Source organism: Girardinichthys multiradiatus, chromosome 5 (genome assembly GCF_021462225.1).
Source record: "Girardinichthys multiradiatus isolate DD_20200921_A chromosome 5, DD_fGirMul_XY1, whole genome shotgun sequence".
Taxonomy (NCBI): Eukaryota; Metazoa; Chordata; class Actinopteri; order Cyprinodontiformes; family Goodeidae; genus Girardinichthys; species Girardinichthys multiradiatus.
This window is the reverse complement of record NC_061798.1, coordinates 10,106,364-10,665,665: the sequence shown is the minus strand read 5'-3', so window position 1 is coordinate 10,665,665 and position 559,302 is coordinate 10,106,364. Positions and strand designations below refer to the sequence as shown.

At 40.0% G+C, this 559,302-nt stretch overlaps 20 protein-coding genes and 2 long non-coding RNA genes across 37 annotated transcripts; 8 read left to right on the top strand and 14 right to left on the bottom strand.

Annotated features, from left to right (window-relative positions):
- Window positions 1–63,014: 63,014 nt before the first annotated feature.
- Window positions 63,015–66,310, top strand: s1pr5b (sphingosine-1-phosphate receptor 5b). 2 transcript variants are annotated; one of them, XM_047365965.1, is made up of 3 exons: window positions 63,015–63,083; window positions 63,198–63,248; window positions 64,116–66,310. In XM_047365965.1, exon 3 carries the CDS (start codon window positions 64,360–64,362, stop codon window positions 65,578–65,580), a length of 1,221 nt encoding a protein of 406 aa, XP_047221921.1. In that variant the 5' UTR covers window positions 63,015–63,083; window positions 63,198–63,248; window positions 64,116–64,359; the 3' UTR covers window positions 65,581–66,310. The 2 variants fall into 2 exon arrangements, with proteins under 2 accessions (XP_047221921.1, XP_047221920.1); XM_047365964.1 differs by lacking the exon at window positions 63,015–63,083 and having other exon boundaries at window positions 63,091–63,248.
- Window positions 66,311–69,383: 3,073 nt separating this feature from the next.
- On the top strand, window positions 69,384–86,849 carry keap1b (kelch-like ECH-associated protein 1b). Of its 3 annotated transcripts, none has more exons than XM_047365376.1 (8): window positions 69,384–69,481; window positions 73,426–73,540; window positions 74,072–74,448; window positions 76,729–76,974; window positions 77,501–78,177; window positions 79,866–80,071; window positions 82,374–82,550; window positions 83,461–86,849. In XM_047365376.1, exons 3-8 carry the CDS (start codon window positions 74,143–74,145, stop codon window positions 83,697–83,699), a joined length of 1,851 nt encoding a protein of 616 aa, XP_047221332.1. In that variant the 5' UTR covers window positions 69,384–69,481; window positions 73,426–73,540; window positions 74,072–74,142; the 3' UTR covers window positions 83,700–86,849. The 3 variants fall into 3 exon arrangements, with proteins under 3 accessions (XP_047221332.1, XP_047221331.1, XP_047221330.1); XM_047365375.1 differs by having other exon boundaries at window positions 74,066–74,448; XM_047365374.1 differs by having other exon boundaries at window positions 69,413–69,525; window positions 73,426–74,448.
- Window positions 86,850–98,245: 11,396 nt separating this feature from the next.
- On the top strand, window positions 98,246–103,925 carry si:zfos-323e3.4 (volume-regulated anion channel subunit LRRC8C). Its single transcript, XM_047364799.1, has 3 exons — window positions 98,246–98,934; window positions 99,311–99,468; window positions 100,996–103,925. The coding sequence occupies exons 2-3, from the start codon at window positions 99,328–99,330 to the stop codon at window positions 103,279–103,281; spliced, it is 2,427 nt and encodes an 808-aa protein (XP_047220755.1). The 5' UTR covers window positions 98,246–98,934; window positions 99,311–99,327; the 3' UTR covers window positions 103,282–103,925.
- Window positions 103,926–108,078: 4,153 nt separating this feature from the next.
- Window positions 108,079–110,939, bottom strand: cdkn2d (cyclin-dependent kinase inhibitor 2D (p19, inhibits CDK4)). 2 transcript variants are annotated; one of them, XM_047366916.1, is made up of 3 exons: window positions 110,671–110,939; window positions 110,162–110,322; window positions 108,079–109,028 (listed from the first exon to the last, which is right to left on the bottom strand). In XM_047366916.1, the coding sequence occupies exons 2-3, from the start codon at window positions 110,300–110,302 to the stop codon at window positions 108,675–108,677; spliced, it is 495 nt and encodes a 164-aa protein (XP_047222872.1). In that variant the 5' UTR covers window positions 110,303–110,322; window positions 110,671–110,939; the 3' UTR covers window positions 108,079–108,674. The 2 variants fall into 2 exon arrangements, with proteins under 2 accessions (XP_047222872.1, XP_047222871.1); XM_047366915.1 differs by having other exon boundaries at window positions 110,162–110,319; window positions 110,671–110,933.
- A 299-nt stretch (window positions 110,940–111,238) lies between these two features.
- On the bottom strand, window positions 111,239–123,793 carry ap1m2 (adaptor related protein complex 1 subunit mu 2). 2 transcript variants are annotated; one of them, XM_047366913.1, is made up of 12 exons: window positions 123,531–123,793; window positions 119,538–119,694; window positions 119,294–119,361; window positions 119,000–119,130; window positions 118,743–118,890; window positions 118,234–118,360; window positions 117,629–117,771; window positions 117,459–117,530; window positions 112,158–112,316; window positions 111,941–112,066; window positions 111,590–111,665; window positions 111,239–111,458 (listed from the first exon to the last, which is right to left on the bottom strand). In XM_047366913.1, the coding sequence occupies exons 1-12, from the start codon at window positions 123,570–123,572 to the stop codon at window positions 111,433–111,435; spliced, it is 1,275 nt and encodes a 424-aa protein (XP_047222869.1). In that variant the 5' UTR covers window positions 123,573–123,793; the 3' UTR covers window positions 111,239–111,432. The 2 variants fall into 2 exon arrangements, with proteins under 2 accessions (XP_047222869.1, XP_047222870.1); XM_047366914.1 differs by lacking the exon at window positions 123,531–123,793 and adding an exon at window positions 123,211–123,316.
- Window positions 123,794–137,784: 13,991 nt separating this feature from the next.
- On the bottom strand, window positions 137,785–150,192 carry ldlrb (low density lipoprotein receptor b). Of its 2 annotated transcripts, none has more exons than XM_047366822.1 (18): window positions 149,974–150,192; window positions 145,472–145,597; window positions 145,222–145,344; window positions 144,201–144,578; window positions 143,999–144,121; window positions 143,741–143,860; window positions 143,492–143,614; window positions 143,199–143,327; window positions 142,912–143,083; window positions 142,591–142,818; window positions 142,382–142,500; window positions 142,146–142,285; window positions 141,864–142,005; window positions 140,913–141,065; window positions 140,661–140,822; window positions 140,261–140,335; window positions 139,970–140,130; window positions 137,785–139,875 (listed from the first exon to the last, which is right to left on the bottom strand). In XM_047366822.1, the coding sequence occupies exons 1-18, from the start codon at window positions 150,044–150,046 to the stop codon at window positions 139,837–139,839; spliced, it is 2,586 nt and encodes an 861-aa protein (XP_047222778.1). In that variant the 5' UTR covers window positions 150,047–150,192; the 3' UTR covers window positions 137,785–139,836. The 2 variants fall into 2 exon arrangements, with proteins under 2 accessions (XP_047222778.1, XP_047222779.1); XM_047366823.1 differs by having other exon boundaries at window positions 140,015–140,130.
- A 6,946-nt stretch (window positions 150,193–157,138) lies between these two features.
- On the bottom strand, window positions 157,139–187,463 carry LOC124868083 (transcription activator BRG1). Of its 4 annotated transcripts, none has more exons than XM_047364892.1 (34): window positions 187,266–187,463; window positions 186,623–186,833; window positions 183,893–184,025; window positions 182,778–183,314; window positions 182,486–182,584; window positions 181,228–181,486; window positions 176,809–176,935; window positions 176,511–176,684; window positions 176,230–176,403; window positions 172,420–172,593; window positions 172,232–172,279; window positions 171,979–172,109; window positions 170,844–170,901; window positions 170,626–170,735; window positions 170,393–170,540; window positions 169,176–169,339; window positions 169,005–169,071; window positions 168,807–168,917; window positions 168,087–168,329; window positions 167,871–167,984; window positions 167,136–167,243; window positions 166,866–166,952; window positions 166,710–166,756; window positions 166,467–166,633; window positions 165,034–165,197; window positions 164,674–164,901; window positions 164,490–164,567; window positions 164,167–164,388; window positions 163,795–164,057; window positions 160,858–160,966; window positions 160,675–160,776; window positions 160,414–160,546; window positions 159,797–159,936; window positions 157,139–159,653 (listed from the first exon to the last, which is right to left on the bottom strand). In XM_047364892.1, the coding sequence occupies exons 2-34, from the start codon at window positions 186,812–186,814 to the stop codon at window positions 159,618–159,620; spliced, it is 4,947 nt and encodes a 1,648-aa protein (XP_047220848.1). In that variant the 5' UTR covers window positions 186,815–186,833; window positions 187,266–187,463; the 3' UTR covers window positions 157,139–159,617. The 4 variants fall into 4 exon arrangements, with proteins under 4 accessions (XP_047220848.1, XP_047220847.1, XP_047220849.1 ...); XM_047364891.1 differs by having other exon boundaries at window positions 164,650–164,901; window positions 187,266–187,462; XM_047364893.1 differs by having other exon boundaries at window positions 164,170–164,388; window positions 187,266–187,462.
- A 2,836-nt stretch (window positions 187,464–190,299) lies between these two features.
- atg4da (autophagy related 4D, cysteine peptidase a) lies at window positions 190,300–201,567 on the bottom strand. The gene is made up of 11 exons (XM_047364895.1): window positions 201,243–201,567; window positions 195,668–195,930; window positions 195,494–195,577; window positions 195,199–195,372; window positions 192,916–193,267; window positions 192,741–192,805; window positions 192,505–192,656; window positions 192,342–192,420; window positions 192,120–192,196; window positions 191,843–191,962; window positions 190,300–191,294 (listed from the first exon to the last, which is right to left on the bottom strand). The coding sequence occupies exons 2-11, from the start codon at window positions 195,882–195,884 to the stop codon at window positions 191,115–191,117; spliced, it is 1,500 nt and encodes a 499-aa protein (XP_047220851.1). The 5' UTR covers window positions 195,885–195,930; window positions 201,243–201,567; the 3' UTR covers window positions 190,300–191,114.
- A 1,592-nt stretch (window positions 201,568–203,159) lies between these two features.
- mast1a (microtubule associated serine/threonine kinase 1a) lies at window positions 203,160–350,830 on the bottom strand. Of its 3 annotated transcripts, none has more exons than XM_047365946.1 (27): window positions 349,736–350,830; window positions 320,547–320,578; window positions 262,156–262,244; window positions 253,088–253,163; window positions 252,525–252,597; window positions 248,239–248,399; window positions 246,927–247,002; window positions 241,108–241,317; window positions 240,902–241,003; window positions 237,884–238,016; window positions 235,684–235,751; window positions 235,434–235,510; window positions 233,395–233,603; window positions 230,658–230,796; window positions 230,110–230,242; window positions 219,226–219,391; window positions 219,038–219,139; window positions 216,630–216,752; window positions 216,401–216,510; window positions 214,534–214,697; window positions 211,887–212,131; window positions 211,498–211,755; window positions 211,158–211,390; window positions 210,568–210,690; window positions 210,233–210,369; window positions 208,280–208,467; window positions 203,160–208,163 (listed from the first exon to the last, which is right to left on the bottom strand). In XM_047365946.1, the coding sequence occupies exons 1-27, from the start codon at window positions 349,772–349,774 to the stop codon at window positions 206,548–206,550; spliced, it is 5,082 nt and encodes a 1,693-aa protein (XP_047221902.1). In that variant the 5' UTR covers window positions 349,775–350,830; the 3' UTR covers window positions 203,160–206,547. The 3 variants fall into 3 exon arrangements, with proteins under 3 accessions (XP_047221902.1, XP_047221903.1, XP_047221904.1); XM_047365947.1 differs by having other exon boundaries at window positions 320,547–320,575; XM_047365948.1 differs by lacking the exons at window positions 320,547–320,578; window positions 349,736–350,830 and adding an exon at window positions 305,966–306,159.
- Window positions 350,831–373,519: 22,689 nt separating this feature from the next.
- rnaseh2a (ribonuclease H2, subunit A) lies at window positions 373,520–378,939 on the bottom strand. Its single transcript, XM_047364650.1, has 9 exons — window positions 378,803–378,939; window positions 378,402–378,537; window positions 376,411–376,482; window positions 376,107–376,233; window positions 375,931–376,018; window positions 375,520–375,657; window positions 374,489–374,576; window positions 374,210–374,333; window positions 373,520–373,841 (listed from the first exon to the last, which is right to left on the bottom strand). Exons 2-9 carry the CDS (start codon window positions 378,526–378,528, stop codon window positions 373,688–373,690), a joined length of 918 nt encoding a protein of 305 aa, XP_047220606.1. The 5' UTR covers window positions 378,529–378,537; window positions 378,803–378,939; the 3' UTR covers window positions 373,520–373,687.
- A 2,629-nt stretch (window positions 378,940–381,568) lies between these two features.
- Window positions 381,569–385,770, bottom strand: LOC124869111 (transcription factor Sox-10-like). Its single transcript, XM_047366847.1, has 4 exons — window positions 385,668–385,770; window positions 384,704–385,367; window positions 384,141–384,415; window positions 381,569–383,669 (listed from the first exon to the last, which is right to left on the bottom strand). Exons 2-4 carry the CDS (start codon window positions 385,144–385,146, stop codon window positions 382,885–382,887), a joined length of 1,503 nt encoding a protein of 500 aa, XP_047222803.1. The 5' UTR covers window positions 385,147–385,367; window positions 385,668–385,770; the 3' UTR covers window positions 381,569–382,884.
- A 32,972-nt stretch (window positions 385,771–418,742) lies between these two features.
- Window positions 418,743–419,913, bottom strand: LOC124868033. The gene is made up of 3 exons (XR_007038227.1): window positions 419,881–419,913; window positions 419,331–419,357; window positions 418,743–418,981 (listed from the first exon to the last, which is right to left on the bottom strand). It is a non-coding gene; the product is annotated as an uncharacterized LOC124868033 (long non-coding RNA).
- Window positions 419,914–423,136: 3,223 nt separating this feature from the next.
- On the bottom strand, window positions 423,137–450,710 carry LOC124867950 (ATP-sensitive inward rectifier potassium channel 12-like). 2 transcript variants are annotated; one of them, XM_047364664.1, is made up of 3 exons: window positions 450,651–450,710; window positions 427,105–427,283; window positions 423,137–425,175 (listed from the first exon to the last, which is right to left on the bottom strand). In XM_047364664.1, the coding sequence occupies exons 2-3, from the start codon at window positions 427,194–427,196 to the stop codon at window positions 423,528–423,530; spliced, it is 1,740 nt and encodes a 579-aa protein (XP_047220620.1). In that variant the 5' UTR covers window positions 427,197–427,283; window positions 450,651–450,710; the 3' UTR covers window positions 423,137–423,527. The 2 variants fall into 2 exon arrangements, with proteins under 2 accessions (XP_047220620.1, XP_047220619.1); XM_047364663.1 differs by lacking the exon at window positions 450,651–450,710 and adding an exon at window positions 436,679–436,930.
- A 10,879-nt stretch (window positions 450,711–461,589) lies between these two features.
- On the top strand, window positions 461,590–483,218 carry LOC124868659. Its single transcript, XM_047366146.1, has 19 exons — window positions 461,590–461,748; window positions 465,491–465,672; window positions 466,805–466,971; window positions 467,115–468,538; window positions 468,624–468,763; window positions 469,354–469,495; window positions 469,578–469,652; window positions 470,522–470,554; window positions 473,478–473,546; window positions 475,460–475,549; window positions 475,712–475,806; window positions 476,534–476,991; window positions 477,073–477,140; window positions 477,234–477,447; window positions 478,433–478,541; window positions 478,698–478,857; window positions 478,968–479,081; window positions 481,978–482,064; window positions 482,929–483,218. Exons 1-19 carry the CDS (start codon window positions 461,590–461,592, stop codon window positions 483,073–483,075), a joined length of 3,933 nt encoding a protein of 1,310 aa, XP_047222102.1. The 3' UTR covers window positions 483,076–483,218.
- A 2-nt stretch (window positions 483,219–483,220) lies between these two features.
- Window positions 483,221–484,988, bottom strand: smdt1b (single-pass membrane protein with aspartate-rich tail 1b). The gene is made up of 3 exons (XM_047366976.1): window positions 484,788–484,988; window positions 483,676–483,837; window positions 483,221–483,440 (listed from the first exon to the last, which is right to left on the bottom strand). The coding sequence occupies exons 1-2, from the start codon at window positions 484,947–484,949 to the stop codon at window positions 483,700–483,702; spliced, it is 300 nt and encodes a 99-aa protein (XP_047222932.1). The 5' UTR covers window positions 484,950–484,988; the 3' UTR covers window positions 483,221–483,440; window positions 483,676–483,699.
- A 10,742-nt stretch (window positions 484,989–495,730) lies between these two features.
- On the top strand, window positions 495,731–505,126 carry zgc:158803 (LUC7 domain-containing protein). Its single transcript, XM_047366984.1, has 10 exons — window positions 495,731–496,291; window positions 496,757–496,851; window positions 498,687–498,785; window positions 500,415–500,525; window positions 500,659–500,802; window positions 500,900–501,076; window positions 501,199–501,347; window positions 501,428–501,457; window positions 502,974–503,129; window positions 504,275–505,126. The coding sequence occupies exons 1-10, from the start codon at window positions 496,231–496,233 to the stop codon at window positions 504,510–504,512; spliced, it is 1,260 nt and encodes a 419-aa protein (XP_047222940.1). The 5' UTR covers window positions 495,731–496,230; the 3' UTR covers window positions 504,513–505,126.
- A 1,939-nt stretch (window positions 505,127–507,065) lies between these two features.
- Window positions 507,066–511,431, top strand: pane1 (proliferation associated nuclear element). The gene is made up of 6 exons (XM_047366108.1): window positions 507,066–507,231; window positions 508,267–508,343; window positions 508,689–508,787; window positions 509,232–509,311; window positions 509,393–509,484; window positions 510,992–511,431. Exons 1-6 carry the CDS (start codon window positions 507,175–507,177, stop codon window positions 511,139–511,141), a joined length of 555 nt encoding a protein of 184 aa, XP_047222064.1. The 5' UTR covers window positions 507,066–507,174; the 3' UTR covers window positions 511,142–511,431.
- A 10,486-nt stretch (window positions 511,432–521,917) lies between these two features.
- On the bottom strand, window positions 521,918–524,143 carry mb (myoglobin). The gene is made up of 4 exons (XM_047366029.1): window positions 523,989–524,143; window positions 523,282–523,383; window positions 522,418–522,637; window positions 521,918–522,325 (listed from the first exon to the last, which is right to left on the bottom strand). The coding sequence occupies exons 2-4, from the start codon at window positions 523,362–523,364 to the stop codon at window positions 522,185–522,187; spliced, it is 444 nt and encodes a 147-aa protein (XP_047221985.1). The 5' UTR covers window positions 523,365–523,383; window positions 523,989–524,143; the 3' UTR covers window positions 521,918–522,184.
- Window positions 524,144–527,877: 3,734 nt separating this feature from the next.
- Window positions 527,878–540,106, top strand: serhl (serine hydrolase like). Of its 2 annotated transcripts, none has more exons than XM_047365405.1 (12): window positions 527,878–528,060; window positions 529,265–529,408; window positions 530,250–530,363; window positions 532,226–532,267; window positions 532,343–532,362; window positions 533,990–534,064; window positions 537,658–537,767; window positions 537,844–537,923; window positions 538,005–538,039; window positions 538,118–538,191; window positions 538,275–538,362; window positions 538,574–540,106. In XM_047365405.1, the coding sequence occupies exons 1-12, from the start codon at window positions 528,003–528,005 to the stop codon at window positions 538,715–538,717; spliced, it is 984 nt and encodes a 327-aa protein (XP_047221361.1). In that variant the 5' UTR covers window positions 527,878–528,002; the 3' UTR covers window positions 538,718–540,106. The 2 variants fall into 2 exon arrangements, with proteins under 2 accessions (XP_047221361.1, XP_047221360.1); XM_047365404.1 differs by having other exon boundaries at window positions 538,115–538,191.
- On the bottom strand, window positions 539,378–544,061 carry LOC124868306. Its single transcript, XR_007038300.1, has 4 exons — window positions 543,064–544,061; window positions 541,891–541,993; window positions 541,582–541,763; window positions 539,378–540,334 (listed from the first exon to the last, which is right to left on the bottom strand). It is a non-coding gene; the product is annotated as an uncharacterized LOC124868306 (long non-coding RNA).
- Window positions 540,366–553,478, top strand: atad5b (ATPase family AAA domain containing 5b). Of its 2 annotated transcripts, XM_047365399.1 has the most exons (14): window positions 540,374–541,866; window positions 541,960–542,259; window positions 544,095–544,191; window positions 544,284–544,360; window positions 544,442–544,590; window positions 545,960–546,131; window positions 548,079–548,353; window positions 548,431–548,524; window positions 550,091–550,155; window positions 550,322–550,520; window positions 550,601–550,722; window positions 550,952–551,718; window positions 552,992–553,147; window positions 553,231–553,478. In XM_047365399.1, exons 1-14 carry the CDS (start codon window positions 541,407–541,409, stop codon window positions 553,331–553,333), a joined length of 3,036 nt encoding a protein of 1,011 aa, XP_047221355.1. In that variant the 5' UTR covers window positions 540,374–541,406; the 3' UTR covers window positions 553,334–553,478. The 2 variants fall into 2 exon arrangements, with proteins under 2 accessions (XP_047221356.1, XP_047221355.1); XM_047365400.1 differs by lacking the exon at window positions 552,992–553,147 and having other exon boundaries at window positions 540,366–541,866.
- tefm (transcription elongation factor, mitochondrial) lies at window positions 553,340–559,095 on the bottom strand. 2 transcript variants are annotated; one of them, XM_047365402.1, is made up of 5 exons: window positions 558,923–559,095; window positions 558,172–558,721; window positions 556,679–556,828; window positions 556,410–556,588; window positions 553,340–553,965 (listed from the first exon to the last, which is right to left on the bottom strand). In XM_047365402.1, exons 2-5 carry the CDS (start codon window positions 558,607–558,609, stop codon window positions 553,701–553,703), a joined length of 1,032 nt encoding a protein of 343 aa, XP_047221358.1. In that variant the 5' UTR covers window positions 558,610–558,721; window positions 558,923–559,095; the 3' UTR covers window positions 553,340–553,700. The 2 variants fall into 2 exon arrangements, with proteins under 2 accessions (XP_047221358.1, XP_047221357.1); XM_047365401.1 differs by having other exon boundaries at window positions 558,172–558,677; window positions 558,923–559,094.
- Between the last annotated feature and the right edge of the window lie 207 nt (window positions 559,096–559,302).

Below are 559,302 nucleotides of genomic sequence, written 5' to 3'. Positions count from 1 at the left end.
AAAAGGATTCATGTTTTTTTTTTTTTATATATATTTTAGATGTAAAAATCTGAAAAGTATCAGACCTTGATGTTGGACACGAAGGCCCTGCTCTGGCCTGGTTGTTTTATCAAGTTGAGGTCATGACTTTGTATAGGCCAGTCACGTTCAACACCAAAACTCACTCATTCATGCCAAACCGTCCAAACAGAGTCTGGAGTGAAAAATTGTCAACAATGTCTAATGCTGAAAGATTAAGATTTGCTTTCAATAAGAATTAGGGGACCGAGGCCAACTCCTGAAAAGCAGCCCCACACCATAATCCCACCTCCACCAAACGTTAAACTTCACACAATGGAGTAAAGAAAGTGCGGTTCTCCTGGTAGATACCAAACCCAGACACATCCATTGTATTGTTAGACATGAGTCGTCACTCCAGAGAACATGTCTCCGCTCCCAGTGGTGGTGTGCTTCACACCGCTGTACACAGGACCTGGTGGTGTAAGGCTTGGATGTAACTGCTCAGCCAAGTAAACATATTACATTAAGCTGTGTGTGCATTGTTTCCCAGCCAATCTGAAGGCCACATGACGTTTGTAGCTTGTAGAAGCTTGGAGTTTGTAGCTATAGACTCTGTGACCCCTATGACCCCATTCTTTTCTTTTAGGTGACCTACCGCTTCATAGCTGAGGTCCTGTCATTCACAATGATCTTATAATACCACTAAATGTTCACAGTGGAATGTTAATTAGTGAGTAAATTTCACAACTAGACTTATTGCACAGGGTGGTATTCAGTCATGGTACCATGCTGAAAATATCTGAGCTCCAAAGAGCGACCCATTCTTTTACTATTGACAGGAAAATCAGTCTGTAGGCCTAGGTGTTGGATTTTATACATCTGAGGCCATGGAAGTGATTTGAACACCGGAATTCAATGAGTTGGAGGGGTGTCCCAAATACAGGGTATTTATATATTTTGAAACATCTGAACAAAATAATGATTGTCAGGATTGCCGAAATTATTAAGATATCTGCAATACCACAGCAAAATATAAGAGTAAAAAAAGATCAGAGAAGGTGGATGTATGTGTTGCCAAAGGTTTACTAGATTAAAAGGCCTAGGCTGATTTACAATAATAAAAAGTGCCCAGAAAAAATAAGTAATTAATTAGCACAATTTAGCAGCTTCTTATGGTACAAGCTATAGACTGTTAAGCAGTTTCACAGCCTACAGGAACAAACGTTAGTACACATTCTGGACATCTCGGAGCAATATTTCTTGCAGGATGGCAGCAGACAGGAAACAGTCCATGATGCTGATCATGGCAGCCCTTGATGATACAGATGGCTTTTTATCTCTACATCTTGTCCTTATAGATGTTTTAAAGGGAGGGAATTGAGTCAATAAAGACTTTATTTTTCAGCCGTTCTCACCACATGCTTCAGATTGTTCTTGTCTGAGGCACTGCTGCAGCCACATCAGGACATTATGCAGCTTTTCTGCATTAACTCCATGGTGCCTCGATAAAAAGTGGTGAGGATGGGAACCACCCTTTACCTGTCTCAGTCTCTTAAAGAAGTGCATCCTCTTGTGTGCCCTTTTGAATAGGTGGCCAGTGTCCACGGTCCAGGAAAGATCCTTGGCAATACAGGTGCCAAGAGATTTTGTGTTGTTGACTCCTCAATGATGCATTGTTTGGAATGGTGCTCAGGCCATATTTGGTCATATTTGTAAAGAGCAAAACTAATACATGTCCAGAACTGTATGCAATTTCTCCATGGTGACCATATTGGTTGCTGCTCTTATTAATGCCCTATTTTACAAATTCAGTGACATCTGAAGCAAATTGCACAGGAATTATTTAGGCGTATCAGAGTAACGGAGGCTCATTGTAATTGCACAGAAAACAATTCAGAATCGTTTTATAAACATCTGGGAAACTATGTATCATTTCTCTTCCACTTCACAATTAAACACTGCTTTGTGTTATATTATCCCCGAAAATACCGATAAAACACTGAGGTTTGTCGTTGTAACTTGACAAGATGTAATATAGTTCAAGGGGAATGCACAATTTTATAAGATCCTACTGAAATACTTAAATGTTATGTTTAAATGCAGAATTACTTTAAAATCAAAGTTTAAAATGGCTTAACATCTAATTTGCGTAACTGCTCCGCATTTGCATCTGTGACTTGTCTATACTTGTTTTTTGTGAGAAAAAAGGTTTTCACTTCTGCTCTTTTGTCATTCAGTCTTCTATTATTTGCTGGTAGTACGTCAAATGGATCGAAATAGAAGTCTCACTTTTATACCACAGTGAGTGATTTCATGTTGTGTCGTGTCTTTTTCTTGGCTGGAGTGTAGGTAGATTAGGACCATTGATGTGTGAAGACAAATGTGTGATGAGCTCAGTCTCTTTCATGCCTTTGTCTCCTTAGGAAATAAGGGAAGTTGTTCAGAAAAAAAGAACTCAGCTGTGCCAATTATATACATTTTTATCATGGGAGAGTTTTGTTGATATTAAAGGGGGGATTCATCTGCTTGGCTGACTCATAATAACATATGACCTCATCATTATGGATTCCCCCTAAAATGTAGCAAAAATTCATATCATTTCATTCATTTTCAGAGCTCTGCTTAGTAGGCTCCATAGTTATAAAGTGGGTTAGAAGAAGCATACAAACCTCGCATCTGGAGGCTGCAGGGGGTTTCCCCTGAGTAGATGATTGTGAAAAAGCAAAATGGGCACTTTGTCTAATTTTATAATTTTAGGCGGAGTCAACTTGGAGTTAACTGACTGGCATATAAATTCATCCATTTTATGGACTCTAAATCCGCATAATGAAACACTATCACACTTTTATGTGAGGACTTTCTCTAACAGCCGTGCACCTGAACAGTATTACTGTCCAGGGATATTTATCTGTGTTTGAATTTAAAGCTTTTAGGATTTAATTGGGCCCTGGATGAAGTTATATGTGTGACTGGGATACAAAGTGCACTTTAGCTTCTCCTTAGACCCCCTTTAGTCCCTGATGACTATGCAGTACAAAAATGCACCCTCTTGAGACCCTCTGTAGGAAAGCTATGCTATTTATTTTCCTCTCCTCACCAGCAATGCTGAGACATTTTCTCATTGATATAATGAGCTTGGTGACCATCTAGAGACCATGAGTTTCCAAAGTCAGATAACGTATGGAAAAGTACAGCAGTTCCCAAATGTCCTTTGGGGGCTCTCAATCACTCCTGCCAGCATTGCCATTGTTGTTTTTTTAGTTTACTTTACCACTCACAGCAGAGCGTTTGGATCATTTAGGAGCATGACAGCCAATGTTTCCTGTCATGATCCAGTTAGACTTTGACCTTGCATTTTGTATTTTTCTTAATGTTTGGTCATGTTTGCTATGTTTCCTGTTAGGTATTAGTTCCCTGATTGCAAGATATTTTGATCCCTACACAGCTAAAGTTGCACTCACCCATTTCTCGCTCCTGAGAACTTTGTATGCCAGAAACCCAGTATTTAAGCTTTTTTCTGATTTTTACCATATTGGTCCTGGATGGATATTCGACAATCAGCATAGTTACTATTACTAACTTTAAACAGAAGCCACCTAAGTAGACCCTTGCCTTAACTTGGAGATTTTTTAAAGGCTGCCAACATTTTCAGATCCACCTTATTCCATGACAGAGAGGCTGAAAGCTCCTGTTATCTGCTGCTGTTGCCATACCCTTTCATCAGTTTGAAATAATATTGCTAACGTGGGCACAAATTGATATCCTTTCTGTAGAAAAGTTCTGTCAGGGGCAAAAAAGAAGTGACTAAAGTGGCAAAGGTACAAAATGATAAAGAAAAAAAAACAGGATCCACCAAGTCTTTTAGCATTTTTTTTATAAGGCTTTTTTCACATTTTTATCAGGGAAGCCATTTTTATCAGGGAAGCCAATAAATGTTCCCCAGTACTGTATATATACACACTCACTGGTTACTTAATTAGGTACACTCGTTTAAATGCTTGTCACCTCAATGACAACTCAGCTAGTCACATGGTAGCATCTTTATACCTTTAGGGATCTGGTGGTGGTGAAGACAACTTATTGAAGCTCTAACTGAGCATCAGAATTAGGAAGAAAGGGCATTTAAGAGACTTGGAACGTGTTATGGTTGTTGGTTGTCAGACGAAATGGTGTCTTTCAGAAACTGCAGATCTACTTGGATTTTCTCTATAACAATTTCTCAGATTTACAGAAAATGGTCTAAAGAAACGGAAATACCTAGCGCGCGTGCTTTGGATGAAAACAACTTGATGATAGAGGTTAGAGGAGGAACTGGTCTGAGATGATAGAAATGTTGAATCTATGCTGCAAAGAATTAAGGCACTTCGGATGGTTGTTGACATGTTAATAACCATAGTGTAGCAGTGTTTTATATTGACATAGCAGACTAAATGAATCTGACTTAATTAACAATCACATTCAGTCATATGTCAAACTTTTACAGGAGGACATTATTAGTGTTCTTTGACCACCATATTAGATGGCAGATGTTTGTGTTGGATGTGTTTCTATTGCCCTGTTAGGAAGTTTACAGCCAACATGGTTTTGGAACAGACTTCAAAAGCTTCAAAGGAAATGTACTGACAATGGAAACTATCTGTACTGCTGTAACTCACGTCAATTTAATCTTATCTGCATCTTGATCTTAATGGTGGAAACCTAATGGTGTGCTGACCTGCATATGAGCAGCTTTCTCCCCTCTCCCCGATGAGTCACAAAACCCACAGAGACCAGGTAATTAGAAACAGGTTAAAATAATTACCCCTATGGCCTTTCATGCATCGTTTGTGTGGGAATGCATGTTTTTCAGCCAGAAAAAACAGAATCGCACCGCAAATGAGTAAACACAGAAGCAGCTGGAGAGCTGGCATTATCGTAGAGAAAGCTGACACCTAGTCCAACATTAGGAGATCTTAATATTCCCTGACCACATTTCCTGCATTGTTTGTTACACATTTAAATGAGGGAATGCCTTACAAGTCTGTCCAAGGGCCAGGCTTCTGTTGCTGGTAATTGGTGACCTTTCCCACATGCTCCACTAAAACTTCTCGACGCCTAACAAGATGTTTGAGCTCTGGATGTTGTTTAAACTGCAGCCTGAGTGACCACCGCCTGGCTTGTGATCGACAGCGATGCGCGCTTAATGTTGACCTTTGACAACATTTAAGAAAAGTAGAACACAGAGGTCAAAGGTTTAACAGGTCAAGAAGGTCTGACAATTCATGTCAACAAATCACAATAGTCCAAGAAAGCCAAACAGATTAGCTCCTTTCAGGGCTTACGTTTTGTTCATTGCAATATTACAAACATTCTTGATTTAAAAATAAAAAATGCCCTCCAGTCTGCCATACCTGTCTGCCTGTGTGGTCTTAAAGTCAACACAAAAATTTGATTTAGAGGTTGGATCAGTGTTTCTGTTCTTGTTAGTATTCAAAACATAGAAATTTGAGAAATGAAGCACTAACCAAAACAGTCCACTGAAAAAAGAAGAAAAAATCCCTGTCTTGCTTGGATAAAAAGCAAAGAGGAAGGCCTGATATTTATGTGAAATACATAAGCTGCAACTCTTAATGTGCATTTAGAGAAAAACATCACTAATGCAGAAGAAAAACTAATTTAGAAATTGAATTTGTGGAAGATGGATATATCTTCTCAAGTCATTGAATTGTACAATTTAAAGCAATCAGGATCACCAGTTTTATGATTTATCCAGTTTTAACAATGGAGGGATTATACAATTAATAACTACAGTCAACTTTAAAATTACTGTGGATTTTCTCTAATGCATAGAAAGTAAAAATTATACATACATGCACCCCACTAATGTTTGGTTAAATGTCTTTCAGAGTGTGGTCCTCAAACACAGACTTTTTGTAGCCATTAATAAGTTTGGGGCATAATTCTGGCTTGATATTTGACCACTCTTGTTGGCGGAAATGGTCAAATTTATTGTTTTTTTATTGTTTGGATTCCTCACACGAACCCAGCTGTTGACTTCATTACATACATTTTTAATTTGATTTGTGACAGGACCTTGGAAAGGCAGTTTCAGGACCTTTATATTATTAATTCTTTAGCCACTCCACAGCCAGTTTTAATGTGTGTTTGAAATCACTGTTCTTATAGAATATTTAAACATGTCCAAGTTCCCACACTGTTGAACCCTAACCCTCTAACTGTTAGGACTTGAGCAATGTAGGACCCCAGAATGCAGATGAGCAGGCAGCATGACGATAGGTGAAAAAAGATTTAATTAACAAAAACTCACTCACAGAAAGAGGCAGGAACAAAACAACAAAAAGGCAGGCAAGACAGGCATGGCATGATCCAAACAAGACATGAGCATGATCTGAAAGCAAGGCATGAACATGATATGAAAATGATTCCACGATGAATAACTGAACAGGTGTGTATTTATGGAGCGTGACCAGGTGAAATAAGACAGATTAACTAGGTGCAGGTGAACCAAATAAAGTTGATTGACAGGACAAAACGTGGCTCGAGCAGAACGGAAACTCTTGAATACAAACTAACAGAAACTAGAAAACCATGAAACTAAAGCATAACCAGGAATATAATAAACAGAAGCATGATTCAAAAACATAATTGTGAAACACACCAACAAAACCCCAAAACACCCACAAATCATAATACTAACCATACATTGGAAGGAATGTACGTATATATAGGGGTTGGACAATGAAACTGAAACACCTGTTATTTTAGTGTGGGAGGTTTCATGGCTAAATTGGACCAGCCTGATCCAATTAAGAAATGCAATAATGAAATGCACACAACATTATGGGTGACATACCAGAGTTCAAAAGAAGACAAATTGTTGGTGCACGTCTTGCTGGCGCATCTGTGACCAAGACAGCAAGTCTTTGTGATGTATCAAGAGCCACGGTATCCAGGGTAATGTCAGCATACCACCAAGAAGGACGAACCACATCCAACAGGATTAACTGTGGACGCAAGAGGAAGCTGTCTGAAAGGGATGTTCGGGTGCTAACCCGGATTGTATCCAAAAAACATAAAACCACGGCTGCCCAAATCACGGCAGAATTAAATGTGCACCTCAACTCTCCTGTTTCCACCAGAACTGTTGGTCAGGAGCTCCACAGGGTCAATATACACGGCCGGGCTGCTATAGCCAAACCTTTGGTCACACATGCCAATGCCAAACGTCAGTTTCAATGGTGCAAGGAGCGCAAATCTTGGGCTGTGGACAATGTGAAACATGTATTGTTCTCTGAGAGTTCACTTTTACTGTTTTCCCCACATCCGGGAGAGTTACAGTGTGGAGAAGCCCCAAAGAAGCGTACCACCCAGACTGTTGCATGCCCAGAGTGAAGCATGGGGGTGGATCAGTGATGGTTTGGGCTGCCATATCATGGCATTATCTTGGCCCAATACTTGTGCTAGATGGGCGCATCACTGCCAAGGACTACCGAACCATTCTTGAGGACCATGTGCTTCCAATGGTTCAAACATTGTATCCTGAAGGCGGTGCCGTGTATCAGGATGACAATGCACCAATACACACAGCAAGACTGGTGAAAGATTGGTTTGATGAACATGAAAGTGAAGTTGAACATCTCCCATGGCCTGCACAGTCACCAGATCTAAATATTATTGAGCCACTTTGGGGTGTTTTGGAGGAGCGAGTCAGGAAACGTTTTCCTCCACCAGTATCACATAGTGACCTGGCCACTATCCTGCAAGAAGAATGGCTTAAAATCCCTCTGACCACTGTGCAGGACTTGTATATGTCATTCCCAAGACAAATTGACGCTGTATTGGCCGCAAAAGGAGGCCCTACACCATACTAATAAATTATTGTGGTCTAAAACCAGGTGTTTCAGTTTCATTGTCCAACCCCTGTACTTGAGCCTGTATGTAAATTTTTTTTTAACCCCTTGTGGAGTAGAGAAAATCATCAATAAATGAATATGTTTTCATTTGGTTTTAAAGTTATTTAACAACACTTTTTTTTTTCAAAGTTTCATTCTTCCTGAATATCTGCCAAATACCAGCAGGCTATAACGGGCTGATACCTTAGCTTCATTGTTGATGGCTGTATGTCCTGCTCCTTCTGGGTTGGCTGTATTCTAGATTTCCCACATAAGGTAATATAATTTCCTCCTAGATGTTGACAGAAGTTCAAGCTTTTTTCCACTTAAAGTTTCCAAGCTTGTTAAATGTCCGATCATTTTGACAAAGTAATCGAAAAAGATGGGCACCAGAAGTTCTGCATAAATACATAATAATAATCTTGCTTTGCTGATGTGTTCCGTAACTCTACTTGTGCAGATTAATATTTAGCCCTTGGTTTCATCTGGGATGCTGTGTTTGTTGGATTCATTTATGGCCGTTTATGACGTTTTTAATGTTCTTCGTCTATATCTCAACCTCTTGTTCCTGTTTCTATATTTGCATGGTATTTTTTAGATTCTTGTGTTGATATGTTGGTCTCGGTTTTATGGTCCGTGCCCTTGTTTAGGTGTTGCAGTCTTTGCTGCAGTCACTTCCCTACATATCTCTTGCTCTCTCTTCTTCTTTATTTGTTGCTTGATACTTATCACAAGAAAGGTGATAGATTTTGTTTCTCATAACTGCTTTTTATTTGTTCTGTGTCTCTGGGCTGTTATAACCCGTCATGGTTTCTAACAGCCCTGCTGTGACTGGTTCTATAATTGGTTTAGTATTTTTTATTTTTTTTTTTCCCAGAGAATGGAAAATTATTTTCTTTTTAGAGATGGCATCTTTTACAGATCTTTACACCCTGAAATGAAGAAGTATGCAAATATCTTTTGGTTTGGAACATTTTGACTTTTAAATATTTCAGTGCTATTCTATTTAAAACCTAGATGACCTAGAGGAACTAATCAGGCGTTTCCTGGTTGATATAATCTTTTTCCTTTGAGATCATTGATTTTCATTTTTGACCAATTTATTTTGTCTTTATTCAATTGATTATCACACTTAAAATAAAAAAATTGCTTCAGGTTCTTTAAAAGAGGTAGAAAATGATAGAAAATGTTGTGAGATGTTGGCTATGATGCATTTAATAAAAAAAAGGAAGTTTCTGGTTTTTCAAGATCTGACCTGCTAGTCACAGATCAGTCGATTTACATAAAATTGATTCATTACTGATTAATTTTTGTATTTCTAATTTAAATGTAGAACATATTTATTTTCAATTCATTGGTAATGCTAAATTCCCTTCTCTTTACCTAATTATGATATTTATTTGGGCTGGTGTACAGACCAGATACAGTTAAACAGATTAACAAATGAAACCAGACTGACCATATGATTATGTTGGTCTTATGTTGTCTACAGGGAAACTACTGCCTTTGTTCGCCCTTCATTTAACACACTGTCCCCTCATTATTTGTTTAAAGGCAGCACTAGATGAAACAGCTTCATACATGAGCTTAAGCAATACACCTTGCATGTCTGCATTAAAGCGTTGCATGCAAAGCTTGCCTCTGTGTGAGTGTGTGTGTGTGTGTGTGTGTGTGTGTGGGTGTGTGTGTGTGTGCGTGTGTGTGTGTGTGTGTGTGTGTGTGTGTGTGTGTGTGTGTGTGTGTGTGTGTGTGTTGGGGGGTGGGTGTACTTCTATACAGCGTGCCCTGTTGCTGTTTAACACTTGCTGTAACAGACCCTGTGTAGTGCAGTATTGGTGTCTCTCTAGGGACTCTCTGAGGTGCTAACTTTGCCAAACTGGATCCGTTCTGTTCCACATTAAAAGAGCACAACTTTTCAATGCAGCTGTAAATTCTCTCAACAACATATTTTAAAAATGAGTGATTGGCTTGTAGAGGACTTTGTGGTTGCAGCTGGGAGATATCATTTGTAGACGGTAAAGTGCCTTGCACTGAATGCCGGAGCTTTTCCACTTTTCCACATTTTGTCATGTTACCGCTGTTGTGTGAAGTCTCCCTTTATTCTGATACAATTAAATTAGACATAGTTTGACCAATTGCCTTTAGAGAAGGTTGTAGAGATGTTTAAAGCAGACTTAGGTTCTAAAACAATACCCTAAGCTTTGAACATCTCACACACACTATACAATCTATCATCCAAAAAATGGAAATAAAAAAAAGCTATTAACCAATGACCATCCATCTAAATGAACTGTGTGGGCAAGGACTGACTTAATCAGAGAAACAGCCAAGATGCCTGTGGTAACTCTGGAGGAGCTGCAGAGATCCACAGGTCTGGTGGGAGAATCTGTTGACAGGACAACTATTAGTCATTTTTTCTACAGATAAGGACTTTATTGAAGAATGAAAGGAAGAAAGCCATTGTTGAAAGAAAGCCATAAAGAGTCCCACTGACAGAGTACTGTCTGCCTGACCTGAAGGTGCTCTGGTCAATGGTTTAGATGAAAGCATATTTATGTGTTACAATGGTCCAGTCAAAGTCCAGACTTAAATTAATTTCAGAATTTGCTGCAATATTTAAAAAGTGACATAAGGAGACACACCCCCACCAACCTGACAGAGCTTGGAGCTATTTTACAAATAAGTAAGGGCATAGGTAGTAGATCCAAAAGGCTTGAAGCAGTGATTGCAAGGGAAAGTTGGTTCTACAAAGTATTGACTCAAAGGGGTTAAAAAGAAATGCATTCTGCACTTTTTAGATTTTCTTTTACTCTTTTGCATGGTTGATTTACTATGGTTTATTATGAGAAGATTTCTATGTAGAGCAGAGTCTGATTTTGTGGCTCTCCTTTGGTCACATTCTAGTTCATTCCACTTTGAGCAACAGCTGCTTTTTAGAACCAAAAATCAGATAGGAACTTCTTTTATCCACTTGTCCCCTCTACAGCTCAGAGAAAACCCTCGTTCTCGTTTCAGACACACCAAAACTCTGAATTCGCTCTCCCTGTCTTGGCATAATAGTCTTCTCTTACTCTTTTTAATCTCTTCATCAGTCTTTACCCCCTTTTCCAGGCCTAAACCCCCATCCTTCTCCTACCTCACGACCATGTTAAAACACAAAAACTATTTCGTTTTGGCAATCAGGCAGACACGTTTGCAGAGAAGCCAGTCTAAACAGTGTTATCAGTGCCTGCAGACGGATAGCACAATGACACAGGAAACTGGTGTGTGTCTAGAATGGTTTTATAGCCGCAAACCTTAAGTGCAGATTCAGAAAATGTACATTAAAAATCTTTTTTGTATAGTATTTTTTGTATAAGAATAAAGTTTTTAATTTGTTGTTTTTTTTACAGTGCTTCTTTTTGCAGATCTCATGAGCTGTGTCAATGCTAAATGCAGAAAATTCATGTGTACATGGGTGTGCATGTTATTTGTTTTTCCGTTTGTATTTTGCAAGTTAGGACCTGAGGTCTTTGTTATTTCACCGTGGAGACAACATTGAGATGACTCCCGATGTGTACTTGGAAGTACAATTGGATGTGCCTTTGTCTAAAGCCACAGTTCCCAAACTGTGGTACACTTTACTTTGTAAAGCTCTTACCTGCTGATATTGATCTTAGCCAAATCCAATAGCTTTTTGACATATGAAGATATCAAAAAAGTATTCCTAGATACATTTCAGCTTAAACTGTCTTAATAATGAAATGATGAAAAATGATTTCTCAAAAAACTAAAGCTAAATCTTTTAGGTTATGGGACAGAGGTATCTGTACAACGCATGGTTAGCATTACCGATTATGTGCAGCATTCTTTGTGTGTATACCCGGCATAGATTTCCAAAAGATTGGTAATTCCTAATCCAGAGAGAATTGGACTCTTCAAAAGCACATCAAATAACTATGATTGTTTCATATGTCAACACCTGATTCGTGAGATAAATGCAGGTGATGTTTGGCTACGCATCAGATCACTTTTACATTCAGTTCAAGCTGATTCGACCTTACATACTGTGCTAAATAGGCCAAAGAAGTTGGCTGAATATGACCCTAAAGAACACAGCAGGCAAAGGGAACAAAATCTGGAACTTTTTGGACAAATGTTTTACACAGTCTGGAAGTTAAATCTGTAATCATTAGGAACTTTTGTTTTTCCATAGACTTCATATTTGATCTATAGTCAATTTTAAGCTGTGGCTAAATATGTGCAAAAGTAGGTTCCATGACCAGACAGAGATATGTGTGATGTTAGCATTTAAGGAACCTCTACATTAACTTAAACATAAGCTTTATTATTCTTACACCATTTGGGTCTGCAGCCAACTGGAGGAGGATTATGTTGAAATTTAGAAGTGGGTAGACCGGAGAGCATGCAGCAAAAATATCACTCAGGAAAAGTCAATTGAACCCAAACTCAGACCAGAAGTGTGCAGAAAAAATGGATTGCTAATGAGTTGTAAGCAAAATTTAACTGCTGCTTTCTTTTTTATTTGAGATAAAAATTTGCTAGGGAAATGAACACTGCTTTATATCAGCTTTTTTTTTTCCTTCAACAACACCCTTTCTGTGACTAAGTAGATTTACCTTCTCCTCTATCAGGGGCCACAATGCACCACACACATACATTTGAACCAGGATAAGCATGCCATGATAAAGGCCTGGCAGATGACAGTTGAACGGTTCACTGTTCCTCTTCCTGGAATATAGGCAGCTGCGAGCAGAGCGGCCAGAGGCTGAATCATGTATCTGCTCATGGCATCGCATGGGCTCCTGTCACTGCGCTGAGTTATTACTTTGAGGTTTTCCTCCTGACGCAGTCACAGACACACTTGCTGTCAAACATATGAGATACAGATCAGTTCAGAAGTTTACATATGCTAATTATGAGCCTAAATGTCATGTTAACTTTGGGTTGATTTATTTGAAACATTCTTTTTCCACGGTGGAATGATGATACCACAAACAAAATGCCTATGAATTTTCTTTAAAAATTTGAATCTGTTTCCCACAGGGTTTTAAGTATACATGCAAGCTCAAATATATACATCCACTATTCTCAGTAAATGTTCCCAAACAAGCTGCAAGAAAAAACACCTCTTATAGCCATAAGTTTTTTCTGACATTATTCTGGCTGGATATTTCACCACAGTTTTTATCAGAACGGGTGGACCTCTTTTAAACGGACTCACCTACTGGAAAGGGACCTGCATTTTGAACCGCTCATTCATTTTTTAACATGACTGAAGATGAGCCATTCCAGAAACTTGATATTAGCCTTCTAAAACCAGTTTTGATGTGTATTTGGGACAATTGTCCTGCTGGAATTCCAAGTGTGTCCAAGCTTCAGCCCTCTGAGCAAAGTCGTTACCCTCAGATGAAACTAAATTTGTTATGATGTTAAAAAACAAAGGAGGAACCAGCAAAGTTCAAGGTTATAAACTGGAAGATGTTGAAATGTTTTCTCCAAAATCAGACACCATCAAGCTTGACTGAGATGTCTACATGGACAAGCCAAATGCCTTCTGGAACTTTTAAAGTCAGACGAGACCAAGTCTATTTGGCCTCAAGGACAAGACAATGTCTGTCGGAGTCACGGTGAGGAGTCACGGTTTGGAACCTAAGAGCAATGTATCTCTCTGACAAGCACGGGGGTGGCAGTATCATGCTGAGGATCTGTTTCACTGTCAGTGGTATTGGTGCATTACACAAAATGGGTGGAATAAGGATTCTAAGGTCTACCTCAAATTCATCTTAATTCTAAAGATGGTTGCAACTTGGACACAACTGCTTGTTCCAAAGAAACAAGGTTCCCAAAGGCTTCAAATCTGCTTTTGGATTGGATAAATCAAGCTAACATTAAGCTTCTACAATATCCCCAACCTCATCCTAATTGAAAATTTATGGACTGTGCTTGGCTTCTACTTTTTTTTATGAGGGCACTGAGGTAAAAGGTTTAGGAGGAAAAGCCAGACATCCCTCTGCCTGGCAACACTCTATAACTTCGTCTGGGATACAAAGGTGTTCCCAGGCCTGAAGGGATATATAGTTGTTCCAGTAAATTCTTGGTCTGACCCAGGGTCTCCTCACAGTGGGATATGCCTAGAAAACCTCCAAAGGGAGGATGCCACAACCATACCATCTAACTTATTTCGATGCCGAGGATCAGCACCTTAACTGTAAGCCTGAGGCTTGTGTCCGGGCAAATAACTGATTTAAACAAAATCCACTAATTCTGACAAGAATAGTGTTCAGATATCCATCCCAAATGTTGCCAGGTCCTTGCTATAGCTGTAGCCATAAAAATTATGTGATTTCTCTGCATCTTGCTGAGAACAATTCATCCAAATGTTACTGGGATTGCATGTACATATCTGAGCCTGTATGTAAAATGTTTACCTTGTTTGGGTTATAGCAAATTCCAACTTGTTCCTTGTTCTCATTTTCAGTCATATGCAGTATTTTTGAATTACTCTCAAATGCATAATTAAAAGCCAAAAATCCATATAACATACAGGTCCTTCTCAAAATATTAGCATATTGTGAAAAAGTTCATTATTTTCCATAATGTCATGATGAAAATTTAACATTCATATATTTTAGATTCATTGCACACTAACTGAAATATTTCAGGTCTTTTATTGTCTTAATACGGATGATTTTGGCATACAGCTCAGGAAAACCCAAAATTCTTATCTCACAAAATTAGCATATCATTAAAAGGGTCTCTAAACGAGCTATGAACCTAATCATCTGAATCAACGAGTTAACTCTAAACACCTGCAAAAAATTCCTGAGGCCTTTAAAACTCCCATCCTGGTTCATCACTCAAAACCCTAATCATGGGTAAGACTGCCGACCTGACTGCTGTCCAGAAGGCCACTATTGACACCCTCAAGCAAGAGGGTAAGACACAGAAAGAAATTTCTGAACGAATAGGTTGTTCCCAGAGTGCTGTATCAAGGCACCTCAGTGGGAAGTCTGTGGGAAGGAAAAAGTGTGGCAGAAAACGCTGCACAACGAGAAGAGGTGACCGGACCCTGAGGAAGATTGTGGAGAAGGGCCGATTCCAGACCTTGGGGGACCTGCGGAAGCAGTGGACTGAGTCTGGAGTAGAAACATCCAGAGCCACCGTGCACAGGCGTGTGCAGGAAATGGGCTACAGGTGCCGCATTCCCCAGACCTGGGCTACAGAGAAGCAGCACTGGACTGTTGCTCAGTTCCCAAAGTACTTTTTTCGGATGAAAGCAAATTCTGCATGTCATTCAGAAATCAAGGTGCCACAGTCTGGAGGAAGACTGGGGAGAAGGAAATGCCAAAATGCCAGAAGTCCAGTGTCAAGTACCCACAGTCAGTGATGGTCTGGGTGCCGTGTCAGCTGCTGGTGTTGGTCCACTGTGTTTTATCAAGGGCAGGGTCAATGCAGCTAGCTATCAGGAGATTTTGGAGCACTTCATGCTTCCATCTGCTGAAAAGCTTTTTGGAGATCAAGATTTCATTTTTCAGCACGACCTGGCACCTGCTCACAGTGCCAAAACCACTGGTAAATGGTTTACTGACCATGGTATCACTGTGCTCAATTGGCCTGCCAACTCTCCTGACCTGAATCCCATAGAGAATCTGTGGGATATTGTGAAGAGAACGTTGAGAGACTCAAGACCCAACACTCTGGATGAGCTAAAGGCCGCTATCGAAGCATCCTGGGCCTCCATAAGACCTCAGCAGTGCCACAGGCTGATTGCCTCCGTGCCACGCCGCATTGAAGCAGTCATTTCTGCAAAAGGATTCCCGACCAATTATTGAGTGCATAACTGTACATGATTATTTGAAGGTTGACGTTTTTGGTATTAAAAACACTTTTCTTTTATTGGTCGGATGAAATATGCTAATTTTGTGAGATAGGAATTTTGGGTTTTCATGAGCTGTATGCCAAAATCATCCGTATTAAGACAATAAAAGACCTGAAATATGTCAGTTAGTGTGCAATGAATCTAAAATATATGAATGTTAAATTTTCATCATGACATTATGGAAAATAATGAACTTTATCACAATATGCTAATATTTTGAGAAGGACCTGTATATACTGATGATTAGTGTATGTCAACTTCTGAATTTTCTAATTTCCCCTCGGAGATCAATAAAGTATCTTTGAATTGAATTGAATTGAATTGAATGCAACTGTAATGTCAATGTCAGGTGTGCTTTAGTAGTCATTTCTTATTGTGTAGTACCTCACACAGATGTACACCTGTCTTTACTCTCCACAAAATGGCAATAGACAGAACCAGACACCTGAGGAGGTGATGTTTGGGAATCAGGTGTGTTCCATGCTGTTTTCAGTGTCTGTGACTGGGCCCACCACTTTACAGGTTTAGTCATACGCATTCCAAGACAAGATCGTTCACATCATATCAAAATAAACAATCAGTCACAAAAGACATCAGTACAGGAATCCTCTGTCGGCTATTCTCTTTGATACTCACTGTGGGGTGTAGTCATTCTGACTCACTTACATCGTCCTTGCTCTCAAAAAGGTAACACCTGCCTCTTAGGTAAGACATCATAAATCTGCATGTCTACACTTGCCGGTAAGCCTATCTCGGTCTGTTTACTTGTTTGTTTACATGTTTTAAAGGAAAATGCTCCTACGCTCACAATGCAATCTTTAGAAATGCAAACATAAAAAGATCAAGTATAATTTTCAAAAGAACCATGCTGTAAACACAGAATAAAGATATCAGTTAAAGAAAAATACAAGGGCTATGACTGTTTTTTTTAATGGAAGTGAAGCCCCAGGGTGTCTGGCAAGTCTATGGTTGCACAGTCATTATTTCCAAACACTCATTTAGTAATGTTTTTTTATATTATTGTTGTAACACAGACAAGGATTTTACTATTACAGGGTGGCTGTGTACAGGATACAACATCAGACGGTGGCCCGCTGACACACAAAGATATACGGTTTAGACAAGCATGCGGAAATTCCCGGGAAAGAACTCCTCACTCCCACTATTTCATATGCTACTGCTTTTCGCAGTGACTGAGCTACATTATTTCTCTCATCATTTAGTAACAGTTTCTTGGGTGTGGAGTACATAGGTTGCTTGTCCAGAGATTGGCGGTTCCAGTTGTTGAGGGCCAATGTCCTGCATATTTTCTATGTATACCTGCTTCAATTCATGAAGGCAAAATATCTATTCAGACTATTATCAATTGTTATGCAGTAACCTACAAATATTCTGTTCATTGAAATGCAAGCAACAAAACATCTAAAACATTGCCAGAAACAAGGGAAAAGAATGAATTGCAGCTGAGTAGGGAGAAAAGGCTAAGGAGCTGAGGAGAGCAGACTAATAAACATACAATGAATATGGGAAAAACTGAACCACTAAAGCAGATGTCCAAATTTTTTCCCATGTGGGTGAAAATATTGCAGTTGAAAGTATACACACAAAAATCTGAATTTGTTTTTAATTAAAAGTTTTTATTTTACCTACAATAAACTAAACATGCAATATTTTAGTGAAATGAATAAATTAGTGTAAATGTGTAGGTCTATGGTAGGTCCATACAGATCTAAAAAAAGAATTTTGCTCAAATGCCTTATTAAAAGAAAGGTATATCGGGCTTGAAAACCTTGAAAATCTGAGCAACAAGAGTTGGATTTGGGTCATTCTTTCTTCAAAAATCGCTACAGTATTTTGCTAAGTTTACTTGAAAGGTGCGGCCTGGTCTGCTTTTGGGTAAACATCGCTGAATGTTTGTGGTCTTATATACTATTAAATGAAAGTGAAAGCAAACTGTGTGGTTAATAAAAGAAAAATACTTTCTGCTGTTGTTCTGTTGGGGCCTGTACGGTGGTGCAGTTGGTAGCACTGTTGCCTTGCAGCAAGAAGGTCCTGGGTTCAATTCTGCCTCTTGCCTGTAGACTGCTGGAGGTAGGCACCAGCCCCCTGTGATTTACTATGGAATAAGTGGTATAGAAGATGAAAGAATGACTTCCTGCTGTACCTAAAATAGATAATTTAAAGAAAATTTTAATTTATCAGTAGAATTGTTGTTCTAAAAAATTTTTTTAAACGGTCTGTCTGTATCAAACCCCTGTGCAGGCGTACCAAATTTGCATCCAAAATAATTCTAAGGGCTGTAAATGGCTCCTGGATCACACTTCGGGCATCCCTGCACTAAAGGATCTACTAACCAAGGAAAAAAGGACTAAACCTATAACAAAATCTTAACCAGAGAACTATTTATTGATACAAGAAAGAACTTAGAAACTCAAAACAAAGGAATAAACCCAACGTGGAAAGACCTCAACAACAAAAACAAGCAACCCAAAATAATCCAAATACAAAAACAAATGAGAATTAGAAACACAACATTTTCAGACAACAGTGCCAACCACCTAAACCATTGGACAGTTCACTCTGGAAAGTTGTTGGTCATTTTCATTTAGGCTTTTAACAACACTTAAAGAAAAACAGGCCAAAACAGAGTGGTTGCTTACAGAGAGTCCTATAAGCAGATCTTTGGTTTGTTACATTGCATACAATATTGTGTTTCCTTGCTGTCAGCAGTTTGTTACCTTAAAGTCTCCCCATCAGACATTTCCTGTGCAAATGTCAAAGGTCAGCAGGCTGAAGAGGTGTCAGGATGTCCTTCAAAGACATGAAGGTCAACTTAAGCCAGTGCAAGCTGACGTTTCTTTGAATGTTCATAGAATATAATTGAATCACTATTTACTTTTTGGGGGGTTGGTTCCCTTCTTTCCAGGAAATCCTTTCCTGCTTGGTGCACAAAAAGAAAAAAAAATTTATGACTATTCCCTATGATAGGCAACACCATTTTCATTATGCTTCTCCTATAGTCTGAGAAGCCTTAAGAATAGAAGTGTGGTTGGTCTCATTAAGTAAATGCCTCTTGATGATTAACATGAAAACACAGACTAGGAGGATATATGCCAGTTACACAAAGTGAACTCCCTCCTGACACAGTGACTCCCCAAAAGTTTATGATTACTCTACTTCTCTTTCCAACTTCCACTATGACAGCATGTTTTATTGCTCTGTAAAGGGAAAGCCCCATCTAAGGAGCAGGACTCTACATGCATGCATAAAACACTGTTATAATGTTTTTGTTGTTGATCTTTTTCCGTCTTCCCTGGATGTATTTCTAGCTAGCCATAAAACCGATACCATATACAAATTTTTAAAGACTAATTTTAATCCTCCTCTGAGCCTTTATAAAAAACCTCTTTCCTTCCTATATGTGCACATCATAAACTTTTTATGCATCTCTCACTCAAGATGCTTGATTCTTTTTTGATCCCCTTAGGTTCCCTCTAACTATCTGCTGTTGTGTGTCTACCTCATACCAAAGTCAAATATTCTTGGAAAGGCATAATCATCCTTAAGCCCAGTGGTTCTCAAGGTTTTATGACCACCTAAGTAAAAATAAAGGTTTCAAAGTAGCACCATCTTAACAGACATTTTAAAACCGTAATACTGCATAACGGACTTTTTTTTCAAAACTACTAAAAGGACACTGCATGTTTGGTTAAAGGATAAAGGTTTAATTGCACATTAGATTGTCAATAAGTCAATATTTGCTTATTCTGAGCTGGAAAGATAGTCAGGAATGCTGCTGAAGACAATATTGTTTTTAGGAGTTTTCTCCCCAACCCCAACCTTAAAATCCAATATGGCTGCCACATGTTTAACACGGAATGCTATCTGAGACAGTTTGTATCTCTTTAAATCCCACACTCCCAGTATGGCACAACCTCTCTTAGTGACCATGGTTCTTTAGTATTTGAATATGAAATACAAAGAAATATACAGTTGTTAGCTGAACAAAGCTATTAGCATATCCCACTGGTTTTGTCACTTGAAACTAATATGATATTTTTTCCCCAATTTTCTTGTTAATCAGATCATACTCTGGTTTGTTCCCCAAATCACTAGTATATGATTCATTTCAAAAAATACTTTAGTTAACATTCAAAAGGTGATCTTTGATGATTGTTTTTTGTACGATTAGAATTACTGTTAGGAAATTGGCTAGTTGCAGACCTTTTATTAGGTCTTCAATGAAAGACATTCTGCATACATATTTTTTCAAACTAAATCTTATATAATTCATGTTGAGGTTCATGGGGTTTGGAATTCATTAGGAGGTTGGGACTGTTTCATCCTGGTTGGCAGGGTTGCTTGAACCAGGTGAACCCCCTGTTTTTAGCATGAGGGGATTTGTTTTTTTTAAATGACGCATGGGGTCGAGGCGACACACAAGGGTGGGAATGTGTGATTGTGACTGTGTGTGCCTGTTTTTCTCTCAGGTTGGGTCTTAGGATACCCCCTCTCCTAGAGCAACTTAGGCCACCATCAAATGTGGGGCCTATTTCCCCCCCTGTCACACAACCTGTCAGTGGCTGGTGCCTCTGGTGGATTGGTGTTTCTCGGTGTCCGGGACTGTCTGGGTGTGTGCCAGCTCACTCCCGGTGGCTACTCTGGCGTAGCCAACTAGGGGGGGCCTGTGGGCTCGTCACTGCAGCTCTGTGGAACTGAGGATGCTGTGGGTAGGAGGGGGGTTGGTGTTGCAGTAGTCCTAGTGGTGGTCCTCTGGGGCCTCCCCTGATCTGGGGGCCCTTTAGATGTCTGTGGCTCTGAAGATCTCTTTCATGTCTGCTTTAGGTCCTGGGGAGCAGGTCTGTGGCTCCTCACACCTGCTATTGAATATTCTTATGAAAAAAAAATGCAGTATCATATTTGTTTTTTATTACAATGATTATTGTGTATGTCTTTCAGCTGTGTTTTTTCCAAGTATAGATATATGGAATTCAGTCATCGCTGAGAACTCACGGGCAGATATCGTATTTTAATGGGGCATTCCTGGTTAAATAAAAAAGTAAGCAACTTTGAGAACCTTTGCTCAGGCCCATTTGTGATGAAAATAAATGGAAGATTTAGAATATCTATGTGCATGCATAATTGTAATTGCAGGTGTGTGGGGGACTTTGCCCATGTGTGGCGTTCAGTGGGTTCTGTCTGTGTGAGGTAAATCACTCTGTGGGGAGAGCTCCTGCCGCCCCGCACCTACACAGCTGGCTGACTAACACCCGTACTGTGGCATGGGTCTCTACACTTCTTTGCTTCGTGTGTTTTCTCTCAAACTAAACCTCATTGTTTCTCCCTAACGTGAGCTTTGGCTGGACCTTGCCTCCTAAAATAGCTAACGCCCAGTCCTGGGAAACAGAGTGAAGGAAAGATATACCAGAAGAAGACATGGGCTACTAAGAACGAGAGGGAAAAAACGAGAGGCAAGAGAGAGAGTTGGCCTCCGATTCTGCGACGCCTTGCACTCGCCAACCCAAAACCCACAAGGAATGAGAATGGAGGCGAAAGAGAGGAAGGAATAAAGAGGAAGGAGTAGAGGGGCTTATGAAACGGGCCATGGATGCAGGGAGTCTTTAATAAGGAGAAAGCTTGGGTTTCTTGGGTTTCTGTGGTGTCTGTTATGGCTCCAGTTGTCTAGGAGGAGGACTGAACAACACTTTGTTTACACAGAGGAATGGAGACTTAAAGGCTTTGCAGCTTAGAACATCTGTAATGACAGCTTGGCTCAGTGGTCAGTTAAAACTTTGCGTTCCCATAGATGATCTGACCTTCTGCTCCGAAACATACAGTACCATGCATAAGTATCCACACATCTTTATTTATTTAGCATGTGCTTTCTTTACATCATTTTCCACAAATATCAACATCCCATAGAAGAAATGTATTCATTCTCTTTTTGTAAAAGTTTTATGCTTTTCTTAATTTTAAAACCTAGAAAGGGAAATAAAATGGTGGTTTAAAAAATCTATAGCAGATATTTATCAAAAGTATAAGTTGCCTTTTTTCTTAAAGGTCATTTGTGTCTCTAAACAGGTTTTATTTAACTGGACTGAGGGCAAACATGTTAAATAGTGTCTAACTGTGAAGTGGAAGGAAATGTGGTTTTAATTTTCTAAAAGTCTAAAAAGTGTTGCGTGTATTCAGCCTCATTTACTCTGATCCCCCTAAATAAAATTCAATGTAACCAATTTTCAAATAGAGTGATTAGGGTCCACCTGTGAGTAATTTAATCTAAGAATAAATTCAGCTGTTATGTGGCCTTAAAATTGTTTTGTTTTATTTTTCTGCAAAAATCTGCATGTGCAAAGCTGGTAGAGGCATATTGAAAGTAAGGTGGTTCCACAAAGTATTAACTCAGAGAGACTGAATATAATAGTACAACTTTTCAGATTTATATTTGTTAAAAATAATGAAAGCAATCTGTAATTTTCCTTCCACTTCACAATAATCCACTACTTTACGTTGTTCTATCATAAAAGTCAGCCAAAATATGATTAAAACGTGTGAAAGTGTAATTTCAAGGTGTATGAATACCTCAGCAAGTTATTGGAAGTATGAAAAACTGGGCAAATCTAGGAACTGACCATTTTATGCTTTACTGTTGCAGACATATTTTTCATATATACGTATTTAAAAAATATTTAAAGGTTTCAAATTATATGTACTCATAGGTAGAGCCTTGAAGAGTAACACAACTAAAGACAAAATTCTAAGGAAGTAACTGCCTCTGTAGCAAGAATGCATGAAGTGTTTCGCTTTGTCTGTAAGGAATTTATTAGCTGTTGGCGTGACGTCACTTTAGGACTGTGCTCTAGCAGTTTATAAGCCAGATGGTAATTTGAGGTAGTTGAAATAAATTTTGATGAGAGTGCTCATAAGGTAAACCAGGGATCATGGGAGACAATTTACAGCACCATGGCTTTGTGTTATGTCCAACACAGTCAAAGGTCATTCATGAGTTGTGTGACTCCATAAACATTCCTTGTCCTAAAAATGTGCTGATGTATGCAGAAAGAGAGAAGTAACTGTGAGGGAGTTAAAGCTGCAAATGAGATTGTAGTATTAGAGAACAGCTTCTGTCTGGAACTCTGTATTTTAACACTGCCTTTGTTGGGTACACAGTCTGAGAGACATCCGTGTTAAACATGTTGTAGCAGATGAAAAGCCTTGTGGCAGTCTGACAGATGGTTGGATGGAAAAAAGTAAGGCCTGCTGTTTTTGTGCTCCATTTCATGTTTACACGAAGCCCACTGCATCGAGTCCTTCATCAGCCTGGACGGGTTTTACTCTGAGTAAACAGATGTGCACCACATTAGCATCGTTAAACACAAAAGCCACCCCAATGAATGTGTCATTTAAAAAAAAAATCCCCTCATGCCAATTACCTTCTGTTTAAGCCATGATGTAGAGACACACCACTCTAGATTCAAGATCTATGCAGAATTTACGATTTGTAGTTGAGTCTACTGTACAGGCAGCAGTTACCTCTAGAGATCAGAACCACAAAGACCATAACCACATGAGAAAATAAGTGTTTAACTAAGCGCAGATGAGAAGAAGGGCTTGTAAAACCCAGATTAGCTAACGCAGAAAAGGCATTCACACTGGCTCAAAGTCATTTATTCAGTCTTTCTGGACAATAAGACTATCACTTGTTGCATTTGTGATTGTAAGAGTTTGCAACGAAATGTATGCTAACTTTTAAGTTCTTCTGATCAGCTTGTATGTATAAGTTTCCCAAGCATTTAAGGTACTCTTTTTCATTTGAAAATCAAAGATTTATTTTTTTGTTCTAAAGTTTATGATTCCACAAACCAAGTATGTGATTACCTTTTAAAAAATCCCATAAGATAATTTTAAACAAACAAGTATGTATGGAAGGTCAAAAGGGCCAAAAACCAATAAATATAAATGTTAGTGAATATTTATTTAAACCTGGAAAGACTTACAAAGAGAAGACAGGGATGCCATTAGAAAAGTTTATTAGTGAATGTTTATTTCTTTAGCGCTCAGACCCCAGTGGAAGACGTGAATGCTGAAAATGACATGTGCTAGAATGAACATCTTAGGGTTAGAATTAAAAATGTCTTCCCCCCAAAAAGGGCTGAGGGAGGGGCCGAGGCCGGAAATAAGAAAGGAAGAGAAGTAGTGGGGTTGATAAAGATTCAAATAACGGGCGTGAAGAAGGAATAGGTTAGTGTGCTTGACAAGGCGTAAATGGGGCTGTGCCTGACAAGGCATCGATAGGCTCAGCCTGACACGGCGTGAATGGGGTTGAAAATCTAAAAGAAAGGAAAGTAAATAATTAACGATGATACCTGTAAGAGAGAAGAATGAGGCGGAGAATGAGAAGAATAGGTGTGGAGATGGAACGGATCGCAGCTGGCCTGGAAGATGATGGGCAGAGATGATAAAATTATGAGAAACAGCTTGCCAGGTGATACGGCGGAGGTAAGGCATGATGGATTTTGAGGTGACCTTTATTAATTGCTTTGACCACTGCTGCATTATCACAGAGAGCGGCGATGCATTTTCTTTTCCAAAGATGGCCCCAAACGCTGCAAGCAATGGTGATGGGGATAATTTTATAGAAAGCTGAAGATTCAGCTTGGGGGAAAGAGGGCAGCCATACGCTTGCAAACCATGCGCCCTGAAAAAAATCCACCTAAATCCACGGATGGCACCGCGTCCGTGAAAAGGTGAATTGAATCAGCTGAAAGGACGACATCGTCATAAAAGAAAGATATGCCGTTCCAGTTTTGAAGAAGAGAGGACCAGAAAGCCAGATCGTAACTGCAGCCTTCATCTAAAGAAACCAGATCGAGCAGAGAGGGGACGGAACTAGCTAAGTCCAGCAGACGCGAGATGAAAGAATGACCTTGGGGAATAACACGCATGGCAAAATTAAGGTGACCTAAAAGGGACAACAGTTGACGTTTAGAGACGACAGAGGAAGAAAGGAAGGACTGAGAGACCTCTCTAATGCGGGACAGCTTATCTTCAGGCAAAGAGGCAATCAAAGAATCAGAGTCAAGGGTGATGCCGAAGAATTCAAGCTTTTTGGCTGGGCCCGCGGTCTTTTCCAAGGACAGGGCCACGCAAAATTGCTTCAACAGCTGTTGATGTTTCGGTAGGGAGGGGCCAGGGGTGGGGGGGTCGATGAGGAGGAATTCATTGAGGAGGTGGAGAGGAAGGAAGGAAGCTTATAAAAGTTAAGAAGAATCCAGCACAGAGCCTCAGACAACTTGTTGAACAGACAGGGACTACTCCTGCAGCCGAAAGTAAGTCTGACACCAAAATAGAAACAACGGTACCATTTGATGCCGAGGAGGTGCCAAGGGGTGCACTCGCATTATTTTGAAAGCATCCTTAACATCGGCCTTAGCGAGCCAGGCGCCTCGCCCCGCAGGTTTTATAAGCAAGATGGCGTGATCGACAGTTGCATAAAACAGAGAAAAGGGGATGGGGACCGGAGTGAGGGGCAGAAAGATCAATAGTGAGGTGCTTCTTGCCGGAATACGTCCTGGTGGCGATTCCCAAAGGACTAATGCGGAAAGGAGAAAAGGGGAGTGATTTAAATGGACCCATCAGATAGCCTTTAAAGAGTTCTTTTTTAAGCAGTCGAGCTACGGCCTCAGGTTCGCAGAGAGCTGAATGCAGATTAGCCCAGACGAACGAGGATGCAGGGGAAAGAGGGATACCAATGAAAAAACCATGAGAAAGACCGGTAATGAGAAAGTCAACAAAGGAACTATCCGGTTGAGACTGAAGGAGGGCGGCTAATTCTGGAATAATGACTGGGGTGGAAAGGTAGCTAGAAATCAGCACCTGGATCTGGAACGAGTCTTGTTGAGAGACGAACGGCAGGGGCACACGGACTTCGGGTGAGCTTCTTTGTAGAAGCTGCAGATGTAAAAAAAAGGACATGCAATAAATGAACAAACGTCTTCGTTAAAATTGTTACATATATGAGTGTTATTAAAGACCTGAATTCGTCTCCCTTGGGATTTGAGAGAACGGGGAGCTGAAGAAGGATGAGGATGGGTGGATGAACTGGAGAAGAATGGGAGAGTAGGGCAGATGGAGCTCTGTTGACCAACTGAGCCGCAGGAAAACATGCAGAAGCTTGGGTAAGCATGATTAAAATTTCCATGTCAAGAATGGACCAATCCAGAAAAACTCCGGACTGAGCGAGGATAGATCCCGCTTTGGCTGAAAAAGATTTATGGTACTGATAGAACAGAGAACGACCATATTTAAGATATATATCAGTGATGAAGGCCAGATAGATATCCAGCTCGATTCTGCGCTCTGGATATAAAGAACAAATGATATCCCTATTTATGACAAAAGCGGCCACAAACTCAGCAAAAGAGAGGTCTTTAGACAGGCGGGGTCAGAAGATTTAAAAACTGCCGTAAAACCTTCTGAGGAGGCAACATGTTGGTCAACTTAAGGGGACGGAAGAATGAGGGAAACCAAATTTATGTATTGACCGTGGAGGATTTTTGAGTGGAGCCTGGGCGATACATTAGCAAATATGGCGACATAAAGCCTGCCTAAATACACAGGGAGGGATGGAAAAAGATAAATTAAAGAAAGGAGTGTGAGTGAGCAGCAAGAGGGGAGAGAAAGAGAAAAAAAAAGGGAGAAATTGAAAAAATGCGTCTCGCCTAAAGCGGAGCCCGGCTGGGCATTTGCGAGGGTGAGTGCCGGTGGGAGGGGCCCAGCAGCAGACTGAGCGTCTGGCGCAGCAGGGGGAAGGGGGAGAGCTGACATAGCAGGGATAGCAGAGAAGTCCTGGAAGTGTTGGGTAAGGGATGCAATAGAACGTTGAACTGAGTCCATGGATGGTATGAACGAAGCGGGGATGCCTGGCGTTGATGAGGAAGCTTGAGGTGCTGGGGGCTCTGGGAGAGGAGCGATTGACACTGAAGATGGGCCGGCCGGAGAGGACGCCGGCTGACCTCGGCGGTGCTTCGCCGGGGGGTTGGCAGTTTTCCTGAGAAGTGTCCAGGTCGGAACCTTGAGAATTTCCGCTCGCCCTGAGCTGGGATGAAGGGGAAGGATGGACATGAGAAGAACCCAGGAGAGTGCTCCTTCATGGAGGAACAGGTGGAGGAGGGCAAGGGCCCGACAAGAGGCCTTGCTGGGAACCATCAATATCAACGGACTTGAAGTTGGACATGATGCTGATTGTCAAAGTTCAGCTAAAGAACTGAGGGTTTCCTCTGCTTCATTCTCAGTTTGTTCTATCAGTGTTGGTTTAGGTTTGTAGTCAGGGTTTCTTTTGCTGAGTACCTGTCCAGGATGTGGTTTTTGAGTCAGATCATGAGTTAGTTGATGTTGGGATTATGAATCTGAGAATATTATTTAATATTTAATATTAATATTTTAATATTTTATCAAATAATATTTTGGTCTGTTAAGGTTTGTCCTATGAGTACCAGCCCAGTAAGGCGATGGTATTAGGACAAAATAGAAAGGTGTGAGACGAGCTCTGACATTATTGAACAGCATAAACTCTGCACACACATGGAATGAATTCATACAATTTCTTAAAATACAAGAATTTATTAACAAAAATAAGTCAATTCAAAGTCAAACATATTTCAATCAACAAACTCTTTACTATGCTAAAACAATCCAACTAACTACCAAGCAGAATTAAAGTTAACGAAGACTAATGGACTATGTACAATATAAACAAGTTGATTAAAGATGATTGAAAATCGTGACCTAAATGAATGATGCAATATTACCATGCAATGTTTATGTTTGAGAACCAAGGATTATCTTGAAGAATCTGGAAATGAAGTTAAGTTAGTCTTGGAACCAACTTAAGCAATAATCAGCAAACGTTTAGACAACCATTCACAATGTAAGATCAGATAAAATATTGTTTTAATAAAATAATGTTTTAAGAATGATCTGCTGAAGAAAACCAACCTTCTGGATGACCATTTCCCAACAGTGTCTAATTAGCTGCCTTTATTTATTAAAATAATATTTAAAGAAATATTATTAAGGGAATGGTAAAACATTTAAGGACGTATTTTGGAAAAGAGCCAAATCTTTCTGGAGAAATGGGCTTAATGACGTTTACTTAGTTATCAAATTTAGTAAAATGATGTTTGGGACACATTATTTACTGGATTGAAAACTAAACCTTTCTGGGTAAATATTATTTGGCAGCAAGCACTGTCCTTACCTGTTAGCAGTTGAAGCTAACAGAGGAGGCTGATAGCTTAGCACCAGAATCAAACACACACCTTTAAAAATACCGTCAATAAAAGGGTTAAAATGCATAAGCGCGGACGGCAGGTTATGGCCAATCTTCTGTGTTTAAAATCACCCTTTAAATAAAGTTTGTCTTAACTTTAAAACACACAGACACAGAACACAAAACTGAACATGTGTGCTGCAGATATTCTGCTAGCACCAAGATAACTGAGTTCAACACAAACAAAACCAAACTTCATAAAATGAAAAACGTTTAGATCATTTAAATCTAAATCACTTCTATGTTATTCTGCCCAAACACTTAACCTCATGAACTGTCGTGAGGAACGTTGTCCAAGGTGGGGAAGTTTGAAGAAACGTCCACAGTCTTTAAACGGTTAGCTGCAGCTAACCTCCTTAGCTGCGGGGAGTGGCGGCTGTTCTGTCGGCCGGTCTGTGAACAAACGGTTATCTTCTAGCTAACCTCCGTGGGTGTGGATGAAAGACGGCCCGTTCTGTCCGCTAACCACACTGCACGTTACCGTTACCACGGTGATGGGGTCTCTGCTGTCTTCCTTCCAGACTGGGAGACCGCTCCGCTCGGCTTCGTAGAGACCGCTTCTCTGTAGAGAACTTCTCTGGGACAGTTTGCTTCTGCAGGCCTCAGAGAGAAAGTAAGCAACTCTTACACCTTAATTTCCCCGTTCATGAATGAAAATACCGGATACACAGACAGTATTTCATTAGTACTTAACTTTGCATATGATCGATGATCGTATGACATCCTTGGATCCAGCTGAAGAGTTTATGTCTGTTTGCCAGCAAAGAAACATCAGCGCGCTTGTCTCCCCTATCTGGTCCCTCTCGAAGGCCGTGTGGAAGAGGGCGGATGTAGCAACAGCTGTGCTTTTATTTGGGCAGTGGCATCACAGGAAGTCCACAGTTATCCCGTTTCCTGGCTGTGCCGGAAGAAGGTTAATGTATTTTATTTTGAAAAGTTCCAGAAGAGTTCGTACTGGAGTTTTAATGTTGAAATCCACGGCTGGGTCCCAACATTGAAAAATGCTGCTCCATTCAAATTCACAAATCATCTTCTCTTCCCAATGCTTCAACGCCTGAGCCCATTATTTGCTTTGTACAAGTATTTTTTAAGCTGGAGTAGTCAGACACTTTTCATAACTAGATAGAATTTATTTAAGCGTCTGTCACTTGTTAACCATAGGACCCAAACTCTGCACATATATAAAAAGCTTTCTAAAATAAAGAAACAACCACCAACATTCACCCACAAAGCTGCCACAGCTCTATCTTATTGCCAGTAAAAGGCTTGACGTATCCTTTTATGAAACTGAATGCAGCCATTAGTTTGAAATAATTTAGGGCAAAATAGTTCTATATGGGTGATATTTTTTAGTGCAACCAATCCTAGAAGAGAACATGTTAGAGACATGTAATAAAATGTCCCATTCCAAGTGCAGACCTAAATGCAATTAAGAATCAGTGGCAAACGTTGATGGTAGATGTTCGTAGAAGCTTCACATCCAGTCTGACTAAGCATTAGCTATTTTGGAAAGAGGAAGAGTGAAAACATTGAGTCCATATGTACAAAGCTGGTAGAGATATACCCCAGAAGGCTTGAAACCATAATTGTGGTGAAATGTGGTTCTACAAAGTATTAAGTTAGGTAGGCTTAATACAAATACATGCTACAGTGACAAAATAGGAACAAGTTTAAGGGTTGTAAATCGTTTTGGATGGCACTCTAAGCCATGCTGGCCTGAATGTCATGATTTCCTTCAACCTTATGTGAAACAGAAAACTTAAATACTTCCTGATTTGTTTAGTTACAGACCAGAAGCTACAAAGCAGCTTTCAGGATCTCTTCTTTACAGTCAAGTAATGGTCTCATGAAAAATGGACAAAAATATTCAGACTGATGCTGACACGAGAAACTAAACAGGTCAATTAGCATCTTCATCCTAGATGGGGCAGCTGGAAGCAGGAAGAGTTGAGTCATGAGAAAAAAAAGGTTTCTAAAGCTTGATCCTACATGAACAGCCCAAAGACAGCAGCGACAGCAGCATGTTTCCCTTGAGAAAGCAGCTGCCTGGCTTGGAAAACACTTACTGGCAGCAGGATCTGAAGCAATAGTTTACATGTTACTAATCACAGGCCAGTTTCTATGAACAAAAAACATGCAAATCTTGTTCAGTTTTCTTCAACAAGCATGAATAAATATCCATTCAATAAGGAATCTTGAGCGGGGAATTGCAGCTGATTCACTTTTTTTCTTAACCACCCTTAGCTATTTGCATCAATTTCACAAATATGAGTTAATCACCACGAGAGAACACTTTTTCCCAGAACCAAAACATTATCACAGTGGTGTCATTATTTGGCTGGCTTAGAAAGGACATGATCACTCATGAGGGTTTGGCAAAAACAGAATGATCTGATTGAACAACCCAGTAGGCTTATTTTCAGATAGTTAAAATCACCAGAATCAATTATTTTTCATTTCTTGTGAGAGAAACTCCACTACATCCCATCTGCTGCTTCCTCTACTGTTGTTATGAGGCCTTTTTTTTTCTTAGTGCTAAAAACATCTGGAGCCAGTCACATCTCCATGGACTCCTAATGGAACATGTGAATGTGTTTTAAAATCCGGCTCAAGCAGCTGCTGTTTGCTCAATTACATATTTGGCTGGAGAGCAGCAACATGCCAGCTCTCCACATATTGTAGCTTAAATGGGCAAATTGATGTTAATTGCACTTAAGAGGACCAGAGAATTAATATGGAGATGTGAGGGTCAGATTAAGGTTGTAAGACATGAGGGTGGGGCACTAGTGGAGGACTGGACTAAACACAAAGAATGAAAATAAGCTCCTAGGAACCACAGTTAGAAGAGTATAAGGTGACTGAGAATGTTGCTAAACTTTATTTCCTAAGAATCGTTTTACAGGCTCTATTACTCCTCTATTCTCCCAGGCTCCAGGCCGGGAGTGATTTGCAAATTCCCTCCCTCCACAGTTTCCTGTAGAAACCTGCAAGATTGCCTGGTGCAAAGTGTATATTTTGTATATTTTATATCTACAGCATGGGAATCCTTGAGCAAAAATCAAAACAAAGAATTCCTAGTTAGACACATAAACTGCCTGCAGTTACAAGCGGCATTGCAGATCAGTCATCCGAGTCCTGCTGGCATGACATGCGCGCACAGATTAACACTAGCCAATAAAACCATGTGAAATAAAGTCGACTGGATCCATTATTATTTTTTTGCACGTTGATATTTGTGTCGTTAACATTAGCAAAATGCAATGTTTCTGAGAGAATACAATGTGATGTTTGGGAGAGAGAAAAGGGCAGGAATTTGTCAGCTGTTGGGGAAGAAATGGACCTTAGGCCAGTAGCCCTCAGGGGAGAATTCATCTACACTCTTTTGTGCTGCTCTCATTCTAAAATATTACTAACACAGAAGAAATGATCATAGGAAACAAGTCCTCAAACAGTTAGATAAATATCACACTTTGTGTTTTCTTGGTTTATCACATAACTCATGAGAACTTAATATACTTTGATATTTTTTTTTTCTGTTTTGTTATCTGTCCATGAGAGAGCAACAATGTGTTTAGAGTTGTTTTAAAAGTACAAATATGCTGAAAAAGCCAGAAGATTAAATAATTGTACCATACTATCAAAGAAAAACATTCCAAATATGTATTATCTTAAAAATGTTTAATATTTTATTTTTATCTGAGACTGTGGATAAAGTGCATTAAAAAGTATTTATACTTCTTGAATGTTTTCACTCCAGTTGTAATTGTGCAAGAGGTTTAGCCTGGACAGATCACCATTCCATCACAGGGCAACAGAGAGACACACAAGGCAAACAGCAACACATGAACACACACTTAATGGCAGTTTATGGAAATCAGTTAACATAGCATGCATATTTTTGCCCTGTGGGAGAAAGCTGGAGTACCGGGAGGAACCTGGAGTACTGAGAGGAACCTACACATGCATGGGGAGAACATTCAAAATCCATGCAGAAAGGATCCCAGGCCAGGATTCAAATTTGAATTCAGGACCTTCTTGTAGTGCTTACAACTGTACCCCCGTGAGGCCAAATACGATCCTTCTCCCTGGTTAAAAAAACAATATCAACACTATGATGCTGTAAAGACCATGTTTCACAATGAGGATTGTGAGTTCAAAGTGATGTACAGGGTTAACTTTCTGCATGTAGCGTTTTGCACATGCAAAAATTCGGTTTTAGTCTCCGATCAGAGCATCTTCTTCCACTGTTTACTGTGTCCCCTAGCTTGTTGATGTTTTAAGTCTTTCTTTCAACAATAGCTTTCTTCTTGCCAATCCTCCAGAAAAGCCATATTGTGGAATGTACGTCTAATAGTTGTCCTGTCTACGGATTCTCCCACCTGAGCTGTGAATCTCTATAGCTCCTTCAGAGTTACCATTATTCCCTTGAGTGTTCCTCTAATTTATGCTCTCCTTGCCTCCTTGCCTGCTATGTTCTGGGTTTGAGGTTGGAGGAGTCACAGGGGATCAGGTCAATAGACACTGATAGGGAGTCATTAGGCTATTTCAAATACTTATATGAGTGTTGAATAATGCAGTCCCTGTATCTTTCGAAACCTCTTTGAGGCAATTGTTTTTCTTTGGATTACATTTGTTCAGTTGCCAAACTTACTTTATTATTATTATGGTTCAGAAGATTTTGATACCATGGAACGTACAAAAAATAGCACACTGTACATTCTTCACAAGAAGCAAAACCACAATCCTTTAAGTGAGAAACTTTTAGATCGGTTGTTTCCAAAAAAGAGAAATTGCAACACTTTACTCTGCTGCCTGGGCTGAATAGTCCTGTTCTTTTCAACCATCCTGTCAAGTATACTGATGGTGTTTGTACAAAAAATGCCTCATGGTCTGCAGTTTCAGTTTGATTCTTTGTTTGTCTTAGGGTAGTTTTCCTATTTAGATTTCATTCCTTTCATTTCTAGACTGCTGATTGCTTCACTCTAATTTTACAACATTGATTTTCTTGCTAGCTTTGTTTCCTTCTCTGTTTACTTCCAAACTTTGGTTCTTAGTTTTAATTTTGATTAATTGGAATCAGAAGGTTATCGAGAAGACTCTTTGTGGGAAGCGGATACTTGCCTTTAAAACACACAGGCCTGGTGTTGATGGTTGCATGATCAGTTGTGAGCGAGCTGAGTGAAGTGGTTTGAACAAAGAATTTGCCAAAGGAAGAAAAGATGAGAGGAGGGGGCCACTGAGAAAACAGGGCTGAGGGGTGGAGGAGCAGCAAAAAGAGGAGAAAATGTAAGCAGCTGGAAGTAAAACTCTGGGTAAATGGAAGGCTCTTTGTTCATGACTGCACTGCACAGTTTGCAGTGAGGCAAATTCACAGCTAAAATGTGTTTTATGATGATTCAGTAAAATCATCTCAGTTCTGCAGACAATTTTTTGTTAACTAAACATGAAGACAGGATGCAAAACAACTCACTTTTTTATACATCCATACATTTTTTTCCACTTTTTGTAACATTTAAATGTTTCAGATCATCAAACACGTTTTAATAACAGACAAACAGAACCTGAGTGTCTATAAAAAGCAGTTCTCAAATGATCAGCTCATTTATTAAGGGAAAGCAGCTACCCATATCAACATGGGCCTTGGGGGCAGCAGTTGCTACCAAGAGTTTGGGATAAATGTGTCTTTTACATCTCTGTGGAGGAATTGTGGCCCACTCTTCTTTGCAGAATTGTTTTAATTCAGCCAAACTGGAGGATATTTTAGCATATTTAAGGTCATGCCAAAGCATCTCAATCAAATTTAGGTTGTATTTGAGTCATTCAGAGGTGGACTTGCTCGTGTGCTTCGGATCATTGTCCTGCTGCATAACGCAAATGACAGATGGACATTCTTCAACATTTTCTGGTAGAGAACAGGATTCATGATTCCATCAGTAACAGCAAGTAAAAAAAAATGTTATGACAAGTCGTCAGAGAGTATTTTCTTAAAAACCTTTTGGGATCCTCAAGATGTTTTTTGGCAAATATGAAACAGGCTTTTGTGTTCTTTTTGATCAGCATTCTTTACACCTTGGAACAGCTTGAAACTCTCCCATGTGGCCTATGTCTGTTTCCTATTGTTAAATCCTGAACACTGACTTTAACTGAGGCAAGTCAGGCCGGCAGTCCACTAGATGTTCTGGGTTCTTTTCTGACCTCCAGTATGAATACATTTTGGAAGAGGTTCAGCACTGTTTCATATTTTCTCCATTTGTGAATGATGACTCACTGTGATTCACTGATGTCAAAAAGCCTAACAATGACTTTGCAGCCCTTTCTCGACTGATAAATGTCAATGACTTTGTGGCTCATCGAAACATGATGTTGCTTTATGAGATCTTTTAACCTCCTTCATGTTGTCTGACAGGTTCTATTTAGGCAATTTCTAAATTCATCAGACAAGGCAGTAACCAGACCTGGGTGTAGCTGTGGAAATTAAATCAAACAAGGGGGCAATCATGTTTTCATGTAGGGCTTTGTTGGTTTGGATAGGTTTTTTCCATTAATAAATGACATCATCAGTTGAAAACTGCATTTTTTATTTAGTTTTATTTGTCTGATTCATACATTTTATTGATCATCTGAAACATTAAAAGTGTGAGAAAAACAAGAAATCAGTAAGGAGCGAAGTGCCTTTTAATGGCACCAGTACACAAAGACAATACTTTTTACTGCGAATAAAATCTTGATGATTTATGAACAATGCTCTGTCCTCTCCTCAAAACAACTTTGAATGAAGACATTTTACTGGATATTCAATAACAAAAACAGCTGTTTTTTAAATGTTTCCAATAATGGGCCACATGCTCATGTTTAGCTCAGAATAAATCATCTTCAATTATGTTAAATTTTCTTGTTTACTTTGTTTAACTTTTACTTCATGTTTTGTTTACGCACACGTCCCATTCAAATTTACTATCCCCTTGAAATGCTCCTGTAATCCTACTTCTGGCCGAGGTTGGATAAAGGTTCCACATGACAACTCCCAGAGGGAATGTCAAATGCCCACAAAGGAACTCCTCTACGTCTCCATTGTTTTTTTTGGGGGGGTTTTTTGTCATGTCTGAACCACATGTCAAAATACATCTGCGTATAAAAATTCCTTTTATATACAAAGTTTAAGCATAGCATGCCTCGCAAAATACAGACTGTGCACAAAGTCTGCAGTGTTGGAGAGCAATAAAAAGGTTTACAGCAGAGTGGAGACACCAGCTACCCCTTTGCAAGGACTAAACAGTTAGACCTAGGCTGGCTGTTCGGGAGTCCAGAGGGACCCATTTGGGGTCAGTATGCTACCATGCTGCTCATAAAATTGTGCTTCCGTAAACAACAAGTCGTATCAGTCAGTGGGAAAACTAAAATAACCCCCTCCCGAAAATCACCCAAACACAACACCAAAAAAAGACATGGAGCTGAAAGTTCTGAGTGACCCCCTGATCTCTGAGGTCCCATGCCGCTGATTAGTATGGACCTACAATTACATGGATATTAACTATGGGAAATCCATCCTTTTGTTCCCAACCTGTCCATATACTCTAGAGCAGGGGTCTGCAACTTTTACAATCCAAAGAGCTGTTTTTGCCTTCAGTCGTAAAAGTCTTTTGGATCCTCAAATGTTACATGACCTTTGAAATAAGACATTTTATAATTTTTGATAAATATGTACTAGGAAAGACCCATCATTTTATGTCTATTGTTAGGTTTTTCAAATTAAAGCAATTTGTTTTCCAAAAAAAGAATGGGTAGTTTTGTTTCTATGGGATGTTTATATATGTGTAAAAAGAGATGCAGTTTCACTCCCTAATGTAAAGAAAAATAGACCTAAAAAAACATTACTGGTACTTTTTGAATCATTCTGTCATGGAGATTATACATAATTATTGCATGAAAAAAACTGCTAAAACATTTGCATTTGTTATATTTACACATATTAACACAAGCTGTGTCTTTATAGTTTTTAGCCAAAGTTTTTGAGAGCCATTGTGGAAGGTCTAAAGAGTTAGTTGCAGCTCTGGATTTGCAGGTTGCAGACTCCTGCTCTAGAGCAACTGGTTTTTCTCAGTTTGATAGAATCACAAAAACATGCCTGAATGCATGTTCGGGCATGTCACTGGACCTATTTGAAAATGTTTTTGATCTCATTGGTCTTTTCTCTGTAATTCAGACTGGCATATTTCATAATTCAATGGAAATACTGACACTGCAGCTTTGTACAGACCTGCCAATGAGCCCGTGGGAGCCCGGTGATGCCAGGATATTTACTTATATCAGATTAGCCTTAGGAACACCTTCTGAATTAAAAGCCCTTTGTTGATGTACAGAGCTTTGATTAGTAATTCATACATGCTGTTATTTTCTACTTTCTTCACATTACACCTATAAAGTGTACAGTATGTATTTTACTGGGATTCTATGTGATCGGGCAACACAAAGTAGCGCATAACTGTAAAGTGAAAGATAAAAGATCCATGTTTTTTGAACATTTTTGGAAACAACACAATTTAGAAAGTGAGTTAATACTTTGTGGAGTCACTTTTGGCTACAGCTGCAAGTCTTTTAGGTTTGTCTCTACCAGCTTAGCAGATATGAAAACTAACATTTTTGCACATCTAATTAATTTGCTTTGCTCTAATCTATTTCATTGTATCGATGACAATTTGTTTGGTGTCATTATCCTGCTGATCATGTGACCCAGATTCCAGTTATTCACAGCCTGTGGAATGTTTTGTTGAGATTGCCGTGTTTAGCACCATCCATCTTTTCAACAAATCTGACCCAGATCTGTCCTTGCTGAAGAAAAGCATCCTTAAAGCATGATGCTAAAAAAGTTAAATATTGGTTTCCTCTGACCAGAGAACCTTATTCCTCATGTTTTCTGTGTCCTCTACATGGTTTGTGGCAAACTGCAAGTGGGATGACTTGTGGCTTTCTATCAACAATGTCCTTCTTTTTGCCACTCTTCCAAAAAGGTAGATTTGTGGACTATCAACAGACTCTCACAACCGAGCTGCTTATCTTTGCAGCTCCTCCAGAGGTACCTATGAGCCTCGTTGCCTTGCCTGTCAGTTTGTAGGTGGACAGCCATGTCTTAGTACTCTTTCCATTTTTAAATGATGGTTTGAGCAGTGCTCTGTAAGATGTTTTAAGCTTGAGATGTTGTTTTATAACCTCACTATTTTAAACTTCCACAACTTTATTCCTGACATGTCTGATATGTTCCTTGGTCTTTGTGATGGAGTTTGTTCACTAGTGTTCTATAACAAACCTCTCATGCCTTTACAGAATACCTAGATTCACACTGAGGTTAAATCACACTCATTTGGACACCGTCTGTCTCGTTCCACTGGGTTTTTTTTTATTTTAGGGTATTAGAGTAAACGGAACTGAATACAAATGCACGCCACACTTTTCAGATTTTTATTTGTAAATCAAAAAAATGAAAACCATGCATCATTCTCTGTTTAATTATGTGCTCAACTTTGTGTTGATCAATCAGATAAATTCCAATAATTTGTAACGTGTTCAAATGGAAAACAAGTTTGAAAGGTGTGAATACTTTTGCTGTGCAATGTATCAAATAAAGTGTAATCGAAACGGCACATTGCTGACAAACCCTCAACTTTTGGATTTGGATTTGTCAGGAAATCAACCGCATAGTAATTTTGTTCCATAAGTGGTTATGGGTTAAAATAAAATGAAAACTCTTTACTCAGAAGTCAAGAATTTTCAGGGCTCAAGGATCAAAAAAACCACAGAAACAGGAATCTTTAAAAGGGAGCTTTGTGACTCTTCTGAAGACTTCTGTTTCTATCAAATCACATACACCAATATTCTTTCCTAAATAAGTGTTGACAAACATGGCTTTGGAAGAATTTACCCCCTTGGGCAATAAGATGTATGCCCATGCCTTTACGTGAACTATGAGTGTGCAGGCCAGGGTAAAAAATCCACAGCTCCTATTGGCTCAAAGCAAAAAACAAAACATCAAGATTTCACTGAGAACCATTTCAAATCAATTAAGATTCCATGTGCTTTCTCCTTTTACCTATTCCCAGTGAAACCAGCTGGTTTGTATCTGTGCGTAGTCCACCAATAAGCTCAGCACACCAGCTTTACTAAATCCTTCACTGAACTTACACTGTAGCACAATCAAACAGGACCCAGCTGCTGTCATCCATGAGACATGACATCTAATTGCGAGCAATGGAACAAGCAGCATGGAGATCTGGTTGTTGGCCGAGGGGGTGGTGGGGGACAAAATGAGTGACTGACACATACACTTGGATGCTCTGGTACGAGGAAGACATTAAGGTTTCTGCTCTTAAATTTCTCCAAACCACACATAATTGTTTGCAGAGGCTGAATGACATCAGAGCGCTGATTTCACCAATGAGCTAGCTGAAGGAAAAACCAGACTATCAGAGATCATACATGCAGCTTTTTTACACTCGGTGCTTTTGTTTCTGTTCTATTCCGCTTACATTTGTTTTATTTTAATAGTTTCATCAGAAATTATGTCAATCTGTGCCAGAGTCGTCTTTACGGTCCTCACTGTGCATGCAAGGCCTCTTCAGATGTCATCCACATTTTAGACCAGTAAAAAAAAAATGTGTGGTTGCTTTGATAAAGCTTCCCACTGTGAAATTGGACAAGACAGCTTTGCTGGAAAATAATGCAAAACAATCCATCTTTTATAACACCCATCAGATGGCTTAATGTCAAATTTAATTACAACACCAGATGTAGGACATATGTTAGACTTGTATTCTGCTGCTTTAAATCCGGCTAACACGATTCAGCAAAGAACTGAACTAACTTTGGCGCGTACTTGTGTTATTTACCAGCTCTCTTATGTTTTTTTGTTTTGTTTTGTTTTTTAACCGTGTCTTGTCCTGCAGAGTGGCGTTCAGAATTGTTGTCTGAGTGCCAGGAAAAAGCCCAACAGATTTACCTTCACAAGTGGAGCATTACAACTAACGCTTTAAAGCTCTGGTTGATATTTATAAAAAAAAAAACTTTATTAGAAACTGCTTTGAGATTAATGAAGTTTAGACAAAAATTCAGAATGAAAGACTCACCTTCACCATCTCCACCTTTCAATGACTCTTCTGTGCGTCTCCCGGCCTTCCAATCACCATCCTGTCCGTCTGATTCTCCATCCAATCACCTTCCGATGCCTTGCTTTTAAAAAGGACCTTCAGCTGTGTTCATCCTTGCTTGTCAGCTGAGCTCATCCCTCCTTCACCCCACCTCCACCATCTTCCTTCACATCTACACCTGGCTTCCTCGCTCCCTGGCCGCCAATCCACTACGAGTGTCGGATCAGGGGGAAGACATCTCTAAATCTAAGCCTTACAAATGATCATCTTAGCTCATGTCATTCTCAGCATTCATGTCTTCCTCCCAGGTCCGAGAACCAAAGAAATAACCATGTAATTTGACATCATTAAAACTTTTCTAATTGCCATCCCTTTTCTTTGTGAGTCTTTTCAGATTGAATTTCAATTGTTACGGAGATGGAGACAGTAATGAAAAGGAAAAAAATAAGAAGCACGAAAGAGAGAGTGGTGCGGCAAAAAGGAAAAGGGGAAAGAAGGAGAAAAGAAGGAAGGAGAGAAAGAAGGATGAAGAAAATACAAGATAACACCCTGCTTGTTTCTACACCTGCAGAAACATTCATATTAACATCTTTTTTACCAAAAAGTGCTCGGTACTTATGAATACAAGATGTATTTAATGGTAAATGCAGCTCAATATAGAACATTTGTGTATCTGTTAACACATGAATCTAAACACCTGTGGGTCTGAGTATACAAGGTTTCTCCATAAAAATATGCAATAGTGAGTGTGAGGACCCACAGACCTTCAGCCCTGGACCCGGAACAGATACGGAGGAGATCCGAGCCACAGACACCCAAAGGACCCCCAGAACACAGGAACCCCAGGAGAACCACCGCCGGGACTATTACAATCCCCCCAGAGAAGAGCAGGAGAGAGTCCCAGGGGAACCACCCAGCAGGCACAGTGCAAAAGTACCAGGGAGCTGCAGCGAACATGGGTATCAAGCTATTTCATCAATCTTGCATACTGGAGGATCACATTTCAAGACAAACTAATTGTCCTTCTACTAGAATAATTTGACATTTTGCAAACCTTTAGGTCAAGTTTCATGACAACATTACTGACTTTGCCATTGTGTTTTAGCAAGATATTATTTTATCAATATGTTTGCAATCGTTAAATGTGGGTCATTATTTGCAAAGTGACAGTATCTCACCAAGTTTGCAAGTTTGTTTTGTTTTAGAAAAAAAAAATCCCGGCTTGGCTTGGAATACTCCTTTTTGTCATATTGGTTTTAACGGATTTGACCCACATGCAGAAAGGAGACAAAGTTTTTCGGTGAAGAGTTTATTTATAGTGTAGTGACGTGGGCAGGGAAACTGGAACCGGGAAACCAACTGTAAAATAAACATCATAAACTATGATTTCCTGAAAGGATTAATGTCAACGGTTTGGTTCTATGTGTGATTTGGGGTAATCTTTTCCCGTCTAATGAAGAAACAGACTGAGGTATGGGGAGTGGCTCAGTCTCATTTTTAGCTTCAACAACTAACCTCTGATCAATAAGGTTCTGGTCGCTACCGGAGTCAATGAGCGCAGAAAGATTCTGAAAAGGGTGGTGAGAAATTAATGTGGCAGGCAAACTAAGTCTGGGGTTAAGAGGACGGTCCGTCAGTATCCCCTCACTTACTGACGGACCTGGCCTTTTGGTCCCGAAGGACGAATAGGACAGTTTGCGAGAAAATGATCAGTTGAGCCACAGTAAAAACACTGATTTGATTAGCGACGTCTCAGTCTTTCCTCTGGGGAAAGCTGAATTCGCCCGATCTGCATGGGTTCAGCTCTAGAATTCTGTGAGGCAGAAGTGGAGCGAATAGTTTCAGGTGTAGAGCTAGAGAAACGAGTCCCAACTGCACTCCGTTCTAATTGGGATCTTTTTCTTTCTCTCATTCTGTTATCTAATCTGATGGCTAACTTGATTAACCCATTCAAAGTCTTAGGTTCGTTGACTAATGCTAACTCATCCTTTAATGATTCATTTAAAGACTGGAAGAAGGCAGCTCTAAGAGCGCAGTCATTCCATCCAGAAGCTGCAGCCAGGTTGCGAAAATCAATGGAGAACTCAGCAACAGACCGGTCTCTCTGTTTAATTGACCATAGACTTCGAGCGTTAAGTCTTTCTCACTAGAGAAAACCTGTCGAAACTCCTCCTCAAATTCAGGAAAAGTGCAACCACATTCCAAACAGTTAGAAAAACGGCACTCTGCCCATCTCAAGGCCTTTCAAGAAAGTAACCCAAGGACAAAATAAATCTTAACTGAATCATGTGGGAAAGATTGTGGGGAGCAATTGAAAACTAGAGTGCATTGTAGAAGGAAGCCCTTACAATCTTCTTTCTCACCAGAAAATTTTCCAGGATTCGGGGAAGTGACGATACGTGAGTGCAGAAGTTGCAGTGAAACCGGAGAGGCGCCCTCTACTGCCGGGGCGGAGAAATTACTCAAGGTGTGCTGTAACAAGGAGGCTAGTTGTTCAATCTGCTGATTGGTCTGTTTCTGCTGTTCAAACAGAGAATGGAGGGATGAATCATGTGTTGTGATTTGGTGGTGTTGTTCAGATAGAGTTCTCCTGAATGCTTCTGCTGGGTCTGGTTGGCCAGAGTGTTCTGTCATATTGTTTTTAACAGATTTGACCCACATGCAGAAAGCAATTCAGGAGACAAAGTTTTTCGGTGAAGAGTTTATTTACAGTGTAGTGATGTGGGCAGGGAAACTGGAACCGGGAAACAAACTGTAAAATAAACAGGATGGTAAGCAGGGAATACTCAGGGTCAAAAACTAAAGAATAATAATTCAGCCTTACTGGGATGATGGAATGATCCGCCAGAGGGTGGAGGAGCAGAGAGACCAAATAGTTGTTTACCCGTGAGGTAGATGATGGTGGATAATGGTGTGCCAGAATGATAAGACGGTCCAGTTGGCGCAGTGGAAGGAGGAGGGTGGACAGGGTTCTTGAGTGGTAATCCAAGGAGCGAAGAATTCAGGAGGCTGCCAACCAGTGAGGTCCAATGAAGTAACAAGTGGTTAGAGTCTTCGCTCATGGAGCTGGATAGCTTCTTTCCAGAAGTTATTAATCTAGGCAGAGTTCCACACGACAAGGCAAGGTCAGGTTCTGGTAATCCTGCAAGGTAACAAAATTCAAATTACTTAAAGTTCAAGGCAAGAACAAGACAAGGTAATGTGGCTTGAGCTGTACCACTAAGGGACAACACTCTGGCAGTGAGTTGCTGGCAGCCTCCTCCTAATATACTCCTCAGTAGGTAATCAAGGGAATGAAGAACACCTGTCACCTCTCCTCCAGGTTCCACGCTATCTAGGGGCTAAGCACAGTATAGGCACCAAACAAACAGACAAAGCACAGATCCTGACACTTTTGGAAAATATTTTGCTTCCTCACAAAGCTTCTGATCATTTTTTTTTTTTATGGTGAAACAATGAGAACATTTGACTATGATGTGTATCAGACAAAAGAGATTTTGTTTCACAAAGTGTAGTATTGTTCAAAGTAGCAGCCTAGACTGGTTACTGGTACCAAAGTTCCTGTTTCAAAAGTTAAAAAAATCCATATATTTCTAACAGCATTTTTTTTTTCTCTGATACTAATAGAAGTAATTTAAAAAATGTCAGCCAAAATCAAGGCCGTATTTCATACTTCATTAAATTAATCAAAATAGATGCTATTTATTTGCTCCAATATTGTGACTTTAAAGTGCAGTATACTAACACCTTACATTTCATCAGTGGTAAAACACACTCACCAATTATGTCTTTTATTCTTCTTCCAGTTCTTTTTTTCTTGGCAATGTGAAATATATGGTCCCAACTGGATTTGCGGCTACAAATTGGGTTAACTTAGTTAAGAAGCTACCGTAATGTTATGACATCAATTTATCTGAAATCATAAATGAGGCTTTATCATTTGTTTCTGAAAAAATGTTCATCTGACTCAATACATAGCTACAGGCTTGAATAAACTTGTGCTGTTTACCTGTTTAGTAGTTAGCTTTAGTGCTAGGCTAATATTAGCATGTTTACTCTCAGTTTTGATATGACTCATTGATAAATTGACTCGCAACATATTTCAGTATGAATTCTTGTAATTGTGTGTGAGCTAAATTTACAATAAAAATTCTTCTCCTTTGGGGAATTTATCTTTTTGTTTTGAACATCTTATTACTATAGATGTTTTTTTATCCTACATCAAAAGATATTTGTGGTAGTAGAGTGCAGTCAGAGTTGGTAATGTCTACATCTGTCTCTTTGCAAAAAGTAATTTTTACCCTCAAATCAAATTTCAGACACCTTCCAATTATGTGATCAGTTTACAGGAGTAGCATGGAAACACACATTTGAATTATTGATTGTTCTTTTTGTTCTGTACAAGACGTTTGTTAACCATAAGTTACTTAAACTATACAAATGCAGATTGTGGGTTATCTCCCTCATTTTATGTTGGTATTTTACTTTTGATGGTATTGAGACCCAGATGGACTATTTTAGGGATAGTTATTAATTTTCTGCACAGTTTGTGTAAACAGTTTTTTTTTTTTTTTTTGTGGCATCTTTCGGATCGGATTCCTGATGTTCAACCTTTCATCTTATTACCTTTGGTTGCCCTGATGCCAGATTCCATACCTCTAACAGTGCTGCAAAGGTTTCCCTCGACATCCTGGATGTGAAGAACTTTGAGGGTTTAGGATGGTTGGACAATATTTTGATTGAGTGCACACATTGGTATTATTTTGTTGGAATTAGGGGTTTTCTTTTATTTTCCGTGAGATCTCAAAGGTATTTTGTTTCCTTCAACTTCATATTTTCAAGTTATAAGCCTGATTTTGTTGGTATTTGTAAATGTGATTTTGAATATTTGTGTTGCAATCAATAATCATATATTTTTCATTTAAGTTAATTTGTTGTTCGGTGCCTTATTTAGATGAAATTCAAAAGTCATATTAGGCTTTATCATAACTATCCTCTTAATTAGAAGACTTAGATGACCCTAAACGTCAGTCCTAAAGCTGCTATAAGCAACACAATTGTTGTAGGGTTACACACGTATGCATGCATATGAACATGAGCACACAGTTACTTGTCAAGTATGAGCTCGAGTCTTAAATTCTATGCCTCTATTTTTGGTCCTCACATATACTCCTTCTTACCCCAGATTTCATTGCACATCGCCAGTTTCTGGATATGTAAGCACAGAGAGCAGACCACATCACAAAAAAGCAGACACACATATCTGCTACAGCCCCTCTCTCTCTAACTGTCAACATTATTACAAAAAGCTTAGATTTTATGTGGAAACCCCCAAAACATAATTTGTGGAAGCTATTATACAGTAATCACAATCCATGCACACCAAAATAGGTAGCAATTGTAAAAAACAAAATTGCCCCCAAAACGCTGTAGCATGTCTCCTTGGTGAAATAACTGAGATGATCACATAAAAATAGACTGACAAAAGAAATCAAAACAAAAATAACAAGAGCTCAAAGTGCCATTACTATATCAATAACAATGAACCTGTTATATTATGTTAGTTGCATCTGGAATAATTGTTGATATTGTGTTTTAAAAAATATCTTTTACATTTTATTTAAGCCTCTACAAATTTGGAATGTTGCATACATTTTGCTAGTGTGTAGTAAAATGTATTTTAAACTGTATGACTTTTGTATAAAATTTTGGTGATCCCTCCACAAGCATCTAACAATAGTTTGCTGGAATTGTTGCCCATTTTGCCTGACAGAACTGTTGTAACTGATCGGATTTGTAGGCAGCCTTGCTCAAAGAAATAGGCCGTGATTTAAAAAAATTAACCATGCAATTGATCGTACGGGGCTCAATTGTTATGTTCTATGAGATGAAAGTTGGTTTTACATTTTGTTTTGGTGCCATTGTAATCCAAGCAAAGCTATGTACTTTGATGTTTCTCAGTCAATTAAAGTGGCATCAACATTATCATCTTTCTCTGGAAAAGGAATAAATACATTAACTCCGTGTCTAAATCTGTGCTTAAAAAACATGTCATCCTTTTTATCTCGCACCAGCAAACCTGCTACAAATTTACCGTCCTCTCATAGTTGCATCAATCTGACCGAAGCAATACCTGAAAAATGTCGTTGTACAATTACTGTTGTGGATTTAAAGGGCTAATTGTAAGCTGAGCTCAGCATTTTTAATCAGGAGCCTCATTACGATTAAACACTGGAAGAAGGTGGGAAAAACTTTATTTCCAGTCACGCTAGGCTTTTTGTCTGGCTGACTGAGCTGGTGCTGTGCCCAGGTTTTCTCTGGTTTCCCTGAAAACATTTGACTGAAAACATATCAATAGAGCATATAAAACTGGAAATGACAATGTTAAATCCTCAGGTCTCAACTTGTCTTGGGCCCTGCACTTATCAGTGATTTGGCTTCAACTTCAAAAAAATATTGTGGGAAGCAGAGAGAGGCTAAATTTCAGAGATCTTACTTTCATTTGAATTGTTACCAGTTCATTACCAGCCTCTCCCCAAACTCTTTCTTTCTCCCTTTCTTTTTTAATAATCAAAGTGGAATGTATTTGGACCGAGAAAAATAAAAGGAACTGAAATTATTGTAGTGCCAAAATAAAATGGTAAAGATTTCTCATGAAACTTTATGGCTTTATGTGCATGTTTGTAATGTTGTTGATTGCCATCGGGTCTCTGTGGAAAGTCCGTGAGGGCAGAATTTATGTGCATTCATGTGTGATAAAAAAATATCTGCATGGACAAGTTTGTAAATATTTCAGCTTTAGAATTCCTCTGCATTTAAGGTGTATTCAGAGTGGGTTGTCTTTAAATGTGAACATATAAGCTCTAACAATGTGACCTCAAAGTAATTACTAAAATAATCATATTGTTCACATGTTTTAAGTTTTTTGTGTATTTCTAAACAAATACATACATATATAAATAGTGGTGTAATATATATATATATATATATATATATATATATATATATATATATATATATATATATATATACACAGTACAGTACAGACCAAACATTTGGACACACCTTCTCATTCAAAGAGTTGTCTTCATTTTCATGACTATGAATATTGTAGCTTCACACTGAAGGCATCAAAACTATGAATTAACGCATGTGGAATTATATACTGAACAAAAAAGTGTGAAACAACTGAAAATATGTCTTATATTCTAGGTTCTTCAAAGTAGCCACCTTTTGCTTTGATTACTGCTCCACACACTCTTGGCATTCTGTTAATGAGCTTCAAGAGGTAGTCACCTGAAATGGTTTTCCAACAGTCTTGAAGGAGTTCCCAGAGATCCTTAGCACTTGTTGCCCTTTTGCCTTCACTCTGCGGTCCAGCTCACCCCAAACCATCTCGATTGCAACTAAACGCAAACCGGATGGAATAGCATGTCGCTGCAAGATGCTGTGGTAGCCATGCTGGTTCAGTATGCCTTCAATTTTGAATAAATCCCCAACAGTGTCACTAGCAAAGCACCCCCACACCATCACACCTCCTCCTCTATGCTTCACGGTGGGAACCAGGCATGTAGAGTCCATCCGTTCACCTCTTCTGCGCCGCACAAAGACACGGTGGTTGGAACCAAAGATCTCAAACTTGGACTCATCAGACCAAAGCACAGATTTCCACTGGTCTAATGTCCATTCCTTGTGTTCTTTAGCCCAAACAAGTCTCTTCTGCTTGTTGCCTGTCCTCAGCAGTGGTTTCCTAGCAGCTATTTTACCATGAAGGCCTGATTCACACAGTCTCCTCTTAACTACAATGTATTACTGTCAGTGTGTGTATGAATGGGTGGACGACTGATTGTAGTGTAAAGCACTTTGGGGTCTCTGGGGTCTGGAGAAAGTGTTATACAAGTGCAGGCCATTTACCATTTTAGGTTCTTAGCATGGCATCAATCAGTGTTTTATTTGCATTATTACTGAATAAAGAACAAAACTACCTTTGATTTTGAGTTGTTTTCTTTTAAACCTCTGTTGAATCTACCAAGCTATGACTACTATTGAAAAGGGTGATCCAGAGTATATCAAATAGAATTTGCTATGTGGGGGGCTCAGCTTTGATGGTTCTGGGGTGGGGTTAGGATGGGAGTGCGCAAGACAAACAGCCACAGCCAGTGACTCCTAGGTCTTATACTTGCTTGGCCCTGGTCCAATTTAACCCTGGATGGTGTTGCAACATGGAAAGATGGTGTTTAAGATTTAAATTGATCATCCTCATATTTTACAAAACTTAAGATTTTATTTTCTCTTCATTGAATAATCCATTTTTAGTCATCTAATTTGTTATTTTTTTGCAATTTGTTATAACCAAATGTTCCCGATAGAATAATTCAACAGTACTTTAAATGAGAGCTTTGTCTTAAGGTCCAGCTTGCATTGGATGAGCTAAATGTTTAACTTTGGGTTTGGCAGGCTCATCAAAGTTGTTATTCTTTCTCCCTGAGATGTGTGTGTGTGTGTGTGTGTGTGTGTGTGTGTGCGTGTGTATGTGTGTGTGTGTGTGTGTGTGTGTGTGTGTGTGTGTGTGTGTGTGTGTGTGTGTGTGTGTGTGTGTCTGTGTGTCTGTGTGTGTGTGTGTGTGTGTGTGTGTTTGTGTGTGTGTGTGTGTGTGTGTGTGTGTGTGTGTGTGTGTGTGTGTGTGTGTGTGTGTGTGTGAAAGTGTGAGAATATGCAAAGTCTAGCTGACAAAACATATGCACATTAGCTCTCGGGAAGCAGACCTCATTGGGTGGCCAGAGTTTCTTCTGGCTCTGCAGGAATGAACACATCATCTTGATGATTGTGCGATATGATTACAGCCCCGTGGACCTGAGAGGGGTGTCGGTGTCACACTTTAAACCCGGAATGTTCTCAAACCTGGATCTCATTAGGCCGTGTCGATCCTGAATACTTCCAGGAGGCAAAAACAGGCCCCCTAGCAAACAGTGAGGGCTCAAACACACAGAGAGAAACATATTCTATCAACGGTTGACCTAAAACAGCCATTGAGTTGAAAATAGAAACCACTGGATGAAAGCTGGAGATGGATTGAATTGTCTAACGTTAGTAAAAAAAAAATTTCCAATGAAAATAGATGTAAATGCTTGCATGTAGGTCTTTACTCACACTGGAACGATCTCTGGCTTCTCTGTTTCCAAGGCGCTATCTACTCTTATCATTTGAATTGGAGAAATAGGTGGTTGTTTCCTGGGTTTCATTCAATTCAATTCAATTCAAAAATACTTTATTAATCCCAAAGGGAAATTAAATGTTGTTGTAGCTCATTATGAAGGTTTCTTCAAAGAGCCGTTGTAGATGCTGATGGCTGTGGGCAGGAAGGATCTCCTGTAGCGCTCCGTCTTACATCAGATCTGAAGAAGCCTCTGACTGAAGACACTCTGTTGTTGTAGGACAGTCTCATGAAGAGGATGCTCATGGTTCTCCATAATGTTCTTCATTTTATGAAGAATCCATCTTTCCACAATGATCTCCAGAGGTTCCAGAGGAGTCCCAGAACAGAGCCAGCCTTCTTTATCAGCTTGTTGAGCTTTTTTAAGTCCCTGGCTCTGATGCTGCTACCCCAGCAGATGATGGCAGAAGAGATCACACTTTCCACAACAGACTTATAGAAGATATGCAGCATCTTGCTGCAAACACCAAAGGACCTAAGCTTCCTCAAGAAGTAGAGTCTCCTCTGTCCCTTCTTGTAGATGGCTTCACAGTTGCATCTCCACTCTAGTCTGTTGTCCAGGTGAACACCGAGGTATTTATACTCCTCCACCACCTCCACTTCTTCTCCCATGATAGAAATAGTTTTTGATTTATTCCTGTTTTTCTTAAAATCTACAATCATCTCCTTTGTTTTAGTCACGTTCAAAATGAGATGATTGTTTCCACACCATGCCACAAAGCGGTCCACCACCTTCCTGTACTCAGCTTCTTGTCCATCTCTGATCCACCCCACGACTGCAGAATCATCCGAGTATTTCTGCAGATGACAGGAGTCTGTCTTGTACTGGAAGTCTGAGGTGTACAGAGTGAAAAGGAATGGTGAGAGTACAGTCCCCTGTGGTGCTCCTGTGCTGCTGACTACCTGGTTAGGCTCACAACCCTTCAGTCTCACAAACTGTGGTCTGTTTGTCAGGTAGTCTTTGATCCAGGAGATTGTTGAGGTCTCCACCTGAGTCTTCTGAAGTTTCTGACAAAGCAAATCAGGTTGGATTGTGTTAAATGCACTGGAGAAATCAAAGAACATGATCCTCACAGTGCTGCTGGCTTTGTCCTGATGACAGTGGGTTTGTTGAAGCAGGTGTATGATGGCATCTTCAACTCCAACTCCACAGTGATAAGCAAACTGAAGGGGGTCCTGATGGTTTACTGTTTGCTTACTCAGGTGGGCCAACAGGAGTCTCTCTAGGACCTTCATGATGTGAGATGTCAGGGCAACAGGTCTATAGTCATTGAGGACTGATGGGTGAGTTTTCTTTGGTACTGGAACAAGACAGGAGGTCTTCCACAACACCGGAACCTTCTTCTGGGCCAGGCTAAGGTTGAAGAGTTGCTGCAGAATCCCATAGAGCTGCTCTGCACAGGCCTTCAGAACTCTAGGGTTGACATGATCTGGACCTGCAGCCTTATTCCGATTCAGTCTCTCCAGTTGCATCTTCACTTGACTTCTTGAGACACACAGGTGGAAGGGGGAAGCAAAGGAAGCATCAGCATCTTCTGAAATGGTTGAAGGCAAACATGTAGAAGCTTAAGGGTCTAGGGCTGAGGTGGAAGATAAAAATTTGAGGTGTTACTGGACAGCTGTGGGTCATGTGGGTCAAAGGAAGGTGGAATGTCTGTTTGGCTGTGAGCAGGAGAGGAGGATGCGAAGCTTGTTTCTTAACTGAACCTATTGAAGAATGTGTTCAGTTCATTGGCTCTGTCCAGACCTTCATCGGTCCAATCATCCCTCTGCCTGAAGTCCGTGATCTTCTTCATCCCTGTCCACACATCTCTGATATTGTTTTGCTGGAGTTTGCTCTCCAGCTTCTTCTTGTACACCTCCTTGCTGTCTCTTATCTTGACTTTAAGTTGCTTCTATATACTCCTCAATAATTCTCTGTTTCCCTCTCTGAAGGCTCTTTTTTCTTGTTAAGCAGGTCCTTCAGGTCACTGGTCAACCAAGATTTGTTATTGGGGAAGCATCTCACGGTTCTGGTGGGATGATGTTATCCACACAGAAGTCTATATAGTCGGTTACACACTCAGTCATGGCATTGATGTCCTCCCCATGTGGCTGGCACAGTGCGTCCCAGTCTGTAGCCTCAAAGCAACCTTGCAGAGCTTCTTCAGCTTCCTGTGACCATTTTCTCACAGTCCTCTTTATTACAGGTTTCCTCTGAACAAGGGGCTTATATTTCGAGCAGAGAAAAACAAGATTGTGATCTGATTTGCCTAGAGGAGGTCTTGCTGTAGAGATGTATGAGTCCTTGACATTTGCATAAAACAAATCCAACGTTTTGTTTTCTCTAGTAGAGCAGCTGACAAACTGTTGAAATGTTGGAAGTGTGGCAGAGAGTGAAGCATGGTTAAAATCACCAGAAATTGTCACAAAAGCATTGGGATTTTGTGTCTGTAGCTTAGCAACAACTGAGCTGATGGCATCACATGCAGTGTCGGCAACAGCGGAAGGTGGAACGTAAACTGTTGCCAAAATAACACTGGTGAACTCTCTGGGTAAATAATATGGATGAAAACTTACTGCCAACAGTTCAATATCTGGACTGCAGAGATGACACTTCACAGTTACATGTCCTGGATGACACCATCTGTTGTTCACAAGTACTGCCAGTCCACCTCCTTTACATTTGCCGCTCCTCTTTAAATCTCTGTCTGCTCATATGGTTAAAAAGCCCGGCAGAGAGACGCTGGAGTCGGGGATATGATCCTGCAGCCATGTCTCAGTAAAACACATAATACTGCATGCCCGGTACTCTGGCTGGGTCCTTTGTAGAGCTTGGAGTTCATCCAACTTGCTTCCCAACGATCTCACATTGCCCATCATAATTGACGGAAGAGATGGTTTGAACTTCCTCCTTCTCTCTCTTCTCTTAGCTCCTGCTCTGCATCCACAGCGTCTCCTTTTCAACTCATCAGGGATTTGGGGTTGCAGTTGAAGTATTATTTGAGCTTTTGAGATATTAATCAGCTGCTCCCGGTTGTAAGAAACAACCCCGTTGCCATGGCAATGCATCATAACAAATGTCCAAAAATAGAAAGTATTAGGAAAAATCCTCCAAGCTGCACAGCATCCGACACCGGAGAGGACAGTTGTCAAAAAAAAAAATCAACTGTATCCACCACAAGAGGAATACTTCCCAAAAAAGAATAAATCAGAATCAAAAGTAACAGAGCTACTCCAACCTGCTGCCACCTTGAGTGGCGCAATTCTAGAATTCATGACTCATTGCCTTCCACTGCATCTCTTAGAAGCTGCCCAGCTGTTTCGTAGAGCAAGACCAGACCACTTGTAGCCATTTTCCACAATCGACTCCCACTCACTTTCTCCTTTGAACTGATTCCCTAACTCATCCATCCTTCTGAGGCTGCTACAATCCTGAAGCAAAGAAAAGCAGCTCTTAATGAATTACCCTATCTTGGCCTCCAAACCGCTACACGTTGGCTGGAAAACCCAAATAAACAATACACTGATGAGTGGGATAGTCTGTCTTAGGTCATACAAAAAAAACTGTGGAGTAATAGCAGGAAATATTTCGGTGTGCATAAGAAGGCCTGAGGAGAGACATTTAAAAGGTGCACACAGACAGGCTTGAGTAGGGGTTTTTCTGTGTTCCTGGCAACTCATACGGTACAACACTGACCAAATAAATTACACTGTGACATCATGTTTAATCCATGTAGACTGATGTATAATTATTCTAATTATTCCAGACATCATGGCAGCAATTCATATGCTGATGTGAAACTTTTGATTTTGAACAATTTATGTCCCAGCTGCTCAGTTTGGGTTTGTGTTCCTGAGTTTTACTTACATTAATCAGAGCAACATTGGATGCGGCATTTCTATTGGCTTAGTGTAGCTCAGGAGAGGCTTCTGAGAATGTAAGATAATTAGAGGCAGTAATTTTTGCTATTTGGTAGGTTAACGGCACAGGGGGTTGGATCCTGAAATGGCTAAACCAGATGTTGAACAGGCAGGTGCCAAGGAGTTTTAGTCTATAGCCTCTTTCACATGAGGCTATTTTGACTGTTCTGTCAAAATCTCTCAAAGACGAGCTGCTTTCTGAGTTGTGTCAGGTTCATTCATTAATCACAAGCAAAATTGGCAACATCCTGCACGCATATGAGCTTCCAAAAATCAAGCTGGTTGACCCAGCCTTGCCAGCTCAGTCCTTTCACAAAACACAATGACAGGCATCTTAATCCTGCCTGAAAGTGTTGTGTAAAAAGGGGCTTGTGTTTCTCCTGTGCATGTTAAGAGATCTCCTGATCATGTTTATGGATAAGGGTGGACAGGCAAGAAAATGCAGACTACTCTTAGGTTACAGTAAATTGATCTTCCATGTTTCTAGCTGATATCCAGATGATTTTTGCGAGCAGGAGCGGACAGGCAGGATGGTACAAGTAGGTGGATCAGGTAAGTAGTATCAGGAGTGAGATGCTATAAATGAAGATTCTCCAGGTATTTACTGTTGAAGTGGTTTGAACCAGGAAGTGATGTGGGGGTCCTGTATATGCATCTAGAAGTAGTCTTGCTGGTCTACGTATTCTCTGAAAGTAACGAGATGATGATCTGCAAAAGTGTGAAGTTCTGTAGGAACAGTCCATGGAGGTGGATTCTGCTAATATTTTGCGTCATTTGTGTGCTTTTGCTCGCTTGACATTCCGCATGAACTCCGCGTTGGCAAATGGCAACAAGCGGCAACGCTTCGCCGCGTCATCAAATAGGAGGAGCTTCCATCTGCTGCTTGCTGGTTTCAACTGAACATGGTGGACATGGATTTCACGGACCTAATTACGGTGTTTTAACTGTGGAGAGCCGAAAAACTCCACCAACGTCCCTGGGTTCACGAAATTCTTCAGGGATGGGAACAGTTTGGAGAGTACCATCACTTACTCCAGGAGCTGCGTCTGGATGATGGTCAATTTCAGCAGTACTTCCGTCTATCCAGGACCCAGTCCGAAGATCTGCTGTCCCACGTTGGGAGACGAATCGGCCTCCGGGACACCAACTACCAGCGCTGTATCCCCGCTGCTGAACGCCTGTCCATCTGTCTTCGGTGAGGACATAAATCTCAGCTCAATAAAAAAACAGCCAATTTTTAATGTCCACATCTCCTAAATATAAGATATATATAGCAAGTGACGTGCCAATATAAATTAGCCAAAAGACAGTAGTACAATGGCGCTATTTTAAAGTTTTACCTGCTACTCCAGTCTCCTCACTGACTCTTCTCCAGGCCAGGTCCTTTCTGTGCTTGTCTCGGTAAAAATAATTAGTTGAGTCATACAACTCTGGCTTCCCGCACACTGCCACTATGATCTGGTCCTCCACTATCACTGACAACCCCTTCTTCTCCGCTGCGGTCCTTCACCTTACGTCGCAGCCACATCCAGTCCCTGATTGGTTGACGCAACGCAAATTTAAAAAAAAGTTCAGATTTTTCAACTTGTCCACCGCTCTCGCTTCGCTCGCGCTTCGCTCGGCGCGCCTTTTGTACAGGGTCCTTCGTCTCCTTCATTGAGGAAGTACATTTATATCTAACTTTACACAGTTTGACATCATAGATGTAACTTTTAGGTGTTAAATTTTTAGGAGGTGTTAAATTTTAATGAAAATTTAACATTCATATATTTTAGATTCATTGCACATTAACTGAAATATTTCAGGTCTTTTATTGTCTTAATACGGATGATTTTGGCATACAGCTCATGAAAACCCAACATTCCTATCTCACAAAATTAGCATATCATTAAAAGGGTCTCTACACGAGCTATGAACCTAATCATCTGAATCAACGAGTTAACTCTACACACCTGCAAAAGATTCCTGAGGCCTTTAAAACTCCCAGCCTGGTTCATCACTCAAAACCCCAATCATGGGTAAGACTGCCGACCTGACTGCTGTCCAGAAGGCCACTATTGACACCCTCAAGCAAGAGGGTAAGACACAGAAAGAAATTTCTGAACGAATAGGCTGTTCCCAGAGTGCTGTATCAAGGCACCTCAGTGGGAAGTCTGTGGGAAGGAAAAAGTGTGGCAGAAAACGCTGCACAACGAGAAGAGGTGACCAGGCCCTGAGGAAGATTGTGGAGAAGGGCCAATTCCAGACCTTGGGGGACCTGCGGATGCAATGGACTGAGTCTGGAGTAGAAACATCCAGAGCCACCGTGCACTGGCGTGTGCAGGAAATGGGCTACAGGTGCCGCATTCCCCAGGTCAAGCCACTTTTGAACCAGAAACAGCGGCAGAAGAGCCTGACCTGGGCTACAGAGAAGCAGCACTGGACTGTTGCTCAGTGGTCCAAAGTACTTTTTTCAGATGAAAGCAAATTCTGCATGTCATTCGGAAATCAAGGTGCCAGAGTCTGGAGGAAGACTGGGGCGAAGGAAATGCCAAAATGCCAGAAGTCCAGTGTCAAGTACCCACAGTCAGTGATGGTCTGGGGTGCCGTGTCAGCTGCTGGTGTTGGTCCACTGTGTTTTATCAAGGGCAGGGTCAATGCAGCTAGCTATCAGGAGATTTTCGGGCACTTCATGCTTCCATCTGCTGAAAAGCTTTATGGAGATGAAGATTTCATTTTTCAGCACGACCTGGCACCTGCTCACAGTGCCAAAACCACTGGTAAATGGTTTACTGACCGTGGTATCACTGTGCTCAATTGGCCTGCCAACTCTCCTGACCTGAACCCCATAGAGAATCTGTGGGATATTGTGAAGAGAACGTTGAGAGACTCAAGACCCAACACTCTGGATGAGCTAAAGGCCGCTATCGAAGCATCCTGGGCCTCCATAAAACCTCAGCAGTGCCACAGGCTGATTGCCTCCATGCCACGCCGCATTGAAGCAGTCATTTCTGCCAAAGGATTCCCGACCAAGTATTGAGTGCATAACTGTACATGATTATTTGAAGGTTGACGTTTTTTGTATTAAAAACACTTTTCTTTTATTGTTCGGATGAAATATGCTAATTTTGTGAGATAGGAATTTTGGGTTTTCATGAGCTGTATGCCAAAATAATCCGTATTAAGACAATAAAAGACCTGAAATATTTCAGTTAGTGTGCAATGAATCTAAAATATATGAATGTTAAATTTTCATTATGACATTATGGAAAATAGTGAACTTTATCACAATATGAGAAGGACTTGTATAATGATGAGGTGATGATCTGCATCTGGAACAACCTCACCAAAGGAGGCAATCAGCTTCACAAGAAGTATAGACACAAACATCTGATAACCACACCAGGATCATGGCATAGGGCATATCCAGATCTTCTTTCTCAGACTGTCTTTGTTCATGGAAACTTGAACATCTTTAAACCTGCCCCACAGTCTCTTACACATAATCAGTGTTTAGGATAGATTAACACAGATTTGTTTTTTACTTTGGTCATCTTTAGTTGAAGACTGTCCTCAAACATAACTATAAAGTAAAGGCTCAAGAGAGATGTCTACAGCTGTTATTTGTTAATTCCTGCAACATGTAAGCAAGTACAAAGAAGAGGAAGAGATGCAATTAAAAGCGGAGAGGAATGTTTTTTTATCGTCAGACGTGGTCTGGCTGGTCTGATTTGAGGGCCTTATCAGGGGAGTAAGACTGAGGACTGGCTGGTGATAGATTACAGGGGGTCTGCAGTGAGATGGCCACAGAGAGACGTTTGGGGAACTTGGCAAACAAAGACAATTCAGACGATGTTCCAAAGCTCTGTTTATATATCTGGCCCAAGGTGTTCAAACCTCTGCTGAATGTCTGACAGGCTAATGCTGGATCTGTGACATCTGGAGTATCCTAAAATGTGCTGACGGAAAGTACAGGTCTGGTTCAAGTGAGAGTAAAAATTAGTTCTTAAAAAGTAAAAGCGACAAAATAATACCATAAAGACTAGTTTCTCTATTTAGTTTGGAAGTTTGACTCAGATGTTTTCAGTAGTAATGACATGCATGTCTTGACCATGCTGGCTTTAATAAGTCATAGGTTTTAGTAGGCTAAATAGTTTAAATCTACAGCTTGAAAAGTTCAGGGAAAGCTTATCTCTGACTTGTTAGAATCACACGAGCATTATGTTTTTGGACCCAAGAATAAACTTCTGTGTACCACTGCTACATGCAGCAGTGTCTGCATGTCAGCGAATGCATGTCTCTCCCTGACTTTGTTTTTTGGTTTTTTTTGTTAGATTCCTGCAGCAAGGAGGGCAAAGTTGATTGCACTTTGTCCTTGACAAGCTGAGTATAAAGCTGGAAGTAGAGCTGATCTATTTAGCAGCGTTTCTGCTGCGTAAGCTTTGTGAAGACATGGTGGAGGCACGTTTTTTCTTATGAGTGTTTTGAGTGGACTGAGTTGAAGGCAATAGAAGTGTTTAATTTTAAGTTTAGGAAATCTAGTCTTGGTTTGATGTGTGGCTGAGTGGCTCAAACTGAAAAGAGAGTTTGTGTCTTTTTTTGGAATCCCTTTAAGACCGAGGCCTTTTCAGTTGCCGTTTGCTGGAGGTTGTTTATTTTAAGACCTGATTTCTTAGTTATGAATTAATCCCCTGATTTTCTTCCAGGTTCCATTTTTTCAGAAGTTACTTTATTTAGCAAATTAAAGAATATTTAGGTTACATTCCCTCCTGCTGATTCTTCATTCCTAGACAATTATTGTCATGCCCCCACCCCATACCCCTGGACTGCCTTTAGGGAACGTAAGAACCACAATCACATATAGTGTGTCACAAATGGTCCAAAAGGTCAACATTACATCCACACCCAAGACGACCCAGCTAAGTTGAAAGCAGCTATAGTATTACTGCAGTGTGTGTGTGGTCCATAAACATATCCAAGTTGGAGAAGGAGACACATGTTTCCCGTCTGCAGGGTTGACGTACATCACCTTGCAAAAGAATTCATACACTTTCTCACAATTTTTTAAAATGCAATGAGAAATGTTTTGCTGTGCAGAAAACTCGCATTAAGACAGTAAACTCCCCACAGCAAAGTGTGGTGATGGCAGCATCATGCTGCCAGGATACTTTTCTTCTTAAAGAAAAGGGAAGCTCGTCAGAGTTGATGGGAAGATGAATGGAGCTAAATACAGAGAAATACCTGCTTGAGACTGTAAAGGACTTCTGGTTGGGGTGAAGGTTTACCTTGCAGCAAGGCAACAACATGCAGCCAGAACGACAGCTCAGTTTAGATCAAAGAATATTAATGTTTAGAATGACCCAGACAAAGTGAAAGGCCTAAATTTATTTCAGACCCTGTGGCAATAATTAAAAATTGTCAGTCAGGCCCAAGAAAAGCACAGTCACATCATCTCACAGTGTGAGAATTATGAAATTAGATTTTCTTTCATAGTGACTTCAAGGACCCCTGAAAGACTTTACACCTTAATATGAGAGACAAAATTTAGCCATTCCTGATGAAACATGATGGTGGACAGATCATGCACTGGGAATGCCTTTCATCAGCAGGAACAGGGAAGCTGGCCAGAGTTGACAATAAGATGGATAGAGCTCAAATTGGACAATATTGAAAGAAAAACTAACTGAAAAGGCATTAAAACATACCACCAAAGCTCCAACTAAATGGTTAAAATCAATAAAATAGTCAACGCTCGGACCTGAATCTATTTCTCAAAACACTTCAAAATAGCTAATAGTCTCCAACCGATCTGACCTGAATTTGAGCTATTTTGCTAAGAAGAACTGGCACAATTTTCATTCTCAAGGTGTGCAAACCTGAGACATACCCTAAGAGACATGGGCCCGTATTCACAAAGAATCCCAAGACTAAAAGTAGCTCCTTGTAAATTCACTCTAAGAAAAATCTTAGAATTTCTTGACTTCTAGGATTTTTTTTTTTTTTAAGATAAGTGTTTCACAAAGCATGTAGGCCTTAAGAGAGCTTCTAACGTGAGGATATGTTAACAATAGTGAGGAGGACTTTTAGTAAGCCTAGGAGTGTCTTAAGCAGGCAAGATGGTGGAAAGACCAAGAGAAAGAAGAAATATTCTCCGTACAATGAACAACAGCGAATTAATAAAATGCTACTGGCTCAATCGCGCAGGAGTCCACCCCCTTTAAAGTTGAGTAAATGAGCACAAAAACATCTATCAACAATCATACAATTATTAATATAGAGATAAGATAAACTTTGCCATCTCCCTAGTGGGAAATTAAATAGTTTCAGTGGCAGGACAGATTAAAGATGCACATCTAGTAAAGTAATATTAGGAAGGATAAATAAATGATAGAAACCATGCTAAATAACCACGAATAAAAAGTGAACAAAATTACAAACAATATTGTACAGAATTATTTATATATTTAGACTGTATAAGGCTTTAAAAAATTTATTTGGAAAAAATTTGAAAAAGTTGAAAATATATATTTATACATAAATACAAACTGTAGACAACAGTACAATAATCTAAGAACTATATACATAGAAGAAGATGTAAATGAGGTGAATAAATATTTGCTGTATTTTACATGATGTCAGCAGCCTAGGCCTAAATGGTCATCTACAACGCTCCCCATCTGTGGAGAAGCTCTCTGGTGTGCTCTTCTCTAGCTTCTGAACGCAGCCGGTACCAGCAGGTACCATAGCTGCTCATATTCCAGGCTGGTGCTGAAAGCAGAGGGAACGACGCATTGATCTGTTCGGGAATGCCTGTTTGTTCGCATTGTGATCCCAGGACCGAATCTACCTTTTAACACTCTTCTCTTCTCCTCCACCAGCAGGCTCTGCTCCTCTGTCCAGTTTGGTTTTCTCCACCTTTTTTTCTTCGTTTTGTTTTGGTCATTTTATCAAACTAAACCAGAGAACTGAATCACTCTTTAGCCAGGAATCTTTGGGTCAAGATAGGATCTCTCTGAGAGGACTGAGAATCTTTGTGAACACGGGCCATGGAGCTTTAATTGCAAAGAACGGCGGTTCTATAAAATTGTGACTTAGAGGAAAATAAATACAAATGCAAACCACACTTTTCAGATTTTTATTTCTAAAAAATATGTTGAAAACAATGTACCATTGTTTTGGTGTATCACATGAAATCCCAGTGAAATGCATTGTAGTTTGTGGTTGTAATGTCACAAATGTGATAAAGATCAGGGCACATGAATTCTTCTGCAAGGACCTGTACAAAAATAGTCCAAAAGATGAAGATAATCTGTCAACTGTGTCATCGTTTTACCGAGCTTCTTGACCCACATGCAGAAACTTTCAGGAGACAAATGAAGTTTTAAGAGATTTATTCAGAAGGGATATGACATTAATGAGGAATTCAGGGCGGCTCCGGCGGAACGTCCTTGTTGCTGGCAGGAATGGAGTCCGGGAGGGGTAGTCAGTTCTTGGATGGAAGGTCGGTGTTTCCAAAAGGTAAGCAGTTCGTTGGAGGGCGGACAGGTTAGGCAGCTGAGCGTCTAGAACCCGGTGATGGTAAGCCTGCGATCCAAACGGGGAAACTTCAGAAGGAGAGTGAGAACAGGTTGCACAGCAACCACCAGAAGGATCCAGGAAGGCACCTTAAAAAGGAACAGAGCTAGGTCACAAGAAGATCTCAGAGAGCTTGTAAAACAAGAACAGGATACAGGGCTTGAGGTACCACAAAGGACAACACTCAGGCGTTGAATGCTCAGCAACCCTCTCCTTAAGAAGCTGCCATAACGAGCCTAACGACTCACAGGTGTGAGAGGCAGCGCACAGCTCCACCCTCCAACTGAACCTACTGGGAAAAAAAAAAAAGTGGAACAGACACACAAACAGAGAGTGAAAAAACAGAGTGAAAAAAGAAGAAACACTAGAAGAACAAAGGGACACAACTGAGTTAGCCACAAATGATAAAAAAGAAGAGATTAAGATAACATAATATCCTCCCAGTTCATGTTAAGGAAATTCATGTCTGTCTACTCGTTCCTGTTCTCAGACTTCTCATTTTGGACTCTGATGTGAGGCCTCTGCTTTTGTCACAACAGGATATTACTGTAAAGACCCTTGCTATGAATCTGCTCCTACAACAGCGTTACACATCCTGGAGTGTAGGTGGAAAACATACAAAGCCCAGAAAATACACAAGCAGTTTTGAAACAGATATTATGTCTCTAGCGTTTACTCAGAGTAATTCCTTTATTATGTGGAGTTCCCATTTTATTATAAACTGCTGGCATAAAATAGAGAAAGTAGGCCCACAGTATCTCTGATCCTCCACCATATTTAACAGAGCATGAGGTGAGCTGGTGTTTATCTCCAGCTGTCATTGGGCAGAAGTGGGATACACCCTAGACAGGTCAGCAGTCCACCACAAGACAATACATAGACACACAAGAAATGTTCTGCATATTCATTATATATTCATTTGCATCATGTTTGCTTCTGACCTATTCACAGAGTGTGATATCGTTAACTGCCAAAGCAGTCCAGAAAGCAGCCACTTGACCCTGTCATGATACACACTGTGAGTGAAGAGCATGGGATATATAGAAATTCAGAAAAGGTGTGAACAAAAAAGAGAAACAATTCATATATTTCGTGTAGTTAGTTCAGTTGCTGTTGAGACAGATGATCCTTCTGGTGAAGCAGGTAAAATCCTAATAAACCAGTTCAGGAGAAGGGGACCACTGTTTAAATAAGGCTTTGCAGCGGTGTGAAGTGTCAGAAAAGCATCCGGCTTAAGAGCAGGATTCCCAACTGAGAAAACAATGCGCGCAGGGAAATTCATTTGAGTCACAGCTGTTTCGCATTTATGTATTCATGTATAGCATCATGTTGAATGATGAGGGCAGCATGTGTATCCTAAGGAACCCAAGCGTAGAAACTTGAAGCTTTTTCTGGTTTCTCCAGCATTACTGTCACCTCTCCCCTGCTTTTCTTTGTCCTGGTAAGTCTTGCACAGGGCCTACAGGCCAAGTTTTACAGGTGAACCAAGAAGGCATGTCAAAACACGGCGAAATCTTGCTGAAGGGCTCTGGGAATTTGAATTTCAACATAGACATTTAATTGTTGTCAATCAAATGATGTGTCTCTTAAATAAGCTTGTAGACAATAAATGTGAAAAGGAAGGAGAAAATGTTGCTTTCAATAGGGCAGATTTGACAAAGCGCTGCTGAGTCGTTTCTGTTCTAAACTGGTTCTTCCAGCAAGGTTGGTTCAGTGTTTGAAAATCTGCTGCCTTGATAGAACACTGGCAAAATAAATACTTTATTATGTGTTATCCACATTTAAACAGCTGTCAGTGCTATCTGTGATTTAGGATCTGGACAGATCTCTGTCTGTCCAATTTGATAAGTAATGATTTAGACAGAGACTATCCAAAGCCCTAAAAGAAATTTGACTTAGGGGAGTCTTCCCACCAACAAGCACCATAGCTCAATTAATATCCCGTTGAGATCATCCATGTTCAAACGGTAAATGGTAAATGGACTGAACTTATATAGCGCTTTTCCAGTCATACAGACTGCTCAAAGCGCTTTACACTAGAGCCACATTCACCCAATCGCACTCACTAACACTCACACATTCATACACCAATACACAGATCAGTAGGCAACTTGAGGTTAAGTGCCTTGCCCAGGGGCACATCGACATATGGCAGGAGGAAGCTGGAATCAAACCCACAACCTTCTGATTGCAAGACGACTACTCTTCCTGCTGAGCCACAGTCGCCTCTGACAGATGTTTATTATACATCTGTCATAACCATCAATATGCTGTAGTCCACAAGGCAATGAAATACTTCGTCTATAGGACCGTTAAAACGCAAGAGAGTTTAAAGTGCTTTACCTGCAGGAACAAAGGTAAAGAAAATTACATGAAAAGTGATCTTAGAATGGAGCCTTGAGGAACACCAAATGTGATGATGTTCACTAAAGCTTTTAATGGCCAAATGACACAAAGTGGTCCTGTTCTGCCAGGTAACATTGTCAGCAGATAACCAGATAATTCCAACTTTCCACCAAATTGAATTAGCCAATACATTTTAATAATCAACTTTAAGCCCAAATGTGCATTGTCATTGCCAGTATTTTCTACCGATTTTGACATGGTTTAAGTAGTTATCATTGCTTGTGGAGTTTAGATGACAATGTCATGTAAACCTGTAATGTGTGAAAAACTGTTCTAAAATGTTCAACACAATCATTTTCTCAGAAACAAAGTCATTGCAATTTGCATGATTGCCACTGCTGTATCACTTCTGCAAAAAAAAAAAATTTGGGGCCTGGGAGCCCTCTGTATGTTTTAAGACTCTAAGCAGTTGCTTACTTCACTTATGCTTTGGGCTTGCTCTGGATTTACAGTTAAGAAGGTGTTTTTATTTCTTCTGCTATGATGGGCTCTTATCTAGATAGGAAGTCTTTCACTTGATATGAAGAAGAGAGAGTCAGCATAGCTGTTTATCATGTGTTTCTGTTTGGGAGTTGGTGAGTTATATCATCTGTGCTTTAAGATCATGTATATAGGTCACACACCTACAAGTTTTGCATAACAAAGTCCAGAAAAAAAACAGTGGCATCAAAATGAAAGGGAGCAAAAGCTGCTCTCCTCAGTGTGGAGTGTATGCTACACTGAGTGAGAGCTAGTTTGAGAGAATGTGAAGGCAAGAGACAGGGTGAGTTAAGACCAACCCCCAGAGCTGTTGCACGTTTCAACTGAAGACTTAATTCCCTCTGCTTTGTCAGTTTGACGGTGACTAACTTGCCGCTTGTGTTTGGATTCTCTTAAGTGAAATTAGCAGATAAACTTCAGGATGAGCTCACGCAACATCAATTCCAAGGTAATATTTATTTTCAAGCTTTTCAGGGTGGATGAATTATGTTAAAGATCTTATTATTAATCATTTTTCCATTAGATATTTCTAACAGAGTTGCATATTGTTTATGAATCAAGTTATCTGCAAGAAAATTGTAGTTATCCTGTTGGTTTAGGGTTTGGTATTCACACAGGGAAAGTTATTGTAATACTTTTACAAATGAAAGTAACTATTTCACTACAGCAATTTATCACCGGGGGAAGGTTAGGTCAATTGAAACTTCAGACCTAAATTTTTGTTAAACTATAACCCAAAGTGGGGCAAAAACATCATCACATATCCAGTGTTATAAAAGTGTCAGAGATGCATTCGGCTTCTAAAATTATTTTAGGTACACCAACAAATAAATCATTTGGTGATTAGATATTAAAATTAGGATCTGTGGTGAAAATGTAGTCTCTGTCACCTTAGATTTTTCCCAATTAATGGGAAACTGGACAGTTTACGTTATTGAGAAAAATCTTGTTTTCACTTAAAAGCCTATTTTAATGTTGTATTTGTGTTATTCTATAAGGTCAGGACCAGCTGCATATGTTCTTGATTGAGTGCACATGTTGAAGAGGTTCCGGTCTAACAACCTCACTGTGATAGACAGTGATTTGACATAATTTATCTGCCCTTTAATGTGAAATTTTACCAGATAGATGCAAATAGATCTCATCACTGACTCAAACTACAATGTAGTTTATTTTGTTCAGAGCAACAAAGTTTACTGATCAGTGCAAGTGAATCTATTTTTTTCTGAATGTATGTATCTTCAACCCAGTCTTGTGAAATGTATTAGGTTTATGATTTATTCCCATCTAATTCTACATTTTTATGTTTCCTCAGTAATTGTGCCCCAAAACCAACCAGAGCTCAAGAGCACCGTCTGCTGGAGAGAAGGAAAACATCGGTTAGGATTCTGCTAAACTGGGCTGCATCGTTTTCATCAAACCTCTTCATTTACTCAATGAACTCTGGCTCTCTCTGCTGGTTTTATCAAATTTTTCAGCTACTGCTGTCAAAAGTATGCCAACAAAATGACTTTATAATTATAGTTGCATGCAGAGTAAGTTAAAAAGCAACCTGCAGTATGGGTGCGTCATGTTCTGACCCTGCAGGGACTACCCCCTCTGCACTGATGACCTCCACCTCCTCATCTTCCTCATCTTCCAGCTACTTTGAGTTCTTCTGGGATTACCACAATAAATCTGTAATTTGTAAGCATTACAACTACACCGGCAAACTCAAGAATCGGGAGGAGTTGAAACCCGAGAGCATTGCGTTCATTGTGGTGTGTCTTCTCATCATCCTAGAGAATGCAGTGGTGCTCATTACCATTTGGAAGAACAAGAAGTTCCACCTTCCTATGTATTACCTGCTAGGAAACTTGACTCTGTCCGATCTGCTGGCTGGTGTCACCTACATGGCCAACATCCTGATGTCAGGACACAATACTTTGAAACTGACACCATTACTATGGTTCTTCAGGGAAGGAGGGGTCTTCATCACTCTGGCTGCCTCTATCATTAGCCTGTTGGCCATTGCAATTGAACGCCACGTTACTATGGTAACAATGCGTCCATATCATGGAGCAAAGCGGGGAAGAATGATGGCGCTCATTGGTGGAAGTTGGGCCCTGTCAGTATTTCTGGGGGTTCTACCTATTTTGGGATGGAACTGTATACACAGATTGGACCAATGTTCAACGGTGCTCCCACTTTATGCCAAAAGCTACATCATGTTTAGTGTGTCTGTGTTCAGCGCAGTGCTTTTGTCCATCGTGGTCCTCTATGCTCGGGTTTTCCGCATTGTCCGCACCAACACGAAACGACAGCGGTTGAGTCTGAAGGGCAACATGAGGAACAGTACTGCCAGGGTGACGCAGAAATACATTGCCCTCCTCAAGACTGTCACCATTGTAGTGGGAGTCTTCATTGCTTGTTGGCTGCCCCTCTTCATCCTCCTGCTCTTGGACTTCTTCTGCCCCACAGGCCAATGCCAACTACTCAAGAAGGCCGACTACTTCTTGGGAGTAGCTATCCTCAATTCATTTCTCAACCCAGTCATCTACACTCTGACCAGCAAGGACATGAGGAGAGCCATTCTGAGGCTACTCTGTCAGTCGTGTCTGATGACCAAAGATGGACAGGTGAAGAAGATTGGGATGCCATTCATTGAGTGCAGTTTCAGTAAAACCGAGGTGCCTTCTCAAAAACTGGATCATGGACTGGAGACAACCATTTCCTCTGGGAATGCAATCACCTCTCCATCTACATTTAAAGCTCTTTATCCAAAATCTTTCAAGTCATAGGGTAGAAGAAGCGGTATAGAAAATGGCTGACTGACTGACTGGTTGGTAACCACAAGTTGGAACAGTTTTGCTCCCTCCTACACACCTCTGCCTTTGCATTGTATACGGTGTTAAGAGAAGACAGACATGTGTGACAGGGAAATAGGCGGTCTTTGGGTTGGTGTCCAGTTCCTGCAAAATGTCACTCAGACACCTGCAGGTAAACTGCTACACAGAAAGAAGAAAAGAAAAGAAAAAAAAGTGGCAAATTGTCAACAAACCTGTGCTATGACTAATGTGCACTTGCATTACTGCTTCTTTCTGTTGCAACATGCTGATAGAACAATGACTGGACCTGAATCAGCTGGCAGGTGAGTGAGGACCTGGATCTGTAAATGTTTTTTTCAATCAGCTGCGTCAGGACTTTACACGAGTGTTCCTGTTTTATCATCTAGAATAAGGTCATATTTAAAGTAAGTCACTTATTTTGCTTTTCACAGGAACATTTCTCCTTCTAACATTAGGTACTCATTTTTCATACTAAAACCAGGCTGAGAGCCATGGATGTTGTTTTAAACAGATGAATGAGTTGGTTTAAGGGTTTTTTTATACTAAGATCTGTATAGTGGACTTTCTGTGTTTCCAAACAGATTTTTGTAAGATCAGTACTATAAATTATATGTTTTTGTAACAGTCTAAAGCAAAAGTAACCTTTCTTTTCATAAAATAAATAAAAAAACATCTGAAGCGATTCTGGAGCGTTTGTGCTTAAATTTCATTCTCTGTAAAAGATTGAAATGTTTTTGTCTTGAGCACCACAGGAAGTCAGCCGCCCATCTCACATCTGTTATTGACATTGGTCTGCACACAGGTCAACACACATCGATATCTGCTTGTCTCAGACACAATCTTCGTATGAAACAATAAACACTCACCCTTTGTTTTTCCGTTTGTTCTTCAAAATGTAGGTGAAATTAACCATCACCTCACGCTAATGTATGTAATGTCCACATTTATCATGAAGAAAACAGATAAATCATACACAGCTGGTTGTAATGCCATGTTCAGTAGAGACTTACCTCCTTTGTCCTTTGTAGCTATCACATTAGAAATGGGCCCATGAAGTTGGGAACAGTTCTTTCCTATTTTTATGGAATTGTTTACATTGTTTTTAATAGTCAATTCACAAAGTAAATGTTAAAATCCATCAAAAAAAAAAAAAAAAACTCTCATTTCTATACTGCTCCTTCCATAGTGGGTTGCAGGGAAGCTGCTTATCTCCAGCAGTCTATGGGCAGTAGGCAGGCTACATCCTGGACAGGTTGCCAGTCCATTGCAGGGCAACACACAAACAATCATGTACACACCTAAGGGCAATTTAGAGAGATCATAACCTAACAGGCATGTCTTTGGACTGTGGAGGAAGCCAGAGTACCCAGTGAGAACACACCCATGCACAAGGAGAACATGCAGAAACATCCCTGGCTGGGAGTTGAACCCAGGACCTTCTTGCTGCAAGACAACAGTGCTACCAACCGTGCCACCGTGCAGCCCTATAAAAAATAAAAATAAAAACTTATAAATTTGGTTTATCAACATGAACAATGCCTTGTAAGAAGGGATCTTAGATTACATCAAATTTGAAGTAAATGCTATACAAAAGTTGTGGCAAATTAGAATTTGAATTTAGATATTTTTCAGCCCAGATTCAGTAGAAGCACCAGCCAAATACAAGAGCACTAAGTGGTTGCAGCCTACAAACAATATGCAGGATTGTGCAATACTTTCCCTAGCCTTTGGGCTTTTTCATGTTTGTCACATTACAACCACAAACTTATAATACATTATACATGCACAGTATGAGGGATTGCTGCAAAGTCAACATCAGTGACTGTCCACTGTCTCTACATGCTCATCCAGGAGGATTGAATGCTGCAAGTCACTGACTGGATGCAATCTGCTGGGTTTCCTTAGATAGAAAAACTTTTTATCCAATTTGAATAAATAACTAACTCCGACTGCACTGTTCAATGATTAGGATTAATTGGAATGTATGTACTTGACTGTTGTGAAGTGCCTTGAGACAACATGTGTTGTGAATGGGTGCTATATAAATAAAACTGAATTGAAATAAACTGAATTGAATTGGAGAGGAGAGGAAGAGAAATGATTGAGCAGTTTTTTTGATTAATTTATTAACCACATCACAACTATGCACTACTGTCTGTTGGTTGATGACATGAAATCTAAATAAAAAAAACTTTCAGTTTGTTGTAGTAACATGACGTGGCATGTCGTGGGAATAATCATCTCATCTTGAATGTTAACAAAATAACAGAGATGATTGTAAATTTCAGGAGAAACAGGGGAGTGTTAGAGAAACACCTAGGAAGCTTCCGTCCTGCAGTGCATATCTTTTATCAGTCTGTTGTGCAGAGTGCATGTATTCTGCCATCATCTGTTGGGGTAGCAGCATTAGAGACGGTTACTTAACAAAGCTCAACAAGCTAATGAAGAAGTCTGGTTCTGTTCTGTGGGCAGCTCTAAAACTTCTGGAGATGACTGTGTAAAAAAAGATGATTCATAAAAGGAAGATCATAATGGACAACCTGAAAAATCCTCTTCACAAGACTGTAACACACCAACAATGTCTTTGGTTAGAGGCTTATTCAGATCTGTAGTAATGCTACAGATGATCCTCCCTGCCAACAGAGCCATCACCATCTATAACCACTCTGAAGAGACTTAGAGTTACAACATTTAATTTCCCTTTGTGATTAATAACGTGTTTCTGAATTGTGACAAAATGTGAAAAACATCAAGGCATTTAGTTCAGTTTTGCAAGGCACTGCAATTATTTCCGTCAGCTGTGACCTGAAGACATTGTCGTCTTAAAACATGGCTCCGTTTTACTGGAGTACCTTTGTTTTGATATGATTTGCACTATGCAGATTTTCACCCAGATGCTGACTGTATCCCACAAGGCGCCTGCTAACAGAGGTCAAGCAGTCAGGACTTCCTTCCTGCAGTTGAAGTCCTACACCAAACTGCACTGGTCGGTATAAGCCATAGGTTATTTGTCAGTGTTCACAAGGGACTCGTGGAAAGCTACAAACCGCAATGTTACTTCCTCTTGCTTGCTGAGTTCTGAAGTGTCACCACTGATGTCAGAACAGCAGCTCTTTGGACGTAAACTGTCACAGTTAAGCTTTGGCGCCACCTAGTGACTAAACGGAATATTTTTTGAACAATGACCTGAACTAGGTTTCATATTTTTGAAAGATCCGTCAGCAACTGCCTGGGGCGAGCTGACTTTTCTTATGCTGCTCCAGAGTCGGAGCTGTTCTCAAACATGTTTACTGTGAGCAAAAATACCTCAGAGGGTTAAGGGTGAACTGTGCTTACATTAGCGAAGCAGTGCGGCTTATGAGATTGTTATAAGCCATTACTTAGAAATGTTTAGTGGTGTTATTTAAGCAATTTAATTTCCTGCTGGGACTGCAATAAAGTTTTTAAATATGCTTTTAATATTTGTTTCTCATTTATGCTTTTTTCAATTTAACTGAATTTTTTTTTTTTTTACAATTAGATGTGATTATTTCAGATCCTGAGGCACTGTGCTCCCGGCTTTGTTTTACACTGAACAGTAAACTTGAATGGACTGCGTGTTTTGGCACTGCTTACAGTTCTGGCTTGCTTTTCCTTCATTCCTTTATTCCTTCTCAATAAAAGCCCCCTCTCTCGTCCCCCTGTACACGTCAACGGTGGCGGGCCTCTCGCGCTGGAGGAGGCTCTTATTGTGAAGGCGCAGGGGAGGCTCTGCACAATGCTTAGTCACGGTGAGTTACAGCTTCCCCTCCCTCCTCCTTCCTATGTGGCCACAGATTCGGTCCACTGTGATGGAGGACTTGAGCCAGACTACGTGAGTTTCGTTTCTTTTTCAGAAATATAACCTCTCAGTGACAGGTAATACTACTCAGATGGGCTGCTTTGATAAGCCAGAAGGTGGTTTATTGTATAAATATCCCAGGAATGGTTTTGTGAGCATGTTTGTGTGGGTGTTGTCGCCTCATAGCCTTCTATAATTAGGATCCTGCTGTCAGCTCTGTTTCCGATTTAGTTTATTTATTTTGTTTCCCGTGAAGTCTCGCTTTATCGCGACAATGGCGACTGTAGCGTCCTTACGAACCCCCAGCCGACTGTGTCTCGCCCGTTTCACGTCTTCCACGCCAGCTCCTTGGGTTATTTGGATGAAAACAAGCCGGGAGATGGTGACCTTTTCAGTGCCAGAAGCGGATGGAAACTGTTCTTTGTGTGAACGCAAGCAGGTAGATGGCGCGGAAATCTAATTCCGCTCAGGCTTATGTAACGACGAGCCCCACTTCTGGGTCATGTTTTGGTACATCCAGTTCCACTGTTCGCTCGGAGAGGGCTTCACGATGAGTCACTGAGCGGGGACGCTCCTCGGCGGGTTATACAATGCTCAGTTGTGCGTTTGTTTTTCTTGGTTCGTCCATGGTTTGCAGGTTAGTAACGATAACATCGGTGACACAGCTTCAAGGGACCCAAACTCAAGAGAAAGCCAGCTGATGGGACCCATCAGCTGAAAGGGACTCATGCATTTCATCCCTGAAGGGTGGCTCTGGAACTAAGGTGCAGGGTCAAAGTTAAAACTCATGATCATCACGCTAGGAGACAATGTGACGGTGTTTTTTTTTCTTAACAATTTCAAGGATTGCCATAGATTCTTCATAGATTTGGATCTGGACTTTGACTCGATCACTCCTACGGAAGAACGTGATCTAAGCAATTGTAGCTTAGACCAGGATCTCTCACAGGATTGCCTTGTGTTTAGTTCCATCCATCTACGCATCATTGTTCCTGCTGATATTAAGTATGCCCACAGTATGATGCTGCCATCACCATGTTTCACCATTTCACCAGTCAAACTGTGGCATGATTTCATGGCTTGTAGTCTACAGCTCCTCCAGGTTCTCAATTGAATTCAAGTATGGACTTTGATTGGGCCACTCTAGCACAGGGATATGCTACGTTGTAGCTCTGGCTGTATGTTTTTTGTTGTTCTGCAACTGGACGGTGAGCCTCTGCTTCAGTCTCAAGTCATTTACAGCCTCTAACAGGTGTTCCTCCTTGTATTGAGCTTCATCCATCTTTTTATCAACTCTGAGCAGTTTCTCGGTTTCAGCTGAAGAAAAGCACCGCCACAACAGGATGCTGCCACCACCACCATGTCTTACTGTGCTATCTTGAGCCTGCCAGTAATATTACCTCAAGCAATCAACCCTGTTTTCATTGTGTTCCCAGAGTTAGAATAACTATACTAATTTATTAGGATTGTAACTTCTTATTTGTTTAAGCTTGAAACTGACTTGTTCAGAAAGGCCACATTTGCAAGTCCAAAACTTGAAAGAAATGTTTATGTCTGGAAATGTTTATGGAGGTTTAGAATAAAAGTGAGCTAAAAATTATTGGAAGCATCCGTCAAAGCTTATAGTTGTCCCTTATTTAGCTATTAGTAAATCCTAAGAGATTTTCAGCACATGCAGGGTGATGCATGAGTGGCCTTTTGGTCATTCAGAAGTTTCTGCGCCTTGCACAGAGGGAGGGAGAGCAAGCGAGCAGGAGTTGAGCAATATGTTCTGTTCTGAAAATGTTTTACTCAGAATCTTGCAGGGAGAACACCACCACCGTGAATGTAAATCACAACACGTTTCATATTCCAGTGGGTCTAACTGGCTGACTAACTTATGACGAGCTCCTTGATGACCTTGCACACCCCATTAACTGCTGACAGCAGAAGCTGCTCAAAACAAAATAAGCTGATCTGTGATCAGTGTGTGGACATGCAGCTTATCGCTGCTTGTATGCAACACAGTCACGTTGTATAACTGAGCTCCTGCAGCCTCGTTGTTGCTCTGATTCTTCCTTTTCAGTGATCACCAGACTGTTAGTTCACTGTTGCAAGCAGGTCATGTTCTGAAAAGAAGAAGTTAGAATCACAGTGATGTGAGGCGTTGATTAATTGGATCTCTTATGAGCTCAAGCCCTCACCTGTCTGGTTCTCTGCCTTGAGTATCATTTTCATTTACTTGTAAAGCTTATTTCACCCAATATTTTCCATCCTACCAATTAGCAGGATCAAGCTGTACAGCAGGTTGTTATCAGTTCTGTTGATAAAAACACTATCTAGAACCGCCACCATAGGTCATGGTTTTAATTAAAGTGTTACAATGTGTGAAATAAATCAGATTGGGGTTGTTAAATGTCTGCCTAGACGTCAGTGTGGGAGTGTTATTGGATTGTGTGTGTTGTTGCATAAAATATTCCTTCTGTTCCAGCCCAAGATAGATGGGTCACAGGACAGAGTTAAAACACACAGTTATGCAGAGTTTGTCACACAGAACCTTTCCTACCCCCTTGAAGCTTTCCACATTTTCTCATGTTACATCCGCAAACTTCAATTTACCTGGACTTTGACTGGGCCATTCTAACACTAATGAATATGCTTTGATCTAAACCGTTAAATTGAAGCTCTGACTGTGCATTTGGGGGTCATTGTCCTGCAGGAAAGTTGAACATCTGCCCCTGTCTCAAGTCTTTTTGTTGCCAGTAACAGGTTTTCTGTATTTATATCCATCTTCTCATCAACTCTGCCTAGCTCCCTCTCCACTGCATCACTGAATGGTTTGTTGGGGATGCCGTGCTGTTTTAGTTTTCAACCACACATCTTCTTGCATGTTGGCCAAAAAGTTACATTTTGGTCTCATTTGCCCAGAGCACCTTCTGTGATATAATTAATGGCAAGGCGTTTGCATGGCCTGTGGCAAACAGGACGTGTTATGTCTTACTGTCTGTCTTTGTGGCTTTTGTGTAAAGGACAGATTTATGGAGTGCAGGACCAATAGTTGTCCTTTCAACAGATTCTCCAACCTGAAATGTATGTAAATCTCTGCAGCTCCTCCAGTGTTACCATGGGGTTTTTTGGGCTGCTTCTCTGATTAATTCTCTCCTTGCATGGCCTGCCAGTCCCAGTTGTGCCATATTCTTTCCAGTTTTGGGTGACAGTGCTCTGTGAGATCTCCAGAGATGCAGTTTTATAACCTAACCGTGCAGTTGTGTTCTTGGTCCGCATGGTGCTGTTTGTTCACTTATGTTCTCTGAAACCTGACTTCTAAGTCGTTTGTACTGCATTTAATTTGGGGTTTTGAAGTTAAGGGGGACTGGATACAGAAGCACGCCACACGTCACAAATTAGAAAACTTCTATTAATCAATAATGCGCTACTTTGTTTGTCAATCACATAAAGTCCTGTTGAAGTGTTTGGTTGTAATTAGGGGTGCACTGATCCATCAGCCCCAATTTCCTTAATTTTGGGAGATCGGCGATCAGCCGATACTTGCATATGAAACCGATCTTATCCACCTATCTCATCTTCATGTCTAACCTACTGTGCAACTTCAGTTTCTTTTTAAATGTGAAGAATGAAAAACTGAGCGAACTGCAATGCTCTAAACATTTCATTCATTTTTGAGAGCACTGCCTCATTTGGAGTTAAAACAAGTTTGTTTTGTTTCACGTTTGAATGTTTTTGAATAAAATAAGATTGGAACTCTGAAGGTGTATTTTGATCTTATGACGCAGGGTAAATTATTTAAAAAAAAACGGTATTGGCCAAAATCAGAACCGACAGGTCAGGCTTTTCAAAGATTGGTAATCAGTGATCGGCCAGAAAACTGCAATCGGTGCACCCCCAGTTGTACTCTAACAAAATGTGAAAAAGTTCCAGGCGTATGAATACTTTTGAAAGCACTGTGTTCACATCTCTCTTTCTTCTTCTCTTCTCAGCTGTCAGCTAAACCAGCTACTTGGAAGTTGACCCAGCAGTGTGAATTCCAGTGTTGGGCAACTTCGAGCAAAGGCCATCTATCAGCTATCCCCCCTCAGGTCCAAGGGACACCAGGTGACGCTTGTAACACATTTGGCACTCGACTCTGTTATTGCTGCTCAGAGTCAACAACCTTCTGACTACCTAATCTCTCTTTCTGACTCGTCGCCAAATGTTAAACTCTTATTTGCTTATTTTTTCCCTTGTGCCACAATCCTCCTCCTCTTTTTTATTTTTTGCCTTTTTAAGGAATGATTAAGAAGGTTATAATGACCTCTAGGAGAAGTGGAAAGAAAAGAATCAGTCCAGCCAAAACAAACAGTTGAACTGAATGGGACTGCTTTGAGTCATAGTTCCACATTGTTTTCCATTTCTGCAAAGTTACCAAAGGGTTCCTTCATTGAAAAACCTGAACCATGTTGGATCTCTGCATAACACGATACCTAGCAATGAGGAGAAACTTGGGTCCAAGTATCCTGTGATGCCTTAATGATCAACTGAAAAAGACTTTTCTCTGTCCAACCTGGTACCATTTTCTGTTGTCGCCCTCTCACCCCTTGCCCTTAAACCCTTCCTTTATTTGACCCATGTCTGCATGAGGTGCAGGGATGCCGCATCACGCCGTACACAGTCCATGAGAGAGAGATTTAAGGTGGAGCAGAGCGGGAAGATAGGAAATGACAGAGTGCATGACAGAATACAAGGCGCTGGTGACTCCATCCACGCGCAACGGTCACCGCGTCTTCAGCTACACGCTGGAGAGCCACACGTCGGCGGCCTTCGCCATCATGAACGAGCTGCGCCTGGAGAGGCAGCTGTGTGATGTCACTCTACGCGTGCGCTACAAGGACCTGGAGGCGGTGGACTTCGTGGCTCACAAGGTGGTGCTGGCCTCGTCTTCGCCTGTCTTCCGGGCCATGTTCACTAACGGGCTGAAGGAGTGCGGCATGGAGCTGGTTCCCATAGAAGGGATTCACCCCAGAGTAAGCCAGTTGTTTCATCCATTTTGTACTAGAGCCTGGGTGGAATAGGGCTACTCTCCATCTTAGCATCAACCAGAGACATGTCAACAGTAACAACACAGGTTTTATGCTTAGTAAAAACACATCAATTATTTGGTTTGATTAATCTACAGATAACATTAGATGGAAACACTGGGATTCGTGTGGCTTTCACGCTGTAGAAACAACTCAGGCCTGATCAGATAGGATGTGGTTAACATACAACAGAAGTTAAAAAGTGAGCTTTTACTTTAACTAGAAGGATGTCCAGTTAACATTGTTTTAAAGTCTTTAACTGAAGGAGCACTAAATGACTTCAGATACCACCAGAACGTTTCCTGATTTTGTCACCTTACATTCATAAACCTCAGTGTACTTTATGTGATTGACCAACACAGTGGTGCATACGTTGGAAATGGGAAGAAAATGATACAGGTGTAGCGACTATCAACTTCCATCCGTTTTTTAGTCGCTTCTGGGTGCGGGGAATCCAGGTCCTAACACGCTCATAAGGTAATGTCCGGACTGGGAGATAAGTTTGGGAGTCTCCCATTTTTTAAATACAAGCCGAGTATTGAGTGAAATCCAAAATCCAGGGTGGCGGTTTATGGCAGCATGCAAAAAGATGGCAATTATGGTCAATCTGTGGACATGATGAAGCCAAACCAGTATGCAACAGAGAGCGGTAAAAAACCGTATGACACACCTGATGCCCTCTAACCCGGACACCTATATAGATTTTACCCACACTGCCACCTGTGGTAGAGTAAAATAGAGGTCAGTGTCAATTCACATGTAAACCAAACACTGCCACCCAACCATGCAGAACTATCAAAACTAAATAAGACATACCCAAACTATGACCAAACACCAAAAAACAAAAACCACAAATGGCTCCTATAACAGGGTTTTCAAAGTTTCTTATAATTAAAAATCCTAAATATGGTTTGCATTTGTATTTATTGTCTGGGCCAGTTTTGCACATATATTGTCTGACATTTTTGCTCATTATTCTTTGGGAAACAATTCAAGCTCAAGGTGATTGGATGGAGACCATCTCAGTGAACATCAGTTTTCAAGTCCCAGTTGGATTTTAGATATAGCCTTTGACTAGGCCATTCTAACAAATGAATATGCTTTAATATAAACCGTTCAACTGTTGCTTTGACTGTATGTTTGGGTCATTGTCCTGCTGGGATGTGAACTTCCTCCACTGGCTCGAACCTTTTACAACCTCTTACAGGTTTTCTTCCAGGACTTCCCTTTATTTAGCTCCATCCTTCTTCTCATAAACTCTGCCTAACTTCCCCATTCCTGCTGAAGAAAAGCATCCACACTCATGAGGCTGATGCCCCCACCTTGTCTCAGGGTATGGTGGCTAAAGGGTGGCTCTGAAACCAGGGTCTGGAAAAGTAAAATTTCATGACATGCAGTGTTGGTTTTCCAGCAGTTTTGGTCTCATCTGACATCTTTCCACGGGTTTGAGTCCCTTACAAGGCTTATGGCAAACTTTAAACAGTAGTTCTTATGAGTTCATTCTTACAATGATCGCTTTCTCACCACTGTTCCATGAGAACCAGATTGGTGGAGTGCAAAACTAATAGTTCTCCTGTCTATGAATTATTCCACATGAGCTGTGGAGTTCTGCAGCTCCTCCAGAGCAATAAAACGCCTCCGGGCAGATTTTCTGATTAATGCTGTTGCTTGGCCTGTTTGGTTTAGGTGGACAGCCATGTCTTTGTAGGTTTGCATTTGTGCTCTGCTCTGTTTTCTAGATGATCACTAATGTCCTCTAACAAACCTCTGAAGCCTTCAAACAACATCTGGATTTATACTGAGATCAAATTAAAGGACCGGAGGACTCTATTTACCATCTGTGAGACCTCTTACTGGGAATTGAATAGAAATGCATGCCACATTCTCTAACAGAAATTATAGAACCATGTAACATTTTCCTTCCAAATCACATTTCTGCACTACTTTGTGTTGGTCTATCACAAAAAGCACTCCAAAAAATCTTTGTGGTTTGTGGTTGGAACGTGGCAAAACATGAAAAGGTTCGGCGGGTGTGAATACTTTCCCCGAGACAGTGTATGCCTACTGAGGTCGCTCGCATACAAACAAGGACTCTGTGTCTGACTCATCAAGGCTAATCTCTGTTCCTTGTTGGCAGAAACGAAAAGGTGCTCAAACACAAGACCTTAGCGTCTTATTTTTTTTAATCCCTTCCTTGATCCTATCCTCGCTTTACTTCCCACTCAGGTTATGGACCGATTGATTGAGTTCGCCTACACTGCCAGCATCTCTGTGGGGGAGAAGTGCGTCATCCATGTGATGAACGGTGCCGTCATGTACCAGATAGACAGCGTGGTCAAGGCCTGCTGCGACTTCCTTGTCCAGCAGCTCGACCCCAGCAACGCCATCGGCATCGCGAGCTTTGCAGAGCAGATCAGCTGCACGGAGCTCCACCAGAAGGCCAGAGAATACATCTACATGAACTTCAGCCAGGTACGGCCGAGGAAGGGCAGGTATTCTGAAACCAAACTGAGGATGCTGGTCAGAACTGAAGCACAGATTAAGTGCAGGACTTTTGAAGTCAATTAACGTTTAAGAGGAATTTAATTTACACACCGCCACTTGGAGTAAGCTTAAGCACTTGTGTGCCTTGTGTTAAATAAGTACATGCAGTTTTAGTTTATCAGAAGTAGTTTCTGTTTGAGCGCCTCCTTGTCTTCACACCTGCATGTGATGAGAACGCGATGAGTCATGATTTCCCATAACAGGGTCAGAGTACACCTTACTGCAAAAGGAAAAAATGTTCATGTTCAGAGTAAAGGAAATGGAAGTGCAGTTTAATGTTTGTCTAGACAGAAAGCAGCTCATGCTTCAGTGATGTTTGCATTGTTTTGTAACTGATTAGTTAAAAGCGATGGGGTCTTAAAAGACCACTTCATCAAGTCTGAAAATGTCACCACCTAAAATTCCTACAAGTGATGATATAACAAAATAAATGTTCTTCCACTTCCTCTCCCAGGTTGCAACCCAGGAGGAGTTCTTCAACTTGTCCCAGTGCCAGCTGGTCAACCTCATTAGCCGCGATGAGCTCAACGTGCGCTGCGAGTCTGAGGTCTTCCAGGCGTGCGTGGCTTGGGTGCGCTACGACCAGGAGAACCGGCGACCGTATGTCCAGGCCTTACTTCAGGCTGTCCGCTGCCATTCCCTCACTCCTAACTTCCTGCAGACACAGCTCCAGTCTTTGGACTGGGACCCTCAGTGCAAAGACTACTTGGCCCAGATCTTCCAGGACCTCACTCTCCACAAACCTACCAAAGCTGTTCCTTGCCGAACACCCAAGGTGCCGCAGCTCATCTACACAGCAGGGGGATATTTCCGTCAGTCTCTCAGCTACCTGGAGGCCTACAACCCCTGTACTGGAGCCTGGCTGAGGCTGGCTGACCTGCAGGTTCCCCGCAGCGGGCTGGCGGCCTGCGTGATCAGTGGACTTTTCTACGCCGTCGGCGGCAGAAACAACGCGCCTGATGGGAACATGGACTCCAACACTTTGGACTGCTACAACCCGATGAACAACTGCTGGCATCCGTGCACGCCGATGAGCGTTCCAAGGAACAGGATTGGGGTTGGCGTCATCGATGGCATGATTTACGCAGTTGGCGGTTCACACGGGTGCATCCATCATAACAGTGTGGAAAGGTGAGTAACAGAGCCTGGCTGATTGTAGTTGATACCAACAGCTGCAATCTGCTCTACAAGTGCACTTTGATTTGAAGCTTCCTGATAGGGTTTCCTCTGCATGGAAGGTGATATTTGTAGTACAGATTTTTGGTACGCTGACCGTAAGTAAAGGAAACTTCCTGAAAATTATCTGACATTCCACCTTCTACAGGCTGTTTTTAGTTCGCTTGAGGTTATTAATATGCTTTGTTTCTGCAAAGTACAACAGTGTTGTTCCTAGGTTGCTCTTCCAAAATAGTATTGACACAGTTTAAAAAAAAAAAAAAAAAGAAATGTTGGTGCTTGATTCCTTTGCTTGAGGCAAAACACCTGCACTGATACTACATTACCAGATCCAGAAAAACGCAGCTGCAGTCCTATCCTGCAGACATTGCTCAAACCTTTTGATAAAATGCTTCACAATATTACCCAACAGAACCTTTTCACATGGTGCCACATTACAGCCACATGTTTTAATGTTGTTTTATGGGGATTTTATGTGATAGAACAACGCAAAGTGTAAATGTGAAGTAGAAAACAATAATACTTGCTTTAAATGTTTTTTTATAAACAAAAATCTGACATACATGCGTTTGTATTCAGCCCCCTTTACTCTAATACCCCTAAACAAATCACTGTATTAGCAAATAATTTAGCCTTAGTATTGATACAGCAGTTCTGTGGAGGCCTCAGAGGTTTGTTAGAGACGATCAGAATCATGAAGACCAAGGAACGCAGCAGACAGGTCAGGGAGACGGCTGTAGAGAAGTTTAAAGCAGTTTAAAACTCCATCCAAAGCTTTGAACATCTCATGGATCTCTGTGCAATCTTTCATCTGTAAATGAAAAGACTGTGACACAAATCCAAGCCTACCAAGAGATGGCTATCCTTCTAAACTGCTAGGCCTGGCAAGGAGAAAACTAATCAGAGACGCAGTTAATAGTTCCAGGGTAACTCTGGAGGAGCCTCGGAGATCCATAGCTTAGGTGGGAGAATCTAGTCAATAGGTGTTTATAGAACAGCGGCAGGAGGAAAGCCTTTGTTGACAGAAAGCCATGAGAAGTCCAGTTAGCACGTCCCATAATTACCTCACATGCCATCCCCACCGTAAAACATGGTGCTGGCAGCATCATGCTGCGGGGGCCCTGTTTTCAGCAAGGAAAGGGAAGCTGGTCAGAGCGGGTGTGGTACCTTACAGTACTGTGTAAATCAAGCAGCGTAAGCATCCATTGTAGGTATTTTAGTTGGAATGTGACCCAGAAGGAGTCATAGGTATGTTGTACAATATTCAACCTATATATGGACCAGTAAGTTTCAAATAGACTTGCATTTAGGGCTGAAAAGAAAATCCAAACTCTGGCATTAACCCAAACACAACAATAATTTGCTGATCAAACTAGAATCTCTGTGAAAGAGGAACATGCTGAGCCTGTCTGAGCTGTCAGGTACACAGGCAGAAAAACATGTGGCTTATTGCAGCAAATCTGCAGCCTGCAGATGTCAGAAAAAATCTGGGCGACATCCAGGTCACACATTCAACTTCATTCTGTAAAATAAGCTGATGGGAGGAAGGAATAAGTATGGCTGAGAATGAACTGGAAGTTATATGGAAATATCCTTGGATTTTTAACAGTCGACTGCAATGAAGGATGTTCATTTGTTCACAGGTATGATCCAGAGCGGGACCAGTGGCAGCTGGTAGCTCCAATGTTAACGCGCCGCATAGGTGTGGGCGTCGCAGTGATCAACCGACTGCTGTATGCCGTCGGGGGCTTTGACGGCGCCAACCGGCTCGGCTCCTGTGAGTGCTACTACCCTGAGAGGGACGAGTGGAGGACCATGGCCCCCATGAACATTGTGAGGTCTGGAGCTGGTAAGGACAACAGAGGAGGGAAAGGAGCTTTGTAATGATAAACTCTGTGAACTGTGAGCCTGGAAAGTTGCACAACAGGGTGTGCAGTTTTCCCACTTTGTTTTTAAGGCCTAGAAACATCTGTTTAACCGGGACCTTCTGTCTATGGTAATAAGAACAATGGCGTATTTCATTCAGACCAGAATGAAACTGCGTATGCAGGACATGATACTTCCAGTCACAGACTGAGTTCCTTCTAGAAATGTATTCTTGGGGTTCAAAGGTTAATTCGGTTTGTTTAAATAGCGCCATTTCAGAGCAAATGTCATCTCAAAGCACTTTACAAGACAAGAGGTTCCAGTTTCTGATTTACAATAATATGTAGTCTAATGAAGTCCAATGAAACGGTTTTGAATCAGACAGAGAGAAAAAAATGTTAACTAATTTTTATGTCTTTTCAGGTGGATGATATGTAGGCCTGTTTCATGTACTAAATATTTTACAATTACCAAACCAGGAGTTGCAACTCATCATACCTCCATGTAGGCACATTTTCCCCTCCATTTCCTAGTTCTCCAGTTCTCTTCTGACCTTCATTTTTGTAAGAGGTAGATATGAGGAATATTTGTTTAGACTTTCTCTATTGATTTTAAAAAAAAAGGGGGGGATGTGAACTTCTGTGAAAATATTTATTTAACCTTCCAGTTGTAGTTTTCTACCTTCAGCTGCAGTTCTTTTGAACAAGAGGGAGGACTCGCAGCCACAAACTGATTATGTCTCACCACAGATGGCCCAATCATTGATTTATTTTTTGTTTTCGTCTCCAATAACAATTGGAGTCCTTTTAAGAATAGGTTTTTCCTGATACAGACTGCAAGACTGATACTTTAATAGAAGCAATGCCAGGTATGTCTCAGTAGCTTTAAAGTGCAGTAGAATAAAACACGGTATTTCTTCAGTTTATAAACTTGATTCACTTACCAGTGATGTCCTGAATGCTGCGGTATCCGTCTTTCAGAACAGCGGTGGATTTTTGGTCATCACGTAAGACTAAACTCTTAAATAAACTCGGATCAGATTCCTAGTGACCATGTTTTAATGCGGAACAGTTTGCGGAAATCTCAGGCTAACGTTAGCATGTTTACTCTCTGTTTTGATATGACTTGTTGAGTAATCAGCTTGAAACATGTTCCAGTACGGTTCCAGTTAATTGTGTGTGCACAAAACCTGCTGAGGTTCCCCTTAAAGAACGGCTGTCGATGACAGAGCACGTCACGTGACACAGACAGCTGGGAAGTCTGTGTCCTTGTAAAGGATTCAACACGAACTGTTAGATCAACAGCATAATGCACACAGCCTATAATATAGCTTTGGGAGTCTTACGTACTAAAATAGGCAATGATTTCAAAAAGTGCTTGGAATATCGGGGCTGAACCTGACATAACATCACACCGAACAGCAACAGATATAACAGAGTTTAGCCAGAGAGTCTGATATAGATCATTTAAAAACATTTATTGATCTGGACTGTCCATCTGGTGCTGATCCAGACATTTTCGTTTTGACCGAATGCTTTTTAGTAAGGTTCTGGTTGGCATTAACTTCAAGGATATGGTTCCAGTTGCTGCATCACTATGTTCTGAAAGGAGAAAAGCAAACTTTCAAGTAATTAGAAAATATTATTAGTAACAATACAATAAAAAGTAGCAAACCAGAAGGCTGTGGGTTTGATGTGCCCCTGGGCAAGGCACTTAACCCCAAGTTACCTGCAGATCTGAGTATCGGTGTATAAATGAGTGCGCATTACTGAGTGCGATTGGGTGAATGTGGCTCTAATCTATCGCTTTCAGTTGACTGGAAACGGGAGAATTTAAGTAAAGTGAAAATTAAACATTGTCTGAAGTTTCATCGTATCAGATCTAAAGACATAACACTCCCTAGGAATAGAGCTGAGATTCCTCATCCTGGGTACCGACGTAATCTCTGATAGAGAAATGGTTTGCTGCGGCCGGGACACCTGAAGTTACTGATAATGTGTGCTGCTGTCCTCACATTGGTCCCATTTTACCTTCCTGTCACCCCTGTTTCATACAACCAGCATTGAAGAGTGGCCATTCCTTCAGTGTTTAGCATCACTTTTAAATAACAAGTGTTCTTTGAGTGAAGAATTCATAAACCATCTACCGACTACTTGCCTAACTTTTATTTGTTGTATTAAAGAATGTTAACATACAGTATGTCGAGATGTCTACATACTGTATCTTCTAGATGTCATTTTAAACCAATAAAACGCAAGCATTGTTTTTTGTTTTTCTTCTTCTAGGTGTGTGTTCGCTGGGCAACCAAATCTTTGTGATGGGTGGATACGACGGCACCAACCAGCTGAACACAGTGGAGCGCTACGACGTGGAAACGGATACGTGGAGCTTTGCCGCCTCCATGAGGCACAGGCGCAGTGCGCTGGGAGTCACTGCTTTACATGGACGCATTTATGTATTAGGTGAGTTGCAGTGAACATGGACGAAAATCTCCCTGAAACATATAGAAAAAACATTGCAGTTAAGGTAAAATAATCCTTTTTTTAATTTGGTTTGCTTTTGTTCTCTAAAATTTGATTGAAGCTTTATCTGAATCACATCCAAAGAGTTGTTGGAGTTTACGCTATAGCCTCAGGAAAGTAGCGCGTAACTGTGAAGTGGAAACTACATAAAGCTTTTTATCTTATTTTTATTTTGTTTTTACAAATACAAATCTGAAAGAGGGGTGGGCGTCTGTATTTAGCTTCCCTAAGAATACCCTCGTAGGACCACTTTTTAGCTCTTGCCTTCAACTCTGCCCATCTTTTCTCTCCTGGCAAAAGAAAAACTTCACCACAGCATGACGCTGTCATCACCATGTTTTAAAGTGTGGACGGTGTATTAAGGGGATGTCCAATTTTAGTTATCTCCCACCCATAGGGGCTCACATAGCCATGTGACCAGAGCACCTTCCTCCCCTGTTTGCTCTGCCTCTTACATGGTTTTTGGCAATCTGCTTTGGCTTTCTTTGAGTAACGCCTTACATTTGCTGCTCTCCCATAGGGGCCAGACTTGTGGAGTGCATGACTAGTAGCTATTCTGTCAGCAGATTATCCCACCTGAGCTCTGGAACACTGTTGCTCCTCCAGAGTTGCTTCTCTGAATAATGCTCCTCTGGTCTGTCAATTTAGGTGGACGGCCAAGTCTTAGGTAGTGTTGGTTCATCACATAAAATTACAATAAAATACACTGGAGCTTGTAGTTATGTTCTGCACATCATCTGCGCTCTTTATGAAAGTCCTGATTGAAACATGTTTTGATCACATCACACTATAGCCCTTAACCGTGTTCAAACAACAGGAAGTAAAACACCAACATTATCTATCTTTACAGGAGGTTACGATGGCAACACTTTCCTGGACAGCGTGGAGTGCTATGACCCGGAGACGGACAGCTGGTCGGAGGTGACACACATGACATCAGGGCGGAGCGGCGTGGGTGTGGCCGTCACCATGGAGGCGTGCCAAAAGGGTCTGTCTCAGCGTCAGAAGTCTGAGGGCTGCGAAGGGTGTACCGTTAAGTCTGCCAGCTCGGATTTTAGCCACTGTGGATCATTTAGTAAAGGCACATGAAGTTCAGCCGCAGATGGTTGGATTTCATACTCCCTCATACATTGTTGAGCCGCACCAAAACTTAGCTCGGTTCTGTATAAATCACAGGCACATGTGTACAGAACACACCCTCCTGCCTCACTGATTTCAGATGTTTTGAATCATCATCATCAGTCGTATCTTATTGTCAGTTCACTGCTGATTCTCCTCTGTAAGGTGGAAAACTGCAGCACCAAACTATCACATATGACCCCTCAGTGCATCTGTTTTCCTACAGCCAACAGGCCATCTTTTGCCAGAAAAGGGCTGCAAGTTAAATGTATTTCATTGGCTCAACCACTCTTCAGGGGCTGTTTTTAATTGATTAAATCTGAGGGTGAAACAACAATGCTCGGGTATAGGACTAAAAGTAGCATTTTTCTGTGTTTTTAAAGTGCCATTACAGTGCCTGGGGGGCATTATTATTATAACTTTTGTCAGTATAATGTTTTCTTGAGGAGGAACATACCTCTAACATGTAGTCCATGCATGACAATGGGCCTCATGCAAGAATGTTTTAAAGATTTCCACAAAACACTTTTTTTTTCTTTTTTTTTTCAATATTTGAATGTGAAGTTACATTTGCTCAAGTTTCCAGGCAGAAATTCTAAATCTGCATTATGTAACATAACAAACAGCAGCTTCTAGTGGCTTTGGTGTGTTGGGAATAGTAGTGTGGAAAGCCTGTAAATTTAAAATGCATTTTTTCTTCCTGTATTTACAGACGTGGACGGATTTGTTTGCTGGCTGGTGAAGACGTGTAAAAAGCCTTTAAATGAATTCATGTTTAATTGTAGCAGCATACAGCACATTGAAAATGTTGTAAAAACAAAACATTTACATAAACTACATCTATTTAGTGCAGTAAAAAAAAGTCCCAAGTAAAGAAGTATTTGTTTTATACAAAATCATTGGTGATAACAGTTATCGACACCACTGACAATCCCTTTAAATAAACATTATTAAGGATCAGAGTTTATATAAACTTGTTAATAAATGTTTTTCTAATTCTTCGGGCTGTACCACGACACAGAGGTCCATGTCTTTTAGCCAATGCCAGAACAGGCACCCTTGGATGTCTTGCCTGCCACCACTCACAGTGAGCAGAATGACGAGGGAAGTAAAAAAGATCTCAAAGTCTCACTGCAAGAAATGGATCACTGTAAGAAACATAATGTGGGATCTACATCACAAATGGTTGGTTGAAAATGATGTTTAGTCCTACCATTACAAACGTAAACATGCAACGTTTACCTGGAAAATGTGGGAAAGCAGCTTTTGCCTGCTGTTAAGTAGGGTGGAGGATCTATGATGCATTGGGCTTGTTTCTCTTCCAAAGGTTGTGGAAACTTTATTAAGAAACATGGCATTATGAACTCTGTCCGAAAACTGAAAATGGGTAATCACTGGGTTCGTTGACAGGGTAATGATCAGACACATCTGGCCAGATCAACACAGAAGCGGTTTAGCAGACCAGATGAATGGCCATCTCAGCCTTCAGACCAGAACTATCTAGAGGTTCTGTAAGGTGTGCTGAAGAGAAGAGAGCAGAGGGTAAGACCTAGGACTAGACAACAGTGATGCTCCACATTTTGTTTGTGTCAGTACAGTGATACAGGGCAGTGATCAGCAGCTGTTCTTCATTCATTAAGCTCAGAAGATAAAACTGAAGAGCCTTACCGTACAGTACAGGGACAGTTTAACAGCACCCAACTCATCAGCCTCCAATATGATGCTCAAGTTTTATTTGCCGTCAGTTCAAACAGAAATCAGACATCAACACCTTTAATAAAAGCGGGACAGTGGTATTAGGCGATTAGTATTATGCCTGGGGATAAATTAGCAGGTTAGGGTACACTGAGTGGTAAAGTAAGTTACACTTATCTTGTTACAACAATGATCTGCTGGGGAAACCAGAATCCCTGCACTCACATGACTGTTACTTTAACACCCGCCTTCTACTTGCACACATTTTACAACCTAATTCACATACCAACGGCCTGCGAAAACTGCTTTGGAATGAATCCCAGAACACGATCACAAGCTAAGCTGATGGCATCAGTGGAAAGCAAACAATCCATGGATGCTGCTCAGATCTTGGTGTCAGACTCTCTACTTCCCTGTTGTCTGTCCCTGCTGTGACTGGGCAGTTGGGTAAAAGGGAAGCTACTGCTTGTGGTTAGAAAGGTGTGGTTAAAATGTGTGTCACTCAACCAGCTGGTTTCCTATAACTGATGGATTGTAGTGTTTGTATTCTCCATGATGTAACTCTAAATTCTTTAGGAATATCACTCAGGAGAAGATCTTCGTAGTTCTTGCATGAAGCCCATTGTCTCAGTTTGATGCCGGTACAGAAAAATCAGGGCTGTAAAGAAACTGTACAGTAACAAATGCGGCCTTTTGTCTGTCGAGTCACTGGCAGGGGGATAAAATGAAAAATTTCACAGAAGGAAAAAAAAAAAGATCCTCCATCTTGGAATTGGGAATGATTGTTGTGCAAACAATGGTCTGAATAAAGAAGCGGGTCCTAATGTTGATTTGGAAAAATGGAAACAGCTGCATTTGAAAACCTGGGTTTGAACATTTAGCTGAATGTGTTTTTATAATTTGAAAACAGAAACACTAACCCCCACCAGAACTGAAAAGGTTCCTCTGCTGATGGACTTCTTTAGATTTCATACACTGGAGACATCAGAAACAGAAGCGCCTACACGTGTGCGTCGGTGTAGACCAGCTGTAAACTAATGACAGACTTGCTTCAATAAGCATATTTGTAACAGCCATTTAAGCTACGGACATATTTTTTGTAGATATGTTTTGTACATTGAAAATCTGAAACGCTGTGTACAGAATTCCAGGATTGATCTTTTTATTTATTTGTTCAGAACCTTTTTGATTTTTTGGCTTGCTTTCAGCTGACATCAGCTTTGTATTAAATCTGACTCTTGGTGTAATATTTATAACTAGCATGTAATGTGACTCAGTGATGATGTCTTAGTGCTAGGTTTGGATTTTTGTTTTAAAGGGACTGCTTTCTCCTGTCCACTCAGTAGTTGGAATGGAAATTGGAATATTCATCTGCTTTGTGCAGAAAAAGAATATACAAACAACCATAAATATATATTTCTCGTACTGCTGTGCTCTTTATTAGTTCTTTTTCAGTGTTTTTTGTCTGCTGCTTGAGTTTATGTCACATAGTATATAAAGTTAGATGTGTGAATGATTTTAATGTGGCATTTTACCAAAAATCATTCAGCTTCTAGTAAAGTATATGCTTTTCATTTATTTTAAGTTTTATAATTCAGGACAAAGAAAAACAACATTCTGGTCCTCACAAGGCGTTGCAGTTACAGCTCTGGTCAGGCGTTTAGATCAACTCCTCATAGGAACAAATTACTGATTCATTTTGGGACTTTTATTTTTCTATGCTGGGATGATTTTTTTTTCTACAACTGGGTTCAGAAGTTGTAATTTATTTAGTTTTCTCTTATCCACACATGGTCCAAATCATACATACAACCCCACCACATCAACCAATCTCATTAGCCACATGCTTTTTGCAGCCTTTAGCAAGCTTCTGGTATAATTCTTGCAGGATATTTACGAATCCTCTGCAAAATTTGTAAAGTTCATCTACAGGTCCTTCTCAAAATATTAGCATATTGTGATAAAGTTCATTATTTTCCATAATGTAATGATGAAAATTTAACATTCATATATTTTAGATTCATTGCACACTAACTGAAATATTTCAGGTCTTTTATTGTCTTAATATGGATGATTTTGGCATACAGCTCATGAAAACCCAAAATTCCTATCTCACAAAATTAGCATATTTCATCCGACCAATAAAAGAAAAGTGTTTTTAATACAAAAAACGTCAACCTTCAAATAATCATGTACAGTTATGCACTCAATACTTGGTCGGGAATCCTTTTGCAGAAATGACTGCTTCAATGTGGCGTGGCATGGAGGCAATCAGCCTGTGGCACTGCTGAGGTCTTATGGAGGCCCAGGATGCTTCGATAGCGGCCTTTAGCTCATCCAGAGTGTTGGGTCTTGAGTCTCTCAACTGTTCTCTTCACAATATCCCACAGATTCTCTATGGGGTTCAGGTCAGGAGAGTTGGCAGGCCAATTGAGCACAGTGATACCATGGTCAGTAAACCATTTACCAGTGGTTTTGGACACTGTGAGCAGGTGCCAGGTCGTGCTGAAAAATGAAATCTTCATCTCCATAAAGCTTTTCAGCAGATGGAAGCATGAAGTGCTCCAAAATCTCCTGATAGCTAGCTGCATTGACCCTGCCCTTGATAAAACACAGTGGACCAACACCAGCAGCTGACACGGCACCCCAGACCATCACTGACTGTGGGTACTTGACACTGGACTTCTGGCATTTTGGCATTTCCTTCTCCCCAGTCTTCCTCCAGACTCTGGCACCTTGATTTCTGAATGACATGCAGAATTTGCTTTCATCCGAAAAACGTACTTTGGACCACTGAGCAACAGTCCAGTGCTGCTTCTCTGTAGCCGAGGTCTGGGGAATGCGGCACCTGTAGCCCATTTCCTGCACACGCCTGTGCACGGTGGCTCTGGATGTTTCTACTCCAGACTCAGTCCACTGCTTTCCGCAGGTCCCCCAAGGTCTGGAATCGGCCCTTCTCCACAATCTTCCTCAGGGTCCGGTCACCTCTTCTCGTTGTGCAGCGTTTTCTGCCACACTTTTTCCTTCCCACAGACTTCCCACTGAGGTGCCTTGATACAGCACTCTGGGAACAGCCTATTCGTTCAGAACTTTCTTTCTGTGTCTTACCCTCTTGCTTGAGGGTGTCAATAGTGGCCTTCTGGACAGCAGTCAGGTCGGCAGTCTTACCCATGATTGGGGTTTTGAGTGATGAACCAGGCTGGGAGTTTTAAAGGCCTCAGGAATCTTTTGCAGGTGTTTAGAGTTAACTCGTTGATTCAGATGATTAGGTTCATAGCTCGTTTAGAGACCCTTTTAATGATATGCTAATTTTGTGAGATAGGAATTTTGGGTTTTCATGAGCTGTATGCCAAAATCATCCGTATTAAGACAATAAAAGACCTGAAATATTTCAGTTAGTGTGCAATGAATCTAAAATATCTGAATGTTAAATTTTCATCATGACATTATGGAAAATAATGAACTTTATCACAATATGCTAATATTTTGAGAAGGACCAGTATGTTGGCTGGTTTTCTGGCCTCTATTCATCTAAATATTTTATTAATTGGTGCTAAAGGTTCTAGAACGACCTTTACCTTGATAGGGATAAGGCATATTAACTTCTGGTTAGGGATCATGACTGAATATAGTTAAAAATGTTCAACAGCACTCATTGGAAGCTCCAAGGAATGCAATGATGTGTAAAAAAGGAGAACTTTAAAGCATGATGTTGGCAGATGTATTAGTGTGTTGGACAAAGGAATTGGAATAAAAACCAAGGAGGGCTACCTCCAAATATTTTTTATTGTCACCTCACATCAAAAGCTAGATTACAGAAACCTGGACAGCTTTGGCTGTTCCAACAGGACAAGGAACCAAAACACACATTGAAACTGGTTTTTGTTTGAATAAAACAGGCTGACCTTAGCCTGCTGGTAGGGCCACACCCTCAACCATATAGAAGAATGGACTTTGTGTAATAGTTGGGGAAACTAACAAACTGAAATGAACTCTACCTCTTCTGCCAAGAAGAGAAGTCTAACATCCAACCAGAATAATAACATGAACTTAAAGATGGCTACAGGAAAGTGGTGGAAGTGCTGAAGGAAGTTTAACCTTATAGTTGTTAGGATGTATGTATAATTTTGACCCAGTGAGGCTTGGAGAAAAAGATAAACTTGTGAACTCTGTAAGCATATTTAAAAATCATTGGAGTTGTATATTCTATTATTCCTCCCTAGAAAAAGAACCATTCAAATGAATAATGATAATGCTGATTATTATCAGGGTGTATGTAAACCTCTGACCATAGTGCCACCTATTGCAACTCAATGCACATTACACTGCCATCTTTTATTTAAGCAACAATTCCCAAATCTGTTATAAAGTAACTTTCAAACACTGTGTTTTTATAATGTGGCACTTCTTTACAATCAGCACAGCAACATTTTTTCTTCCTGTATTTACAGACGTGGACGGATTTGTTTGCTGGCTGGTGAAGACGTGTAAAAAGCCTTTAAATGAATTCATGTTTAATTGTAGCAGCATACAGCACATTGAAAATGTTGTAAAAACAGAACTTTTACATAAACTATGTTGTGGAATTTTCTTATCAAAGTGGGTAGAAGTTGACTCATAACAAGAGAAAATCCAGACTTTGTCTTATAAGTTTTATTCAAAGGCATTCAGCGTTTGAAGACCCTGACACTGAGGTTAGTCAGTGAAACAGAGCCCCCGAACACCATTTACACACAGTATTTATACCAGAACAAGACAGTGTTATCTCAACTGCAAAGAGTCTGTGTTTTACGACCCTAGACCCTTCTCGGGTTCAAAGGTGACAAGGTTACCTAGGAACAACCATCTACTCTCCCAAAGGCATCACCCTGAAAAATGGCCTTAACCATTAAACTTCTGATAATGACTTTTACAGCTTTCTCCAATAACACAGAGGTTCAGGGGAGTGAGGTAACCCAAAGGTCATACACTGTGGAATGCTTACTGCAAGAATTTCCATCACACTCCTTTCTTCTGATTACAAGATAATCACAACTAAAGGAAAATTCTTCAAAACCATCACCCTTCTCAGCTAACAGATAATCCAAAGCCATTCTAGTTTGCAAACTCATCGTTCTAATAGCTTAGGCTGATTGAAGTATAAGTTGTGACTGTAGGTAGTAAGTGAGCTAGATAACATACTCCAGACCAAGTAGCAGGCAGATACAGATATGATCTATTTCCACACATCCAACCCATGTTCTTAGGACACGAAAACCCATCTCTACTAGGAAAAGTAACAAGAATCCTGGTTAATTTACATGCCATGCCATACAATTAACCTCCATCCGGTAAGGCTGATTAAGAGTTAACACAAAGGGATCTGTAGCCAAAGATTCTGAAATAGTATAAGGATCAGTCCTGACAGGACAAGGTCTAGATGTATTAATGTGGGTCAAGGCACATGAAACTGGTATAATAGTTTTACAACCCTCCATCTTTCCAAGGAAATAAGGTGTACTTTCCTCCTGTGTAATACAAATATCTGGATCTTTAATCGGATTTCTATTACCCCGAATTCTATAAAGAGTTCCTGTAGACGCACATGTTAAATTAGTCTCACTAGAAAATCTACTAACATTTCTGCTTTTTCTTACAGTATAATTCCTCACAGTTTTGATGCATCAGTTGCCACCAAACATTATCAGTATGATCATAGTAGTCAGAAAAGTGATGAATCTCTCTTCGAATCCGCTGATGAATATTATTAGTCAGATTAACCACACATTGTCTTTGCTGTACCTTTTCCCAAAATGAACACAAGAGTTATAAAAATACTTGCAATACCAATCATTAGCATCAGAACAAACCATCTTCCATATAGCTGCATCGTGACCTTGAAGTGGAATGTCTTTCTTCTGGTACTGAAAGCAAACAGTTTTTTTTCAAAGAAAACAAATTATAAACAAAACTCAAAAATCCTGCTGCCTCTCCTGAGTGGCTCCAAGCTGCCCTGTTACCAGTCTGGTGCAGGTGGGCGGTCGTAGGAAGCTCCTCTAGAAATATATTTAGAAACAGGAACTCTAACCTGCTGGAAGTTAGGCTTCCATAGTCCAACTAAACAACGGTGGAAATGAACACATTCAAATTTGTAATAATACCATAATGATAGATATCAAGCAATAAACATAAAAGTTAGATAAAAGCATCTGAGATATCCTCCTCAGAGTCAGTCTTGCTGTCAAAGTGAGAGGAAAGAATCTCTCACTGTGGTGTGTGTGCAGTGAGGCAAATGACCTTATGATTTCTAACTTTCAGGCAATGCGATGGCCTTAAGTAGATTCTGAAATAACGTTGCACTGCCCAAGGGATTATTGTGCCCTTGTAAGAACAGTGTTCTTCAACCACCTGTTCAATCACTCGCCAGTGATCAGCTTACAGTTCTTTGTCTTGTGGTGGTCCGCTGTCCTCACACCTTTCAGCCGTGGATGATCCAGTTGGAAGATGACTCGTGTCCTGGAAGCCAGATGAAGCTGGAGGAGCTGGAGCTTTCCTGCAGCTTTCCTGCAGCTTTCCTGGGTGTCTAGTAGGATCTGATATGGGCCATTCCAGCGCCTGGACTTCCTGTGTTTTCTCATAGATTCTCTGACCAGAATCCAGTCGCCAGGAATAAAGGACTGGAGGGTGGAAGTGGCTGTTTCTGGTAATGCAGCCTTCACCGTCTGTGAAACTTGAGAAAACACAGTGGACAGGTTTTGACAGTAAAACAACATCCTACCTTCACACAAAGATGTGGAAAAAAATGATCTTGGCAATATCCCCATGTCCAAATTAGGAGACCTGCCACACAGCACTTCAAAAGGACTGAGATTTGCGTCCTTTGTCTCAATCTCATATAAGTGAGAACAATAGGTAGAGCCTTCACAACACTTGGCTAATTTTCAATTCAAAGTCCCATTCTCAAACTTAAGTGCTTAACTACATGAACTTCATCAAAACATCCAACAAAATCAAAAGAATTGATCTTCTGACTTCACCTGATATACTAGCAATGACCATCAGCTAAATATTCTGAATATCAAAAATGTGACATGATGTTTGAGGAAGGTCTGATTACAGGTCAACATTTCATAGTTTCAGAAAACCCAAAAAGAATTTCAAAAATGGTCTAATCTATGGAGATATAAAATTTCACAAAAGAATCAACAACATCTCTTTCAGACAGGTTTTCAGAATGTGGTCTTAGGGAGCTATGCACCATTTATAAACAAAGTACAACGTCTCTCTCGCATTGTCACTAAGTCCTCACTGGAGGTCTGAGCTACCCTTTTTCCCATGAGTGCTAAAACATTTGGAACAACATGTTGCTTTATTCTGACATTTCCCCTCTTCTGGCGCAGGGTCCAACCCATGCGACAATCCAGCAAAAAGTTTGTACAAAAATGTTCTAGTAACCAAGATCACATTACATAGAACCAAAGAAATGAATTTTGACATAACTATGTGTCACTATGAATTTAAGAAAAGCAACATAAAGAAAATCCAGAGGTTTTTACCTGCAATTCAGTTCCATCAACAACTAAACACAAACTTTAGTTATTCACGTCATCAATGTCTCACTTAGAAATTAGTCACATATCATCTTGATTTGTCTTGTATGAAGATAAGCATTAGATTAATGGACATTCAATGTAATTTGGATGAATAAACCCTTCAAATTGAATCTAATAAATAATTCCCACCAAGTATAAAGTCATGACTCTGATTCTTTATCAAAAATATATTCCTTACTTTTGGCATATCTTGAACTGTCAGCTAGCTTAATGGCACCAGGGAAACTTTCAATCTAATAAATCACCAATGATTCTGTATGTAAAACTAATTCTTCAAACTAGTTTAAACTATTTCATTAACCTTTTAGTAATAAACACATAAATCTAAAAGTCATGCTACATCCAAAACAAAACATGTTTTAAGGCAACAATCACTACAAGCATTTTGATTCTATTGTCTCTTAAACAGTGTTAAAACTCAGGAAGGGAGGTGCTGAGCGTTACCATGACAACAAAGGCATGAACCAACCTGGTAGGTGGGCGGAGTCAGGCAGAACTAACCTCTGATTGACAGCCTATGGGCGGACCCACAGTTTCTTCATCCCATCCCACATTAGTGTAACTTAAACTGCTTAGCTATTAACATGCACCTACCTCAGAAACAAGCTGCTTCTTAACTCTCCTGAAAACTCAAAGTTTTAATCAATCTGGGATTTAGAAACATTATTCAAAACATGGATTATTTTATCATGCAATATATAAACAAACATTCATTCCAACAAAACAAAGACAAAACATCAACCCTAACCCCCTAACCCAAATGGCAAATTTGAAGCTTCAAGAATTCAAAGAAATTTTTAACAATCTCTTTTCAGAATATGTTTTCTCAGCCATATCTTTTAATGCTATAATTGATCAATTTTGTTATGACAATCGTCAAGATCCTTTTTTAAGATGAGTGCACATAGTCCAAAGAGATCTCAAAGTATTTAGAAGCACAGCAACAGTTTTCTCTTATATGAATCCAAATTTACTGATGCTGAAACCTTTTGCTAATTCTTTGTACTGTAACTCTGTAATAATAACTACAATCCTGAGAGTTATTGTTATAGTTCTCTTTTTGTTTGGCTCAATTTGATCACAGCTGTATTGCAGAATTTCAGGTTAAATGCAAAGAAGTATTTTTAATTTAATTCAATTCAAATTCAAAGATACTTTATTGATCCCCGAGGGGAAATTAGAAAAGTCAGCAGTTGACATTTTTATGGTATACCCAAACTAAACAAAACTGCAGTGTTTGACTTAATCAGAAATTAAGATAAGAAGCTTGTCTCCAAACTGGACTTTTTCTCATTTTCTTTAATTTGGGCTATTTAAATTTTGAGAGTTGGGGAGAACTTATTACTAGAACCCCTCTTTTACAATCCAAATGCTGATAAATGTTCCAATATTTTATCTCTTAATAATCTGAAATTACCTTGTGTATCTTTGTACTCCTAGGTATTATTTTAATCTTTAAACCCCTAAGAAATCAAACAAGGAGACTTGAGTTTGAGCCGACCATTCTCTTACTGTTAAGAGGGCCTTTATTTCTTTTCTTTTCCTAAAATGAAGGATTTTACTTGTCTGTATTCTGTTATAAAGAATCCTAACCTTGGTTCCAAAACTAAACTCTTCAACCCCAATCTGTGTCCCCAGAGTAGAACTTTTAAGTATTATTGCATTTCAAAGCCACCAAATGACTGGAACCCATCATTGGCTTAGGTTTGTTTTGATAAGTAATCGGTCTACCTTTAATTAAGTCTTATAATTTTATGGACCCAAAATCTATGGCTTACAGGCTTCAGGAGTCCAGGAACCACAAGTTGAGTACTACTGCATTGAACAATGGTGTTAACTTTCTGCAGAGATTGAAGGATTGGCTAAATATATTATTTCTGCTTGGACAATAATCAGATTTAAAATTATTAGTTCACAGCTCCTAATTTACCTCAGATCATATTTGCTCCTATCCCAGTTCATAAGAAGCTTCAAACAAACATTATGCTAAAAAACCAAAAACAAACCAAAACCCAGATCTGTTTTAAAATAAAGAAAAAGCATCCTTAAAAACATGATACTGTGGTGGAAAATAACTCCACGGTTCTGAAGGCCTTTTCATGCAGAGTCTTTTAGGAAGCATGAGATTAGTTTAATTTTTGTGTAGTACCACTGTCCAATCAGATTCTTTCTAAATAACCCAATTTTTTCATACTCATTTTAAAGGTTTGTTTTACCAAGGAAAATGTGTTTAACAAAACCAATTACTCTCAAAAGTTTTAAAAGTTTTTAGCTGGTGATATCTTAGAAAACAACAAGTGTTTTAATATTTCTGTGCAACACAGAACTGATCAGGTGTCCTTTCCTTCTCCAAAGGGAGAAAAAAGAACCTGCAGAACCAAACCTTTCATAGTTTTTGTCAGGACTTGATATAAGGTACCGTGTAAATAAACACGCTGCATGAATCAGAAGAGGGAAGAAAAAAACACTAATATAACCTCTTCCCAGCAGCTGCTATGAAAAACAATGAATTTGTACTTTCCATAAGCGTAAGTTAACACTTGCGGACAAAAACTGCACCAAACTGTAAGTACTGTGTCAGAGACTGTATGAAGACCATCTGCAGTAGAACTAAGCCTGTTTTAATGAGGTCTCTACCCATTAGATTATGGGATACAAACTCTGACAACAGAAAATAATATCTGAAGGAGAAGCCCATCAGTTACGCAATGCGCTGGGTTTTAAAAATGCTCCTTCATGAGAGCTGTCCTGAGAATAACATAGAAACACTTGGTTACTGCTGAGTTTTGGAGATGTTGTAACTTCCTCTGCATTTTAATAAATTTTAATAACTATAATAATTGACCCTGAATATTCCACGATGAAAGAGAACTTGTTTCTCTGAAAGAATTAACTGGAAAGTATCAAAGAAGCTAAGTTATCACCCTTTTAAAGATACTTTTCTAACCCTAAAATAATATTTTAACCCGCTATATCTGTCAACGTCAAGCAAGCGTCACATGAGCAGCGGTTAATAAGCGTTCTTTGTTGCAGAAAATAGGAAAATATTTATGCAAATGTGTGTGTGTTTGTACGTTACCCCCATCAGTTTCTAAATCGCTCCAGAGTCAGACTGTCATGGCACACAGTCCTCTATCAGTCCAAAAAACAACCAGGCCCTTCTGTTGGTGAGACATTCAATCATTCTTTGTCCACTTTAACTTCTCCAGGAGGGAGAAAGAAGAAACTTTGCTCCGGTTTCTCTTCTGCCCGCATAAGATGTGCTTTCAATATAAATCCAGTGTATCACTCTTCTGGCTCTTGCAAACAGCATGGATCGTTGTCCATCTCAGTGGGTCCAGACTTCTTCTGAGTTTCGTTTTTTTTTTTCTTGTAGAAAGTCACACTGCAATTTTCAACATGCAGGAAGGCAGATCTTTCTCTTTCAGGCCGTGCTGGAGAAGCGTCTCTGGTGGAGTAGCCATGAAGAAGGGCAGGTTTCTAAAATCCAGACTCAAAAACGCAGATGTTGAACTCAAATCCCATATATGTGTGTATATGTGTGTGAGAGAGGCAGAAGAAAAGGCATCACCCTGAAAAATGGCCTTAACCATTAAACTTCTGATAATGACTTTTACAGCTTTCTCCAATAACACAGAGGTTCAGGGGAGTGAGGTAACCCAAAGGTCATACACTGTGGAATGCTTACTGCAAGAATTTCCATCACAACTACATCTATTTAGTGCAGTAAAAAAAGTCCCAAGTAAAGAAGTATTTGTTTTATACAAAATCAGCAAAATGAAATCGCATTAGACGTAAAATCATCCTCAACGTCAGGGAAACCTCTGGGGCTGAAACACTGGGACTGTGTGATCGTGTGGGCATGAATGACAAACAGCAGGAGGACTTTTACTGCCGTGGGAAGTTTTGCTCGATTTCTGATTGAGGCGAAAACTTCAGCTGGATTATGCTTGGATGATGCCTGCCGGCAATGATTCAGAAAGTAATCCAGGAGTTTCCCTAGGAAAGTAAATGGAATATTCTGCTGAGTGATTCAATCCCCTCATCCAAATCTACTTTTATTTGTTAGAGGAAAACTGATTAAAGTCAGAAAAACCCATAAATTGGAATAGCTGTAGAGTATAACACAATAGAGTATAACACCTAAAGGGAGGAAGCTATTTTTTTTTGAAAAGGTGAAGGAATTTTGAAGTAGTTTCGAACTCATGCCCCCACGAAAACATAATCTGGAATATTTACTCATAACCCTTCCTGCAGATCTAATATTTTAATTAAAGTTGTTTTAATGTCCAAAAATTCAAACATCAGTGTAGGACATGATTTTAAAGCAGCAGGAGACACTAGAGGGAGCCAAAGATCTTTCATACAGTGCAAACCTTTTACTTCTTAAGAGTCGCCTGTTTAAATAGAGCTATAAACATAGATAATTAATGTTAGAAAGGTTTTTTGTTTTTTTTTAAGTATTTTATTACATGTGATTTAATCGATGTATACGTGAAGAAAGCGTGCTGTAAAATCGACCACCCATGATCGCTGGAAGCACTTCCTGCCCAATCCTGGCAGGTGGAAACTACACCATTATTACATGATCCGGAGGAAACAACCCACACTGCGCATTCACAAGAGTATTAGGCTGTAATCTCACCAAATACAGCAGGCCGGAGCAATATATCATTGTGGTAGTACTCAGCGGAAATGTTGGAAATAACTATTTTTAAGGTAAATGCAAATCCTTAAACAAATGATCTGTGATGAAGTGGACGAGCGTGAGGCAGCAACAAGAGCTGTTGGCCCTAATGCTGTGTTCAGTTTACCTCTGAGGTTGTAACATTGATCTGGGAATGGTATCAAACTACAATCTAGTTCCCAGTTCAAAAAGCAATGGGATTCATTAACTGATATTTGGGTTATCTACTGTTAGCAATATAAGTATTTCTCTGCTTTTTGTACTTTCAAACCCTTTGGCAACATATTTTTACTGCTGCCATCACTACGTTTTATGTGCAAGGCAACCATTTTGGATTTTGAAGTCAGGATTGGAAAGAAACCTCTGAATTTTGGAATCTGACTCTTAATTTTGCCAACTTTCTGAGCAAAAATGGGAAATACAATACAATACAATGACAATGGATATAATGTTGTCGTTTTCTTCAATATAACAACAAACTCAAAAAGTTCAAGTTCTGTTGTACCACAGTTTTACAAGGTAATTTGGAATTAACTGAGAAACTACTGGTAATGAAAAGCTTAATGGATCCACTGGATCATTAGAAAAATGCAGAAAGCATACAGATCACAAATTGTATTTCAGAGAATATTTACTGAACAATAATCCTAACTATATTAAGACAAAGTCAAGGGATGAATATGAACTGAGTCAGTAGATTCTGCAAAAAAACCCAAAAACGTTTGGTTGCTCTTACCATTACAATAGCTCAGAAGTTTCACAAATCGAAACAAGATTTTAAAGAACCTGTCTCGGTTGTAGAATGACCCAGTTAACAGTTTTAAGCATGACTATTTTCAGTCAGTTTTCACACCAAATATGGTATAAATTAGAAGCATAAAAATATTATTATTTAAAAACTGCAAAAATATATATATTTTAATGTATCGATCTGAACACAAATATCCAGAGCAGGATATCACATAAACTGTATGGAGTAAAACCACTTCAAGGAAAACTGGCCCAGAGGCAACAAAAAGTCTGGCGCAGTTACTGTTTCCGGTCTCGGTTTTAGCCTTCAGAAGCTTCGAGTGAGGTTTAATCGAACGGGAGTTTATTTTTGAAAGTCTTACCGGAAGTCTCCCGTGACGTGTTCCTCACTTCACACCGGTGCGCTCCTGGGAGGTGATGAAAACATAAAGAAACTTGCTCAGGTTATCACCGGACACCCACGGTTCCGGTCCGGGCGCAGGTAAGGCTGGCTCACCTGGCTGGGAGAGGCGCCGCTCACCTTTACTTGACTCGGTGAACCCTTAACTAATGTGAACAGTTCAGAACCAACCCAGCTCAGGTTCATGTGTTCGCTACGAGCGCCTGTAACTTTCTATAAGGTTTAGCCATTTAGTTTGACTTGTTTAATAGGTACTCAGCGAAAGAAAGCTTCGATCGGATAATGAGATAGGATAAAGTGTGCTGCCATGGTTATTATCTTTGTTGATCTGGATTATTCAGAATTTATATCTTTATACCTCCTTCCCTCGTGGCTTTGTTTCTGGTATACCTGCCAAGACTTGAAACTTGTACTGAACTGAAATCCAAGTTGGCCTCCGGTGTTCTTCCTTCGTCAGATTCCAGCAGCAGCATCATGATCCCAGTGGGGGAATTCAAAAACTTCGGGATCGAGCAGAACTCCCAGTTCCGGGTGTTGAAACCATGGTGGGATGTTTTTTCGGAGTACCTGTGCATTGCAATGCTCATGATCGGTGTCTTCGGCTGCACCCTGCAGGTGAAGTATCTGCCAGCACAAAGATATGTTTACTGCACGTTAGTCACTTCATTGTTAAAACTTCACATTAAATATTTGCTTATTTTATTATGATTATTATTTGCTTCCTACGCGTCATGCCCCTGGAATGACGCGTAGGAATGTTAAATTCCCCACACCCTTCCCTCTTTAAGTGCAAAGGACTACTACTAACTATGTCTACAGTTTCTTAGCTCTAATCCACCTGAAAACACAGAAAGTATAATTCAGTAACTCTGCACTAGAGATCTATAGATTGACAAATTGATTTATAGATGTGTAAATATATACATATATATATATATATATATCATAATCTCACACTAAAATCTGTAGAAAGATCCAACCTTTAGTTTTTGTAAATGTTTTCAGTGAGGGAAAAAATCATATGTCTATAAAGAATTTCTACAAAGTTGCGGCACAGGTGCTGATACCCCAAACATCCCTTTCAAAAAATGTGGCTGACGCATTTTTTATTTATTTATGATTTACTTCTTAAATGATCAGAATTTCTGAGAACGTCTGTTTTATTCGTGACTTCTTATTTCCCTGGGTATAAAGATGATGTGACACAGAGGCTCATGTGTTTTTTTTTGGCCGCTGGCCACTAGACTGGACGAGGACCCATGCTTTTTCTGCCACCACGCACAGTGAAGATGGTAAAAAATCAAATCAAATCTACAAAGTGAATTTTTAGAGAACTGCAGCAAGTAGTGACACCTTAGCGTTAACAAGTATTAATAGCAACCATTCATTATGTACATGGACACCAGTTTTTTTTAGGGGGGTTGCCAGGGAAAAAAAACATTTCCTGTCTTACCATTACGTCCCAATTATGATCCAAAGATATACGGTCAAAACAAAATCTGCCTTATCTAGAAAACCTGCTGCGTGAGCTGAAGAGGAGCATAAGAGAGGACGATTTGGAGAGATTGCACAGAGAGGAATGGTCGTAGATCCCTCTGTCTGTATGTTCCAGTTTTGTCAAATTTAATAGGAAAAGATTGAGTGTCTCATTGGCAATAGGTGGTACAAGGTATTAACAGTAGTTGTACCAATAATTACTCTACATGTGATTTTGTTAAAAACAGTTTATTACCATGGGAATTTTTCCTGATTTAATAAATGCATTCAGAATAAAGGTTGGATCTCTCTAAATTGTTCATATTGATATTTTAATACTTTATACACATCTTCACCAGTGGTGCCAATAAATGTGGTCAGCATTATGTTGAGCAAAAGCCAATCGGTAAAACTGCAGAACAAGGCCTCATATAAACCAGTTTGCATAAAACAGTTGGCAGGCATAGCTGCAGCTAAAAGGGAGGAAGTGTAAAAACTCAGAGTCCTGACACTCAAACAGTAAAAATTAGTTTTATTTCACTTTATTTTCATTCTATTTTCAGTTTGGTGATTTTATCAGAATACATTGCCACACCATATTTCTTCTACTCTTTATGATTTCATTTTTAGCTCATTTACACTACATTTTCTATGTAATTTCCACAGCTCACCCAAGAGAAGATTGCATGTCTGCCTAGCCATGTCACCAGTCCAGTGAAGGAGGCAATAGACTGCAGCTACATCAGTGACTACGAAAGCAACAAGACATCACATTACACAATGGCCAAACCTGTCAGCCCTATCGTCCAGGAGGTGTTTGGTCGCAAGAATAACCTGGACATTCACCAATATGTGTTTGTCAACCACTATTGTTATGAGAGGTTTGTGCACTGGTATGCTAAGTACTTTCCATACCTTGTGGTGATCCACACTCTGATCTTCATGGTAGCAAGCAGCTTCTGGTTCAAGTTTCCTGGGACATCTTCTAAAATTGATCTTTTTGTCAACATTCTGGACAAGTGCTTTGACTCACCTTGGACCACGAGGGCCCTGAGTGAAGTTTCAGAGGAGAGAGGAGAGGAGAAGCTGGTGAGTTTGAGGAGGAGCACCATGTCAAAGGATTTCAAAGAACAGCGAGCAGATGAGGAGAATATAGGGCTTCTTCGCTCCTCCTCTGTCAAGTCTAATTCAGAGAAGATAAACCTGGACCCCCAGCCTACCTCTTCTGTGTTGGACAAAAAGGAGGGAGAGCAGGCCAAAGCTCTTTTTGAAAAGGTGAAGAAGTTCCGAACTCATGTAGAGGAGTCAGACATCTTATACCTTATGTATGTGCTACAAACGTCTCTCAAAGTCTTCAAGTTCCTTATTATTATCCTTTACACCGCAATACTGGTACCGAACATTGAAATAGTTGTGCGCTGTGATGTCCCTCCTGACCTGACAGGGTTTGATATCTATTGCTGCAACCACACCAAAGCCCACCTTTTCTCCAAGCTTGGCTACTGCTACATCTGCTTCGTAGGAGTGTATGGACTTTTGTGCATCTACACCCTCTACTGGGTGTTCCATCGACCTCTGAAGGAGTACTCCTTTGACTATGTCAGACTGGAGATGGGTATCAATGACATACCGGATGTAAAGAACGACTTTGCATTCCTGCTTCACCTTGTGGATCAGTATGATGCTCTTTATCCTAAAAGGTTTGCTGTCTTTCTTTCTGAGGTCAGCGAGAGCCACCTTCATCAGCTGAACCTTAATTATGAGTGGACCATCAAAAAGCTGCGAACCCACCTTGCAAAGAACTCCAATGATAACTTTGAGCTCTGTCTTTTAGGCCTGCCAGGTCTTCCAGACACCGTTTTTGAGATTACAGAAATTGAATCACTCAAACTGGAGCACATTAAAAATGTCACTATTCCAGCAAGCATGGCAAAGCTGGATTCTTTGCAGGAGTTATCCTTGATCTACTGTCCAGCAAAGCTGCAACTGCCCGCCCTGAACCACCTCAAACAGCGATTAAAGGTTCTACGTCTGACTTTTGAGAGTTCAGAGGAGATCCCCATGTGGATGTTTACCCTTAAGTGTCTGGAGGAGTTATATCTGACTGGTCCTTTAACCAATGAGGTGTCCAAAAGTGGCACCCTGGAATCCCTGCGCGATCTCAGTGGTTTAAGGCTGCTTAGTCTATCGTCCAACCTTAGAAAGCTACCACCCTGTGTCGGGGACCTGGCACCACAGTTGCAGAGGTTGTGCATCCACAATGAAGGTGTTAAGCTCCAGGTGTTTAGCAGCCTGAAGAAGTTAACAAACTTAGTTTCATTAGAGCTATCAGGCTGTGAGCTGGAACGCATCCCAAGTGCTGTTTTCAGCCTGAACAATCTACAGGAGCTGGATCTGAAGGAAAACAAGCTCACCACTGTGGAAGAGATCCTGAGCCTGCAGCATTGTCAGCGTTTGGTGGCGCTCCGTCTGTGGCACAATAAAATCACTTACATCCCTGAACACATCACTAAGTTGCGCATGCTGGAGACGCTGGATGTAAGCCGGAACAAGCTGAAAAAGCTTCCGTCTCGTCTGTTTTACTGCACCAAACTAAGGCACCTCGATGTCTCCCACAATCAAATTACGTCTCTCCCTCCAGAAGTAAACATCCTGCAGGGTCTTCAGTTCTTCTCTGCAGCCTTCAATTCCTTAGAGACTCTGCCAGAGGAGCTGTTCTCCTGTAAACGAATAAAGACGCTGGTTCTTGGTAACAACTGCCTTTCAAATCTTAGCTCCAAAGTGAGCAACTTGGCCCAGCTGGTGCGACTGGATATTAAGGGAAATCGCCTGGAGTCTTTGCCTGTAGAAATAGGGGACTGTCCTCTGCTGAGACGCAGTGGATTGATAGTAGAGGACAGCCTATTCAAACTGCTGCCATCATACTTACAGAAGAAGCTGAGTCATGGCTGAAAGTAAAAGCTGAGGACAGTCACAGACTGAGAAAAGCACGGTCACCAGCTGTGCTCTGACTTGAATGGATGACTGAGTTTTAAATGCAAATATGTATTTGCAGTCACTTGTAGAGAACCACATGTGCAAGTGTCTTGTACTATTGTTAAAAACGCCTCTTTTGTTCCCTTCATTCATGGCACAACCAACGACTCAGCACTCTACTAGCTGTAAAATGTCGTTGGCCAGTATTTTAACCCAGATTCATGTTGTTTTTGACTGGGTAGGTTTGTGGTGTTTCTTGTAAAACGGGTTTTTACAGCTTGACGAGGTGTTTACACCATTACGTTGGGTCATGTTGCTTTCTCTAAGGTTCAAAAGAAAAGGAAAAAGTCTTTCAGCTGGTCTTTAACATGACCACAATTATTTAAAAGGTTTTAATGTCATTGTGTATTATTTCTGTAGGTAAATGTTGTTGCAGTGGAATTATAACTAAAAGACTAAACTAAAGATCATTGCACTAAAGGGTTAAATACAGTGATATACACTGCTAAAAAAAATAAAGGCACACTCAAATAACACATCCTAAATTTGAATGAATGAAATATTCTCATTGAATACTTTGTTCTGTACAAAGTTGAATCTGCTGACAACAAAATCATACAAAAATCATCAATGGAAATCTAATTTATGAACCAATGGAGGCCTGGATTTGGAGTCACACACAAAATTAAAGGGGAAAAACACACTACAGGCTGATCCAAATTTGATGTAATGTCCTTAAAACAAGTCAAAATGAGGCTCAGTATTGTGTGTGGCCTCCATGTGTCTGTATGACCTCCCTACAACGCCTGGACATGCTCCTGATGAGACGGTGGATGGTCTCCTGAGGGATCTCCTCCTAGACCTGGACTAAAGCATTCGCCAACTCCTGGACAGTCTGTGGTGCAACATGACGTTGGTGGATGGAGCGAGACATGATGTCCCAGATGTGCTCAATCGGATTCAGGTCTGGGGACCATTACTGACCCACTGCCAAACCGGTCATGCTGAAGGATGTTGCAGGCAGCAGATCACTCTCCACGGTGTCTCCAGACTCTGTCACGTCTGTCACATGTGCTCAGTGTGAACCTGCTTTCATCTGTGAAGAGCTCAGGGCGCCAGTGGCGAATTTGCCAATCCTGGTGTTCTCTGACAAATACCAAGCGTCCAGCACGGTGTTGGGCTGTGAGCACAACCCCCATTTGTGGACGTCGGGCCCTCATACAATCCTCATGGAGTCTGTTTCTAACCGTTTGTGCAGACACATGCACATTTGTGGCCTGCTGGAGGTCATTTTGCAGGGCTCTGGCAGTGCTCCTCCTGTTCCTCCTTGCACTAAGGCGGAGGTAGCGGTCCTGCTGCTGGGTTGTTGCCCTCCTACGGCCTCCTCCACATCTCCTGGTGTAGTGGCCTGTCTCCTGGTAGCGCCTCCAGGCTCTGGACACTACGCTGGCAGACACAGCAAACCTTCTTGCCACAGCTCGCATTGATGTGCCATCCTGGATGAGCTGCACTACCTGAGCCACTTGTGTGGGTTGTAGAGTCCGTCTCATGCTACCACGAGTGTGAAAGCACCACCAACATTCAAAAGTGACCAAAACATCAGCCAGAAAGCATCGGTACTGAGAAGTGGTCTGTGGTCCCCACCTGCAGAACCACTCCTTTATTGAGTGTCTTGCTAATCACCAAAGATTTCCCCCTGTTGTCTTTTCCATTTGAACAACAACATGTGAAATTGATGTCATTCAGTGTTGCTTCCTAAGTGGACAGTTTGATTTTAGAGAAGTTTGACTTACTTGGAGTTATATTGTGTTGTTTAAGTGTTCCCTTTATTTTTTTGAGCAGTGTACTTTACTCAGTTAGTTTCCCTTTATTGGTATCTGATTTTCCCTCCGAGTATATTAGAGGCCATACTCAGTAACCCAAAACAAACCTGAATTCTTCAGTTTTGGCTTTGTACCCTCAACTGTAAGGAAGTCATGTTCTAGCTTGTCGGACATGACTACAAAAGAGGATCCTGGCAGTCAAATGAACAGACATGCCTCTGCTGTACAAGTTAATGCTAACATGTCCTCGGGATACCCTGTAGTGCTATTTTACAGATTGTAATTTAGGTCAATTTCAGCAGTTTAAACAACAGTAGCTGCACACTATGCGCTAAAGTGCAATCATCCCAGGTCAAACATTACACTTTTCTCTCGTAGTTAGGGGGGCAGTGAAGTGTATCACCATATTATATGAAGCAGAAACAAGTATGAACCTCAAAATGGTCTCTTCAAGGTGGGTGGAGTGATATCTATACTTACAGCCTTAAAAAAGTATTCTTACCACTTAAACTTATTCACATTTTCTCTTGTTAGATCCACAAACCTAGTGCAACAATTGTGAAGTAGAAGGTAAATGATAGATCTTTTTTTTTTTATAAATAAAAATCTGAAAAGTGTGGTGTGCATTTTTGTTTAGCCCTCTTTACTCTGATACTCGTAAATAAAATCCAGGGTAATCAGTTGCCTCAAAGGTTTGTTGTTGAGGGGAAGAGAGAGCTGAGAAGTGTCACCTGTGGTCATGAACTTTGGGTCACGAAAAGCTCCAGGATACAAGCATCTGAAATGAGCTTCCTCTGCATGGTGGCTGGGGTCTCCATTTGGTATGGGGTGAGGAGCTCGGTGTAGAGCAGCTGGTCCTCCACATCGAGAGGAGTTAGCTGAGGTGGCTCAGACATTTGTTTTGATTACCCTCTGGATGCCTTCCTCGGGAGGTGTTTCAGTCACATCCCACCAGGAGGAGGCCCAGGATACGCCCAGGACATGCTGGAGGGACTGCGTCTCCCGGCTGGCCTGGAAGCGCCTTGGGCTCTCCCTACAAGAGCTGGAGGAGGTGTCTGGTGAGAGGGAAGTGTGGGTGTCTCTGCTGAGCCTACTGCCCCTGCAACCCGGTCCCAGATATGCGGTAGACAGACGACAATTTGTTTTAGGGTTTTTGAGAACTGTCAGCATTGTGAAGGCCAAATAACAGCAAACAAGTCAAGGAGAAAGATGTGGGGAAGTTTACAGCAGGGTTAGGTTATAAAACAATATCCCAATCTTTGACCCCTTTACAGAGAATTGTTCAATCCATCATCCACAAAAAGAATATTCCACAACTGCAAACCTGCAAAAGCATGTCCGTCCACCTAAACTGACAGGCCTGGGAAAGGTTGTCTAAAGCTAGGGACACACTACACATTTTTTCCCTGATTTTACCCTCGATACCCATTCTGTCAGTATATATTTCTGTTCAGTCAGCAGGTTGAGTTGGAACAAAAATCTGTTAGTCTGAGATGTTGTGAAGCCTGGAGTTTGTGAGTGGGTCAGGGGAACTGACCCGACCTGACCTCAGTCAAAGTCAAACAAATGTTTGAATTTTTTTAAGCCAATCTGGATGTTGCAAGGTAGCATGAACTGATCACAGACCTTAATGCAACCGCTTGTTACCGAATGCCAAGGAAAAACAAAGGCTGGGACACAACAGCTGTGAACCAACTTTTTTTTTTTTACTTTGTAACTATACACCGTTATGAACATAAATGCACTGAGCATTAAAAAACCTAGTAACATGGTGGAATATTTACGATGTAAATACAGTAAATTATGAGAGGCCTTATTGAAATAAAGCAAACAATTCACATTTTGCACATAAAGGTAGTGGGAAAAATGTTTTTTTAACAAATTGACATTTCTGAATGAAATATTGTCCACTTGGAATGAACCGATTTATAATACATTCTTAATCAAAGAGGCAGCCAAGAGTCTAATTGTAACCCTGGAGGAGCTCTTGGAAGTTTTGTTTTTTTTGCAATAAAATGCAAATTAATTACTTAAAAATCACACAATGTGATTTTCTGGATGTTTGTTTTAGATTCAGTACTCACAGTTGAAGAGTACCTATGATAAAAATCAAAGACTTCTACATGCTTTGCAAGTGGAGAAAACCTCCAAAACCAGCAGTGTGTCAAACAATTGTTCTCCCCACTGTAGGTGACATTTGAAGAAAGTTTTACTAAACCTTTAAGGTATCAAAGTAAAGGAGGACTAATCCATATGCACGCCACGCTTTGAGATGAATTGTAAGTGGATTTTCTTCCATTTTACAATCATGAACTACACACAGAATTGTTGGTCTATCGCGTAAAGTCTCAACACTACACTTTGAATATGTAATGTGACAAACTGTGAAAACAAGTATTTATACCATACTGTGACTTGTGAATACGCACTTCTATACAAAGAACCAGCAGCACAGTTGCTGAACTGTCTGTTCTCTCCACTCTGGTAAAGTTGGCCAGAGGAGGTGCACAGGCAAACAAAATAGCCATTGTGCCATAAGAGCCCAGAGTACAAACACACCAAACTGTCCCCACCAACAGGGCTCTCATTCAGCTTCAGCGTCGCTATCTTTGTGACCTTTAACAGGGTTCCTCTTGTCCTGCGCATTCCACCGTGGACTTTCTGGCTGTGTCCTCGATGGATCACCTGCTGGAAGCGTTAATACCTAAAATATTCCCTTCTAAAACAATATAGATCATAACTTCCATGTTTGTCAATTCTGTTTAAATGAAAATCAAATGTAGAGCAATCACACAAAGGCCTTCCATTTAATTTTATGTATAATGAAGGCACTAAAAATCAAATTTAATGGTTTGTTTTTGTTATTGACTTTTATTAAACTTCTTATACATAAATGGGCATTTTAACAAAAGTTCAAAATGGATCAAAGAGAAAAAAAAAGACAATGACATTTAAAGTTCAAGACTTTATTTTGTGCTTTCATCATCAAATATTAAAGTGAATAATCTCACTTTTATCTTAAAAGTATTTATATAAATAACATTTCAACAAATCACATCAAATGTTGCTATTTACAAAGTCCCAGGAAAATAAATTCCTCTTCCAACAATAAATAAGAGTAAATTCAAAGTCTAAGTACATCTAATTAGGAGAAACACAACTATGCAAAGCAATCAGGGTGCACCATGTCATTTTAGTAAATTACAAAACAAAAACATACATGTGTAGGAACTGTTACAATTCATACACACAATGGAAATAATGTAAAAAAAAATAATAATAATCAAATAACACTGGAGGACAACTATCTACAAATGTGCATTCCCAATTAACAGGGAAAGAATGTAAATATAAGGTGCCTAAACTGCACTGTGCAAAAGGTGTCTACAGTATATAGCCACCAATCCACTGAAAAGAAGCTGCCAATACGTCCCATCACATTTTAATGCTCAGCCACCAAAAACAAATTCATATATTCAAGTCACCAGGTACAAAGCAAAAAAACAAAAGTGAGGTTTGAGTTTTGCAGATGATTAATTCTTCTTACTAACTGTGAATGTGAGCAAAAAGCGAGTTCATCATATCCAGCTCGCCCAGAGCTCGGGCCACATCTATTGCTGTTTGGCCACTGACGTTGGCATGTTTCAGGTCGGATCGTGGAGCCAAGAACTCCACGACCTCTCGGTGGCCTTCTCGTATGGCAATGTGGATTGGGAGGGCACCATTCTGGTCCTGGAGGTTTACCGAAGCCCCGTACTCCACCAGAACCTGCAAGGTCTCAAGAAACCCCGTCTGTGCTGCATCATGGACAGGCGCTATACCGTGTTTGTCCTGGATGTTGGGCTCAGCTCCTTTTTCCAGCAACAACCTTGCTACTTTAGAGTTCCCCATCATCATCACCTGATAGGAGACATTAAACAAAATGAATTTAAAGCACCTCAACATGTTAAACACCTGTGTGTAAATCGACAAGTTGTAAACCTAAAGACCTCTTATTTTCTCAGCTTGTCATTGATATGCCCCCCATCTTTAAAGTACCCAACTCTATTCAGTGCATTTCATAATAAACCCATGTCTTCTTTTCAAAACATTTACATTTTGTAAATACATTTCTACATATTTTTATTTAATGATTATAGCTCAAAAAAAAAAAATCAATGCAGCCTCATAAGCAAAACCCAATTCATACCGCCTGTTGCTCTATTGTCTCTTCCTACATCAATTTACATTTATTTAATTTCCCTTTGGGATTAATAAAGTATTTTTGAATTTGGTACCTGTAAGCAAACCATTAATACCCATGTTTCTATACCCTTGCCAATTAGTGTATTTTTAGTTGTAGTTAAGAATTTTAATTAATTATAAAAATGTTCAAACCTGAGTGTTGCATTTTAGTAAGAAGAAAAATGTGTATGGCAACATGCTGCCATTAATTTGGGATGCTTTGGAAACCTGGTCGGACCAAATTTTGCCAGCTTTGAAAACATTAAATCATTCATAAAGCTTATATGGAAATGAAGATTTTTTTGGTGTGTGCTGGACTCATACAACTTCCAGCAGCCCTGGGGGCTAAGTCACCCCAGTCTTTGAATTCTAGGCACGTCGCTGCTACCGACAAAAATAAACTGATGCGCTGTGGTTTAGTTTAGTTTAGGTACATGTATAGTGTATCCAGCAATAGATGGCTCCCTTTCGTATTAGAAAAGGTCAGATACCAACTACCAAAACTACAAAGGTACGAAATGGCGAGGACTCGAAACGACAAGCGCCGATGATTCTGTAAAAATTAAACAACGACTCGAAATCCAAGAAAACTACATTACCAACTAAGAGTCCAGCCAGAACAACAGAAAATCAACATTTAAATGAAGTAAGGATTTTATAAATGCAGTCAACAACATGACAGCAGGGCGGACATCGGAAATAACTCCTAAATGCAGTGACGAAATCACCTTATCCACTGTTCGTAATATGCGGGTAATAGCTCTGAGAATGATCCATTATATGGGGACATAAAAAATAACGGAGCTTACCTGCAGTGCGGTTCGGCCGAACTCGTTGGGAGTATCGGGATGCACTCTGCATTCCTCCAGGATCCTCTGCACCTCATCGGCATTCCCTTTAGCTGCTGCCGCCGTCAAAGCTTTCCCCGCGTCCATCTGACTCAGGACCATTATACTCTGCGTTTCTGCTGCTTGATAAGACACGGAGCGCAGTCACATCAAAATTTAAAGTAAAACATTTTATCAAGGCAAAGGAAATGAGAGATGGATCGAAACGCCGGGAGGATAATGTCGGCTACACCTAGCTAACGTTACTACAGCATCCGGCTAACGTAAATAGTTCTCCGCTGACGCCATGTTACTGGGCTGTTGCGTAAAGCGTAGTGTTTTAACGAAATATACGCTTAGCCCGCTCTGTTCAATAGAAGCACTTGGTGTCTCGACAAAGATAATTCATATAGACTGAATGTTACTAACATATAAACATCCGAGCTAAAACCTAACGGTTTTTATCAACCATATAAAGGCTCTACGCCTACCTTTTTCCGTCCGTTAAGATCCCAAGCGTCGTCAAGTTTTTACAACTCGTTGTCTCTAGTGCCAAGTTACTTTTAAATACAATTCAAACGAGAAAAGTTTGTCAACCTTTAAAAAATACATTTGCGCGCTGAGATCCAAACAGCGGTGTCCCCCCAGTCTACAATTTACAAACATTGGAAAGAAAATACGTCGACCAATCACAACTCCCCCAATAGGCGTTGTTCGTCCATATATGGTAAAAAAGGAGGAGCTATAACTTTGTTACTACGCCATCCCAGCGGCAACACCAACATCTGACCAATCAAAGCTTGAAGCGAAGAAAGCGGGCGATTTGTATACGTTGGCATCTTCAAAGAGGCAGTTCATTCAGATTTCCATCCTTTGCTTGTACTTCTGCAGATCAGAGTGAGGAAAAAAGGCGGGTGCGAGTTTGTAATTTTGGGCGGAATTTCTCGACTGTGATTGCACAATGCGTGCCTGCAGGTATGACACAGATATCACCAGTTAAACAGCGTTTGACACATGCAAAAGGAAATACATTAAAGACCACTCAGATGCTTTAAAGGATTAATATGATTTAAATAATTTTAATGAAATACAACAAAATGCACATCTAAGTTTAAACAAATGTCATAAAAACTGCTCAAAACCAGAAAATTAACATTAGAACAGGTGATATTTTAAAAGATGGTTTTCAGTGCAGTTAAAGTGATCTTCATGCTCCTCTGGAAGTCCTGGAGAAACAGAGCATCCCTCAGTCTTTACACGTTGGTTCTCAGCTGGTAATCTGAATATGAAGGGAACACATGTAAGGACCATTTAACACATAAAAATATGTTTCAAACAGTGTATGATAATCTGTTCATATGTCGGTTATTTCTAAATAACAGAGTAATATAAGCAGTGTTGCAACTGTACCTCCACTCTGTGTGATATAGCGCACCCAGGGTAAAGCCTGGTACCCACTTTTTTCAATGATCTTCATATACCGAACCTAGTGCAAAGGAGAGAACATGCTGAGACAAGAAAGAGCATAGCACATCATCAAACCAATTAAACTGAATCGAGTCTCATCAGCTCTTACATGAACTGACTTGACTGTAAAATGCCTAGACGCAAAAGAAAGAGCTACTTGAGTAACAAAGCAGCATAGCTAAGATTAAAACCACACCCCACTAAACAGAACAAATGATCCACAACATGAACGTCTACATCCACATGCTCCATCCTTACCTCATTAGAAACACACTGACATTTATTCACACATACCTGAATGCCTGAGACTGTAAAGTAGGGGATTTCAAATTTGACGGTAATAGGTGGTTTCCCCTCTGCCTCATCCTTCTCCACACTGGGCAAACCAAAGTGAGCTCTCATAAGAAACTCTTTTCCTCCCTGCATTGACAGATGCACACAGACACAAATGAATCAAAGAGACAGATCATTGGCAGTTTTAATATGAAGCACTTTGTAGCAAGTTGCTTACAGGGAAGGACTTGATAGTCCACACCACCAGGTTTTTCTCGGGTACGTATTTAGCGCTTCCTGTGCTGGTTTTGAACTTGGGTGAATCGGCATCACTGGGGACAGGGACCCTCACCTCCACATTATTGGCCACAGACTGCTTTTTAAACTGTCCCTTAGCCTAAAAACAGAGAACAAAGAAGAGGACGTTGTGAAATATCTGGGATTTTGTTCAGAGGAAAACTGTCCCCTGACAAGGACAGGTTCAACTGTGAAGGTACAACCTCATGGAAATAATTTCTCTCATGAATTATATTTTTGCCATATTCTAAATATATTTCCATTCCCGGGCTGTGGCTATAAGAATTTAAACCAAATAAAAAAGTTAAATAGAATTTTAGTTCCAACATGTGACTAATTACAGCAAAAAAAATTCATACCCCTTTGAACATGTTCACATTTTGTCACATTACAACCACAAACCATCAATGCATTTTTATCAGGATTGTATGTGATAGACCAACACAAAGTAGCACAAACTGGTAAAATAGAAGCAAAATAATATTATTGTAAAGTGGAAGGAGAAAAATACTTATAAAATACTATTCAGCACCCCTGACTTTGACAAATCATGTTTGCTGCAAATACAGCTGCAATGTATTGAGGTATTTGATGGCTACGCCCATCACCAACCAATAAACCTATTTGAAGAAACTCAGAAATGAGAAGTCCTCCAACATCTAATATCTTTGCGGGACTAAGAGGTGTTTGTTGAATGAAGTAGTATTAATAGTACAGGTCCTTCTCAAAATATTAGCATATTGTGATGAAGTTCATTATTTTCCATAATGTCATGATGAAAATTTAACATTCATATATTTTAGATTCATTGCACACTAACTGAAATATTTCAGGTCTTTTATTGTCTTAATACGGATGATTTTGGCATACAGCTCATGAAAACCCAAAATTCCTATCTCACAAAATTAGCATATCATTAAAAGGGTCTCTAAACGAGCTATGAACCTAATCATCTGAATCAACGAGTTAACTCTAAACACCTGCAAAAGATTCCTGAGGCCTTTAAAACTCCCAGCCAGGTTCATCACTCAAAACCCCAATCATGGGTAAGACTGCCGACCTGACTGCTGTCCAGAAGGCCACTATTGACACCCTCAAGCAAGAGGGTAAGACACAGAAAGAAATTTCTGAATGAATAGGCTGTTCCCAGAGTGCTGTATCAAGGCACCTCAGTGGGAAGTCTGTGGGAAGGAAAAAGTGTGGCAGAAAACGCTGCACAACGAGAAGAGGTGACCGGACCCTGAGGAAGATTGTGGAGAAGGGCCAATTCCAGACCTTGGGGGACCTGCGGAAGCAGTGGACTGAGTCTGGAGTAGAAACATCCAGAGCCACCGTGCACAGGCGTGTGCAGGAAATGGAACCAGGAACTTTTGAACCAGAAACAGCGGCAGAAGCGCCTGACCTGGGCTACAGAGAAGCAGCACTGGACTGTTGCTCAGTGGTCCAAAGTACTTTTTTCGGATGAAAGCAAATTCTGCATGTCATTCGGAAATCAAGGTGCCAGAGTCTGGAGGAAGACTGGGGAGAAGGAAATGCCAAAATGCCAGAAGTCCAGTGTCAAGTACCCACAGTCAGTGATGGTCTGGGGTGCCGTGTCAGCTGCTGGTGTTGGTCCACTGTGTTTTATCAAGGGCAGGGTCAATGCAGCTAGCTATCAGGAGATTTTGGAGCACTTCATGCTTCCATCTGCTGAAAAGATTTATGGAGATGAAGATTTCATTTTTCAGCACGACCTGGCACCTGCTCAGTGCCAAAACCACTGGTAAATGGTTTACTGACCATGGTATCACTGTGCTCAATTGGCCTGCCAACTCCTGACCTGAACCCCATAGAGAATCTGTGGGATATTGTGAAGAGAACGTTGAGAGACTCAAGACCCAACACTCTGGATGAGCTAAAGGCCGCTATCGAAGCATCCTGGGCCTCCATAAGACCTCAGCAGTGCCACAGGCTGATTGCCTCCATGCCACGCCGCATTGAAGCAGTCATTTCTGCAAAAGGATTCCCGACCAAGTATTGAGTGCATAACTGTAAATGATTATTTGAAGGTTGACGTTTTTTGTATTAAAAACACTTTTCTTTTATTGGTCGGATGAAATATGCTAATTTTGTGAGATAGGAATTTTGGGTTTTCATGAGCTGTATGCCAAAATCATCCGTATTAAGACAATAAAAGACCTGAAATATTTCAGTTAGTGTGCAATGAATCTAAAATATATGAATGTTAAATTTTCATCATGACATTATGGAAAATAATGAACTTTATCACAATATGCTAATATTTTGAGAAGGACCTGTATTTCCCTACCAGCTTTACACTAGAGACTGAAAGTTTGCCCATTCTTCTATGCAATATAGTGCAGATGGAAAACGTCTGAACAACAATTTACAAGTTTTGCCTCCAATTCTCTTGGATTTAGGTCATTCACTGGGCCATTCTAACCCATGAATATGCGTTGAACCTCTTGAAACCATTTCATTGTGTTCCAGTTGTATGTTTTGGGTTGTTGTCCTGCTGTAGGATGACGCTTCGCCTCAGTTTCAAGTCTTTAGCATCCTCAAATATGTTTTCTTTAAGGTTTGCCTGTGTTTAACTCACTGTCCCAACTGAAAGGATCTCCACAGCAAAATATGCCACCACGTTTCACAATGGTGTGATGGTGTGCTCAGGTGGAAGTCCAGTGCAAATTTTCCCCAACAAGTATTTTGCATTCGGCCTACATGTAAAAAAAGCATGCAGGCAAAAAAGTTCAATTTTGGTTTCATGTAACCAAAGCAACTTCTTCCACATTTGCTGAATCTCCTACATGGCTTGTGATGACCTGCAAGTGAGACTTCTTATGTCTTTCTTTCAATAGCTTTTTTCTTGCTACTCTTCCATTGAGGCCAGATTTGTGGCTTATCCGACTAACATCTGTTCAGTCAACAGATTTCCTCAACCTAATCAATAGATCTCTGCAGCTCCTCCAGAGTTACAATCGGCCTCTTGGCAGCTGTTCTGATTAATGCTGCCTTTGACCTGTCTGTCAGTTTGGGTTGATGGTGTTGGGACCCCAGCCATGGTTACAAAATGAAAGGCCAGTATGAACTTTTCTGGAACTTTCAAAATAAATAGCAATAACCTACTTCCAGCACAGCCAGGAAAGGCGTCACTGTCCAAATAAAATCACAGTTATTGCAACAAACTGACCTCTTCCACGCAGGTCCCCAGAGGAACTGGACGGAGGGACACAGCGCGCTAATGTCTCTTTGCAGGCAAACAGACATAACTCTTCAAACTGGATCCAAGAGTGTCATACGATCCCGCGATCATATGTACTAAGTTAAGTAGGAATTAACTGCTGTTTGTGTATCCGGTATTCATTCATGAACGGGGTAATTAAGGTACAAGCGTTGCTTGACTTTCTCTCTGAGAAGCAAACTGTGTTCCAGAGAGTTCCCAGCAGAGACCGTGTCTCTACGACGCCGAGTGGAGCAATTTTCCCAGTCTGAATGAAGGACAACGGGACCGCATCACCGTGGTTACAGCTGTTGTGTGTTCTGTGTTTGTTTTTAACGTGCAGTTTGGCTGGCTGACAGAACGAGCCGCTCCACCTCACAGCTACAGAGGTTAGTTGCAAACTAACCCTTTGTTCACTGTGGATGCTTTCTTCAAACTTCGTCGCCCCGGACAACTTTTCCTCAGCATAGGTTGGGGCAGAGAGAAGTAATTTATAATGAAATAATCTAAACATTTTTTGTTTTATGAAGTTTGGTTTGTTTGTGTTGAAACTCAGCCATCGTAGTGCTAACAGATTATCTGCTCAGTACATGAGCTCAGTTTGTGTGTTCTGTGTTTGTTTTTAAGTTAAGACAAACTTTATTTAAAGGGTGATTTTAAACACAGAAGATCGCCCCTAACACACTGTCCACGTTTGTGCATTTGAACCCTTTTATTAACGGTATTTTAAAGGTATGTGTTTGATTCTGATGATAAGCTATAAGCTTCTTTTGTTAGCTTTAACCGCTAACAGCTAAGAACACGTGCTTGCTACTAAAGATCATTTACCCAAAAAGGTTGTTAGGTTTCAATCTAGTAAAATAATATTTCTTTAAATATTATTTTAATAAACCTGATAACTAAGTAACACAATTAAGCCTGTTTCTCAAAGATTTGGATCTTATTCAAAATAATATTTCTTTAAATATTATTTTAATAAATAAAGGTAGCTAATTAAACACCATTGAGAATTGGTCGTCCAGAAGGTTGGTTTTATTCAGCAAATCATTTTATAAAATATTATTTTACAAAAATAATATTTTATCTGATCTTGCATTGTGAATGGGTGTCTAAACGTTGCTGGTTATTGCTTAAGTTAGTTCCAAGAGTAACTTAACTTCACCTCCAGATTCTTCAAGATAATCCTTGGTTCTCAAACATAAATAACATTGCATGTTAATGTTGCATCACTGTTTCGGCCATTCCTTTTCAACCATCTTTAATCAACTTGTTTATATTGTACATAGTCCATTAGTCTTCCTTATTCTTTCATTCTGCTTGGTAGTTTAGTTGGATTATTTTAGCATAGTAAAGAGTTTGTTGATTGAAATATGTTTGACTTTGAGTTGACTTATTTTTGTTAATAAATTCTTGTATTTTAAGAAATTGTGTGAATTCATTCTGTGTATGTACAGAGTTTATGCTGTTCAATAATGTCAGAGCTCGTCTCACACCTTTCTATTTTGTTCTAATACCATCGCCTTACTGGGCTGGTATTCACAGGACAATCCTTAACAGACCGAAATATTATTTGATAAATATTAAAATATTAATATTAAATAATATATTCATAATTACAACAATGGCCACGTCTCTGCAGGTTTGGTAAAGCTTAGGATTTCTTTTTTTTTACCCAACACTGCTTTAAACCTCTCCAGAAACTTTATCCTGAATCAGTATGTCGTGTTCCTTGCTCTTTTTGATACTGCTTGTTGTCTAACAAACTGCGGCTTTCACAGTAATATTATGAAGATTAAATTCCAAGTGTCCTCTATCTACCAATAAGGCTGAAGGCAACCAGTTTTACTGAATTTTATTTAAGGGTGTCAGAGTGAAGGAGCCTGACTAAAGGCACACCACACATTTCAGGTTTTCCTAAATTTCCATCCACTTTACATTCAGGGAAAATTTTGTGTAGAAAATTCCAATAAAAACACAAAATGTAAAAAATTAAATAGAGAAGCACAAAACTTTGTAGAATACCTTAACCATGATCTCAACTCTGCTGTGAGAGAATTTCTCAATGACTGACTCAATCCAAATCAGAGGTTTCACCTGTAAGTTTCATGAAACAAAGGTAGTTTTACGTACATAGCCCAATAAATACAAGTAAATATATCACAGTGCTACAGATCTACTGAAGCGTGTCATACATGCGTATTGATGCGGTAGGACATCAGCTCAGACTCTCCATCTGGAGGAATGAAGGAGATTGTCCGATCGCTTTCAAAACGGGAGAGACGGACACACTGATGAAATTTCACGTCCTCCATCACCACTGTCTTACCCTTGTCACCTGAAAAACCACAGTCAATACACTTCCACATAGGATGATCTGATTTAACATACATATGATACATATGCCTTCGTCTTCTTTTCAACAAACATAGAAACTGTCACTAATTTACAGTAAAAACATTGAGTCTAAAATATTAGTATATATTCTCCAACATGGTAATCTAAAAGCCTGAATATATGGCAACCTGGTTGCTTTTCTTGTTTCACCAGTTTTAGTTTTAGCAGTTTAGCTCAGGCCTTTCAGACAGGAAGTGGAGTACCTTCAATAAATAGGAAGTGCAGCTGTCTTCAATTTAAGCACATAAGGGAATTTTTCAAAGAATCTTTAAAGGACTCATCCAATAAAAAAAAACAACTAATAATAATGTTTTATAATAATAATAAAAACATTTCCTTGTTAGGGGTTAATTAAATAAAGCATGAGTATATTAAAAATGGATGTCATAGGGTGCATCCATACGTCCAGTGAGGGCAAAAAGCACGCGATCATTGAGGCCGAGGCGTAGTTCAGGCATTCCGGACAGCATGGTCTTCAGTTTAATGCTCCCCACAATGTCACTGCTCATTACACTGCCATTGGCATTTACCTGTTAAAACAATAAGGTGTCAAGGAAATATTATTTTACTTTCGTTTGATTTATTTTGGCAGCTGCATTACATATTTAATAAAGAAAACTAATTCATAATACACATTAGGTTGTAAATTGGAAGGCACATGTTTGTGTAAAAATATATATGTATATATTATTTTCTGTTTTATTTGTTTAAGAATAAGTCATTTAAACCAAAGGTTTCCCTAGATCATTTCCTTGCTGGCATTTGAGAATAGCAGCCCAGCACAAACAAACCAATAAATGCCTGCAGAAGAGCTCTGCCACTCTACTTTGGATTCAGTTTGTATGAATTGTGATAGACTGGAATGACATCCTACAAACTGCACCAGTAAAGGAGAACTGACCAGTGACTTACCAGTACATTGATGGATTCAATGACGTCAATGAAAACCTCGTTCTTTTTGTATTTGATGCCATCTGATCGCCAGGAAACAGCGTTGGTGACGGTGGTGGGGACCTTGGACTTTGCCACCTCCAGCTTAGCACCTTCCTGAGTTATGTATCTGTAAAAAAAAACAACAAAAAAAAAAAAAAGAGACCACATTATGGTACAATAATGGTACACATTATGGTTCGTCTTTTTTTATCTGTGAATAGGTTTAAGAGTCTCACTCTTGCAGGATCTTGCTTTCAGTAGTTTGAGGGAACCCAAAGTCCATCAGTTCATCAAGCAGCTCATAAACGACAACAAAATTATCCTGAATGCTCTCTTCTTCCAGCTCTTTGAAGTATTCTGTGAACACCTGTGGAAATCACATGGACTCAAAATCTGGAAGCTTGTGAGGAACCGTTTGGACCTCACATTCAAAACTGGGTTTGGGTGTCGATTTTACCAACCTCCCCAAAAAACAAAAAACGTATAACTATTTCTTTGAATTATCATAGAAAACTGCATGTCTCACTTACCTCAACTATTTTGTAAAGAAATGAGTAAACTAGTGAGGCGTTTGAGTTCTTATTGGTGGTGGCCACAACTGTAAATAGTGCAGGTCAAGGATTATACGTAAACTCCACTGTTGACCCTTAAGGTCAGTAGTGCTCGAAACCACTATGCTACATATTTAGATAGAATTTGTTAATTATGTACCATATTGGTAATTTACAGCCCAGCATGTGCTAAAAATCGTCTATACCATCAAGACAAGGATACGGTAGAGATTGCTGTGCTTGATCCACATGAAGTGAACATTGCCGTGGGACATCACAGGACTGAGAAGCCCTTCCTCTTCATGCTGCATGAGTAAAGGCATAAAGTGATCGATCTCTGCCATGTCCACATCACCTTTGTAGTTACGACAAATCAGCACCTGAGCAGGGAGAACAGAATTATCTGGTCATTTCACCCATCCTATGGATCCAGATCAGAACAGCAATTCATGGAAATCAAGGTTAATCCAAAATCTTTAGAAAATAATATCCAACGTGAACTGCAAGCAGTTCCAAAAACTAGCAATGGAAGGTGAGAAACTGCACACTGGGAACATACAGGTCCTTCTCAAAATATTAGCATATTGTGATAAAGTTCATTATTTTCCATAATGTCATGATGAAAATTTAACATTCAGATATTTTAGATTCATTGCACACTAACTGAAATATTTCAGGTCTTTTATTGTCTTAATACGGATGATTTTGGCATACAGCTCATGAAAACCCAAAATTCCTATCTCACAAAATTAGCATATCATTAAAAGGGTCTCTAAACGAGCTATGAACCTAATCATCTGAATCAACGAGTTAACTCTAAACACCTGCAATAGATTCCTGAGGCCTTTAAAACTCCCAGCCTGGTTCATCACTCAAAACCCCAATCATGGGTAAGACTGCCGACCTGACTGCTGTCCAGAAGGCCACTATTGACACCCTCAAACAAGAGGGTAAGACACAGAAAGAAATTTCTGAACGAATAGGCTGTTCCCAGAGTGCTGTATCAAGGCACCTCAGTGGGAAGTCTGTGGGAAGGAAAAAGTGTGGCAGAAAACGCTGCACAACGAGAAGAGGTGACCGGACCCTGAGGAAGATTGTGGAGAAGGGCCGATTCCAGACCTTGGGGGACCTGCGGAAGCAGTGGACTGAGTCTGGAGTAGAAACATCCAGAGCCACCGTGCACAGGCGTGTGCAGGAAATGGGCTACAGGTGCCGCATTCCCCAGGTCAAGCCACTTTTGAACCAGAAACAGCGGCAGAAGCGCCTGACCTGGGCTACAGAGAAGCAGCACTGGACTGTTGCTCAGTGGTCCAAAGTACTTTTTTCGGATGAAAGCAAATTCTGCATGTCATTCGGAAATCAAGGTGCCAGAGTCTGGAGGAAGACTGGGGAGAAGGAAATGCCAAAATGCCAGAAGTCCAGTGTCAAGTACCCACAGTCAGTGATGGTCTGGGGTGCCGTGTCAGCTGCTGTTGTTGGTCCACTGTGTTTTATCAAGGGCAGGGTCAATGCAGCTAGCTATCAGGAGATTTTGGAGCACTTCATGCTTCCATCTGCTGAAAAGCTTTATGGAGATGAAGATTTCATTTTTCAGCACGACTTGTCACCTGCTCACAGTGCCAAAACCACTGGTAAATGGTTTACTGACCATGGTATCACTGTGCTCAATTGGCCTGCCAACTCTCCTGACCTGAACCCCATAGAGAATCTGTGGGATATTGTGAAGAGAACGTTGAGAGACTCAAGACCCAACACTCTGGATGAGCTAAAGGCTGCTATCGAAGCATCCTGGGCCTCCATAAGACCTCAGCAGTGCCACAGACTGATTGCCTCCATGCCACGCCGCATTGAAGCAGTCATTTCTGCCAAAGGATTCCCGACCAAGTATTGAGTGCATAACTGTACATGATTATTTGAAGGTTGACGTTTTTTGTATTAAAAACACTTTTCTTTTATTGGTCGGATGAAATATGCTAATTTTGTGAGATAGGAATTTTGGGTTTTCATGAGCTGTGTGCCAAAATTATCCGTATTAAGACAATAAAAGACCTGAAATATTTCAGTTAGTGTGCAATGAATCTAAAATATATGAATGTTAAATTTTCATCATGACATTATGGAAAATAATGAACTTTATCACAATATGCTAATATTTTGAGAAGGACCTATATATATATATATATATATATATATATATATGGTTTTTTTTTGTGGTTTTTTTTCAATTGTTAAAGAACTTCCATGTATGAAACAATGATAAACTATTTTCTGATGTATAACTTTTCTTCAGTTTCCGTCTTTTCTTTTGAACAAAGAAGTTATTGTTCTCTGCATTGTGGGCAAGTTTTGATTTCATTTAAATTAAAAAAAATTGAGCTGTATGCCAAAATCATCCATATTAAGACAATAAAAGACCTGAAATATTTCAGTTAGTGTGCAATGAATCTAAAATATATGAATGTTACATTTTCATCATGACATTATGGAAAATAGTGAACTTTATCACAATATGCTAATATTTTGAGAAGGACCTGTATTTTAGTAAAAAAATATGACAGATTTGAATAATTTTATCAAAATGAATTTCATAACATCACACGACGAATGTTTACATTTTGATTTTATAAACTGTTGTTTTAATGGGAGTCTATTGAACATTTGTGTCTTCAAATTACTTATGGTAGTAAATTTCAAATCCAAACGATATATTGTCTAATCTTTGAAATATCTAAGGCTTAATTAACATCTAAGAAACATTACACATTTATGTTTTGTTTTTTTTAATAAATATATTAACATGTAATTAAAGGGTTAAAACTGTGATAATTACTAGAGATCCTCCATATAACTACATTAACATCGGTATACATCCTGTGAACAAAACTGGACCAATATTCATAGCCAATGTTGATTTGCATCTTGCTGCTGCTTGTGTGTGTTTCAGGAAGAATTATGAAATATGAAAACAATTTGGGAAATAATAAAACTAGATTTGAAAGAATTATTTCATAGAGTCCTAGCTCAGCTTGTTAAAGGAATACAGTACAATTAGTCAGACTAATTTATTTCTTGGTATCTGTAAGTTATACCTCAGTTATTTTGATGTTACCGTGTCTTGCATCACTTTAGGTTCGGTTTATTTACTTTGTTTATTCTTGAGTTTAACGTAAGGCACTTTAAATTGCTGAAGCATGAAAAGTAATTAGGTCGGTCAAGTTTAAATTTAGATTTCTTATAAAGTTCCAGTACTCACTGCATTTTACTGTCAGAAATTAGAGCACAACTAAACTGCTTTTTTCCCTATTCCCTAGTTGTCCTGGACCTTCAACATTATCCAGAAATTAAATGTGGACATTTTAATATAAAGGTTGAAAACGCCTGCCCTAACGGTCTCTTCCTCAGTATCACAGTTGCATTTCCTCAGCCCTTCAAACCAATTACACATCTATGAAATTCAGTCCCCCACCCCCCATGTTCAGCTTTGTTAAGCCATAAGTAACGAAAAATGTACCTACAAAAATGGCACTGCAAAAAGTGAGAAAACGGACAATGTCATAGGTTGCAATAATAAAATAAAAATGTTGCAAACAAAACGCGCAAGATAGTGCAGCAAGATAGACATCAATGCATTTTGGAAAACATTCAGTTTTGCATTCACGGACACAGCATTCCGCTGTGAGGATGCTGCCAATTCAAAAATGCCACCATTGCTTTGTGAACAATGGAAGGAACAGTTAAGATTTAAGAAAAGGTCATTAAAAACGGAGCAAACCTGATACCTACTCAGCCACAACTCGGCCATTTACGAGATATAATGCCACATATGTTATCATATGAGAAAAAAAGTATTCATCTGTTCTGTTGTTGAGAAAAGTAACACGTCATGTTACATGTACCGTGTTACAGAAGACAGGCATGTCTGGACCATGTAACCGTGATGCTGAGGCGCCTCCACCAACTGAGGGGTTACAGGTGCGACACCTCCGCTGGACGCACGTTCGTTTTTAACTGAATCCCGGAAGTAGCCAGAAAACGCCACTAAATGGCTCAGTCGAAAGGGTTTCATTAATTGTTAACGAAGCCATTAATGTTTTACAGGCGAAACAACAGTAAAAGAAGTACATTTATGTTCAACTTTTTTAAATTCTTCCTGAAATACGAACATGCAATCGAAAAGACCATTAAGAATGACCATTGTTATCAACATTTATCTTACCTTTCCTTTCAAATCCAACACAAATATTGCGGAGGCAGACATTTTCACACGGTACGCACGACACTCGACTTTACTGATATCAAAAAACTGGGTAAAGTTCAGCTCGGCTCGTCAGAATTCAGTTTCACCATGAAAAATAGAGAACAGCACAGGTCCTGTAGGACCCCAGAGGCCACCGTGGCTTTTTCCTGAAGCTGACGTGACGTGGTCTCTCTCGCGCAGGTGAAACATTAACCAGCCCACCTGAGCGGAGGACAGCTGGCTGAGGAGGCGGTAATGCGCTCGGATACCGCTAGAGGGAAGCATGGATTCATTGTGCAGATAATATCTGTGCTTACTTCGCGATACCTGACCCAGGTGAATCTATTTTCTTAGAACACGGCAAGCGAAACAAGAACAGCTCCAGTAAAATACCCGACTGCATTCAGTAAGTTAAAAATATAGCGATAAGCTGATAGAAATGGTCATTGCCCGGTTACTCTGAAACATAGCATTCCTAAGTTTTTACCTTTTTGTTTCACCGTCAGGTGTTAAATTGTCTTGTGCAAGTTCATAGATATCCCTCAGATGAAACATAAAAATGGCTCTACCACACTGTATGGTGTATTCATTGTTTATTGTAAAGAGCTTACTGTATATATATATGTATAGTGACTTGCAAGAAGTATTAAACATTTTCCCTATTTTTTTACATAACTTCAAACTTTTATGAATTTTATTGGGCATTTATTTGACAGCAAAAGAAAGAAACGTGCATAACTGTGAACTGCAAGGAGAAGGATGCCTCTTCATGAGACACGTACAACAGAGTGTCTTCAGTCAGAGGCTTCTTCAGCTCTGCTGTAAGACAGACCACTGCAGGAGATCCTTCCTGCCCACAGTCATTAGCATCTACATCAGCTCCTTGAAGAACCTGCATAATATGAGCTAGAACAACACTCAATTTCCCTTTGGGATAAATAAAGTACTTCTGAATATGAATTTAATCATGGGTGGTTCTAGACAGAGGCCAGTGCCCCTGTAGAACTGGTCCTGGTCCCTGTCACGGTCCCTGTCCTGAAGACATAATACTAAATCAGTTTCTTATGATGATATGTGCTGGCACAGAAACTGTTACTGATTATTCCCTTAGACCAATTTCATTTTTTACTTATACAGTTTTACTTTAACAATTAATTTAAAATTAAGGTGTTGCACTTTCAGCTTCAATCATAGGATCACCGTTTTTATCTGCTAGATCAGGGGTCTCCAACCTGCAGCTCCAGAGCTGTAAGTCGCTCTGTGGCTCACATAATATATAAAACAATAAAAAGAATTGCCCTGTTTTTTTTTCATTTCATTCTTTTGCTCTGTGCCATGACAAAACACTGGCCTTACCCTAACCCCCTGGTAAATTTGGTTTAGAACTGCCACTGCATGGCATTCAGTCCCCTTTAGTCAGATACAATTAAATGCAATCCATCACATCTAAATACATCATTTGGCACAACTGTAAACCCACTAAGACATGGCCATGCAAGGAGAGCATTAATCAACAAAGCATGCAAAGGGCCCATTTAAATTCTGGAGGAGCTACAGAGATCCACAGCTCAGGTGGGAGAATATATTGACAGGACATCTATTAGCTGTGAACTGCACATATTTTACCTTTCTACAAGAGTAGTCAAAAGAAATAAATTGGTGAAAGAAAGAACGTGAGATGTCCCTCCTACAGTTTGCCACAAGTCATGAAAGAGACACAACACGCATGTAAAAGAAGGACCTCAGATTAGGTGAGATGAAATTTGAATGTTTTCGCCTTCATGCAAAAGGCTGTGTGGCTAAAACCTAACATCGCACTTCACACATCTATTTTAAAAAACTAGAATGTGTGGGGATAGCAAAATTAGTATAATAACATTATCTGTGAAAGATATTTTTGCTAAATATGGCTAATAAAAGCAGATTAAGACAACACATGTACCAGGAAATTCTCAATATGTCCGTCTGCCATCTGATAGTCTTTCTTTAATATATGCAATTAACCTCAAACTGATAAAGGATGTTTAAACCATTTTGTGCAAAGATTTTAAGAAAACTAGTTTGCATCAGCTAACCGTGAAAGCTCCTATTTATCATTCTGAAATTGTTAAACATCACAATAGATCTAGCCACAGAGAGATATACGGCTGTATTTCTGTGGGTACAAACATCTGTAGCACATAAACTGACTTTCAAGATTATTTTATTGTATTACTAGATGTATTTCACTTGTTAAAAGACCTGGCCTAAACTTGAACTTTATCTGTGAGCCTGATGGTGGGTTTTGCCTTAAACCTAAAGAAACATTTTCTGCTCACATGCTGGGGTTCTTCCTAAGCCATAAACCTCTGTGTTTATTATAACCCAGACCCTGGCCATTGTTTCTTATCAGTGGTGTGTAGCCGAGCAATTACAATATTACACATTCTGCCAGGTTTACAACATGTGCGTCTCAAAGAGGACAGTACAGTCCAGATGTAGACCAGTGTCTTCCTGTGTCCCACTCCTTTGGTCCATATGAGCCAGGCTCTTCTTATCAGACCATTGTTTATCTAATGAGTCATAATTTTATCTGAGTTGTAAATGACAGACTATCATGTTGTACTCACACTGGATTCAAGCAATAGTACTGAAAAACACTGAAGCATGATCAGTGACATCATCTGAAAGATTTGTTTAAAATCCAGGAATTTTTGTTTTTGTATTTTAACTACTAAATACTCACTGAATGTACAGACAGATCATTCTTTTCCACTGGAAGGTCAATGTTTTACCCTTCAGTTTCAGACACATGTTTTGTATGTTCCTAACTCCTCCTGACTAATCTGTGGGAACTTTTTGTGTGTTTCTTATAATCCAGATCCTGCAGTTATGATCTATAGCAGCCATATGGAAACATACATCCTTTATGTCTGCAATTACAGGAAGATGTCTGCAGTGCCAGGGAAACGTGAGTGCTAAACAAATATTTTCTGTGTTGTATGACTACACACAAAGCTGTTACTGACAGCTGCATTTCGATCTGTTTGTAAGCAGAGTCCATGACAACTAGTGGCATAAGCAGGGGTTAGTTGTGTCCTGGGTTTGGACTGTTCTCCTGTAGATGAGTGGGTGCAACAGGCTCATTGCTCGCCAAGCCAAGTCAATGAGAGAAATTTAATACTGAAGTCAACTCTGGTTCAAGCTTTTCTGCACTTATGAAACCCGATTTTCTAAAAATACTTATTTGTGTTTTATTTGTCAGTTTAAACTAACTTAAAACTAAACAAAATTAAACAGACTGAACTGAAACAACAAAACATTTGGAACAAAATCTGGAAAGTAACATAAAATTGGTCCAACTAACCCTATTCACCCTCTAGTCAATATAAGGTTGAATAAAGACTAGTGGATTAATTAAATCTGATCTCTTTTTTGTTTATTCAGCCATTTTGTATATATATATATATATATATATATATATATATATATTTTGATGTACAAAAGAAAAAGCTAATCAAATAACTCATTTAAAAACATAATGAGTGAATGAATCATATATTTCTCTTAAGTCAATAATTTTGTTTGGTTGGATACACATAGTATTTAGTGTCTTTATACTGATGCAAAGTAATTCTTTACAGGTAAAAGATTTGCTGAATATAGAGAGTTTATTTGTCATGATGAGTGAGGGTTTGCTGGACCAAAGTGCAGACAAAAGCAAGAAAGCAGCACGGTGAGTTGATGAATGTATTTAATAAAATGAACTGAAAGCTTACAAATGCAGGTAGGACATGGAAAACACAGGTGGGTCAACGGACACGAGCGGTGAGAAGTCAGGGCAATACGTAGGGTAGTTTTCAGGAGAAACCTGTGGAGAATAATGACGGTAAGGGAGAATAAGTATTGAGGGACAGTGGAGAATGAACCAATGATCCAATGGAGTGACAAATAGCACTGATGAGCAGGGACTTCAGGGAGGTAACAGAAACATCTAAGTAAATTGAAATAAGTACACAATGAGACTGCCAAAAGAACATAAACAGGGAGGAACCTGTCACTTTTGATATAGCACTGACCCACATACAGAGAACACTCAGAGGAAACAAGCTGAAAGTGTAACGGTGTTTATTTACAGTACGTGAACACGGTGACATGAATGGGTAAATTCGCCAATAAGTAAATGCCATCAGGTCGCCGGGGTAGAGGGAGTCAGAACCTGGCTGTGCGAAGCTAGGTTGTCCAGATGCTTCAGTACGAACTGCGGAGTGAATACTGGTGAGTTCATGAGAGTTCAATGTTGAGGTACTTGCGTTGGAGGGTGGACAGGGTACACCTCTGCCTTGGTTCAGGAGTCGGGAATTTCCAGGAAGCTGCCAGCTTAATCCAAAACACGAAATTCAGAACGTAATCCACAAAACGTAGGTAAATTTGAGCGTCCAGGAAATCACTGGAGCCAAAGACGAAGCTCAACGAAGATAAACGAGGTTCAGGTTTCAGCCACTGAAAGTGCTGGCAGCCTCCTGCTTAAATACTCCTCAAGGCAATCAGCAGATCAGTCGCACCTGAGAAACTCTGGAACCATCTGAAAGCTAAAAACAAAGTGAACACAAACACACACACACACACGCAAAAACCCAGAAGCCTGACAGAACTAGATCTATAAGGAAATACAAACTAAAACATCTAACAGGAATCCAGGAAAGTAACAAAAACCCAAACACCAGAATAAATCAAATAAACATGAACTGAAGTAAAGCAAGACAAGAACATGGCAGTGCAGAGAAAGTAAACAGAACATAAACTCAAAACCCCAAACACAGGCAGATTATTACAATATTTATACGTGCAAAGTGAAAGAAAGAGAAGACATTAAGTGTGTAAGAAAAATGAGTAAAAGGCGAAATGTAAGTTAGGTGAAGGCCCTGTTGATGCAAGAAAACACAGCATATCCTTCAGTTTAACAAATAAATAGCTGACAATTTCTTCAGAACGAAAAATATTGATCTTCTTATTAAGTGATTTCCTCTACCTGCATTTGTTTGGCTCAGAATAGAGGGGATACTGGAGCCAATCCCACTGGGCAGTGGGTGAAATATGGGATCCTACACAGTAGGAAATATTCAATACTGTCAAGAAATTCCATCCAAAAGTTGATCTTTTACATGGTGAAAAGGGCTCTTTCTAATATGCAGTGTATAATTTATTCTGAAACAAATCTACAGTTCTTTGAATAGATCTGTGAAGAATGATGAGAGTCTTTCTTGTCTCTTATCCAACCCAAAAGAACCGGGCCACAATGTAGGACCGAATGTTTGGTTCAAACTGTCCAACTTCCATCTCAATAGCAAGACCACAGCACTCGAGCTAAGGAAATAACACTGCAGGTTTTAGAGGATAAGAAAGCTAACATATAGGAGGTAAATCCGCTGCTAATTAAACTCAAAGCTCGTCTGTTAACAAGTATAAGAGACTAGATAAAGCTGAATGGGGAGACTCTTCTTAGTATCTCAGCAAGGATTTTAACAGAATCCAGAGTTATGGGAATCATTGTAATGTTGTAAAGTCACTGTTATGTGAATAAAGGAAATTATCTCCAAGAATATCAGTGTGGTGGATGTGAAGAAATATTTCAGTGAAGTTATTGTGAAACTTGCTCTGATAACAGATTTAACTGCTTGTTTGGGGAGGATTTCCTACAAAGATTCTCAGGAACTTTGTGGCCTTCACAGATAAAATAGCCCCTCTTTAGTTCACTTCGTATTACATTTTTGGCAACACATCAGTTGCATCTTCTGGTTTCTTGTAGCAGCCACCCACCTGCTGGGAACTCAGGCTGTCCTGATGAGACCAAACATGGGATCAGTGGTCTCATCAGGGCCTTTTTTTATGTACTTGGAGATTTAACAATCAAGTATCAGTCCTCCATCCTCCACCCTGTCTCCTCCTGCTGTTAATTTCTGAGTACACTCCCCTTTGCCTACGAATCGGTGGTGTGAGATACGGCTCCACCCTACTTTCGCCACCTGGCCAATGAGAGACCAAACAATCCATTATGTAAATAATGAGGAGAGGATGCAGATGATAGCCACCAGGCGACAGGTGTCATTTTTCACCCATGTCTCCATGGAAGCTTTGTTTACCCTCCTAGGTGCTGCCAGTGGTGGGAAAATCATCTTTAAACCTCCCGTTCCGCTTTAATCGTTAATAAAGTAGCTATTAACAAAACACAGGGTGATTGAAAGTGGTAATTATATTTAGCCTTAATCAGCTGTGATGGGCGTGGAGTCTTTCACACAGGAATTTGGAACCAGTACTGGACAGGCAGCATTCCATAGTTTTCCCGATGGCTCACCATGTCCCCAAACAAAGCCCATCCTTGAAGACAAACCCAAGAGGTGAACACATTTTACATCTATCTCTTTTGTTTACGCAAAAACCTCCTGTTGTCAACTCTCTAGATAAAGAGACCTTTTAATTTTAATGCCACAACCAGTGACTATACTTGCCTAATGGCATCCTGAAGAAACCACTCTTTCCACCAACATGTGTTTTAAAGAACTTTCATTCAGTGTAGAATATTTCAGTCCAGACTAGTCTATATATATTACACTTGTCTCAATCTGAGGTTCGAATGTCTTAAAAAGGGACACATGGCCAATATAGCAATAGTCTCAAAAAAAGTAAGAATTTCCCTGTAAAACTAAGTGTTTTACATAGTCTCCTCAGTGTATCACAATTCATTCTGGGTTTTATCGGTTCAAGAAGTTTTGTATTTTTTGAACTAGTGATGATCAAATGCAATTTAGATTCCTTTTAAAATATTAAAATAGGGATTCAGCTGAGCAACAAACTGAAAGCTTCAAATACCAATTTCAGCATCATTAGCCAGTCATGGTCCATGGCAGTATGTTCTAGTTGGGCTTATATTAGACATAACACAGGAACACACCCAGCCACATCAATTTGATGTGCTAATAAGTGCTACAAAATGTGTTCTGAGTTACAGCTAATGTAAATAGTTTTTTCCCCAGGGTGCTTGCGCTGCCCCTTGAAAGCATGGCGCCCTGGGCGGTGAGTCACATTGCTCGTATCATAAACTGCCACACAGAAGTAACTGAATTCAATACAGTAACTTTTCGCAGGTAACGAGCAGCATAAATGTCCCTCCTTTGTATTCACTTTGTACATCTTTATTGGTGTGAATTCTAAATCACAACATTTACACAAAACATATCTTATTGAAAAAGAGCAACTTGGACAAGCTGCTACTACAGAACTACAGGCCTATTTCAAACCTCCCTTCATCAGTAAGATTATTGAAAAAGCTGTGTTTCAGCAGTTAAACAACTTCCTAACAACGACCAACCGCTGCGATGTCTTCCAGTCAGGCTTCCACGTTCACCACAGAACAGAGACTGCTCTTGTCAAGGTGTTCAATGACATCCGTATAAATGCAGACTGTGGAAGAACCACAGTGCTGATATTATTGGACCTTAGTGCAGCATTTGACACTGTTGATCACTCCGTTTTATTAGAGCGCCTGGAAAACTGGGTTGGCCTTTCTGGAACAGCACTCAACTGGTTTAAATCCTACTTGAAGGACAGGGACATTTTTGTGTCAGTAGGTAACTTTACATCACAGAGCACAAAAGTCACATGTGGCATTCCCCAAGGGTCCATCTTAGGACCCCTCCTATTCAATATCTACATGATCCCCCTAACTCAGATTTTAATAAACAACAACGTAAGTTATCATAACTATGCAAACGACACACAGCTATACGTTACGATGTCACCAGGTGACCATGAACCCATTCAAGCGATGGGTAAATGCTTAGAAGAAATCAATGCATGGATGGGCCTACATTTTCTTCAGCTGAATCAAAACAAAACTGAAGTAATAATCTTTGGACCAAAGGAAGAGCATTTAAAAGTTATCACACAGCTTCAGTTAATACAGCTAGAAACCACCAGTCAGGCTCGAAACCTGGGTGTAGTGATGGACTCAGACCTGAACCTTCAGAGGCACATAAATACAGTAACTAGGTCGGCCTTCTATCACCTAAAGAACATCTCCAGGATTAAAGGACTAATGTCTCAGCAGGACCTTGAAAAACTAATTAATGCGTTCATCTTTAGTAGAATTGATTACTGCAACGGTGTCTTCACAGGTCTGCCTAAAAAGTCGATCAGACAGCTGCAGTTGATCCAGAACACTGCTGCCCGCGTCCTCACTAGAACTAAGAAAGTGGAGCACATCACCCCGGTTCTAAAGTCCTTACACTGGCTTCCTGTAGCTCAGAGAATAGAGTTTAAAATACTTCTGTTAGTCTATAAATCACTGAATGGCTTAGCAACAAAATACATTACAGACTTGTTGTCAGCGTATCAACCACCCAGACCTCTCAGGTCTTCTGGCTCAAATCTACTCTGCATACACAGAACCAGAACCAAACATGGAGAAGCAGCTTTTAGTTCTTATGCTCCACTAATCTGGAATAAACTGCCAGAAAACTGTAAGAGCGCCAAAACCCTAAGTTGCTTTAAATCAAGATTAAAAACTTATTTGTTTAGAGTGGCCTTTGACTGTGCCATTTAGGCATGATTAGTTGCGTTTTCAGTCCAATTTTCCTTTAATTTTCTTGTCCATCATTCTATTCTATTCTCTTTATTTTATTTTTTTAAATTACCTCTGTTGTTTGATTTTATCATTTGATTTGTTTTTCTGTGTCTGTATCTGTGTTTATTTGCTTTGTGATTGTATTGTAATTGTATGTACAGCACTTTGAGTGTCTCGTTGCTGAAAAGTGCTATATAAATAAACTTACCTTACCTTGTAACAGAATGACCTATAGCTCCTGCCCCTCCAAACCAAAAGAAAACAATTATTCAAATTCCTACTTATTCCTACTCAGCAGCTGTCCAAAGTTACACTACAGAAAGGATTGGATATGTAATCAATAAAATATTTTGATGATTTCTTTTTTCCTGTAAATAAACCCTTTTTTTCCTCAACCACTGCTTTCAGACCACTCAGTAATGTCTGATGATGTTCCAGACAACCACTACCATTAGACATTAATAATACAGGAGGTTTAAAAGATTAGGGAGTGGACATTATTTGGCTGTTGAAGGCGTGCCAGGTACATTCCTGACTTCTCTGACAAAGCTGTTGCTTTGCCCCTAAATCTTTCAGAATGATGTATCTAAAAAAGAAAACAACTTGGAAACGTTTGTTATAGCTAATGCCATGAGATATAGACAAATGTTAGGAGAAGAAAATGAGAAAATAGTTAGAATAATTTGAAACCTATAAAATATTTTTGAAATTCAGATGTGAATAAAGTCTTACATTCAACTTTGATGGAAGTCGAACAATCTCACACTATGAATTTTAGAAAAAAAAATCAACCTCTAATTAGAATACATTTATTAAGTGGGGGAAAAAAATTCAATCTTTAGCAAAATCGCTTATGGAACAAATACCCCTAAGAATCCTTGTAAAATACAGTACAGACCAAACGTTTGGACACACCTTCTCATTCAAAGAGTTGTCTTTATTTTCATGACTATGAATATTGTAGCTTCACACTGAAGGCATCAAAACTATGAATTAACACATGTGGAATTATATACTGAACAAAAAAGTGTGAAACAACTGAAAATATGTCTTATATTCTAGGTTCTTCAAAGTAGCCACCTTTTGCTTTGATTACTGCTCCACACACTCATGGCATTCTGTTGATGAGCTTCAAGAGGTGGTCACCTGAAATGGTTTTCCAACAGTCTTGAAGGAGTTCCCAGAGATGCTTAGCACTTGTTGGCCCTTTTGCCTTCACTCTGCGGTCCAGCTCACCACAAACCATCTCAATTGGGTTCAGGTCCGGTGACTGTGGAGGCCAGGTCATCTGGCGCAGCACCCCATCACTCTCCTTCTTGGTCAAATAGCCCTTACACAGCCTGGAGGTGTGTTTGGGGTCATTGTCCTGTTGAAAAATAAATGATGGTCCAACTAAACGTAAACCGGATGGAATAACATGCCGCTGCAAGATGCTGTGGTAGCCATGCTGGTTCAGTATGCCTTCAATTTTGAATAAATCCCCAACAGTGTCACCAGCAAAGCAACCCCACACCATCACACCTCCTCCTCTATGCTTCACGGTGGGAACCAGACATGTAGAGTCCATCCGTTCACCTCTTCTGCGCCGCACAAAGACACGGTGGTTGGAACCAAAGATCTCAAACTTGGACTCATCAGACCAAAGCACAGATTTCCACTGGTCTAATGTCCATTCTTTGTGTTCTGTAGCCCAAACAAGTCTCTTCTGCTTGTTGCCTGTCCTCAGCAGTGGTTTCCTAGCAGCTATTTTACCATGAAGGTCTGATTCACACAGTCTCCTCTTAACAGTTGTTCTAGAGATGTCTCTGCTGCTAGAACTCTGTGTGGCATTGACCTGTTCTCTAATCTGAGCTGCTGTTAACCTGCAATTTCTGAGGCTGATGACTTGGATGAACTTATCGTCCGCAGCAGAGGTGACTCTTGGTCTTCCTTTCCTGGGGTGGTCCTCATGTGAGCCAGTTTCTTCGTAGCGCTTGATGGTTTTTGCGACTGCACTTGGGGACACTTTCAAAGTTTTCCCAATTGTTCGGTCTGACTGACCTTCATTTCTAAAAGTAATGATGGCCACTCGTTTTTCTTTACTTAGCTGCGTTTTTCTTGCCATAATACAAATTCTAACAGTCTATCCAGTAGGACTATCAGCTGTGTACTGTATCCACCTCCTGCACAACACAATCGATGGTCCCAACCCCATTTATAAGGCTTAAAATCCCACTTATTAAACCTGACAGGGCACACCTGTGAAGTGAAAACCATTTCAGGTGACTACCTCTTGAAGCTCATCAACAGAATGCCAAGAGTGTGTGGAGCAGTAATCAAAGCAAAAGGTGGCTACTTTGAAGAACCTAGAATATAAGACATATTTTCAGTTGTTTCACACTTTTTTGTTCAGTATATAATTCCACATGTGTTAATTCATAGTTTTGATGCCTTCAGTGTGAAGCTACAATATTCATAGTCATGAAAATAAAGAACACTCTTTGAATGAGAAGGTGTGTCCAAACCTTTGGTCTGTACTGTACATGTAGCTGAATTATTCTTTTATTTATCCTTAACTTTCTTAGGTTGATTAGAGTTTTCAGGAACCTTTAACTAATAATCCATGACTTGCTGTTTTCCTTTGGTACAAATGTGACATGAAAGCGATTGTTTCTTTCAGTCCCTGGCCAATATGCTGGACAAGGACCCATATATTTGAATTTCCCACCACACACAATGAGCAGGAGAATTAGGGATGTAAAAAAAACGAACCTACAAAGCTGACTGCAGCAAACAGTGGCATCTTGGAGTCGTCCATGTCGGGGTGCGACATTTTGGACTTTGCTTGTGACTTTGTTTACCTTTTGCTTAGATGTTTCTTTTTTGGTTTTAGTATCATGTTTGTTTAGTTCTCTTGCTCCCTTTACCACCTCCTAGTGTTTTGTTGTTTCTTTCCCCTCGCTCCTAGTCTCCTTTAGAGGTTGCTTTTCTATTATTTATTATGATTTTCTTATGCTTATGATTATTATTATATTTGTTGTTATTCTAGTTCTCTTGTCCTCATATTATTCTAGTCTCCTTGACTTCCTTGTATGCTCTAGTTTAATTTCTCATTTAGTATCTTTGTGTTTATTTATGGTTTGGTATTTGTTCACTTTGCACTCTTCTTGTTTACTAGTTTATGTTCTCTGTTCCTCCTCCTCTTGGTTCTATTCTGTGTTAGTTCCTTTATTCCGTTCTTTCTAGCTTAGTTCCTTATGTTAAGTTTCCATAGTTCTAGTTCTCCGTCCTGTTAGGTCAGCTTTAGTTATTGTTTACATCTTAGTTTGTATTTATTTTAGTCCTTTCTTCCCCTGATTAATTCCCTGTTTGGTTCAGTCAGTGTTTAGTTTTGTTTACGTTTGTACTTAGGGTTTCTTTATGGTTTCTTTGGATAGATCTTAGGTTATGTTGTTCTTTTGTTCCCTCTAGTTTCTCTGTTGACTTTAGTTAATCGTTATTCTAGGTTCTTATGTTTCTTTGGTTCTTTATCTTTGTCCTTAGCTTCCTTTAGTTCTGTTACCTGATTCTTGTTTATGCAGTGCTTACTTATAGTTTTGTTTTCATAGTCAGTTCCTTTTAGGTTATGTCTTGGTCCAGTTCCTCTCATGTCCCCTTTGTTTTCTAGTTAGGTCTCCTTAGCAACTATTCATACTCCCTCAGTTCTCTGCAGCCTGGTTCACACCTGTCTTCTATGCTCCTCTGATTTCCTGCCTCTGTGTCTCATTGGTTCATACCTCACTCCCCTCTGCTTATAAGCTCTCTAGTTCTCTTTGTTCTTCACTGGTTCCTTCTGTCTTGTCACCCTCGCTCATGTCCGTTCCGTCCACTATTATGCCTATGCCAAGTTTTGTGCTACGTTCCTGCAGTGACTTCGTGTAAGTTTTGGCTCAGCTCCTGTTTATCCCTGCAGTGATTATTGCCACGTTTTTGCTATGTTTTTGGAAACCTTTAGAATGTGGACTATGCAACGTTTTGCTACGTTTTGAGAAGAAGGCTTTGAATAAAAACTTTAGACTTTTACAACATGCTGCTACCCAGCTCTTGTCTGTGCTTTGGTCTGCCAGAAAACTCGACCGTGACAGTCCAACCCACATAAAAGAGTGAAGCCAGAAAAAAGCATATTCTGTCCAGCCATCAAAATGTAAATGTCAAGTTTCTTAATCTCTACTGGAAATTGAACTGAACTCTATTGTCATAAACATCTAAGATTGGGGATGAGGTGGATGTAATTTCAGTTTACCTATTATGAAACATGCCCTGATAACAGATCTAGCTGCTTGTTTTAGGAGGATTTCCTACAGAGATTTTCATGACCTTTACTGCTTTCACAGATACAATAAAATAGAAAAACATTAAAGCGGGTTCACCATGAAAAAGCAATAAACATATGGAAAAGCACCTCATGCCCACTGTTTTGTATCTGGTGTAGGGTCTGATTCTCTTCTGTAGGCCCTGGAAGCCATGTTGACTGCATGGCATCATAAACATCTGACTTCAGGACATATGAAATAGGAATCAGGTGGACATACCATGATCAAATGACTACTGGTCATTGTCATCAACACAATAATGATCAAAAACAATATCCAAATCAACACAGACATGGGTCACCAGACACAAAATCAACCCTCTAGAGTGATTGTGTATAGAGGAATGGTCAAAGAGCCTTCTCTCTGTATGCTCCAACCTCACAAAATGATTTATTAAGATATGCAAAGGATTGTGCTACTGATATTTTTATTGTGAAAAATTATTCTCATCATTGGATTTATTTTCCTGCTGAATTGATGTATTTAAATTAAGTTTGTCTAAATTTCAAAGTGTGAGACTGTGCTGTTGAAATGACAGATAGATTTATTTGAAGTAATTTTTAAACATCTCTACCAGGGTTGCTAACATTTTTTTTCTTGGCAATGCAAAAATGAAAATGAACCTGATGGCCAGTAAACATGTGAAACCAGTTTATGACTTCAATGACACTATTTGCTTACGTTGGCCAGAGAGAATAAAACTTCCCCCCTCCTGTGATCTGCTGTTTGGAACTAATAGAGAAATGACTCAAGTTTGAAAGGAAAACCAACGTACTATTTTGTGTTGTAAATAAGAAGTAATGACAACAATTCCAGGCAAGGTAAGTTTTGCTAGTGAAGGGTGCCCCATCTCTGTTAATCAGCTAGTTCCATTGACTAACCAAATAGACTTAGAGTTTTACCTTCAGGCCATCGCTACAGAGCACTGTTTACTAAAACCGGCCGCCACAGAGACAGTTTCTTCCCCCCCGCTGTTTCTCTGATGAACATTTAATAGAGTACCAAACAACTGCATACTGAAGTTGCAAATGCACCTTTGTATATATGTATATTTAAGGACATAAAGATATATTTCAAATATATTTAAAAGCCCAGAGAGCAAAGTGTACCGAAGTCAAATTCCTTATTTGTATGTACAAATTTGGCAATAAAGCTGATTCTGAATCTGATTCTGAGACTAATACAATTAAGACAGACTAATTACATTACACAAACGGACTGCCTGGAAAGATACAACAGACATCACCTGTCTGCTGTGCAACATCCTGAGCTAATCTCAATCATTACAAAACCAGACGAGTAAATATTCAAACTCTTTTATTTCAAACACAACGAACTCCTCAAACAAAAGTGAACAAAGTGATGTGCATTACCAAGCTGATTGCTGTGCATCAACTTTACAAACTTCAACATACATTCTGCAGTGAGAGAAAATATCATGCTTTGGGGAAAAAAACCTGTATTTGAGTTTTACTTCTAAGTCAGAATTTTCAAGCTCTAGGCATGAAATATTAAATAGAACGTTCCCTCGGGATTCTGACCTGGAAAGTCAGAAGTGTGCAAACAACTCAAAATTCAGATTAAGCATGACTGGTGTTCAACGAAAATAAAACAGTTTCAGGAACAAACAGTTTATTTGTATTTTTGAATTGTACCAAGGATTTTCTCTAGTGTTTCAATGCACAGCTGGTTTTACGAGTTGAACTCATTCCCAGACTTCCAAGGTGACTCGAATGCAGCATTAATCCCACAATGGAAACAGAAGATCACAGTAACAGAATGGAGGAAGCACAAAAAATAACGCGAGTCATGAGAGGGAGACAACAAACAATGGAAAGAAGAACAGAAGGTTTCTTCATTCTTGCTACGACACCATAAAGAGTCGCCTTCTGATGCAAAGTAAAGCGCTAACCCTGCCGCAGTGACTCATACATGAAACTGAACAAGAATTCAAAGCTTTCACAGACAGATAAATTAAAGTTGCACAGTGTCAAGGTCAGACTTCACCATTTAAAGATATGATTTACTTACAGCCAGCTGGAAAAAAAAATCCAAAACTATCCATGAATAAATAGAATAACCAATCACATACTTCTTGATTCTATTTACAAATGTGAACAATAGATCGAGCAGACCTTTTACAAAGTATTTACAGCTATTTACATTGTTGCCAAAGGTAATCAGCTACAATCACTTAATAAAAAGAGAACATTTCTTCATTTTGGTTGATGTCAAAAAGACTCAGCAGCTTCTTCATTCCAAAATGTAAACCAGCTGTGAATCCAAACAGCTGCAACTCATTTGGAGAATGAACAGAACTAAAACGACGACAATGTAAAACATTGCAAACGAATATTACAGAATATAACAAATAGGCTGTAGAACATGGGAGTCAAGTCAATTAAAACGCACAATTCTTGTTTTACAAGTGACAAAAGGCCACGGTTTGGAAGGCTTACGATAAATTTCTTCCAACTACTGGAGTGTCATTACAAGGCACGCATGAATTGGTAAGATTTTACAGATATGGACGTTCAAGTTGGATGTGCAATGCAGTAAAAGAGGTATATAAATACAATATGCGAGTTTCAGTAGGCTCTGGGTCAGTTCGACCCTTCTCCAGTTCGTACGACTCACTTCGTACCCACATGTTCTCATGCTAAATTCCCACCCATGAGTTAATTTATTTGCATATTATTTTCAAAATACTTAGAATTATTGTTTATTTCACCTCTTACTGGCATTAAGACCAGTTAACGTTAATTTAATATGACAGATCATGACTCCTGATCAAATCGAAATTACAATGAGCAACATTTCCTTACTGGACATTAGGAGTGGATTGTAGAAAACTTTACTTAAAGAAACTATTGGTTGTCAAAGTGGCTATGAAACATCTTTAATGTGGGTAGATATCGACACATTGTCAAAATGAAGCATACGGCTCTTTATTGAACTCAAACGTCGGTAAAGTAACAGCCATAGCTGGAAACATATGATATGGCGAAGGGGCAAGATGAGGAGGACCTGTTTCATTGATCTTTTGTGTGTGTACTGAGCAAATTTAAACAGAGTCAGAAGAGTCAAAGCTCCTAGATAAGCATTATCTTCTGAAACCGTTCCTTGCTTTTTCATTTAGAAAAAAAAAGTCGGTTCTGGCTGTACTCAACCTTCTGTTTGAAGGATGTTTGTTTGCAAGAGAATTAGAGATGCTGTTTTTGCAGGTTTGGACGGCACGGTGCCGGGGTCGGAAACATAAACCAGTCAGGTCACTGGGGGAACTGAGGGGGTGTGACGCAGTCGGTTGTGTTTCCCCAGAGGTAGAAAAATCTTTCAATTAAAGTTCCACAGATCACAGGATATCCATGTCGTCCATGGTCACCATTTGCCTCTGCAAAAGAAAAATAGATTATTTAGACTTATTTACAATTTTTAAAGCTGTTTAACGAAAGCTGTCAACGAAGCTGTCAACAAGGTGTGGCAACCTCAGGATAGACATAGCCGTCGGAGCCGTTCCTGCAGATGTGTACCTCGTCCTCGGTGGTTTTCTGGTACACGGGGTTGGCAAAGTGGATGGTGTTGGTGTTCTTCCTGCGCCAGGTTCTCCAAAACAACACTGCTCCAAACACCAGCCCGGCTATGATCACTGCAGAAGAAAAAAGGAAAAAATGTCCATGTTGTTCAGACCCCTAAAACGACAGGAAATTGAAAAGCTTCCAAGACTGAATCTTTAAGAGAGCAGATTTAATGTGGGATGAATGAAAGGTGCAACGTACCGAGTGGCAGAACAACGTAGAGAGCAACAGGGTGAGATGAAGAAGCTTCCTCGGGCATCACAGCATGTCGGAAACCTAAAGAAGAAAGCAAGAACAAGTTTCCTTTAAAAAAAAAATCCTTAACAGATTATGTCCACACAACAGTTGTGGTCTTTTATCACAAATAAAAAAACATGATCTAACATTTGAGAAATTATTTAAAGAATCTATATGCTGTATTATTTCTGTGGTTGTCAGGAAGAAAATAATTTCTTTCAGACTTGAAGAAATTAAGTCTGATAGAAAAAAGAAAATTGAACAAATCTGTGGTGTCAAAGATAAACTGATATGAAATCTTTTATTACAAGTCTTTTGTTACCATTCATTTATTCCTCAGTTTTCCTTCCACTATTCTATATACCTTGAGCAGTGCCAGCAGGTCTCTCTGGGGTCTGTTTTGACTGGACAGACGAGCTAGTTGTGGGCATCTCCGCAGCTTTGGTGGTGGTAGATGTAGTTGGTTGGGTGGTGGTCGTTTTGGACATGACAGGTAGATCAGTCCCGTTCTTGAAAGAAGGTGCAGCTGAGCACATACGACACATCAAAGTTTAATAGTTACTCTCAGCATGTGCAGGCAGATCTAAAGGCTTTTTTTTGTACAGAGGAAACAAACCTGCAACACATGTCTTCATATCAGCAGCCAGGGTCATGTTGTCTGGACAGGCACAGGTGTACTTAGGAGAGTCCTTCTCCAGCAGAGGAGCAGGAAGGCACAGGAACTCACAACCTCCATTTATAATGCTGCCTTCTCTGCACCAATTTACACCTAAAAGAAAGCATTCGGATTAAATAATCTTTGTGGGATGTTTCACAGAGATCCATTGATCAGAGATCTGTAGCCAGTGTCCGATTTCCTGTTTTTGTTACGTATTGAACCTACAAATCTCTTGAAGAACTCTATCTAATAGCATTAGGGATGTTTTTTCTAGCTTTCCTGCTGTGAGTGGTCATTATTACTTTTACTAAGGACATAGACAATTAGCCCGATTAGCCCTTTATGCTTAGATTTCCAAAGCATAAAAATATTTTCAAATCCAGTATGTTCAGCAGACTGAGGTTAGAAGCTCAAAAGGATAAAAACATCACTTTTGTTGTGGAATTCAACCTTCCTGGTATCTACAAAAGTTTCTCAGACTCAAATCGGATCTTTGACAGTTCAACAAAATATCCCTAAGGCGGCTGTGAATTGACATCATGTGAAGGATGGTTCCTTTTCCTAATAAGTTGGGTTCAAAACAACTGAAACAAAAGTACGAAACAGCGAAGGATCAAAATGAGCTGCCAAAGTGTTTTTAAATGTTTCTTGCAGCCCTTCCTGACCGTTTCTTCGTTTCATTTTTGAACACCTTACTGAAAACAGCTTAATTTGAGTCTTCCCTCTGTAGTAGCGGCTTCCACGGCAAAGAGAGTTAGTGGTAGCGCTTAGGTTTGGTGCGATTGGGAAAGAAAAGGATGTCGAGCTAGCTGGTCACTGATCAGGGCCAGTTAAACTTAAAATGGTCATCAGCAAATTTGTCTCTCTAATTTTTTGTGTTCGGATGTAAAGATTGACATGAATCCTTACCGAATGGCTGCTTGAGGTTGTGGTAAAGCACAATGTCCTCTGGAGTTTGCAGACCAGTCACCAACTCATTGATGTCCCTTCCCGTCAGGCGGTTGGCACCGAAAACAGAGCCATTGATGGGGTCTGTCCAAAAAACTTTTTCCTGTTTTGCAGAAAAACAACATGGATTTGTTTTGGTACTGTAAAAATGACTACAGTTAATAGGTGATTTAATGAGAACATGCATCATGCAATATTCAGCAAGCTGAGTTTTAACTGATGAAAACTGGTGTCTGTGCTAACCTCAAAGACAGCCAGTGAGAAGGGATGTTGGATCTTTTCCTGACTAAATATGACCATGTGTCGGGTCCCTCCGTTCACGTCAATGCTGAAGATGGCGTGCAGCTTGGCATCGACCCAGTACAGACGCTGGTTGACCATATCTGTTTCGAGAGAAGGCACAAATGTGGTCATCAGAGCTCATTAGACAGGGAAATGACATTGTGTTTTAACTAGGATTTCCATGGAGCTCTGTTTACCAAGGGTGATGCCATTGGGCCATTCAATGTTGTCTTTCACCAAGGCAACACGACCGGCTCCGTTAAGTCCACACTTCTCAATCTTAGGCTCCTCTCCCCAGTCGGTCCAGTACATAAAGCTGAAGAGGATACAAAGAAAGGTCATTATTAAATAAGCTTCAAATTTAAATAAATCGCATTCTAGTGCATTTAAAATACATTTAGCTCACCTATTTTCTGGGTCAACTGTGATGGCTCTGGGCCTCCCAAGCTTCTCAGTGATGAGGGTCTTCCTCTTGTTGCCTTCTGCAGTGGCCACAGAGATGGTCTTCAAGGTGCGGTCAGTCCAGTAGATGTTGCCGTGGATCCAATCCACTGCAAGGCCTTCTGGGGCTTCAATCCCGCTTCCAATGACCACTTTGTGATTAGCTGAGTCACTGGCCATGTCTATATTTGAGCTGTGGGGAAGGGGACAACAGCATGGACTTGAGTTGAATTTAGTTAAAACGTGTGTGAGACCAACACAAATAATTAAAGTCTGTCAGTTTTACCTGAAGATTTTCTTCAGAGACAGGTCTGACCAGAAGATATTCTTGTTTAGCATGTCCATATCCAGAGCCAAAGCGTTTTTCAGCTCTGGGATGAGCCTGACATACTCACTGCGGTCCACTGTGAGCTCCCTGACCTCGTGCTGGGTGGTGAAGAACAATGTGGCCACTGTCCCTGCAGAAAACACAAGAGGACCAGTTTTAGCTTTCAGACAGGGCTATTGAGAGCCTGCATATTTTATAAAATAGATTTTATGAAAAAGTATTGTGGAGGAGCACAATCTGGTTACCTGATTCAGCTTTGCATGTGTTGGACACTGGATCAACCTCGTAGCCGTCGTTGCAACCACACTTGTAACTCCCGGGCAGGTTGATGCAGATCTGGCTGCAGGTGTCTGGCACCTCACATTCGTCAATGTCTGCAGATGGAAGAACACAGGTTCAATAGATTAGCATACAGGAGACAAATCATATACTAGAGAGGATCTCTGGCGGTTCTCAGTTTTATTTATGAATCCGTCACAATTTGGAAATTGGTGGCTTTTTACACACAGGACCCTAAAAACACACTTTCTTTTTGTACCTTCACAAGTTTTATTGTCACTGTCCAATCTGTATCCAGCAGGGCAGGAGCAGTTGTAGCCGATCTTCAGATCATTGCATTGATGAGAACAGCCGCCATTTCCCGTTAAACAATCGTTTTTGCCTGTGGACACCAATAGGTATGAAATATGTCAGGTAGTTCCTCATGGCAGCTGATTGGTAACACTGCTTTATTGCCACGTAGCCTCTATTAAGACTGTAGCGAATGTTTAACCAGAATGTAACTTACCACACTCAACTGGTTCATCAGACTGGTCGCTGCAGTCTCTCTTTGAGTCACATACTTTGTCCATGCTGATGCACTCTCCGCTGCCACACTTGAAGTTAGTTGGGCCTTCGCACACATTATCTGGGTGAATAGAACAGGAAATTGGGAACTTGAACAACGTAAGCATTTGAGATTGCACAGCAAAGACCTGCGGACATTTCACAGCTTCTGTATGCAGACATGTTGCCTCATAAAAGTACTGTTGAAGGAGAGGCTCACCTGTTCTGCAGCCCATCTCATCACTGTTGTCTCCACAGTCGTTCACAGAGTTACACTTCTGATTTTCACTTATACACCCTCCACTGTTACAATGAAATTGACCATGATGGCAAGTCCACTGAGCTGAAAAATTATGCAAATTGTTTAGAAAATTTGACAAAAATAACAAGGATTAAATAATACTCCAAGAGTTCCAACTTACTGCAGTTGAATTCATCCGAGCGGTCCAAGCAGTCTGCTTCTCCATCACACCGCCATATGCTGGGAATACAGTTTCCGTTCGAACACTGAAACTCCTGGAACTTACACTGCGACAGCTTATTCTCTGTCTGCCTCCCCTCACAGTTCTGCGGCCACTCGTCGGACCCGTCCAGACAGTCCCTGTCTCCATCGCATTTCCATATTAATGGCACACACACTGAGTTGTTGCACTGGAAGGACCGAGTGTTGCAGGTGGGCTTGGGACACGCCACCTCGTCAGAGCCATCATAGCAGTCGTTGTCTTTGTCACAAACGAAGGCCTTGGATATGCACTGGCCGTTGGTGCACCTAAACTCCTCAGCCTTGCATTCTTTCACAGCTGTGTTGAATAAAGAGGAAGGAGAAGGATCAGCAATTAATAAACAATTCATCAAAGAAAATTTCAAGTTACTGTTGTAGCTAGACATTTGAATTATTGAGATGTGAATGCATGTGCACAATACTTTATGGTCAACCTGCACATACTAAACACATATTTTATCTTAAACCAGTGCAACACTTTGAAATTATGATTTCATGTTGAAAAAAAAAAAAAAAACTTCACATACAAATAAGCACATACTTCACCTCCCACTATTATTGACACCCCTGGTAAAAAAAGTCCTCAAATAATGGTTGCTACAGAGGCTTGGTGAACCCAGCATGCCACTCTTTGCTCCAGTTTGCTGTGGTATTTCACTACTACGGTAAAATTTATATTTAATTGGGTTTACACAGGCCTGCCAATGATTGTGGGCAGCATTGTATATGCTGTTAAACAGCAATTCAGAGAATAAATATTGTGATTAGTGGATCAGCTTCTTCCAACAGCTTGAATGATTTTTTCTCTACTTGAAATAAACAGTATGTTTTAGAAAGCCGTTTACTTGAAGTGATCCTTCAATTATTACCCTGTTATTGATTGTGCTGCTTTTTGTTGTATGAATTTCTGGTAAAAGAGTTTTTTCTCTTGGGACACTTACTGCAGTTTTTCTCATCAGCCCCGTTGTTACAGTCAGCTTTTCCGTCACAATGCCAGCTCTTTGGTATGCACTGGTTTAAAGGAGCCCCACAGTTGAACTGGGACTCCCTGCAGGTTTTAGCCACTAAGGAGAGAATCACAGAATAAAGGTTAAAATGTATATGTGTAGTGATTTAAATTTTATAAATAATTTTCTGTTTATTTAGGTTAGATTTGGAGTAAAAGCAGCAGTGATTTAAAAACTAACATACAGCAGACAGCTGTTAGTTCATCACTCCCATCGCCACAATCGTTGGTTCCATCACAGATCCACCTGCGGGTGATACATCTCCCGTTTCCACACTTAAACTGAGCGGAGCTACATGTGAAGGCAGCATCTGCAGACGACAAGAGATGGTAACGTCACACGAGAAGAAACCAACAGCACACCAGATTTACTTTTATAGATTCTGTAGATTTTATCAACTTTTCCAGCTCAGTTTACCTCCAGCAGACATTTATGTCAACACAAGTCACATCCTCCTAGAGTTAATGTTTGACCCAAAACTGAACACACAAGAACAGTTCCGATCCAGGGCCCCTGAAGTTCAGATAAGGAACAGTGTGAAAACCACACCTTTATGTGTTGCCTAACTCAGTGGGAATTACTAAATAATGCTAGCATCTGACTCATGGTTGAGCAAGATATGGAGTAACACAAAATCATTCAAGGGTTCAAAGGAAGACACTTCCAAGTTCAAAATTGTGTAAAGGATTTAAAAACAGACATTTAAAACAGTAAATTAGGACTTTATTTCATAAAAACAGCACACAAAGAAGAACGCATTCTCATGCAATTCCCTGCTATAATTAAAGGGTGCCATATAATTATGAATTATTTTTCCCTGTAGCAAAAATTTCCCAGTTTAAAGTTGGAAGAATTAGCAGAAAGGTCAAGACAAGTTAGAATTCTGAGTGAAAAAGTCTAAGGTTTCACGGCAACCAGTCCTCAAAATCCAACATGGTTGCCTTGTGTGAAAAACTTGGAGACAGCAGTGGTAAAAATGTCTGTTGATTGGTCTGTTATTGAATCTTTCCCTCAATCGTTAATATAAAACTTCCTTCAGTAAACATGTTGCTATACATTACTTTGCGTGCTCGTATTGCTAATAGTTAGTCTGGTCACTGAGCATGTAATTTAACAAATCCCACAAGTCTTTGAGTTTTGAACCGCAACATGGTTTAGTTGGGTTTGATGTCTTTCCCAGCTCCAATTTCTAACTTCAGGGGTAACTGGAAATGAACCAGGGCTTCTGCAAGTTTCTGTGAGTTAAATATAAGACTTTGAGATCTTTTTAAGACCCCAAATGATTTAAACTTGAGACCTACATGAATTACCAAAGATAACTTAGGCAAGTCAGTTGAATAGCTTAACTAATATGCAACTCCTTTAAGAGTTTGCAAGTAAGACTGATTATCTGGGCCCTTTAGATTTGTCACGGCATAAAATAACATCCAATTTCCTCAGCCAGAATAAAAGCAAATGCAATGAATGAAGATTGTCAGTGCATTTTTAAAGAAAATACATTAAAAAACGGAAGACAAAAAAATAGACAAGTCTTTACATTTAAGACAAAAATAAATGTCATTTGTAAAAAATCTGGATGTTTTTAGGACTTAAGCTTAAGGTAGAGATATTCAGCCAGTTTCAGCGAGGTCTTGACATTTTCTCTGCTTGATCTCTGAAGCGGACATCATTCTGTTGCTTAAACAATGCCTGTTGGTGCTATTTGGCATTCAAAGTATACAATATCATCATATATTTGTTCATATCAACCTTGTCAATAATTAATGAAAACATTTCCTCTAGTGCAGCTTGTATCTGTACCACAGGGAACAAAGCCCCAACTTCATCCCCAGTACGGAAGCTTCATCCCCAGTACGGAAGCTGAGTTATTTTTTAATCAGGATTTGGTAGCAATAAAATGACTAACTGGGTTATGCTTTAAAGGTATATGCCACCACACTAAAAGTTGATTATTCCAAGCTCAGAGGCCTTATCAGGAGATGTTTACAGCCGCCAAAGCATCATCAGAGAACTGGTGAAACAAACAGGGGCTTCTCTCATCATCTTTCATCACTGCTTGCACTCCTGTTACCTGGAGGCTAGGCACATTGTCAGACTGTCCCTTTAAGACAATAGCATGGGAGGAGTTGAACCATCACACCACCAGTTGCTGATTGGCCCCAGGGTGGCATTCCTTACAACAACATCCCTGCAGAATGTCTGCAGAGACCAGGTAGTCTGTCCAGCCACTGAAGTCACTTATTCCGAGAGCGCCAAAACAAAAACCACAAAACAGGTTTGACAGAGTCTCAAAAGAGATGGATGTCAGAGGATGCTTATTACTTGGGGAAAAACACAAATTTCCTAAATACATCCAGGCTTTTTTAGGAACCAGTAACACACACACGCACAATGTGCACATATGGTGGGGTGGCCAGGAAGGGGATATGCGGAGGTAGTTTCCAACATAAACTCCTGCCGTTCCTAAAATGTAAAAGGCCTTCCACTCTCTTTGCCTTTTTAGGAATCATCTTCATTTGCCACCTGAGAGAAAGTGACTCACGTGTGGGTCACGTATGTCATCATTTCCTGACTCCTGAACTCATCTCTGAGGTTAGGAAATATAAACCACCATTAACCACTCCAGTGTATGTTTCTATTTTCCACAGTTTATAATCCATGCTGTCATTTTTAACTCTTCCCAATTCAAAAGTTCTCAAAATGAAGTTTGTCATTAAGTAGAGACTAAATAGCTCATTTTAATTTAAGCTAATTACCACTTTTGATTGTGATATTATGCATGTTGTTTTTTACCCTGCCAGGTCAAAAGTACAATGCACTGTCAGGCAAAAAACATGCAATAAGCCCAAACAACTAATGCTCACTGACAGACCAACACATTTGCACAATGGAAAAACACCAATCAAAAGCTGGACTTGAAATCACAAAGTGCAGCTCATGTCCTCACTTTGAATAGGATGCTGCACAGGGAGTTTTTCATTGGCTTCTGCAGAAAAAATGTAATCCACGCTAAACTTTACAAGTGACACACCTCTACATGCCATGTAAGGCCGCTACCTCCCACCTTCAGCTTGAAACGCATTTAAGCAGAGACCAGTTTGACTGCAGAAAATAGCAGAACAGTTGTTTGACAAATTGTTGGGATATTGTGCCCCAACAATTGTTCATTGTGACAACAAGATGCACTTCTATCATTTAGTGGCAAATGCGTGCAACATACAAACAGTGAGCACATACACAAAGAGGTGCTTTTATGTGTTCAAACATACGCCCAGCAGTTAATAAATAACCAGCAGGTCTATACATTACGTCAGGTAAGTAATTAAGCTGAGCTTTTATTGAAGAAAGTTTACAGGAGTCACTGGATGATGAGTTAATGTTCATGTATGGTAGGATGAAACTGAGCTGGATTCCTCCTTTTCCAAGACGTTCACGACCTGAAATATGGCGAGTTAAAAGGCAAAAAACTATTTGGATTGTTTTGCTGACCAGTTCTGGATCAAATATGGACCCACCCAGATGAATAGGTAGATCCTGAGCTTTAAACAACTAATGTTATGGTTAAATGAATAAAAATGAACCCTGATTACTAAAGAAGTAATATTTGGATGAAAGAAAAGCTACTTTGGCTCAGACCAGTAACAGTAACTTGCTTCGGATGCGTGTCATTGGAAAGCAACACTACATTAAACAATCCAGATCCAGATTTGTCTCTCCCATTAACACACACACAGAAAGGAAGAGGGAGACAGTCTGGAAAATCTGATGACTGGAAAAAAGAGCAGCAAAGCAGAAAAATAACATTTGGGAAAAGTCTTGAAAGAGAGGATCTTATTGGGTGACTGACGCAGACCATTCTTTCCTTTCACATTCAGACTGACAGTTTTCTTTTTAATTTAAAAACTGATTACTAATCATATGTAACATACCATTTCAGCAGCACATGATGGATTCAGGACCATAAAAAAGGTTGTAGACACAAAACCTGCTGAACTTGTTGCTCTGAATCACTGAGAACCCTCATAACAATTCAATCCCTTCCTCGTCCACTGCCTCTAGTCTACGTAGTGTAGAATTTAATCTGAACAATCTGTAAATAATAATCTGTATATTGTAAATTCAACTGTCTACTATACTATCTCATGTACATACTGTTATTTGCACCATTATTATTCTGTCAAAAATATTCCCTCCTAAATAAAACTAACATTGGCTATCAATGCATTTAGAATTATTTAACTATGTCGCATCAGATTTCCGGAAGGTTTGTGCTGCTACAGATGCACAAATTTATCGCCACTTCCTTCCTGGACAACCGTCTCAGTGTTTCTTGAATCTGATTGGCTGCAATGTGCACTCGACTGCAGAAGGAGCCAATCACAGCGTCGTGCGTACATTTCATTCAAACGGAAACCATTGAGGTTTTTCCGCACTTCATTATTTAGGTTTTCTGCAGGAAAACTTGGATAATGAAGTTATCCACCATAGTAACGGTTAAATTTAAAGAAAGTATGTTTCAGGACGAGTAAAATTTGGGACCCTAGTACTTTTAATTTAATTGCATCAATTCAAATTAAAACGATCAGAATTAAAGAAATTAAATGGTAACGACATTTTATTTACATTATCATGGGTTTCAAATATAACAACCCTTACTCATTTACACCGTGAAATTAAATGTCTTACCTGTTTGAGCCATACAGTGAATCAGCATCAACAGACACCAACATATGGGCAGTCCCTTCCACACCCCAATCATGTCCTGTCCTTATTTGTCCCTCAACAAAAAGAAAACGCGGGTAAAAGATGGAGGTGAAATGCGTGGTCTCCGAGGTGAGTTCTGCCCGTTTAAGAGTCTGGGTCAGGGGCTGACAACCGGGTTGCAGTGCCGGTAAAATCCTCTGTGGTCAGTGTCGCATTTTAGCGTGCTTTAAGTGGCTGGCAGATGGGCGGGGCCTAGAACCGTGGTGTGATGTTAGAAATTAGGCGTGATGGGACAGTGGGAGGGGCCACAGTGTTGCTGCATCACCGTCGCTCTCCATCAACCGCTGTTTCCTCCCAAACCTGTTTCCTGTGCTCAGCATGTGTCAGTGTGTCTTCAGAGCAGATATGTGCAATATGTTTAGAGCATTGAAAAGTCAAAAATCACCCATGCTGCACTTTAAAATTATCTGGAACATTTTTATTAAATTAACTGTTGTCAATTTTCATGAATTACATTTCGCTTAATATGGGGAATTCCTGGAGGGCTTTTAAAACAGTAAAAAATCTATCTATCTATCTATCTATCTATCTATCTATCTATCTATCTATCTATCTATCTATCTATCTATCTATCTATCTATCTATCTATCTATCTATCTATCTATCTATCATCAATCTGTAATAGAATAATCTGTTCACATTAATGCTCTCATACTCTCCACAATTATTGTTGCTATTGGTAAGGATGTGTAAAAATCCAGTCATTCGTAACCCTACTCCAAAAACCTTTTGCCAATAGGATAATTGCTTGGTACTTAGTATTCTCCTGTAACACTTCACAGGGTTGGAGCACACAGAGAGAGGGATCTTTGACCTTTCCTGTTTGCACACTTTCTCTACTCAATCCATGGTGAAACACATGTGTTAAATTGGGCGTTTGTTTTTTGGATTATTATCAAGCTGAAAGACCCAGTCAAAATCCATTTTCAGTTTCCGTAGAGAGTTCACGAGACTTCAGTCCAAAATCTCAAGGTACTTTAAAGAGTCCATGCTTCCATGCAATCTAATAAGGTTCGCAGTGATTTAGGAGAGAAACAGGCCCACAGCATCACAGATTAAGGTGTCCAGATGAGATAAATACGATTTTAAATCTCAGTGATTCATTCCTGGTAAAATAAAGAACTAGAAATAATTTAAATGTTATTAGTGATCTATGCCAAACTTGCCATTTATTGCTGAAAAGTTGAACTTTATTTTCATTTTATCACAGCACCAGTTAAAGTCCCAGTAGAGTTTAGCAAACTCCATGTTTATGGTTTTGATGGGAGGAAAAATATTTATTTCTTAGAGAAATAAAAATCTGAATATGTTTTTTTTCCCCACTGAATACATCTAATCAAATTAAGGATTGTGTTTTTCTAACATATTTAAGTGTAAGATGTTGCTGCTGCTCCAATAAAAGATGAATTAAGTCATTTCTAATCAATACTAGTAAATGTCAAAACACTGTTAGGAACAGTGTGTAGTGGAAAGCCAGTAACTGGGCTTCCTGTGAGTTTCTTAGGAAGCCTCCAGAACTGAAAAAAAGGTGGAAGAAGAATGCGGCATATTGGACATGTTTTCCCAAAGCCTACATCTCCCAGAGGGAGACAGGATATGATCTGGAACTACAAGGGATCTGCCTTCCACATTCAAAACAGTTCCAGTAAACTCAGTTCTTTCCGCACTGTTCTAAGATTTAGCATTATTAGCAATGAGGATATTTTGTTTCGCAAATGCTCTGTTTGCTTTTTGATTAGAACATTGACACAACACAGAAATTAATCATGTTTTACAACTACTGGGTGTAGTTTAACATGCATACAACAAACTAAAGCAGAACTCTAGCTTTACCATTTTCAGGTTAGTAAAATGAGAGTTACCAACCAAGGATTATTTCTGTTTATTCAGACACCCACTGATTTTAATATTTTTTGTTTTCTCCAAATGAAATGAAAATAAAATTAGGTGAAACCACAACTTCCTTCCAGCTGAGCTGCTGGGAGGTTTCACTCATTTGTCTGTAAGTCTGAGCCCAAACCCAGCTCCCCATGTGGACTCTGCTCTCTTTTCTAATGTTCATTTCTCACAGCTTATCGGACTGTGATTGAATGCTTTAACTATGCTTCATGACTCATATTCTTCTGTGATGTCACTATAAAAAACTGCCATCCCTAAAAAGAGCAAACGATAAAATTAACTGTTTAATTTCAGGTTTTCCTATTTCTGACTCATAGTTAATCTGTTACAGGAACACAGGGACCACCACCCCAGTTCTTGAACTGTGGTGCTGTAAGAAAGCGTAGGTGGGTGGTAAACGGATCTCAGTCAAATCCTGGAACAGCCCTGGAATGAGTAGTCTGAGAATCTCCAAAAATGCCAGAATTGCTGCTGGATTACATTCTTGGCTCCACCCACTAAAAACTCACACACTGGAAGCACAGAGTAACTGTTAAAGTGTCACAATTTTGACATTCAGGATTGCGTTAGACCGGCAGTTCCTAAAGAAGAATTTGTTATTGGAAACTTTAAAGTTTGAATCCATCCTGTCAAAGTCTATCTCATATCAGTTATCAGTTTCTACATGTGCTTACTGTCTGTGCTTTAACAAACAGTAGGACTGTTCAGCTACCAGATATAATTCTGAAATCTAACAAAGTCTGTATTCAACGGTACTTTAGACTGAAGTCAGAGACCATATCTGTTTAAAGAAATGACTGAAGGACCTGCTGGAAAAGTGGTATTTTAGGAAAACATCAAGTATTTAGTGGTTGAAGTTTGTTGTGACAGTCAGATAAATACTGACCATGTTTATCTCAGAATAAAAGTTTTGAAAGTGGTAAATAGGAAAACATTTCTGCATGTAAGGTGGTTCTTAGTGTAAGTACAATTAAAACCATTTGTAAAACAAAAAGTTGGCAAAACAGAATTACTTAGAACCATGATGGTTTTGATCTTCATGTCTCATCAGTCATTGCAAGAAAGGCAAAATTTTTGTTGCTGGTTTTTATTTTCTTCATTGCGATCAGAGCCTGTCCTAGGCTGTATGAGACCCCACATAGAGTTTGATTTGACACAAAACATTTTAAACAACAAAGATTACACGTTTGTTTTGCTTGATTATCAGTGATTTATCTCTTGCACAAAAAAATGGACATTTGTAATCCGTGTGGGACAGATGTAGAGCCCAAACTGTTGCTTCTGGAGACATCAAGCAGAACCTTTGTTTGATTGTGTATTGGGCTTGCTCTGGTTTTAGCCTTTGTACAAATGATGCTAGAAAAACAATCAGTTCCTCCTTCATAGGTGACTTCTGATGTGATGCTTGTTAATCCATGCTGTTTAAAGTTTACTTCTCCACATACAAAGGGAGCACAAACAGAAGTCTAACAGGAACACATTTTCAACGACAGCTGATATGAACACATTTCTGGACGATGAGTAAGACTCAGCGTCGTTGTACAGTATGTGCTCAGTCATCTGTAAAACACAAAGCATCTCAGGTTGAAAAAATCTGAACAGTCCCACATGAAAACATTAAGGCCTCTGGGACAGTTTTGGTGATAGTGATACTAGCATTATGTGTATTTGGTACATGGGCAACAACATGTCAGAGGTATGCACCCACACAAACCTATGTTCTTATACTTCCATGGTGATGGCTTTAAATTAATTAAGGTTTATAGGTTAATTATCTTGAAAAGTGAGTGTATCATACTATACTTAAAAAGTAATTAAACTGTAAAATGTTTCTGCTGCCCTACACTATCTTCCTGTAAATGATCATTAATATAAAAAAAACTAATAATTGTATCAATCAAATGCAGAAGTACAGAGATTATACTGATGCTGGCAGGGGGAACTCAGCTCATGGAGTTGTTCCTGCAACCCCCAATGGTTACATCCTTCTTGTTATTTGTGTTGTGCTGGCAGGTTAATGAAAACAGTCAGGCTGAATATTATAAATGTCATACAAAGATAAAATATGAGCAAACACAAGGACCAATAAATGTTGCTGTTGGCATGTATCCCTTTTTTAAAGCAGTTAAACAGGGATAAGGAATCATTAAAGGACAATAAATCAAACAAGTAATGAAGGAACTCTAAATTATTTAGAAGAATTTAGGCCAATGCTCGAGTTAAGTTAAAACACGTAAAAAAAAACTAAAAAAAAAAAACTGTGGCTCCCAAAGCAGAGTCAAGAGATAATAAACTGGACTTACAATTAGATAGTTTTTAACATTGTACCCCTCTTTATTTCACTTACTATAAATGCTTGTAGAATAAACCGGCAGTCACGATCACAAGTCTCTTTTATTCTTATTTTGTGGGTTAGATGCTGAAAAAAAGGTTAGGAATCCCTGGTTTAGATAAAAGCATATTCAGTTGTTAGCGAGGCCTAGTCAAAGTTTTGGCTTAAATCTAAATGAGAACCTGTGGCAAGGATTGAAAATCACTGTGCACACATGCTCTTGGTCCAGGGTGACTGGGCTTGAGCTATTGTCCAATTTCCCAAGTCTCAGCCTCTAGATGTACAAGACTGGCAGAGCCTAAAAGACTTGGTGTGACAGCAGCAAAAGATGGCTTTTCAAATCTACACCAAAGTTTTTTATATTTTCATTTGTAAAAAAAAAAAAAACAAAACACAATTTTCTTTCCAATTCACAATTTTACAGTACTTTGTGGTTTTAACTTGACTATATATATACAGGTCCTTCTCAAAATATTAGTATATTGTGATAAAGTTCATTATTTTCCATAATGTCATGATGAAAATTTAACATTCATATATTTTAGATTCATTGCACACTAACTGAAATATTTTAGGTCTTTGTTGTCTTAATACGGATGATTGTGGCATACAGCTCATGAAAACCCAAAATTCCTATCTCACAAAATTAGCATATCATTAAAAGGGTCTCTAAACGAGCTATGAACCTAATCATCTGAATCAACGAGTTAACTCTAAACACCTGCAAAAGATTCCTGAGGCCTTTAAAACTCCCAGCCTGGTTCATCACTCAAAACTCCAATCATGGGTAAGACTGCCGACCTGACTGCTGTCCAGAAGGCCACTATTGACACCCTCAAGCAAGAGGGTAAGACACAGAAAGAAATTTCTGAACGAATAGGCTGTTCCCAGAGTGCTGTATCAAGGCACCTCAGTGGGAAGTCTGTGGGAAGGAAAAAGTGTGGCAGAAAACGCTGCACAACGAGAAGAGGTGACCGGACCCTGAGGAAGATTGTGGAGAAGGGCCGATTCCAGACCTTGGGGGACCTGCGGAAGCAGTGGACTGAGTCTGGAGTAGAAACATCCAGAGCCACCGTGCACAGGCGTGTGCAGGAAATGGGCTACAGGTGCCGCATTCCCCAGGTCAAGCCACTTTTGAACCAGAAACAGCGGCAGAAGCGCCTGACCTGGGCTACAGAGAAGCAGCACTGGACTGTTGCTCAGTGGTCCAAAGTACTTTTTTCGGATGAAAGCAAATTCTGCATGTCATTCGGAAATCAAGGTGCCAGAGTCTGGAGGAAGACTGGGGAGAAGGAAATGCCAAAATGCCAGAAGTCCAGTGTCAAGTACCCACAGTCAGTGATGGTCTGGGGTGCCGTGTCAGCTGCTGGTGTTGGTCCACTGTGTTTTATCAAGGGCAGGGTCAACGCAGCTAGCTATCAGGAGATTTTGGAGCACTTCATGCTTCCATCTGCTGAAAAGCTTTATGGAGATGAAGATTTCATTTTTCGGCACGACCTGGCACCTGCTCACAGTGCCAAAACCACTGGTAAATGGTTTACTGACCATTGTATCACTGTGCTCAATTGGCCTGCCAACTCTCCTGACCTGAACCCCATAGAGAATCTGTGGGATATTGTGAAGAGAACGTTGAGAGACTCAAGACCCAACACTCTGGATGAGCTAAAGGCCGCTATCGAAGCATCCTGGGCCTCCATAAGACCTCAGCAGTGCCACAGGCTGATTGCCTCCATGCCACGCCGCATTGAAGCAGTCATTTCTGCAAAAGGATTCCTGACCAAGTATTGAGTGCATAACTGTACATGATTATTTGAAGGTTGACGTTTTTTGTATTAAAAACACTTTTATTTTATTGGTCGGATGAAATATGCTAATTTTGTGAGATAGGAATTTTGGGTTTTCATGAGCTGTATGCCAAAATCATCCGTATTAAGACAATAAAAGACCTAAAATATTTCAGTTAGTGTGCAATGAATCTAAAATATATGAATGTTAAATTTTCATCATGACATTATGGAAAATAATGAACTTTATCACAATATACTAATATTTTGAGAAGGACCTGTATATATATACACCTTTACAAAACCAGCTATTTTTATATATGTTCAGTACAGACCAAAAGTTTGGACACACCTTCTCATTCAAAGAGTTTTCTTTATTTTCATGACTATGAATATTAACTACCTCTTGAAGCTCATCAACAGAATGCCAAGAGTGTGCGGAGCAGTAATCAAAGCAAAAGGTGGCAACTTTGAAGAACCTAGAATATAAGACATATTTTCAGTTGTTTCACACTTTTTTGTTCAGTATATAATTCCACATGTGTTAATTCATAGTTTTGATGCCTTCAGTGTGAAGCTACAATATTCATAGTCATGAAAATAAAGAACACTCTTTGAATGAGAAGATGTGTCCAAACGTTTGGTCTGTACTGTATATATATATAAATAGCTGGTTTTGTGTAAAAAATCATTAAGGAAGTTTACTTTGTCCCTCCTGTAGTGGAAAATATTTGAAAAGAAAAAGAAAGCATGATGAGAAGTGTTGAAAACTGGTCTTTTTTGCGTTTATATAAGAACTCCTCCCAGTGGAGAAACAGGATCATTACATAGTCTTTAGGTTCTTTTGTAATTAGACACAATTTTTATGTCCCTAAGGACATAATACCTGACACGTTTCAACGGAAAACTTCCGTGTTCATCAGAGGTGTCACTAGATGGTACAAAACCTGTCAAAATCAGCTGTTCTTCCCTGAGGATCATTAAATGTTATTGCTAAATATTGGTGCTGTCTGAGCCTAAAACTTAAAGCCGAGTTTAAAAAAAAGGTTATTTTAAATACAGCACACCATGACACAGCGTCAGCAGTTTATTGTTTTGTATAAGTATGAGCAACAGTGATAAAGCACAGCACAGATACATGTTAACTCAGTGGAGGAAATGATGCTTTGGTTCACTCTGATTACCTATGGCGATGAGGAAAAAGTTACAGTACATGAGTTGCAAGCTATACATACATGCACCAACATTATGCTCTATAAACAGGCTTAACAGTATATCCAACACCATACAGCCTTGAATGAGGCTGTCACAAGCAGAGAGGAGCCACTGTCCCCCTGGTCCCCTGTCTTGAAAGAGAAAAAAAGTGCAAAAAAAACATTCAAAAATCACCACGCAACAACTGAAGAAGAAACAATTACAGCTGCAGTACTCATACAGAGTAAAAATGATTCAAGTCTGCCATTAATAGGTATCAGTGAAGCAGCAGCTGGGTTGTTTTTATGCTGTAACCTCAGCTCCATTAAGCCTCAGTCTATAAACCCTGGCGGGTTACTAAACGTCTCACGCCCACAGCAGCTTCGCTCTCCAGCTCCAACAAACACTTGATTTACACACAAACCTTTAATCCCAGTGGCTCTGGAGGGGCCAAACACTGTTACAACACATGGTTGAAGACTGACTGAAGGATCAGGTTTATGTTTTCCAGGTTATGTCCTTTGATTATTTAAAAGATTAACTTCTTTTATATATCTGCACACATTTTTTGCTTACATTCAATGTTGTTGACTTGAAATTTTAACTCCTCAGGATAGTGTCATTTTGACAAGTTCTTCCAAAAAAACCAAAAAAAAAAAAAAACAGAAAAAAAGACAACTGTAACCAAGAAAATTGGCTTTATGGAAAATTTAAATGTAACACTTCATTTGCTATCTGAGGTGACTGGACTTAAACTGGACTTAGAGATTGCTAGTCTTCATCATTCCCTCTTTATAAGCCTAATACATTATTTACAAAACATTCCATAACACAGCATAATGCTGCTGTATTTGCCTTTATAAATAAAAGATGGTCACCCTGACTTTCAGTCTAGGAACAGTAAACAGTGGGCAATACTTTGCACAGCACTGACTTACCATTAGAACAGTGTACTACTACATTATATTAATTACAAAGCTAAGAAGTAAAATAATTAAAATAATTGCTTCACAGTTTTAGAAAATTTGAATTAAATATGCTCCGTAAAGGGTACCTATAGTTTAGGTTTGTTCTACCTAAGTAAAGATGACAAACAAAAAACATACAAAAACAATTACAATCACATCCTAGTAACATTATAAAGATAACAGACCACAGTATCCTTAAAAGGATAACAACCATGAAATCAGTCAGTGTTTTTTAAAACTTATAACAAATGTTGGTAGTTGCACATCACTATCTGTACCACTGCCTGCTGTGTGGAGTTGGCACCATGTGTGCTCCCACAATGTGTGTGTTCCTGTTTCCACCATTTAGTTAGCTGAGGGAAACAGCAGCTTCCAAGCTTCAAACTTTTTGTCAAAAATCCACCCCTTTGATAGAGATCTGGGTCATCGAATAAGGCAGACCGCCCCGGGTAAATTCGCTGATGATTGTGAAGGTCTTTATAGATCACATTAAGCCCACCTGCATGCTGTTTTTGGCCCACCCATGAAGACTGTGATTGGTTTAAAGAAATGCAGTCCAATATACAGCACACCACACAATCCTTGGGCCCCTTGAAGACTCCTTAATAAAAAGTTATCTGTTATTGAAGCTGCAATAGTTCAACCTGAAAGAATTGCTGCAGTTCTGTAACACTGAACTTGGACCATTTTTCTTCCCTTCCTCTAACGTCCTTCTGGTGGCAACATAAACACTGATCCTCAGCCAGTCATGTTTGTCACCACTGTTTTAAACTTTTTCATTCTCATTCTGTAGATAAGGGCAGATTTAGGTGAGCAATTATCTTCTTGTGGCCAAAAATCTTTTTTGCAGATCAAGACAAATCTTCCTTACTTGGAAAACATTTTTCCTTCATCTTTCTCATTCTGAAGAGTTACTGAGAGAAATAGGTCTCTGTTTTATGTTATATTTATAACTTGGGTAAAACAGGAAGTGATAGATTTCTAATTTGAAGTTAATTATTTGAAGATAATTTCTTGTTTAGGAATTATTAGAAGAGTCAATAACTGGCACTTAAAAAAATATTTCTTAATATTTGATTTGTTCCCCAATGAATAAAGGTTTTCAAATTAAAATCTTTTCATAAATTCTCAGTACCAGATTCTGCTAGTACTATGACAAATGGATTTATTTTCAGACTTTTAACATATCTTTACAAGGGGAGACAATCGATGTGACGGGGGCGGAGTATGTCTACACTATAGCTCAAAAATGATATTTAATTTGAACCTCGTCTATGTTCTTTTCTTTCAGATCTACCAATGTCGTTTGACTGAGGGTGGATGGAGCTGTTTAAATGGTTGTGTTATTTGACTTGTTGGAATCTGCTTCTCTTTAAACTCCTGTGCAGTTCAAGCCTCTTCATCAGTGCCACTGGCTGAGCGCTCCTGGGAAACAGTCAGGCAGGTTTCTTTAGATTCTGATAATGGCAACATTTTGGGACATTATATATGCACCATGTCTCTTTATAACTTGCTTTTAACAGTTTTATGAATGTATTTTAAGAATAGAGCCAGACAGCTTGAGTTACCTCCTCCTGCTCATCCTCAGAGTCGTCATCACTGACAACAGGTTTGGCCCTGGTGCGTCCTGTTCGCCTGCTGCGCCCTTTTCCTCGATCTCCGCCTTTATCCTTCCGACTCAGGCGGATTTTTACTTTGACTGAGCGTGCTGTGTACAAAACACAGAGACGTTGTTTAGAGTATAAATAAATGGGAATGAGCAGCACTTTCAGCTAGAACACATTTTATTAATCTGTGTTCTGTCATTTCATTAATAAGCTGACCCCTGAAAGCAATGGGTTCCACAAAATCCTGTTTAGGGGTATCAGAGTAATGTTGAATAAATATAAAGGCACGCCACACTTTTCAGATTCTGATTTGTAAGAATAATGAAAACCATGTATCATATCCCCTCCACATTTATGCACTACTTTGTGTTGGTCTATTGCATCAAATCCAACATTAATACAATGACATTTGTCTTTGTCATGTGGCAGATTCTGAAACAGTTCAAGGGATGTGAATACTTTTGCATGGCACTATAACTTAAAAATTGTTATTCAGTCATTCCATAAACTAAACACAGATGTAAAATAGAACAAAACCAAAATGAGAGTTTCTGCTTTGGTTGTATAGAAGTGCTCACATTCTGATTCTGATCCATCCTCCTGCTCTTCCTCCTCTTCCTCACTCTCCTCTCCTTCGCTTTCCTCCTCTTTCTCGATCTTCTGCCTCAAGCTGGTGAACACTGACTGCAGCACGATGGAGTCTTCATATATCTGACAGGAATACCAACCGTAGGTATCGTCATAGGATGAATAATGTCATATACAAAAGAAGTTTCCCAGCGATGAATCTGGAAGTCTGCAACAATGATCACACGATTTGGTCACAGGGAGGTTCTCACCAGGGAACCCTCCAGATTGAAGGTCTGAGCATTTTGGAAGAGCAGCATGACGTCTCTCTCCAGGTCACCCAGACTGCGGTAGCGATGACTTCGAATCCTCTCCTACGAGGAAAAATACATCATATAAATTATGTTTGAGGGAATACTAGAATTATTTTCTCATTTATGGACGAATAATCCTACCTTGATCTTCCTGAAGTCCACTGGCTTGCGGATTAGCTCGTAGTACTCAGGCAGCTCCTTTCGAGATGGCAGCTGAATGAAGACCTCGCTCAGCTGACGCCCGCTGGTGCTGCAGGAGATTACACCATCGGGATGAAACAAACCAGCTTTGATCCTCTATTTATGTTATTTGCATTACTAGAAAATGTAAGAGAAACAGCAGCTGCATTTACACAGAAGCATCAGCTATGCATACAAGACAAAATACCACACAGCTAATTCAGAAAACAGCTGCAGCAACACAATTGTCAATAGTAAACATATTTCTAACTGTTGACTTTTTAACATTTTCTCATGTTAAAACCTCAAACTTTCATGTATTTTACAGAGATTAGATGTGACAAACACAAAGTAGCACAGGAGTTTGAAGTGGAAAAAAATGAAATATGGTTTTGAAAATCCTACCTTCTAGTTTCAAGTGTTTTGCTTTATCTGGTCTGTATTTAGCTCCACCCATCTTCCCATTAACAACTTCATTTTCCCTGCTGAAGGAAATGATCTCCGCAGCATGATGCTCCAATCACCTTTTTTATCACAACGAGGATGTTTCAGAGTGATGAGTACAGTTAGTCTTTTACCAGACATCACACTCTGAATGTAGGTGAAAAAGTTCAATAAAGTTCAATGGAATAATTGTGCTAAATTTCCACAATACAATACTAGTGATATATCTTTTAGACATTTTTTTTGTAATTAGGTTAGAAACAATGTGCTTTTCTTTTTTATCCTTCTGCAAATATTGCAATATAAACCTTAAAACCTACAAACAGAAATAAAATGGTGATTCTTTAAAAAAAATGACAACTAATTTCCTGTAGAAGACAATTATTAAAAAATACAAGTTGTCTTCTATCTAAAGATCATGTAACATTTGGGGCTTGATATAAATCATGCTACTCAGACAGCATTTTATTGAAAACCATGTATTTTTTTCCCTTTCCCCTCACCATTATGGTGCTACTTTGTGTTGGTCCTTCACATAAAAATTCCGGTGATGCAAACACAGACACGCAAAGATTAACATGAAAAGCAAATAATCATTTCTGTGAACATTTTGTGCATAATGTTATGTCTCACATTGCACTAAACTTTTTTTAAAACATGTACTAGTAGAACTGAGACATACATTTCTGACATTATCAGAAATAAAAACTGTTTTGAAAATCCACTAGAACACACAACCTTGAGAAAGGTTTATTCATATAACTCAAAATAGTATTAACAGTATAATAGTAATAGAGTATAAATACAGGGGTTGGACAATGAAACTGAAACACCTGTCATTTTAGTGTGGGAGGTTTCATGGCTAAATTGGACCAGCCTGGTAACCAGTCTTCATTGATTGCACATTGCACCAGTAAGAGCAGAGTGTGAAGGTTCAATTATCAGGGTAAGAGCACAGTTTTGCTCAGAATATTGAAATGCACACAACATTATGGGTGACATACCAGAGTTCAAAAGAGGACAAATTGTTGGTGCACGTCTTGCTGGCGCATCTGTGACCAAGACAGCAAGTCTTTGTGATGTATCAAGAGCCACGGTATCCAGGGTAATGTCAGCATACCACCAAGAAGGACGAACCACATCCAACAGGACTAACTGTGGACGCAAGAGGAAGCTGTCTGAAAGGGATGTTTGGGTGCTAACCTGGATTGTATCCAAAAAACATAAAACCACGGCTGCCCAAATCACGGCAGAATTAAATGTGCACCTCAACTCTCCTGTTTCTACCAGAACTATCCATCAGGAGCTTCACAGGGTCAATATACACGGCCGGGCTGCTATAGCCAAACCTTTGGTCAATCATGCCAATGCCAAACGTCGGTTTCAATGGTGCAAGGAGCGCAAATCTTGAGCTGTGGACAATGTGAAACATGTATTGTTCTCTGATGAGTCCACCTTTACTGTTTTCCCCACATCCGGGAGAGTTACGATGTGGAGAAGCCCCAAAGAAGCGTACCACCCAGACTGTTGCATACCCAGAGTGAAGCATGGGGGTGGATCAGTGATGGTTTGGGCTGCCATATCATGGCATTCCCTTGGCCCAATACTTGTGCTAGATGGGCGCGTCACTGCCAAGGACTACCGAACCATTCTTGAGGACCATGTGCATCCAATGGTTCAAACATTGTATCCTGAAGGCGGTGCCGTGTATCAGGATGACAATGCACCAATACACACAGCAAGACTGGTGAAAGATTGGTTTGATGAACATGAAAGTGAAGTTGAACATCTCCCATGGCCTGCACAGTGACCAGATCTAAATATTATTGAGCCACTTTGGGGTGTTTTGGAGGAGCGAGTCAGGAAACGTTTTCCTCCACCAGTATCACGTAGTGACCTGGCCACTATCCTGCAAGAAGAATGGCTTAAAATCCCTCTGACCACTGTGCAGGACTTGTATATGTCATTCCCAAGACGAATTGACACTGTATTGGCCGCAAAAGGACGCCCTAGACCATACTAATAAATTATTGTGGTCTAAATCCAGGTGTTTCAGTTTCATTGTCCAACCCCTGTAGGTTGATTGTGTGTAAACAGAGTTTGGTGAAAGTCAGAATTTTTGTAGGAAATAAACAGCTTTGAAAACTGTATGAAGCAGGAGGAAGCACTGTTTACTTTTGTTCTTTGTTTAACTGCAACCATTTAGCTCATAAGCAGGCCTACAATTAAAAAAATGAAAATGTAAAATTCTAATAAAGTAATATCCTAAAACAAATTAATGTAATATTAATTTCTTAATTGTATTACTCTTTGGCATCCACTGTTGTGTCTTCCACATGTTTTTACCTCTTGTTAATCTTTTTCCTGAATCCTTGTATGACACATCACATTTGTAGGTAAACAAATAGCACCTGATCTTTACCAAAACTCTCTGTTTGAGCCCATTTCACTCACCTGTCTTTATATTTGATGACAGCATCCACAATTTTCCTCATCTTCTTTGTCAGACCAGGAGGATTGGGGGAGAGTTTCTCAGCAGGGGGTCTGCCCCTCCTCCTTTGCCTCTTCCCATCATCATCCCTGTCCCCCCGTCCGCGGCTCCCGGAGGAAGACGAGGGACCAGGGAGATCCAGATCACGGTCCCTCTTCCTCTTTCGGGTTGTCTTTTTATGACGTACTTCCTCCTCCATCTCTTCGAGTGTGCCTTCCTCTATTGCCTGAATAAAAAAAAAAGATTGCTAGATTAAATACATGTTTTAAAATCAATAAAAAGGCATTTATCTGCAAGATATTCTCTGGAAACTTTGTGGGAGCCTTTCAGAGAACCACCTTGAGCCACTGTTTCTCTGTCAGTGAATCGCTGTAGTCCACTTCCTTACGCTGTCGAGAACCTCGCCCGAACATTTTTTCCTCCTCTTCCTCACAGGTCAGACGCTCAACTTCAGCATCATCCTTCATAATCCAGGTGGGAAGCTCATCTTCCTCCATCAGACGAGGCTTTCGCCGAGGATTACGGGCCTCCTCACGACGCCTGTCCAGGTCCATGCGCTGGGGGAAGAAGAAAACACTGTCCAAGGTAAGGTAAAGAAACCAAGATGCAGAGTGAACCGACTCAGTTTCAAAACTCCAGTTCCTATTCAGAGACTGACCATAAACTGCTCAAACTCCTCTTCACTCCTGGCAATCATTTGGTTGACGGTCTCATCGTCTGGCACCTCGTCCTCCTCCTGAACACAGTAGGCACACATTGGCAAGCAGAACAATAAGAGTGCAGGGTGCAAATTACAAGTTGCCGGTGCAGGCACACACATTCACGATCTCTTGACCCCAGACCTCGTCTTGGTCCTCATGTTCCAGGATGGCCTGCAGGAAGGCCCGGCGCTCATGGCTGGAAGACTTCTGATCAAACATGCCAGCCTGGATGACCTTCTGATCCACATTTAATTTGTACTTGGCCGCTGCCAGGATTTTCTCTTCTACGCTGTTGACGGTACAAAGGCGTAGCACTCGTACCTCGTTCTGCTGCCCAATGCGGTGGGCTCTGTCCTGAGCCTGCAAGTCCTATATAAAAGCAAGATATATTCCCTAATTTGTTTTTTCCTGCACAAATTAAATACTACGTGCTAAAAAAAACAATGGAATACAATGTGATCTTGCCTTTGACTTTTTATTATTGGTAAGAGAGTTACACACCTGATGTGGGTTCCAGTCACTGTCAAAAATAATCACAGTGTCTGCAGACTGCAGGTTGAGGCCGAGACCTCCAGCTCTTGTGCTCAGGAGAAAGATAAAGTACTCTGACCCTGGGTCATTAAATGTCTTCAGTAACATTCCTCTGTCTTCAGCCTTTGTAGTGCCTGACATGTGAAGATGAGAAAAAGGAGGATGGGCAAGAAGATACAATTATTTGAAGGAGACATATCAGAATATTTTTTGTGCTAGGCCAACACAAAGCAGTATATACTGTGAAGTGGAGGGAAAAAGATAATTGTTTTTGATTTTTTTTCAGCAATAAAAAGATGAAGTGTGATGTAAATTTGAATTCAGCTTTCTTTGAAAATATCTCAAACTCAATCAGATTGGACACAGAGCATCTGTCAATATCGATTTTCCAGAAAACATTCTCAGGTGGATTTAGGTTAGGACTTTAACTGGGCCATTCTACACATTTATCCTTCTGAAAGGTCAATACCAGTCTTCCAAATTGCCCTGCATTCAGTTCCATCCTTTTTCCCCATCAACCCTGATAAGCCTTACTGTCCCTGCTGAAGAAAAGCGTGACGCCACGTTTAACTGTGAGGATAATGCTTTCAGGTACAGCATTCATTTTCTTTGATTCTTTGATTACATTAATTACAACTGTCATATGGCCAAGTTCTCCCACCTGAGCTGTGGATCTTTGCACCTCCTCGTAAGTCACCATGGGCCTCTTGCCTGCTTCTTTGATTACTACTCTCTTTGCCTGGCCTGTCAGATGAGGTGGAGTTGTGGGAGACTTTTCATTTTCAGATGACAAGTTGAACAATGGCTGTTCAAGAAGAATCCTGCTCCAAACATCTCCATAGATTTCTCCCTGGCCTGTCTGCTGTGTTCCTTGGTCTTCACACCCAGCTGGGCTTATACTGCCATTAACTTACACACAAGTGGACTCTACGAATTAGGCCATTTCTAAAGGTGATTGTTTGCACTGGATTTGATTTAGAGGCTGAACACTTTCAAGATTTTTATTAGCAAAAAAAAATTATAACCTGTATCCTTTTCCATCCACTTTACGATTATGCACTGATTTGTGTTGCACTGTAACATAAAAGTCCCAAACATTCCATTGAAGTTTGGGGGTGTGACGAGTCAATATGTGAAAAAGTTCAAGAAATATGACCTCAATGTGTAAGAAAGAGATTTTTAGCAGGCAAATTATTTTTCGACAATATTGTCTGAACCTCTAACCAGCGTCTGCTCTACAATACAGCATAGAAGACCTTTTAGAAAGATTTTGCTTAAAATCAGTACTCAGTAGATAGTTCTCCTGATATCGCCAAGTTTCATAGTGTAACATTTTCACAATGTTTCACAAGGCTTTGGTACTAGAGAAATGTTTCTAAAGGAGCACGTTGGAGATGTCCCACCATCCAAACGCAGGTACTTGAAGCTACGGTAGGCAAAGTAGTCCTCCATGATGGTCATCAGTGAGGTCATCTGACAGAAGAGCAGCACTTTGTGGCTTGTGGCCCTCAGCTTTGGCAGGATCCGATCCAGCACCTCAAACTTTCCTGAAGCTCGATAAAGGTCAGGACTAACAAACAGGACAACATAGTTACAAAGGAAAGCGTTTACGCGTTCTGCAAAATATAAAATAAGCACTTCCTTACCCCTGGACTATTCCACCAGAGAATCCTAAGTGTTCAGAGAAAGATTCCTTAAAACACAAAAAATGTATTCTGTCATTTATTACATCAAATTGGTGTTCATGTCATAATGACATCCTTCAATGTCACGGTTAATTGATCGTCATATCCCAGTGTTACCTCTATTTGCTGGAACATATACGGATGGTTGCAGATCTTCCTCAGCTGCATGATGGTGTTCATCAGAGTCTTTGTGCCTCCCTTTCCCTGTTGTAGAGACATAACGTCAAGGGTGTGATTGCATCTTTGTCACTTCTCACTAAATGCTGGGATTCAAACTGTCCCTAAAAGCACTAAAAGAGTTACAGCAAACACAACCCCTTGATATTACCCCACAACAAAATATAAAGGTAACTAAACCCATTAATATTTATTCCTTTATGTCTTCACCTTCTTGTCTTTCTCTGATCCATCAGTGAGTAGGACCCCCTTGGCCTGCATGTGCCTGTACAGGACCCTCTGAAGAGCCGACATATCACACTTGATGACATATTCCACCTGACAGAACGAGAAAAAAACATATACTGAAGGTTTATTAATCAGATCTCATGATGCAGATTGCAAAATTTAATCAGACATTGATTCTTTGCTCATATACTGTATGAATGTATTTGTATGTTGGTAAGATCAGCTTGGGAACTCATCCAACCTTGTTTGTCAAGGATCCTATTGTTCAGAACTTTGCAGTTATTGCTTTGACTGTAGCTATTTGTTTGTAGTCATTTCCTAAAGACATATCTGCCTTACCTGCATGTTCACCTACCCTTCCCATTTCTAAGAATGGCTAAGAGAAATCAGAAAGTTGACATCAGTTTCACATCCCAGGGAAAAGGTTACTTTTATAGGAATTGCATAAGGATGCCAAGAGATGTAACACCTGTCATTTTGTGTAAGACAATTAATTCCTAACAAGATATTTTTCCACAGTTAATAAATCTCCTTAAACTAAAGTTTGGAAATTTATCAGTGTGAGATTAATCTACTCCAATAAAACTAGAATCTATTTCACACATCTTTACCAGAAGAGGTAATAATTGGGGAGGTTGCTATGATGGAGACTTTTCCTCATGTGTATCTGGAGTTATAATAGGGTGTTTCCTGTGTGATGAGAGAAGAAACCCATGCCTTCTCTGGAAGCTGAGCCTCCACTTCCTTCTTTAATCTTCGTAACAGGAAGGGGCGCAGCACTTTGTGCAGGCGACGAATAATCAAGATGGTTTCCTCTTCATTAAGATCCACCTTAAAAAGGAGAGTGTTTGACCAAAAATATGTTTTTGTAACCTTTAAAAAAGCCCTGCAAGGATCTGTCTAATCTAGGATATTTCTGCAGGAAATGCACACCTTCTCTCCAGTCATTGCAAATGGGGCATTGAACCACTGCTCAAACGTGCTGCAGCTCTTGAAAATGGTGGGCAGAAGGAAGTTGAGGAGCGCCCACAGTTCAGGTAGTTTGTTCTGCAGTGGAGTCCCGGTCAGCAACACTCGCCTTGGAGCAAGGTAATGGGTGTTCAGAACCTGGGTCAGCTTACAGTGGTGGTTCTTCATACGGTGGCCTTCGTCCACAATCATGTATTTCCAACGGATCTGGGGGACAGGACAGATGGAACATATTTCACTAGTGCTACAGCTTCTTAAGGTTTCTCCTTGGTGCTTATATTCAACCAAATCATCTGAAAACAGAAAGTGCTTTAAATGACGATTTCTTGTCCACTTTGTCCTGTTGACTGGAGCTGCCTGAGTCCTGAACCAGAACTGTGACCTGACCCACCTGTCAGCCCATTCTGGAACCCTGTAAGACAACATGAATGCATGGCAGCATGATGGTCACAGAAGACAGTGGGGAGAGCCATGTCAATGTGTTGCAGAACCTGGGAAAGTTGAAATCCATCAAATAGAAACACAGCAAACAAAGTCAAAAGATAATTATTAAATAGGTCAAAAACAGCTGCATGCAGTGTGTTATCATGTAGACACATGTAGATGGTGAGAGTTGCATTATGTCTGCTTCAGCGTGTTTGTGGTCGTCCTTGTGTCTGTCTTTGTCCTACCGTCCTCTCTTACCTTGGCCAGTACTTGTTTGTCCTTGATGATGTACTCGTAAGTGGTGAGTAAAACATTAAACTTGCCGCTACGCAACTGGGGGACAAAGGCTCTTCTAGCAGCAGGAGACCCCTAACAACACATACAAATTCTTGTTATGTTTACAAAGTGTGCAGGAGGCTACCAACATGCTTAAAGGGGCTGTAATCAAAAACTCACTTTGTACGACACTTTAACGACCGATGGTGCCCACTTGTCAAACTCGTACACCCAGTTAGACAAAGTTCTGCCAAAAAGATTCACCTCAGTTTAAATTGAACATAATAACCATGTTCTCTTAAAACTGCAGTTTATTTAAATATCTTATCATGAACACAAGAATTAACTCACGAGAGGGGTACAATGATGAGGTAGGGTCCGTTGAGCCGCTTGTGCTCCATGAGGTAGGTGATGAGGGCAATCGTCTGGATGGTTTTTCCCAGACCCATCTCATCAGCCAGGATCCCATTCAGATTGTTATTGTAAAGAGAAACTAGCCATTCCAGACCTTTAATCTGAAAGACAAGTATCACATTTGGGCTCAAATCAAGTCTTTTTTTAAATGATTGTTATCAATACCCCTGACTAAACACAACTCCTGATAACTGCGGTTGGTGTACTGCTGGCAATTTAAAATGTACTTAGCCAGTTTATTCCTGTCCACAGCTTGCAACACTGTACTGTAAGACATGCACATTATTTTATTGATCTAACAAATTTGGGTGAAATGTTTTTCACCCTTTCCAATGATGTTCTTAGTAAAACAGAGACTGTATTGGCTGCTGTACCTTCCTGTTGGATGTGACCTGCTTTCCTCAACTGAAGTAATATACCTTCTGTGACCCAAGAGGAGTAAGAAAATTACTTTAATAAAAACAAGTAAAAGTCTAAGAATTCTTGCAGGAAAAAACTCAGAAGTCATAGCAGAAAAAACTCAAAAGATAAAGTCAAAAGGTAAAGCTCTGTAAAAAAAATATATATAAATAAACACACACAATCTGATGCAAATAGGAGGCTTTACTTCACCACAGGTAACAGGGAAAAGCCCAAGGTTCCCAGATCATAGCTGTTTTATCTGCTAAGAAATCTTCACCCCCCTAAAGCAAATTTAAACTCAGGTCAGACTCAGTTTATGTTGCTGAAAAGCTGCTTGATTTTAGGGTTTAATGATTATAAATTCTTATTGTTATTGTTGGGTTTTCTATTTAGCAACAGTTAAATTATAAAAACAGGAATATCAATCACAACTTCACAAGTTAATTAGGGAGATTAAATAGCTCTTTTAATTAATATGCCTAATCTTAAATTACTTGGATCGCTGAATAAATTCTGGTTAACTGTTGTATAGTTTGAGAAATCATAACGTAAGTTGTCTCCATATGGTATGCTGTGCTTTGACATTTTTAAATAACCATTGGAGTGGTAAAAATATGAAATCAAGTACATAAAACAGAACCAGAAGTGGTAACTCAGATCCAGTTTGCTGAGTGAGATGTTACAACATTCCATTAAATAACTGGGTACAACAGGACATTCACTGAAACTTACATTTCTGTTCATGTGTTTACCTGATACTGTTTAAGCTGTCCATTTATCAATAAAGTAGACTGTTTATCCACCTTCTCTGTGACGGCGTGGGCCACAGAGTAATACGACTGAAGTCCTCGAGCAAACGCTGCACCACTGTACTCGTCGTCCACATCCTGTTTAGCATTCCTGTACCCAACCCATAGTTAGCTTTACTGTAAAAAGATCAGCCCAAAATAATCTCATTGTCATTGATTGCAGCATTTAAACTTACTCAATGATATGTCGGACATCCACCTCTGACACGTCTTCACTGTCAGGGTCTGTAATCTTCTTCTTATCCTCCACCGGAGCTGCTGAAGGCTGAGGATCTTCTTCTTCCTCCTACCTCACAATTTTTCAGTCATAAGCTACTTTACCTTTAACTGAAACAGCGACTGCTTAAAGTAAGTACATCTACATTTTCATATTAAGTTTAAAAAGGCAACCCACCTCCTCCTCTTCCTCCTCTTCACTGTCTTCACTGTCTGAGCGGGGAGCAACCTCGTAACTAAACAGACACAAACAATTACCAACATTAAATCAGAATGCTTTTCTCTTTCTAAACTTCTTGGTCTAACCTCTGCCGCACCCCTTGACAGGTTGGCTCTACTGTAACACAAACAGGAGCAATCTTGTCTTAAAACTAAACGGGTAAGAAATCTTCAAGGAGACTTTGTAGGGACAGTAGAGGAAACCCTTTGAGCCACCTATCCTTAGCTAAAAATGACATTCAACACAAGCACACCCCAAACCAAAGGCCCAGAATTAGAAATCAGCTAATATCCCATAATTCTAACTTTTGCTGAGTTACAAGCAAGCTGACAATTACCCAAGAACATGTAACGTAAAAGTTTAAATCCCTATGAAAAGCAGTGCGATATAAAACGATGTTTTACACTACAACATAACTAGGGTTAGTAATTTAAGCTAGGGAAGTTTGGATGATCCCGAACGTTTACATTTTTAACTTGTACCCAACCCTGTGTACCAGAGTACAAGCAGAGTTCAATATATTTTCTGTTTACCATGATGCAAAATGTTAGCTGGTAACTAAAAAGGTTTTTCATGTAGAACATTATCAGAAAACACAATGGCTTAATGGATAGACAGGACTTTAGTTCAGTGCTATAAAGTTAGCATATTAGGTCATGTTAAAATTATACACTTTTGGTTCTGATAATAAAACTTAAATTAAAAAAACAAAATCACAACAGCTATTATGATAGCATGGGAACCTTCTATAATAACGAGTGAGGTTACTGAATAGCTAGCATGTACCATACTGGGTATGTTTAATACTTTAGCACACAAATATAAGCTGTTGCTGGCTCACTTTATCTTCTGAACATAAACATGAGCGTAAATTGCATCTTTCACATATGCAGCAGCCCTGCAATGGACTGGCGACCAGTCCAGGGTGTACCCTGCCTCCCGCCTATAGACTGCTGGAGATAGGCACCAGCTCCCCCACGACCCACTATGGAAGAAGCGGTAGAAAATGACTGACTGACATATGCAGCATATTTCATTATACAACCATATTTCTTTTCTGGTTTTGACCCTTCCTGAATGTATTTGTTCTCACCCAGGGTTCATCTCCAGCCAAGTTTCCAGCTGTCCAGCCTTGGGAGCATCCACACCGGTCAGGATATTACCACTGTCCACATGGATTAGCTTTACAGGCAGGTCACTCATCTGGCTCGTCTCATCCAGGGGCTACGACAGGAGGTACACTAGATCTCAGACTATACTTGAATAGGATTAATTAAACATTGATGATTTCCTTGGTCATAAAAACTTAAACAAATTTCAGTGTAAAGAGTAAAATATTAGCTCACCTCTCCATCAGGCCCAAGAGCAGGAGTCTGACCCTCTGCGTTCTCCAACTGCAGCACAAGCAGACACAATACATCACAAAAAAATAGCATACAACTTTTAGCAAGAAAGTCCTTAAATAGTCAGCGGAGGTTACTGCTGGATCAAACGTTGTCTTAACAAACATCAATTTATTCAGCATCTTCTTTACCTTCTTCTTTTTTTTCTTCTTCTTTTTTTTCTCCTTGAGGGCCTGTGCAGCTTTGTGGGCTCGTACCAGCTCAGTGAGGTTGGCAACATACTCGTCAGTTTGCTGTAGTAAATAGGCCAGGCGTTTATCCTTCTTCTGGTCAATCAGTTTACGGTAACCCTCTTCATCCTCGGCCTGGAAAACAGGTAGGAAAGGGAAGGTTTGTAAACAGCTGTTATTTACATTACAAGGATGCCTCGATCAGATCCAATGTACAGGGGTTGGACAATGAAACTGAAACACCTGTCCTTTTAGTGTGGGAGGTTTCATGGCTAAATTGGACCAGCCTGGTAGCCAGTCTTCATTGATTACACATTGCACCAGTAAGAGCAGAGTGTGAAGGTTCAATTAGCAGGGTAAGAGCACAGTTTTGCTCAAAATATTGAAATGCACACAACATTATGGGTGACATACCAGAGTTCAAAAGAGGACAAATTGTTGGTGCACGTCTTGCTGGCGCATCGGTGACCAAGACAGCAAGTCTTTGTGATGTATCAAGAGCCACGGTATCCAGGGTAATGTCAGCATACCACCAAGAAGGACGAACCACATCCAACAGGATTAACTGTGGACGCAAGAGAAAGCTGTCTGAAAGGGATGTTCGGGTGCTAACCCGGATTGTATCCAATAAACATAAAACCACGGCTGCCCAAATCACGGCAGAATTAAATGTGCACCTCAACTCTCCTGTTTCCACCAGGACTGTCCGTCGGGAGCTCCACAGGGTCAATATGAACGGCCGGACTGCTATAGCCAAACCTTTGGTCAATCATGCCAATGCCAAACGTCAGTTTCAATGGTGCAAGGAGATTAATGGCTTAAAATCCCTCTGACCACTGTGCAGGACTTGTATATGTCATTCCCAAGACAAATTGACGCTGTATTGGCCGCAAAAGGAGGCCCTACACCATTCTAATAAATTATTGTGGTCTAAAACCAGGTGTTTCAGTTTCATTGTCCAACTCCTGTATACACAATCAAGGACAACAGACCAGCGCAGCATTCGCATTACTTTGGCGGACGCAATAATCCATCTCCATCGTCGTTCTCCCGCTCCATTCTCCGCCCACCCATGAACAAGACCCCAAGATACTTCAACTCCTCCACTTCCAACTCCCCTCCAACCTGAAGAGAACAAGCCACCCTTTTCCAGTCGAGAACCATGGCCTCGGACTTGAAGGAGCTTCACACTCGCCTGTGAATCGCCCCAGTGTATGCTGTCAGTCTTGGCTAGAGGAAGCGAGTAGAACCACGTTATCTGCAAAAAGGAGAGACCACATCCAATGGTCTGCAAACCAGACTCCTTCCGGACAGTGGCTGCACCTAAAAATTCTGTTCATGAAACTTATAAACAGGACCCGTGATGAAGGGCAGCCCTGCCAGAGCCCCCACAGGCCTCCATGAGGAAATGCCTTTTCTAGGTCCACAAAGCACAAGTGGTTGGGCAAACTCCCAGGAACCCTCAAGCGCCCTGTAGAGGGTGTAGAGCTGATCCAACGTTTAACGACCACGATGAAACCCACACTGCCCCTCCTGAAGCCGAGGTTCGACTATCAGAAGGGCTCTCCTCTCCAACACCCTGGCATAGGCCTTACCAGGAAGGCTGAGGAGTGTGTTAAAGAGATGCATCAGCCACGACAGCCCCACAACATCCAGAGACCTGAGGTAGTCAGAGCGGATCTCTTCCGCTCCCAAAGCCTTGCCACCATGGAGCTTTGTAATCACCTCAGCAACTTTAGCCTTGGTGGAATGAGATTCCAACTCTAAGTTTTCAGTCTCTGCATCCACCAGGTAAGGCATGACAGCAGGATTGAGGAGATAAGGATAAGTACTCCTTCCACTGCCCGATAATGTCCCACGTTGAGGTCAGCAGCTTCCCACACCCACTGTAAGCAGTGTCGACAAAGGATCTTTTCCATCTCCTGAGGCGCCGAATGTGAAACTTATTTTCACACATTTAATTGTGAGAAAGAACATATCACCAATTTAGATTATAGCATTCACAGAGTTAATGCACATTTTTCTTGTTAAGGTGTCATCAGACTGGGACTAGGTATTGTTCTAAGTGACTCGGATTGGAAAGAAAAGAAACCTCATTGGGACATACAGTACAGACCAAACGTTTGGACACACCTTCTCATTCAAAGAGTTTTCTTTATTTTCATGACTATGAATATTGTAGCTTCACACTGAAGGCATCAAAACTATGAATTAACGCATGTGGAATTATATACTGAACAAAAAAGTGTGAAACAACTGAAAATATGTCTTATATTCTAGGTTCTTCAAAGTAGCCACCTTTTGCTTTGATTACTGCTCCACACACTCTTGGCATTCTGTTGATGAGCTTCAAGAGGTAGTCACCTGAAATGTTTTTTCAACAGTCTTGAAGGAGTTCCCAGAGATGTTTAGCACTTGTTGGCCCTTTTGCCTTCACTCTGCGGTCCAGCTCACCCCAAACCATCTCGATTGGGTTCAGGTCCGGTGACTGTGGAGGCCAGGTCATCTGGCGCAGCACCCCATCACTCTCCTTCTTGGTCAAATAGCCCTTACACAGCCTGGAGGTGTGTTTGGGGTCATTGTCCTGTTGAAAAATAAATGATGGTCCAACTAAACGCAAACCGGATGGAATAACGTGCCGCTGCAAGAAGCTGTGGAAGCCATGCTGGTTCAGTATGCCTTCAATTTTGAATAAATCCCCAACAGTGTCACCAGCAAAGCACCCCCACACCATCACACCTCCTCCTCTATGCTTCACGGTGGGAACCAGACATGTAGAGTCCATCCGTTCACCTCTTCTGCGCCACACAAAGACACGGTGGTTGGACCCAAAGATCTCAAACTTGGACTCATCAGACCAAAGCACAGATTTCCACTGGTCTAATGTCCATTCCTTGTGTTCTGTAGCCCAAACAAGTCTCTTCTGCTTGTTGCCTGTCCTCAGCAGTGGTTTCCTAGCAGCTATTTTACCATGAAGGCCTGATTCACACAGTCTCCTCTTAACAGTTGTTCTAGAGATGTGTCTGCTGCTAGAACTCTGTGTGGCATTGACCTGTTCTCTAATCTGAGCTGCTGTTAACCTGCAATTTCTGAGGATGGTGACTCGGATAAACTTATCATCCGCAGCAGAGGTGACTCTTGGTCTTCCTTTCCTGGGGCGGTCCTCATGTGAGCCAGTTTCTTTGTAGCGCTTGATGGTTTTTGCGACTGTACTTGGGGACACTTTCAAAGTTTTCCCAATTGTTCGGACTGACTGACCTTCATTTCATAAAGTAATGATGCCCACTCAATTTTCTTTACTTAGCTGCTTTTTTCTTGCCATAATACAAATTCTAACAGTCTATTCAGTAGGACTATCAGCTGTGTACTGTATCCACCTCCTGTACAACACAACTGATGGTCCCAACCCCATTTATAAGGCTTGAAATCCCACTTATTAAACCTGACAGGGCACACCTGTGAAGTGAAAACCATTTCAGGTGACCACCTCTTGAAGCTCATCAACAGAATGCCAAGAGTGTGCGGAGCAGTAATCAAAGCAAAGGCTGGCTACTTTGAAGAACCTAGAATATAAGACATATTTTCAGTTGTTTCACATTTTTTTTCATTATTTAATTCCACATGTGTTAATTCATAGTTTTGATGCCTTCAGTGTGAAGCTATAATATTCATAGTCATAAAAATAAAGACAACTCTTTGAATGAGAAGCTGTGTCCAAACTTTTGGTCTGTACTCTATGTACTAGAAAGTGATATCCCTTTCGCTTCTTACCATAAGCCGCCTCATTCTTTCTTTCTCAATTCGTTCATTCTCCTTCTTTTGCTCCCGCTCAGTGTTGGCGTGGTAGGTGGCGACGGCTTTGGTCAGCTTCTGAATCTTTCCCGTGACTGAGCGGTGATACTCCTTGAAGTCTTTGGCATGCTGGAGAATGCTGTTGAGGTACTCCTGTCAGGTCAAGCAAGACAAGTAAAAATGCTAATTAATAAAGGAGTTATTTAAAAAGTACTGTTTTTCAAAATCATATACATGTAGCCTTCTTGTGTCTCCTTTACCTGATGTTTTTGTCTCCGTTTGCGCTCTTGCTCAATCTTCTGCTGTTTCTCCAGTTTCTCTGTGATGCGGGCCTCTCGCAGAGACTGACGTTTGCTCCGCTTGTAGGCCTTGGCATCCAGGGCGGTTTCGAGAGCCGTGTCACGTCGCATACACACCACCACCTCTTGACGCAGCTACGGACAGCAGTGTGCATGTAAACATAAACTCCCTTCTGACAATAAATTGTTTTAAAAAAACAATAAACAGTGAATAAAAAGATGTATTTATGACTGAAGGTGAAGATGCTGTGGTTTCTACCTGTCTCTGGAAGTTCAGCAAACGAAGAGCTTTGAGCTCTATTGTAGCTTTGGTACGTAAATCACCAGCCAAGGAACCGGGCAGGTTCTCCAATTCAGCAATGCGATGAGCAATACGAGCCTGTAACCTGAAAAAGCAAATGTCACACAGTCAGTTTCATTGATATTTACTGTTGTATTTGTAATGTTCAGATAAAATCCCAGGCATCTGCTCAGGGTACCGATCACAACCTTTTCTTGTCAAAATTGTGTGGCACTAGTGGACTTTATTTTTTGTAAGTTGACCGACAGGAAATGGCTTGCAGAGAGACAGGAGAAGATATGCAGCAAAGGTCAATGGACTGGGACTCCAACCCATGAGGGCTGTGTCAAGGACTGTAGCCTCCATACATGGGTTGCCTCCATATCTCTGCACCAGCACCATGTCCCCGATCAAAGCCTTTATGAATTATCGGACTCACAGCCACTGACTAAACTCAACTCTCGATGGCTGTTATTGGTGAGCTTTCTGTGCTTTTATGTCTGCTGCACCACGAGTGAACTGTGTGGCCACCACTTTCTCATCCAATATTTAAAAGTTGCTCTGTTTTCTTGTACATTACTTATGATAGGCCATACACGTTATTTTGTGGATCTATCAAAGCTGGGTTGACCAATCTGAGAATTTCTTACTGTATTCAATGACATTCAAAGTGAAAAAAACAGTTTTGGCTGCTGCAGCTGCCTGCCTGTGGGTGATCTGCTCTGCATGCTTAACCCAGATAACCCCAGACAGCAGTCCATTTATAACACCTGATTATGTACGTTTTGCCTGCAAATTAGTGGAACCACATTAATATAAAACCTAATTATTAATGAGTCATATCAAAACAGAGTAAAAATGCCTAGCAACTCAGAAAACTGTTACAAATACAAAATGTCATCAGACGCAAAACGTGTTAACTAAAGGCTGTAGTTATGTGTGCAAGTCAGATATACACAAAATCTCCAGAAGTATTAATTTATCTAATTGACATTCACAGGTGCCATGTGACTGAGTTTGAGATATTTTTAAAGAAGAAAAAGCAGAAAATTATCTCCAGATGTTCAAAGCCAGTAAAGACATACACTATATTGCCAAAAGTATTTGTCTGTCTACTTTTACATGAGCATGAACTTTGATGACATCCGATTAGTAATCTATGAGATCCAATTTGTTGATGGACCCAATGTTGCCAGCAATAGCAACTTTAATTATTCTTTAAACATGTTCCACAAAGTTCAGAAGTGTGTAAAAAGTTAGATGAGAAAACCAGAATAGTAGCCTCTGCTCTAACTCATTCCAAAGATATTCAAGAAGGTTGAGGTCAGGACTCTCTCCAGGCCAGTCAAGTTTTTCCACACCTGCTTTATACACTTGCAGCCATGGACGTTTGTAACAGCGGAATTCAGTGATTTGTTCGTGTGACCCAAACCTTTTGGCAATAGCGTATCTTTAGAAACATAGTGCTTCTCTGACATCTGGAACGTCAGGTGTGAGTGAGATAGATGGGAAACTATCATGTAACACTGATAAACTGTAGTTTATAGAATTATGAACTACAAAATGTGATGTAATGTAACTTTACTACAATTTACAGCTATGGAGGTTGCAATGAATGCCTTGATTCTAACTATGTATCGAACTGAGACTTAGTATTGGTAGATGCCTAATTTTAAATAACTCAGATTTGTTTCAGTGACAAAAATGTTTGACTGGGACATCTGCAATATTCGTGATGATATCATGATTTTGAATATATCTAGAGAAAAGCAGGCTTAAAAACGTTTGGGCTAAATTAACTTGTTTTTGAGTTCTGGTTTGGGCGGAGCCAAGTAAGGACATATTGAGCCCTTAAATTTGGCAAACAAAGCTACAATTTCAGCACTGATTTTGCATCATACTAAAGCTTTTGTAAATTAAAGAACCAAAGACCAAAAAGAACCAAAGTTATTTGCCAGGGAATGCCTAAATACCAAAGCCCCAAGCTGACTCCCAGGAAACTAATGCTAGCAGTCAAAACAAGGTGCTAGCTGCTGTTAGCAGATCACGAGGATAATTTATGACCACATTGAGCATTACGGCAAAGTTGCACATGGATCGACTTCAGAAACTACAGAATGTAATGGAGAAAATGAAATCCAGAATAGATGACACCAGGGGTCACGTTGCAGAACTGGAACCTGCTACTGCGGCTCATTCTGACTCTATTCATAACACGGAGGCTATTTTAAAGAAAGCAAACAGAGATCAAACGGATCACCACTTAGGACAATGACAAGAATTTAGTCCACTATGTCCAAGCTATCAGTAAGCAACATGTGGCTTTCAATAAAAAGAGATCATTCCTATGGTGACTTGAAGGTTCCCACTATGGGCTTTTTCAACCAGCTACACTCAGGACCATTACTGCGGAGGCTGAGGAATTTTGTTTTAAAATCCTATTAAAACCCAATGAGTTTATTAAGAGAAATTATTCGTGTCTTTACCGGCCAGCCAGGGGCCCGCAGTTTGGTGGGCAGTGCATGAACAGGTAATTCACTGTACTGCATCTTCAGAGATAAGCTGTCACTCAGGTTAGTTGTAGTATGGCCTAGCAGTGTTTTTAGGTACTAAGGGTCCAGTTTAGCCAGGCGGTCATGGTACTGGGATTTATGGGGTGGCCATTGTTATACACAGAGATGTTCTCTCTAAGGAGGTTTTGTTTTATCATGGTTCGAAGAAATTTATTTGAAACCCCTGATGTCCTTGCAAACATTTAAGTGTCCACTGGCTGTAATTCAGACTAACAATATTATATCTGATTATTTTCCCCTCTTTCAAAGAACAACACAGGGATGTCCCTTATTCCTGTTGCTGTTCAATATTGTGACAGAACCCTTTGTTGCGGCACTCTGAAGTTTCTGTCCGACTTGTGCAGATCCATCCTTATAGTTCTAAAGTGTAATGAAGAATTTGATGGTATAGAAACGTCTATGTATATTCGGAATACGAAAATACCTCATAACAGAAAGGAGTTTTTGGAAAGACAGAGGAGGCTGGTCTAGCCATGCCTAACTATATGCATTTTTACTGGGCTGCTAAGATCTGTAAATTTGGCTTCTGGTTTAAGTCCAGGAAAGATGAACTACACCTGTTTGGACACTAAAGCCTGATTACAAATAACCCAGTTACACTGGGGCGACAGAGCAGTATCAAACCAAAGGATACGAGCTAGACGACGTGTAAGAGTAAACTAACGGTACCTAATGCTAGCTTGCTGTAGTTGTCATATATACCTCAAGCCCTGTGTAAAACCATTTAATGGTTGAAGATATTAGTTAGTAAAATATGCTGTGACTAGTGAATCGCCTCCGACCCAACCAGTTACTGACAGTCTTCTGAAGTCGTGTTTTCAGCATGACTCGGCTCGGTTGGAATGGCATCCAACTAGGTACTAAAAAATAGTAAAGGTTCCACATAACCATTACTACTGCAAAAGTCTAAAAAGCAAATAGAACTGTGCCAAACCAAGCTTAGTAGGGACAAAGGAAAAAGGACATTACAGAGAGGGGCTATGTCAACATTGTATGAATTAGTCCAAACAGAATCAGCGCTCTCTTTGTACAGAATGAAGGAACAGTGGCAAGTGAAGGTGGGATTACAAATAACAGAGTTGCAATGGTGGCAGGTAACTAAGCTTATCCATACATCATCAATAACTATGTATTAGACATAGTTTAATAAAATTTAAGGTTGTTCATAGACTCCATTTGTCAAACAGTAAACTCACAAACTTGTTCCCAGAGTCTGATGAGATTTGCACAAGATTATAGATGCCATATGGGGATGTTAAATATTGCAGGTCTTCTGGAGGGCAGTCTATAACACTTTGTTGGATTCATGGAATATTAAGATCTTCTCGAACCCAGTCACAGTAATATTTGGAGTTATTCCTCAAATCAGCAAAACGTCCGCTTGGCAAGCTTTGACCTTCTCCGCAATGATCGGAAAAAGCGCTGCCCCCTTCCCACGTTACACATCCTAACACCTTTTACAAAATACGGCAACCAATCTTGAAAGACTCCCAGTCAATTCTACATACAGTCAACCAAGAAAGTTTTTTTTTTTTTTAAAATCAGGTATTGTCACTTTGTTGTGTCTTTCATTCTTTATCCATTTTTTTACGGTGGCCCTGCTATGGATGTGTAGAATAAAGTTTGGTTATAGGTGTATTTTGCAGTTATATGTTGCATGGTTTTTAAAACCTGAATTTTAATGCACTGCTAATTGTGCCATATGCATAAACTTACATTTTAGCTATGCCTAAATGTAGTTAGTCTTTATACCAGTAAGCTACTCATGATACTTGTGAGATACTTGAGTTAAAGGAAGGTGGATCCCTAAAGGGGCTTGATGTACCTGTACTCCCTTTCCTGCAGTATCTCCACGGGGTCGAGGCCACAGGGTTTCTGGATGGGGGTAATGCGGTTCTGCTTGGCATGGTAAGGCATCATGGGAGGAGGCTGAGCTGGCTGACCAGGGGACTGGGTCTGCGGGGGCATTACAGGGGAAGCAGCGGGGGGAACTGATGGGGGAGCGGGAGAAGGTCTACCGGTGGGCTGAGGGGGGATGAGTTTTTGGGGTGCGTTAGAGGGGGCTGCTGCATTCACCATAGGGCCTGAAGGAAAGTGAAAAGAGCAAGGAAGGAAAACTTAATGTCACAGCATAAATAAAAGTATTATCTTAACACTTTACAGCTAAGCACATGGGGTTTCTGGCAGTTTCCTACAACAGATATTTGATTCATATTTGCTCAAAACAAATGCTCAAACAACAGATCTAATTTAATTTAATTGTAGATTCAATATATTATTTATTATATATATATTATATCATAATAATTTCTGAAGACAGTTTTAGACCCTTGTTCATTTTATTTTGGCTTCTATCTATCTTTAGGCAGGTTGAGTCTTATGAAACATGAAAGATTGTGACTCCTGATCAAACCAAACTAACTGCAGTACCTCCAGCTGGATGATATATATCATAAAACTACATTTTCCTACGGTAGACTTTAGAAACTAGCTTTAAATCATTGACTGTCGGGGCGCAGCGCTGGTGGTGTAGGGGGTTAAGCGCATGTCTTCCCCTCTCCCTCCATTCCCATTTCCTGTCTATCTACTGTGGAAAAATAAAGGCCGGTAGTACCGCAAAAAAAAACTTTAAAAAACAAAACAATAATTGACTGTCAAAAAGGGTACAAATTGACACATAGTTGAAAAAAAACTCCCTTTAGCAGAAGGTTCCGTTTTAAATTGAACAGCAACAGTCTGGTCCTTTTACCTCATCGTTTCAAGAGGACTATTTTGTTTTATTAAATCCAGTCTTCACTCTTATTAAATAACAGTTTGATAATTATAAAACAGTATTTCTGCCACAACAAAAGGATTACTAAAGAGCTATTAGTCCAGAGCTAGACATACTGTGGGATGGTGTGCAGTATGTACCTTAAGATGTTTTTAAAGCTTTACAATAACAGGGTAAAACAAAGTGCTATACCTGAAAAACTACCTAAAGCAGATAGTGGAAATCTAAAAAAAAGTGTCTATGGGAAACATGAAAAGAGAAAAACAGCCAAAAATCTGACAATACATCATCGGACAGAACAACCACTAACCTTCAGGCCATGACTTGGAGGGTCCATTGGGATTTGGTCCTTGCATCCCAACTGGGGTCCCTGAAGGACCAGGGGGAGGCATGTTGGGACCCATCATGCCTAGGTTATGGAAAGATACAGACCATCTTTGGTTCAGTGACTTCAAAATCAGTCTTTGTAGAATTAGGGAGAAAATACGTGCTAAAGTCTGGTAGTTTTATGCAACTTTTTCAGAGATTCAGAAAGATACAGGAAATTTGTTACGAAACTGCACTGCATCACAAAGTATTCCACACATTTTCTATACACTCACCATGAGGCCGGCTGTAGCTTGAGCCCATTGGCCCAGGTCCTGATCCGGGTCCTGTTGGACCACCTCCTGGCCCTCCAACGGCTCCAGAGACCAGACTGGAAATGGGCTGCTGCTGCATCCCTGGCATTGGCCTCTTTCCTTGGACAGCCATTTGGAGATGATCCGGAAGGGGTTGTCCCCGGGCTAACATCTTATATGCCATGATCTGGGCTCTGAGCTGGTGAAGCTGATTTTGGTTAAAGGGAGTTGGGCCACCAGGACCTCCAGGACCACTACCATCAAGGCCAGAACCAAGACTGGGCACGCTGGAGCCAAGGCTAGGCCCGGGGCTGGGGCCAGGTCCTGAATTCCCCGGAGGTCCAGGCCGGTTATTAGGCCCCAAGGAATGTTGATCTACACTGGAGCCATCTAGAGAGGCTGAGGCAGAACCAGCAGAAGAGGATGAGGAGGAGGTTGATGGCATTAGAGGACCAGATGGAGGGCCAGTTGAAGCGACAGGGCTGGAGTGGTCAGAGCCACCTAGTGGAGAGTGGTAGCCTAGTAGACCCAAATAAACAGGCAAAGAGAAAGTGATTACTCAACGAGGACGCTAAAAGAAGTTAGTAACCCAACAATGATGAGCTGTAAAGGAATCAAACCAACTGTTGACTGTAGTTTCATATTTAACGCATCATATTTCTTTTTGGAATCTCAGTTCATCAGTGACGTGCATATTCTGAAATGTCAAAACCATTTCCTGTTACAAGCCTGCAGCACACCCAAACAAGGAATCATTACCTAACCCTCTCAAAATCCAGCCCAACTGTTATTTCAAAAGCTTTCAGACAGACTCCCTGAGTTAAACCCGAGACCAACTGTCTTGTTTCATGCACTGCATGTCTTTCTAAAAGAAAGAAATACTACACACTGCGTTGTGAAATCGTGATGAAAGTAAAGAAAACAAAAAAGCATTTGAATACAGTGCTTCACACATGCTGTAGCCTGTGCCTGCAGCAACCCTGTGAGTAAATCTGACCACATGACCCCAGTGCTACCAATAAGCTGCGCACCGCTTGTCTTCTTACACAACCCTGAAAGGAATGACTGCTTCAGACAGCTTTGTGTTGCTCAATTACCTTGTGAGTGTTGATCCAGAGGGCTGGGTGGGGGGCCCATACCGCTGTGCCCGCCCTGTCTCATCGAAAGCCCCTTCATCTGACTGAAGCGACCGTCATCACACAAGCTCTTCTCATGCATGCCCTCCATAGGCTGTGGAGAGTATTCAAAAGAGAATAATAAGCAACATAAAATAAAAACATCAAAACAACAAAAATGTGGCCTGTGTTATAATCAGTCCCCTTTACTTGGATACCGCTAAATAAAATCCTGTGCAACCAACTAAGTAAATGGATGTCTTCATCTAGGTGTAAACCCAGCTGTTCTGTGAAGGCCTCAGAGCTTTATTAGAAGAACCTTAGTTTACAAATAGCATCATGATGACCAAGGAAGGGAGCAGACGGGTCAAGGAGAAATCTGCGGAGAAGATTAAAGAAGGGCTATGGTCTAAAATATTATCCCAAGGGTTGAACATCACACAGGGCTCTGCTGAATCTGTTATCTGAAAATAGAATGAGTATGGCACAAACGGTGTCTACTTGACCAGCTGTGTCTATCAAGGAGAGTAATAGTCAGTGAAGTAGCCAACAGGCCCTTGGTAACTCTAGAGGAGCTGCAGAGATCCAAAGCTCAGGTGGGAGAACTTGTTAACAGGACAACTGTAAGCCGTACATTTCACAAATCTGGGCGTGCTATTGTTGTAAAAAAGCCTTTAGAAGTTCAGTTTGCCATAGGCCATGAGCTGGACACAGTAAACTGTGGAAGAGGATGCTCAGACCAGATGCGACCAAATATAACTTTCTGGTCTGCTTACATATAAATATATGTGTAGCAGAAACCAAATCTCCAGGGTGAAATGTGGTGGTGGAAGCTTTATGCTATGAGGATGGTTTTCTTTTGTAAAGATAGGGAAGCTGATCAGATTCCATGGAAACATGGATAAACCAACATACAGGGCAATCCTAGTAGAAAACCTAGAAAAAAACTCGACTTGAGGTCAGGAGATTCATCTTCCAGCAGGACAATGATCCTTGACTGAGTTTTAGTTATTTGTCAAAGACGAATGAGCAAAATGAAGTCTCTTGATGCACAAAGCTGATGGAGACGTACCACCAAAGGCTTAGAGTAACAGGCAGTATAAAAATACAGCAGCTGTGCATTTTTTAAGCTCAATAAAACAATCTGAAAAACACATTAAACAAATACCTTCTCACAGTTGACCTGGTAAAGCAGTTCATAACTGTTTTAGATGATGCACGTGCAAGAAAGACATTTTTTAAACAGCATTTCTAAAACAACCCCTGCATGTTGGATGTGAGTGTCTATAAATAAATAATTATCACAATAAAAATTGCTTTTAGTCTCTATAGAAGACATTTGTAAAGTTTACAAATGCACATTAGACAATGCATAATGACATAGTTTAACAATTCAATCCTTTTTGTGCATCAGTTTCATTAAATAGGTAGATCACTGTTTTTAAATAAAAGGGTAACCACAATCTTCGGTGCTGAATTGCTAAAAGTGATGAAAGGTCTGAGCAGGGACAGATCTACAGGGGGGCAGTTGGCCCCTATTTTTATCTCCTCAAAATACTTGTAATTACTAGTCATTTGTTCAGGTGACGTTTTAACACGCAACAGTAAAGTCAGCGTAAGTTTGGAATGAATGAAATGTCCACTGAAGTGATCGAGGTTCACAGTGTAATAGTTTGACATCAGTGACTGGCGCGTGATTTGTAAGAGCGTTAGCATATTTCCTTGTTAGTTTTGTTTACAATAACCATGATAACAGTTAATGAAAAGTTTAGCTATGAAAAGAATTTTCGTGTTTGCTTTTTTTAAGGGCTGCAGTTTCATTGACGGCTCTATATGATCAATATCACCGCAATGAGGCACAGTTAAATCACGTAACATCCATTTGGTCACATCAGGAAAAGAATAAACTGGCGGCCATGAGAATAAGATTTCTGAATATAACTGCTGGTGTGATTTGTGTGAATATGATCACTTCTGGCTTCATATTGTTATAGACTTCTTGTGGTAATAAATTGGCTAATTTTTCAAAATCTTGTTGCTTGACATTGCAGAACAAAATGAAAAGGAAATTTAAAAGTGGAGACATTTCCAGTTTCTTTGGCAAAAAAGTGAGGGATGAGAAGGAAGAAGAGACTGTGAGATTTGAAGAAGAGTGACAGAGAGACCAGGAGGGTCACAGGTGAAGGAGGCCACTGAAAGTGTAACAGGTGAAGAAATGAGGGAAGATGAGGAAAATTATGTTAGCGTAAGTGATGAAGATGGGAAGATTTCAGAGTCAGAGAGAGAGAAAGAAGAAACTGATGAAGGAGAGAATGAAGGCACAGAGTCAGGGAATCCAGCCCATCCAGCTGGACCACATGGTATGTATTTATTATTGGTATTAATTCCAGTGCAGAGATATTAGATATTTTAATGAATAACATATTTGCACAAGTCTACAGGTGTGTTATGAAGTTGAAGTTAGATAGTTCAGGCTTTATAGATGTAGTCAATTTATGTTATAGTTTTATGTTATAATCAAAGCAAATCCTACAATGAAGAAACCCAATGAAACTGAATTAGTTCATTCTCATTGTCACTATATATTTTTCTAGATCAATGAACTTCAATGAAGGGGTCCAGCATTGCCTAGACCCTTTGCGCTTCCTTTGCCCCCACATGTAACATTTTTACCGGGTCTGAGTAGGACCCCCTGGTGATTTTTGTCCTTACTTTGTGCAGAGGGTGCATGTTGTCCGGTCCGTATCCGGATGGCCCTGGTTGGGAGTGTCCAGAGGAAGGAGGACCCGGACTGGGCCCCATCATGCTGTGAGAGGAGCCAGGGGAAGGACCTGGGCTGGGGCCAGGGCCGGGGGAGGGACCAGGACGGGGGGTACCCCCCATGGGAGGATCAGGTGTTGACATCGCCCTGGATCTCCTGCTCCTGGGAGAAAATGAGCAAAAACAGGAAGAAAACCTTTGCAAAAGTGGCAATTTAATATGCAAAATGATTATGCGTATTTGATTTTTTCCTAAATACAATAACATTGAAGCTGGATTTCTAAATTCTTCTGCGCCTCTGTGTTAAATAATGTAATATATATATATATATATATATATTTATTTTTTTTAAACGCATATCAGATGAAGATTTTCTTCTGCTGCGCTGCACCAAACCGCCCGATGCGTGCATATGTAATTACAACAACCGGCTCTAGCGCTGAACTTGATCTGAGCACAGGGAAATACTGTAAATTATGTACAGGCGCTCCTGCTGCGGCTAAGAATTTCCTCAATCAGCCCTGGGAATGATGTCTGGTTAAACATTAAAAAAAAAAGGGGGAATGGCGGACTGTGCTTGTGCTGACGGACCTACCGGCATCAACAGAACAAGCAGTCTGGGCCGATTCTCTGCGCTCCTGAGCTGTTATTTGTGGGAGATGCAAAAAGACGCCGCAGTTGTCGCAATTAGTCTCCTCGGCCTTTTTATAATCCGCCTTCAAGCGTTGATTTGTTTCACCGACGTGGCTCGAGCGCCCCCCTCCACCGCTCCTATGACCGAATGTCTAGTCACGGCCGCGCAGCAGCGCGCATGCGTGCGCATCGACAGCAGGGCATCAAGGCAGAAAAAGACGGGATTGTGCGACTACTTACAGTCGAAGTAACAATCGCAACTAACAGAGGAAGCATCTTGAACACCTGAGGAAAACTACTCCAACAGATACTTGTTTATTCAAAGTGGAACAAAAATCGTGCATGGTTTTAAAAAGCTTTTATTGAAAACAATTCTGAAACGTGTGGCACGCTCTTGTATTCAGCCTTCCTGAGTCAACACTTTCATTGCACTGCAAGAGTTGTAAGGTTATAAGCTTTGCACATCTAGAGAAAAAATGTTCCCCAATCTTTGCAAAATAGCTCAAACTTAGTCAGCCTGGAGCAGAAGTGGTGGTAAATAGCTCTGTTCCAGTCAGTCTGCAGGTCCTCAGTTGGATTTAGGTCTGGATCAGTCTAACACATGAAATAGCTTTGATGGAAACCATGCATTTTAGGCCTGGATTAATGTTTAGGGTTGTTGTCCTGCTGTAAGCTTAACCCCCCAGTCTCAGCTGCAGCATTGCCCTGCATCCTCCCATCAGCTCTGACCAGTTTTCGTGTCAATGCTGAAGAAAAGCATCCTCACCACATGATGCTGCCACCATGTTTCACTCAGGGGATGGTGTGTCTTTCATGAAGACCAGACTTGAAGAGTGCATGACAGATAGTGGTCCTGTTGATTGACTCTCTCACTTGATATGTAGATCTCTGCAGCTCCTCCAAAGTTACCATGGATCTTATGGCCTCACATCTAGTTAATGCCTCCCTTGCCTGGTTTACCCATTTAGGCAGACAGCAATATTTTGGTAACCTAAGCTGGCCTTAAACCTCTCCACACCTTTATCCCTAAACTATCTAGTGTGTTCACAGGTCGTCATTATGCTGTTCACAAATATTTGAGACCTTTAGAGAACGATTGTATTTATACTGGGTTAAAATTACACACTGGTCGGATCCATTTTGGAATTAGGTGACTGCTGGAGGAACCAGGTTGGACTGGATTTTATTTAGGAATATAAACGTGAAGACATGTTAATAGAAATGCACAGCAGTTGTAAGATATTATTTGGGCAGTAAATAAAGTATCATATCAGAATTGAAAGTGTGAGCAGCATGTGAGATATGTTTGAGTTGAATTTTTTTCTTCACTATTATAGTAATATGGCAAAATTATTTTATATAATGATCTACACGATGGAGCAAAATTTTACCACTTCATTCATTCAGTTGATGTATTGAAGTCTTCTTTAGAAATGAATTCAGCTTTTATTCACTTAAAAAATTATCTAAATGCATTTTATAAGGTGTTCATATGCAGATTTGAAATTCTGATTCAGTACTAATTCCTTTAATTTGACTGATCCAGTTCAATAAATTACTGTTAGTACAGAGGTAGATTATATGGTCCCAATTAGTAAAACATAATGCCTAAGGAAACAAACAGATGGCATCAAATTTTCACTTTGCTCAAGCTAAAAAAAAATGTGTCCTATGCTTCAAACAGAAACTGCTCAATAGAGACGTGTACCGGGGAAGTTTACACTGAAGCAGGCAGTGAATACAGAAGTGCTAACAGGTATTAGCTAACTCTGAAGCCAGATAATTGGATCTGGGAATAATGTGAAACCCAAAATAATCACGTTCCAGTTGCAAGTGGAAAAAACCAGTGGGATATGCAAACTGGTGATTTTAGTGAAAAGCCAACTTAAGCAGTGGATTTCTTTGCAATGTATTTATGATAGCAATAAAAACATCACAATCACTTGCAGAGTATGTTGTGGATGAAAGATTTATGAGATAAGAAACAAAAGTGCAAATAAACAGTTAACACTGCAGCTATTAGTACACTTTAAAAAAACGTGGCAGCCATATTGGAATTTCAGCAGAGGTTTGAGAACTTCTGCTATATGCAAGGTTCCTACACCTTTCAAGCAAAACTTCGATTCCTTTCCAGACATAACGGTCCAATTCTCAGTCACTGAAGTTTATATTAGCATATAAGATGCTAAAAGTTTACTACAGATTTATAGCAGATATTTCCACAGTGGGTAGGCTTTAGATAAAACAGCTGCAAAAACCAGACACAGGAAGGAAGGAAAGAAGGAAGGATTGACACAAAGAATGAAGGATAGGAAGCAAAGAAAGGAAAGGATGGAAAAAAAAAGGAGGACACAAGGAACTGGGGGTGGGAAAGAAGGAAGGACAATGAAGGAAAGATGGAAAGGAATGGGTAAAAGGAAGGACAGAAGGGGAGGGGGAGAGCAAGGAAGGAAAAAATGAGTGACAAGACAGGAAAGAAAGAAGGACACAGGAATGGAAGGCCACAAAGAAGGTTTAACACAAGGCAGACATAAAACAAGTAAAGATGGAAGTTTTAGACAATGAATCCCTGAGATGTTGAAATTTAATGTCATCATTTTCTTGACTGCTAAGGAACCATGTATTTACTTTCTGCTCCTTCATGATGTTTGAACGTTTTTTTTGTTTCACTAAAAGGACAAAATTTGAGGCAGATATTTTTCACAGCAAATCTCAACCATGAAAATTATTTTTAGCAGTTAGACCCCCTTAGGGGATGGGATTTTCTAACAGTGTTACAGTAATAGTGTAACACACAAACCTAAAAAAAATGAAAAGAAAAAGTAAAGATAGCCTCACTAAACTTTTGAAATCTAACATTTTTAAGTGTACTACTGTAATAAACTATAAAACTAAATGAAACCTGGGTCATGCCTGATTTGGGCATTGTCCAATAAGAAGGTAAAGATGTGACTGCGCAGTTTTTAAAAGATACAAAGAATGGAGTACAAGGAGAATAGTGTTCCAGTGTTTGTATTTAATCTGGACAGCAAACTAGCCAACAGTAGCAGTGCAACTTCCAGTAAGAGCTGTCATATAACAAAATGGGACCATTTCAAAAGCTCAACTCAGGATGGTGATACGACACAATAAAACCTTGTTGATTAAACAGAGCTGCTTTAGGTTTTACTTTGCCAATGTATCCAGATAACTTTAGATTAAGCTTGTTGAGACGTGGCCAGTCAGTAATAAAGATAAATATTCATTTCCAGCAGCAAGAGAAATGCAACAGCAGATTTCTGGGAGGGTTTTATAGTTCTGATGATAAATAATGAGGAAAGGCTCTGGATTTCTCAGAGATACAAAAGCTCTAATAAAGCTGCAACTCCTGCAAGGCCCCCAAACATCTAGGAGACACAACAGCACTGACATCTAAACATATCTGGAAAAATCATTGACAATAAATTACACAAACCCAACACTCACTCACACATTCACAGCCATAATTCTTATAAATAAACCTGAAAGAGAATGAAACTTGAATGAAAAGCTGCAGCCTTGGGCATTGAAGTTTTAGATATTTTTTGACCGACTTGAGAGAGAAAAAACGGTCCTTTCAAATCAAGATCAGGTCTGAAAATCAACTTCCTCCAGTAAAGAAAGTAGAACTGATCCATGCAGACCTAACAGTGTCTCTGAAGCAAGGTAGACAAAGAGTCGGATCCACTTTGCAACTGGCAGCTGCACAACCGGACCTCTGGTTTTTTTAAAGGAAGAATGAAGAGTCTGCCACCTAGTGGTGGAACGTGGGAGATCATGTTAACCCATTGGCTCACAGGAAGACAAACTCCTCACTGCTGCTTCTATTGTTACTCCTGCTCAGTGTGCCTGGGGGCAGGATGTGGGCTGAGGGTCCACTGTGGTTGCTGCTGTGACCCTGAAGCCCATAGTCCTGACCCTGCCCCTCGACGAAGGTAAAGATGGGGTATTTCTCCTTGGATGAGGATAGAGCCTGGATGGACACAATGCCAGTGAAAACAATAAATAGGCTACAAAAAGTAACATAACATACAGATGTCATGGTCATGTTTGTTCTCTAACGTTTTCTAACAAACCTCTGAGGGCCTAACAGAACAGCTATTATACTGAGATTAAATTGAATAAAGGTAGATTCTATTTACTAATACGACAACTTCTGAGGGCAATGGATTTTATTTATGGGTACCACAGTAAATGGTGAAACAAAAAAAAAAATGTTTTGTTATCCGTTCACTTCACAATTATGCAAAACTTAGTGATGGTCTATCACTAAAAGGTCCACATTCTGCCTGACAAAACATGAACATAAATTAAATTGGTTGTTCTTTTGTTTTTATATAAAATCAAGGTTTTCACATTCTTCCAGTTGAAACTATTTTACCTTGACAACCTAAGACATTTATTAATGAAGTACGTTATAAACCTGAATTTAAAAAGAGGGTTAAAAAACAGTATATTTCTGGGTCTTAGTCTTGGTTAAAAGCTGAGCCCCTCAAATAGGACGGTGATTTTAAAACTCACCCTGCTGACATCTGAACATAAAGACTCAAAGTCCTTCTTGCTCTTGGCGTAGAAGCCGATGGTACAGCTGGGATCCATGCGGCTGAAGGGCATCTTTTTAGGAGAGCTGCAGTGGAACGACTGCCGAGTGGAACAAGAAGAGGTGCCATACAATGAAAGGTCAACAATAGTTAACAAGCCAATAAGTGGACATGTTATGTTTTCTATTCTGTACAAGCAGCATGGTCCACCATATTCAGAGTGAATATCCAAAGACTCAGCAGCCATGATAACAAACCTCCAGTGAGAAATCTGCTTGAGCGACATCGACAACCGGCTGGCAGAAGTGAGGATCCAGATAGAGCAGCTGCTCATCTGCATGACATGAAAGAATCACATCAAAACCACAGAAACAACTGTCACAACTTCTTACGGTGAAGTTTATTTAAAGCTCTGTGGGATTTGTTGTTTATTTCCTCCGGTTATGTAAAGTGAACTAGAAGAAGCAGCTGGCTCTCACCTTGGAAGCCAATAAAGTACAGTGAGTGCTTTGGTTTCCCTCCAATTATTCCAATACAACAATCCAGCTTCAGGATGTTCTGAAATGTAAGTGTTATCAGCATTAGGGCGAGACATTTTTAGCAACACACAAAGAACAAGGTGGTTAAACAGAATATACAGACCTTGACGCAGTCAATATAGGACGGGTTGAGGGCCTCTCCTCCGAGCCGGACCGGCACCAGTATGATGAGGGACTTCCAGGCTTGGTAGGAAGGATCAGCAGGGCTCCGACCTGGTGATAGGTCACAAAGATGCACCACGTCCTCTTTGTACACTACGATACAAAATCATATCATTAAATTATTAGAAATGTCACTGTAAGAAAAATAATAAAAACCCAATAAGCTCCAATTCTTACCTGTACAATCCTGAGCAACATACACAGCTAGGTTCTGTACCACAGAGGTTTCGGCCACAGCTTTCCTGCACATAGAAGAAAAAGACTACATCACTCAACATGATCAGCCTTTCCAACCATCAAAATAACCTCAGAACAACATAAAACAGCACTAACCCAAAAGCAGAGCCCTTACCGAAGAATATGTGCCACTATTGAGGGGCCGTACCAGTCGCCAGCCTTCTTCCCTGAACTTTTGCCTATTTCCACCAGCTGGTGAACACCAAAAGGTGCTGGAGGTTGATCTCCAAACCAGGTAATTAGCTTGGAGTGGATGGGCTCAGCTCGCCGGTCCTTTGCAGACTCTGTCTGTTTTCTCTGGCAGAGCCTGGATGCCTGACTGCTAGCCGGGATTTTCTCTGGGGTGCTGGATCCTCGCAAAGAACCAAAGGATGGAATGGGGACCCCTCCAGCCCGTACTGGGGAACGAGGCCGGAACACCTCAAAATCCACATCAGTGAGCTGCTGAGCATCTGGCCAAGCCCAATCTACAGATCAGCAAAAGAGCATATAAATAGTTCTATATATAAGATTAGACAGAAAATTATAGACAAGCATGTTAAAGGTAAAGGTTATAAGACCATCTCCAAGCAGCTTCATGTTCCTGTGATTACAGTTGCACGTTATTCAGAAATTTAAGATCCATGCGACTGTAGCCAACCTCCCTGGACGTGGCCACAGGAGGAAAATTGCCCTATGGGGGTTACCTTAACTGAATTTGGGGTTTTCGTTAGTTATAATCATCAAAATTAAAGAAAAAATAAAAATAAACATTTGAGATATATTGCTCTGTGACTGAATGAATGAATGAATACAATATATAAGTTTCACTTTTTTGAATTGAATTACTACAATAAATCAATTTTTTATGATATTTTAATTTTATGACCAGTACCTGTATGTAGTGAACCACTCAGTCTCTGTGATGTGGTAAAACCCCCACAGCTCTATGGTTGAAGCTTCTATCATACAATGGAGGCGTGGAGATGTAAATATAGGGTCTCTGTGGCACAATTTCTGAGAATCTTCAAATATCCATAAGATGGTTTAAAAAAAATGTTTTTCCTTACCAAACACTCAGCATGTGGAGAGGAAGTGCAAACAGAGCAACAAAAAATGATCTCTGTTTGGCAAAATATAAAAGCCTTAAAGAGTATGCATCAGTTTCTCCTGGCACCTGGTGACAACATGCTGCTAACAATACAACCACAATGTGGAAGCAATGCACCAAGCCGATTGCCAAAAATGTGTGTTTCTAAAAACACAGCCCTTAAAGAAAACTGCTAATTCAGGTCCAACGTTTCTAAACAGATCTTAAAGTTTGTGCCATTTTGCTGACTTGTGTTCGGCAGAACTGTCAACATTAAACCTGAAGTGAAGGACTGTGAGAAAGTACTCACACCCTTTGAACCTTACAATTCGTCACTTTACAGCCAGTCACCTCTATGCCTTTTATCGGGATTTTGAGATAGAAAAACACAAAGTAGTGCATAATAGTGAAGTGGAAACAAAAGTTACATGGTTTCCCACATTTTTCACAAATATAAAGTGTTGTGTACATTGGCATTCAGCCATCCTGCCCCTTATGAACAAAAACAGCCCCACAGTATGATACTGCCAGCCCCATGTTTTATTTTGAGGCTGGTTTGTTCATGGTGATATGTGGTGGTAAATGTCTGCCACACATAGATAGAAACATTAACATTTATTTTGATCTTTGATCAGAGTACCTTCTTCCACATGTTTGCTGTGCTTCCTGGATATCTTCTGCCCAAATGTGCCAAATAAGAAATCTTATGGCTTCCCTTCACCAATGTCTTTCCTCTTGCAATTCTTCCACAAAGACCAGATTTGTGGAGTGCTTGATTAATAATATTCCTGTGTTGCCACACTATTAAGATTTTTATTTGGCAAAAGTTTTGGAAAACCATGTATTCTTCTCGTTTCAATTCACCATTATGCATGACTTTGAGTCATCTATTAAATAAAATACCAGTAACATTGAAGATTATGGTTGTCATGTGACTAAATGCAAAAACCTTAAGGGGTAGGAATACTTTTGCAAAGCACTGTACACTTTAAAAGGTAAACAGTGCTACTGAAAAGCTGTTCTTTACAAGGTAAGTGCATGGTTGCTAAATGAAAAGAAGGAAAATAAACTTGATGTGTCTAAATCAAAACAGAACAACAATGAACAGAATGTACCGTACAGATACCACAATCTCTGTGGGTTGACAGATAGTCAATAATAATAATGATAGTAATAATATTGGCATATCTTCCTTGCCCTAGGACTGAGAATCAGGGGTGACTTATATTACAGCACATAATTTACTGACCTATGTGCTAAGGTCAACTTAATCCTGTCAGAGGAGCCCGATTTGCTTTCAAATACAAAAGATGAGCCTGAGACACAAACCTCTAGGCATCAGGTGGACCATGAGCCCCTGTGCCAGCAGCATCTGTCCGCTGCGCAGCATGCAGCCCCAACCACAGTCTGTTGTCCAGGTGGACCCTTCCAGCAGAGGAAACTCCTTCCTGTAAGTCAGCCATATTCTGGACACAAAATCCCGACAGAACCTGTCCACCTCATCTGAGTGCGCAAGAGAGGAGGGTTAGGCTCTATCCAGCAAAGCTGATATTTTTCTGTTAACAGTGGCAGATGTGTGAAGGGAGGAAATGATCATTACAGGTGAAAGAAAGAACAAAAATACCTTCACTGTTGAGCAGATAGGAGTGTCCCAGGACAGTGACAGGAGATATTTTGTTGAAAGAGGTTTTGGTTTTAATCGTCCAACCTGAAGACAGCAAAGAAAAAAGTTGTTGGCTTAAGAAGCTTAATCTCCTGATTTAAACTTCTGGCTTTCTGCAGAGATGCAATTACATACCATATTTGACATTGTTCCATGCTGAAATCAGTTTGGCCTTGACTTTATCCATCTCATCAGGCTCTCTGGCTGCTTCTCTGCTTGCATCTGAAACTTGAGGCGTTCTGAATCCGAAGCTGCCCTGCCGCTCCAGAGGCGGCTGCCCCCGGCTCTCCACCTGCTCACCCTGCATCACTATCCCCGCATACTGCGCTGCACTGGGGGAAACTGAGTTCATACCTCCAACCCCTCAGAGGTGGACCCTGCTGCTCCTCATTGCCACACTGAACCAAAGTGGAAGAAATAAGGGACAAAATAACATACCAACGTCTTTTGTTAACAGTTCATGGCTTTTCAGTAATAAAACCCAGTTTTTAACACCCAGATGAAAGGATACCTCTACCAAGCTAAACCAAGATAAAAAAAGAATTGTCTAAAAACAGCTACAATTTTTTCATATCGCACTTATGGATTAAAGTGCTTTCACTGAGATGCCAGAGAAAGCACTGGAGAACCAGCATTTTATCCAGCTGTATGGAGCATAAATTATCATAGCATTGCCCATCCCTGCTTGCTGGTTTACACTGCTGGCCAGCTGCCTGCAAGAAGGCTCCTGCACAGTTTTCTCACTTACAAGAATGATGAATTCTTCTGTTTGGAAATATTCCTGGTAATAAAAAAAAAACAGGCATAGCGTGAAAGCTAAATAAATGCCATTTATCACTCTTATTCAGGTAGCACAGTTTTATCTGCAGCTGGCAAACTATTGGGAGTATGTCCTTAAAGCTGTGCAGACTGTAGGCTGGCTAATTGGGCAGATGGCCTGACTATCAATCTGTAAATATCAGCTTATTAGCTGTGTGATTATACTGTACACAATAAGCCCCTAAAAACCACTACTAAACTCAACAGATATTATTCGGTATTTTTGGTCAAGTCTAGGTATCAAAATAACAAGGAATGCAATTGTAACTGGAATATTAAATACTGTATTACTTCAGCAGCAGCAGAAAAAAATGCTTTTCAGTTAGGAATAAAAGCAGTTAGACCACATTTTACAATCTTGTTTTAATATTCTCGTGTAAACACTGTGACAGCATGAAATGCTTCAAGTTATCATACCATGACTATGTCATAACAGCCTATTCTGCGTCTTTCCAGTAGGGATCAAACTTTTTACACCTTTAAGTCCAACTGCAGTGACCTCACTGAAATAAGTTACCATGTAAAGATTTGTTGGTGCCCTTTTTAAACAACTGAGATGTTACTACCTACATTAAAGAGGGATGCCAGAGATAAACATTTCAAAATGCAGGGTGTTTTTATTTTTTTGCTGGTTGATTTTAGAAAATAGCCTTCTAGTTGCCAATCTGAAAAAGAAAAAACATGCAAGTTGCTCTTCAAAGTCCACTACTGACCATGAAAACAACAATGCAATAAATCTGGGGTACAGACTGATAATTAGTGGGTATGTCACCATGAGTTGGCCTGCTGTTTGTGCTCCAGTCGCTTGATTGTTCATGTGGTGATTTCACAACTGCCTGCGCCGTCCCCTCGAATGTTGCTTTTTCTGTGCTTTGGTGCTAAGAATTCTCCCTGACAACGTCAACATACCGAAACCAACTTTATTTATACAGCACTTTTAAAAAACAGCAGGTACTGAAAGTGCTGGTTTGTAAGGTTTTAAGGTTTGTAACAGCGGGTTTTCTCTAATTTGCCAGACAGCCAAAGTCTACACAAGAAGATCCGTTAGTGACATTTGGACTAAAAATCATCACCTCGGTCTTTTTTTTTTGTCAAATTTAAAAAGTTAAAACCATCCAACCATTCATTGAGACATTAATTTAAACCTTGCACACAGAAGTTATCTTTCTGTTTTAGGGGAACATAAACCTGTGTATCATCCGCATAACAATGAAAGGCAATCTTATGCTTTCTGAAAATAAAGCCAAGGGGCAGAAGATACAGGGAGAACAGGAGAGGTCCAAGAACATGTGAGGATCTGAAATCATTAAGACTGACGTAAAAAGTTCTCTCGGCCAGATCCATCTTAAACCACTCCAATGCAGTACCCTGGATACCTACACGGTGCTCTAAGCGAGATATCAAAATGTTATAGTTCACTGTATCGAAGGCAGCTGTAAAATCTAAGATAACTATTTCATGGTTTCCTGAATCTGTAGCTAGAAGGATGTCGTTAAAAACCCTCAACAATGCAGATTCTGTGCTATGAAAACGTTTAAAGCCAGACTGAAAAATATCAAGAACCTTATTCTCCTCCAGAAAGGCTCCAATTTGGTATAAACTATTTTCTCCAAAATCTTATAGAAAAACGGCAGCTTTGAAATAGGCCTAAAGTTTGATGACAAAGAGAGATCAAGAGTATCTATTTTTTCTCATTCTTGACACAGCCAGGGCTTATTGCTGACATTTTGGCCACACATAACTGTCTGATTTCCCTAAAGATGAGTAAAATGTTTAAATTAACCAAATAATCTGTAAGATACAGTTTTCATTTTCACATACCACAACTCAATGGATTTGACATGTGACAGGGTACTTTAGTGTCCCAACTGGATAATTTCTCTTTCAAAATGTAACAATAATGTTTTATTTGGAAAAGGATCTAAGCAGATCGCATCTGTCTGTCAATGCAAAATGTTTTGTGTTGTGGTTATTAATGGTGAAAATATAATTTTCTAAAATAAAAAGGATATCACCTTTGACACTTATTCTAACCACTAAGAAGGTAGGACATTAATCAAAGATTTTTTGGGGAACTTGTCATAAAATAAAATTGAAATGAAACCATGTTTTCTGATCTTGGCTTTTCACAGGCTTTTATGTAAACTTAGGGAAATACATTAGCCCCTTATTTTATCCCCAATTATTAACCCACAGACAGGATCTTGGTATTATTTGAAATTCCTATAAATACTCTTAAGATGGATGTTTGTTTGGACAAATAACTCATTTGAAAATCTTGCTAACATGCCTATAATTAGTCATTGCAAACTGTTACTCTGTGAAGCAGACACCCTGTTTACTTTTAAGACTTGGCTTAAAACTTTCCTTTTTGATAAAGCTTATAGTTAGCTTGGCTTAGGTTATCCTGACCTATCTCTGTAGTTATGCTGCTATAGGCTTAGGCTGCTGGAGGACATAATCAATTTCCTCGACTCTGCTACATTCTCCTACTACTCTCCAATTTTGTATTATTTGCTGTTATTTCAGCTTTTAATTTTATGTTCTCTCTCTGTTTTTTTTTCTATTCCTAGAAGCTACACCTTGCTCTGTGTTTAGCTGTTAAACCTTCCTGGATGGGGACATCGGCTGAGCCAACAACCTAATGCTCATCTTCTACAGATGATACACTTGGCCCTGTCTTTCAGTGTTTAACACTGTCTCTCTCCTAGACATAGCTACTGGCTGAGCCTTTACTGTGACAAACTGTATGTGCTCTCTTTCATAGTCTAAACTTGAAAACTGGCTCAGAGTTCATCTGCTTAGCTGTCTTTCTCTCCTAGATGAAGCCACTAAAGGAGCCACTACTGTCTTTAACTTTTTACGTTTCTTTCACATAAAAAGTACTCCTGGATCAGTACTTCTGTGTTATTTTGCGTCTCTGCTCTGTTCTCTCAAAACCCCAGTTGGTCGTGGCAGAAGGTGGTTCACACTGAGCCTGGTTCTGCTGGAGGTTTCTTCCTGTTAAAACAGAGTTTTCCTTTTCACTGTCGCTACATGCATGATCAGTATGAGGGATTGCTGCACAGTCAACAACACAATGCGAGTGACTGTCCACTGTCCCTACATGCTCATCCAGGAGGAGTGAATGCTGTAAGACTCTGACTTGATGCAATCGGCTGGATTTCCTTAGATAGTAAACATTTTAACCACTGTGAATAATAATATGAATCTGACTGCACTGTTTTATACCTAGGATGAATTGGTATGTACAGTACAGACCAAAGGTTTGTACACACCTTCTCATTCAAAGAGTTTTCTTTATTTTCATGACTATGAATATTGTAGCTTCACACTGAAGGCATCAAAACTGAATTAACACATGTGGAATTATATACTGAACAAAAAAGTGTGAAACATCTGAAAATATGTCTTATATTCTAGGTTCTTCAAAGTAGCCACCTTTTGCTTTGATTACTGCTCCGCACACTCTTGGCATTCTGTTGATGAGCTTCAAGAGGTAGTCACCTGAAATGGTTTTCCAACAGTCTTGAAGGAGTTCCCAGAGATGCTTAGCACTTGTTGGCCCTTTTGCCTTCACTCTGCGGTCCAGCTCACCACAAACCATCTCGATTGGGTTCAGGTCCGGTGACTGTGGAGGCCAGGTCATCTGGCGCAGCACCCCATCACTCTCCTTCTTGGTCAAATAGCCTTACACAGCCTGGAGGTGTGTTTGGGGTCATTGTCCTATTGAAAAATAAATGATGGTCCAACTGAAAGCAAACCGGATGGAATAACATGCCGCTGCAAGATGCTGTGGTAGCCATGCCTTTAATTTTGAATAAATCCCCAACAGTGTCACCAGCAAAGCTCCCCCACACCATCACACCTCCTCCTCCATGCTTCACGGTGGGAACCAGGCATGTAGAGTCCATCCGTTCACCTCTTCTGCGCCGCACAAAGACACGGTGGTTGGACCCAAAGATCTCAAACTTGGACTCATCTGACCAAAGCACATATTTTCAGTTGTTTCACACTTTTATGTTCAGTATATAATTCCACATGTGTTAATTCATAGTTTTGATGCCTTCAGTGTGAAGCTACAATATTCATAGTCATGAAAATAAAGAAAACTCTTTGAATGAGAAGGTGTGTCCAAACTTTTGGTCTGTACTGTATGTACTTGACTTGGAATCTGTACGGCTTGATTGAACATGTCGTTGTTTAGACATGTCGTCTAAAGTGCCTTTAGACAACATGTTAATTGGTGGTATTTTAGTAAGTTGAATTGCTCTGAAAATTGATGCTATTGACATTTCTTTTAGAATTTTATACAGGTTCCTAACTTTAGACACGTTCAAACTGATTTGGCAACTTCAAACTTTATATGGAAGCTCTTATAAAAAGACTAACATCCATGGTTGAAATATTACACCTCTTCACAACTCCTTTTTTAAATAGTAACGAAAACCTGGACATTATGAGTGTAAACATGATCAGAATTTTCATTATCAAATCATTTTCAAATGCCTTAAACACTGAAGGATTGTCCCACCCTGCCCCGAAACTGATGAGTAGTAGTTTCAATAAGGAACACACAGTTGTACAATGCTTGGAAATCAAAAAAAAAAAAAAGAAGCACAAACGTCATGTGATCATTTGACAACCGGTATGTCGGGCTTTTTTCTCAGTGCTACAGAAAGTCATCTGATCATGGCTAGTTAAATGGTTGAGTCTTTTTAACATCCACCACACATCCAAGAACTATAACACGTAAAGTTTCTGTGAAAATGTCCATCAGCTTCACAGTAATTAGACTGTAATATGGTCCTTAGACTTTGGGTCCAACACGGACCTCTTTAAAACCAGACTTTATGTACAGTTAAAGTTCCCCAGGTGTGGGTCTACCTACCTGACGCAGCTCGAGGTTACGCAAGTCGGTGTCTGGTCGCACATTCACTCATGTCGGAGTCTTCGAGCCTTTCACTAAAACTAGCTGGTTGAATAAGCTAACTTTAGCGCCAGCCACGGCGTTAGCTCGTTGACATTTATAAGCACACAACAACGAGTGTCATTATATTCCAACACAACACAGCAGATGCCAGTACAGTAGATGTTCTTCTTGAGGACACCCGGGTTGATTTGTATAAGTTTAAACCGCAGCAAAACTATCCGCCCCACTGATCAGCTGCCGCTTTGGGGACTCCCTCTACCTCTCACAGTATTTACTTCCTGGTATCCTTTCCTGCTGGCATGTGATTGGCTGAAAGAACCGTCGCGAGAAAGCTGATTCGCAACCTACCCAATGATTGTAATTGGCAAACTGTCATTGGCTGATATTAACTATGTATTAACCTATGACCGGAACTTAAAAATCATACGATTATAACGCACAAAATTCATGCGTTAATATGAGTTATATTATGTGCCCTATTAAAAAAAATAATTTGAATAAATAAGCAAAAGTATTTTGTATAAAATCAGAAAAACACGTAACAACTTGTCAGAGTTTGCTCAGTAGTGGCCCGGAAATTTTCCTCCCTTTCTTATTTGTAAACATAGCTTAAGATCAGTCAGATTGGATGCGCAACTTTAAACACAAAGTTGAGAAATGCAGTTTTCATTTTGCAAGTAAGTCTAATGACTTTCTTTCAAATGCTTTCTTCTTGCCAATCTTCTAAAAGAGCCAGTTTTGTAGAGTTCACTAATAATAGTTGTTCTGTCAAAAGGTTATCCCTCAAGAGCTGTCTCTGCATCCCCACCAAAGTTATTATAGGCTTCTTAACTGCTTATCTGATTATTGCTATCTTTGTGAAGTCCCCCAAAACTCTTGATTAGACTTTACCTCAGAAACCCCTCTGGTATACTTTTTTCTTCTACTCAACCTTCCATTAATATGCTTGGATATTGCACTCTGTGCAAAGCAGCTTCTTTAGCAAAGATCTTTTGTGGCTTATCATTCTTGTGGAGAGTATTACTAATTGCCTGCAAGACAACTGTCAAGTCATCAGTCTTCCCTATTATTGAGTAGGCCGCAACATGGCCATAACATTTCTGTACCAAAAAATATTTTTTAATCAGTATTTTTTATGCAATATTCTAATGTTCTGAAAAACAAAATTTAATTTTTTTTTTATTTGTAAGCTATAATAATCTAAATGAACAGAAATAAACACCAGAAATATATCCTTCTGTTCCAATAAAGTTCATTGTATCAGAGTGATACAGATATCACTCTGATACAATGTAATGATTTACATTCATTACGTTGTGCAATGAGGGCCGCACGGTGGTGCAGTGGGTAGCACTGCTGCCTTGCAGCAAGAAGGTCCTGGGTTCAATTCCCAGCCAGGGGTCTTTCTGCATGGAGTTTGCATGTTCTCCCTGTGCATGTGTGGGTTCTCACCGGGTACTCCGGCTTCCTCCCACAGTCCAAAGACATGCCTGTTAGGTTAATTGGTCACTCTAAATTGACCTTAGGTGTGTGAGTGGTTGTTTGTGTGTTGCCCTACCAGGGTGAAATCTGCCTCTCGCCCATAGACTGCTGGGGATGGGCACCAGCTCCCCGTTACCCACTATGGAATAAGTGGTAGAAAATGACTGGCAATGAATCTAAATCATTTATGAGTTTCATTTTTTTAACTAAAGTACAAAAAAGGTTAATCCATATTTAAATTGTTGATATGTATCTGTGAATGACCCAACAAGTCATAATTACCAGCTGATGCAGGTAATGAGAAGTTAGCTAATCAGAAGATTGATTAAGTATTTACTATTTAAAACATAAAATATAATGGGATGAAGAGAAGAGTTGAAGCCACAAGAGAGGAAGGTTTCAGAACAAATCTCTTTACTTTATTCAACATACTGCACTTCAGGCCTCTTCATCTATCACAAACAAAAATACCCCAGTGGAACAACTAAATACACTGATTGAACAGAGAGGAGTGGAATGTTTATACTTGGATTACTGTGATAATTTATACTATCTATAATTTTTAGCCTCTGGTTACTTAGAAGCAGTGCCAAACCAAAGATATTTTTCTCTCAAATAAAGTGCCTGGATGATATTCTCTCTGTCAGTTTAAAACACTGAAAAAATGTTCTTCTGTTGACACCACTGACAGGGATACAGCAGGAATATGGAAATAAAACACAATCTTGTTTCAGTTACTGATGACGTTTCCATTGTTACATTAGGATAAAAGAAACACAACTATCTGTAAGAAATATGCATACATTATATTCAAAATTGGAATCCAAATATAAAATTAACAGTCAAAGAAGAACACAAGAGAAAATATTTTTTACTCCAAGTGTTCAGTTGATAATTACTGCAGATCTTTGTTCAGAAACATCAATGCATATTTAGAACAACTATGGTTTGTAGCATCAACCCTGCAACAAACACACCAGCTATCTTTATATTAAACATGGTTAACCGTCATCATTGGGAACCAGTAGATGGCAGTAGAGTTCTACCTGAATGTATGAAAATCCTTTGAGGCATCTATAGTATAGGGTATGATTTTATGTCAACGACCACTGCATGTAAAAGAAATCAGGTTTAGAACTTTCCTGTAGCCTCTTGCAGACTTAATTTCTCATTGGATAACATGAGGGGCTGATTTAGTAAAATCAGTGTGCACCCAAGTCCTAAAAAATATTGTTGAGGAATAAATGTAAACATATAGTTCAGTTTTTAAACTTTACCAAATTCATATGCTGCTCTTGGCTGAGATGTTTTTTTTTTTTTTTGTTTTTTTTCTGCTAAAGTTGAATGAATCAAAATAAATCAAAGACAAATTGCATGAATTACATACAATAGATACATGCTTAAAATGGGCTAGGATGCTTGCGCATAAGGAGAGTATCATAATAGACCAATACAAACCTCACATAATTGTGAAATTGAAGGCGTAGATACATGACAATTTTCCCACATAAACAATTTAAATAGTGTGCTATATATTCCTATTCAGGTGCAACAAAGGTAAGTCCCAGGTCAGCATAATGTGTCCTCCCTCCTTCTGAGTTCCGGCGTCTTCACAGGGATGTGCTGGGAACTATGGTGGAAGGGTTCTCTGGATTCCTGGTTTGACCTGCACAATGGGAAGTAGCCACAGTGCTGGGTCAGGGGGTTGTCTTTCCCTGTGCCTCTTTGGCCTGGGGTACTGCTGCCTCTGCCCGTCACTGACTGACCTTCCTCTGTCAGGCGTACGGCTGCTCTGAAGTGATGCCTTGTCTGCTGCGTCCTTCAGCGGATCTCTCTACCTGCCCTTTACTGCTGTGGGGCATTGAGTGTTGCAAGCTATGGCCTGTCCACTTTGAGGCCAGTGGCAGTCCTGATTAAACAAAATTAATCACACAATTAGAATTGTGATATCATTTTTGAAGCTTATAACTCCCCTGGCACATGTAGGCAAACAGCTTCTCTATGTGGTACACCTGAAATGCCAAGACAGGACACGCGAAGACAAAAAAAGAAGCCGCCAACAGGTCTATTGTAACTTTAGAGGAGCTGCAGAGATTCAGAGCTAAGGAGGGAGAATCTGTGGACAAGACAATTTTTATTTATGTACTTCACAAAACTGATCTGTATGGAAGAGGGGAAAGACAGCCATTTTTGAAAGAGAGCCATAAGAATTCCTAATTAAATCTGCCACAAGCCACATTTTTCGTTCCACAACATAAACATTTTCTACTTTGTGTTGGTCCGTTACATAAAAGCCCCGCCTAAAAATACAATGAGGTTCATTGTAACACATAAACTGTTACAAGATATAAATAATGTTGCGAATTACTGGCAGAAGAAATTTGGGTCCTGTGAAAAACTATCTGAACTTTGACATAGGTAAAAATCTTTATAATTGCGTTGCACTAAACAGTCACTTTGATTTTACAACAGATAAACCTTTTTAAGCATTGGATTACTGGTCTATTGTAATATTTCAGGTTTATCTGCACAACCTCTGCTTTAGCCAGAGAGCCCTTCAACAATTTATTTCATGCTACATCAGTAACTGCCTGGCTGAAAACGTTTCAGTTTAATATATATGTGCTTATGACGTATATACTCTGTACTGTGTCCTACAGTATAATCAGCCTCCTTTGCGAAAGTGCCATAAGTCAATTAGAGGTTTTTAATCCTGCTGGCGTCCAACTGTCCCTGGATAACTAACTACAAATTTCCAGGGTGCTTTCTGTCATGTTGCCTTAATAAGCGTAATGGCTCCCAGAAAACACACACACGTTTAAACCATTTCAAATCACACTCACAAGGAGACTTGTGTCCTGCTTCACAGACCATAACAGGAGTATAGATTAATAAGTATTGAAATCAGTGTCTGACAGAGCTGTCTCCTGTGGCAATGGAAATGTTTTTTTAGTTTTTCTGCACATGGCTGCACTGAGAGGCAGAGGGACAAGAAAGGCTGTTGCGGCCTTCCTGCGAGGACGAGATAAGCACTGAGCCTGAGTTCAGTCGTTCCCTTTCACCTCTGCAGCCTTCAAGAATGATCGGTGCTGAAGGAGAGGATAAACACATGCTTGCAGACAAGCCTCTGTGACAGACTGGGAGTTGGACAGGTCCTAATGTAACATTCAATGACAGAGGGTCACTGTGGCTTCATCTGAACGGTCAGAGAAGGTAAACTGTCGTATGATGAGGAAACATGCCTAATTGTGTTGCTGCTTTTCCACAGAAGCCAAATCGATGCTGTGTGTAATATGTGCTGCTTAATGTAAATATTACAGCTTCATGAATTTACTCTCCCATTTTGAACAGCAGTAATAAAAAACAGAATGGTCTAATTGAAAAAAGAGTTACAGAATTTGGTATTCACAGTATTCAGCATGTTTTGATCAGTAAAGCACTTTTTGACCCTCTTGTACCTATTGTGCACATACAGTACATAGAATATAACATGCATTCACATTGACCCACACATATATATCTGATAAAGTGTTTCACTTTACACGACTGTGTCTTAATAAATTATGCATCATAGAAAACCAACAGTTAATGCACCTTTACAGTTGTGTTTTTACTGCTTTTACATTAGATTTATTCAAGGATTTAATTAATAAATAAGACTTTTTATACTATGAAACTGGAATGTACATCTGTAAGTGCCTGTCATCTGTTTTTCTGTCCCCCCAAACAAAAAGACATTTTTCCTATTTTCTACTAAAGTTTGATTTAAAGATCCAGGGGGTCACATTTTTGGCTGGTTCCCAGGTGTTGCTGCTTTTTCAAGCCGAGAACTGCCGGGACTTTGAGTCACCACTGCAGCGCCCAGAACCACCCGAGCTCCTGTAGGAATGTCAGACTTCCCAGTGGCAGCTCCCTGCTTCTCCTCTGATGCCTTGTTCTGCTGCTCTTTATTCTTAGTTCCCTCTGTAGAGCCTAGCTTGATTGGTCCGAGGACATTTTTGGCCACGGTGGTGAGCTGGCTGACGAAGCTTGTTTTGTCTCCAGGGGAAATGGGCCGCGACTTACACAGCGAAGGTCCACAGAGGGAGGGTGTGACAGCTGTTGGGGAGGGAGAAGGAGAGGGTGAATGCTCTTCCACCACTTCCAGCCGACATTTGTCCTCCCAGTCAAGAGTTCCCCTGTAACAATTAACGGGGCCCAACCCCTGCCTCACTTTGCCCAGTGAAAGCGGCTGCCCATGTGAGGGAACCGCAGGAGCCAGGACCCGAGCTGGGAGTTTGGGGCTTTTGGAGACGAGCTCTGCAGCTCTTGAATCGTTGCTGTCAGACTTCCGTTGGCTGTTTCCCATACCTGATGACTTAAAAGTCGTATTTACGCTCAGAGAAGCTCCTGTCACGGCTGTATTGATTCCACTGGATTTGTCCGGAGTAGACGAGCTCTTGTTGAAGGCAGCGGTTGTTAGATAGGACTTATTTTTGTCATCCCCCTCATGCTTAGGCTCAGGTTTTCCTACTTGTTGCTTGAGCTGGAGATCTTTGCTGTTTCTAACTTCCAGTTGTGTATGGGGTATGCCTGCAGTTTTTATAGGAGAACCAGGGGTTATGAGTTTACTGGTTTCTTCACTTTGTTTGGAGTTCATGTTTATATCACTTGCATGGGATTTTCTTGCCAAGGATGACTGTGACCCTGGCCCAACTGCTTGGTTTATCCCCATCTCTCTGTCTTTCTCCCTGTCTCTGTCCCTTCCTCTTTCTCTCTCTTCCTTCTCCCTTCCAGCCAGCAGAGTCTCCCTGCTGAGTGGTGACTCCTGTCTCCCAAGTCTCCTCACAGGCTTCAGTACACCAGTCTCTGGGGTGGTGGAGGATGCGGGCAATGGTGGCACATTGGGAGGCAGATTTTCTCCTTCTGTCTCCAGCAGGCTCTGAAGCCCAAGTTCACAGAAAAAGGCATCTTTGCGGTACTCAGAGTGCTGCACCTCTAGGCTGTGCTTCCTTAGTGGACCCCCAAGCCCTCCAGTAGAACTGGACTGGGTCAGAGGTGAGCCGAGCTTCTCTGCCGATTGCACCCGCTTGAGGAGAGGTGACCGTGGGGGCTCTGCGCTCTTCGGCCTGGGGCGGACCACTGGTGGCGAGGAATGGAGCTTTGCAGGGAAGGACTGTGTTGTGTTGGAACTCCCTATTGTGTGGCCTGGCATTGCTGGAGGGGAAGACTGAGTAGGGGAGGGGGTGTGTGCCAGAGGGGACAGTGGAATGTTTCCAGCAGACTTACAACGGGCAGAGCGATACTGGCGGTGAAGTTTTGGAGACAGGCCATGCAAGGAGCTGGGCCTCATGTGTTGAGAGGGAGAGGGTGAGTTTGGAGTGCTCGAGGCAGGAGAGCTACTCTGGGAAGAAGCACCTGAAGAGTTTAGCGAAGACATGGAAAGATGTCAGAAATCACATGAGGAAAAAGTCAACAGTTGCAATATAAATGTTGATGTCACTGATAACCACTATCTAAACATTGCAACATACCAAGGTAAGAGGGCTCAGGGGTTGAGCGGTGGCCCTGAGTTGGGGATCTGGTAGACAGGCTATGAGTTGGAGAGCCAGGAAGACTCTCACTGGAGGATAGTGAGCGATTCAAAGAGGACAGACTGCGGCTGGTGTGGAGAAGATTGGACTGCTTTGTGATCTTACGAAACAACGAGCTGCGCTTCTTACTGCAGGACAGACAGATAGAATTAGAAGAAAGGGCACAAAATAACTGGGCTGAACTTGAATTAACACATACTCATGCAATATAAACAAAAAAATATATATAAAAAAACAAAAAAAGTTGATCATTAATATCCACACCAAAAAATACAGAAGAAGTAACTTTGATCTGCTCTCAACTCATGTGGCTGAGAGACAAGTTTTAAAGAAGGAGCACATATGCACATGGTTAAGAACCTGGCAACTCCTAATCAATTCAGGGAGTTCAAAGGCAAGACAGTTTCTAACTGTTACAGGAAAATGGTGGAAATGTTGGGTGTAAAATGCTCCAAATTATGAAGAAAGGTATGTCATCGAAAAAGTGTTGTACAGAAAAAAAACAACACTGTCATATGACACCAAAACCTAGAATATATATCCTAAATATGAGACTTGACACTAAAACACTTTGCTTTGATTGATCAAATCAGAACTAACAGGAATTTTAACCTGAAAACAACAAGGCAAAGATCTATGATCTAAAAGTTAGGAAAGGCTAAATGATACAAATGCTCCAAGCAAGCATAAACATCCACAACAGAATCTTTGAAATGTGAGAGTCTTCCTCACCTTCATCTGATTGAGATGCACAAATGAGACAAAAGTGAGTCATCTCAGAAGTACATGTGAACCAAGACAATGGAAGAATATTCTTCCGCATTGTGATAAAGAAAGATTGAGGACATTTCTGGTGGGGTTGCTCATCCTTACGATATTTTACAGGATACTAAGTTTAAAGTATTACTTCCTTCATTCTCTCAAAGGATGCAAGTAATGTCTGACTGTGTTGAATAAAATGAATAAATGAAACAGAACTGTGTTACAGTTTGTTTTATTAAGTCAAATGAGATGAGATTATATGAAGATCCTACCAAATGCTAATAGCTTTAACTAAGCATACATCCAAATACCAAAATATTTAAAAGAAATCAAAGTTTAGCAAAGAGGCTTTGGTTGAATGTCTGTCCAGCATTGCTAAAATATAAGCTCCTACTAGGATTGTCAAGATAACTGACACAAAAAATAAGTCATTTAAGATACTTATTTAAAAACAAACTATTTCTGATCTCCTCAAGTTGTCACATAACCTCACACAGCAGCACCACAGCCCCTCCTCTACCTGCAGTCACACCTGAACATTTGTGGCTAAGGATCAAAACTGCTAGAATTTTTAAAACTCTGTTAACTTGGCAAGAACTTCCGGAGAAGAGCCTTTGAGACCATCTGAAAAGTGCTGTTGGGAGATATTTCGCCCACAAGGTAGACCAACCAGAAAAGCCATGGGTTACCAATAAGCCTTGATACTAGCTGTGCTACAAAGCAGAGTAGCAGAAAGAAACCTGTTAAGCATCTTAAAGACCAACACTTTGATGCTTGAGACAGATTTAAAAAGGTCAGAAAAGTGTTTCTGCAACAATGAAGGAGCAAACACAACGGATGGCATCAGCTAAGATTAGCTGTTTAAATATGAGCAATTTACTGATAGTTCGATTTCTGTGTTACATCAGACTGAGCTCCCCCCACAAGATGAAGAAACCGTGTGACTGTTCCATCTACAGAGGACACTAAGTGATGCAGGGAAATGTCCGGCAGCAGATGGCTCTATTGGACACAACATGGTGAAGCTGCTCCCCCTCCCTACATTACTTTTCTGTTCAGCAGTAAAGGAATTAGCGACTTATATCGGTGTTGAGTTTGAAGCTTTAGTATCATGACAACTTCAGCTCCTACCTGTCCTGGCTTTCTCTCCCAGCTGTCCTTTTGTTTCGTCGAGCCATCTTGCACTTGTAGCTGGCTTTACGGGCGGGGCCAACTTTAATGGAGGTGTTCTCAAAAGGCGTGGTTGTCACTGTCACCTTGTTCCCACTCTGCACAGAGCAAATTAAGTGAGTTCAGCAGTGAATGTTTACAATGATTGAATGTTGACATGTTCGAAAACAGTCATGCTTAAAAGTCACAGACAAGCTGTTCAAGTTTTAGCGGCAATAAAATATTGCTGATATGAAATAAAAATGTTTAGCACAAATAACATATAACTAAGATGAAATGTAGGTGCAGATGCCAACCTTGAGGATGAGTTCAACCACTTCAGTGTGGACCAAACCGTGGACAGGCTCACCATTGACATGCGTTATTAGGTCACCTGCGCACAGACCAGCTTCCTGAGCGGGGCCTCCGTCCTCCACATGCTGACGATACACAAAAAATGTACAAGTTTGCAAAAAGGGAAAAAAATACCTCCAGGAAAGATTCACAGTCCAAAAACAATACTTTAAAGCACCATCAAGTTTTACCAACATTTACATTGAGCCAGATAGTTCATGTTTACGTGCATCTCATGTTGCCTTAATACGGGCCACATTTATTGGAACACCTGGCTACACAACTTTACCAGGGGTGCCACCAAATGTGCCTCGTATTGATTGAAGATGTGCTTCAAAAGATAGACTAGTTTTGTTCTCTGCTTAACTTTTGTTTTATTTGTTTCAGTTATTAATCTTTATTGGACCAGACCATCAACTTCAATTTGCACATTTGTCAAAGACAAATATCTTAAAATAGTTTAGGAAAATAAATGTTCAGCTCCAGAATAGTAAATGACAACAAAGAAAAAACCCACAAAGCTATGACTCACACGTTTTCACATTTGTCTTACCCAAACCATGTGATGGACACTGTAGATGTCACTGTCTCCGATGTAGACCCTGATAGCCCTTAGGGTAAAGCCGTACTTCTTTCCAGAGCGATGAATTGTGATAGGGGCGCGGAGAACACTGACTGCAGGAAAGAAGTCTCTGCTGGGTGAGGAGTCGCGCGACGAGGGGTTGGAGGAGAAAGAGTGGGGCGACATGGGGCTAGCCAGTGGAGAGAAGCCACCGTGTTGCTCCACTGGATGCAAGGAGAAGGTAAGGTCAGAGAAAATAACCTTCGGCTCAGTGGCATAGATCAGTATATTTCAAAGAGTAGCAGTGTTTTTAGGACCTTCAGCCTCTCACCTGATGGGATGATGACAGACAGAGCTGTGGCAGACGCTGACTTGATGACCTTGTTTCCTTGTCTGGAGTTCCGTTTTTCTCCATCACCAGATAAGTGATGGTGGCGTGCCCGCCGGAGGACTAGGTCATTGGTGGCTCTGGGCCCCAGAGGGTCATACAGAGGAGTGATCACATCTCGACTGGGTGCGGCAGGACCGGGGGATAATGTCACGATGGTTGAGCTTACGCTGGTGTTCTCTCCAAGTCTGGATGATTTGTCTGCAAGAAGTCCGAACTGTATGAACACTACAGGGTAATTTCAGCTAACATTAGAAATGGTCCCACTGGTTCATTCTCCACATCAAATCAGGGATTACAGACTTTGTGCTTTCTAAGCTTTGCCAACAAACCTGCTCCATTGATCTCCCTCACTAAGGGCCTGTGCTCCAGGAGGCTTGGCGAAGGGACAGTCGTCCCATCCAGCGAGGTTCCTCGGAACTTCATGAGGTTCTGGCGGGTCAGGGAATCTGGCTCCCCTTCAGAAGGTGAGGCGAAACGATGAGTGTCCATCAAAGCTGAGAAGCGTCGCCTGGCACCAAGAGGAGGACTTGCATCTCCTTCCATGTACAGAGACTCAGAACAAGAAAGGCGCTTCCTGCACAACCAAAAGGGGTGGTGGCATATCATGTTACTACAGATCTGTTTGTTTCATCATGAGAACATTTGCTAACATGCATTAGATAGTAGACGTGAGCCCAATAAATATACATTTACAAATAAATATACCAAATAAAAACAATGCTCATAAATAAATTGCTGTAAATAGTAGAGATGCATCAGGGACCAGAAGTTAAGCTTTAACTGCCCTGATCTGTTATCGGCCAACTGGAAGCTAAACATTTTTATTTTCCAGTCAGTGAAGGCTGGTTTAAACATTCTTTCAGACAAAATTAACTCATTCCAATTGTTGGGTCACCGCCATTTTGTTCAGGTAAATTACTGTTACTACGCAGTTTAACAGGCATCACAGCTCGGACGTCACCATAGTTTATGAAAACCCACTGAAGCTGTAGTGTGCCAATACTACGCTCGGAGGCGATCTCTGGAGTAATAGAAGCTTGCGGGCGGGTGTACTTTTCCTCCACACTGGCCATTCCCAGAAGAGCTTGAAAAGATGAAAATCTGTCTGATATAAGAAGATCAGAAGATCCATATCCCAATCGAAGATCATCAGCCGATACCCCAGCGAAGGTGAGAACCCACAGAGGGTTCCCCAAGGAGACAGATTTCCTCCTTGTTTGTTTTAGTCGACTGCGGGACATCATATTTTCGCCATTTTGGAAGAAACAAGAGAAGGTGACTGTAGAGTGTTTGCGGATGTGTGACACTTGCCACTGCACCCCTTTTCCCAGAGGATTCCCAACCAAGTAAACTCATTTTGTTTTCCATTTTTGGTCTGTAGTCTGGGCAGGGTGAGGCAGGGTGAGTTAAGGTGATCTTGGATCACCATTAGTTAATCCAAGGTATTAACTTGTTACATACAATATTGATTGAAGTTTATGCTGAACTGTTTTGACTGCTATTTGAATACTGTTGGACTCTGAACCGTGGTTGTGCAGCAAAGTTTGGAAGTCCGTGTGTCCACCGTGTTTTCGATCAACTAAGTGCTGACTCAGTTGGAGTTAAAGTGGACTTGAAAGTAGACTGAAGCTGTGAACTGAGGCTCGTGTTCATCTCCATTGTTCCACCGTTTATGGCGTTTGTGTTTTTCCACTGGGTTCCCACCTCAGAGTTTGATGAACCTTTGTTTAGAGATTAGCCCACTATCAGCCGTTAGTGGCTAAAGGGCCGGCTGATAGGTGCTTTATCGCGTCTGAGCTGGCCTGGCTCTACCGTATAACAGCTGACAGCCACTATCGAGACACATCAACGGACCAAAGAATGCTTCACTATTTATTCATTCCGATCCACTTTCTGAGTCAATCCAAATTGTTATTTTATTCCCATTTTGTACAATAACTGCGGGTTTGATCTCCATCTACAGTCAGTACACATTTTCATTTTTGGTTATTCATTAACCCTCTTTCGTAGAATAGTGTATGGTTAATAAGGTGAAGGTTGTTGGACCAGAATAGTGAATTGTAATAGTGGACTATTGGTTTAATAAATGTTCACATAGATAAAGAGACAGTGTTTGTGCTTATTTTGTGCAAGAGTGAATTGTCTGTCAACTAAGGTTAGTGTTCCTCACCATTCGGTAAAACGGCTGATAACACAGTGGTATTTAGCGTGGTTTTGGTTAATAATTATTAATTATTAATAACAATTAACTAATTGTAATTATTAGGTGCTGTGAGTCCAGCAATCACAACACCAGAGTGTATCTCTTATTTCTATTCGTATGACAAGATTTTTGGTTAGAATTTGTTACTTCTAAATTATGATTTTTAATTATAATTTTTGAGAAATATTTATAATAAATAGTCACAAACTCTCACACAATGAAGCAGAACTAGTTCATGCAGAAGCTATGAACCTAGTTCAGAATGAATGTTTAGGTCGTGAACTATGAACAAGAATGAACTTATTTTAACCAAACTTTGGACTTGCTCTTGTTTAGGGTGAACAAGGTGAAGCAAATCAGTCCATCTTGTGACTTGCTAGAATGGAAATTGTTGTCAGTCTTTTGGGAAGCGTCGGTCAGGTCTACTAACTCTACGGGGAAGACTCATGTCTGCAGATAGTAATGCCAACAGCTCTAATTGTGCTAATCTCTAAAATACGATGCTAATTACAGCAAAAAAATATGGACTCTGTAATGATTTTAACTTTGTGTTGTAACAACAGTGAAATCTTGTTTCATTGCAGAGCTCCGTAATACCAAATGCTCTCTCACTCACACATGGTTTGACTATTTGCATTTTTCCAGTGATGCAGAGAGAGAAAGACAGTTCAGTAATGTGTGCCTAGTAAATATCTACGTGTTTTATTTAAGCATTAAGATACATTTAGAAAAAAACCTTTAGAGCCCCTCATGGAAAGCTGACGGCAACTCACATCTCAGGGGATCCAGTCCTCCAGCTCTTTTCCCTCATGCCGAAGCTTCCCAGGCTCTCTCTTTTTGTCACCTTGTCCTCCCGTGGGCTCCTGTGCTCCCGACGGGACACAGAGGTTGTTGCTTTCTGTTCCAGCTGGGAAAGATGCTCCATGCTGCTGTAAACCTGCAGGAAGACAAATACCTCATGAACAGATAGCTACAAGCAGCACAAAGCAAGATACCCAAATTTCTGTCTAGAGTTTCACTGCCCATGTCATCTGTTAGGCCAAGATTAGTAATTAGAGGTTTATTTGGAATACATCTATCAGCAATTCTGGTTTTTTGGACACCATGTTGTTAAGTTGATAACACTATGTAATTGTGGTGAATAATTAGTGTACCAATTTTCACTTGGGGTTTAATCTTGCCCATATTTGTTGTTTGCCATTGCTTGTAAGGCTCTTCTTATGTGCAGAGTAACACTTTGTGGGGGAGGACAATGAGGCGAGCTGCAGGAGTGCACCATGGAAACAAGTATTGGCTGAAGACCCAGCTGTCTTCTCAGAAGGAAAAACCACAATGTTAACCGTCACTACTTTGTAAATGCATTCATTGTATTCATGTTTCAACCACAAACTTCCATGTACATTATATGGATTCTGTGTGATGGACCATCACAAAGTTGTGTATAATTGTAAAGACAAAGGGAAAATGATATATGACTTTTCAGGGTTTTTTTTCAAATAAAAGTATGAAAAAGTTGGTGTGCATTTGTATTCAGCCTTCTTTATTTTGATACCCCTAAATAAAATACAGTGCAACCAATTTCCTTCAGAAGACACCTAATCAGTAAACAGAGTCCACGTGTGTAATTTAATCTCTGAATGAATCCAGCTGTTCTGTTAAGGAGTCAGAGGTTTGATAGAGAACATTAGGGAATGGCAAACCTACCGAGTTTAGATGGACGATCATTTTTTGGTTTGTTTTCGGTTGTTTATGACACTCTTTGGTTGCAATTCATTCTCACTTTTGGGCAGTGTTCTGGTTTGTACTCTGAGGGAAAGTGAATAGTAAATAAATAAACAGGGATCAAGGGATCACTTTCCTCAAAGCTAACATTCATTTAACTAATTAACTCACCTGTGACGCTTCCAGTGATCAGCCTCCTCACTATTTAACCATCTAGTGTCCTCTCATTTCTTGCTGGATTCTGATTTTGGCACCTTTTTGCTGTTTGACTTATGGTTCCTGATTCTTTTGGGCTTTTCTTTTTGTGCCTTTGATTTTTAAGTTTGGACTTTTTGTTAGTTATTAAATACATCTTGCTTTTGCATTCAGTATGCCTCCTGTCCTCTTTTCACACTACAGAAGACTACAGGGGATATACAGAACACTATAGAAGCCTATTTACTAATTGGATGGCTTCTGAAGACAATTATTGCACAAGATTGTATTTTATGCATGCCACACTTTTCAGCTTTTTATTAGTAAATTAATTTGGTGAACCTTGTTTCATCTTCCTCTTATTTTACAATTATGTACTACTTAGTGTTTATCTATCAAATAAAACCTCAAAATACACTGCAGTTTGTGGTTGTAACATGACAAAATGTGAAAAGGTTCAAGGGGCATGAATACTTTAGGAACTGAAAAGGTCCACAATGTTTGTGGACGTTTTCATAAACACCAGGTATGAAACCAAGCTCAACCTTCTGGAGCCTCTTGGTGCAGATTGACCTGTATTTTTCTATCAGCCTTTTCCCTGTCCTCATCAACCCATCATGTAGTCTCAAGTGCAAAGAAAGTATGATAGGTTGACATAGTGAGGGGAAAAAAGAAAGAGTAGATAGAAAAACAACAACTGATAAGAATCAGGAAGGGTTATACCTTACTGAAGCGAGGAGAGCAAGAGGAGAACTGTCTGATCTCCACAGGCTCATCATCATTGGTGTCATCCTCATCGTATGTGTTGATGTGGCGGTAACGATCTGAGCGGGCTGGCAGACAGGAGAATTGGAGAGAGGGGAGCTGTGACTTCAAAATATTAAATGGTGTCAAAAAATAAGACAAATCTCCCATTAATGCACATGCACCCAGACACACCAGATACACATACTATCAAAGTAGCTGGTATCTTCCTCAGACTCCAGGTGGGGGACAAACTCTGCTTTCTGTCTCAACAAACTGTTCCAGTCCAGTGTAGAAAAGAAGGAGTGCTGCTTGACCTCAAACGCTCCACCTGGTGGCAGAAACAGAAACAACATAATCTGGCCTGAAGGGTTTATATTTTTTTATTTTTGGTTTACCTATACTATAATTTACATGTATACTGAAGATTTTAAAACGTAAAATAGATTTTCTTCAGTAATACAGCACATTTATGTGAAGTCTTAATTTACAGTGATTACCCTTTTGCAGACTTTCTATAATTTGTTTAGCATGCTTCTGGGTTAAATCCTTACTGATGAGGACTTAATCATGCTTTCATTTGATTTGTTAAAGTTCATAATGATCTCTTCTTTTTATTCATCTTTCTGAGACTTCCACAGGTTCTCACATGGATTAAGATCTGAGGAGTTTCCTGACATTGGGACTAAAATTTCCATGTTATGGATCTTGAGATGGTTCAACAGGGACTGGGAATTACAGGGCTCTCAGGTAGAACTAATAGTAAGCCCATGCAGTTGATGAGCAGCAACTCTGCACATAGATTATTTTAGGACGCATCAGTCAAATGAACAAGTCTTTTGTTGAGATAATTTTACAACGACAGTGTTTTCAAGTTTCAATCAACTTTTTTGGGACCAATTAAAAAGGGTCTTAGATTAGTAGGTATCCTTGTTGCAGCAACAGTGTGAGATTTACAGTGTAGGTCAACATGTATCCAATACAAGCTGTGTTTAGGTCTGACGACTGCAACTCAAAGACAGGTGTGAGTATTGCTATTATAAGGGCGAGATAAGAATCCAAGATGAACCAGAGGAACGATGGTTGAGAACTCTGTTTCTTTATAATGTTACATTTGAAATTTTTGGGGCATAACAAGAGACAGAGAGTATGAAACAAATCAGTTAGAATCAGATTTTAAAATAAATTTTGTTATAGAAATCATAAAATCGGTAGAATATGTATGACGTAAAGGCTATTATTTTTTATTTAAACTCCTATCTATGGTTTCCAGTCACATTGTTTCCTCCTTCCCTGAAAACTCTGATCTACAAATTTAACATCTGTTGTGTTTTGTTGCCGTTACTGTTCCTTTAATCTGGTTTTAATATGATGAAAGTATACTCAGTCATAGTAGTGTGTTGCTTGTAATCTTGTAATCTAGTTTAATATTAGTCTATTTGTAATCAGGGTTGCTAGATAGGGTTTATTTTAGAATTGAATACTTTATTAAGCACAAATTCCTACAATTTTCCAGCAGCTTTAGTGAGAACAGCAGAGTTATCTAATTAGGTTTTATTAACTGTACATGTCATAATTCAGCAAATCCAACGCCAAACATGGCTTCTGATTCTCAGTGTGCTAAAGGGCTATTTCACTTTATGGAATCTTGGCAAATTCAGATCAGGTCCAGTTTGATCAAACAGGGCATATAGGCCAGAGAGCTGTGAGTTGACCCATTTTTTTTTACTTTGAATGAGTATGCAAAGAAAAACATGATCTGTGATGTGGTAAATAAAAGATAAAGGACATTGTCTACATATAAAGGAATAAAGCACAGCCTTAATTTTCAGAAATTCTCTTCTGTCAGAATACATTTTGCTTAGGTTCAGCATTGTAAAGTGATTGATATGTATAAGGGGTAGAAATCACATAAGCTTTTGCTTCCTTCTGCCCCTTCTTGAATGTCTGTATAGAGTTTATTTTGCACATGTTGAATGGTTACATTTCCTACACTTGTGACTTTTTATTTTCTTCTCTTTTTATTTATATATTTTTATTGTAATTTATTTTCTTTGAAAGTTCAAGTAAAGTAAAAATACAGAATAACGTCTGGATACTTAAACAGATGGTTAACTAGGTTTTCTTGTTGTCAAGCCCATCTAGACTTTGGAAATGTTTAAGTGAATTTCCAGACTTTTCAAGACAGTGTCCATGCAGTATGTAACATTAACCCGAATTTATGTATACAGTTCCAATGTATAAAAGAACTCATCTAAAAATATTTTTTCAACAAAGATTAATACAATGGTGGCTGTGGCTGCTTCACTAAAACACACAAAAAACCTTTTCATCTGCGAGGTTTAAATTAGATTTGTTCAGACTTAAAAGATGTGCCCTTCTTTTGGTTTTATGTAATCTAAAAGGAAAAAAAGTCAAAAATGTTTAATGATTATAATTTTATTTAATACACAATAAGAATTTATGGCATGAAAAATACAGCCATAAACATAAACAGCTAAAATTGGAAAATACAAAAAAACCTCCACATTTATTTTATTTTACATGTAAATTTGTAATCTGGCTCTAAATCCAGAGATGTCGACCTCGGTTTATAAAAAATGCATGAAGCGGTACCTGTGCCCAGCCTTACAAGAGGGTTGGTCTGTAACAGAGCAGAGATCAGGGCCTGGGCATCTGCAGGCAAAGCATCATCACCATCTGGCCAAACGATGTCATCTACAACAGACACCAATCAGAGAGCACAGGTTACAAATGTTAAGATGATAAGTCACTAGACGTCCAAATGAAATCAGTTTTCTTACCTGTGATGACCTGTCCAAAGAGCTCCTCAGGAGTGTCTCCAAAGAAAGGCACACAGCCCACCAGGAACTCATAGAGGATGATGCCCATGGCCCACCAATCAATGGGTTTTCCATAGCCTTGACGGAGAATCACCTCAGGAGCGATGTACTCAGGGGTCCCACAGACCTGTGAGGAGTGATGGAGAGATTGTGGAGGAGAGAAGAGAAAGATGAGCAGAACATTAAAATAATTCAAGCTGTTGTTGTGCATGTCATGAAAAGCTCTGAAATCCAGGTTGGTTCATCCAAACTTCAAGCAAGCTCCTGTGAAAGCTATTTGTTTAAAGCTGTTGAAATCTCTGCCAGTGAGGAAACACTGAGCTTTTTGTTGTTAGAGGAGCATCGAAAATACCAGTGAGGAATCAATTAACAGCTTCCAGGTTATAATTTAATACAATGACACAGATAATTACTGACGAGGTACTAAAAAGAGGACTTCCCAAATAAAGGCTTAAATACAAGCTAGGATATATTCTATTTATTCTTATCATGAGATGACTCGTCATTTTTTATTTCACGGAAAAAGTGTCTGAGAAGTTGACACATCAGTAAATAAGCAAATATTTTTATTGGGTCAAATTTCACCTGACTCAGTCTGAGATATGAACCGAGTCATTTGTTCAATAAACATTTGTGTAGGAGGGTTTTCTGGATTCAGTGGTGATTTTAAAATTAGGATCTATAGTGTTGTGAAACAATTATTTGCCACCTAACTGATTTTTGTTTTGCTTTTCAGCCACAATTAAATGTTTCAGACCATTAAACAAATATTAATATCAGACAACGATTAGCTGAGTAAACACAATAGGCAATATTCAACTTATGAATTCTTTTATTAAGAGAAAAAACTCAGCCCTATGGGAAATCATGGCTTTTATTTAATCATGATTTCAACTGTAATTACCATGGGGAAACCATATTTTTGGGTTTTACTAGCCAAACCCAAGCCTGATTATGACCTGACTTGTAGAATCAAAAAATCTCTTAAACAGAACCTGTCTGACTACTTGAAGTAGGCTAAAATATCTAAAAAGCAACACATCATGTCCCAAACTGAAGAAATTTAACAAGAGATGAAAAACAAATTTATTTACATTGATCATTCTGGAAAGGTTTACAAACCCATTGGTCCATTTCCAAGGGTTTGGAACTCCAATGCACCACACTGAGAGCCGTTATCCCTAATGAAGAAAATCTGGCTGGAACAGTGCTGAACCTTTCAAAGAAAGTGGCCGGCCTACCGAACTTACTTCAAGAAAGCATTAAGAAGTCATCCAAGAGGTCACAGAAATAACCCAGAACAACTTCTAAAGCTCTGCACTTGCCTCAGTAAAGTCAGTGTTTAACAATTAGAAAGAACCTGGACAAAATGGCCTCTGTGGGAGAGTCCCAAGGCCAAAAACCATGCTGACCTTAAAAAGGCTCATTTCAATTGGCTAGAAATATCACGAAGATCCCCAAGACCTCCATCCATATTCTGTGCACTGACAAGACAATGATTAAGTTTTTTGGAAGGTGTGGGTCCTGTTACATCTAGGGTAAAACTAAAAACTTTATTTTTCAATAAAGTTTTCTTTTTCTATAAAGTGTCTGACTGAGAAAGGCTTGCCTCCCAGAACAAGTTGAGGATTTTGTTGGACCAGAAAATGTTATGAAAATACGGGCATTCTATTGGATTTAAGAGAAGAAACACTAAAATGGTGTCTTCAAATATTCAGTAAATTACTTGTGGTGTGTTTACATGTCTATGGTATCACTCTAATATTTATGCTGAGCAAACTGTTCATTAATCACAGAAAAACAAAGTGGAGGGCAATAATTCTGTTTCTGCCCCTTCACAAATTGATTCTCTTGTTCATAGTGTTTCTTCATCATTGCGTGATGCATTAGACAATGCAGCCCCCTTGAAAAAGAAGGTAATTATTCATAGGAGGCAGGCTCCTTGGTTTAATTCAGAGCTGCGTACTTTAAAGCACAATGTTAGAAAATTGGAGAGAAAATGGCGCTCTACACATCAAGAGGATTCCTACTTAATCTGGAAAAATAGCTTACTGTTGTATAAAAAGACACTTCACTAAGCTAGAACAGATTGTTTCTCATCATTAATAGAAGAGAACAAGAATAATCCTAGGTTTCTCTTTAGTACAGTTGCTAAACTTACACAGAGTCATAGCTCTGTTGAGCCATCCATTCCCTTAGCTCTCAGCAGTCATGACTTTATGGGATTCTTCTTAAATAAAATTGATTCTATTAAAAAGAAAATCTTTGACATACTCCCGAAGATGATTACTTCATCCTCAGCAAGTGAGACAACATTGGAAATAACTGCAGAACCTGATTTGTGTTTGGACTGTTTTGAACCTGTGGAGCTTCCTGAGTTATCAGAAATATTAGCTTCATCTAAACCTTCAACTTGTATGTTAGACCCAATCCCAACCAAATTATTTAAGGAAGTGTTCCCTCTGATTACCAGCCCATTTTAGGTATGATTAACCTATCCTTAGTAAATGGATATGTGCCACAGGCTTTTAAGGTAGCTGTAATTAAACCTTTACTTAAGAAACCTTTGCTTGATCGAGATGACTTGAAAAATTACAGACCTATATCCAATCTTCCATTCTTATCTAAAATTCTTGAGAAAATATTTGCTAATCAAATGTGTGATCTGTTTGAAGAGTTTCAGTCAGGCTTCAGAGCTCATCATAGCACTGAAACAGCTCTGCTGAAAGTCACTAATGATATTCTCCTAGCCTCAGATAATGGACTTGTGTCTGTACTTGTCCTGTTAGATCTCAGTGCTGCATTTGATACAGTCAATCACAAAATTCTCTTAGAAAGGTTGGAATATGCTGTAAGGATCAGGGGAACAGTGCTAGGCTGGTTTAAATCTTATTTGTCTGACAGATTCCAGTTTGTTCATGTAAATGATAAATCATCTTTAAACTCCAGGGTTAATTGTGGAATATCACAGGGTTCAGTCCATTAACATTAACTTTTCCTTCCCATAGAAAGTACTCCTGGATCAGTGCCTATATGTTCTCTTTGTGTCTCTGCTCTGTTCTCTCAAACCCCCAGTCGGTCATGGCAGATGGCCGCTCACACTGAGCCTGGTTCTGCTGGAGGTTTCTTCTTGTTAAAAAGGAGTTTTTCCTCCCCACTGTCGATACATGCATGCTCAGTATGAGGGATTGCTGCAAAGTCAACCCCAGAGTCTGTCCACTGTCTCTACATGCTCATCCAGGAGGAATGACTGCTACAAGTCACTGACTGGATGCAATCTGCTGGGTTTCCTTAGATAGAATTTTTTTTTATCCAATTTTGAATAAATAACTGAATCTGACTGCACTGTTCAATGGTTAGGATTAATTGGGATGTATGTACCTGACTTTGTGAAGTGCCTTGAGATGACATGTGTTGTGAATTGACGCTATATAAATAAACTGAATTGAATTGAATTAATGTGCAATTCTGTTGCAGAGTACTAAATGCATGTTTTTATTTGAGAATGTAAGTGCTTTTACTTGTGTCTACTGTCTCACAAAAACAGGCATTGATACTGACTCGATAAGGAACTCCATTAAAAACTTAAAAGGCAAATGTGTTGTCTGTGCCAGCCACAAATATGAGATGATTACTGGCAGACTAACAGACGCCTGTGGAATCCATGCGGAAGCCAGAATGACTGATTACAGTTTAATTTAGAGTCTAAATAATAACTTTGATTGCAAAATTGATTTGTGATGGAGATGGAGAGCACTAATGATTCAGTAACTGCAACTACACAGGAAGTATTGTGATGTAGCATGTTTTCAGAGCTTATTGGTTTTTTGCAGGATGACTTGGCAGGACTGCATGAATAGCTGGAGGCGAAAAGACAATGTTTTATATTGCTGAGCAACATCTGGATATGTTGTCTTTTGTAACATCTGCATGACGTTGGCACATAAACACAGTAAACTTGATACACATACACGTGGTACAGGGTACTGAGCTTCTATGCTTCATACAATCAGAAGACTAACCAAATGAATGTTGCCTGGATAATTTCTCTTCAAAAGTTACACACCTGGAGGTGCTACAAAAGTAATTCTGCTCTTTGCAAGAAAGGGTCATGGTCCTCACTGACAAGAATGGAGACAATGCTGCTGTAACATTTGTACATTGGGGGTAAAGGAGCAATCTGAAGCAGCCCCTCGCCCCACAGTCTCTTGGCTAAGTTTCTACAGGTGGATTTGGGCCTCGACACAACTCCTACCTTGGATCAGGCGCATCACGGTTTGCAGTATGTCTCTCTGAAAGAAAAATGCCCCAGGCCATTCATTGTGGTGTTTCATTAGTTTATTCTATGGACCTGCCATCTATGCAATCTTTCAGTTGCGTTGAATGTCCTTACTTATTTTCCGTCTTGAGTAAATTGGGCTTATGTCCATATTTTATTGAGTGGATTAGGATTTTGCATTCAATACATTTGGCATCTATTTGCTCTAATAATGACACGTCAGACTACTTTTCATTACATCCGGTCAGATTTGGCGTGGTGGTTGGCCTTCCCTGTCTGTCTTGCAGGTCAAGTTAACACTATTAAAATGGTGATCCTGCCAAAATTGCAGTTGGATGAGATGGTATCTACTTATATTTGAAACAAAATGTCCAAGGACATGAAAATCTCAACTTCAGAGTGCTAAAGGTGACAGGGGCTTAGCCCTACCAAATTTCTTATATTATTATTGGGCATTAAATTTTGTAAAAGTATCAATCTGGCTCTGTACTTTTAAGGAGAACAGAGGTCCACTGTGATCTATCATGGAGCTTCACTCTTGTATCCCTACCTCACCTGTTGCTATGATAGTTAGTTCTATTGTAGGTGGTGGTCATATCAAGAACCCTTTTCTTAGAAACTATCTCCATTTGGTCTCAGTGTAGATTACATTTTGGGGTTAAACGAACACTAATTTGTGCCCTTATAACATTACATTTTCTCTTCATATCAGCCCAGTAGGTACAGCAAGGGGTTAGTGCAATTTAGTGATCTTTTGAAAATGGGTTTTTCATGTTATTTGATATGATCATCAAGATCATGTGTGACCAAGGGAGATCACGTCAAGGTGTGTAGTTTTGTCTTAGTTTCCAACTTATCCATCTCTTCTGCTCCCTTGTCCTGAGTAAGCTTGCTTGTGTTCTAAAATCTGCTACTAAAGGCCAAATTTCATGAATATATAACTCATTGCATGTAAGTCCTTCCTCCCTGTCTAAACTCAGAGAGGCCTGGGAAGAGGACTTGGGAACACCGATCCTGGACAAGGTTTGGGATCTTAGCATTAGCTGTATTCGTTTATCCTCTGTGCATGCCATTGTCTAATACAGCTTAAAGTGTTATTGTGGTCATTTAATCAAAAGCTACATTGGCGAAGATACTGAATATGATACATTAGATTATAGTTGTCCTTGGTGTAAACAGTCCCCAGCACAACACTAGTCACATGTTTTGGCCTTGCAACGCTTTATGTGAGTACTGGGGTGTCATCTTCAAAGCTTTTTTTTCAGGTCTGTTAAAGAAATTTGGATTAGACCCATTGGTAGCAATTTTTGGTATTTGGATGAATCAACATTACTTCTTATCAGTCTAATATAATTTCCTTTGCATCATTGCTAGCATGCAGGTTGATACTTTTGAACTGAAAGGATGCGCGATTCTCGTCTTTTATTCAGTGGTTGTGAGATGTAATGATGTGTTTAGAAATGGAGACACTATGGTACAGTTTGCAGGGTTCACTGAAAAAATACTACAGAACGTGGTCACCCAGAGCAGTAGTCATTCATATACTGTTTTGTTACAAAGAAATGTGAGGTAAGGTTAACATGAAAGTAAATTTGTGAGTGTGTACAATGGAATATGTATTGCATTCTGCTTCTGTAATATGCAGCTGTTTATTTTTTATAAGTTTTGTATTTAGCTTTACTTTTGTTGATGTTTGCCCGGTGGTGTGCCACAGACAGGTATCGATCCGTCAACATTGTTTTGTCTTTGTTGTTGTCATATTAACAGGAAAGTTTAAAAAGTTACACACCTGTTTTTTTTTTTTTTTAAAGGTACAGACAATAAGGTACAAAATAGCAACAACAATGTTTTAAAAGTACCATACATTACTACTATTGAGTACAGCAGAAGAAACAAAGCATGTATTTTTTGTGACTATATTCATCAGTTTTATTGATACAACAATTACCTTTCATTTGAACACTGACAGTCAACTTGTACTCAATGTAAGCATCTACTCAAATAAAACTCAATTTTAGACTCCTTTAAACTGTGTTGATTATTAAAGTGTGGTTTGTCCTGCAAAACCTTTCAAAGTAAACAAATTAACTGCTTGTAAATGTGTAACTAAGAAAGTGGGGCACATCACCCCGGTTCTAAAGTCCCTACACTGGCTCCCTGTAGCTCAGAGAATAGACTTTAAAATACTTCTGTTAGTCTATAAATCACTGAATGGCTTAGCAACAAAATATATTACAGACTTGTTGTCAGTGTATCAACCACCCAGACCTCTCAGGTCTTCTGGCTCAAATCTACTCTGCATACCCAGAACCAGAACCAAACATGGAGAAGCAGCTTTTAGTTCTTATGCTCCACAAACCTGGAATAAACTCCCAGAAAACTGTAAAAGCACCAAAACCCTAAGTTGCTTTAAATCAAGATTAAAAACGTATTTGTTTAGAGTGGCCTTTGAATGTGTTATCTAAACATTATTAGTTACGTTTTCAGTCCAATTTTCCTTTCATTTTCTTATCCATCATTCTATTCTCTCTTTTTTTTTGGATTACCTCAATTGTTTGATTTTCTGTATCATTGTAATGTTTTTCCTTATGTACAGCGCCTTGAGTGCCTTGTTGCTGAAAAGCGCTATATAAATAAACTTAACTTAATTTCACTTATAAAGGGCCTTGAAGTACTTTGATGCTAAATTGTGACAAGGACCCATTAACTACCATCAGTTCACTCCTACACTACTACTTTTACTGTTCGATTGGATGTTTGTTTTACGATAACATACTAAGTAAGCAAAGGAAATAACATATTAATTCTACCACCATTTTGTACTTATTAATGAATAGTGTTCTTGTGGCCCCAGATTTCCTAATGTTTTCCACCACACTCCTCTACGTTCAGGTTATGCTATGTGCAAAATGTTTTTTAACTTGACTGTTGGTAATGCAAATAAATTTCCGCAAATACCACGCATATGTTGAACCAATGACACGATGCAGATGCTTAATCTGCACTGATGAAGATTAACTCATGACAGCATGGTGAATGCTCAAAGTGGTGTAAACTACATGCAATTCAACGTTCTTGCTAATGAATCTAGCTAATAATAATTTGACCAGTTTGTGTGTAGGCTGTGTATAGACTGTGTATAGAGCATTAAAGGTTCAGACCAAGGCAGTCAGGCTATCACTAATTATTTAGTAACTTATTGATCACCAGTTAAGCCCACTTGCCATGGATTTGTTTGGACATGTGAAAAACGTATGTTGCCTGAAACAACACAATTGCTACTCATACATCAGAGCAATGGCCCAATTATAACATCAATTAATCTCAAGCTATGATATACAGATGCTTAACTCTCTTTGGCATGGAAGATGCTTGAAACTGATTGTGAAGCTGATGGTATGACCTAGTTTTGATTAAGCTAGCTAATGATTATGTTGACACCTTGGACCACTCTTAGAGCTTTAAAATGTAATTTAAAGGTGGTCAGAAAATCCTTAAATATAAAACAAATGTAAGTGATGAAGATGTTATAGCAAAAGTAACACTACCCTGTCTTGACGCAACAGGACAAAACATTAATTCCACATGCCTGATCCTAATACACATGCACTATTCAGCATAGGAGCCGCTCTATGGAGCTAAATTGGGGCCATAAAGTTTGTTCAAACAAAAAAAATTTGAACCTGAAAAATAAAAGTTTGTTCAAAAGAAAAACATTTGAACCTGAAAAATAATTTTGAACATCCCCCCAAAAAATGTGAAAACTGGAAAAAAAGTTTTGCAACTGAAAAAGAAACCTGATGTGAAACTGGAAAAAATAAGTTCAAAACTACTTTTCAGATTCAAGTTTTTTTTCCGAAGTTGCAGATTTTTTTCCGGCTTCAAACTTTTGGCCCTGTTTTGGCGTGGGGGCGGGGCCTCAGATCACGGGGGTGAGGAATCATGACTGACAGCTCAACACAGCGGCTGAACAACATATTCCCAGCTGTTGCATTCAGGGACCGTGGGATTATCTGTAATACATCATCAATATTCTATATATATGTGATTGGTTTTGAATGATAACATCGATAGAAGCAGCTTACGTGAATACACGACGCGCATCTCAGAGGAGAAAATATGATCTTGACAGATTTGCACAGCATTTTAAGTTCGTGTTGGAGATTTCCCATGCTCTCAACATAAAGCAAACGAATCGCTAAGCGGCGGGAATGAAACCAGATGCAAAACGAGCCGGTATTTTCCGAATACCCCTGCATAATTAAGCCTGGGCTTTTTTTCTGATCTCCGCTCTTCATTGTCAGCTCAGCTGCAGCGCATGTTATGTGTTACAGATCAGCTGTTCGCCAGTGTGCAGCAAAGCTGATCTGCCTGATTGGAGCAGAGGAGAGGTTTGTCCGAGCTACCGCACCCTGTTGGCGGTCAGACCTCTCGGGAGTCTCTCCAGTCCCTGGCTCCCAGAGGCGATCAGACTATCTAACACTGACTCTTAAAGGGACGACTCTCAAACAGTTTCTAACTTTCAGTTCCTTTAATCCAAATTAAGGCAGAGGAATGATTACAGAGATCAGCGCTGAGGCTCAGACCTTCGCAGTTTATAAAAGGATGAGGAAGAGCCCCGAAAGAAGGTCACATGTAGTTTTATATCTGGCACTCCAATGCAATGGATGTTTCCTCCATCAGTGATTATCAGTAGACTATGTGTCACCATTGTGGTGTCTATCTGTTAGATTATGTAGTAGCTGGTGTCCATCCTTAATCTAAGTGTGCTGTGGCTTTCTAATCAAACCAGTTACAGCCTGCTCCACCATCAAACCCAGTGCCCCAGCCACAGGTCATTCATGACAAACCTTGGGCCATTTATCTTTGTAATGTGTGTCGATGAGCATTCTTATCCTATTCTAACAAAAAAGGATACATTAGAACTTATGATTTACATCATTATGGTATAAGTGGGAAAAACAGCTTTGAGTCATATAAATAAAGGTTATCCCTAACAGGTTGATATGGCAATGTTTAGGGCACAATAGTCCAGCAAAATATCAGCGCCCCGGAAACTGTCGCCTCTTGCGTACTTGATATCGTGCTCGCCCTTATGGGCCGGTGGTTCATGGGCTGAAGTGTACCACCGGCCCATTTAAAAAGTAACCCTTGTCCCTACACACGCGTGCATGCACACACACATACATATATATATATATATATATATATATATATATATATATATATATATATATATATATATATATATATATAAATATAGCAGAGAGAGAGATGCACTGCGGACCTCTCTGCTGGATGCCAGACACAAACGGAGATTTTTATATATATATATATATATATATATATATAAAACGGTGCTGAAGTGAACCACCATCCCACTAAGCCAGCGGTCCACTGGAGATTTTCCCGGTTGACCCGTATGCCAGTTTGCCACTGGCTGTGAAAATACCAACTCGTTTTGCATCTGGTTTCATACCGCCGCTTAGTCTGGTGGTTCTTTTGCTAGATGTTGAGAGCATGGGAAATCTCCAACATGGACTTAAAAGGTTGTGCAAATCTGTCATATTTTCTCCTCTGATATGCGCGTTGTGTATTCACGTAAGCAATTACATATATATAGAATATCGATGATGTATTACAGATAATCGCAGTTCCCACGGTCCCTGAGTGCAACAGCTGGGACTATGTTGTTCAGCCGCTGTGTTGAGCTGTCAGTCATGATTCCCGTGATCTGAGGCCCCGCCCCCCACGCCAAAATAGGGCCAAAAGCTTGAAGCCGAAAAAAAAAAATCTGCAAGTTCAAAAAAAAAAACTTGAATCTGAAAAGTAGTTTTGAACTTATTTTTTCCAGTTTCACATCCGTTTTTTTTTTTCAGTTGCAAAACTTTTTTTCCAGTTTTCACATTTTTTGGGGAGAGGTTCAAAATAATGTTTCAGGTTCAAATGTTTTTCTTTTGAATAAACTTTTATTTTTCAGATTAAATTTTTTTTCTTTTGAACAAACTTTTATTTTTCAGGTTGAAATTGTTTTTGTTTGAACAAACTTTTATTTTTCAGGTTCAAATTTTGTTTGTTTGAACAAACTTTATGGTCCCAATTTAGCTCCATACACATCATCATACATACATCAAAGACTTCACAGGACTTCATGTTCTAAAAAATCATTTTCATTTCATTCAGACATGGGTAATATGGCTTTAAGATGCCATTGTGCATAACAAGTAAGATAACACTGTGAAAGCTGCTGAAGAATGCAAAAAAAATCAAATTAAATTAAATAAAACAAAACAAGACAGTAATGCATCTTACCCCATTCTGACACTGTAGCAGACTGTGAAATCTACACCCTTCATCTTACAGACACTATAATAGGTGTGCATCGTAAGGAACACATATGTACTTCATAGTTGATGTTTCTTAAACGTGCATCAGTTATTTAGATTTAGACTCACATAAAATACATGTTAAAAAAGATAACAAACAGTATGACTTTTCAAAAAAGATTCTTAAAAAATTTTCAAACAAAGGTAAATATGTTTCATTGTTGCCTGGTCTGACTGTACCTGTTTGTCCAGGAATTCCCGAGCATCTTTCTCTATGTGTCCTTCATACAGGTTGGTGGTAAGGCTCATTAGACCCATTTTTGACAAACCGAAGTCTGTTAGCTTAATGTGCCCCATGGAGGTGATCAGTAGACTGCATGGAAAGAGGGAAAAGGCATTACCACTGTTGAAAAGGGGAAAATAAACTTTCTTGCTGCTGTGCCCTTAATGTTTTTGTTTTAATAAATTAACATGTTTTGGTATTGCCCTGTTCAGTACTTGTCTTTTTGGTTCTGAGCTACTGCTTTTTGATAGATAATAAGCAACTGGTCGGTTATAAAATTCTGAAACTATGAGCTAAAGAACATTTGATCATATTTAGAAGTCACTATGGTCTCTTGTTAAATCTAGGCTTAAGAATTTAATTCACTTTGCAGGTCATAAAGCTCAGCAAAAGCGCGTAATTATCTTATCAGTTTAATTCTGGTGTGGTGAAGCAGGGTATTCTGTAAAACATGGAGGGCATGCAAACACAAATTCAATTCATTACTGTAGCACAGATAACTCACTTGTCAGGTTTCAGGTCCCTGTGAACAATACCATAATTGTGCAGATATTCCAAGGCCAAAACAGTTTCAGCAAAATACATTCTTGCGAGCTCCACAGGCAGAGCTCCAATGTTCTTCAACAAAGTGGCACAGTCACCTCCTGAGAAAAACAAACAGCTTTAATAATCAAGTGTGACGTCTGTCAATTTGTAACTATAACAGAAAACATACAATTTCGCCTCAATCCGTAAATGAAATGGACTGAATTTATATAGCAGTTTTCTAGTCATACCACTCAAAGCGCTTTACACTAGAGCCACATTGACGCTGTTGCACTCACTTACGTGCACATTCACACACTGATACTCTAATTGGTAGGCAGCTTGGAGTTGAGTACCTTGCCCAGGGACACAACAACATGTGACAGGAGGAAGTTGGAAACAAACCCGCAACTCTTGGTTTGTAAGACTATTACTCTTCCCACTGTGTCATAGTCACACTGATGAAATAGAAATATATCATTGATCTGTTTTGGATGACTTTTTTGTAATATGCATTTAGGGAGAAATATTCCATTATGCATAATAACATCATTTTTCTTTATGCATCTCATCTTTATAATATATGATAATTTTGGTTAATATTTCCTGATACCATGATTCTTTTAGTCTCCTATGTGTCATATCTTCACACCTCCCCCTGACACCTCTGAGATGACTGTTTACACCTGCTGGGGTGATCTGATCACAAATGAATATACCTAAGTGCCTCAGTATACATTTCCATAAGCACATGGCCATGCTACAGCGTGCACTTTGGTTGGTGACAAATGGAACATCAGAATCAAGTCAATGTTTACATAAATTTAGCCACTAGTACTACATATGAGATTCAGACTGCTAGTAAAGTCTAAGTTAAATGCTTTTTAAAACATTCCACTCTGCTTTATATAATAATTACCATGCTCCTTGGCTAATAAATGATTATCAGTCATGCCAAAAAATTAGAAATGCCCTCAAAATGTAGGAAATTAAATGATATATTATTTGTTGTGTAAGATATTTTAACTGTGGCAGTATTTTTATTTCATTTATAGCCTCAATCAGTGCAATTTTTAAACTATGCAAGACCACATTAGTTTATATTAAAATGCTATTAACTAAATCTATGTGGTATCTTTCACAAGTCCTTGTAGGCTGTTGCTTTTGTCTTTTAATAAAGTTATAAATTAAAACAAACCAACAAATGTTTTAAACAGGAAACAGACCCTTAAATAAACACAGTTTCAAAATTAGCCCAAACAGTCAAAAACCTCCTGCCTAACTATGACTATGAGTCAAAATCAGAAAAACTTTCTTATGGGCAGAAAGAGACCAGTAGAGTGTCTATATTAGGAGCATTATCTCTCATATATATGTATCACGCGGATTTTAGGACACAAATATGTTTCATCCAAAATTACTCCCTTGTTCCTGTTCATTGCTGTTGCTGCAGCCCTGCATGAACCAGGACATCACAATGAATAATGCTGCATCTTTTGATAACATATAATCAGTAATAGTAATCGGTAAACCCATTGGCTTAATGTGAAAACTATTTTGATGTGAGGGAAGACTTTTTTCACAAGCTCCAAACTATTGACATGGCACTCAATGAAGCAATTTTCACACATCCAAGCTAATGGTATGTTCACGAAGAACAAGCACTGTAAAGGTAATGCAAAAATAAATAAAGCTTTTATCTGTGGGTTCTGTGCATGCTCACTTAAAAGTGGCACTGATTGCAACAATTGACGCTTCCTTCGTCGAAATACACTGACAGCATAAAAGGGAAGTAGACTGTTTCAATGGAGACATGTGACTGCATGACAATATAATAAATATGAGACAAAGAAATGCAGGAAGGAAATTCTTCATTGTGCACAGAGTTAATGTAAGAATGCCTTTTATCTGGTGGCAGCTGCAAAAGCTCTAATCGTTTAAAATGATATCTCCAAAACTGCATTTATTCCTGACGCTGTCACCAAAATCTCTGATTAGAAAGAAATTTTATTTTACTCACTTATTATTCACGATGTGGAATCTAGTTACTTTTCTTATTTCTGTTGAATACAGTATTATCAAGAGTAAGAATAAAATAGTATTCAGAGCAGATTTCGTATTTATATAGTATACAGGATAAATAGTTTTTTCCATAACTACAATAAGAAACATAAGCTGTTTCATTTCTTACAGTGTGACAATAACCAAATGAACTTCATTACTGTTTTTGGTCAGTTACGATTATCAAAATTATTTGAACAATGTCAGAATAATAAAAATGAGAACTCTTTTAGAGAATATATTTTTTTAATCAGAAATTTAAAAACACTAAAATTCCTTTGCCTTTTAAAATTTGGTAAAGTCTGGTGCTCTTCGGTTTTGTGAAGTGAGTTTGCAGATCTTCTTAACTTACTGTTGGTTTTGCTATTTGCTGTTGTTTTCATATTTGGAGCATTTTTATTTTTGCCTCTGTCTATTTTCTGTGATTGCAGCATTTTCTTTTTCAGTGTTTTTCTGTTGCATTGGATTTTTGTGTTTTGGAGTTTGCATCATTCATGTGTTTGCACGTTTTCACCGTTTGTTTAGCTGTTTGCTACATGTTCTACCTGACAGCCCACATGCAAATCCTGTGTATCTGATCAAGAAAAAGAAGGGCAAGCAGGATATGTTCCTGATCTCACTCCATCTCTGATATAAACCAGTCCCGACCTAGTTACCTTCCACATATTCCATAACCATGCAGAGATGGCGGCGCGTTTCGAAGGAACAGAACATGGAGACTACAAAAGGGTTCTCTGCAAAGGTAAGGATGTCCCTCTCCACAAATGCCTGCTGGATCTGATTCCTCAGTATCAGATTCTGCTTGTTAATCTTCTTCATGGCAAATCGCTGACGTGTCTCCCTGTGCCTCACCAGATAGACCGCACTGCAAAGAAGAGTAAAGAACAGGGGAAGAGGAATGAGAAGAAAGATGTTCTGAACATAGTATATACAACAGATTTATAGTAACCTAATTTTTTTTTAACTTCAGCACATTTTTCCTGACTAGGGCAGGCTTTACACAGGAGGTGCTTTCTTTGCTCCCTAAGCCACCTTAGGCAGCTTTTATCATGCAGCAGCATTTGCACAGGTCAAGATAAAAATAACACTGTATGTTATTCATGCTTTTAAATCCCTATAAGCTTATTATTTCCTGAATCCATTTTAAAATTATGTAATATACTTTCAAATCAATGAAAAACCCCATTCCGAATGTTAGACAAGAATCCCAATAAAATGTGTGCATTCTGAATCCCGTTGGGTTTTACTTCATTGGCTTTTAAATACTGCAAAGGCAAAGAAGGAGAAGAAGATAAAAAACTAGATCAGAGTTTTCAAGTCCATTTTCATTTGGATCTTTTCCATGCCAAAAAATACTTTGTCTCACATATCAATGAGACATTGACAGACATAACTTTGCACAGAATACATGCAAGTCCAGAAACACGGTGGATCTGTAGGTTACATAAAGACAGTATTATATCTACCTATAAAATATCATAGGCCAACACAGTTTAGTGGCAAACAGAACCCTTAGACCTGTGCATTTTGGTTTTCTGATATAGTGAAATATTGACATTTCAGCTGGTGCTGGATACATGCGCAAGACAGTTCATAGAAACTTAAAGCCACTATTCCTCACAGAGCACGAATAATACAAATCGGCAAGAATTGTTAAATTTTAGAATTCGCGAGGATTCCATGGATTTTGCAAATACTCGAGTCTAATTTGTGAAGCCAGAAGATACAGTTATGACACAGGTGAAATAGATGACGGTAAATTATGAAATCAGTTTTTATTCACACGTATTTTGTCAAAAATGATGTACGATTAACAAGAATCTATGAAGAATACTGCCTGGACGTTAGGAATCAGGTAACAATATGCTTCAGGAACTTCTCACAATTTAACTAAGAATCCTAAAATTTGGAAATTCTTGACGATTGGTGATAGTCATGGTCTGTAGTGGTAGTATGAAGTAGTGGTATTAGATGAGAAACATATCTTAATTTTATTTAAAGGAAATGTAAACTGAGCAGGGGTGAAAAACTTTGATTATCTTTGTTTTCAAATAATTCATTGCCTTATAATATTAGGCTATAACATAATAATAATAATACTATTGCATTATCAAAATTCTGTGATTGACCACAATACATTGGCATATATCACATACAATTTAAAAGATGAAAACTTTACAATTATTTTTCTCTAATTGGTCTCTCTAAATTGGCCTTAGGTGTGAATGGGTGTGTGCGTGGTTGTTTGTCCTGTATGTCTCTGTGATGGATTGGCGACCTATCCAGGGTGTACACTGCCTCCCGCCCACTGACGGCTGGAGATAGGCACCAGCTCCCCTGTGACCCACTATGGAATAAGCGGTACAGAAGATGAATGAATGGCAACTGAGTTACTGTAGCTTTTTTATTTTATTTTGTAGCATTTTTACTTTATTTTTTTTATTTTACCCTTCAACAAATTAATTAGTTTTTTTTAAATTTAGGTAGTAAATGATATGCCAAGTTAGAGGATTATCAGAAGACTACCAATTATCTCATTTTTGTACATCACAAAAACCAGAATTTTTAGCGTTTTGGGTTGACTGAAAGTCCCCCAAAAAACTGAAGTCCAAGAAAAAGACTTTATGTCCTGTAGCTTAAGCAAATGTGACTTGCTTTCTGTACAGGCTCAGTGAGGTATAAATCCTTTACTTACCCATAAGCTCCATTGCTGATCAGTTTGATGGTCTGAAAGTCTTCCTCACAGGGTGGCTTGATGGATTTGCCTTTTCCCTGGGTACATCCAACATCAAATCACAGCTCAAACAGTAACGTAAGCTATTTCTTTTGCAACAGCTGACTGTTCATGTTTTTTATGTTAGTCTGAAGGGACATCCATATGAAATGTGTGACTATTGATGTGAAACAGGGGTGTATATGTGGACATTTGTTAGTTAGGTTCTCACCTCCGCTGAGTCATCTGTCTCTGGAGTATGGGGACCCTCGCTGTCATAACTGTCAAGGCTCACGATTTCTGTAGAGAAACATGTTTGTTTAAAACAAAACTGTTGGTTTAATGATAAAATAGGGGCATAGATGCCACTTTGTTTAGGGAACCACAAACACCAGAAGGCCCAACTTCATCAACCCACAAAATGGCAAATAAAATACCATCCTTTTAATTGGTGCTGTTTTCTTTAGGTCTCCCTCCTCCTTGTTTTGCTCTCCCTCTTCACCAGCAGCGCTGCCATCTAATGGTTAACATTCTTGCATTTTGTATGTGACAGTTGGTTGAATACTCTGATTGTGCCACAGTTATGACAGGGCAGATAAATCATTGAATGATTATTTCGTTTCCAAAGCACTGCCAATGCGTCACTGTAGTTAATAAATTCATTTTAGATAAAAGTCACAGAGGACAGAATCACATATGCAGTCAGTTTTCTGTTTCAAACTGTAAGTCTTGTCATTCGTCGCTAAGAAACCAAAAAAAGAAACAATAGTGTGAAAGCAAGAATGTGCAAGCAGCTACGTGGGTGTGCATGTCTGTACATGACAATGTGGGTTCTAAAGGCTGTGCAAGATCAAGATATCAAGTGGCAAATTGTTAGCAGAGATGAACTAAAATAAAAAGTCTCACTGGGTCAGAAATAAAACCATATGGTTCTCTTTTAAGATCTATTCTGTGCCATCAAACCAAGAAGAGCTCCTGAAGGATTTCAACAGGAGCAATTTAGCAGAAATGGACAAAACTTAAAAATTAAGTTTTAAAATCAATTTAAACCTCTATGAAGGACACACAGAGAAAGATGATCTGGAATTCCTGGGCTAAAATCGATTCATAATAAATTAAACATAGCAATGTCTACACACTGTCCAGCAAATGATACTGTTAGAAAAGAAAGTCTTATTCAAACGTCCTTATCCACCATGTTGCAGAGGTTTACACCGACCACAAACACTTGTTCAAACCTTAACGAACTATTGGGGGGTCTTTATGGAAAAAAATCTAATTTTATATACATTTGTTAGTACACCTTTTAAAGATGCATAAAAACCTTAAAATAAACTTACTTTAATGACAGCAGCACCATCTCATTCTGATTTAGTTTTTTAAATCAAAATTTAATTTGAGTAAATTTATTTGGGGGGGGCAATTTCATGGTGTGCAATAATTGTTTTTAATCAGACTCACAAGGAACAGCCTTTCTGGTGGCCCTCTTGATCTCTATAAGACAAATGTAAATTAAGCATTTTTTTTAATGTATATTTTACCTGTTATGTGAACTGCATAGATGGGAGGCATCTCTGCAGTTTTTTAAGGTCTAACAACGGTTAGATGTAATCTACCTGCCAACCAGTTGTTTGGGGTTGATGCTTGAAAAAATCTCTTCTGTCCTATGGTCACATGGAGTTTGCTCAACTCTAAAGAGACTTTAACTTTATCTGTGTATTTTGGTCAGGAGAGATTAAGGCTGAGCTTTTCAGCAATACTACAGGTGAAGACCCTCTCACTCTGTATGTTCCAACCTAAAATGTTATAGGAGGAGACTGGTACAAGTACAGCAAGGGTACCAATAATAGTTTTGGATTTAGTTTAAAACTGTTATTTCTTTACAGGTGATGTTTTCCCCACATTGACAAACTGTACACAAATAAAGGTTGAATTTTTCCAAACATTTCCGTGGGAGATTATGCTGCTGCAATAGAAGATGACTTCATTCTATTGCTTTTCGCAAATCTGTACTGGGTGCTAATAAATGTGGCTGCTACACATAAACATTCAGTATAATACAGAATAGAGCTTGTCCCTTTAGAGGTTACCAAACAGACACTCTGCTTCTAACACACCCCAATAAATTTACCACCTTTCTTAATTTGTCCTGTATATTAACCAATAAAGAGTAAGCTTTTTATCCTGACGTGCTGCTGTTTAGGGTTGAGCTTCATGGTGCATTTCCTTCATCTTTCCCACCGTTTTAAGTGTTAATGGTGAATTATTTGTTAATCTCCAGGCTCCAGCTCAGCACCTAATAGAGTGTTATTGATCCTTAGATGTAACTGCAGTGAAGAAAGTAAAACTATTGAAGCCTGTCTGCAAATAAAAAATAAATGTCTGCATTGTTTCAGGCAGAAGTTTGTGCAGTAAGATCACACATTTTTTACCTTCTAATGGATCTCGGGTCAGCCCCAACTGACTGATGATATATCTGGGGATGTCTGCTTTCATTAGTTGTCCCTCTTTGGCATGATCCTCTGCAGCCTCCAGTAGATGGTAAAACTCTTCTGGATTGAACTCCTGTCATTGGATGGATGTTAAAAGGATTAGAAAAAGGTAAATATACAGCAAATGCACAGATGCATTTTACACATGACAGAAGGACAGAATGTTGTTGCATACTGGTTTGAACAACCAGACCTAAGAGTTAAACATCATCCCTACACCTTTTTCTTCTAAAATTCCATGTTTTACAGGCTTTACTTTCCAGGGTTCAGTGTCGTTTATATTCATTTTAAAACATAAAATACTAAAGTTTGCAATAAATTCATGGAAGATAAGATATATATACCAGAAACTGGATGGATGGATGTCTGTACAAATGTATTAAATTAATAATGAAAGAATAAGACCATAGCTCTATAAAAACCAAACACAATTAGCATAACACTCTAAATTGCTTAATTTTTCTTTCAAAAACTTCCCTTTTTCAACTGCAACAAGTTTTTGTGGGATTCAGTTTCATTATTGTTGCTGGAATAACATTTTGATTAGAAAGCCCAGGGCAGGTTGGATCATTTCCGTCCATGCTTTCTCATCTCGGCTCCTCTCGACCAGAGAATAAGGCAAGAGGAGGAATTTACCTGGCTCTCTGATCGTTTCCTCTGCTGAGGGATAATATTCTGGCAGCTAGCAGCCTACTGACTGTGTGACATTTTCAACAAATCAGACTTTGTAACTGACCTGAATGCTAAATGAACTCCACAACTGTGAACAACATTTTATCTGCGTGAGTATTCTCCTTTCTAACCTTACAGCCGTGAAGATCTAAAGTCCCCGCCACATCCTGACTGACCCTAACAACCTCTTCTGACAGTTGCCTTGACAACAGAATGATAAGCCACAGGGTTTAGGAGCAGGGACCCCTTTTCTGATGAACAGTGGAGGCCATCAATCAGCAAGCATATATGCAGGTGTGGTTAGGTTTTATATGCACGCAAAACTACTATTATTCCTAGACAATTTCGGGGGAAATATGTATCAGCCTGCAAAGGACATGGCTCCGTCTAACAGATCGGATTTGAGGCTGAGAGAACAAGCAGGTCCAGGAGGAAGAAATATTCCAATTTCCATATATCTCCTCAGTTTGAAGATAAGTAAAATAATATCCTGGAGCAGTCAGTATATATGCTACTGCAGCAGAGCAAATGTGATTCATCAAATGACATGGCTTTAACAAGACCCTGACATCTAATGCATAATAGAACACATTTATATATTCCCAACATATACAGTAAAGATACTGCTAGTTAGTGAACAGAGCCAAGCAAATGCTGGAAGCTATTTCTAAATGCAAGGCCACCGCATATCCCTTACTAACGTTGATCTCAAAATAATCTGTAAAGCCCTCGCAAAAAGACTACAAAAAGTAACTTCTGTCATAATACATCCGGACGAAACTGGTTTTATAAAAGGGGCACATTCATGCAGATTACTTAATTTAATAGACTAGTCCTACAGTACAAATATTGAGACTAATATATTATCCCTAGAGGCAGAAAAAGCATTTGATAGAGTTAACTGGAAATTCTTGTTTGCAACCTTGAATACGTTTGGTTTTGGAAACTCTTTCGTAAACTGGTTAAAAATATTATACAATTCTCCAACAGCATGTATCAGGACAAATAACCAAACATCTTCTAGATTCTGTCTTCAGAGCAGCACCAGGCAAGATACCCATTTCCCTCTCATTATTTGCTATTTTTATTGAACGACTAGTGGCAGCAATCAGGCAAACTATTGATATTAAAGGCATAAAATAAATGAATATTGAACATAAAATCAGTCTTTATGCAGATGATGTATTACTTTTCTCCATCATTCACAAACCTCTCTCTCTCAGGTAATTAGATTGATAAATTATTTCTCAAGAGTTTCAGATTATTCTATAAATTGGTTGAAATCGACAGTTCTTCCAATTAAATGTTCTTTCCACAATTCCCTTAATACACAACTACAGTCAGAGAATATCACATATTTGGGTATTAATGTTTCTCCTCAATTGGCAGATTTAACAAAACTAAAGTCAAGTTAAGTCAAGTCAAGTTTATTTATGTAGCGCTTTTCAGCAACAAGGCTCTCAAGGTGCTGTACACAATGAAAAACATTACAATGGTATAGAAAATCAAACAACAGGGGTAATTAAAAAAACAGAGAGAATAGAATGATGGATAAGAAAATGAAAGGAAAATTGGACTGAAAACTTAACTAAAGGTGAGCTTACAGTGGAGGATAGAGATGCACTGAGAAATTGGTAGATGACTGTTTACTCTTTTTCTCTCACACATTAGTGTTTCTAATCAAGACATGAAATATGATACAAAATCTAAAATAAGACTTTACCTTGTTAACTTCAAAACAACGAACCTTTGCAAAATCAGACTATACCCGTCTTCAATTTGTGAACAGAAAAATTAAAAGGTGGTTATTAAGAGGAACAAAAAGATGACCCAAACAAATAACTGCTTTCACAGTCATCCTCATGCTGAAACAAGGCTGATCAAAGTTTTGATAACTAGTCAGATTGCTTCAGTTGTGGACATTTAAGTTAGTTAAGAGGCAGACAGTCTACATTGTGCTACAAAGCAAGAATATATCCAGTCCCTCTCTAAATAAGTTGGCCAAACAGCAATTAAAACCTCGCCAAAAGGTAGCCTAAGTTAGAATCCACTCTAATTTCTGTAAAATGATTGGAGAGTCTCCTTTCAGTTTTCCTCTTAAAACTGGACTTTTTGACAAACTAACCATACAAACAGAGAAAGATATACATACATATATATATATATATATATATATATATATATATATATATATACATATATATATATATATATGTATGTATACGTATATATATACATATATATATATATATATGTATATATATGTATGACGAGGGAGGAACTTGCCAAACACTCCAGCAGCCTGGCAGGACGAGATATAATGATGAAGAGCTTTTTGACCAGCTCAGTCACAAAGGTCAGCTCTGAACTCTCTGAGCGTTCATACGCCTGGTAAAGAGAGACAGGATGGCATTAGGTGAGGTGTTTTCCACATTAGTCAGCAATTTTAATGTCACAATTCTCTCCGTCTTCATGATACATGTGTAACTCACATCATGCAACAGCCTCTCCAGATTCTCCTGCAGCTCTCGGAAGTAAACACTTGTAATCAACCCCTCATGTGATTTGGTTAGGCAGTCTCTGGACATCTCAGCGACCTGGTGGTGGATGAAACTGAGGACTCCGTCAGCCAGAGGCAGAACGTTCTCTGGAGAGTAATTCAGGATGAACTCTGCGAGCCTCTCCTCCATCTGAGCTGTTGCCTTATTGGGGACACATGTGAAAGTTAGACTACAAGACAATATGCAGGACATCAGCCTTTGAAGGCTGTATTTGGACAAGCCTTGTTCCAGTCAAAACATATTCATGTTAGAAAGGGCCCAGTCAAAGTCCTGACCTAAATACACTATATAATCTTTCAAAAGACTAAGTCTAAAGAAAATCGCTAATCGCTAATTTCTTTCATGAAAAGATGATTAAAAGACTATGTTACAGTTTAATGCCAGAAGCTAAGAGCAAAATATGATCTGACAGATCAGTGTTTCCCCAAGGATTTTGGTCTGGGGGGGCAGGTTGGGGTACTATACTGTTGGATACTATATATATATACTGTATATATACACTGCTCAAAAAAATAAAGGGAACATTTAAACAACACAATATAACTCCAAGTTAATCAAACTTCTGTGAAATCAAACTGTCCACTTAGGAAGCAACACTGATTGACAATCAATTTCACAGCTGTTGTTCAAATGGAATAGACAACAGGGGGAAATCTTTGGCAATTAGCAAAACACACTCAATAAAGGAGTGGTTCTGCAGGTGGGGACCACAGACCACTTCTCAGTACCTATGCTTTCTGGCTGATGTTTTGGTCACTTTTGAATGTTGGTGGTGCTTTCACACTCGTGGTAGCATGAGACGGACTCTACAACCCACACAAGTGGCTCAGGTAGTGCGGCTCATCCAGGATGGCACATCAATGCGAGCTGTGGCAAGAAGGTTTGCTGTGTCTGTCAGCGTAGTGTCCAGAGCCTGGAGGCGCTACCAGGAGACAGGCCAGTACACCAGGAGACGTGGAGGAGGACGTAGGAGGGCAACAACCCAGCAGCAGGACCACTACCTCCGCCTTAGTGCAAGGAGGAACAGGAGGAGCACTGCCAGAGCCCTGCAAAATGACCTCCAGCAGGCCACAAATGTGCATGTGTCTGCACAAACGGTTAGAAACTGACTCCATGAGGATGGTATGAGGGCCCGACGTCCACAAATAGGGGTTGTGCTCACAGCCCAACACCGTGCTGGACGCTTGGCATATGCCAGAGAACACTAGGATTGGCAAATTCGTCACTGGCGCCCTGAGCTCTTCACAAATGAAAGCAGATTTACACTGAGCACATGTGACAGACGTGACAGAGTCTGGAGACACCGTGGAGAGTGATCTGCTGCCTGCAACATCCTTCAGCATGACCAGTTTGGCAGTGGGTCAGTAATGGTGTGGAGTGGCATTTCTTTGGAGGACAACGCGGCCCTCCATGTGCTTGCCAGAGGTAGCCTGACTGCCATTAGGTACCGAGATGAGATGAGATCCTCAGACCCCTTTGTGAGACCATATGCTGGTGCAGTTGGTCCTGGGTTCCTCCTAATGCAGGACATTGCTAGACCTCATGTGGCTGGAGTGTGTCAGCAGTTCCTGCAAGATGAAGACATTGAAGCTATGGACTGGCCCACCTGTTCCCCAGACCTGAATCAGATTGAGCACATCTGGGACATCATGTCTCGCTCCATCTACCAACGTCACGTTGTACCACAGACTGTCCAGGAGTTGGCGGATGCTTTAGTCCAGGTCTAGGAGGAGATCCCTCAGGAGACCATCCACCGTCTCATCAGGAGCATGTCCAGGCATTGTAGGGAGGTCATACAGTCACGTGGAGGCCACACACAATACTGAGACTCATTTTGACTTGTTTTAAGGACATTATATCAAAGTTGGATCAGCCTGTAGTGTGTTTTTCCACTTTAATTTTGTGTGTGACTCCAAATCCAGGCCTCCATTGGTTAATAAATTTGATTTCCATTGATGATTTTTGTGTGATTTTGTTGTCAGCAGATTCAACTTTGTACAGAACAAAGTATTCAATGAGAATATTTCATTCATTCAGATCTAGGATGTGTTATTTGAGTGTTCCCTTTATTTTTTTGAGCAATGGCCAGGCCCATAGTTTCCTCTGACTGCAGCATATTTCAGCCTTCTACAGGTTTGACAGAGCATTCCTAAGGAAAAATAACCCCTAAAATGTTCTTTATTTATCTTCTACCTACTGTATTTATATTTCATTTATATATCTCTTTTTTCTTTATCTTCTTCATCTGTCTCTCTATCTTTCTTATTTCTCCATCTTTCTGTCTCTATCACATCTTTTGTCTGTTTCTGTCTCTTTCCATCTTAATCTATTGTCTGTCTCTATCTGTCTCTATCAGAGAGGAAGCTGCCATCAAAACGAAAATCGGTGCTTTTAAAAACTGCAGATATCCTTGCCAGGTTTTAGCGGCAGGTTTTTTTGTACGTTCTCTGTCCACTGTCGGGAGCGTGTGTTCAACTGCGTGCTAGCGCACAAAACTCATCTTGTCAGCGTCGGTGACACAGAGTATGAGGACTGCGTTTTCGTCCAGCTTTTAGAAAGTAGAGTAGCGATGACAAAGGGACAGGAATCGCTCATGACGTGATTTAATTATATGAATAACGTTAACTGTAAAAACGTACTATTACTACATGCCGTGATTTTCTTGGGTGGGCGGTCTTGTTGGCAGGGCGGGGCACACCCTTGGATAAGGGGAAACGATGCAGATCTTAGATGGTGCTAGGATATATTCACAGCAGGAAAGTCCTTTGGTCCAGACCAAAAGCTGACTTTATTTTTTTCGTTTGGTGCGGTTTGTTTTCACATTATACTTTTTGCAAGTGAACTATAACTTGTAAACAAAGCCACATGGGTGACGATCATTGCACCCATTGGACAGAAATTAGTGGGCGGGACAGAGCACAGACCCGCAAATGGAGGAAAATAACTGTTGCGTGCAGCACCTCTGTTCTGCATATTAGTGCAATTATTACAGCTGCAATATCATTGTGAGGGTCAAGTATAACTCATTCAACACACACATTTTGCGAGGTTCTATTTATAATTTTGGAATGGCGTCAGTGAATGAGTGCTGAGGTTACTTGAGGTTAGACTTGGATCAGATAATTTTCTTGAGGCCTTCAGCATAAAACTCATGAATTAAAAGAAGATGTACTTACCTTTTTATCATGACCTCATTATTATATGTTGTACTAATGCTGCCGGTCCTCTGCCAGTTTAGATATTATTTCATTAGAAGTAGGAACTGAAATCAGATCCATGCCTCTGATGGAAACATAAGAACCAGGAAACCTGTCTGGTGCTTGTCTGCTTCCTTAGCTGTATGAAGCCTTTGAACAGTAACAAAAAGAGCTTGATCGACTGAACATCTGGAGATTCCCTTTTCACAAAGGTCCTCACAAAACATCAATGCTGCTCTCTGTTCTCAGAGTTTGCTCTGCACCTCAGTGGAGGTCTGCTAAAGGCAAGTATGCACAAGATTCCTCTATAAATAAAGAGTGAAAGTATGACAATGTAAGCATTTGACTATCAATGTGAGATCTAGGTACATTTCCGTGACAAAAACATTCTGAGCACTGGTTCAGGCCCTAAAGTTTGCCTATAACCATCTGGAGGATCCAGGGGAGGCATTTGGAGAAGGTCATGTAGTCAGATGGGACCAAAATAGAACTATTTGGTATAAACTTTACTTGCACGTGTTTGGAGGAAGAAGATGGATGAGTACAATCCCAAGAACACCATCCCAACCATGAAGAATAGGAGTGATAACATCATGCTTTGGGGATGCTTTTCTGCAAAGGGGACAGGATGACTGGACCATATTGAGGGGAGGATGGATGAGGCCACGTATCGCAAGAGTTTGGGCAGCAACCTTCTTCGCTCAGTAAGAGCATTGAAGATGTATCGTGGCTGCATGACAATGGCCCAAAAAACTCAGCCAGGGCAACTAAGGAGTGACTCCATAAGAAGCATTTCAAGGTCCTGGAGTGGCCTAGCCGGTATCCAGACCTGAACCCAATAGAAAATCTTTGGAGGGATCTGAATCTCCGTTTTCCCCAGCAACAGCCCAGAAACCTTAAAGAATCTGACCTCTGTAATTCTAAACAAAGATTTCTGTACCAAATATTAAGTTATATTTTTCTATTGTATCAAATACTTATTTCAAGCAATAAAATGCTAGTATTTTTTTTAAAACATTACACAATGGGATTTTCTGGATTTTTGTTGGAGTCTGTGTGTCACATTTGAAGCATACCTATGATGAAACCTACAGACCTCTCTATTTTTTGTAAGTGGAAAAACTTGTAAAATTGGTGGTGTATTAAATGCTTATTTTCCCCACTGTATCCACAAAATGGGGATGCAAATGGGGGTGCTACAAGGAGTGTGCTGCTGATGTTGTTTACCTTTTTTTTTTTACTTTGCTTTGATTAACTTGTTATAAGTAGAAAACAAATAGTAGCAATAAAATTGAAAATCTTTAAAATGGAATTAATTAATAAAGAAAAAACATAACCCTATTCAATGGTTACAAAGTAGGAAGATGTCTTAGTTTGACCCATTACCAGAAATATTGTCCACTGTTTCCTTTAATCCTTCTTTTTCCCCTCAGGCCCTTTTCCCCCATTCCTTTTTATACACTTATAGATAATGTCAATGAATTACATATAGTAGGCAATGTGTGTAGCAGTTTAAAACAGGAGAACAGAGATACAAAACACTCTAGTTTTTTTTCTTTTTATACAAGGTAATTGCTTGTTTATATCCATTTTGCCCAAAATCTTTTACATGTTGTTCATCTTTTATACAAAACACACTATTTACATTCTGTCCTAATCAAGACATGTCAACTGAACATGACACAAGTTGGCAAAATTGCTCAAAAGAAGGAAAATATGTACAAGAATTCTGCCTAAATCTTCTATTAAATATATTTCTAGTGCACAATGTTTTTACACAAGAAATCCATAACTGTTATTTCATTGTAAAAAATTGTGATATTGTATTTTTTCCACATTGTCCTCAGCTGCTGGAGGCAGGATTTTACTTTTTCACTTCTGTTCAGCTTTCTAACAAGTCCAACCACTTCAACGTGAGCTTTATAAAATAATCACTTGTACCCTTTCTTGTGTTTTACAATGTTAATAGAGAACTCACTACAACGACAGCTTGTGGCAGAATGTTGTAAATGACTGATGTGGGTGACATAAAATAATGACACTGGAGAGAGTTCAGCACAAGCTGTGAGACAGTACTCTGCTTTTCAGCTTGAGCTCAGTGATGGAAAATAATTAGTTCACTCTGAAAAACTGATGTAAACAAATTAACTGATCCTTTAATACTTAAGATTAATTCAAACTGAACTGGGCGTTTACACTGAGCCACCTGTTGTTATGTATTTTTGTGCATTTTCACTATTATTCTACAATTTTTCCACTTCTAGAAATTACCTCTTTGACATGACACTAATTTATTTTGAGGGTATGCCTACCATAGGACAAATAATTATCTAAAAAAAAAAAACCCTTTCAGATTGTTTATCAGTTGTTTTTTTGTAGGTTCACCCCTGGTACCTCTAAAAGAATCAGTAGCTGTGTTCTTGAAATGTATGTTCCCTGTAAAATGAGTCATGCTTTATCTGTAGATAAGACTTGACCATAGTGCAGTGCGTCTGACATAAGTGTGTGTTTGGATATGGTTTAGACTAGCGTATTTATTTGTGTGAGCCTGACCTTGGGAAAGCGTTCCTTGTAGACATGGTTCATCATCACTATTTCATTGTCATAGCAGGATGGAGAGCGCCCCGGGCTGAGGAGAACACAGAAAGCAGGAGAGTAATTACTCTATCTATCTGTCTATCTATCTATCTATCTATCTATCTATCTATCTATCTATCTATCTATCTATCTATCTATCTATCTATCTATCTATCTATCTATCTATCTATCTATCTATCTATCTATCTATCTATCTATCTATCTATCTATCTATCTATCTATCTATCTATCTATCTATCTATCTATCTATCTATCTATCTATCTATCTATCTATCTATCTATCTATCTATCTATCTATCTATCTATCTATCTATCTATCTATCTATCTATCTATCTATCTATCTATCTATCTATCTATCTATCTATCTCTCTATCTATCTCTCTATCTATCTATCTATCTATCTATCTATCTATCTATCTATCTATCTATCTATCTATCTATCTATCTATCTATCTATCTATCTATCTATCTATCTATCTATCTATCTATCTATCTATCTATCTATCTATCTATCTATCTATCTAGCTATCTATCTAGCTATCTATCATAAAATGCTGCAATGAGATATTCAGGTAAAAATACAGCAAAGTAAAAGCAGTTAAGAGACGCTATCCTCTAATTTATACTTGAAGAGAGTGTTTCTCTGCTGGATTTTATGAATGTTGTTTTGGTCCATTATGTTAATAAACTCATCAGAAATTCATTGAACTCTGCTTTTTTAATGTTTTTAGTGCGATCCACATTAACCACCAGAAACAGATGCAAAATCATCACACAGCACTGGGAAGCAGGAAGATGTTGGAGTTTAATACTGCTAGGTCTCTACATACACAATACGACAGACCGTCCAGAAACCCAAAACCCAATCTCTTTCTGATCAGTGAATGCATCACATCTAGCGCCAATAGGGTGTGCTAACCACAACACCCTTTGGTGTGGAAGTTAATGCTGAAGGAAAAAGACTCAGAGTTGGCTAATTTCAGTATCAGTGAGGTGTTTACAAATGAAGTCAGGGGAAAGATGATGAAAAGAACACTACTGTCTACAAAGGCATGTCAACTGTTCATCAAGGCTGAAATGTTTATGGTACATCTTAAATATAAAGGCAGTCTTCACCAACAGCTGATGATGAAAAATATGTTAACTGAGAAAATATTTACTCTTTTCAGGGAGTTTGCAATTGCAGCTCCACACATGCGTGGGGAGAACATTCCATATTGGGTATTTAAAACCCAGCATCTTTCCTATAACCTGCAGCTCTCTTACCTGAGGCTTCTGGAGCGAGGGCGCACATGCGGCGAACGGCGTCCCCCGTCATCGTCTGTGATGCTCTCTGTGCTGCCAAAGTGCTTTGACAGGAAGTGCAGCTCATCCATGGTTGGCTGAAAGGGCAGCTGGTGAAGACGCTCCTGAGATGAGCTGGACGACTAGAGAGGGATCAGTGATGAAGACACAAAAACAGAAGGGTTGAATGTGACCTTTACTTTAAAGGCTGTGTAGGAAAAAAACATCAAAAGTTTAAAAATAGATTCCAAGTGATAACAAAGAGTACATTAAAAATAAGAGCAATGAAGAAAACAAAAGAGACCAAGGCACAGTATGATGTGTGTGGGTAGAAACTGATTTAAAGAAGCGACTAAGTAAAAGAAAATAGGCAAATGAGATAGGTGGAGAAAATACAGTACTAAGAAGGGGCTTGAGTAGGAGGACAACTAAATGTAGTGGTCTAGAAAACATCAGAAAGACTTTAGGGCTTAAAGTACAAGTTGACTTGCTGCTTTAAGTGTCTGATGCCACAGGGGGCTGAGGGTAACGCTGTTTGGCCTCAAACAAAATACTTTTCTTCAGCACAGAAGTGGAAAACGGCCTGGATCAATGTGAGGCTTGATGAACACATCTCCCGTCGGGATTTCAAGGTTGGCTTTGGTCACACAATCATTTCTGCTATAAAAATCCAATCCAGGCTCCGTTCAGGTCTAAGCCATGTGCAAGCTGCAGGAAAAAGCTGAAATGAGTGAACTATTTAGTAAGTGCTTGGGCACAGATAATTTCCTGGAAATGTAATTTAATATAATGACGATTATAAAAGAAAAGTATTTAGTATGGATCTCACATTTCACAGAGCTTATGTGAGCATTTCTATTCCCTTAGATCTACAATTGCTTTATATAAGGGGCACAGTTGGACCACCTAGTAGTCAATTTCTTTGACTTTGGAGTCTTTCGATGGAGTTTTATTGATTTTGGATGCAAGCAGATTTATGCTGACACACAACATTCAAAGCAGTAAAAGGGGAAGAAAAGTACTGATCATGGAATGATGCAACTTTCTGCTGGAAAGTCTTAGTATTGATATACACACATGCTACTTTGTCACCACACCTAACTAAGCACTATTTTACCACAAACATATTTCCATGTCAACAGCACTGCAAGATAAGAGCTGCTGCAGCCCAAAAGGATATTGCACACTGCTTCGTTGGACTAATCCAGTTCATTGCAAAAGTATTCACACTCCATGGATCTTTTCCACACTTATGGTAGAGTTTCAAGAAGAAAGCCTTTGTTGAATGAAGAAAGCCATGCAAATTTCTGTTAGCAGTTGAAAGGAAGAAGGTGCTTTGTTCAGATAAGACCAGAGTTTTGTTAACTCTTTGGACTAACTACAAAAAAATGTGCAACACAACCATATCTCCACTTTGAAGTATGGTGATGGCAGCAGTATGCCGTTTGGATGCTTTTCCTCAGCAGACACAGAAAAGCTGGCCGGAGTTGATAGGAATATGGACGGAACTTAATACAGGGCAAACCTGAAAGAAAACCTGTTAGAGGCTATAAAAGACTTTCAGCTGAGGTGGAGGTTCACCTTTTAGAAGACAACAACACCAACCACATCATTGTCCTTGCACTTTACAATTGTGAACTATTTTGTGTTTGTGTGTCACATAAAGTCACAATAAAGTGCTTTGAATTAATTGTTGTGATGTGAAAAAACGTGGAAAAGCTCAACCAGTATGAATGCTTTTGGAAAGCACTGTAAAAAGTAGAAAACAAGCTAACATCTCCAAGATGTACTGGAATGTATAAATATTAATACTTTACCCACATGGACCACTGGCCCATGTGGGTAAAGTATTAATATTTAAATATCACCAATATATCACCAGCTCACAGCCAGTGGAGATCAATGGATCTATCTGTGCCTAATTCTACAGATCCTCCTGGGAAAACACCTGACTGTTCACTAATCATTCAAAGACTGATAAGACTAAGAATAAATAGTAAAAAAATATTGCAACCTAACACTCCTTTAAAATCGTGATGTTGCAAACACTGAAATTCCAATTATATTCAACAATTATATTCACCTACAGGTGAAAATTAGCATTTCTGCTTCAACCTGACACCACGCATCATTCCTTTTCAAAAGGTGAATGAAATGTTGCACATTGTCCCCGTGTATATATAAAAAGTAATCATCATCATCATCTGAAGTTTTCAAAGAATAACTCCTTTAAGCACACACAATTTCTCTTCTTTTCTGGTTAGTATGCAAGTGTCCCACTGTAGCTAATCAAGTGAGTAATGGCCCATGCCAGAACCAGCAGAGCAGTAATGATGGAGAGGAAGTTGCTGAGGTGTGAAGACAGAAATCTTCAGCTGCATCTACAACAAAAAACTGAGTTACTTCATTTCTGCAGTCCAGAAATTAGGAGGGATAAGCAGAAAGGCTGCAGAAGAGGTGAATTTCTTCAGGATATAAATAAATGTACTGCGAATGGATTGTGAGTTGACACATCCACCTGAGCTTCACGTGCATCAAGGTCCAATTTCTAAATGGACAATTTACCAAATGGGCCTTGGCAGTGTTCATCTCTCACAGAATGCTCTTATGTTTCAAACATCTTGCTTTCAGACTAATGTGAACACTGTTTTACTCTCTCTGTTTTCTTCAAATCATACTGTATTTCATCTCTACCTCACTCGCTTTCATTTGTCTCAGTTGGCCCTTTTTTATCATCTTTCAGTTTCTCTCTGAAAATTTAGAGATGAAAAGAGAACCAGCATGAAAATACAATGCAGCGATAAAGATTGGTTACATTTCCTTTCAATTATTTGTACTGCACTTTTTTTTCCTGACATGCTGTTATGAGTTGCAGTTCAGCCAGGTCGGTCATATCTTAGCAACTGATTAGATATTTTTAGCTCTGCTTTACATGAGTTCTATGTTCTTGCAAGTCGAAAGCTTTGAAAACAAAATCCCCCGAGACTCACTAGAGAAAACACAAAGTCAAGGAACGCATGGGTTGGCATGTTTGTGTATTCGTGACCTTCAGCTGCAACTGCGGCGTGTAATCATTTCAAAGCAAAACACAACAATACTAGCACATGTATCTGCAGAACATGGATTCACCCTTAATGATGCTGGTTTAATGCAAATGAAGTCTTTGAATAGAATACATATGCATGAAAATGATGCTAAATCTATTACTTAGAGATAAGAGAACTTCGAAGATCTACATTTCTGGAGTTGGGTAGAAAGATTAGTGCGGAGGAAACCCAGATCTCTCTTTCTTTCATGTCAGTTTTCTGTCTCAGTTTCTCTGGCCTTAATGGAGATGAAAGCATTTGATCCTAGTGAGTTTTCATTTTCACACTGTGCTGAGGGAAGAGAAATCCTCTGCTGCTGTTTGATAGACATGTTTTCTGTTACAAGGACACACGTAGTAGGATCCTTTATTTGAGAAGGGATAAAAGGCAGTTGCTGCTGTAATAACAAGACAACAGACTCAAGGGACGTTAAGACAGCTGTTGCTTTCTACTGCATGTTGTTGGTCAGTAACCTGGACTACACCTTCTATACAGGGTAGTGGAGACACAGGAGAGGCTAGGCCTCATGTCAAAACACCATCCTACACTTATCTAAAACAATGGCTTCTCCTTTTTTAAATCCTGCAAGTTAGTTAAAAATTATAACAGTAAAGATGTGTTTAAAGGTGCTGGATTTGATTGGACACCTGGACAACATCACAGCTGCTTGTTCACTGCCCATACTGGGCAGCAAACAATTATGGCAAGCCATTTTAACGTTTAATCAGAAACACACCTACATCTAATTCCAATTTGATTTTAAGACGTCTGACATGAAAGTTTTTCCTGGTAAGTTTTACTTCAGCTATCAATAATGTTCATTCTATCTGCAAACCCAATACACATGAATCCAAAATGTGACGTCATTTGTTTTAGTGGGCTGACCCGATAAAAATATTTAATTTCAACACAGAGTCTGTGCAGCAGCATTCTGGGTATCGGGAACAAAAAAAGAATCAGTGACAGAGGGACAAAACCAGATATGACTTATATGAGCACAGAATATACTGATGATATAATGCATATCACAAGGGGAAATAAAACAGAACAAGACTGCAGTATTCTTTACTCTATATATATTTTCTCTGACAAGAGTACATTTTTGCAAAGTATTGTATAAATCAAAATTTGCTTTCTTACATTTGAAATCAAACAACTGCATGAATTCATTGTTAAACCTACCGTTGAACTGGGTGTATTGGTGCCATATCCTGAGGAAGGCAGAGATGCCAAAGACCACCTACGACCATCAGCCCTGCCAAAAGACACAAAAAACTCACGTAAGAAAAGAAGGTGTTTGTTAGACAGCGAGAGAGTGACGACTGTAACTCTCTGTCACCTTATGTTTCTATTTTATTTTCATGGCACAACACAATTGGCAGTAAAGCAAGAGCAAAACCGCCACCTTCACTTCTTTCCAATCCAATTACTTGTTGGATTCTTTTGCTCCTCTCCTTCAAGGCTTTCTCCAATCATCACAGAGTCTGACGCCTCCTTTGAGTGAGTAATGAGGGGCACAGTCCTGGCTCTTTGCCTGATTCAAACTGTGCCAGTCTGCTGTCAAGTCTTTGTCATACAGGCGCAGTGAGAGCAGGCCAGGACAAAGACAGGTTTCTTTTCATGACGTATATATCTGTGATAGACTTTATGTGTGTAAAAGTAATCGAAGGAGCAATTTAACTGAACAGCCTTGTTGTGTTCCACATGTGTAACTACAGTATGGTGCAATAAAAGGCAAAGCCAACCTTCGAGATGAGGCAAACGAGAAGTGGGCAGGTCCACTTGGTGAGAAGTTGCGCGGGCTGTCCAGTGGACTGCTTCCTGTTAAAACACATGGAGAGAGCAGAGGGACAAAAATCAACAGGCGGTATAAAGCAGGACACCACCACAACTGAAGTTTTGTATAAGCTCAAAAACGTCCACACTTTCTCACACCCTACCCTGCTATATTATGCTGTTAAACTGCATCAAAACTACTGGGTAGCCCTCTGTGCTTTCTTATGCCACCAAAGCCCTCGCCAAGACCTAGGTAAAGACCGTCCACAGTCTGGCTGGCTTTACTTCACAGCAGGGTCTCCATCCAGTGTTAAAGGGCCTTTAGAGATACAGAAGAAACTCCTGTTTTAGATGTGCATAAACGTTCTGAGTAAGCATTGATGAGACACACTGAAAACAAAAAAATAGATATGTTTAAAAATTTCTTTAAATGCTAAACTTTTAAGAATGCCAACAAAAACTTGCCGGAGCAAAACAGGATCGCTGCTTGTCCTTAAGCTCCAACTCATTAAAAACACAATTTTGTTATGATCACAGGTTATAGCCTCTCTATTGTACTAAATAAAACCAAGTTCCTCTTCCTCTCTTCTGTTTTTCTGTCTCTTACTCTTCCACCATCACCTATAGACTACACGTTAGCCGATCTGACAGTAAGACCCCAATGGTCCCAGAATTCAATGTGGTGTGATGTGTGTACTCATACTCTATAAGTGCATTACAAGTATGATTTGACTCCAAAAGGATGAACCACTGAAAAGCAAAGTGGGACTGGGGATATTATGGAGCTAAATTGGAGCCATAAAGTTTGTTCAACAGAAAAACATTTGAACCTGAAAAATAAAAGTTTGTTCAAAAGAAAAACATTTGAACCTGAAAAATAAAAGTTTGTTCAAAAGAAAAACATTTGAACCTGAAAAATTATTTTGAACCTTCCCCAAAAAAATGTGAAAACTGGAAAAAAGTTTTGCAACTGAAAAAAAAAAACAGATGTGAAACTGGAAAAAATAAGTTCAAAACTACTTTTCAGTTTCAAGTTTTTTTTTCGAATTTGCAGATTTTTTTTCCGGCTTCAAACTTCTGGCCCTGTTTTGGCGTGGGGGGCGGGGCCTCAGATCACGGGGGGGGGGCGGAATCATGACTGACAGCTAAACAAATTGGCTGAACAACATATTCCCAGCTGTCGCATTCAGGGACCGTACAAACTGGGATTATCTGTAATACATCATCGATATTCTATATATATGTGATTGGTTTTGAAAGATGACATGCTTCACCGATAGAAGCAGCTTACGTGAATACACGACGCGCATCTCAGAGGAGAAAATATGATCTTGACAGATTTGCACAGCATTTTAAGTCCGTGTTGGAGATTTCCCATGCTCTCAACATAAAGCAAAAGAACTGCTAGACTAAGCGGCGGGAATGAAACCAGATGCAAAACGAACCGGTATTTTCCAAATATCCTTGCATAATTAACCCTGGACTTGTTTTCACATGGACTGGACTCGGGTTTCGGTTTCTGGTGCATTTTTATTTAAACGTGTTTGGTCTTCATTTAGTAAAGTGACTCACAGCCTGGGGCAAACTGGCATATGGAGCAACCAGGGAAATCCCCGGTGGACCGCTGGTTTAGTGGGACGGTGGTTCACCTTAGCCTGTGAATTGAACCACAGGCGTGAACCGCGTTTTTATATATATACAGTACAGACCAAACGTTTGGACACACCTTCTCATTCAAAGAGTTTTCTTTATTTTCATGACTATGAATATTGTAGCTTCACACTGAAGGCATCAAAACTATGAATTAACACATGTGGAATTATATACTGAACAAAAAAGTGTGAAACAACTGAAAATATGTCTTATATTCTAGGTTCTTCAAAGTAGCCACCTTTTGCTTTGATTACTGCTCTGCACACTCTTGGCATTCTGTTGATGAGCTTCAAGAGGTAGTCACCCGAAATGGTTTTCACTTCACAGGTGTGCCCTGTCAGGTTTAATAAGTGGGATTTCAAGCCTTATAAATGGGGTTGGGACCATCAGTTGTGTTGTGCAGGAGGTGGATACACTACACAGCTGATAGTCCTACTGAATAGACTGTTAGAATTTGTATTATTTCAAGAAAAAAGCAGCTAATTAAAGAAAAACAAGTGGCCATCATTACTTTAAGAAATGAAGGTCAGTCAGTCCGAACAATTGGGAAAACTTTGAAAGTGTCCCCAAGTGCAGTCACAAAAACCATCAAGCGCTGCAAAGAAACTGGCTCACATGAGGAACGCCCCAGGAAAGGAAGACCAAGAATCACCTCTGCTGCGGATGATAAGTTCATCCGAGTCACCAGCCTCAGAAATTGCGGGTTAACAGCAGCTCAGATTAGAGAACAGGTCAATGCCACACAGAGTTCTAGCAGCAGACACATCTTTAGAACAACTGTTAAGAGGAGACTGTGTGAATCAGGCCTTCAAGGTAAAATAGCTGCTAGGAAACCACTGCTGAGGACAGGCAACAAGCAGAAGAGACTTGTTTGGGCTAAAGAACACAAGGAATGGACATTAGACCAGTGGAAATCTGTGCTTTGGTCTGATGAGTCCAAGTTTGAGATCTTTGGTTCCAACCACCGTGTCTTTGTGCGGCGCAGAAGAGGTGAACGGATGAACTCTACATGCCTGGTTCCCACCGTGAAGCATGGAGGAGGAGGTGTGATGGTGTGGGGTTGCTTTGCTGGTGACACTGTTGGGGATTTATTCAAAATTGAAGGCATACTGAACCAGCATGGCTACCACAGCATCTTGCAGCGGCATGTTATTCCATCCGGTTTGTGTTTAGTTGGACCATCATTTATTTTTCAACAGACACAATGACCCAAAACACACCTCCAGGCTGTGTAAGGGCTATTTGACCAAGAAGGAGAGTGATGGGGTGCTGCGCCAGATGACCTGGATCCACAGTCACTGGACCTGAACCCAATTGAGATGGTTTGGGGTGAGCTGGACCGCGGAGTGAAGGCAAAAGGGCCAACAAGTGCTAAGCATCTCTGGGAACTCCTTCAAGACTGTTGGAAAACCATTTCAGGTGACTACCTCTTGAAGCTCATCAACAGAACGCCAAGAGTGTGCGTAGCAGTAATCACAGCAAAAGGTGGCTACTTTGAAGAACCTAGAATATAAGACATATTTTCAGTGGTTTCACACTTTTTTGTTCAGTATATAATTCCACATGTGTTAATTCATAGTTTTGATGCCTTCAGTGTGAAGCTACAATATTCATAGTCATGAAAATAAAGAAAACTCTTTGAATGAGAAGGTGTGTCCAAACCTTTGGTGTGTACTGTATAAAAATCTCCATTTGTGTTTGGCATCCAGCAGAGGGGTACGCAGTGCTAGTGGGTTCACCGGCCCACCGCCCTGCACAGACGCAGGGCGAGCGCGACATCAAGTACGCAAGAGGCAACAGTTTCTGGGGCGCTGATATTTTGCTGGACCATTGTTCCCTAAACTATGCCATATCAACCTGTTAAGGATAACCTTTATACCATAATGATATAAAGCATAGGTTCTAATGTATCCTTTTTTGTTAGAATAGGATAAGAATGCTAATTGACACACATTACAAGGATAAATGGCCCAAGGTTTGTCATGAATGACCTGTGGCTGGGGCACTGAGTTTGATGGTGGAGCAGGCTGTAACTGGTTTGATTAGAAAGCCACCGCACACTTAGATTAAGGATGGACACCCGCTACTACATAATCTAACAGATAGACACCACAATGGTGACACATAGTCTACTGATAATCACTGATGGAGGAAACATCCATTGCATTGGAGTGCCAGATATAAAACTACATGTAACCCTCTATTGGGGCTCTTCGTCATCCTTTCACAGATGGCGACGGTCCGAGATGGGATCTCTGTAATCATTCCTCTGCCAAATTTAGATTAAAGGAGCTGAAAGTTAGAATCTGTTTGAGAGTCGTTCCTTTAAGAGTCAGTGTTAGATAGAGTCTGATCGCTTCTGGGGACCAAGGACTGGAGGAACTCCGACAGGTCTGACCGCCAACAGTGTGCAGTAGCTGGGACAAACCTCTCCTCTGCTCCAGTCAGGCAGATCAGCTTTGCTGCACACTGGCGAACAGCTGATCTGTAACACATGAACATGCGTTGCAGGGCGGCCAGCTAAGCTGACAATGAAGAGCGGAGATCAGAAAAAAAAAGCCAGGGCTACTAAAACAAACAGTGGTACATTAAAATCTATATATATATATATATATATATATATATATATAAATAAATAAAGAATGAAGAATTAAGAAAACTCTTTGAATGAGAAGGTGTGTCCTAACTTTTGGTCTGTACTGTATATATATAAAAAGGCGGTTCACGTCTGTGGTTCAATTCCACCAGGGATTTCCCTGGTTGCCCCGTATGCCAGTTTGCCCCAGGCTGAGTCACTTTACTAAATGAAGACCAAACACGTTTAAATCAAAAATGCACCAGAAACTGAAACCCGAGTCCAGTCCATGTGAAAACAAGTCCAGGCTTAATTATGCAAGGATATTTGGAAAATGCCGGCTCGTTTTGCGTCTGGTTTCATTGAATTCAATTCAATTCAGTTTATTTATATAGCGCCAATTCACAACACATGTCGTCTCAAGGCACTTCACAACAGTCAGGTACATACATTCCAGACAGTGGACAGTCACTGGCGTTGACTTTGCAGCAATCCCTCATACTGAGCATGCATGTAGCGACAGTGGAGAGGAAAAACTCCCTTTTAACAGGAAGAAACCTCCAGCAGGACCTGGCTCAGTGTGAGCGGCCATCTGCCACGACCGACTGGGGGTTTGAGAGAACAGAGCAGAGACACAAAAAGAACACAGAAGCACTGATCCAGGAGTACTTTCTATGGGAAGGAAAAGTAAATGTTAATGGATGTAGCTCCTTTAGTCGTTTCACCTAGAAAGAAAGAACAGATAAACTCTGAGCCAGTTTTCAAGGTTAGAGTCTGAAAGAGAGCACATAGAGTTTGTTACAGTTAAGCTCAGTCAATCGCCATGTCTAGGAGAGAGAAAGGGTTAAACACTAAAAGACAGGGCTATGTGGATCATTGGTAGAGGGTGAGCATTAAGTTGTTGCCAGCAGAAGCTCGGACGATTCCCCTCTCCAGAAAGGTGTCACAGGTAGACACAGAGCCAGGCCAGGTGTAGCTTTTAGGAAGAGAAAAGAGAGAGAGCATAAAGTTAAAAACTTAAATAACAGCAAATAATGCAAAATTGGAGAGTAGTGTGAGAATGTAGCGAAGAGGGTGAAAGTGGTCAATATGTTCTCCAGCAGCCTAAGCCTATAGCAGCATAACTACAGAGATAGTTTCAGCTCAGATTATTTAGTTAAACGGCGCTTATTTACAACAATGTCGTCTCAAGGCACCCCACAAAGGGTCCCACTGATGGTCATTGTTATACTAAAAACCACAATGATTGGGATACCTCCCTCTGTCAGACTGATTATAACCATTGGAAAAGAGAAGGGGTCATACAGGTAGCAGAAATGGAGGGTGTGTTTGCACCTCAACCATAACTGAGCCGGTTTAGGCTAAACCTGACTCCCCCTTACTCCAACCAACAGGGAGGGAGGAAGGCTCCCCCCCTAATAAACTAAGCCACTCTAACTATAAGCTTTATCAAAAAGGAAAGTTTTAAGCCTAGCCTTAAAAGTAGACAGGGTGTCTGCCTCACGGACTAAAGCTGGGAGCTGGTTCCACAGGAGAGGAGCCTGATAACTAAAGGATATGCCTCCCATTCTACTTCTAGAGACTCTAGGAACCACCAGTAAACCTGCAGTCTGAGAACGAAGTGCTCTGTTAGGAAAATATGGAACAATCAGATCTCTGATGTATGATGGAGCTAAATCATTAAGGGCTTTATACGTGAGGAGGAGAATTTCATTCCTCCCGCTTATTCTGGCAGTTCTTTTGCTTTATGTTGAGAGCATGGGAAATCTCCAACACGGACTTAAAATGCTGTGCAAATCTGTCAAGATCATATTTTCTCCTCTGAGATGCGCGTCGTGTATTCACGTAAGCTGCTTCTATCGATGAAGCATGTCATCTTTCAAAACCAATCACATATATATAGAATATCGATGATGTATTACAGATAATCCCAGTTCCCACGGTCCCTGAATGCAACAGCTGGGAATATGTTGTTCAGCCAATGTGTTGAGCTGTCAGCAATGATTCCGCACCCCCGTGATCTGAGGCCCCGCCCCCGACGCCAAAACAGGGCCAGAAGTTTGAAGCCAAAAAAAAAATCTGCAAGTTCAAAACAAAAACTTGAAACTGAAAAATAGTATTGAAATTTTTGTTTTCGAGTTTCACATCTGGTTTTTTTTTCAGTTGCAAAACTTTTTTTTCCAGTTTTCACATTTTTTTGGGGAAGGTTCAAAATAATTTTTCAGGTTCAAATGTTTTTCTATAGAACAAACTTTTATTTTTCAGGTTCAAATGTTTTTCTTTTGAACAAACTTTTATTTTTCAGGTTCAAATGTTTTTCTTTTGAACAAACTTTTATTTTTCAGGTTCAAATGTTTTTCTTTTGAACTTTTATTTTTCAGGTTCATCAGGACATCTTTCTAGGGAAGCCCATGCATGTTTCAACTAAAATTTGCATAAGCACATTCTGCATACATATCAAAGACATGTCTGCTGGAGAAACTTGTACAGGTTTCCTATCTGGAATACAGCATCCAGTAGAAAAACTGTGGACAAACTTGGAGCAAAATTTATGATGCCATCCTTGTACAGCTGAACACATTGTGATGTAGTTATAGTAACTGTGGGACTAGATTAGATTAGATCTAAAACTATTTTTTTCCCATTGCAATATTAGAAACTGCAAAAAGCTGTAATGTTTAAACATGCAGGTTGTGTTGCAGGCCTGAAAAGCAAAACTGGTACATTTATTTTACCAAACGAAAAATGACTGACTGTCTCTATTTTTTTAAATTGGAGGGTTGCACATCCTCAAAAAACATTTTAGCATGGGAATTAGGCCAGTTTGACTTTTTTGAAGTTCTTTGTAAAACAAGTGACTTCAATAAATTTTGAAATATTACAAATATTTAGTTTAAATTTAATGTGAAATTTATCCAATCCACACAGGTTCAAAATTATGCATATAGGCTCAAATAAATGCATTCATGGTTACGTACACCACCACTTATATATGGATACCTTTTTCTTAGCAAGCTGAAGAGAAATCACATGCTTTGTGTAGCTATTGTTTTCCTAGCATAATTCTGTCTAGGTATTTGACTACTTTTGTTTTACCTTAGTTGGTTAAATATTATAGATTTCCTAACACAGATTCAGACTTTAAAGATCTTCTATCAGCTATTGTTTTCACCACAAAACAAATAAAAGGAACACAATGAGTTTGGACAAAGTTAAGAATGACGTTAAGAATCAGATGGTAAAATGCCCCTCCTTACCATATATGTAAAATGACTGACACTGCTAGCACAGTGAGATGAATAGAGCAGTTGGGTTTTATTTCATTACCATCAGCAAAAACAATTTTTTTTGCTTGCTTTACTGGAAATATTCCAAAATGTTTCACAATATTACAAAATGCCTGGTTTTTGAAAACACAAACCAATAAGTATCTATCACCTCTAGAACTCTTTCGCTTTCAGTGTCGAGTCCAGTTTTAGATAAGAGATGTACCACAAATCCAGGCAGGGAAACCCACTACTTGCTACATCTCACATAAAAGGCGTAAAGAATCCATCATGTTTCCCTCGAAATTAACATGAAACATAAAGGAACAAAGGAGCAAGTAACTCAGAGCCGCATTAGTAGAAATAAAAGAAGTTATGGGCTGTAAAATGGCTGGCTAATGTTTACAATCAGTTCATTCAGTCCTGTTAAAAGAAAGAATAAAAAACATCATTCTCTAGTGTCAAAATCATAGGTCAAAACTACATGAAATATTGATAGAGATACATAGGAGTGAGATAAAGCCTTTAAGTTCATAACTTTTCTAAACGGTTAAGGTCTGGACCTGTCAAGCTTAAAGTTACCTTGATTTATTCTTTCCAAAGGTGGTTTCAAGGTATGTTTGCAATAATGTCCCCTGGGTACACTCAAGTTACTGTCAAATTTCAACCAAATAGCTGCTGATTTAAGGTGAAGTAAAAAATGTTTTGAAGGTAAACCTTTTTCTTCATTACTCCATCTGCTCTGTGTAATGCACCAGAAAGAGACCCTTAGCATAATGCTACCACCACCCTGCCTGACACTTGGTACAGTGCCTTTTCTTCACTCCTCCAAACATTGTTTTTATCATTGTTGAAAAACAACTCAGTGCTCATCTGGTACAGAAGGTATTTGGCTTTTCCATGTGAGTTTTGGAACAGGAATTTCTTGCTTAGTCAGTACCCCTTAGTCCACATGGATGTTTTACTCAGTAGCCTGTAGACAGTTACACTGGTGTCCCACCATGTTCCAGTTTATAGAAGTTCCTTGGTTTCTCCTAACCATTCAGACCAATTCTTTTGCTCAGGGGTGACAGTTTAGGTCAGTTGAGTGAAACTTCGACACAAGTTGGTGGTCCAAGAAAACAATAATTCCAAATGCATCTCAAAACTGGTGTTAAAATAGCTAAAGCAGGTTGCGCTTAATGGCAGAGTCCATGCTGGGCCGATTCAAATAATCTCGTGCAATTTTTCCAGGTAGATTGGTCAAATATGTTTTCAGAATATTGCCAGACGTTTGTAGATGGCTACAAAAATTTTGTTTTTTCCATGCAAATGCTAAGGGAGTTACATTTGTATTTATATTTTTCAGCATTAAATTCAAACTTAAGCAGCTACGTGTTGTTTTTAGTTTTAGGTTGTATAATCTATCCAGCCTGAAAAGAAAGAGTAAAATGTGACTTCAAAAGTAAAAATCAGCTGAGGATTTGTTTTTCAGGATATGTTGACATTTAGCATATATGAGATTACCTTTATATTTTGACAGGCAGGCATATGTCATACTGACCTATGTGTCCGGGCAATGGAGAGTGCGGCCTTGGCAGGGTGGGGGAAGTACTGGTCAGGATGAGGCTCTTCCGGTTACTGGTTCGGCAACTGAAACAAGAACAAAGAGCGAAAAGGTATTTATTTTTACTACATGAATCAGTTGCTGAAAAGCTCTTGCACCGCCAATCCTGAGACCTCAGGTCAATACAATATGCTCTTGGAAATGTCCTTACTTGTTGTTCTGATATTTAGTAAAATATGTGCAAGCGTAAGCATATTGCAACCTTAAATTAAGCATGTCTTTGTTAGTGCATTTCACGTGACCTAACATCTGCTTATTTGTAAGGAGAAATTAAGCAAGAAAAATATTAAAATTCATGCAGGTACATGCCCCTGACAGCTGCTGTCATGGAATATAATGGAAGGAGTGATAAAGGGAAGATGGAGGGAGGAAGGTCCATAATAAAAAACTGAAATTAATGAAGCGTTAAGACTTCACATGTTGGTGCAGCAAGACTAGATGTGCCACTGGAGATTCTGACAGGGGGGGCACACACACGGAAGCACAAGAGTTATTGCCTTGCATAACAGCTCATAACGTGGGAAGTAAATGGTACAGGTGTTATTGTCATGTACTGACTGGGGTTTGAGACTGTGTGTGCTTGAGCAGTGTCTGCAACATCAAATGTTGCAAAGCAGAACCACTGAAAAGAAAGAAAAAAAAACCTAGTTGACATCTCGTTGCATCAGCCATCATGCCTTCTAACATCTGTAAATACCAGCTCCCAAAGAGAAATATGAGCATGTAGCCAAGTAACACAACTCCATTATTTAATGCATTTTAAATAATGTCAGAAGCCTGTATCTATCGTCCTGCATCGCTTCAGAACCATGCCTGCATTATCTCTCTCCCTTTTCATGTCACTCTTCAGCAATTTTCTCTGGCATTGTGAGACATCAAACCAGGAGAAGGATTTTCCTGGTGGCAGTCTGCCTATGTGGGCGCCAAACGACAGAGAGCTCGTACTCAGCCTTGCAGAACACAAGAGAAATATTTTGAAATATTTAAGAGAAATGCATTAGGCTTTGAACAGAGAGGGCTGAAGGAGACTTAACAGCAACCTTCACTTGGGATTTACAATAAGAACAGACAAGTAAAGCAGGGGGGAGGGCAGAAAGAGAATAGACACAGTGAAGAGACACCAAGTGCACCTAGTTATCTCATTCGTGTCATCCACTGACTTCCTGCTCCCACACCTGCCTGAAATCAGCACTTTATTTCAGTTGTTAACCTCCTTTGTTGAGAATCCACCTGCTCATGCTTATTCAAAAGCTGAGTCACTTAGGCATATAAACATACTGCACCAGCTTGACACCAGATCCCATTCTCAGCGTTTGATTCATGATTTATCATGTATTAGAGCTAAGGCAGGCTTCCTGATATTTGGCTGAGCATCTACCTGCATCTTATCCAGATGGAGCATTAATCTGAGCCTTGTCACAGTGAACTTTCAGGAAATTATTCTTAATCCCCATAAATAACCTGAACATCTTCTGATGACTGGTTGCGCGTTCTATTCTCAGTCTGTTCTTTCACTGAGCGCCATATCCAGTTTTGCTCTCATCCTGTTCAAAGCTTGCCGAGTGATAAATAATTGAAATGTGTGAAGTCAACAATATTGTTCCCATGCTCACAGCTCACTAGACTATTAAAGATAGAAACACAATGAAGGCTCCTAAGGGTAAAGCCATCTACTCTTCCCATAAAAAGGACGGTCTTTTTGCTCTGAAACATATTATTATTTATCTTAAGTGAGTTATGGAAAAGGGCATCTTGGCCAAAGCATTTATTCTGTAACAACGGCTAAACAAGAGAGCTCCTCCTCTTTATTCTTCCTCCCAGTTCGGCTGGTAAAGGTCAAACTAGAACTTAATTTTGATTTGTTTTAAGAGGAGCATGTATGAAAGAAACATGTTTGGTCATATATATTGTCTGTAGACCTAGCTTCACAAACCTCACTTACATCCCTCTGGCAGTGCAAGGTTATTCAGTGTAAGGTTGGTTTTACTGTCCAGATTGGCTTTATCCACTGCACCACTGAATATTACCTATAACTGATGTAGTTTGCGGGACAGATAATCTTCACTGCAGCTGCCTGTCGAATTATTGTTTAAACCAGAGTTTCTTGAACATGTTAAGAAAAATATGTATCAGAAGCATCTGTAAGGATTATGAATATTGATTAATTAATATTTATCAAAAATTATACTTAAAAATCATAATTCAGGAAAATAATTTCTTAACCAAAAATCATTACTTACAAATAGAAATCAGAGATGTCCTCTGGTGTGATTATGGGCTTAAAGCTCTTTATAATTACAATTAGCTATTCATCATTAATGACTTATAAATTATTCCAGAACCACAAAATGTCAATGTTTATTCAACCACTTCACCTAAGGTAGAAGGAACTTCAACCTTGTTTTGACGGATAAATCACACAAATTCTTAAATATATATGCGAAGATGTATTGAAGCCATATAATTCTGATATACCACCATTCTGGCCCAAAATCCTTCACCTAACTAGAAAGCACTATTCTACACAAAGGGAATAAAAATGACTACCTAACAATAATAATAAAAGAAAATATATGCGCATTGAGTGTCGATGAAGATTAAACCAGCAGTTTTATGGACAAAATGTGCAATTTGGGTTAACTTGGATAGTGGAGCCCTCCTGGTGTGCTGATGTCTCAGCCCACCGCTTCTAGACGGTGGGCTGTGCCCTTAGCCACTAGTAGCCGATTGCCTCAAATCTCGAACAAAGAGTCATAAAACTCCAGAAGGCCCAAACTGCCCAAACCGCAGTTGCATTGAATGGGAAACTTTAAAATCCAACTTCTAACACCTGGCTGATTTGGGATCAGCTGGACAAAAACATACACACGCACCTTGCTGACTGCACCCGCGCTCCGCGATTCAGACGCAACAGCAAATCAAAACACAGCTGAGCATAAAACACTTTAATCAGTATTGCATGGATTAATAACTGGTGATCCTAAATCACCTTAAAAATGCATCACCCTGCCCAGACTTCTAAATTGCTAAGAACGAAATTACTTTGACGTCGATTTTTTCTCTCCACCGGTTGAGGATGGGTCAGGTCTGAAGGGAAACGAGGGGGGGATCACGCGTCCGAGATCAACTCAAAAGAAAAACGGTAAATTTCTCATCCGTCCAAAAGGAGAAAATATGAAGAGCCATTTAGTCGACTGAATCACAAGGGGAAACTAATCTCCTTGGAAATAAAACCTCTCTGGGTTTTCACCTGCGTGGGTGTCGGCAGGGACTACGATCAGTATATGAATCTTCTGACCCTCTTGTATCAGACAGATTTTCAACTTTCAAGCTCTTCTGGGAATGACGGTGTGGAGGAAAAGATCGGCTGCAAGCTTTTGTCTCTCCAGATACGCGCCCCGTTGTGTTGTTCTGTGAGACACGCTAGAAATGGCAACAAAAGTTTATTTTCCACGAGTTTTATAATCCCGGGTGATGTCAGATTTGCGACGTCTGTTGAGCTCCTCATGTCGAACTGCTCAACCAAAATGGATGACCCCAACAGCATCACAACTCTGAGGCACCATATATAATGCCCGCTGCTTTTGAGCAGCTCTGAAAATGCTCCTCAAAAGTTGCAGCAATTATCTAATAAAAGCATTGCTTAATCTCATAGTACACCATGCAGACAGCTCCAACTGACTGACCTACTTTCTGATTTATCAAGCAAATCATTATTTGACCACTTGGGACCACCTTCGACTGTGTAAAGAGGGTTGAAGTTTCATTCCATTATCATCGAATATGGAACAAAACAGTGACTTAATGGCTAAAGTATCATAACCATTCTTGATGCAACAATGTGAATTCTACACCCATCAATTAAAAACACGTTGTGATTTATTTCAACTACATTGACAGAAATATGACTTAAAAAATCTTAACCATGTAGAAAAAATTTGCTGTTTGTTTATTTATTACTGAAAACAAGGTTACAATCCTCTACATGATATCAGGAGTGGTAGACATTCAAATCCATCTAAAAAAAAAAAACTAAACAGAAACTGTCATGTAATGCTGGGTTGTCGCTGGACCAACAATGGAGCCACATGGTGAGTAGAAACATTTTAAGATTGAAAACTGGGAAACTTCTTGCTAACGCAGGTAAACAGAGAAATCAAGGCATGGATATGGAGCAGGTAGTAAACAAGAGGATCCACTGGCAGGCAATGAAAACAAGAGTCTAAATACAGAGGTGGTGAGGGAAATGACCAATGTACTAGAAGGGCTAATCAGGAGAAATGTGGAGCAGCTGGTAGAAGGGAGCATGCAAAACAACTGAAGGAGGGAGGCACAGATGTGCGAACACAGAGAAGTAACATAAATATCTAAACACAAGAATGAACCACAAACCTGATCTAATAAGAATAACTAGAATAGCAGCGAAACAGACAAGAAACTCAATACGCAAACACCTAACACAAGAGATTCATGAGAAATGTAATAAAAACAGTTATGTAAAACAGTCTTTGAGAATGTTGTAGTCATTTTGTCCCTTTCCTATTATATAATATTGTAGTAAAGAAAAACATCTGCCGCAGCATGTTTTATACCGAACATGAGTCAATTTTTACCCATCACGGCGAGGCTTGTACCCACTTGACAACTGAAGATTTGTAGTCATTTTCTATAATATACTCACGGTCTGCTACAATGAAATGAGGTAATGTGACTGTGATAAATTATATGTGTCAGCAGGAGGTTGTTTGGTGTGTTTTTGCTTTCATCAAAGATTGTAATCTAATCCCTATTATAGTAGTCAACTTGACCACACAAGGATCTAAACCAAAGTACAAGGAAATAGGTTGTTATATAACATCTTACATTTTCAACAAAATTTGACATTTTATGATTATTTGTCTACATAATTAATGAAAAGTACCTACAAAAAATAAACTGATGCACAGTGGTTTAGGTACAGAAGAAAACGCCTTGCTTAAAATCAATTTTGGCCACAGAAGGGCAATGGACTGGCGAAGGGAAAATTAACCTGGAGCCTTTTGAGAAGGTGTATAAATAAAACATCTTTGAGATGTGTTTTTGCCATGAAATCCCTTCCTAAGCACTAGCAGAAGGTAGTCTGTAAAGCTTACAGTAGTTTTAGGTGGCTGTCAGGAGATTAAACTAAACTAAGTGCTGCAGATTCACTTGAGTGAGAAAGCAATGAGTAAATGTTGGAGGTGTTCGTGCAAGTGTGCTCATGCTTGTTTGGGACTATATGGCTATAAATCCCTCTCTCACAGTTATGTCCACAGCAGACTGGACCCACAGCTGGACCACTGTTTCTGTATCACACTGAAGCAACATTTGAAATATACATGTATGTAGTCGTTTCTGGGTTAATTCAGTCAACCTCTAATGCATTTTTTATTTTAAATTGAAAAAACCTTGAGCTTGAATAAAAAGGGCAACCCCTTACTAATACATATTATAACCATGTAATCTAATCAGGTTCATTCAGTACGATTCTCCTCCATCCAGAATCAATGGACCAAAAAGAGGAAAGCTGCAGAGCAGCCAGAAGGGAGCAGACATAAGGAGGAATGTATCATGTTGCCATAGAAACACATTCCGAGTCACACTTATAAAAAGCAAACAGTGACAAATGCAACCGTTTTCACCAAAGCTAACAGTGAGAAACAGACGTGTCAAACAAACAAAATAATGAAGAAGGGCATCGGGCTGAATGGGCTCTGATTGAAGGCCTGCAAAGCCAAACAGAATGACGTCACCCTGCAGTGAAAGTGAACAGAGTTTAGTGTATTTGTGAATGCCAGATTTCTAATCCATCATAATCCACTGTGTAATGAATCATGCATGCTTGACGTGTGTGACAAAAGGAACAGGGGTGAGATGTGTGATGCTGTCATTCAGGACGGGCGTGATTCACTGGGGTTGGTAGTGCAAGGTGCATTGTGTCTGTTGATAAATTTGTGTGTGTGTGTGTGTGAGTGAGAGAGAGAAAGAAAGAAAGAAAGTGTCAGTCTGTCAGAAGGTGCAAAGCAAGAAAATGATTTGGTTTGTTTTGCAGGGTTCAGAAAGTTGGTGCATGTAGGTTTTCTCAGAATGCAGAACTTGCAGAGCAGGTCAACGAGATACAAGACATGGAGTGGGCAGCAGCATGATGCATGTAAGGTGTATGTAGACAGTTCAATGCTAAAGAATTTGTACCCCTTGAAGGTTTTCAACATTTCATGTTAGAACCACAACAGAAAGTAGTGAATAATCATGAAGTGAAAGGAAAAATATACGTGGTTTTCAATACTTCATATTCAAAATGTATTCTGTCTTCTTTACTCTGCTACCCCTAAATGTAATCTAGTGCATCCAATTGCTCTCAGAGGTCCCACCTACATGTATGTGTAATTGATGCTCAGCATGAATCCAGCTGTTCTGTAAAAGACTCAGAGGTTTGTTAGAGAACAGTAGTGAACAAACAGCATCAGCAAGGCAAAAGGGGCACAGCAGAAACCTAACACTGAAAACCACTTAAATAAAACATCTCTGAAACATGGTGGTGGCAAGATCATTCTGTGGGAGGGCTTCTCTGTTTAGCAGGGGGGAAATGAGCTGGTCAGAATTGATGAGAAGGTGGATGGAGCTAAAAACAAGGCAATCCAGAAAGAAAACATGTAAGAGGCTGCAAAAGACTTGAGGCTGGGACCGAGGATATTGTTTCAGCAAAAGAACAACACTTAACATAAAGCCAGGACTGTTCTGAATCTATAGTAAAATTTGTGATTGTTTCATGACAAAATATGAAAAAGTTTAAGGGCTGTAAATACTTTTGGAAGCCACTGTCATGACTTGGTAAAATCTTTCTCCTGTACAATTTACTTCGTTATTTTACAATAGAGGACTTTGCTAGACTTTATCTATAGCTACACTGTCCTGGAGCACAAAAACTTTGACAAATCTGAACTGTTCTCCACCTTAAAGCACTAACAAACTAACAAAATCAGAACTACACAAAAGAAAACATTGTCTCAACGTTTGACATGAAGTAAATGAAAGAGATCAAATAGTCAAACACTGATTGGAAAGTTGGACAGTAAGATTGTATTTTTGTGATGTCAAATATGAATATTTGCAGAACATCTGTACCAGTTGCTGAGGCCAGTTCAGAATAAAGGGAACACAGACCAAATAAAGAGACGGGTATTTAGTACAGTTTAGCTTTTCTTTTTTTACTATTTCACAGCTCTGCTTTCCAAGCTTTCCAAGATCCTTCTAATAGATGCACACACAGGTTACCAGTACAGTAACTGCAAACATGCAAATCCACAACAAGGAGGAGGATAGAATGGTAAAGCAATGGGCTGCCAACATTTGCCCATTAACTGCAATGTTGATGTCAATTTTATGAGGTTAAAAAAAGTAAAGGAGATTTGGAAATGCTAACATGACACCACAGATACAGTGCAAACACTCTCCAGATTTAATTTGGATATTCTGTGGTAATTATCCAAAAACATGAAAAGCAACACCCTGTGATAGACTGAAAACGTGCTAAAGACACAGAATGGACGGACGGATGGATGGATGGACGGACGGACGGATGGACGAACGGATTGATTAACAGGAGCTTTTAAATGCACCTGCCTCTCCTAACCAAATAACACTTATCTATACTTCAGAAAATAAAAAGAGGCAGTGACTCAAGGCTTTTGGCTTTCCATCTTTTTTGTGTCAGTTTTATTTTAAAATATGAAATATAACTGCACCAAATTCAGCATGAACACCTGTCTAGCTTTGTTTTCTCTCTGTTTAAATCAGTTGGATATGCTTCCAGCTCTTTTCTGTCTCCTGTGTTTTAGCCGCACCTGCAGCATACTATTTGTCAGTTTCTGTAGAAAATACAATACTGGCTTTAAGTTCCTAATTGCCAGAATGGTTTGTACATCACAACAGTGTGTGAAGCTGTTCAGCGCTTACTTGTCAGTGTCTGCTTTGTAATGCACACCTTGATTTTTCTTAAAGCTTTGCTTTGTTCCTGCAGACTTTGGACTGTTTATGAATTCTGCTTTTTGCCTGCCCCTTAACTGCTGTCTGTGCTTGCTTGGATAACAGTTTGTTTATGAGTCCAAGTTTATCTAAAAAACCTAGATCTCATTGTTCCATATATTCCTAACAGAGCACTTCGTTCTCAGACTGCAGCTTTACTGGTGGTTCCTAGTGTCTCTAGAATGGGAGGCAGATCCGTTAGTTATCAGGCTCCTCTCCTGTGGAACCAGCTCCCAGCTTTAGTCCGTGAAGCAGACACCCTGTCTACCTTTAAGGCTAGGCTTAAAACTTTCCTTTTTGATAAAGCTTATAGTTAGAGTGGCTTAGGTTATCCTGACCTATCTCTGTAGTTATGCTGCTATAGGCTTAGGCTGCTGGAGGACATAATGACCACTTTCCCTTTCTCTGCTACATTCTCATACTACTCTTCAATTTTGCATTATTTGCTGTTATTTCAGCTTTTAACTCTATGTTCTCTCTGTGTTTTTCTCTTCCTAGAAGCTACACCTGACCTGGCTCTATATTTAGCTGTGGCACCTTCCTGGCGGGGGACATCAGCCAAGCTGCTGCTGCCAACAACTTAATGCTCACCTTCTACAGATGATACACTTGACCCTGTCTTTCAGTGTTTAACCCTGTCTCTCCTAGACATAGCTACTGGCTGAGCCTTTACTGTGACAAACTGTATGTGCTCCCTTTCATACTCTAGACTTGAAAACTGGCTCAGAGTTCATCTGCTTAGCTGTCTTTGTCTCCTAGATGAAGCCACTAAAGGAGCTATAACCATTAATGTTTGACTTTTCTTTCCTATAGAAAGTACTACTGGATCAGTGCTTCTTTGTTCTCTTTGTGTCTCTGCTCTTTTCTCTCAAACCCCCAGCCGGTCGTAGCAGATGGCCGCTCACACTGAGCCTGGTTCTGCTGAAGATTTCCTCCTGTTAAAAGGGAGTTTTTCCTCTCCACTGTTGCTACATGCATGCTCAGTATGAAGGATTGCTGCAAACTCAATGCGACTGTCCACTGTCTCTACATGCTCATCCAGGAGGAGTAAATACTGCAAGTCACTCACTTGATGCAATCCGCTGTGTTTCCTTAGATAGAAAATCTTTTAACTTATTTGAATAATGAACTGAGTCTGACTGCATTATTTGATAGTTAGGATTAAGTAGATTATATGTACCTGATTTGAAATCTGTATGATTCAATTGAAATAACTTTGTAAAGTGCCTTGAGACGACATGTTTTATGAATTTGAGCTATATAAAAAAAATTGAACTGAATAAAAAACTGAATAGATTTTTAAACTTTACCTGTTTGCATACTATGTTGTTTCTAACATGGCACACAAAGTCATCAAAGATCGTCCTATCAGATGCCTCTTCTGAATGGGCATAAAACATCAAGATTTATTTATAGGCAACATGACTTGGTATCAAAGCCTGAATAAAATAGACTAAACTGTCAGACTGACACATGTGACCCCTTCCTGTGTGTCACTAATGACACACTGTACTGCCACTGGTTGCTCCACTCCAGGTGCCATGCTGAGAGAGGCTCTGAGGTTAAAACCTTGGTAATGACTGAAGCACAAGCTTTGAGGAGCAATTATCTCCCTGCAGGCCTATGGCTGGCTCTGGACCATCAGTGTCTCTCATACACCCCAATGACACAGCATTCAACTTCAAAGGTTTTTAAAAAAATGTACATGTTTGAATTTCTTGTGCATTTTTCTGTAATCCACAGAGTCAAAGTTATACATACAGGATCAAATATATATACATATGCTAACTAATGTTTGAATAAATGTCCCTTTGCCAGTTGTAAACAAAAAAAATACACTTTTTGTGTCCATCAACAACTTTCTGACATAATCATGGCAGGAAATGTGACCAGTTTTCTCATCAGTGATGGTCAAGTTCATTTATAACCGATTTGTTTCCTGGCACTGACCAAGCTTTAAAAACTGGTTCACTTTTCAATAACTGGTAGTGCCTGAGTTGCTCCTAAACTTCCTGATCAATTTCCTTTAAACAGTTTGGGTCAGATGAGTGAAACTTGGACACATTCGGGTGTTCCAGAAGGACAATTATCCCAAACACATAAGAACTGGTTTTAGTATCAACAAAGAGGGCTAACATGACGCTTTTGTATTGGCTGTGACCTAAAACCTATTGGAAATGCATGGCATATACTTAAAATCCACGCCAGGAAACAAACTAATTCAAATATTCAGACAGAATTATGCCAGAAGCTTGTTAATCAAAACATTGGAGTATTTCTGCAACTTCCTAAGATACATTTATCCAAATATGTATATTTTTCAGCCTGAACGCAAAATTTAATTATGAGTCTGTGTGAAATGAAGAAAATCTACAAAACATTCATACTCATCCTCACAGTGAAGTTGAAATAAGTGACATTATTTGCTGTGTGCTCATCCCTCCTTAGAAAAAGAACCAAAAATTTTATATGAGATTCATCGCAATGATGTTAACTTAGGAAAAGTAGATAATAGTTTTCCTGTAACCCTGTTTGTGTGAGCTAACAGATCATGACTGATCCTCCATTTACCCGCACATTTTAGCTTTTGAACGGGATGACTTACCGTCTGTGCATATTTAATAGGTTTTACCCTGAAGGTTAAACTCTGAGTGCGTATTTGTGTGCATGTCAGTCAGTGGTGTCATCTTCTGCACTGAGTGCTGACTCACAGGGGCAGACAGGACACATTAGGTTACATCAGGCCCTCTTAAAGGTGAGTGCATGTTTTGCACTGTGTGCAATAGGATAAAAGTGAATGGGATAAAAAGCTGTCCCTTTAAAACCCTTCCCTGCTTAGTTAGAAGCTTAGTTAGATTAGTTCCTGTATGTGCATCCAATTACTCAACATCCTCTGCTCTTACTGCCACAGTCCAAAACATCCTCTGGGACAGTACTGATACCAAATTTGGGACAGGGTCCAAATCAAGCCGTGTGGGCAGATTTAACAGGCATTAGGCATTTATATGAAGACTGAGAGGATTGCTGAGTGATGCTGACAAGCAGCGGATGTAAGAAAACAGGCCAAGTCGGGACAGAAAGGATAGGAGAAGAGATAAATTAAGAAAAGCTGAGACATGGTAAAAAACAACATTGCCATGTTGATGTAAAAGAATGTTATTCACATGGGCCTCCTGTTGCTAAGCTCAGTGGTACAGAGAGACAGAAATAGAAGATCAGGTGTCATTCCCCGTAAAGTAAGGTTAAACAAGATAGAGCAAGCATGACACAGTAACAACTATTGTTTCCCTTTTGTAGAAAGGAAATTAGAAGCCAAAGTCATTCAAGTAATAAAAAGTCATCTGAGTAAGTTTGATAAGTGACTGCACAAAAGATACAGCATGTTGAGTTATCTGGACATGCCAACTAGGGTTGGGCAATAATACTGTATTAAGTGTCCAAAAGTAGCAACAATATTGCATTGTTCATCATCATTACAAATGCTGCAGGTTGGTTAGGCAAAGGCAAGTTTCAATTTTATAAAGTTTAATTTTGGGATGTAAAAGGGTTCTTCCTGTTAATTCTTCTTCTGCTGCCAATCCTGCTGTACAGCACTATTATTCTTCTCTAAAACAACACCTTGTGTTAAGGAGAGATACCACAATGAGTATGTTTTATAGCTGTTAACAATTAGTCCGCCATTATGATGCAACAGTACCTGGTTCTTTTCAGCTGTCTATTTTACTTGCATGTTTTTTAGCCAAATAACAACATAAACTGTCTTTATTGTAATTTTCTGTCTTTACTGACAGAAAATTACAGAACTCAAATCTATCCATGCATAGCAAAGTGGCTGTCAGAGCTGTTTTCTAACAAAAAATAGCATTTATAGGTGACATTTTGATTCCGTATTGTAAAGAAAAATATATATATATATATATATATATATATATATATATTTTATTTTTTGGCACTAGTGGCCTTTATTTTTTATTTAGTGTTGCAGAGACAGGTAACTCGGTAACTAGGTTGCTTTTGTGAAAATCACTGCTCTATTTTCTGACAGTAAAACCTTTACTGTTAAGATGGCATTTTTTCATGATTTCTGATTGATCTTTTACAAACTCCACTTAACCTGTCTTCGTTTTTCTGAATTTCATGTTTCACAATGCAACCGTTTTTCACCTAAAATTGCCTATTCATGGTAAATTTTAGACGTTTAACAATAATAATAATCACATTGTAAATAAACCTCAATGAATTGAAATTCTGACAACAAATATAGCTTCAGTACAACTCAACATTTCAGTTTTATGTAAGGTGCTCATAAATCTGCCTGCCAGTATATTTATAATAATGTAATAATAATAATAATAAGTCATTTAAGCATTTTGTCCCCACCGGAGTTTCTGCAGAACAGCCTTCTCTGGGGTTGATCTGGTTTCAGAAAACCTGCTATGATGTTCAACAACGCTTCACCTAAAACATGCTGATCTTTATCAGTCATGTCCAAAGGAACATCTGACACATACAGTTCCAAAGTCTTCAGTTTGTTGAAGAAGCAGCCTAACAGTATAGCTTCTTCGTTATGTCGATCTGACTCTTTGATCATTCTTTTTGTTGTTGTTAACTAAACATGATTTACAGTCATATTCAGTAAATTATAATATATTTTCCAATCAGGATTGCTTGTCAGATTAAGAGTATTTTTTGAAAGTAACAAGCTTAAGGCACGTATAAAACATAACTTTCAAAAAGCCCACATTTCTGTATTAATAAGTGTATTTTATTTGTCTGATGTCATATTCCAATCTTAAATGTTATGTTTTCATTGGGCTGTAGGCAAAAAAATCATAATTACCAGAAATAAAGGCTTGAAAACATCAGTTTGTGTGCAGTTAATCAATATAATGTGTTTCACCTAATGAGCTAAGTTACTGAAATAAATTAAACTTTTCAGAATCAGAATCAGAAAAGCTTTATTGCCAAGTACGTGTTTGGACATACAAGGAATTTGTTTTGGCGTAGTCGGTGCAATGCAATACAAATTAAACAGTATAAACATATCTACAATATAATATAAATATATGTGCACAGTTTTAAGTGAGTGAGAGTAAATGTAGAGCAGTATAAGATGCGAGAGCGGTACAACAGTGCAGGTGATCATTGTGCAAATATGGCAGTGCAAGTAAAGCAGGAGTCCAAGCTGAGCGTTAATGTAACGCATAGAGTTCAAAGTTATAAGTGTCCTGTCAGCAAAAAAGGGGGGTGTGGGTGAAAGGGAGAGTGTCAGGGTGGTTTCAGGGCTTTGTTAACCAGGCTGGTGGCAGAGGGGAAAAAACTGTTCTTGTGGCGTGAGGTTTTGGTCCGGATGGACCGCAGCCTCCTGCCAGAGGGGAGAGTCTCAAAGAGTCTGTGACCGGGGTGGGAGGGATCAGCCAGAATCTTCCCTGCCACCTTCAGGGTCCTGGAGGTGTACAGTTCCTGGAGCGACAGTAGACTGCAGCCAATCACCTTTTCAGCAGACCGAATGACACGCTGCAGCCTGCCCTTATCCTTGGCTGTAGCAGCGGCGTACCAGATGGTGATGGAGGAGGTGAGGATGGACTCAATGATGGCTGTGTAGAAGTGCACCATCATAGTTTTTGGCAGGTTGAATTTCTTCAGCTGCCGCAGGAAGAACATCCTCTGCAGGGCTTTCTTGATGAGGGAGCTGATGTTTGGCTCCCACTTGAGATCCTGGGAGATGATGGTTCCCAGGAAGCGGAAAGATTCCACAGTGTCAATTGTGGAGTCACAGAGGGTGATGCGGGCAGGTGGGGCTGGGTTCTGCCTGAAGTCCACAACCATCTCCACTGTCTTTAGAGCGTTGAGCTCAAGGTTGTTCTGACTGCACCAGTCCAACAGATGGTCCACCTCCCATCTGTACGTGGACTCGTCACCATCAGAGATGAGTCCGATCAGGATGGTGTCGTCCGCAAACTTCAGAAGCTTGACAGACTGGTGGACTGGAGGTGCAGCTGTTGGTGTACAGGGAGAAGAGCAGAGGAGAGAGAACACAGCCTTGGGGGGAACCGGTGCTGATGGTCAGGGAGTCAGAGACGTGCTTCCCCAGCCTCACGCGCTGCTTCCTGTCAGACAGGAAGTCAGTGATCCACCTGCAGGTGGAGTCGGGCACACTCAGCTGGGAGAGCTTCTCCTGGAGCAGAGCTGGAATGATGGTGTTGAAGGCAGAGCTGAAATCCACAAACAGGATCCTGGTATAGGTTCCTGTGGAGTCCAGGTGCCAGAGGTTGAAGTGAAGGGCTATGTTGACTGCATCGTCTACAGACCTGTTGGCTCTGTAGGCAAACTGCAGGGGGTCCAGGAGGGGGTCGGTGATGTCTTTTAGGTGTGAGAGCACAAGACGCTCAAAGGACTTCATCACTACAGAGGTCAGGGCGACGGGTCTGAAGTCATTAAGCCCTGTGGTCCTTGGCTTCTTGGGAACAGGGATGATGGTGGAGGGCTTGAAGCAGGCTGGCACATGACATGTCTCCAGTGAGGTGTTAAAAATGTCTGTGAAGACTGGAGACAGCTGATCAGCGCAGTGCTTCAGGCTTCAGCTTTCCGGGGGTTCTGTCTCCTGAAGAGTTTGTTGCCGTCCCTCTCCTGGATGGAAAGAGCCGTCCCCGGCGTGGGTAGGGGGCTGATGGGGGGGAACTTCAGGGTGCGGGTTGGAGGTGCCAAGGCCCCTCTTGAGGTTGGGGAGGTGGGGGTGGTGGATTATGGCTGCAGCTGTTGGGGGGTGTCAAGGGGGATGGTTGCAGGACTGTCCCTTTGTCTTTCAAAGCGGCAGTAGAACTCGTTCAGGTCGTTGGCGAGGCGTCGGTCGTTGATGGAGTGGGGAGCTTTCGGCTTGTCGTTGGTGATCTGCCTGAGCCCTTTCCAGACAGACGCAGAGTCGTTGGCTGAGAACTGGTTTTGGAGCTTCTCAGAGTACAGTCGTTTGGCCTCTTTCACTGCCTTGCCAAACTTGTACTTTGCCTCTCTGTATATGTCTTTGTCCCCACTCCTGAAGGCCTCTTCCTTATCCAGTCTTAACCTTCTGAGTTTAGCTGTGAACCAGGGTTTGTCGTTGTTGTAACTCACCCTGGTGCATGACGGTACACAGCTGTCCTCACATAAGCTGATGTAGGAAGTCACAGCCTCTGTGTACTCGTCCAGACTGTTGGTAGTAGTCCTGAACACATCCCAGTCTGTACAGCCTAAACACACCTGGAGATTCTCCACAGCCTCACTGCTCCACTTCCTTGTCGTCCCCACAACAGGTTTGCAGAGCTTTAGTTTCTGCCTGTATGCAGGAATCAGGTGGACCATGATGTGGTTGGATTGGCCCAGTGCAGCACGTGGGACGGCGTGATAAGCATCTCTGATGGTGGTGTAACAGTCATCCAGAATGTTGTCCTCTCTGGTCGGACATTTAATAAACTGTCTATATTTGGGGAGTTCGTGGGTGAGATTACCTTTGTTAAAGTCGCCAGCGACGATAACTAAGGAGTCCGGATTGGTCCGCTCCACACTCAGTATCTGGTCGGCGAGCATGCGCTGTGCGACCTGCACATTAGCTTGCGGCGGGATGTAAACACCGACCAGGATGAACGAAGCGAACTCACGGGGGGAATAGAACATTTTCAATTATATTCTAATTTACTGAATGGGTCTGTAAACTTAAAGAAAGGTGTTTCTTCTGCTTCATAAATTTTGTGTTTTCTCTCCCTTCAAACAGAATTCTGTTTGTACATTGATTTTTGTGATTGTTCAGAACTCTAACCAATAATAAAATAAAATTTTGATTAATTTGTTGGGACCCCAGCCATGGGTACAAAATGAAAGGCCAGTAAGAACGTTTCTGGAACTTTAAAAAAAAAAAACGCATTAACCTACTTCCAGCACAGCCAGGAACAGGAGTAACAGCGGACTTCCCGTTGTGTCACTGTCCAAATAAAATCAACGCTTTTGCAACAAACTGACCTCTTCCACGCAGGTTCCCAGCAGAACTGGAAGGAGGGACACAGCGCGCTAATGTCTCTTTGCGGGCAAACAAGCATATGCACTAAGTCAAGTAGGAATGAACTGCTGTTTGTGTATCCGGTATTCATTCATGAACGGGGTAATTAAGGTACAAGCGTGGCTTGACTTTCTCTCTGAGGTCAACAGAAGCAAACTGTGTTCCAGAGAGTTCCCAGCAGAGACCGTGTCTCTACGGCGCCGAGTGGAGCAGTTTTCCCAGTCTGAAGGAAGGACAACGGGACCGCATCACCGTGGCTACAGCTGTAACGTGCAGTTTGACTGGCCGACAGAACGAGCCGCCCCACCCCACAGCTATGGAGGTTAGTTGCAAACTAACCCTTTGTTCACTGTGGATGCTTTCTTCAAACGTCGTCGCCCCGGACAACTTTTCCTCAGCATAGGTTGGGGCAGAGAGAAGTAATTTATAATGAAATAATCTAAACATTTTTTGTTTTGTTTTGTTTGTGTTGAAACTCAGTTATGTATTGCTAGCAAATTATCTGTAAGCACATGAGCTCAGTTTGTGTGTTTTGTGTTTGTGTGTTTTTAAAGTTAAGACAAACTTTATTTAAAGGGTGATTTTAAACACAGAAGATCGGCCATAATGCGCCGTCCACGCTTATGCATTTTAACCATTTTATTAATGGTATTTTAAAGGTATGTGATCGATTCTGATGATAAGCTATAAGCTTCTTTTGTTAGCTTTAACCGCTAACAGCTAAGAACACGTGCTTGCTACTAAAGATCATTTACCCAAAAAGGTTGTTAGGTTTCAATCTAGAAAACAATATTTCCCTAAATATTATTTTACTAAACTTGAAAACTAAGTAAACACTACTAAGCCCCATTTCTCCAGAAAGATTTGGTTCTTATTCAAAATAATATTTCCTTACATATTATTTTACTGTTTCCTTAATATTTCTTTAAATATTAATTTAATAAATAAAGGCAGCTAATTAAACACCATTGAGAATTGGTCATCTAGAAGGTTGGTTTTATTCAGCAAATCCTTCTTTAAAATATTATTTTATTAAAATAATATTTTATCTGATCTTGCATTGTGAATGGTTGTTTAAAGGTATGCCAATTATTGCCTAAGTTGGTTCCAAGACTAACTTAAATTCACTTCCAGGTTCTTCAAGATAATCCTTGGTTCTCAAACATAAACATTGTATGGTAATGTTGCATCACTCTTTCAGTCATGGTTTTCAACCATCTTTAATCGACTTGTTTATATTGTACATTGTCCATTAGTCTTCATTATTCTTTCATTCTGCTTGGTAGTTTAGTTGGATTGTTTTAGCATAGTAAAGAGTTTGTTGATTGAAATATGTTTGACTTTGAGTTGACTTATTTTTGTTAATAAATGTTTGTATTTTAAGAAATTGTGTGAATTAATTCCGTTTGTGTGGAGTTTTGCTGTTCAATAATTTCAGAGCTTGGCTCATCCCTTTCAGAGTAAATTTGTGGATGAACTAGCTAACTCGTTGCGATAGCTGTCAAGGTCTGGAGGTTGTAAATCCCGTCACCCAGTTAACACAACACTGACAGAGCTGTTAACTTTGTCTATTTGTGTGTTTTCTTAACAGAACATTTATGTTACTATGCTGGGTCATTTGGGCTGAAACAGTCAGCAGCCTAATCGGCTTGTCAGTCTGCAGAGAGTAAAGAAAACTTTTGAACTTTAGCATCTGACTGTAATTGGCGTGATTACATAGATTTTCTGGTACTTTCTTGAGCTTTTTCTGGTTGTTTGGACTTATCCCAGCAAGTGAGGTAGATTGATACTGCAAACACAATTTTATTTAGTAAAACAGATGTTCAGCTGAGAAAAACTGGAACCAACTTAACCATGGTCTCTTCAAAAAGTGTATCATTTAAAATCCACATATATAAAATTATATCCCACAGATAGGAGCATTTTCAGCTTGAATTGTTTTATGGCAAAAATCTGTTAAAAACGGGGGTCACTCTACCTGACTGTCTACCGCTGAGAAATTTCTCCAATTCCCTAACAAACCTGTGGTAAAATGACATATTTCCACTATGGGTAAGAGAACTATTACCGGAAATAACTTAAAAATAAAGTTTAAAAAAAAATCTAATTACATATTATACTCAATTTTTTCTCTGCTGTGGTTGACTAAATTTATCAACGCAACAAGTCAGAAACTTAGTTCATGCTATTATCACATAACAGTCAGTCAGTGTAGTGGCCAGCAGGGTCTAGGATTTCAAACCATCAAATTGGACACCGATAATCTCTGAAATCACATAAAACCTAACAAGATCGCTGCAGCAAACACCAAAGGATCATACAAAAACATATCTTAATAGATTTCATTTAGTAGACTCTTGAACACAGTTCTATGAAACCTTTTGAAACCTATTTTGTTCGTGTTTGTAACTGTTGTGAGCAAATCCTGTTAAAAATAGTTTGTTTCCCATCATAAATGAAATGGAGTAAAGAAAAAAAGTAGGATTTCAAGAGCAAGCTATGATCAAATTAGTGGTCAAGTTGCTCTCTTCAGATTGAAAGGCTGTGACCATTAGCACCTAATTCTATGCAAAATAAATATATTCCTTTTTGAGGGAAAATCAATAAAACTCAAATCCTGTTAGCTGGTTGATAATTTATGTAGCATTTATCTCACATTACAGTGAATTAAATTTATAAAATTATCCAGGTTCATGTCTTTATCTATATAATAATAATATACTTCAACCAACATACAGTATGTCCTAGATGCTTAAAACAAATGTTAAAAAAATAATTAAAACAGCAGCAAAATAACCATACCAACCATCTCATATGGTGTCATTATTAGCTTGTTTGTTTGTTGCACATTAATTGTCTCCAAACACCAAATAACCACTAATGATACCGCATGTGTTTGTGCACAACACCAATTAGGTGATAACTTTAAAACATAGTATCTAATAAAATGTCAGCACAGCACAGCCTGAGCACAGATAAAGCCCAGAGGGTACAACAAACATACAAACATCTCCTTGTAATGTCCTCTGAAAGTGTAAGAGCGTACCCTGTAGCATAGAGATGCAGCAGGATATCTAGATCTTTCCTCCACACTTATTCTCATTTTCTGGCTTCCTGAGTATTTGCATGACACTCTGTCTTGTTTTTTTCTTTTTTGTCAGTTTCTGGCTGTGAAAGCTTGCTGCAGTAAAAGTACATGGAAAGCTGAGAAGTGCACCTGAATCACTGCAATAATGAAACTTCATTGTGACCTCATTTGCAGCAAGTGATCTGTGGCAGTCGCTGTACAGAAAATAAGAAAGCTTCCCACAGAGAGAAGACCCTATTTGCTTTCATCTTACGTCTTGCAGCATTTCTAACAAAAAGTACAAATGTTGTCACTGTGGATAATGGTCTTAGACTCACATAGAAATCTAGGCTATATACCGCACAGTTTCTAAAGAAAGAAGACAACAGCAGGAGGCTGAACATAAACTAAAGTTCAGCAGCGCATGAAAGCCCGGCAAATGGCATGGCTTGTATTTTTCAATTTGTTAAGTGTATCATCTTTACGAAGAACATGCTCTGTTTCTAAGATGAACTGTACCAAAGTCAAATATCTTCAACAGAATTTGTAAGTTTCAATTCTCATAACAAATGACAGCATCAAGAGTATAGAGTTTTAAATTTGAAGGTCATCTATAAAAACCATTTGCAGCATGGGGGCTGCTGTTTTAGTGACAGTTTTTCACATGGATAATATGGCTTATTTCCCAGGGCGCCATCATGTTAGGGGTACCACAAGCACTCAAAAGCTGTTACCGTGCCTTGAATTAAAATTGAAAAGCATTTGAAATTTAATGATCACGGATCATCCCGTTCAATCAGACTTAGCTTGAGCTATTTACCAAGTGAAAATGGGCACATAATTATATATCTGCAAAACTGGTAGAGACATACCCTAAAACGACTTGCAGCTGTAACTGACGGAGGGTAGTTTTACAGAGTATTGACTCAGGCAGATTGAATACAAATACATGCCACACTATTCATATTTTTGTTAAACATTTCAAAATTCTGTGTTTCTTTAAGACGGTCTATCACATACATTGCATTTAGTTTGAGAATGTGATGTGACAAAATGTGGCAAAAAGTTGAAGATGCACAGATACTTTGAAACATGCCAAGCTTTGAACATCTCACAAAGCACTGTTTAATCCATCATCCAAACATGGAAAGCTTATGGAATAACAGCAACCTACCAAGGCATGGCTTTCCACCTAAACTGACTGACAGAGTGGGATAGGAGAACATTAACAGAGAAGCAGCTAGAGGGACTGTCGTTTATCTGGGGGAGCTCCAGAGATCTACTCCTCAGGTGGATAAATTTGTTAATTAGAAAGCTACTAGTCATGCAGTCCACTAATCTAGTCATACTGAAAATTATCCTAAACACATGATCACATGACCACATTTAAACCCAGTAGTGGAAGCATTATTCTGTGGTTAAGTAGACACCGGGGTGGAGGTTCACCTTACAGTAGGGCAACAACCCTAAACATGCAGCCAGAGCTACAATGAAATGGTTTACATCAAAGCATATTCATGTGGCCTAGTTAAAGTCCCAAAATAAATCCAACTGAGACTCTGCAGCAATATTTGAAAACCAATTTTCACAAAGTAATAGTTGTAATGTGACACAATGTGAAAAATTATAAGAACCAATTTGTTGCAATTTGTTGCAGATACACAAAGTTACATGGAAACATAGAAAAAAAATCATTTAATATTTTTAGGGGGTTGCCAGTCTCTGGCACTGTTATTTTGAAGGTCACAGGTTTGGGAACCCCTGCTCCAGACATTGTAACTGCACAAGTAACTTTTTCTACTACTACTAATACGATATTAACAGCAATAATATTAATAATGATAATATAAAAAATAATGCCCATTATCACAATAACAGTGTGTGCAATATCTTCATCGCAAAGGACTGCTTGGATGCTATGTCAGATAATCACACTCTGGATGTCTATGATGTATTTGGCTAGTTAAATGGACTTTAACTTCCATTAATGCCAACATCTGGTGTATTTCCTTAGTGGGTGAGATCCCTAAACTCATGGAGCATGGTGAGAACACTTTCCTGAAAGGTTTCTACAATAAGAGTTGGTCTGTCCATCCATCCATTCATCCATAAGAACACCAAAAATCTATCTGACACACTTCATAATAAATTAAGAGTGGAACACATTTAAACATTAACCAGCAGCCACTTTGAACTAGGTCTTTGTAATGGAGTTGTCATGGAGATGATTCAGGAAATAGCCTATTGTGAAGTCCAGCTGAAAGCTACATAACGTGTGTAGACTTTTAGAAAGGTTTTATTGTTTCTTCAAACTGTTCCAGTCCTTCTCATTTTTTTCATTTTCTTAAATTATTTACTCTTTGTTTTTTATTTTTGAAAAGTCATCACCACATAATTGCTCTTTTATATTAGTGAAAATGACACTAATTGTTTGACAGTAGTCCTGGCAAGTGCATACCTAAGTCCTTATTTTGTCATAATGTTGTAAAGGTTACATTCAGGTATTATGAGTATGCAGAGAAAAGGAGAGTGAATGCAATTTTAATTTGACCAATGTGGACAGGTTGTCATATAGATGCAGACTACATACGACAAGTTGTTGTATCGTATAACAATAAACTGCAAACAGCCGGCGTTTTGGTTCAAGCGAGCCACAACATCAGTCAGTAACAGACGGTCCTGTCATGGTACAAACAGGAACAGACCATGGAGAGTGCTTCTATGTTTAGTGCTGACCACTCCACAGCTCTTATCATAACCATAATGCAGAAAAGAGCTCTGGAGTGGCACTATAAACCTGGAGGTTTTAATAAATAAACAGCATAAGGACGAGGAGAACAAAGCATGGCACAAGGAAGCCAGACATGGATAGGTAAGCTGACATTGGAACCCAGTGGGTTTATGTAGCAGATGAAACAGGTGCAAGCTATGGGCTAAATGATGAGACACAGGTGAGCAGGATTTACTTAATTACCTGGTGGCTCTGGCTGAGGGAGTAAGACAGATAAACATGAATGAAGCTGAATAGGAAACCTTAGGGAAACTGTGAAACAGAGATCTAACAGGAAAACAATATAGAAGTAAAAGGATCACAATAAAAACACAAAAGTGTCACGTTTGCTGAGGTTGTAACAGGACCAAAACACAGACAAGAGCTCGCAAGCTGCGTGATGACTGTAGGGGTTTTATAATGACAATAAAGTACACAGAATAGGACATGGAACAGTAAAACAGAAGAAACCAGCAAGAAACAGAGAAAACCACACAGTCTAAGTACAGAGGGGAATTGAGGAAAAAGCATTACAAACAGGTGAGAGTAATCAGGTGAGAATGAGTAACAGCTGAGAACAATGAAGGGAGAGGGAGCTGAGGGAGGAGAGAAAATGAGCAGGTGCAGAACAGAGAGAGATACTGGGAAGTATTCAAACAGAAATAATACAAAATGTAAAAGAAACAGTCAAGAAGGAAACCTAAACACATAAGGATCACAACAAAAAATATACCTAACAATAATAAGCACAGGGAAACAATAAGAAAATGATTAAAATATAAATACTACAAAGAACCAAAAACACAAACACAAATCTGTATCTCAGTATTTGAAAAATAAACTACACACTGGTATTGAAACACTGTTGGATTTGAAAATGTTGGCAGCCTCTGTCAATACTTTCAAAACCTCAGAGTTACGTTGAAGATTTACTTTAGTTGAGAGGAAATGCCCCCTCCTTGAACTGCACCTTATAGTGGTGTAGGGGTTTGAGTGCTTGAATGAGGCAAGAGGCTATGTTGTCTGGGGCTTAAATGCCCCTGGTAGGGTCTCCAATGGCAAACAGGCTCTGGGAGATGGATCAGACAAAGGGCGGTTCAGACGCCTTCATGAGGACCACTAGAACGAGGCATGTGACGTCCCCCAATACCCTGGAGCCAGGCCTGGGGTCGGGACTTGTCAGTGTGCGTCCGGTGGCCTGGTTACTCTTCGCCACACCCGGCCGGGCCAAGCCCGAATGAGAGACGCAAGGCCATCCCTCAGTGGGCCCACCACCTGCAGGGGGAACCATGTGGGACCGGTGCAAAGAGGATCGGGCAGTGGACAAAGGTGGAGACCTCGACCATCTGATCTCTGGATGCTTAAACTGGCTCTAGGGACGTGAAATGTCACCTCGTTGGGGTGGAAGGAGCTAGAGCTTGTGCAGGAGGTCAAGAGATATCAGCTAAAAATAGTGGGGCTCATCTCCATGCACAGTGTGGCCTCAGGAACTGAGCTTCTCAGGAGAGAGGTTGGACTCTCTTCTACTCTGGAGTAGCCTGTGGCAGCGGGTGGGGTGGGTTTGCTTGTTGCCCCCCAGCTCAGCCTTTGTGTAGGGGCTTACCTCGGTGTTGCATCCCTGCACATTCTGGTCGTGGACAGATCTCTGACTGTCGTTTCGGCCTATGGGCCAAGCGGTGGTGCGGATTTCCCAAACCTTCCCTGTCATAGGTGCTGGATAGTGCCCCTTCTGGGGGACTCCGTCATTCTGCTGGGGGACTTCAATGCCCACGTGGGAAATGATAGTGACACCTGGAGAGGTGTGATTGGGAGGAATGGCCTCCCCGATCTGAACCCAAGTGATGTTTCATTGTTGGACTTCTGTGCCAGTCACATATTGTCAATAATGAACACCATGTTTAAGCATAACGGTGTTCATCAGTGCACCAGGTACCCCTAGGCAGTAGGTCAATGATCGATTTTGCAGTTGTGTCTTCGGACCTTAGGCAGCATGCCTTGGACACTCGGGTGAAGAGAGGGGCTGAGCTGTCCACCGATCACCACCTGGTGGTGAGATGGATCCGCTGGAAGATGAGAAAGCCAGACAGACTTGGCAGGCCCAAGCGTATAGTGAGGATCTGCTGGGAAGGCCGTGCGGAGCCCTCGGCCCGGGATGTTTTCAACTCCCACCTCCAGGAGAGCTTTGACCAGATTCCGGGGGAAATGGGAGACATAGAGTTCGAATTGACTATGTTCTCCGCCTCTATTGTCGAAGCTGCTGCCCGAAGCTGTGGCCGTAAGGTCTGTGGAACCTGTTGCGGTGGCAATCCCCGAACACGGTGGTGGACACTGGCAGTAAGGGATGCGTCAAGCTGAAGAAGGAGTCCTATCGACTGTGGTTGGCTTGTGGGACTCCTGAGGCCAATCGTGCCGCAGCCCAGGCTGTGGCAGGAGCAAAAACTCAAGCCTGGGAGGAGTTTGGTGAGGCCATGAAAAGGACAACTAGTCAGGATTGAAGCGATTCTGGCAAACTGTCAGGCACTTCAGGAGAGGGAAGCAGTGCTTCGCCAACACGGTTTACAGTGGGGGTGCAGAGATGCTGACTTTAACTGGGGATCTTATCGGGCGGTGGAAGGAATACAGGTCCTTCTCAAAATATTAGCACATTGTGATAAAGTTCATTATTTTCCATAATGTCATGATGAAAATTTAACATTCATATATTTTAGATTCATTGCACACTAACTGAAATATTTCAGGTCTTTTATTGTCTTAATACGGATGATTTTGGCATACAGCTCATGAAAACCCAAAATTCCTATCTCACAATATTAGCATATCATTAAAAGGGTCTCTAAACGCGCTATGAACCTAATCATCTGAATCAACGAGTTAACTCTAAACACCTGGAAAAGATTCCTGAGGCCTTTAAAACTCCCAGCCTGGTTCATCACTCAAAACCCCAATCATGGGTAAGACTGCCGACCTGACTGCTGTCCAGAAGGCCACTATTGACACCCTCAAGCAAGAGGGTAAGACACAGAAAGAAATTTCTAAATGAATAGGCTGTTCCCGGAGTGCTGTATCAAGGCACCTCAGTGGGAAGTCTGTGGGAAGGAAAAAGTGTGGCAGAAAACGCTGCACAATGAGAAGAGGTGACCGGACCCTGAGGAAGATTGTGGAGAAGGGACGATTCCAGACCTTAGGGGACCTGCGGAAGCAGTGGACTGAGTCTGGAGTAGAAACATCCAGAGCCACCGTGCACAGGCGTGTGCAGGAAATGGGCTACAGGTGCCGCATTCCCCAGGTCAAGCCACTTTTGAACCAGAAACAACGGCAGAAGTGCCTGACCTGGGCTACAGAGAAGCAGCACTGGACTTGCTCAGTGGTCCAAAGTACTTTTTTCGGATGAAAGCAAATTCTGCATGTCATTCGGAAATCAAGGTGCCAGAGTCTGGAGGAAGACTGGGGAGAAGGAAATGCCAAAATGCCAGAAGTCCAGTGTCAAGTACCCACAGTCAGTGATGGTCTGGGGTGCCGTGTCAGCTGCTGGTGTTGGTCCACTGTGTTTTATCAAGGGCAGGGTCAATGCAGCTAGCTATCAGGAGATTTTGGAGCACTTCATGCTTCCATCTGCTGAAAAGCTTTATGGAGATGAAGATTTCATTTTTCAGCACGACCTGGCACCTGCTCACAGTGCCAAAACCACTGGTAAATGGTTTACTGACCATGGTATCACTGTGCTCAATTGGCCTGCCAACTCTCCTGACCTGAACCCCATAGATAATCTGTGGGATATTGTGAAGAGAACGTTGAGAGACTCAAGACCCAACACTCTGGATGAGCTAAAGGCCGCTATCGAAGCATCCTGGGCCTCCATAAGACCTCAGCAGTGCCACAGGCTGATTGCCTCCATGCCACGCCGCATTGAAGCAGTCATTTCTGCCAAAGGATTCCCGACCAAGTATTGAGTGCATAACTGTACATAATTATTTGAAGGTTGACGTTTTTTGTATTAAAAACACTTTTCTTTTATTGGTCGGATGAAATATGCTAATTTTGTGAGATAGGAATTTTGGGTTTTCATGAGCTGTATGCCAAAATCATCCGTATTAAGACAATAAAAGACCTGAAATATTTCAGTTAGTGTGCAATGAATCTAAAATATATGAATGTTAAATTTTCATCATGACTTTATGGAAAATAATGAACTTTATCACAATATGCTAATATTTTGAGAAGGACCTGTACTTCGAGGATCTCCTCAATCCTGCCGTCACGCATTCCCTGGTGGAAGCAGAGGCTGTGTCAGGAGGGGGTGTTCCAACCACAGGGGGATCACACTCCTCAGCCTCCCTGGTAAGGCCTATGCCAGGGTATTGGATAGGAGAGTCCGGCCGATAGTCGAACCTCAGCTTCAGGAGGAGCAGTGTGGTTTTCATTCCGGCAGTAGAACACTGGACCAGCTCAACATAGAGGGTTCATGTGTGTTTGCCCAACTGGCCCACATGTGTTTTGTGGATGTGGAGAAAGCATTCAACCATGTCCCTCATGGTGCCCTGTGAGGGGGCGACCCCCTGATCCCCTTCATTAGGGACCATCCAGTCTCTGTACAAGCGGAGAAGGATTTTGGTCCGCATTGCCGGCAATAAGTTAGGCCTGTTCCCGGTGCATGTTGGACTCTGGCAGGGCTGCCCTTTGTTACCAGTCCTGTTCATAACTTTCATATACAGCATTTTGAGGCGCAGCCAATGGCCGGAGGGGTTCTGATTTGGATACCAGTGGTCTCTTTTTTATGCAGATGACGTTGTCCTGCTGGCCCCTTCTAGCCAATACCTATAGCATGCACTGGGGTGGTTCACAACCGAATGTGAAGCGTTTGGGATGAGGATCAGCTCCTCCAAGTCCATGGCATGGTTCTAGACTAGAAAAGGGTGTCTTGCCCTATTCAGGTTGGAGGGTAGTTCCTGCCTCAAATGGAAGAGTTCAAGTATCTCTGGGGGTTATTCACAACTGATAAGAGAATGGAACAGGAGATCGACAGACAAATCAGTGCGGCTGCCGCATTAATGGGAACCCTGTGGTGGTCCGTTGTGGTAGAGCAAGAGCTGAGTCGAAATTGAAGCTGTCGATTTACCGTTCGGTGTACATTCCTAACCTCAGCTATGGGCATGAACTTTGGGTCATGACCAAAAGAATGGGATCTTGGACACAAGCGGCTGAAATGAGCTTCGTCCGCAGGGTGGCCCGGCACTCCCTTAGAGATAGGGTGAGGAGCTTGGCCATCTGGGAGGAGCTCTACATTTGCTTTGCAAATGGCCCTCAAACAACTAGAGTAATATAAAAACTATTACATTTACTTATTATAACTGTGCTAATTACTAATATAAGATGCTTAAAACACTATCAGATGCCAACTCTAATAATTTTGTTTTAAATTAATAGTGAAACGCTATTTGATAGCTACTGCTCTCTAGCACACACAGTGTAATGTCACCTCTGCTCTAATATAGAGTATCCAGCGCCATAGAAAGAGAGAGTTACGACACTCCCATTGACTTCTATAGAAAGAATGGAATGAGGAAGTCACGTGGGTCATGGAGCTGCTAATAGTTCCAAACACCAGCAGCTCCAGCATTGGACGTACTTCATTCTCGGTCTTTTGTAAGGATTTTTTACGGTAAGTTGATGAAAATACAACATTATCTTGATATTGTGAGGCTTTAGTCGTCTGTTCTGTATTGCAGTTTAGCAATTATATTTTATATCGCCAGGTTTAGTTAATTAAGCATGTTACCTCGCTTGTTGTATTTTAATCACAGCTAGCTCATTGCAAACATGGCGGGTTTAGACGGGTCTATTTCATTGTGTCTGATTCAGCATTTTAAAATGTGCATTACAGCCTACATTCTTAACGTTGATAATTTTCTATTTTTTATTGTAATTCCAGCAACTGAACTAGCACATCTTGAAAAACACTGTGATATTGACATGGTTAATTTAGTTAAAGTTATAGATCGTTTGTTAACGACGGCCACATAAATGGGGACATTATCATTAAATGTGATTGTGAAGATGAGTCATTTTTTATTATTCTTTTCCAGGTAAACCACATGAGAATGGCTTAAATGAATTGCTGAACCATGTTGCACACAAAGCACCACAAAGGTAACAAGATCTCATTTTTCTGTCCTTAAAAATAATAAGAGCTGAATCAAGATGTTTGAACAAAATGATTTTAAGACCGTCACAAAGTTGGTATTTACAGCAGGACTGTTACTTAACATTTGTTCTACGTTATTAGTTTTGCATTTGCTAGTCATGGGGGAAGTTGAAGTAGATATTAGAATCTATCTAAAGACAGAACAAGAAATTAAGAATTATTATTGGAACTTATCAGCATCAATACACAGTAGAACAGTAACAAAAAATATTTTTAAACAATCAAAGGTCCGTGGTAACAGTCAAGGTGTTTGCTCAGGGCTTGTTTGTTGGGTGCAAGATGAGGTTTGACATTGTTTTTTCTTCATGTTTTTCGCCTGGCTTTTACTTGCAAGATGTCCAGCATTGGCCAGATTTTTTTTTTCTTTCATTAAAGATATGTTTTGCTGCTATTCTTAGTCTCAGCCTGATAAATCTGGTGGTTATTTTTCTTTGCACATCATGACATGAAGGAAGCATGCTTTCTAATAGATTTGCTTCTCTCTCTAGAGTATCCATGGCATTTGGGAGCTCCATGACAGAATGACTGGACCTTGTTCTGAAACGTTTTTCAACTTTCTGGACCAGACTGAAGGCTTCATGTGATGGCCGACACAGCATTCCTGGTTTGAATTCCTTCAGTATCAATAGGGTACTGTGCTCTCCTTCCAAAGTGTCATCATTTTGCTTAATTGAACTTGAGCATCCATCACAGATGTTGGAATGTTTGATGACTTTATTTACAATGTAAGATGGTACACAATACATGTTTTGCTGTTGGTGAGATCAAGAGAACCTGTGTTTCCAATCAGCTGCTCCACACGAAGGCCAGGACTGGGAAATGTCTCCTTAATGTCCAGGAACTTTGCCAGAAGACTGCCGCTATCCTCCTGATAGCTTCCTGATTTTACAGTTGTAAGGAACTGCCCAACTGAGATTGATCTCAGTGCCTGGTGAAACTCCACTGGTGTTGGGACTGGATTCCTTTGCCTTATGCAGCTGAACAAGTTTTCAAGGCAGTCCTGAGTAAACCTGCTTGTCAACACAAACATGTGTCCATGGTCAAGCATGTCTTTCTGAATACCTAAAATTGTAGATGTTGCCCTCACAATTCCTGTTTGCACTGGTTTCCAGCTTCCTGTTGGACCTATTCTAAGTCCACTGAAGAGTGCTAACATGTCTTGGAGGAATTTAATAGCTTTGTTGTACTCTTCCATCTTGTGCCTGCTGAGTCCCATCACAGGGTGGCGAGAGGACATGAGATCAAACCAGTGGTTCACCTGCTCCAGAAACCAGGCTGTTGTCAGATTATAGATGGGTTGCTGCTCCTGCTCCACCATGTATTTCAGACCTGCACTTGCTGACTTACTAAAGACATTCAATGCCGGCCCCACCTTCATTTTGTCAAAATGACTGGGCTGAAGGGTTTTTGTGAAAGATTTGGAGCAATTTTCAAAGGCATTTGTTCCTGAAAATCTACCAAATCTTTCAAAGGACCCAGTGAAAGCTCAGTGTGTGGCAGACTCTCTTTTTGTACAATCTCTGGTGGAATCTCTGGTGGAATTGTGAATGAAACAAAAAACAACTCACACAGGGTGGGAGGAGGGGGCCTTGGCAGGAGGGCCAGAAACAAAAAACAACCCACATAGGGTGGGCGGAGGGGGCCTTGGCAGGAGGGCCAGAAACAAGAACAGAGTTCAGGCGGGCGACCAGGAAGTTGTCCCGAGCAGGCATAGAGTTCAGGCGGGCGACCAGGAGGTCATCCCGAGTAGGCACAGAGTTCAGGCGGGCGACCAGGAGGTCGTCCCGAGTAGGCACAGAGTTCAGGCGGGCGACCAGGAGGTTGTCCCCAGCAGGCACAGAGTTCAGGCGGGCGACCAGGAGGTCGTCCCGAGTAGGCACAGAGTTCAGGCGGGCGACCAGGAGGTTGTCCCCAGCAGGCACAGAGTTCAAGCGGGCGACCCGACCTGCACCACAGAGGTCTGGGCGGTCGGCGGCGAAGCCGTGGCGGCCTGCGACGGGAACCTGCAGGTAGTTCAGGAGGCCCCCCCAAAAACTCTGTGGAACCCCAGAGGCGTGGAGCCTGGCGAACCCTCAGAGGCAGAAGCAGAGCCTGACGAACCCACAGAGGCTGAAGCTGAGGCGTCGCCGAGACCCTCAGTGGCATGGTGAGCAGAGGCTGAGGCGTCGCTGAGACCCTCAGTGGCGTGAGCAGAGGCTGAGGCGTCGTCGAGACCCTCAGTGGCATGAGAGGAGGCTGAGGCGTCGCCGAGACCCTCAGTGGCGTGAGCAGAAGCTGAGGCATCAGCCGGACCCTCAGTGGCGTGAGCAGAGGCTGAGGCGTCAGCCGGACCCTCAGTGGCGTGAGCAGAGGCTGAGGCGTCGACGGGATCCTCAGTGACGTGAGCAGGAGCTGAGGCGTGGGCCGGACCCCCAGTGACGTGAGCTGGAGCTGAGGCGTTGGCCGGACCCTCAGTGACATGAGCAGAGGCTGACTTAGGGTCAGGCGTCATGTCAGGCTGTGGTGTGTCAGGCTGTGGTGGGTCTGGCCTGGAGTCAGGCTGCTCTGCAGCAGCGCTCTGGAGACCTGACGTGGGCTGCTCTGCAGCAGCAGCAGCAGCTCCCTGGAGTCCTAGCGTGGGCTGCTCTGCAGCAGCAGCAGCAGCTTCCTGGAGTCCTGGCGTGGGCTGCTCTGCAGCAGCAGCACTCTGGAGACTTGATGTGTGCAAAGGTGGGCGGCAGTAAACCAGCCTTACTGCAGTCTCATAGTCCCTCTCCATCTGCCTGATTCTCTCCATTAGCTCCGGAGAGGAATACATGAGGCTGGTCTTCCTTAAGCTCTTTATATGGCGAGCAAAAAACCTTAACCGCTGCTCCAGCTCGTCAGGTATTGCCTCAGAACACCGAGCTGGAGCGAGCGAAGACGGCATGAGCGGAGCTGCAGCGAGCCTGGCAGACAGTGCTGTGGCAGATGAAGATGCGGGCTTACTTGCCGCAGCGAGCCTGGGACACAGTGCTGTGGCAGGCGAAGATGCGGGCTTACTTGCCACAGCCCTCACATAGGCTGGCTGGGAAACCACCTCCTCACCAGCCGAACCACAGGAAGGTGCTCCGTGCCGACGTCTCTTGCGGCGGGAGGAGGCCGAAGACTTCACTGCCGGACCAGAGTGCGCAGCCAGGGGAGCAGGCGGAGAATGGCGCTGAACCGCCACACGCTCCATCTGCTCCAGCAGCAGTGGAGAGGGTAGAACCTCCAGGTTGTTCGGCAGATGTTTCATTGCCTCCTCCTTCTGCCGTTCAACCCAGCGATCCAAGGCTTCTGCCCTCAGCGTGTCCGCGGGGTCCGTAGTTGGCGGAAACATTCTGTTACGGTTTACTTGATATAGGACCCCAGAATGCAGACGAACAGGCATCGTGATGGTACGTGAAAAATGGCTTAATTACAAAAACTCACACTCAGCAGGAGGCAGGAACAAAACAAAAGGGCAGGCAAGACAGGCATGGCATGATCAAAAAGACAAGACTAGGTTTGCAAACAAGACATGAGCATGAGAACAAGACTTGAGAATGAGAAATGTTTCCACGATGACTAATTGAACAGGTGTGTATATATGGAGTGAAAACCAGGTGGAGCAAGGAGACAGATTAACTTGGACAGGTGAACCGAATAAACTTAATTGACAGACAGAACAAAACGTGGCTGCGGCAAAAACAGAGACTCTAATATACAAACAAAACCAAACTTGACAAAACATGAACAAGACGACAAAACTAAAGCATGACCAGGAAAATAACAGAAGCATGATTCAAAATCTAAGAAGAATAATAACAAAAGAACGAGTCAAAACCTTAACTGTGAAAAACATAAGAAGAAACCAGAAACCAAAAACCAAACAACCCTACATCATGACACATACGGATTCCTTTCTCTGACCGATTGGTGCATCCAAATGCAGCACACCCAACCATGGTAACCTGCTGAACCTACAAAGGAACACATTTACTTTTTTGCCTTCTAGATATGATATTGATTGATTCTGAGTCCTCTAAACTGTTTCTTTTTTGTTTTCATGGAGGTCAGCAGATGTGGTGACTGATTTCAAATGGAGCTGCTGCCAAGGAGGATGAACCCTCATTCGGACTTGGGCACATTTCTACCTTGTCTAGATTTGATCAGATACAGTTTATTGGTGCAGGTGTAATTAATAAACTGTATAAATGGTAGTGCAAGTACTTCTTTATTAAAGTTAGTTTTGCAATTTACATATCTTACAATAAATTGTTTGGTCATTTATTTTTGCACAATTCACAGTTGTCATCTAATACGATTTTAACTACATTTTCAATTAAATGAACATTTTAGTCAATGAATTACAATTTTATAACAGTTGTCAGACTACAGTCACAATCAACTGTTATAGATACAAGTACTCGGTTCACATGGCAGCAAAAAAAAGAATAATTGTCTTCTACAAAAAGTAAGAATTCATCCCAGGTCTTCAGTCATATTTTCATACAGCTACATATTTTCCTCATTCATTTTAAAATGAATTTTTAAATTAAATAATTTAAGAATTACATTTGCTCATTTTCCATCTGTAATATTTGGATATATTTTTTTTTAAATACATAGGCAATAGATCTTTCCACATAGTATAGGATGCAGATCTGAAGGTGAGTTTGATCAGAGCTCTTAACTGCTGGCAGAATACAGTTATAGCTAGCATGTGCTAGCACGCGGAGGAGATCAGAAAGACCATTTATATTAGATGTTGTTACTTCGGTTAGGATTTTAAAATTATGATTTAGTAACCAGTAATCAGTTCATTATTATTGAATAATTACTGAAAGTCGCAGGAAAGAGTGAAAAAAGTCGCTTTTTTCGTTATGTTGCGCATGAAGCTGTTCAAACTGACTCACACTGCTGAAATGTTTGGAACTATTGAGAGCTACATGAACCACGTGACCGCCTATCGGCGAGTTCAAAGAGTGTCGTAACTGTCCTTCTATGGCACTGAGAGTATCCAACATTCTAATATATATTCCAATATATTGTAGTCGCTCAAGTATGATGGTGTGGGAGATTGTGTCAAAAGCTGCACTGAGGTCGAGTACGGTGAGAATGCTTAATAGCACAGAGTCTGCTGTCATCAGGAGGTCAATGGAGATTTTTTGGAGGTCGGTTTCTGTGCTGTGGCGTGGGAGGAAACCAGATTGGAACTGTTCATAAATATATTGTTTGAGAGATGGGCATGAACCTGTGATGCAACTGCTTTTTCCAATCTTCTTGCAACAAAACTATTTAAAAAAGTACATTTGTCATCAAGCTTAAGATGGTTAGTTTGTCTCTTTTATGCTCTTAAAGTCCAAAACAACATTTCAACCGAGACCAATAACAAGTGGTGTAAAAAGAAAAAAAACAACCAGGAATGGACTCAAGAATTTATCATTTAGGGCTCAGTTAACACTGGTGGGCTTCTCTTAAATGTAGGCTGAGGCACTACCTCAGGCTCTTCCTTCGGATCCAATTCCACTCTCCGCCTGCAGCTCTGCCTCTGTCTTTGTCTACTGTTTAATGTTCCCTCTCTTACTCATGTTTTCACTGTCTGTAGCTCAGTCTGTTTGGAGTGGACGCAAAGCATTATCCTTATAATTGCCACAGCCTGCCAAATATCCACAGATGGACAGATGCAACACAAAGCATGTAAGAAAGGAAAGAAGGACATAATGTGAGATAATAAAAAAATGAACAGAGAAAGCAGGGATCAAAGATATTATATTTATAACGCAAACCAGGGATGGCCAACTGAGTTCTTTTGTAAATGTTCCTCTGACACTTATGACAGTAGAAAACTAATCCTTGCTCTAGTGTCCCGGTCAAAATTATGGTCTCTGAAACTGATGGTTCGCAATCCTTTTATTGAACAGCCTTGCTTGTGAACACACCGTAAGAGCTATAAACATACAAAGTAAATATACTATTAATAACTCAAACAGTATGTTGCCTTTAACCCTTTAATATTGCCTTCTATATTTTACTGTACTGTGAAACAAAACAAGTTACACCATGTTGCAACCGCCTGTGACTTTACACAGCATATAACATTGAAACCTTTAAACCTTTATATTGCTAAGCATAACTTACCAAAGAACATAAGCAGCTTCTATTGGGAAAAGACGTAACTGCTTTACTTACAACCTGTATGCTCCGTGAAATATACCTAGATATACATTTTCACAACTAAACACCAATACCAACCTTGTTCCCTCCTCGACCAGGTGCTAAGAAACCATTTGCAGCTTGGAATTACACCTTAGCAATATTCTTTTTCTATTCAACCGTGGAGCACACCTTCTCTGTGCACACAGGAATCTGCGCCATTGCTGCTGTACCGTTTGTGGCGATCAATTTACAACACCTTGCTGTTCTACGCCTTTCGAAATAAAAGCATTGGCTGCATTACTGCCGCAGCAGAATAATAAACACTTATGAACCAATTTAAAATACAGAACATATTAGTAAGGTCCTTTACCCTTGCATGTGAATTTAGTTTTTCAACAACTGCTTATGAAACATAATCTAAAACCTTAAAAAGTATTTGTGCTTAGCAACGGATTTTCTACCTTCACATACCTTTGAAGTCACCTCCCATGACCTTAAAGTTTTCTGCACATAAAGCTATGATTTCTACTTAGTAAAACAAATAACAGTAAAATACAAATTAAAGTAACAATCATTTAGCAGCTTACAGAATCAATCTACAATGACTGAAAACGTAAATATAAATGTTTCATTTAATATTTGCTGGTTTTAGCTTTTTAAGTAAGATATGGGAAGACATTCATCAAACGCCAACGAGCCGGGACTCGAAAACGGGACAGCTGCGTTGAGAACTACATACATACACTCACCGGCCACTTATTAGGTACACCTTACTAGTATCGGGTTGGAACCCCTTTTGCCTTCATAACTCCCTTCATCCTTCGTGGCATAGATTCAACAAGGTACTGGAAACATTCCTCAGAGGGTTTGGTCCATATTGACATGATAGCATCACACAGATGCTGCAGATTTGTCGGCTGCACATCCATGATATGAATCTCCCGTTCTACCACATCCCAAAGGTGCTCTATTGGATTGAGATCTGGTGACTCTGGAGGCCTTTTGAGTACAGTGAACTCATTGTCATGTTCAAGAAACCAGTCTGAGATGATTCGTGCTTTATGACATGGTATGTTATCCTGCTGGAAGTAACCATCAGATGATGGGTACACTGTGGTCATAAAGGGATGAACATGGTCAGCAACAATACTCAGGTAGGCTGTGGCGTTGACACGATGCTCAATTGGTACTAAAGGACCCAAAGTGTGCCAAGAAAATATCCCCCACACCATTACACCACCACCAGCCTGAACCGTTGATACAAGGCAGGATGGATCCATGCTTTCATGTTGTTGATGCCAAACTCTGACCCTACCATCCGAATGTCGCAGCAGAAATTGAGACTCATTAGACCAGGCAACGTTTTTCCAATCTTCTATTGTCCAATTTTGGTGAGCCTGTGCGAATTGTAGCCTCAGTTTCCTGTTCTTAGCTGACAGGAGTGGCACCTGGTGTGGTCTTCTGCTGCTGTAGCCCATCCTCCTCAAGGTTCGATGTGTTGTGCATTCAGAGATGCTCTTCTGCCTGCCTTGGTTGTAACAAGTGGTTATTTGAGTTACTGTTGCCTTTCTATCAGCTCAAACCAGTTGGGCATTCTCCTCTAATCTCTGACATCAACAAGGCATTTATGTCCACAGAACTGCCGCTCACTGGATATTTTTTCTTTTTCGGACCATTATCTTTAAACCCTAGAGATGGCAGTCCGTGAAAATCCCAGTAGATCAGCAGTTTCTGAAATACTCAAACCAGCCCGTCTGGCACCAACAACCATCCCACGTTCAAAGTCGCTTAAATCACCTTTCTCGGTTTGAACTGCAGCAGATCATCTTGACCATGTCTACATGCCTAAATGCTTTGAGTTGCTGCCATGTGATTGGCTGATTAGAAATATGCCTTAACGAGCAGTTGGAGAAGTGCACCTAATAAAGTGGCCGATGAGTGTAGGTCGCATGCTCTACCGTTGTGCCAGAGCAGCGCTCACTGCTCTTAATCTTTAAACAGGAAAATTAATATTGAGTAAGAAGCAAACAGGGAAATTGGGTGGAGACTGGAATCGGCCAATTTTCAGCTTGATCAGTCCTTACCTGTGACCTGCCATTCAAAAAGTCTAAGCTCTAACAATTCACCGTAACATGACCTTTAATTGAAGTTAGAGATGATAATCCCACAGGTTTTAAAAGAAAATTGTATTTTCTACATGCCCAGACATTTATCATTCAAGCTGTAAGAGAGTGAGCAAGACTTTCAGCAGATAAAGAAATACTTAACAGAATACAGAAAAAAAAAAGCCCTGTTTTATCCTTTTCAAGGTTTCAACCTCTGTCGTAAAAAATGCTCGATTTGAAAATGTTGGCAGCCTATTGGAAATTTCAAGAGTTAAGGTAGAGATCAACACAGATACTGCTGTTTACATAAACTAGTGCTCACCGCACTAATCTCTGATTAGGGGAGCAGCTATCGATTATTTTAGTAATCGATTACTTTATCTATATTTTTTTCAATTAATCGATTAATCTAACAAGAGATACTCTTAGTAAATTAACTTAACTCAATAAACAAGCGTTTTGAACTTAAAAAACAAACTTTTATTGTGCATTTTAAATGCAATGTAAATGGCAAAAACATGTAAAGAAATGCCAATGCTCAGAAGAAGCATTTTAATAATAAAGTCTGAATTTAAAAAAAGCGATAATGCAGTATGTTGCATGTTGTAAGAACTTGTACAGTGCTTAGATGACACTAAAGCTATGCCACTTGAGAAGTTCTGGAGACAGCAATGATTATTTGATCAGTAAATTAGTTGATGATTATTTCAATAATCGGTTAATCACGAATGATGTTATGCTGTCTTTGTTCCAATTTTAAAAAAAATAACAACCTCTCAAAGCAGGGAGCGCATAGAAAATATTCTGAATAATGTTCTTATAATCTTTTCTTATGTTGTAGTTGTGAAGGAGAAATCAAATCTGTTGCAACTGGTATCAGTGGGTGAAAGCTTTACAAAAAGGTGAGACTGGAAATTGGCTAAAAAATTGTTGCATCTCTATACTGAGCAATTTTTTAACTACAAACCAAGGTCCCAGGACTTAATCTAATACAATAGTAGGTGTTGAAACTTCAGTTCATATTAATAAAACTGCTGGGCTAATTATGGCTTATATTGTACATGTTAGATGACCCATGAGTCACTACAGACCTTCTACATTAATATAACAGTCTTATATGGCCTTTTAACCTCATTGCGAAATAACTTATACTGAATGCAATTTTCTGAGAAGGTGGTTTTGAATTTGTACAGACCTTTAAAGGATTTCTTGCACAGATCCCCTGCTGGGGATCACAGCTGAATAGACAGCAAGATTCATGACTAAACCCTAGTTCAACAATGACAAGCAGCGACAAGGATGTTGTCCATTAAAAAAAGAAAAAGAGTAATAGCGCATCAAATTGTCTGATGGAAAAGTGGCTGAGTGGAAAACATGCACATGCTTCCTGCAAGCACTGTGGAGATCTTAAGGGTCGTGGTGTTTTAGATTTTGAAAAAAACTCTGGCTTTGTTAAGCGTATCTTTCAGCTTAAGCTGCTGTCACACTGTTTTTTATCTAACCATGTTTGTGGGCAGATAAAATAAGACTTGTTAGGTGGATTGAAACAGAAAGAAATTGAGAGAATTTTTTGGAATGTGACGTCCTGTCATTGAAGTCTCTTTGTCACTTTTGAAACGCCATCATTTTGTATGTATTAGGAATGAAAGGGGTCTGACTGTGTCAGGACTGCAAACATTAGATTTACTGTGACGTCAATCTCTGGTTCCTGTTTTTATTTTGTAATCTGCTCAAAATCTGGGTCTAAAGTTTTATTGCTCTATGAGTGTTCCCAAGTGGCAAAGTAATTATTGGCCTAATTAATGAAAACAACAACAGAGCTGCAATCAGCTATAGCTGCTCTAACCATTCAGCATGCAGAGGTGAGTAAATCTTCAGTGCAGATTTGGATAGTCTGCATAGTAAACCATGCGAATATTCAGTTTTACTATCAGCTGTGGCAGCCTGGCTTAAGCTAGAGTATTACAAGTGTAGGAAGGAGATACCCAGCAGCAATAGCAACTTTATCTATTCTGTAAACATCTTCCACAAGTTTTAGGAGTGTGTTCATAGTTAGATGAGAAAAACAGAATTGCAGCCTCTGCTCTAAATCATCCCAGAGGTGTTCAAGATGGTTGAGATCAGGACTCTATGCAGGCCAGTCGAGTTTCTCCACACCAACCTTATACACCTGTTGGGACCTGAGCCATGGGTACAAAATGAAAGACCAGCAAGAACTTTTCTGCAACTTTCAAATTAAATCGCCTTAACCTACTTCCAGCGCAGCCAGAAACGGACTTACAATCACAAATTGTAACACTTAGAGCATAGTGTTGTCAGAAGTCACAGGTTGAACGCTCAACTTGTGCACCCGTTTTCTGCTCATGCAAATGTTTCCAATATATGTATAGTCAAAGATACATATATAGCTGGACATACATTTGTTAGATGTTGCTTTTAGCAATATTCTCATAACTTTGTTGTTATTTGTAGTGTCTGCCAGAATGATGGAATCAAACTCCGTTATGAATTCGGCTTGTTGCTGATCTCATCTGTTTGTCTCCAGATGAGCGGGATGCTTTAAATCATTTTAACCTTGCTGCATGTGATAAAAGATTCAAGAATTACATGACCTGATTGAAAATCCAACTAGAGAGATTCGGATTTCAGATGTTGTTGGTAGGCTTACCTTGTGTTGGGACCCCACAGCCATGGGTTACAAAATTAAAGGCCAGTATGAACTTTTCTGGAACTTTCAAAATAAATCGCATTAACCTACTTCCAGCACAGCCAGGAAAAGGGGTAACAGCGGACTTCTCGTGGTGTCACTGTCGAAATAAAATCACCGCTTTCGCTACAAACTGACCTCTTCCACACAGATTTCCAGCGGAACTGGATAAAGGGACACAGCGCGCTAATGTCTCTTTGCAGGCAAACAGGCATAATTCTTCAAACTGGATCCAAGAGTGTCATACGATCCCGCGATCAAATGCACTAAGTTAAGTAGGAATGAACTGCTGTTTGTGTTTCTGGTATTCATTCATGAACGGGGGTAATTAAGGTACAAGCGTTGCTTGACTTTCTCTCCGAGGTCTACAGAAGCAAACTGAGTTCCAGAGAGTTCCTAGCAGAGACCCTGTCACTATGACGCCGAGTGGAGCAGTTTTCCCAGTCTGAAGGAAGGACAACGGGACTGCATCACCGTGGTTACAGCTGTAACGTGCAGTTTGGCTGGCTGACAGAACGAGCCGTCCCACCCCACAGCTACAGAGGTTAGCTGCAAACTAACCCTTTGTTCACTGTGGATGCTTTCTTCAAACTTCGTCGACCCGGACAACTTTTCCTCAGCATAGGTTGGGGCAGAGAGAAGTAATTTATATTGAAATAATCTAAACATTTTTTGTTTTGTTTTGTTTGTGTTGAAACTCAGTTATCGTAGTTGTTGGGACCCAGCCGTGGATTTCAACACTAAAACTCCGGCACATACTTTCCTGGAACTTTTCAAAATAAAGTGCATTAACCTTCTTCCAGCACAGCCAGGAAAGGGGGTAACTGCGGATTTCCTGTGGCGCCATTACTCAAATAAAAGCCCCACCTTTCCACAAATCTTTCTCTTCCACGCGGCCTTCCATAGGAACTGGATAGGAGAGGAAAGCGCGCTGATGTCTTTTGCTGGCAAAAAGACATAAATTCAACTGGATCCAAGGAAGCCATACGATCATCGATCATATGCAAAGTTAAGTAGAATGAAATACTGTCTGTGTATCCGGTATTTTCATTCATGAACGGGGAAATTAAGGTGTAAGAGTTGCTTGCATTTTCTCTTCGAGGCCCCACAGAAGCAAAACTGTATCGAGGAGAGATCCCGGTGGAGAAGCTGTTTCTACAAGCCGAGCCGCAAGGACGGACTACGGCTTGCACCACCGTGTTACGGTAACGAACAGCCGCCCAGCCCTCCGGAGCTAACGCAGAGGTTAGCTGAAAACCAACCGCTTGTTGACTGTGGACGTTTATTCGAACTTCATCGCCCTTGGACAACGTTTACTCACCATGGTCAGAGGTTGGGTTTGGGCAGATTAACAGTTAGGATGAAATAATCTGAACGTTTTCATTCTATGAAGTTTGTTTTGTGGAACCTGGCGATCTTTAGCGCTAGTAGGCTAGCTACGGCACGCGGCGGTTCCGTGTTCTTTGTATGTTTTAAAGCTAAGATAAACTTTATTTAAAGGGTGGTTTTAACCAGAACATTGCTCATAACGCGCCGTCCGCGCTTATGCATTTTAACCCTGGTATTTTAAAGGTATGTGTTGATTCTGGTGCTAAGCTATCTTCTAGCTTAGCACTTTAGCTAGCTTCTTTGTTAGCCCAACGGCCAGCCGGTAAGAACACGTGTGCTAGCATTAAGGCTAGTCAACAGAAAGGTTGTTAGTTTTCAAGCTAGTGAATAATAGTCCCTGAACATCATTTGCTAGAGTTGATAACTAAGTAAACACCATTAAGCCCCATTTCTCCAGAAAGATTTGGCTCTTTTCCAAAATACTCAATAATATTTCTTCAAATATTATTTTAATAAATAAAGGCAGTTAATTAGACACAATTGAGAATTAGTCATCCAGGAGGTTGGTTTTATTCAGCAGATCATTATTTAAAACATTATTTTATTAAAATAATATTTAATCTGATCTTGCATTGTGAAGGGTTGTCTAAATGTTGCTGATTATTTTCTAAGTTAGTTCCAAAACTAACTTAACTTCACTTTCAGATTCTTCAAGATAATCCTTGGTTCTCAAACATAAACATTGCATGGAAATGTTGCATCACTCTTTTTGGTCATGATTTCTAATCATCTTTAATCAACTTGTTTATATTGTACATAGCCCATTAGTCTTCCTTATTCTTTAATTCTGCTTGGTAGTTTAGTTGGATTGTTTTAGCATAATAAAGAATTTGTTGATTGAAATATATTTGACTTTGAGTTGACTTATTTTTGTTAATAAATTCTTGTATTTTAAGAAATTGTGTGAATTCATTCCATGTGTGTGCAGAGTTTATGCTGTTCAATAATGCCAGAGCTCGTCTCACACCTTTCTATTCTGTCCTAATACCATTGCCTTAATGGGGCTGGTATTCACAGGACAATCCTTAACAGACCGGAATATTATTTGGTAAAATATTAAAATATTAATATTAAAATATTAATATTAAATATTAAATAATATTCTCAGATTCATATTTACAATATAGTGCTAGCAAATTATCTGTAAGCACATGAGCTCAGTTTGTGTGTTTTGTGTTTGTGTGTTTTTAAAGTTAAGACAAACTTTATTTAAAGGGTGATTTTAAACACAGAAGATCTGTACAGGGTGTACCCCGCCTCTCGCCCATAGACTGCTGGAGATAGGCACCAGCTCCCCCGTGACCTACTATGGAATAAGCGGTAGAAAATGACAGACTGACTGACCATTAATGGTATTTAAAAGTATGTGATCGATTCTGATGATAAGCTATAAGCTTCTTTTGTTAGCTTTAACTGCTAACAGCTAAGAACACGTGCTTGCTACTAAAGATCAATTACCCAAAAAGGTTGTTAGGTTTCAATCTAGAAAACAATATTTCCCTAAATATTATTTTACTAAACTTGAAAACTAAGTAAACACCACTAAGCCCCATTTCTCCAGAAAGATTAGGTTCTTATTCAAAATAATATTTCCTTACATATTATTTTACTGTTTCCTTAATATTTCTTTAAATATTAATTTAATAAATAAAGGCAACTAATTAAAAACCATTGAGAATTGGTCATCTAGAAGGTTGGTTTTATTCAGCAAATCCTTCTTTAAAATATTATTTTATTAATATAATATTTTATCTGATCTTGCATTGTGAATGGTTGTTTAAAGGTATGCCAATTATTGTTCCAAGACTAACTTAACTTCATTTCCAGGTTCTTCAAGATAATCCTTGGTTCTCAAACATAGATAACATTGCATGGTAATGTTGCATCACTGTTTCGGTCATTCCTTTTCAACCATCTTTGATGAACTTGTTTATATTGTACATAGCCTATTAGTCTTGCTTATTCTTTAATTCTGCTTGGTAGTTTATTTGGATTATTTTAGCATAGTAAAGAGTTTGTTGATTGAAATATGTTTGACTTTGAGTTGACTTATTTTTGTTAATAAATTCTTGTATTTTAAGAAATTGTTTGAATTCATTCTGTGTGTGTACAGAGTTTTGCTGTTCAATAATGTCAGAACTTGGCTCATCCCTTTCAATAATTTCATAATACCATCGCCTTACTGGGCTGGTATTCACAGGATAACCCTTAACAGGCAGAAATATTATTTAATAAAATGTTAAAGTATTAATTTTAAATATTAAATAATATATTCATATTCATAATCACAACACACTAGCAGCTTGCAAAATTACTCTACACTAAAAAACCTTGAAGAATACCCCTAAAACTGTGTTTGGGTGAGTTGACAACTTTTACTAGTTGAAAAGTCAGCTGTAATGTATCACAAACACTGAAGGCAGAGTTAAGCAACCTCTTCTTGCATATACACCAGAGCATCCTGCGGTTCAGTGCATGCATGATGGGAGCATTAGCAAGGACTAACACTAATCCCCCTGAGATCAGAAGAGGAGAAAGCTAGCAGCAGGGGGGGCTAAAGGCTTCAGGCAGATGGTCCATAAAGGAGTGGAGAGCACAACAGAAGAGAAAGAGATAATGTTAGGGACACAAAATACAGGCAATAGTGTGTGTGTGTGTGGAATGGAGGATCGGGGAACTGTGCCAGGAAGACAGCACTCGAACACTGCCCGCTGTTGCTTCTCTGCAAGCACTCCCTGGACACTGAAAAAAAGCTTTCACTCCATATTCTTATCCCGGCTACCAACCAAGCACACTCAGTCCTCCCTGTGAGTGTGTGTGTGTGTGTGTGTGTGTGTGTGTGTGTGTGTGTGTGTGTGTGTGTGCATAAACAGAGACAAGTGTGCAGATCATAAACTAAATGCTTCAGTATTACTACATTGTCACTCAACATCAGTATAAATTCACATCTCACATGTTCAATGCATTTGCATAACAGAGCACATAAATACATAGCTTTTGGAACCAAATGCTGTACTTCAATTACACGCAAGGGCATTTAGTTGTGTTTTACACAAAGCATCCTGTGTTCAAAAAATACAACTGATATACACATAAGCGCATAAAGACACATACATATGCGCATGGCATATTGCTGAACCTAAATGGAGACGGGACAACTGTGAGACAGCATGAGAGCTGGCAGTGAGCATGGACACATCATGGAAAAAACACAGCAACCTCATCACACAGTAACAACTGCACGGCACCACAATGTTCACAAAGGATACACGTTAACAGATTGTCGGTGTTTACCTTTTTGTTCGTCGAAACATGCTGCTTTCAGCAGAATGATGTGTTGGCAGATGAACATGAGAGCCGCGGAACCACAATTGTGTTCACAGAAATAAACACACACAGAGTAAGAGGCAGTCAAAAAGCTGAAATTACGCTCTACGCTGCGATGACAGCTTCCCCTGGCCACTTCCATACACACAAACACAGCCTCAAACTGTCCCTTATTGCTCCCACAGACATCACAAATGAGTATTTCTTTAGGGGTCCGTGCAATATACTAAAGAAAGATTTGAAGGTGGCAGCTGCAGCTGATTAGAATTTAAACAAGGACAGAAGAGGCAGACAGAGAGCAGGCTGCCGATTATCCTTCTCTAAAGGAGAGAGGACTGTGGGGCTGCTCTCAAGGGTATCGTGCCAAGGCAGGAAGTGTACAGCGACAAAGTAAGGGGCGAGTTAGGCACACAACAAGAGAGGAACGAGAGAGTGTGAGTGTTTGCTGGAGATCCATCATTATCATCAAACATAGAGGTACGTCAGTAAGATATTGGAGAAATTTGTGAAACTCCAAGAAAACCAGTGTGAGAAGTGAAAAATATTCAACTAATATAATATTGATGCCATAAAAGACACCAACTAGTAAGTGCATCAGCATAATTAATGAGATCCTGACTAGAGGTTGTAACAATACATTCACCTCAAAAGACCTGTGATTTAAATATGCTTAACTCAGTGCAGACCAGGGGTGAAAGTAGTTTTAAATTCTTGCCGGTACTTAGGGGCGGAGCTAAAGGGGGGGCTGGGGAGGCAACGGGGGCATATATGCATGCAGTGGCGATTGCTCTAAGACTGCAAGGGAAGCTCAGCTTCCCCTAAAATGTCAAAAAATAAGTGATCAAATATATACTGTTGTGTGTACAGTCATTGACTAAATATGCGCAACAACGCGCTCAACTTTTGTTCAGAATCAGCTTCTTATCAATGGTAACGACGAGGCTTTCCTCACTCATTCCCGCAGGTTCACAGAGCTTTAAACAGTGAGTTCAGTAGCGAAGTAAAAATGCTGGGCTTTGTCCCGCCCATCGGACGCTCAGCGTCTCTGGGGGTCTATGGGGGCAGTGGGCTGGCCTCGGCTGGCCCGGACGCTCAGCTTCTGCATGATGATTGGATGATGTGTCTGAGGCTGAATCCCTTTTTGATTGACAGCGAAATGAGCGAATCAGCGATCTTGAAACTGAGCTTCCCCTCCTTGTAAGACCAGCATCCGCCACTGATATATATATATATATATATATTTTTTATTTTTTTTTTTTTTTTTTTTCAATTGTTAAAGAACTTCCATGTATGAAACAATGATAAACTATTTTCTGATGTATAACTTTTCTTCAGTTTCCGTCTTTTCTTTTGAACAAAGAAGTTATTGTTCTCTGCATTGTGGGCAAGTTTTGATTTCATTTAAATTAAAAAAATTGACAGTTCGGTTGTTTTCGAGTTTTTTTTTAAAAGTCTGTAGATGCTAAGTGATTTGTAGTTCGTCCTGTCCTAATGCAAGCTGCGGTTTTTTATGTCTGTGCACCACCTGTGTAAAATCTCCCAGTCCATTAAATCGAATGCACCAATCTCCTTGGCAACCGTTCTGTTTCGGAAGTAAGCGCGCATGCGCTCTCGTGTAGTGTAAGTTAAATCTCTGGTCGTAACGGTGTTTTCGAGCTGTACTGTGTTGTTGTAATTCAGCAAAATAACATTAAACACAACTAGTTTCTCTCCCTTTGCTTTTAACTGGGGTCTTAAGTAGCGAGCAGACAGACATTAAACGTAGTGGTGCTCGTTTTAAACGCTGGGCGTTTACAAAAGCCTCCAGCTCCGAGAGGAGAGACGCAAAGCAAGAGCATTGAGGCTCCATCATAGCAGAACAGTTCAGAAACTATTTGGAAGGAGGGGAAAAAAGCTAAATTTATAAACAGATTAAATCGTGTTTTAGACTGCCTATTGGTGGCACATCTGATCTTTGTGTACTCGTGAGTTTTTGCAGCCGTAACTGGTTCTGGATGACGGAATCATAGCAGACAGTCGCTCTTCCCTCTTCCCGGTATTGCGTACCAGTGCTGAATCTTTTAGTGGCACGCAGTACCGGACTGTACCGGCTCACTTTCACCCCTGGTACAGACTATTCTAGTTCAGGTTGGACTTTTTATCAAACTTATGTCATTGTAAAAAAAAAAAAAAAAACGCATTTTTGCGTTCTCACAAACAGCACCAAATTTTCATTGATTCATTGATGGAATGATCAAGTTCAGGTCTGATAAGTCTAAGTTTTCAGATTTTGAACTAGAAACCCAACTGCAGTCCAACGTAATTAAAAACTGTGAAAACGCCCACTAGCTTAGCATCAATAGGAAGCTGCAAAGCAGATTAACCCTGCGGTCACTAAACCGTCGCAGATTTCTTACAGCACTTGCCAATCATTCATCTACAGTCATATTCAATAAATTACAATATGTGTTCCAATGGGGATAGTTTGTCAGATTAAGTTTTTGTTTTTTTAAATAACAACCTTTAAGCAGTATACCTTTCAAAATGCAAACATTGCTGTAAGAAAAATTTATTTTTATTTTTATTGGTTTGATGTATTATTCTAATCGTTTTAACATTGGAAGATCTCGTACTCGTAGTCGTCGTCTTCCACTTATCCGGGACCGGGTCGCGGGGGCAGCAGACTCAGCAGAGACGCCCAGACGTCCCTCTCCCCAGACACCTCCTCCAGCTCCTCCGGGGAGAGCCCAAGGCGTTCCCAGGTCAGCCGAGAGACATAGTCCCTCCAGCGTGTCCTGGGCCGTCCCCTGGGCCTCCTCCTGGTGGGACGTGCCTGGAACAACTCCCGAGGAAGGCGTCCAGGAGGCATCCGGTATAGATGCCCAAGCCAACTCAACTGGCTCCTCTCGATGTGGAGGAGCAGCGTCTCTACTCCAAGCCCCTCACGGATGGCCGAGCTCCTCAACCTATCTCTAAGGAAGTGCTCGGCCACCCTACGGAGGAAGCTCATTTCAGCCGCTTGTATCCGGGATCTCATTCTTTTGGTCATGACCCAAAGTTCATGGCCATAAGTGAGGGTAGGAACGTAGACCAACCGGTAAATTGAGAGCTTTCATTTTCGGCTCAGCTCTCTCTTTACCACAACTGACTGGCACAGCGCCCCCATTACTGCGGCACCGATCTCCCGCTCCATTCTTCCCTCACTCGTGAACAAGACCCTGAGATACTTAAACTCCTCCACTTGAGGCAGGAACTCCCCTCCAACCTGAAGAAGACAAGCCACCCTTTTCTGGAACCATGATTTGGAGGAGCTGATCCTCATCCCAGCTGCTTCACACCCGGCTGCGAACAACCCCAGCGCATGCTGTATGTCTTGGCTAGAGGGGGCCAGCAGGACCACGTCATCTGCAAAAAGAAGAGACGAAATCCTCTGGTCCCCAAACCAGACCCCCTCCGGAACCTTGGCTACGCCTAGAAATCCTATCCATAAAAGTTATGAACAGGACTGATGACAAAGGGCAGCCCTGCCGGAGTCCAACATGCACCGGAAACAGGTCCGACTTAGTGCCGGCAATGCGAACCTAACTCCTGCTCCGCTTGTACAGAGACCAGATGGTCCATAATAAAGGGCCCAAGACTCCATACTCCTGGAGCACCCCCACAGGGCATCACGAGGGACACTGATGAATGCTTTCCCCAGGTCCACAAAACACATGTAGACCGGTTGGGCAAACTCCCATGAACCCTCGAGCACCCTGTAGAGGGTATAGAGCTGGTCCAGTGTTCCACAGCCGGGACAAAAACCACACTGCTCCTCCTGAAGCCAAGGTTCGACTATCGGCCGGACTCTCCTCTCCAATATCCAGGCATAGGCCTTACCAGTGAGGCTGAGGAGTGTGATCCCCCTGTAGTTGGAACACACCCTCCGGTCACGCTTCTTATGAAGGGGGACCACCACCCCAGTCTGCCAGTCCAGAGGCACTGTCCCCGACTGCCACGTAATGTTGAAGAGGCGTGTCAACCATGACAACCCCACAACATCCAGAGACTTGAGGTACTAATGGCGGATCTCATCCACCCCCGAAGCCCTGCCACCATGGAGCTTTTTAACCACCTCGGTGACTTCAGCCTGGGTGATGAAAGAGTCCAACCCCGAGTCCCCAGCCTCTGTTTCCACCACGGAATGCATGATGGCAGGATTGAGGAGATCCTCGAAGTACTCCTTCCACCGCCCGATAATGTCCGCAGTTGAGGTCAGCAGCCTCCCACCCGCACTGTAAACAGTGTTGGCGAAGCACTGCTTCCCCGTCCTGAGGCGGCGGAGCAAGGACTGACGGGAGGTCGAGAGATATCGACTAAAAATAGTCGGGCTCGCCTCCGCGCACAGTGTGGGCTCTGGAACCCGTCTCCTTGAGAGGGGCTGGACTCTCTTCTGTGACACCTGGAAAGGCGTGATCGGGAGGAATGGCCTCCCCGATCTGAATCCGAGTGGTGTTTTGTTATTGGACTTCTGTGCTAGTCACGGAGTGTCCATAATGAACACCATGTTCAAACATAAGGGTGTCCATCAGTGCACTTGGCACCAGGACACCCTAGGCAGGAGGTCGATGATCGACTTTGTGGGCGTATCATCAGACCTTCGGCCGCATGTTTTGGACACTCGGGTGAAGAGAGGGGCTGAGCTGTCCACTGATCACCACCTGGTGGTGAGTTGGATCCGCTGGAGGAGGAGAAAGCCGGACAGACTTGGCAGGCCCAAGCGCATAGTGAGGGTCTGCTAGGAACACCTGGCGGAGCCCTCGGCCAGTGATGTATTCAACTCCCACCTCCGGGAGAGTCCGAGTGGGCCATGTTCTCCGCATCTATTGTCGATGCTGCTGCCCATAGCTGTGGCCGTAAGGTCTGCAGTGCCTGTCGTGGCGGCCATCCCAGAACTTGGTGGTGGACACCGGCAGTAAGGGATGCTGTCAAGCTGAAGAAGGAGTCCTATCAGCTGTGGTTGGATTGTGGGAGTCCTGAGGTGGCTGACGGGTACCGTGAGGTCAAGCGTGCTGCGGCCCGGGCTGTGGCAGAGGCAAAAACTCGGGCCTGGGAGGAGTTCGGTGGGGCCATGGAGAAGGACTACCGGTTGGAAGCGATTCTGGCAAACCGTCCGGCGCCTCAGGAGGGGGAAGCAGTGCTTCGCCAACACTGTTTATAGTGGGGGTGGGAGGCTGCTGACCTCGAATGAGGACATTATCGGGCGGAGGAAGGAGTACTTCGAGGATCTCCTCAATCCTGCCATCACGCATTCCGTGGTGGAAACAGAGGCTGGGGACTTGGGGTTGGACTCTTTCATCACCCAGGCTGAAGTCACCGAGGTGGTTAAAAAGCTCCGCGGTGGCAAGGCTTCGGGGGTGGATGAGATCCGCCATTAGTACCTCAAGTCTCTGGATATTGTTGGGCTGTCATGGTTGACACGCCTCTTCAACATTGCGTGGCGGTTGGGGAAAGTGCCTCTGGACTGGCAGACTGGGGTGGTGGTCCCCCCTCACTCACTTAAAACTGTGCACATATATTTATATTATATTGTAGATATGTTTATACTGTTTAATTTGTACTGTATTGCACCAACTACGCCAAAACAAATTCCTTGTATGTCCAAAAACGTACTTGGCAATAAAGCTTTTCTGATTCTGATTCTGATAAGAAGGGGGACCGGAGGGTGTGTTCCAACTACAGGGGGATCACACTCCTCAGCCTCCCTGGTAAGGCCTACGCCAGGGTATTGGAGAGGAGAGTCCGGCCGATAGTCGAACTTCGGCTTCAGGAGGAGCAGTGTGGTTTTCGTCCCGGCCGTGGAACACTGGACCAGCTTTATACCCTCTACAGGGTACTCGAGGGTTCATGGGAGTTTGCCCAACCGGTCTATATGTGTTTTGTGGACCTGGAGAAAGCATTCATCTGTGTCCATCATGATGCCCTGTGGGGGGTGCTCCAGGAGTATGGAATCGGGGGCCCTTTACTAGGGGCCATCCGGTCCCTGTACGAGCGGAGCAGGAGTCGGGTTCGCATTGCCAGCACTAAGTCGGACCTGTTCCCGGTGCATGTTGGACTCCGGCAGGGCTGCCCTTTGTCACTGGTCCTGTTCATAACTTTTATGGACAGGATTTCTAGACGCAGCCAAGGGCCGGAGGGGGTCTGGTTTGGGGACCAGTGGATTTCGTCTCTTCTTTTTGCAGATGACGTGGTCCTGCTGGCCCCCTCTAGCCAAGACATACAGCATGCGCTGGGGCAGTTTGCAGCCGAGTGTGAAGCGGCTGGGATGAAGATCAGCTCCTCCAAGTCCGAAGCCATGGTACTCAACCGGAACATGGTGTCTTGTCCTCTTCAGGTTGGAGGGGAGTTCCTGCCTCAAGTGGAGGAGTTTAAGTATCTTGGGGTCTTGTTCACGAGTGGGGGAAAAATGGAGCGGGAGATCGACAGATGGATCGGTGCGGCTGCCGCAGTAATGGGGTCGCTGTGCCGGTCCGTTGTGGTGAAGAGAGACCTGAGCCGAAAAGCAAAGCTCTCAATTTACCGGTCGGTCTACGTTCCTACCCTCACTTATGGCCATGAACTTTGGTCATGACCGAAAGAATGAGATCCCGGATACAAGCGGCTGAAATGAGCTTCCTTCGTAGGGTGGCCGGGCACTCCCTTAGAGATAGGTTGAGGAGCTCGGCCATCCGGGAGGGTCTTAGAGTAGAGCCGCTGCTCCTCCACATCGAGAGGAGCCAGTTGAGGTGGCTCGGGCATCTATACCAGATGCCTCCTGGACGCCTTCCTCGGGAGGTGTTCCAGGCACATCCCACCGGGATTAGGCCCAGGGGTCGGCCCAGGACACGCTGGAGGGACTATGTCTCTCGGCTGGCCTGGGAACGCCTTGGGCTCCACCCGGAGGAGCTGGAGGAGGTGTCTGGGGAGAAGGACGTCTGGGCATCTCTGCTGAGTCTGCTGCCCCCGCGACCCGGTCCCGGATAAGCGGAAGACGACGAGTACGAGTACGAGTAATTAACTGCTTTTTCATCAACGTTAGTTACGGTAGTTACAGTTTAAACAGCAGCCTGTGGTGTGACAAAAATAATGCTGTTCTTATCAAAAAAGCAAAAAGGAATCAAATAACTGAAGTACATAGTATCTGAAAGCAATTTTAAAAATATATGAATGACTTACATAGTTACGAAGTTGCATAACACCTGATTATTATTAAACGTGGGATATTATTGTTCTGAGTCATTCCTGTTACTGCTATTTCCTGATGCACAAGTATCAAATGTGTTTATCTGCAGCTCAGAAATGTCACAGACCCACCAATTATGTCTTTGAGACTAATATTTATAAAAAATGTGGCTGATCTTCCAGAAGTAATTTGTTTGTACCTTGAGATCTGTTCTCAAAGAGATTTTCTGATGACCTACTGTACTGTGAAAAACTATCGGCCCCCTTATAGATTTCTTCTTTGTACTTTTTTGTCAAGCTTAAATGTGTCAGATCATTAACCATAACTTAAAATCTGAAAAAGGTAAGCTTAAATAAGGAAATACAAAATGGTTTTCAAATGGTAATTCACAAAAATAAAAACAAATATTTATCTTGTTTTTTAAACATAGACACACATGTATACATCATTCTTTAGGCAGAAGAAACTATCACAAAACACACAAACAATTGTTCCAACGTTTTTAGAAGCTTGACATACACCTTGTGCCATGTGTTGGAAGAGTCAGAGCTCTTACTGTTAAATTTCTTCACTGTCATTCATGTTGCACATACATTTATACATGTTGTTCCTCAGTAAGGCATGAAAAGACCTTTACTTCAATTACCTTATCTAAAGCAAAAAACAATTAAACACATGAAAAAAAGTCAGTGATATTCACCTAATCAAACTCTACATTTGAATCCCATTGAAATCCTTAAGCATGACCTTTATCACGCCTTTCATGCTTGAACCCCCCCACGGCCTTATTGCTCAATTGAGACCATTTTTGCCAAAAAAAAAAAAGGGGGACAGAATTTGTCCACAGTGATTTAAAACACTCACTGGCAGTTACCGAAAACATTTGATGCCAGCTGTTGCCACGTTTGTCACAGGATCGAGTACAAGTTGATTTGTATGAAAAGGCACATTTAAAATACCTAAATTACTATGAAAAACAACATTAGAATACAAGATTAGAACTTGCTTTGTATGGCATTTTTCCCTTAATAAATGAAATCATCATTTAAAGTCTGCATTTTGTATTTACACAGATTCTCTTTGTTTAATATTAAAACCAATGATCTGAAACATTTATGTGTGACAAAAAAAGCTAAATCCTAAGAAATCTGGAAATGAGCAAATGCTATTTCACACCACTGTATGTGCAAATCTGTCCCGTGTTTAGTAGAAGTCGTAGAATATCATGACAGAAACAAAGCTTGGATTTTGAGATATTTATAACTATCGAAATACACCAGCTGTTAAAGAAGTGCATTGGGTCAAACAAACACTGTTATCATTTTTCTAAGAAGCAAATTGCCACCCTGCATGAGCTCAGGCATTGTCTGTCCACCCTGGATACCACAGGAGCTGTTCTTTGGTGCCCGGCCAAGAGAAATGTCACTTTGCTGTATGTGCGCACATATGCGTATTGCCTCCGTCCTTCCCTTTGAAACCAGCCAACTAAATGTTAAAGCTGACACCGGGTGACAGTTGCACAGTAGTGCTGAAGGGAGTAATTCAATAATGGATGCCGTCTCTAATGTGGGAGTCTGGATGGATGAAATATACATGGGATAGCAGAAGAGGGCAGAGTGAGGGAAGGGGGGGTGATATCACTGTAGCACAGTGGGAGGTCAGAGACGGCGATGGGGACCATGATATCACATGGAAGATGGAACGTGTGTTCCAGTGTCGAGGCTTTCCTGAAACATATTTAACCTTGTATTTCTTACCCTGGCCTGTCTTTCTTCTTAACCAGCAAAATAATCAGCCAGCCGCTCAGTTAAATCCACAGCACAAATCTTCACCCATAGAAAGATGTATTTAGAAAAAATACAGCAGCAGCAGCACCATGCAGAAGAGGGGGGAGCTGATTATAAGCGTCCTGCTCCAGAGTTTCCCTCATGTCTGGCTCTGACATCTGCCACCCCACCACAAAAGTCACAGGTCATCGACAAAACGCAATCCACATTTACTCCTGTCCACTGACAGCAATTAGCAGCAGACATATGAGTTTCACACACCAGCATGAACACACACAATGGCAACCAAAATGTAAATGGCAACAAATTAAAAGTCAGAATGTATAACTACACACATTATTTTATTACATTCATTGGGCGGTTTGCACAATAATGTTCTTTGGCTTCTATTTGTACAGAGATAGCACCATTTTTATTTCTAGTAGGGCTTGTTCACCTCAAAGGAACTCCCTGCTAAGTTGCTAGAGCAGTGATTAGCTAAAAGAACCAAGACGGTGGGAAGAAAGAATCTAATTGAAAATATTATTTTCAATTATCATCTACTATTAGAGCAATAAAAATTATTTAGGTTAAGCACTGATAAGAGCATGTCACCGGAATCAGACATGGAAATATTTCCTTTAAGAACAAAAGTAACCCATCAGTGGCCCTTTCAGGTTCATGGCAGGGCTGTCAGCTGCCTATGTAAACTACCTTCCCTCTCCCCTCTCATTGGTAATCTCGGGAATCTGGGAGGATTTTGTGAGGGTAGGATGATATTACAAAATCAGTTCCTCTTTGGTTAACATATCATAATTTCCCTATTTCAGGCATCAACTAAGACAGACTGCTATCTGTAAATATAAACAGGACAAAAAATATCTAGTCTATAGCCACGCTGTTCAGAGCATCTGATGGGAAAATATCGCCAGAGAAAAGGTTTTTCCTGCTGTTGCTAAGCGGATCAAGGCTCAGCAGGTAAAAACACTTTCTTGTTGCAAAAGTACATTTAGATATCGGCCGTTATTGTTAATAATTAAAATCTGAAATTATTATTTTTATGCATCCAGATATTTTTATGTTTTGTTCTACAATGGGTGAGTTCACTGAGTGCAGCGAAACTATATTTGTTGCTTAATTTGTTGCATTTAATGTTTAATTGCTCGGTTTATAATACCTTAGTTAACCCAGTAACTGATGTAATTGATCTAATGTTAACAACTGCTAATATATACATGTGTATATATAAGTCTATGTGTGTATTTATTAATATAGCGAGATCTAGTCTGTCTTTAGTAAATTATTTAGAAAATCCGGATGTTGTGCTCGTTCTGTTTCCTGGTGGTGCGGTATGATTCATGAATATTCACTCCGTCCGTGCTCCGGCATCCGTCAAAAACTGAGTCTGATCGGATTAGATGGCCGTCCGCACGCCACAGTACTTGTTTGATGACAGCTGACTTTCTTCTCCTGACTCTGCTGCATCTCTCTGTGGTAGTGACTGAATATATATCTAAACAAATATTAGATTCTTCGCTACAGTCTGTGTTGCTGCCATTGTAGCAACGGTCAGTTTACATGTGGGGGTTCCCCTTTGATGTCATAAAATAGCACAACAAAATCACCAAGGAGTCTGGAAATGCCTTTTTAGTGAAATTTATTACCATATATCTCAACAACTTCATTTCAGTGGCATTTCAGTGAATTTACTTTTGAAAATATTTTTTCAATGTTTCCTTTCCATAAATGTAACAGGATATATCATGAAAAATCGATGTCATGGGCATTTTAAGGGGAATGACTTATTATCTTGCCCAAGAGCAGATAAGCTACACTACAAAATACAAACTTTACCAGTTTTGGACAATATGGAAAATTGTCTTTAATTTTCTTAAGCATAACAATTTAGATGTGGATGGCAGGATTAATGACACATTTGACATATTTCTTTTATTACATTTGTTATGTCTGTCAGTCAGTCATTTCTATACTGCTTCTTCCATAGTGGGTCACGGGGAAGCTGCTGCATATCTCCAGCAGTCTATGGGCAGGAGGCAGGGTACACCCTGGAGGAGTCGCCAGTCCATCGCAGGGCAAACAATTGCTATGTACTTGGTTTATATTGCATAGGTGTGGTGATGATTAAGAATTATTTGACTGTAATATGTTTTGTCACCATAGATATTTATCTTTTTGAAGCCATGTTTGTTCTGGTATCAATACAATTTATACCAGTATGCTCTGGTAAATAAATATACATTTTAAAAAGAAGACTCAGGGGAGACCGTATTTCCTGCGGCAACCTAGGAAGTACAACCTGGCACAGGCAGCCAGAGTAGTCTGCTACACTACTGTAAAAATACACATATTTGCACTATACTGTCTTTAAATAACCCATTGAGTATATGTCAATATTTCTTCGTTTTATTTTTTAATCTCTTCTAAACTTTATATATTTATATTTAATGTCTGTACGCTGTGAGAAGAACTAGATTTTTTTCCACCCAACCTAATTTAAATGGTGGTCAGAAAAAAGCAGTCCCATTAAAAACACTGATAAAAATAAGATGGTCCAAATAGATTAAAACAAAGAAGATAAATATATAAACACAGAGATTAACGTGAAGTGCAAAAAAAATTTTAGGGACTTCACAACTTATGTTGGCACAGAATAAGAGGAGTTTCTTTTTTTAAACATTAACTCAACTTTTTATGTATTAGGGCAGTTTTTAAGATGCTATTCTAAATTGGGTCTCGTTTATGAAGTGTTTACAAAAGAAGGAACAGCAATAAAAACAAATTAGCAATTTAAATTAAGAAAACGATTGCTGCTTCAGACAAAAGAAACTTAGCCTCATAATTATATCAAATTGTGGGGAAGACATCCATCCAGTCCTTTGGTTTATTTTAAAAATGCCGTTCAAAGCATAGAGAAAAGGCTCAGGATTTCAGCACCATGGACAGATACTACCAGCTTTTTTTTTCTTTTCTAACAAACACTTCACACTTTGATGTAGCTCTTCATAAATACAATTTTTACTCTTAAATAACCCACTTAAATCCATTTGTGAAAAATCTCTAGATCATTTAATCCCACTCCTTTCTCAATTAATCCCGAAACAGTTAAGTTTTAACATTAATCACTAAATGTATGAATTGATTTATTGAAGGCAGCTTTATCTCTCTTTTTTTCAGCAAAGAATTGAACATGTGTTGTGAGGCTGCTACTGCATGTTAATAACTGAATTTATTGTTGACACTTGAAAGGAGCTGCCAGATGGTAATAATTAGAGGTTAGAGGGATCAGGTTGAACTGACAGATTAATCTAAACAAACACTGGCAGATATTGATCAATGTGGTTTTCTTTGACTCTAAGAAAATCCTTTAAAGAAGCACATTTTCACTATGAAGTAAATGTTACACATCATGCACTGCTGTGTTTTTCCTCTCTTCCTGAACCTGCTGCCCTCCCTCATCCATACAGGTCATTGAGGTGACAGCATAGCTCTCCTGCGGCTGACTGTTCATCGCACAGCTCACTGGTGCAACAGATTGGAAAGTGGAGGAGCTCTGTAAGTGATAGGCCTCACACAAAGCTGAAACATGCTCAAGCTGAAAGACAAGGCACCCAGAGTACAATAACCCCACTTGACCATGACTTCCTATTACAACACAGGAGATAGTCTGGCTCTTTGAAAAACAGCTTTATCTGTAGTTCAGTGTGTATGTTTTCTATTCAACAAAAGCTAAACGTTTGAACAAGGAAGGCACATAGGAATCATCTAGAGATGCACCAATCAGGCTTTTCCTGGCCAATACAGATTTATGAGTTTATCTAAATTGTCAAACTCAAAAAAGGGCCATCAGAGCACAAGGTTTTAAATAATGAAGCTAATTTTTAAAAACAAAAATTGTGAGGGTTTTTCATTTTGGTGCATTTAATGAACAGAAAAAACTTTAGATTCTTTTAATATTTGACCTGTCAATAGCTGATCAAAACCAATCAATAGATAAATTGTGTAAATTTGGCTGATTGATTGCAGCATCTTTAAAATAAACCTGATCGACAGGAGAACGACACGTATACTTAATCTCCAATCTAAATGTTTAAATATGATGCAGAGTTTGCTATTCTGTGAATGAGTATAATTGCACTTAGGTCAGTTATTACAGAATGCAATTTTTTAGAAAAATAAATGGTCTATTTTTTATTGAACTATAATAATGTACACAGATGCAGTAAATCTACAAAATTCTTACAGCATACATGGCTATAACCCTAAAACTGTAGAGTCCCTAGGCATACTAACAGTCTGAAATCATCCAATCCAATCCCAAGTAAACGTTTGTAGGTTTTCTTAAATAGTCGGCATTAGAGTTTCTGAAAGACCCAACTGTCTATTGCTGTTGTTACTCAACTACCTGTTATTGTGTTAGTTGCTCTCCCAGCAAATCCACACTTTGCACGTCCCGCTTTTAAAATCTTAATATTTTTGGATCCACAGTTTGCAAAACTGTATTTGAAGCTGTGTGCATTATTTTGTTAATTTAAAGAATGTTGGTTTTCCATAGCAGTCACGCTCCATATGTATATGTTGAAAGAAAGACTGTATTGGCTGCTAATGCATAATGCATAATGCCCACCCCTTCTGTAGACTCTATCACTTAATACAATATGTCTAAGTCATACACAGAATGTGGAAGTAAGACAAAAGTCTATCCATTTAACTTCTAGGAAATTGCTGTGACAGTTTGTTTTATACAAAGAGCACTTTATGTTACATGAGGTTGACTGATTTTCAGTATTAGCCAGGTCCACTTGTTTAAATGACTCAGTATCCCAATTAGGACATCCCTAAATATTCCAAAATAAATAAAGTGAGTGGAGACAGTTCTTTTCAAAAGTAGGTTAAAAGCTTCAACTAAAGATGGACCGTTCTGATGAATAACAGTCACCTGAGGTTCATTAAATAAACATATATTCTTAAATCAGAAAATCTGACTACCACAAAAACACTGAAATATCCATGCCAAGCCAGTAAATACTGACATTAACAATACATCACCCCAAAGGAAGAATATCAGACACAATCTATAGTCAAGCCAAAGTCTAAAGAGTCTCACAAAACAACTGTGTCATGTTTTCTTTGCCACTACTGATCATTTCCTCTCAGACATTGGGCTTTTCAACACGGGTCACAACAAAGAGGGACAGATGCAGAACTCCATTGTTTCTGTGCTTTCTTTTGCATAAAGCAATAGTGTGAAGTTGCTTGTAGAAGAGAGAAGCAAACACAGCAGAAAATGAATTTTTTCCTAATAACACTTTAGATAGCTTCATCGTGTTTTGAAAACAGAGATATGCTGTATGTTGTGAGAATATGTAAAATATAATTAAAGCAACAGCTAAAGCGCAGTGATGTGATCTATTTTGTGACTTGCCTGAACCTTTTCAGTTTACCTTTATCCTGATACTCTGAAACTCCATAGATACATTTCAAACAGAAACATTTAACCAACAATGTTTTATGTATCCTAAAAGCTTTAAAAGCTAATGTCCTCTATGTAGCCCAACACAAAGATGTAAAATGTTTGACTTACCTGCTACTTTTTCGAGGCAGAGGTAGATCCTTCTGGTGAAGAAGACAAATCAGAAGAAAGAAAGGAAGAAGTTGGAGAGAGAAGAAACGGATAAAACAGGTTAGATCAATTTCAGATAAGACTAAGTAGATAACAGTGCATCCAGATTACAGGAGGAATATAGTAGTAATTATTGTATATTTCAAGCATTGTTTTGTATTCTCACTTTAAAAACTGTTTACCCATGATCACTTCATACCAGTGATGTAAATGTTTAATATGTACTTTGGAAGATATAATTTATACATCCAGATAATAGTCAGATACAGTAACTTAAATGAACTGTTTTTATATAGTTTTCCTGTCATACTGATCGCTCAAAGTGCTTTACACTAGAGCCACATCTACTCAATCGCACTTACAAACCCACATTCATACACTGATACTCGGTAAGCAACTTGGAGTTCAGTGCCTTGCCCGGGGACACATAGACATGTGACAAGAGGAACCTTACGACTGTAGGACAACTATTCTACCCACTGAACTACAGTTGCCTCCAGTAAGGCATTTGCCAAAGGCAGGGCGGGGCTGAAGTGGCTTTTGCACCTGCCCCTGGTCAAATTATATATTTTTTTCTTTTTAGCCCTAACTCTAAGCCATTCTCTGAGACCTAATAAAACCATGTATTAATAATGTTATTTATTATGTTATTTAATAAGAGAAATGGCATGACAACACCCCCCACTCATCACGTTACCTTTGACCTTTTGCCCCTGTGCAATAACTGCCCCTAGCACAGTGAGATAGAGAAGCGGACTGTGGAGACCAGAATATGTTGCTTTTGTTCCAGATTCCAGGACAGTTGATGGTCAAAACAAGCGGTAAGTGAGTGAAATTATAAGATATGTGTCCTTGTCAGACAGCACGACAACTTTGTATTGTTTCTGCTTCATCACTGACAGAGGAGCAGTCTGAGCAGAGAGGGGCTGAAACACATCACACAGGAAGGGAGAAAAGAAGAGGGCTCTGCGCTCATTGAGTAGGAGGAGGCAAGTGAGGTGAAGCTATTATCTTACCATGCAGGGTTGATTTTTTTGTTGTTGTATCATGAGATACAGGGGTTGGACAATGAAACTGAAACACCTGGTTTTAGAACACAATAATTTATTAGTATGGTGTAGGGCCTCCTTTTGCGGCCAATACAGCGTCAATTCGTCTTGGAAATGACATATACAAGTCCTGCACAGTGGTCAGAGGGATTTTAAGCCATTCTTCTTGCAGGATAGTGTCCAGGTCACTACGTGATACTGGTGGAGGAAAACGTTTCCTGACTCGCTCCTCCAAAACACCCCAAAGTGGCTCAATAATATTTAGATCTGGTGACTGTGCAGGCCATGGGAGATGTTCAACTTCACTTTCATGTTCATCAAACCAATCTTTCACCAGTCTTGCTGTGTGTATTGGTGCATTGTCATCCTGATACACGGCACTGCCTTCAGGATACAATGTTTGAACCATTGGATGCACATCGTCCTCAAGAATGGTTCGGTAGTCCTTGGCAGTGACGCGCCCATCTAGCTCAAGTATTGGGCCAAGGGAATGCCATGATATGGCAGCCCAAACCATCACTGATCCACCCCCATGCTTCACTCTGGGCATGCAACAGTCTGGGTGGTACGCTTCTTTGGGGCTTCTCCACATCGTAACTCTCTCGGATGTGGGGAAAACAGTAAAGGTGGACTCATCAGAGAACAATACATGTTTCACATTGTCCACAGCCCAAGATTTGCGCTCCTTGCACCATTGAAACCATCGTTTGGCATTGGCATGAGTGACCAAAGGTTTGGCTATAGCAGCCCGGCCGTTCATATTGACCCTGTGGAGCTCCTGACCGACAGTTCTGGTGGAAACAGGAGAGTTGAGGTGCACATTTAATTCTGCCGTGATTTGAGCAGCCGTAGTTTTATGTTTTTTGGATACAATCCGGGTTAGCACCAGAACATCCCTTTCAGACAGCTTCCTCTTGCGTCCACAGTTAATCCTGTTGGATGTGGTTCGTCCTTCTTGGTGGTATGCTGACATTACCCTGGATACCGTGGCTCTTGATACATCACAAAGACTTGCTGTCTTGGTCACAGATGCGCCAGCAAGACGTGCACCAACAATTTGTCCTTTTTTTAACTCTGGTATGTCACCCATAATGTTGTGTGCATTTCAATATTAGAGCAAAACTGTGCTCTTACCCTGCTAATTGAACCTTCACACTCTGCTCTTACTGGTGCAATGTGCAATCAATGAAGACTGGCTACCAGGCTGGTCCAATTTAGCCATGAAACCTCCCACACTAAAATGACAGGTGTTTCTGTTTCATTGTCCAACCCCTGTAGCTGCTAGCTAAAGACTTGTAGGTGTCTAAAAAGCCTATTCCCTATACTGTTAATAATAGCTGTAACTCAGCAGTATTACTATAATATTGGTAGAGGAGATGTGTGATGATGAGGTGCATAGGAGCTTCAATTTATTTATTTATACTTAACCTTTTTGGGGGCCAATGAAAATGCAGTTATTCTTCTATCATCAGCTTGTTTAGAGGTTAGAATGAAGTAAACAGCCTGTCATTGACAAATCATTATGTAGATTAAATCACACTTATCTGTCTCTCCTCAACTAATAATGAAGGTTTTATGTCTTAATTTAATAAGATATGATTTTGTGAAATATGTCTATTTTGTTTGTTCTTTCTAGACATTAACAATAAGTAATTTCTAGGCACTTGATTAGATAGAATTTGAAACTTCTTGTCTTGTCAACATTTGAATAAATAATGCATGTCTGTGTCTAAATACATTTATGCATTAAAGCTGCACTACCTGATTTTGTGAAACTGTGAAAAAAGGTATAGGTTTGAATGATATGACCCTCTATCACTGTCTCACATGGAGGCTGATGGAGCACACACTGCCACATAAACACACAACCAGGAAGTATGACAATAACAAGCAGCGGACTGGAGTTGGCTTTTAATTATCTTAACTAAAAATAAAAATAGCTGTAAAAAGGCTCTGAATTTTTAAATAAAACATAAGCTCCCTCACATTATTCCTTATGGATTATAGTTCTGGACAGATAATGTGTGTACTGACCAATCAAAGCGCTCCTGTCCCCTGGAAGCGTGTGATTAGTAAACAGAAACACAACCCAGACTCTAAAACAAAAATCTTTTAATATAGCCTGCAGAGGCTCAATGTCTCATTTTCTCTAAAATGAATATTATCCTGAGCTATTGACTGAAAAATCGTTTTTGTTTAAATACAAGGAGAAAAAAACAGGTAGTGCATTTTAAAATATTTTCTAGATTAACATTTATAGCAGGGATTTTAAGTTCAAAGATGCCTTGTAAAGAAAGATGTTTGAAACAAACAAGGACAGAGCTGCTTGAAGCAGTCGGTAGTGGATTGTTAACCAACTGGGTTACAAAGAGTACAACAAGTAAGAACAAAAATACCAAGATCAACATAAAGCTGTTTGGTAGTGAACTGTTGAATTTTACAAGTAACCAACTTAAGAGTTATTAATGGTGTTCAGATGTGCTGTAGTTCAATGTAGATTAATTGATAGCTAATTTCTTGCCTCTGGAAGGAAAGGGATAGATCAGATAAGATGGAGACAGAAAAACAAGACATTGAGCTACAGTCAACACAGAGAGGATGAGATAGTGAGGAAAAAGAGAGACTAGACAGAAAAAAGAGACAGAAGAACATGTATATAAGTAATCACAAAACACAAACACACACAAATAGAAGAGGTTTAACATAGACTTCTGTGGTCAGGTAGCAGTGTCAGTAAACTTTATGTTTTCTCATGGTGACATGGTGACTATGGAAATATGTGTCAACAACTCATTTTCATTTTATTGTCTGCAGTTCCATGTTAGTTTAAAGCAACTGTGCTGTTCTGAATGGACCATCTTCACCTCCACTGTAAGTATAGACCATCCAGGATGCTTTGTTTTATTAGGGCCTTTATTACAGTACACTAAAAGGTTGTATTGTGCTCCTCTGTTTATATTTTTTACAGTGTAAATGTGTAAAAACAAAATATGTTCGGTAGTCTAGCTCTCTAATTTACATATTTTCCTCATATCTAGATTTTAAAGTTTTCCCGTTTTTACTTTGAGCACCTGCACCTTTATTGGTCCCTTCACAGCGTTGCCTCCAGGATACACATTAGAGCGCTACACCGTTACACTTTATATTGAGAGATGTCAGAAAGGCATTAAGGACTTTGTGCTACTCAGAAAATAATTTACTTAATTTGAAAGAATATTTTCAAAATACCAAAAAAAGTAAAAAACACAAAAATGTGAACATTACACTATATTAACAACTTTTATTGTTTTACATGAAAAAACTATTTTTAGCTGTGAAAACCTGAAGAACTAATTGTGATACATTAGGGACAGTATCTTAAGTCAGTCCAGTAAACTACGGTAGTTGTAATCTTTAACATTATTTTGTAAGTTGTCAGTACTTATGTCTCTAAGTTGTAGGTAATTGCAATGGATGAAAGTTCTGCTAACTTTCATACTTTTGTTGTGAAATGCAGGAAAACCACCTTTTTAAGTTTCAGGTGTTGTTGTAATGTTCAATTTTAACAATAAAAATACTGCCACTAGAAATGCTGACAAAAGAAATATCACTGTACTTTTTGTACAATGACAATAAAATGTCCTATTTATGTAAGTTACTACGACTCATATTTAAGTTACCAGTAGTCAGGATTTCTAATTGTTAAATGGTAGCCTAGTGGTTAGAGACCAGGCTATTTGTGTTCTGGAGAGGCTGCAATGGCCGCTGGTTCAAAACTCAGATTATTACTCTGGCTCTCCGTAACACACAATGCTTCCTGGGTGCCACTTGTGTGTGCACTCACTTGTGTCTTGGCACTCAGGTGTTTGGATTCAGGTGTTAACAGATACACAAATGTTCTATATTGAGTCGCAGTTACCACTAAATACATCTTACATTCATTAGTACCATAAATGTTTCTATAACGTCATTGTTATATGTATGCATTTCAGCAGGTGTAGAAGCAGTCTTCTAGGGTGTTATCTTGTATTCTTTTCACACTCCTTTCTCTCCTCTATTCTTTTCTCCTTCTCTCCCTTTTTCCTTGTCCACTTAGGAAGCAACACTGATTGACAATCAATTTCACATGCTGTTGTGCAAATGGAATAGACAACAGGGGGAAATCTTTGGTGATTAGCAAGACACTCAATAAAGGAGTGGTTCTGCAGGTGGGGACCACAGACCACTTCTCAGTACCTATGCTTTCTGGCTGATGTTTTGGTCACTTTTGAATGGTGGTGGTGCTTTCACACTCATGGTAGCATGAGACGGACTCTACAACCCACACAAGTGGCTCAGGTAGTGCAGCTCATCCAGGATGGCACATCAATGCGAGCTGTGGCAAGAAGGTTTGCTGTGTCTGTCAGCGTAGTGTCCAGAGCCTGGAGGCGCTACCAGGAGACAGGCCAGTACACCAGGAGACGTGGAGGAGGCCGTAGGAGGGCAACCACCCAGCAGCAGGACCGCTACCTCCGCCTTTGTGCAAGGAGGAACAGGAGGAGCACTGCCAGAGCCCTGCAAAATGACCTCCAGCAGGCCACAAATGTGCATGTGTCTGCACAAACGGTTAAAAACCGACTCCATGAGGATGGTATGAGGGCCCAACGTCCACAAATGGGGGTTGTGCTCACAGCCCAACGTGCAGGACGCTTGGTATTTGTCAGAGAACACCAGGAATGGCAAATTTGCCACTGGTGCCCTGAGCTCTTCACAGATGAAAGCAGGTTCACACTGAGTACATGTGACAGATGTGACAGAGTCTGGAGACACCGTGGAGAGCGATCTGCTGCCTGCAACATCCTTCAGCATGACCGGTTTTGCAGTGGGTCAGTAATGGTGTCGGGTGGCATTTCTTTGAAGGACAACGCGGCCCTCCATGTGCTCGCCAGAGGTAGCCTGACTGCCATTAGGTACCGAGATGAGATCCTCAGACCCCTTGTGAGACCATATGCTGGTGCGGTTGGCCCTGGGTTCCTCCTAATGCAGGACAATGCTAGACCTCATGTAGCTGGAGTGTCAGCAGTTCCTGCAAGATGAAGACATTGAAGCTATGGACTGGCCCGGTCGTTCCCCAGACCTGAATCCGATTGAGCACATCTGGGACATCATGTCTCGCTCCATCCACCAACCTCACGTTGCACCACAGACTGTCCAGGAGTTGGCGGATGCCTTAGTCCAGGTGTAGGAGGAGATCCCTCAGGAGACCATCTGCCGTCTCATCAGGAGCATGTCCAGGTGTTGTAGGGAGGTCATACAGTCACGTGGAGGCCACACACAATACTGAGCCTCATTTTGACTTGTTTTAAGGACATTACATCAAAGTTGGATCAGCCTCTAGTGTGTTTTTCCACTTTAATTTTGTGTGTGACTCCAAATCCAGGCCTCCATTGGTTAATAAATTTGTTTTCCATTGATGATTTTTGTGTGATTTTGTTGTCAGCACATTCAACTTCATACAGAACAAAGTATTCAATGAGAATATATATATATACACGCACTGGGTTGGACCCCCTTTTGCCTTCAGAACTGCCTTCATCCTTCATGGCATAGATTCAAGAAGGTACTGGAAACATTCCTCAGAGAGTTTGGTCCATATTGACATGATATCATCACACAGCTGCTGCAGATTTGTCGGCTGCACTTTCATGATGTGAATCTCCCATTCCACCACATCCCAAAGGTGCTCTATTGGATTAAGATCTGGTGACTGTGGAGGCCATTTGAGTACAGTGAACTCATGTTCAAGAAACCAGTCTGAGATGATTCGTGCTTTATGACATGGCGTGTTATCCTGCTGGAAGTAACGATCAGAAGATGGATACACTGTGGTTATAAAGGGATGAACATGGTCAGCAACAATACTCAGGTAGGCTGTGGCGTTGACAGGATGCTCAATTGGTACTAAAGGACCCAAAGTGTGCCAAGAAAATATCCCCCACACCATTACACCACCACCAGCCTGAACCGTTGATAAAAGGCAGGATGGATCCATGCTTTCATGTTGACGCCAAATTCTGACCCTACCATCCGAATGTCTCAGCAGAAATTGAGACTCATCAGACCAGGTAACGTTTTTCCAATCTTCTATTGTCCAATTTTGGTGAGCCTGTGCAAATTGTAGCCTCAGTTTCCTGTTCTTAGCTGAGAGGAGTGGCACCCGGTGTGGTCTTCTGCTGCTGTAGCCCATCCTCCTCAACGTTCGATGTGTTGTGCATTCAGAGATGCTCTTCTGCATGCCCTGGTTGTAACAAGTGGTTATTTGAGTTACTGTTGCCTTTCTATCAGCTCGAACCAGTCTGGCCATTCTCCCCTGACCTCTGGCATCAACAAGGCATTTGTGCCCACAGAACTGCTGCTCACTGGATATTTTTTCTTTTTCGGACCATTTTCAATAAACCCTAGAGATGGTAGTGCTTGAAAATCCCAGTAGATCAGCAGTTTCTGAAATACTCAGACCACCCTGTGTGGCACCAATAACCATGCCACGTTCAAAGTTACTTAAATCATCTTTATTCCCCATTCTGATGGTCGGTTTGAACTGCAGCAGATCGTCTTGACCATGTCTGCATACCTATGTGATTGGCTGATTAGAAATTTGCGTTAACGAGCAGTTGGACAGGAGTACCTAATAAAGTGGCCGGTGAGTGTATATATATAAAGTAAATCTGTTAGGTTTCTTCTTGGCACTCAGACAACAGTTCTGAGCACTACTCTGCCAGACAGCACATGGTAAAAAATTAAATAATAAATAAAAAATTTATAAATAAATGTCTTAAACAAAGATCTCATTGCAACTCGATCAAGTTTGTGTGTTAAGTGTTAAGCTATGTCCAGATGTTGCTTAAAATCCCTGCCTAATTCCTATTTTTATTTTCCTGTTTCTATCTGAAATAAAAAGTGCTTAAAATATGCCTTTGTCTTTTGGCCTTGTACCTTCTGTAATTACCCTAATAAAATTAAAGAAAAAAAGAATACTTTAATCAGTTATAAACAGTATTCACAAAAGACAACATTCAACAGATAAACAAGATCCATTGACGTATATATATCCATGTTAACATTTTTTACTAAAAAACAGACACTGGCCAGCAAACACATAACAGCTTTACCTAAATAAATCTGTCCCAAAGTATTTAAAAAAACTTTACAAACATTTCTCTACAAAAGGAATGTATTACTGTACATACTTTATAAGAGTGCTGAATATAAATCACTGGATTAAATTTAGAGTTTACATTAATTTCAGTTTTGCTCCGTTCTGGTGTTGTTTTTAAATGTCTCCATTCATGTCTGGAGTGCCTGAAGTCTGTTTGAAAACTGATCCCTCCTAAGTGCTCAAAGACGTCAAAGCTTCAGGAACAAGCTGGTTGAGTGGAGCCAAAGTCAATAGAAAAATTGTTGGTGCTATATTTATGACATTGGGAAACAACAGCAAGGACCCTAATGTGATTAGTTCCTGCAATGATGAATTTGGATGCTGCTTGTTGTCCATCTGTTTGTAATTTAAAACCATTGAACATTCAGTTTAGGTAAGATCTGATTACTAGATTTCTATTGTCAGCCTACCATGCTTTACTTATCAAGATATTTTATGCTACCTAATGTAGCAAAAAAGTGTTAATGTTTGGGAATTTTGTTTTTGTCTCAAATAAGGCAGTAAAGACACCCAGTCATGATATGTAATACATGCAAGTAACAAAACATAACAAGGTCAAAACAATAAGAAGAAAAGCAGGTAAAAATAATATCAAAAGAGATTAAACTAATTGTTATGTTAGAATGGCCTAGTCAAAGTCCAGTGCTAAAACAATTTAAGAAATTGTGGCAAAAAATTGTTTGCAAAGAAGAATGGGAATAAAATGGGCCTCTAGATGTGCAGAGCTGGTAGTAACATACTATGAAGGTAAATCTGGGGCAAAACTATTTGTGAATTTGAACTGTGAATTTGATGTCTCTAAAATATCCCCACCAGCTAATTTTTATCATATTTATTTCCTTCACACAAACAGAAATCAGTGAATACAACAGCAAAATCTGTTGCTGGGAGTCAGAAATGCTGGAACATACAGTTGAACAGCTGCCACCAGTGTAAAGCAGAAACAAGTAGACCATCTTCTTTCAAAATACCCCAGTCAAGTGTTCTCATTAGCCAAGACCTATTTCCAAAATAATATAGTTAAGTATGCTGAGTATCATAACCCATGAAGTAAACTATTTGGAGACTTACTCTTCTGATGATCATGCTGTTAATGAACACATTTACCTATCTTTTCATTTTAACAACTGTGTACTTGCATGTAATAAATTCTAAACTCTAAGTTAGTCTGGAGTGAGTTTTTCTTTGATTACAGGTGGTACCATACAATTTGTGGTTTATGGAGAGAAAAAAAAAATGTTTTTCCATGTGTTTAGGTCTGGGTGTGTGGAAATGGTGCAGGACCAAAGTGAGTACAGGAGGATGGTAGCCGCATGGAAAGTAGCAAATTGGATTTAATAATATTTAACAAAGGACTTTCAGACTGGCTGGACACAAAACATGGCAGGGGAGATACAAGGTAGCATTCAGGGTAGATATCAGGAGGAACCAGTGGCAAACAATGAAAACCAGAGAGCATAAATACTGAGGGAAGTGGAGAATGGACCAATGAACTGACAGAGCTAATCACGGTGAGGATTGGGTGCATCTGGTGGAAGAAGGAATGCAGGCAACTGAAGGAGGTTGGTAAATTAACCCTAATGAGTAGGGAGTGCAGGGAGGTAACAAAAACATCTAAATGAATTGAAGCAAGTATACAATGAGACTAACTAAAGAACATTAACAGGGGGAACCAGATATATCAGGAAAAATAAACTAACACACTAACACAGGAATCCAGGGAAGTAACAAAAACTAAACAGAATGAATCTAATAAACCTGAATGAACAGAAATAAAGCAAGAGAAGAACATGGCAGTGTAAAGAAGGTAAACAGAACTCAACTCAGAAACCTAATAGACAGATTACGACAGTTTAGGTTTGCTGGCTGGGGTAAAACACAAAATACAGGAGTTGGAGGAAACAGTGAAAATTGGGAATTACGTCTACGTCTTACGTCTTAGCATTATTTCCTATACACTGTGTTGTTGGATTTTCAAAGTCAAGTATGTTGACCCATTGCATTTCAGAAAATGCATTTATGAGCATGTTGTCATAAATAACTCTCCAGTCTGTATTTAAAGATCACGTGGTTTGCTATATGTTGGCAATAGAAAAAAGACCAATTCTTACCCTATGTCTTTTTCAAAGTCTGTTTGAGAATCAGTTAAACAATATAACTCGTAACAGTTGTGGGTGCTGTGGTTTATACTGACTACTGTCGCTGTCATTCCTCCACCAAAGGCTGTCACCCCATCTCCAGCCTCAGCTCCCAGTATGACTCTTCCTTCAATGTATCAGTCAGCTTTGTTATTTCTAGAATTATGTGCCTTCTTTGTGTCCATTTTCAGCATGAAGGAATATAAAAGTGTTTTAGTAACCGTAAGTTATTTTCAAATAACATACACCTATTTTTCAAATATGTGTCCAGATGTCATCAACCAATTGTATCCCTGTGGCTTTCACTGACTTCTGGACGAAAACCAATATATTTATAACTGGGAGAAGATGCTTTAAGGTTACAGACTGGGATGCGCTGTGCCAGCCACATGGAGAGGACATCAATGCCATGACACTGTGTGCGACCGACTATATAAACTTCTGTGTGGATAACATCATCCCCACCAGAACTGTGAGATGCTTCCCTAATAACAAATCTTGGTTGACCAGTGACCTGAAGGACCTGCTTAACAAGAAAAAAGAGTCTTCAGAGAGGAAGACAGAGAATTATTGAGGAGTTTACAGAAGCAACTTAAAGTCAAGATAAGAGACAGCAAGGAGGTGTACAAGAAGAAGCTGGAGAGCAAGCTCCAGCAAAACAATATCAGAGCTGTGTGGTCAGGGATGAAGATCACAGGCGTCAAGCAGAAAGACGATCGGACCGATGGAGGTCTGGACAGAGCAAATGAACTAAACACATTCTTCAATAGGTCCAGTTTTATTGCTCAGCATCCTTCACTCCTGCCCACAGCCATCCCAGCCTCCTTTGACCCACAGCTTTTCTGACCCATCTCAAAGTTTTATCTTCCACCTCAGCCATGGGACCCTTCTGCTTCTACATGTTTGCCTTCAACCAAATCAGAAGATGCTGATGCTCTCTCTGCCTCCACCTTCCACCTGTATGTCTCAAGACGTCACGTGAAGAGAAAACTGGAAACACTGAACCGGAATGAGGCTGCAGGTCCAGATCGTGTGGATCTGTGGGATTCTGCAGCACCTCTTCAACCTTACCCTGGCCCAGAAGAAGGTTCCAGTGTTGTGGAAGACCTCCTGTCTTGTTCCCGTACCAAAGAAAACTCACCCATCAGTCCTCAATGACTATAGACCTATTGCCCTGACATCCCACATCATGAAGGTCCTAGAGAGACTCCTGTTGGCCCAATTGAGTAAGCAAACAATTAACCATCAGGACCTCCTTCCGTTTGCTTATCGCTGTGGAGTTGAAGATGCCATCATACACCTGCTTCAACAAACCCACTGTCATCTGGACAAAGCCAGTAGCACTGTGAGGATCATGTTCTTTGATTTCTCCAGTGCATTTAAGACAATCCAACCTGATTTGCTTTGTCAGAAACTCCAGAAGACTCAGGTGGAGGCCTCAACAATCTCCTGGATCAAAGACTACCTGACAAACAGACCACAGTTTGTGAGACTGAAGGGTTGTGAGTCTAACCAGGTAGTCAGCAACACAGGAGCACCACAGGGGACTGTACTCTCACTATTCCTTTTCACTCTGTACACCTCAGACTTCCAGTACAAGACAGACTCCTGTCATCTGCAGAAATACTCGGATGATTCTGCAGTCGTGGGGTGGATCAGAGATGGACAAGAAGATGAGTACAGGAAGGTGGTGGACCACTTTGTGGCATGGTGTGGAAACAATCATCTCATCTTGAACGTGAAAACAAAGGAGATGATTGTAGATTTTAAGAGAAATAGGAATAAGTCAAAAACTATTTCTATCATGGGAGAAGAAGTGGAGGTGGTGGAGGAGTATAAATACCTCGGTGTTCACCTGGACAACAGACTGGAGTGGAGATGCAACTGTGAAGCCATCTACAAGAAGGGAAAAAGCAGACCATTCTTCTTGAGGAAGCTTAGGGCCTTCAGTGTTTGCAGCAAGATGCAGCATATCTTCTATAAGTCTGTAGTGGAAAGTGTGATCTCTTCTGCCATCATCTGCTGGGGAAGCAGCATCAGAGCCAGGGACTTAAAAAAGCTCAACAAGCTGATAAAAAAGGCTGGCTCTGTTCTGGGGACTCCTCTGGAACCTCTGGAGATCATTGTACAAAGAAGGATTCTTCATAAAATGAAGAACATTATGGAGAACCCTGAGCATCCTCTTCATGAGACTGTCCTACAACAACAGAGTGTCTTCAGTCAGAGGCTTCTTCAGATCTGCTGTAAGACGGAGCGCTACAGGAGATCCTTCCTGCCCACAGCCATCAGCATCTACAACGGCTCTTTGAAGAAACCTTCATAATGAGCTACAACAACATTTAATTTCCCTTTGGGATTAATAAAGTATTTTTGAATTTGAATTCAATTGTATATTTCCACACTTCGGTTAGCAAAGGTTTGCTATACGACCTGTCATACTCAATGTCCCTCAGTGCATTCATCTAGTTTTTCTGCATGTTTAACTCCAGATACGAAAATCTGAAGTTATTTACTCTATTTCTTCATGTTCTGGTGGTGCACAGTGAAAACATAAATTTGTCTTTGTGCATGTTTTTTTGCAGTCACAGGTGCCCAAATAATTTCCTTCTTGATGTTGCCATAAATTAGGTGAAGTGCACCCATTCCTCTTGCAGCAAAATGCTCACGACATGATGATGACACCCTTGCTCTTCACAGTTGGGACGTTGCAAACTGCAGTTAAAAAGCACAAATAGTTTTGGCCCAGATTGCCACATGTTTTAGATTTTTAGTTCTCAAAAATTAAAACCATGAATTGCTTTACTTTTCATAATTTGTGAAGGTTTGTGGTTGTATTGTGACAAAATGTGGTAAATTTTAAGGGGTATAAATACTTTAGCTACTTTGAGTAAATAAACGTACTATGTTCTATCTCTCCATCCTTTCCATTTTAATGCTATGTTTAATATGTTTTTTATTTTTATTTCAAAAATAAAATAAAAAATGCAAGGATTGAGTTTAATGTAATCAACTACAACATTCAGTTAATGAAAAAGGTAAATTGTTTAGGACATTAAAAAACACTTAGAGTTGCATCATATCATTTTTAGAGGAGAGCCTGAACCTTTTTTCAATGAGAGTGAGATCATCTGTTATGGTGAGCTCTTTCTGGGATGCTAATACACTACATCATCAATAGGAAGTGAGCTTGGCCAGGGTGACTCAGAGAGAGCCCCATAGGAGTCTTCTCTGTGTGTGTGTGTGTGTGTGTGTGTGTGTGTGTGTGTGTGTGTGTGTGCGTACGTGCCCGTGTGTGCATGCCTGTGTGTGTGCGTGTGTGTGTGGATATGGGGTGATATGCCTGGCTAATGGATAAAGCTGCCAACACCTGCTCCCTCTCAAAGTCTGTCCAATCCACAGACATCGTATGCTCTGTTGCCATGGTACTGGTCATTGCATCATTTCTAGCGTGTTATCTGTCAGAAGTCAAGTAATAACAATAATGCATGAATGTTTTGAGCATTGTTCCTTTACTGATAGTCAAAATCTTTGAATCCATAATGTAAAAGTATATATTCAAGAAGAGCAGAAGAAAATTATCAGCTACAACTAAAGGGGGACATCTCGACTTCCAATGGTTCATAATAAAACCTTTTATTAGTATTCATGACTTTGGGCACAGGGATGGATGTGACATCTTCTAATGTTATATAATATAACTATACAAACAATTTCATGCCAAAAATGAAGGTCCACACATTCCTACTCCCTACTTGTCAATTATTGGTGGTTTTTCATGACCCATCGTCACTGGTGTTTGCAGCCCTTTGTATGATGAAAAGAAAGACTTCCACAGAAGCATAATTACAAATTCTGTTATAATTAGTGTAACAGGTACATCCATTCACCAGGGCAGTAGGGATTTTACTTACTGATGCAATAGCTGCCATAACAGGAAACATGACATCAAACTTGACTACAAACTACTCTGCTGTGCTCATTTGTATCAGACCAAAACTTCTTTATAAGGAGGTCAAAAAAGGTTTTTAACTAATGATTTAAAAGCTATCCAAACCAATGTAAAAAAGTTATTGCCCCCTAAACCTAATTAAGGTGCCAACTTTGGCAGCAACAACTGCCTTCAAATGTAATAGTGAGTCAGAATGTGTGCTCACTCTTCTAGCAGATTTTTTTTAATTCAGCCACAACAAGAACAAACAGCCTGTTTAAGGTGATGCCACAGAATCCCAATGGGATTTAAACTCAAGACTTTAGCTAGACCACTCCAAATCCCTTGTATTTATTTATTTTGAACTATTCCAAGGTGGACTTGCTGGTGTGTTTCTGATCAAGGTCCAGTTGAATAATGCAAATAAGCTCAATGTCACAGACTCATGGCCAAACATTCTTCTGCAGCGTTGAAGCAGAGTTCATTGTTGCATTAATTCTGTCAATTTGTTCAGGTCCTGCAGGAGCAAAGGAGCCTCAACCAATCAAAATATCACTGCCATGTATGATGTTCTTTTTCTGAACAGCTGTATTAGAAATATACCAGAACAATCCCAGAACAATATATAATATATATATATATATATATATATATAAAAGAAGACAAATACTGTAGTTGGATTTGGGCAAAATCTCTTCAAGTTTAGGATCAGGAAAACCTGAAGGTCAGATACTGACTTACACCATTTTACTGTTGAAACTTTCACACATATGTTTAGGGCTTCAATTGGAATATTTACCAAAAGTTCAGTTACAAGTAGGGAAATATGATGTTTTATGGTGTTAAATGGTAAGAGCACTTGAGTGTCAGTGAGTGATGAAATGGAGAGAGAACAAGTTAATATGTAGCATGCAATTAATACAATAAAAAAAGATTTATGTTTGTTAGTCCACCACTGCTTTACTTAAACAAAATCTTTATTCTACTACTCTTATTTGTCCAGTCTGTTCCCTTCCCCTGGCACAATTCTATCCACAATATCCGTGGTAGATTACTATCCCTTTTGTATCATAAAATGCACTTTTAAAATAAAAAAGTGCATTGGATTCTAGTACTTAAATTAGAGTACTAGAATCCAGATTCCTCCATAATGTATACCCACCTGGGATAGCTAACCAACTCAACATTTATTAAATGTTGAGTTGGTTAGTTAATTAGTTCACTTTATTTAAACAAACACAAAGATCTTTTAAAGACAGAAACTGTGTAGGCTTAATTAGAATACTTTTACTACTTATTTAGTACAACCTCATATACAGTCATCAGGAAATAACAAAAATGACGTAGCTTTGACTACATTAAAAAATAATTTTAATCCAACATAAATGTGCAAAATCACACGACAGATTCAGCACATTATTTACTAAACAAATACAAAGTCACTGTGGAAAAACTGTGTGTATATAACTAAGTACGCCCTTGCTGATTACATAGAACTACGGGGGTTGGACAATGAAACTGAAACACCTGGTTTTAGACCACAATAATTTATTAGTATGGTGTAGGGCCTCCTTTTGCGGCCAATACAGCGTCAATTCGTCTTGGGAATGACATATACAAGTCCCGCACAGTGGTCAGAGGGATTTTAAGCCATTCTTCTTGCAGGATAGTGGCCAGGTCACTACGTGATACTGGTGAGGAAAACGTTTCCTGACTTCGCTCCTCCAAAACACCCCAAAGTGGCTCAATAATATTTAGATCTGGTGACTGTGCAGGCCATGGGAGATGTTCAACTTCACTTTCATGTTCATCAAACCAATCTTTCACCAGTCTTGCTGTGTGTATTGGTGCATTGTCATCCTGATACACGGCACCGCCTTCAGGATACAATGTTTGAACCATTGGATGCACATGGTCCTCAAGAATGGTTCGGTAGTCCTTGGCAGTGACGCGCCCATCTAGCACAAGTATTGGGCCAAGGGAATGCCATGATATGGCAGCCCAAACCATCACTGATCCACCCCCATGCTTCACTCTGGGCATGCAACAGTCTGGGTGGTACGCTTCTTTGGGGCTTCTCCACACCGTAACTCTCCCGGATGTGGGGAAAACAGTAAAGGTGGACTCATCAGAGAACAATACATGTTTCACATTGTCCACAGCCCAAGATTTGCGCTCCTTGCACCATTGAAACCGACATTTGGCATTGGCATGAGTGACCAAAGGTTTGGCTATAGCAGCCCAGCCGTGTATATTGACCCTGTGGAGCTCCCGACGGACAGTTCTGGTGGAAACAAGAGAGTTGAGGTGCACATTTAATTCTGCCGTGATTTGGGAAGCCGTGGTTTTATGTTTTTTGGATACAATGCGGGTTAGCACCCGAACATCCCTTTCAGACAGCTTCCTCTCACGTCCACAGTTAATCCTGTTGGATGTGGTTCGTCCTTCTTGGTGGTATGCTGACCTTACCCTGGATACCGTGGCTCTTGATACATCACAAAGACTTGCTGTCTTGGTCACAGATGTGCCAGCAAGACGTGCACCAACAATTTGTCCTCTTTTGAACTCTGGTATGTCACCCATAATGTTGTGTACATTTCAATATTTTGAGCAAAAGTGTGCTCTTACCCTGATAATTGAACCTTCACACTCTGCTCTTACTGGTGCAATGTGCAATCAATGAAGACTGGTTACCAGGCTGGTTCAATTTAGCCATGAAACCTCCCACACTAAAATGACAGGTGTTTCAGTTTCATAGTCCAACCCCTGTATAAGTAGCAGGCAGATTTTGCTAATTGAAGAACTTGATTATTTGATAACCATGCATGTGCACCATACAGGTTCAATTCAATTTAGCTGTGTTATGTTTCTTTTAGAAGTGTTATGTTTCTTTTAGAAGTGTTATGTTTCTTTTAGAACAATGTCCTGTGGACAGATGTGACTGAAGTACACATGTTTGCATAGAGCAGGGTCTGGCAAATTCAGCACAAACACAACATAAAAACTGTCGCACATGGTGGTGGAGAGGTGATGATTTTAGTGTTTAGTAGCCACAGGATCTGAACACTTTACAGTCACTGATTGTTGACCACGAACTTGTCTGTAAACCACAGTATGCCAGAGTTAAATATGAGTCCATTTGTTCACAAACTAAGGCTAGGCACAAACTGGATCATTGTCAAAAAGCCAAACACAGTAGTAGATTGTTGCAATAGCTCAGCCAAAGTCTAGATGTCAACCTGATAGAATTGCTGTGGTGGGACCTTAAGAGAGCTGTACAGAAAGAAAAACCTTCAAACTTCATTGACTTATTACATTGCCATGATGTGGGGCTGCTACGTTTACTTATTGCTGCTAACAGTGGGTCTACAAGCTATTGAATCACTGGGTGAAACGTTTTTTTCCACACACTTCTGTTTGTCTGATAAATAACGACATTGTGGATTCTGTTAGAAAACTGCAACAATCCAATAACCTGGTAAAGTCCAGATAATTTAATGTATAAAACCTTAGAACTGAAACGTGGTGTACTTTTTTGTCATGACTACATTTAACAACAAAGGAGAAACAAAGGCCAAACAGCAAACAAAGACATAAAAATTTTAATATGCAGGGCTAGTGTTCTGGGTAAATTAGAAGGCGTCTGCTCTGATTTTACTGCCAAACTAACAGCAGGCTGGAAGACAAACATCCCACAGTGTATTCCTTGGTTTAATAAGTTTTATTCAAAAGTCTTAAATTTAGAATCCTGCCATTGAAGATTTCAAGTCATAGCTTTGTTTCAAATGGATCTTAAAACTTAAAACTGCATTTTTATCTGCTTCAGAGATTAGGCTGGGAACAAGATAACTGTGCATGTATCTATGTGCATAAAAAAAACTATTCACAAGAAATGAAAAAATTGTGGAAATAACAACAGGGATATAAGAACTTACTCGGTTTGAGTTTTTATTAGGTTATTCCAAAATACTTTCTGGATTTCATATGTTGTATTGTTTTGTAGAGGCTTAACTCTCTACGTTCAAACTCAAACTTTCCTGATTAATACTGACATCAGAAGCACATGTTGAGGCAGAACAGAGCAGTGAGTGACAGGACTTGGCACTGAGAACTGGTTCCTTGCAGTGATCACACTCTTATCCCCTGTGTTTAGCATATTGGAAATGGGCACACGGCCCAGAACAAAATATTGGACAAATTATGCTTCCAAGTGTGTGTGTAAGTAGCACACTCTATACTCCTACCTCACTGAGGGATGAGACATGCTTTTGTTTGTCAGCGTGAGTAAAAGAGCACATGGGTTAAGCATAAGTGTACTCCAAACACACCTACAATTGCAGAAAGATGTTTTGCTTGAGTTGAAAAGTAGACATGACAGGAAGATGTTCACACCTCAAACCATCTCCTCCACATCCCATTCAGGAACAAATTCCTCCCATAAAGTAACCAACCCCTACCTTCAGATCCTTTGCCTGCAATAAAGATCTCCGAGGAAGATGTAAACAGGCTCTTTCAGCGCATGAAACAAAGAAAGCTGGAGGACCTGATAACTTCTCCCCATCATGTCTGAAAACCTGTACACATCAACTCGCTCCGATCTTCACAAGGATCTTCAACAAATCACTGGAGAAATGTGAGGTCCCCTCCTGCCTCAAACGATCCACCATCATCCCGGTTCCCAAGAAACCCACCATCGTAGGATTAAATGACTACAGGCCTGTAGCCCTGACGTCTGTGGTCATGAAATCCTTTGAGCGGCTGGTGTTGAAGCACCTAAAAGACATCACAGGCCCCCTGCTGGACCCCCTGCAATTTGCTTACCGAGCAAACAGGTCAGCAGATGATGCTGTTAACTTAGGTCTACACTTCATCCTGCAACACCTCGACCACCCAGGGACGTACGACAGGATCCTGTTTGTAGACTTCAGCTCGGCCTTCAACACCATCATACCAGACATCCTCCACCAGAAGCTCACCCAGCTCAACGTCCCAGCCTCCACCTGTCAGTGGATCAACAGCTTCCTGACGGACAGACAGCAGCAGGTGAGACTGGGGAGCATCTTCTCCCGATCCAGATCAATAAGTACTGGTGACCCCCAGGGATGTGTTCTATCCCCACTCCTCTTCTCTCTGTACACAAATGACTGCACCTCATCGGACTCGTCCGTGAAACTCCTTAAGTCTGCAGATGACACCACTGTCATTGGACTGATCCAGGATGGTGATGAGTCTGCATACAGACAGCAGGTAGATCGGCTGGTACACTGGTGCAGTCAGAACTACCTTGAACTGAACCCACTCAAGACTGTGGAAATGGTGGTGGACTTTCGGAGAACACCACCCCCATACACCCCCCTCACCATCCTCAACAACACTGTATCAGCCGTGGACCACTTCAGGTTCTTAGGAACCACCATCTCTGAGGACCTGAGATGGTCTTCACACATAGACAATGTTCGTAAGAAGGCCCAGCAGAGACTGTACTTCCTGAGGCAACTCAAGAAGTTCAACCTTCCACAGGAGCTGCTGGTCATCTTCTACACTGCCATCATTCAATCTGTCCTGTCTTCATCCATCTCAGTGTGGTTTGGCTCATCCACAAAACAGGACAGGTCCAGACTGCCACGAATAATCAGGACTGCAGAGAGAATAATCAGGGCTGACCTTCCCTCCATCCAGAACTTATACAGGTCTAGGGTAAAAAAAAAAGCTGCCAAAATCTCTGCAGACCCCACACACCCTGCACACAAACTGTTTAGAGTACTACCCTCAGGCCGTCGTTGCAGAGCGCTGTTTACAAAAACCAGCCGCCACAGAGATAGTTTCTTCCCCAGGCTGTTTCTCTGATGAACATTTAATAGAGTACCAAAAAACCTCATACTGAAGTTACAAATCCACCTTTGTATATGTGTATATTGTATATATGTATTTATAGACATAAGGCTATATGCAGAATATATCTTATAACACAAAAAAACAAAAAAGAAACCCAGAGAGCAAAGTGTACCGGAGTCAAATTCCTTGTTTGTTGTATGTACTGTGGTGGATTTTCTTATCAAAGTTGGAGAGAAATTAACTCATTAAACAAAGAAAGACCGGACTTTATCTTATAAAAGTTTTATTCAAAGACATTTAGCGTTTGAATGACTCTGTCACTGAGCTAGTCAAATAAGCAGAGCCACGAACAGAAATCACACACAAGTATTTATACCACAAATGAGGGTGTTATCTCAACTTCAAAGAGTTTCAAACATATTGCCTCCAGACCCTCCCCGGGTCAGAGGTAACAAGGTTATTTATGAGGGCACCCATCTACCCTCCCTTGAGGCATACACATGAGGGAGTGTTAACCATAAACCTCCTGATAATGAATTTAGAGTCCATCTGCTCTAAATAACAGAACACTAATAAAACACAGAGGTCAGAGGAGAGAGGTAGATGGAAGATCACCTCTGAGTGATAAAACACAGAATCAAATGAGAGAGGTGAAGGGAAGATCAGAGCACTTTAAAAGAATTTTCCATTACACTACAAACTTGGCAATAAAGCTGATTATGAAATCAACTTACGTTAGTCAGGCACTATCATACAGCTACAGTCAAATAAAATACACCGACTGATGCCACAGATCACAGTGCTAATCATCTTTTAAGCTGATCTATTTTCTATTTTTACAAGCTTCATTACAAACTAAATTATAAGCCTCAGGCCATATCTCACTGCCAACCAGTTTGGTTGCAGATCAGATTCCTCTGCGATAAAAGTAGAGCTGGGCAGCATCCATTTTTTATACAATTACGCCTTCCTCATGTTGTACTATAGATAATGTATTATCTTCTGTCTTGAAATACCCATTAAGCTATTGCTTAATAATAAATAATATCATTTTTATTTTTTTAATTGCATCACATTACAAAACGAAGTAGCTTAAACTATAAATAAATGTACAATGCTTAAAATCAAAGGTTTATAATGTTACATTAGCCAACACATCATGTCTAAAGACATTTTGTTAGAAAAAGTGCCATAGGAGCCTTACAAGCTCTCCACAGTATTCATGCAGCCCTGCTACACCTCAGTGTTTCATATAGTGTTTCTCTAAATAAGATGTTATTATAAGTCAAAGACTGATGGTAATTTATTTGGTGGGCTTTAAATGATGTATCTCTCTCAACCACCACCACAAGGCTGTGAAAGGAGTGAAAGGCTGATAAAATATTAAAAGCAGCAACATCTACTCATTTTGATAGAATTTAAATTACAATTAAATCAAGAATGTTTGGGCATGGGTTGGTGTAAGATTCTTGTCATATAGCCTTGAGTAAAAAATACTACGGTATGAACAAAAACATTTAAAAGAAAAACATATAACATGATCTAATTGCTTTCATTTAAAACAAAAAAACCAACAATTATGCCTACTGCTGCGAAAATGTAACATATTGATAATTACAAAATGTAATAAGTTTTATTGTCACAGTTTTTTTGTAGTGGAAAATATTTCCAAATAGCTGACTTTGAACCTTGAACCGCCACCTTGACGTGGTGGAGGGGTTTGAGTGCTCGAATGATCCTAGAGGCTATGTTGTCTGGGGCTTAAATGCCCCTGGTAGGGTCTCCTATGGCAAACAGGCTCTGGGTGACGAGTCAGACAATTGGTGCGGCAACTACAGTAATGGGGACCCTGTGCCGGTACATTGTGGAGAAGAGAGAGCTAAGCCGAAAAGTGAAGCTCTCGATTTACCGGTCGGTCTACGTTCCTACCCTCACCTATGGCCCTGAACTTTGGGTCATGACCTAAAGAACGAGATCCCGGATACAAGCGGCTGAAATGAGCTTCCTCCGTAGGGTGGCCGGAAACTCCCTTAGAGATAGGGTGAGGAGCTCGGCCATCCTGGAGGAACTCAGAGTAGAGCCGCTGATCCTCCACATCGAGAGGAGCCAGTTGAGGTGGCTCGGGCATCTATACCGGATGCCTCCTGGACGCCTTCCTCGGGAGGTGTTCCTGGAACGTCCCACTGGGAGGAGGCCCAGGGGACGGCCCAGGACATGCTGGAAGTACTAGGTCTCTCGGCTGGCCTGGGAACGCCTTGGGCTTCCCCTGGAGGAGCTGGAGGAGGTGTCTGGGGAGAGGGACGTCTGGGTGTCTCTACTGAGTCTGCTGCCCCGCGACCCGGTCCCGGATGAAACAGAAGACAACGAGTAGCTGACTTTGTTGTAAACAAGGGAAAAGTGTAGCAGCCTTCCATCAGCCAGATGACCCAGAGTGCACGTGATTGGGCGGGGGAAGGACAGCGTTGTGTTATGGCCCTTTTCCACTAGTCCCTACTCAGTGCGGTTCGGCACGGCTCTACTGGCTTTTTAGGCTTTTCCATCAGTAATTGTTGCGTGGAACCCTTACTATTTTTTGTACCTGGTTGGATATGGTTCCAACGGTGCCGTGCTGTGCTGAAAACACAACGTTAGAAGACTTTGGTCACTGATTGGGTATGGGGTGGTGTCACTAGTCACAGCATACATATTGTAATAACTAATATCTTCAACTGTTAAATCACTGTACGCTTGGCTTATTGTATATATGACCACTTTAGCAAGCTAGCATTAGGTAGCATTAGCTTGACCTCACACGTCATCCAACCTGTATCCTTTGGTTTGATACCACTTCATGGCTTCTTTCTCTCTCCTGTACTTCAGCAATGCTTCATCTTGCTGCCCCCAGCCTTCTCTGGCTCTGTGAGTCAACAGCCATAGACTGAGCAGCAGTCCATGGCTTTTGTTGTGTTTGTGTCACATAAAAATAATATCACATTACTTTTTTGAACTGAGGGGCCGCCCTGCTATTAATGATCCCACCCACATTGAGATGGTACGCAATTGTAATGGAAAACGAACCAAACTATGTAGTGTAGAGCCGACCCCTGATGAGTCGAGTAGAGTAGGTTCTAATAGAAAAGGGCCAATACTCTATCCTCTATTTAGAAATGGATATCATATAATGTCAGCGGGTTTGGTCTCCAACATTTAGATACATCACTTAGTGGTGTAGGGGGTATGGGCTTTGTTGCCTCAGTATCGGGTACCAAGGGTTATGGGGATGCTGGCACCAGAGCAATGCTGTCCCTTGGCAGACTGAGCATTTGGGTGCTGCCCTGGGGTTGTGGTGGGTCAGGCAAGGAGGTGTTTATGGTTGGGTGCTGCGGCTGCCAGCACTGAGGCGGTGGATCACAGTGCCCTCTTGTCTGGCCCGCTGCCGCTCCTGGCTGATATTGTCGGGTTGGGGCTGGGTCCCCGGGCGGCTTGGGACCTGCTCCAGTTCTTGATGGAGTGGCTGCCTGATCAGCGTCTCTGGCCCAGTGGGTGGGCCGGAGGCTGTGGTGGCTGGGGCTTGGTGGGCTGGGGATGGGGGGGGGGGCAGAATAGGTTCTTTAGTTGGGAGGGGGTAAAGGCATTTGGGTCTTGCGCTGGTGGATAGTGGGGGTGCATCTGCCAAGGGCCTGTGTGGTGCCTGTGGTACTGGTTGGTCCAGCGGGTCTTTGGGTCTGGAGTTTCTGGCAGTGGGCTCACTTCGCTTGTCTGGCTGGGGTTTTCCCAGACTGCTCCTGTTCATGGGGGTGGCCCTGTGGAAACTCCCTTCTGGTATCTTTTTTATATATCTTTGGTATCTTTGGGGGGCCCCTGGCCTTGGTTGGCGCTGTATTGGTGAGGGGTACGAGGGACAAGACAAGAGGGGCCAGTTGATGAGCTGGCCCCCAGGGGTGATTTGTGCCAGTGCCTTGCTGCCCATCCCTCCTCTCAAACATATACAACACCACAAATCAGCAAGGTCATGATCGAAGAAAATATAAAATAAACACCCACTGAATTTAATTAATGTTTTCAAGTAAACATGATTTTGTAATGAACATTATCGCTTGTTCCTGCACTCCCACAAAAGCATTACATCAGTAACAGTGATGAAATCCTTTCCTTCCAGCGATATTCCAAACTGTTGAATTTCTGTCTTGTAACCAAGACAGAGACAAGTGCGCCAAAAACACGTAGGGGAGGGTCAAGCTCCAGGGGACTCTTCTTATACAATCAAAGGAAACTCTGCTCACTCCTGAACTTTCTATAACATCTTAAAGGGACATTTACCAGTAAGAACAAGGGTATAGTTTTGAAATGGTAACTTTTTTAAATTGTGCCATGCCTTCAGATAGCTACATACCCACACCTACTGAACATACATTTGTAAGGGGACTTTGGGACAGAACTTCACTGTGCCCAAACCATATAGCAGAGGAGAATTGTACGCCCACAACCATGTAGAGGCAGAAATATAATGCTGTTGTATAAATAAGATGAATAACATAAGGCTAGTCTTGTTAATCAAAAAAAGAAGTTAAAGACCTGTTCTATAGGAAAGGTAATCTTAAACAATTTCTGTTGTGATCCTTATATTCTATCTAAAAAATAATTCAACTTTACTTTCACAGCGAACCAGGGGATGCTGTTCAAGGGTGGGGAGCTCCCCTAATATAGTCATAGGGGAAACGCTAATGCGTTTCTTTTTAGTATTAGCCAACATTGATGAAAACAATATGGAATGCAATTGCCTTCAATATATTAGGCCATCTTTAAAATAAAATAGTGTATTTGAATATACATGCGCAATTAACACTTCATGCATTTTTCATTAAAAAAAATTTGTTTGACCGCCACATGCCTCTCTGTAACATCTAAAGGGCCAAAAGTCATCCAGATCTGGTTTGGGAGCATTTAAAAACAGTGGTCTTTTTTTTTTCCATAAATCTCCATAAACGGTAACATTTTACTGTTAGAAATTATTCTGTTAGAATGTTAACATCATTTGATTTTAAGATTTGGCTGGGTAGAACAAATTTTAATCGACAGCAGGGAGGAGACAGTGAATGCCTGCACCATTATGCCTAAGAGACAGCTATATTTTCACTAATGGCCTACAGATAGAAACCCATCCATTCATCAACATTAAATCTAACTTTTTACCTTTTTTGCATTTTTGGGCTAAAATAACACCTTAGTTCTTTCGCTGTTGTGGTAATAATGACTGCAGAATCTGTCATAATGATATAAGCAGAAATGTGAAAGAAAAGGTTCAAGTGAACATCTTGGGACAAAGTACTTTAAATGCTAACTGAAAACGGGAGTCAGAAAAAAACAGCAGACAGTAGCTATGCCTTATCTGTTTAGTATCCTCCTTAAGGAAGTGCATTGATATGTTTATCATATGATGTAAAAGATGATTAACCTGCACTATTTAACTGTAAAGGAAGAATTTATTCCACCTACTCAGCCTCTTCCATGACAATAATTATACATGAATTATAATAATCTTTTGGAAAATGTAAAGAAAATTACACTAGCATTTGATTTTTAAATTGTGAGCACAAACCCCCAACCCGCAGACCCAGACATTACAGCCATTTAAACAGGCTGTCTCATAGCCCACAGCTGCTGCCTACTTCCATTCTATCTTTGCCCCCCTCATCCCACTGCCCTCAAGCTCTTCAGCTAGTCCTGCTGCTGGTGGTTGCTCTTCCTCCCTGAGGGCACAAAGGGCTCTTAGGCCACCATTAAGTCCTGCTAATGGGCCTGACAACGGCCCCATATCCTCAGCATTTAGACCTCCTCTGTGTGAGATATGGATATTGATCACTTCAGTGAAAATGGAGAGAAGAAACATGGGGTGGGGGTCGATTTCATATGTACATGAAGACAAATGTTGTGCATTCACACACTGGACAATCTTGATTATTGGTATGGCAAAGGTACAAGGGAACAAAATGGTAACACAGATATATCAGAATGAAAACCGAATAACACTTCTTTACCATGGATTTCTATTCAAACGTAATAAAGTGTCTTTCTGAAACTACGTAGACAGCAAATCCAGCATTAATGTTTTTTTAACTCGCTGTAGAACTGCAAGTGCTGTCCTTTTAAAACTTTTGTGTCAACATTTGACTTTATTATCAAAAAGATAATATAGATTATCAAAGTACTGTATGTGTTTAAATAGAACCATTATTAAGTTGAATTAATTAAATAAATAAACACACTTGTGTCTAACATTGAAACAAGACCTCAATAAAAAAGCATATTACTTTTAGATCAGGACATACCATTTATAGTTCTTTATTCAAGCAAAAGCAGATATTATCAGCTTCATTCTTCTTATACTTCAAAATTATGCATTTGTTTACACAAAAAATGCATAATTCTTCATATTTTCATCTCTATAAAATAAACGTGTTTTTGCTTAGGGAGAGTTATGTTTTATTTTCTTTTTTGAGGTTAAAAAGTGACCAGAATCAAAATGCCAAAAGAATACTGTATTTATGGTGGCAATAAATATAACACCAATTCAATCAGGAAGTGACTGGTAAATATTAAGATCTTTACAGTACAACTGGCCCATATTTACAAGTTCAAAATTATTTATTTAACATACAAAAGATTAGCTGCTGGACAAAACATGCCAACCTACTTCAATGTGTCTATTTTTCTCATTGTTCATACACATTATGATTATCCAATAAAATAACAATTGAGCTAATTTAAAGCAAAATAAAAGCAATATTTTTGCTGAGGACTGATATATGATTAATGATTCAAATCCGAAAGAGAAACAAATGTCAGATAGTTGTGTGAATAAAACCATTGTGTCTCTCCCAGTGCAATGACAACAGTTATCCAACTGGTCAGTCTAGAAGTCACACAGATCCACATCTCAAAGAATATCTAATATACAGGTTAGATTATTCATCTAAACTGAGCAACAGTCATGGAATAATGGCAGTAAACAATCTATTCATTTTGCATTTATCATTGTGAGCTTAATTGTATGCATGTCTAACTTTTTCCTTTAGTTGTTAGGTCTTGCAGCACAAGACCTACAACCAGCTTAATGACTCAAGGTACATCAAGGTTTTAAAAGGTTACGATTTAAAACTGTTTAGTCAACATTAGTTTGAAGTCCTGGAAAATGCCAGATGGAATGGAGTTTCTACAACTGTAAGAAGCATGGAGTATAGCAACACTGCCCTTCCCCTGGCCTGTAGTTGCAAACTGCTGGTTAGCCCCCTGAAAGAAGGCTACTACACTTCTCTTTTGCCGACAAAAAAACTAATTCAGCTGATTGAAAATATTTCTGGTTGCATAAAACATAGACACTGATGTTGTGGAAATTACCACCACTCATGACAAGTATAATGATAAGATTGTTTTAAAACTACATTTGGCTAGTGGCATGCCTGTTAAGCAGCCACACCTTGTAGCATGATCACAATACCTCCCATGGCATCGTTAGGATCATCAAGCAACAATCCAAGCATTGAGTTAAATAGAGGGTAGGGCCATTGAATGACATGTCCTTTATGGCCTCGTTAGTGACCTTGACATCCCTATTAAGGCTCTTTTCCATTAGTACCTGCTAGCCTTGACTTGACTATACTTGACTCTACACGGTTCGGGTCGTTTTCCATTACAATTGAGTACCACTTCAGTGTGGGTGGGGTTGTCATAGGAAGGTGGCCAAAAACGTTACGTGACAAAGCAATAATGGAAAACACTGAAACAATAGTAAACCTGCTGCTCAGACTAATGTTTTAGGTCAGATTCAAAGTAAAAGAAGACAGCCAGATAAGACTCCAGGCAGAAAGACGAAACACAGTGGATAAGTACAGGAGACTGAGGGAAGCCATACAGCGGTATCAAACTGAAAGGTACGAGGTAGACAACATGTGAGGGTAAGCTAATGATACCTAATGCTAGCATGCTATAGTGGTCTTATACACAATAAGCCCAGAGTACAACGATTTCATGGTTAATGATATTAATTATTGTAATATGTATGTGTGTTTCAGATGGATTTCCTGTTGGAAATTTATTGCTGCAAACCGTCAGTCTTGGTGTTTAACCAAGCCTCCCAGTGGTGGGATGTTGTTGTTCTCGGTCTCATGAATGTACTGTGGTTGCAGAACTTCAGGATGTCTGAACAAATGTTTAGCTTCCTGTGCAACAAACCGCATCCAGCTCCAGAGCGATAACATGCAACACTCCGTGATTGGGGGCCCTTAAGGAAGAGACAGGCCATTGCAAGCTAGCTACGGGCTCAGAGTACAAGAGTATTGGACATCTTTGAAGTCAGCATTACAATTGTCTCCAGGAGTATTGTGCTGCTGCAGCAATAAAAAGATTCTTGTTGCCTTCCCAGCCATGAGCTGAAACATATATCATTTTATCCTACTATAAATTTTGACTATAAAATGTTGTCTTTTAAAAATATCTCTACTTTTGTTTTGTACACATTACAAAGACTTAATGCCAAATTAAATGCCAAAATAAAAAGATAAGAATAATCCAACACTTGGATAAATCACCTTTGCGCAACAGAATTATGAACCATGAAAAATTGGTTAAAACAAATGAAATACCATTAAACACTTGCCAGGTATTAGGAAATACAGATGTTAGTATGGCACAGAATTAATTTTAATATGAAAGTGCCACCACTAAAGAGTACAGTTAATTCTTAACTGACCGATAGAACAATAGAGTCCTTTATGTGATGACTTCACCCACTGAGAAAATTAACTTATTTATTACTTGTCTACTTTCATGTAGAAAAGTCGTATCCAGAATTTTCAAGCAATAGGCAACATATTGGTCAATAACCAGAGGAAGAAGGGTGTTGGGGGAAGTATGTGTCATTCTAAAAGAAAAAAATAGTATTATGGATGACAGAAAGTATATTAAGAGCTAATTATAGTCTGTATACACAGTTCATTTCTAAAAAAAAAAAAAAAAAACTATTAAAACTGGTGTTAAAAAGTCCTCACCTGGAGCCTCCGTCTTCGGATGATGCCAGAATCATCCATGGCGCGTGCCCGGGCTTACACCTGTTGGCGGGTCTCGTGGCTCCTCGTTCCTAATGTTTAAAGTATGGAGCCAAGTCTCGCGTTGCTTCCAGCGAACCAGCACGGTTCACGATTTACCATCACAGCAGAACACCTCGCTGTGTGTCCACACCAATTTTCAGGGGAAAATCAAAGACTTTAAATCTGTATCATGGCTGTTGTTATAAATAGAAATGCGAAACATAGACGAGGCGTTGGTTTACAGCTAAAACAACACACTCATCTTTGAACAAGGCTCATAATTAAGTGTAGCTCCTGTGTTCCACCCGAGCAGACACTCCATGCTGTCAGACATGCTGTCTTTGGTGGGGAGACAGCATGGAGAGATCAGAAGGTTGAACTGAAGTCCAGCTGAGTGTTAGAGACGAGTCCTTGCAAGGAAAGGAACCCAGACGGCCAGACCGAAGGTTATCACACTACAGATTAGATAGCTCAAACAAGTTTGCAGAGGTCCTCGCTTCCAGGCACGCTGTGCAACGATCCAACGCAAAACAATTCCTTCACATCTGTTGGTTGGACACTGAATTCTTCTTCTTGCAATATCGTGTATCTTAGTGATTCTGTCATCTACAAAACACCTGACACCCGAAGTCCTCTTAATGCGCCAAACCGTTCAGATCAGTCTATTTGCTCATTGCATTTATTAGTGCACTGCGCTTGTCGCACATTTAATTACGAGCCTTCATCATTTGAAACATCTACACACTTACAACGCCACCATCAAATGAAATCTGCAGCGACTGCATACGGCAAGATTCAAACACCGGCGGTGGAAACAGGACGATCGCTTCTCATTTTACTTCCCTGGGACGCGGATTTTTGTCATCCGGTGAGCGGTGTGTTCACTCCATGGTTGGTCTCCTCCGATATACCGTCGCTTCTCCGGTTCAAAGGGATCTCTGCTTGCCACACAGACATCGCTCCATCCTCGGCTCGTATACCACCCACTTCCTACAACCACACGACGTTTAACCCCTCAGCGACCAGAGACTGTGAACCAGACCGCGGTTGATAAGGTGCAAAATTCTGGCTCTTATTCTAGTTGTGATGATGAGATGGTTTGGTAGGGAAGGTATGACGAGTTTACCACAGAGGGGTACCTATGATTCAGACAATGATGCTGTAATAATTCATCTCCTTATGGACCAAATCCTCGTCATTTAACTATATGTGGCATTTGCCTTGTAATCTCATATCCATGCTGTAATAACGGATGGGTAAAATACAACAGGATCAGGGTATGGGTTTGATCCTGCATTATGGGTTAGGTTAGGTAACCATTAATCACTTTACCCCGAAAATGTATTAAAGTGACTAATGTCTAATGTTAAGGCAGCCAAAAAGTGGGTAGAAGAAAACAGTGTAATTCTGGATTTCTAAACATGTCATATTTGGGGTAAACTGAAATTTTTACTACTTGATTCTTCCTAAAAAATCTAAAACAAAATAAAGACTACAACCTCCTGATGTCTAACTAAACGTTTATTAGCAAATAGTTGTTATATAATAATAACATTAAGAAGACGAAGACAAAGAGGAGAAGGAAATCTTTGTTTGTGTAACAGCTTCTCAACATCACTGTTTTTAAAGTGCTTTACAGAGAAAAATAGAAGGATAAAAACAAAAAAGAACCCAAAAAATTCTATAGTCATAAGGGGAATCAGAAACTGTAAAAAGATAAGTGGCTTGCAGATTAAATAAGTACAACAGAGAAGATAAGAGCAGAGAAACAAAGACCCAACAACAAAACAAAATTCAAAAACAATGAAAATGCAATTTAAGAAAAGGAGACTTAAATAGTGAGTTTTAAGAACCCTTTTAAAAGTTAGAAAATATTAAATAGGTCTCAGAGTCTCTGGAAAGACATCCCAAAGCCATGCACAACAACTAAAAGTGTGAATCTTTCCTTGTTATTTTACACTTAGGTATCACCAGTAGTTTACCACTGGACCGAGAAGGAACATACCACAAAGATATGGGGTGCAAAGCAATAAAGACATTTAAAAACAAGTTTTATAATCTTAAAATCAGTTTAAAACGCTACAGGGGGATTAGAGTGTTGCAGTGTGAAATTCAGGCAGCAGTATTCTGAACTCTTTGCAGATTTCCAGTGGATTTCTTTGATAGATCAGCGAGGAGAAAGCTGCAACAGATGGCACAAAATCATGTATACATGTTTTACAGTGAATTTTACAGAGGATATTGAAGGTAATAAGCAGGTGATAATATGCTATTTTTCACACAACACTGATGTTGAAGGTAGAACTAGGGTTAATGGGAAAAGGTGACTCAGAGGTTTCTGACCTCATTTGATTCTTTAAGAAAAGAGAGTCTTAATATATCAACCTATCCCTCCTTTGCATGTCATTTCCAATAAAAGCAATGTCAGTTTTTTTCTTTGCTTAATAGTAAATAAATCTGAAACCATTATGTACAGTATTATTATTTATTCAATTAAGCACAAACCTAACATATCTGGGAATTTGTAGAGATAGAGATAATTCCATTTGTGATAAATATGGAGAGAAACATAACTGCGTGTCACCTTAACTTTTTTTTTTCTTTTTTCAAGTTGTTTGTTCTGGCAGCAAAGGCAAATGTTATGGTGGGCCTGGCTGCCTAACAGTGTCATGGCAGATTTCCTCAACAAAAGGAGGAGAATGGGATGTTGCGAAACTGATTTCATAATTTGAAGGCAGAATATACCGCATCTGGTTCAGGAAACATAGTAGACAGACAAACGTGAGGGGGTAAGAAAAAGGAGATATGCTGGAACCAGGAAACAATAATGACCCCCTTATTAACAATGACAAACAAAATGACAAAGAGAAAAACAGCAAATAACATAATTGGTTAACAAAATTCACACTAAATATAGAACACACAAAATATTGTATATCTCTGTTGATTTTATGACTAATTATTTGGTCCAAAGCTGAATTTTTAAACAGAGCTAGCACTAGCTTGTACTAACTGCTTAACAGCTGAAAGACAAGTGAGAAAACTCATTCTCTAGTGTGAGCTAAAGTCATCAACCTAACCCACTGATATTAAGATGTCATACAATATCAATTTGCAACCTTTACATTTTTTATTTCATCCTGTGGAAGAGGTTAGGGAAGCCTGAAAAATGATAAGGCTCCTTCTGAAACTTAAAACTCCCCAGCAAATTTCCTTGATTTTTGTGTCGACTGTAATAAGTTATTTTTAAGTTTAAGAGTACAAACAACCTTCAACATAACCTGGTGTTTATAATGGCACCTAGCAATATGCATTTTCAATATGCACCACTGCCATCCCACATATGGGATTCACTGACACAACATATACCGGCTTCTCACACTTCTCTTGCCAGTCCCACATGTCTTTGCATGACTAGGAAAACTTCACCAGAAGGAAAACTGCCATGCTACTCATAGATATACTGCATCTCTTTTTTTCTGTTTTTCTTTTTTTCATTATTCCCGACCTATATGACCCTGCCGACTCTGCAAGCCGATATGGATACAGACTGCCTTGTCACCCACTCAGAAACAGGTGACAAGGCAGAATCGACAGTTTTCGTATCATTGTGACCACACTCAAGCATCTATATGGGTAAAGTCCATCACAGTGAACACACAGTGATGGACCAAAAGATTTTCACACAGTTTCAAAGGAAAGAAGGCAATAAAAAAGGGAAATGTTGGTCAAAGGGAGCCTCTAGGAAGAATGGTGAGGAGAGAATAACACTCTGTCAGCTAGTCCGGCTCCAGGATGCTGGGAGACAAGAGGGATTCATTTAGACTTTTAACACTGTGGCCTTAATGGTTACATTTTCACTTTGCAGATAGAGCTAGAAGCTTCAGCACCTCTCAGTGTGGGATTTACCTCAAGGCTCACCGACAGCAGCACTCAGTGTCACCTTTAAAACAGATTTTTTTTGTGTCAGACTTCCTTCTGTAAACAAGTTGGATTTATTTTGAGGTTTTTGCCCATCTTTACCAGGCGAGAGAATAAATGTGGTCGGCATGGCACAAGTGCATCTAAAAAAGTTAGAATATATATAGTGCATTTGGCTAACAATCATAACAACCAATATATATAAAAAGCATTTATTTCAGTAATTCAGTTAAAAAAGTTGACCCTATGAATTCATTCCATACAGAGGGATTTATTTCTAGCATTTGTTTTAGTTAGTTTGAATGATTATGGCTTACAGCGAATAAAATCCCAAAATTCAGTTTCTCAGAAAAATTCGAATATTTCACGAGAGCAATAAAATAGAGATTTTGATGACAAAAACGTTATGTTATGGCCTACACAATAATGGAGTTAACTGCGATTGAACAGTTGTCCAGCAGACTGTCATTGACACCACCCACATGCAGTCAAAGTAACAAAATGTTGTTCGTTCTGTGGATAGTCCTAACCTGCTGGTGAAAAAGTTATAAAAGACATTCATCCTGGTGTACCTTATGAGCCAACCCACATTTACAGACTCCTTGCTGTCATCAAGTCAACCAGAGTGTTGTGCAAGCACTCTGGTTGACTCACTCTGGTATCGATGGAAAGTTGAATGGAGGCAAAAAATGTGTTGGAAATAGGTACACATGCAACATAAGAGTATTGTGAAGCAAAGTCAAATCAAGATTTTGAGGGCAAATTCATGGATTGAGACCAGAGTCAGAGCTTAAATAACTGCTACCTACAGACATATCAAGGATATGGTCTACATGGCCTCTCCAAAACTACACGGTGGTGCAGTTGGTAGCACTGTTGCCTTGCAGCAAGAAGGTCCTGGGTTCAATTCCCAGCTGGGGGTCTTTCTGTATGGAGTTTGCATGTTCTCCCTGTGCATGCCTGGGTTCTCACCGGGTACTCTGGCTTCCCCCCACAGTCCAAAGACATGCCTATTAGGTTAATTGGTCTCTCTAAATTGCCCTTAGGTGCATGAATGAGTGTGTGCTTGGTTGTTTGTGTGTTGCCCTGTGATGGACTGGTGACCTGTCCAGGGTGGATCCTGCCTTTTGCACATAGACTGCTGGAGATAGGCACCAGCTTCCCTGCAACCCACGATGGAATAAGCGGTAGAAAATGACTGACTGTTCCTCAGTGGTCCAAAGTACTTTTTTCTGATGAGAATAAAGTTTGCATGTCATTTGGAAATCTTGGGGACAAGTGGAGAGGCACAGAATCCCCTTTGCTTTATGTCCAGTGTGAGGTTTCCAGTCAGTGATGATTTGGGGTGCCATGACAAGCCAAGCTGTCAAGGAGGTAATTTTAGAGTACTGTGTGCTTACAATTGTTATTGTGATGTTGATTTCATTTTCCAGAAGGACTTGGCACCTGCCCACACTGCCAGAAGTACCAATATTTGTTTTAATAACCACAGTAAGTCTGAACTAGACTGGTCAGCAAGCTCATCTGATCTAAACTTTAGAGGGAATCTATGAGGTAATGTCATGAGGAAGATGAGAGACACCAGACCCACCAATGCAGACAAGCCGAAGGCTGCTATCAAAAGCAACCTGGGCTTCCAATACATCTCAGCAGAACCACAGGCTGATCCCTTTTAGTTACGCCGCATTGATGCAGTAATTCATGTTAGAGGACGTCAGATCAAGTATTGAGTGCATTTACTATACACAACATGGACATACTTTTTATTAGGCTGACACATATGTTTCAAAATCCGTCTTTATTGGTCTTACGTAATATTGTAATTTTCTTAGAAATAGAACTTAGGTTTCCTCAAAATCCAAAATTAAAAGAAATATATCCTTAAAATGCTTGCATGATGAATCTCTGAGTTTGACTGGCTGAGTTGAACTAAAATTTTGATGATTTTCTAATTGAGATGTATTTCCACATCTTCCAATAAACAACTGAAAAAAGTAATTTTCTAAGAACAAACCTGGTTAACAACATGTAGGCATTTAAACCATAAAATAAAATGACAACCTAGTTAGCCTGGCTAACTTCTACCTGGCTCCGCCAACACATTAACCTTATGCTTCTTTTTTCTGTTTCATTGTAAATAATATATGAGTGCATAAATTTGACATCTTTTTGTTCATTAGGAGCTGATAGATTTGGGGAGAGAAGAGGAGGAGGTGGTGGTAGTGTAGTGCACATACAAGGGAGATTTTTGATGTGCAAAAACCATTCTCTTACTCTGTTGTAGAGCTCTCAAAAATGATGTCACCCCTTTTTCAAAGAATGCCCTGTGGGAGGTAACAAGGTCAGCTTCCTGCTTCCTGAAGCTTGGCATGGCTGCATTTTGAAATCTGTCTGCTGCTTGTGCGATCCCATTTGCCGTCTTGGTGAGCTTGTCTCACAAGAGCCAGGTCAGCTCGAATCTCTTCACAGACAGCGAGAGCCTCTTTCTGCATTTTGACATGCTTGCTCTGTCTGTGCATGTGCAAATGTAATCTGGGATGTTCATCCATAAGTCAAGAGAGAAGAGTCTCTTAACCACATTAACCACCATTAAATCAGGTGCATTTGGCTAACAATCATAACAATCAACCATCATAGTTTAGAGAAATCTTAAGTGCTGCATTTGTGCATGCTGCTCAGAAACCTTTAATTTAGTTATTTGTCAGTTTGTTATTAATGTATTTGTGAAGTTATAGCTATAGGTCTGCAATCACAGTTTCCCGGAGATCTTGTTTCATTACATGAAAAGTCAATAACACAAACAAATTCAAATTGACTTAGTGAAATAAGCAAAAGCATTTAATAAATAAAATTCCTGTTGCAAATTGCATTAGGCATGTGTAGAGGGAAGGTTGGAAGGGGCTTGAGCACCTGCTCCTTTTGCTCCTTGCCCACAAATGCTCTTTTGGTCAAATTATATTTATTTTCTTTCTTTTGTTGTTTTTACTTTTTTTGCCCTAACCCTAAACGCTTCTCTGAGACTTAATAACAACATGTATTAACAATGTTATTTCGTTAGAGAAATGACATGACACCGCCCCCAGTCACCACATTACCTTTGACCTTTTGACCCTGTCCCTCGCGCACTGAGATGAAAGCAGACTGTGGAGCCTAATATGTCGCCTTTGTTCCAGATTCCAGAACAGTTGTTGGTAAATAAACCGGTAAGTGAGTGAATTATAATATATGCGTCCTTTTCAGACAACACAATAACTTTGTATTGTTTCTGCTTCATCACCGACGGTAGAGCAGTCTGAGCAGACAGGGGCTGAAACACATCACACACCCACAGGGGGAGAAAAGAAGAGGGCTCTGGCTCTCTGAGCGGGAGGATACAGGTGAGGAGAATCTATTTTTATCTGACCATTCAGGTTTTGTCACTCAGACAGTAGTTTGTTGTTGTGCCATGAGCTAGCAGCTAGCTAAAGACTTTGTAAGTGTCTAAAAAGCCTCTTCTGTTTTACGTTAATACCAGTTGTCACTCAGCTGTATTACTATAACAATTGTGGAAAAGCAACTTTGAGGAGATGTGTGATGATGAGATGAAATGGTTCTGCAATTTATTTATATTTACCCTTTTTGTGAGCCAATGAAAATGCAGTAATTCTTCCATCAGTCTGCTGTTTTAGAGGTTAGAATGAGGTAAATGAGGGAAAAAAATGTATATCAATAATCACAAAAAAACAAACAGAAGGGGTTTAACCTAAGGTTCGGTGGTCATTTAGCAGTGTCGGTAGACTGTATGTTTCTTATGGCTTCATGTAACACTATGGTAATATGTGCCAACAACTCATTTTCATTTTATTGTCTGCAGTTCATGTAAAAGTTTGATGCACCTGCGCTGTTCTGAATGGGCCATCTTCACCTCGACTTTAAGTCCAAAATATCTGGGCCGCTTTATTTATCAGTAGGGCCTTTATTACAGTACACTAAAAGGTTGTATTGTGCCCCTCTGGTTATATTTTGAACAGTGTAACTGTGTAAAAACAAAACGCGTTCAGTGGTCTAGCTCTCTAATTTACATGTTTTGCTCATATACAGGTTTGAATATCCCAATAGTTCCCAATGATTAAAGGAGTCCTGCAGAGTGAAACTCTGGTCACAATAAAATATTTATTACACATATGAATGGTGTTGTGTTCTATATAATAGTTTTTGATTGATTAGATTCCAATGCCAATGTCTCAATGTTTACTATTTTGCAGTACATCATGGTACATTGAACTGTAAACGTTGTGTGAGATTCCTGCTAATATTCCACCCTAGAATCCTGTGCCTTATTTTTTACCTGGAGTAGCTGCACCTTTAGTGGTCTTTGCACGGCCGTGAACTGCATCATTGATTAACGATTATTGTTGTTTTGAATCTAAATTTTGCTGATTCTACTCTGGTTTTCATATTTCTTTCCAAATTGCTTTGGAAAGTAGTCTCACTTAAGAGCCTCTGAACTAATTCATTAAGCCATTCACCATGCAACATGTTCTTCATTTAGGTCGTTTGGCCTAATAATTAGAAGGGCCATACACAAAACACGGAGGGATTGGTAAATCATTTCTGATTTAATTTTTGCCAGTAAGGTATTGTCATGCTTTTGTGTTTAGTTTCTTAGTTTATTCTTGTGTTTTTTCCTTTTGTGCTATTGGATTTATTTCTCTTAGATCTCTTTTTGTCTTCCCCCCATGTTTTGTTGTTCCTTTGTATCTCTGTGTAGCTCTATTCATGTTAATTAGTCTCCCACCCTCAGCCACAGCCCCTATGCAATCAAGCAAGTTCTGCTCATCTGTTCCACCTCATTTGCTCCATAGTCTGCACCTGTTCCATAGTCTATATAAGCACGCTGTTGGTCATTGTTCTCAACTGAATTCTCCCATTTCTGTTCCTTTACCATGTCCGAGACTTTGTCTGTTCCCCGTACTAGCATCTGTTTCTCTGTCCATGTTCCATGTTCAGACCACAATGGCCGTCCTTGTTCTCCTCGTGTCGTGCTGTAGGTTTTTGCCTTTCTTAAGTGTGACTTTTATTATTTAAAAATAAATCATCACTCCACTTATCCAATCTTTCTGTCTGTACTAGGACCCTACTCCAAAAACCACAACCTTTGAGAAATTCGAGATTAAATGAATAAATCCTCAGAATTATATGAAAGGATGTCATCAAAACAACAGTTTTCTGTTTGGTAACTTAGTTAGACGCTTATCTTGGAAATCAAAAAAAGCTCCTTCAGATTAAATCCTGACATTTTGTCTTTTGTTGCAAAGAAGCTATTACTAATTGGTATTTAACTCACGTTTGTAGTTACCACCTGTAGTCTGGTTGCAGGTAGTATGGGAACTTGTTGGTTAGCCATATGGATGGATGGATGGATGGATGGATGGATGGATGGATGGATGGATGTGTAAACAGAAAATGGAGTGGTTTTTTTTAACCACCTTTTCAACTGGAATACCTCAAATGGATGCACGGGTGCTTTTTGGTAATCCAGAAAAAGGAAGAATGAGCCTTCATATTTTCCCTAAAAATTCTGTAGGCAAGAAAAGAGTTTAAAAACAGGGTAAACTCCTTTTTACTCACCAAAACTAGTCACTCCTTTCAAAGCACCTTTTGCCCTGCCAGAAATTCTGAAGCAACTGGCTTCATAGGAAGGAACAACTGAAGGTAAGGAGACAGCGAAGTTTACATCATGGATATCTGGACAGCTCTTGTGGAGTCAGCAGCCAGACCATCGAGGTTAAAGCTATTGTTATTTACGAGCATAAACATTCTTAGATGAAAATGTTATTTTTTACAGTGACTTTTACTTGTTACTTGTGTTTTCTGTCAGTACAAATGTTATCCAAACATATGCTGATTGCATAATTTAATTAAACCTGCTTTTCTAAACTTTAATCAGGTTTTTTCTCTATATTTAGCTAATTCTGCAACTAGTTTTTTTCTCAGTGACTGAGCTATATGAGCTAAACTACTGCTGCCAGAAAACCTTTCTGCAGACCTTCCCCTCTTCCTTAGATGAATTGCCTTTTAAATTGTCATGTTCTCAGCTGCCTAATGCTCGATGAATCTCCTGCTTTTTATTTTGTATTTATTCAAATATGTAAAAATAATAATTATATGCCCTTTGACATTTTCTGCCTGCTTTATTATTTAATGCTATTGAGATATTAGTAACTTATGCTAGTTAGCATTAAGTTATTTCCAGCAGCAGTTACATCAACTTATTGTGAAACGTCTGTGTAGTTTACTTTTCTAAGGCAAATTCAGTCATGGTATGGCATAGCATGCTATTAACTGATTACGATGAACTTCATGGAAGGTGAATGTTCTTTTGAGTCCATTAATTCAATTTCTCACTCAGACTGCCTGCCTTTCAGACTGCAATCTGCAAAGAGATGTATACGGTGTATTTATACAACAGATGGCAATACAACTAATTAGCAGGTACAAAGCCATGCATGAACCATCAGATGACAGCCATCAGTTCACACGTTTGCAAATGTGAAGAGCGCAACAGCCTTTTTACCAAAGTGGGCCACAGTTTGTCCATTTTAGTAAGTTAAATTATTATTATAAATTAATTAATGTTTATTATGCATTAGCAAATGGAATGGAATGATATGACATTATGAATATATGTTTTCTATGGCTAAAATAATATGATGAAAAAAACATTGAATAATGTAAAAAACAGAAGGTCAAAAATGTACAACACTAACCAATGGAACGTCTATGCATGGAAGACCTTTAACATCCTTGGGTGGTAAGTGTTGTCATGTTCTGTTTCTGCTGTTCTCAGTTTGCACTTAGCATATGCAGTCTGAATATGAGGTGAAGCAGGGTGAAATAGTAAATTTTTAATACTTCTGTCTTCCACTCAGTGCACGGGAACCAATGAATGAATTTATACATAATTTAGTCATTACCAGCCATATGAATCAGTTTCTGTTGCTGCTTTCTTGCTATTAAATAAAAAAAGTCTTAATAAAATCTAAAAAAAAAAAACTTTCTCATCTGACTTGTCCAAAATGGAATGTGATTTCTGTCTTATTTTCTTCATTTGGCTCCCTGTTTTGATATTTAAATTTTTTCTTGCCTCCTTTACATTTCCATTTTGTGCACATCTTCTCTGGTAAGGCAGCTCTGTAAGCTTCCCCCTTCTCATTTCTAGCCCTGTCTGTATGGAAGTGGGTCACAGACTACAGCTGTGTTAAAAGCTTTTCTAAATAAAACACAAGATCAGCCGTCTCCAATATTCGTCATCCTAATTCATGAAGAAATTCAAGAGAACTGCGTTTACATGAGGTCCATTGGTTTGATTTTGCATGTGTTATATGGAGATTAGAGCAGGACATTGTGTTGCCAATTAAACAGTTTCTGAAACAGTTTCCAGACTAGTGATGGTCGTGAGTCTTGGCTGAGATGCAAATGTTGTTTTCTGGCTCTGACATTATTTGATTTTTTTTAAACACATTTCTGTTATTTACTAAAGAACAATCATTTTAAAGGCTTTTAATGTCAACTGCATCAAATTTATGCAAAGTGACAACAGAGGATTTCCAGGCTACAGGTCTTAAGTCTAAGTAATCCAATATGTTCTCTATTGTTACCTTTGCACTGTGAAATATTCAAAAATGTATATTTACGTCTAATTGATGTAGACATGGCATCTGAATATTCAAACAGCAGCATTAAATACATGTCCCTAATTAGTTAACTTTGCCTCTGGCGCCATCTTGAGGTTGACATTCTTTCACCGGTTTAGTAGCAGTGAGTCCTGCTGATGCTGAAAACCCCAGTAACGTTTCATTTACTGCCATAAAGTAGCAATTGCTGCTTTTAAACTCATTTTCCAGCTAATCCAAGCTGCAGAGTTGCCTTTTTTTCATTAAATTACACATTGGGCAAAATAACCAGTTTTATTAAGGTACATTTGGTTGGCTCTGTGGCAAAGGCAGCACTTACAGTACTTTTTAAAAGTGTTTATGTCTCTTGAGCTATATTGCAATAAAATTGTCTAGATGTGCAAGGTTTGTGGAGGAATACCTCAAAAGACTTGCAGAGGGAACTATGATTCTACAAAGTATTGAGTCAGTGGGGCAGAATAGAAATGCTTCTACACATTTGTAAAATTTTTACATTTATGTTTCTTTTTCCTTTCATTCGACAGTTATGCATTATTTTGTGTTGGTCAATCACATAATATCCCAGTAACATACTACAGAGATTATGTTTGTAATGTGACCAAAAGTTCAAGAGGTATGAATACTTTTGCACAACTAAAGTAATACAAATAACAGCAGCAAAGAAGAAAAATAAAATAAAATTATGAGTGGGACCAGATTTTGAAAGATTTAAGAGCTATAAAATATTTTAATGATAAACTGGCTCTGCTCATAGTAAGGAAAGGGTATGAAAATCATCAGCCCCTCGTGTGCCACTGAAAGCGGACCGTGACCGTATGTCTCTAAAACAAAAAGAGACCAGAAGGGTGAAAAAAGGTTTCTTAAAAATGTGAAAAACAAAACCTTATCTCTGAAAACTTTGCCGTGGTCATCCGTGAAGTTACTGCACTACAAAAGCATTTGATGGTATTAAAGACAACTTGTGAACTGCTTCAGGGACACATACGTATTCCTGAGAGAGTGCATGGTGAAGAATATTCAGGCTAAGTCTTGGGTATAGCAACTTGAAAGCTTTTTTTAAAATATGGCTCCATTGGAAAAGCCTATCAACAGTTTACGAGCTTGTATTGATGGGAATGCTAAGCTACTAGACTCAACGAACCCTTCATCATTGTATAATGAATATTAATCAAAACTGAAGGGTGTCTTAAGTTCTGAATTATCATTAAATCTTTAGACTGGATGAGGCCAACAGAAATGTCAAGAGGCCCACTCCGCAGTTTAATGAAGAATCCTCAAAGGTCACTCAGGCAGACGATGGCATTTATAAAACGCTTGGCATCCAATGCTTTTATTAGGATGCTGCAGACTGTCTTTTACAGCACTAGTTTTCTATTCGTATTTGAAAATACGCTGGATTTGGTGAACTAAACACTATTTGTGAGTATTTTGACCATATAATCATTTTTAGACAAATGTTCTAACTCCAAACTGGATAAACTCGAATGTTTAATGGATTTAAGCATAGCAGGTGATGTGTATCTGTGTAATGAGAGAGGGTGTGGCCTAAGGAGTTCAACACCCTATACCAATGTGTGCATAAGTATTAGGCAGCTTCTTTTCTGTAGGCAAAATGAGCCAAAAAAGTGATTTAACTAACTCTGAAAAGTCCAAAATTACCAAGAGTCTCTCAGAAGGATGCAGCACTCTGGAACTTGCTGAGATATTGGAGCGTGATCACAGAACCAACAAATGTTTTGTTGTACATGGTTAACAGGGTTGCAAGAAACATGTTGGGAGAAAGAAAATGCAAATGAACTGTCAAGGATTTGAGAAGAATTAAGCGTGAAGCTTACAGGAACCCATAATCTTCCAGTACTGTCATATTTCATAAGTGCAACTTACCTGTAGTACTTAGAAGTACAAGATGTTCAGTGCCAAGGTAAGGAAGGCTGAAACACAAACACCACTGAACAAGACACATTAGTTTAAGTGTCTAGACTGGGCCAAGAAATATCTGAAGACAGATTTTTCAAAGTTTTAATGATCTGATAGAAATGGGAGTGACTCTTGATGGACCAGATGGATGGGCTCATGACTGGATCAGTAACGGGCAAGTCAGATGCCAGCAAGGTGGAGGTGGGGTATTGGAATGGACTCATATTAAAGATGAGCTGGTTGGACCATCTTCAACATATGAGTTGAAGATGTACTTAAAATCAACTTCCAAACCTACTGCCAGTTTTTAGAAGACATGTTCTTCAAGCTGCGGTACAGGAAGAAGCCAGAATCTTTCAAAAAGACAGTTATATATGCAGGACAATGCTCCATCACATGCTTCCAAGTACTCCTCTGTGCGGCTAGTAAAGGCATTAAAGTGAAGGAGAACAGTCCACCTCTCTGAACGGTGAATTGGAGCCTGTGGTTGCTGCTGCACAAAACGTTGATCATCAACAGATCAAGAAACTGACTGATTCCACAAATAGAAGGCTTATCACTCTTAATAAAAAGAGGGGTAGCGATATTGGTCACGTTGTGTGATAATTCTGCACAATAATAGCTGCCAAATAATTGTGGACATATAGATAGTCTCCTAAGATGCCAAAACTTGATTTTCACTTTTTAAAACATTCCTGTTTGAGGTTTATTAGCATTTTGGATTAACAGAAAGAACTGTGCTTGGTGATTAACAAAAATAATCCTCAAATAGAAGACCTGCCTAACAATTGTGCACAGTGTTGTCCTTAATGTTTGTGTCATGAATCAATGTTTTTCAGTATAACATAGCAATGATGCAATGTTGAACAGAGGTTAGTTTTTCAAGTAGTTACACAGAGCAGAGCAACTTTAACCATCAATGTCTAATCTAGAGATTGCAGTCTAGTTGTGCTCAAAATAACATAAATATGGTGGGGAGAACAAGTATTTGATACACTGCCAATTTTGCAGGTTTTTCCACTTGCAAAGCATGTAGAGGTCTTTAATTATTATAGGTTCTCTTCAACTGTGAGTGACAGAATCTAAAACAAAATTCCAGAAAATCACATTGTGTGATTTTTTAAGTAATTAATTTGCATTTTATTGCATGACATCAGTATTTGATCACACAACAACCAGTAAGATTTCCCAGCTCTCACAGACCTGTTAGTTCTTCTTTAAGAAGCCCTCCTGTTTCCCACTCATTACCTCTATTAACTGCACCTGTTTGAACTCGTTATCTGTATAAAAGACACCTGTTCACACACTCAATCAAACAAACTCCAACCTCTCCACAATGGCCAAGACCAGAGAGGTGTGTGATTTATAAGCAATTATAAGAAAATGGAAGAAGTTCAAGATGATGGTCAATCTCCCTCGGTCTGGGGCACCATGCAAGATCTCACCTCGTGGGGCATCAATGATCATGAGGAAGGTGAGGGATCAGCCCAGAAACACACAGCAATGACCTGAAGAGAGCTGGGACCACAGTCTCAAAGAAGACCATTAGTGACACACTATGCCGCCATGGATTAAAATCCTGCAGTGCACGCAACACCCCCCTGCTCAAGCCAGCGCATGGCTAGGCCCGTCCAAAGTTTGCCAATGACCACCTGAAAGATCCAGAGGAGGAAATGGGGGTTTTCACATGACATCGCAGTCATGTGACCGCACTTCGCGATCGCCATCTTGGGTGGCAGCTGCGGCCTGTTTTCGTTGTTTTAGCGTGATCAGTGAAGCAAAACTCTTTTTCATTCAATTTAACTATGGGGAAAACTTGCTTGATTGTGGGTTGTGCTGCGTGTTGTGGTCAAGACCAGCGTTCATCCTGTCGTCTGTCAGCCATGATAGAAAATCAGCGTGAGAAAACAAAAACACTGACTACACAACGTCGACTACTGTAGCTGAGACTGTTAGCTGAATCGGATATCCAAGGCGGATTTGGACGGTTGAACCTCACTCACGCCCAAGTGTGCAGTACACATTTTGTGACAGGTAAATAAATAATGTTCGTCTACATGGATTGTAACAGTAATCTGGAAAGTAGTCCGCCAAGACCGTGAGCAGATCATCTAATTCTGAGCTGGATGGCAGCACTCAGCACTCAGCGCTGTTTGCTACTTCATGCGCTCTCACATCTTGACCAGCTAGACATGGGCTGCAATTTACCTTTACTGTTATACTGTAGAAGTATTATCTAGTAATATACCCATGATATAATTATCCTATAAAAGACAGTATTGAACTTATTATGGGTTTTTGCCTATGTTGTTAACAACCAACAGGCAACATATGGATCCACCTTGTTGATGACTGCAATTTTCTTGAGGTACATGGCCTTATCAGGAGGCTGTAACGACTCTAGATACTTATCCATGGTCGAAAAAGTATGCAGTGTTGCAATGTTGTGAAATGCGTGAAGCGATGCGGAGACACCCAAGATGGTGGACCAGTGACTTCAGTGACGTCGATGATAACCCCCCATTTTGTGTTTGGGGTCATTTGAAACTGTCTACAGCCCCTAGACCCCAAAAGAGCAAACTGGCTTTCATTAATACGCAAAATGTGGCTCCATTTCTCTTTAGGCAAGTCAGTGTGTTCTTTGGCAAATTGTGACCTCCTCAAACCATGGGAACCTACCTGTAGACCTTCGTTATCATTGGCTGACTCTTTGATGACATTTAAATTGTGTTTTTTTTTTATTCTTCTACGACCTTCTGGTTATAGTTTTCATTCTGATGCATCAGAGATCATTTTAGCTGAGAAACTAATTTTGTATACTTCTTGCTAAGTTCTCTCCTAGAAAATCAACTTTATAATCAAAGTACGCCATTCCAGTGAGGATGCACTATAACCAGCATGTACAGCATCTGCTGCCTTCATCCAGAAATAAGGGCAAAGGGTTGGTTTTCAGTTACTCTGCCTCACCTACTAGTAAATCATATACCATATACTTCTACCAAATCAAATGATCAATTTTGTAAGTGGTTTTGGACTGCTGTAACTGTAAACAGAACAGTATGTAGACAGGAGTTTGAAATCCTCTCTAATTTAGCATATTGCCGCTAGGAATCCAGTCTTTCTTGTGATCATCCATGGTGCTGCTGACACTTTCAAACTTTCTCAGGATCTTTCATTGATTTTGTGCCATTTTGTGGCTCATTAACTGATTTGATAAGAATATTTTTTCACTCATTTTCAGTGTATTCTTAAGCAGAAGAGAAAACTAATCAAGTTAGTCACTTGGATTTTATGTGTTTATGTGAATTTGCAGTTCTTCCATATGTTGAATTTAGGGTTCAGTGTCAGAGTAAAGTGGATTGACCAAGAAACAAAAATAAACATTCTTATGAAAAATAGTCAGATTCTGGACTGATAATTCCTTTTAGAGACTGAAAAGTATCTGTCGGCAGATATATTACGCTTCTTAAAAGAAAAAATAATTTGAGGATTTTGCACTTTCTTGCATAGGCAAGGCAAGTTTATTATTTATAAAGCACATTTCAGTAGCAAGACAATTCAAAGTGCTGTACATGGAAAAAAAAGAAAAAGAAACATAATAGCAAAAAGTACATTACAGTGGCATAAAGGTAATTAAATAATTAATGAACACAAATAATTAAGAGAATAAAAATTAATAATTAAATTGATAAGAAAAAAGATAAAGATTGTATTGTTCTCAAGAGAAATTAAAATCTTTAACTTTATCAGCTTCTCATCAGTTCAAACATAATTATCACTAATTTCATTTCACGATTTCATGTTTACATAAGTGTTAAAAAAGCATACTGATTTCATTGACTGATTAAAGCCTGTGTGTCCGAGTTAGAAAAGAACAAGCGCAATCCAATTAGCACCATCATACGAGAGTCTTTAAAAGTAACCGGAACCATCGGTAACAGCTTACTGGATTAGAACCCTTCCTGAACTCATGTAACCTGGATCATGATGGCCAGACCTATTAAATATATTAGATCTGGCCAAGCAAACTCATGGTTTTAGTTGGACTGAACCCCTCGGTTTTTTATTTAAGATCTAGATCTATTTACAGCTTTTTCCACACTAACAACTTGATAACTTTTACAAAGTACTCAAACTACATCAGCTATTCCCTATAAATAGTCAAGGTTAAATGTCTGCTACAAGTAGATCCACATAATAAATTACTGGTAAATGACAGTGTGTCTGGAATGAGAGGTTTGTTGGTATTTTTCTTCTTTAATGTTTAGCGTTTGAAATCTCAGGCAAGAGTTCACACTGTCAATCTGAGACTGACAAAGTTTTTCATGTTTTCTGTCCAACATTTCAAGACAAAACATATTCATCCTCAATGCAAGGTTAGAGCTTTGACCAAACAAGTTTAGAGAGCCATACAAAAACATTCACACTGCTGGACCTTCTTCACATTTTGTCACATTAAAACCCCCAGATTTGGCATCTTTTATTGGAATATTGTGTGATAGCCCACACGTTGGTAAGTAAGTAAAAGGATTAATTTTTTATTTCTTCATTGATGTGTGTATTTGTCTTCAGCCACTTGTGTTCTGACACCTAAATACAAATCCAGCTCAACTACTAGCCCTGAAATTTGCAAATAAAGTCCCCTGGTGTGTAATATAACCTCAATATAAATGCAGCTGTTCTATTAAGGCCTCAGAAGTTTATAATTCTATAATTTGTCCACCTATACTGACGGGCCAGGCAAGGGGAGCATTAATTAGCAAAGGAGACATGGTTACTCTGTAGGAGCTGCAAAATCTGTCAACAAAATCAGAATCAGAAAAGCTTTATTGCCAAGTACGTTTTTTGGACATACAAGGAATTTGTTTTGGCGTAGTCGGTGCAATACAATACAAATTAAACAGTATAAACATATCTACAATATAATATAAATATATGTGCACAGTTTTAAGTGAGTGAGAGTTAAATGTAGAGCACGACACCTATTAGTCATGTGCTCCGCTAATCTGGCCTTTGAGGCTGAGTGACAAGAAAAAAGCCAGTGTTGAAAAAAAAAAGCCACAACAAGTTTTCCAATTTGCCACAAGCCATGTAGAGGACACAGCAAACATGTGGGAGAATGTACTCTAGTTAGAGGAAAAAAACTAGATGTTTTGGACTACGTGGAAAACCCTATGTGTGGAGGACAACTAAATACCTGAACACAGCACCACCACAGTGAATTGTAGTGATGGCAGATGCTGCTTTCCTCCAGTAGGGACAGAATAGCTGGTCAGAGGTCATGAGAATATTGGCAGAGCTAAATAGAGGACAGTTATGGAAGAAAACCTGTAAGAGGCTGAAAAAGACTTAAGACTCACTTCCAGCAGGAAAACAACCCTTAACATACAACAGTTAGGTTAACAGCTAGGCGTTTTTGTTGATCACGAGACACCAAGTGTGGGGTCTAGAGATGATTTTGAGAATCACCATGATGTGACCGCTGAGGTGTATAGAGGGTCAAATGTGACAAATTAAATAAATTTATCACGAAAATAAACATTAGTGAAGGTCCCATGAAATAAATAAATGTACCATGAAATCTCTCATTAAATAATTAAATAATATGGAATTAAATTAAATAATCAAATGTCGTTTTTTTAAAGTAAATTCATTTAAAAAATACATATAATTATTTCACACTATATTTCATAAATAAATATAGAGTGTAAACAGTATATGCACTTTTATCGCATTTTTTTGAGGGGTCAAAGGCTGAAATGTCCATTAACAGATTTTTACACTTTTATATCCATCTCAATGATAAGCAAAGAACCCTGAACACAGTTTGCATTGTAAAGAAGAACCTGTGTGGCATGTTCCCACGTTCACCTTGCACAGGTGTATACATCTTTAAACCAGTGCGGATTAAAGCACAGAAGATGGTGGATGGTCACAAAGTCCTGGCTGCTATTAAAATGACTCGTGGTGCATTAGTTACACGTGATAATACATGGAAAAGTACAACCTTTTGCTACTGTTTCTGAGATATTTAAATTTTACGTTCACTGTTATGTTACTATTAAAGAATGTGTCAGCGAATTAATTTTATTAGTGTAGTATAAAGGTCTTTATTTTATTATTAGAGACAAAAGGTGTGAACTTTAGTTTGCTGTTATTATGCTGTCCTTGTTAAAAATTGCTCCTACTTGATACAGTGCAAAGTTTGCCAACTTGGTGACAATTGCAGGATGATCTAACAGCATTACATTACTCACTACTAAGCTGAGATAGATAACCAGCTTAGCCAACTGTAGGCAATTAGGCTAACTATTTCTGATCCTACTGACGTAGCAGGAAGCCAGGCTTCTGAGAGGAGCAGCCTCAGAAGGTTATAAACGGACGCACAAAAAGGGATCGAGGGAGGTACCAGATTATACACATCCAATCCAGACCTAAAACAGACCGGTCAGTACAGAGAGATCCAAACATTTCCTGCTAAGGCTGCAGCAGGCTCTGAGCTTCTGACCTCAGCTTCAGTTTTCTTTCACCTGGCCACCATCTCTAAACATGGATCCTGCAGCCCAGACGCTGAACGCCAGGGCAGATTTTGACAGAGCATCCTTTCCCAGGAGAGTCATGCAAGCAGCCCCCAGAAGGGCCTCATCTCACTTTGTGGGGACTTCGATTGTGATCCTGTCTTCGTTTGCTGTCACTACCTTAGCTATGAACTGTGGGAAGAGGATCCAGGAGTCCAGACGAAAGCTTCACGAAAACTAAAAGACCTGGACTGATGTAATCGGGTTCTTCTAGTCAGCTGTCTTGTGTTGCTGTACCATAATGTAAGGTTGCAAGTTTGGGTGGGACATCCAAATGAAAAGCCTGAGGAGCCAGCAGGAGATGAAACCTCTGGGGGACGAGAAAGGACCGATAACAAGAGAGTCCTTCGACTTCCAGCCGTCAAACAAAAATATATTCTGTTGGACTGGTACAGATTTCAGAAAGATGGAAAACGAATGCAGTAATACCAGCAAGCCTCTTCTTAATGTTACCTCAGATTGTCATTCTGTAAAACATAACATGTAAAAATGCAGAAAAAGTTGATTTTGTTCATAATGTGTAGGTCAGGTAAAAGGTGAAGATGTTAAAATGGGTTTATTCTAATGGTCACTGCGTCAACAACAGAAAGAAAGATAAAATGCAGTTCATCAATGAGGTCTGTTTGGATCTGAACACCTCAACCTCAAGGTGCATTTGATAAAAATTTGATTAAAAGAAACGTGTCTAACATTTGACTTTACATGTTACTGTAAACTGCTGCCTCTGGCTTGGTGCATGAATCGGAAAACATTTTCCTAAAAATTTTGTTTTTTACACAAGGGCTGGTTTCTACTATCAAGGTTAAATGTTTTTTAAAAACTACAATTTCAAAATGCCCAACACTTTCTGTAATACTATCACTACAGGATTAAGTCCTTCTAATGAGGTACTGGAGGAAGTGTCGGAATGACACAAGTTTTCTGAGGCTGTACGGAGCACAGAATGATACTACACTGCCACTACCTGTTGCTGTGCACCGCCGGATAGCTCTCTGAAAGAAGGCTACTTAACATTTCCCCCAGGTGGAAGAAATATGGCCGTCGGAAATGTTTCAGGTTGATAACTTGGGAGAGTCGGCGTGGGACCGATCAATCTTACTAACAGAACAACAGACGTTCAGCTCTACCCTACAGAGATCACCTCGTATTGGCTGGTTATATTAGTGTTACTCAAAAAAAAAAAAACCTGCATGATACCAGGAAAATATTTAATTGCAACACTGTTATGCACAATGTCCCCACCACCATCTATGGGCTTTAGCATCTCAGTCACATAAGATACACATCCTGTGTGATCATTAAGTGCAGTTAATGATTAATGCGTTGTGCTGCTTTAGTAGAAAAATTATATTCTGTGGAATAAGCATTTGTAAACTACTAAATTTACATTTTCATCTTAATCTATGTATCAAAATCAAAGTAAGAAATGTCTGATTCATTATAAATTGGACCATCTAATTTTAAATTAGTTATGTCTTGTGTCATGATGTATGTTTGGATGGGTTGTACTGGAATTCTAATTTCCCCTCGGGGATCAATAAAGTATCTTTGAATTGAATTGAAATGTCTCAAAGAACTTTACAAAACAAAAATCCAACACATAACTATATGCAACTTGACTATTCAGGAATACTCCAGACATATACAGGTCCTTCTCAAAATATTAGCATATTGTGATAAAGTTCATTATTTTCCATAATGTCATGATGAAAATTTAACATTCATATATTTTAGATTCATTGCACACTAACTGAAATATTTCAGGTATTTTATTGTCTTAATACGGATGATTTTGGCATACAGCTCATGAAAATCCAAAATTCCTATCTCACAAAATTAGCATATCATTAAAAGGGTCTCTAAACGAGCTATGAACCTAATCATCTGAATCAACGAGTTAACTCTAAACACCTGCAATAGATTCCTGAGGCCTTTAAAACTCCCAGCCTGGTTCATCACTCAAAACCCCAATCATGGGTAAGACTGCCGACCTGACTGCTGTCCAGAAGGCCACTATTGACACCCTCAAACAAGAGGGTAAGACACAGAAAGAAATTTCTGAACGAATAGGCTGTTCCCAGAGTGCTGTATCAAGGCACCTCAGTGGGAAGTCTGTGGGAAGGAAAAAGTGTGGCAGAAAACGCTGCACAACGAGAAGAGGTGACCGGACCCTGAGGAAGATTGTGGAGAAGGGCCGATTCCAGACCTTGGGGGACCTGCGGAAGCAGTGGACTGAGTCTGGAGTAGAAACATCCAGAGCCACCGTGCACAGCCGTGTGCAGGAAATGGGCTACAGGTGCCGCATTCCCCAGGTCAAGCCACTTTTGAACCAGAAACAGCGGCAGAAGCGCCTGACCTGGGCTACAGAGAAGCAGCACTGGACTGTTGCTCAGTGGTCCAAAGTACTTTTTTCGGATGAAAGCAAATTCTGCATGTCATTCGGAAATCAAGGTGCCAGAGTCTGGAGGAAGACTGGGGAGAAGGAAATGCCAAAATGCCAGAGGTCCAGTGTCAAGTACCCACAGTCAGTGATGGTCTGGTGTGCCGTGTCAGTTGCTGGTGTTGGTCCACTGTGTTTTATCAAGGGCAGGGTCAATGCAGCTAGCTATCAGGAGATTTTGGAGCACTTCATGCTTCCATCTGCTGAAAAGCTTTATGGAGATGAAGATTTCATTTTTCAGCACAACCTGGCACCTGCTCACAGTGCCAAAACCACTGGTAAATGGTTTACTGACCATGGTGTCACTGTGCTCAATTGGCCTGCCAACTCTCCTGACCTGAACCCCATAGAGAATCTGTGGGATATTGTGAAGAGAACGTTGAGAGACTCAAGACCCAACACTCTGGATGAGCTAAAGGCCGCTATCGAAGCATCCTGGGCCTCCATAAGACCTCAGCAGTGCCACAGGCTGATTGCCTCCATGCCACGCCGCATTGAAGCAGTCATTTCTGCAAAAGGATTCCCGACCAAGTATTGAGTGCATAACTGTACATGATTATTTGAAGGTTGATGTTTTTTGTATTAAAAACACTTTTCTTTTATTGGTCGGATGAAATATGCTAATTTTGTGAGATAGGAATTTTGGGTTTTCATGAGCTGTATGCCACAATCATCCGTATTAAGACAATAAAAGACCTGAAATATTTCAGTTAGTGTGTAATGAATCTAAAATATATGAATGTTAAATTTTCATCATGACATTATGGAAAATAATGAACTTTATCACAATATGCTAATATTTTGAGAAGGACCTGTAGGCACATTCAAATTTATAAAACAGTGCAGTCAAGCTCAGTTTATTATACCAAGGAAAAGCAGCTGTCATATTTTAGGAGCACCAGGAAGAATTGTTGCTTTTTCCGTTTCAAATTATAATTAGATCATGTTATACATAACTTTAATTTTTCTGGTAAATACAATATTTTTATGGATTGCCCTAAATAACAGCATGCAGATGATGAAAATTATGAAACCTTGTAAGATGAAAAGAAAAAAGGAAGAATGTTTTTATGTTAAACAATCAGAACCTAGTGTGTTAGGGAGCCCTACTGGTTACTGTAGTTTGTGATTTGTCCTACTGACATTAGGGGTCAACATTGTAATGAAAAGCTGCAACACTATTTGCCAGTTTGGCAAGAACAGAGAAAACACATGCGTACACATAATTTTATTCATAAAAAAACAAACAAGATAAATAAAGGCTGCAGTTTAGATCGTTGGGAAATCAGATGTTTTATCATGCTCTGTCAGCATCTTCGCTGCTTGTTCCTCAACTGAGATTTTAATGTCCAGGATATAATGAACGTCCTCCCATGCCTTTTCAGAGTGACTTTAAACTCTTCAGCCTCCTCTCAGTGAAGAAACGGTGCGTCTGCTGGGCTCTATCGGCTTCTGCTGATGCACTGAAATAAGACAACATGGACCGGTTGTTCTGCCGCTCTGCCGCCTTCTCCCCATCCTCTTCATCATCGTCCCTGGGGACACGGTTTAGAGAGTGTTTTTCACAAGTGGTTAGAACTTGTCTCCTGAGGTCAAAGGATTTCCACAGAAATTAAGTGTGATCTGTAAATCAAAGTAATTGTGGTTTTCTCTTCAAACACACTAGGCCCAAAGCTGCTCATAAACACACTTCCTACAGTTCTCTATCCCCCCACTTTAGAAAAACAGAATAAACATAAATCATCTTTATGCCAGAAAAAAAACTTCTCAGGCCAGATAATGAAGGAATACACAATCACAAACTGAACTCACCAAGGCCAGACAAGCTAATTATTTACTTAATATTTTCCCACATGTTCAGAAATCAGCTTTTACTCTCACTAACTAATCTAAAGGCTCTTACCAGTGTACAGTCACTGCCTTGCTGTCCATGAGGGTCTGTGCGGTGCTCCAGCTGAATCGAACAAACTGAGGATAACCAAAGACAGGGTCCAGGTACTTCAGAAGCCACTCTTTAGTTTTGGGGTCTAATAACAGGTAAAAAAAAAAAAAAAATCTGTTTATCTGCAAACAGTTTCAAATTGTTTAACCACTTTGGCCTTTTTTTGGGAGTGTTTTATAACAAATCATTCAATGCAGCACACTGAAAACATGTGAAACTAGCACTGCGGAGTGTCGCTACCATTGGGGTATCCTGAGCCGTAATCTGTATCTATCTGCCCCAGGTCTTCTGCAAACTTCCAGCCTTTTACAACACGGTCTCTGGCAACCTGAAACCACAACCACAACCCTTACCGTCTCTGCTCACAGGTGAATATCAAGCAACAAATATGACTGAATGCAGCTTCACACATTAGAATATCATGTAAAGGTCAATATTTATTACCACTCATTTCAGAAAGAGAACCCTATATAGATTCATTACACAAAGTGTAATCCCTTTATTTCTTGTAATTTCTTCACGCACAAGCAGAATAAAGAAAATAAAGAATAACTCATTTTTAAATAGTTAACCCAATAAAAGCTACAAATCATTCTGCCAAAAAAGTCATATTGCCCAACCCTACTCCAGTACCCTGGGAAGCTGTCGAGATCCTGTGTTACCAATAGATGACGAGGGCAATGTACTGTTATGTTCACCGTTTGTGGGTTGACCATGGACATCTCTGGCTGCTTCTCCAAAGTGAGCTGCAGAGTTCTTACTGCTGCGAGCAAACTCTTCGAACTAAATAGCAAATACACTAAATTTATACACCTTTCTATTCAATCTGACCCCTCAAAGTGCTTTACAATAGAGCCACATTCCCCCATCCTCAAACACATACACCGATGCACAGATTGGTAGGCTATATGGGGTTAAAGTGCCTTGCACAGGGGCACATCAGTTTGTGACAGGAGGCTGGAATCGAACCCACAACTTTCCGATTGCAAGACGACGAGTGTATTTACACAACACCAGAAGCATGTCTAGGAAGGCGGCTATATCGTATACTATGTGTATTTCTTTATTTGGGAAGGCTTAACTGTTTAAAAAATGATTGTCCCAACCTTAAATGCATGCTGTGGCTCGTATGGAAGTACAGAACCTAGGAGAGATTGAGGGTTTCAAGAAAGCACGATAAAAACATGTCAGATTAGGCCAAACACACTCTAGTAATAGGAAGGAAGATGATCAACAAGAGGGAAGAAAGCAATCCTTATTGGCTGGCTAACCTTAGCACAGATGCTGGCAGCACTGACAACAGGGAAGAGGGAGTCGGCTTTAGGCCTCACAGTAACCTTGATACCAGGGAACCGTTGGGAGAGCTTCACCTCATACTTCTCTGCTGGGCCGACTGTGTCCACGTACACCTGGGGAGCATCGGAGGTATTAAATACAGCAAAGAGGAGGTGATATGGAGTAGAAAATGACAAGTTACATCTAAATGAACAGAATCTGTGGCTCATTTCAGACATGATACGGCAGCAAAGGCTCAACCTGTTCAACATCTGTGGAAAAAAGTCAAGTGTGTTTGGCAAAGGCATTTCTGAATTCCTGCTCCACACGATGAAGCATCATGGTGCAGGTTAAAGCTGACGTTAAAGCCAAAGCAAATTACATTGTTTAGTGACGTGTTCACATACCTCTTTGAGTTGTACTCCACTGTCCAAGGCATACTGTATCAGATCAATGGCTGTATCATGTGAAAGAGCATTCAGGTTGTATTTCATCCTTAAAGCAAAATTAAAGACGATGTCAGTGCGTGTGTGCATTAATTACAATCACAGGAGGGCACAGATGAGACCTCAGTCTGCGCTACCTTTGCAACATGCTGGTGGAGATCATGTTGGGAGAAAGGATCTGCAGGGCCCAGCCAACGTAGCTTTTTGCTTGGTCCAGGTTTTGGAACAGATTCTCTCTTTCAGCCTCAGTTAGGGTCTTTGAATCTAACACATGACCGAGACACATTTTATTTACCAAGGCTCAAAAGATGAAGTGCTTCAGATCATGTCTGTTCATTTAAAGAAGGTTGTGCGTTTGACAAAGAATGAAGCAGATAAGGGTAGTTTAAACGAATAGAACATCCATATCAGTTCTTGTGGGGAAAAAAAAAAGGGACTTACCGGCTACTTTCAGGTCCTTCAGCTCCTCCTTTTTAGAAACAGGACAAAAACATATCCCATACACCATGGGTCCTGAATCAGAAAAACAACTCTGTAAGTATGCATACTGCAAAGAAATTGTGTATATTTTTTAGGATAGCCAGAATGCTAATTACTTCTTAACTGAAATAATTGAAGAGATCAAATCATCACTGATTCAGAGAAGTACTCAAAGCAGTAGTTTCTGGATTTAAAACGGGCATCCGGAACTTTAAACCATGATATTCACATATTATGATACTTGAATGGTTCCAGGATATGGCCTTAGAGTGGGTTTTATTCATTTATTGCAAGCAATCAGCAGTGCCTCAGTGTAAAGAGACAAGAGATCATGTTTTCAGTATGAAATCTTAGTGCAGGTTACCAGATGTATGCTGACAAAACACCTTTGCATTTATTTGGTTCGCAAAAATCTCCCAATCGCAATTTAAATCTGCACAACATTGAGCTTGTGTCTTCCTACAAATATCTGGCTTTTGTGCCTGATGAAAATGTAACATATAACGCTCATGTCTGGAATCTTGCTTTTTTTTTTTTTTAAAAGACTAAATCTAGGTTTCTTTAATAGAAACGGGTCATGTTTTTCTTTTAATGCAAGGAAGGTGGCATCTGGTTGCTGCCACCTTCCTGCCTTTTTTAGGCTATGGGGACATTTTATACATGAATGCCGCATTCTCTTCAGTCATTAGAATCGGCTTATCACAAAGCACTAAGGTTTATAACTGGATGTAAATATCTCACCTATCACTGCACTGTGTATTCTTTAGTTAAATGGTCACCTCTTTCCATACACGTAGTTTTCCATGGGTACAACTCGATCTATAAATCAATTCTAGGTTTGTTGCCTTCATATTTATCTTATTTTTCAACCAAACACACCAGCCATGGCCTCTGATCGCAGGATATCATTGCTCTCTGTGTTCCCTCAGTCCAAACAGCGTTCTCTCACCCGGCACCGTTAACCCAGAATAATCCCTGAAACGAACTGAAACTTGTCTGTTTCTCTGGATCAATTTAATATGCAGGTAAAATATATTTTGTTCTTAATCATGGCTTTGTGTTTTTTTTTTTATTACCCAAAACACTTTGACGCTGTATTTTAGTGCACTTGTACTGCTGTTTTGTATTGCATTGTTAATGATTTTATAAAATGTTGGAACAGGTCTCTCCTGAAAATAAGAATTTATTTCTCAATGAGATATATTCTGTATAAATAAGGGTCAAATAAAAAAACAAAAATAAAGAATACTGTAAAGGACTGGTAATAGCAGCAATAGCAGCCCACAGCTAACAGAGACGACAGTGTCCAAGATACTAAAGGCCACAGGGAAGGTTGGAAGCAAAACTGACAAAGAAGATGTATCCATTTTTCTTAACTGATATAATCACTGCAATATTAATCAATAGGATCTGTGTAACCTCCTGCCACAACCAGAGTCTACAACAATTAAGCCACTGAGGATGATATATGATTAGGTAATATCTTGGACAGGAAATCCTCCAGATAACATCAATTATGTTAAGTCAATATGATTAACATTAAATTATAAAAAAGCTTTTTTATATACTTACATGTTGTGGTTTCTTAAGTGCTCAGCGACCTTGTGGTTCCACTTACAATGTATGAAAAAATAACTAGTGGATCATCCAGGGGGAACTGACCCCGTTTCTAAAGAAGGATCGGCTTTGATGCCATAAAAGGTTAACATTTTCTTATTGGTTGAAGTATATTTGTGTTGTCAATGACACTGTTGAGTTTCAATGATTCTCTGTTTCGTTTTTAATTTTAACTCTTTATCAATATCATATATGCGTATTTAACCAAAAGCTCAACTAGGATCAGTAACTGCTAATTAACTCTGGCTTTGAATGCTTTAATGTTAAGATATTTGCTAATATCTATCTTTTTTTTTTTCTGTACAAACAGATGAACGGTAAAACCGGTAACGTACCGAGCACAGGACCTCTGCCTGCCTCATCCACTCCCAGGCAGCAGTCCTCCGCCCTGCACACATCAGGGATCAGAGAGGCCAGTCTGCAGCTGCCACAGTTGTCCGCTTCAAACTGCTTCAGGTCCATGTCTGCCGGCTGAAATGACCCCCATCGTTAAATTCAAAAGTTTACTATGATGTTTACGTGATTGTGACCTAATGGAAGCCATGGTGAAGTTTCACATTTCAACACAAAGGGATTATTTGGTTTCATCCTGCATTGCCGCTGCTACATACAAACTATACGGTTAGCTTAATGCTACATACTGCTCAACATTTCCTGAAGGACTGTAGATAAACTATTAGTTCCCTCGTTTTTTATAGGACACACAATATACCAACTACAAACAAGCAACCCTGACCTGTTCAGACGGCGATAAGGATCCTCTCTCAACTTCTCCTCTACTTTGCTTCTTTCCCCTTCAGGTTTCGCGCCCCTATTTTAAATTTTAAGGAAGGGTACCGCCACCACCTGGACTGGAGGTGCACTCGCGCTCATCCTTGGTTCAAAACCGCGTCCCTAAATTTGAATCGATTACTATGAGAACTTAACCTTTTTCAGGACGCAATCCAGTAATGATTTTCTTTTCAAAAACTTTATAATGGAGAATACTGATCAAAAACTGATAACATTAAAGCGAGGGCAATTGCACAATTTCACCTGTTTTGATCCTCAAAGAAAAAAAAATCTTGCAGTATTATTTCAATTAGTCACATTTTGAGCAATTAAAACTGGGAAAGTTCTTCAGCTTAAAATCATTCCTGTTTCTGCTCAAAATAAGTTTAAGAAGCTTCTGTTTTGTTTTCAAATCAACCTCATCTCCGACCTTTATTTTGCTCATGTCCCATCTTATCTTTTGCAAATGTTACAATTTATGGAGTTTTGCAAAATGTTTTGTAATCTTTTTGCACTGTTAAATTTTATATTGTTATATAATTTTAGTGACCGTTAACTTACTTGTTCCCTCTTTTTAATTTAAATCTGGACCTTCTGTTCTTTAGATCAGTCCAATTCAGTCCTGTGCCTCGGCTAGATAATTTTTTGTTTGCTAAATAACTTGTTGCCTCTTGCTTCTCAGAGGGCATTTGTTGCTAATCTACATGAACGTGAGATTTATTGTCATTGACGTCTAAACTTAGACCCAATCTTGATATAAAAGGAAAAAAAATCAACATGTTCTCTATAAAACATAGAGCTATTACTAGATCAGTCAAATGTACTTCATTTGTAATTGTACTAATTTGCATCTAATTTGTCTCATATTCTTACAGAGCCTTGCAATAATATCCCTTCCTTGTCTCAAGAAGTGGAAAAATTAAAATTTAAAGGTGTGGCTTATTGATTCCTCTTTACGCTGATACACTTAAAGAAAGCCTAGTCCACAACTGCCTTCTGAAGTAATCTAGTGACTCCAGAGTCCAGCTGTGTAATTTTATCTCAGCTGTTTGGTGAAGGCTGAGGTGCTTGGTTAGAGAAGTCTAAAGAATACATTAGAAAGGTCAGAGATTAAGTTGTGGAAAAGTTTAAGGCAGGGTTAGGTTATTAACCACTATCCCAAGCTCTGAACATCTCATGGAGCAAATGGAAAGAATGTAGCACTACTGCAAATCTATCAAGAAATCTCCATTCATCTAAACTGACAGGCCGCACAAGGAGAACATTAAAAATAGAAGGGACTAGGATGCCTATTGTAACTCTGGAAGTACTGCAGAAAACCACAGCTCAGGTGGAAACAGGTCGACAAGGCGACATTTAGCAATGCATGCGACAAATTCTGTCTTTATTATACAAAAGGCAAGAAAGTAATTGTTGAAAGCAAGCCATAAAAAAATCACATTTGAAGATTGCCACCAGCCATGGAAATAGCATACAGGTGGACGGAGGTGCTCTGGTCAAACCCTTCCCAATCTGAAATATGGAGGTAGCAGTAGCATGCTTTGGGAATGCTTTCCTACAGCATGGACAGGAAGTCTGGTCAGAGTTAAAAGGCTGATGATAGATAGGGTTACAAATACTGGTGGAAAAAAGCAAAAGGAAAAAAGAAAAAAAAAGGCAATCCTGGAGGAAAACCTGTTAGGGTCTACAGAAGACAAGACTGTGTCGAAGGATTATCTTTTTTGTAGAGCAGTGACCCTAAACATACAGCCAGAGCTACAATGGAATTGTCATATCCATGTGGTGGAATGACCCAGACATGGTCCAGACCTAAATACAGTTAAGAATCTATGTATGAGTCTAAAACAGATGCACTCATCCAATGTGACTGGGTTTGAGCTGTTTCAAAATATGAATAGACAGAAAAGTTGGTTTAAATGTGCAAAGCTCATACATCTCCCAAAAGAGCTGGAACTATAACTGCCGTAAAATGAGGTTCTGCAAAATGTTGTCTCAGGGGAACTGAAAACAAATGAATGCCACACTTTTCAGATTTATTTGGAAACCATCTATAACTATCCTTCCACTAATTATGCGCAACTCTGTGATGGATTATAAATAATCTCCACAATGCTAAGATTAGTGGCTGTAGTGTTACCAAATGTGGAAACGTTCAAGTGCTAAAAATATTTTTGCAGCATAATTCCATATCTTATTTCAAAAGTGCTTTAACTTTCAGGTAAAGTTTTGAGCATATATTGGCCCTGAAACAAAGTCCCAGCACTCAACTTGACATTTGAATTTTGGATGCCCTCCCAATGAGTTTAAACTGCAGCTGAGTGAGGAAGCAGGGAGGGAGCCTCAGGTGGAAAGGACAGGGCAGGGTGAGAGGAAAAGCCACGCACAAAAGTCCAAGTGTGCACCGGTTCCTGAGCTGAAATTGGCTTTGCCTCTGGCTCCTTGCACCCTCCCTCCTTCTCTCTCTCTTTCCCTCTCACACACTATCCATCCCTTTGGGTGAGTGAAAGGCTTCCTTTGTCCCCCTTAGTAACACACAGTCCCCAGCCGATTAAATGTGGGGAATTAGTAGTCAATTTTAGCCTCACACCACACACACAAACACAGTAAACAGCTTAGGTTGGTGGGGCTCTGATTGTGTTGTTGTTACAGTTAACACGTCAGCACCATCTTATTTATTTACTTTTTCACCCTTCACATGCTCAATGCACTGAATAAGTCTCACACGCAGGTATTTTTTTTTTTTTATAAATAAATCAATTTAATACATGACAATAATATTTCAACATTGCTTTTTTTGTAAGGAAGCAAAAATACTCGAGTGAGTGTATACCAAACACTTTACAAAACTAACCGGAATTATACAAAATGGAAGAAGCAAAGATGTGACACACGATGTATTATTACTTACAAATAAAAACAACTACATGCCAAAAGGGTCAGTATAAAACATTTGAGTCAAGTAATTAAGGCAAACTTGTGGTAATGACTGTTATTTCAGGTTGGTAAAGAGGAAGAGGACTGCAAAGGCATAAACTGAAGGTAAATGCATAGTTTTGGCCTACATGTAGAGCCTGGTACATGTGATTCTAATCCTAAAGTAATACCCAGAGCTGGCTAGTTACCCCCAAAAGATTTGGTTAAGACTTCTAGATCTTAACACAGGTGTTGGATAAATCATCAAAGTGTTTGTCAATTAAAACTCAACAAAATGCTTTACTTTTGTTGTTCAGGAATCCAGGTGATCGCCACAAAGCAAACAGAACTGAGGTAAATCTCCAAGGAGCCACATATTAAAATACTACATCTTTAAGAGCTCTCTTTCCCTGTCTTTTTCCTTTTTTTTCCCCATTATACATGCTTATTTAGTTCAGCGAAATAGATCTAAAGGAAGAAATACAGGCTGAGCTATCTACAGAACTTCAACAACAACAGTAGCAAAAAAAAAAAAAAATGTTTCAGCTGTCCATTTTTGGCCATGAAAAAACAACCTCAGGGAACATCTCAAATCAAACAGAACACGCTTCTTCTTGTTATTTCCTTCATAGCTGTGGTGCAGACCAGTCAAGATAGTTACACCAGTGATGAAAATAAACGTACTACTTGCATGAACACAAAAACACCACATAAATGTTTAGTTTGGTTAATAAAATCAGATTATGTCAGTCTAAAAGCCCATCACCTGTGGTGGTAGTCAGAGTCAATCTTTAATCCAACACTGGTCCAATCCCAGTTCTCACGCTACTACTGCTTGTAATGTATATACAAGTGCTGTACATGACAAATTGAAAAAGAAAATAGGATGGCACACGTTTGTTAGGGTTGACGTGTTTTTGATTGGCTGTTGGCCCATGATTCGCAGTTTATTCTGCATGAGTTTGTGTCTGTCTCATGTTAGATCTTGTGGACGCTTTTCATTGTGTTGGCTAAAAAACAAAAGAGGAACACCTAGTATGGCACAGATACACGAATACACTCCCACATTTGCCCTTGGATAAAATAGATTCACTCACACACTTCCCATATTTCCCACTGCTCAGCTGCTCTGCCTCAAGGTCTTGTGAGCGTGGTATAAACAGGCTGCTCCCAGTGTGTAGGGCTGTGAGAGGGCGCCACGCTGGAGGGGTCTCCTATGGTAGTGTACAGAGGCCTCTGTGTGGGGCCCATATAGGAGAATGCTGAATATAGCCCTGGAGCCTGGCTGGAATGGGCGTAGTATGCCCCTGGAGCCTGGTGGTCTCCGTACTCAAACTGAGCCCTGGAAGCCAGCGAGGGGAAAGCAGAGCCGTAGTGAGGGAGGCTGAGCGGGGTGTAGGTGACGTGGGTACCTGAGGAGGGGGAGGATGAAGCCTCGGCATAGTGGCTAGCGGTCGTGGATTCGCTCTTGATGGGGGCCTTTGATGGATCAGAGGACGAAGGGGAGGCCTGAGGCTGCTGCTGTTTAGAGAGCCAAGCCGAATGCCCACTGGCAGCAGCCAGGGCATAGGCATAGGACGAGGCAGAGGAGCTTGCCGATGGGGCCCCAGCACTGCTCTGTGGGTGCCCATTTGGTGGGAGGTACTGGTCGAACTCATTGACGTCAAATGGCTCAATGTTGGACATCACCTCGTGGCTGATTTCACCAATGTCCATGGTACCGAAGTCAATGTGGGGTTTGGTGTTTGATGATGAAGGACCACCAGATGCCCCCTCAGCTCCCACTCCAAGGGCGCTCCTGGAACCCCCAGATCCTCCGCCCGCTCCCGTTCCACCCTCTCTTTTGGCATCTGACAGTTTCCCAGACTGAAGCTCTGTCTTTGGGGTGGTGGGGGGTGTGGGTGGGCTGTGACCCTGACCTAGACAACAGTGTAGACAGACAAACATTGTCAGGTGAACTTTTGTAACTCGTTTATTGTTGTTTTTCTGTATTTTTGCTAAGCAAATTTTTAAAACTATAGCTCAAATAGGTGCGTGACATTGGAAAGAGTTGAGATGAGTTCATTCTGTTTAGATAACTTCAATCTAAAGTGCATATGTGTCTGAAAAATGAAGTGTGAAGGCACTACATAAAGACATCAACTAAGATTCAAATAAGGTTGAAAGGTAGTTGAATCAAATTGTCTAAACAAGGTTAATTTTGACTGGAAAATATGGTCCAAAAAAGTCACATTTTTAACATATTGTACTTGACCCTAAATAGCAATTCAAGAGATTACCCTCAATATTCGTTGTTTGGAGGGTTTTGATTTACCATTTATCTCTTGAAAGAAGAAAACCCAATTTTAATGACATGTCTTGGCTTAGTATACCAGGCTTAGTATACACACCTGCGGGATGATGGTGATGGTGATGGTGGTGGTGATGCAGGTCACCCAGGGGAGATCCAGCCCCACCATTGTGATCCAGATGTAGGGTCTTGTAGTGGGACTGGGAGTGGCTGGCCTCCCCTTCCCCCTGGCTGTCAGACTCACTGGCCGTCGTCAGTTTGCCATTTTTGCGTCTCCGGGGCTGATACTTGTAGTCTGGGTAGTCCTTCTTGTGCTGTTTTCTCAGCCTCTCTGCCTCCTCGATGAATGGCCTCTTGTCATTCTCGTTTAGCAGTCTGTGGGCGAGAAAAGCAAGGACAGATTAAATCCTATAGGTTTGTTAAGAGGTTATGGAGTATTTCTACAACTACTACTTCTACAGCTGTTAAATGTAACAATTCAAAATATGGATGTCTTATTGATATTATTATTATTTGTGACGTAAAATAAAAATAGCTTGCTGACTGTTGGTAGGTTACGTTCAGTGTCCCAGGTTTAAGCGCATCATCCTTTTACTTTTGCATTAGCATCTGAATCGTAATAAATGAATTACAGCAGGGTTTTGCTGCTCCGCTTATACGAACCTCCACAGCTTGCCCAGGGTCTTGCTGAGCTCCGCGTTGTGCAAGTGGGGGTACTGGTCAGCCAGCTTCCTCCTCGCAGCTTGCGCCCACACCATGAACGCGTTCATTGGCCTCTTCACGTGGGGCTTCGCCTTGTTCCCGTTGTTCACGCGCACCGGCATTGGCACGAGCGTCCAGTCGTATCCGTCCAGCACCTGGCTGACCGCCTCTCTGATCCCGATCGGGAAGCGATCGTCCTCCTCCTCCGACTTGGCCCTCGCTCTGGTCCCGTCCTCGCTGCCCGCATCCGCCACGCAGAGCGCTGTGAGCTGCTGCGGCGGGCCGCTCAGTGGGGAGTCCGGGCCTGGTGGCGCCCCGGGTTGACTCGGCGACAGCGAGTGGCCGTCGTCTGACCCCACGGGACTCAGCTCTGACTCTGACAGGCTGTGCTCCTCTCCCGACATTGTTTCTATTATTATTAATATTGTCTGACAAAAACACCTCTAATACAATAGTAAGGTTTAAATAAAGGCCAATCGATTTTATAAAATGTTATTAACTCGTAAAAAAGTTGATGGTGTCTCCAATTAAGGATTACTTCTGACTCTTCTTGGGAAAGGCCATAATTATGAGCCAAAATATCCTTTTTCACCGTCGGGTTCTTCTTTTTGTTTAGAAATAGCAGCTAAATGAGACAAAAAAAAAAAAAAAAAAAAAAAAAAAGAGAGAAAAGTTTAATCCTTAATACGGATCTGAAATAAATGTTATAAAAGCTCTGGAAAGTCGCTCTAGCTTACTTCAACCAATTATAACATGTGAAAAACTACATCTCTCGTAAATGATGATACAAAAATTCCAATTCAATTTTAAATAAAATCTAAATGAAGACCATATCTCTTTCAGTGTAAATGACTATTATAGGCTATACATAAATATCGCTATCATTTATGTCCAAAATGTTGCATTATAAAATTACATAACCTACCAATTTAGATGTCCGGTGGTGGTGTGTGTGGCTGACTGCAGAGCCGATGAATGGCTGCTCTGTGTGGCAACAGCGGAGCTTAAAGAGCGCCTTGTGAGAAGGACTGGGAGGAAAAAAAAGTGATTGAAAGTGGAAAACATTCCCAAAGAGACAGCATTCCAGTACACGGTCAAACCCCGCCCCTCAGGGCACATTGCCGCACTCTGATTGGTTATCTAATTGCGTTTCTACTGGATCGGTGAACTGCAGCACGTATCAGAGCCCACTGCCCATCACTGTTGGATTTGCAGCAGAGGAGAGGTGAGGTTTTTACCTTGGAGTGGTTTAGATGAGTGTACAGTGCGGCCATTTAGAGGAAGGAGAAGGCCGGCTTTGTTGGTTCAAAGAAATAAACAATCGTGGCTTGAGTTATTGCTCAATGTGGTTCCCTTCCAGAAAAGAAAAATCAATCGTGACTTTTAAAAATGTAGTAGGCCAACCGAATTAGTAAAATCTTTTTTGATACAGCGCATAGAGCTCCTAAATCTGCCGGTCTGGAAAAGTTGAAAAAGTTTACATGTTTTTCCAGAAATTTCCAGCCCCTTTCATTCTTATTCCCTCAAATCCAGTGAAACACATTTTGATATCGTGAAGTTATTTCCCAAATGTCCCGCATTGATCTGGAAAACTTAAAACATACAAGGTTTTCCTTTTTTTTATAAATGCAAATCTAAAAATGTTGGCGTGCATTTATCTTTAGCCCCGTTTTACTGTGATGCCCCTTAAATAAAATACAAGTTGATAATGAATATAGCTCCCTTATGTTACACGTCGATCTGGAAAAAAAAAAAAAAAAAGTTTTACTTTTCTTTTACAAATAAAAATGTGAAAAGTCTGGCATGCATTTGTATTCATCACCATTTATCCTGATAACATTAATAAAACACACTGAAACACAATTTCTAACAGGTAATGGAGCAACCAAATGTGCTTTTATTTCGCAAATAAAAATCTAGCAGTGATGACGTTCAATTTTTTTTACCTAACCTAACCCCCCTTTACCTAACCCCCTAACATACCCCGAAAAAAATCTGGTGGAGTGTGTCTTGAAACAGAGGTAATGGAAGCCAAATTAGTTCGGAAAGTTAGTTGTTTAGGAGAAGAAAAGTGACTCAAACTTGGTTTCTGCGTCCATTTATAAGCCTCTTACAAGACATTATCATGGTTTAAAATCCTCAGTGGTGTTATTTTACTGCATCTAAAACTGTCATCTGGTTGTTAACGCAGCTATGTGCTGTTAAAATGATCTCCAACCCATTCCAGATTTTTCTGAACAAATTCTTTACTCTCATTGTTTAAGGTTTATGTTGTATAACATTATAAAATAATGAGTATTTTAACACCAACATAGATTTCTGTACTCTCTCTCTACCAGTTTGTACCTCAGGATTAATCATCAGTCAGTCGTTTGTTTTGACTCACTGGTGATTAATCCTGGGGTACAAACTCCAGTTTGTACCTCAGGATTAATACATTTCTTTTTTTAAATTTCTAAATAATATGTGAGTCATTGCCTCTAGCGTAGACCTAATTGAACGTATTATCATTGATTCAAATACGTACGTTTACATTTTTACAATATCTTTATTTTCACTTTGTTCACTTTAAAACCACAAACTTTAGAATTTGAAATGGAAGGACGTGATGTACTGTTTCCCATTTTCTTTACAAATACAGATCTACAAGGTTTACTTTACTCTGATGACCCTAAATACAATCCAGTGAAAGAAATGGTGATACAGTGAATTGTTCATTTTGCGCAATGATCTGAAAAACTAGTTTAAATCTGAGGTCAACTTTACCTTTGTAAACAACTCGTTATTGAAACGTGGAAACGTTTTAACCGTATTAAAATAGCTTTACATTTTGTGTGTCTGGATGTATTCTACAGTACCTTGCCACATTCTGACACCTTAGAGTCGCAAGCGATGTGTTTATTGCGATGTTATGTGATGAACCAAGACAAAGTGGTACATAGTGGTGAACTGGAGAGATAAGAATAGCCTACCGTGTTTTTTTTGGGTGGGGGGTGGGGGGGGGGGGGGTGCAAACAATAATAAAAAAAAGTCTGACATGGATTTGTATTCAGGTCTCTCTTTACTCTGATACCCCTACATAAAATCCATCGAAACACGTTTTGATTCATTTCTGCCAAATTCGACAGTTAAGTCTCGGTTGTCATCTTGTTAGATACTCTGTTGTTCATTTTTCATTTTCATCTGCAAGCTATACAAGGCAATCTAAAAATCCTTTTTTTTTTTTTATCTTGAGTTCATTTCTGACATTAGGAGAAAGATGTGTGATCAGCTATAGGTGAGGTTAAAAAACAGTGGAACAGTTTGCGCACCTGTTTGTTGTTTAAATCTGTTTATTGATCCAGAAGATGTAGTGGCCTGAAGAGTTTGTGCCTTAATACTTTCTTTTTAAAACTTCTTGTAAATTCAGCATTTGCACAGTTCTCTTCGTTGCTGCGTGTCAGCACGTGATGGACCATTTGTACGCTCCTGCAGGCCGTGATAAACCGTTAAAGCGTGGCCTGATGGGAAGCAGCATCTGATGAGCGTATAAAAGACACACACACGTACACACACACATACACTGTCACCAAACGATAGCAACAATGACCCCTGTGTGTCCGTTTGCTTCTTATGTAGAGCCCGGCTCTCAGTTTTCTCCCTCTCTCTCCCCGCTCCTTCTCTTTGCTCTCTTTGTCTCCATCTCAGGTGAATTGTAGCCATGTGATCAAACGCCCAAGCCTCTATCCATTAACCCTCGTAAATGAAAAAAATGGGGGAACAAAAAGCAGTTTTGTGCTGCAAACATGGGAAAAAAATGATAACAGAGAGCGATGTGTGCGTATTTCTCCCTTATGTCCAAGACACAAGTGGCGCACACAGAGAAAATAGTCGGCGGCAGACTGGGACGCATGGATCTCTCCTTTTCTCCCGCTGCGACACTTTCCCCGCTAATATGTACTCATCTGGATTTGGGCCTCGGAGGTGCTGATGATGGCGCTTGGGCTTGAGGAAGATGCTGGTGGAGGGGAGGTGTGGGAGTGTGTGTGTGTGTGTGTGTATGGGGGGGACACCTTACTTGCTGCACCCCACCGGCTAAAATTCAGCGGCACATGGATTCTGCGTTAGGCCTCTGAGGCTTGTGCAGTGAGTTGTGCTTTTAGTTTTGTTTCGTTTTTGTCGGGTTGTTTTTGCAGTAAAGTGTTTGAAATATGCACGTTTTTGTGCAGTTTTGTTTTCTGTTTGTGTGCGTGCGTGCGTGCAGATTGTTGTTGAGGGCTGCGGTTTCATGGAGTCTGTTTGGTTCATCTGCTGGATGCGCCATTCGCCTCCAGGGACTCCTGTTAGTTTGAAGCAGTTTCATTTGCGAAAAAGTCCTGCATAGATGATCCCTTTACCAAATATGATAATCTAGCATTTACACATTGAGTTTATATTTATTTATAAATGCTTAAGCAGTCAATAAATTAATTAGTATTTTTAACATGGCAACAGAGCTGATTAGTTGCGTAAGAATTTTTTTTAGTAGGCATTTTATCACGAAACCTGTTTTGATGCAATTTTTACATGGAAATTTTCCTATTTTCCTTGTGTAGATTTTCCTTTTTAATGGAAATAATTTCGTTGTGCTGAATATAAATACCCGAAAAGGTCTTCAAATGTCCGAATAATATCCAACTGCATTGCACTTAGAGGAGAGAATATAAATTGATTAAAAGCTCAACTTTAAATACAGATTACAGATTGAATTCGTTTATTTTAACATGTTAATTGCTTCAATTGACGGATTTACTCGATCAATGTAAACTTTTTCAAGTATTTTGCCAAGTAAAACAGCATAAATAAGCTTTCCAGCTACATCGTGTCTGCAACTGTCAACGTTTTAATTAATATGTAATAATTAATGTTGAGAAAGTGAAGTGCCTGGCCTTGAAAGCCTCTGATCCGCTTAACGCACGATTTGTAATACCTCATTTGACCAGTTTCATATATATGTATATATATATTCACAATTTTATGTTTTTAGATTTATTGTTGAAAATGAAAAACATGTTTCTTGATTACATTTTAAGTTTCTGTTAAGGTACTTGTTCTTTTTAGCAAGTATTGGCAAAACTGCCCTGAAATAAAAAGACAGGCTATGTTAATAAGTTTCCGGTATTTTAAAACTGAAATATTTTCGTTTAAAGCAGCCATATTGTATTCATTTATAACTATTTTTATCGAAGGCCTGTTGCAGATTTGCAGATGCAGAAAGCCTATTATAAACACATTTCTGGGTTTTATACTTTACCTTAATGTTTAGCACTCAGACTCCTTTAGAGTTCAAGGCCATCTTCTGCAGAGTTGTTTTTTTAGGCCCAATGATGCGATCCATTTGTCGAAACTCGGATATGAGAATGACGTCAATTGTTGAGCGCGTGCCTGCTGAGTGTAAAGACAATGAGATTTGCTCATTTTTGTAGTGCTACTAGCAAAACAAGGCAATCCCAGTGTATTTCCCTCAATGTTATTGGTTCAAACACTTCAGTAAAATGTTCATAAATATACTGTAGATTGCATATGTGCTACTGGTTTATTGTGATACAAACAGTCAGAAGTCCTCACAAATAGTTTCAACTTGCAATTTTCACCACATCGTCGCTGACTTTTCATGTTGGAGCTCTGACTTCGCTGGTTGTTGTATTTCTAACTTGGAACTTGGAAAATCTGACCTCTAAAGACAAATAGAACAAAGCATCTGATTTGCAAGTCAGAAAACCAGTCGATATGCTAATTGTTGCTTTGCTAACTACCATTAGTAATTCAAGATAAGGATTTCTCCACATTTTATGCATTCAAACACAAAAGAAAGATCTTCACAAACATAGCAGTGTACATACTGTACAGTCCTATGAATGGTACTAATATACAGAAGTTTATATCTGGACATTTTGCTACATATTATTTACACCTCAGTCATTTTAAACCTTTAGTCTAGGGCTGCTCGGAGAGCTCTAACTTTCCAAGTCAGAATTCTGACTTCTGGGAGCGTTCCAGTTGTATTCCTAAATGGGAACTTGGAAAACTTCAAAGTAGGAATAGAGTGCATCTCATGCATTTCACAAAAACAGTCAGATTTGCAAACTGCTGTGTTATTTTTCTCATTCCATTTTTTGGGTTCAAACACAAAAGGAACATGTTTACAAATAGAGGTTGTACAGCCCTACGTCTGCCGTCTGTTCAAAGTGACATAAACTGTCAGAACCTCGTGTAAAAGGTTTATATCTGCAAATTTCACAATATTTTATATGTGTGATAGCCATGTAGGATATTGAACTTGGAGATGACAACTTGGAGAACTTTGACTTTACAAGTCTGGATTCCAGCTTCAGGGCACACGCTTGTTGTATTTCAGAGTGGCAACTTGGAAAAAGAGACTTTCAGAGAAGAAATGGCATGCATCACTACCCACAATGTTCTGCTGTGTGTCAAAAATGTCCTTAAGTATGACATGTCTGGTGCTAAAAACCTGAGAATAATTTCTCAGCATAATCAACTCAATTTATGGCTTTTTTTACCTGACATCTTGTGCAAATGTTTACTCTGCTTGTGTACAGACAACATTTTCCTATCTCGTGTAAAACTATCATGAACCTCGGGGCAGCTGTTGCTTGTTAGAAAATATAGCTCACATGGTTGCATCAGTAACTGTGCTAACTTGCCATGTGACTGCACTAATGGGCCTCTCCATGGTTCTGCAGACCGCCATGTCACAAGAGCCTGCTTCCTGGCTCCTGGGGAGGGGGGGGGGGGGGCGCAATGGGAGGACAGGGTCTCATGATCAGAAGGGGTGGTCAGAGATCCCAGTGGGTCAAAGAGTCAGCCTCAGGTGCATGCTCAGTCATAAGATGCAACTGCTGGTTCATAGACTTTTTCCTTGATTAATCTATTGATTCCACCAGAATATTTTGATAGGGGTGTTTTTCTCTGTTCTGGTCAGGTGCCTGAGGTACAGAGGCAAATGGAAAAGTGAGAACATCGTCTAATGTTGACCTCAATACTTGCGCTGCTCTCTGGGGGAAATTCCTGAAATCTGATGAGAGACGAGAGGCGAGAGAGGGAAAAACAGGGAGATACAAAAAGTGTGAGAGAGAGAGTTGAAGAGAGATGCAGATAAGGGAAGCATGCACAGCGGTCAAATATTCACATGCTGGGTCACATTCTGCATTAAACTGATGCATAATTGCTGAAAATGGTATTCACTCCCATGTCAATAGGCGCTTTTGGCTACATTTGAATGGCGCCATTTGTTCCAAGAGATGACGAACTTGTCAGAAAAACTTTGAATTTGTAAGTCAGAATTGACACAAATTGGTCTACTTGCTACAGCTGCCTTAAGAAAAATGAATTATTCAGTAAACACCAGAGTTTCTCGTGCTTCGGGTTGGATGTGTATCTTCTTGGCTTGTGGAGAGCACTGTAATTGTTAAATGTCATTTCCTCCGAGGGTCTGGGGGAACAAAACACTTGGGGAATTCCAGCTTCTAAGCTACGCTGTCCATAAAAATGCATCTTGTGATTCTTCTGCCATTTTCTGGGACCTGTTTGGTGAGCTCTGGAGATATCATCTCTCCCATGTGAAATTTTACAGGGTCATATTCTTGGAGGCCATACTGTGCCATGTAAAAGTATGAAACTTTAGCAAATTTTGCACCAAATTTCAATATATCTTTTTGGGATTTTATTTGATAAACCAACACAAACTAGTATTTAATTGTGAAGTGGAAGGAAGACGATACATGGTCTAAAAGTCTGAAAACCATGTATGTGGTAATGTAGTTCTAATCCTCTTTTACTTTTACTCTTAGTTCAGCATTGAACTTTTTGGCCTACTGTTATGATTTGTGGGTGTTTTTGGGTTTTGTTGGTCTGTTTCACAATTAAGTTTTTGAATCATGCTTCTGTTTATTATTTTCCTGGTTATGCTTTAGTTTCAAGTTTTTCTAGTTTCTGTTAGTTTGTATTCAAGAGTTTCTGTTCTGCTCAAGCCACGTTTTGTCCTGTCAATCAACTTTATTCGGTTCACCTGCACCTAGCTAATCTGTCTTCTTGTTTCACCTGGTCACGCTCCATAAATACACACCTGTTCAGTTATTCATTGCGGAATCATTTTCAAATCATGTTCATGCCTTGCTTTCAGATCATGCTCATGTCTTGTTTGAATCATGCCATGCCTGTCTTGCCTGCCCGTTTGTTGTTTTGTTCCTGCCTCTTTCTGTGAGTGAGGTTTTGTTAATTAAATATTTTTTCACCTACCATCTTGCCTGCTGCTCGTCAAAATTCTGGGGTCCTACGTTGCTCTAGTCCTAACACCTACGTGCAAAAGCTTGCACATATCATCAACCCCTTGAAACTTGATGGTGGCAGTATTATACTTTGGTGATGAAAGTTGATGGGCAGATGGATGGAGCTAAATACAGGACAGTCCTGGAAGAAAACCTGTTACAATTGCAGACTGGAGTTGAGGTTCACCTTCCAGCAGGACAGCGACCCTAAGCATCCAGCCAGAGCTACAATGAAATGGTTTAGATCAAAACATATCCATGTGTTAAAATGGCCCAGTCAAAGTCCAGACATAACTCAAATCAATACTTTGGAAAAAGACTTCAAAATTGATGTTGATAAACACTCTTTATCCAGCCTGACTGAACTCGGTTGTTCTGTGTTTTGCAAAGAACAACAGGCAAAATGTTTAGCCTCTATATGTACAAGGAAAGCAAAGCTAGCAGCATAAGTGGCTCTACAAAAGTATTGACTTGGGGGGGCTGAATACAGATTTTCAGACTTTCTTTTTGTAAAAAAAAAAAACTTAAAATTCATGTATCATTTTTCTTTTGTGTCACATTTATCCACAACATTATTTTGGTCTATCAAAGTGACTTTTTGCTAAGCCAAAAATGTCAGTTTGTCAATGTCAAAGTAAAAACACAACATTTTTAATGAAACAAGCAAAGTAGTCTTTCTGTAGAAAAGGAATCTGTAAATCACTGTAAATCTAAAACATAATCAGGGTCTCCCAGGTGTGTTTTGTTTAAAAAAAGGACTATCTTTGTCTAGATTGCTTTGTGTGTGTATATTTTCAACAACAAGAAATGGATATGGCTCCCTCTTGATTAATTTAGCCAAGTTTAATTAATGGGTGTGCCTAAGTCTGATTTTTAGTAACTGTCACTGGATGTTTGTGGTCCCTTTTACTATCAAATTAAATTAAAAGCAAACATGTCTAATAGAAGATTAATACATTGTGTTGCACCTTACATTTCATATTTTAAGGCAATTTGAAATTGTCTTCATCTTTTTTGAAACGCCTCCCATCAATGAAAATACCACCCTAAACTTTTTTTAAGTCTGTTTCGACATCAACCACCTTGGCAAACTATATTTATGCTATACTATTTCTGTGCAGCCGTGTTTCCACAGTTTCATGAATGCTGTAAATGGCCCCTGGGCCACACCTTTGACACCCCTGGTCTATCACATCCCAATGATTTACATTGAAGTCTGTGGTTGTAATGTGACACAGTTTAAGCATTCTATTTACTTTTACAAGGTGCTGTACTGAATGGTGGAGAAAATAGATAGAGGCTTCCATCTTAAAGGGTGTGAAGACAGGGGTGCAGGTGTTTTCTGGGCTTATCACTTGATTTATGCAGCATGTAGACTTTTTAAGTTGTGATGATGCAGTGACACGCCATCCATGGGGATGACTTACAAAACAGATTCTGCTATCTGACCTCTGTCATTCCCTTTTTGCCCATTTTCACCAAGTGAATTAGTGCAGCTGCACCACACTTAAATGGGTGCCCCTCTTTTTTTCCTCCAAGAGTGTATGTGACCAAGCATGAATCCTCCCTTTGTGCTCCATCTGCAGAGTTCCCCCCCTCTATGGTTTCTTGCCTTCTTCATCTTTTCTGTTTGGGGAAAGAAGGGGGCTTTCGGTTGCGATGGCGGCAGCACTTGGTGAGGTGGTGGCGGTGGTAGCGATGGTGGTGGCGGGGAAAGGAGGGGTGGGGGTGTGTGTTGGGGGGTAACTTGTTGGACCGCATTCTTGTGCAGCTGTGGAGGCTGGTGCAGGGTGAGGAGGTGGAGGGCAGAGCAGGATCATCATTGCATTGCAGGGCACCATGAATGGTCTATTGTTCGCCGCTTTGCTGCGTTCACATCTCTTTGCCACGACTTCAGCTACACTGGAAGCAATGGAGGAAAAGCATGTAAAAATAAGATAAAGAGAGAAATCTACAACCTGCATGCATAAAGATCCCCCCTACAATACCGAAGTTTGAGTTTGAGGTTTGAGAGAAAGGGAAGCTGGTCTCTCAGGTGCAGAAGGAAGTTAAATCTCAGTGTCATGATAATGGTGATGGTGATGATGGGTTTGGAGACAATGATGGCATTCAGACTGCAACTTTATGACTGCTTTGCCCTTCAGTCATACATGCCAGCATGCTATTTAGTCATGCATTTATGTTGACTCTTGTCCACCGTGAAATTCCTCCCTAGAGTGCAGCGAAGACACAATCAGCCAATGTTTCCTTATTTGATGATAAGCAATGTTGTCTAGTTCTCACATTGCATATTTGTTCTTGTTGTTGTATAAAACTAAGGCACGTACATACGTTTTTGTATATCTTTCCAGTTGTATTCGTCACTGCATCACTTTTGTTAAGTTTGGGGTTTTATTTCTTCAACCATAAGAATAATTGAGTCAAGTTTGTTAAGTTAAACAGAGAAGGTGGACCAAGCTGATCTGTCAGCTCAGATTTAATCTTTCTCTCCAATCATACAGAGCAAATAACCAAGAGCTTATTGTTCTGTGTATGAGAGGTTGTAGACAACTTCATTAAAAGCTCAACATACATATCTTTTTTGTGTCATTTGGAGACTGCATTATTTTTTGGATTTTCTGTTTGGCTGTGTTAAAGCTGATTAATGTTTACATGTATTGGAGCCTCATGCTTTATTTAATCAGGAACATACATTCCAATTAATCCTAACTATCAAACAGTGCAGTCAGATTCAGTCTATTAGTCAAATTGGTTAAAAGTTTTTCTATCTAAGGAAACCCAGCAGATGGCATCGAGTCAGTGACTTGCAGAATTCACTCCTCCTGGATGAGCATGTAGAGACAGTGGACAGTCGCTTGCATTAACTTTGCAGCAATCCCTCATACTGAGCATGCATGTAGCGACAGTGGAGAGGAAAACTCAATTTTAACAGGAAGAAACCTCCAGCAGAACCGGACTCAGTGTGAGCGGCCATCTGCCATGACCGACATATATACAGGTATTCAAACTGATCAATCATCCCTGCTCATCAAATCATCAAATAAACAGTATGAGAAATATCTTCATATCTTGAAGCCTGAGCCACCATGGGTAACAGTCTACTGTGGCTTGAATTTAGTCATGTGATAAACAGGTCCTAGACCTAAAAAGATAATCCTGCTCTCGTCAGTTTGTAAAATGTTGCTCAATTTCTTTTCAGGCCAGTCAATGTTTTCTTTGGCAAATTATAATCTCTTCGGCACATGTCATTTTTGTCAGCAGTGGGACACAGTGGGCTGTTTTGTGTCCCAACCTACTAAGAAATCGATCAATACTAATAACTTGGTTTCAAACCATAGTCTCCCAATTGTTACAATACTCACAAGTTTTCAATAAAATAATCTCTTGCTGAGTGTCTGCCATCTTGGCTATTCTTTGATCATCTTAAATGGTAGTTTTCATGTACTTCCACTGTTTTGGTTTTACACCATTTGAGATCATTTAAGCTGAGCATCTTTTTGCACCTCTTCAAAAGTTTTTCTCTCCCCAATCAACTTTTTTATTTTGTCAGTGTATGCTGATCTTCTGAACAATCTCTGGAAAAACTCACATTTTGTGAAAGGAATGCACTATAACCAGCATATACAACATGCTATTTGTTGTTGAAATGTGCCAGGTGTTCGACACCTGCTGTTTCACAGAAAGGATGACCTCACTGACTGACTTCCAGACTTTCAAATATTGATAAACACAACTGTATTTAATATTTTTATCATCCAGTACAAATTTTACTTTGGCTAAAGAACTTTGAAAGATCAAGATTAAAAACTTATTTTTTTAGAGTAGCCTTTGATTGTGCTATCTAAACAATATTAGTTAAGTTTTCAGTCCAACTTTCCTTTCATTTTCTTATCAATCATTTTCTTATTAATTTAATTTTTTTTAAAATCTTTTTCATTATTATCTTATCATTTTAATTATTCATTTTAATTCTCTTTGATTATTTGTGTTGGTTAATTATTTAATTACCTTTTTACTAGTGTAATGTACTTTTCCTATTATGTCTCTTTTTCTTTTTTTTCATGCACTTTGATTTGTCTTGCTACTGAAATGTGCTATATAAATAAACTTGCCTTGCCTTGCTTATGATAAAAAAAAGCATGGACTTTATCACCGTAGAGATGTCTATTTTTCTTTTATTATTTGTAGTTTTCATAAAGTACATGTCCTGTCTCTCTAAATATTCTTGTTTATTAAAAAACACTTCGTAACTATTGTTTTCCTTCCTTATTGCTTGGGAATAAGTAAAACAAAATTAAGAAATGCACCTCATTGTTAATTCTTAGAATTGCATTAAAACATAGATGCTTTTGCCTCCCCCGAGGTCACAACTTTTGATAAACTGGAAATGTTGCTTGATGGATCAAAATGTGAACCGATTACAAACTGCAACAATTAAAGTGCCAATTTTTTTGAAAAAAAAAAGGTGATCTGTGTCTCTCTTATTCCAAATATAACAAGCTTGGGGTCAGTATCTGAAGCACAGATTTATTTTTGAGAAACAAAGTAGCAGAAAAAACAGAAAGTGGATTTGACTTTCCCCATGATGAGTTCCTCTCAGAACATTTAATTAGTCTGTGTGAACGAAGGGGAAAGAGGGTGAGGGCCCGAGGCCCTGAGGAAAAGATGGCTACATGAAAGAGGCTGTTGTTGTCGATGCAGACAGAGAGATAAAAGGGCAACAAGACAGAAAGATGGATGGGGTATTTTGGAGAGGAGAGTGAGAAATATAGTGATTTATCGATGACTCCTCATGTCAGTTATATCCTTTTCTGCTTTTTATTGGCTGTGCTGAATGTGAGCTAGCCCAACGACATAATACATTTTAACAATTTGACCGGGTATTAAAGTGTTCTGCTGCAGTTGCTTAACACAAAGGATTCCAAAGTTTTCAAAATGAAATGACTATTAGGAAATTAATTTACAGCATTAAAGGGGGTTATGCAATAAAAATAAAAGACCTCTGGGGAATTTGGTTATTTTAAGTGCAAACAAATCTATTTCTTAACTCCTTAACCATCAAAAAAATAACTGGAGCAGATACTCAGGCGGTATCATAGTACTGGTATTCTTAGTTGTTGTCTTTTAAATCATTTTAATAATGCTGTATACTTTAAGGACACAATCTAAATGAAACAGGGGAAAAACTAGGGAAATGTCAGTTTAAAGTTTACTGCAGCACCACAATCTCTCACTGAAAACAGTTGAAAAGTTCAGTCATTATTATTCAGTCGGGGAAAAATCTTTAAAAATCTTTAATTATTATAATTAATTATTTTGTAATTATCCCTTAAAATGTAACTGAAACATTTTATGTCATGTAATTTCTAATTAGTAATCCTTAACCTTTTGTTTCCCTGGGGCATAAATGAGGAGGACGAGGACACTTATTTGTCTCGCCACCATGCACAATGAGCTGGATAAAACAAATCTCCGAACTCAGTATTAGAGAACTGCAGCAAAAAGTGTCATGTTGGTCTCACCAGGTCTCCATAACAACCATTAGGCGTGATCAACATGGCAACAGCTGTTTTGGGAGTGATGTCAGAAAACAAACATTGTCTATTCTAGCATCACGAGCTTAAACACGTGACGTTACCCTAAATCTGTGGGGACATCAGGTGAAACTGTGTATTTTTGTCAGAGGAGACTAAGATTAAGTTTGACGTGAAACAAACAACAGCGTAGGTACACTGGAGGATCTATGATGCTGTGGGCCTTTTTTCTTCTAAGGGCCCTGGGAGTCTAGTTAGAAAACATGGTAACAGGAACTCCAGGAGTTTTTAAATAACAATATGGCAGACTTTACCAGAAAACTGAAAACTGGTGATAATTGGTAATAATAACTGGTAATAATTTCGGTAGGGGTCATGAGCCAAACATATAGAAAAAACAAACACAGAAATGATTCACCTGAAACACAATCCCATTGATAACTTGTGGTGCAATACTTGCTTTAACATAGGCACGTCACACTGACAGTTGAAAATCTAACTCTAATACAGTACAGACCAAAGGTTTGGACACACCTTCTCATTCAAAGAGTTTTCTTTATTTTCATGACTATGAATATTGTAGCTTCACACTGAAGGCATCAAAACTATGAATTAACACATGTAGAATTATATACTAAACAAAAAAACAGTGTGAAACAACTGAAAATATGTCTTATATTCAAGGTTCTTCAAAGTAGCCACCTTTTGCTTTGATTACTGCTCCGTACACTCTTGGCATTCTGTTGATGAGCTTCAAGAGGTAGTCCCCTGAAATGGTTTTCACTTCACAGGTGTACAGTGTCAGGTTTAATAAGTGGGATTTCAAGCCTTATAAATGGGGTTGGGACCATCAGTTGTGTTGTGCAGGAGGTGGATACAGTACACAGCTGATAGTCCTACTGAATAGACTGTTAGAATTTGTATTATTTTAAGAAAAATGCAGCTAAGTAAAGAAAAACGAGTGGCCATCATTACTTTAAGAAATGAAGGTCAGTCAGTCCGAACAATTGGGAAAACTTTGAAAGTGTCCCCAAGTGCAGTCGCAAAAACCATCAAGCGGTACAAAGAAACTGGCTCACATGAGGACCGCCCCAGGAAAGGAAGACCAAGAGTCACCTCTGCTGCAGACGATAAGTTCATCCGAGTCACCATCCTCAGAAATTGCAGGTTAACAGCAGCTCAGATTAGAGAACAGGTCAATGCCACACAGAGTTCTAGCAGCAGACACATCTCTAGAACAACTGTTAAGAGGAGACTGTGTGAATCAGACCTTCATGGTAAAATAGCTGCTAGGAAACCACTGCTGAGGACAGGCAACAAGCAGAAGAGACTTGTTTGGGCTACAGAACACAAGGAATGGACATTAGACCAGTGGATTTCTGTGCTTTGGTCTGATGAGTCCAAGTTTGAGATCTTTGGTTCCAACCACCGTGTCTTTGTGTGGCGCAGAAGAGGTGAACGGATGGACTCTACATGCCTGGTTCCCACCGTGAAGCATGGAGGAGGAGGTGTGATGGTGTGGGAGAGCTTTGCTGGTGACACTGTTGGGGATTTATTCAAAATTGAAGGCATACTGAACCAGCATGGCTACCACAGCATCTTGCAGCGGCATGTTATTCCATCCGGTTCGCGTTTAGTTGGACCATCATTTATTTTTCAACAGGACAATGACCCCAAACACACCTCCAGACTGTGTAAGGGCTATTTGACCAAGAAGGAGAGTGATGGGGTGCTGCGCCAGATGACCTGGCCTCCACAGTCACCGGACCTGAACCCAATCGAGATGGTTTGTGGTGAGCTGGACCGCAGAGTGAAGGTAAAAGGGCCAACAAGTGCTAAGCATCTCTGGGAACTCCTTCAAGACTGTTGGAAAATAATTTCAGTTGTTTCACACTTTTTTGTTCAGTATATAATTCCACATGTGTTGATTCATAGTTTTGATGCCTTCAGTGTGAAGCTACAATATTCATAGTCATGAAAATAAAGACAACTCTTTGAATGAGAAGGTGTGTCCAAACCTTTGGTCTGTACTGTATCTGGTTCTATCTTTTCTTAAAGCCTAGGTTAAGTATTTCTGTGTATCTTTCAAGGGATCTATTGAGTGTATCAGTTAAAATAACAGATATTAGGAAAATAAATTGCATGTTTACCCTGGTTCATCGTACTGAAAACAACTGCTTCCCTCTCAGGTTTGACAGGGCCAAAGTGTTTACCTAATAATTTAGCTCATATGTATTTGATGTTGTGAAACTTTGGCTGATTTGCAGTGTGATAAATTACAGAATAATTGACTTTTGTATATCGATTCATACAAGGTTTTGTGAGGCTTATGATGACAAATGGATGTAAAAGAACCAGCTTAACAGCAGCTTTATGAGTCACCAACAATACAGGTCCTTCTCAAAATATTAGCATATTGTGATAAAGTTCATTATTTTTCATAATGTCATGATGAAAATTTAACATTCATATATTTTAGATTCATTGCACACTAACTGAAATATTTCAGGTCTTTTATTGTCTTAATACAGATGATTTTGGCATACAGCTCATGAAAACCCAAAATTCCTATCTCACAAAATTAGCATATTTCATCGACCAATAAAAGAAAAGTGTTTTTAATACAAAAAACGTCAACCTTCAAATAATCATGTACAGTTATGCACTCAATACTTGGTCGGGAATCCTTTGGCAGAAATGACTGCTTCAATGCGGCGTGACATGGAGGCAATCAGCCTGTGGCACTGCTGAGGTCTTATGGATGCCCAGGATGCTTCGATAGCGGCCTTTAGCTCATCCAGAGTGTTGGGTCTTGAGTCTCTCAACGTTCTCTTCACAATATCCCACAGATTCTCTATGGGGTTCAGGTCAGGAGAGTTGGCAGGCCAATTGAGCACAGTGATACCATGGTCAGTAAACCATTTACCAGTGGTTTTGGCACTGTGAGCAGGTGCCAGGTCGTGCTGAAAAATGAAATCTTCATCTCCATAAAGCTTTTCAGCAGATGGAAGCATGAAGTGCTCCAAAATCTCCTGATAGCTAGCTGCATTGACCCTGCCCTTGATAAAACACAGTGGACCAACACCAGCAGCTGACACGGCACCCCAGACCATCACTGACTGTGGGTACTTGACACTGGACTTCTGGCATTTTGGCATTTCCTTCTCCCCAGTCTTCCTCCAGACTCTGGCACCTTGATTTCCGAATGACATGCAGAATTTGCTTTCATCCGAAAAAAGTACTTTGGACCACTGAGCAACAGTCCAGTGCTGCTTCTCTGTAGCCCAGGTCTGGGGAATGCGGCACCTGTAGCCCATTTCCTGCACACACCTGTGCACGGTGGCTCTGGATGTTTCTACTCCAGACTCAGTCCACTGCTTCCGCAGGTCCCCCAAGGTCTGGAATCGGCCCTTCTCCACAATCTTCCTCAGGGTCCGGTCACCTCTTCTCGTTGTGCAGCGTTTTCTGCCACACTTTTTCCTTCCCACAGACTTCCCACTGAGGTGCCTTGATACAGCACTCTGGGAACAGCCTATTCGTTCAGAAATTTCTTTCTGTGTCTTACCCTCTTGCTTGAGGGTGTCAATAGTGGCCTTCTGGACAGCAGTCAGGTCGGCAGTCTTACCCATGATTGGGGTTTTGAGTGATGAACCAGGCTGGGAGTTTTAAAGGCCTCAGGAATCTTTTGCAGGTGTTTAGAGTTAACTCGTTGATTCAGATGATTAGGTTCATAGCTCGTTTAGAGACCCTTTTAATGATATGCTAATTTTGTGAGATAGGAATTTTGGGTTTTCATGAGCTGTATGCCAAAATCATCCGTATTAAGACAATAAAAGACCTGAAATATTTCAGTTAGTGTGCAATGAATCTAAAATATATGAATGTTAAATTTTCATCATGACATTATGGAAAATAATGAACTTTATCACAATATGCTAATATATTGAGAAGGACCTGTATGCAGGGGATAAAATAAAACTAGAGCTTGTATTTTCTGGAGAACAATCGGACCTACGTGATACAAAAAATATATGAAGGACAGACGGGAGAAACAGGAGACAGAAAGAAGTATCCAGAGGATGTTTGCCCCGTGGTGTTTCCCAACATGGCTCAGCAGACCTCCTCTGCTGAGCTGAGCAACACCGAGCTGCATACAATGCTCTTCTGTCCACCCAGTGAGCCGCTCGACAGCAGACAACAGCTTATTATGAAATCAAAGATCCCCCAGCCTCAGCTCTCGGTGCCTAAATACTGTCCCCTGCTGTGCACGCACGCCCTGTCACTAGCCCGAGGGCGCAAACAGCCAGTGAGGCCGGAGAGGGCAAGAAGATATCCAGGGTGTCACACACATGAAAGCACACTCACACACTTAACCTACACCAGAATGAACGCACAGCAGCTTATTAGGAAGGATGCTAGTCAGCCATTAGCAGCCTTAAGAAAGGTCACCGAGGTCACACAGCTGCTCCCCTCTCGGACAACGATGACAGAAGGATGTGACGGTATGGATAATTAACCGGCTTCTGAAAACAGACGCAGAGCAGGGTGGGAAGACAGCAGGAAGAGAAGGGAAATATCTTCTTAGAGAAGACAAAGGGCAACATTTAACCTCTCTTCTCTCTTGGCACATTTTACAGAGACTGAAATACAAGAAAAAATACATTAGGGAAAAAAATAAAGCACTCACAATCAGTTTTCCTAAATAGAGTGTTGGTCCGTATTGAGCTGTTTCCTTGCTGTGTAAAAATCAAGTGTCTGAAATTTATTTGAATAACATGCTTTCTAGAGACGGTTTTCAATCAAAACTTCAAGACATATTCTAAAAATAGAGACAAAATAAATGAAAACAAATACTAGCAACATGCTTGTTTGAAGGTATGCTTTCAGAAAAAAAAACAATATCATTTGCAAGTTTTATTTTTTAAACATGTCTGAGTGGGAGTGTAACATTTAAACTTCAATTAATCATCACAACGCTTCAGTAAATCTAATGTTCTGTTTGTAACATTACCTCTAACTGAATTTTAGCTTTGGCTATCAGGTTACTGTACAAAGAAAATTAACTCAGCTAATATGTTGTATTTCTTTTTTTTGTACTTTATTTTGGCCATAGTGGTTTTTAGGACACATTTACTCTCTCTTTTATTTTAATTTAAATATATCAGAATCAGCTTTATTGCCACGTTCGTCCATACAAACAATGAATTTGACTCCGGTACACTTTGCTCTTTGTATTACAGAATATACATATTTACAATATACACATATATAATAAAAAGGTGGATTTGCAACATCTGTATGCTGTTGTTTTGTACTCTATTGAATGTTCATCAGAGAAACAGCCTGGGGGAAGAAACTGTCTCTGTGGCGGCTGGTTTTAGTAAAATATCATTTACTTTAATACACTGAGTGCCAAAATTTTGTAACAATCGATGCAGAATTAATAAAATTGAAGATAAAAAGAAAGTGCTGCATCAAATAAAGACCAATCTATGAAAGCAGAAGGTTGAAACCACCCATGGACATCAGTTAAAGACTGAAAAGCCACACAGCATCAGCCACCATCAATTTAGAATAAAAGGAGCTCACTCAAACCTGAGAATGTACAGTATCCTACGTCTAAAACACAAGGTCAGAATCCACAATTAAAAATGTTCAGGAGGTAATGCAGTCTGAAGGTTTTTTGAGCCACTGTTCAGGCAGCAGATAGACAGTGCTTTACAAAAGTGCACTTTTACATTTTGTTATTTTACAACCAGAAACTTCAATTTATTTCATTTGGATTTGACATGATTTTATATACACACATTACATAAAAGTAAAATATTGCTTAAAAATGCATTTCAGAAAGTGAAACAGTTATTTTATAGAGATTCATTCCAGATAGAGTAAAATATTTCAAGTTTTTTTTCTTGTAATTTTGATAATTATGGCTCACAGGTAAAAAAAAAAAAAACTTCAGTGTCAAAAAAGGATGTTTTAAGAATAAATGTCAGGCTTCTAAAAAGTTAGTTTCATTTCTATGCACTCAGTACTTGGTTGGGCCTCCTCTCACATGAATTATTGCATCAATGCGCTGTGGGTTAGAGGCCATCAGCCTGTGGCTCTGCGTAGGTTTAATGAAAGCCCAGATTGCTTTGATTGCTCCCTTCAGGTCATCTGCCTTGTTGGGTCTGGTGTCTCTCATTTTCCTCTTGACAATACTTCATAGATTCTCTATTGGGTTCAGGACAGGGGAGTTTGCTGGCAAATCAAGAACAGGAACCAGCTTTTGGTACATTTGGCAGTGTAGACAGGTACCAAGTCCTGCTGGAAAATAAAATCAGCATACCCATAAAGCTTGCCAGCAGGGCGAATGTCCTGGTAGATAGCTGCATTGACTGTGGACTTCATAAAACACAGTGGACCAACACCAGCAGATGACATGGCACCCCAAACCATCACGGACCGTGGAAACTTCACACTGGAATTCAGGCAATGTGGATAATGTGCCTCTCCACTCTTCCTCCAGACTCTGGGACCGTGATTTCCAAATGAAGTGCAGAATTTACTTTCACCTGAAAACAGGACTTTGGACCATTGAGCAACAGTCCAGTTTCTTTTCTCCTTAGCCCAGGTTAAAAGCTTCTGACATTGTCTTTGGTGCAGGAGTGGCTTGACATGAGGAATGTGACATTTGTAGCCCATGTCTAGTATTCGTCTGTGTTCGGTGGCTCTTGATGACCGACTCCAGCCTCAGTCCACTCCTTGTGAAGCTCTCCCAAACTCTTGCATGGACTTCACTTGACAATCCTTTCAAGGCTGTGGTTCTCCCTGTTGCACCTTTTCCTACAACAATTCTTCATTCCACTCAATTTTCTGTTAATATGCTTGGATACAGAACTCTGTGAACAACCGGTTTCTTTAGCAATTACCTTCTGTGGCTTACCCTCCTTATGGAGGGTGTCAATGTTTATTTTCTTTTTTGGGGATGTACCTGTATGGAAACAAAAAAGATACATGGTTTGATTTTTTTTATATATATAATTAGTGTGACATGCATACATATTTGACGCCCTTTTAGAGAAACTGCAGCTGCCGCCCTTTTTGGTGCATGTCTCTGCCAGTTTTGCCCATTTTCCTTTTTTAAATAACTCAAGATCCATCAGAATGGATGGGGAGTATCAGTTAAGAAACATTTTTAAGTCTTGCTGCAAACTGATATAGGCTTGGACTTTGATAAAGCTATTCTAATGCTCCATTCAGAACCTCTGGTTGTATGTTTAGGGCTGTTGTCCTGCTGGAAGGGGAACTCTTCCCAACTCTCAAGTCAACTAGACTCTCTACCAGGCTTTCTTTCAGCACTGGCCCATATTTAAGTCCATTCATCTTCTCATCAACTCCAATCAACTTTCCTACCCATGCTGGCAAGATACTCCACAGCATGATGCTGCCTCGTGTCACCCTGGAGATGGGGTGTTCAAGTTGATCCATGTTAGTTTTCTGCCACACGTTTTGTAGTTTTGGAGCCAGCTTTAAATAGGACTTCTTATAACCTTTTCTTAATGTCTTCCTGACACTCTTCCAAAAAGATCAGATTTGGTGTATGACTAATAGCTGTCTTGTCAACAAATTCTCCCAATTCTATATATCTGAGTGATATTTTCTTAAATTAAGGGCTTGTTATTTAAATAAATAAGGGTGTTAGCCCCTTAAGAGATTAAACTTTGTAGATTTTCAGGAATGCTAATTATTTCTGTAAAAATACAGCTTATAAGAATATTTAATTGCTGCATCAGTTGCCTAGTTGCAGAAAAATGTGAGGTAAACCTTCTACTTGTTTTTGGTTCATTGGATGTAAATCATATTTCAGTCATACTGTGGGGTCACTTTCGAATACTATGCAGTGACATTGCCAGTGACTGTTATTGCAATGTCATTCCTCAACCACATGGTGGAGCCTCTGTCTCAAACAGGGACACATCATCTTTACTTTGCAACTAAACGGACTTCATAACTTTGTGCATTTTATATTTGTTTGCTATTATTCTCTTTTTTCAGCTCTTAAAGAATTTCCTTTTAATTTTTCCAAAGCCTCTGCTGAACCGTATTATCTCTCCATTAGTCTAAAGAACACTGACTGGAAACAAAGCCAAAATAAATTACCACGTGAAAGAGAATATGAGGTGAATGAGAGATGAGCTGAGCTGATCTTGTGAACACGTTTTACATTACATACAGCATGTTGTCATAAATATATTGTATCTCATGTAAGACTTTTACTTGCTCTGTTATAATCTGGAAAGGTTTACCATGATTTATTCTTTGACTTTTCTGACATTATTGTCCGTGTAACTTCACACAGCACCAAAGCAGTGACTGGCTTCAGATCCAAACTGACGTTAGAGTCTGAGTCAGCTGCTCTGAAACTTTTACTGACACATACATATGTGTTGCATAACCCTTGTGTGCACAGAGATTCCACAGCGGTGCTTTTTTTACAGTTTCTGAATTGATACCATTTAGACGTTTGAGGGAGAAGAAAAAAACGTTTTTTTATTAAGATCTAGATGTTTTTGTGTTTGGAAACAACATGCTTTTAAAGATAGTATTGGTGAATGTTGAGGCAGTGAGGTGTGTGCCAAACCTTAATCTGAGAGAGAGCAAAAATAATTTGCGAGCAGGGAAAAAACTTGAGAGCAAAGTTTTGATCAGAGTGGAGAGCAAGTTTGTGCACATGGAGGATAAAGCAAGCAGGAGGAGAAATTATCTATGCAAGAAGTATTAGATCAGAGTGCCGCAACAAAGATTTGAGAGAGAACAGAGTATATTTGAAAGAAAGCAGAAGTTTTGAGTGCCAGCATTACTAAGTTGAATGAAATCCTGCTCTCAAATTTAAAATATGTGTTCTTGATTTTTGGCAGTAAATTTCTTCCATGCTTTTGATTCTTACTTTCTCTGATATTTCTGCATGTGTCGCCATGGTTACGGTCATTGCTTGTCTTCAAAGATGGGCCGTGGTGATGTTTTGTAACATCAGTACAACCACATTGCGTGTTTGCACAATAATCTGGCTTTTTTTTCTTGCTCTGCTCTCGGTGGAGGACGCACGCGTTTTCTCTCCCTCCCTCTTGCCTACTTCTGCATCTGCTTTTGTCTGTTTTTTTCTCAGAGCCTCACTTTACATATCTTCCAAACTTGCAAATTATGCATTTGGTCAGCTGGTCTCTCAATGCAATTGATACAATTTTTTCCACGGGAAGACAGGGTAAAGGAGAACCCTCTTGCCCAGCTTGCACATTCTTCTCTGGACAGACAATGGATTCCTGGAAACAGTGGAAGATTGTGTGCTTAATTAATTGCGTGATTTCATTACTTTTTCATAGATTTTTAGTTTTATCAGAAGGATTACCAGCGAAAACCAAACATTATTAGTAATTTGGACTATAGCTGCTCTTACACCAATGACCCAGCGTTCTTAATTAGACTTCAATGGACTGTTATTACTTAGTTCAACTTCAGCACCAGTAAAAGCAATATATTATTAGCACCTGAAAATGTGGATTAAAGCTGTTTTGTACCAGTGACTCAGCTTCCCTAGTTAGAATTCAGTGGAATGATGAGACTATCAATATTATCATCTTCTTTTAGCATAAGATGCTTTATTATTAAGAGTGGCTTGGAACCAATTTCTACCAGTAAACTTGGAAGGATTATTATTATTACTCCCAAGGATTATTAGTGTCATTTGATTTGTTTTTCTGTCAGTATCATTGTAATGTTTTTCCTAATGTACAGCGCTTTGAGTGCCTTGTTGCTGAAAAGCGCTATATAAATAAACTTGATTTGACTTGACTAATCGTACCAACCCAAGGTTATTGCTGAGATATGAGGGTGATAAATGAAGATAAAAGAAATAAAAACATGCGTGAAAAACAGTTCTGAATTGTTGGTTCTGTTCAGAGGTCATAAACAGGGAATGACTTACCTGCAGCAAATACCTCGTTGGCATCCTCATCTAAAATAAATCCACATAAGTTATTTCAAGAGACTGAAAGTAACCATGAAAGTAACGTTTGACATAGACTGTTATTTAAAAAAAAACCTGTAAATATTTATACTGAAAAGGTCATTTGGAAGTGGTGCAGTGATCATTCTGTGTAAAACACGTACTGAGAACGGAACATGCGAAGCATTTCTAGTCTAACCATTTGAAATCAAAGTTAAGCTGTGTTAAAACACAAAACTATCACACCAGTTTAAGTAAAAGCTATTTTACTGTTTTTATACATTACCTTTATGTTAGGCAATTACTCTGACAAGAAATGTTTTATTTTTCAGCTTTCAGTGGATATTTTACAGAAGAAGATCAATGATGGCAGACCTCTTTCTACCACCAATCACCCATCTAAATTATAATTGACTTTCCTTTAGGTAGCCAGATGATGCACAGATGATAATGGTTTAAAGGTTTTGTGTTAGCGTAATAAACTCTGAAGCTCCTTTACATCAATGTTTTGAAACAGCAATCAGGTTAGGTACCAACTAAACTGGATTTACAATAAAAGAAGATGCTAAGAATGAGGTAGATTAGATAAGACATTACCTGCTTATTATCTTAAAAAAAAATAAACTCAATTCAAAATAGAGACATTTAAAGTCTGGGTTTTGTTTTGGATGCCATGGATTACACAGCTTTTTCTGGGAAAAATGTACCCTTTTCCTGTACTAAGGGTGTAAAGTAGCTACATCTTTGATCAAAATGACCATTACACAATCACAAAAAGCAATAGATGTCTAATTTGAGTGAGCAATTAATTATCTTCATTCATACATAAACAGCTTAAGCTGTAAATCTCCAGGTAAGTGTTTGTGGGTGTGTACAAGTATACAATGAGGGAAGCAGTCGGTTGTATTAGTTGGGCTCGTCAGCTGAACATACCAAATTTGATGCTGCTGCACAGCTGATGCAAAATCCAAAAGTTCACTTGATTCTTGGCGAAGCTAGAGTGGACAGATGAGCTGCAGCTGATCTTGCAAATTGATACAACCGACAGGCTCACGGTAGCTCAATGCAGCTGGACCAAACCACACTAAGCATAATAAAAGCATGTTGTGAAACTGTAGATTGTTCTATTCCATAGATTTATTGTGCTAAATTTATCTAAATAACACGTGTAGGTCTGACCAGCTGTTTGCTTCCACCACTCTGATAATCTAAATAATTACCATTCAATGTTATTTATGTTTGAGAACCAAGGATTATCTTGAATAATCTGGAAGTGAAGTTAAGTCAGTCTTGGAACCAACTTAAGCAATAATTGGCATACCTTTAGACAACCATTCACAATGCAAGATCAGATAAAATATTATTTTAGAAAAATAATGTTTAAAATAATGATCTGCTGAATAAAACCAACCTTCTAGATGACTAATTCTCAGCGGTGTCTCATTCGCTGCCTTTATTTATTAAAATAATATTTAAAGAAATATTATTAAGGAAATGATCAAATATTTAAGGAAATATTTTGGAAAAGGGCCAAATCTTTCTGGTGAAATGGGGTTTAATGGTGTTTACTTAGTTATCAAGTTTAGCAAAATAATGTTTAGGAAAATATTATTTACCGGAATGAAAACTAACAACCTTTCTGGGTAAATATTCTTTAGCAGGCAAGCACGTGTCCTTAGCTGTTAGCAGTTAAAGCTAACAAAGGAACCTGATAGCTTAGCACCAGAATCAAACACACACCTTTAAAAATACCATTAATAAAAGGGTTAAAATGCATAAGCACGGACGACGCGTTATGATCATTCTTCTGTGTTTAAAATCACCCTTTAATAAAGTTTGTCTTAACTTTAAAAACACACAAACACAGAACACAAACCAGAGCACGTGCTGACCAGATAGCCTGCTAGCACTAAGATAGCTGAGTTTAACATAAACAAAACCAAACTTCATAAAATGAAAAACGTTCAGATCATTTCATCCTAAATATCTTTCTCTGCCCAAACACCTAACCTCGTTTGAACCATATTGAGGAGGAGTTGTCCAGGCGACGACGAAGTTTGAAGAAAGCTCTGTGAACAAAGGGTTAGCTTCAGCTAACCTCCATAGCTGTGGGTGAAAGACGACTTGCTCTGTCCGCCAACCAACTGCTCAGTTACTGTAACCACGGTGATGCGGTGCCGGTGTCCTTCCTTCAGACTGGGAAAACCGCTCCACTCGGCTTCGTAGAGACAGCGTCTCAGCAGGGAATTCTCTGGAACTCAGTTTGCCTCTGCAGGCCTCAGAAAGAAAATTAGGCAATGCTTGTACCTTAATTATTCCCGTTCTTGAATGAATACCGGATACACAAACAGCGATTCATCCGTACTTAACTCATTGCATATGATCGATGATCGTATGACACTCTCGGATCCAGTTGAAGAGTTTAGAAGAGTTATGTCTGTTTTCCAGCAAAGAGACATTAGCGCGCAGTCTCTCCGGCCAGCCTCGCAGCCCGGATGGTAGAGATCAGACCATTGGAAAGGTGGGGGTTTTATACAGCAAGTGGCATCATGGGAAGTCCGCTGTTACACCCCCCCCCCCTTTTTCCAAATGTGCTGGAAGTAGGTTAAATGCAATTTATCTTCAAAGTTCCAGAAAAGTCTGTACCACATCTTTCATGTTGTATCCATGGCTGTGGGTCCCAACAGAATGAACATCTTAAGGTAGATTTAGAGATGTCTTCCCCCCTGGGATCCGATCCTGGTGGTGGAGTGGAGACCTGAGGAGATTTGGAAAGAGTTTGGAAGCCAAATGGTGGAAATGGGGTAAAGGAGGGTCAAAGTTCAGCTGCAGAACGGAGGGATCCATGGATAAAGATCTTTTAAAGCGGAGCCTTGAAGGATGAATAACCGGGGAGAAATGCGGACTTAATGCTGATTGGTGGAGCAGAGCCGCATTGAGGAGTAATTAAACGAAGCTGGAGGTGATGGTGAGATTTCCATGTTGAATTTTTGTTTAGACTCCATTAAAGACGGACTCCTTTACCAATAAAATTCTGGTTTAAACATATGTGTATGTATTTCTAAGTCTTTGCCAGAATACTGACTTGGTAGCTTGGTAGGCTAGATCCTTTTGAGTAACTCTGAAATTGGGACCGTCCCATCAATGTTTTTTTAAATAATGAACATTTAAAATCAATGTGCGCATGCCCAACACTCTCTCAGTAGACAGCCGTTGGGGCTCGAATACTACGGCCCTAAAGCTCAGATCATCCAATTAAAATACTGGAATTGCATGTTTACGTTCTGATGGATAGTGTGCAGCCATGTAGTGTTGGTTGGCTTTGCTAGCTACCGGGACAAAAAAAATGATGTAGATTTTCTGATTAAGGCTAAATTTAGCACTTTGCTACTTTAACAAAAAATCGAAATTAAATGTTTAGAACCCCAGCCAGAGGATTTTAACATTGTTCAAGCTGGAAAGGACAAAACCTACTCTTTCAACACTGAGTGGTTTCTGAGGAAAACATTGATAACTGCAAGTGTTTCTAGAAAATCGCTGTTCTGCTTTTCTTGCCTGCTTTTTGGAGGAGAAACTACATGGACTGCATTGGGATTCAAAGATCTGAAACTTCCTTTCAGAATGTGTGACCAAACATGAGAGTAGTGGTTCACATGTTGAAAATGCTCTTAAACTGGGCTTGCTTGGCAGCGCCAACATCCCAGCACAGATAGATTCCATCCACAAACGTGCCATCGACCTACACAATCAACAGACTGAAGAAAACATGTATGTGCTTGGAAGAATTATGACATGCCTAAAGCTTTGTGGTAAATGTGAAATTGCTTTACGGGGCGGGACGAATCTGCTGCTTCAGAGAACCCTGGGATTTTCAGAAGCATTTCTAAGACTACGTGTGAGAGTGACTCCAGATTCAGATGACATTACGAATCATAGCCCTTCTTCAGAGGGACCTCAACCACAATTCAAAATAACATCTAGAGTGTACGTTAAGTGTATATCAGGAAGAAGTTGTGAAGCAGGTTTCAGAGGCTTCCCTCAACGCTGTCCAAGCTATAGATGGGTACGGAATTCGGTACTTTTGTAGGTACCGACCGATGTCCGTTATTACTACTGAGTACCTATCCACGTAAAATCAAACGGTTCCTATCGGTTACTACCTCATAACGACACACAAAAGTACAGAATACTGGTACCATTGAGTACCAATACCGATTCCTAGGTACCAGGTATCAATACCGAATCGGTTCAAATGGGAGACGTCTCCTGTAAATGGCAGATGGTAATTGTGCTGCGTTACATGACTGGGACAGCAGTGAAAGAGAAGTTTTGATGATTCGTTGAAGTGATGGATAAAACTGCACCTGGTCTTCCTAGTGCAGTAAAAGAAGCCCTCGAGTTGTTAGGGAAGAAAAAATAATTGCTCAAACTTATGATGGCACGGCAGTCATGAGTGGGCACATCCTTGGAGTTCAGACATTGATAAAATGTGCAATTTGTGCAATGCTATGCACATCAGTTGAATCTGGTTCTGCAGCAAGTTTGCTCCACAAAATTTTCTGATTCTTTGTAGATTTTGTCTTCTCCCCAAAAAGAACTGCCGCATTGTCGGAGACATCTGATTGCTGTATCCCAAGGCCACCAGCCACCCAATGAATTTTCAAAGCCGAACTATGAATGCTGTTTAGGAGAACCTTGCGGATATAAAGAACTGTCAGGACAAAGTACAGACAGAACTTGTATGGGACAGTTCGTGAGACATATGATCTTACTATGCACCTGGAGGATGAGGTTTTTACAGTTTTTGCAGTTTTTCTACCAGCAGATGCCCAAAGTGGACATTTTGTAAAGCACACTGCAAAAACCAAAAGTCAATGAGGCTACAGTCAACCAGGCCTTGGGCAGCTTTAGAGATAGCGTGGGTCAACTAGGAGAGAAAGTGAATGACATTGCGAAAGAGAGAGAGGCAGCCCCTTTGAAACGGAGGAAAAAAAAACATCACTGCGATTACGAAGGAGCCTGTGATACTGTGGTAGCTCAGGTGGAGGAGAGATTTTGCAAGATTGATCACCTTATAGCAGCACAGCTTGTGGACTGCATACTCTTCCGTAAGTTAAGCAAATCATTTCCAAGTGAGGAATTTGAATATGCATCCAAAATCTGGCCAATTGGAAATAAAGTTAAGCTTGAAACTGAACTGAAGTAACTGTACAGTCAGAGTTGCATGCGGAAAATGCACAGTCCCTGCTTCATTTGATGTATAATAACCTACAGGTTGCCTTATCTTCTTATCTGATTCTGTGTCACAGTTCACAATTGTTATCACCAATGGCCACTGCTGAGTCAGAACTTTTCAACACTGAATGGATCAAGACATTTACACAGAACAACATGGGGCAACAAAGGTTACATGTACTGGCTACACTGTAAAAATTAATTCACTCATGAATTGTTGGACTTTGACAGAAGAGTTATTGAAAAGTTTGCCCAGATGATGGTATGCATATTTTCTGTTTAAGAACATTGGTGAGTGAACCTTTTTACTTGTAATTTCATGTATAAAAAAGGTTTCATTTTTTAATTATACTGATTTAAAATGGCATTTCTATTGTGTTGGTTTGTAATTTTTATATGGTTCATTTAAAATTGATCAAAGATTGATTAACAGAATAATTAGCTGCTATAAATACATTTTTGTGCACCACCTAACTTCTCATGCCACTGGTGTTTATACTTCAATTTTAACATTTTGAAAAATTATAACCACAAACTGCAAAGTTTTTTGTGATAGGCCAAAACAAAGTACTGCATAACAGAATTCAATTTGTTTCCACAAACAGACTCTGATACCCTTAAATAAGATCCAATGCAGCCAACTGCCATCAAAAGTCACCAAATTTGTAAATACAGTCCGATTGTCTGTAATTTAATCTCAGTTTAAACAAATCTGTTCTTTGAAAGCCTCAGAGGCTTGCTAGAGAACACTTGAACAAACAGCATCATTCGATCAATTAACGCAGCAGACAGGACAGTTCTGATGTAACACCACTTACTAACTTTACAAGATCTTCTACTAACATCCACTGACCCTGTAAGATTATGGGGAATATATCCCTAGATATAGAAACATATTTTTTGTTGTTTGGTGTTGTTTGTTGTTAAGGGCAGCTAATGTAATCTCTCAATTGGGAATTATTTACCAAAACTGGATTAAACAATTTCTCAATCAGGACCTGGTGTCTCCCAGTTGTTTTTTTTTTCTCATTTTTTTAAATTCAAAACCCTTACCTCCCCCTCCCAGCCCAAACCCTATTCACCCTCACCCATGTTCTTGCACCTCCAGCCAACCAAGCTCTGGTCACCATGACTTCCAGCCAACCCACCAGGCCCCCTTAGTGCAGCAGACCACCCCACCACATGGGCCCAACCTGCTTACACCAGCCTGGTGTGGGAGCAGTCCAGTCAAGAGGCTGAAGCAATCCAAGGCCCACCCCCATCTTAGCGGTGGTGCCCACAGCACACCACCCCATCACCAACCCCTCCATGCCTTACCCACCACCACCACCCTAGGATAACACCCAAATGCCCAATCCACCTAAGGACAGCACCAACCTGGTGCCAACATCACCAAACCCCTTCGCCCACAATACCAAGGTGGCAAAGCCCATACCTCCAAACACCACTAAGTGATGTATTCAATTATTGGAGAGTGAATCAGTTTGGATAACTTCATACAAGCAGACATTCTCTCCATAGAAACATAATGTGATGGTTTTTTACAACCCCAAGCTTTGTAGGTGGAATTCTTTCTCGTTCTTGCTTGATGTGCAACTTCAGGAGTTTAACAGTCTGGGGTCTTCGTTGTCCTATTTTATGCTTTATAGAGCGCTGCACATTTTCAATGGGACACAGGTCTGGACTCCAGGCAGGCCAGTCTGGTACCAACAGTCTTTTACTACGAAGCCACGCTATTGTAACACATGCAGAATGTGGCTTCATTGTCTTGCAGAAATAAGCAGGACGTCCCTGAAAAAGACATTCCTTGGATGGCAATCATGTTGCTCAACAACCTGTATTTACCTTTCAGCATTAATGGTGTCTTCACAGATGTGCAAGTTACCCATGCCAAGGGCACTAACACTAACCCCCATAACCATCACAGATGCTAGCTCTTGAACTTTGTCTAATAAGAATCCAGATATTATTTTTCCTCTTTGGCCTGGAGGACACAACATCCATGATTTTCTAAATAATTTGAAATGTGGACTGATCAGACCACAGCACACTTTTCCACTTTGCGTCAGTCCATCTCAGATGTACGGTGGCCATGGGGTGCAAAACACTTTTACAAGTACCGAAACAAATTTACATTTCAGAAAACAAATTTACATTTCAGAAAACACGTTTACATTTCAGAAAACAAATTTACATTTTGGAAGACAAATTTACATTTCAGAAAACAAATTTACATTTCAGAAAATCAACCGGAAAGGGAATGTACCAACGCAGAGGCTGAGCCTCAGGGCTGCATCCTTCGAAGGCCGTATTTGTAGGCCGATTACGTCACAGCGCGGCGACGAAGGCTGTCCCAATTCATGAATCATTCCGAGCAAATGCTGCCGACAAAAGTGTCCTTATTTTGCCCGATTTGAAGGATGCGTTGTGAGTATCCTTCGCGGCCCATCATTTCCCATCATTCATTGCGGGTCGAAGCGGATTGGTCAAGCAGGGGAAGCCATGGTGGACCATAGCAACAAAAGCTCTGAGTAAAGTGTGGAAAATTACACTTTCTGTGACACAAATTAAGTTCTACAATGTTTTTAGTGCGGGAATATAACTATGTAGACGTGAAATATCTGCTTGATTTATCTAGACATTGCTTAATTTCAAATGTGCTCCGACGTGTTCGGAGTTTTCCGTTCCCGGCGTAGTAACCGGCTCGCCTCGCCAGCCCTACCGGAGGTGAGGTGAGCTAGCCCGGTAGAGATCTGACCGGACTCCCGGCACTAAGCTCCCGCTGGCAGTCATCACAGTGAACGTTTAACACAAGTGATTTCTAACAGTTTATGTTATTATTTTAATTGTTACTGAAAATCGATTTAACATTTCAGGTGATATTAAGGTTAACCAGAATAAATGGACAATTTTATGTAATCCAACTGTATCGCTGGAGAGTGTGATTGAGAATAAATAAGCTTTACAATATGAATTTTTAATGAAGAAATGTGCTATATGTTTTAAAAGTTTATTTATAATTCAGTTAGCATTATAATTTCTGATTCCAGGTAAACCCGACGAGTAATACACCTCCAAATGTTAGTGAATCTCCGTAAAGAAGTTAAAAGTTTGAAAGAGTTTGTTTTAGACATTTGCATAGAAATATTTCCTTCAAATTAAGACAAATGTGAAATTGAAAAAGGCTTTACTTTTGCTCTGATATTAAGCAAGATGTTTTTTTTTTGGTATTTTCATTTTTTTTTTTTAGGTACAAAGTAGCAGACGGGCCAGTTTATGAAGCTCAGGGGTGAGAACCACCACCTTTTTACTGGAGCTAAAAACTCAGCCACCGTGGCTTGGAGGTCCAATAACAACATTCTTTGCAGTCAGTTTCTGTCCAGTTTCAATAACTCCTATCTTTCTAACTTTCATAAATATCCAACCAGTGATTAACATACTTCTTTTGGTTTAGGACAATTCTGGAGAAGATGGACCAACAGGGGAAGGTCACCCCCTTTGCAGGCCAAAACAATGTAGGGCAATTTGAAAAAAAAAAAAAAAGAATATAAAGTATGTTCATAAGTTCTCATGTCACACACAAATAAAAAAATATTTCTAAAAGTCTTGTTGGTTTCTCTGTTTAGTCAACTCTTTTTTTTTTTTATTCCATCTAACTTTAGGATTGTAAGTATCCAGGGTCAGGAGAGGGAGTCAGTGAAAAGCCCACTGCTGCTACTTGGTCCTGGTTTGTCCTTATGGATGAGATGTTGGGACAGAGGTCTTCCACAACACCTCCTGTCCTAATTGCCTCCATCCCTGAGGACACTCCAGGGCCAAGCGGAGTGGTGGTCAACCAGATGGAGAAGGAAGACAGTGAGCCAGCAGGAAGGGGTCAGAAAAGAAAGAGGGACAGAGATGATGGAGTTGATCAGGGAGGACATGAGGGCACAGAGAATGGACAGACTGTTTTCCAAAGAATGGCACCAAAATAATGTGCTATAAAAGAAATAAATAAATGTGTTTTGTTCAGATTGTTTCTTAAAAGTTATACCCCTCAAACATTAATCACATCTATAATATTATACTTGGCTGCACACAGTAGTCATGTTCTGGTGGTACCTCCTCCAGGGCAGACACCTCAGCTGAAAGCTGGTCCTGCCAGAGAGCAACACTGCCTGCCTCAGTCCAAACCTCACCCTCATCCTCTTCTACAGCCTCCTCTGGGTCATCCTCTGGGGCCATGACATCCCCAGCACCAAGGCAGATGTTGTGGAGGATGGCGCATGCTGTTATGACCTGAAAACAATTTAAAAGAGGGTGCATATATGTGTATATATTATGTATAATGTATATATAAAATGGATCTAGGTCAAGACTTACGTGAGGTACAAAGGTGTCATGTACCTCCAGCGCTTGCAGGAAGATGGCCCTGAATCTGGTCTTCATCATTCCAAAAACACGCTCTATTATAGAGTGTGTTTTTGGAATGATGGCTGTTAAAGCGCTGGGCTCCCACACCTTGTCTTGTCCTCTTGTAGGGAGTGATGAGGGGGAGTGGATATTGGAGGCATGGGTACCCACAATCAGCAAGGATAAAATGCCCTGGAGGAGGATAAACTGTACAGTGGGCTGTGGCGGAGCACCCTAGAGTTATGCACTGACCCAGGCCAGCCCACATACGTGTCAATAAAATGGCTCTCAGAAACTGCCAGCAGGATTATGGAAGGGAAGAGTTTCCTGTTCCTGTAGCACTGACCATCAAGGCTGCTTGGACACCTGATGTGGATACGGCAGCCGTCAATTGCACCCACAGCTTTAAGAAAAACTCTGTGGCGTCCAGCCCTGCAAACTCACGGGACACTGCCTTAAGTCCTCAGGGGTCTTTAGAAGGTAGATGACCTGATGACGAATAGCCACGATCTCCTCTGTAACTCTGTGGACGATGCGATGGACAGTAGAGCGAGGCATCTCAAACACTCTGCAGACCACTCTGTAGGATGTGCCACTTGCCACCAAGAAAAGAAAAACCAAGGTCTCAATAGTAGCACCCCATCCATGTTGCCTATCCTGGTGCAAAAGATAAAGCAGCACTGCCAAAGACTCCCTGCTCAACCGAAAATCTGGCCTGGTGTCCTCCTGGTTGAAGAAACGTTTCAGGACTGGGACACTCAGGTTGATCCTGCAGTAAAGAGGTCTGGTCAAGAAAAGGGAAGAATGGAGATGGAAAAACACATTATTTTTAAGGCATGCTTCTGGATATTTTAAGTGATCAAAGCAAGAAGATACCAATACACCAAAAACACTGCCTTATTATATAATTATTTAAGAACAGCCAGAGGGGATCAAATACTTTATAATTCCCATCTATCTTAAAATTTAAAGTTGTTGTTTATATATATATATATATATATATATATATATATATATATATATATATATATATATATATATATATATATATATATAAGATATGTTGACATACATTAGCCATAAAGTTGCTATCTCTTTGTTTATTGGCTAGTTAAATCAAACATCTTTTTTACCTGAACATGATTGTCTCTGGATTGTACCTGGAATCAGAAATTATAATGCTAACTGAATTATAAATAAACTTTTAAAACATATAGCACATTTCTTCATTAAAAATTCATATTGTAAAACTTATTTATTCTCAATCACACTCTCCAGCGATACAGTTGGATTACATAAAACTGACCATTTATTCTGGTTAACCTTAATATCACCTGAAATATTAAATCGATTTTCAGTAACAATTAAAATAATAACATAAACTGTTAGAAATCACTTGTGTTAAACGTTCACTGTGATGGCTGCCAGCGGGAGCTTAGTGCCGATAGTCCGGTCAGATCTCTACCGGGCTAGCTCACCTCACCTCCGGTAGGGCTGGCGAGGGGAGCCGGTTACTATGGTGGGAACGGAAAACTCCGAACACGTCGGAGCACATTTGAAATTAAGCGATGTCTAGATAAGTCAAGCAGATATTTTACGTCTACATAGTTATATTCCCGCACTAAAAACATTGTAGAACTTAATTTGTGTCACAGAAAGTGTAATTTTCCACACTTTACTCACAGCTTTTGTTGCTATGGTCCGCCATGGCTTCCCCTGCTTGACCAATCCGCTTCGACCCGCAATGAATGATGGGAAATGATGGGCCGCGAAGGATACTCACAACGCATCCTTCAAATTGGGCAAAATAAGGACACATTTGTCGGCAGCATTTGCTCGGAATGATTCATGAATTGGGACAGCCTTCGTCGCCGCGCTGTAATGTAATCGGCCTACAAATACGGCCTTCGAAGGATGCAGCCCTGAGGCTGACTTCCGGGTCAGCCTTGGTGTTGGTACATTCCCTTTCCGGTTGATTTTCTGAAATGTAAATTTGTTTTCTGAAATGTAAAAGTGTTTTCTGAAATGGAAAGGTGTTTTCTGAAATGTAAAAGTGTTTTCCAAAATGTAAATTTGTTTTCTGAAATGTAAATTTGTTTTCTGAAATGTAAAAGTGTTTTCTGAAATGTAAAAGTGTTTTCTGAAATGTAAATTTGTTTTCCAAAATGTAAATTTGTTTTCTGAAATGTAAATTTGTTTTCTGAAATGTAAATTTGTTTTCTGAAATGTAAAAGTGTTTTCTGAAATGTAAATTTGTTTTCTGAAATGTAAATTTGTTTCGGTACTTGTAAAAGTGTTTTGCACCCCACGGCCACCGTACAGATGAGCTCAGGCTCAGAGAAGCCGACTGCGTTTCTGGGTGTTGTTGATAAATGGCTTTGCATGGTAGAGTTTTAGCTTTCACTTGAAGATGTAGTGTTCCTGAGCCCTTGTGGTAATATCTGTTAGAGAATGATGTCAGTTTTTACCTTTTAATGCAGTGCATTAGGGGGTTGAGGGGTTGAACAGGATTCATTGTATTCTGTTTCTGTTCCTGCTTTACACAACGTCCCAACTTCTTTGGAATTAGGATTGGTTAAAATTTATTTAAACTCTGTTTATTCTTCATGTTCCTAAGTATTTTTTTCTTTGCCATGTTTAAAACAGCAAGACGTTTGTGGGATCTAATTGTTACCAATCCACATTCCTTAAAGGCATGTGTTCTACATGTTGTAGATATATCCCAGCTCCAGCACCACTGAATTGAATTAGCTCCTCAGTATGTCATCAAGCTGCGTAAGAGCTTGTTAATTGCCTGTTCCTTTTATTCAGGTCTGATCAACCAGAGAAATATCTTAAACATGCAGGACTCCAACCTTTGAGGAGTGTATTTGGACACCACTGCTCCTATGGGTTGCAAAGACATTTCTCACATTTCTTTTGTTTAAAATGTGCTGAAAAAGAACTTCTTCACTGCCACCATGCTTTTAATTTTGTGATGATGACCTGAAAGAAGACAAGAGATACAAAACATATCAAGTAAAATTTTTTGGCAGATGCATTTGGTTCTGTGAAGGAAAAATATAATAATTGGTTGAGCAACACACATACTATATTAAGTGGCCACACAAACCCCAACTCATTGATCCCAGGTTGTCCAATCACTTCCATGTCCACAGGTTTATCAAATCCAGTCCTAATCGAATCCTGACCTCAACCTGATAAAACACCTTTAGAATGAATTAGAGTGGAGACTGTAAGCCAGGTAGTCTCGTCCAAAATCAGCGTTTGACCTCACAAATGCACTTCTGGAAAAAATGTCAGAAATTTCCCATAAACACACACCTACACCTTTCGGGAAACACTTCCCTTAATAGTTAAAGCCCTTATAGCTGCAAAGGGGAACCCTATGAGTTAAAAGGTGGATTTCACTTCTGCTTCATATGTGTGTGAAGGCAGACAAGCAAATACGTGTATACTTGTACAGTGTAGTGTAGTTGGTAGTAAATACTGAGTTAATAAAGTTATCTTAGTTAGAGAACACTGTAGATAAACTTGGATTGAGGACCATTGCAAAAGGCCTAGAGACAAAGCATAGACAGTTTAAGTCTTAACAGTATAAACTGCTGTTTAATAGATGTTTTGAACATACAAAAACAGACAGTTGTGAAGTGTTTGTTTCTATTGATATTAGAATAAAGTGCTTGTTCTTTATTTGCACAGATTTTACTTTAAACTGTTTTTTACATTTCTGGACTATGTTACCTATTTGTGCTTATTTGTGGTAAATGGGGGATATAGTGCAGTGGACTGTCAAGAAACAAAATACAGGGGTTGGACATTGAAACTGAAACACCTGGTTTTAGACCACAATAATTTATTAATATGGTGTAGGGCCTCCTTTTGCGGCCAATACAGCATCAATTCGTCTTGGGAATGACATATACAAGTCCTGCACAGTGGTCAGAGGGATTTTTAAGCCATTCTTCTTGCAGGATAGTGGCCAGGTCACTACGTGACACTGGTGGAGGAAAACGTTTCCTGACTCGCTCCTCCAAAACACCCCAAAGTGGCTCAATAATATTTAGATCTGGTGACTGTGCAGGCCATGGGAGATGTTCAACTTCACTTTTATGTTCATCAAACCAATCTTTCACCAGTCTTGCTGTGTGTATTGGTGCATTGTCATCCTGATACACGGCACCACCTTCAGGATACAATGTTTGAACCATTGGATGCACATGGTCCTCAAGAATGGTTCGGTAGTCCTTGGCAGTGACGCGCACATCCAGCACAAGTAACTGGGCCAAGGGAATGCCATAATATGGCAGCCCAAACCATCACTGATCCATCCCCATGCTTCACTCTGGGCATGCAACAGTCTGGGTGGTACGCTTCTTTGGGGCTTCTCCACACCGTAATTCACCCGAATGTGGGGAAAACAGTAGAGATGCACATTTAATGCTGCCATGATTTGGGCAGCTGTGGTTTTATGTTTTTTAGATACAACTGAACATCCCTTTCAGACAGCTTCCTCTTGCATCCACAGTTAATCCTGTTGGATGTGGTTCGTCCTTCTTGGTGGTATGCTGACATTACCCTGGATACCGTGGCTCTTGATACATCACAAAGACTTGCTGTCTTGGTCACAGATGCGCCAGCAAGACGTGCACCAACAATTTGTCCTCTTTTGAACTCTGGTATGTCACCCATAATGTTGTGTGCATTGCAATATTAGAGCAAAACTGTGCTCTTACCCTGCTAATTGAACCTTCACACTCTGCTCTTATTGGTGCAATGTGCAATCAATGAAGACTGACTACCAGGCTGGTCCAATTTAGCCATGAAACCTCCCACACTAAAATGACAGGTGTTTCAGTTTCATTGTCCAACCCCTGTAGTTTGATTGGCAAATAGTAGGCAGGAAAACACAATTTCAAAATACAGATAGTCAAGAAAATAGATTTTGTGCTTTCTCGCCTTTATATTAAATAATAAATAAACATCCTGTCCTAAGATCTGAAAAGATCCACAATAAAATTAATAAAAGCATGTATTTACAAAAATGACTGGAAATTGACAACAAAAACCTTCAGTTAGTCATAGATCAAACACAAATAATACTGAATAAATCAGGAAAGCATTTACACTTGTGAAATAAAAGTATTAGTTAACGAGCTCTGATGTTTTTACATGATGTTTTTTGACTGAAAGTCAAAAAACAAGGTTTTTTACACATCTAAAAAAATAATCCTTTAACACACTGCATCTTTCATATTTATATCAGTTCAATACTTTGGTTGAATCGGACAATGTCAGACAACAAACAAAATGGGAAGAATTATCATTAATCAAACTCCTGATTCTCTGCTGATGTATAAAGGTAAGGTTGGCTGTAGTCTATCAAGGCTGATCTGATTCTCTGTGTCCAGAACACACAGCATCTCCACCGTCTGCTCTTTCACAAATGCCCCTTTAAAATCCAAATGAATGTCATCTCTTATTTTTATCTCCCTTTTACTTCCTGTTTTGAGACCCTCCATCTCCTTATCTGCTTCCTCATCATCTGCATCGTCTCCGCAGCACAAAGCCACTTCATTCTCATAGCAGAAAGCACTGGGGGAGTGAGATCCCTGCAAACGTCTTGCTGCTCTTGGAGCAAACAGTGATGGAGATCGGGAGAAACTCGAACTGGAGGAGGACAATTGCACACTGTGACCCTTTCTGTCGCTCAGTTCCCTGGCACTGCAGTGAGGTGTAGATGGCACTTCATAAGTCTTGTGGAAGCGGGAATAGTCCACATGGTAGCGGTCACCCTTCTCAAACACCATTGGCTCAAAGCGGTGACCCCAAAGGATTTCCCTAGCCAAGTAGGAGCTACGGGCCTGTGTTGTCATGGCCGTGGCCTCCACCATCCCCTCCAAGATAACCACTATCTCAAAGTCCTCCTTCTGTAGGTCACTGCAACTCAGGTTATACAGAGGACTCTTTTTGTTGATCTCATGGACGACCACCAGCGGTGACACCAGAAACAACCGATCCAGTCCATCGTCGTAGCCGACATCAATGTCTGTCTGCTCTAAGGGGAGGTACTCGCCCTCAACTGTCACATGCAGTTTGATGAGTTGAGCACGCACATGGGCCTCAACAATGTGGCTCTTGCGCATGTTCCCCAGGCGCCACATGAGGCATAGTTTACCATCTCGTAGGGAAATGACGGCATTATGCGAAAACAGCAAGGTCTGCGCCCTCTTTTTGGGGCGAACCATCTTTGCCATGATGGTGCCGATCATGAAAGAGTCAATTATACACCCCACAATGGACTGCACTACCACTGTCACAACAGCAATTGGACATTCTTCAGTGACACACCGGAAGCCATATCCAATTGTGGTCTGAGTCTCAATTGAGAAGAGGAAAGCCCCAATGAAACCCTGGATGTGGAGAATGCATGGGCGCCTTTTATCTTTTGCCTCCTCTGGGATTCTTCTAGGATTATCTTCCTCCACAGGGAAGTACAGCTCAAAGTCTCCATGAGCAAGTGCAACTCCCCAAAAGATAAATCCAAACAGAAGCCAGGACAGAAGGAAGGTGGCGGTAAAGATGAGCAGCAAGTAACGCCAGCGTATGTCTACACAAGTGGTGAAGATGTCAGCTAGGTATCGCCGTGGTTTATCCTCCATGTTATTGAAAACCACGTTGCACTGGCCATTCTTCTTTACAAAGCGACTGCGCAGCCGCCCGGTGCTAAGATCCATGTCCAGGCGGCAGAAAGGTGAGGAACGACAGCTGTTGTGGATGATCGGCTCATTCATCACCCTCAAAGGCAAAGCCCCTCGACCTTCATCACCTCCTGGATACTCTCCTCCTCCTCCACCTCCTTCCTCACCCCGCATGCATGCCCCTGATAGTGTCTGCTGAGTCAGAGGACTGTGGCCATTGTGGAGACCCAAATTGGAGATTTTCAAGGCATCTTCATCAGTGGAAACGATGCTGTATCTAAAGGAAATAGGGGAGAAGAAATAGAAAAAATGACTAAACTAACCGCGGAATGTGCTTTGAAAAAGTACAATGGAAGTTTAATGTAACTACTTGTAGTCTACAGCAAGAAAATCTGATTATGCGACTGCAATTAGTAATATCTACCAGCAGGTGGTCAGTTGGAGTTATACTTTAATGAAGGTCATAATCTGTCATATTTAATTATAATCAACTGGCAAAACAGTGATCAGATAACAATTAATGGAAAGTGTAAAATAGTTTTCACACAACTGAATAACCATTTTTATGACCATTTTCAGTTGCTGTGCTTCATAATGGCAATATGACATTCTGCCAACGGCAGCACAGCTGAGAGGGGAAATGTAGAAAAAAATCTGGAATATTAAAAAAAGTTATTTTCAATTGCACTCTTAACTAAAATTGGATGCCCAGTCAATGGGAAAGGGCGTCCAAGTTTGAGAAAATGATTTGGTGCTAAATTAAAGGGCTATTTCAGTTTTTTTTAAGAAGTCTTAACTGCAGTTTTTCGTCTCTAGTTTAAAGTCTTACATATTTAGACTGGTCAGACCTTATGGTTTGTTTACAGGTATGAAATGGAGGTATAGGAAGGGGCAAAATGGCAGTGCTTAGGTGCCTAATGGGGGTATGAATTGGTGAAGGGGCTAATTCACACACCAAAAGATACCAAAATCTCATTAACTGTTAAAATTGTTTGTTATTTTACAAATAACCATATGTACAACTTTCTGAAAAATAATAAATTTTATGAATAATATAAACATTTCTCAATGTCCATTTTATTGCTAAGAAATCAGTGTAAACCCAAGAGGACGCAGGTAAATTTCTTGTGACGACAGATCTTCTGACATCTAAAAACTCACAATTCATACAAGATCAGTCAGACATAACATCTTTGGTATTTGACAAGCTGACACATTTAACAAAAATGAAGATCAGAGTTTCTGTGCAACAGTTGGTAAGCTGTTTGCTGAAAGCACTTTACAATAGAGCCACATTCACCCAACTCACCACCAATATGCAGATCGTCAAGCAGCTTGAGGTTAAGTGCCTTGTACGGGGGGCACATCAACATGTGGCAGGAGGAAGCTGGAGTCAAATACAACGGATTGCCAGATGACTGCTCTTCCACAGTTGAATATGTTTTGAGATGATTTTTAAATTCTGAATAATATTTTTGCAGACTGCTATTCACATGGTTGTTAAATTAGCCAGTAATTTACCATCAAAGGTTATTTGTCATTATGGTCCCAGATGATCCTGGCATTTTGCCTAATAGCCTCTTTCATAAGACACCTTAAGGATGGATTAAGGAATCATTTTGCCATCTTTATGTTTTTTGTGAAAGGACAGATACACTGAGTGTAGTAAAAGTCAGCCCACCTCTTTACATCCCTGTCTAACCAAGCAAGGTCGTCACAGCCCTGCATCAGTTGACTTTTGACCTATGGTTTGTGCAACCAGCCAGCCGCAGCAAAGAAAACTGCAACTGGGACCCTGAAATCAGATCTGATGCATACTGCTGATGTCAGTGCCTCACCACACCTCCCATCACCCATGCCAGCTTTAGTTTTGAAAACTCACAGCTGTGCAGAACATTGCTGTATCCACTTGTAATTTCTGAACAGCCAGAGGGAGCTCAGAGGCGGCGCGTCTCTGTGCATTCATGACGTAAATGTTTTCTGAAAGAGGCTATAGCTTGCAAAGAATAGTTAGCTCTACCTCATTTCCAGCATCACACACACGTACACACTTTCACGTCCCCTTCTATGACCCTAACAGAGAGCGCTGGGTATGTTCCTGGTTTGCGGAGAACAAGACTTATCTTTTAACTCGATGTCAGTGTACACCAGGTGAACAGAAAATTGGCTAGCTTACGGACATGGTTTTAACCTCTATCGAACGTACCTGTTGACCCTCACTGCTCCCATGGCACCGGTGATCATCAGGCTGTGTCTGCGAGGGCAGTAATGGAGGTTGGGGCGGGCAGTTCCAACCATTAACGTACTGTTGCTGGACAAGGAGGATGTATGATCTCAGGTGTGTCATGCATTTGTGATCAGGCTTCCTTTCTCATGATGCATTTCCTTTGGATAGATAGGATGAAGAAGGAAATTTATTAAATATTCAGAAATATAACCTTTAACGAATTCCAATAAAAGTTTAAGAAAACAGAGTGATTTTAGACTGTTTCTTTATCAAAGTACATTCCTACTCTGATAACTGAACATGAAACAGAGGAATTTCTTTCTGTGTGGGTCGTATATCTTCTGGCAGGTGAGGAGGTCAGGTATGAGATAAGGAAAACTGCAAATTAACTAAATGGTGAAGGGGTGATATGACCAGCATCCACTCAGTTCTTGCAAAGGTTCAACTCTGTTGTAATAATGCCATCGTGCCATTGCACAGAAAACTTGAATTATGTGTATTTATTGCTTAAGTATACAGCCAGGAACTGATGAAAGCATACAGACCCTATGTTTTATTAGGAACAATGTTTAAAAGGCTGGCAGTGTCTCTGTAACCCTGATGTGAGGTGGAGTATAGTTTAGGCTCAGGTACAGGTGGTATACACTTACCGGCCATTTTATTAGGAACACCTTGTACCGGGTTGGACCCCCTTTTGCCTTCACATCTGCCTTAATCCTTCGTGGCATAGATTCAACAAGGTACTGGAAACATTCCTCAGAGAGTTTGGTCCATATTGAAATGATAGCATCCCAGATGCTGCAGATTTGTCGGCTGCACATCCATGATGCAAATTTTCAGTTCCACCACGTCCCAAAGGTTCTCTATTGGATTAAGATCTGGTGACTGTGGAGGCCATTTGAGTACAGTGAACTCATTGTCATGTTCAAGAAACCAGTCTGAGATATTTGTGCTTTATGACATGGTATGTTATCCTGCTGGAAGTAACCATCAGATGATGGGTACACTGTGGTCATAAAGGGATGGACATGGTCAGCAACAATACTCAGGTAGACTGTGGCGTTGACAGTTGGTACTAAGGGGCCCAAAGTGTGCCAAGAAAATATAATAATAAAATACAAGCCAGGATGGATCCATGCTTTCATGTTGTTGACGCCAAATTCTGACCCTATCAGCAGAAATCGAGACTCATCAGACCAGGAAACGTTTTTCCAATCTGTTATAGTTCAATTCTGGTGAGCCTGTGCGAATTGTAGCCTCAGTTTCCTGTTCTTAGCTGACAGGAGTGGCACCCGGTGTGGTCTTCTGCTGCTGTAGCCCATCCTCCTCAAGGTTTGACGTGTTGTGCATTCAGAGATGCTCTTCTGCATGCCTTGGTTGTAACAAGTGGTTATTTGAGTTACTGTTGCCTTTCTATCAGCTCGAACCAGTCTGGCCATTCTCCTCTGACCTCTGGCACCAACAGGGCATTTGCGCCCACAGAACTGCTGCTCACTGGATATTTTCTCTTTTTTGGACCATTCCCTGTAAACCCTAGAGATGGTAGTGCTTGAATATCCCAGTAGATCAGCAGTTTCTGAAATACTCACACCAGCCCGTCTGGCACCAATAACTAGGCCACGTTCAAAGTCACTTAAATCACCTTTCTTCCCCATTCTGATGCTTGGTTTGAACTGCAGCAGATCGTCTTGACCATGTCTGCATGCCTAAATGCACTGAGTTGCTGCCATGTGATTGGCTGATTAGAAATTTGCATTAACGAGCAGTTGGACAGGTGTACCTAATAAAGTGGCCGGTGAGTGTAGGTCGCATGCTCTACCGCTGTGCCAGAGCAGCGCTCACTGCTCTTAATCTTTAAACAGGAAAATTAATATTGAGTAAGAAGCAAAACAGAGAAATTGGGTGGAGACTGGAATCGGCCAATTTTCAGCTTGAATACAGTTGGATATAGTTGTGTGCTTATGCCAGCTGACAAACCAGCCACCTATATCTAAGTAATGTTTTTTTTCTGAAAGGTATTCTTAGAATAAAGCACCCCTCTCCATCTCTGTACTGGTGGGAAAACCTCAAAACAAGAGTGTTATGTGGGCAACTAATGAGTTCTGGGCAAAGGATTTTACAGTATCAACAGATGTCAGCCGATAGTTACACTGGTCCAGATGCTGGTAGATGTGTCGCAGCTGTGTACCAGAGGCAGAAGTTATCAGTTTATATAACATGTTGGGACACTTCATAGGTTCCTTGCAGTATGCTGCATGAATATTTTTCTGCATACTTAGGGTCAGTACAGGTCCTTCTAAAAAAATTGGCATATTGTGATAAAGTTCATTATTTTCCATAATGTCATGATGAAAATTTAACATTCATATATTTTAGATTCATTGCACACTAACTGAAATATTTCAGGTCTTTTATTGTCTTAATACGGATGATTTTGGCATACAGCTCATGAAAACCCAAAATTCCTATCTCACAAAATTAGCATATTTCATCTGACCAATAAAAGAAAAGTGTTTTTAATACAAAAAACGTCAACCTTCAAATAATCATGTACTGTTATGCACTCAATACTTGGTCGGCAATCCTTTTGCAGAAATGACTGCTTCAATGCGGCGTGGCATGGAGGCAATCAGCCTGTGGCACTGCTGAGGTCTTATGGAGGCCCAGGATGCTTCGATAGCGGCCTTTAGCTCATCCAGAGTGTTGGGTCTTGAGTCTCTCAACGTTCTCTTCACAATATCCCACAGATTCTCTATGGGGTTCAGGTCAGGAGAGTTGGCAGGCCAATTGAGCACAGTGATACCATGGTCAGTAAACCATTTACCAGTGGTTTTGGCACTGTGAGCAGGTGCCAGGTCGTGCTGAAAAATGAAATCTTCATCTCCATAAAGCTTTTCAGCAGATGGAAGCATGAAGTGCTCCAAAATCTCCTGATAGCTAGCTGCATTGACCCTGCCCTTGATAAAACACAGTGGACCAACACCAGCAGCTGACACGGCACCCCAGACCATCACTGACTGTGGGTACTTGACACTGGACTTCTGGCATTTTGGCATTTCCTTCTCCCCAGTCTTCCTCCAGACTCTGGCACCTTGATTTCCGAATGACATGCAGAATTTGCTTTCATCCGAAAAAAGTACTTTGGACCACTGAGCAACAGTCCAGTGCTGCTTCTCTGTAGCCCAGGTCAGGCGCTTCTGCCGCCGTTTCTGGTTCAAAAGTGGCTTGACCTGGGGAATGCGGCACCTATAGCCCATTTCCTGCACACGCCTGTGCACGGTGGCTCTGGATGTTTCTACTCCAGACTCAGTCCACTGCTTCCGCAGGTCCCCCACGGTCTGGAATCGGCCCTTCTCCACAATCTTCCTCAGGGTCCGGTCACCTCTTCTCGTTGTACAGCGTTTTCTGCCACACTTTTTCCTTCCCACAGACTTCCCACTGAGGTGCCTTGATACAGCACTCTGGGAACAGCCTATTCGTTCAGAAATTTCTTTCTGTGTCTTACCCTCTTGCTTGAGGGTGTCAATAGTGGCCTTCTGGACAGCAGTCAGGTCGACAGTCTTACCCATGATTGGGGTTTTGAGTGATGAACCAGGCTGGGAGTTTTAAAGGCCTCAGGAATTTTTTGCATGTGTTTAGAGTTAACTCGTTGATTCAGATGATTAGGTTCATAGCTCGTTTAGAGACCCTTTTAATGATATGCTAATTTTGTGAGATAGGAATTTTGGGTTTTCATGAGCTGTGTGCCAAAATCATCCGTATTAAGACAATAAAAGACCTGAAATATTTCAGTTAGTGTGCAATGAATCTAAAATATATGAATGTTAAATTTTCATCATGACATTATGGAAAATAATGAACTTTATCACAATATGCTAATATTTTGAGAAGGACCTGTATAATACATTTTACCCTGTTTTCCTAATACATGTAAAAGTAGAGGGCGAAAGCCCAGGTGGATTTGGAAAACAACAGAAATAATAGAGTTTTAGAAAGTGTTATCGAGTGAGAAATGGGGTACAGCCTGGAAAGGTCTGTTATTAAACTTTCCTTAAATGATCTAAAGCATGCAAGTGTGACAAAAAAAGCAAAAACACAAGAAATCTGCTATGGGACAAATATTTTTCTACAGAACTGTAGCATGTCTAATAGTGTAGCAATAGCCTGAAAGACTTTATATATAACGGGGGGCTTTGTGCAGAATGATAAAACCACATAAAATAGCCATGCCACTATGTTGCATCTCTGCAAAGCATGATGCTGAGGGCACACCATTAAGTCAATATATTCATAGACTTAGTTATCCAGACATTTCATCTCCCATCCTAAAAGCTTATTCGGATCTGATAGTGGATGATTGTCCTAACAACAATTTGTACTGTATGACTGGAACTCCTTAACAACAGTACAACAACAACTGGAAAAGCTTTTTGGAAATAAAAAAAGTGCAGTTGTGTTATATTAAAGCAGTTAGGATTGTTTGAAGTCATTAACTCATGCAAGTCTGAATCCTGAGAAAGAGTCTGTTTGTGCCACACATACCTATTAAAAAAGTTATTTAATTGGAGTAACATAAAAAATGGCTGATGGTCAAAGCTGAATTTCTAGGGTAGATGTTTTTTTGGGCCCCTGCACGATTTCCAGGCTCTAACCCTAACCCACACTACATGTCAGGTCTTGGAACTGCTTGAAACATGGCAACATCCAACTGCTGCTGTTCTCCCAGTTTTGTTTTTCCATGTATTGTCTGTGTCCTCTTTTTGGGAGGTGATGCCATTAGCTGTGAAATTGTTTTTCAACTATGTGTAAAAATGTCCACCTGGCTCAAGAACGTGTGAAACAGGCCAGTTGCGTGAGTCTCATGGTCAATGTGTGAGAATTGTCAGCCCTGCCTAATGCATGGAGCAGACGAGACAGATTTGTGTAATGAAAGCCTATTGATTGGCCCTAGGCCCCTTCAGAGCAACCACGGGTGGAAAACCAGACAGGCAGGGGAAGGGACAAAGGTTTAAAAAAGAGATGAATCAGTGGTAATCCGCTGTTAGAGGAACAATTGATCTGCTCTTTGGCCCGGTTTCAAGGTTATGTCAGCGAGAGGAACCAAAAAGCATTGGGTTGCATAAGCAATAGAAGCCTAATTGTATTTGGTGTGAAAGGTCATCGGTGGTTTATCGTTCCTTGTGCGTACATCATTATTTGTTTGCAATAATCAAAAATAGTGATGGACGTTCTTGGGAAAAGAGCTGCAGCTTAAAAGCCTCGGTTTGATAGCACTGCCGTTTCAGCAATAGACACAAAAACGTCTACACTCATTTACACACACGATTATACAAAGCTTGATGGGATTCATTCACTCCATGTGTGCAGCAAATGCTTTTTTATGTTGCTTCCAAACTCATGTAAGAGCTGATGTTACAAACTGGTTGCTGATTGGCCAGGTGGAAGGATGATCATTGACTACATAATGTCAGATTAATAATCTGCTGAATAACTCAACCAATCAACCACATGGCTGATAGAACACCTAAAGATAGCCAACATGTCAGATGTCTCAGGTCAGACCTAAAATAATTTATTCTGAACAAAAAAAGAGACCATTTAGCATTGTCTTTTTCTACACTAGCAGCACTAGTTTATCAGTGTCATCTCTGAACACTATAGAAAACTACATCACAAATCCAAATGTTGCATGATATACATTGGCAGATTGGAAATCACTCTTAGTTAAAACTTATTACACAGTCAAATAAAACTACACCATTTAGGAGGACAGAATTGTTTGCTGTATTTCCGTACAATGTCCAGAAATTCTGTTTTTTGTATATTGAGCCTGCCGATTGGTTAGGTTAATGAGATAACGGCTCTGATTTGACAATTTAAACATTGTTACAAGGTTTACAGTTGGTAGTGGTTCAGTCAACTCTACCTACGGTGGCTGGATGCCATTGCAGCCTCCAGGTCTTTTCCCTGTGGAGAAGAGAGGTGTCTGGTATTGTTGGATGACTGACTCTCTTTGTTCCCCTCGCCAGAGGCTTCAGTTTTGGACATTCTGAAGCCCCTGGTGAAGCATAGTACCCTCATGAGGTTGTTTATCCCTCAGCGGCTTCACCTCAAAGCTACGCTGTTCTTCGAGGAATTGACAAGGTGTGCTGTTGAGTTGTGTAGGAAGTAGGGATGTACCAATCAGGATCTGTTTCTCCCAAATACTGATCTGAGAATAGGCACCTTTCATTTCCCAGCCTGTAAATTAATTAAAATAAGACCTGAAATGTTCAACATTAGTTTGATCAGCGGGACGTGTCTATTAACTAGTTACATTTACTCCAGTAACTTTTTGTTTAAACATTGTATTTTATTAGTAGTTTTTCTGCACCATAATGTTTGCTTTTACTTGAGTGATATTACTGTGAAATATCACTACTCTTACTTGCGTAATATCTACCCACCGCCAGTAACTTTATTGAATGAAGAGCAAGCTTGTTTGAACCAAAAAGGCATCAGACAAACACACACCTGCAGTTTATATTTATGTGACACTTCTTTTTGTACACAAGCTTCGTTGTTTTAATATTATTTTCTATCTGCTGAGCTAGTTGTGCCATTTGGAGGTCACTTGAATATACAGTAAATAGTGGATCTCTGTTCTAACATACAAACATTACCTAGTGTAAGTTTGGTTTGAAAAAAATGTGATTTGGAAAAGTGTTTCTTCTGCCTGAATTTGTTATTTTGTAATTATGCTTTTGCATATTTTTATTTTAGTCTTTACTCAAACCCTTGATGGCCTACATTGAGGACTAAGGCCTCCGAACATAGGCCGTGTGTTCTACCCCCGTGACCCCATTGCGCCCCTGAAGTTGTGCAACTCTTACATGAGTACATTTTTGGCTATTCTACCCACCTCTGATTCATTGCCCATTGGTGGCGCTGTGACACTTCCACAGAAACATGCCAAAAGTACTTGACCAGGCATGCGCAAAAAATTCAAGCAAGGTAAACACAGCAACAGCTGTCAGGGGAGCACAGCACAGATCAGGTCAAATGATACAGACAGACAGGAAGGTCTAGCAGATGATGTAGCCTCTCTTTCACTGTGAACGACATTGTAGAGAATTAAACTCCAGTCACAGGATTAACAAAATTATGTACATATGTTATAATATAGTTTTGCAAGCCATGGTCACAAAAACAGGCATTAATTTTAAAAATTATTTGTGTAAATTGCTGCCAAATGCCTTGCGATTGGTGATGCTGACTTTATCAGAGATAGTAATCCACCTTGATATAAGTTTAGTCAGAGATTTCCATATTCCATATTTATATTCCATATTCATAATAAGTTTAACTGAATCAGAGGTTTTCCTAACAAGCAACATCATATTAAATCTAGTCCTTAAAATGTTTAGAATCCCCCTTGCAAAGTTTTCCTCACAGGGTCAGTGTAGCCATGTATTGGGTACCTGTATCAAGGTGTATCAAGATTTTAAAACAGTTTCAAAATGGCAAAAAAAAATATGCATTAAAGAAACACTGCACTTCCCTTTTCTGTTGCTTTGCACTGCAGGTTAGCTGGCTGAAAGAAGGCCATTACATTCTTCCCTCCCTTGTTTTAGTTGTTACAGTTGTGGTGTTAAAATCATGCACCACCAGCCATCACTTAGAGTAACATTGTTTTAAAACTACAGTCAGCTGGTGATGAGTGAGACGTCTTAAAGCAGGCGACTGCAGGCTTGTTGCCTTTCTCCAGCACTCATTCATTCATTCATTGGGCGAGAGGCGGGGTACACTCTGTGTCAGTCACTTTGAATTCATTATATTTTAAAATCAGATATTGTTATTTCATGACTTATTTGTATAATCATTATATATTCCTGTTTATGGAGGCCAAAATTGCCACAATCAAGCAAAAAAAAAAAAAAAAGCATTTCATATTTGGAAATGTGATAATTCTAATATGATTGGAAATAAATTGATTTATCTAATATAACTTTTTATTAAATACACCATTTGATCATTAAATGTAGAAACATTAAAATAAATTTGAAATTAGTAGATGACAAAATAATTTATAATTCATTTATTAGTCCTTTCCATCAAAAAAATTAAAATATATAAAACTGAATAAATGTGGCTTGCCAAATAGGCCATAATTTCTTAATTGTTAAACTGCACAGCATCTCAAATACAGGCCAATGACCTCATCTATATAGCAGTGTTAATCCCACCCACTGACTTGTGTAAGTGTAAGGCTGACCTATAAAATAGATTCAGGGAGAAATAAAAATATGATTATAAAAAAATAAATAATATTAATTTGAATAAATTATTTCTACATAATTACTGAAGAAGTGAAGATATATTTAACGCTTTCTTTATTTTGGGGTTTTTTGGCCTTCCTGATTGGGTAATTAGATGGGAGGAGGTTGAAGGGGGTGCCAGTGAGAGAGAAAGAAACAAAACAAAACACACACAAGCAAACCTAATCCTCCTGCCTGACATAAAAAGTGTTTTTAATGAGAAGAGAATTTGATAAAATCTGTAACAGTTGGTACAAGATGTTCCTAAATGAGATTGCTGAAGAGTGTTATACTGGCTTCCTGCTGGGCCCGATCCACGAAGAAAACCAAAAGTAGAGCTCTCACCAGGGCTGTGCTCATTTTAAACAAGAGAGCACACATATAACCAAGTACAATCACTCATCAACAATAGAGTAATAATTGAGTTTAAAACTAAAACCTAAGCAAACTCTGTTGTTCCCTTGTTTCGTAGACTTGATCAAAAGAGGATTTCATCCCATGAATTTATTGCTTTGTCACCTACAGTAACAAATAAAGTAACCTGGAACCTTGAACCAACCTAATATTATATCATTTCTTTTGGCTTTTTTTTTTTAAAGATTTATTTTATTAAATCATTAGTTAATTATATTCCAGATTAAGAATTTGCCCATCTTATACTCAGTGTCTAAGTTTAAATGCATTTTTAAATCTAAGAAAAATTAATACATTTAAAATAGATGACTGAAAGTTAATACATGCTCACACCCATATTAAAACCTCAATAGCTGTTTCAGTGTTGCAGTTAAAACAAACCTTTTAAAAAGTGAACTTCACATCCCTGCAGGAGAAAGTCTTAAATGCAGGTCGATGGGTTTGCACAGGGCAAGCTGAAATTATAACGAGGCAGTTTGAAAACTGAGCTGCAACTGTGACGTGATTAGCTTTGTTGAGGCTAGCGGAGCTGTCCAGTGCTGAAAATCAATTTCCAACCCTGAAGGAATAATCGACAGCAGGGAGGACGGTTGAGCTATAGCCGAGTGCTGCCCTGACAACAACAAAGGATCCAGGCTTTTGAAATAATTCCTCGGACCTATTTGAACATCTTATATTTTGTTAAAAGCAGTCCGGGTCAGAAGTAATAATTTAATGATGCATTTCAGCTTTGAACAGAATATCTATAAAACTTTTAGATTTAGAAAAGTGAAGGACCGTTCCAACTGTACATCAGATGTTGGTATTTCAAATGCAATTTAAATAAAACTGCAGACACTCACCTTTTGAGTTGCTGAAATCCAGATCACATGAAGACCAACTGCAGTTGCATCCTCATCAAAAGACATTGAAGTAGGTTTTCTGTTGCTGCTTCCCTCCTACTTCTCCCCTTGTTTTCTTTAATAGTCAAACATTTTTGTCAGGAATGTTCACCCAGACGGCTCGAGAGTAAAGTTAGAGATGTCCAAAGGTTTGTCCTGTTGCTCCATTGTCTTTAGACAGAGTTGCTCTTTCCTTCCTGCCTGATGGTTGTGTATCTCTCCCGATGCCTGACAGAGTGTGTGTCTGCGTGCGTGTGTGTGTTTTTGGGAGAGAGAGAGAGCTCTGAATATGTGCCTATTTATAAGTGCTGTTGTTTTCCCCAGGGAGTGGAGAGGTGGAGTATATATTTAAGGCTTTAGCCAACTTAGGCAGCTTCTTAAAACACACAGAGACTTATGAGGGTCATTTACAAACCCAGTTTGAGAAAAGTTAGGAAGTTCTTTAAACATAGGCAAAGTTTAAAATATAGGAAACACGTTTATATATATATATATATATATATATATATATATATATATATATACACACATATATATAAAACCACAAGTTTCTGGTTTTTTTGCTAACTACAAGCATTATTGTGTTTCAGAAATTTTAAACTAATGTACAAATCTAGTCCCTGCAACACATACAAAACAAAACCCAGATGTAAACTAGAAAAATTTGCATTTCCTGCAAAAATGCAGTGTGAATGCTGTAAGCTGAATTTTTTAGCTGAAAGCTGGCAGAAAGAAGCTGAAATTGACTGCAGAAAATCTGCTGAAATCTGATAAATTAGTAGAAATAGCAGAAAGAGCAAAGACAAACTGTCATCTGATCTGTTTGAGCAGGAAGACTATTAGCTATAAAACAGCTTAACAATGTAAAGTTACCTCAAACCTACTTGTTGAAAGAGTTGTTGAAATGCAAGAACTGACAAAAACTTTAAAAAAGCAGGAAAGAGCTGCCATAGATGAGCTGAAAAAGCATAGACTGAAGCAAAAATATAGCCTAAGTTGAAGTCAGTGCCAAAATACACACAAAAAATTGCAGAAATTTCAGAAAAAATATGAACTAACAGCAAATACGCTGAAGAAACACAAAAACAAACAAGAAATTGCCAAAAAAACGCAAAAGTGTTCTTCAGCTAAGAGAGAAGAGAGGTGGAAGAGAAGCTAAAATGATAACATTAGCATATTGGCTATCACTAGCATGAAGGCTGATATTAATTTAACCCATCTACCATGCAAAAAGCAATATAGAAGCTAAAATTAGCTAAAATTCTAATGCTTACTACAGCATATATTCAAAAGTCTATGAAATTGCTGTTTAAAACTATTCACTCTTCAGCATTCACACAATAATAATAGTAATCAACTAGAAACTTTCTGAAGAAATTTAGACGGGGCCTGCCTCTTGGCGCGTGCTTCTTGGACCAGAGCCAAATGTTGTGGGGCTGAGGTACAGAACCAAAGCAACAGAACGGTGTGCATTATGATTGAGGGTAGAAGGTTAAGATGTCTATCTAGACCTGTTCTTGGTTTCACCAGTAATCATGCGTCCTTGCATTGCTTTGGCAGTCGCCAATAAATAAAGAGTCCAGTTTAGAGATGTGTAGTAATAGGTGCCACCAGGCAATGGCATGGGAGTCAAGCCACTCACTGTTCTCCCTTCATTACTGTGGCAGGCCCCAACTAAGGAATGTTGAGACTTTTATTTTGTAAATATCAGTGAGTTTATATTGAAAAGATAAAGTAGATCCATTTCCATCACAGAGTCCCAGCAATAGTGTTAAGACCAATGCTGCAATTATTGCTGTGTGAAATATGAAGGCGTTTATTTTGTAGGGTATGTCTAGGTGTTGTTTTGAAAGTCCAGCTTGGTTGTCCTTTCAGGTCTGGCGTACTTCCACTAGATATAAAGAACCTGTTTGCTATTCTAAAATCATTGCGTATGCTATTATCAGCTTAAAAAAAAATCAATACAAACTATGGAAGCTGAGGCTTTTATTTTGAAAGTTTCAGTAAGCCTTATTTCAAAGGACTAGCATAGTCCCATTTCCAACACTGTGTGAACTCCAACAGTAGTGTAATGCCCAGTCCTGCAATGATATATAGTTTAAAACGTAAAGGCTATTATTTTGTAGAGCATGTTTTGTCTTATTTTGAAAGTCCAGCATGGTTGTCCTTTCTGGTCTGGGTTAGTTTTGCTAGTTGTTCTAAAATCATTGTCTATGCTATTATCAGCTTAAAAAATCATTAGTAACTATGGAAGGTTGAGGCTTTTATTTTGAAAATTTCAGGAAGCCTTATTTTAAAGGGCTGATCTGGTCCTATTTCAAACACTGGATGATCTCCAACATTAGTGTGAAGCCCAGTGCTGCAATTTTCTATTGTTTAAAATGTAAAGGCTTTTATTTTGTAGAGCATGTTTTGTCTTTTTTTGAAAATCTAGCAAGTTTGTCCTTTCAAGTCTGGGTTATTTCCATTAGTCATATAGAACCTGCTTGCTTGTCTGAAATCATTGTGTATGCTATTATCAGTTTAAAAAATCATTTGTAAATCTGGAAGGTTGATGTTCAGTGTGAAAAAAAAGCTTTTATTTTGTAGTGTGTAGGTCTTATTTTGTAAATCTAATGTGGTTGTCAGCTATGACTGACTTATTGTGATCACTCATGGAAGCTTCTGGCCTGAGCTCAGCCTCAGAGCCACTCTCTGTCAGAGGTTACTTAAGTTCACTGGCAGCTGTTGCTATGGTAATTAATGAGCGCCCAACAGCTGCTGTTTCTCACTCAAAGCACCACACTTTGTGTCTCATCATGGCCTGGCTTTATAACATGGTGGCACATGCTCCCGAACTACTGCCCATAACTCGGAAACCGTAAGGACTATCAACGTCATTCTTGGACCGTTTTTCTCAGAACGGACAAGAGAACGAGAATATTAACACATTTTGTTGAAAATATAATAATAAAGGCACAACACTAGGTGAAAAAAAAGGGCAAAATTGAGAAAAAAACAAAAATGCCTGAACATGCTCTCGAACAACGTCTAATACCTCAGAAACTATAAGCGCTATCAATTTGATCAATGTACTGTATTAATCAGCAGGCCCCTGTGAACAATCATGGAGCTTCTCAATTTTCTACAAAAATCTGACTGGGAGGTGTGACCCTGTGAAAAAGCGGATAATTTTGACCATTTTTAACCTGAGTGAAGGTGAATTTTTCAATGTCAAACAAATCTACTTCATGAGGAAACGATAAAAAGTATCCAAATAATGTTTGGACCGTAGGTATCGGCAGGGATCGGTGAACAATCCTGGATATATTCATGTGTCTACATAAATCAGTATAGGAGATGTGACAGTGTAGAAAAGTGGATAATTTTGAAATTTGTTCATTTCAAGCGATTTTGGGAAGGACAGTTTTGGTACTCCTAAACAAACCTTTATGACAAAACAATAAAAGGTATCAAAAAAAGTCCTTCACCGTGAGCGCCAGCAAGGTCTGAAGATTAATTGGTGCAAAGCTCATGTCTCTAACTTGAACGGTTTAGGAGAGGCGGCGATTCAAAAACATGTGAGTTTAAAGATTTTTTGCTCTGATTTTTTCTGAAATTCCTATAGGTTTTCCAATCAGGGTGTGTTGACTTTGCGTTGCTCCTGGACGTGTTGCGTGAAATCCGTTAGTCCTACATTAATGAGGGTGTAATTTTCTGAATCGCGAAAGAGCATCCTATATTTTGATACCTAATTTGTGCCAGTAGAGTGAAAATTGAGCAAGTGAGGAGAGTTTGTTCGTACTTTCTCAGGTTATTCAACAACCTAGAGCGTACGCTCTACCAACTGACGAATTCCGCCATAGGATTACATTATAAAATGAAAAACGTCAAAAATCTTGCCTAAAATTTGAATCGCAATTGTAGAAGAACCATAATAGATATCAAAAAGCAGAATCATTTGAAGATAGCTTAATGTCTTGTGAACATTTTAAAAGTTGAATGGTGTTTCTAGCTGAAAGTATGCAGAAGTAGTAACCTGTTAAAGAGCACAAAGTTTTAGCTGAATTTTGCAGAGTTTAAGATTTTCCATTCATTTCAATGGGCCAAAAATCAGCACAAAAAGCTGAATATTTTAAAAAGTATAAAAAGTATTAATATCAAAAGTCATAGCCGTAATGTCCTAAATGAGCTGAACATTTTAAAAGTTGAATGGCTGAAATAGCACAAAGTATGAAGGAGGAGATAGGTGCCAAAAAAGTATTAGATATACATAATAATAAAGAGAAACAAGATGCCTTCAGCATTCACACAATTATGAAATGTTTGCAGAAGAAATGTTTTAGCATTTTTTGTTAATTACAAGATTTCTGCTTCTCAGCAGTCTGATGTTGCTGATTTTTCACTTATCAAGTGACTGATTTCCCTCAGCTATTTATAGCTATAGTTCTGGTCAGAAGTTTAAATACACTCAAAGGTATGAGTGTGGCAATAACAAAGGACTACTAATAATTTTCTTAGGGTGAGCAAAATATACAACTTGACTTGAGCATTGATAGTGGACTTTCTCTACATATCTGTGCACACAGCCCTACTAATATTTTGTTAAATGTCGCTCAGTAAGCTGAATCCTGATTGCATGATTTTTTATTTTTATAGCCATTAAGAAGATGCTGGCATATTTCTGGCTGGATATTTGTCTTCTTTTCTTATTAGAATTGGTAGATCAGGAAAAAAAAAAACACATTTAGACCCTAAATGTCTACACATTGATGCCTTTTTCAGGTTGTGAATGAGACAGCAATGCCACATTGTGAGGTAGACATCTTTCATTTATTATGAAAAATTCACTTTTTTCCCCCCCTTTTCCTTTTTAACCACTTTTAGATCAAGCTACGGCCTGGCTTAATGACTGTAACAAAGAAGGGCGATAACTCAGGATGGTACAGTTTAACAAAATCTAACCCCTTAGTGCCAGAAATAACATCCAATATGATTAGAGTTTTTGCTGTCAGTCAGACATTAAATTAATTAGAGATTGTTAATGTACTTATTGCACCTACAAGTAGTGTACATTTTTGAATGGTGTGGATTAGTGACATTAGTGTATGTAATTACATAATTATTCTGTCATCTCAATAACTCATCTAATTCAATATTTCATACTTGAAATCTGATCTCTTGAATTCCAATTTTTACGATTCTACCAATTAGTTTTATTACCCATTGATATAAATATTACTATTTTGCATGCCATAAATGCCTACTGTAGTAAAAATGCAACAAACCAAAATTACAAATAACTACAGATTATTGTCATGTTTATTCCAATCAATCATTTTTTTAGAAGACATCAATTGTTTTTTTGTTTTTTTTTATTGAACAACCTGCTACAAATTCAGACAATATATGAAGTTTATCGAAAAGCTTTTGGCTCCAGACATTGTTTGTAGCAGAGCTCCATCAACGCTCTCCAAGATCTTGAAAACCTTTTCAGAAACAAGCTGCTTCACATCTGTGTTGCATGGAGTCAAACAACTTCTGCCTGGTATTCTACCCCAGGATAATTTAACTACAGGTCCTTCTCAAAATATTAGCATATTGTGATAACGTTCATTATTTTCCATAATGTCATGATGAAAATTTAACATTCATATATTTTAGATTCATTGCACACTAACTGAAATATTTCAGGTCTTTTATTGTCTTAATACAGATTATTTTGGCATACAGCTCATGAAAACCCAAAATTCCTATCTCACAAAATTAGCATATCATTAAAAGGGTCTCTAAACGAGCTATGAACCTAATCATCTGAATCAACGAGTTAACTCTAAACACCTGCAAAAGATTCCTGAGGCCTTTAAAACTCCCACCCTGGTTCATCACTCAAAACCCCAATCATGGGTAAGACTGCCGACCTGACTGCTGTCCAGAAGGCCACTATTGACACCCTCAAACAAGAGGGTAAGACACAGAAAGAAATTTCTGAACAAATAGGCTGTTCCCAGAGTGCTGTATCAAGGCACCTCAGTGGGAAGTCTGTGGGAAGGAAAAAGTGTGGCAGAAAACGCTGCACAACGAGAAGAGGTGACCGGACCCTGAGGAAGATTGTGGAGAAGGGCCGATTCCAGACCTTGGGGGACCTGCGGAAGCAGTGGACTAAGTCTGGAGTAGAAACATCCAGAGCCACCGTGCACAGGCGTGTGCAGGAAATGGGCTACAGGTGCTGCATTCCCCAGGTCAAGCCACGTTTGAACCAGAAACAGCAGCAGAAGCGCCTGACCTGGGCTACAGAGAAGCAGCACTGGACTGTTGCTCAGTGGTCCAAAGTACTTTTTTCGGATGAAAGCAAATTCTGCATGTCATTCGGAAATCAAGGTGCCAGAGTCTGGAGGAAGACTGGGGAGAAGGAAATGCCAAAATGCCAGAAGTCCAGTGTCAAGTACCCACAGTCAGTGATGGTCTGGGGTGCCGTGTCAGCTGCTGGTGTTGGTCCACTGTGTTTTATCAAGGGCAGGGTCAATGCAGCTAGCTATCAGGAGATTTTGGAGCACTTCATGCTTCCATCTGCTGAAAAGCTTTATGGAGATGAAGATTTCATTTTTCAGCACAACCTGGCACCTGCTCACAGTGCCAAAACCACTGGTAAATGGTTTACTGACCATGGTATCACTGTGCTCAATTGGCCTGCCAATTCTCCTGACCTGAACCCCATAGAAAATCTGTGGGATATTGTGAAGAGAACGTTGAGAGACTCAAGACCCAACACTCTGGATGAGCTAAAGGCCGCTATCGAAGCATCCTGGGCCTCCATAAGACCTCAGCAGTGCCACAGGCTGATTGCCTCCATGCCACGCCGCATTGAAGCAGTCATTTCTGCCAAAGGATTCCCGACCAAGTATTGAGTGCATAACTGTACATGATTATTTGAAGGTTGACGTTTTTTGTATTAAAAACACTTTTCTTTTATTGGTCGGATGAAATATGCTAATTTTGTGAGATAGGAATTTTGGGTTTTCATGAGCTGTATGCCAAAATCATCCGTATTAAGACAATAAAATACCTGAAATATTTCAGTTAGTGTGCAATGAATCTAAAATATATGAATGTTAAATTTTCATCATTACATTATGGAAAATAATAAACTTTATCACAATATACTAATATTTTGAGAAGGACCTGTACATTACCAAATTTATCTGTGTTTTTCATTTCCTCAGAAACTGCATGTTTAATATATTAAAAGTTCAAATAGGAATAAGCCTTTTGGGCCCCTCAGCTTCTCAGACCAGAACACTGCCCAATCAGGAGAATCAAAATGCCTTACCTATGGCCCTGGTCTTGTTTGGTCAAGTCTCAGCAAACATTGCAAGGTCTCCTTGCCTTTGGTTCTTATCGTGCTATAAATTTGCCACATCTCCTTAAAGAGCCATTAAAAATAGATTCCACTAACAGTTCGGGAGAGACTAAAGCATAAAGATCGACATTATTGATAAAACCTTTGATAAGACTAACCATTTGGCCGGGAGAAGCTTCTTGCTTAAAGTGACCAACATGTAATATCTGAATGAGAAAAAATAAGTATGCATTCACTTTAGCAAAGAGATCCTTTATTTAATGGTTATAACTGATGTTGAATTAATTATGGATCACTTCAAAAGCATACCGAGTTAATTCACAAAGGAATACATCAGCATGCATTGGCAGGCATTAAAACAAACAATTTGGGATCAAAACAGCCTCATGCTCATAAACACTGCAGTGTCAGGAACATCATCTGCAGATTAAAGTAATAGAGAAGGCCCTCTGCAAAAGGCCCTAGTCAGAGTAGAGAACTATGTTGAATGTATGTGAGAATGCATGATAAGTAGTTTATATAACATCCTGTTTTATTCACAGAATGACCTCACTGAGTGAACTCCAAATTGCTGTTATTAAAGATTCCCTTACACAAAATCAGCAGCATACATGTCATTGCTGTTGGGTCTGTTGGTTTTCTATTACTCTACTACATCTTCTAGTAAAATATTCGCCATTATTAAGTTAGCCTTCCATTATTATGAACACAGATGCATATATGTAAATACAAGGAGTTAAATGAATGCTTTGATTGAACACATCAGCTTTGGGTTTCATTGTGGCTATGTGAGACCATCTTCCTTGTTTTATTTATTCCAATACCTCTTTGAAGCATTTTTACCAATTAGACACAACTCTTTAGTTTCCATGGAAACCTTATTTTCCTCTCTCTCACAAATAAATCTGCTCCCTCTCCATGAGGTTTATTTTTAAAACACCTTTCTATCTTGTTCCATGAGACAACAGGTGGGTGTTGCATTGCATTGGTGGGGTGTTGGGCTGCAGCAACATTGGAGTAAGATGTGTGGGCATGGGTCAAAGGTCAGGGGATTAATGAAGTGGGCACACAGCCTGAATAAGTCAGCTGGCCAAACACAATTTGCTTTATTTGAGAAGTCCAAAGAAAACAAAGGTTGTTACTTCTGTGTTTGCTAAAGAGGCCGTTTGATGATTAATGTGAACAAAGTTTCACAGTCAAACACACAGTGCTTCTTACACATGGGAAGAAAATGTGGGTTGTATTTGAAGATAAAGGAGCTAATACATGAAGTGCTGTGGTAAAAGAATAAGCATTAAAACAGCAGGTGCTTCAAATGTCTCATTCTGCAACCTGGTAGAAAATCCTCAAATCAGCAGCATCAAGACAGAAGTGGGGTTAAGGATGCAAATCTCATCCTTACTGCCAACATAACCATCTGTGTATGGAAATAGCTCTGATCAAGGTGGCAGTGAGGCAAATTTAGTAGCACATTTTCCGCCTCGTTCCATTTCTTTCTGTTTCAAGATCCAAACGCACTCCCTCTCGCTACACTCAGAGAAGCACACTCACACATTTCCGCAGAAAACTTCACCCAGTGGGTCAATGATGGAAAATCACCACCAAAAGCCCTCAGTGTTATAATAACTCATCCCTTTAGTCCTCTTTAAATCTGATATGCAGCTGATGGGAGTTATTTTTTGTGGTGTTGGCCTTCCCCGTGGACCCGCTTGATGGCTCCCTTCAAATGCCACGAGAGCCACTTGGAGGCAGGCGGCTGGCTCATTTCTCACTTTCAGAGCTGATCCAGGTCAACACGTTTTTAGAAAACAGGCCAACAGAGATAGGGAAGGGCAAAATAGTAGAAGCTCCTCTCAGTGCAGTTTCAAATGTTTCTTATTCTGGTGTGCTGTTATCAAAAACTCCTCATATATCCTGTAAATTTATGCTATTAGGAGAAGGGATGACATAATGACAGTCCAAGAAGCTGGTCTTAACATGTCAACTGCTGTAAAAAGGATTGGCCCTCTTACTGATTTAATCTGTTGTTCATTATTCAAAATGATCATGTCTTTTATTAAAAGGGGAAAAACTTTCCATTCTAGTCCCTCTCTGTCGCCCTACACAACATTTCAGAAAAAGAACATGCCAACAGTCAAACTAGTGGTGGCATTGTGATGATCTGGAGGTACTTTGCTTCTCCAGGAGTTGGATAATTTGTCGGACTTCTGCTCTCTAGAAGAAAATCCTGAAGAGAATTTCCGGCCAGTTTATTACTTTAGGATGAAATGCACTTGCTTTATGCAGCAGGACAATGACGCAAAACACACCTCTGAATTGCTTTAGCGGCCTGGTCAAAGTCCAGATTTAAATTTGATCTGGATGCAGAGGCATACCTTTAACAGGTTGGATAAACCTTCCAATGTAACAGAATTAAAACGGTTCTGCAATGACAAGTGTGCTAAAAAATCCTGTAAGAGCAATGTAACAGACTCACATGCTTGATGGCAGCTGTTGCCATCAAAGGTGACACAAGCACTTATTGTGTTTAGGGGGAAATTACTTTCAAACAAAGGGCCAGGTTTGGCTTGTATGGCTTTTTTCCCTAAATAAATAAAACCTTGATTTGAAAACTGCATTTTGTTTTTACTTAAGCCATCTTTGTCTTATATTAAAATTTGTTTGACAATCTGAAACATGAAATAAAATTTAAAAAAAAAACAAAAAAAATTGTTGTAATCTGTATGGAGCAAATACTCTTTCGCTGCACTCTAGTGCATGTCCATATTACCCAACTTAACTTTTTTTGCTTTTTCTGTAACCATATTTTTCTACTAAATAGTCTGCTACAAGGTCAGTCAGTCAGTCATTTTCTATAATGCTTCTTCCATAGTGGGTCGTGGGGAAGCTGGTGTCTATCTCCAGCAGTCTATGGGCGGGAGGCGGGGTATACCCTGGACAGGTTGACAGTCCATCACAGGGCAACACAGATACATACAGGACAAACAACCAAGCACACACTCATTCACACCAAGGGCAATTTATAGAGCCCAGTTAACCTAACAGTCATGTTTTTGGACTGTGGCAGGAAACCAGAGTACCCAGAGACAACCCACGCATGCATGGGGAGAACATGCAAATTCCATCCAGAAAGACCCCAGGCCGTGACTCAAACCCAGGCTCTTCTTGCTGCAAAGCAACAGTTCCACCAACGGTGCCCTCTGCTACAAAGGTGAAAGATATATTAATTTCAAGATAAAAAGCTCTATAAGCTGCATAAGGGGAGATTCAAAGGCTACCATGACCAATATGGGTTCGCACAAAGATGGCAAAAACCGCCTGTATGTGCTCTACAGCTAAACTACGTCTCTGCTGCCATATGCGCACACACACACCTGGGCTTTCATTGAAAATACTGCGATTCTTTATTAATTAAATATTTAGAATTAGACCCTGAAAAGCCAAGTGTAAATCTGTAGTTCAATTCTACGAATCACAGTTTGATGACATCAGGGTTTCTTTCATGAAGTAAGAAACAGCAACATTTATTTAAAGTTCTGAAAAAGTGAGCTGCACTCATGAATGTGTTCATACATAGCACTGATAATGGGGTAATGTCAAAATGTCATACGTTACTTTTGTTGTGATGTCACTTTTGCGTTATTTCATATTTAATCATCACCAACCATCTATAAATTACTTGTCATTGTTCTACAGAAAATCTAGGTGGGTCCCCAATGGTCAAATACTTATTAGCTGAATTCATTAGAAAAAAGATCAGGCTTCCCCACTGTTGGAGCTACTTCAAGCATTACTGGGGAGAGTGACTCTTCATTACTGCAGACGGAATGTCTGCATATGATAGCATGAATTTTAGTATGGCCAGGTCATTGCAACATTTAAGTAGTGCTTCCTAAATTTTGCAACAGTAGTGCATATGTGCAGGATTATGCAACCTTGAAGTTAATCATGCTGCAAAATTGTTCTAAATTTCGACAAATCCACAAAAGCCTAGCTTAGCTGGAGAAAAAAAAAAAAAAAAAAAAAATGGTCCCTGCCACACTGTCAAATTTATAGAAATGATTTTCAGATGGCTCCAGAAGAGGTTACTGGAGTTTCCAGTTTCAAACAAAATTTTAAACACACATTTATTGTTAACATGGAAATAGTAACAAACCCTTACTCTGTGTTAGTAAGATTAAGTATGAGTATTTCCATGCCATTTAAAATTACTACTTAATAGTCAGTTTAAGTTATTAATGATTGTTCCTAAAAGAGGAGATATGACAAATTAAAATTGCTTGTTGTACCTGTAGCCTATCTTTGGGAACTGGTCCTTGCTTTGACCGAAAATCTGCATGTTAGATTAGCACCTGAGGGCATTTCTGAATTTACCAGCCTCCCTGCTACCCTGAAGAGGAAGATTAGGTACAGAAGAGATTTAGACTTATCTGTACATAGCTGCTTCACTGAGTGTTATATGTTTAAATTGTTTTGTGAGATTGTCTGTATCATCACATTCAGGATGATCAGCAACTTAGATCTGGCAGCAGCAGCAGAAGCAAAGATATGTTGAGTTCAGAGGGCTGTAAACAGGAGTGTTGAATATGATCAATACTCCCTGTTGGTTACATCAGGTTGTGGAGTGTTTAATAATTTATTTCCTTCAATACTCAAGCTATTGTCTCTTGGACATTTAGTATTTTAGAAGTAGTAGAATGAGAAACCCTATGACGTAGTCCTGAAGTTTTCTGTTGGGTGTCCTTTCTGGACAGTTTTGTCCCAGTGAGCAGAGTGATGCACATAGGAACAATCAATCACACGTGAAAGGATTAGTAACTGTGACGTAAAACCCTCCATTGCTAGGCTGTGGACACATGGACATATCTGCTCACATGTTTATTAACTTCTTCACAACTTCTTAAATAGAACTATTTCATAGGAACTTCATGAAGTTTGATACCGTTCTGTAGACTGTGCCTTCTATCAAGTTCCTAAAAGCTGGCTTGTGTCATGCTGCAGTTTTTGAAGACCTAAATGCAGAGCTTGACTGAGGTGAAAAAGAAGTTCTTTAATATTGAAAATGAATGAAAACTTACAACAATTGCACAGGTGGAACAGGACACCGAGCATGGGCAGAATAACAGGCAGCAACAGGCATGGAAAGTAATGGCGAATGAAGTAGAAACAGACATGAAGTAGGCAGGAAAACAGAAGGATCCAGCAATGAATGAAAACTAGAGAGCTTATATATACACAGGGGAAGAAATGAGGAGAAAGGCATGGCAAGCTGGTAAGAGTAGCAGGTGAAAATGAGGAAAAGCTGAGACCAGGCAGAGCTGAGGGAGAAAAGAGTAATGGGCAGAATCTGGGTAGAGAAAATATCTAAATGTAACAAAACACAAGAACTAACTAAGACGCTAGTTTACAATCAATGAGGTAAAACGGCAACGCCTAGAGACCATAAATGGCAGTGAGGTGAAGAGAAACACACAAGAAGGAAACTCAAAACTCAAACACTTAAGGGTCATGACACTGTGGATATAATGTCAAATAATGGGCAAATGTATGCAAGAGGTCCTCCTGCTGTCCAGTAGAGCACTAACACACAAAAATTACAAACCATTTAGATGCAATATACATTTAGTATAATATATTCATATATTCAGTATGATTGGGCCTTACTTTATTGTAGCTGAATCTCATCTTGTTTTCATCCCGTACCACAATATTCGTTGTTCATTGTCTGTGTATGAGAATGTTTTTTTTTCTCATTTTGGCCATTTAGCATTTTTGTTTTTACTGTAACGTGACCAAAGGTGGAAAAGATCAATGGGTTTGAATACTTTGGCAAGACACTGAATGTGTCCCTAACCATTTTTCATTTTACTCATTGATATTAAAGGTCATTCCAAAATTAGAGGACACTTTAGGCCTCAAAACCTTTCAAATCCACATTTTATGCTATATTTTCTCATGTTTTTGAGAGAACCACGTAAAAAGCCATCAAATAATTTGATTAATCCATTTTCATCCATTTCAAGAAATGTTTTATCTGCTGAGCACTATGCTTGATGAAACCATGTTATACTCAGGAATCTGACAAATTATATCAAAAAAGAAAATAAAATAAATCCTTTATCTGTTAAAAAAGAAAGTCTGATACACTGTGATTACTTAATGGATTTTTATATAAGGCTTTTGATTCATTTAAATAGCTTTTGAAATCTTGCCTGCCAAATTTTTCAGCAGTCACATACTTTTTTTGCTGAAATCCATCAAAGTGCATCAAGTCATTAAAACCTATAAAAAGGACAGTAGGTCAAAGATTGAATGGATCCATAATGTTCAGTAGCTGATTATAACATAAATGTTAACAACATAACAGTGCAGAAAATTACAGCTATTGTAGGCTTTTCCAGGGTCAGATGCAAGCTATAGAATATAACACTTGCATCTGAATATCAGGGATTGAGTGAGTTATATAAATAAACAGAATAAAAATAATTTCTTAGACTCTGATAATATGAGTAAGAGGGTTTTGCATTGGTTGAAGCGACCAAGGTTGGAAATATTTGAAAAACAAAATAAAGAAAAATAGGAAAGAGGACTTACCTTTACTCTACCCATGGTGTTAGCATTTGGCTTGATGATATCATTTTCTATGTCTCATGTCTTCTTCTTCTTCTTCTTCTGTGTTGTTTTTTGGCAGTTGGCAAATAACTTGAAGATGTGCATTACCGCCACCAACTGGTATGGAGTGTGGTTCTTCATGGTTTTAAATCTTATTTACTATTACAACAATCAAATTTTATTTATTAATTTAGTGCTTTTGAAAAATCTAATTATAATTTGAATATGTTTGCTACCTAAACTTCTTTGCAAAGTATCTCTCAATATAAAATTTTCTTTAATACCTACAAATTCTCTCCTTAAAATTGTTCTTTCTTGTTCATATTTCTGACACTTCAATATTACATGTTCTATTGTTTCCTCCTCTGCACAATAATCACATTTTCCTGTATTATGTTTCTTTATCTTGAACAATGTAGAATTAAGTCCTGTATGTCCTAGTCTTAATCTTGTAATTAATCTTTCCTCTTTTCTACTCCTTCTTCCTGTTCTTACTTCTCCTACTATCTTGTTGATTCTGTAAAACCATCTTCCTTTCTTTTCTTCATCCCACCTTTTTTGCCACTCTTTCCTGATTCTCTGTTTAATTATATTTCTTGCCTCTGACCTACTAATATTTATTATAAAGCTAATGTTGTTTTGTGTTGCCTTCTTTGCCATCCTGTCCGCCTTCTCATTCCCTCCAACTCCTACATGTGCTGGTACCCATAAAAACACTAATATTAATCCCATTCTTTGTATTCTAAATAAAGTAAGTTTTATTTCCAACAAAATGTCTGGTCTACCCTCTGAATGATTATGTTTTAAACTTAATAATGCTGAACTTGAGTCTGAACAAATGATTGTTTTTAATGGTTTTATATCCTCCACCCACTGCACTGCTAACAATATTGCTAATAATTCTCCTGAATATACTGATAATCCATCTGTAATTCTTTTTCCTACTTTTATTTTAAATTCTGGTATTACAAATGCTACTCCTATTTTTTCATCTGTTTTTGATGCGTCTGTGTAAATCTGGACATAATGATAGTAATTGTTTATATATTCTTGTATTATACTTGAATCTAATCTACATTTTGGATCCTTTTTCTTTTCCATCAATGCCATATCCACCACTGCTTCTGGTAACAGCCACGGTGGCACTACTGGCAAAGGCAACATTAAACTTATTTCTTTTTCATATATTTGAAATTTTTCTGCTATATTATTGATAATCCAACCAAAACTCTTAACTTGTTTTTTTTCTTTTTCCCAGCATGGTTTTAAAATATCACGTGTGGGATGATCCGGATTATTGCCTTGTAAATTTATCCAGTAATTTAATGCTAACTGTTTCCTTCTTAAATCTAATGGCATCTCTCCCATCTCTACCTGAAGTGCTGCTATTGGACTGGTTCTGATTGCTCCTGTACAAATTCTTAAAGCTTGATGTTGTATATTGTCTAATTTTATAAGATGAGTGTTTGCTGCTGATCCATAAATTATACTTCCATAATCAATATTTGATCTAATTAATCCTGTATAAATTCTTTTTAATGATGTTCGATCTGCTCCCCAATCAATACCAGCCATACATCTCATAATGTTTAATATTCTTTTGCATTTATCTATGATTTTTTCTATATGTACTTTCCATATAATTTTTTCATCAAACCATATACCTAAAAATTTTATATTTTTTACTTGTTCTAAAACTTGATTGTATAATTTTAGTTTTATATTTTCTCTTTTCCTTTTCTGTGTAAACACCATTAGTTTTGTTTTTTCCACTGAGAATTTAAATCCCCATTGATTTGCCCATTGTTCTATTCTAATAATCTCATCCTGTATTTTCTTTTCAATAAGTTTGATATTACGACCCCTTTTCCATATAGCTCCATCATCTGCAAATAGTGAGCAACCGACGTCCTTACCAATATTTTTAAATACATCATTTATCATTATAGAAAACAATAACGGACTTATAATACTTCCTTGAGGAGTACCATTATCTATTATATATTTATCTGACAATTCTTGACCAATTCTTACTTGTATTGTTCTATTTGATAAAAAATCTTTAATCCAGTTAAACATTTTTCCAGTAATACCCATTTTATTTAATTTAATTAATAATCCTTCAACCCACATCATGTCATATGCTTTTTCTATATCAAAAAATACAGCTACTACATTTTCTTTGTTTATTTGTGCTCTCCTAATTTCATATTCTAAGCATAATGCAGAGTCATTTGTGCTTCTCCCTTTTCTAAACCCATTTTGATTTCTAGATATATATCCATTAATATTTAAATAATATGTTAATCTATTATTAATCATTTTTTCCATTATTTTACAAATATTTGATGTTAATGCGATCGGTCTATAATTTTCTGGTTTTGTGTTATCTTTTCCTGGTTTAGCTATTGGAATAATTATTGCTTCCTTCCAGCTCTGTGGCAGCTCTCCCTCCTCCCAGACTTTATTGTATAATTCTAATATTTTGTCTTTTGCTTTGTCATTAAGATGTTCTATCATCGTATTGTAAATTTGATCTTTTCCAGGTGATGTATTTTTTGTTTTCCTGGTTACAAAGTTCAATTCTCCTTGTGTAAATGGTTCATTTATTAATTTATTTGTATCTACATTATTTTGCATTAATTCTTTATATTTCATCTTTGTGATTTCCCTACCTTTCTTTCCCTCTTCACTAATATTATTTGAACTATGAATTTTACTGAATGTTTTAGCTAATATTTCTGCTTTTTCTTTATCTTCCGTTATAGTTATATTATCTATTTTTAATATAGGATATCCATATTCTTTTCTAATACCCTTCATTCTTTTAATCGTTTTCCAAATTTGATCAATTTTTGTTTCTCTCCCTACGGTATTACAAAAGTTTCTCCAATATTCTCTTTTTGCATGTTTAATGATCTTTCTTACCTTTGCCTGCTTTCTTTTGTACTCAATTAGATTCTGATAAATTGGGTTACTTTTTAACATTTTAAATGCTTTATTTCTTAATTTTATTACTTCACTACAATCGTTTGTCCACCATGGCACAATTTTTTTATCGTTCTTTCTTCCTCCTTTTTTTATTGATTCTTCTGCAGCCTGTAATATTTTTTTACAGATATTCATATTTAAACTATTTATATCAATTGACTCATCTATTTCTTCCAATTTCTTTTGACTTAAATATTTAAATTTTTCCCAATCAGCCTTATTAAAGTTCCATCTTTTATATAATCCTGTATTCCTGTTATTTATTAATATTCCTGTTATGATTTTAATGGGGTAATGATCACTACCTACTGTTGTATCTTTGTCAATGTCCCACTCACAGTTATTGGCTAAACAATTTGATACTATTGTTAAATAAATCACAGATTCTGTACCTGTTTTTACATTAATTCTTGTTCCTTTTCCATCATTTATACATACCAAATTTTTTATTTCCATTATTTCTTCAATAACTTGTCCATTTTTATCATTACATTTTCCCCATAATGTGCTGTTAGCATTAAAATCTCCACACCAGATTACTTTTCCTTCTAAGTATCCCATTAATTCATCCATCAACTCAAATGATAATATTTTACATGGATTATAAAAATTTATTATTTTACACTTTTCCTTTTTATTGTAAATTTCAACTACTATATATTCTAACTCTTTGCCTTTTCCTAATATCTGATATTGTATTCCTTCTTTTATAAATATTCCACATCCTCCTCCACTTCCTTCTTGTCTATCCCTTCTGATACTATTATACCCTTTAAACACAAAATCTAGGTTTGGCTTTAACCACGTCTCCTGTATACATATAATTTCTGGTTTTTCTTCAATTCCATCTATATACCCTTTAAATTCCTGTCCATTAGCGATTAAGCTTCTTTCATTCCATTGTAATATTATCATATATTTCTATCAGCTGGGGTTCCTCCTTGCCTTCCATCTGTTTCCAACTTTTTATTAATGTTTTCCCAAGATCCTTCTTTAAACCCTAAGAACTTTTCTGCTCCTCTGACTATTATTTTAATCTTTTCTGTTTTGTGTTTAGCCTGTTCAGTGCAGTTAATGACATAAGCTATGAATAATATCAGTTTTTCCACAGACATTGTAACATTTTCCTCTGATTCTACTTTTCTTTGTTGATAATCTTGAATCCTAATTTGACCTTCATCCCTTGATCTTTCTTTCTGTACATTTTTGACTGCTTCAGCATAGCTTATGTTTTTAGTCATCTTAATTTGTTGAATTTATTTTACTTTCTTCCTTACCTCACATCCCCCGAATGTAACTCTATGTTGCCCTCCACAATTGCAACATTTTTCCTGCACTTCTTCCCCACAATCTTCAATTCTGTGATCTTCTCCACACTTTGGACATCTTTGTTTTCCTTTACAGACAGCTGCTATGTGACCATATCTCTGACATTTAAAACATCTTAGTGGTGGAGGAATGAAAGGCCTCACAGAAAAACTCAGATATCCTATTTTAACATTTTGTGGCAACACCTTTTCTTCAAAATCTATTAAAATTGACAGGCTTCCTACTCTTTCACCATTTACATTTTTTGTCAGTCTTTTGAGATTTTTTACCTTTGCACCAACAATGCTTTTTTTTAACTTGTCTATATCTTCCTCCATAGGAATGCCATAAATTACCCCCCGAATGATTTTATCTTCTCCTATAATCTTCCTCTCTGTCACTGTTTTCTTGCAAATGTTTTCCACTTGTAAAGCCTTTCTTCTTTGTTCTTCGGTTTTACACAACACCAGTATATTTCCATCTCTCAAGACCTTCACCATTTCAACATCTCCTATCTTTTTTTTAATTTCTCTAGATAGTGAAATAGGACTCAGGTTCTCTTTTTCTTCTTCATTTTTTATCTTTAATATTATTTTACATTCTTCCCTTCCGATTTCCCTCCTAACTACTCTCTCTTCTTCAGAACTGTTTTCTTCCAACTCTCTTTTACTCCTTTGGCTGTCTAACATTTTTCCTTCTTCTGCTTTACCTCTTCCGCGTCCTCTCCCTCTACTTACTGGCGTCCATTCATCAAAGTCCATATTATCCTCCTGTGTATCCATTCTGAACCATTCACATACCAGTTTATGCCTTTTACTGCCACTTCCAAAAGTAAATAATTTCTACCACTGTGGGGTTCTAAATAGACCAACGTTTTCAGATCGAAGTTTCGCGCCAAGATCCTGCCTCCAACCAATCCTCTGATGCCTCCTCCCTCTCTATGTCTCATGTCATTTCTTCCACCATGCTAAATACATTTCAGTAACAAGGTTGCGCAGGTGTTGCGGGACAAAAGCAGGGCATCATTACTATCATTCAAAGCAGGGTTGCCTTAGCCCAGTCTTCTAGAGCTACCATCCTCCAACGTTTAGATGCATCCCTGCTCCAACACACCTGAATCAAATAAAATGGCTAATCACCAGGCCTCCATGGAGCTGAATGACATGCTGATGAGGGGATTCAGCCATTTGACTCAGGTGTTTTGGCAGGATGTATGTAAAGGTCGTAGCATAGTATCCCCCGAAGATTGGACTTGGGCACCCTTGGGCTATTTTGAATTGTCTCAGGAAATGTATAAATTACAGTAAAAGTGCAAGTGTTTGTGTTTTGTGCATGTCTTATTTAAAATTGTATGGGGGGGAATGAAAATATATTCCAGTTCTGGAATGACCCATAAATCATTCCAATATCCAACATCAATGTTTAAAAAATACTCATACAATTCATCTTCCTTATCCTGTGGAGGATAGTGAAAGACATCTGATTTATTTCTGATCTTTGTGTCCGAGTGGGTGGAACAATTTAATTTTGACTTGTTTATGAGGGAAAAGAAGGATTAAGTAGCTTTAACACAGTCATTAAATTGCTTGAATTGCTGTTAGTTTTAAGGAGCATGAGCTGAACTTTTCTGACTGCATCTCCATGGATACCAGCTCCACTTTCTCATTACAGCAACTACTGCCAGAGCGGCTGACTGTAGCAACAGAATGCATGTGTCACACCAACGGCAGAGGACAAGAATATCTCTCCTTAATTGTCATTTCATGTGCCAGAAAGTTTAATTATACTTCTGTGTCTTAGAGCTGCTTGACAAAATGTAGGCTTCTAAAACTATAATTAAACACCACAAACTGCTGTCAAGCTCCAGAGATTAACCATGTAATGTGAAGTGGGCCAAAGTGTTTAATTCAAAGCACTTATGTTAAAACAGATGCAGACCAGATAGTCTATTTAACAACACAGACATATACAATGCAGTGCAAAAGTAAGTACACTCCATGAACCTTTCCTAATGTTGTCAAGTCTTTGAGGTTTTGTAAAGCATAAATCAAGTAGTGCATGGTTGTGAAGGGACAAGAAAAGGGTACATTTATAAATCTTAAAATTGTGGCCTGCTTACTCTAGACTTGAAAACTGGCTCCGAGTTCATCTGCTTACCTGTCTTTCTCTCCTAGATGAAGCCACTAAAAGAGCTACAACCATTAATATTTTACTTTTCTTTCCCATGGATAGAACTCCTGGATCAATGCTTCTGTGTTCATTTTTTGTCTCTGCTCTGTTCTCTCAAACCCCCAGTCTGTCGTGGCAGATGGCCGCTCACACTGAGCCTGATCCTGGTTCTGCTGATGGTTTCTTCCTGGTAAAAGGGAGTGTTTCCTCTCCATTGTTGCTACATGCATGCTCAGTATGAGGGATTGCTGCAAAGTCAATGCAAGCGATTGCCTACTGTCCCTATATGCTCTTTCAGGAGTGAATGCTGCAAGTCACTGTCTTGATGCAATATGCTGGGTTTCCTTAGATAGATTTCAACCAATTTGAATAATAAACTGAATCTGACTGCACTGATTCATAGTCGAGATTATTTGGAATGTACATATGTACCTGCCTTGAAATCTGTATGATTCCATTGAATGTACTTTGTAAGGGGTCTTGAGAAGTCATGTTGTGAATTGGCGCTATATAAATAAAACTGAATTGAATTGAATTGTATGTGTATTGAGCCCAACTGAGTAAATTTGCTGTCACCTTTTGCTGCAAGTGCTTTGAACGATGTATTTACCAGCTTTGCAGATCTAGAGACTGATATATTTGCCAACTCTTCCTGAGAGGACAGCAACCTATGAACACCAGTTTTTGGATTCTCAGTTTGGTTTACGTCTGGACTTTGACTAGGTCATTCTAACATGTGAGAATGCCTTGATCTAAACGAGTGGTTCTCAACCCTGGTCCTTGGGTCCAACAGTCCTTCATGTTTTAGATGAATCTCTGTGCCAGAGCACACCTACTCTGAAAGACTGCATTACCCCCACAGCATGCCACCAAGGCCTACAGAAGCCTGTTAATCACCCATTCATTTATGTCAGGTGAGTGTTAGCAGGGAAACACCTAAAACATTGAGGACATTGGGCCTGAGGGCAAGGGTGGAAAACCACTGATCTAAACCGTTCCACTGTAGTTCTGGCTATTTTCTAGGTGTTGTTGTACGGCCAGAAAGTGAACCTGTGCCCCAGTCTCAAGTCTAACAGGTTTTCTTTCATCTTCTCATCAGCTGATGCTCGCTCAAGAAAATTATCCCCACAGCATGATGTTGCCACCAGGATGGGGTGTTCAAGATTATATGAAGTGTTAGTTTTCTACGACATATAACATTTTGCATGCAGGCCAAAAAGTTTAGTTTTGATCTCATTTGATCAGAGAACCTTCTTCCACATGTTCTGTTTCTCCCACATGACTTGTAGCAAATGGCAAACAGGACTTCTTATAGCTCGCTTTCAATGAGAGCTTTTTTTTGGTCACTCTTTTATTAAGGCCAGAATTGTAAAGTGTTAATCTAATATTTGGCATGCTGACAGATTGTTATACCTGAGCTGTGAATCTCTGCAGCCCCTCCAGAGTTACTATGGTCATCTTGACTCTTTCTCTGATTAATGTTCTCCTTGCCTGGCCAGTCAGTTTAGGCAGCCATGTCTTGGTAGGTTTGCAGTTGTGCAATACTCTTTCCATTTTCAGATGATGAATTTAACATTGCTCTGTAAGATGTTCAGAACTTGGGATACTGACAACCTAACCCTGTGTTATTATTAATTCTTGACCTCTCAGTTGTGGTCATCTTAATCGGTTGGGTGTGCCATAGAAACTATCTTTATTTTCTTTAGAATTTATTAATTTATTATTTTATTAATATTTTGCCAAAGAATGTTTCTAGCATTGGTATTATTATAGGAATAATGACCCTCTTTGGCTGAATGTTTCTGTGAATTTGAGTGCTGTGGATGCTTTGGTGCAGGTGTGGTTGGGTTGTTGCAGTTATTTGTTTTAATTTCCTTTTATTTTAGTCGGGAAACTTATTTCTAAATGCAAATAACTGTCAAGATATAAAATCCCTGTTGACCAAATTATATTTGTGCTCAGCGGTTCATTGAAGTTGTGACATTGTAAAAATTGGAACATTGCAAAATAGAAGTGAATGAATCTCTTTAGAATGAACTGTTAATGTTTGAATGTGTAAGTGAGGATATAGAACAATTCTGTTGTGTGTTTTTAAAGAGCACCTTTAAAGTAAGCAACAGAGCAGGAACTAAAATGCAGGATGTTCTGTAACAGTGTGTGCGCTTACTGTTGAAACCAGATATTTACATACAGAGCACAAAAGGACACATAACCTTATTTTCTTACATTAAATCAGACTAAACATTTTATGTTTTAATAATCCTGCCATTCAGGATTACCAAAATATTTTTGAATGAGAGAATATTTATGGAAACTTGTTTTTATACTTTTTTCAAAGTCACAAGGTTATTTATACTAAGATTACTATGCCTTTAAACTATTTGGGAAAGCCCTGAGGATGATGTCATCCCATTGTTAGCTTTTGATTAGTTCTGAGTTATTGGAGGCATACAGATGTATTTTAAGGCAATACTTTAAAAACACACTGAGATGTTTTTTTAACCCTTTCAAATGAAAGAGCTTCGAAGAGTAGTTTTACTTTGCCATACTTTTTCAACTTGAGTAAAATTACTTTGAAATAACACTCTACCTGCCTCAGGTCACTTCACTGAGTGAACAACAAGCATCTTTTAGCCGAACATGCAGAGATACACACCCACACAGTATATGGTAAACCTTGCTGAGCCTTCTGTGCCATTGGGAGGGTAAGTATATATAGAGAATATAATGTAGGTAATGGTTTCAAAAGCTTTAGGTTGTAAAATAAAAGAGATTTCAAAATTTGTCTTTCTTGTGCCATAATTTGTTTTTTTAGATGTTATTCAGTTTGGCTCATTTTTTTATTCCATTATGAAAAAATCCCAGAATTTTTATATAGTTTTATATTTTTGTCTGTCTGATTACATCATCATAAAAAATAAATCAGACACTGTGAACTAACAATAGCATTTGGCTACTCTTTCCATTCCTTAACACACTGCTTTCTTATGTGACATCACAAAAAGCTCCAAGGAAATCAGGCAGGATGTTAGTAAAAGAGGGATGTAAAGTCTGTTTCATCTTATGTACAATTTCCGGATGCCTGAAGGTGCCACATTCATTTGTTTAAATAACCATACACAAGCATAAACACCCAGAAAAAAGTCATCAGGTGCTTCAGGAAGGAGATGGGTTCTGGGTCCTAGAGATGAAGCTAACTTTGAGTTCTCTTCCTGCAGTACAACCTCTACACAGAAGAGTGTTGTACTGATCTGGTGGTGCTTGGGTGTGGTGAGTTCATTTAGCGAAAAAAAAAATGAAATTTGAGTATCTGACTGGTGGTCACTGATTAGGGACAATCAAGCTGAAAATAAGATTTTACCAGCTGGTTTCCTGGTACATTTCTAATCAATTTTAATTATAGCAACCAACAATAGAGGCGTCCAGCCATAGGGTGTTATGCCAGGCAATCCTCCTAAGCAATTTTCTGTGTTCAAAGGTCAACACTCTTTAAAAAAGGAGCCATGGCTTGAATCCAGAGATTGACATTTTAAAATGATATACGTTTGAGAAAAAAAACCATAGTATGTCATTTTTAAATTGCAGGTAATTCCTGGGTCCATCTTTTACCTCATACGTCTGCAACAATAAACATTGTTCTGAGAATAGGTGAATTACATCTTGTAGATATAATTTATTGTTGTCTTTTTCTTTATACTATTACTACAGAAAGGCTGGTAAGTCATGAATCCGTCAATCCTTTTGTTTTCATGTGTACCGACCTGTCGGAGGACCATCTGTGGAGCAGCCCTGTCCATAAGACATCTGTTCAAAACCGTTGGTACTATGTTTCGCTTTTCTTAGGATGATGTTATCTGATAGGCCACTCTGTACTGAGCCCACGCGAGAGCCAATGAAGGTTTAGGGTTTTTCCATAAAGGATCCAACTCCTGTAACACTTCCAAAGTCAAACTAGAGCATTTCCATCCTGTTAGAGGCCTTTCAAATAAGGATAGTCCTGTGGAAATATGCCATGCTGATGTGTATTTAATCTAGGCCTGGATCACCTGCAGGTAACAAGATCATTTGTGTTCACTGCATATTTTCATGTGCATTTCCTAAATAAAAATATAACTTATCGAGATATAATTTATTTTGTCATGTTGCTGTTTTTTGTAACAGACCACATAGTTCATTTCTTTTATTCTATTACTCTGCTTATGTGTCTCAGATAAATGCATCTAAACAAAATAAAAATCATTTAATCTCTTAAACCTAACTATAACTAATAAGAATTCAGTTGTTTTGATGATGTTTGTTATTATATAATGCTAATGAACTGTGCTTACAACCTATCTAAGAGCCTCCTGGGAAATAACATCACACCAGTTCTATTGAAACAAGTCAATCAGAGGCTATTTTAGTGCTGGAGTTCTGGAGAATCCCCAGCAACACTCTGCAGGGCAGGATCAACATGGCGCCCCCTGCTGAAGACTATTATTGCTGGCAGTTCCAGCCCAACACCTTTGATCCCTCCCGCTGCAGGTCCTGCCTGCGGCCGAATCACATGCACCTCAGTACCACAACCTCAGAATATGCGAATGCTGCAGAACTGCACGATCTACAGGAGATGGTATGTGTAGAAACTGTTTGGTTTGCATTTATCAAACCAGGATTAGGCATAAAAAACAAAGAAAGCTCCTGGGTAAGAGTAAGAAATTAAGCCTATTTATCAGACCTAATTACTTTATGGTGAACGTTTTGGGGGTAACTCTAAAACTGTCAGGTAATCTAGTAGGTTCTTCTCATAGTGTTTTCTAAAGGTATTCACACCCCTTGAACTTTTTCACTTTGTCACATTATAACTACAAACATTTGGTGCATTTAATGATTGTATTTGATAGAAAACACAAACTAGTGTAAGAAAAATTATTCAAGGGTTTACAATTTTTTTTACAAATAACTTTTGCATTTGTATTCACTTTACCTGCTTTGCACATCTACAGCCTGAATGTTTGCTAATTCTTTTCAGCAAATTACCTCAACTTTAGTTAGATTGGAAATCCTTGGTGAACAGCAGTTTTCAGGTTTTGCCACAGATTCTCATTTAGATTTAGGTGTGAACTTTGACTGGGCCATACTAGCTCTCATGAATGTGCTTTGATCTGTTTTAGCTCTGGGTTTATGTTTAGAGTCATTCCCCCTCAGTCCCAAGTCTTTTAAAGCCTCTTAAGCAGTTTTCCTCCATGATTGCCCTGCATGTGGCTCCATCTATCTTCCCATCCGCTCTACGCACCTTACCTATCCCATCCCTTCAGCATGATGCAGCCAACACTATGTTGTATAGTGGGGATAATGTAAACTGGATTTATTAATGCTTCCTTTCAACAATGGCTTTCCTCTTGCCTCTGTTTCATAAAACCCAGATTTTTGTAGTGCCAAATACAAATACATGCTGCTCTTTTCTGTTTTTTTTATTGTATACAAAGCCAATCTTTAAAAGCATTTATCGTATTCCTTTTACTTTACAATTATGCACTACTGCTACAGATAGGTTTGTAGTTGTAGTGTGAGAAAACGTGAACAAGTAAACGCAGAATGGATTGTTTTGCAAGGTGGCGTTGGTTAAAAGGTTAGGGTTTTAAAATCTAAAAATGTGGAACTAATACATGTCTTCTAATTTCTATTAGCTGGATTCTCAGAAATGAACCCTATCTTAGACATTTTCCTATTTTAGTTATGTTTAACATGGTCATCGGTTCTATTTAGTATTATATGGATTACGTAATACAGCATGTTAGAGCAAAGAGCCAATAAAACAGGCATTTTAAAGAGGTTTTGATGTTTTGATTGAAAAGTTGTCATTGTTTTTGCTTGCACTCTTTGACAGGTCCAATAGGTACCCTTCTTAGGCTTTAAGTTTGGTACAAATACAGTTTGTTAGCATGCATCTAAGTTGCTGACCATTGACGAGATTGTATGGTGCAGTGGATTCTGCTCTTAGCTTTAGTCCTATTCACAGTGAATACAGCATTTAGGTGTGTCCTGAATAAAAGCGACATTTAATTTTTATCATAGGTAGTCTTCAACTGTGAGTGACGAAATCTAAACAAAACTCCAGAAAATCACATTGTGTGATTTTTAAGTTAATAATTTGCATTTTATTGCATGACATAAGTATTTAATACATCAGAAAAACAAAACGTAGTATTTGGTGCATAAACCTTTGTTTACAAATACAGATATCAGACGTTTCCTGTAGTTCTTGACGAGGTTTGCATACACTGCAGCAGGGATTTTGGACCACTCCTCCAAACAGCTCCTCGGACTTTCAGCTATCTCCAATGATTTTTGATTGGGCTCTGCATGTTTTGCAAGTGGGAAAACCTGCAAAATTTTAGACACTTCGTCTTCACACTGTATTCTCAGAAGGGTGCTGGCTATTTGGCCCCTTCACCACTTTATAGTTTTGTGGTTTTGGTTGTACTGTATCTGAGTTGTTCATCTGTCTCAAGCAGTTTTGTTTCTCCCATGTGTCAGTATGTACCAAGCTGGGGAATGCTTCTTCTTGTTTATAGTCATTTCTTACTCTTCTCATTCTCTCTTGGAAGGAAATATGCTCTTATCAAAATCCAATAAATAATATCTACCAGCAGCACCTTGTGCTGTTTTGTTTGATCAGAGGTCGTAAGCTGTCATTTTTCATGAGTCAGTTGGTCCATATGTCTATAAAGCCACAGTAAATGGAACAGGGTACAAAGTTGTCCAAACATAATATACAAGGAATTATGCATTCAATTTAAGCATTTTTATTACTTCATCTCCATAAATCATGAAAATACTTTACAAAGAAAAATAAATGGATATAAATTGATATGCCATGATTTAAGAGCCTGTGTATGAAATGCTTACGGGTACCAAACAGAAGGGACGATATGATATCACATTGGTATGAAATGGGGATTCAAACTGAGCAACAACCCAGTGTTTTCACTCTAAAATCTTGTTGAGATAACATTGAAATGCAAACATTTTGACTAGCTTAAGAGCTAAGCAGTAAAATCATTGCAATAAAGCTAACATGAACTGCCTCATAAAGAGCTCCGATTCGATTATCTCATAAAATGTATTAGAACCTATTTGCTTTTTCAATCTGGGCATTACACACAAGTTCTTCCTTTATATGTAATCATTTGATCCAGCTAATAACTGTAAGCTAAGGCTAAACATGCAATGACTTTGGTGTTTGCTTCTCAAACTTTCTTGTGTTTTAATATGAATTTTTGAAATTGGAATATTGCAACTGGGTCAGATGGATGATCTGGAGAGAAAATGAAGGGAAATTTATAGGAATCATTGTGACAAAAATAATAAATACACATACCATTAGCTTCTTTCAGAGCTGATAGCAACGGAAATACTAAAGAAAATTCCAAGGAGGTGTAACAAAAACTGTTCCAACATTTGTATGAGGGCAAGATTATTTCATCAGCCAATCACCAAGCTAACCTTATTGTGAAGGGAGACACAGCAATGTGGCATTTGATTCTTTTATCATTAATTAATGAAAGCTTGTTGCAGTCCTTGGGGAATGGATGGCAATCTGATATGCACTGACGCAAACGCATACCTTCCAGTAGCACAACCGTACTGGTTGAAATAACCTGTATAGTAGAATATGCCAAGGAATCCTATACTTGAAGTATTGACACTAAAATAGACTTCATTGTGTTTTAGAAACAAAAGGCAATGGATCTAACAGCCATACACTTGCCTGCAGTTAGGAGAGAACCTAAAATACCAATGAAGTGTGTTATCCATGTTAATGAGAGGTAGAACTGATGATAGGATCAAGAAAAGGCTAAAAAATACTTCAAATGGGTTGTGCTGCTAATGCAAAAGCACCACAGCAATGAAATAATGATGAGCATGAATACAGACTAGCTTGAGTTACGTCCTGTGGAGTCTAAGTGAATTGGCTCCGCTAGAGTGAAGGGAGTGGTTAAGGTAGAAGGAACCGAGCTGCAGAACCTTGACAACAGATTTGACACAAGGACCTTAAGGAGTCAGAGTGAGTAAAAGATTTCATGATAGACTTTATTTAGATTCCTACGGAGATATGTTTGTAGAGTTTATTTTTAAGGACTTGTTCTTTGAAGACATCAGCTTTTTAGTTGGGTCACATTGGGTAGATTTTATGTGCATGAAAAATTATATGTCATTTAAAATATTAGAAAGGTTAGTCACAATAAAATTCTTTAAATGTTTCAGTCAGGTTATGTTATCATATTATTGGTGTAAATACAGCTTTTGTTTGGTTTAACCTGTGATTTATCCAGACATTCAAAATTGTGTTTCTTTGCTCTACAAACCAGGGTGTAGGTGACAATAATAATGATGAAGATAATAATTATGAAGATGATCTAGCGCTGTCTGAGGTGACGACATGTGCCAGCAGCGATGGTGTCAGTGGTGGTTGGACCTTTGAGTGGAATCTTGAACGCAGCCCGAGTCCTGAGTGGGAACCTGAGAATTGTGAAACTGACTTCCAACCCAGGTGACCCTATCATGCATCTCAATTACCTTTTTATAAATAACTGACCTACAGTATATATCTTTTGTGGATCTCAGATATACATACTCCCGTTAAAAGGTTTTGTCATGTAAAAATTACACAATGACAAATCATTTGAGAACTTTTCCTATATTTTATGTGGCATGCACTCTGTACAATTCAACTGAAAACCAAATCACTTAGCAGAAAAAAAATAAATAAATAAGTGGAGCAATAGCTAGGAGAATTAGAGTGCACACCCCTAAAGTAATACTTTGTTGTAAAACTTTCTGATTTAATTTTTATAGTATCCTGATATTATTTGCACAGTTTTCCATTTTCTTGTAAATAGTCTGCTGTTGTTTTTTATGCACAAATGTACAAGAACAGTTTTTACATTTTTTAATTATCCTACTTAATTCCACATTTTATTCTAATCTGAGTATTATATTTTTAATAACTGTACAGTACTTTTATCTTGTGATGTCAATTTTCCCTTACTGTACCTTATCTTATGTCATACCTGTTTATTATATTTTACCTTTGTGTAAATCTGCATGCTTCCATTTGCCTGTCACGCTGCTGCTGTCATTCCTGAATTTACCCACTCAGGAACAATAAAGGATATTTCTAATCTATTATTTTCTAGTGAAATGCTGCTGTATGTCTAAAACAGCATTGCCTTAATAGGAGTGATCCGTGGCGCTCCTTTAGCATTCGCACCAAGACAGTGTGTGTTTATCGTGACCAAAAATATTTGCAAACAACTGAATTTGTCTTTTTTGTAAGAGTGATAGAAGTATGGTAGCCTTCTTTGAGCCAGTTGGCCAGCAGTGCACAGCAACGGGTGGGAAGGGGCTGTGTATCTCTGGTAACTCTGACAGTTTCAGCTTAAAAGAGCTTCAAACAGAAAAATCAGTTTGGAGAAACATTTTTGATTTTAAAAGCATAATTCTTTTTTAAACCTTGATGCTGGTCCCCAGTTATTGGATTCTGGGTAAGACCAAATATAAGATTTAGACGCAGTTTTGTTCCTTTCAGTCAACATATGTCCATTCCCTTGATGTGAAGTAATTTTTTTTTTGTATTTGTTTATTTAGGTGTTTAAAAACTGACAAAGTGCCTCTTTCTTTAGCTTTTTAAATCAGTGGGAGCAGTCAGAGAGGAGCACATCCCTCAGCCCACGGAGCCCTTCTGCAGGCCAAACAGAGATGACCCAACTGGACCCTTCTTCCCCGAGAGACGCTGAAAACTCTGGGATGGATGAAAGGAGAGGTAGAGACATGTCCCGCCGGGCTTCAGGTCTGTTACTTAGTACATCCCTTTATACAAAACATCTTCATATTGATCTTAGACGCAACGTTTTGTCACCCATGACATTTCTGCCATTGTTCTTTTGCAGGCTACATATTAAGACAATGATGACAGGCTTGTATGATTTTCAGAGTCCAGAGGAGGCAGAGAAAAAGAAAGCGGCTATTTCTCTCCAGACAGAAGAGGTGACGGAGTACGGCAGAGGGAGGAGGAGAACAAGCATACCTACCGCTATTATGAGAAAGGACATCCACTGCCAAACAACTACGTTCCAGAGCCCAAAGCCTGCGTCCCCTACAGGAATGTCAGCCTTGGACTGCCATCCCAAAGAAGAAACCCAGATACATATATGCAGGCAACTTGGAGAAGTGAGTCCCCACAGAGGTACACATACCATTCCAACTTCAGACGAGGTACTGATTCTGAGAGAAACTCTCCAACACGTCACAGCTCTTTGAGTCCAGACCGCTACAGATTATCCGAGTCTCCTGTGGAACCTCGGAGAGGGAGCTCCCTCTGTAGGAGTCAGGCTCGGGCTCATGCTTCATTGCAGGGCTCCTTCCAAATTCAGTCGAATTGTGCTTCACGTCACACATCAGGCAGGTCCAGTCCTTCCTGCAGGAGGGGGTCAATGGCATCTTACAATGCTTTGGCACACAGACGAACAGACTCATTTCAGTTACAGAGTGGTGAATATGAAGACCATAAGATCTGCAGCAAAGAGTCAAGGAGTCTATCACAGGCTTCAAACAAACACAGTTTGGATTCTGAGAAACTCTACAGAAATCTTGAATCTATCTCCCACTGTCGTTCTTCTGCAGTGAGGCAAATTTCATATGAAGGGTCTCAAGCATCTCCTCGAAGCAGGACAGCTCTAAGCAGTTTGGCCAATACTCTGTCCCACAATAGCCGTGAAGTGTCACCATCTAGGAATGGCTACAGTCCACAGAGTCACGCCTCTCTTAGAGAACCTGACTTAAGAGATAAAAGGCTGAGTCAATCCCAAGGTTCCTGGCAGGGGTCTTCACACTCTTTACCTAATCTTCCATCATCACATGGTTCCTCTTCGTCAAGACGGGAGGGGGCAGGCTCCCATATTCTAGTTGGATCGCCTTCACACGTTGCAGTCACAGACTCTCATAAGGTGAACGAAGGGGTTGCTTCTTGGCAGGGGTTTTCACATTCCATACTCAGCCGCCCCCCATCACAAGCTTCCTCTTCATCGAGACGGATAGCAGACTCTCAGGTTCTTGGAGGATCGCCATCATACTTTGCAGTCACAGAACCTGATGAGGCTAACGAAGGAGTTGGCTCTTGGCAGGGATCTTCTCATTCTTTACTCGGTCACACACTATCACAAGGTTTCTATTCGTCAAGACTGTTAGTGGACTCTCAGGGTGATGGATCACATTCACACGTTGTGACAACAGACTCTGTAAATTCTAACAACGGCACTGTTAAAGTCAGCTCTGAGAGAAGCAAAAGCAACATCAGACGAGGAATGGACGCCTTGTTACTTTCTGAGCCCAAAAAGGCTGTAGTAGAACCTGAGGAGGTAAATATATCATTACTTTTTTCTTCACTTTGCTAAAATTCTTGTCAACAAATGTTAAATGTGCAAGAATTATGATGAATCCAAGGTTGGGATGAACATGGATGACTACATCGTGCTGGCTGACATACCCAAGATCCAGGTGGAGGAAGAAGAAACCTTTCCGGGGCTGAGACGGAGAAATGAGAGTCCTAGTCCCTGCAGGGACCAGAGACAAAGATCATACAGGTTGGTGAGACAAAAGGCTTGGGTATTTTTCAGTCGTAGCAATGGCTCAATATGATGGAAGCATTTAACATGAAACAGCCTGTGACAATATGGGGGATGTTGTCTTGATGGTTCATGGCAAAGACACTGACTGATGCTCCACGGGTTTGTGCCGAGTTGCAGTCATGGTGGGATTTTATGTGATAGGCCAACAAAAAGCAGTGCACAACTGAGAAATGGAGAGGAAACGATACATACTGTAGTTGTCAAGATATTTACAGATCAAGATTTTTTACAGATACCTGTGAGGCGCATTTATTCAATTCAATTCAATTCAAAAATACTTTTTTAATCCCAAAGGGAAATTAAATGTTGTTGTAGCTCATTATGAGGGTTTCTTCAAAGAGCCGTTTTATCCATCCCCCAAGAGCAAATACTTTGTAGAACCACCTTCACTGCTATTGCAGCTGCAGGTCTAACCCAGTAAAATGCAATTAAGTTTGTAGTTGTAATGTAACAAAAGGTTAAAAGTTCAAGAAGTATAAATAGTTTTGAACTAAACCTAGTAAGTATGTAAAGGTGTATATTTATGTATGTATATTTTTCTGAAGGTATCAAGATAAAACAGACATCTGTAGTCCGAGGCTAGAGCCAGATGAGAGTAGGAGGGGAAGAGAGAGGGGGAGAGACAGACGAGAAAAATTTCGGGACCTTGACACCGAACGACAATCCGCTGCTTCTCTTCATGCACAGGTAAGATAGAGTAACTACCCAGGTCCTTGTTAAAATGTTAAAACAGCCAATTAAAATCCAGTTCTCTTTTCTTCCACTTAAGACCTCAGATCAAAGTGGAAAACACAGATCTTTAAAAGTGAAGGACCGAGCTCGCCCCAAGGACCCACAGGCACGGGTAAGCAGTCCCAGTGCTTCCAGAAACTGGAAATCACACGTGTTCAGAGGGAAATGGGTCATATTTGCTGTGGTTTCCATGCATCATGTTGATATTTATTCCATCTTTTTTACCCACCTCTGCCCTCTCACTGTAGCTCATTTTTGGGAACATGATATATATGATTGAATATGATTTATCATCATGAATAGATTCAAGAGGAGTTTAACGACAGGACTTGTTTCTAAAAACGTTACGTTTCCCTAGAGAAGTGAAATAAAAAGTTTCTGCACTTTCTGCTGAATCAGTGTGTAACTGAAGAATATAAAAAACTATGACCACAATTCTGATGTTTTACTCTGGAGGGTGTTAAAGTGGGTCACAACCCTTCAAAGAATGTTTGAAGAGAAATGGCATGACCATGCTTTTGCGGTTTTCTCTTCCTACTGCATGCCATGCATTACTTCTCCCCTAAGTTTTGTTTCTCTGTCATCGCCTCATGCTCCTCGGACACAACATCTTGCTTGGTGAGTATCTCAGGGTGCCCTAACAAGCTCTGAAGGCATCTGCTTGTTTTCAGAGTGATTCTAAAATATGTTTCACAAGTTCCTCCTCTTGTCCACAGTGATGATCGTGGTTCACAGAAACTACACATCTTCCTGTTTTATGTCCTCATTCTGCAAGACTGATCTTATTTATGGAGAGATAACTGTCTCTATCACCTTTATGCATGTTTCAGACTGCTCTAGCAATGACATTCGAGCCTGTTTGTCTGCTTGACAGTTTCCGCTTCCTTTAGTTTCACAATCAAAGATGAGACACAAACCACAGCAGAGTGCTTACTAACTGTCTGGCTCTAATGCTTCAACTGCAGATGGTGTTACTTGAAGGGCTGGATGTCCAGGCTGAACAAACAAGGCAAGGTAAGTACCTGTTTTTACTTCAAGCTAGTTCTTGCTGTAACCACAATTGAAGAACCTGGCATTTAGTTTGTAACCAGAGAGGACAAGAGACTGTTTTCAGTATGCCTTATTCAGACCACAATTGTCTTAGCTATGTAAAGCCCGGTTTGACTTAAGCAGCAGATAAAAATAATGTTCTGGTCTAAATGCAGACATAATTGGTACAAATGTCACATTCATTTGGGGATTTTAATCATGTATTTAAACATTTTGTTTTTACAAGCATGAACAAAATGATTTTTAATAGGGTTCAGTTCAGTTCCCTTCCAGAAAGTTAATGTTAAGCTGTTTTATCCGACCCTAAACCTGTTTTAAAGTGTGCTTGGGATCCTAATCCTGCTGGAACACCAAACTATGACAACAGTTAAACCAGCTGTAGCTGTTGATGTAAGGTGCAGTTTTAAAATGTAAAGATAGCCCTTGTGTTTCATTATTTCACAAACATGGTGCAATGCAAACTGGCATTAAAACAGCCCCATGGCATGATGCTGCCACTCCCATGCTTGATAGTTTAATCTTTGTTTTTAGGTTTGAAAGCCTCACTCATTGTGGTTAAATATCTCAAACATTCTCAGTTGAACATAAAACTTGTCCCTCAGATGACAGAAATACCTGTGTTCACCTGGATATAGACTAGACGAGATGCAACAGTGAAGCCATCTGAAAGAAGGGACAGCGCAGACTGTAGTTGTTGGGGAAGATTAGGTCATTCTGTGTTTAAAACGAGATGCTCCTATAAATCTGTTGCGGAGAGTGTGATCACTTCTGCCATCGTCTGTTGGGTAGCAGCATCAGAGCCGGTGACTTAAAAAGCTCAACAAGCTCATAAAGAAACCTGGTTCTGTTCTGGGGCCTGGTTGATCCAACAGGGCGAACATTAAAAACATCACAACTGGGTTTGGAATGGACAAAGCATGCTAACATTAACCTTGTAGAATGGCTACATCTATACCAGCAAACCAATCAATTTAAATGAGCTCAAGAAAAATAAGAAGTGAGGTAAAATATCTAACCAAAGGCATACTGGGTTGCCTTTTGCTGGGTACAAAAGGATGTGGTTCCTCTGCAACTTGCTAAAAGACATTTAAACTAAATATTAGTGGGGTTGTACAGGTCCTTCTCAAAATATTAGCATATTGTGATAAAGTTCATTATTTTCCATAATGTCATGATGAAAATTTAACATTCATATATTTTAGATTCATTGCACACTAACTGAAATATTTCAGGTGTTTTATTGTCTTAATACGGATGATTTTGGCATACAGCTCATGAAAACCCAAAATTCCTATCTCACAAAATTAGCATATCATTAAAAGGGTCTCTAAACGAGCTATGAACCTAATCATCTGAATCAACGAGTTAACTCTAAACACCTGCAAAAGATTCCTGAGGCCTTTAAAACTCCCAGCCTGGTTCATCACTCAAAACCCCAATCATGGGTAAAACTGCCGACCTGACTGCTGTCCAGAAGGCCACTATTGACACCCTCAAGCAAGAGGGTAAGACACAGAAAGAAATTTCTGAACAAATAGGCTGTTCCCAGAGTGCTGTATCAAGGCACCTCAGTGGGAAGTCTGTAGGAAGGAAAAAGTGTGGCAGAAAACGCTGCACAACGAGAAGAGGTGACCGGACCCTGAGGAAGATTGTGGAGAAGGGCCGATTCCAGACCTTGGGGGACTTGCGGAAGCAGTGGACTGAGTCTGGAGTAGAAACATCCAGAGCCACCGTGCTCAGGCGTGTGCAGGAAATGGGCTACAGGTGCCGCATTCCCCAGGTCAAGCCACTTTTGAACCAGAAACAGCGGCAGAAGCGCCTGACCTGGGCTACAGAGAAGCAGCACTGGACTGTTGCTCAGTGGTCCAAAGTACTTTTTTCGGATGAAAGCAAATTCTGCATGTCATTCGGAAATCAAGGTGCCAGAGTCTGGAGGAAGACTGGGGAGAAGGAAATGCCAAAATGCCAGAAGTCCAGTGTCAAGTACCCACAGTCAGTGATGGTCTGGGGTGCCGTGTCAGCTGCTGGTGTTGGTCCACTGTGTTTTATCAAGGGCAGGGTCAATGCAGCTAGCTATCAGGAGATTTTGGAGCACTTCATGCTTCCATCTGCTGAAAAGCTTTATGGAGATGAAGATTTCATTTTTCAGCACGACCTGGCACCTGCTCACAGTGCCAAAACCACTGGTAAATGGTTTACTGACCATGGTATCACTGTGCTTAATTGGCCTGCCAACTCTCCTGACCTGAACCCCATAGAGAATCTGTGGGATATTATGAAGAGAACGTTGAGAGACTCAAGACCCAACACTCTGGATGAGCTAAAGGCCGCTATCGAAGCATCCTGGGCCTCCATAAGACCTCAGCAGTGCCACAGACTGATTGCCTCCATGCCACGCCGCATTGAAGCAGTCATTTCTGCAAAAGGATTCCCGACCAGGTATTGAGTGCATAACTGTACATGATTATTTGAAGGTTGACGTTTTTTGTATTAAAAACACTTTTCTTTTATTGGTCAGATGAAATATGCTAATTTTGTGAGATAGGAATTTTGGGTTTTCATGAGCTGTATGCCAAAATCATCCGTATTAAGACAATAAAAGACCTGAAATATTTCAGTTAGTGTGCAATGAATCTAAAATATATGAATGTTAAATTTTCATCATGACATTATGGAAAATAATGAACTTTATCACAATATGCTAATATTTTGAGAAGGACCTGTATGTATATGTTTGAGTCTGTATGTATAGTTTGACCCTGTGTTGTTTGGAGAAAATCCACAACAATAAAAACAAGTTTTTAAATAGGGTTTTATTAAAAAGTAAAGTTTGACGATCATGTTACCAAGTAATGTGAAGGAGTCCACATTTTTTGATTTTCAACAGTGGAAGAGGCAGTGGTTTGTTCTTGGTGAGACTTCACTGAGATACTACAGAGACTCAGAGGCTGAGGAGGTATGAACAGATGTGTCACTAACACTGACACCTACAGCGCCTTGCAAAAATATTCATGCCTCTCAAGATTTCTCCCAATTTATCACATTATAACAACAAACTTTAATGTTTTAATGGGATATTTTTTGATAGTGTAACACAAAGTAGAACATATATGTAATGTGGAAACAAAATGATCTGTGTTTATTTTAAGATATTTTCAACTAAACATATGATTGTGACATGCATTTTCATTAAGCCCCCGTCACTATGATACCCTTAAATAAAATCCACTGCAACCAGTTATAAAATAATATCCAGAGCTTTGAACTTCCCGCAGAGCTCTGTCAATCCTGTTCAGCACAAATGTCAACGTACCAAGATATGGCCGTCAACCTAAACTTATGGGCCAGACAAAGAGCAATAACCTAAGACACAACAGTGAGCCCCATTGTAACTCTAGAGGAGCTGCAAAGATAAATAGCTCAGGTACGAAAATATGTTGACAGGGCAATTATTAGTTGTAGATGCCACAAATCTGGCTGTTATGGAAGAGTGGTGAGAAGAAAGGTATTGTTTGGTATTAGAGAAATGCCAACAGAAGTTATGTTTGCAGTTTTTCACAAACCACATAGAGGACACAGTGAACATGTGGAAGAATCTGCTCTGGTCAGATGAGACTAAAGCTGAACTTGTTGGCTTTCATACAAACTGCTGTGCATTGGGACAAACTAACGCTGCACATAACCCAGAACAAATAATGCCCATGGTGAAACATGATGGTGGAGAACAACTATCCTAAACATACAGCCAAATATATGGTGAAAAGGTTTGGATCAAAGAATACCTATGTTTCAGAATGGCCCAGTCAAAGTCCCAACCTACAGTGATCTTAGAATCTGTGGCAAGACTTGAAAATTGATGTTCATCGATGCTCTCCATCCAGTCTGTCTGAATCTGACTTATTTTTGCAAAGAATAATGGGCACAATTTCATTCTTTAGATGTCCACAGCAGGTAGAGACATTAAGCAAAAGAACTGCAGCTGTAATTGCAGTAAAAGGAAGTTCTAAAAACCATCAACTAAAGTGAGGCTTGATAATGTAAAAGGTAAGCATAGTTGAGCCAAACTGAACAGTTGGGGACGAAATGTTTTGCAATGACATAGATGTTGGCTTAAAGATCATGGACCTTTTTTAGGTGGTTCTGTAACAGTTACAAACATTTCGTAAGACTTACAGCCTTGCAGCTGTAACCACAGTGAAGTGTTCTGGTTCTTCAGAGACCTGCTTACTCAGTGTCCCCCAGTGGCTCCTTTAAAACAGGACTGAAAACATTGTTTCTACTGCAGCTTTCAATCAAAGAATCTGACCTATGAACTGTTTGCCCAATCACTGATGAGTGACTGAAGTGACAGATTGAAGACAGTCTGCACTGCTGTTATAATCCCTGGTTAATTATTTTTTACTGTTTTTTAGCTACCTAACTGTTTTAAATGTGCATAGTAACAGTTGTTTCTCTTGTGTAAGGTTTTTATGTGTTTGACATATTGAGCTATCTTCTTGAGCAAAGCTTAATGATGGCTGTAATTCTAATGTCTCTCATCTGATTTCCGGTAGGGAACTATGGATCGCCTTGTGTATGAATGGTCCTATACAAATAAGCTTGATTATTGAACTAAGGTGGTTAATCAAAATCCATGTCACATTTGTCAGATTGTGTGTTACCACATGTTTAACTTTAACACATAAAATCCAAATAAAATTAAGTTTGTGGTTGTAATGTGACAATATTAAAGGTTTTAGACGTGTGAATACTTTAGGTAGGTATTTCATTCATCTGTGCTTTCATGGTCTGCAATTATTAGTTTTACCTAATCTTTGTTTGGGTTGTAGCCTTGTTTGACTAGATATAATCTCTCTTCTTATGCTGTAGTCAGATGATTTGGATGGAGAGATCGATCTGACTTCCTGTGTAAACGTGTCGGACTGTGATGTAGAGGAGAACTATGGGCTTCAAATTCAGGTTAGTTTTCAGAGCAGCTATGCTATGCTCAGGCTTTCATGCATTTTACCAGATCAGTGGACAGTCATTAAGATGTCCCCCTTCCTCTGGTGTTTGCAGATAAGTTACCACATATTCTCGCTACTTCCTGTTAAACTGTATGTGTGTTTTGCTCTCCTTCAGACAAAAAGGGACGTGTTTACTCTCTCTGCTGTAACATCCAGAATTCGTCAGAACTGGGTAAGGTTACTGAAGCAAGCCATCCAGAACAACACAAAGTAAGTTCCACCTTGTAATTAGTCTCATTATGGGATGAATTAATGAGATCCTTTATTTTGAGGAAATGTTCTCTAGGTAAAAACAAAAAAAATTAGAACAATCTACTTAGCACCTTTTTAACTGCAGATGAGAAGGAGATGAATGAAAAGACCAGGGAAAGAATATAATACAAGGAAGAGAAGTACTTTTACAATGGCAAAACTTACTCAACTGCTTTCAAAACAAATAATAAAGGGATACTTCTGGATTTTTCCAGTGAGGTTCCATTAAAAAGTTTTAAGAAGTAAATATTTTTTTGGATGGGAATGCCATACATGTTCCATTTTTGGGACATTTCACACAGGACGATAACTAATGTTTCACCCACTTCCAATCTCCATTTTCATGTAAATTATGGTTTTCTCTAAGAACCCATAAAATGTAAACGAGGCAATGGTTTGCGGATTCATAAAATGATTTTTGCATAAATCTCTGTGATGTTTTGAGATTAGAGTCATTTTAGGATGTAGACACCTGCTTTGATCTTGGCCCTTCTCAGACTAGCCGTTAGCTTCAACCTCATCATGTTGTTCTGATCTAAAGTTGTTAATGTAATCTCACTAACAAATGTTCAAAGGGCCAGAACCTTTCTGTGATTGGTTGGTCGGTCTCCAGTGAACCCCCTCTCTTGTCCACATATGGATGTGTAATTCTACTCTCATGTATTCCCTCCTATTCTAAACTCAGCCAATCAGACTCCAGCTGTGAGAAAGAGAACCCCCGTTCCCGGAGACTGTCGTCAAGCCAACCGCCCGCTCAGTTCCCCTGCGGGGGCTCCAGTCATGAACCTGCCACATCTATCTACAATACGGTAGTGGCAAACACAAACAGGGACCCAACGATAGAAGGCGACCTAGGGAGAGACCTCTCTCTAGCCACTCAAAGGGAACAAGGGGAGGGCTGGGATCGTGAGCAAGCAAAGAGATTGGAAGAGAGGAACAAGTGGTTTGAGGGAGCGGTCCCTCTCAGTGAGATGAGCACTAGGTGGGACTCCATGGAGCTGAAAAGGGGGAGCATTCCAGTCCCTGTTAATGAAACCATAGACTCTGAAGTCAACAAGAAATGGACAGAATTTGAGACGTCATTTAGGGATCTGAGTGACCAGTCTCTCATTGGAACCCAGGCCTATCAACCAAGTTCTCAAGGTGTGCCAGAGTCCCTAGTTAGTTCTCAAACATATCAACCAAGCCCAGATCAGGTCAGTCAGACTTGTATGTCCTCCTCAGGCGAGGCTCTTCCATTAATAAATAACCAGACCCTTCAAACTAACAAGGCTGAAGCGCTTCAAAAAGAGGTAAGATAGTAATTATTTTGAAGACACAAATGTAAAACTACACTAGCTTTGCACCTGCTAATCTTTTGACATGATCTCTCTCTTGAAAAGCAGGTTGAGACCGTCAAGAAGGAGCGTCAAGCAATGGGGATAGATGTGGACAGTCCCTGTGGCCCTGGAGCCCCCTGTAGGGCCAAGCTGGAAGCCATGGAAGTAGCCCATCGAAAGGAAATGCAGGAATTGCAGGAGAAGCATGCCAGGGAGAGGAGGAAGCTAGAGGAGGAGAGAGGCCGCATGCTGCAAGAGGAGAGCCAGGCAGCTGCTAAGGGTTAGCCAACAAGTTCTATCATACTGCAGATGTCCCAATTGGGATTTATTGCCCCAATAACAATTCAAGTCATTTAAGAAAGAGCATTGCCAATACAGAGTCACAGTTTGATACATGATTAAAATCTATGCTAAGTAGATGCAGTTAAATAACACAATTTATTTATTATATATTTCATGGTGTACATTAGCATCGTGATCTTGTTCCACTTTATTTACTTACCAATGACATTCAGGACCCTGTAGTGTCATTTTTCTAAACAGGGACAGATATTTTGTCCCAACCGGGGTTTCTGTAGGTTAGTCTCAGTATGTTGCTTCATTATGGGTCAACTAGCTTCACAAAGAAACGTTACTGTTCCAAGAATGCATCACCTGAAACACGTTTAGCTTTGTCATTTGTTTCTACTGATACATTATATCCAAGGCACCACATACATGTTTTGTTTATGTGGAGCAGTTAGCTGAAGTAGCAGTGTAATGCTAGCATGTTTTTCTCCCCATTTTGATGTGACTTGTTGATAAGTGTGCTCCAAACCTATTTAAGTATAGTTCTAGTTCATCGTATGCAGACAAAACTAGAAGTCAGTCCTATCCTCCTGCTACAAAAACTTGGCACATTGCTTTGAAAGGCATAAAATTTAATGACTAGTGTTTCAGCAATTTTCTGCGAAGTTCTGCTGGGATTTCTGATTTTCTTTAATTGACTATGCAAAACGTGGCCACACAGCTGCCAGGGGGTGCAGCTAACAAATTTGCATAAAGTTTTCTTAGGGACTCTGGTACTCACCATTTAAAAAGAAATCTTGATTGGGCCATGGGCTGATACCTGAAATTGAATCAGGACATTCCTAAAACAATACTTTTTAATACATGCAGTGTGCTGATGCTGCATTCTTCAAGGCTCTCCTTCCATAACTTTACTATTACAGTTGTGTAATGAAATTTGGTGAGTTTTCTAATTAATTAACTAATTATTACCAAAGCTATTGAGGCACTGAAAGCTGCTCATAGGGAGGAGTTGCAAAGAGAAGTGGAAAAGGCCAGAAGTCTGGATGGAGGAGCAGCACACATGGATTCCTACAGAGGTCATATGTAAGTGTATTCTTGGCCCTCTGTTCTGTTGTGGATAAAAGTAACTTCCTCCCAGGCTCTTGCTGGAAGACCGCGTTGTTCCTTTCTCCTTAATGACCCTCTGTGTGATGTTGCATTACATTTCAGTTCAGAACTTTGTGCATTTGTCTACATCAGGCCTCAGGCAGATGTCTTGCACAGTGAGTTAAACGTGCTATCAGAACGTTACTCTCAGAAGTGCCTCGAGCTGAGAAGCTCTGAGCAGAGCAGCAAGAACCGAGAGACTGAGCTGGACCACAAGAAAAAGGAGATGGAGCAGCTCCAGAGAGAAAACCAGGTTTCTGGACATAAGATTGTATTTTTTATACAACTGTAGGGCCACATTATTGCATAACGCAGGTACATTTAACTTTCCAATATATTTTTAGAACAAATTCTGTTTTTCAGGAACTGAAGATCAAGCTTGCAGAAGAAATCAGTCGAATGAGACTTTTTATCACGGGCCAGAGGTCAGATGTGGTCTCACTTTGCAAAACCGAGGCAACTCCTTCCGATTTAGAGGTACTAAGAGAAAAAACCCAATATTGTTTTACTGTTGTGAAATTATTTGTCCAGCAATAAATAATCTCAGTGTCTGACTGCAATCTAGCCACTGGTTCTACATATGTCCCAGCAGTTAAATTGTCTTGATGTAGCAACCACTAAAAGCAACAATGTCCTGCCATTTGAGCACTGCAATTCTGAACCCATAAATAAATCGAAGGAGTTTATTTTGTCCATATTAATACCTCAATGCAACAGCAGCACTGTCACCTTTGTCCCTTTTGTTGTGAGATTCTGGCCTCATTTGTGTTGGATGTGTGGTCAGAAACATCCCACATATGCTGCCACCTTCAGGTAAAATTACGGTACTGCATATCTGATGGAGCAGATCAACCCTGCAATCCTGAGATGTCAAAGTAGGAACATTTTTTCTATGAAGATAACCTAAAAATGGACAATCATCTTGATTGATAATTAAAGAAACATAAATGGTTACAAATTTTACCATGCTCAAGAATAGAGAACTTGCCGGTCCGTGTACTTTTGCGTTCATTCGTTATTCTATTTTTGGAAGTGAAATCAAATTCTCAAAACGGCGTCAGTTTGGTTTTCGTATTCGTATGAAAAAAAGAAAAAAAAAACATAAATAGCTTTGTTTTGCTTTTAAAACCCCGTGTATGATTCGTTGGTTTTTCTGTTTCGAAATAATTCGAAAAAAACGAATAATGAGGCGTTTTTTAGTTTTTTAGTTTTTGTTTGTTTGCGTTGAAAATTAAATTAGAAAAACAACGATTCCAAAAATAAAAAAGTTTGTGGTTTTCTAATTATAATGGTTAAAAGAAAGACATGTTTTATATTTTGTCAGTTCGCCGTACAATAACATTTCGGCGGAGCCAGATCCTGGCAATGGCTGCACTCGAACCCTGCATTGGTAACAGAACTTGTGCGAAATTCTGTTCCCCTGGTCACACAGCACCTTCGTTGCACCATGTTACTACATGTATTTCACCACAGAGTTCTTTAGGTGTAGGTATTAGTCATGTGACGTTAGGTTAGTGGGCAGCAGACTGGTGAGGAGAACCTGCTGAGGCAAGGACACAGCCCATGTGAAGCAACAGCGCCTCCTGGAGTCAAAATATACAGATAGAAGGGGACCAGATTATTTCATCACACAAATTCTGTAATCATTGCAGTGATTGAGTGCAGCCATTGCCACCTTCCTTGTAGAAAGGCGCACACCGATGATACGTGGTGAAGCCCTCTTATTGAAACGTCTTACCTGGACAAGTTTAATTTTGTCGAAGGTTACAGTAAATCTTATTTAACTTATGTCTTATTTTCCTTGGGTATTACTTTTTGTTTTAAATTTACATTATAATGAGCTTGTTGGATATTTGTAAATGAGTTTAGTTTGACGTCTGTAATATCGGTATTATACTGTAAACCAAATTACTCCCATTGTTTAACGTCAACCATTTTGTGCCTCTAACTACAGGTCCTTCTCAAAATATTAGCATATTGTGATAAAGTTCATTATTTTCCATAATGTAATGATGAAAATTTAACATTCATATATATTTAGATTCATTGCACACTAACTGAAATATTTCAGGTCTTTTATTGTCTTAATACGGATGATTTTGGCATACAGCTCATGAAAACCCAAAATTCCTATCTGCCACTTTTTCTGGTTCAAAAGTGGCTTGACCTGGGGAATGCGGCACCTGTAGCCCATTTCCTGCACACGCCTGTGCACGGTGGCTCTGGATGTTTCTACTCCAGACTCAGTCCACTGCTTCCGCAGGTCCCCCAAGGTCTGGAATCGGCCCTTCTCCACAATCTTCCTCAGGGTCCGGTCACCTCTTCTCGTTGTGCAGCGTTTTCTGCCACACTTTTTCCTTCCCACAGACTTCCCACTGAGGTGCCTTGATACAGCACTCTGGGAACAGCCTATTCATTCAGACATTTCTTTCTGTGTCTTATCTTCTTGCTTGAGGGTGTCAATAGTGGCCTTCTGGACAGCAGTCAGGTCGGCAGTCTTACCCATGATTGGGGTTTTGAGTGATGAACCAGGCTGGGAGTTTTAAAGGCCTCAGGAATCTTTTGCAGGTGTTTAGAGTTAACTTGTTGATTCAGATGATTAGGTTCATAGCTCGTTTAGAGACCCTTTTAATGATATGCTAATTTTGTGAGATAGGAATTTTGGGTTTTCATGAGCTGTATGCCAAAATCATCCGTATTAAGACAATAAAAGACCTGAAATATTTCAGTTAGTGTGCAATGAATCTAAAATATATGAATGTTAAATTTTCATCATGACATTATGGAAAATAATTAACTTTATCACAATATGCTAATATTTTGAGAAGGACCTGTATACTACATTTCTATATTTTTAAGTATTGGTTATTCTGTATCTGTCACTTTTATCATTTCAGGTGCACTGTGACCTGTGCGGTTGATGGGCCCATTTTGACTGTGCCAGATATAATAAATACTCACACAACTTATTTATGAACATAGTGTTTGCAGGGACAACCTGTATTTGTAGATATCTATTTAATTTATTTGGAGTTAAAGTTAAAGCTCGTCTGAAACGGTTTCATTCTTTTTCAAGTTAGATATTCTGATGATTCATATGAATCAGAAACCATTTTTTCAGAATTTGATTTCACTTCCAAAAATAGAATAAAGCAAAAGTACACAAACTACTTCCCCTTTAAATCTTACAACTTATTCTCGCCGAGTTTGATTTCTGCATTTTTGAGGATCCAATCTATTTTACTTACAGCCTATGGATATAAATGAAGGAAAACTGCATTAAACTCACCTCAGAATTGTGTCAGAAGATTATTTGGCGCATACAACCATTTGTTAAGCAAAAGAGTGAGAAGTTCCATGTTTTGTCTTTCAGACATTGTTGAGAGCAAAGGAGAACGAAGTGCAGTATCTTAAAAAAGAAATCAGCTGTCTTCAAAATGAAGTGCAAACACTTATGAAGGTATGTCTGAATTATCCTGATATATATAAAATCCTTTGCAAAAACTATTTCCTATTACAACCACAAACTTGAATGTCATTTTATCCAATTTTATGTGACAGATCATCAAAAAGCAACAATGTTTTATAAAGTGGAAAGAGAATCATACAAGTTTTTACAAGTACAAATACAAAAAGTGCCATGAATTTCTATAGATAAAGCAGTTAGGTCATAAAACTATTTCCATAGCTCTAAACATCTTGCTTTTCAATCCAACATCGAGAAAATGAAAAGAGTATGGCACAGCTGAAAATCTAACAAGACATGGCCTTGTGGAAGAGTGACAAGAAGTAAGCTAAAAGAAGTCCTGTTAGCAGTTTTCCACAAGCCATGTAGGAGACACAGCAAACATGAAGAAAAAGGTGCTTTGGTCAGAGCTAGCTTTTTGGTGAAAGCTACATTTTTGACCTAGATGCAAGATGCTTGCTCTGAAGACTACCACTGCACATTACACAGAACATATCATCTCAGTGGTGTAATATGGTGTTGGCAGCATCATGCTGCAGGATGCTTTTCTTCAGCAGGGACAGGGAACCATGTCATGCTAGGGGCAGAGGTTAACCTCCCAGCAGGACAATGACCCTACGTTTAAGATATTTTACAAAGAATAAAGGGTAAAACAATTATGAAAAAGCACAAAAGACTTGCAGCAATAAATGAAGTGACATGTGGTTCTGCAAAGATATTGTCTGGTGGCTGAATACAAATGCATGCCACGGGTTTGTGGTTGTAACATGACAAATTGTGAAAATGTTCACATTGATAAATACCTTTACAAGGACCTGTATTTAGAACTTTTTTTAAACATGTTTGTGTTTGCCACAGGAAAAAGAAGCAGTCTACAAGCTGTATAAGGAGGCCTATGTTGAACTGAGTGACACAAGAGGCCGGAGCCAGCTGGAGTTGGGCTCCCTTAATGAGCACCTGAGACTGGCCAATGCTGCACTGCAAGAGGGGGGCAGACAGACCTGATCAGTACAGGCAACACCTAAACATTACATCAAAGGAGGGACAACAGCCAATCAATATGAACTAATTAGATACTGTATCAAGTAAAACCTATTGTATTGCATCATAACTGTATGGACCACTGAAATAAAGAGAAAGGTGTTTCACATGTGTTATCAATGTTGTTTATTAAGTGGACACACTTGTAAACATGCAAACAAGAGTGAAGGCAGAGCTAATAGTTCTGATAGCCTCACAAGAGATTTTTCAAAATCAGCATAAATATGGGCGCCAATATGAAGGAGATGGTTGAAGGAAAAGGATGTGTCTGAAAGTGCTCTTTCCACGCTCATCTTGCCTGTGCTGCCTGATCCATATTGCAAAGCGCCCTGTGGACAGACGTTTTTACAAAGTCATTCTCCAGCAGGTCGTAATTGCTGAAAACATGCTTCAAATCCTTTAACAAATAAAAAAAAAAACATATAAGCATTACATGCACTGAGTCTGTAATGAGCTGACATGCTGCTGACACACCTTTACACAGGATAGGATTGTACATGAAAAATTCAAGCTATAATCTTTAGCCAGCGTGGAAGGTGTGGCTCCGGGGCACATTCCATTTACCTCTTATTATGTTGCAGACAAAAGTCAGTCATCATCGTCGTCATCCTCAGGAACAAATATGTCATGCTCCTCCAGAAGAGCAGCAAAACTCTTGCTGATCAGAGTTCCAACATAAAGGAAAGGTACCACCACCACTGTCATGCGGATAAGGCCGAAAGGTGTCTGCAAAATTCAAATGTGAATAGTGTAAGTTTCAGGCTCCACTTCTGTTTGCTGTGGAGCATTGCTGTCCAGATTGAGTCTTCTACACCCTAATAAAACAACTTAATTACAGTGAGTATCTTAAATACCTTTATCTAATTTTACAGTCTTTAACTAACGATGATTTTCTATTAGCTCACTTTAAATAACTATTTTTAAAGGTTATACACCTCTTTGTTTATGTCCAGGTTCTACATTTAGATTGTTTGTGTTTTTGGGTTTATACAGCAGACTAAAGACCAGACAGCAAATCATTCATTACTACCCAATACTCAGTAATTCTTTTTTTTTTCATTCTAACTCAGATCTGGAACCCTAACAGAACCCATTCTGAGTTTGAAGCTGATTTAAACATGTTTAAAGAACAGTGGGGAAAATGTCAAGCCAGATTCCCTGATTATTGCCTTGGTTTTTTTTTTTTTTTTACAGTAATTACTTTTGTTTTCTCGGCTGTGGTCTTCCAAACTGTCATACATGAGGTTAAACAAACCGGGCATTTACAATGAGGACTTTAAATAGTAAATGTTATGTAAACTTTAGAAATCCGATAGTGATATTCTCACATTTTGTTCCTTTTCCTTATTATATACTGGCTGAATAAAAACAAGCAACACCTAAATTTTACTTAAGGTTAACCTATTAGTGTAGAACCTAACGCACTAGCTAATCTCATATGCCCTTCAAATCTTAAATTAAACGTAAAATTTAAACAAAAACTAGAAGGTAAAATTCTGTAAATTACTTCCTGGATTTCTATAAACACGCGCTCATTGGCTAACCGGAGATCATTTGTATGTTTCCTGTCTTTCTATTGGCCGTTTCTGCAGTCCACGTAGCTTTCACCCCGCCTACTCTGCGTCTTCTCAGTTCCCTGTTCTTAGCAGAGGTAAAAAAAAAAAAAACACACTCACCTTTTCTGGTTTCGGAAGGATTGCCCCCGAAGTTGTGGATACCAAAGTTCTTCTCTGAATCGTCCTGGAAATTGGGGATGTTTTCAAGCTGGGGTTACGGGTCATTATGCCCTTGTTTCTGCCGGAAAGACGGAGAGAGAACCGCAGTATGCTCGTCGCCATTTTTGTACTTACAGTAGCAGTGGGACGTTTGTGCTCGAACAGGGTTCGGTTGACTGGGTGTGACTCACAGGTTAATGGAGTGCCAACCAACAACAGCCCTGTAGAAAATTTAAGCTTTATCACTGAATTCCACACGTTAACAAACGAGCCAATGATGAAAATTAAAAACATATTAAAAAAACTTTGAAACAATGTCTTTATTTAAGGTCACGTTTATTAGTTAAACATCCCCAGGGCGTAAACTAATGGGGAAAATGTAATTAAGATTTTTCATCAGTTGCCAAAATATTAAAATGTGAATGGAAACATTTGTAAGAAAAAATGTCAACTTTTTTGTTTTTATTTTAAAAGAAAAATGACAACCCTGGTCTCATTACAAATTACATCTTAATTACAGAATTATTCACATCTTGATACAAAAAGCGAACCTAAACAAATACGTGTTTAATATTTCAGGGAGTAAATACAGACAGTAATGAATAGTAAAAGACATTACATTATTCTTGAAGATGTTTTTTATTATTTTCTCCCTCTAATTAGAAATTCACTTAAGTCACTGGGGCACTGTTTCTTTTACTACATAAACACTTTAACCTCTTACATGCAATCTTACAGCGTCTTTGAGATATTTATACTGAAATAAAATGCAGCGTTACCAACTGTCTTCAGAAGTCGCCTAAACAGTAATTAGACTCCACCTGTGTGTAATCTAATCTTGGTTTAAATTCAGCTGTTCTGTGGAGGCCTCAGAGGATCAAAAAGACCAAGGAACACAGCAGACTTGTCTGGGAGAAAGTTGCAGAAATGTTTAAAGCAGAGTTAGTAGATAAAACAACATCCTAAACTTTAAACATCTCAGAGCAATAGTTAATCCGTTATCCAAAAATGGAAAGAGAATGATGACTACAAACATACCAACATATGGTCATCCATATCCAAACCCTAAATGATGAGCATGGTGAGCATTATTCAGAGCAGCAGATAAGAGGCACATGGTAACTCTGGAGGAGGTGTAGAGATCAACAGCTAGAATGGGAAAATATGTTAATAGGACAACTGTTAGTTGTAAACACCACAAATCTGGCCAGTTTGGAAGACTGGTGAGAAGAAACCTATTATTGGAGGAAAGAAATAAGAATTTCTGTTTACAGTTTTTCATAAACCATGTAAAAGACACATCAAACATGTGAAAGAAGGTCCTCTGGTCACAGGAGATCAAAATCTAACTTTTTGTCCTGAATTTATGTGTGCACATCACCATCCCCATGGTATGGCAACATCATGTTGTGAAGATGTGTTTCTTTAAACAGGGACAGTGAACTATGTCATGTGTAGGCCTGCAAAACATTTGAGAATGGGTGAAGTATCACCTTGTAGTAGTACAATGGCCGTGAACAGACAGCCGGAGCTACAACGAAGTGGTTTAGATCAAAGCATATTCATGTGTTTGAATGTCCTAGTCAAATTCCAGCTCTAAATTCCAATGAGAATCTGTTGCAAGATTTGTAAACTGATGGTTGCAGAAGCTCTCCATCTAACCTGACTGAGCTTGAGCTGTAAAAACCACGTATACTGTTCCATCCACTTCCCATTCATACACTAGCCTTTGTTAGATATCACATAAAATCACAGTAAAGTCATTGAAGTTTGTGGTTGTAACATGAAAAGTGTAAATAACTTAATGAATAATATTGTAATGCACTGTGAATTATTTCAATCATATGAAATATGATTGAATTTCAGTGTGTTGTGTCATATTATGGATTGAATTGGACCATATATAATTAGAATCTGACTCTGCGATTGGACTGTACTGGAATCAGTTTAGTCAATATGAACTAAAACAGGACAGAATTTAATTCCTAACAATTGTATTTGAATTTGACCTATTTGCCTTGTTGCCTTATTGCCTGGCTGCATGGTGGCGCGGTTGGTAGCACTGTTGCCTTGCAGCAACAGTGTAGGGCCTCCTTTTGCGGCCAATACAGCGTCAATTCGTCTTGGGAATGACATATACAAGTCCTGCACAGTGGTCAGAGGGATTTTAAGCCATTCTTCTTGCAGGATAGTGGCCAGGTCACTACGTGATACTGGTGGAGGAAAACGTTTCCTGACTCGCTCCTCCAAAACACCCCAAAGTGGCTCAATAATATTTAGATCTGGTGACTGTGCAGGCCATGGGAGATGTTCAACTTCACTTTCATGTTCATCAAACCAATCTTTCACCAGTCTTGCTGTGTGTATTGGTGCATTGTCATCCTGATACACGGCACCGCCTTTAGGATACAATGTTTGAACCATTGGATGCACATGGTCCTCAAGAATGGTTCGGTAGTCCTTGGCAGTGACGCGCCCATCTAGCACAAGTATTGGGCCAAGGGAATGCCATGATATGGCAGCCCAAACCATCACTGATCCACCCCCATGCTTCACTCTGGGTATGCAACAGTCTGGGTGGTACGCTTCTTTGGGGCTTCTCCACACCGTAACTCACCCGGATGTGGGGAAAACAGTAAAGGTGGACTCATCAGAGAACAATACATGTTTCACATTGTCCACAGCTCAAGATTTGCGCTCCTTGCACCATTGAAACTGACGTTTGGCATTGGCATGAGTGACCAAAGGTTTGGCTATAGCAGCCTGGCCGTGTATATTGACCCTGTGGTGCTCCTGACGGACAGTTCTGGTGGAAACGGGAGAGTTGAGGTGCACATTTAATTCTGCTGTGATTTGGGCAGCCGTAGTTTTATGTTTTTTGGATACAATCCAGGTTAGCACCCAAACATCCCTTTCAGACAGCTTCCTCTTGCGTCCACAGTTAATCCTGTTGGATGTGGTTCGTCCTTCTTGGTGGTATGCTGACATTACCCTGGATACCGTGGCTCTTGATACATCACAAAGACTTGCTGTCTTGGTCACAGATGCGCCAGCAAGACGTGCACCAACAATTTGTCTTCTTTTGAACTCCGGTATGTCACCCATAATGTTGTGTGCATTTCAATATTTTGAGCAAAACTGTGCTCTTACCCTGCTAATTGAACCTTCACACTCTGCTCTTACTGGTGCAATGTGCAATCAATGAAGACTGGCTACCAGGCTGGTCCAATTTAGCCATGAAACCTCCCACACTAAAATGACAGGTGTTTCAGTTTCATTGTCCAACCCCTGTAGATCAAAGCAATACACAAGCTGATGGTGCTGTGTTGTTACCGTATCCCCGTTTAACTGACTTAGCAGAAATGCATGTATACTCAACCAAGAATGTAAAGTGTAAAATCCTTTCCGCTGTTATTTTTAGTTCAGAAACTGAAAAGTTTGGGAACCGCTGATCTAGAGTTTGGTGCACATATCTTAAAGAAAGTAAAAGACTGTCAACAGCGTGCAGCCTTGTATAGAGACTTTGGCCCTTGATTCAGCTGTCCCCTGCAAACTGTGGGGCATGCCTTTCTCCTCTCAATACCACATTTCCTGTCTACCTACTTTCAAAGAAAAATGACAAAATAAGCCAATTAGTGCTGCAAAAACAAAACAAAACAAAAAAGACTGTCAACATGCTGGTTTATTTTTATTTATTTTTCATGAACTATGTACCAAAAACAATGATTTCATAAGAAACACAAATTTAGTCCCAGGCTTATTTTCATCTGTGATCACAGGCAAAGGTGGATGACCCAAAAACTGTCCTCAGGTAAGAGCAGCATTACTTAAAAAAATATGTCCACACAAGTAGAAGTAAAAGTTAGTCAGCCAAAAAGTATCTGAAAGTATTTTGTAAAAAGGCTACTGAAGTACTAACTGATCAAAACATCTGATTTAATTTGTTAAAATGATGTAATCAGACCGACACAAATATAAAGTAATGTGTTATATGTAACGTAAAAAATTTGTAAAAATAAATATCATTACAAAACAACAAATTTAGACAAATCAATACTTCCAGTAGGTAATGTGTATATATTAGGTACAAAGGTATATTAAGTATATAAAGTGCAATGTATTTCCAGTGATAATATCGACTGTTTACTGTCACTTGATCTCCAAATGGCATGGCAGGCTCAGTAGATAGAAAAAAACAGAACTGTAAATGTGTGTCGGGTGCATTTTTGGTTAAAACGTGTTTGTTCTTCCCTCGGTGGAGTAACTACAGGTGGGTACAGTAGCAATAAATTGTATTAAAGTATGAGTAGCGATACTTCAAAATAATACTACTCCAGTAGAAGTTAAAAGTATAGTGCAGTAAAACTTCTCCTAGAAGTATGTTTTTTTCAAGAAGTTACTCAAGTAAATGTAACTGAGTAAATGTAACTAGTTATTACCCACCTCTGACCACGGGGCAGGCAAACACAAATTATATCCACCTATTTTCCAGCCCTTTTCTGTTTCCAGAGGCTGGTACTGATCTGCATTTAGATGCAATTACCTATCAGTTCTACTAAGTCTGCAAATACAGGTGTATCTTAATGCATTAGAACATAATTAATTCAGTAATTAAATTCAAATAGTGAAAATAATATATCGATTTTACCACAAAGAGTGAAATAAATCAACTGATTGCTTCTGGTAATTTAAATGATTATGGCTTACAGATAATGAAAATCAAAAATTCAGATTCTCAGAAACTTACAATATAACAGAAGACCAATAAAAAATGGATTGTTAATACAAAAAGGTGGAGATACTGAAAAGTAATCCACGTACTGTATAATAGTTGTACTCCAAATTTGTTTGGACCTCCTTGTACATGAATTATTGCATCAATGCAGCGCAGCAAGGAAGAGATCAGGCTGTGGCACTGCTGAGGTGTTCAGGAAGCTCTGGTTACTTTATTAGCCCCCTTCGGCTCATCTTCATTGTTGCCTATCTTTCCCATGACAATACTCTGGGGATTAAGGTGGGCTAGTTGCAGGCCAACCAAGCACAGGGATACCAATTCTTCCTTAAAACAGGTTTTGGTGACTTCCGGTTAGGGGTAGCATGAGATGGCAGCCTAAATCCTGCAACTGGATCTACACCAAGATCAATAATTGTGAACTTTCTTCAATTTGATACGAAAGAAGCAATCTTTAGAAAAGCATGGAAGAAACGAATCTGAATAGATTATAAACCAGTGTTTTTTAATGACTATCCCAGTGAAGTGGTTAGGAAGCGTAAAGAATACAGTAACATTAAGAAGATACTAAAGGAAAATGGCATCAAATTCCAAACACCTATGACAAAGATCAAAATCCACTGGGAAGACGGCCCTAAAATGCACAACAATCCACAGGAAGCGGCAAGGGAGATGCTGAAAAGGGGACACAAGGTAACAGTAGCAGCAAACCTAACTTGACAAAACATGAACTAGAAGACAAAAACTAAAGCATGACCAAGAAAATAACAGAAGCATGATTCAAAACCTATCAATAATAATAATATTAAGAAGAAGAAGAACCCAAAAACACCCACAAATCATTCACTTCAAGAGTTTCAGAGAGAAGATGCAAAATACATAGAGGGAGGTTGCTGTATGCTATCAATGTTAACAGTGGGGAGGTAGACAGTAGGAAATATATTTGCACTTGTAAGAGTCCGAGTATCAATATGTCAACTTTTATTTGTATTTTCAGTGGGTTGGCCACTTTCTATAACTGCCCACGTGCCATGGTTGGAGTGGCTAAATTTGGTTTACATATTTTGATTTTCCTTACTTTGATAAGTCTTGTGAGATCTAAGCTAAAACTGCAGCTTAACTCCCCACATAATTTTGTCTTCCTAAAACAACCTATCTGGCGAGATTAATATACACTAATGTTGGACATGTGTAGAAGGGAAGAGGGTCTCATTCTGGAGTCATATTCCACCTCTACTAAGGGACCCTCTTTAATAGGAGGCTCTACCCCTTTCCTACCAACGGGACACTGGGATCAGGAGAAGATTCCTGGATCTACAGGGTAAATGTTCATACATATTCTTTTATTGTTATAGTTCTCAATGTTCTGAGTCTGTTTAGTGTCAGGGTGACCAAAAGGTATAACTACTTTATTAATGATGCAACTTAACCAGTTAAAAATTACATCTCTTAATGTGAATGGGCTAAATCATCCAATAAATAGGAAAAAGGTTCTTAACAAGCTTAAACAAGAAAAAGTTGACATAGTTTACCTGCATGAAACACACCTATCTGACAGAGGAACATAAAAAACTTAAAAATATGGGTTTTAGAAATACCTATTTTAGTTCCTTTAAAGGAGTAAAAGATGAGTTGCTACCCTAATCTCTAACAGAATCCAATTTAAATGTGAGAAGAAATAAGGGACAGAGAAGGTAGATACATCATGATAAGAGGATAGTTAGAAGAACAAATGGTCACATCAATGAACATATATGCACCTCCAGAGTCAGGGAAATCTTTTTACAAATCAATGTTTGACATCATTACTCAGGAAACAGATGGGATATTAATAGGTGGAGGCGATTTGAACATTTTGCTCAACCACAGTTTAGAGAACACCAGCAGCCCCAAAAAGAGTAAAACACACATAGCCCGTTACATAAATAGAAACTTAAAAGAAATGGGGATTATAGATACACGGAGAGAGTGCCACGCCCTGGAGAGGGACTATAGATTTTATTCTGGCCCACATTCACAATACTGTGGGATGCCATGAAGGCAGTAATGAGGGGGAAGTTGATATCCTTCATACAGGAAAAAAAAAAACTTAAGGAATATGAGGAAAAGGTAGCATAACTGGAAATACTAGAACAACTACGTAAAAAAAACAAATGATGCAGGCAAATTGGGAAAGATTGGGGAAGTAAGGAATAGAATTGATGGTATACTATCAAAAGAAATTGAAAAGAAGATCAGATTCTTAAAACAAACGTATTATGAGGGTAGAACTAAAACAGCAAAATATTTAGCCAGACGATTAAGGAATAAACAAAAGGTAAATATAATTAACAAAATCAGGGATCCAATATCCAAAATACTTTCTAATAAACCAGATGAGATTGAAAAACATTTGTAGAATATTTTGAAACTCTATACTCCCAGCCTACAGCTGCGGATGAAGACACAATTAAAAAGTTTTTAAACTCATTAGACCTCCCAAGCATAGGAGAGTCACAGAACGCGATATTATGTGCACAGATTACGGAAAAAGAAATAGAAATGGTAATAAGAAAGATTAAATCAAATACAAGCCCTGGAAATGACAGGTTTCCTATAGAATGGTATAGGAGCTTTAAGAAAGAACTGTACCCATTGTTAATAGCATCATTTAACCAAACAATTTAGAAATGAATGCTTGAGGCTGCAATTACAGTTATACTGAAGGAAGGTAAAAACAAAGAACTACAGACCAATAGCAATACTGAACTGTGATTATAAGATATACACAGTCATTATCTCCAACAGATTTCAGACTTTCATATCAGACTTAATAGACAAACCTGACCGTTTTTTTAAAGGACGACAAGCCCAAGATAACGTTAAGAGAACCTTACATATAATTGAAGAACTACAAAAAAAGGAGGATGCAATTTTCTTAAGTCTAGATGCAGATAAATATTTTGACAGCGTTAATTGGCGGTTTCTTTATCTGTCTGGAGAGATTGGGGCTTTACCCACAGTCAGTGCAATGCATTAAAACACTTCAGAGCACTATCAAAATCGTGAAAAAAAAAGAATAAAGATAAATGGAAGCCTTTCAAATTGGTTTAAGCTTGAGAGATCCATATTCATTGAGCCTCTGACACAAGCAATAAGACAAGCTGAGGATATAGAAGGGATTAAAATTAGGGATATTGAACACAAAATTGGGCTATTTGCAGACGATGTCCTGTTATACTTAAAACGACCAGACACATCTGCCAAAATTGATGAACCTGTTGGAATTTTATGGGCTTATGTCAGGATGCAAGCTAAATATTGGGAAAACCCAGGCTTTATCCTTTAATTATACTCCATCCACAGAAATTACCCAACAACTTAAGTTCAAATGGAACAAGAAATTGCTTAACTATTTGGGAGTTTCAATTACAAATAACTTAACTGATCTATTTGAAAAAAAACTACAAGTCCCTTAACCAAAAAATATTTAAAGACATGGGCAAATGGAGCGTTTTGTTAATAGATTTAAATGCAAGAATTGACATAATTAAAATTAATGTCCTTCCTAGGCTGTTATATTTGTTTCAATCGTTGCCCATTCCAATTCCAACCTCACAATTTGTGGAGAGGGATAAAAGCCTTTCTAGATTTATTTGTAATCGGGGTAAAGCAAGAGTAAGGTACTCAACGCTTCAAATACCCAAATTGAGGGAGGCTTAGCATTGCCAAATATTAAAGATTACTACTATGCAGCCTAACTGAAATCCTTACTGTGCTAGTGTATCACAGATTACTTTAAAAAATGGGAAGAAATAGAATTAGACACAGGAGAGGGCCATGTACTGGCCATGGTTGCCAACAAGAAGTTGTATAGTGAAAAAAAGAAACAACTGGATTTTTTAACAAAATTTACCTTGGAGACCTGGTTCAAAATAGTTAAGAAATATAAATTGGGAAACGAAATTAAACTTTTTAGTTGGTTATCTTATAACCCAAACTGTAAACCAGGAATTATGAATCCAAAATTCAAGGACTGGACAATGAAGGGTCTGACTACGTTAAATAGATTTATAAAAGGGGGGCAATTCAAAAGCTTTTAGACCCTGCAGAGAGAATTTAACCTAGAAAATCAGTGGTATGATATACAGCACAAACCAAAAGTTTGGACACACCTTCTCATTCAAAGAGTGACTACCTCTTTAAGCTCATCAACAGAATGCCAAGAGTGTGCGGAGCAGTAATCAAAGCAAAAGGTGGCTACTTTGAAGAACCTAGAATATAAGACATATTTTCAGATGTTTCACACTTTTTTGTTCAGTATATAATTCCACATGTGTTAATTCATAGTTTTGATGCCTTCAGTGTGAAGCTACAATATTCATAGTCATGAAAATAAAGACAACTCTTTGAATGAGAAGGTGTGTCCAAACTTTTGGTCTGTACTGTATGTGAAAGACAACAGAGCACGACTGGCTCTAAAATATGGAAAACATTTTGTTGAAAAAATACTGTAAGTTTCTTTATTACACCAAAATTAAACGAACAAGCCAACGAACATTGAATGCCCCCCCATATTGCAGATTGTGTGGAATTCAGGACGTAGACCATGACCATGTGTTTTGGTCATGTACAAAACCGACATGCTATTGGGAAGATATTCATAAAAGGCTAACGGATGTAATAGGATATACACTACCCAAAACATGTACATTATCTATTTGGGTTATCTATCAGAAGCAAACGCTTACATTAAGGACCGTTATTTGATTAAAATTCTTCTGGCTGCCGCAAAGAAGGCCATCACACGGAACTGGTATAAAGTGGAGCCCCCCTCCTCCCGCAACTGGATGGATATAGTAGAAGAAATCCACAGGATGGAGAAACTGACATACACTATAAAACTTCAACAATTGAAATGTGAGAAGCTGTGTAAAAAAATGGACACCCTATAAGAAATTGCAAGATTAGGCAAACATTGAGAAAACATGGAATGGTCACTCCTGACACTCTGTTCGGTAAGTTTGGTAAGTTTAGTAAATTCGACTTGTATTACATAAAAGGAAAATAAAATAAGTGTTTTTTAAAAAAAAACAGGTTTTGGTAGTTTTGACTGTGTGGTAAGGCACCAAGTCCTGCTACAAAATGAAGTCACCATCTCTATAAAGCTCTTCTGCAGAGGCAAGCATGAGGAACTGTCAAATGTTTGTTGTAGATGGCTGAGCTGACTCTGCACTTGATAAAACAGAGAGGACCAACACCAGCAGATGATATGGATCATCACTGACTGTGGATACTTTACACAGGACCAAAAGCAACATGAATTCTGTGCCTTTCTTCTCTTCCTCCAGACTCAGGGAACCTGATTTTCAAATGACACCCAAAATTGACATTCATCTAATACAAGCCATTTGTACTGAGCAACGGGTCAGTCCTTCTTCTTACCCCAAGTGAGATGCTTAAGACCTTGTCTCTGGTTCATAATGGCCATACAACAAGGAATACCACAGTTGTAGCCCATGCCCTGGACACATCTGTGTGGTGTGTCTCTTGAAGCACTGGTTCATGCTTTGTTAAACCCATACAAACTCTTGAATGAGCTTTGCTTCACGACCCTGTTGGTTGTGCACCATTTTATATCCACACCTTTTTTCTTCCACTCAACTTTCCAGTAATATGTCTTGATACATGAGTTAGTAAGATTATTTAGCAATAATCTTTTGTGGCTTACGCTTCTTGTCGAGGGTGCCGTTGACTGACTGCTGGACAACTATCAAGTCAGCAAGGTTGGGATCCTAAACAGGAGCCAAATTGAAGATTAGACCATTGCTCACTAGCCCCCACAGCACCACCCATTAATTTGCTTACACGTTGTCTAATTGACAGTCAGATTTGGGTGGAAGGTCCAAGCTGTAAATAAATAGTGGAAATACATTTTTTTCTCATTAGCTCAAAAAGGGGCGAATTTTAAGTACAAATCCACACACTAGTGAAAAGTTTCGGAAATTGTGTAGAAGGCTCCCCCATATATAATACAAATCTAATTATCAAAAATGAAGACCGTAAAAATGCCTGCTACATTTTATGTCGTGTATTGTAACATTAAAAAGACAAAAATAGGAATAATGTCGTTAATTTTGCGCCCCTGCTTGACTGCAGCACTTCCTAGATGCCGAGGAATCCAAGTGGATAGCGCGCGCTTTCCGGTGGCGCGCACTAAGAGGAACTGAGAAGGCGGAAGAAAGAGGACGTTGAACAAACTTGACAACTTCTGGCTGACTGGCTGGAAATACGTTTAGATACTATGTTAACAGCACAATTTGTTTTTCATTTCCATATCCATTTGGTTAGCTAATCAAACGCCCTGACTGCATTCACTTACCGCTGTCTCAATCGACACACGATTGAACCTGACTAATGGACTCCAGCAGTTTCTAAACAACCGCTGCACTTGCTCAGCGGTCCCGAAGCCACCCACCTTCACAAAGCCATATTTAGCCTCTGTAAAAGTACCGGTAAACTGAAGAAATTGTGGCTTTCGGGGGGCTTTGTTTTTTTCCTGCTTGTGGGAAAAGTTCTCCGTGCTACTCTAAAGAAAAACCCAGAGGAGAGGCCTGCAGCTTAAGAGGCTGGCTGCCCGTGAGAGGAGCCCTGCTGGCGAGGACGGACCCACTCACACAACGTTAGACCAACATGTCGGCCCAGGCACAGATGCGAGCGATGCTGGACCAGCTCATGGGGACGGCCAGAGATGGTGAGCCGGACTAATACCCGCACAGCGCTCGGTGACTGGTGTTAGCATTAGCCGCCAAGCTAAGCTGTCAGTGACAGTGAGGCGTGCTTCTCACAGCCTGGCTAACATGAGGGCAGCTAACCGCTTAGCAACCTGTTGTAGTCCACTTTATAGAGCCTGTAAAACACTATTTAGAGTTTAGCGGCAAAGTATATTTTAACTAATCCACATTGCGCGCACCGATCTCTAAATAGTTATTACAGCTAGGGGTTTTAACTTTGATGGACTCCCCATGTTGGTAACTTTAAGATTCCTGTTTAGAAATATGCAGCTAAATGACAGACTTTGTTACGACTACTCTCCTTTAAGTTTTTATTCATAAAAATCAATTTTTTAAGAGGGCAGAAGATATTTTAAAACATGGGTTAATGCACAAAATTAAACAATAAAGCTCACACCTGCTGCTTTGCTTTTCCTCTGTTACAGGAGACACCATGAGGCAGAGAATTAAATTTACAGATGATCGAGTCTGTAAAAGCCACCTCTTAGATTCATGTCCTCATGATATTCTATCAGGCACGGTAAGTATCATCAAAACAAGAATATCTACTGGGCCATATAAAGAAACTTACTTTGATTAGGCTTGAGAAGAATGATTACATTTAAAAGATGGAAGCAATATGTGAGCTGAAACCTTTTTATTATATATAGTGTTTGCAGTGCCTAACTTCCTGTCCACCACTCTGGATGATGTACAAAACAGTGATTATAAGATAGTGCCAGTGTAGCGACATCACAAACTAAAGTTTCTGAGCTGTTGTAAACTGTGGCAATCGGAGACAAAGGGATTAGGTTAATATTTGCCATTGTCCCATTTACAAATTGGGAAGACTACACAGATAAATTATAAAGATAAAGGATGGATTTATGTGATTCATTATACCATCCCTGTCTACCCATATCAATTTAAATGAAACTAGCCTCTTTTGTTGTCATATTTCCTTAAGTAAAACCGGTTTATTATTGTTGTTTTCAGCAGGTTTGTTCTTGGCTTACATGAAGGTTCTTGGGCTATATAAATGTCTAAATCTATCAATAATATGTATGGAAATATGAGCTGGGTGTCTTGTTTTCATGACTTAATCTTTAATGGTGTCTTAGCCAATAATATCTGTGCAAAGACATCCAGTTGCTGTTAGTTTTATTGATTTGGGCAGCCTGGGTACATGTTGAATTTAGGCATAATGCAGTGTAGCTTACTGACAAGACAGGTTTTTAATTAAAAGGTTTTGGCTGGTGGTGCTTGGAAATAATTAGGTACATTTTTTTTATTTGCCAGTTTTGTCCATTGATTAAACCACCTCAAGTTTCCTTACTATTTTCTGAACTTGCATTTTCCGTCATTCCTGCATGTGTCGCCATCGTTGCGCTCCGTTGTCTTCCGAAATGGCATGAGAGTACTTTTTGTGCCATTATTGCAAAGAACCTGTTAAAATCAGGAATGTCAATTTAACATATGAAGTTGAAAAGATATGGTTAACACTGAAGTGTAGGCCAACATATTGGCTGGTGGAAAAGTTAGGTCCATATTTGCCCATTTTTTAATAACTGTCATCGACCTCTCCTGTCCATGCCTCCTAGCCTGTTGGACCATCTTGCATTTTATACCTGTGTGCTAAAATTGTTTCATTTCAGTCTGTTTTCTTTGTTGTGAAGTATTTTTCCTTAAGACTTTTTAATTAAACTCAAGTTCCATTTATTTCGATCAGACCAGATCACTCTTATAAAATATGAAAGGGCGACTCCTGATCAAACCTGACCTCCTGACTAAAATGGTTACATGCTCCTAAAAATTTGAAATCTCTGATCCCCAATTAAAGCAAATTGGCAGCATAAAAAATACTGGCTTAATAAATGATAAACTGGAAAATCAGTTTGGAATATTGACCAATGACTGTCCTGTTATGTAAATACCTACACTAGCATTAGTAGATATAAACGTTGGAGGGAAAGAGGGAACCCACTTAGGTGGAAACATCCAAAATAATATTCTAAATCTTTATATATCGGCACATTTAGTATTAGACTAATGGCAGTTTTTAGTATTTACAGTAGTATTTGTACATTTATGATTTTCACTGACAGAGAAACAAAGGTTTGACTCCTTGGTTTTATGTCCTACACATAGTAATTTGCTTCAATTCAGCAGGTCATCCAAGGTTGGGGTTAGAAAATAACTCCCTTGAGCTGTCAGTACTGATGCTTCTTAATTATTCCATTTAAAATGTACCTTCTAATGTGAAGACTTTAGCAAAACAAGTCCAGGCTAACCTCTAGGAATATTTCTTTTGTTATCATCTAAATCAATAGGAGAGTAAGGTAGAACGTGTAATTTATCATTTTCTTTATTCTTTAGAGAATGGACTTGGGGGAATGTGCCAAAGTCCACGATTTGGCTCTTCGAGCAGATTACGAGATCGCCTCCAAGGAGAGTGAATACTTCTTTGAGCTTGATGTAAGTCTCCTCACTGAGCGCGCTCAGTTCAGACAAACAGTTCAACAAAGGTAACTGGATCTTTGTCCCAGCTGAGTTAGCCATAGCTTACTAGGTGCAGTAAAGGCTGCTTTTTATTTGTCTGCATCTCTTTACATTTCTTCCTGTAAATATCTGCGTTAGGTAAGTTGTTTTGAATTTTAAACATAATTCTGTCTTTAGGTTTTAAAATAAAGAAGAGATGGTATTTTACCAAAAACAATTAATATATTTTCTTCAAATTACTAGATGTATGTCAAAATAAAGCATGTAGTTTGTGACCTTATCGGGAAAGAAAACATGCATAGTTTGTGTCATTCTTTGTGGACATTGTCTGCAAATGTCAATTTAAACTGCTAAGACTAATGTTTTTATTGTTGTATGTAAAGGCCTTGTTCAGTATGTCTTATTTGTCAAATATTAAAATACTTGACAGATATTCACACCTTTAGTTTTTATGTCTACATCATTGACGATGGATGGACTTGTGAGTAGACCCTCTCTGAAATGAAAATCTTACCTTCTCTGCTGCTGGGAATGCACCCATGAAACATAGAACGAAACAAGCTTGATAAAATTACATTTTTAAGCTGAAGTTTTATTTTGCCCAACACATAATCGTATTGAAGTTATTTTCAAAATTTGCTTTAGTTTAAATAAAACATGGAGTGAAATAATGTTTTAAATGTAATATTTTGGACATCCTGATATGTTATGCTGCGTTCCATTAACCCCGGAAGTCAGAGTTTACATCATCTCCCAGTTGTAGTGTTGCAGTTTCCTGCTTGTTTTTGTTTGTATTGCCAGCAACTGTAACAGGAGTCTTTTAACAATAACAATGACAATATCACGGTTCTGCACGGTATTTCATGTATATAAAAAGTGTTGAAACATCTCGTCTAATAAATCCTGAAAACTGGTACATGTACGACAAACTAAATGTTACATAAATAATAACGATAGGCTAAAAAAATGTCCAAGTAACAACTAAGTTTTACTACTGTTGATGCGAGCAGCAGCCGTCTTGAATGCAGAAGTCGGGTATGGTCATGTTACCCTAACTGTCCAACTCCTAATTTCGACTTTCGGGGATGTTCCAGTTGAAATTTCCTACTCTGAGGTCGGAAATTCTGACTTCCAGTACAAATGGAAAGCACCATAAGTGAAACAGGTCTATCATATGTGCAGCAACTCAAAAGCATTACATGTCAGCATTTAGAGGCTCTAAAATGTTTGTTCAGTTGTCAGTGTTGTAACATAGAAGTTATTTATTCATGCTGTGTTCTTATGTGTCCTTCCAGTTCTCTTAGGGATAGTTTGCTGAGAAACCTCAGTGGGAAATGTTTTTTTTTTATCAGCTTCATTGTCTATAAATAACAACTGACCTCTTCCTTAAACTTAACATATCATTGCTTTTGCCACTTTGCCTCGTCTCCTCCATACATTATTGTCCTTCAGACAACCTATAGCAGTCCAGCAAAGAATCTTGTGCAGATTTCTTAGATCCAAACACTACCAGCAACGCGTTAAACGGTTTTGCTTTCAAAGAAAACATTTTACATCCTTAGAAACCCCATAAAATGACTGGACCTGTCGAATGTGTTGTCCCAGGCTGCAGAACACCTTCAGTCTTTCATCGCTGACTGCGATCGCAGAACTGAGTTAGCCAAGAAGAGGCTAGCTGAGACCCAGGATGAGATCAGCGCAGAGGTGGCTGCGAAGGTGACAAACAATCTGCTTGGTCTCAGTAATGTGCTCACTGGAAAAGCAACGGATGAATATACCCCCCCCACCGTCTTTTTTTATTTTTTTTATACAAACATCTTTTTGTCTTTGTCTTCCCTGCCATGAAAAGGCTGAGCGTGTCCATGAGTTAAATGAAGAAATCGGGAAGCTTCTTGCAAAAGCGGAGCAGCTGGGGGGCGAAGGGAACGTCGATGAGGCCCAACAGGTGCTGGAGAAGGTGGAGAAAACCCGGGCCTTGAAGAAGGAAGCAGAGGTCAGAGACGTCTTTCTGTTGCTTTGGTTTAGACCATATGAAATAACAGAATGTTTGCCATCCTCTTTACTAAACCTGTTTTTGTTTGTTTACGAAGGATGTTTACAGAAACTCAATGCCAGCTTCCAGCTTTCAACAGCAGAAACTCCGGGTGTGTGAGGTGTGTTCAGCTTACTTGGGTCTCCACGATAACGACCGGCGCCTGGCGGATCACTTTGGGGGCAAACTTCACCTTGGTTTCATTGAAATACGTGAAAAGCTTGACAAGCTGAGGGTAAGGATGCTATTAAAATTAAGTATACTGCTAATACCTGGAGTCATGGATGCAGCATCCCTAAATTTTGACTTTGTCCTTTCGTAGGCCATAGATCTGCTGACTTTTACTTTTTTATACAGAAAGCTGTCGTAGAAAAACAAGAAAAAATGCGCACGAGAAGACGAGAGGACCGCGAACGAGAGGACGAAAAAGAGCGACAGTGGGAGATGGACCGGGAAAGAGAGAAACAACGAGAGTGGGAGAGAGAACGAGAAAGGGAGCGGAGAAGGTAAGAAATTCAGCTACACAATGAAAAGGTTTGCATTCTTTCACAGATGTCAGACAGATGTTTTTATGTTATTTTCTCAGGTCCAGATCCAGAAGCGCAGACCGATACAGGTATTCCTTCCTGGTCTTGAGTCACTTTGTTGTTTTTCTTTTTTTTTTTTGCTTTGTATTTTAGGATTGAACTCTTTATGAAGAAACCACCAGAAGATGTACAGGGGTTGGACAATGAAACTGAAACACCTGTCATTTTAGTGTGGGAGGTTTCATGGCTAAATTGGACCAGCCTGGTAGCCAGTCTTCATTGATTGCACATTGCACCAGTAAGAGCAGAGTGTGAAGGTTCAATTAGCAGGGTAAGAGCACAGTTTTGCTCTAATATTGAAATGTACACAACATTATGGGTGACATACCAGAGTTCAAAAGAGGACAAATTGTTGGTGCACGTCTTGCTGGCGCATCTGTGACCAAGACAGCAAGTCTTTGTGATGTATCAAGAGCCACGGTATCCAGGGTAATGTCAGCATACCACCAAGAAGGACGAATCACATCCAACAGGATTAACTGTGGACGCAAGAGGAAGCTGACTGAAAGTGTTGTTCAGCTGCTAACCCGGATTGTATCCAAAAAACATAAAACCACGGCTGCCCAAATCACAGCAGAATTAAATGTGCACCTCAACTCTCCTGTTTCCACCAGAACTATCCATCAGGAGCTCCACAGGGTCAATATACACGGCCGGGCTGCTATAGCCAAACCTTTGGTCACTCATGCCAATGCCAAACGTCAGTTTCAATGGTGCAAGGAGCGCAAATCTTGGGCTGTGGACAATGTGAAACATGTATTGTTCTCTGATGAGTCCACCTTTACTGTTTTCCCCACATCCAGGAGAGTTACGATGTGGAGAAGACCCAAAGAAGCGTACCACCCAGACTGTTGCATACCCAGAGTGAAGCATGGGGGTGGATCAGTGATGGTTTGGGCTGCCATATCATGGCATTCCCTTGGCCCAATACTTGAGCTAGATGGGCGCGTCACTGCCAAGGACTACCGGACCATTCTTGAGGACCATGTGCATCCAATGGTTCAAACATTGTATCCTGAAGGCGGTGCCGTGTATCAGGATGACAATGCACCAATACACACAGCAAGACTGGTGAAAGATTGGTTTGATGAACATGAAAGTGAAGTTGAACATCTCCCATGGCCTGCACAGTCACCAGATCTAAATATTATTGAGCCACTTTGGGGTGTTTTGGAGGAGCGAGTCAGGAAACGTTTTCCTCCACCAGTATCACGTAGTGACCTGGCCACTATCCTGCAAGAACAATGGCTTAAAATCCCTCTGACCACTGTGCAGGACTTGTATATGTCATTTCCAAGACGAATTGACGTTGTATTGGCCGCAAAAGGAGGCCCTACACCATACTAATAAATTATTGTGGTCTAAAACCAGGTGTTTCAGTTTCATTGTCCAACCCCTGTATAATGTGATGTTATAGTTGTTAATGGGACTGCCCCAGTGCTTAACTTGTATGACAAGCCTTGTTAAAGCTTACAGGAGTAATCTCACCCAGATAATGTTATTTCTTATACAGTCTTACAATCTGCATAACAATTGTTTGAACAGGGATGGAGGCAGTTCCTCATCGCATCGTTCAAGACGCCCCCACTCCTCTCGTTCCAGAGAAGACGGCTCTGACCGGGACAGGGAGCGAGAGAGGAAGCATCGACACAAGGACGGACACCGCTCACGCTCCCACTCTCACAGGCACAAAAAGAAGAGGTCTAGATATTATAACTTCTATTAACTCTTATTGGAGTAGAATTAAATGTTTTCAATATTTGTTTTGTAAAGTGAATTAACTCAGTGCTCAAGTTGAGTGACCTCCAACAGTTAATCCACCAACTTCTGGCTTCCCTCCTAAGAAAACACTTCCTAATTGTCCTTAAAACACACAAATAATGCAATGTATAAATATTTATCGCTGAACTGAACCGTTGTTTTACATTGTCATATTGCAACCGTAGACTACAATATCCTTTTAAAATGATTTTATGTGATAAATCAACACAAAGTAGTGCATAATTGGGAAACAGAATAAAAGGATTCATGTTTTTTTATTTTAAGTCTACATCGCTCACAGTTGCATGAAAAAAAAATCAATTAGCCCTGGTCAGTTGGTACTCTGTAAATCTATTTCTGGCAGAAAAGAGCATCACCATTTTAAAACGTGGTGTTGGTATCATCATGCTGTGGCAATGCTTTTCTTCAGCAGGGATGCAAAAATGGGTGGTCCTAAATACAAAGCGAATATTGAAGAAAATCTATTAGGTGAGTGGGGTCCAAAATCAGTCATCAAGGACCAGTTTTCTGCATGTTTCAGGTGTTGATTTGGTTCACACACCTGACTCAGATGGATAGCTGAATTAAACGTCCCCTGCAGAGCTAGTCAACATACGAAGTTCATTTTAATTAGATGTGTAGGAGCAAGAAACAATCTAAAACCGACAGGGCTCCAGCACGCCCTTGTTCTAGCAGGACATCTGTAAACAGTACAACCAAAGTTAAAGGAGAATGGTTTAGATCAAAGCATATTCATTTATTGGAATGGCCCAATCAATGTCCAGACCTGAACCCAACTGGGAATATGTGGCAAGTCTTGAAATTTGCTATTCACACACTAAGCTTAAGCTATTTTGCAATCCAGAGGCTGGTTCCACAAAGTATCGACTCAGGGAAGTGGTGCTTGAAACATGTAGCATTGCAGTTAACAATTATACCCTACTTTGTGTTGCTCTGTCAAATAAAATGTGTTAGTCTGTGCCATACTTACCTAAGCAGTCCTTGTATTTATCAAGTTTTGGAATTGTCGTGCAAAGGAATATTTGCTTCCTGTTACCAAATATCTCCCCCCCCCCCCCCCCCAGATCCTCCAGAGACAGATCATCCCACACACGTGACCAAGAGCCTTCCCCATCCCAGCAGAGCTGGCGAGAGCGTCCAGGGGAGGGATGCCGCAATGACAGAGCAGAGGGTGCAGACTTGGAGGACAGGGAGCGGTCAGCTTCTCCAGACGTGGCCAAAGGAAGGGAAAGAGAGAGATCCCTGTCGTACGAGCGAGAACGGCGCTCCAGCTCTGAGGAACGGGAGTCCGGCGAGATCTGAACAGCTACCTTTTTGGTTTGGATGTCATAAATACAAAGGAGGAAGGGGGGATGAGCATGCTGGTGCTAGTGCATTTGATTTCACTATGCATGTTCAAAGTGGGACATGTGCTTGTGGATGGTGGGGATCAAGAAAACATGCAAACCGACTTTTAAGAAACTGTATTAGGCAGGGCTTCTGAGAGGGCTGTACAGTCATTATTTTTTTGTCATTTTGCTGACCTGACAGTCATTTCCAGAGGGACAAGGGAAGAGAGGCTTGGCTTTATTTCTGTTTTACTGAAGTGCTGTTCTTTTTTTACAGACTAGTTAGACCGTTGATGTTTTGTAGCTGTGGCCACCCTCACAGTAATGCTATAGATGAGCTTTAAATGATGAAGTTCTTCTAACAATATTTTATTTTCTGCCTTCCAGACAATTGTTTCTTTATTTGAAATCTTCTACACAACATGCCCCCGTTTGGGGAAAAAAAAGCCTCTCTTGTCATCAAAATATTTTTAATCATTCAGTTTCCAGAATAATGGTCGGTGCATATTCACACACTTGAGCTGTAATGTAGGTGGTCCACATTGCCATACCACCACAAGTGAATAAAATGTTCTGCTCTTGTTGAAATGCTCCTGGTTTAGTTTTTTCTTCACATCTTTCCTCAACTTGAATACATTTTGTGATACCATAGCTGCTCCTACTTTCTTCCAGCAGTGTATTATGAATTGAGTAGTGAGCCTGAAATCTTACATTTTCCTGAATAGCTGTTGGAGCTGAGATCAAGTTAGACATGTGTTTTAAAACTTTGCAAACACAGCTTTTTTGTTGGTAGAATACAGGAAACACAAGTTAATTTTGAAACAAAAAGGGAAACTTGTATTATAGATTTATTATACACACGGTGATGTATTGAAATGTTTGTCATTTACTTTGGCTAGCCAGTGAAAACCCAAAATTCATCTTCTGGGCAACAGAATACTGCATAAGACCAATTTAAAATAATAATAGTGATATCATGGCCTTCATAATCATGGAGTTGACTGACTGTAGAGTTTTCCCTTATACTCTGTTAAAGCTGTGTAAGAAACTAAAGGTCATTGGTAAAGAAGCTGTTTAAGGCGAGGTGTCCAAGCTTCCTAATGGAAAGTTGAGTTAAAGGAAAAAGTGTAATAGAAAAAGATGCACATCCAACAGGGATAAGCACAACCTTGAGAAAATTGTGAAACAAAGGCCATTCAAGAATTTGGAGATTTGTAAGGCACCAACTGCAGCTGGAAACAGAAATGGAAGCGTCACCACACCGAGATATCCAGGACACATCACATTCCTAGTCACTCCTGAAACACAAAAGTAATGGGCTGTTGTTGGTAGTCCAATATTCTGTTTTCAGATAAATGTTAATTTCATATTTTATTGGGAAATCAGGGTTGCAGAGTCTAGGAAGAGGAGAGGTACAGATTCCATATTGCTTGGGATCCAGTGTGAAGTTTCCACAGTCAGTGATGATTTGGGCAGCCATGTTATCTGCTGGTGTTCTATCAAGTGCAATGTCAGCACAGGTATTTACCAAGAAGTACACGCATCCCTGTGCTGACAAGCTTTATGCAGATGTCGATTTCATTTTCCAGCAGCCACATAGACTGATCTCCTCCATACCACACCACAAAGATGCAGTAGTTCATGCCAAAGGAGCCCCGACCACGTTTGTGCATTTACCATATAGCACATGGACATAATTTTAAGTAAGCTAGTATCTATTTACCAAAATTCATTTTTTATTTATATTATGCAGTATCTGACTAAATAGATTTTGCCTTCTGTATTCACATAAATTATGTTTTTGATAAGATGCACCTCGGCATGTAATGAAATACATTTTTCTTCCATGACACCTAAAAGAAAATGCTGTTTGAAAGAACAGAAAGTAGAGCCTGTGTTTAATGTTTAAATGATACCATCTTTTCCCAGTTCTAAAATTATTCAAATCTAACTGGAAGAGTACAAAACTGTCCTCAACAGATCCCCCCATATTATTTATTAAATAACGGAAATGTCCGTGAAAACACAGTCTAAGAGATGTATACATACAAAATACAATTTGGAATTTAGTTTCTATAAGAAGGCTATTGAATTGGTTTGGTTTGCATTTTCTTATGTGTTTAATGGAGAGATTTTGCCTTAAATGTTATGCCATTGTTATTAATGATTTTAGCTTATTTTAGTAACAATTACTCTTACGTCTCTTTATAAACGTCCCAAGTACTGTTCTAATAGCCTAAGTAAAAAATGTGGAAATACTTCTCTGAATGGATATTCGCCGTTTGTTTTACATTATATTAAATCAAAAACAAAAAATCATCATCAACCTCATGATCATAATGAAAAACGCCCGGTTTAGAATTTTACTAAACCGGGCGTTTACTAGTTAAACTAAATACTTTTTTATTTAAAAAAAAAAAATGTTTATTTTTTGTTTATTGTACCATAAACTGTTGGAACATGACTTGAAGATCACGGACCTCTAGATGGCGCGCAGCAACCGCTATCCATACGTAATGACGTCAGGGATGCGTTTGAAAAAGACGCGCGAGCTGAAAAAATGAGACGCGACACACCCGGGACTGTTTTGCTAAATGTTTGGAGCTGAATCTGTTTAATATTCGTCATCAGGCAGGATGTCTCTGTTAAACCCGTTTAATAAACGTCCTGGGCTGAACACGGCCACTATTCTGGTGAGTTTGTATTTGTATTGTGCCGTAAAGCAGGACTGTGTGGACGTTACTCATCAGACTACTCAGCATTTACGTGCTTCCGCCGTAGTTTTCCATTTGGGTTTATACAAACCTCAGCCTGCTGTCTGCGCATAATGTAAACATGCCACCTTTCTGCTGCTTATTGGGCTGTTTGTCTTACCAGCTAGTATATCCTGGTAAAGTTTTGATTATCCCAGTTTAACCGTTAAACTAAAAACAGGAGTGTCCATAGTGCGGCCCGGGGGCCGTTTGTGATCCCTGAATTGGTTTTGTGCGGCCCCCAGACCGCGATTCAAGAGTGATACAAATATGCCCCCCGGAAGTCAAATTAGTTGTTTTTTTCTTTAGAGCGAAATGTTTACTGACATATTGAACTCTTGATATGGAAAATGTTAGAAAAAGCACAGAGTATTCATCATTTAATTATGGTTTTTGCTATCCTTTCAATCTTATATTAAATAGAACCCTTTTTATCCTATGGATCTATACAAGTTTAGAGATTCCTTTCCGTCAAAAAGGACTTTTATTTGTTTTACTAAAATATTTCAGTGTAATTTATTGTTGAGCAGGTTAAAAAAAAATAATATTCACAACTTTCCGGGATTTTCTGGAATAAAAAAAAAAAAAGATTTTATTTTGGCCCTCGATTTCTTTTGACTTGATGATTTTGGCCCATGTGACAAAAAGTTTGGACACCAACCCAATCCAGAAGCCTTGAATACAACCTGGTTAACAGATTAAGAACAATAAATTACCCTAAAAACTATTCCTCATACTCCTGTGTTTATAATATATGCGCATAACAGCTGAAGTTGGCACTTATTCCACATTTCATAGGAAGCGATGGTGATATCTCAAACGTTTAATACCAGCACCTCTGTTATTTATGGGTTAATTCGTGGATTTAGGAGATCGTCTCGCTCTCTTACATAGTGATAATAATAATAATATGCTCTTAGTCTATGAAGTTTTGCTCTTTACGTTTAACGTTGACGCGGAGTGATTTTCCTGCAGTTGGTGGAGAACGAAGAGCAGTTTCAACAGAGTTTAGCAAATGTCCTGGTGGAGGAGACGGCCGTAACTGTGAACGTGTGAGTAACCCCGTCCCTGACCCTGCCAGCACTGAAGGTCAGCTGTTTACTGCAGGGGTATTCCAGAAAGTCCGCTGCCATTGTCTTCCTGTACATATGAGCAACATTCAGAGTATTGCAATTATAATCAAGGTTTCATTTGGTTCTGTTCTGTCTTAATTAACCTTATGCTAGATAATTCTGGTCGACATTACTCAATCAGTATTGTGCTCAGTGTCCTTGCAAAGTATTTTTATTGTTCTTACAACCAGTTTGAAATCACTGATTAATGAAGTACTTTTTCCATGAATGCCGCTCTCCAACATATCTGGGACTGATTACACCCTCGCTCTCTGTATGGAGCAGGAGACTAGCCAAGACTCTCCCTATTCCCACGAAGAACGATGAGAGTCGACCGAGGATCGACCTGGTGGTGTTCATCATTAATCTGACCTTGGACAAGAGGTAACCTTCAGGCCCTAGAGTCACTTGAACGCACAGCTATAGCATTCTAATCTAGTGATTTTGTTTTGTATTAGGCTTTCAGTTTATTCATATAGCATCGATTCAGAACAGATGTTATCTCAAGGGTCTTGACATGAAAAACAGGTCCAAATCGATTGTAGTTATAGAGAAATATATGGTCAAATCTAACACAGTTTGATTGTATTAACAGATTCAGATTTGATTGCATACATTCCAGTTTTTTTATAGCTTACCTTGGAAGCCAAATTCATATAAAATCAGAAAATGTACTCTTGTTTTACCAACAAGAGGGTCTCTTTATTTCATTGTACAGACAGGGACCCCCAATGCTTTTAACATGCTTGTTTTCATTGCATATTACTTTCTTTAAGAATACATGCTGAAAACAATCCTCTGCCATGTTTGATTACCGTTTTGTCATAGTGTCAAGTCAGCAAAAGCTTCTCTTAAATATCTGGATCCTGGATACTTCCTGGGGAAAGTCTGCTTCATGGTTACTAATGGTATGGCAAATCCTTTCCTGAATCTTACTTTAACCTTTTGCATGTGCCTGGGTGACCTCTTTATTTGTATGTCTCCTGCAGCTCGTCAGGCTTTAGGCTGCACAGGGCGCCTGGATGCTGTCAGACAGCTAGCTGTTTCGCTCCACTGCCCCCTGTTGTTTGCAGAGGATCAGGTTTGTGCACCAATTATTAGGGATATTTTCCACCTAAAGTCTCACTTAGTAGCCATAAAAAGGTGAGGTAGGAAATTAGAAGGACCAAACAAGGAAAATATTTAATAATAACAATGCTAGTAACATCTGTAGGTCATAAAACAAAACAAAAAAAATCAGGCTTTAATAATGATGAGGACGGTGATGTGAAATGTGTCTGATTGGAAGCAATATGAGTTTCATATTGCTTTTTGTTTGTTCAGCCACATTTATGACCCTCATCATAGCCACACCAGTCGGTGAGCCCATTGTCTTAAAGGGAAAAAAGCCCATAAATGTATATTGTTATAGATACTACAATAGTGATACTTGTCATTGTGAGGCATTGACAGTTCTTAGAGGTTTTTCAGTGGGCTTTGCTGCTTTTTATTAGATTTTCCTTTAAAAAAAATGTCATAATGTAACACTGAACATTTTTTAAAAAATACAAACATTTGTTTGACTACAATTATTTAGTGTGGGGGGAAAAAAAGCCATTCCTTAAAAAAAATCCACATGGCACAGTTGTTACCCCTGCTGTAAATAGCTCCATGATTGCTATGCAGTCTTGAAAATTCAGGAATTAGCTTTTTATCATATTCCGGGTGGAAAATGTTTGGTTTTCTTTACATTTTTTTCTTCTTCTGTTTGTAAACAATGAAAGTCTAATAATGCATAATAAATGAACTGGCTTTACATGAATTTGACATGCTGTTCTCTCTAAATTGCCAAATCACAACGTTAAACTGAACATGTTACCCACAGATCATCCAGGCTTCTCTCATGCTGTCTTCCCTACAGGTTTTCCATAAAATTTAGGCTTGGTAACTGTGATGTCCATAAAAGGTTGATTTATTTATTTATTTTTTTGTCTGTTGATTTGACTCTTTGATTTGGATTAGTTACCGGTTTAAGTGGCCTGGTATGTCACATTTTCATTTACTGATAGAGTCCATCACATTTTCATGTACAATGTCCTTGTATTTTAAAGATTTCATGGTGCCAAAGCTCTGTAACAAGGTTCCCACAGCATCACAGATCCTCCATCATACCTAACAGTGTGCATAAGGAATGTTTATCCAGACTAAAGTTTCATTTCTAGATTCTTTCCCACATATTCATCCTTTGTTTCAAGCCACCCCTACCTTGCGGAAAAGCTTAATCTCAGTCTCATCTGAATAAAGCACCTGGTTAAGTCCATGTGGAGTTCAGCCAAATTTTGGATGGTAGGAAAGAAAAGACTTTTTTCTGGTATCACTATCAAATACCTGCTTGATGTGTACACACATTCAATTTCCATTTGGAGACTTTCCAACCCCTAAATTTCAGTCTTTTTTCAAATTATTCAGTGTGAGATTATGCGACTGCAAAAAATATGAATTTATTAAGGCTTTTTACCACTTTTAGCAGAGATGGCAACAAATGTATCCATGTGTTTTCCCAATCCGTCACATTTTTCTTTGTCGTTTTTATCATTTTTCCTCATCAGACTCCAGAAGGCGTAACGAGTTCGGCGCGACGGTTGCTCACTATCCTGAAAGTGGCATCCGGTCTTGTTCCGAACACTACCGCTCTGTACCTGTCAAACCTGACCAGATGCGCCATGCCTCCGGACATCGACCAGCCAAGTTTCGATTAGCTCCTGTCATTTGTTTGAAATAATATCTTTCCTGGAGCTTTTTATGTTGTATTTATTTGTAAGGCCTTACTTCATTAGTTGCATTTGTACATGTCTGTTGAGGTAGTGAGTTTTAGTGATTGTACTTCAACATTGTTTTTGTAATTTACAGTTCATACAGTGTTGTGTCTTGCCTAAAGATGTGCTTTCAGTAAAAATCCACTGTTAATACAAGAAAATACATAGATCTGTAAGTAGGATCTATAACTTAGAATTTTGTTTATCCAATAAAAACGTAATCTTAGCTCATAGAGACAAGTCTTGTGTCCTTTTGAGTAGCAGGCACGATATAAGCTCATTTAGTGATATCAAAGAGGGTCAGACAGGGGTGGAAAAGGTGTGTCACTCGGAGCGTGTCCAGAGACAGTGTCCCTAGTGTCACGTCTGCATGCAAACACTAACACGCAAACTATTAATAGTTATCCTGGCAAGTTTCCACTATACAAGATATTAAACACATGGCCTCCAGTGGAGGATTACGGTGAAGTCAGTGAGACAAAGGAATCTTTGCAAAAACAATAACTTTGTGTATTGTTGCTCCTGAAAGCTGTTTTCTCTCCATGCTGTGGAGTTTGAAGATCTATCTAAGCACATCCCAGAGGTGATCTGAGCATGAAATTTCCATCTGCACATTGTCTACTTTACCCTGTTAGCACTCAACATTAGCTGTTTAAAGAGCAGCTGATGACCTTCTGGAATTTGGGATAATTTACCTTCGGCCGCTGTTCCGAGTATCGGATTCGCCATCTTTAACGCAGCTGGTTTTATGTGTGTTTCACCAATGGTGTGTGGCTTACCCTGCTTTGCGATCAAATAACCAACTTTGTACAATGCTGTGAGGATCGGTTTGTTAACGGGTACAAATCCAAGAGCAGGCAGAGTGCCCCTTTCATCGAATCTGGCTCGTTTCACCTTGAATTCAGCAAGCGTTGTGTTCTTGTATTCCCCATCTCCATGCAGCTTCAAGAAGTGTTCCTTTAGTTTTGCCGGTACGAGACTAGAGTTGCTCAACTTGGCATTGCATATCATGCAGATAGGACGCTGACTCCCATCCCATTCCGTGATACACGTGATGTTGTACATATTCATCCGACCACTTTCTTTTTTTGCTCAACATATTTAGTATGGATTAAAATATTAAGAGAAAAACCACACAACGTACAACTACGACAGCCGTTGACTACTGCGCGCACTAAATTCCCCACAGCACTGATTGGCCAAGCAATGTAACGTGATCCTCTGCAGCAAGTGATGGCCAAGCGGGGCGTGTCATCACGACTTTACACAAGTGTGTCTTTACCTCCGTGGCAGAGGAATCCCTGAGACCGACTCATCGAACCCCTAGGGTTCGATAGAACACAGGTTAAGAACCACTGCTCTGGAGGAAGTTTCAGCTGTTTTAGGACGATGCTCTGAAATAAGAGTTCACATTCAAGCTGAAACTTAACTGCTGTCACTGTTGCTTGTTGTGTATGCTGGTGCATTGCAGAACATGTGTTACACAGGTCTAAGTGTGAAAAAATACATCAAGTCTCGTTATAGCTTTAGAGTGAGTTGTTTTTGATGTGCTCATGGTTTGAAAAAGTGCTTTGGGATCAGGGGTGAGGAATCCACAATGTTCAGTTGCGTCAGGATGGGGTGCGTTACTTCTGCTGTGACATCACTGTTATTTCTTTTTCATATTTAGGATCAGCTGACCATCTGTAGAATAAAGTTTAGTGCTTGTTGAGTGACCCCAAGTGGTCATAAAATTATAAGCTGAATTGATCAGAAAGTAGGCCATGCCATTACTTTCAAGCTTTCAGCATGCCAAGGTGAGTAAATCTTGATCAGCACCTAGGAATGTTTGCATAGTGTACAATTATAAGATGTCATTGTGTCAGTGCAACATTTAAGTGCCATTTGCATCAATTCTGTTGCAGTGGCACATAGCCTATATATATTTAAATAGCATTTGAGAGTTGCAGCACTCTTGCGTTGAACTTTTTCAGCTTGTCCATCAAATCGGTGACAGCAGACATACATATGTCTGAGTACAAAAACAACAACATATTTTTCCAGTAACCGATGATTGTACAGGTCCTTCTCAAAATATTAGCATATTGTGATAAAGTTCATTATTTTCCATAATGTAATGATGAAAATTTAACATTCATATATTTTAGATTCATTGTACACTAACTGAAATATTTCAGGTCTTTTATTGTCTTAATACGGATGATTTTGGCATACAGCTCATGAAAACCCAAAATTCCTATCTCACAAAATTAGCATATCATTAAAAGGGTCTCTAAACGAGCTATGAACCTAATCATCTGAATCAATGAGTTAACTCTAAACACCTGCAAAAGATTCCTGAGGCCTTTAAAACTCCCAGCCTGGTTCATCACTCAAAACCCCAATCATGGGTAAGACTGCCGACCTGACTGCTGTCCAGAAGGCCACTATTGACACCCTCAAGCAAGAGGGTAAGACACAGAAATAAATTTCTGAACAAATAGGCTGTTCCCAGAGTGCTGTATCAAGGCACCTCAGTGGGAAGGAAAAAGTGTGGCAGAAAACGCTGCACAACGAGAAGAGGTAACCGGACCCTGAGGAAGATTGTGGAGAAGAGCCGATTCTAGACCTTGGGGGACCTGCAGAAGCAGTGGACTGAGTCTAGAATAGAAACATCCAGAGCCACCGTGCACAGGCGTGTGCAGGAAATGGGCTACAGGTGCCGCATTCCCCAGGTCAAGCCACTTTTGAACCAGAAACAGCGGCAGAAGTGCCTGACCTGGGCTACAGAGAAGCAGCACTGGACTGTTGCTCAGTGGTCCAAAGTACTTTTTTCGGATGAAAGCAAATTCTGCATGTCATTCGGAAATCAAGGTGCCAGAGTCTGGAGGAAGACTGGGGAGAAGGAAATGCCAAAATGCCAGAAGTCCAGTGTCAAGTACCCACAGTCAGTGATGGTCCGAGGTGCCGTGTCAGCTGCTGGTGTTGGTCCACTGTATTTTATCAAGGGCAGGGTCAATGCAGCTAGCTATCAGGAGATTTTGGAGCACTTCATGCTTCCATCTGCTGAAGAGCTTTATGGAGATGAAGATTTCATTTTTCAGCACGACCTGGCACCTGCTCACAGTGCCAAAACCACTGGTAAATGGTTTACTGACCATGGTATCACTGTGCTCAATTGGCCTGCCAATTCTCCTGACCTGAACCCCATAGAGAATCTATGGGATATTGTGAAGAGAACGTTGAGAGACTCAAGACCCAACACTCTGGATGATCTAAAGGCCGCTATCGAAGCATCCTGGGCATCCATAAGACCTCAGCAGTGCCACAGGCTGATTGCCTCCATGCCACGCCGCATTGAAGCAGTCATTTCTGCAAAAGGATTCCCGACCAAGTATTGAGTGCATAACTGTACATGATTATTTGAAGGTTGACGTTTTTTGTATTAAAAACACTTTTTTTTTATTGGTCGGATGAAATATGCTAATTTTGTGAGATAGGAATTTTGGGTTTTCATGAGCTGTATGTCAAAATCATCCGTATTAAGACAATAAAAGACCTGAAATATTTCAGTTAGTGTGCAATGAATCTAAAATATATGAATGTTAAATTTTCATCATGACATTATGGAAAATAATGAACTTTATCACAATATGCTAATATTTTGAGGAGGACCTGTATGTCAAATAAAAGACCAGAGTAGATTTCCTTATTTACCATTACAACAGTGGCCATTTAAAAGTACCACCTCCAGCTTTACAGCTTTTAACGAAGTTCACACTTCTAAAAAACTTGAGGACCCCACCCTTGACAGAGGGAACTGTTGAGGGATCACACACTAAGGGATTTATCAAACCAACTGAATGCATCAACCTCGTGAGGATGACATCTCGAAGGAACAAGCATACCAGGTGGCGGTATTAGAAGATATTCTCACAATCTGGACACTATATTTCTGCTACACTCTCACACTTGCAGCAGTGAAATTTAGAATACTTTTGTATTCCTGAAACAAAAGTTTGATCAGGATACTGTTGCGGTGCAAAGAGGATTGGGTGGCGGACGAAGGTGGAGACCTCAGCGGCCCGATCCCCGGATGCTTAGGCTGGCTCTAGGGACGTGGAATGTCACCTCGCTGGGGGGGAAGGAGCCTGAGCTTGTGCGGGAGGTCGAGAGATATCGACTAGAAATAGTCGGGCTTGCCTCCACGCACAGCGTGGGCTCTGGAACCCATCTCCTTGAGAGGGGTTGGACTCTGTTCTACTCTGGAGTGGCCCACGGGGAGAGGCGGCGGGCTGGTGTGGGTTTGCTTGTTGCCCCCCAGCTCAGCCGTCTCGTGTTGGGGTTTACCCCAGTGGATGAGAGGGTCGTATCCCTGCGCCTTCGGGTTGGGGAGAGGTCTCTGACTATCATTTCAGCCTACGGGCCGAGTGGCAGTGCGGAGTACCCGGCCTTCTTGGCGTCTCTGTCGGGGGTGCTGGATAGTGCCCCTCCCGGGGACTCCATTATTTTGCTGGGGGACTTCAACGCCCACGTGGGGAACGACAGTGACACCTGGAGAGGCGTGATCGGGAGGAATGGCCTCCCCGATCTGAATCCGAGTGGTGTTTTCTTACTGGACTTCTGTGCTAGTCATGGATTGTCCATAATGAACACCATGTTCAAACATAAGGGTGTCCATCAGTGGACTTGGCACCAGGACACCCTAGGCAGGAGGTCGATGATCGACTTTGTTGTCGTATCATCAGATCTTCGGCCACATGTTTTGGACACTCGGGTGAAGAGAGGGGCTGAGCTGTCCACTGATCATCACCTGGTGGTGAGTTGGATCCGCTGGAGGAGGAGAAAGCCAGTCAGACTTGGCAGGCCCAAGCGCATAGTGAGGGTCTGCTGGGAACGTCTGGCGGAGCCCTCGGCCAGGGATGTATTCAACTCCCACCTCCGGGAGAGCTTCGACCAGATCCCGGGGGATGTTGGAGACATAGAGTCCGAGTGGACCATGTTCTCCGCATCTATTGTCGATGCTGCTGCCCGTAGCTGTGGCCGTAAGGTCTGCGGTGCCTGTCGCAGCGGCAATCCCAGAACCCGGTGGTGGACACCGGCAGTAAGGGATGCTGTTAAGCTGAAGAAGGAGTCCTATCGGCTGTGGTTGGCTTGTGGGACTCCTGAGGCGTCTGACGGGTACCGTGAGGCCAAGCGTGCTGCGGCCCGGGCTGTGGCAGAGGCAAAAACACGGGCCTGAGGTGGTTAAAAAGCTCTGCGGTGGCAGGGCTTCGGGGGTGGATAAGATCCGCCCTGAGTACCTCAAGTCTCTGGATGTGCTAGGGCTGTCATGGTTGACACGTCTCTTCAACATTGCGTGGCGGTCGGGGACAGTGCCTCTGGACTGGCAGACTGGGACTGGCAGACTGGGAACACACCGGAGGGTGTGTTCCAACTACAGGGGGATCACACTCCTCAGCCTCCCTGGTAAGGCCTACGCCAGGGTATTGGACAGGAGAGTCCGACCGATAGTCGAACCTCGGCTTCAGGAGGAGCAGTGTGGTTTTCGTCCCGGCCGTGGAACACTGGACCAGCTCTATACCCTCTACAGGGTGCTCGAGGGTTCATGGGAGTTTGCCCAACCGGTTCACATGTGTTTTGTGGACCTGGAGAAGGCATTCGACTGTGTCCCTCGTGATGCCCTGTCGGGGGTGCTCCAGGAGTATGGAATTGGGGGCCCTTTACTAGGGGCCATCCGGTCCCTGTACGAGCGGAGCAGGAGTTTGGTCCGCATTGCCGGCACTAAGTCGGACCTGTTCCCGGTGCATGTTGGACTCCGGCAGGGCTGCCCTTTGTCACCGGTCCTGTTCATAACTTTTATGGACAGGATTTCTAGACGCAGCCAAGGGCCGGAGGGGGTTGGGTTTGGTGACCAGTGGATTTCGTCTCTTCTTTTTGCGGATGACGTGGTCCTGCTGGCCCCCTCTAGCCAAGACCTACAGCATGCGCTGTGGCGGTTCGCAGCCGAGTGTGAAGCGGCTGGGATGAGGATCAGCTTCTCCAAGTCCGAGGCCATGGTACTCGACGGGAAAAGGGTGGCTTGTCCTCTTCAGGTTGGAGGGGAGTTCCTGCCTCAAGTGGAGGAGTTTAAGTATCTCGGGGTCTTGTTCACGAGTGAGGGAAGAATGGAGCGGGAGATCGACAGACAGATCGGTGCGGCTGCCACAGTAATGGGGGCGCTGTGCCGGTCCGTTGTGGTGAAGAGAGAGCTGAGCCGAAAAGCAAAGCTCTCAATTTACTGGTCGGTGTACGTTCCTACCCTCACTTATGGCCATGAACTTTGGGTCATGACCGAAAGAACGAGATCCCGGATACAAGCGGCTGAAATGAGCTTCCTCCGTAGGGTGGCCGGGCACTCCCTTAGAGATAGGGTGAGGAGCTCGGCCATCCGGGAGGAGCTCGGAGTAGAGCCGCTGCTCCTCCACATCGAGAGGAGCCAGTTGAGGTGGCTCGGGCATCTATACCGGATGCCTCCTGGACGCCTTCCTTGGGAGGTGTTCCAGGCACGTCCCACCGGGAGGAGGCCCAGGGGACGGCCCAGGACACGCTGGAGGGACTATGTCTCTCGGCTGGCATGGGAACGCCTTGGGCTCCCCCTGGAGGAGCTGGAGGAGGTGTCTGGGGAGAGGGACGTCTGGGCGTCTCTGTTGAGTCTGCTGCCCCCGCGACCCGGTCCCGGATAAAGCGGAAGACGACGAGTACGAGTACTGTTGACTGTTTTCTGTAACATGCATTTGAGAGCTTGAAACAATTATTTTCATTTGAGGTTGGTGGGTTTTGCAAAGGATTTAATGTTGGCTTTATTCTAAAAATTTCTACAGAAGGTCCTCAAAGCATTTTGCTCTGTATGCCCGTCTCTCCTTTCAGTGGGTGTTGATGGAAGCTGATGTGCTTTTCATGTTTTTGCCTCTATGTTCTTTTGGCTTTGCATCACTGTGTTGTTTACAGTGGTTAGTTTATTTCTTAATAGACGGAAGAAATTTAGGTTTTAACATAATTTTGGTGACAAATGCTTATGGTGAAGTAAACTTTCCAGAAAAAAAGCAGTAAAACATTTACACTGAAAAAGACTAAACATAATCTCCAACAGACATTGAGATAATTGTCCAATCATTAAACTCCTCGTTTATTTTGCAAGCTGATCTGTCAATCATCTACCCAAAAAATGAACATATGCCATATTGGACAACATGTAGATCTCTTGGTGATTTTTGGCATACTGATGAGATTTAATCCTTGTTTGTGGCCTTTTTTGCCTGTTTATTTCTTCTGAAACCTTCATTAATATGTTGCAAGTGTAATTCTTCTACAGACCCAATAAATTAAAAGATTATTGAAGGGTTAATGGATTTCAGTAGCTTAATTCACTTAAGTGAAATAAATTAATTCCCCACAGACTGATGTTTTCGCGCCTTTATTTCTGCTCATTCGGAAAATGCAAAACTTTTAATACGGAAACATGAGCTTAATAAAAAGTATGTTTAATACCTGCTTAAAGGTTGTTAATTTCAAAAGGTACTTTTAATCTGACAAAGAAGATTTATCAAATTTATCAAACATGACTGTACTGTTAGCATCAGAAAAAGTAAAAAACAGACATTTTGCTGCAAATCTTACCTCCTCATATATCTTGTGTTTTGTTGCTTAAACATTGCTTTCCTTTTTCTTTATATAGTTCCACGTTAAACTAATGGAAAGTTACAAACCTTTCATGAGCACTCGGGGCTTCCATAACCCTTTAGCTGAGCCTCAGGCAACCACGTACTGAGTGCATTTACTGTACAGTTGACATACCTTTCAACAGGCCGAACTAAAAATCTTTTCTTTTCTTTTTTTTGTCTTATGTAACATTCTATTTTTCTATGCATGAGGATTTTATTAGCTGTAAGCCATAATCATCTAAATTAAAAGTAATAAACACTTTAAATATATTACTTAGATATGATATGAGTTTCACTTTGTGATCTGAATTACTGAAATAAAAGACTTTTCAATGCTATTCTAATTCAGTGAGATGCACCTAAAGATTTTGTCCACAGCAAAGTAAAAATGAGTTTGTGATAGGAACAATTATTTTAATACAACTCTTTGCACTGACTTAAAATGCATCTGATCACCCTGCACAATAAACTAAAATCACAGAGAACTGTCAAACAGAAAAATATGCCACAAATCTTGCAAAATACACCAACTGTCTCCCTACGAAAATGTTGGGCCGTGGCCGTGTGAGTGTCCACAGAGTCCAAATTAACTTGCGTACGCAGATGGAGCCATCAAGTCATTTTGAGATATCAGACAATTTCCTGTCTCTGCTGCGTTTGTTTGGTATGACTAAAACAACATTGAGCTCACATTTATTGCTGATGAATACTTTTCGGCATTGCATTATACACATTACTGTTAAATATACAGTGTACTTTCTTTGTACATAACATTTTGGATGTCTTTATGGTTTACAGATATGTCAACCTGTACTTGCTGGTTATTATTACAACTTTTAGTCAACACCTTAAACCTTAAAGGGGCAATTCTAACAAAACGAGGAATACGTCTGCATATTGCATATTAGAATTGTAGATATATACGCTTAAAACTTTTCTTTAGCCTTCTCAACTCCCACTGAATGCTGGGCTGTATATAGAAAATGTTACAACCAGCAGTTACAGTGACTGCAATAATTTCCTGGAATGCTGATTTCTTTTATTGCATGTGGGAACTCGGCAACGCTCATATCACACAGAGCAACTGAAAAACAACAAAACTTTAGCCAAATCTTTAACACATTTGGCAAACATACACTTGACAGCTACTCATTCACAAAGCGTATCATGTGGTACTGCTCCACCGACCCACTAAAAAGCTCTGAGGGTGGGTGACCTCAGCTCAGTCGTCAGCTGCTCGGACATTAGAGGACAAGTGAAGGCAGAGGTGTGTCTCCCGAGGGTTGTGCTTTGTGTCACGTCTGCAATGTGTGCACACACATGCACACACACACACACATGCAGTATTAAAAGGTTATCATCAAGGCAATTATCCATCGGACGAGTTAACCAAACAATATTTTGGCACCAAGTGAGGACCTGGAAGGACAACAGGATGTCAGTGGGACAGAGGAATGTCCATGATAGCGCTGATAGTCTCTTGACTCTTTCACGCACAACTTTGCTTAAACGGATTTAAGCACTTGACTATTCGAGCTAAATGAAAAGGCCATGACTCTTGCCTCATGGAGACAGACACTGTGATCAGTGTATTTTATTTAAAGAGTCCAAGGACAAAACAAGGAAAACTAGGTTTAGGTACCTACGTATGTTGGAGTTTTGCTTGTATTTGACATCATGGAACCCAACTATCAGTTTTAATCCATCTGAAACTGGTGAGGTTGTAGCCTGATGCCAGTAACACTATTTTATATTCAAACTTTCAGTTACTATAACATTCCTTCTTTCTAAATATACCATGCAACTGAGTTACACTTTATTCTAGATTTGGCCTTTTTAATGTGCTTTTTCCTTTCCTATGTTTTGATTTCTTTCACTTACTTGACGTATTAAGTGGATCAAAATTTGGTGGAAAAGAATAATAAAGTAATATTTGGACAAATAATGGTCTTTTGTGTGAAGAACTAAAGTAAAACATCCAATGGATCACTTTTTTTTTAAAGTGGGTCCTGTCCTGCAGAGTAGCACTCTGAATTGTTGTCTGAGTGCCAAGATGAAGCCCAGCAGATTTACTTTCACATGTGGAGCATTACAGGTAATGCTATAGTGCTCCACTTGATATATATATATTAAAAAACTTTATTATATTTCAAATTGTTATGGACACGAAAAGGAAAAAAAAAAAAAGCAAGAAAGAGAGAGAGGTGGGGCAAAAAGGAAAAAGGAAAAGAAGGAGAAAAGAATTGAGGAGATAGAGAAGAAGGGTGAAGAGGTAACAAGATAACACCCTAGAAGACTGCTTCTACACCTGCAGAAACATATAACAGCAGCAATGTTACTGAAAAATCCAAAAACCTGGGTTACACCTGGGTGTAATTAGTGTGCTTGAGTAAATACGTTTTCTCCATAAAAATATGCAATTGCAATTGTGACCAGCCACCCTGGACCCGAGAAAGACACGGAGATCTGAGCCACAGACATCCAAAGGCCCCCCAGAGCACAGGAACCCCAGGAGGACCACCACCGGGACTACCGCACCCTCGCCAGAGAAGAGCAGAGGAGAACCACCCAGCAGCCACAGTGCAGAAGCCCCAGGGAGCTGAAACAGCAGGGCTTGTGGGATTGCCGGAGCAGCCATGGACCCAGAGACCTGAGACCCTGCCCCCCCCCCGGCCCCTCTCAGCCCCCGAACCCAACTGACCTAGATAGAAAACATTTAAACCACTTTAGATAATAACTGAATTTGATTGCACTGTTTTATAACTAGCATCATTTGCAATGTATGTACTTAGCTTTGAATGTGTATGATTTGACTGAATTGACTTTGTAAAGTGCCTTGAGACCACATGTGTTGTGAATTGGGCTTTATAAACTGAATTAAATTGAATCTAAAATTAGATTTAATAAAGGTGGCAAAATAGTTATTCACTGTGGGTAAGATATCAACCCTTTTAACATAGCCTTACTTTACAAATTCTGAGCTAAGGGTGAACAATATAAAAACACAGAGATGTGACCAAAAGTAATGAGCGATACGGAGAAGCAGAGCTTTTTATTGGTAAAATGAGGCAGTTATAAACAGTACATTTAAATTGTTTCCAGAAATTTAGACGTACATTAAGCAAATAGGCAGTGAGTTACAATGAAAGCAAGTCCTTTAAGCTTATGCTTTATTAAAGGCTAAGATTAATATTCCCAGCAGTTTTATTACTTATTAAATCAAGAAGAGCCTATGTCACAATGTGAAAGTGCTTGCAAGTAGAAGGTTTTCTGATGGTTAAAGTCTGACTTGTGACCACAGCGTTCAACCAGTATAGCCCAGCTCTTTGTAAGTGGAGTCGATGTCAGCGATGACAATGGCCATCACATTCCTCAGGGCCTGCTGGCCGGCAGCATCCAGGCCGGCCTTCTCCCCCATGATTTTAGCGATCACCTCAGTAATCAGCTGAAAGGAAGGAAAAACGGATAAATTCATGGAAATTACTGCAAAAGAAGTCTTTGGAAGGGGAAGCATGGTTATGATGACAGCAGCCTCACCCTGAAGTTATTGATTGGGATCTTATGCTTGGTGGCATGGCTGTTGGCCAGAGGTTTGAGGATGGCAGCATGGTTGCCTTTAGCCTTTAGCAGTTCACCAAGCTTCTTCAGCACAGTGGCACCATGGGCAGAAACAGCTGCATTACTAGCCAGATCCCCCTTACCAAGGCCAGCAAACTTCGGGAACAGCTTCTGGGTTTCTGGGTGCTCATGGAATAAGCTGTGAGGAGACGAAAATCAAAGAATTATAGCACCAAAAACACCTCTGTGACAATATGCTTTCAGACTGGAATATTTAAATGTTGTCAACAGAGGAGGATGTCACACCTTTCTCCTTGCTGATGAGCAGTAGTTAGATTTTCATATTGTGACTAGAAATGGGCCGGGTTTCAGACCTGCTTATACTTTTTCATCCCATGAGGTGCTAGGAAAACTATCTGAGTAATTAAAGTTATCTCAGGCTGCCAGGCACTATAGAGTAGCTCATTGTTTGTCATTTGAAAAGCAGTAGGAATAATTGACTTTTCTTTTTTTAATAATAATTAGGTCAATTAGGCCATACATTTATATGTAAATCCATGGTTAACTCAAAGTTATCATCTTATGAGACTGTCATACCAGCCCCTGCCAGCTATGACATATAACTTTTTTTTTTCCATCATTACCTCTAACGTTGTATAATTCATAATTTTATTGATTGACTTCAACATAAAAAGTAAAGAGCAAGAATGAAAAAATATTTTTCCTGAGCAAATTTCAACTACCTTGATTCACATTAGAGGGAGCTTTGTTATTGAAACACTAATTATTGCTGTGAAAACAATCTGACATTTAAGCATGGGAGCAGTCATGGGAGCCACTGACCGGGTCAGAACCAGATTCCCATGGGAGCTGTAATCCGCTTCCACCGGACCCCAGTGCTTCAGAACCATATCAAAGTCCGCCATTGTCTGAGGAGACAAGAGTCTGACAAAAAACAGACACAGAGATATGAAACACGTATTGTTTATAAAACTGCTCTTTCAAAAGAAGGGAATGAAAGAAAAAAAAAAAAAGCGTCCTGATTCTCCTGGTTTTTGGAGGTTTGTATGAGCTCCACAAACAGTGTTATCATTGCATTTCTCCTGTTTGACTTGATGGCCTCAGGCCAAGAACCGCTTTATTCAAGGTCACCTCATTACCAGAAGAGTTGGATCCATTACCTCATTTGACCTTAGTGAATGTGTTATGTAACCTCAGTGTAACTCCGTATTATTTAGGTTGAAATTGGAGACACAGCAGGTTTTTATTTACCTCAAAGTTGGTTTCTCTTTAAAGATAATTGTTCTTTAAGACTTGCTTGTATTCAGCAAATATTGGTCCATGAGAAAAATCTGAAGATTTCTTCTTATAGAATGCATGGCAACACATCTTCTGTGCGAGTGAGATTTTTATACAGTTTTCTTTAAATAAAACTGTTCCTCAGTCTAGCAGTTTAAAACTGAATTATATTAAACTTTTGATAATAATTAAAATGTCCAAATTTTTACCAGAGATTATGATGCAAAACTAATAATAAAAGCATTACCGACCTGCAAGATTAGAAGAAATTCTGCGTGGTTATCCAAAATTCTCCTTGGCCTGACTCCCAACCCCCCCACCAAGCTGTCCTTTTATACTCCCTCCCTCTGTCCTGCCACCCAATTTTTTCCAGCACTCCTATCAGTCTACCTCTCTTCCTGCATGTCTCCTAAAAACGCTCTCAGCAACACAAACCTCTGATATCCAACAAACATCAGCCCAGTGAGCGTCATGTGATAACTGGGACACACTTTTCTGTTAGCCCACCTCAGTAAAATGTTTGTTTCCATGCTTTTTAACTGGTATGAAACTCTTTTCATTTGGATCAAAATGCTCTCAATTCCTACACTGTATGAGTGCAGAAGCAGGCACTGCATGCAGAATATAGAAAACATTTCTTTGATCAATTAGTGTTTGATGGATGCATAGGGTGCCATGCATTTATATTCATGAGCCGTCGTCCTCACTCATAAATATTTTGCTGTCTCCAACAGGTTCTTGTATTTAACTCTATCCATTTCCCCATGAACTCTGACCGGCTTCACTGTCCCTGCTGAAGACAACAACCCCACAGCATGATGCTGCCACCACCAGTGTTAGTTTCCTGCCACACATAACATTATACATATAGACCAAAGTTCAGTTTTGGTCTCGTCTGGTCAGAGCACCTTCTTCCACATGTTTGTTGTTTCCCCTAAATGGGGTTTTGTCAACTTTGAATCTTTCAAAAAGCGATGCAAAGACATACAGTGACTGAAAGTGATTATAAGAAGAAGAAAATAAATAGTATAAAGTAGTAAAAATGTATAAAATAGAAGAACAACTCATATCACTGATCTTTTTACACTTGTGTCTTCTTTTATTAAACCTAATAAACAGTGATTTTGTTTATTACCATTTTTGTTATTTTAGCTTCATATGATTTCTACCTCAGGCAGTCGATTTTAACTTTCACTATTAACAATAAAGGTTTTAGCTGTGTTTCATCTCCTTTGTTTATTTGCAGGATTCTAAAATGTGCACAATTAGATTTGGGATTTATTGTTTCCCTAAATGTTCCCTGCTGAGCATCGCTCAGTGGACACTTCCCTCCTTTATTCTGCTCTCGGATGTAAACCAGTTTAGATGTTTGAAAAAAACATCTCATGTGCTGACTTTGAAGAAATAGAGCCATAAAATATACAATGAACATCATCTCAGTGTGTGGCGCAGGCTATGAAAAGGATGTGCGACCCAAAAACAAAGAAGGACAGCTTGGTTAGCCTACTGTGGACCTAAACTGTGCTTCTGTTTATCTGTCTGCAGTCAACAACATGTGGTTCGTTGGTAAGGCTTAAAACTAATCCACACAATCTTAATTATTAATTATTATAAACGATTAACATTCAAGAAGCAAACTGTAAAAAGTGCTTTTTTTGTTGTGTTTTTTTTTTTTTTGACTTGTTCCAACCCACAATAGTGCACTCATCCAGAGCTTGAGATTATTATTATTATTATTATTATTATTATTATTATTATTATTATGGTATACACCTGCAGCCTAGATGTTTTGTATAAACCAGCTGGGATGTTTCTCTAAAAATCTAAATTTCCAAGGATCATTAACCATGCTTGTAAAATAAGCCCAAATGATGTAAAACAATCTTCATCAGTAAAACACACTTACAAAAAAAAATCAAAACTTGTTGACTTCGTTTCAACTGCAAATCATCTGATCTACTGATTGTTTCCCATGTGTGACGCAGTTTGCTTGAAACAGAAATTGTCCAACAGCAAAGCTGGAGTTTTTGGAGTTTAATAAAGGTGTTTCTCTTTAAACGAAAGCCTTCCAGAGCACAATAATCAAAAAAACCCATATGGCAAGCCTATTATATATCATTTGCACAGATTTCTGTTTTTGCATTTTTGTCACACTTAAATGTTTCGGATCATCAAATACATTTCAATGTCAAATAAAGATAAACTAAGTACATACAAAATTTATATTACAAATGATTATTTTATTCACTAAAGGAAAAATGCTATCCAAAACAACCTGGCTCTATGTGAAAAAGTAATTTCCCCCTAAACATAATAACTGGTTGCACCAGTTTTGGCAGTAACAAGAGCCTTTTACATCCTTAAGGCCAACTATTCTTTTCAAACTTGTTTTAATTCAGAAGTACTCAAGGATTTTTCAGCACGAATGGCCTGCTTAAAGCATCTCAGTTTGTTTAAAGTCATTTACTTTGATTAAGCCACTCCAAAACCTTTATATTGTTTTCTTAAGCCATTCAGAGGTGGACATGCATCGGATCACTGTAGGCCTATTGCTGCATAACCAAGGTGCACTTGAGCAGAATTTATGGTTAATATCATTAATGCCAAGTCATATAAGTCCTGAAGAAGCAACAACGCTCCAGAGCATAATGCTACCACTGTCATGTTTGACTGACACTATATGTGTTCTACCTTTGTGTTTCTTTTGCCATTTTTGCCTAGTCTCATACTTGTTGCCGCCTTGATAGAAGCGACTGAGGTCTGCAGTGCTTTAGACGTTGCTCTGGGTTCTTCTTGTGACCTCCTGGATGAGTTGCTTATGTGATTTCGGAGTAATTTTAATAAGCCACCTTTCCTCGGAAGTTTCACCACTGTTTTCTCCATTTGTGGATAGTGGCTTTCATTGTAGTTTACTGAAGTCCCAGAACTTTAGAAAGGGCGTTGCAACCTGTTCCAGATGATGATGTTAAACACTGTTTTTAATCTGTTCTTGATTTTCTTTTTTTAGATTGGTGAAAAAAATGGTTGTTTTTGAGATCTTTTAGCCTACCTCATGTTGTTAGACAGGTCCTATTGATGTTATTTATTGATTCTTCAGGTCTGTCAGTAATCAGGCCTGGCCGTGGCAAGTGAAACTGAACAAAAATCATTATTTGAGAACTGCATTTTTTCTATTTACTTCGGTTATCTTTGTAGATTTAAAATTTGTTTGATGATCCAAAACATTTCAGTGTGACAAGAATGGAAAAACTGAAGGAATCTTTAAGGAGGCAAATACTTTTTCACAGCACTGTACATACATGACCTACAAAAGTGAAGCAATCATAAGTACTACACAAATGGTGTCAAGATACATCTGCACATCACATCTAATCAGTCTCAGGTTTCATGCATCCTAAAACTTACATATAAAATCCACAAAATAAGGAGTCTTGTCTCTAATATTTAGTACCAGGTTGGAGAGTCTGATTTCTGGTTACCATCAAAAATAATCAATTTAAGTTCATGTTTCAATGTTGATGTATTGAAGTCACCCATTCTCCGAGGATGTTTTAAAGCTTCCATTCCAAATTATCTCAACACCTTAAAAATACATCATTGTTAATTTTATTTAATTTTCTTTTATCTGTAAAGGTGAAATGTAGTTTCAGCAGTTTTACCACTCATCAATTTGTATTAGATCTTGGTCAATTATTTGCTTTAAATTAGCTTGTTACAAATTCTGTTGTTGGATAAATGTTTTTCTAACAAGACTTTTTATGGAAATCTTTTCTTATAATTTATTTTTCCATTTTAATTTTTTGGTAAAGCACGTTTTTTGGTAAACCTTTTGTTCAAATAGTGATTGGGATGTGTTTGACTTCACACTCTAATATGTTAAACACCACAATTGAACTCCTTTTATTAGTTATCATGCTATGACATCATGGCCTTAAAGGTTTATCCACAGTGTCATTCTTGTAATGAAAGAAGTGGCGAGCAGTTGACAAGCATGCCCTCTGCTGGTAAACGTTTATTATCGCACTGGGTGAAAGGTAGGCTCCTCCCTGACTAAACGCTGATTGGACTAAACTTCTCTTACGGGCACCAGCGTATCCAATAGCAGTATCCGCTGAGCTCACGTTGCTTGTAACACCCGGAAGACGTCAGGCGAGGGTCAGAAAGGATCGAAATTTTGTTTAGCTTTTTGTTGACAGCAACGTTTGCTCAATTTATTTGACTTTTTATTAGTAGTTTTGTTTTTTTAACCTGAGGAAATATCCGAGATGATACAAGCCTTAAAAGGTGTCAGACACGTGGCGTCCGGTAAAATGAATCTAGCAGGTAACTATTGTGGTCATGTTTATAGAGAAAATAGTTTGTGATCCCTGTGAAATCACGACAGACATGAAAGTGTGGTATATTTGGAAATGGTGCTCGTAAAAGTCATTTTTAAGGGTCACCCAAACAAATAAACTAGTTTGAACTAAATTTACCCACCGCTTGAACTTGGACAGAAATTCAAATCTGATCTTATATCATAAAGGCAAATACAAGAGTTTTCATTCAAAACCAAATCTAATCTTATATGAAACATCAGCTGCCTGTGTGACTTTACTCAGACAGATATGTAAGATCTGCAGTGGTGGCAAACATTCGTGGGCAGAAGCAATAACATCAACATGATCTCTGGTGGACACTTCTGATGTTTCTCTACATCACGTGTTTCCTCCAAATGATGCTCATGCAGACAGTGGTCCCCCACTGGATGCCAGTGGTTTGTATTTCACTGGTCCATCTTCACAGGCCCATCATAAGGGCTTTGGATGAGCTTGGGTCCCGACTGAGCAAACTGGACCTCTGTAGTTCTTTACGGGAGCAATCTGTCTTTTATACAAATGGTGAATCCCCCAGTTGGGTTCAGTATCTCCTAATATGTACTGAAGCAGCCTTTCTTCTTGGAGTGCGTGTTTGTGTCGGTTCTCTCTAAGTACTCCAGCTTTCTACCCCAGTCAAAAAATCTACATGTTCGGTCAATTAGTCTCCTTATGTTTCCCTTAGGATAGAGTGTATGTGTGCATGGTTGTTTGTCCGGAGTGTTTCTGTGTCGCCCTGTGTTAGCCTGACAACCTGTCCAGGGTCCGACCCGCCTCTCGTCTCCGGGAGAACCTGAACAAATGAGTGAAAATAGATAATAGGTCAGTCATTCAGAGGACCCAATGTTGTGCCTGACCTGTTACTCAAGAAATTTACTACTTTAGCCCAAAACTCTGGATGTCCCTCTTGGGTCTTTCCATCATGAAACTTGGAAATTTGTACATCCAAAATGCAGGGCGAAGAATGTGCAATTTTTGTTGTGGTCCTGTTTTTGAATTTCTTGACATTATGGTATATAATGCCACCAGCTTAGATACCTTCTGTGTATGTAAAAATGATTTATGGATTTCTTTGAGGGGATGAAATTTCCATGATACCATACCAACTCATTCATCAGAATTATTAAATATTGTTCAGAATGAGAGCATTTATCTTGTCACTGCTTGTTCAGTTTCAGAGCTCTCCATACCGGTCCCATGGGGGGAGATCCGGGGTAAAGTCTGGGGTCCTGATCATGGTCGGCCGGTTCTGTGCCTGCATGGCTGGGCTGACAACTGTGGAACATTCAACACGCTGCTGCCTCTTTTACCCAAAGGTGAGGGTTTTTGGGTTTTTTTTCGCAGTAAATGTTCAATATGTTCTCTAATTTTGTTGCTTAATCAAACCCGCAGCAAATGTTTTACTATGAGGGCTATAAAACTATTAATAACCCTCAAATTTCAGTTTTTTGCATGATCCTCCAGAGTTATGGTTAAAATTTTCTGGTATTTCAGAGAATTTATATTGCCCTGCACTCTAATAAGGTTCTCAGGGACTTTGGAAGTGAACCAGGTCCACAGCATCACAGATCCTCCACCTTACTTAACACTGGACTTGAGGTGTTTATTTATCCTTTGTTTCAAGGCAAACCCACTGATAGTGCGAAGCACATAGTTCAAATTAAAATCCCTTAGCATTCATTTAACTTCACATCATTATAGTTGCTATGGAAACGTTGTTACCCCAAAGTGCTTCGCTGTGTGACAGATCGCCAACAGAGAGCTTTGGAGATTTGTTTTTAACCTCCTCTACCATCCTCCTCCCTGAGTGTGGTACCAAGATAAACTCGGGTTCTCGTCCATTGAAGAGTGGCTGAAATAAATGACCCTTAGTGTCACATCATACTCATACCCCAGGGCAACAAGAAGTCACAAATTAGAAGATTAAAAGCTCCCAACACTGTTGGGTGCAGCACCAGTGATTTTATTAAATACTGTTATTTCCTCCCCGGGAATTTTCTCCCCACTGAATAAATTTACTTAAGTGAAAATTTGTTTGTATGAGGTTGTTTTATTAGAAGATGAACTTATTTGAAAGCATTTACTTTAACAGTGAAGGGCAGTGTAACTATTTAGAGCAAGAGAAGTTCACCTCATTTTTCTCCATCCTTTTATCAGACTTCAGGTACATTGCGGTGGACCTGGCAGGTCACGGCCGCTCATCCCATCGCCCTCCTGGAGTGCTGTACGCCTTCCCTTCTTACGTGATGGACGTGCGCAGAGTTGTCGATGGTATGTGAGGACAAGAACGTACAAACCTTTTCTGGAACTGATTTACATCCAATTTTCATATATAAAAAACAAAACATACAAAACATAAAATAAAAACATGCAAAAAAATAAAGGGAAAACTCAGATAACACATCCTAGATCTGAATGAATGAAATATTCTCATTGAATACTTTGTTCTGTACAAAGTTGAATGTGCTGACAACAAAATCACACAAAAATCATCAATAGAAATCTAATTTATTAACCAATGGAGGCCTGGATTTGGAGTCACACACATAATTAAAGTGGAAAAACACACTACAGGCTGATCCAACTTTGATGTAATGTCCTTAAAACAAGTCAAAATGAGGCTCAGTATTGTGTGTGGCCTCCACGTTCCTGTATGACCTCCCTACAACACCTGGACATGCTCCTGATGAGACGGCAGATGGTCTCCTGAGGGATCTCCTCCTAGATCTGGACTAAAGCATCCGCCAACTTCTGGACAGTCTGTGGTGCAACGTGAGGTTGGTGGATGGAGCGAGACATGATGTCCCAGATATGCTCAATCGGATTCAGGTCTGGGGAACGACCGGGCCAGTCCATAGCTTCAATGTCTTCATCTTGCAGGAACTGCTGACACTCCAGCCACATGAGGTCTAGCATTGTCCTGCATTAGGAGGAACCCAGGACCAACTGCACCAGCGTATGGTCTCACAAGGGGTCTGAGGATCTCATCTCATCTCGGTACCTAATGGCAGTCAGGCTACCTCTGGCGAGCACATGGAGGGCCGCGTTGTCCTTCAAAGAAATGCCACCCGACACCATTACTGACCCACTGCCAAACCGGTCATGCTGAAGGATGTTGCAGGCAGCAGATCGCTCTCCACGGTGTCTCCAGACTCTGTCACGTCTGTCACATGTGCTCAGTGTGAACCTGCTTTCATCTGTGAAGAGCACAGGGCACCAGTGGCGAATTTGCCAATCCTGGTGTTCTCTGGCAAATACCAAGCATCCTGCACGGTGTTGGGCTGTGAGCACAACCCCCATTTGTGGACGTCGGGCCCTCATACCATCGTCATGGAGTCGGTTTCTAATCGTTTGTGCAGACACATGCACATTTGTGGCCTGCTGGAGGTAATTTTGCAGGGCTCTGGCAGTGCTCCTCCTGTTCCTCCTTGCACAAAGGCGGAGGTAGCGGTCCTGCTGTTGGGTTGTTACCCTCCTACGGCCTCCTCCACGTCTCCTGGTGTACTGGCCTGTCTCCTGGTAGTGCCTCCAGGCTCTGGACACTACGCTGACAGACACAGCAAACCTTCTTGCCACAGCTCACATTGATGTGCCATCCTGGATGAGCTGCACTACCTGAGCCACTTGTGTGGGTTGTAGAGTCCGTCTCATGCTACTACGAGTGTGAAAGCACCACCAACATTCAAAAGTGACCAAAACATCAGCCAGAAAGCATCGGTACTGAGAAGTGGTCTGTGGTCCCCACCTGCAGAACCACTCCTTTATTGAGTGTCTTGCTAATCACCAAAGATTTCCCCCTGTTGTCTTTTCTATTTGAACAACATCATGTGAAATTGATTTCAATCAGTGCTGCTTCCTAAGTGGACAGTTTGATTTTAGAGAAGTTTGATTAACTTGGAGTTATATTGTGTTGTTTAAGTGTTGCTTTTATTTTTTTAAGCAGTGTATGTATATATATATGTATATATATATATATATATATATATATACATACACTATATATATATATATATATATATATATGTGTGTATGTATATATGTATATATATATATGTTTATATTTACAGTACCAGTAGTCCAAGTATTTTTATGACACCCAACCCGGTTGATGATGTGTTAAATTACACCCACAGCTCTACAGTGGCGCAAATTCTCCATCATTGGCCACAGCATGGGTGAGCGAAACTACAGAAAAGAGCTGAAGCTGTAAAATATACTTCTTGTGTTTTAATGACTTGTTTTTGTTTCAGGTGGTAACATAGCTGGAATGGTGAGTGAGGCCATAAGCTTAAGGTTGACACACACAGCCCCTTGCAAAAAGGATAGAAAACAGCTTAAACTGTAACACATTTTCTCACCTTCAGTTACATTATGAAACATAGTGGTGGCAGCATCATGCTATGGGGAGCCTTTTAATCAGCAGGGACAGGGAATCTGGTCAGTCTTGATGGGAAGCTGGATCAAGGATACTGGAGCTAACCTATTAGAAGCTGCTGAACACTTGAGACTGAGATGGAGCTTCAGCATCCAGGAGGACATCGACCCTAAACAAGAAGCCAGAGCTACAATGGAATGGTTTAAACCTGCAGTGATTGTCTTTATTTCTAGACCTAAATCCAGCTGAGAATCTGTGGCAAGACTCTAAAGTTGATGTTCACAGATGCTCTCCACACAGGCTGAACAAGCTTAACCTATTTTACAAAGAAGACTGGGGAAACATTTAGCTTCTAGATGTGCAAAAGTGGTAGAGGCATACCCTTAGAAATGCATTTTTTTTTTTAATTGTTTAAAGGCATGTATAATTTTCCTACATCAAGTCAAGTCAAGTTTATTTATATAGCGCTTTTCAGCAACAAGGCACTCATAGTGCTGTACATGAGGAAAAACATTACAATGATACAGAAAAACAAATCAAATGACATTAATAATCCTTGGGAGTTTACTGGTAAGAGCTGGTTCTAATCCAATCTTTCTAACAGAGGTAATTAGATCATTAAGTCCTCTGTGGTAAGGAATTCATCCTGTGCTAGAAGAAAAGTTAAAATATTAATCCTTGAGGTCGCTGGTATGAGGCAGGTCCCATCATTCAAATAAGCTGGGTCACTGGTATAAAACAGTTTTAGTCCAAACTTTTTAAATACTAATAATGTTTGGCTTTCACTGGTAATCCTTCTGAGAAATCTGAAAATCTATGAAAAGTAATGAAATCACACATTTAGGTAGACGAGAAAAGAGACCACATTAGGTAAGAAGAGGGGAAAACATCATATTTGACACTTTATCCTTAGCAGGATACAGTTTGAGATTGCAAAAAAAAACCTCAGCACAAAGAAGCAACATATATACGAAACATCATGCAGGGGTTCCGGTGAAGGGTGCATATGTTTATCTTGGGCATGTGTGTGTGCATGTGAGTCTATGCAAAGTAAGTCCATGAAGCACCGTCACAGAGGCCAATGTCCTTGATGGTACGTTGGAAAGTTCATCATCCGGCCACACAGTTCTGAGCAGGTCCACAGATGTCCTCAGGGAAGGGAGGAGGCAGAGGGAGCAGAGCATCTTGTTTACATAACATCCAGGAGAAGTTGAAGATAGCCGGCCATCCAAGGCCATACAAGGGAGCCAGATTCAGAAAAACTACAAATATTTGGGTTAGGCTGACTCTTAATTTTCCGTCAGCCTTGAGAGTCTCACTGGTGCTTCTCAATGGCGAATCCAAACAGCCAAATTCCAGGTCCTTTCCGGGACACACAATTCTGCAAAACTTTTTTTGCTGGTGTGTCACACTGAATTCCAGCGGAAAGGTTTAAGAGGTGTGAATAAGTTTGCAAGTTACTGTAGTTCAGACTCTGACGTAGAAATGTCTTTGATCAGCGTCCATCCGTTGTTTTCCACAGTTCAGCGCTCTCTATCCTGAGATGGTGGATTCCATGATACTGCTGGACTCCTACGGATTCTTACCCACAGAGCTGGTATTTTCACCGACCCTGCAGCACTTTTCTGTCTTTAATTCTTACTTCACAGCATTACCAACTATAACATATGAGATAATGTTTGCACTTCAACCAAACAGTAAAAATGCAGAAAATAGAGGAGAAACGTATCTCTTTAAAAGGTAATACATGGACCTGCTGGATGCCAAACTATCTATTTGATACATAATCACTTTATGCTGTTGAGGGACGCTGGAGGCCAGAGACATTCACAAAAAATTAGCCAATCTGTTTTTCTAATGTATCTCTTAATTCTAAACACTGAAGGTTGACAAGCAAATCCTTGGATACACCGTAGAGTATGTTTAGTGTCACTGCACCCTTGTTTTAATTTGCCACAAAATGCTAAAGCCATGGATTGGACATCCCTTGACAACCGCTTGGCACACATGCACCATTGCTATGCATTGAGACAGGGCTGTTGCAGAAGCAGCGTCACAAGAATATAAAACTGGTTCTTTTTTAAAGGCCAATAAAGTTCTATGAGTAGAATGACATATTGCTCTGACAGTTGGACTTTAATGTAATTGAGATATAATAGACATGAAAGGTAATTTTCTAAATATTCTAGAAAATATAAGCAATGTACACAGGTGTGCCATGAAAAGTAATAAAGTGTTTAAAATACTTTAAAAAAACATTTTACCTGGTTATATAATGGTTAAATCAAATAATCTAATGCAAGTATTTTAATATTCATATACAGTAATTTATTAGTGCAGTTTATGAAGGGTACACAGAATTTGAATTCCTGGTGGTAGTGTGGTGGTCTGGGGCTGCTCTGGTGCTTCAGGTCCAGGTCGACTTAATTGATAGAACCATGAATTCTGCTGTGTAGCAGAAAATCCTAAACAAGTCAATTCAAATTCAAAAATACTTTATTAATCCCAAAGGGAAATTAAATGTTGTTGTAGCTCACATTATGAAGGTTTCTTCAAAGAATCGTTGTAGATGCTGATGGCTGTGGGCAGGAAGGATCTCCTGTAGCGCTCCGTCTTACAGCAGATCTGAAGAAGCCTCTGACTGAAGACACCCTGTTGTTGTAAGACAGTCTCATGAAGAGGATGCTCAGGGTTCTCCATAATGTTCTTCATTTTATGAAGAATCCATCTTTCCACAATGATCTCCAGAGGTTCCAGAGGAGTCCCCAGAACAGAACCAGCCTTCTTTATCAGCTTGTTGAGCTTTTTTAAGTCCCTGGCTCTGATGCTGCTTCCCCAGCAGATGATGGCAGAAGAGATCACACTTTCCACAACAGACTTATAGAAGATATGCAGCATCTTGCTGCAAACACTGAAGGACCTAAGCTTCCTCAAGAAGAATGGTCTGCTTTTTCCCTTCTTGTAGATGGCTTCACAGTTGCATCTCCACTCTAGTCTGTTGTCCAGGTGAACACCGAGGTATTTATACTCCTCCACCACCTCCACTTCTTCTCACATGATAGAAATAGTTTTTGACTTATTCCTATTTCTCTTAAAATCTACAATCATCTCCTTTGTTTTAGTCATGTTCAAAATGAGATGATTGTTTCCACACCATGCCAGAATGCGGTCCACCACCTTCCTGTACTCATCTTCTTGTCCATCTCTGATCCACCCCACGACTGCAGAATCATCCGAGTATTTCTGCAGATGACAGGAGTCTGTCTTGTACTGGAAGTCTGAGGTGTACAGAGTGAAAAGGAATAGTGAGAGTACAGTTCCCTGTGGTGCTCCTGTGCTGCTGACTACCTGGTTAGACTCACAACCCTTCAGTCTCACAAACTGTGGTCTGTTTGTCAGGTAGTCTTTGATCCAGGAGATTGTTGAGGCCTCCACCTGAATCTTCTGGAGTTTCTGACAAAGCAAATCAGGTTGGATTGTCTTAAATGCACTGGAGAAATCAAAGAACATGATCCTCACAGTGCTGCTGGCTTTGTCCAGATGACAGTGGGTTTGTTGAAGCAGGTGTATGATGGCATCTTCAACTCCAACTCCACAGCAATAAGCAAACTGAAGGAGGTCCTGATGGTTAATTGTTTGCTTACTCAATTGGGCCAACAGGAGTCTCTCTAGGACCTTCATGATGTGGGATGTCAGGGCAATAGGTCTATAGTCATTGAGGACTGATGGGTGAGTTTTCTTTGGTACTGGAACAAGACAGGAGGTCTTCCACAACACTGGAACCTTCTTCTGGGCCAGGGTAAGGTTGAAGAGGTGCTGCAGAATCCCACAGATCCACACGATCTGGACCTGCAGCCTCATTCCGGTTCAGTGTTTCCAGTTTTCTCTTCACGTGACTTCTTGAGACATACAGGTGGAAGGTGGAGGCAGAGGGAGCATCAGCATCTTCTGATTTGGTTGAAGGCAAACATGTAGAAGCAGAAGGGTCCATGGCTGAGGTGGAAGATAAAACTTTGAGATGGGTCAGAAAAGCTGTGGGTCAAAGGAGGCTGGGATGGCTGTGGGCAGGAGTGAAGGATGCTGAGCAATAAAACTGGACCTATTGAAGAATGTGTTTAGTTCATTTGCTCTGTCCAGACCTCCATCGGTCCGATCGTCTTTCTGCTTGACGCCTGTGATCTTCTTCATCCCTGTCCACACATCTCTGATATTGTTTTGCTAGAGCTTGCTCTCCAGCTTCTTCTTGTACACCTCCTTGCTGTCTCTTATCTTGACTTTAAGTTGCTTCTGTAAACTCCTCAATAATTCTCTGTCTTCCTCTCTGAAGGCTCTTTTTTCTTGTTAAGCAGGTCCTTCAGGTCACTGGTGATCCAAGGTTTGTTATTGGGGAAGCATCTCACGGTTCTGGTGGGGATGATGTTATCCACACAGAAGTTTATATAGTCGGTTACACACTCAGTCATGGCATTGATGTCCTCTCCATGTGGCTGGCACAGTGCGTCCCAGTCTGTAGCCTCAAAGCAACCTTGCAGAGCTTCTTCAGCTTCCTGTGACCATCTTCTCACAGTTTTCTTCACTACAGGTTGCCTCTAAACGAGGGACTTATATTTCGAGCAGAGAAAAACAAGATTGTGGTCTGATTTGCCTGGAGGAGGTCTTGTCTATGACAATTGAATGTCATCAGATGGATCCTTAGGCCCAAACACACGTAGCTAATGCAGCAGTACATGGATCTAAAGCACTCAACCTTCTCAAAAAAAGAGGGTTTTTGATTGGCCTGGTCCAAGTCTAAATGTATATCTGATTAAGATGCTGTGGCATTACCTTAAACAGGCTTTTCATGCTCAAAATCAGTCCAATGTAACTGAATCAGAACAATTCTGCAAAAAAGAGAGGATCCAAAGTTCCTCCCCAGTAATTTGTAAGGCTAATGGCCAGTTGTTAAAAACGCTTGATGGCAACTGTTTTTAGGTGTAGGGGGCATTTAGTTTTTCATAAAGGGCCAGGTTGTTTGGAAATTATTATTAATTATTTGAAAACTGCATTTTTTATATCTCAGTTTATCCCTATTTGATATGAAACTTTGATTCATGGTCTGAAATATTCATGTTTGACAAAAAAATCACAAACAGCAGAAATCTCTAAGAGGGAAATACTTTTTCACAGCACTGCATATCCATTTACTTGCAGAAAGAAATGCCCAAAGTATTACGGCAGGGGATGGATGAGATGATACAATTTGAAAAGAAGATGGAAGACGTGAAGACGAAGGTTTACACTTACGACCAGGCTGTTGAGAGGTAACCCACCTTATTTCAGCTGTTCTTTATTGGACATAACACTTATTCAGTTTCATATTGTGTGTTCGACATCCAGGCTTTTGGTTGGAAACCAAAGTCTGACTGAGGAGTCTGCAAAGATCCTTCTAGAGCGAGGTCTAGTTGAAGTTGAAGGAGGTACATGAATATCCTCCTCAGTTGGGATCTGTGTTTTTTCCCTCATACCCTGAAGGCATGACAGATCTTTCTCTGTTGCAGGAGTGGTGTTCTCCAGAGACTTTCGGATCAACCTGGTAAGCTACTGACCCGCAGTTTGTTTCCAAGAAGCTATGCCCAGCATATTGTGAATTTATCTTTTGTGTTTTTAGAAGAACGTAGTACGCATCAGTCTGGAGCAATCTATGGAGCTGCAGTCACGGATTGAAGCCTCTGTTCTAGTTGTTCTGTAAGATGTTCTCCAGCCTCATGTTTTTCTGATTCCACTTGAATGCATCACACTGAATACATGTGCTATATTTGTTTTAACAGAGCAGAAAGTGGCTTTGAGAAAATATTTGCAAAAGCAGATCAGAAGAAATTTACATCAGCACTTCTTCAAGCCTACAGGGACCGACATGTGAGTTCATTCCTCCTGACTGCTTGTGTCAGATGGAGATGTTTGCATCTTAGTGTTTACTTGTGTGTAGTTATGTCCACCAATAACAACGTTTGAAAAGTCCACTGTCCTTTGTCAGTACAGGTCAATGTAGTTCTGTTTGTAGTTCACTAGTCAGAAGTCAGCCAGTGCTGGTTGAACTGTTTCTGCATACATTGTTTCTCTGTTTCAGGACACAGTGGTGAAGGTTCCAGGGGATCATCACGTCCACCTAAATAATCCTGAAGCAGTAGCTTCGCTTGTGTCAGAGTTCCTGCAGAACAAAGCACTCTCAGCCTCAACAGGATCAGGAGATGTTCATTCTCCTAAGTTATAGTGAAAACACGATAGGCAAACCATTTCACCCTACTAATTTAGGCAACCTTTGTGATTCAAGGTTGTCAATAGTGCATTAATACAGCTCTGTTTACATTCACACTGGTGCTTAAAAGTAAACCATCCAGTTGTTATAGGAGGGTTTTACTTGTGGTGATCATTAAATACGCATAAAACGTAAAAGTGTTTGTAGAGTAAAATGATTTTATTTTACTAAACCAGAATCTGTGGTGACAGCTGCTGCTTTATGAGCAACTATGTTTCTCAAAGAAATAATTAGATTGGATGTTGAAGCATATCTGTTAGCATCATGTCACAATGTAGATAAAATGAAGTTGAAACTGGCTTTATTTACCTTTTTTTTACCTAACTGTCCTTAAATGGTCTTCATTGTTGCACAATCTTTTTATAGTAACAGAGTTAATAACAAAAAATAAACTTCTATTAATATGAAATTATTTTGCTATTTAAGGATGTGGAAGAAAATTCTTCTTGGAAAACAAGTTTAACATATTAGGTTTCCATGTCATTTAATATAACAGTTTATAAACTCACTATTTTATAAACTCACTTTAGTTTGCAGTGAAGAGTATTACGTCAGCTGTCCTAGGAGCAAAGTGTAATGTCAACTAAAGGGGCTAAAGAGGGTGTTCTTTTTTTGTTTTGTTTTTACACCAGCTGTTTGTCTGAAAGCTGTCAAATGTTAATCAATGAAATTGTTTTAAAATGCTGCCTATTTTTTTCTGTTGCAGATGTTATGTATACTTGCAATCATTAAGTGAAAGTCCCTGCTTTTGTTTTATGTGTTCTAGCCTTCAGAAAAACAGCTATACCACTCCTCCTACACCATCTTTGTAAATTGTGGGATTCCACAAGGTCCAGTCCTAGGTCCATTATTATTTTATTTTTTTCACTGATTAGCATCATTCAGTCTTTCTGACATTTCCTATCACCTCCATGCCGATGACTGTGGGTTTTTATAATTTATCCTGTCCAAAATGACATTAAGACTGAAAATATGCCCCACCCAAATTACATCCAGGCAATAGTCAAGCTCTTGCTTCCTTTTGCACAACAACCAAATCCAGCATTTGTAATTTTCTTTTCAAATCTGATTCCTTCTTGGAGACACATCAAGTATGTTATCTTTCATTGGGGAGTATATCAAAGTTGTGGCATATGATTTTGTCTTCTTCTTGTCATCATGTTTAGATTATTGTAATGCACTGTTTACAGGCCTATATAAAAAAAATCTATTTCATACCACCAAGCTTTTCATAAAGCTGCTGCCAGACTTTGTTGGTTGAACTTTTAGTTTTCTGATCCCCTTCTTGTAGACTTCTGTCTCTGAAAAGCACTTTTTTTATATAAATTTTACTCTTGGCTTTTAGTTAAATCTCTTTACTCTTTTTTTGTCTTTTTTCCCCCCAAAAGTAAGCAAGTCACCATAATGGCAAAAAAACAATCTACATGCAAAAGAAATATAGTCATTTTCAACACATCTCCATTTTTTTTATTAATACAACATATCTATAAAATCGAGAATCTGTGGCAAGACTTGAAAGTTGATCTAATATCTTCATCTATCTTCCAATCTTCATGAAGAGTCAAGATCCAGCTAAAAACAAACAAAATAAACAGGATAGGAAACAATCACACAACATAAATACATATGTACAATAAACAGAAACAATTAAAATTTAGCAGAGGACAGCTGTACCAGTGTCTCCACAGCTGAGAATAATACAGTGTAGAGCTCAACTGTGGGTTTACTACGGCCATGATAATCTTATTCTTAGATTAATTTAAAAGATATAGAAATTAAATACACGAGGTTTCTAAGCACAGCCTGTAGAATGCTGGTTCCAGTTGTCGCAAACATTTCACTTAGACTGCCCCATCTCCGTCATTTCAGAAGTACTCTCAATGCATCGTTGTCGACAACCTGAAGTCTTTTCAGACTTGTCATTTAAAAGTCAAAAGAAGAATGTGAGAAAGAAATCTTCAGTTTTCTGGAGGCGCTTATGTAACATGAGATGGTTCAGGTTAAATCCTGCTAAAATGCACCCTCTGCTGGTCAAAAGTTGAACTGCAACCATCTTCAGAGAGCAAGGTGAGTAATTGTCACACTAAGCTGCTAGAGATATGCCACAAAAGACTTGCTGGTTCAAAAGTATTTAGTGAAGGGGGCTGAAAACCTACAATGCACACACTTTTTAGATATTTATTGATAAAAAAAACAATTTGCCTTCTACTTCACAATTAAACTCAATCGACTTTGTGTTGGTCTATCAAATAACATCCCAACTGAAGACAGTGAAGTCTGTGGTTGCAACGTCACAAAGTGTGAGAAACGTCAAGAACTATGAACACTTTTGCAATGCACTGTAGTTCTGAGAGCTTCTTTCTGAATAGACGATCTCTGACAGCATCCTGACGTGGTAGTGACGTGAAGTGTACCCTGGTCCTAAAATATTGTGTAAGGTTCACCTGTTCAACAGATGAACGCGTTAATACATTTTAAAATCACTTATTTAGAGTTAGACGGGGTTAAGTAGTCAGCTATGATATGTCACGTCCATTTTCGCCACTATATTTACGTCGCACAATTTGACGTTGGCGCTGTGTCGAATCATAGCTGAGCGCCAAATTCGAAATGCCCGCAGATCGTAAGGTTTGGTGGTGCTCAGATGAAGCGAAACAAACTCAAACGCAACAAAACCACCCTGAGCAAAGAGGGACCTCATCATGTGCAAACTGCAGTCATCGTGGTATCAGACAGGCAGGAAAACCCGTCCGCAGCTGACAGCGAGGAGAAGAAAAGCTCACTCTGCAGAGGATTTAAAATAGCTCCGATTTTCTCACCTTCGACTCAGCACAGGAAGCATGAAGGAAGATCTGATGCAGAGTCTGACCGGCCTGAACACAAATCAATGCCTCCTTCGCAGAGTGGTGACGTGAAGAGTCCACGCACTGGATCCCATCTGACAGGCAAGCGTGGAGCTGTGGTGTCCTCCTGGAGGTTATCTTCAAATCTGGAAAGCTGTCTGGAAGAAATCCAAAAGTCAAACCCAGCGTTTCCAGTTCCAACAGTTTTTAGCACTTTGCTGAAGAAAGCAAGCGAGGTGCAGCAGGAGTCAGGGCCTGCAGGTGAGATTCTCCAGCTTTACCTACCTGACTGTATGTATTCCAGTGGAATAAATAAAGGGCCTGACTGCATACATCTTCTCCCTTTTCAATCAGGGCATTGCTTCAATCCAGAGTCTTCGCAAACGCACTTAAAGGAGAAAAGTAGAAGAGGACTTGTCTCTGAGAGGCTACCAAAGCGACCGAAGTCTGACCTCGCTGCAGAGGCTGTGGTGGGACACTGTCTCCAGTCAGGACAGGATGAAAAGAAGCAGCCTAGAAGAACCAAGCTGAGTTGCTCTCAGCAGAGCTGGAGCCCAGTAGGCCTGGGGAACAGCTGTCCTACAAACCTTGGATGGATGAACCATAACACGCCAGACACCGAGCTAATAAAGGCCTCAGACCAGGTTCAGGGAGGTAAAGCCTGTTATATTCTGATCCGTTTTGACAACAGGTCAGGGTTAAATAGAAAGTACACCCTCTTTCAAGTCTTGGATTTTTACAAATCTGGCCATGATTAAATTAATCCGTTCTTCATTAGTTTCTAAAATGATTTAAATCTAACCTCAGGTAAAAAAAAAAAAAACACACAACAGATTCCACACTGTCATTATTTATTAAACGAAAATGAAGCCAAAATGGAAAAGTTGAGTGTGGAAAAACTAAGTAGACCCCATGTTTCACTTGTGGCTTTATCAGGTTCAGGTTACTTGATTAATACCCAAAGGTGGACTTGCTTTACAATGAGATAAGAATGACATCGGCTTTACACACACACACAATGTGAAAACAAACGCATAGCAGACCCCCCAAAACAATAATACTTTTAAGAAGTACTTGGAGTACTCAAGGCTCCACCAATCAGGACGAACGCATCTACACTGACAAAAAATTCATAATTTACCCAATAATTGGCAAATATTATCTTAATAAAAAACAAGTAAAAACTAATGCAAGTTAAATCATTATACCATCAATACATTAATAATAAAAACAATCTATTAATAAAGTTGTGTTCTGGATTTCCGGACTTCTACCTCCGGAGGGAAGAAACTGAAGCTCTCTGTTTAAAGGTTGGAAGTCATTTTTTGAACCATTCTTCAATTTTGCTTCAGTTTGTTGAGGTTTCTGGTCTTTGTCTGGGCTTTTCAATTGATGTAAAGTCTGCTACTTTCACTGGGCCACTGCAAAACGGTGTCTGTGTTCAAGTTGCTCACTCACCCTGGCTGTTTATGATGTCACTAAATGTCATGGACATGCTTCATCTATAGAGTTGGCAACAAAGGTTGTAAATAAAGTTTCAGAGCAGAGGTTAATGGTCCCACAAACGCCAAGCTTCAGCTGTCGAGCAGATGGCCTCAGATTTGTCTCATACGTACTTAGGTATATCTTGGTTGATTTAAGCCCAAATCATCATTCCTCCACCACTGTGCTTGACAGTAAGTAGTTTTTCAAACATAGTACTCTACATTATGATCAAGCATCTCTTTCCAAAGGACAATGTTGCAGAACTATTATGGTGCATTCTGGGGAAACTGTGGAAACTAAGTCATGTTGCCATACACAATTTAGAGAGAAGAGGCTTTCTCTTAGTAACCATTCCAAATAATGCATACTCGTTTAGTCCTTTTTTTAGCTATCCTGAACTTTATCATTAACTTGCTCACTGAGGCCTGTAGGCCTTGAGCTGGAGATTTATTTAGCCATTTCTCTGAGCATTGCACAGTCTGACCCCATGGTCACAATTTGTTGAAATGTTTACTCATATAAGATCGTTAAATGTGTAAATAATCCCTCTCTTGCTGTAGAATGATGGGTTTCAGATTGTTTGGAATTGACCTTATGACCCTTTCCTGATCGATGGGCAGTAGTAATGGCTTAGGTATTGTTATTGCTGATGTATTTCCTTTCTGATCGTGTTATCAACGCCTGCTTCTGCAGAGGTGGCTACATGTGCTGATGTTCAGTCAAGTACCTCAATGAGCAGCCCCTACTCTCCCTCTATAGTCCTGTAAAGAAGCAAGGGTGCACTTAGTTTTTCACTCACGGCTTTTTCATTTCGGCTTTGCTTCTGTTAAATAAATAATGACAATGAAACCTGGTGTGCATTATTGTTCATCTGAGGATAGATTCAAACACACTAAAGCCCAGATCATCTGGAAGAGATGGTCTGGTTTAGTTTTTACAATAACTCTGCTCTATACAAGTACAAGCTGCAGGGTGGGAACCAGTAATCCCCTTATTTTGTCTAGATTCCTCTATCGAAGATGTTCTCTGGACCGACAAATATGTTCCACGACATTCAAGTGAAGTCATCGGTAATTTTGCCTCGGTGAATAAACTGCACAGGTACATTTTAGTCTGATACTCACCTCTGCCATCAAAAAATGTTTGAAATACTGTATGAGGAGAGCTGCGTTTCTGCTTTTTCTTGGCGTCAGTTGGTTGAAGAAATGGAAGCTAAGAGCTGACGGTGACCAGCGGAGGCAAGTGGAGGAAAGGAAACGAGAAGACAACAGTAATCAAACGTTTGTTCAGTTGAATGTTTTGTTTTTTTATTTTTATGGTTTAGAAAGATTTTTTAAATCCTTCTGTGTAGATTTATGGGACTGTGGAGACTTCCAGGGTGAGGCTGGATTGGAGGATAGAGGAAAGGAGCCGCTGGGTAAAGCCATGCTGCTCACAGGACCCTCCGGTGTGGGCAAGACGGCTGCTGTGTACGCCTGCGCTCAGGAGCTCGGCTTCAAGGTGAGGATTTAAAATAATATATTTATTAGACTTTAATAGTTTATGTTTATATTGGCTCACAAATAACTTGAGCTGATTGGCTCATACCATTTTGGGCTCCTTTTTATCCATTCGTTAGAGGACAATAAGTCTTTCCTGCCGCGTCGTTATCGATCATCGTACACAGAGATTATGATGGCAGGTCCATTCTTGTTCATGTAAACACCTTCACCAGGTGAAGGGAGGAAACCTCCTCAGCTTGAGTTCAAACTTCTTCCACATTCTGTCACATCACAGCCACAAACTTTAAAGTATTTTATTGGGATTTTGTGGGATAGACCAACACATAGAAGTGCATAATGAGAAGTAAAAATGACAGTGTTTTATTTTTAAAAACAATTGTGTGGAATGCATTTAGCTCCCCACTGATTCAATGCTTTGTAGAACCACGTTTTGGTGCGGTTACACCACTAAGCCTTTTGAGATAGGTCTCTGAGAAAGGTCGCTTTGAAATCTTTGCCCACATCAGCTTTCAAGTGGGCAGATTCTCAGTTGGATGTAGGTCTGGACTTTAACTAGGACATTCTAACACATGAAAATGTTTTGACCTAAACCATCCCATTTTAACCATGGCTGTCTCATACATGGCTTGTTGCAAATTGAACGGTACTTTGTATGGCTTTAACTATGGCTTTTTTCTTGCCACTCTTCCGCAAAGGACAGATTTGCAGACTTCACGATTAATAGATGTCATGTCAACTGATGAATCCACCTGAGCTGTGGATGTCTGCAGTCCCTCCAGAGTTACCATGGGTCTTTTGGCAGCTTTTATGAATGCTGTCCTTGCCCAGCCTGTCAGTTGAGATAGACAGCCATGTTTTAGTGGATTATTAGATGAGAAATGCTCTTTGTTTTCAGATGGCTGGACTGGACAGAGCTCTGTGAGATGTTGGAAGCTCGAGATATTGTTTTAGAGCCCAACCCTGCTTTAAACTTTTTGACAGGTTTCTCCCTGACCTGTTGGCTGTATTCCTTGATCTTCATGATGGAGTTTGTTCTCTAATGTTCTCTAGCAAACCTCTGAGGCCTTCACAAAGCAGCTGGATTCGTGCTGAGATTAAATTTCACACAGATGGACTCTATTTATTAAGTAGATGATTGGTTGTAATAGGTTAAAGGAGGCTGAATACAAATGCTTTCCACAATTTTTCGATTTTATTTGTAAGAAATGTTTTTTTGTTGCCTACGTAGGAATGTGGTCAAAGAAATGCATTAATTCACAATTTTAAAAATCAGAGTTGTTCTTTTCCTCCTCTTTGTTTTTGTCTGAATGTGAGAGTAGATGACAAATATTGTTATGAAGCTTTACTGTTCCCCTTATGAACGACAGGTATTTGAGGTGAACTGCTCCTCCCAGCGCAGCGGCCGGCAGGTTCTGTCTCAGCTGAAGGAGGTGACGCAGTCTCACCTCGTTGACTCTCCGGGGGAAGATCCACTGAAGCCTGCATACTTTAACAACTACAGTGCTAACAGCTTTACTGCTAAATCTGTGGCCTTACCAGGTAAGATGTCGTTTGCACTCATGTACAACCAGAACTGCTGGGAAGTTTACCGAAATGCAACAAAAACCTAAATGTCATTATTTTTCCCCCACAAAGACACATTTGTTCTAGTCTCTTATTTAGAATATAAAATAAAAAAATAAATCAGGAAGTTGAGGGCAGCCATATCTTAAAGAAAAAGAAGTTTGGGGGAAGCGAAGAATGCTTGAAGAGTTTATACAAAATGGGAGTAACTCCCCTAGAGACTCTATACTCCACCTGTAGCTGTGTCTCTGCGTCAGCAGACCTGAGTCAAATCATCTAGCAGGACTCGGTAGAACGTCCTTCAGGTTTGTTGGACCAGGGACACAACTAAACCTCGCTGGACACTAGCCTTCCAGCACTGGAGTTTGGCACCCTGGGTTAGGGTGTCAATATGGGGTATAAAAGAAGCATCCACTGTTGGCTCAGTCTGTCCAAGCAAGAATGAAATAAAGTTCATGACTATGTGACAAATTCTTTAAAATAATCAGAGATTAGTGCAAAGTTTTCTTGTAAAATTATGAAGAGCTTGGGTCTTTCAACAAGTCGATATCATAAACAGAACTGACTGACCTACCTCCAGGTCAGATAGACGTGCCTTCTGTTTAAGATGCCTTGTCTACACTAACACGGATGTTTCACTGAACGGATACTTGCTGCTGTTTTTGCACCTCTTGTTCACACCAAACAGTGGTGTTTTTGATGGAGAATTACATGTCCAAAAATCCAGTTGAAAGTGGAGATTATTCAGAACTTAGTTTGTGGTATATGTTTGTACACTGGACACCGGAAAATTTCTTCTTTTAGGAAATGACATAGCAGACTTCCTTGCATATGCCAACTATCCCTAGAAACTAGAACTCTACCTTCCTCACTCTCCCTGACTCAGGCTGGTATGAGATTCTCACAGTACGATACCCTTGAGTAAGAATGTTATCTAAAATGTATATTTATTTGTTTATTTAGGATTTTGATAAGTAGACTTAACCCCTTTTCTAAATTTAGCAGTTATATTGAAGTAAACCAGCTTATTGCCATTCAGCTCTTTATAGAGTAACACTGGGATTCTAACAAGCTGTCATTGGCTGATTAGTTTGTCTGGTTTTTGGGTGATGCAGTGAACCTGCAGTCACCTGATCCACAGACATCCTGCTTGTAGTTTGCAAATTGTAGTTTCAAAACAGCGTTAGCTAAAGGAGAACGCTTTGCAAAAAAATGTCATCTTAAAAGATTTTTTTTTTTTTGCAGCCAGCCCCTTCATTCATGGTAAAAAGAAAGTACACCCCTTTATTTTATGGTTCTTTTTTAACCGAACTAGGGTGTCCTTGCTGTTTTTAGGACACCTGAACAATTTGGCTTTGGTGCAGTCTGGGAGGTTTGGGTTTGAACAACCGAGGTCAGGTTTGAAGGATTAGAAATGATGATGATGATGATTTTAGAAAATCATGTCAAGACAAGATTATTGGTAATACAGAGATGATGAGATCAGTTAGGATAAGTTGCCATTTTCCTCTTTACTCGTATGTACTACAGCTCTCTCTGTGAGCTTTAGTGTAGTGTAATCTGTGATGGGTATGGACATCTACTGCAGCAAGGCTCCATCCAACAGCCTGAATATCTCATTGACATGCAAATGTGTCTTCATTTGACTTTCAGTATATTGAACAACATGTCGCATTCCAAACCGTTCTTTTGTGATATTATTATTGCGATATACTTGAGACATATTATGCTGCTATGATGAAAGAATGGACACTAATTCTTCTTTGAGAACTGCTCTGAAATAATTAAACCTACCAGCTTTAGTGTTTATATATCAAAGTTCTTCGCTATAGTAGAAGCCCATGAAATACATTGTTTTTACAGTAATCCACTGAGTGCTTTTGAACCCACTTCCCTGATGTTTTTATTGCTTTTGTTTTGCAGGAAAAATGCAACTTGCTAAAAATATGGCCTCAAAGTCAAAAACACGTGCAGCTCGAAACCTAAGCTCGTCTGGTCGTAAATTCAAAGCTAAGCCAGCCTCTGTCACTTTGGCTCACTACTTTAAGATGAAGGGAAAAGCAGATCGCTTAGACATTTCCTACAGATCAACAACTGGAAAACCAGAGACAGAGGAAGTGGAAAACTCTTCTGCAGGATGTGATCAAACGGTGCCAAAGAGCAAAAAGACAGCCACGTCACTCATTGTGTTTGAGGAGGTAAAACTTTTGTTTAGAAGTCATTTAATGCTTGGTTTTATTTTATTTTTTTTATTTACAACATCCTGCTGCCACAGGTTGATGTCGTATTTGAGGATGAAGTTGGCTTCCTGACAGCCATAAAGGCTTTCATGGCCACCACGAAGCGACCAGTCGTCCTGACCGCCGGTGGTAAGTTTTATGTTCACTCTTTATTTATTTTACTTAAAATTTCTGACAGAATGTAGTTGCTCATTTGAAATAGTGTAATTGAAAAGTTTATGCAACACTCGTGGATGGGATTTCGTCCACATTTGGGGCTTTTAATGATGGAATGGAACTATTCTTTTTCTAGGGTGGAATGATAGAATAAAACAACTTAGATGAATTTCAGAACCAAAGTTTGGTGCACAACTTTGAATTTATTGCCCTTTTTTCTAAACTTCACAAGGTGAAAGTGATGCATACAGCTGCATTGAAATTCTTCCCTCAGCACTCTCTGTAGCCACCAACAAGCTTTCTTTAAATTGTTCGTTTTCACGGCACGGGCCCGTCTTTCAACCAAAGTCTGCGAGTTTCCAGTAATGTCGAGGTCAGTACGATTTCAGAGGCTTGGTCCGTTTTAAAACCGGTTTCGAAAACCAGTGCTCATTGTCCTGTGGAAACACCTAATTGTGTCCCTGTTCAATCCACTTGACGCAAACTGCCTGCCTCAGATAAAAAGGAAAATGATTTGGATATTCAAGAATAACCCAGGAACCACCGGTGGTCAAGCCTATCACAATAGAAGCTCCTAGAGCACAAGTTTCACTGTCTACAGCAAAGAGATTTCTACGTCACCATCAACTAAGAGGGTACAAACTGAGGAAGAAGTAATTACTTCAAAATGGAACCCCTCAGGCTAGTCTGAAATTGCAGCTGCCCACCAGGACAAGTCAAATGCATTCTGGAGAACTGTTCCATCCTTAAATGAGTCAAATAATGTGCCATTTCCCTACAACCGTGATTATAGACAAGTCAAGTTGAGGCTTAAAAAAAGCTAAATGTGCTAACTGTAGCATGGCGGTGGAGGCATCATGCTGAGGGTCTCCTTAGCTACAAGTGTTTGTGGTGGAATGTACAAAGTGGGCGGAGGAATGCAGAAAGACTAACTCCAAATTCATCATCTTCACTTCCAATCAACAGCTAGCTGATTGAAACTTGGACGCAGTGTTTTGGCAGGAAAATGATCCCAAATGCATGTTGAACTGGTTCACATTAAGCTCCTGGAATGACTCCGGCCTCAGCCATAATTCATCATTCACAGACTATCTCTGGGCCAGGGAATCGACAACTTTAATTGAACTCTATAAATTCTACTATGGAAGGACTTAATTAGACCAGAAGCTTGTTGATGCTTACAAAGGAAGTGTGGTTTCTCTGGACCTTTCTGAGGGACATTTCAAACAAGTTTCGGCCTGTATTTATAATTATAGCCCTTAGAGGATAAGAGAAAATACACAATAAATACAAACCTGTGCACCCAATTCTTGTTTGTAAAAATCATTAAAGCCGTTGTATTCACACCTGCACTTGGAAATATTGAACCGATTAAATCATTTACAGTTCCTAATGAATGACATGCACCTGATGGATGGATGGATGGATGGATGGATGGATGGATGTGAACTTCGGGTCAAACTGAAACTTGCAGTTCGACACACTGTTACTTTAAATCCAGTTATAGACAAGCTGAGATGTTAAATATGTTTTTCTTAGATCCTCTGTTCAAAGAGCGATTTGACTGCTACCTGGACGAAATCATTTTCAAAACTCCATCAGCAGTAAGTTACCTTGACATCTTCTTGCAGCACCATGCATGCATGTCTGCAGGGGCAGTTCACTGCTAAAACAAAGGAAAAGCTCTCCTGTCTCCTCAGTGGTTGTACAGATAAATAATTAGGCCAACTTAACGAAGCACGCCCTAAAACAATACATTCTTTTCTGAAGGTGAATATCTGTAATTACCTGCAGCTGGTATGTCTGGCTGAAGGCTTTCGACTGCCTTCAGAAGACGCCAGCAGCCTCTTCAGACTCACATGTGGCGACGTTAGACGCTGCCTGCTGCAGCTGCAGCTCTGGGTTAACAGTAGCAGACGATGGACCTCTCAGGGCGGAAAGGTTCCTGAAGAGCCAATCAGCTCACAGCGTATGTTTAACCTCTGTGAATATGGCTTCTGTTGTTTAAACCCCGGCAACAACAAACCTGGCGGCAGTTTTGTTTTCCAGACTGGAGCGCAACAAAAGGAGGCAGTTTAGACTCAACATTTCCTCCTTGGCAAGCAGGCTGCGCTGCACACATGTTGGGTCTCCATCCTGTAACCCAGAATTACCTTCTGAATTTCTTAAAGGCAAGTTTTTACTTTTGCATTAACACTGAGATTAAATTACACACAGGAAGGCTCTGTTTACTGGCACTGGGATTTTATTAGGGGGCTGAATATAAATGGATGCTTGCTTTTTTAAGATTATTAGTAAAAAAAAATTCATATCATGCCTTTTTTTTTCTTGCACTTCACAATTATACTCTACCTTGTGTTTTGCAAGGCGCCATGCATTGACAGACTGTTCATTCTGCAGCTTGGGTCCTGGTCTGAAACAGACATGTTAAAGTTTCTGTCCATGAGCTGGAGAAGAGGTGTGCCTCTTCTCTATTCCAACCTGGAGCTCCTTCTCTCTACCGGAGCCCCTGAATCTGATTCCCAGCTGCAGACTGAGCCAAGACGTCCTGGCGCTGATCTGCACATCCTGCGACTGAATCACACCATCGGTTCAGAAGTGTCTCAGTCTAGCTTCAAATCTTCCAGGCTAAGCCGAAGGAGATGTACCGCTTCGGTGTCTGATGCCAGATCAGCTTCAGATTTACCCAAAAAAACTCAAAGAGCCTCATCATTCAATGAGACTCAGTCAAAAGCTCAGAGCTCATGTGACAAACCTGAAGAACATGCAGCCAAAACGGTTGCCAACTCTTTAGATGGCCTGGCAGATTTCTTTGACCTTATGTCAAACATCGATGCAATGCTGCCTCACCACATTTCAGGCACACACACGGCTGAAGCATTTGTTTGGACCGGAGCAGCTATAAAGGATGGTTTGTTGGATGAGTCGGCGGAGGAGAACGGCAAGAGTCGGAATCAGGACGGGCTTCAGGAAATTAGGGCAGCAGCTGAAGGTTTAGGGTGTCGCCGGTGCTGGAGGAGAGTTACTGAGGCGTGGACTGAAGCCCACAAATACAAACAGACACTGAATGTCAAGCAGTGGAACAGACTGCAAGAGAGATTGCTGCTAACTACCTGCTTTAAAAGACAGAATCTCAGCTTTACTGCTCAACCTCCATGTGCACCAAGGTGAGTCTCCTCCATTTAATATTCCAGACCTATTTTACATACCTAGCTTTTTAGCCAAGACTGTTTTCATTTCATTGTTCAATTTCTTTTTAAGCTAGATGTGACACTGTCCACACAGATGGTGTAGAGATCTGTCAACATGTGTCTTTTAAGTATAACCTCACACTGAAAGAATAGAAAGAAATAACAGTACATTCATGTATTTCAAAAGTTCATGATGTCATGAACTTCCCAGGATCTTCCTTACTTAATGGTGGTCATTGACCAGGTTTACGGCAAGCTTCACCTGACAGATGGCCTCACATTTGATTCTATAATGCTTTGGATTACAGAGGAGTTCAGTCGACACGACGACTGCAGACCAAGCACAAATCATCAGCCTTCCACCACCGTGCTTAACAGTTGGAATGAGATGTTTTATGCTGATAAACTGTTTCTTTTCAACAACCATGCTGCTGTGCATTAAGGTCAAATGTCTTTTTTTTTTTATTGGTCTCGTCTGTCCAAAGGACACAGGAGTTCCAGAACGCTTGTGGTTCATTGAGATGCTTCTTTGCAAACCATGATTTTGCGTCATAATTCATTTTAAAGAGAAGAGGCTTTCCCTTGGCAACTTTTACAAACACGCCACACTTGTTCAGTCTTTTTGGATTCGCTGTATCTGGATTTTAACATTTTAACCGAGGCCTGAACTGTCTGAGATGGAGATCTTGGGTTTTCTGATTCCTCTGAGCATTGCAGTTTGAACTTTCTGGAACATCCACTCCTGGGAAGATTGGCAACTGTCCTGTTTGATCCTTGTGAATCTTTCACACCGTGGAATAATGGACTTCTAATAGTTTGGAGGTTCTGATGTTATGTCATTATTTAATTCGAAAAAGACAGAACCTTTCCGCTGATACCACAGGAACACGTACAGCGAGGTGTTGAACTCCAGTCCTCAGGAGCCCAGAGTCCTGCTGATTTTATATGCCTAACTGTTCTCCACAAGGACTGGATTTAACACCCCTGATGCACATTATCTAACTTATCTGAGGAATAAAAATCACAGTATTTTAAACACTATAAGTTATGCAGGAGCTAAAAGGCTGAGATCGAAAATTCATTACTTTGTCGGACCTAAATCTCAATGTTCTGCTGTGGCAGTATATCTTCTCAGAACCATTCTCAGACTGATGGACAGCTAGTGTTTCATCTTTGCAAATATTCATGGTCTCAATATCTTAAAACACAGTTTCTGTGTGCACATCTTCCTCCACCTGTCTCCTTCCAGTGTGTCCCAAAGGAGGTTCCGATTGAGCCGGATGGTGCTCAGCAGTAAGACCTTCAGCCTGCTGGGTAACAGACGGGCCGTCTCTGTCGACTACCTGCCCGTTCTCCGCTTCATCTGTCGCACGCTTGGTGCACGACAGCACAGAGAGCTAGGGAGGTGGGCCAGTGACAACATACTGGCATCTTTTTGTCAGGTTTTTAAAACCGTAACATCACTTATTGAATCTTTTGTTTTCACAGTGGTTGGAAATACCTGAGCGGTACACATCTGGGCCTCTCAAAGTCTGCCGTCCAACTCCTGGCTGAGGATTTCTCTTTAATGAAAGTTCAGAAAGACTTGTGAGCTAGACATGTTTCACCGTATTTATTTTACCAGTACACTGTCCGGTGGATTTATTGCTTTTGAGTTGACAAATCATGTTTTATTTTCAGAAAAGTGCAAATGGGAAATGTAAATAAAACTATTTTAGCTGGGATTTGTTAAAAAATACTCATGGTGTGCTTTAACTACTGAGGTCTTCACATATTTTACACAGACCATCAGGAATGACGATGCTCCAGCAGCAGAAAGAAAATACCTCGCAGTATGACTGGAACAGAAACAACACATTCTGTAATAATCCCCTTAAAACAGCCTATGGAAGCTGTAAAGGACTGCTGATGCAGCTCAGGAGTCTGTAGTACAGTGAACATGATGAGTCCCAGGGCAGCTAATTGGAAGATTCACTGAGGAGCTCATAAAACGCCACAGCCTGCAGAAGAGCGTCACACAGCTCCTCCCCTCCTCTCCTGCTGCCCATCTGGAAGTAGTTCCTGTACTTGGCCAGCAGCTCCTGGGGGACGTTTATCCTGGGAAACTTCTGCGTTACTGATTCAGTCATCAGCTGTCGCACCACCTGAGCCCCACTGGTCCGAGCTTCCCCTACAATCAGGTCGAAGTGGCGTCCCACAGCGATCCTTATCATGTTGAGAACCCTGGGAGGAAGGGAGGAGTCATTATTTCTGAGCTTCATCACTGCTGAAGACCTGCACACGTGGACAAAATTGTTGGTACCCCTCGGTTAATGAAAGAAAAACCCACAATGGTCACAGAAATAACTTGAATCTGACAAAGGTAATAATGAATAAAAATTCTATTAAAATGAACAAATGAAAGTCAGACATTGCTTTTCAGACATGCTTCAACAGAATTATTTAAAAAAATAAACTCATGAAACAGGCCTGGACAAAGATGATGGTACCCTTAACTTAATATTTTGTTGCAATCCCTACAGTGCAGGACTGTAGGGTGTTTCACTGAAGCAGAGAAGCCATGTCAGCGGTGTGGTCATTTTTGTACGGTGTTGAAAGGGTACTGAGATATTTATGATATATAATATCAGTAAACATCAGTTATCGGCCATAACAGCGATATTAATATCGGATATCGATGTCGGCCTGAACTTTGATAGTTGTGTATCTCTATGAAAATAGCATTAATTCACTAGCATTCAGTTTAAACCCAGAGTTCTGCAGTTTGTTGGCTTTGTGAATAATTTGGAGCTGCCAACAGATGCACAACCACGGAGTGTGGGTGGAGCTAAACATCCACACCACGCTTTAAATCTTGGCACCAAAAGCAGTGTGTGAGGTTCTGTTAAAACCTGCTGCAGTACGACACTGAATGAGATATGCAATGCTACTTGTTACCCAGCTATTTTAAAGCATAAATAACACATACAGGTCCTTCTCAAAATATTAGCATATTGTGATAAAGTTCATTATTTTTCATAATGTCATGATGAAAATTTAACATTCATATATTTTAGATTCATTGCACACTAACTGAAATATTTCAGGTCTTTTATTGTCTTAATACGGATGATTTTGGCATACAGCTCATGAAAACCCAAAATTCCTATCTCACAAAATTAGAATATTTCATCGACCAATAAAAGAAGTGTTTTTAATACAAAAAACGTCAACCTTCAAATAATCATGTACAGTTATGCACTCAATACTTGGTCGGGAATCCTTTTGCAGAAATGACTGCTTCAATGCGGCGTGGCATGGAGGCAATCAGCCTGTGGCACTGCTGAGGTCTTATGGAGGCCCAGGATGCTTCGATAGCTGCCTTTAGCTCATCCAGAGTGTTGGGTCTTGAGTCTCTCAACGTTCTCTTCACAATATCCCACAGATTCTCTATGGGGTTCAGGTCAGGAGAGTTGGCAGGCCAATTGAGCACAGTGATACCATGGTCAGTAAACCATTTACCAGTGGTTTTGGCACTGTGAGCAGGTGCCAGGTTGTGCTGAAAAATGAAATCTTCATCTCCATAAAGCTTTTCAGCAGATGGAAGCATGAAGTGCTCCAAAATCTCCTGATAGCTAGCTGCATTGACCCTGCCCTTGATAAAACACAGTGGACCAACACCAGCAGCTGACACGGCACCCCAGACCATCACTGACTGTGGGTACTTGACACTGGACTTCTGGCATTTTGGCATTTCCTTCTCCCCAGTCTTCCTCCAGACTCTGGCACCTTGATTTCCGAATGACATGCAGAATTTGCTTTCATCCGAAAAAAGTACTTTGGACCACTGAGCAACAGTCCAGTGCTGCTTCTCTGTAGCCCAGGTCAGGCGCTTCTGCCGCTGTTTCTGGTTCAAAAGTGGCTTGACCTGGGGAATGCGGCACCTGTAGCCCATTTCCTGCACATGCCTGTGCACGGTGGCTCTGGATGTTTCTACTCCAGACTCAGTCCACTGCTTCCGCAGGTCCCCCAAGGTCTGGAATCGGCCCTTCTCCACAATCTTCCTCAGGGTCCGGTCACCTCTTCTCGTTGTGCAGCGTTTTCTGCCACACTTTTTCCTTCCCACAGACTTCCCACTGAGGTGCCTTGATACAGCACTCTGGGAACAGCCTATTCGTTCAGAAATTTCTTTCTGTGTCTTACCCTCTTGCTTGAGGGTGTCAATAGGGGCCTTCTGGACAGCAGTCAGGTCGGCAGTCTTACCCATGATTGGGGTTTTGAGTGATGAACCAGGCTGGGAGTTTTAAAGGCCTCAGGAATCTTTTGCAGGTGTTTAGAGTTAACTCGTTGATTCAGATGATTAGGTTCATAGCTCGTTTAGAGACCCTTTTAATGATATGCTAATTTTGTGAGATAGGAATTTTGGGTTTTCATGAGCTGTATGCCAAAATCATCCGTATTAAGACAATAAAAGACCTGAAATATTTCAGTTAGTGTGCAATGAATCTAAAATATATGAATGTTAAATTTTCATCAAGACATTATGGAAAATAATGAACTTTATCACAATATGCTAATATTTTGAGAAGGACCTGTAACTGTAAAAGTATCACAACCGTGACAATAAATTATTTTAAAACAACGGGAAGGAGTCAATATCAGCTATTCCAATGGATGTCTCTTCTGACCTGGGAGGAATATTGGGCTCCGGCGGGGAGATTCTGGGCTCCAGCAGAGCAAACAGCATGGCCTCCACAGTCCTCATGTGGGCCATGACAGGAAACAGAGTTGTGTTCTGTACAGATATGGAGGGCTTCTCTATCAGATAGAAATCTGCTGATGGGAGGACTGACACGACCGAGGAAACCTGTGGGCAGAAAAAAGAAATGCCTTCCTATTCAGCAGGAAACGAGAATTCAGAGAACACCATTCATAAAGCTGTAGTGAGCATACTCACGTCATTCAGGTAAGAAGAAGCCATGTACGTTCCTTTCAAGAAATTGGGACAATCCATCTGTTGCCACTCTAGTACGGTCATCCCCCGGTCCACATGGGCCCAGGCGATTTTATTAGTTCCACATACTATTGATACAATAGATGATGCATCCTATAAACACAAAGGACCATAACATAGGAGCAGTGTGTTAAATATAGGGTGATCTAAATTGTTGTCATATGCAATGCCCTAAAAAAAGTATTCCTGACCCTTTGGCTTTACCACATTTTGACATGTTACAATCTTCAATATATCTGTGCAATAAATCAAGACAGTAGTGAAAAACTGGGAAGTGGAAGCATGCATCTGTTTAGCCTCTCTGAGTTAATACTTTAAAAAACCATCTTTAGTTGCATCTGCATGTATTTTGGTGTATGCTTGTACTAGATTTGCACATCTACAAAATAGCTCAAGCTCAGTTAGATTGGATGGCGAGTATCTGGACTTTGGGCCATTCTAACACATGAGTATGCTTTGATCTAAACTAGAACTGAACAATATACCGACTTGCAACATCGCAATATCACATAGGACTGATTGGATGCAAGATCCATCCATCCATCAATCATCTATACCCCTTGTCCTTGCAGGGTTGCAGGGAAGCTGGTGCCTATCTCCAGTGGTCATTAGGAGGGAGGCGGGGTACACCCTGGACAGGACGTCAATCCTATTAGTAGGATTTTCTAATGCATGTCAATAATACGTCTGACCTATTGAATGGACTTTCACTGCCCTCAAATTAATATTTTTACATACCAATATACCAAATCACAATGACATGTTTTCCAGATATCAGTCAGCCCTAATATAAACTGTTCCATACTGGATCTGGCTGTAAGTTTAGGGTCACGGTTCTGCTGGAAAGTGAACCTCCACCCTAGTCTCGATACGTTTGCAGCCTCTAACAGGTTTTAATCCAAACCTGCTCTGTATTTAGCACCATCCATCTTCCCTCTGCTACAGTAAAGCATCCCCACAGCACATTGCTGCCACCACCGTGTTTCACTGTGGGGATGGGGTGTTCAGAGTGATATGGCGTGATTTTCACCAGAGTTTTGCATGTTAGACAGAAAGTTCGACTTTGGTCCCATCGGAGCAGAGCACCTTCCACATGTTTCCTGTGTCCCCTACATGGCTTGTGGTAAACCTTAAAAGGGACTTCTTATGGTGAAAATCTTGCCCCCTTTTCATAAAAACTCAAATTGTGGAGTTCATGTCCACTGCCTCTTGCCTGCTTCTGAGAAGCTCTGCTTTCCTGGCCTATTCAGTTTAGGTGGACCTTCATCTCTAACCTGTCTGCTATGTTCCTTGGTCTTCCTGATGCTGAATTCTTCTGCAAATCATCGTATAAACATAACAAATAGCTGAGACACTCAGTTTACTTAGAACATAACTGCTGAGTAGATGTTTGTCCTCACATTCAGACACATGAGGACCATAAACCAGCATCTCACCTCCAACCAGGACCTGTCCACCTCCGGCCTGATGAACTTGGCCAGCTGTACCCTCACCTTCCTCTCCTTCTTCTCGGGGTTCAGGATGGAGTTGAACACTATGACGGCGCTCTTGTGCTTCAGCAGCGGGACATTCACCACGCTCTCCAGAGTTTTGAACGGTCCGTGTTTGGTCCTGTAGTCCACGATGTTGAGCGACTTGCGGCCTCTCAGCAGCTTGACGCCGGCCAGCTCCGCGGAGGTGGCGTTGTTGAGGAGCTGGAGGATGGTGTCCCGCTGTTCGGAGGTGTAGCAGGTGTCCAGGGTAGTCCTGCTGTGCTCCTCCTTACAGGGCTCAGACGACAAGGGGGAGGACGAGGTGAGAGCGGCGTTTAAGGTCTCAAAACCCGCCACGGGGACCTGGCTCCTCCAGCAGCAGGTGCACTGAAGGTGGCGCATCTCCAGGTCCGCCGGTAGAGAGCCGTGCCGAGGCCGGAGCAGTAAGCCGGGCTGCCCCGCATAGTGACCTGCAGCGGGTTCAGCGGAAAGAGTTCCCTTTAAAACACAGCAGCTGTTAAAAAGACAGAATATGCTGTTCAATAGTCTGTCCTAAACAGGAGTAAAATAAAGAGGGCGGCTTAAACAGTGATTTCATACAGGCATTATTAAACCCACTAAAGTTTCAAACAGTTGAAACCTGCTGAACTACACCACACGGCATTTAAATAAACAAACAAACAAACAAACAAACAACGCCACCCTCGATACCAACCCCTCTGAACCACCGACGACAGAAATCTTCTCACGACCCACATCGTCCTTCTTTTAAAAACAAGATTCATTCATCTGCGTTATGACACCATGTCAGTCGAACTTCTTTTACTAGAACGCGCAGTAGAACACAGAGAGACCTCCGCCGAAAATACGTCATTTCCGGATTTCACCTCACTCGGAAATGAATCGTTTATGCTGTCGGTAGATTTTCAAAATAAAACTCTAAAGAGTAATCTGAAAATTTCTGTTTCATTTAATTTGAAAAAAATTCCATTATCGTGGAACAAATTACATTTCAGCCTCTCAGCTGTATGTAACTATTCAGTCACTGTTCATTATTTATAAGAAAAAAATATTAAAGTGGCATCTGCGGCGGAA

Excerpts from the sequence above, each read along its gene's own strand:
- tefm (XM_047365401.1), bottom strand. The coding sequence starts at position 558,992 with ATGAATCTTGTTTTTAAAAGAAGGACGATGTGGGTCGTGAGAAGATTT. Across the intron at positions 556,829-558,171 it reads TGGACAGGTCCTGGTTGGAG|GATGCATCATCTATTGTATC; the intron begins GTGAGATGCTGG and ends TTGTGTTTATAG. Across the intron at positions 553,966-556,409 it reads GAGCCCAATATTCCTCCCAG|GGTTCTCAACATGATAAGGA; the intron begins GTCAGAAGAGAC and ends CCTTCCTCCCAG.
- rnaseh2a (XM_047364650.1), bottom strand. The coding sequence starts at position 378,528 with ATGGACCTGAAGCAGTTTGAAGCGGACAACTGTGGCAGCTGCAGACTG. Across the intron at positions 374,334-374,488 it reads CGGCTCAGGATACCCCAATG|ACCCCAAAACTAAAGAGTGG; the intron begins GTAGCGACACTC and ends ACCTGTTATTAG. Across the intron at positions 373,842-374,209 it reads AAGGCAGTGACTGTACACTG|GGACGATGATGAAGAGGATG; the intron begins GTAAGAGCCTTT and ends CCGTGTCCCCAG.
- mb (XM_047366029.1), bottom strand. The coding sequence starts at position 523,364 with ATGGCGGACTTTGATATGGTTCTGAAGCACTGGGGTCCGGTGGAAGCG. Across the intron at positions 522,638-523,281 it reads GGGAATCTGGTTCTGACCCG|CTTATTCCATGAGCACCCAG; the intron begins GTCAGTGGCTCC and ends GTCTCCTCACAG. Across the intron at positions 522,326-522,417 it reads TCCCAATCAATAACTTCAGG|CTGATTACTGAGGTGATCGC; the intron begins GTGAGGCTGCTG and ends CCTTCCTTTCAG.
- pane1 (XM_047366108.1), top strand. The coding sequence starts at position 507,175 with ATGTCTCTGTTAAACCCGTTTAATAAACGTCCTGGGCTGAACACGGCC. Across the intron at positions 509,312-509,392 it reads CTGCTTCATGGTTACTAATG|CTCGTCAGGCTTTAGGCTGC; the intron begins GTATGGCAAATC and ends TGTCTCCTGCAG. Across the intron at positions 509,485-510,991 it reads TGTTGTTTGCAGAGGATCAG|ACTCCAGAAGGCGTAACGAG; the intron begins GTTTGTGCACCA and ends TTTCCTCATCAG.
- keap1b (XM_047365376.1), top strand. The coding sequence starts at position 74,143 with ATGACAGAGTGCATGACAGAATACAAGGCGCTGGTGACTCCATCCACG. Across the intron at positions 74,449-76,728 it reads TAGAAGGGATTCACCCCAGA|GTTATGGACCGATTGATTGA; the intron begins GTAAGCCAGTTG and ends CTTCCCACTCAG. Across the intron at positions 76,975-77,500 it reads TCTACATGAACTTCAGCCAG|GTTGCAACCCAGGAGGAGTT; the intron begins GTACGGCCGAGG and ends TTCCTCTCCCAG.
- LOC124868659 (XM_047366146.1), top strand. The coding sequence starts at position 461,590 with ATGGCGCCCCCTGCTGAAGACTATTATTGCTGGCAGTTCCAGCCCAAC. Across the intron at positions 468,764-469,353 it reads CAGAGACAAAGATCATACAG|GTATCAAGATAAAACAGACA; the intron begins GTTGGTGAGACA and ends ATTTTTCTGAAG. Across the intron at positions 477,448-478,432 it reads GAGCCAGGCAGCTGCTAAGG|CTATTGAGGCACTGAAAGCT; the intron begins GTTAGCCAACAA and ends TTATTACCAAAG.
- atad5b (XM_047365399.1), top strand. The coding sequence starts at position 541,407 with ATGAAGCGAAACAAACTCAAACGCAACAAAACCACCCTGAGCAAAGAG. Across the intron at positions 544,361-544,441 it reads AAGGAAACGAGAAGACAACA|ATTTATGGGACTGTGGAGAC; the intron begins GTAATCAAACGT and ends CCTTCTGTGTAG. Across the intron at positions 550,521-550,600 it reads AGAGCCAATCAGCTCACAGC|ACTGGAGCGCAACAAAAGGA; the intron begins GTATGTTTAACC and ends TTTGTTTTCCAG.
- LOC124869111 (XM_047366847.1), bottom strand. The coding sequence starts at position 385,146 with ATGTCGGGAGAGGAGCACAGCCTGTCAGAGTCAGAGCTGAGTCCCGTG. Across the intron at positions 384,416-384,703 it reads ACCCTGGGCAAGCTGTGGAG|ACTGCTAAACGAGAATGACA; the intron begins GTTCGTATAAGC and ends TCTCGCCCACAG. Across the intron at positions 383,670-384,140 it reads CCATCACCATCATCCCGCAG|GTCAGGGTCACAGCCCACCC; the intron begins GTGTGTATACTA and ends ACTGTTGTCTAG.
- ap1m2 (XM_047366913.1), bottom strand. The coding sequence starts at position 123,572 with ATGTCTGCCTCCGCAATATTTGTGTTGGATTTGAAAGGAAAG. Across the intron at positions 118,361-118,742 it reads TTGAATCCATCAATGTACTG|GTAAATGCCAATGGCAGTGT; the intron begins GTAAGTCACTGG and ends TTGTTTTAACAG. Across the intron at positions 111,666-111,940 it reads TTACAGTCTCAGGCATTCAG|GTTCGGTATATGAAGATCAT; the intron begins GTATGTGTGAAT and ends CCTTTGCACTAG.
- si:zfos-323e3.4 (XM_047364799.1), top strand. The coding sequence starts at position 99,328 with ATGATCCCAGTGGGGGAATTCAAAAACTTCGGGATCGAGCAGAACTCC. Across the intron at positions 99,469-100,995 it reads TCTTCGGCTGCACCCTGCAG|CTCACCCAAGAGAAGATTGC; the intron begins GTGAAGTATCTG and ends TAATTTCCACAG.
- LOC124867950 (XM_047364664.1), bottom strand. The coding sequence starts at position 427,196 with ATGGTTGGAACTGCCCGCCCCAACCTCCATTACTGCCCTCGCAGACAC. Across the intron at positions 425,176-427,104 it reads GGAGCAGTGAGGGTCAACAG|ATACAGCATCGTTTCCACTG; the intron begins GTACGTTCGATA and ends TATTTCCTTTAG.
- zgc:158803 (XM_047366984.1), top strand. The coding sequence starts at position 496,231 with ATGTCGGCCCAGGCACAGATGCGAGCGATGCTGGACCAGCTCATGGGG. Across the intron at positions 501,458-502,973 it reads AGAAGCGCAGACCGATACAG|GGATGGAGGCAGTTCCTCAT; the intron begins GTATTCCTTCCT and ends TTGTTTGAACAG. Across the intron at positions 503,130-504,274 it reads CACAGGCACAAAAAGAAGAG|ATCCTCCAGAGACAGATCAT; the intron begins GTCTAGATATTA and ends CCCCCCCCCCAG.
- smdt1b (XM_047366976.1), bottom strand. The coding sequence starts at position 484,949 with ATGGCGACGAGCATACTGCGGTTCTCTCTCCGTCTTTCCGGCAGAAAC. Across the intron at positions 483,838-484,787 it reads TCCTTCCGAAACCAGAAAAG|ACACCTTTCGGCCTTATCCG; the intron begins GTGAGTGTGTTT and ends TGAATTTTGCAG.
- atg4da (XM_047364895.1), bottom strand. The coding sequence starts at position 195,884 with ATGAACTCAGTTTCCCCCAGTGCAGCGCAGTATGCGGGGATAGTGATG. Across the intron at positions 195,373-195,493 it reads CTATCTGCTCAACAGTGAAG|ATGAGGTGGACAGGTTCTGT; the intron begins GTATTTTTGTTC and ends TTGCGCACTCAG. Across the intron at positions 192,421-192,504 it reads CCTATATTGACTGCGTCAAG|AACATCCTGAAGCTGGATTG; the intron begins GTCTGTATATTC and ends CTTACATTTCAG.
- ldlrb (XM_047366822.1), bottom strand. The coding sequence starts at position 150,046 with ATGATTGGGGTGTGGAAGGGACTGCCCATATGTTGGTGTCTGTTGATG. Across the intron at positions 145,598-149,973 it reads TCACTGTATGGCTCAAACAG|ATGCTGCCTTCACATGTAGC; the intron begins GTAAGACATTTA and ends TGTCGTCTGCAG. Across the intron at positions 144,579-145,221 it reads GGCTGATGAGAAAAACTGCA|CTGTGAAAGAATGCAAGGCT; the intron begins GTAAGTGTCCCA and ends TATTCAACACAG.
- mast1a (XM_047365946.1), bottom strand. The coding sequence starts at position 349,774 with ATGGATGATTCTGGCATCATCCGAAGACGGAGGCTCCAG. Across the intron at positions 241,318-246,926 it reads ACAAGGAACGCTTTCCCAAG|GCAACAGCTCAGATGGAGGA; the intron begins GTCAGGCTCACA and ends GTCCCCAATAAG. Across the intron at positions 211,756-211,886 it reads GAGGGAGATCAATGGAGCAG|ACAAATCATCCAGACTTGGA; the intron begins GTTTGTTGGCAA and ends GACTTCTTGCAG.
- s1pr5b (XM_047365965.1), top strand. The coding sequence starts at position 64,360 with ATGGGTGCGTCATGTTCTGACCCTGCAGGGACTACCCCCTCTGCACTG.
- serhl (XM_047365404.1), top strand. The coding sequence starts at position 528,003 with ATGATACAAGCCTTAAAAGGTGTCAGACACGTGGCGTCCGGTAAAATG. Across the intron at positions 538,192-538,274 it reads GCCTCTGTTCTAGTTGTTCT|AGCAGAAAGTGGCTTTGAGA; the intron begins GTAAGATGTTCT and ends TTGTTTTAACAG. Across the intron at positions 538,363-538,573 it reads AAGCCTACAGGGACCGACAT|GACACAGTGGTGAAGGTTCC; the intron begins GTGAGTTCATTC and ends TCTCTGTTTCAG.
- cdkn2d (XM_047366916.1), bottom strand. The coding sequence starts at position 110,302 with ATGGTCCTGAGTCAGATGGACGCGGGGAAAGCTTTGACGGCGGCAGCA. Across the intron at positions 109,029-110,161 it reads TCGGCCGAACCGCACTGCAG|GTGATGATGATGGGGAACTC; the intron begins GTAAGCTCCGTT and ends GTCTCCTATCAG.
- LOC124868083 (XM_047364891.1), bottom strand. The coding sequence starts at position 186,814 with ATGTCAACACCTGATCCTCCCATGGGGGGTACCCCCCGTCCTGGTCCC. Across the intron at positions 170,541-170,625 it reads GATGTCCGACATATCATTGA|GAATGCTAAACAGGATGTGG; the intron begins GTAAGTTTAAAT and ends GGTTGGGTACAG. Across the intron at positions 165,198-166,466 it reads CAAGTACCTGCGTTTGGATG|GCACTACAAAGGCTGAAGAC; the intron begins GTGGGACATCTC and ends TTCACATGTCAG.